Source organism: Peromyscus maniculatus, chromosome 2 (assembly GCF_049852395.1).
Source record: "Peromyscus maniculatus bairdii isolate BWxNUB_F1_BW_parent chromosome 2, HU_Pman_BW_mat_3.1, whole genome shotgun sequence".
NCBI classification, from domain to species: domain Eukaryota; kingdom Metazoa; phylum Chordata; class Mammalia; order Rodentia; family Cricetidae; genus Peromyscus; species Peromyscus maniculatus.
This window is the reverse complement of record NC_134853.1, coordinates 164,180,255-164,738,504: the sequence shown is the minus strand read 5'-3', so window position 1 is coordinate 164,738,504 and position 558,250 is coordinate 164,180,255. Positions and strand designations below refer to the sequence as shown.

Here is a 558,250-nt window from a genome sequence, read left to right as displayed (position 1 = left end):
ATCCGGATGCGCCCGCTCTCTTGGTTCCTGGACCCTGGACGCTGGAGGTAGACCGAGCAGAGTTCTCCAGAGAACACCGCCGGACTGCGACACACCTTTCCCAGACCCTGTAACCAATCCCTTCACTTGTAAGTTACCCCACAAAATAAACCTCCCTTTTAACTACGTGGAGTGGCCTTAATAATTTCACCAATACACATACTTTGTCTTAAACACCCACTTTTTCCAGGCATGGAACAAGATGGACAAAATCTGTGTCCTGGTAGTTTCTTTTCCTCTCAAGAAACCAGCAAACTCGGACCTTATATTTTTCCATGTCTAAGGAGGGGCAGAAATTCCCAGAAGGGAGAAGAAAGGTCATGTGAGAGGTGATCCTCCCTTGGAAGCTGAGGTCAGGCCATACACCCTCTGGTCCAGATGCACAGGGTCCCCATCTCCCCACAGGGCCACACCCATGGAGACACTTCCGTGCACCCCTCGAAATTAAGCTGCCACGACTGACCGTTGGTTCTGTTTCCTTGTTGTGCTCAGTATCTCAGAACCTGTGATTAAAACTGGACTAGGCTGGGTTTCCGGCAAGTCTAAATGACTCACTTCTATTCACAGTGGCTTCAGTGAGATGGGGATGCCTTGAGGGAGGGTTTAGCCTCCCATCTCTTCATTCTCCCAGGGCATCTCTTTCTACTGACTTAAGAATTTCAACACTTATTTACTATGTGCAGATGTGTATGTGTATGCATATGTGGCAGGGTTCTCTCTTTCTACTATGTGTGTTCTGGGGATCCAATTCAAGTTTTTAGGCTTGGTGGCAAGCATCTTTACCCAGAGCCATCTTGCCTGTCCTTCCCTGGCTTCTCACAGGGATTTTAGGATTGCTGATTCCCCAGCCTACATTTTAGAGATTAGGGTGCTAAGGCCCAAGGTGGAAAGTCATGTGACTGATGCTAACCTGGGCTCCGCTAAGTCTCCAAACCCTCAGGCTGAAGCCCAGGCTAAGCCCTAACTTGATGCTGGAGACCAAAGGAAGTATTCCCTTAGAAAACATAGGACCAGCTGGGCAGAGGTAGCGCACACCTTTAATCCCAGCACCCGGGAGGCAGAGCCAGGTGGATCTCTGTGAGTTCGAGGCCAGCCTGGTCTACAGAGTGAGATCCAGAACAGGCACCAAAACTACACAGAGAAACCCTGTCTCGAAAAACCAAAAAAAAAAAAAAAAAAAAAAAAAAAAAAAAAAAAAAAAAAAAAAAAAAAAAAGCAAGAAAAAAGAAAAGAAAAGAAAAGAAAACGTGACCAGCAGGCTGACCAGTCCAGAGGACTAGGAAGCGGTTACCCACCTGACATTGCCTGAAGGTCCAGGAAAGAACATGAGACCTGGTTCTTTCCCACAGACTCACCACAGTGCCCAAAACACCCTGATGGACAAGCGAGTGTCTTGGACCACACATCCTGCAATAAGTGGAAGCCTGAGTTTGAGCACAGGGCTCTGCTCCAGAGCTGGTGAAACCTGAGCCCGTGGCTTGTCCAGAGGCCTGAGGACCCAGAGTTGGGGGACAAAAGAAACCTCAAGTTTCCAGAAGTGTGGTGAGCCAGGTAAGTATGATGGCATGTATCTCTAATCTCAGCCCTCAGGAAGCAGACGTCGGAGGACGAGGAGCCTAAGGCGATCCTTGGCTACATAGTGTGTTTAAGGCCAGCCTGGCTATTTGAGATTCTTATTTTATTATTATTTTTGTATGTGCATTGGTGCTTTTGCCTGTGTGAGGGTGTCAGAGGGTGTCAGATTCCTTGGACCTGGAGTTACAGACAACTGTGACCTGTCATGTGCTAGGAATTGAGCCCAGGTCCTCTGGAAGAGCAGCCAGTGCTCTTAACTGCTGAACCGTCTCACCAGCCCCTCTTATTTTTTTAAAGCTAGGGTCTCACTGTGTAACCCCGATGGCTTAGAACTCAGAGAGATTCACCTTCACCTGCCTCTGATTCCCAAGTGCTGGGATTAAAGGCATATGCCACCACACCAGACTCAAGACACACACACACACACACACACACACACACCACCACCACCACCACCACCACCACCACCACCACCACCACCGCTGCAAGACAGGCTTTCTCTGTGTAGCCTTGACTGTCCTGGAACTTGCTCTGTAGATCTGCCTGCCTCTGCTTTCCAAGTGCTCAGACTGAAGGCATAGTGCACCGTACCTGGCTTCAAGACTGTCTTAAAAGGAACCACACACACACAGACACACTAAAGGCATGGTGATCCCATATCCCATAATAACTGTGAGTGGGCTGCCCACTGAATTACATGCTGGGCAGAGGAAGGAACTGGAATCTGAGCGCCGGATTCCCTGGTTCTTCTGCGGACTCGGGTATACAATCTCCTCTACACTGAGGGGAGTGGCCTGTGTAACAACAGAATATCCTGGAACCTGCACTTGGAGACTTCTGAAGCTAGGTCATCGAAGACATGGTGGTTTCTGTCTTGTTTAGTTGCACGTATTTCCTTGGGAGACAGTCAGGGCTCAACAGCTCAGAGGTATTGTGACCTGCCCACAGCCACGGGTGTGGCTCAGGGAATCCATCCTCCAGCCCCTGTCCACCTCTTAACTTCAATCCCATGAGGAATCCCAAGCCATAGCCCACTCCCCCACCTCTTCCCTTCTCCCCACCCCTTACCAAGCCCTCCCACATTGCTGCCCCACAGAAAGTGCTAAACAATGCTTCCCGGAGGTTTTGGCGTGTAAAATGGAGCCGATGGTAGCACACGCATCACCTTCACATTCAAAGTGAAGTGGTATGTCCACAGCCCTGGGGCCTGAGCAAGACTCCTTTCCAAGTGCTCTTTCTTTTGAGCAAAATCCAGGGCAAGAGGGGCTGAGGGAAGGAGGACAGCAGGAGGTCTGAGAGCCAGACAAGGCTTGAACCAAATCCTAGCTGTCCCACCTGCGCGGCCTCAGGGGAGTTACTCAGCAACTCTGAGACTCACTTTGGTCACCTATAGAGGGGAATGGTAGGTCATCCTTGGCTATACAGCAAGTTCAAGACCAGCCTGCACTACATGAGACCCTGTCTCAAAAAAGGAAAAAACAAAAGCAAAAAACAAAACAAACAAAAACACCAAAACACAGCAACAACCCAGAACAGGAATCCACAGACTAAGAATCCCAAATCCCTTCTGAGGGTAGGTTCCCAAATACCTAGGGACCACTGGCTTGACTGTATCTCTTCAAGAATCCGCCAGCAGCTTCCACACTGCCACACTGGAGACCAAGCTCCTAACACACTGACCTTGGGGGCACCAAATGATATGAGAACTTGTGTTAGATGTAACCTGACATACAGTACAACTGCCTGAGACCCAGCTATGAGACAGACTAGAGATGACTCCCTGAAGCCACCTAATGGAGAGGCCTGCTTCATCAAGGAAAACCCCTGGTGGGGCGCTGTAGACTGCTCGCCTAGCACACGGGAAGTGTAAGCTTGGTATAGGGGTCCATGACTGTAATCCCAGCACTTTGGAGGTGGAGTCAAGAGGAACAGAGGTTCAAGGTCATCCTCGGTCACGTAATGAGCTTAAGGGTATTTTATACGAGACCCTATCTCAAAAGGAAGGAAGGAAGAAAAAAAAGAAAAGAAAAGAAAAGTCCTGGGCCGATGCGAGGAGAAAAGTCCGCGCTTTTCTCTCCAACTCTCAGCCGCCTACCTGCCTGCTGCTGATTGAGGCAGAAGCAATCTCTGTCTGCTTGAGGGTATTTTGGGGCCATTTGGGGCTGGGGTTCCCAGCCGCTGGGGAAGTCCCTGAATTTCCTGAGCCTAGTCAGGACTGGCATCTTGCTCAGCATCCTTTAGGTAGCACGATTCCTGTTCCCCTTGACAGCTTTCCACTGTGCCCCTGGCCCTCTCCTTGCTCTGGGGACCTGGCTAAGACAAGGCTAAGGGCTAGTGGCTCACACCGCCAGATTCCAGCCTCGGGCGGGTGTGGGGACACGGCCTCCACAGCGGGCACAGGCCCCTGCAGTCACACGGGGGCTGCTGCTCTCAACCTAGGGACTTCCCCTCCTGGTCTTCAAAGCACTTTCACACCTGCTTAGGGGTTCATGAACTGCCTGGGACCTGCTGATGGCACCAGGGCCTCTGTTCTGAGTCCCAGGAGCAGCTGCTTCCCTGGGATGCTTGCCTTTCACTCTCCCTGGCTGCAGGATGTAGTTTTCTCTCCAGCTAAGTAGTCATGGCTTACACTTCAGATCATAGTCCATCACTGGAACTGAAGCAGGGCTGGATGCTGGAGGCAGGAGCTGATGCAGAAGCTATGGAGGGGTGCTGCTTATTGGCTTGCTTCCCCTGGCTTGCTCAGCCTGATTTCTTGCTTAACCCAGGCCCAGCAACCCAGGGGTGGCAGAACCCACAATGCACTGGGCCCTCCCACATTCATCACTAAGAAAATGCCTTACAGCGGCATCTCATGGAGGCATTTCTTCAACTGAGGCTCCTTCCTCTCTGATGACTCTAACTTGTGTCAAGTTGACACAAAACCTGCCCGTATAGGCATCATGTTATGACATGCTCACTTAGATCAGCTCTAGAATTGAGACCCAACACAGCAGAAACGGCTCTAGACTGAAAAGTGGAGGGAACCGTGCTAGATAACCTACAGATGGCAAGCTGCCCTTAGAATGACAGCCCTGGGTTCTGAGTGGAGAGTGTGGGGGGCAGGTCAAGTGCTGCAGGGGGATCGAGAAGGAATGAGAGGGAACCCAGGGGATTCGAACTGCAGCAGCTGCAACTCCCAGTGCTTTCCTCTTGGAGGGAAGTAATCACAGATCACCTGCTCTGGGCCGTAGTTTCTCACTCGCTAAATGGGCTCAACAGTCAGATCTTCATGCGAGTTCTGTAAAACCTTAGCACAGAGTAAGCAGGCAAAACAGGCCATAGTTTGTACTGTCCAATCGAGAGTACAGAACTGGTGAGGTGGCTTCCTGGGTAAAAGCCTGACCTGGGGTGGGGGGCAGTAAAGTAAAACCATGGAAATGGCCGCTCCATGGTACAGCTAAGGGAAAGATTTTTATTGCCAACAGGAGAGAGAAACTATCCAGGGGCATCTGGAAGAGTCTAGAGCAGAGAGAAAGAGAAGTAGCCTGGGCATGGCCAGGGCCACCTGTAAGAGAAGGGAGAGAGTGGGGTGGGGTGGGGGTGGGTGGACAAATCACATGGATTATAAGGAGGACAGCAGCTGCGGGATGGGAAGGGCCAGGAGGCTAGTGTGGACTTTGAGCTGTATCACAAGTACTTGTGAGCAGGGACTGAGGGAGCTTGGAGGCCTGCAACCACAGGTCTGTGTCCACAGAGCCCATGTCCCTTCTGCCAGAGGCAAGGAAATGACTCCCTTTGGAACCATTTCACAAGTTCCTGAGGAATGCCAGCTTTTGTCTAACTGCCAGAAATCCGTGTATAGTCCAGCTTGAGCTCATCCTGACACATATGGACTGTCTGAGACCGAACACTGACCACCTGATTTGAACCTCTGAGTCACGTAAAAAGCCAGATGAGGTGGGACACATTGGTGATCTCAGTGCTTCTGCAAGATGGGATGTCTTGGACCAGCTAGCCTGGAGTGCACAGTAGTCCAGCAGAAACAATAGTAGAGATCCTGCCTCAAAACAAGGTAGGAGAGAGGAGACAGTCAACTCCGGAAAGTCGTCCTCTGAGCTTCACCCATTCCCTGTGGCATCTGTGCATCCAGACTCACAGACTCACATATACGTGTGTCACGTGCACGTGTGCACACACTAAAACAATCAATCAATTGTCGTTGTTGTTTTAAAGAATAAAAGTCTCCAGGGGTGAGGCCCTTCCCCCAGTTACAGTGAACCTCTGTTAGGGTCCATGCTGAACAAAGGCCTGGGGACATGTGTGTAGCAGAAGTTGCCTGTGTGTGGAGGATAGTATACAAATTTCTTCAGCCATAGTATTATCATTTTGCTTGGATGTGTAATATCCCTTTAACTGGTGGACCTCAGTTTTCCTACTGTGACTCAGAGTGTTCCCAACATTTATAAATACCGTTTAAGGAGACATTGGTGAATTTGTAGTTTTCTTTTTTTCATTTCCAAGTTGGACTGTTACTTTTCATTGTTTTGCTGGTGAAATTATGGAGCACTAAGTTGTACACTTCTAAAAAAAAAAAATGTTCTTTTGCTTCTGCTAAGAACCGTTGTGATGCTGAGAGGTTGTACCAGGGCTCCGCACAGAGGATGAAGTTCTCCTGCTTGCCCCTAACTGTTACTGTGAATTAAAAATAAAAAACAAACTGACCTAACAGGCCCAGGGCACTAATAAAGTCTGCTTTTATTTGCATGCCTCTGGTTACTAGGAAGGTTGGACTTTCACAATGTGTGATTTTCACTTGGTTCTCATCTGCTGCAAGCTATTTGGATGCTACCGTTTTATTCTCTATGAGTATCTAACAAACAGCAGCTCACTGCAAACACTAGCTGCATTCTGGGAAACAGGGGCTCGAGCTTCCTCAGTCCCTCCCTGGCCCTGTGATTATTAGAGGTGGGCACTTTTATCATCAGGTCGGGGGAGGGTTCTCAGTGGCTCTACAGAAGACATACAGGAGGGATGGATGGATTTTCCAGGTAGGATGTGGACCTCGGAGAGCTCTAAGTGTGGAATAGAAAGTTTGAAGGGATTTTGTTTGGAAGGTCCTCGTAGGAAGTGGCAGCTGGTTACTTGGCCCTCTACCAAAGAGGGGGCCTAACACTGAACCCAGACTGAAGTGTGGAAACCAAAAGGTCCTTGCGTCCCATTGTTAGAACACACAGACAGCTTGCCCGTTTCTCAGTGTTGGTTTCTATGTTTGAAAAGAAAACAAAACAAATAAACAAAAACCAGACGAAAGCAGGCTGCACCTGCTAGTCAGTGCTCAATCAGTGACCACGTGCTGAAGGTATTAACTGAAGGAAAATGGGAGCCTGGGGCTTGGGGGAGCCCTGGGTGGGAACAGCAGCCCCCCCAAAAGGGAATAGAATAAGGTTTCAGGTGAGGCTTATTTGTAGGTAAGGGTGTCAGGTACTTCCTTCAGGTAAGAAAGTATGGGGGTGGGGGGCGGGCAGGGACAGCTGTGGATCGATACACAGATGCCCTGGTCTTCACATAGTTCTTTCAGTAGTCAGTCCACCCACCTGCCTACCCTTGCTCCATGAATACATGCATCCATCCACCTATCCATCTATCACTGTATTCACCCATTTCCCCATTATCCCAGGTATCTATCATCCACTCATCTCCTCAGTCCTCATATCACGTACCCACTCATATATCCATTTCCTAATCTCTTCATAAATCCCTCCACCCTCCCACCCACTTAGTCACCTTTCACCCATTCATTGATTGACCCCATCTCTCCATCCACCCACCCACCCATCTCCTCATTTCTTCATCCATCTCACCATCCATCAATTCATTCATCCTCCCATCCATCCATCTCTATTCACTATCCTCCACCTGTCTGTCTATCCATACATTCCTCCTCATCCTCCCATTCACCCATCCACCTTTCCATCCATTTGTTCTCTATACATCCATTCATTCCCCCATGCACTCATTTATTTTACAGCAAATCTTCACGATCAAGAAAAGCTCCCTTTCTCGGAAATATTCTGACTCTGCCCCTTCCAAAGAATCCCAACGACACAGGAGAAGGCCAGGTTTCTCATTGTGTAGTGTCAAGAGCAGGAAACCGTTCCTGTCTCACCCTTCCTTGGATTGGGGATGGGGGTAGGGGCCTCAGGACTCCAGGTACCTCTCAAACTCCACCTTCAGGGCTGAGCGGCAGTCCCCGGTTCCTCCTCAAATCCGGGGCGGACCATTCAAACTGCGGGGCGCGTGCCTCAGGGGAGCCTCCTGAGTATGTGCGCTGTGGCTAGTCCTGAGTCATCTCTGCACGCGGTGGCCCCTTCTCTCTTAGGCTTCACAGGGAAGCAGATCGCTGCATCACAGGTGGTAAGGGAGGGGGGAAGGAGGGAAGAATTAGGGCTGAACCCGAGGAAGGCGCAGCTACATTAGAAGTGATTTCACCGCGAGAGGCAGGGTGCCGGCAGGTGGCCAGGCGCTGGAGCTAAACTCCCGGAGCCAGGATGAGCGCCCTCCGTGCGGCAATGGGATTGCTGTTCCTGGGGATGCTTCGAGCCTTCCCAAAGGTAAGGAGATGGCAGCAGCCCAAGCCAGTGGCTGAAGCAGGGGAGGACAGGGCCACTTGTCACCTCATCCCACCCACCCAAACTGGAGTGAGGGGGCGCAGGAGGCAACTGTAATATACACGTATCCACAGGTGGGTGGATAAACTGAAGGGCAAAAGCAGAGTGCCTCCTTTTCACACCCGCAGATGCCTGGGAGTAGTTCATTCATTCACCACGAGTTGAATCCAGGGCAAGAGAAAGCTGTTCGTGTCCTCTTACTGCAGGTCCAGTGGGGTTCCTGGATAGACGAAAAGAAACCTGTGTGGGCCATTTTGGCTGGAGGATGGTATCGGGCTATTGATGCTTCCATATAAGCTGGAAGGTCTCAGGAAAGAGAGCAGAGAGTGGATGAGGAGCAGAGGTGAGGATCTGGCCAGCCAGTGGTGTGGGCTGGGTGCCTTGGAGCACAAGGTGGACACTTGTCCCTGAGGAAAGTCCGTGGTGTCTCTGGCTCTGTTGTTGGAAGCCCCAGAAATGAGTCTGGGCAATGAGTTAGGAAAACTGGACACTTCCTCGAGGCCAACACCACATTAGGCAATAGGATGTGGGAAGGACAGGGGACTCAGATGGAACTTCGTGGAACCTAGGGTCTGCATGGGGGAAAAGGCTCATGGTTGAATGGAAGCTGGGGGAGGGGAGCCAAGGGACAGCATCAGGCTGGTGTGGCATGTGGTATCTCTGCTATGGAGGTGTGAAGAAAAGGGTGGGCTGAGGCGAGAGGGAGATGGTAGGAAAGTGGCCCTTCCATCTCCAATGGGCAGTGGGACATGTGCCCCGGAGAGGGCAGAGGTGAGCAGAGGACCCCCCTTGCCCTCCCAAGCCCCAAGCCTTCATCTGGGGAAGGTAGGAGTTTAGAGCAATAGGACCCTGGGCGATAAAGGGAAGGGTGTGAGGTGAAAGTTGGGAAGCTTGTCCAGTACGTGAAGCACATCTGCATCCTTTAGTCTACAGACTGGAAGCTTTTTTGGTCAGAGGCAGGAATGCACACTCATGTACATGGGGAGGTCAGAATTGAACTCAGGTCATCAGGGTTGGCAGCAAGTGCCTTTACTGGCAGAACCATCTTCTATATCTGTGAAAGCACTTTTAAAATTAAAATAAACAATGTACTTAATACCATCTGGAATATGTGAAAATATCCCAAACAAAAGCTGTAAGTGCTCTGACAAAGCTGATTGTCTTACACTGATTCCTTCCGAGCGGTAACCATGTTCTTACTTTACTGTTTGATTTACAGGCTTCTACAAATGCATATCTGTATTTGGATCACTTTTTATCAAAATACACAGAGGGCTTTGTTTTGTTTTTGATAAGGTCTCTTTTAGCTCAGGCTGGCCTCCAACTTGCTGTGTAAACAAGGATGGTCTTGAACTAGTTCCCCTCCGTTCCCTCCACTTCCTGGTTGCTTAGATTCCATGTTTGACATATGCAGCGTGTGAGATTGCGCCCAGGGCTTTGGGTGTGCTAGGCAAGCATAGTTTGTCTTTGTTTTTGTTTTGAGATAAGGTCTGTGTAGCTCAGGTTGGTCTTGAACTCCCAGGTAGTCAAGGATGTCTGCAATACCTCTAGAGTGCTGGGTATATTTCAGGGATGCGCCACAGCCACACCCAATCATGAGTCTTCATTGGCTTTGACAGAGTCTACAATAGGTCTTGGAGAGCAGACCATCTGCCCATTCACACCCCTGGTGAGTGGACAATGAGGTTCCCAGTACTATTGTTTTGTTTTGTTTTTTTATGAGATAGGGTCTCACTCTGTCCTCCTGGTTGGCCTAGAACTTGATGTGTAGACCAGGCTGGCCTTGAACTGACAGATTGGCCAGCCTCTGCCTCTCAAATGCTGGGAGTAAAGGCATGCGCCAGCTGGTGGCCCCATCCCTGACTTTTGTGTGTTGCTGTCTGGGGAGTAAGGGTGGTTCTTTCCTAGAGAAGAAACAAGAAAATGCTGGTGGTTGACAGGGCAGACGTGCACTGGAGTGAAATGACATGCCGTCCAGAGTGCTGGGCAATGTCCTTTCCCACAACAGTGTAAAACAATAGCAGCTTCCCACATCCTAACCGACGACGCTTGATCTTATCAGTCTCTATTTTGTGGTCTTGAATGGGGCTGTATCCTTCTCATGTTAATTTGCATTTCCCAGTGACTGTAGGCTGAACATCAAATCTCGAGTCTGTAGGCCTTTCATGACAGGACTTGGGGTATCTGGGGGAGGAGCTGCCTGTCCAAGGAGGTTCTCCATTCTGGTCCCTCAAGACTCCTGTCACCCTTCCTGTCCAGTTGAGGTCTGAAATCCTATTTAAAAACAACAACAACAGCAACAACAACAACAACAAGCAAACAAAACTAAAACAAACAAACAACTATTTAAAGTTGGGCATGGTGGTATGTGACTTTAATTCTAGCTCTCAGGAGACAGAGGGAGATGGACTTCTGTAAGTTCAAGGCCAATTTATGTAGAGAGACCCTGTCTCAAAAACAAAACCAACCAACTAACCCCCCCCCCCCAAAAAAAAAAACCTGTTTAAAAAAGCACTACATACCTAGAATCCCAGCACTTGGGAGGCTGAGGCAAGAAGGAGCCGAAGTCTGAAGGCAGGGCCAGCAAGATGGCTCAGCAGGTAAAGGTAACTAACTCTTGGGCATTGTTCTCTGATCTCCACGTGTACATGGTGGCTCATGTGTGAGAATACTCACACATATGTACGTGCACACAAAATAAATAGAATAGAATTTTTTTTTAAGTTCTGTGGTAGTCTGGGCTACATAGAAAGTTCCTATCTTTAAAAAAATTTTTGGTCTGGAATTTCAAATCCTTTTCCCCAACTCCTTCTGCTTTTTCTCAGCCTTTGTCACTCTGCGGCAGCATGGTTTCTGAGAAAGAGACGGGCCTTGTTTTGTAACATTATCCGGGACTCATGTGGCACAAGTCCAGAGAGACAGTTCCCCCAGGCTCCATTCTTTTCTTCCAGGCTCTCTGGGATGGTATAGGGCCCTGACTTCTGGTGAATTCCATGGGTTTAGAATTCCCCTTACATCTTCCCAGCTCTGTCCTGCCCCCAGCTCCAGCCTGAGTTCCCTCCTCCAGCTTTGGCTTGGTCAAGGTTCCCATAGGGGAATTCTCATGAATGAGTCTTTGCAGCCTGCTACTGGACTTCCACTGGTGGAGCATGCCCAGTGGACATTAAGGTGACCCTGGTATACGACAGAGGGCAAGAGAGCTTTCTTGGATTCTGGTGGGGAAAGTGACTTCTAAAACCAGTCAAACCCTGCCTGGAGGCAGAATTCCACGCGATGCCCCAGAAACCAATATGGGAAGAGGTGGGCCGAAGGAGACCATGGCTTCTCTTAGTTAAAGGTTGCCTTGCTCGGTTGAGATGCATGCAGCAGCAGAGCTCGGAGGCCAAGGCAGGGCAGCCGCATTACTCAGCTTGAGAGCAGGTCTGCTGGGACTAGAACAACCAACCCTTCCTGGAAGTTTCTGCGGCTCCCACTCATATCTGACCCAAGGGCTTCGTGAGTAGATGTGATTCATTTCTAGGTCTGCGCACAGCGAGTGGCATCTGCTGCATCTCAGGACAGAGGGAAAGTCGGCGAGCCCTTGAGGCCGGGGGTCCTTGCATGGGCAGCATGTCTGGGCCTGTGCGATTCTGTTGAACTGTGCCCTGACCTAGGGGATGGCCTATCTAAGATCGCAGCCTGTAGTTTTCCAAGTGGAAGTCCTAGCTGGACATGCAGACGAGGCAGCCTTTCAGAGGACACACCAGCCACACACACACACACACACACACACACACACACACACACACACACCCAAAGGGAGGGATCAGTCCAAGAGGGATTAGCGGAAGAGCTTGGGCTAGGAAGTGGGAACGGGAAGAAGGTGGTGAGTGTGGCCAGCCCAAAGTGGCAGGGAAGGAGCACTGTGAGGAGGAGGCAGGGGAGGAGTCCAGTGGTGCAGACCTCAGCGGGCTGTGGCCCCACTATCACTGGTCAGCCCAATCAGATGCCACATCTTCCTTACCAACAGGCGCCAGCGACTGCAGCCATTAGGAGCGGAGCAAGCAGAGGTGGGGTTGTGGGGGATTCTAGCCGTGTCTGGGGGTGGACACCTGGCTGGAGGGGGGGGGCAAGCCTGAGGAGACACAGCAGGTGTTTGGGAGGAACACACATGGTCTATTTTTGCCCAGGTTCAGGTGTCAAGTGGGTGTTCAAGTGTGGACTCTTCAAGAGAGTTCAGTTTCTGCTCTAGATCTCTAGTGTCAGAGTGACTACAGAATTCCCCGTGCATTCTGGGTCAGCGCTGAGGGGTATCAGCCCTTCTCACTGGAACTGTCTTTCTTACTAAGGTAGCCTGAGACTCCATGTATTCTGGGCACCTTTCGTCCTATTGATTCTTGCCAGCCCAGGGTAGTCCCTCCCTCTTTTAAACTTGTTTTGTATGTGTTGGTGTTTTGCCTGCGTGTATGTTGGTGTGAAGGTGTCAGATCCCCTGGAACTGGAGCTACAGACAAGTGTGAGCTGCCATCTTGGTGCTGGGAATTGAACCCAGGTCCTCTGCAAGAGCAGCCCGTGCTCCTAACTGCTGAGCCATCTCTCCAGCCTGGGGTAGGCTCTTTCATCAGCCTGGTGGCATTGTATTAGTTTCCTTTTGCTGCTGTAATGAACTGTCACAAATTTGGTGGCCGGGAGTAACACAGGTATATAATTTAATGGCTCTGGAGGGTGGGAGGCTGAAAGAAGATCTCAGAATTGTGTTTGTGTTAGAAAGGCTCCAGGGGCCTCCTTGTCCTTCCCAGCCGCTTCCTTCACCCTCATCTCTCCAGGGCTCTGGCCCACCTGCCTGCATCTTCTAAAGACTTTGCAGTCTCATTGGGTCCCATGGAGGCGAACTAAACGTTCACTAAAACTTACACGGAGACCTGACCAGGTTCCTTGAGAATTACATCAATGTCTTCTAATACCTGACAACTTCCTGCCACGTTCCTCTGCCCCCCCCCCCCACTGACAGTCTAGGCTGCCTGATAACTCACTAGGCCTCCTGATAACTCACTAGGCCTTCTGATAACTTACTATGCAGTCTGATAACTCACTATGCAGTCTGATAACTCACTATGCAGTCTGATAACTCACTATGCGGCCAAAGCTGGCCTTGAAATCCAAATCCTCCCAAGTTCTGGGATCACAGGCATGTATCACCATCCCAATTCTTTCTTTCTTTTTTAATTAAATGTATTCATCTATTTTACATTCTGACCAGTTCCCCCTCCCTCCTCTCCTCCCATCACCCCCAATTCTTTCTTTATGATTGCAGTCACTTATTTGTGTATATGTCTGTGTGAACAGGCATGCTGTGGTGTGCACGTGGAGGTCAGAGGACAACCTACAGAAGCTGGTTCTCTTCTTTCACTGTGTGGGTCCTGGGGCTTGAAGTCATCAGGCTTGGCAGCCAGCACCTTTACCTACTGAGGACTTCAGTGATGCCGAGACTATGAATCCTCAAGTGGGAGATCCCTGGGGATTGGGAGGGTAGGCTCCGGCGAACGTCACTGGTCCTTACAGCAAAGAGTTTGGAGAGGATGTGGAAGAAGTAGATAGGTGTCTGAGGACTTGGCCTGCCATTGCTGGCTTTGCAGATGGAAGCTGTGGCCTAGCCTGGTAGTATGTGCTTTTTGTAACAACATACACGAGGCTGAGTGCTTCAGAGAGGTTTTTTTGTGGGACTGACAAGATGGTTCAGTGGGTGAAAGCATTTATTGCACAAGCCTGATGCCCTCGAACCAACACAGAAGCATGCACCTGCAATCCCAGATGAGATGGGAGGTGGGGACGGCCGATGCCGGAGAAACAATGAAAGAGCCTACTTGAAGAAGGAAGGAGAAAACCAACTCCTGAGAGCTGTCTTCTTACCTCCACAAGTGCATGTGGTATGTATGTGACTGTGTGCACATGCACTCACACACACACACACACACACACACACACACACACACACACACACGTACACATTCACATGCACTCATACACATGCACACACTCACACACTCACATACACTCTCATATACATGCACTGACACACAAACACACACTCATACTCTCATATATATATATACATACACTCACGCACAGACATCATCATCATCAATATTTTATATGTAGAACATTTTTAAAAAAGAGGTCTCTGGCATAGAGAGATGTCTCAGCCATTAAAGGCTAGGCTCACAACCAAAAAAGAGGTTTCTTTGGCTCCTCATTATGGGGTCTGGAAAGTCTAAACAGTTTGGTACCAGCACCCTGTGGCACAGGAACTCAGACATGCTGTTTCAAAGATCCCTTGGCAGAGGCTGGAGAGATACTGAGTGGTTAAGAGCACCTGTTGCTCTTGCAGAGGACCAGGTTTCGAGTCTCGACACCCACATGGTGGTTCGTAACCATCCATAATTCAAGTTCCAGGGGATCCAGTGCCCTCTTCTGACCTCCACAGGCATAAAGCACACATGTGGTGCACATACTACATGCAAACAAAACACGCACACATAAAATAAGATGAATACATCTATAGAAAAAAAAAAAGCTTCCGATGGTAGCCAGACCCAGTGGTCCAGGTCTGTAATCTCAGCTACTCAGGAGGCTGATGCAGGAGGATCCCAAGTTCAAGACTGGCCTGGGCAACTTCATGAGACCTTTGAAATAAACTAGAGGATGAACAAGGGGAGCTGGAGATGTAATTCTGTGACAGAGTGCTTGCCCAGCACGTCCCAGGACATAGGTTCTTCTCAAGTACCATAGAAACAAAGCCAATAAAACAAAGACCTTTCAGGGCTGGAGAGATGCCTCAGCTGTTAAAAGGCTAGGTTCACAACTTAAAATGAAGACCTTTCTGGTGCCTGTATTGTGAGTGGGATGTTGAGTATGAGAGGACCCTCAGATGGCAGGAAGGTGAGAAGGAGCTGGTGGGCTGGGCTGGGGTAAAACCACAATTCAGGTAGAGGCAGGGGCAGGTGGGAATGAGGGGAACGAAGCATCTCGGAATGCAGCCGAGCCTGGGGCAGTAGGGACAGGAATGGGGGTCTCAGACCACTGGGTGCAGCCACACCTGCAGCCAAAAGCAGCCAGGCCTGTGGGTGGGAGCATTGGTCAGGGTGGTTCAAGTCCTGCCTGCAACATTCAAAAACAGGGTCTCATATATCTCAGGTTGGCCTTGAACTCTCAATCTGTAGCCAAGGGTGCACTTCTGATTCCCCTGCCTTTACCTCCTTGGTGCTGGGATTGCAGACATCGACTGCCACACCTGGCTGATGTGGTACTGGGGCCAGAACAGAGAGCTTTGTATGCAGATACTCTACCAACCCAGCTACATCGCCAGCCCCAATTTCTTATCTTCCCTGCATCTCAGTTTCCCCATCTTTAAAATGGGATGAAGCTGGCTTTTCCTGGGGAGGGGGCAGCATTTGAAATTCTTCCTTTCCAGCCTGTCTCACACTTTCTTTCAAAAACAAAAACAACAAAAACAAAACCGTTATGTGTATGTGTATGTGTATGTGTATGTGTATGTGTATGTGTATGTGTATGTGTATGTGTATGTGTATGTGTATGTATGTAGGTGTCCTGGAGGCCAGAAGAGGGCATCAGATCCCCTGGTGTTGGAGTTACAGGCAGGTGAAAGTTGCCTAATGTGGGTACTGGGAACCAAACGGGTCCTCAGGAGCATTAGGGTGTTGTGCATAGAGGTGGCAGTGGGGGCCTCACCTCTTCGGTTCTGCCCAGCGCCGGCCTGTTTGGGGATTTTGCTTCGACATGACTTAGTTCCCACAGGTATGGCCCAGCTGTTCTCTTTCTCTCTCTCTATTGGCTGATGCCAGGTGGGACTTTCTAAACATGAAATTTACCAGGTCTGCCAGAGAAAACCAAACCAACTTGAAAACAGTCCCGCAGATGGTGAGGTTTTGGGGTACTCTTTCATTCTAGGTCTGCTCAGGCAGGGCCTCAGCCTCTGATCGCATAATTCAGCACCCTGTGGACATGGCACTTTGCCTTGAGCCTATGGGGAACCCCACCTAAAAGCATCCTTCCCTTGGTTCGTGGCCTTCCCCCACCCACTCTTCCCTTCTGACCCCTCTCTTCCCTCCCAGGCAAAGGCCAGAGCCCAGCTGCTCAGTCTCCTCCCTCCCACTCCCTAAAGGACATCAGAGTTGGCCGGTGGCCGTCTGGGCCCATCTCCAATGGCAGTGGTGGCCCCTCACAGTTCAGAGTGTAGGACTGCCATAAACAGACACTGAGGCGTGCCACCTCTCTGCCAGGGCCCCTAGTGGAGGTCAGAGGACAGATCAGGAGTTGGTTCCGCCATGTGTGTGCTGGGGGTTCAAAGTCAGGTGGTCAGATTTAGCAGCAAGCAGCACATTTTCCCCCAGCCATCTCATCAGCCGTCACAAGACTTTGTTAACTTAACCCTGTGTTCCCGCCTCTTCCAAAGTGATGAGAATGGTGGTAAGAATTCCCTGAGGAGCCAGGCAGCGTTGGCACACGCCTTTGATCCCAGCACTCGGGAGGCAGAGGCAGGAGGATCTTTGTGAGTTCGAGGCCAGCCTGGTCTACAGAGCAAGATCCAGGACAGGCACCAAAACTACACAGAGAAGCCCTGTCTCGAAAACAAAACAAAACAACAACAAAAAATTCTTGAAGCTGTGCAGAAGACTGGCTCCGTGGCCTGGGAGCATTCAGGTTGGGCTTTGGGGCTCCACGTGGCCTGTGGTTCAGTCCCTTTGTGGGACTAGGAGAACCAGCGTCTTTCTCTCAAAGTCGCATCTGGGGCTCCCTCCGTGGGGCCCTGAGTGGCAGGCCTCCCTGGATAGTGAGAGGACAGCACACCCTGCTGGCAGGCTGTGAACTTACTCAGAATTTTAGAAAAGAGACGCCCCCCCCAGCCCCTTATACCCCCCACCCCCACCCCCAGTCCCTACACCCCCCCAACATCCTGAGCTTTTGTTATTCGGGTGCCATGGTTAACTGCGGCCAGGCACGGTGACATCCATATAAATCCCTGCTACTCAGAAGGCTGAGGCCTGAGAAACTTTTGTTAGTAGACAGCTTTGGCTACACAGCATGACCCTGCATCAACACAGCAAAGCAAAACAAACAACCTGTGTTCTAATTTTATTGGCTATTCAAATATTGCCCATTAGGGTGATCTCTGCCCTCACATTCCTCGGCAGCCTATAATTCAAACACTGAGGTTTATTTGTTTAATGTTGCTGGGGTTTAAACCTAGGGCCTCACTCATTCTAGAAAGGCACTCTACCGCTGGACTATATCCTCTTCCCCTGATCCCATGTCCTTTTATTTTGAGATAAAATTTCACCTTATCTCCACCAGGTACCCAGGCTGGACTTGAATTTATGATCCTGTTGCCTCTGTCTCCTGAGTGCTGGAACTATATTCACAGACTTTTTTTTTTTTTTTTAACCTTTTGAGACAGGGTCTCAGTAGCCCACAATGGCCTTAAACTTGGTATATGGTTGAGGGAGACCTTGAGCCCTTAATCTTGCAGTGTCTGCCTTCAGAGAGCTGGATTACAGGTATGCGTTAGCATGTCTAGCTCTGAGTTGACATTTTTATTATTATTTATGTGAGCCAACTGATGTGGGTCCAGGATTTGAATTCTGGTCCTCATCATAGAGTAGAAAGCACTTTTTTTTTCTTTTTTGGTTTTTCTGAGACAGGGTTTCTCTGTGTAGCCCTGGCTGTCCTGGAACTCGCTCTGTAGACCAGGCTGGCCTCGAACGCAGAGATCTGCCTGCCTCTGCGTCCCTCTGAGTGCTGAGACTAAAGGTGTGAGCCACCACTGCCCGGCTGAATAGTAAGCAGTAAGCACTCTTGAGCTGAGCTGTCTCTTCAGTATCTGTACTGACATTTAATAATGTGTAAATAGCGACACAGAGAAACCCTGTCTCAGAAAAACCTAAATAAATAAATAGACAATGCGTAAATTGAGCCGGGTGGTGGTGGCACACTCAAAGGGAGGCAGAGGCAAGTGGATCTCTGTTAGTTCGAGGCCAGCCTGGTGTACAGAGTGAGTTCCAGGACAGCCAGGCTACATAGAGAGACCCTGTCTCAAAAAACATACAAACAAACAACAAACAAACAAACAAACAAACAAAAAAACCCAAAATTTGTAATTTGTAGAAAGTCCCTTAATTTTGAGTCATGATTTGATATGGATTATGGGGTGACATGTTGATCTTTCTGGTACACTGGACTTTTTAAAGATAGCCTGTGGCTGAGAAGGGAGAAAATGGAGACGTGGCAAGGCTCGAATCTCCTGTTGGCTCCTGGTTGCTGTGTGAGTTTGGGCCGACAGCTGTGCCTCTCTGGGTTGCAGTTTTCTTATCTGTACAGCAGGAGTTGGGCAAAAGCAGGCCGGATTTGAAGGAGTGATACCCAGTACCACACCCCCACTGACCAGGGGGGGACAGCAGGGAGATACAAAGACAGATGGCTCTCAGATGTCCCAGGCCCAGGGCCACACTCACTCAGACTCTGTAGCTATCAGTGAGATGATGGGGCAGGCCAGCAGGGAAAGCCCAGGCAAGGACACAGAACTTTCCTACACTCGAAGGCCCCCACAGGGCTGAGTCTGACCTGACAGCAAGCTCTACCTCAGGTTTCTGTGTACACTCACACAAACGACAGCTGGTGCTGCCTGGAGGTTCCTGGGGTCCCCAGTGACCCGAGAAGAAAGAAGGACTGCTCCCCCAAGGAACCCAGACGAAATGAGAGCAGAGACACTCTGCCCCTCCTGACTGTGTTAGCCAAAAGCTCAGTGTCCATATCTATCTGCTGCGGTCGGAACCCAGGCTCTATACATGCTAGGCAAGTGCTCCACCGCTGAGCTACAGCCCAGCCCTCAATGTTAGTTATATTTATCATTTCAAGTGAGTACGATGACGTGGTTTCAGATGTGTCAAAAAAAAAAAAAAAAAAAAAGAGATGTAATTAACACCCACATACCCACTTCCAGCCACAGTGACCTTGGTGTTGCTCTCTGAAGTTTCCAGAAATATCTTTCTTTCTCTCTCCCATCCTTCCCCCACCCCCCTCTCAGGCTAGCAATATTCAGGATGTGTCTTCCCAAATCAAAATTAACCAAATCTAGAAAATTCCTTTCGGGTGTGCCCAGAGGCTTATCTCCTGGGCAATTCTAGATCTATCAGGTTAAAAATCAATGTTAACTGTGACAAAGCCCGTCTCACAGCAGGGTTTATGGTTCAAAGAACTCTAGAAAGCAGGAGTTTATTTCCAAGAATAAGCGAGGCCAGTGTTACTCATGAGAGAAATGCAAAGAAACCATAGCACTGCACCCCACCGAAGCTACTACTGCAGCTTGAAAACCCGCTTCAGTAACCAGCATGCATCGTTAAGTACCAGCAAGCAGGCAGGACAGATGGCAGCCTCACACACTGCCGCTGACTGACAACAGGTGCAGGTGCTTAAAAAAAATCAGATGGAAAATCAGGCTAGGGGTGTGGCTCAGTCGGTAGGGTGCTTGCCCAGCATGCCTGGGACCCTGGGTTCCAGCTCCAGCTTACAACTGGGTGCAGTGGCACATGCCTGTAATTCCAGAACTTGGGAGGTAGGGGCAGGAGGACCAGGAGATCAAATTATCCTCGGTTAATGGTGAATTTCAGGTCAGCCTGACCTACATGAAAGTCTATCTAGAAAAGAAAGGGGGTCGGGGAAGAAAGGAAGGAAGAAAATTGGATTCCAGTCTGTCAGAGCCAGCACTCATTTCATTATAGTTGTATTTGGAAATAAGTACACAGGTTAGCACTTGCCTTTAATCCCAGAACTCTGGAGGCAGAGGCAGGTGGAGCTCTGTGAGTTTGAGGCCAGCCTGGTCTGCATAGAACTTCTAGGACAGATGTTCTGTTATACTCATAGATAGGTGCCTAGTCCAGTCATCATCAGAGAGGCTGCCTCCAGCAGCTGATGGGAGCAGATGCAGAGACCCACAGTCAAACTTTAGGCAGAAAAAGAGTCCAGGTTGGAGGTCTCTACTGGGTCTCTCCCCTTGGAGGTTGGGAAACCCCAAAGAAGAGGGAGAGGAGGAATTGTGGGAGCCAGAGGGGTTGAGGACACGGGGAGAGTATGGCCCGGAATCACTCCACTGAGCTCCACTGAGCAGGGCTCATGGAGACTGAAGAGGTAATCACAAAGCCTGTGTGGGTGTGCTAGGCCCTCTGCATATGTGTTATGGCTGTTGGCTTTGTGTTTTGGGACAGCAGGAGTTGGGGTGTCTCTGACTCTTTTGCCTGCCATTGGGACCCCTTTTCTCCTACTGGTTGCCTTGCTCACCTGTGACGTGAGAGTTTGTGCCTAGTCTTGTTACACCTTGTGCTCTTTCCTGGGAGCAGGGGCACTGGAGGGGAGGGACTGGAAGGAGTGGAGGTAGGGAAGCTTCGGCCTGAATGTACTGTATGAGAGAAGAATAGGTAAAACTAACAATAATTTAAAAAGACATTCTAAGACCGTCAGGGCTGCATGTAGAGACCTTGTCTTAAAAAAAAAAAAAAAGCTGGGGCGGTGGTGGTGGCGCACGCCTTTAATCCCAGCACTTGAGAGGCAGAGGCAGGTGGATCTCTGTGAGTTCGAGGCCAGCCTGGTCTATAAAGCAAGTTCCAGGACAACCAGTGCTACACAGAGAAACCCTGTCTCAGAAAACAACAAAACAAAACAAAAGCACTATTAGTATGGCAAGCAAAAGGTGAAAACAACCCAGTGTCCATCTAGAGTACAACAGGCATCCACTAGCCATTGCAAGGCCATGGGCATCGGTGGCTTCCAAAAAAAGTGAATGATTCTTACTATTTAATACTGACTTAAAGAGGCCAATCGCAGGGGCCTGGGGAGACGGCTCAATGGGGAAGTGTGTGCTACATAGCACGAGGTTCTGGGTTCAGATCCCTGAACCCACTTCAAAAGCTGGTGTGGTCACCAGTGCCTGCAGCCCCAATACTGTAGGAGGAAGATCGCTGAGACCTGCCAGATGTTGGCCTGGCTTTGAGCTCAGTGAGACCCCTTCTCAAGGGAATAAGGTGGACAGTGACAGAGCAGGACATCTGATGTCCTCCTCTGGCTTCCAGGCACATGCACATACACACACACACACACACACACACACACACACACACACACACACGAGAGAGAGAGAGAGAGAGAGAGAGAGAGAGAGAGAGAGAGAGAGAGAGAGAGAGAGAGAGAGAGAGAGATTTTAAAGAGAAGCTGGCTGTAGGAGTGAATTCAAACAAAACACAATGATATAAACATGTTTGATTTTTTTTTTTTTTTTTTTGGTGAGACAGGGTCTGACTGTCCTGGAACTCACTCTGTAGATCAGGCTGACCTTGGACTCACAAAGATCATCCTGCCTCTGCCTCCTGAGTGCTGGGAGTAAAGTGTGTGCCACCACGTCCAACAAAACTCATTATTTTGTACACGAACTTTTAAAAAAGCCAGTTGCAAAAGAAAAGACTGGACAGTTAGACTGATGTCAAATTCAAGTGCAGAGAGAATTTACTAGTGGATGCAGAGGTGGGTTAATGCTTTCTTTCCTGAGGGGGTATTCAGCATATGCTGGGTATAGGCTAGGTCCTGCCTGTGGAATCTGAGTACTTATCCACTTGAAGTTCTGGGTATGCAGAACTTCGACCCATATGTAACCCTACCAGATGTTTTTACTGCTGAACCTGTTTCAGAAACAGGGGTGGGAGGCTTGTCAGCCCCCTGAAGGGGTATGCCAGGTGAGACCAGCTGCAGCCATGGCTGAGAGCTTAAAGGGAGCTCAGAAAACTGGCTGGTGTGTGTGGCAGGGGGGTGGGGGTGGGGGGGCAGTGCCTGTGAGCAGAGCAGGGCATGGAGACTCCTGGGTGCTCCAGCCACAACTGAGCTGCCGTGAGCTCCGTGGGGAGATGCTGAGTCAGGGATTCTCTTCCTGACCTCTAAGACAATAGGACTCACCCTGGCCTTGACAGTGAGTGGACACCAGGCCTCCTGGGACCGCAGGGCACTGAGGATAGAAGTCTAGCCTTGTCTCATCAGTTTTTCCAACCTTCCAGGATCGACCACTCAAGACCACCTGTGCCGGAGACCCCAGCTACTACCCTGGGGAGGCTGCTGGGAGCTGCTGTTACCGCTGTCCCCCAGGTGAGTTGGGAACTGAGGGCAGGACACAGATTCCTTGTTTTGATGAATGACCCTCGTGGGTGATACACCCGGTGACAAGGTGGGGCTTGGGGAGGGCTGGATAGAAGCTAGCAAACATGGTCATGGTGGGGGACAGGTTTCCAAAGGCCATCCCTAATGTCACAGGGTCTAGGGAAGAGCAAGGCCACGGAACAGGCTAGCTCGCCCCTGCCACAAAGATGCAAGACCTCCTCTAAGCGTTTGGTGTTGCCCATGCAGGGTTCCAGCCACGAGCGTTCCAGCGGCCATGCTGATTTCCTTTGTCTCAGCTTACTACTCACTTACTGTTGTCTGAATGAAAAAAAGAAATAGAAAGGAAAGGACGTGACTGCTCCTAGGTGTGGTGGAGGAGAAAGTCTGTTGTAGATAAAAGGGAGAGCACAGTCGGAGACGGAGACATTTGGGAGAGTCCAGAGTGGACATGACTCTGAGCCCGGCCATGTGAAGATGGGGAGGAGAAGGGAGAGGGCAGACGGGGAACCAGGGGCAGCAGCCAAGAGGGTAAAAGGTTAAAAAAAAAAAAAAAAAAAAAAGGGAGAGATAACTAAAATGGTTGGATTACACAGGGAAGAGTCTCAGAGGAAGGGTAGCCTAGCCCCTGGGCTGGAGAGTTCAGGTTAGAGGATGGGGCAGGACAGCCATGCCGTGTAACAAGCTGGGATTGAGGGATGCTGGGAAAACCTGGTGGCCAGGTTTGCTTTGATATGTTCGTAGGCACCTCAGCCATTTGTCCCGGGTTTGAGACCCTAACATTGTCCCTGTTAGGCCCTGGTTCTGTTTTGCAGCTAAGGCCGTTGGGGTTCATCGAGTTAAGTGACTTGCCCAGGGTCACAGAGCTGAGGCACTGGCAGCACCGGCTGGGGTTGGAGCCCCGGAATTTGTGACACCAGAATCTCAATGGCCAACCCCACCCCCCTCCCCGTGACCAGCTGTCCTTTCTGGAGCTTGGAAACCCTTTGCAATTCATTTCCTTCTCTTCTCACTCCCTCCTTCCTCTCCCCCACTTGAATTTTTTTTTATGTTATGTGTATGAGTGTTTTGCCTGCATGTATGTGTGTGCACTGCATGCATGCAGCTCTTGCATAGATCGGAATGGGTGTCGGATGTCCTGGAACTGGAGTTACAGGTGTTTGTGAGTGCTGGGACTTGAATCTGGGTCCTCTTCAAGAGCAGCAATTGCTCCTAACCACTGAGCTATATCCATGGCAGTCTTTTTTTTTGTGTGTGTGTGTGATAGGGTCTCATAAAATTTCCCAGGCTGGCCTTTAAATCTGTAGCTCAAGTTGGTCTTGAACTTGCTGTCCTTCTGCCTCAGCAACCGGGACCGCAGTACACCACCTCTCCCTGACCTTTGCAATTCTTGTCTGCTCCAAGCCAGAACATGTGTTTGTCCCAGGGTGCTCCAGGCTGAAACTTTCTGGGGGAACAGGGCTTGACTAACCATTGCTGGCTTCCTGGAATGCTCGCCCACCCCTAGCACAGCATGAGTTCTGGTGGAACACCAGGAAATAATTCTGGAACGTTCTTCAGGCCTGAAAAGTAGAAAAGGGTTATGAAGCATTTTTGGTCCCCTGTAACTATGGTCAAAAGTCCCAAACACATGTGGGGGCTATTGGTGGCTGGGGTATGAGGTGACGCTGTGGTGTGGTCTCTGAGCTCCAGGAATAGATGTCTGTTTGGAAGAGACATTAGCTATGAAAGTTTCGGGTGGGTGGAAGTCTGTCACTGGCTCAGTGAACTGCCCCCTGCTTTTAGGACGGCAATGCATCCGAGGTAGGTCACTGTGTCTGGAGGGCTTCCTGTCGGTAGGGAGTAGCAGGCTTATGTACCCACTATTGAATCTTCCTAGGCACACTGTCTGGGGGTGGGGACAGGCAGTACTTACTATACAAGGTCATTGGGGATGTGGCTGGGGCTGGCTAAGATTCTTGGACAGCTGTTCTTAGGCCTGTGTTCTCTGAACGACTCACGAGATGGGACTCCAGCCTTTCACAGGCCACCAGAAGTATTGGAGAAAGAACTTAATTGTGTCTACTCCCAAAAGTGATTTCAAAATGTTTTTGTGGGTCTTGAAAGATGGCTCGGTGGTTAAGAGCACTGCCTGCTCTTCCAGAGGACCCAGATTCAGTTCCCACACCTTCATAGGCAGCTCACAACTGCCTGTGAAGTCCAGTGATAGGGGATCTGACGCCCTCTTCTGGCCTCTAAGGGCACCCACACACATGACATGCACTCATAAACACACATACACAGAAATAAATAAAATCAAAATTTAAATATTCCCGTGACCAGTCTTTTATGACAACTTGACAAGGTGCCATGTAGTCTAGGCTGGCTTTGAACTTTGTGTGTAGCAGAGGTTGGCCTTGAACTCCTGATCTTTTTACCTCTGCCTCCTGAATGCTGGGACCACAGGCCTGTACCACCATACCCAGCTTCTCTCGGGTCCCTCCCCTTCCCCTGCTGGTCTCCCCCATCCAGTCTATCTTCCTCCCTATTCCTGTTGGAGTCCTCCTGGCCATTACTTCCCTCTGGTTAGAAAATGGAGAGCCAAAGGTTCTAGGGTGATTAGGTTTCTGTCGAGGGCTCTTCGATCTTCCTGGCTTGCAGTCTGACCTGCCCACCTTCCAATGGTATGTGTTCCCCTTTTCATAGAGCCCCCCCCCCCATCCTACGGGACTAGGACTCCTGTATCTTTAGTGAGTCCCTAAAACTGTCTCTCCAAATAGTTACATTGAAGCTAAGGATTTTATGGGGGGGGGGGAGCACCATTCCAGTCCACAGCATCTCCCTCCCCCATCCTCTCTCCTCCACCCACCCACCCTTCAGGCCAACGGGAAGTTCATTGCCTGCTCTTGAAAGAGGTCACTCCTTGCAGCTCCTTCTCCAGCTTCAGGCCTCTAGTCCTCTGGTTATGCCCGTCTCCTTCACCCCTGGATGCCCCTTTCTGCCCTCTCAATCCTGTTGCAGCGGAGACCCCACCTCTGGGAGCCTTTCTTGGCTGCAGGGGACTGCCTCCCACACCTCTCTTCTAGACGGTTTTCACCCTCCTGTCCACAGCAGGTGTGGCCACAGTGCGTTGTGACATTCCACGGCCACAGTTCCATCACAGAAAGAAAGACACCCCCATCTTACGCTCTCTCCACAGCCGAGGCTTACAAAGAGGGGTCGCTCCTTCCTCCCACTTGCCCTCTCTAAGGCCCAGGGCTGAAGGTAGCCCAGCACCTCTCGTCTGGGTGGTGGGCGGGGCATTTTGCCGGAGTTTTATTAACCCTGTGCTTCCGGGCAAGCCACAAAGGAAAACCAAAAAACCCCCTCCTTCCGTGTTTTGGGGAAATTTCTGACATTTTGCCCGCCCTCTCAAATCAGCGCTCAGCTGTGTGGCAGGGTTTGCACGTGGGTGGGCTGGCGGAGGAAGGAAGCTGGGAGACCTTTGAATTTGAGAGGTCGTCCCATGTCTCTGCTTACGTAGGCCCACAAAGCCTTTCGACACTCCTGACAGGCACTCCCCAGTTCCCGGCTCACATACCCTTGGTGACAGGCTCACCCTGCCTCACACAAGGACCATCAGTACTTGCCGATGGAGCAGGGCACTGCAATGGACGCCTGGTCCTTTTACCCATGTTAGCCCTGAACCTCGTAGGAACCCAGAGGGGGAGCTTGGACATGCAAGGGTTCTGAGATTTGCCCACAATCACCTGCTAGTAAGCTCAGCCTAGGCTAAAAGAGTCCTGAGCCCTATCCCTTCCTTCCAGGCCTTGTACAGGGCGGGGGTGGGGAAGAGTCTGGCCTCTCTCCAGGTTCTAAGACTCAGGAAGTCGGCAGAACATGGGTTCACCCAATATGAACCAGGCCCTGCAACCGGGGACTCAGTGTTGGCTGGAAACAGAGACACCCATCCTGGAGAGTCTGGCAGCATTTCAGGGAATTCAGATACTGAGACTTAACTCTCAGTCGTGATTAAAGGGATCTGCCACCAAGTCGGGCTCTTCCAGAAATCCAGCGGTAAAACCACAGCCTCTAGTACGGAAAACGCTCAGAGATAGGGCTGATTGGCCGGTGGTCATGTGCCCAGGTTGAGCCTATCACAGTTGGTGAGGAAGATGGCAAGCTCTGATTGGATCGGTCTGTTGGAGTGCGGCCAACGATGAGAAAAATGAAGTGTTCTGATTGGCCCTTCGGGGTCATGTGCTCATTCTGTGACCAAAGTGTGGGAAACATACTTTAACAAACATGTCAGACTCTGGCAGAGCAGACAGAACCTTTTGGGGGATGGGATGGGGGGATGCCCACTCCCCATTTATACCCCCTCCCCTCAGCGTCCTGAAAGATTGGGAGGAAGATTGCTGGGTGGTTCTAGGACCTCTCAGTCAGCCTAGGTCAGGCTCTTCATGGTCTTGACTCCCTCTGTTGAGAACGACAGCCAGTACTCAGCCTGTGCATTGAATGCTGACCTTCACATCCCCTTTAATCCTTTCAGTGCTAGGAGAAACAGACCTTGTTAGTGTGAATGATGTCACTGCAATTGTCCAAGGCCACCCGTTGTCAGGTGGCAGCCCATCTCCACCTCCCTGGTGCTGGGGTTAAAGGTGTGAGCTTCCCATGTGCTGGGATCAAAGGCGTGATATCCCAAATGCTGGGGTCAAAGGTATACGCCACCATCACCGGGCTCTGTTTCTTTTAGACTGGTTCAATCTTGGGTAGCACAGAGTAGTCTTGAACTCCTGATCTTCCTACTTCCTCCTCCCAAGTGCTGGGATTAAAGGTGTGTGCCACCACTGCCTGGCCTCTATGGTTAACTAGTGGCTAGCTCCACCCTCTGATATCCAGGCAAGCTTTATTTGTCAGAGCACAAACAAAATATCACCACATGAGCCGCTCCTTTCGCTGGTTAGTGACCTCTAGCGAGGCCCAGTGCCTCCATCTGTAACACAAGAGTTATCGGATACAACCTTGGGTTGAAGTAGAGATGGGTGGGGTTAGGTAGAGAGATGGAGGATGGAAGGTGAGCTAGCCTGGAACTTCTCTGCTGTTTTTTCCAGGCTTGTCTCCAACACAGCCATGCCCACAGAGTCGTGCCCATTGTAGGAAGCAATGTGATCCCGACCACTATGTGAATGAGGATGGGTACTGCACAGCCTGCGTGACCTGTTTGGAAGGTAAGGACCTGTCTTTCTCCCTGACATGTGTCTTAAAGGGGAATCTGAGAGGCAGGAAGTATCAGGATTTCGTCCCCTGGCGCCTCCGTTTACCTCCCTGGATTTTGAGAATTGCTATCAGCAGTCATCTTTTTCATCTAGACTTTTCAGAGAGACCTAGCATGCTCCCTGGAGGGAGGACTCAGGTCTTCACAATGGCCCTAGGGAGGACCCTTTTCTTAGTGCATTTCTGTAGTGAGGAACATGAGGATTCCTGATGTGAAGGGCCTTCCTGGAGTTGCGACACTTGGTGAAGGGTTGAGGCAGAGTCTGAGCTGGTGGCCTGGCATCAAGAGCTGCCTTTCCCAAGACCTTCACCATCCCTTCCAGAAAAGTTCTTGAAACAGGTTCTTCTTATGTTGATCGCTTATGTTTAGTGATGGGGTCTGGTGTTTTCTTTTGATTTTGTGGGGACTTGGGGGTGTGGTTAGTTTGGAAGATGTGTTGAGCTTTTTGTGAAACCTAATAATCATATTTTTAAAAGTTTTCAGTGTATTTTAAAAAATGTCTTTTGTTTCTTGCATGCAAAGTTCTTTCTGTAAGGTTATATTTTCTTTCTAGTTGTGTGTGTGGATGTGTGTCTTTCTGCCTCCATGTTCTGAGTGCTGGGATCATAGGTGTGCACTGCATGCCTGATTCATGCAGGGCTGGGAATGGCATGCAGGGCTTTGAGCATGGTAGGCAAGCAGTGCTCTAGCCACTGAACCACCTCTCCATCCCCCTACTCCTGATCTTTTAAAACGTGGGTTCCAGAGATGAAACTCAAGTCCTCATTCTTACATAGCAAGCGGCTTACCCACTGAGCCATCTCCCTCAGAGGGGGCCTTTTCATATTTAGACCCCAGCACAGGGCATGAGCCAGTATGGATATGGTCATGCCAAGTCCGCCCCTCACCCTGATTCAGCTGGGGTGCTCGTGCCATGGGTTGGGCAATGGACAGTGTGTGTCTGCACTCAGAACATACCATGCACTTCCTAAAACTCCGTGTGCTTCTGGAATTTATCCTTCCATCCTCCTCACCATGGCAACCACTGATGGCCCTCCTGCCGCTAGAGTCAGAACCTCCTCTTCTGTAGGAGGCCCAGCGACATGCACTTCAGCTCCGTCCATGTCCTGGGACGTTTATTTTTGTACATATGCATGTTTGTGTATGCACACATGCATGTTGTGAGCGTATGTGGAGGCCAGAGGCTGACGTCAGCTGTCCTCCTCAATCACTCTCCAACTTATTTTTTGAGACAGAGACTCTCACTGGAGCTCACTGATTCACTTACATGGGCTAGCCAGCCCGCCCCAGGAGCCCTGTGTCTGCAACAGACATGTGGGGCCCTGCTCAGTTCAGTTTCTCACATGGGTTCTGGGGATCTGAACTTGGGACCTTATGCTCGAAGAGCAAGCCCTTTACCCACTAAAGCCATCTCTTCAGCCCCACTGTTTGTAACCTCTGTAGTAGAGTGAGGGGTATGGGCTAGAGGCGAAGGCCACCCTCCCACTGCCCTCTCACACAGATCAGGAGATCTGAGGAGAGGTGCAGAGGGTCATGTGGCATCTCACCATCCTCCTGGACTGTCCCTGTGTTCCTCCCTCCTCCCTTCCATGGCCCTCCCTGTGTCCCTCAGGTCTCGTGGAGAAGGCTCCATGCTCCAGCAACTCTTCCCGCCTCTGCGAGTGCCAGCCTGGCATGTACTGCAAAACACCAGCTATCAATTCCTGCGCCCGCTGTGTGGCACACTCCCGCTGCCCTGGGGGGAAGGTGGTCAAGTTCCCAGGTGAGTGTCCCCATCTCTCTCTAGCCCAGGTGCAACTGCTGCTGTACCTGCCACAGCCCCCCCCAGTGCTCCCCTCCCCCACCGTGGGCCAGACAGGTCAAAGCTCCTCCAAAGCACTGTGATGTGCCCAGCACCCAGGGGTTCTGCTGCTCACATCTGTATCCCATCAGAGGTACTCAGCTGGCTGAGGCCCAAGCCTGAAGCTTGGTGTCGGGGAGGATTCTCTGGTGGCCCACAAACAATAAATAGGAAGCCTCAAGTGTGTCTGCCTTGGGAGTTCCCTGACTAATAGAGCTGGCTTCCCTGCCTCAGAATCAGGCATTGGGTGGGAGACACTGGCTACCAGATTCAAGGCTGAGAAAACCTTTTTGCCTTGTGACCTCAGGCCTTACCACCTCCAAGTTTCTAATTTCTTGATGATTTGAAGGAGGGGCTCATGGTCAATGAAGGGATAAGGATCACGGATCCTCTCTGGTTGCCATTAAAAGTGCTGCTTAGGGGGCCAGCCTAGGCTACATAGTGAGACTCTGTTCTCAAGATTGGGGTGGTGGTGTGCTCTTTAGAAGGGAGACACGGGGTGGGGGTGGGGGGGCCGAGCAAAAAGGGCACCACAACAACACAGCGAACTGATGGTAAGGGCTGAAACTGCAGGCCCTGTGGGGCAGGCCTTTTTCGGTAACCGGTGTCCTTGGCATTTCTGGTTCCTGGCTTTGTGGGCTCTCTCTGACTGGCTGCATCACGGAATGCTCGGTACTGAGGGACACACAGATCCCACTGTCTGCAAGCAGAGCCGGGAGCCTGAGGGAAAATGCTCAGCTGGGCCTCGGACTGGGCTTTAGCAAAGCTTTGCACCTGTGGGTGGGGCTGGTTTCTTCCGCTCTTTCTCCCCACCCATGTGATGAGGAGCTGTGACTTAGAGGCTTCTGGAGCTTTTCCAGCTCAGAAACTATTTATTTTATTTTATTTTTGAAAAATAGGTTCTGCTTAGCCTGTCAGGCAGGTTCTGGTCTTCCCGCAGGCAGAGCCAGGCTCTCCGAGTAGTGTTCCTGAGACTGCCACATGGGGGCGACAGAGGCCTGTCTCTGAAGCGCTTGTCTTTGATCACACGTGACAAGGAATACTTAAAAGTGGCTGGTGGAGCCAGGTGATGGAGCACTCCTTTAGTCCCAGCATTCTGGAGGCATTGGCTGGTGGATTTCTGTGAGTTCAAGGCCAGCCTGGTCTACAGAGCTACAGCCAAGGCTACACAAAGACATCCCGTCTTGAAAAAAATTGTGGCTGGTGTAGGTTGAGATGTTCAGTGTATTTCAGTGGGTTTCAAAGACCTAATATGTAAGGAAGAATATAATGTATCTCATTATATTTATATCGATTACTGACTGGCATAGATCATTATGTTGTTAGGTGATGGCTTTTTGAGATCGGATCTTGTTCTGTATCCCAGGATGTCACTATGGTAGCGAGGCTGGCTTCAAAACTGCAGCAGACCATCTACTCAAAGCTATTATAGACTTTCTCCACAAGTATACAGTGTTTGCAAAGCAGACTCCATCAGTCCCTTTCTGTAACTGGGTGTCTGACACCCAGAGGTGGCAGTTGAGTAGCCCAAGAACACAGAGAACGTCCACTTCCGGTCATGACAGGGTGCGCTCTGCTGAGCTTTGTCAACGTCAACCCACTGCTGACCTTGCTCTGGTCACCTCCACTGAAGCCATCGGGCTTCTTCTAACCCATGTGGGTCCGTTTCTCAGCGATGAGATCGGAGTTGAGGTGTGGAAAAGGACATGCTGTTTGTTGAGCACTTACTGTTTACTGCATAGTATGACAGACTCATTTACAGGCTGTTGTTTTTGTAAACAGCAGCCTGGTGAGGCTTGTGTTATGATCACTTGACTAGTAAGGGTATGGCAGAGGTGGAGGACAAGCTCAGGGGCATGTGTATATGTGTGTGTGTGTGTGTGTGTGTGTGTGTGTGTGCGCGCGCTTGCGTGTGCGCATTACTTTACATTCTGTTCTTGGGACTCCTTGGTTCTCAAATAAAATTTCCAGCTTTGGGGTACCTATAATGAAAGTATGGAGAATGGTGCTGAGTGGCTTGAGGTACGGCTGAAGCCAGGGACTCTGTCTTTTCCCACTTCTCACTTACGTCTGTGTTGTTTTGTCTGTGAACCGGTAAGTAACCAGCAACCATAGGTCTGCCCCCTGACCAACCCAAGCGGAGGGATAGGGTCTCCTCACTCTAGAGCGAGCAGATGCTAGGAAAGCCGCCATCTCTGAATGGCCGCTGTGTTTGCCCAGTACCTCATCTATGACTTAGCTCTGCTCCTGGGGACTCTGGGTTCCTCGGTGTCTGTTCTGAAGCCACTGTGGTCCCCATTGCAGGCACAGCAGAGGAAGACACCGTCTGTGAGTTTCCATCCCCAGGATCTGGCCCTGATTGCTCCAATCCAGATGACTGCAAGACGCTTACTAGGTGACTCCTGGCCTCCCTTCTGTCCCCTTCCAGACGACCTTTGGATGGACAACTCTGTCTCGGGGACACATAGGGTGCATGGGTGGGGTCAGCCCAGGCTGACAGGGCTCCAGGGTGGTTCACTGCCAAGCTCACCAGTCACTGGAGACGCTGCTGTGTGTCCAGCCCTGCCTGTTGTACATGAGAGACCCAGGAGGCCTAGTGAACACAGCTCTTGCCCTCAGGCGCTCATAGCAGGGCCCGTGGGTGCTGAGGCAGGAGCCTTTCTCCACAGACACTAACCCCCAAGCCCATACCTCTGTGGCTTGTGGAGTCATCAGACCTATGTCTGGCTTCTTCTCCAGCCACGCCACTCCTCAGGCCACGCCCACTCTGAAGTCCCCACCCACAGACGGTAAGAGGAGCACCCGCCTTGCGCAGGAAGATGCTGCTGAACTGTCCCATGTTCCAGAGTCTCCCTCTTCCCAGGCAAGCGAGCCCAACCCAGACCCAGGTACTGTCTACTCGAAGCTGTGGCAATCTCCCAGGGTGGTGCTGTCTGATGAGGGGACCGAGGTGCCCACTGGGAACACAAGAACATCTCTAGGACACAGCTCCTGAGGTCAGAGGTCCTGCAAAACCTATTTCATTCCCCGGGTCTGGGACAGGTGCTGGGTGTCCCTGCCCTGTACTCAGGGTGCTTGTGATAGAACAGGTGACCTCTGCCTGTGGCCCCTAAATGTCCTGCTCATGGCTCCCATGATGGAGGAGCCTGCTGCTGCTCCCGCCTCTGAGAAACTGAACAGCGTGCGCTGTACGGATTCACCATGATGGCTCATTCGTGTGGCTTTTGGGGATGTTTCCAACCTGGGGCTCCAGGTGACTAGTGAGTAATAAATCTGTGTATGTGTGTACAGGTGCTCATGCCTGCCCACACGGAGGTCAGAGGTCAACCTTGAGAGTCTGTAGGAGCCATCGTCTTGTTTTTTGAGACAGGACCTCCCGTTGGCCTAGGCTGACTGGCCAGTGAGTCCTCAGGACCCACCTGTCTTTTCCTCCCCGGCACTGAGGTTACAAGTGCGCTCCACCATGCCTGGCTTTGTATCTGTCTGCTGGCAGTGAACTTGGGTCCTCAGACTTGTTTGCCTTTCAGCTGTAGGACGGCCCTTGAGTCCGGCTTCAGGCCTTCCTCTGTGGCTGTGCTCAGAGCACCCTCTTGGCCTTTGAGGGAAATGTTAGTTCTTATGGTGCCTTTGTCGTTGGTGGTTTTGATCTTATTTTGTCTTTGTTTTTTTGAGAGATGGCTTGCTATCTCGTGCTGGCTGGCTCAAAATTCATTATGTAACCCAGGTGTCTCAGTTTTGTTTTTGTTTTTTAAAGAAATCTTTTCTTAAAAAAAAAAAAAAAGATTATTAGCCGGGCGGTGGTGGTGCACGCCTTTAATCCCAGCACTTGGGAGGCAGAGGCAGGAGGATCTCTGTGAGTTCGAGGCCAGCCTGGGCTACCAAGTGAGTTCCAGGAAAGGCGCAAATCTACACAGAGAAACCCTGTCTCGAAAAACCAAAAAAAAAAAAAAAAAAAGATTTATTTATTATGTATACAGAAGGGGGTACCAGATCTCATTACATATGGTTGTGAGCCACTGTGTAGGTCCTGGGAATTGAACTCAGGACCTCTGGAAGAGCAGTCGATGCTCTTAACCTCTGAGCCATCTCTCCAGCCCCTCTGTTAGTTTTTTTTTTTTAAATCAACTTGTTATAAGCTAGATTCATCTGAAAAGAGGGCACTTCAATTGAGAAAATGCCCCCACCAGATTGGCCTGTGAACAAGCAAGCCTGTGGGACATTTTCTTAATTAAAGGTGTACCCTGCCTGGCTGGTTTGTTTGTTTGTTTTTTTAGGGTTAAAAATCTTTAAAAAACAAACCTGTAACTTTACCAGGTCTGATGGTGCACGCCTTTAATCCCAGCACTTAGGGAGCAGACACAAGTGGATCTCAGTGAGTTCGAGACCAGCCTGGTCTACATAGTGAGTTTGAGACCAGCCTGGTCTACATAGTGAGACTCATCCACTCACCCACCTCCCCAGGTAACCAACCAACCAAACAACAACCTGTAATTTCTTATGGCCAATGCAAAAGTCAGTTGATTTTTTTTTTTTTGATGCAGTAACTCATAACGTGCTTTCCATCTGTGTAACAAGAATACCGTATCTGACCAACTTTATAAGGGGAAGGGGTTCTTTCTAGCTCTCAGTTGGGGAGATTTTGGTCTATAGCTGCTTGGGCCTGAGGCAGCTCATCTCCACAAAAGCTGTTCACCTCATGGCAGCCAGGAAGCACAGAGAGAGGGAGAGGAGAGGCAGGGTCTCTTTCATGAACGTACCTCTAAGGACCTTTCTCCCTTCCACTGGGCTCCATCTTCTGAAGCTCCGCTGCCTCCCAGGAGCACGATCTTAGATCTGCTGTGCTTGGCAGGAAGCACCTTTACCTGCTGAGCCATCTCTCTGGCCCTTAGGCTTCTTTTAAATAAAAGCAGAAGCTGCTGGGCAACATTCCCATGCAATCGCAGCCTCTCCAATTTGATTTTTTAGAACACAATCCTGATGGCCTTTGCCAGCTGTAGCCAAGATTTGTGTGTTACAGAGGACTACCACTCACTGCCTCCCGCTGCCTCCCACTGCCTTTCACTGCCTCCTAATGCTTCCCACTGCCTCCCACTGCGTCCTAATGCTTCCCACTGCCCCCCACTGCCTCCTAACGCTTCCCACTGCCTCCCACTGCTTCCTAATGCTTCCCACTGCCCCCCACTGCCTCCTAACGCTTCCTACTGCCTCCCACTGCTTCCTAATGCTTCCCACTGCTTCCTACTACCTCTCACTGCCTCCTAATGCTTCCAGCTGACTCCCACTGCCTCTCACTGCCTCCTACTACCTCTCACTGCCTCCCACTGCATGCTGGTCAAGTCTTTCCTGGAGATTGAAAGTCTCTGGCACTGATTCTAATATGTCATCATCCCTATAGATAATGCAGAGACGAATATGACCTTGGAGCTGCCACCTCCAGGGACCCTCCCTGACTTCAGCACCTCAGGAAACAGCGAGGAGCCTGCCAGGTGACTCCTAACCCCTCCCGTAGGCAGGATGGAATGGCCCCTAGTGTGCTCAGGCGATGCCCGGGGTAACCTGAGGTGCAGGGGTGTCAGGTGGGGTTGGGAGTGGGGCATGACTGTGTGTCTGTCTCTATGATGACAGGATTGTAAAGCCAGAAAGTCTAGAAACTTAATCCCTGCCCCCGATGTTCTGGGTTCCCAGGCTCTCTTTACCTCTCTAGAGGAAGAATCACCCTTCATTAGACACACCCCCCTTTTGCATGGAATTGTGTTTGTCACCCTGTTCTGGGTTTCCTTTGGTACAGTACCGCCTCTACCCAGAGCCTCCTGGGAGATGCCCAGACCAGCAGTAGGATGCAGCCTACCTCTCCCTTGTCCACAGGAACACCGTTTCTGGATCCAGGTATTGATTGCTCACTGTCCAAAGCCAGTGGCAGAGCTGGGGTGGGGATTCCTTCCAGGGCTGTGGCCCGAAGTATGATATGGGAGTAGAGATTGACCCCAGCTTTCTGGCTTCTAGAGATGAGGCTCTGTCACTTCCTAATACTATTTCATTCTTGGGACAGGACCTTCTTTCCATGACTTCATACTCATGACCTGTAATTGCTACCCAAAGTATAGTTGCTAGGGGGTGTGTGTGACTCAGTTGGCTGAGTATTTATCTAGAATGCCCAAGACCCTGGGTTTGATCCCTACCAGGGTATACATGAGACTTAGTGCTGTGTGTCTGTAACCCAGTGCTGAGTGTGGTAGTGTGCGTCTGTAACCCAGTGCTAAGCACAGTAGTGCACGTCTGTAACCCCAGTGCCGAGAGATGGAGGTAGGAGAAGTTCAAGGTCGGGCCAGTGACATGGCTCCCTTGCCATCTGCCCTGCCCAAGGACTCAAGGACCTGAGTTTGGTTCCCAGAAATTATGTAGAGGTGGAAGGAGAGAACTAATTTCACACACCTAACCTAACACACACACACACACACACACACACACACACACACACACACACACGGAAAATTCTTTAAAACCAAACAAAAACCTCTAAGTATGGTGGTACATGCTTTTAATTCCAGCACTTCAGGTGGCAGAGGCAGGCAGATCTCTCTGAGTTCAGAGCCAGCCTGTACTACATGTTGAGTTCCAGGTCAGCCAGGGCTACATAGTAGCCTGATCTCTACCAGGGTATACATGGGGCTTAGTTCTGTATGTCCATAATCCCAGTGCTGAGCACAGTAGTGTAGTAGGTATACATAGTATAGCAGGTGTACATAGATCCTGTCTCAAGAAAAAAAATAGTTGTTAAAGGTCACCTTCCGCCATGTAGACAGTTCAAGGTCAGCCTGGGCCACATGAAACCCTATTTAAAAAGAAGTTATTGAACGAGTTACTGAATGATTAGGAGCTTAATTCTTTTCATCCTCCGTTTCCTCAGATGTAAAATGGAAAGCGAGTAGGCACCCAGGGTTGTCAGCATATAGCACATGTATGGTAAGCATATTACCGGAGCTGGATAGAGGCAGCTGCTGTCCATGCGAATGAGGTTAACACCAGGCAATTGGTTTTAGGACTAGCAGTACTAGTTGCGGACACAAGATGGCGATAGTTCTCAAGTTAACAGTTCTCAGTGTGTCATAGAAAAGTTTGAGGGTTGGGGCTGAGGCTTAGTTGGCAGAGTGCCTGCCTAGCTTGCCAGAGGGCCTGGGCACCGTCCTCAGAGCCACATAAACCGGGTGTGGTAGTACACACCTGTAATCCCAGCACCGAGGAGGTGGAGGTAGGTGATCCTGAGATCCCTATCATCCTTGGCTACACAGCAAGTTGTTTGAGGCTACCCAGATCTTGGCCCAATGTCACACAAAGGATACTTGAGCAGTAACTCCCGAGACCTGTACCCAACTAGCAATTGAATAATTAAGATCCCAGAGCAGGCTGTGTAAGGGCACTGGCATGGTCTAGGCTAGGTTCAGGGGTAGAGAGCGCTGGCCTCGTGTGTATTAGGTTGTGTTTGATCCTTGTTATTGTGTAAAAGGATGTGGGATACTGAAGTCACCTAGCCTGGCCTGGCCTGGGTGGTGACTCTCAAGTTGACTTTGGACAAGCTTCAGTTCCCTCCTTTGGCTTTGAAAAAGAACCCATTCATTTATGTGTGTGGTGTGTGAGTGTGTGCATGCCCATGCCGCGGTGTATGCGTACAAGTTAGAGGGCCACTTCTGTGGGGTTCCCTCCTCCACCTTCATGTTGTCTGGATACTGAACTCGGGCCCTCAGGCTTGCAGCAAGTGCTCTACCCTCTGAGCCGTCCCACCAGCCCTCCCCTGTTTTAACGGAGAGAACACGTGCTGTGTGTGCATGCTCTGTGCACAGCGGAGCCGAGCCTGCCTTCAGGAGCTGACGGTCTCAGAGGGTTTTCCTAACCAGCCTCCGCCCTCCCTATCCCAGCTAGCCATGGCTCTCAGCCTTCTGGAGTTCAATTCCTTCTTTACTCTGGCTCCTTTTTTGTTTGTTTGTTTTTATTTTGATATGGGGTCTCACTATGTAGCCTTGGCTGGCCTGGAACTAGCTGTGTAGACCAGGCTAACCTCAGACTCACAGAGATTCACATACCTTTGCCTCCCTACTGCTAGGATTACAGGTGTGCACCACTTTTACCCGGTTCAGTATGATTCTTTGGTGCCTTCATTTTTTACCCTCTAAATGGCTTGTTTTTCTTGCTTTCCGAGTTAGCTGATCAGCTTCCTGGAGCCAGATGAGGGAAGGTAGGCAGGTAAGGGCTGAATCAGATAGATGGTCCAGCTTGGAGAAGGTCCAGAACTGCTCACCTCAGTGGGACCCATGTCCCCGGAGAAGGAGGAAGTGGGCTGTGCCCAGAGCTGTCCTGTACGGCTGTAGGGAAGGTCCCTGGCTCCTAGCTGTCCACAGAGTACAGGACGGCACTGTGTTGCAGGGCCCATGCTCTTCTGGGTGGCCATGGTGATGCTGCTGGTTGGCTCCAGCTGTTTCTTCCTGTGTTACTGGAAGGCCTGCAGGAGGCGGATCCAGCAGAGTAAGTGTCTTGGGGTCCTGGGGAGGGTGGGCTGCTTTATGCCGGCCTGGTCTGAGTGTCTGCCCTGCCTGCCCCAGGGTACTGCTGCTCACCCCCTAAGTCCCACTCCTGGTATCTCTGCAGAGTTCCACCTGGACTACCTAGCCCAGACCTTCCAGCCGAAGATGGAGCAGGTGGGTGAGTATCTGGTGGGGCAAAGGGCTGCCTGGGCCAGGACGACAGGCACGTGACGTGGCCATGGTAGGCTCCGGGGCTGGGCCGACTCACACCAAAACACTGTCCACCGAGAGGGGGTTTTGAGTTGGAGAAGTTTCAGAAGTACATGCTCGTACCTCCTCAGCACTCCCCAGTCAGGGGGTTTTTGTATTTTGATGGTTTCAAGCTTGTTTCCATGAGCTGTGAGGCACGGCTCATTGAAACCGGTGTTTGCTTTCTTGACATTTTTCTAGTATTAGAGTTTCCATTGCCGTCAGTTCTTTTTTCTCTCTCTCTCTCTAAACATTCGTGAGAACAGTTTTGTTATAACGAGGAAGACAGAAAAAAAAAAGATAAAAAAACAAAAATAACACCTAAAGAGGCTAGGCTTGCAGGCAACTGAGTGAGGCTGGGGTCAGTGTTGTGTCTGAGCCTGGTTCTGGACCTCTGGCTTCCAGTGGGTCCCTTGATGTCTGGGCCTCAAGGGTTGAAATGAGAGGACGTTTAAGTCAGGGTGAGCACACAGGGTACAGGTGACCATAGATAGCCTAGGCAAGGGTGGGCATGGCCCGGGCAGTGTGGGCCTGAGCAGGCTGTGCATGGCCAGGGTAGGGTGGGCATGGCCTGGGCAGCGTGGGTCTGAGCAGGGTGTGCATGGCCAGGGTAGGGTGGGCATGGCCTGGGCAGCGTGGGTCTGAGCAGGGTGTGCATGGCCAGGGTAGGGTGGGTATTCACCCAGGCAGTGTGGGCCTGAGCAGGCTGTGCATGGCCAGGGTAGGGTGGGTATTCACCCAGGCAGTGTGGGCCTGAGCAGGCTGTGCATGGCCAGGGTAGGGTGGGTATTCACCCAGGCAGTGTGGGCCTGAGCAGGGTATGAATGGCCAGGGTAGGGTGTGCATGGCCAGGGTAGGGTGGGTATTCACCCAGGCAGTGTGGGCCTGAGCAGGCTGTGCATGGCCAGGGTAGGGTGGGCATGGCCTGGGCAGCATGGGTCTGTCCTGGAGCAGTGAGTCGTAAAGGAGAATTGATTCACTTCACTGCTGTTGTCCTGAGCACATCTTCAGCACAGGCTTTGTCTGGGCATAGGCTGTCCTAGCTCTTCCAACCCTCCAGACAAGTGTGGCAGCTGGTTAGAGTGGACAGCCAGGGGGACAGGCCCCACTCACTCCTCCTCTGCAGGGAGACTCTTATTCCCTTAGTGGAGGAAGAAGAGGAATAAGACCAGTGGTCTATACAGGTACAAGCAGGTGCCTGTCACCCGTCACCCAAATTGGCTCCGACATTAATTACGGCCAGTGTCCTTGGTACCTTTGCAAAGGCCAGACATCATCTCATTTTACTTCTGGAGTGGCCTTTTCAGCACCCCCCACCACTGCCTCCGTTTCCCAGATGAGCTGTGTGAGGCCCAGGAAGATGAGGTCAGCTGACAAAGGCCACACGGGAGGTGACAATAGGGTGGAGATCGGCCGTTGCTGTCACCGCGCTTTCCACGAACGGGGCGTCTCATCCTCAGCACTGCTGACGTTTGTCAGGAGATACTTGTTTACCAGAGAGAGCTTGAGCTGGGCACTGTAAGATGTCTAGCAGCCTGCCACATGCCAGGAGCAGCCCTCCTCAGCTGCGACAGAGCCCAGAGTGTACCCAGGCAGTCAGCCCATCATTTTATTCTATTTTTAATTAATTAATTTTGAGACAGGGCCTTTTGTAGCTTAGGCTGACCTCAAACTTGCTCTGCGGCTGAGATGACCTTGAACTTCTAACTCTTGCCTTTGAAGTACTCAGATTACAGGAATCCTGCTGACATGCCTAGTTGATGCGTAGCCGGAGATCGAACCCATGGCCTCATACATGCTAGGCGAGCACTCTTCAGCTGGGCGTATCCCCAGCCTTCAGTCCATCAGTCCTTCCCCTCAGTCCTCATTGACGGTTTTTTGAAATTATTCTTAAGGATGTGTGTATGGGGGCAGGTATGGGTGTGTGTGTGGTGTGTGAATGTGAGTGTGAGTACAGTTACTTTCAGGGAGTTACAGGTGGTTGTGAGCCACTTGACACAGGTGCTAGGGATTGAGCTAGAGTCCTTTTGAAGAACAGTTTGTGCTTTTTTTTTGTCATTTTTCTTTTTTCTTTCTTTTTCCTTTTTTTTTGTTTTTGTTTTTGTTTTTGTTTTTGTTTTTCGAGACAGAGTTTCTCTGTGTAACAGTCCTGGCTGTCCTGGAACTTGCTTTGTAGACCAGGCTGGCCTCGAATTCACAAAAATCCACCTGCCTCTGCCTCCCCAGTGTTGGGATTAAAGGCATGCGCCGCCGCCGCCGCCGCCGCCGCCGCCACCACCACCACCACCACCTGGCGTTCTTTTACTTTTTTAAAGGCAGCGTTTCTCTATGTATCCCAGGCTATCTCAGAAGTCACCTTGTAGACAAGGTTGGCCTTGAACTCACAGACATCCACCTGCCTATGCCTCCTGAGCCGGGACTAAAGGTGTGCGCCACCATGCCTGGCTGAGCGGTAGTGCTCTTAACCATGGCACCGTCTCTCCAGCTCTATCTTGCTGTTATCACAGGAAGATGGAGGCTAAAAAAATTGTTTTGCTCTGATGGAATTTCAGATTTCTAGATGTTGTAAACACAGTACGGAGAACTTACCTCTTCCAAAACAGTTCTGGGAGTATCTTACCAGGCTCGATTTCTTATCATCTTTGAATACCTCCCTGTGCATTTCATAATAACCAGAGCACTGCAATAAGACCATCAGAATCAGAGAATTCAGCCTGTTCTGTCACCACCAGTCAGTGCTCAGGCCAGACTGTGTTTGCTTGTTGGTTTGATATTTATTCTTTTTTTCCTGGTTTTTGAGACAGTGTCTCTCTGTGTAGCTCTGGCTGTCCTGGAACTTGCTCTGTAGACCAGGCAGGTCTTGAACTCACAGAGATCTGCCTGCATCTGCCTCCCAGTGCTGGGATTAAAGGTGTGTGCCACCACACATGACCAGACTGGGTTTCTTGATGTGTCCCAATAATGTCTTTGGCTTGGATCCCATGCTGCCATTGGTAAGCAGCTCTGTGGGGTTCCCTCTCATGTGGGTCAGTTCCCAGGCTCTTCCTTTGGTATCACAGCCTTGACAACAAGTAGAGTCATGAGCTGATCCGGCCTGTGGTCCTGACCTTGGCTCAGTCGAGTATTTCACTGAAAATGGACTTGAGTGTCAGTCTTTGACACTGGCTCTTTGGGGAGCTTTGTGCCAGGCTTCCATTGTTGCTTTTCTGGTGCTTGGAGCATTCTTGCGTGGGAGGCCAGCTCCCACCTTTTAAAGGGTTCCTAGGAGGAGGAGAAACTTAGATAGAATAAAATAAGAAACTTAGAGAAGCCGGGCAGTGGTGGCACACGCCTTTAATCCCAGCACTTGGGAGGCAGAGGCAGGCGGATCTCTGTGAGTTCGAGGCCAGCCTGGTCTGCAGAGTGAGTTCCACCAAAACTACACAGAGAAACCTTGTCTTGAAAAAACAAACCAAACCAAAACAAAAAACCCCTTTAGATAGAAAGATAGCAGAGAGGAGACAGACAGAAACACAGAATAGCTTCGGGAGGACTTGGATCAAAATCCACTGGCTCCTTCTGCCCCCTCAAAAGGGCTTTTTATAACAATGCCAAGGGGCAGGGCAAAAGACCTAGCTCAAAGCACACTGCACAGCCAAGTGCAAACCCTTCCAAACACCTGGTAACCACACCCCTGGTCCAGTCATTCCCTTATGCAGCTCTGCTGGGTAAAGCGAACTCAGATTCTCAGACCCCGAGTAGGTTCTCACTAGGAAACCTCTGTGGGTCTCTACACTCTTGAACGTCCATCTGCCAGGCTGCACCTGATAATGGCTTTACCGTTGAAGGAGGGTTTTGAGACTGTGTCAATAACCTGTTCTGCTTTCTATCATGCTTTTGTTTCCTGGTGAGTGTATTTATGTCTCTGTGGATTCATGGTTTCTTTCTCTATTTTTTTTTTTTTTTTTAGTTTTTCGAGACAGGGTTTCTCTGTGTAGCTTTGCGCCTTTCCTGGAACTTACTCTCTAGATCAGGCTGGCCTCGAACTCATAAAGATCCGCCTGCCTCTGCCTCCCGAGTGCTGGGATTAAGCCACCACCGCCTGGCTTCTTTCACTATCTTAATGTTGCCATCATTGTAGCAGACTCTTGGTCACTACCCCAGAGCTGAGAAGCAGGAATCACTCAGGACACGTCCTTGTCCTCTTGAGTTGGCAATACCTTTTTTGTTTGTTTTTGATTTTTTGAGATAGGGTCTCACATAGCTCAGGTGTCCTCAAACATGTCATGTAACTGAGACTAGCCTTGAACTTGTGTCTTTTTTATATATTTTTTGTTTGTTTGAGACCGGTTCTCACTCTGTAGCCATGGCTGGCACGAATACAGAGACCCACCTGCTTCTACCTCCCAAGTTGCTGGGGCTCCAGATGTGTACCATCATGCTCTTTTGAAGTGTTGGGGATCGTCCTCCTTTCTGGAGCCCTTCCAGGCTGGGGAGCCCATTGACTCTGCCTGCTGGGTTCCCAGTTGCAAACTCCTGCACTGGGGCTGTCCTGCCTCTGCCTCTGTAGTGGGCGTGGCGGGGAGGGTTCAGCGCCGCCTTTGGAACACTCAGGAGATGCCTCCCCGGGGCCCCCACTGTACAGAATGTCCTGGACTTGGATCCTAGGCTGCCGGATGGATTTACGAGAATATTGTGATTATTCCAAAAAGCAAGGAAACCGACAAATAAGGTCCGGCAGGCTAAAGCTGTGGCTTTAGGGGAAGAGCACTTGGGCAATCTGAACTCTGCCCTTGGCAGGATCCGCTTCGGGTCTTCTTCAGGGAACACAGGGTTGTAAAGGGCTGTTGATAGATGCTGGGGCCTTCTAGATCCTGCCTTTAAATTTAAAAAAAAAATTAATTAATTAATTTATTGTTTGGCTTTTCAAGACAGGGTTTGTCTATGTAGCCCTGGCAGTCCTGAAACTGCTTTTTAGACCTAGCTGGCCTTGAACTCAAAAATCTGCCTGCCTCTGCCTCCTGAGTGCTAGGATCAAAGGCGTGGGCCATCACCTCCCAGATTAGATTCTTTTTTTTTTTTTTTTTTTTTTTTCAGACCTTGATGTTAGTGTGTGCTTGTTTCTGAGAATTGAAATCTATCTTTTCTTTCTCCTGTCATAGAGTGTCTAAGCTGTGGTAGCATCTGGGGCTTCACATAGGTGTCCTGAGCACCTTCCCTTGGCAATAATTTAACTTGAAAAAGTTCTAAAGAGACTTCATTTTTTTTTGTTTGTTTTTTGTTTGTTTGTTTTTTCAAGACAGAGTTTTTCTGTGTAATAGCTCTGGCTGTCCTGGAACTCATTTTGTAGATCAGGCTGGTATAAAACTCATAGAGATCCATCTGCCTCTGCCTCCCAAGTGCTGGGATTAAAGGTGTACGCCCAGCTCAAGACTTTACTTTTTAGAAGAACTCTGTTCCTTTCCTCCTGAGCGCTCCCTGCCACTCCCCCTGCAGCTGTGGGGGACAGGACCGCCCGATGTAGACGTTTGCAACTGGGAACCAGGCAGGCTTAGTCAGTTGGCTCCCTCGGTGGAGAGATGACCTGGAAGGGTTCCAGAAAAGAGGACGGTTGTCAGCATCTCAAAACAGAGCATGGTGGTACCTACCTGGAGCCCCAGCACTCGAGGGACAGAGGCAGGTGGTGTATGCCTTTAATCCCAGCAGAGGCAGGTGGGTCTGTGTGTAATCATACAGCCCAGGCTACATAGTGGGAATCTATTTCAAAGCCAGATGTGATGCTGCACACTTGCAAGGTGAGACAGTACGATCAGGAGTTCAAGGTCATCCTCAGTTAGTTACCAGTCTTACTTCCCTCCCCAAACCGAGAAAATAAAGGTTCCAGTGTGCCCATACCCAGCTGATTTTATTATTGACCTCTTATATTAGAGTGGTACATTTATCACAGTTGAATAAATATACAGTAATGTATTGCTTGCTTATTTATTTATCTATCTATCTATCTATCTATTTATTTATTTATTTATTTATTTATGTTTTTCGAGACAGGGTTTCTCTGTGTAGCTTTGAAGCCTGTCCTAGAACTCGCTCTATAGACCAGACTGGCCTTGAACTCACAGAGTTCTGCCTGCCTCTGCCTCCGAGTGCTGGTATTAAAGGTGTGCACCACCACCACCCTGCTTTTTTTAATTTTTAAAATATGTATATGGGCATTTGCTTGTATGTCTGTAACTGCTCACATGCATGGTGCCCACTAAGGCCAGAAGAGGGCGCTGGATCCCTTGAAATTGTAGTTAAAAAGGTTGTGAACCACCATGTGGGTGCTGAGAACTGAATCCCAATCCTCTGGAAAAGCAGCCAGTGCTCTTAGCCTCTCGGCCATCTCTCTAGCCTCAATGTATCGTGATTAAGTAACAAAAGCCACACTTTATTCTTTCTTTACTTATTGTTTCTTAAGGTGTCAGGGACCCTTCTCCCATTCAGTCAGACATCTTAAGCTCCCCTGGCCTGTTTACAGCCTCTCAGACTTCCTTTTGACCTAAGTGGCCTTTGACATCACTGGTTAGATGTTTTGCAGGATTCCCTCTACTGGGACTTGTCTAAAATTTATTTTGTACAATGAGACCAGGGTTCTGGACTCGTAGGAGGAAAACCACAGAGCACAGAGCCGTGCTCATCACACACTTTTCTCCAGATGACTTCTCACAGAAATTCTACTGTGTGCGTGTGCACGTGCGTGCGTGTGTGCGTGCGTGTGTGCGTGTGTGTGTGTGTGTGTGTGTGTGTGTGTGTGTGTGTGGTGTGCACATACTTGCACTGGGAACAGAGCCCTTCACACTTAACAGACAATGGTTCCACACTAATCCTGCCCTGCTCCCCATCCCCCACCTCCAGCCTCACCCGCTGTTTTGAGATCTCTATTCTATCTTCCTAAACGTCTCAGAAGTTGGCCAGGTCTGTCCCATTTCCCAGATAAAAAGGCTGAGTCTTAGAACTGTGAAGCAGAGCTGGTTTCCCTCCAAGGAGGTGTTGAGCAGCTGGCTGAGCCACACTATTGTTTGGCACTTGGCATCTTTTCAATTTTGAAGTAATTATAAACACTCCTGCTTTTGTCTTCATTAGTGTGACTTCCTGAGGGTGTGGTCCCTATGGGGGGCAGTGTTCCCTGGTTCAAAGGCACCAAGGGTCCTAGCCAGAAAGCCCTATAAAGAGACAGCGCCTCCTTCCATGCAGCATCCCAGCCCCAGCTCACAAGCCTTTCTCAAGACGGAGTTCAGCATCTTTCTTGTTCTTTCTCAAGACGGAGTTTAGCATCTTGTTCTTTCTCAAGACGGAGGAGTTCAGCATCTTGATTCTTTTCTTGCTACTCGGGCGCACACTTTTTTCTTCTCCAGGTTCCCACAATGACTTGGCACCACATGTCAGTTGACAGATTGCAAAACTCAGGATTGCTTCCAAAGGACAAAGATTTAGTTTCACTGATGTTGCTTTTAAAACAGTCAGTTAAACCTTGCCCCACAAAATGAAAATCAGACAAATAAAACAAGCAAACCCTGGGCTGGAGAGATGGCTCAGTGGTGAAGAGCACTGACTGCTCTTCCAGAGGACCTGGGTTCAATTCCAAGCACCCACATGGGGGCTCACAACTGTCTGTAATTCTAGTTCCAGGAGATCTGACACCTCTTCTGGTCTCCTTGGGTACCAGACATGCGTGAGGTGCACAGACACACCTGCAGGCAAAACACTCACACATAGAGAATAATAAAAAAATTTAAAAAACACACCCATCAAACCGAACTCCTTATGTCTCATGGCAGAGTGTACCTGAAGTGTCAGTGGCTCGGATTGGTGGTTAGTGGCTACCTCAAGAGAACAAGCCACGACTTCCCAAAGTGACCATTCTTCTGGGGACAGTGGTTACCAGGTTACATCAGCAAGGCACATTTGCTAACCTGAGACTTGGTCGTGTCATTTTATGAGGGAGTTGTTCTGAGCATCACTTCAGTCTATTTCCCTGCAAGACGAGCTCATGCCAAGCTGCAGTGGCCTCATGACATTTCAGTTTGTTGTCGGTTAATCTGCTGTGCACATGTCAAATAGGATTTGGGGTCAAGCTACTGAGCCAGAAAGCATGTTCTGGAAGCAGCTCCTCTGGCATGCTGTCCTTCCCTGGCGTGGTTGCCTTGTCAGTGTGAACCTGATTGGCATTACAGGGTCCCTGGGTGGCCTCCTGGGACTCAGTAACAGTTCTGTCCCCCTATAATATGTTTCATGGTGGGCCTGGGCTAGCTTGCATTGGTAATGTGGCTGCCGCCTCCTTTCTCAGGTGGCTGGTGAGCTATGGTTAAATGTTACCATGTTCTTGGGTAGCTAGTCTTTAAGACAAAAGGATACAGGGGTGAATGGCAGGGGCTGAGGTGAGCAGAGAAAGGTTGGGTCCTGAGAGTTGTGGCCCAGGCATCTCCAGAGCCCTCAGATGCCACCTCAGGGTGGTTCAAAGAGAAGTGAGGCAGACAGAGCAGGAGTGCCCTTGAGGGCTGCAGCCTGGGCTCCTTTGGCTTGTGGAAGGGAGGCCCCAGCTCACTCCTCCTCCAGAAACTGGCTGCAGGCATGCCAGGGGCTCATCCTGAAATTAGCTACTGCCAGCCTGGGAGCTTGAGCCCCGGGGTGGGCAAGGCTCAGCCCCACTGAGATCCTAGGGTGTTGTCTGTTAACAGATGGCGAGTGCTGGAGGGGTGTCAAACTCTCGTTGGTGACGTGGTGACATCACTACCTTTTTTTTTTTTCCAGATTTCAGACCTACTGAAAAACCAGCTGTAAGTGCCATCTCCAACACCCCCCACCCCACCCCCACCCTCCAGCTTCTGTCATCTTGTTTTGACTTCTTTCTTCACAGATCTGTGCTTTCAGGGCTGCTGGGCTCATAGGAAGACAGGCGAACTAGCCCCTTCCCTGGCACCCAGGCTTCCAGGTCGAGAAGCTAGGAGCCCAGGGCTTTGACCTGGGGCCCCATGGTAGGGTTTGGCCAGGGACAGAGAGCCCCACCTCACAGCAACCTCCAGCTCCTGGCTCAGCCCCAGGGGATTTCCAGCAGGGATTGCAGACAGCAGTTTGGTTTGGGCCACTTTGAGGTACTAAGTCTGGTCTGGAGGGAGGCTGTGATTATTTCTCTCTCTTTACTCTGGGAGGCCTGCCCTCTGAGCTAAATGACATACACCACCAGCAGCAAGGGCTTGCCAAGCTGGCTGCATGTGTTGAGCAATTACTATCTGCTAGGCACTCCTGCTCCCTCCCCTGCCCTCTTTTCAGCCTTTCCCTGGGCAGCCCACGCTGACCTTGAAATCCAGGTGTGCACCACCACATCTGGCTTGCTAGACACCTTTCTTTGTGCTTTTTAGAAGTTACCTCAGAGAGTCCTGACTCTCAGGAGTTGGTAGTCTTCTCACATTTAGTTAAAGAGGAAATGGCAATCGGACAAGTTAGGGGTTACCCAGTTGGTGACTCTATTAGAACCCTTCAGAACTGGGGCTGGACCCCGGTCCCCTAGCAGTCTCCTTTGGGGACACTTGCATCACTTCTTACAGAGTGCTCCACATGTGCCGGTGCCAGGTGCAGGCCTTGGCAGGGCCTGTGCTTTTGCTGAACCCTCTTTTTTTTTTTTTTTTTTTTCCATTTTTCAAGACAGGGTTTCTCTGTGTAGTTTTGGTGCCAGTCCTGGATCTCGCTCTGTAGATCCGCCTGGCTCTGCCTCCCGAGTGCTGGGATTAAAGGCGTGTGCCACTGCCACCCAGCTGCTGAACCCTCTTTAAGCTTGTTCTGGAGGAGACCTGTCCGTTGTCAGGCTGCCCAGGGACGTGTGATGGTGGGGTGAAGCTGAGGGGGGATGGGGGAGGGGTTCAGGATGAGGCACCTGCTTGAGGCCATGTGGTAGGTGCTTATGGCTCACACAGTTTTTGCCTTTTTTCCATTGAGCAAATTGCTTATCTCTCTTTCTCTTTCTACCCCGCCCCTTTCTCTCTCTCTTTCATAACAGCTACGTTTTTTCTCAGTTTACTCTTTTTGTTTTTAATTTTATTTTTTTGTGTATGAATGTTTTGCCTGCATGTATGTCTCTGTACCACGTGCATTCAGAAAGGGGCATCAGATCCCCTGAAACTGGAGTTAGAGATGGTTGTGAGTCACTGTGTAGGTGCTGAGAACCAAACCATGGTCCTCTGGAAGAGCGGCCAATGCTTTCAACCACTGGGTTTTGTTTTTCCAGTTCCTTATTTGTTTATTTTTGAGACAAGGTCTTAATGTAGCCCAGACTGGCTGAAAATTCATTATGCAGCTGAGGATGACCTTGAACTTCTGATCCTCCTGCTTTCACTTCCCAAGTGTGAGGATTACAGGCTTGCACCATGCCTGGCTAAAATTAGTGAGGCTTGTTTGTTTGGTATGGTTTGGTTTGGTTTTTCCTGTCCTGGGAATCAAATCAGAGTGCTAGGCGAACACTACAATTGTGAGCTATATCATCAGCCCTGGCCTTTAAATTATCATAAAAGAATAACCAAGATTACATAGCTCTGTTCTTTGAATCCCTCAACCTGGGTCCTTTTGAAGACTGAAGGTGAATGTCACACACCAGGTGTCTCATTTCCCTTTGTACTGAACTCATAAACTTGAGAAACCAACACATTTCTAAAGATGTGCTTTTGTTTTTTAAAACTGTGTTAGGATGCAGTTAAAACTTCTCTCCCCAGAATTTGGGAGTGAAGAGGTACCAGAAGGTGGTGAGCCTAGACTTCAACATTTAGATCTTGGCTAGAAACTTACTGTCTGTGTGGCCCTGGGTGAGTTGGTTGCCCCACTCCTCCAGGCCTCAGTTTCTCCATCTGTAAGAGAGGCAGGTGCTAATATTACAGCTGTGCGGGTGGTTGTGAGGGTGGCACATCACTCTTAGTAGCTGAGTATGTGAGTCACTGACTGCTGCTGAGCACAGAGTGAGTTGAGGATGTGGCTCAGTGGGGTGGGTAGAGTGCTTGCCTGGTAAGCACAAAACCCTAAGCTGGCCCTACACAGACTGGGCATGGTAACACCTCTACCCCCCACTCAGTGTTGGGGAGATGAAGGCAGGAGGATCAAAAGTTCAAGGTCATCCCCAGCTGTATAGCAAGTTTGAGGCCAGCCAGGATGGACGACAGGGGACTGTCACACAAAGACAAAGCAATAGCTGACTGTATACCTTTAATCCCAGCCCTTGAGAAGCAGATGGGTCCCTGTGAGTGCATGGGCCAGCCTGGGTCCCTGTGAGTTCATGGGCCAGCCTGGATCCCTGTGAGTGCATGGGCCAGCCTGGGTCCCTGTGAGTTCATGGGCCAGCCTGAGTCCCTGTGAGTTCATGGGCCAGCCTGGTTTATATATTAAGTTCTAGGTCAGCCAGAGCTATATGGTGAGACATTATCTCAATTAAAAAACAAACATAACCATGAAAAAAAAAATTCTTGAGAATGCCACACACAAGTGCCTCATGCTGTCATGTGGCTTGAGGCAGCTTTAAAGCTCCCTGGCAGTTTGGTGGCGTTGAGGGAACCCTGCCTCAGCTCTTACTCCTGTTCACAGCAGCTGAAGAGAAGTGAGTCAGTGACAGATCCCATCACAGGACACAAGTCGAGCCCAGTGAACCCTCCAGCTGTGGAGACTTGTACCAATGTTGGGGCGGCCTGTCTGGAGAGCCTGCCACTGCTGGAAGAAAGCACAGCTGGGAATCCTTTGGCCCCCAGGGAACCTCCAGAGCCCCGAGTATCCACGGAACACACGAATAACAGGATTGGTGAGTCCTTCTGTTGGGAGGTCCTGGTCTGATCAAGTGTGGAAGGGAGATGGATGCTGAGCCATGGATGGGGCTGGGGGAGGGAGGGATACATTCCTCCCCCCTCCTGCTCACTCTGTCCCAGGTCAAGCTTCTGTCCAGGAAGAATGACAGGAGTGTCACTTCATGGGGACTACTGGGGACATTCACTGAGTGAGTGCAGTGTTTGTCATTATTAAAGAGAAAGAGACTCTTTCCCCACTAGCCTAATACAGAGCCTGAAGGGGGGAAGGAAGGGAAGCAGGCTGGTGACGTCAGACACTTCACTGGCAACATCTCTTCATGTCTGTCACATACTTCTGGGAATGATGACTTTACTCCTCTTTCATGGCTGGGGCAACTGAGGCTTGGGGTAGGAGTGTGGAGTGAGTTTTCTTGTTGAATTGCTGAGTCACATCTGCTGGTTTGGCCATAGCACCCATGGGTCTCAGCAGGAGCCCAGAGACCAGCCCTTATTCCCCAGCATTTCCGTCTCTACTGCCCTCCTGCCAGGACCAACATCTGCTGTGGCTCCTATGGGCCCTGCCTCCTTCGTCTCTACTGCCCTCCTGCCAGGACCAACATCTGCTGTGGCTCCTATGGGCCCTGCCTCCTTCCTCACTTCCTACCACCCCAGAAACACATCAGTGGTTCTCAACCTGTGGGTCGCAACCCTTTCAGCAAACCTCTGTCTCCAAAACTTATTTACATTATGATTTATAACAGTAGCAAAATTACAGTTATGAAGTAGCAATGAAAATAATTTTACAATCGGGGGTCGCCACACCATGAGGAACTGTATTAAAGGGTCACAGCATTAGGGAGGTTGAGAACCCCTGATATATATTGTCCTCACCATCTCAGGATAGAGTACTCAATTCTCACTCTGGCATTCAAGGCTGGTCTTAGCCCTCTGCTCCATCACACCCAACACATCCGCTCTCCCTCTTAGGAATGGTTTTCTGATTTTCAGCTCTCTCTCCCTCCCTCCCCCTCCCCCTAAGCACCTCTGCAGGGCTGTTTCTTCACCCAGAGCAGGCAGCTCCCCTTCTTTGAGCCCCCCTCCTGTCCTGGAGGCGGCCTTCTCTCTGTGTACCCTGAACAAGCCAATGGTCTCTGCGGAGCTTCTCTGCCCAGTGTCCCAGCCCCCGGCTCTCCAGGCCAGATGCTCCCCGGGCCCTGTCACCTTCTCTGGGTGTTGCTGGGAGGGCATTGGTGAGGGCTCTTCACATGTCCATGGCCGTCTGTGGAGGTGAGAGCTCTCTCGAGCTGTCATTGTCTCAAAGAAATGTTTGCAGCTTTCGGTAACTCTATTTGGAAAGAATGTGTTTGAGAAAACACTGCCAAAGATCCTCGGTTTCCCAAGAAGTCCTCTGGCATCTGAGTCCAAGATGACTGCAGGGCTTGGAACTTGGAGACAGGGCCAGAGCCTGTGCAGGGAGGGAGGTGGCGAGGGCTGGGGGTGGGGGTGGGGCTGCTGAGGGAAGGTCTCGGAGATCCTCTAGGACACCAGGACCCAAGCGACACTTTGTCCTCTTAGTGACACACCAGAAGTGCAGCCTCCCCATTCAGTTCCCAACAGGGACAAAGGGGTTTAAACCTTCCCCCCGCCCTCCCCCCACCCCGCACCCCCTTCTCCTTTCCTTCACCTGACTAGGACACTTCCCGTGGAGCTGGGATCTGAGCAGCTGGGGGTGGACAACCTGTGATGGGTGGAGCCAGAGGGTTAGGACCCATAGACAGGAGAGGGCAAAAGCCTGGGTCTGGTCTTGGCTTCCTCTGCTCTCCCAGCGCCTCTCTCCCTACATTACTTTCCAATACCTCCTCTCTCTCTTAAATATTTATTTATTTATTTATTTATTTATTTATTTATTTATTTATTTGTGTACATACATGTGTGCACATGTGTGTTTGCGCACATGCGTGCATGTGTCACAGTGTGCATGTAAAGGTCGGAGGACAACTTGCATGTGTCCGTTCACTCCTTCCACCTTGTGGGTCTCAGGGATCGAACTCAGGTCTTGGTTTGGCAGCAACTACTTTTATCTGCTGAGCCATCTTGAAATACCTCCGTCTCTCATCTATATATAATTTTATTTATTTATTTGTTTATTTATTTATTTATTTATTTATTTATTTATTTATTTATTTATTTATTTATTTAGTGTGTGTGTGTGTGTGTGTGTGTGTGCGCCACGGCATGAGTGTGGAGGTCAGAGAACGACTTTTGGGAGTCACTTCTCTGCTTCAACCTTGTGAGTCCTGGGGACTGAGCTCTGGTTGTTGGCTTGGTGTCGGGCAGGCACCCTGTGCTCCACCCCTCATCTCCCTGGCCCCTCATCTCTCTGTCCTGTGCTCCTCTGGCCTCTTCTCAGGCCAACCCAGCACCTGACCTATTTCCCGCCTGTCTTTTTTAGTACCAGAGATTGAACCTGGTGCCTTCTATATGCTAGGGGAGTGCCCTACTACTGAACTATATCCCATTCATCTTGGCTTATTTTCATTTTAAATTTAAAATGTGTGTGTGTGTGTGTGTGTGTGTGTGTGTGTGTGTGTGTGTGTGTGCAGAAGCCAGAGGTTGACATTGGTTGTCTTGATTGCACTCCACCTTACGTCTCCCAGCGTGGTCTCTCACTGGAACCGAGACTCTGGAACGGAGACTCACTGGTGCAATTAGCCCAGCTAGCCAGCTTGCTCAGGGATCCCCTGTCTCTGCCTCCCACATGTTGTTACAGGCACTGCCACACCCACCCAAGCATTACATGGTTGCTGCAGGTCTGAACGTTTGTCTTCATGATTGTATGACCAGTACTTTGCCTGCTAGGCTACCCCCCTGACCTATGTCTGTTTTCTGGATTTGTCTGTTTTTTTTTTTTTTAAAGACAGGGTCTCATGTAGCCCAGGCTAACCTTGAACTTGCTTTGCACCCAAGGAACTTCTGATCCTCAGGCCTTGGCCAATTGCTGCTGTTCCAAGCTTGCAATTCTGCACATGCCCCCAGCTCCCGTTTTACTTTTTTCCTTGAGACAGACTCTGACTGAGTTTCCCAGGCTGGCCTTGAACCCACTCTCTTTGTAGCCCAAGCTGGCCTTGAACTTGCTGTCTTCCTGCCTCAGCTTCTCCAGATTTACAGCCTGGCTCCCATCTTTGGCCAGCCAGCCCCTCCATCAAGCCTTGATGGAGGATGTGGGGTGCGGGCTGAGGCCCGCTCTTGCTGTGGGACCCATGGGACACACAGTTGGTGTCTTTCTCGTGCCCTTCCCTCCACTTCTTGTTGTTTCCTCTACTTCTCTCTTTCCTGGGTGTGTGAGAAACCAAAATAGAAGCGCTGCCATGGTGCAATGCTCTTAGGCATGCCTGGGCATCTGGGAGACTCTGGGCTTCCTGAATCTGAGGGTGTAACCCGGAGGCAGGGGTCCATGTCCCCCCTGCCTCCACCCACCCCCACTCTTAAGTTCCTTTTTGAGCTTCCCCATTCCATCTGCAGAGTCCATTGCAGGATGGGGCAGGGGGTGGGGTGTAGCTCCTGGCTGAAGCCATAGGTGCCATGCCCAGTGGGCAGAGTCAGCTGCTTCTGTGAATCCAGACTTTTTCTGCTTCCCAGTGCAAAAGGCTTTGTTTCCCCAAGGCTCCCTGACTCCCCCCATGGATCAGCCTGTGCTCAGAACTGTAGCATGCCCTAGTGTTGGGGACTGGGTTATCCATCCCTGACACTCATCATCCACCCTGCTGGCTGGCAGTGAGGCTCAGGAGCTGGTCCACAGAAACACGGAGCCCCTGGCCACTGTTGCATATTATCAGGGCCCAGGCTTCTGAAGGGCATGGCCAAACAGCCAAGTTTGCCTGGATTGATGAGGCTCCTGGGACATGGGACCATGAGTCCCAGGCGAACTGGGTCACATTGGTCACCCAGGGTGTTTTAGGCGTGTGGATGAAAGTGGAAAGGGTAGCCAGGTGGCTGGATGTTTCTTTGGAGATGTCTCCTAACCTTATTTGCTGACCTTGGGGAGGCCTCAGGTTCTTAAAGAAGCCATGCTGTGGATTAGATTGGTGGTGGTGGTAGTGGTGGTGGTGGTGGTGGTGGTGGTGGTGGTGGTGGTGGTGGTGGTGGTGGAGGAGGCGGCGTAGGGCAGTTCATGGGAATGATGGGCCTCAGAGCTGGCACTTGAGAAGAGCCAGGGACGTGTGTGGCTCTGCTCTGTTTCCCAGTATTCTTTTTATCCTGGCCTCTTTCACTGCTTATTTCCTGGACTGATTGTGTTCTTTCTCTGCTCATCTCTGATGGCATGCCTAGGAAATCATGGGTGGCCCCCCAAAATCTCTCCGTGCAGGAGAGGTGGCCTTATCTGTCTGAAGTCACCCAGCAGGTGAGGTGGAAGTGGGCTGAGGCTCTGGTCTGGCTTCCTTCATCCATCCTCTTGCTTTACAGAGAAAATCTACATCATGAAGGCTGACACAGTGATTGTGGGCTCTGTGAAGACCGAAGTCCCTGAAGGCCGGGCTCCAGCAGGATCGACCGAACCTGAGTCAGAAGCTGAATTGGAAGTGGACCATGCCCCTCACTACCCGGAGCAGGAGACAGAACCACCGCTGGGCAGCTGCACTGAGGTCATGTTCTCAGTAGAAGAAGGAGGAAAAGAGGACCACTGGCCCATGACTGTCTCTGAGAAGTGACACCTGTGTTAGCTGGGGCCAGAAAGCAGCTGAGTGTATCCTGGAGATCAGGTTAGCTCCAAGCTGGGAACCTACTGTGGCCTGAACTAAAGCCCCAGCATACAGTGGGATAGCCCAGAATGAAGCCTTCAGCTGCTACCATGAACACTGGCTCCTGTGCCCCAGGAGTGGGCACTCACTGTCAGGCTAGTGTCTGCTAAGGGAGAAGCCAGGGGCTGGTTCCAAGCCTCCTTGCCCACACCCTTGTGCCCTGCCTTCTCTCAGGGGATGGCTTTACTGGCATGCTACCAGCCTCCGGATGCCGTACACACGGCTCCCTGCGGGCACAGAACCAGCACCTGTTGCCCCTACTCCTGAGGCAAAGGGAAGTTAAAGGACAGACACTCATCCCCACTGGCACCGTGACAGCCTGCACCCATCACACAAGACCGCACCACAGGGAGTGCACAGAGAGACTCTCCTGGCCCAGCTTCCCTGTTCTGAAGCCTACAAAATGGGCTAGATGCAACTCATTGTCCTCGGATGACCCTACCATGCAGCCTTTGGGGACTCAGATGTCTTTGGACCCCCAAGCAGCTGCAGTGACCTCCCTCTCCCACCCAGCGCTGCTAGAGGCTCTGCTTTGCCCAGGGACTTCCTGTCACATGGAGATGGGAGCACTGCCATCCTGGGGGGGGGGGCTCCACTCTCTGTGCCACCCTCGATTCCACCCTAGAAATGAAGAAGCATTTGTCCTTAAGCCACCAGGATCAGGCCTGGCATAAAGCTCCCTGCTCCAGCAGGTCGGAGCCTGGATGTTGGAGGCAGGCTGGTCACATTGCTCTGTGCCCACTGTGAAGAGGCAACACTGGTGGACATGCCTGGAGCTCTGCTCTTAGTTGTTGTTGTTTTTTAAATTCCCTTTGAGGCGCTGGGAATTGAACCCACGGCCCTGTACATTCCAGGCAAATGTCGCAGGGCTGAGTTACATCCTCAATCCCAGCATTTCACACTAAGCACTGAAGCTGCTGTGACTCCCAGCCTGGCTCACTCCCAGGGACCTGCAGCCTCTTGTAACAAACAGGCAGCTGACTGGATGACACGTCTCCCGGTCTGTGGCAGCCTAGGGACTCTGGACTTACCCTTGGGCCAGGCAGGGAGAGTTCTGTTTACTCACCAGCTGCTCACTTCTGGAGGAAGCTGGGGCCCTGTGAGGAATCACGAGGGGAGTTTCTGAAACTGCCTGGATCTCTGCGGGAAAGTTGGAGCAGCTGGGTGCCACCAGGGTGCCATCGGAGGCCTAGACCAGGGTCTGGATACTGGCCAGAAGGGATATGTGTGGGGCCTGGATAGTTGCCCAGCTGCCTTGTGCAAGTACACAGTGGATGTGTGGGCATACCCAGTGACGCTAAAGCCCTGTCATGGTGACCACATGGATGCCACACTCCTGAGTGGAAGATATTGCTAAACTTTCTCTCTCTCTCTCTCTCTCTCTCTCTCTCTCTTTCTCTCTCTCTCTCTCTCTCTCTCTCTCTCTCTCTCTCTCTCTCTCTCTCTCTCTCTCTGAGATAGGATCTTTTTCTGTATTTCTGTATTCTAGGCTAGACTCAAACTCGATATGTAGCCCAGGCTGACCCTGATCTGTGACCCTCCAATGTCTACTTCCTGAGTGATTTCAGGCTTGACCCACCACGCCAGACTGCCACACACTTCAACCAAGTGATATATTCCTTTGCAAAGTGACCCTTCACACAATTTTTGACCCTCTAAATATCCGGAAGGGCCTGCAAAACCGTGGAAGTGTGAGGTTGTAGACTGATTACAGAAATGAGTGATGAGGGACCGCTGAGCACAGAGGCTGGCAGCTGACCCTCTAACCCCAGAGGGGACACTCTCCATGAGCATGGGCACTCACAGCTGAGGACAGGAGCCTGTGACCAGCTGTGTTCCCCTTAACTCTTTCCTTGTCCATCCAGGCAGTGTCTTCCTGATAAAGGCTTGTCCTCCAAGGATGCTGAGAATAAATGGTCTCTGCTCACAAGGCTCCCTTTGGTGTTTGTAGGAAGAATCCTGGGCCTCTCTAGGACTTTCTTCCTACAGGCAGGTTTGGGCCCCACAGCTTTGGAAGAGGGCAAACTCTTCCATGTTGCTGGCAGAGCTGGGGGTCTGTGGAACCCAGGGCTTCTGTGGCTGAGCAGGAGAGGCCCTGCCACCCTGCACACACAGCAGGGCAGAGCTCCAGCTCCAGGCAGTCAGCCCAGAGTCTCTCCTCGCTGGCTCCTGTCTATCCGTCCCTAGGACTGTCACCCACACCTGTGCCTCACCTCAGCCTGACACCGAACCAGCTGCTGGGTGGCCATGTAGTCAGACCAGGAGCCAGAGCTCTCCCGATGGGACCTTCCGAAGCTCTCTCTGTTCTGATGTCCAGGATAGTGAAGAGCCGGGCCCTTGTTCTCAGGGGGCAGCCCTGTGTGGTGAGGGATTCCGCCCTCACCTCTTTCTGAACAGTTGTCTGCAGTCGGTAAGTGCTCAGTCCTTGGATGCTGTTGCTTCCTGAGGCAGCCCTGTAGAATCTCCAAGACCTGGCACCGGTCCCTGCGACGGGACAAGGGGGCTATGTCCCCAGAACTTCTCCCTCTTGTCCTTCCTTCCCAACAGTGAGTATGCAAGGACTGGTTCTTGGTCATCTTCACCGGGCAGTATTGCACTGAACTGAGTAGACCTGAGAGTGTACATGTAGAGGGGCAGTCCCCAGCTGCAGTTCTCCATGGGTCTCCTCTTGCGCTTATGGAACTGGTGCTCAGACTCAGGTTCAAATCGCAGCTCTCCCACTGACCAACCAGGGAGCTTGCTTGATCACTTGAAGGCTATCATCATCTGTTACTATGACACAACACTTGAGACTGGGAAATTTATTAAGAAAGAAGGTTTATTCTGGCTCATGGTCCTGGCAGGTAGGAAACCCACCCTGGGCAGCCTCATCTAAAGAGGCTCTTGCATTGACTCAGCTGTGGAGCAGAAACCAGGACAAGTAGGTAAAACGTGGGTTAACCTGTTCTCATGGTAACTTCCAGTCCTCAGACAGTGTGGACTCACTCCTGAGGGACCCACAGTCTTATGGACTGTGAGTGCCCTTTGTGACCCAGAACTCCTGGGGTCCCTGCCTCCTACTCTTGCTACAGTGGTGGTTGAATCTCAGCATGGCCCTCCAAGGGGCCTCACCACACTCACCCCACAGCTCTATTTCCTCATCTGTGAAATGGGTATTGGTCTCAACCTGAGAGCACAGTGGGGCTTCCTAGGGGTATCACTTATGACTAGTGACTTGGGTTTTTATTCCACCCCAGTGGCCACTTGTCCAGAGTGAGCTCTTTCTGTGCTATTAGGCATTCTCCCTCTTATGAGAGGGTCTCTTCTCAGAGGGCATTAGACTGGACATATCTGTTTCAGAAAAAATAAGTGTTCATAGTGATGGTTGGTTCCAAGGCTGGTGCTCCAAAGCCTACTTTTGGACTAGCCTGATGCTAGTTGAGTTGCCCCCAAATGGGCAGGTTACTTCTTGCTGTCTGAGGTGATTCAGGAACCCTTCACTTTAGTCAGGACTTGCTATGTGCCAGACATCTAAAACTCTGGGTGTATTTTTGAGGTCCCTCGTGGTTCTAGTGTCTTCCAGATCACACTGTTCAAGGTATTTTCTTCATAGTGCCCCCCCCCCAAGGCACCCAATCTGAGCCAGGCCCAGGCTAGCAAAGAGTTCCTGGCACATGGCTTTCCTCCCAGGGATCCTGTGTCCAGTAGTGGCTCAAGACCTAGTCTGTGATGTGATGGTGAATGCCTTTTATTCCCAGGTGGATCTCTGTGAGTTCAAATCCAACCTGGTGTACATAGTCAATTTCTGGGCAATCAGGGCTATATATAGAGACCCTGTCTCAAAAAAAAAAAAAAATTTTCCAGTCTGTGAATTAGGCTGATCTGGGCTCTGGGACAGAATGTCTACATGGAAGAGGTTGGGGACAGCTTCCCTGGGGAAATGCCCCCTGGCTCCAACTGAGTGAAATAAGTCAGCAAGCCTCAGAAGGCAAGACTAGCCTGTGGAAAGGCCCTGAGGTGGAAAAGCTCCTGGACTTGAGATTCAGGAAGAATATAGTCATAGAGGAAGCCCAGGGTAGGGAGAGAAAGGTGGGTAGAGAGAAGTTTGCCCAAGGAGGCCTGGTGAGCCATCCCAAGGCACTGAGATTTTATCAAAAGAACACCATTCCAGGCTTAGTTTTATTGTCTTGTAAGTACAATTAACATTTCAGAGTGAGTAACAAAAGCCAAACCACAGGGCACCAAAAGTCCCAAGAGCAGATTTCAGGGGGAAGCTAGGGATGCTGGGAACAGGAAGCAGCTGAGCTGGCACCCAGACAACATTCCTAGGTACTGCTGGGGAGACCCAGGAGGAGAGAGCTGGGGAATCAGGTTCCTCTTTCTTCTGGTGTCTTCCAAACGTGGCTGCAGAAGTCTAGGGAAGGCCACAGGTCCCTGGGCACACAACTCCTGTCATCTGAGCACCATGGGAGTTATCAGTGGCCCTAGCGAGGTCTGGGGACACTTTGCCATGGATGGAGATAGCGGAGGTTGTGGCTAAGGGCAAGACAGGCCTCTGGGTTCGGGCTCAGGCTCAGCCGATTCCCAGCCACACAGTCTCACTCTTGCGCCTAGCTTCCTGATTGACAGAGTGGACTGAATTCTCACCTGGCAAAAGGCTGAGAGGTGAGGGGATGAAGCATCTAGCTCAACTGGCCGTCTTCACGGTCACTGCCTTTTAAGAGCCTTTGACTTCCCCAAGCCCTTCTGCAGTCTGTGTCCATGCTTCCCATGAACAGCCCTGAACGCTAAGCTGGGCTCTGGGTCATGGCTCACCAGCCCACAGCTGGGATGTTCCAGATGGGAGTCCATCCTCCCAACCTCTTACCTCCTGACTCCACTTCCTGCCCTGCATCCAGGTGGCCTGGCTGTCTCTGTGGTGAGGGGTAAATGTTGATGCTGTGGATGTTACAAGCCGGCTTGAGGCAAGTTTCAGCCGTGAGTCACTACCTCCATGTCATGTGAACAGCCTTCACCACACACTCCCCTGCCTTGATGGACTGAAACCCTGTGAGACCACAAGCCAAAAATCTGTCTTTCCTCCTTTACATTGTTTCAGTTAGACTGTGGTCACAGTGCTGTGGGAATTAAGAAGGAGGTGGATTTGGGGGGGGGGGGGTTTGTGTGTGTGTTTGTGTGTGTCTGTGTCTCTGTGTGTGTGTGTGTTGCACATGGAGGCCAGGGGAAGATGTCAGGGTCCTTCTCTGTCTCTTTTTATCCAACTCCCTGGAGACAGGGACTCACACTGAGTCCTGAGTCTGAGTCTGGAACTAGGCTGGCAACTAGCGAGCCCCTGTGAGCCTCCTGTCTCCACCCCCACAGCTCTGGGTTATGGGTGTTTATAGCCACATCCTGCTTTTTACATGGTTGCCGGGGATTCGAACCCAGCCAGGTCCTAAGGCTTGTTTACCAAGTATTCTGTCTTAGGGTTTCTACTGCTGCAGTGAAACACCATGATCAAAAACAAGTTTGGGAGGAAAATGTTTACTCGTCTTACACTTCCACGTTGTAGTCCATCATTGAAGGAAGTCAGGACAGGGACTCAGACAGGGCAGGGACCTGGAGGCAGGAGCTGATGTGGAGGCCATGGAAGGGTGCTGCTTCCTGGCCTGCTCCACATGGCTTGCTCAGCTGCTTTATTACAGAACCCAGGACCACCAGCCCAGGATGGCCTCGCTCACAATGGGCTGGATCCTCCCCCAGCCATCACTAATTTAGAAAAACGCTCTACTGGTTTGCCTACAGCCTGATCTTAATGGAGGCGTTTTCTCAGTTGGGGTTCCCTCCCCTCAGATGACTCTAGCCTGTGTCAAGTTGACATAAACTATCCAGCTCACACTCGTACACATTGAGTCATCGCCCAGCCAGTGGATTCCTTCTTCAATGGACAGACAGGGATAGCATCCAGAGGCTGGGTCAGCTGTGGTTTTTTGATTTGTTTTGTTTTTCTGATCTCTCTGGCTAGGCACTAAGGACACAGCCAAGCCAGCCAGAGTCACTTTCCTTGAAGGAGGGTGTTCTGAGATTCAGGGAGACCAAGGTCTAGAACATGTGTGTGGGACAGTTTGCCTGGCAGGGGAATCGACTGGGACAGAGACACCTTGTGTCCTGCTCCTGCTCTCCCCGACATTTCAGGCCCCCCCAAAAGAAACAAGGTCTAGAGCATGTCTCTCCGTTTCACAGTTGGGAAGCTGTGCCTCCCAGAGCCCCCAGGGCACTGTGTGGAGGGAGCTATGGCCAGGGTGGGGGTCGGCTAGCCTAAGTGAGCAACACCAACGCTTGCTGGTCCCATGCTGGCTTTACAAACACGTTGACATTATAAGTAGACAGTAAGGACAGGGTGTGGAGGTCTACGCCTGTGGTCCCAACACTCGGGAGGCTGAGACAGGAGGATGACTTGAGCCCAGGAGTTCAAGACAGCATAACACAATCTTTAAAAGAAAGAAAAAGCCGGGCGGTGGTGGCGCACGCCTTTAATCCCAGCACTCGGGAGGCAGAGCCAGGCGGATCTCTGTGAGTTCGAGGCCAGCCTGGGCTACCAAGTGAGCTCCAGGAAAGGCGCAAAGCTACGCAGAGAAACCCTGTCTCGAAAAACCAAAAAAAAAAAAAAAAAAAAAGAAAGAAAAAAGTAGCTGGTAAGAATTGTGAATATAAGTGTTTACATCTTTTTATTTTTAATGGGTGGTATGTGTGTGTGTGTGTGTGTGTGTGTTTGTGTGTGTGTGTGTGTGTGTGTGTGTGTGTGAAAGAGGAGTTGGTTCTCTCCTACCTTATGGGAGTCAGGTATTGAATTCAGGTCACCGAGCTTGGCAGCAAGTACCTTTAGGCTACGAGCCGTCTCTCTGGCCTCAGAGTCCCTATTCACAAGATCCAAGGCATCCTCCATAATCAGAGGGGACAGAATATCACAGAAAGGGCTGGGAGTGTAGCTCAGTTGGTAAAATGACTGCCTAGCATGCACAAAGCCGTGAGTTCAATCCCCAGCACAGGAAAAAAAAACCAGGCATGGTGGCTCATGTCTGTAATCCTAGCCCTTGGGAGATGGAAGAAGGGAATGAGAAGTCCAAGATCACCTTTGGCTACTAAGTGGGTTTGAGGTCAACCTGGACTACATGAGACCTTGTCTTAAAAACAATGCCCCCCCCTCAAAAAACAAAACAATAACACAAATGTCAAAACTGAGTGGCTTAAACCAACAAAGGTGGCGAGATTTGCCCATAGTCCTGCGCTTGGTCCCAGGCTGAGCCGTGAAGCGCATCTCTACCCACAGCTGTTCCAGATGGGCATAGACGGGAGTGGAGGCTGCATTTCCCAGAGGCCTGGCAGGGGTGGTTGATAGGCAGCCGTCCACTCCTTTCCTAGAGTGAGTGGCCCCGGCCTCACTGCTCAGTGACGGTGTCGGGATCGCAAGTCCCATGGCCCCAGGTGCAGCAGTGGAAATGGCCAGGGCCTTCAAACCTGGCGTGCATCATGTTTGCCCTGTCGCTAGGCAAGCAGACACAGAGCCTGGACCCTGGGTGTGCGGGAGGGCTTTCGAGACCATCCTGTGTCAGGCCGGCCCTTCCACATAACACTTTCTTTTTTTTTTTTTGGTTTTTCGAGACAGGGTTTCTCTGTGTAGCTTTGTGCCTTTCCTGGAACTCACTTGGTAGCCCAGGCTGGCCTCGAACTCACAGAGATCCGCCTGGCTCTGCCTCCCGAGTGCTGGGATTAAAGGCGTGCGCCACCACCGCCCGGCCACATAACACTTTCCCTGAACTATTTTCTTTTTAGGCTTTTCATGTGTATGGTATGCATGTGTGTACGTATGTGTGTATATGTGTGTGTCAGTCCACGTGTGTGCTCTTGAACACCTGAGGTTGAAGAAGCATTCTCTATTGTTCTTCCACTTTATTCTTTGAGGCAAGGTCTTTCAATCAAGCCCAGATCTCACTGATGTGGCTAATCTTGCTAGCCTGCTTGCTCTGGGGGTCCCTCTCTCTGTATTCCAAGGCTGGAATTACAGGTGGACTTTTACTTCCACTGGGCATTTATGGGGTTCCTGGGGGCCTGTACTCCAGTCCTCACACTTATGTGGCAAGTGCTTTAACCACAAGCCAGTCTCTAGTCCCGGATTTAAGTCTTTCTGTCTCCAGCATGTGCTCTGTAATCCTCAGGGATTGCTTGAGTACCTCAGGGCCACTGCATGCACAAGGGGGCAGGGGTAAGCTGCATATTCCCTTGACTGATTTAGGAGCATTGGTGGCTCCATTCTGTTTCTTTTTCGAAGGGGAAACTGAGGCTCTCAGTGTTCCTGCCTGGCCTTGTGAGCAGGGGACTGGATCTGCTACCTTCTAGGGTAGGATCCGTTTCTGGCAACCCCGGCTCACCAAGCTGCAAGGAGCCTGGTCAGGAAGTCAGAGTTGTGGGCAGATTACTCAAGAGCAGCATGTCACAGGTCGTGGTTTTTTATTTGCTGTCTTGTATCACTTGGGAAATGCCAGCACCCTCAACACACACCAGGGAAGGCCCCACCTTGAGCAGAGACCTTCTGCAAATACTGGGCACTCACAAGATGAATCAGGGTCCTCTGGTCCAGGGTCAGTTAGATGAAAGGACCTCATCCCTGCCCTCCAGGAATTCACATGTGTTAGGAGGAGAGAGAGAACCAACTCCCTCTGAGTCTTCTTGTACTCTCTCCCATAAACCTCACAGGGTGCTTGGAAATGGTAACATTAGATACCCCTATGCTACTGGTGAGGAAACCGAGGCACAGAATAATTAAGTCACTTGGCCAATGATACACAGCTACTAAATGGTGCAGACAGGATTCAAATTCAGGTCACCTGGCCAGGACTCTAGTTCCCAGTCACTTGACTGTGATCCCTTGTGGCTCAGGCAGGGGTCACCACTGGCCTCTGTCATTTTCTGCTTTGTTTTATCTAATACTTTTACCAGTGTCCTAGAGTTGGCTGCAGGGAGTTAAGTCACATGCCACAGTGCCAAGTTTACCTGGCCACAGTTAGAATGTCAGGCCCTGGATAACACATCCTGGCACCCAGGGGCTCAGAAGACACCCAGATAATGGATTGCCTCCTGGCTTCCTCTCTACCGTTCTTTTCCAAAGTCAAGCGCTGGTTAAGTTGCTCTCTCCCAGGACCTTCAGTGGCTCCCTAGGGCCACAGTCTACCAATCGGGCCTTGTTATCTTCCATAGCTCCCTATCCTGTCTCTGAGCCCCAACTGTGTCCCTTGAGGGGCCAGACATGGAGGACACGTCCCCAGCATGGCGTCTCTACTTAGTGGTGCCATCCCAAACTTCACTAACTCCTTTCCCTTTCAGGAGACCTTCCAGGTCACCCAGGGCAGGACTTCCATGCCTTTTGATCTCCCGTAGCACTGACCGCCAGAGGAATGGAGGGCAAATTTCAGAAATCCGGAAAAAATGATCTACATCTGAGAAGATGAATTCATTCTGTCTAAATCACTGTTCTGTTGCTGGAAAGAGATACCATGACCAAGGCTTATGAAAGGAAGCATTTAATTGAGACCTGCTTACAGTTTCAGAGGGTTAGTCCATCATCATCATGGCGGAGTGTGTGGTGGCAGGCAGGCAGGCAGGCATGGTGCTGGAGAAGTAGCTGAGAGCTTTACATATTGATCCACAGGCCACAGAAAGACAGAGACACTGGGGCTGGTGTGGGCGTTTGGAACTCCAAAGCCCATTCCCAGTGGCACACCTCCTCCAACAAGGCTACACCTTCTCGTCTTTCCCAACAGTTCATCAACTGGGGACTCAGCATGCAAGTATATGAGCCTATGGGGGGGGGGGCGGCATTCTCAAACCACTACACATTCATTCACTCATTCAGTGGAACTCCTATCAAGTATCCTGTCGGGTAGGGCAATGGGTGTTGAGGAGCATTGTGAGGATAGGAGATGAGGCCTGGGTATGCAGCCCACCTGGGAAGGGCAGCCTGGAGTTGGGCTTTGACCTTGGGGAGCTTGGAGCTTTAGAGTCAAGTAGATAGTGTCCAGGAGGAGGCTGGGCCTCCTCCACTCCCTCCTCTGTGGAGTGGTTCTAATAAGCCTGCCTGCACCAGAAGGATGCAGTAAGGATGAAGCTCTTTTTGTTTGTTTGTTTTGTTTTTTCAAGACAGGGATTCTCTGTGTAACAGTCCTGGCTGTCCTGGAACTCACTTTGTAGACCAGGCTGGCCTTGAACACACAGAGATCCACCTGCTTCTGCCTCCTGAGTGTTGGAGTGCCGCACCACTGCCCAGCCTGAAGTTCTTATCTTAATTTGGTAAGTAGATCTTTATCAAGCCCAAACTGCAGGCTCATGGTGCTGAGGGCATAGGCCGTGCCCTCATAGCCTGCTGAGAATCTGAGCTGACTCTGGTGCAGCTGACAGATAAGCCTGTGTGGCACAGTGGGACCTCAGGGTGGGTCAGAGTCACATAGGACTTGAGGATGTGGCCCAAGCTTTCGGGATGTGTTTTAGTTCTTTTTCTCAGTGTTGTGACACATAGCTAACAGAAGCAAGTTAAGGAAGAAAGGATTTACTTTGGCTCACACTTTGGATCCATCGTGGTGTGGAAGGCCTGGAGACAGGTGCTTGAGGCAGCTGGTCACATCACATCTGCAGTCAGCATCTGCAGTCAGGAACAGAGATGAGTGCTCATGCTTAGCTTGCCTGCCTCTTTTTATTCAGCCCAGGACTCCAGGCCTTGGAAGGGATCTGTCACATTGAGGGTGGGTCTTCCTCCCAGGCAAGCCCAGAGGTTTGGCTCCTAGATGACGATCCTGTCAACTTGATCGTCACTATTAACCACCACAGGGGGATCTGGAGAAGGGGGCGATGGATAGAGCATCAGGAGGAAGTGGATGGTTGGCAGAATGAAAGAATGAGTAGTTTGTGAGCTGGGCTGCATGTGGGGGCTGAGTTTTCCCTTACGTGCTCTGTGAAGAGAGGCTGGGAGTGTTGTGCAGCCAGTTAGCCGGAAGTTGTACTGGCCTCAGGGGCTGGGGAAACTGGGCATGGGGTTTTCCTTCTAGCCTGAAGGGGAAGAGCAGGGCTGGCATTTCAGGAAACTCTTCCCTGCATCATCAAGTTCTGAGTCTGAATGTATTTACTTATTTATAGCAGGGATTATAGGCATGTGCCTATACATCACACCTGGTATATGTGCTGTTTGTTAGGAATGGAACCCAAGACCATGTGCCTCCTAGGCAAGCACTCTGCCAACTGAGCCACATTACCAGCCTTTCTGAGTCTGCATTTGCTGAGCACCCAGTTATTGGAATTTTCCCAGGGGCCTGTCTTGAGAAAATCCTTCCCAGAGTCTTGGGGAAGACGCTATGTCCAGCATGGGGTTATCTGAGGGAAAAGAATCTATGTACACCAGTTTCTTATGTCTGCTTACTTTATTTCTCTATAACAAACTTCTGTCTACACAGCTGCAGTTCCGTTCTGACACTCAGTTCCTCTCTGTCCCTTTTTCTGTCCTCGCATAGCCCTAGTAATAACTAAGCTCTTATTCTTTCCATCTCATCTTCCTCCTCTGTTCCTTCTTCCTCCATCTTTTCTTCCTCTTCCCCTCTCCTGACCTGATTCAAATCCACCAATAGTCTACAGAACTTTTTCTGCTCCTTACTCCTTGGCCTGAGCCAGTCTGCCTTTTCATCTACAGAAACTCTGCCTTGTTCTCTTTTCTCTGTCCACACGACTCTGACCAGACCAGGAATTCTGCTCCAGTCTTTACTGCATCTGGTTATGAAAAAGAAAAAAGAAAAAAAAGAAAAAAACCTCTTTTGTCCTGAGTCAATAGCTCTGGAATGCCACTAGGCCTGAAGGAAAGGGATGATCTGAGCTTCATTTGCACGAGAAACAAAGCTATGCATCTACAGTCCACCTGTCTCCTAGGCTCTGTAGGGGTGTTACCTAGTAGGTCAGCAGTAAGTCTGAGAAGCTTATACTGTTTGCCATATGGCCTAGTAGTATATGGGTACACAAGAAATTCATTTCAGAAGACTATATATTAAAGGCTGAATAACACCAAATATTCCCTGATAAGTGGCTTCCCTCTAGAAAGATTCCTTGGACTTTCTAGGTATAGCTTTATTATATACAGCTGAATCTCTATAATATATTCTTGCAGCTTGCAGCACCCAGTAGATATCAGGTGCTGTCAGCTCTGATGTGGACAGAATCCCCGCCAAACAGAAGCCTACCACCTCTATCCAGTAGGTGAGGGAAGTTGGGCTCAGGAAGGTGAAGAAATTGGTCCATGGTCAAGGTCACATACCAGTAAATGGCCTGAGCTAGGGCTTGATCCCAAGTCTGGGTGATGGCTAAATTGTTAGCAGAGCTACCTAAAATATCTTTCTCTCTCTCTTTCTTAATTTCATTATTTATTTTAGTAAATGCACAAAATAATGGGTTTCATTATATTTTCATGTCGAGGATCTCCTAAAGTAGCCTCCTTGGGAAGCTCCTTGACAACTGAAATGCCATGTGGTTCTAGAGCTAAATGTTCCTGGGTCCTCCATTGGGGCACAGAGCTGTATTTCAGTTGAATGAGTGCAAAGGGGTACAGCTATTCTGCCTGGAATACAGTAGGTGCTCAATATATGTTGAGTTTTCAGGGCAGGCAGACAGGCCTGGGGAGGAAGAAGGGAAAGACTTCACCCTGAGGACCAATTAGAGATAGCTTAGTCACTGTCCCTTTGAGAAGTTCCAGGGCTCCTCAGCCAGGATCTCCCCTTTGGTCTGTCTGCAAGGAGCTGGTCCACACTGAGTCACTATGCTCCACTCTAGCCAAGGCTACTACGAGGTACAGACTCATCAACCTATGACTGAGTGAAGATGGAGAAACTGAACCCGGGAAGATTATTTCTTTCTTTTCCCTTTTGAATAGAGGAAGGGGAAAGTGGTTGAGGAAACTGTGGTCTGTGACATGGGGACTGTGTGCGTACCCAGCTCCTTGCTGATGAGCACAGGCTGTCGCTCATTCTCAGGAGCCAGCTCCATCAGAGCACAGAGGGGCAGGATGAGTGCTGGCTCATGAAGTGGGACTAGAGCTATCCTGTGTCCAGCCTGCCAGGGAACTGACCCCATGCCCATCACTCCCGCTTCATCTTCTGTCTACTCTGGCTCCAAACTGAAGGCTTAGCAATTTAGAAATGCAAACACTCCGTGCTGGCGCATAGTAGTCCTAGGGAGAGGTGGTGTGGTGGCCTAGCTTGCAGGAAGCAGAGTGTGCAGGGCTGAGCTGAGCTGCACAAGGGCTTCGGAACTTTGAGGCCCACACCCCCGTTACTTTTCCTTCTCAGAGTACAGATTGGGAAACTGAGGTACAGGGAGGAGTAAGACATGCTGAGGCCATACAAAATCAGTGGCCATAGAGCAAGATGGGTCTGTCACTCAACCTCTCCCAAGGCACTGTTCCTGGAAGAAGCCATATGGTTTCGAGAATTTCTTCCCAGAGGGAGACAAAAACAATGTGTACCCCCTTGATAAGGTCCCAAGGACCTTATGATTTTACCAAAGTTCACCCCAGGGAACTAATGAGTTTACTGGGCTTCCTTACAAGCATGAATGAAGGTCTACTTGCAGGAGCTTAGATGACCCCAAAGCTGCCACACTGGAAAAGTTTTCACACCACATGGATGGTGGCTTCCCTGTAACCCCATAGAAAAGCCCCTCTTAATTAGTATTCCCCAGTCTGAGTACTCAAGCATCTCCTGAGACCACAGGCCACATGCAGTTAGGGCAGAATTAAGTGGCTGGTAACTCAAATGAGGATCCAATGATCCTTCTCACTCCCTTCTTCTGTAAGGGGATGTCAACAGTCAACAAGCCAGATCATGAAGGACCCTTGCGAGAAGTGCCACTGATTTGATGAAGATGGTGGTCTTGCTCCAATGTGTTCTACATCCCTTATGTTCAGGGCACCTGAAGAACTTTAAGTTCTCTGTGAACTGGAGCCTTGTTGGAGTGCCTAGTACAACATAACAAGCAGCCATTGCCAGGCAAACTGCACTACACAGACTTGAGATTATAATGAGATTTGCTCTGTATCAGGTGCCCACGATATACTGGCCATGAGGACTCATGGGAGTTGATTAAAATAAAAGATGAGATCATGATGCCCTGCCATTTGGCTGTTCTGGAGTTGCTGCAGATATCAACTGGGAACCCAGATGTGAAGTGGGTGAGGGAGTCAGGGGGAGGTACAGTCTTTTGGCCCCAGGCACATCCAAATGGCCAGAGAGAAAAGAAGACCGTGGGAAGACATGAAGGGGACACACAGGGGAAGTGTGTTCATGGATGGAGTAAACTTGTTCTTCCCCCAAACTCACCCATCAGTTCAGTGGAATCTCAATGTAGCACAAATTGTTAGAGGGTCTTATTAATAAAAACAAACCCAGAGCCAGGTATTGGGGTAAACACTGAACGATCAGAGAAACAGAACCAGCCACAGCTAACCTCACCTCATCAATTCCTCAGCTGATCCTGTTTCCTCAAACTGGAAGCCTCTGAGTCCTCATCCAAATGGATCCCAGCTGAACTGCTGCTCAGAAGCCTAAAAGCGTAACAGTCCCTAGTTCCTGGTCCTCACACCTCATATACGTTTCTGCTTCCTGCCATCCCTTCCTGGGATTAAAGGTGTGTGTCACCATGCCTGGCTGTTTCCAGGGTGGCTTTGAACTCACAGAGATCCAGACGGATCTCTGCCTCTGGAATGCTAGGATTAAAGGCGTGTGTGCCACCATTTTCTGGCCTCTATATCTAGTGGCTGTTCTGTTCTCTGACCCCAGATAAGTTTATTAGGATGCACAATATATTGGGGGACACAGTATCACCATATCTCAATTCAAATATTTCTACATAGTTATCTGTGTGTATGTGCCCAAGCACACAGGGCGTGCATGGTGCTCATGTGTGGAGGTCGGAGGGCAGCTTCATGGAGTTGCTCCTTTCCTTCCTCCGTGTGCTTCTTGAAGACTGGACTCGGCTCGCATCAAGTGCCTTTACCCGCTGGGCCATCTCACTGGCCATGCATCTCAGCTGAAGCACGGTTGGTGTTTGGGGGATTTGGCAAATGGATTTAGTTAGGCGCGGCGGTAAAGGGTGATGGCGCATATGCCCAAAAGTGCATGTCCAGAGGACAGGTGAGGACATTCGGTGTCCTGCACCATCACGCTCTGCCTTCTTCCCTTGAGACAGGGTTTCTCGCCGAATCTGGAGCTGGGTTGGCAGCCGACAAGCCCCAGAAATCCTCTGGGCACTTAATTTTAACTCTCTGCCCTCTGTGGCACAAGGGTTACAGGCATGCATGACCCAACCTGTTCTGTTTTTTTTTTTTTTTTTTTTTTTTAATGTGGGTGCTGGGGATTGGAACTCAGGTCCTCATGCTTGTGTGGCAAGCACTTACCCACTCAGCCTGCTCCTCAGTCATTATTATTATTGTTGCTATGGGCGGGGCAGCCTTACCTTAGCCAATTGTAAAAAAGAATAGCAAACAAAGAGAATTCTCCCTGTCTACTAAACATTCTTCAAGGATCTACTGACACAATGTGGAACCTGTCCAGAAATCACGAGACTGGACGAGGAGACGAGCTCTCTTGGCAACAGACCCACGGATGAGCAATAAATGGCGGAAGGATGGAACGTTTGGCTGGCGGTGTAAGACAGATAGGCTGGCAGAAATAAAGTTGGGTCTTTAGACCTTACATACTACATGTAATTCAGATGCTTGACTGGCCCAGCTGTGACAGTTAAGATTATAAAGCTAAAAAGCCGGGCGGTGGTGGCGCACGCCTTTAATCCCAGCACTCGGGAGGCAGAGCCAGGCGGATCTCTGTGAGTTCGAGGCCAGCCTGGGCTACCAAGTGAGTTCCAGGAAAGGCGCAAAGCTACACAGAGAAACCCTGTCTCGAAAAACCAAAAAAAAAAAAAAAAAAAAGATTATAAAGCTAACAAAAGGAAAAAGTAGAGAAAAGTATTTCCATGACTTCCAGCTAAGAAGACCCTTTCAACCATGATCCAGTTAGTGAACAACATTGATGGATTTTTGTTACATTAAAATTAAGGAATTTTTGAGCCCAGCAGTGGTGGCACACCCCTTTAATCCCAGCACTCAGGAGTCAGAGGCAGGAGAATCTCCTAGTTGGAGGCCAGCCTGGTCTACAAATGGAGTTCCAGGACAGCCAGGGCTACACACACACACACACACACACAATAACAACAACAACAACAAAAAACCCTGTCTCAGAACACAAAACTCCACAAAACAAAACACACACACACACACACTCACACATGGACTTTTTAAATGGACTTTAAAAATATTTGGTATTATCTTAGTCTCTTTTTATTTTTTAATTAATTAATTTATTTATTTATTTTGGTTTTTCGAGACAGGTTTTCTCTGTGTAGCTTTGCGCCTTTCTTAGAACTTGCTTTGGAGACCATGTTGGCCTCGAACTCAACAGAGATCTGCCTGCTTCTGCCTCCCAAGTGCTGGGATTAAAGGCGTGCGCCACGACCGCCCAGCCAGTCTCTTTTTTTTTTTTTTTTTTTTTTTTTTTGGTTTTTCGAGACAGGGTTTCTCTGTGTGCCAGTCTCTTTTTAAAAGTTATATTTATTTATTGATGTGTGTTTGGGGGAGGACTATGTACGTGAACAACTTTCAGGATTTGGTTCCTTCCTTCCACTGTGTGGTTCCTGGGGATCGAACTCGGGCTGTCAGGCGGTGGCACACACTTTCTACCTGCTGAGCCATATCGGCCGTCCAGTCAAGCAATTTTTAAACGATAAGGGGAAGCATGAATAAGGACAGCAAACACACACACACCAGAACGGAGGAGGTATTTATGAAATCCGAAAAGGACATGGGATTAATATCTAGAAGATACAAGGAATTAGAGCAGATCTACAAGAAGACAGGAAATAATAACGAACGAACGAACGATCGGATGAAAGGATGTTGAAAAGCAGTTCACAGAAGGGGAAACCCGGATGACTCAGCAGCGACGAAGAGGTACTTGGACCTAAGAACTTCAGAGAAATGCAAATGAGGCCCCGTGGCTTCCACTTCACACTCACCACATTGGCCTAGGAAGAAAGCTGGCTAATGGCAAGTTCAGGGGAAAACGTGCAGAAATAGGAACCCTCTGGCCCCGCCGGTGGGCTGTGACAGCGTGGGCGGCACAGAGCAATTGGGCAGCGTTAGGGAAATAGGTGCCCAGTACCCTGGGGTCCCACAGCCCACTCCTGAGACACTCCAACACCCATAAGCCACACCAGATTGGTTTACAAGGATGGATGGATTGTAGCAGTAGGGATGCTTTGAAAGAGGCTCAAGGTCAGGCTCAACACACACACACACACACACACACACACACACACACACACACACACACACGAGCCTTGGCTCAACACACACACACACACACACACACACACACACACACACACACACACACACACACGAGCCTTGTATGGTAAGATCTGTATATCATTCACTCCACCCTCTAGATCCAAAATCCAATAAGCCAGTGATGGAGGAGTTATATTTTAAAAAATTATGCTCAGGCCGGGCGGTGGTGGCGCATGCCTTTAATCCCAGCACTCAGGAGGCAGAGCCAGGCGGATCTCTGTGAGTTCAAGGCCAGCCTGGGCTACCAAGTGAGTTCCAGGAAAAGGTGCAAAGCTACACAGAGAAACCCTGTCTCGAAAAAAAAAAAAAAAACCAAACAAACAAAAAACAACAACAACAACAAAAAATTATGCTCAGATCAGCCACAGGATTATGAAATGCCTAGGAATACAAGAAAACAGTAGAGGGCAGAGAGGCCATATATGAGGAAACAGGAAAACTGAGGCCAGAGTCGATAGTGTATGTAAGGGTGAGGGCAGCCATTGCTTGTCCACAGATAGGACCAGCATCTCCCTAAGTCCCTTAGAGACAGAGGGAGAGACCAGCGAGACGCGGAGGGGCAGAGGGGGCGGGTGGTTTGGAGAGAGAGTGGACATGGGGAAAGGAGAAGTGAGTGTGGGGTTAGAGGAGTGAGGGGTAGGGGCCTGGCCCTGGGAAGGGCCTCTCAGATATCAGGGGAGGGGGTCGGGCTGGCGCGGGGAGGGGCTGAGGGAGGCAGAGTTGAAAGCCATTTAAAGATGAAGGGGGCAGGTCTGGAGGTGTGACTCAGGTAGAGGCCCTTTCCAGGGTTTACAGAGCTCCGGGTTCTAGAGCTCCGGGTTCTAGTCAGAGAGAGAGAGAGAGAGAGAGAGAGAGAGAGAGAGAGAGAGAGAGAGAGAGAGAGAGAGAGAGAGAGAGAGAGAGCCTGGAGAGAAAACTCAGTTGGTAGCATGCTTCCAGCACTCATGAAGCCCCGCCTACCATTCCTAGCATGGCATGGCATGAATGGACACCCTGGTGAACATCCTGGTAATCTTAGCACTAGGGAGGTGGAGGCAGGAGGATTGGGAGTTCAAAGTCATCCTTAGCTACATGGTAAGTTTGAGGCCAGCCCGGGCTGCAGGAGACCCTGCCTCAAAAAGAAATCTTAAAAAAATGTGAAAGGGGAGAAGAAAAAAAGATAATTATGAAAAAACAAAACAAAACAAAAAAACGCTCATGGAGCTGAAACGACATTCAGATGTGGGCAATGGGAGTCTGGAGTTCGCAGTACAGGACCCAGTGAAAATGAAAATGTGCACTGGCTCCTTCCAGAAGCCCTACTTTCTATGTTTACCACCCGGGGAAACTCTCCCGTGCCTCTGTTTGGCAGTACTCGAGATGGTTATTGTTCATCCCCCGAAGTCCACAACTAGAGAGCAGTGGAACACTGGTGAACCTTAGGGCAAGCACACAGCCCAACTCCACACAGCAGAGGAGGGAGAAGGAAGTGAGAACTGAACTCAGCAATGTGGGCATGTTCTCATCTCAAAGACTGAGTGCTGTCAGACGGGTAGGCCCATGCTCCGGCTGTTCGGGTGTGCACAGGCGAATATGCATGCATATCATATGAAACACAGTTGTCCTTTAGCATCTCCTGGGATGGCTTCCAGGAGTCCCTTCTTGCAGATACCCAAATCCATGGATGCTCACATTCAGGATCCCTGCTTTTCAGGATACCCACACCATGCATGCTCTAGTTATAGTACCTTACATCAAAGAGCGTGATGCTTGCGGGTAACACACACATTTGCCTATAAACTTTGAGCCATTTTTATATAGTACCTTTATATCTCTATAAATTATCTTTATATAGCACACTTATATGAGCTTAGAGAATAAACAATATCAAGAAAAAAGGTCTGAATGTGTTCAGTACGCACACACAGTGTTTTTGCTTGTTTGATTTCTAGAACATTGCTGATCCCTGATTGGGTAGAACCTGGGATGTGGAGCCCACGGATCTGAATGTTCACTGAAGTCCAATGTGTTGTTTGTTATCATATGAAGCCCCAAAATAGACCAGAGAAACAGTAAACTCAAAGCAGTTGTCCCTGGGAAGAAGATTGTCTGAGTGGGAACTGGTGTGCAGCGTCAAGGACCTCTAGTTTAACGATAAAGAGTTTGAAGTAAGAGGCTGGAGAGAAGGCTCAGCAGTTATGAGTGCTTGCCGCTCTTTCAAAGGACCCGAGTTCAGTTCCCAGCATCCATGGCAGGCTGCTCAGAACCACCTGTAACATCAGCTCTAGGGCATCTGATGTCCTCTTATGGGCCTCTGAGGGCACCCACAGACCATACACCCACTCGTACACATTAATAAAAATAAATCTTAAATCGGGTCCTCTGTAAGAGCAGGGAGCACTCCTAACCTCTGAGGCATCTTTTCACCCCCATCTAGATATTTAATTCTTATTTTTTTGTGTCGTGTGTGTGTTGGGGTGTGTGTGTGTGTTACAGGTGGGAAGACAGCCAGGGGACAGTTGTGAACCTGTGGCTAACACCAGGCACAGCTTCCTGTTCGTGATTTTCGACTGTGACTCACAAGGGGCTGGCCCAGCACACTCAGGGTGTGGTGATAAGCACTGGCAAGAATCAGCCAAGAAATGTCCTGGCTGCGACCACTAAGGGGAAGAGAGGGAAGGACAAGGGATAGATACCCTTGCCCAGAAGCAGCCCTATATGACAGGAGTCCCTGGGCCTCTAGAGGCCATGTTGGAAGGAGCTTGCTCTGTAGCTGTTTCTAGGAGTTCACATAGACAAGTATATCAGAGATTCTCCCTCGGAAAGCTGCCTCTGCCAGCATCCTTGAGCCACTGCGTGCTGCACCTAAGCCTCTGATGGTGTCTCTCAGTCCCAGGTGTGTGTGTGGACTCATTAAAAAAAGTCAATCAGATCATCCAGGGGCCGGGGAGATGGTCCAGTGAGTATTTGCCAGGCAAGCATGCAAGCATGAGACCCACTGTTTGGATCCCCAGCTTCCAAAGGGGTAGGGGGGAAGCACAGTAGATATGGTGGCCCTCTTGTAATCTTAACACTCAGGAGGTAGAGACGGATCCAAAGAGCAAGCTAGCTAGACCAGCCAAATAGGTGTGCACCGGGTTCGAGTGAGAGACCCTACCTCCACACACAGGGAATTGAGGAAGACGTGATGTTAATTTCAGGTCTCGGTGCTTGTGCACACATGTACGTGCCCCCGAGTGTGCACACACACACCACCACCACCACCACACACATCACCACCACCACACACACCATCACCACCACACACACCACTACCACCGCACACACATGCTGTTGCAGAAGGCATTCTTCCTAGAAAACAGTGCCGTCTTCCTCAGATCTGCTGTGCAGAAAAGAGCCTATCACATCAGGGCCTTTGGATTGTTAAATTTCCCTCAGAGCAGAAGGTGGTGGGGAAGGCCATTGGATCCTCACCTGACATTCCAGCACCTCCTCCAAGACATTTGTACACAGTTCTGTCTGAATTGCTGCTGGGGGCCTGGGTGTGTCCCTGGCAGTGTGAGAGTATTTGGTTGTAGAAGCCTAGAAGAGGAACTCTCTATGCAGCTATGTGGAAGTCATTATCCATGCTGGGTGAAGACTTTCCAGTGTGGATGCACCGGGGTTACCCATGCTGTGCAATGAACTCATTAGTTCCCCAGGGTGAACCTGGGTAGAATCCTATTAGGAGGGAGCAGGCCAGCACAGACACACCACACACACATAAACCAAAAGTCATGGGATCCTGGCACTGGGGCCTTTGGGACACAATTTCTGGCTCAGTCTCTCTGGGAGCATGTTTGTGGGTATCTTGGAGGCTGATAGCTACTCTGGCTGAAGCTGGAGTGCTTCGTCCCAGAGGCTTGCCCGGATACCTGACATACAGTAGGTGCTCAGTTAACAGCCTGGGCAATCCTGCAAAGGTGAGTCTTCTGTTTACAGAAGCAGAGCTACCAGCTTTTGGGGTGTGAGATGACAGGGGATCTCTGAGGTCTGGGGCTGCCCTGGGAAGTGGGGAGGGGCTCGGGAACCCCATGGCCAGGTTCATAGGCTTTGTCTGCAGCCCCCGAGGAGGCTGTCATCCTATCTCTGCCCATCCACTGTAAGAACAATGGGGCCTTTTCGGCACCATAGGGCTTATGGGCTAAGAGATGCCTGGTGGGGTGACTAGAGCCAAGGACTGACTTGATTAGACTGGATTCCAACCCTGATATGTACTCTTCATTCATTCATTCATTCATTCATTCATGCGCCCTCCACGTGGTTTTTTGAGACAGGGTTTCTCTGTGTAGCCCTGGCTGTCCTTGCATTCGTTGTATAGATCAAGCTGGCCTTGAACTCACTGAAATATCCCTGCCTCTGCCTCCCTAGTGCTGTCATTAAAGGCGTGCGTCACCACGTCTGGCTGGTTTTCATCTCTTTATTGCCTCCTGCGTATACTTAGAATTTCTCATTCACTTCCACTTTATTGAGCCCTACCTTCCGTGAGTTTCCTAGGTACCGAGGGGATAGCCAGGAGAGGATGGCAGGCGTACCTGTGCCGCAGAGGACTGTACGATGCAGCAGTGTGAGCAGTGACTGTGCTGGCTGGGCAGGAGCTAAACTGGAAGGTCCTACAAAACTTCGAGACCGTGTGTACCAACAGACACGTGTTGGTGACCCAGAGTAGCCCTCCGCTAACTGCTAGTTTCACAATTACTCATCGTTATTAACATGAACTGCAAGTGATCCCTGGTGAGCATTTGCTAGGCACCTGCGTAGATGCTAGGTTAGCTGACGGAGGGCGGGGCTGGGGGGGGGCAGGCTGCAGCGTTTTCATAGAATAACAGCTGATGCTATAAAAAGCAGTGACTAGTATTAAAATCAGGGTAGGCCCCCATGTTTGGAGTTGGTGGCTTTAAGAGAAGAGAAACACACACACACACACACACACACACACACACACACACACACACACACTTCATGTTTACCCCTTGCCTCTTGCTATGTGGATCTTGCCAGCAAGGTCATCATTATTGACTGTGACTCCTTGGTCCTGGACCAGAACCATGAGTCGAAATCATCCCTTTCGCTTCATAATGTACCCGGTATGTGGTGCTGAGTTACTAACCACAGAATACAGACTAAGATAGGAACTAGCCTGTGGTCTCCTGTGTGCGGTCCCTGGGTGGGGGGGGGCATTGTTCCTTGGCTGGACAGGATGAGTCAGTTGGACCCACTGGGCAGGGTTCAGGGCAGACCACTGACTCTTGTTTCTGACAGGTGACACTCATTCCTGGCTTTCAGCTTTCTCAGGTAGATCAGAGCACCCCTGAGATGTGTTCCATAGGAGGCACAGGGACCAGAACTCTCCTTGCCTGCTCAGTGGCTGTCCCTCTTTAGGGTTAAGGCTGTGGGCTGTGTCCCATGTCTCAGAAACATGTGGGAACCAGGTGATTTCCCAGGCTCCTGACTATCAGGTGGGATTTTCCATCCTGCGAAGGGTCACTTCCCAGTTTCTCTCACAGCACCTAGAAGTACCAACCTTGCGATTGCTCTCCCAAGGGCGGGTGGCTACAAGGCTTTCTCCTATCAGCCTACAGTGAGAGAGTGTGTGTATATAAGGAGGCAGGCAGTCACCTGTCCCCCTGCCCACCCCACCTCTCCAAGTGCCTTGTGCAGGGCTGGAGGAATACACGCTGGCCGTGGGGCTGGCGCTCAGATGGCAGCTAGAGTGAGTGCTCTGATGCGGTCAGTTCTAGAAAACAAGACTTCCTGGATGGCTTTTCTCCCTCTGCCTCTGTCAGCCAAGGGACTCAGAACGAGAGGACCGGCTGTTCTCGCTGAAGGCTCCAAGCATGTTCAAAGGAACTCGAACAAATGAAACGTATCAACAAGAGCTGTACCTACGCCATGCTGAGTACTGTGGTTGTGCACGCTGAGTTAAGCAGGCACATGCCATATGTTAGCGGGACCAGATTATATAGCTTATATTAATAAGCTCTGTGAAAAGGTGCAAATAGTCACGTGTAGTTAGCCTGGCGCTAGGGCAGTGGTTCTTAACCTGTGGGTCACACCCCGTTTGGGGTCGTATATCAGATATGCTGCATATCAGATATTTACCTTATGATTCATAACAGTAGCAAAATTACAGTTATGAAGTAGCAATGAAAATAATTTTATGGTTGGGGGGGGTCACTACAACATGAAGAAATGTATTAAAGGGTTGCAGTGTTAGGAAGGCTGAGAACCACTGCTCTAGGGTCTAAGTGAATGAGTGATCTAGGCCCTTTGGTTCTCCAGAGCAGATGTCAACTTTGGGACTGTTTGCCCCTGAGTCAAGTGGAAAGTCGGTGAGATTTGAGAAAAGAAGCTGGAGGCAGGTCAGCTGAGGGAAGGCCCAACCTGGGCAGCCAGTCACAAACACAGTGGGCATCTATCTCCAGTGCCAGTCTTTTTCCCTTCACTGGAAAGGTGACCCGAAGGGGAAGGAGCAATGGAGACAGACTGAGTCACTCGGGGTTGGAAGAGATGCTGGAGAAAGAGACCCAGAGCTGCCTGGGGGAGTCCAGGTGGAGGTGCCCTGGGAGAGCAGAGGACTCGGTGTGAGGGGACGTGTCTTCAGTCAGTGGCCCCGCCCCTTCCCGCCTCCACCCCTCCCCTACCCCCAAGGTCTGCCCTAGCTCTGGCCTGGGGCTTTCGCTTTCAGTCACCAGCTAGAGCGCCGAGGAGCCACTAGATCTCCAGGCGCAAGGGCAGGAGCCACCGCCGCCCCTATGGCGCCCGCCACCCTCTGGGTCGCTCTGGTCGTCGGACTGCAGCTATGGGCCACCGGGCACACCGTGCCTACCCAGGTGGGTGACTCTCAGGGTATCGGGGGAACAGCCGCATCGCACAGTGCCCACCGTGGCTACAGCACAATTCCGGGACAGCGCGAGAGGCCATCCCATCCCCAGCCAACCTGCGCCACGCGCCTCTAGGGAGCAGCGGGGAACCCGAAGCCTGGCACCTTGGGAGCCTGGGGTGGAACTCGGGTCCAGGCAGCCTCACGTTCCAGAAATGCGCTGTGGCTCTCTCCACGAGCGCGGCCAGGGCTTGGGTAACAGCCAGCCAAGGCTCGGGAGTACCGTTCATCCCTGTGACGCTGAGAAGTCCCTTCTGTCCTGCACGCTTGAAGCGGGAAGGACCCTACCGGGGTCACTGCCCGAGCGCGTTGCCGATTCTTCCTTCTCTGCGCCAGCCATGGTTTCTCTCTTTCTTAGAAACACCGGGGCTGCTAGTTGTCGTTGGGGCCAGGAGTCTAAGTAGGCGCCTAATATAAGAGACGGTTGGGTAGTGAGTCACTTCTCTGCCACTTACCCAGATCTCTTCCAAGGATCCGCCTGTTGTGTTCAGGGGCCATTTCAGAACGTTCTCTGTGTGCTGGGGACAGTGGAGGCGAGGGGAGCTACCCAAGGAGCCCCGGGAAACCGGAGAGAGTAAATACCCCAGTATTCCGTATTCGCATTACTCACACAAGAAAAGGGCAAGTCTACAGTGTGGTCTTTTTATTTTATTTTTCCTTCCTGTCTCCATTGTTGGTAAGACAGGGTAAAGAGAACATAGATTCCGGGTGTGGAAAGCGAGGCCCAGAGAAGTCATCTTTTCTGAAGGGCATGGGGGAGCTTGCTGCACAGGATATGCCTTCGCTTGGCTCCACAGTTGGGCAGTTAGGTGTGCTTTCTGCCTCCTGAGCCCACGCTGATGGACAGACTGTATTTACCTGTCTGCAGGAGAGGAAAGCGAGAGGTGGCTTCTGTGGCGTCATAAGTGACTCAGTGGCTCAGGGTTGGAAAGGAATGGACTCATCCATGATGGATGCTGGTCCTCGGGGAGGTTGCCAGGGATGGACTCTGGATCAGGACCGTCCCAGTTCTGAGGGCTGAGTGTGAATGTGCATGGCTGCGGTGGCCAGCCTGGCTGGGGACTGTTCTCTGAACTCCAAGGAACAATAGGTCTTTGGGCTCTGAGCTTGGGCCTGTCCCTGGAGTCCGAGCATATGAACTTCCGTTCAGGAGGAGGGGCCGCACAAAGCCCTGTGGGACTCAGGTGGAGTGCAGGTGTGACCGGAGGGACTGGACTCCTACCTTCTGCGACTGTTGCCATGGACTCTTAGCTTGCCTGCCTGTTCCCACTCCCACAAATCCTTCTTTGACAGAGAGACCTTGCTCAAGCCCAGACGTCCGTCCCTCTCTGCCTGTCTGGGAAGCCTCTGCGGCTCCTCGTAGTGGAGGCCGACCCCTTACCTTCCACGTATCCCAGGCCAGAGGGAGGTATCTGCCCTACCTGCTCACAGGCACCTGTGCCCTGGGAAGCTGATGACTAGGCGCCTGCCATCCTGCATGTGTGAGCCCGGTACACATTTTGTCCACTCTACAGCCTTGACTCTTCCAAACCTTTTGTAAATACCAGTTCTCCAGAAAGGCCTGTACACACACACACACACACACACACACACACACACACACACACACACACACACACATACACACACCCCACTTAGGTGTGACTTGCTCTTTGGAGCATAGGTTCCATGCTACCTTTAATTCTCTGTGTGTCTTACCTGCCTTAAAGATGGGACGGACCTGGAGCTGAGAACTGTGCCATCCTCCTTCTCATGATTAATTCCACAGTGGCTCCTGGTTGGGACACTCAAATGCCAGACACCATGTTGGGTACATTGCCACAGATTGGCACTGAAACTTCCCTTCCAGCTGTTTCTACAAGGTGGCTTCCTCTGTTCCACTGAAAGATGTGAGAATGGGTGACGAGCTGGGGCATTTCCCAGGACCACAGAACTGGGAGGTGATGAGGTGGGATTGAAGGCAAGTTGGCCTCAACTCCTAATGTTACTTCCCCAGACCCTCGCTTACCTGTATCTCCGCTCCTAACCCCTATGATGGGACTCAGAGATGTTGTGTGTAGCTGGATTGGGCAGCAGACAGAGCCCTGAGGACACTGGAGCAGGTCCTAGGGGGCAGCAGATTCACTTCACCCTTGGGGTGGGGGGAACCCACCATTCACTTAATCATTTAGTCGGCAAATAAATGCATGTGAAGGCAGGATAGCTGGACACTTGTTCTGAGCTGGGATAGAGCGTCCCTAGCCCTGGGAGTCTTGGGGCTGAGGGCCGCTGTTCGCTGGTTGGGCCTGAGTCTGCAGGATCTCTGGCTGGCACTGGAGTGGAGTTTGTACCTGTGGTACTGCTGAGCCTGAGGGCTCTCTCCTCCTTTCCTCACATCTTTGTCTTTGGTTCACCGACTGACGTCCTTCTGGGGCATCTGTGTTGTGACTGAGAATGTGACCTGGTGATTGGGACCTTCAGATGGCTGTGGGCCGGTGACCAGGCGCCCTGATACAGTGCCGTCCATCCATCAACTCTCTCAGTGCTCACGGACACCTACTTCACACACTGCCCACTGTCTAGTTCTAGGAAGCCACCTCCAGAACCCCAAGAGCCACACTGCCAGAGGTTACATAACTTACAGACACAGGTTTTGCTCAGAACTGCCCTTGTGACCTGGGTCAAGTTAGCTTTTGTTTACCCCCTGTTTGTGGTGAGAGAGAATTTGCTTGGCTTTTTTTTTTTTTTGGACAGTGTCTCATGTAGCCCAGGCTGGCCTGCAGTTCATTACGTTGGTTAGGATGACCTTGAACTCCTGACCCTCCTTCCCATCGCCAGTGCTGGGATTCCAGCTGTGTGCCATCAACACCTGACTTATGTAGGTTGGGACATGTGTGCCTGCTTGCCAAGCAGACACTCTACCAGCTGAGCTATACCCTGAGTGCTTGCCTGGCACTCTTGGGGTGAAGAACGGCCTGGACTATTGTCCTGACGCCTGGCCCAGTGGCTCCCTGAAGCATTTGTCCGTCCCCAGGGCTGGGTGACACTTTGACACTTTATGGCCCTTGCTTCCCAGTACTACGGGAGTAGCCAGGGTGTCTTTGTTAGGAAAAGGGAGAGAGTTCAGCCAGGGTGGCTTTGTGGGGGAAGGGAGAGGTTTGTCACCATGTCTGATATTTGTGTTACATTTCTTGTTGCTCTTGCTGATGACTTATTCCCTGTGCTCAAGGCAGAATTATCAATTCAAGGCCATCCTTGGAATCTGAGACAACCCTGGGCTTCATGAAACTGTAAAAAAAAAAAACCAAAAAAAAAAAACCCTAAAAACAAAACAAAACAAAACCCCCCAAAACCCAAAACATTTGACTAAATGTCAAAGGCTGACCTTTGTAGTGACTCGTGACCCCATTTTATGGCCAAATGTGATAGGTTGGTGGGTAGATCCAGGTTCTGGTGGCCTTCCTCTTTCAAAGTGTCTCAGGGCTCCTCCCCACTGCTGTGGCAGATCTGATGAGGTGGGGACCTTCTCCCTAAACAGCACATACTCTCTACCCCTATCTACCCTAGGCTATGATCGGGCCATATCACTGGTGGCGGCTCAGGTCCTGGAACTGGCAGGGAGGGAAATGGGGGGTTGGTGCTGGGAGAGGGCCCAGTGAGCAGAAGTGAATGAACACGCGGCACTCTCTGTTTCAGACACCGCCAGACACCAGCTCCCTCAGTCAGGGTTCAAGGCCTGAGTCACACAGATGCCAGCTCACAGCCTTACTCTGCTGCCCAGTGGCTGTGGGGGGGGTGTGTCCCCCCAACCCACTACAGTGGAAACACTCCCCTGCTGGTGGCCAGGACTAAGGTCTTTCATAGGCTTTGAAGCCACTGGTGGCTGTTTGAGCCACAGGTAGCCTGTCCTGACTAGGTTATATGCAGCACTCATAGCTAGGTGGGGGACCACAGTATGCTCAGACCCCCATCTCTGGGAGCCATGGGACCCCAAAGCTCAGGTGTCAGATATCCAGTTGCCCCAAGTTCCGGCCTCGGTGACTTTGCTGCCTGGCACTCCAAGACCAACTTCCTTCCTGTCACCTTGTCCTGCTGTACTTCCTGCCCTGTGCCCCCTAGTTGGGCCCCTCAGATCATTTGCCTGCCTGCCTGGGGTCTAGGACCCCGTGCAGTAGCAAAGGCGATGTGGTCAGGAAGTCGCCGCCCCACCCTTTCAGCGGCAGGTGCTAAATGACATTTGTGGGCGATGAAGAGCGTGTTTGCTGAAAATGTTAGGAGTACAGAGGGCCCTAGCTCTGTGGTTCTCAACCTGTGGGTCACGATCCCTGTGCGGATTGAACGACCTTTTCACGGGAGTTGCTTATAGACCATCCTGCATATCAGATATTTACATTATGATTCATAACAGTAGCAAAATCACAGTTATGAAGTAGCAACGTACAGAGCGACTTCCAGGACAGGCTCCAAAGCTACACAGAGAAACCCTGTCTCAAAACATTAAAAAAAAAAAAAAGATGTTTAGTGAAGTAGCAATGAAATATTTTATGGTTGGAGAGACCACAGCATGAGGAACTGTATTAAAGGGTCGCAGTATGAGGGAGGTTGAGAACCACTGCATAATACATGTCAGTAGATCCTAGGTTTTCTCTAAACTCTCTTCCATCTGTGTGTGTGTGTGTGTGTGTGTGTGTGTGTGTGTGTGTGTGTGTGTGTGTGTGAGTGTGTGTGTTTCTGAGATTCTGTTTACTTATGACCCAAGATGGGGAAACCCTCTTCTGAACTGATGCTGCCCAGTTCCAAATACCCAAGCAACTTCTAAGACAGCACAGCCTTGAGGAAGGAGCCTGGCCTGAGTGTTAGCAGAGCAATTTACTGGCTTACTGTGTGTCCTTGCTCAAGTTATTTGACCTCTCTGAGCCCAAACCTTCCAACACCACCAGTCTCCAGTCTCGGAAGACTGGGGTGGGGGATGGTCGCTACACGAATCACCAGAGAAGAGAGCTGACATCCTTTTCTCACTTTTTTCTTTCTCACTTTTTTTGTATGTACGTATGTATGTGTGAGTGGTGTGCCTGCACATGTGTGTGTTTACATGTGTGTAGATGCATGTCTGTGTGTGCAGGTGCCCAATTTGTCTTCCTCGATTGATCAATCCCCACTTTATTTATTGAGGCTGGATCTCTCGCTGAACCTGGAGCTCATTGATGGAGTTAGTCTAGCTATCCAGCTTTCTCTGGGGTCTCTGTTGCTGCCTCCCTTATGCTGGGTTTATAGTTAGCTGCCACATTCATGTGTGCTCTGAGGAGCCCAACTCTGGTCCTCTGGCTTGTAGGCAAGTGTTTATCCGCTGAGCTGTCTCTCCAGCCCTTCATGCTCATCTTATTCCCTTTTGTTTGGGCTACAATTATTTCCCTGTCTCAGGCCCCATTGGCATCAAGATTTCACGGCTGCCTGTCAGTCAGCTTGCCTGAAGACAGGCCTGGAAGTCATGGGTTTCCTGCCCCTGTTCCCTAGAACTTAGCACCTTTCATGTGTCAGCAGCGAGGCGTGTCCCCAGACGCTGAGGAAGTCAGAGTTTCGTAACATCGAGCAACAGGACTATCTGGGAGCCGGCAGGTTCAAGGAAGCCCTAGTGAGGCGGGTGTTTCCTCGAAGAAGCTCTTTGTCACCCATAAAGCCCACACTTTGTTTGGTGCCGATTCTGGGCCGACAGTGTGTCTCCTTGTCCTGGCCCTACCCTCCTGTGGGACAGGGGCTCTGCAGCTCCAGGACCCACCCCTCTGGGGCTCACATCTTTTTTTCCACCGCGATCTCTTGTGATGTCATAGCTGACAGTGACACCGTTGTGGTTTGGACTGCTCAGTTGTGAGCCTGGGAAGAGGAAATCTACTTAGCTCACTAGAAGGAGGTTGGGGGAGAGAGTTCCTTGTACCCGGAATGTGAGCCATCCTAGGGCTCTGGTGAGGAGGTAACCAGTGTGTTCTTAACTGTAGCTCTGTCTGACTCTTGCCCGCTTGAGGAGGATGAGACAGCCACCCTGTCCTCTCTAAGGTCTTCCCCACCCACCCTGTTTCTTCTTGGTTTTTGAAACAGAGTCTCACTTTGTGACTTTGGCTGGCCTGGAACTCGCTTTGTAGACCAGGCTGGTCTCACACTCACAGAGATCCACAGGTCTCTGCTTCCCAAGTGCTGGGATTAAAGATTAGTGCTACCACGCCGGGCTCCCTTTCTTCTTTGTAGAGCTGGAGGGGTTAAGTTTGTGGGTGCTATGCTGTTCCTCATTTAAGAAGGGCCTCCTCCCAGCCGGCACGTTCAGCACGGGAGGCTGTAAGAGGGCGTGCAGCCCAAGTGAGTAAGTTCTACTGTTGAAACCGAGCATCCGATGACCTGCTCAGGAGTGCTGGGTCCTTGAGAGGCCTAGGGAACCACCACTGTGTTCTCTTTGGGACCTGGGACCCTGGGTTAACCCAACCCGTCTGTCAAGACATGGGGAGACTATCACTACCCGGGGATGCTGTTCCTCAGGGTGGTCAGTGTGGGTTTCATCTGACCTTAGCCTTAGGACCATAGTGACCTGAGGTTCAGGAAATTGAGTTGGTTTGAGGATGAGAGCTAGGTGGGAAGGGACATGTAGGCAGTTTTACAGGCCATGCACAAAGACATTTTCTGTCCTCTTGGGACAGGGCAGAGTTGTGGATCCTGGGTTCTGGGGTCTGGGGCCCAGGCCTGGTGTAGCTTCACTTTGGGCAGGAGTTGGCTCGTCAGTTCTCTTCTTTGTTGAGAATCTCCATTGCCCCAGTCCTGACCAGATCTCAAGGACCTCTCAGAGCCAGCATTGGGATCCAGGCCTGCAGCGTTAGGAGGTGGTGGAGGGGGGAGGGAATGCTCAGTAGCTTGAGCAGAGGGTGGAGTGTAGCTCTGGACCGGACAGTGAATCTTGGGGAAGGGCTCTGGCATGTTGACTGGGTTAGCAGAACCCTGCCAGTGCCCTAGCTATCCCAGTGCCTGGCCTCCCCAGCTGACCTCCAGCCCTGGCTTCTGTCTGCGGCTGACAGAGCCAAGGTTCCTAATTTGCCTGTCACCAGCTGCTCCCTCTCACACTGCCTGAGCCTCTGGCCCTGAGCCTGGGTCCTGCTCCTTCCTGCTCTCTCTGGCAGGAGGCCAGTCCTCCCCACTCTACCCCGAAGGCCTCCATGCTTGCCTCCCTATGGCGTGGGCCTGTGGTCACACCCTCCTCACCTTCTCTTGTCAGCCTCTTGATTCTCCCCACATTCTGCCCTCCTGCAAGAACTCTGGGAGCACTTTCCCAGCCTTGAGACCCAGAACATAGCAGACTGGAGATGAGTGGATACCAGCTGGAGGCTGGAGGGACTGGGGACAGGGCTGGACCATCTAGCTGGGGCAGGAAGTTAGCTAGAGTCAACGACACATGAGGCTGTGTGTCTGTGGTCAGTTTGTGAAAGAAGTAATACCAGTCACATTAAACAATTGTTGGGCCGGGTATGGTGGATTGCATATGAAATCCTTTGGGAGGTGGAAGCAGGAAGATGGAGAGTTCCGGACCAGTATGTCTTTAAAAAAAAAAATACATACATACATATATACATATACACATACACACACACACACACACACACACACACACACACCTACATACACACACACACACACACACACACCTACACACACATACACACACACACACAAACAAACAAAAAAAACCACCCTGTATTTCTGCAGGAATTTGCAAAACACCTTATTGTATCAGACCCAGGAAGTATATACTGTTGTCAGGTTCATTCTACAGAGAAAAAGACCTTTATTTATTTGAAAATACAATAAACAGGCTGGGGCTGGGGAGATGGCTGAGCAGTTAAGGGCACTTTCTGCTCTTCCAAGGACCTTGGTTTGATTCCCAGCACCCACATAGTGGCTCACAACCTTCTGGAACTCCAGCTCCAAGAGAACTGATTTCCTGGGGCATCAGGCACACACATACATTCAGGAAAAACTCTCATACACATAAAATTAAAAACAATATGTGAGATGGTAGTGTCAGATGCTGGGAAGCACTGGGAAGGCAGAGGCAGGTGAATCTCTGTGAGTTCGAGGCCAGCCTGGTTTACAAAGTCAGTTCCAGGACAGCCAGGGCTACACAGAGAAACCCTGTCTCAAAAAACCAAACAAAAACCAACCAACCAAACAAACAAAAAAAAAAACCCAAGAATAACAAAAAACAATAACAACAACAAATGGGCTGGGGAGGTGATTCAGTGGTCAGGAGTACCTGCTGCTCTTGCAGAGGCCCCGGGTTCTACTTCCAGTACCCACATGGCAGTTAACTGTCTGTAACTCCAGTTCCAGGGGATCCGATGCCCATTCTGATCTCTGCAGCATCAGGCACGCACACACGGTCCATAGACGAACATGTAGGCAAAGCATTCATACACATAAAAATAAATTCATCTTTTAAAAATGTAACAAATATACAAACAAAAACACAACAAATAGGGTCTGGGGATACAATTGTGCAAGAAAGAAGTCATGCTTAGTGTGTATAATAAATTAATAATTAAATTAATTAGTTAAAAAAATAAACCCACAGGAAAATAATTCTTCCAAGATGCCTGCTAATTAGGGATGTAGTCTGAGTTCAAAGCCAAGCTTCCTTCCTCCAGTGCCTGTTGCCAACTACCACACTCTCTCCCCATCAGGAGATGGGGCAATGGGAGCCACTGACAGTTTGGAGGTGGCCTGGGGCAGAGAGTAGATGAGCTGGTCATTCTGGCCTTCGTGTGAAGGGCAGATGGGGTGGAAAGGCTAGAGGCAAGGAGACACACTTACGAGGCTGAAGTGGTGACTCGGGTGAGGTGGGGACGGCAGAGCAAGGGAAGGAGCGGGAGGGTTGAGAGAAGAGGAGCCTGGGGGTCAGGGCATTTTTTCCCCCTGTATCTCCATCTTTTATAGGGGATGACTGTCCAGCCTGAGCTTGGGCATTGTAACTGGCTGGCCTTGAACTCACTGTGTATCAGAGGATGAACTTCTTTCTGATGCTCCTGGCTCCCCATCCCAGTTGCTGGGATTACAGATGTGCATTACCATACCTGGCTTTTTCATGCAGTGCTGAGCATGGAACCCAAGCTTTCACGTGTGCTAGGCATACACTTTACCAACTGAGCTGCACCCCAGCGTTTTCTGGGTCTTTCATGGTCAGCCACAGGAACAGCCTTGCCACAATCAACCCTGGCCGCCCACTCTGACTGGGGTCTGCGGTGTCTCCTGAGAGTCAGGCATGGGTCTGATGCATCGGATGCATGGAGCCCTTCCATACGCAGCCAGCAGGGTGGCAGGCCACTGCTCTTGCTAGCAGACGTGAGAGGGCCAGGCTTGCTCATGGGCCTACTGCTCTCCCCAGCCAAAGCCCAGCTTCCATCCTTAGGGATGCAGAATCATACTTTGGCTACCACCCAGATGTGATGGTGGTTGGTTGAGGCCACTACATGGACCATGATCTGAATACCACCCTTCAGTTTCTAGGGACACTACCTTGTCCATTCCTTGGCCAGTTCTCATGTGAGCCAAACTCAGCTCAGTGAATCAGAAGTTAAATCTTTTGCTTTTGTTGATAAGCGCTGCGTCTATTAGACACCTGCCCCAGCCACGCGCAGCACCCAGCTCTTCACTGGCTCAGTGAATCACAACACTTGGTATGGTCCGCATGGTTCTGTTCTTATTTCGTGGATGCCAAAATCAAGGTGGGAGAATAAGAGAAGGGGAGTCCAACCAGGTCCTGGCTCAAGGCGAAATCACAGTAGGGTGTCAGGGGTGACACAAGAGAAAACAAAGAATTAACCTAAATATGGTCTAACCTGGGGAATATAGAAATAGTCCCAGGTTGGCACAGGAACCTCTTGGAAGGATCTGACTCTCATCTGGGGTTCAGAGGTTTACATGAGAATAAGATGTTGGTGGGGGTGAGTCTGAAGAATCTGAGGGGTCTGCTCTGCAGAATATGTGGCCAGAGGTATCAATGGGTCAGGGTATGGAAGGGATGTGGGAGTCAGATGCTCTGTATCTGTATCAGGTGACGGGTGAACTGAGGGCCGCAGGTGACAGGTGAGCTGGAGAGAGTTTTGTTCCAGCCTGAGGGCAGCAGGAACTGCTGAATACTTTTACGGAGGGCCAGTCTTGGAAGTAGGAAGGTGGCTTAGGTCTGTCTGCAAAGGGGCATATGCTGGGGACCAACAGTGAGGAGACTAGCTGACGAGAGTTGCCCAGGTGTGGAGGAGAGCCAGCAGGAGATGGAGAAAGCTGTACCAAGGGCCTCAAGGAGGTGATAATGGAGAGAATGGGCCATTCTCTGTCACCAAACTGAGCTCTACTTGGAGGCAGAGACCTTGGCATGCAGCTTGAAGCCTGGCCCTAAGAACCGGATCCCAACATGGGTTTCCTGTCTGCTGCAGCTCACTTCTGAAGCTCATCACAGGCGGCAGCTTGGAGGAGGGATGTGTCACCCCTGGGCTACCCACCTGTGATGTGGTTGGTCCTACCTGACGACAGTGCTCTTTGTTTCCATGAGGGTTGACAGGCCTGGCCGCCTAGGCCTTGCGTCGCTGTGACAGCCTGGCTTGATGTGGCTGTACCCTCATAGTCCACGGGGCTCCTGTAAACCTCCAAGGTCAAGACTGAAATGCCCACCCCCACCCCGCCATGCAAATGATGTGGTCTCTCCAGCACTTGAAGATAGCTTCCGGCTGTGTGTGTGGGGTCCTTGGGCAGATAAATGTCCCCAACAGCTGTCTCGTTTACCCTGGGATGTGGTGGCTCTTGTGTCTGGAAACATCATTGAATTGTTTACCACCCTGTGAAGCAAGACAAGACCACAGGCTGTGAGGTGCTTGCTGCACGACTATGAGGACCTGAGTTTGATCTCTAGAACCCATGTGAAAATATCAGAGTAGCACATGTGTGGAATCCCAGTGCTGGGGCGGTGGAGCTAGGTGGATCTCTGGGTTCACTGAGTGGCCAACCTAGCCAAATTCGTGTGCCCCAGGCCGAAGAGAAACCTTGCATGACACTAAGATGGACAGTGCACTGAGGAGAGACCACACAGGTTGCCCTCTGGCATACACATACACACACACACATGCACACACACACACGCATACACACATGCACCCCCATATATGCACTCCCGTATGCACACAGAGTACAGCTACATGTGCACCCACACATACATGTGTACCTGCACATACATGGAGAGGTACCGATTCATGTTCACCCTCCCTGTATAGCCACATGCATGTGCTCCTGCACATACCCAAACAGACATGCGCGTGTACGCGTGTGTATACACACACACACACACACACACACACACACACACACACACACACACACCACAGGCTATAAAACGGTCTGAGCCGTGCAGGTGTAGGATGTAGCTATAATGAGCTCTCAGTTCTCACCCGTGTTGAACCTCCTGGATCCTCCGTTTCTGCACTGTGAAATGGGCTTTGTCTTAGTTGCTTTTTGATTGCTGTGAAGAGACACCATGACTAAGGTGATTTATAAAAGAAAGCATTTAACTGGGGGCTGGCTTACAATTTCAAGGGGTAAGTCCATGGAGGGGAGCATGACAGGCAGGCAGGCATGGCACCAGAGCAGTAGCTGAGAGCTTATTTTGATTCATAAGCATGAGGGAGAGAGAGAGAGAGAGAGAGAGAGAGAGAGAGAGAGAGAGAGAGAGAGAGAGAGAGAGAGAGAGAGAGAAGGAGAGAGAGAGAGAGAAAGAGAGAGAGAGAGAGAGAGAGAGAGAGAGAGAGAGAGAGAGAGAGAGAGAGAGAGAACCTCTTGACATGGGCTTTTGAAGCCCCCCTGCCCCCACCATGTTACGCTTCCTTCTACAAAGCCACACCTCCAAATCCTTCCCAGAACAGTTCCACTAACTAGGGACCAAGCATTCAAACATATGAATTTAGGGAGCCGTTCTCATTCAAGCCACCAAAGACTTTTACTGACCTCAATGTTTGGTTCAAAGAGAAAAATGTGGAAATTCATGTGAGTGTGCCCAGACTGGCACCTCACACAGTGGGTACTTATTCTGGATCTAAGCCTTACCAGTCCTTCTAGCTCATACAAAGGGTGGTGCAGGTGGGTGCATACTCTTTACCACAAGCTGGAAGCTCTTCCATGTCACCTTCTCCATCCTCTCCCATTCCTGCCTCGGTGGTAGATCCATGCCCAGGGGTCTTGCCATCTATCATCCGTTTATCTCTCAGTCTGTCCATCTATCCATCTACCCACACATCTATTCATCCATCTGTCCACCCATCCACCTATTTACTCTTGAATTCATCTCTTTTCGTCCTTCCTTCCTTCCTTCCTTCCTTCCTTCCTTCCTTCCTTCCTTCCTTCCTTCCTTCCATCTCCATCTCTTCTTCCCTCCATTTTTCATCCATCCATTTCTCCATCTATCCATTTCTTTATCCACCTCCATCCATTTATCCTTTTTGCAGTCTCTGTCTACCAGGCACAGTAGGTGGCTAATTCATATCTATTCAGTGGGTGCTTAATCCTTACCATCCATTTCCAGTTCTGACCTGAGCGGGGGGCACTTGCCTTTTTTTTGGGCAGAATCTCTCTATGTAGCCTGACTGTCCTGGATCTTACTCTGTAAACCAGGCTGGCCTTGAACTCACAGAGATCCTCCTGCCTCTGCCTCCTGAGTGCTGGGAGTAAAGACACGGGCCACCTCCCCACTCCCTGTTTGGGGTTTTGTCTTTTGAACGACCGGCTCAAGTCAACACGCTGACGCACCAAGAGTTCATTTCCTCATTTCTCGGTGTCAGATCCCCACGACTGCGGGTGGGGGCGAATCTGCGTCTCTCCAGTTCAAAGCAGAAGGTTGGAGTCCCCCCCCAGCCCTGTGAACCTCAGGACTTGTCCACCCCCCTCTCACCCCATCCCAGTGTGCATGGTCCCTGCCGTGGCCCTGAGGCCCAGCGCCTGGGGCTGTGTTTTGGAGCTCTGGGGACCTCCCCCTGCTGGAGTGACCTTTCGTTCTGCGCTGTGTAGGGGCTTTCTGTTCCTCATTGTTTAGCCCTGACGAGGTTGTGGTTTTGTTTTTTGTTTTTTTCTCTGTCCAGGAGAATAAACAGGCCTCAGACTTGTTGAAGGAGGGCTGGGCCCCTTTGCTAGCTGCTGGGACTGGGGTCTCATATAGCTGAGGAGAAGGGTACCAGGGAGCTTCTTCACAGTGAAGCTGGGGACAAGGGGGGCCCTGGAAGGCAGGAGCAGCAGGCCATGGCGTCCAGCTGGCTACCAGGAGCCCTTGTTCATGGGCGGATCAGTGAGACAGTCCAATTTGGCTGAGGCAAGGCCCTTTCCCATCAGGCCCTCTGGGTCTGGCAGGAAGTTGTCCCCTAGCCAAGCAGTGTTTCTCTGGGCCATTAGAAGCTGCCCAGGCCCCAGATGAGTTAGGGGCTCCCCTGGTTACCACCACCCAGGATACTTGAGGGGATAAACTCTGGGCTGGCAGGGATAGGGTTCCCATGAGATCCAGGCCACATACAGCCCGGGTTTGTGGGGAGGGAGGCTGCTGTTTGAGGAAGTGGAGAGGGTGGGGTGAAGGGAGAAGGTACTTAATTAATGGGACAGTTTCTCCAGGAAGGCTAGTCCGGGAGTTTTGTGGGGGACACTCAGGCCCTCTGTGTCAGTTAGCATTCTGTGGAATGATAGGTGTAAAAGCAGCCATGGCGCTGTGATTTCTGGGGTTCAGGGCTTCCCCAGGTCCGCTGTGTGCGTCCATCCTCACTCCCTTCCCCCAGCTTATCTTGCTTTGTCCGTGGGGTGAGAAATCAGACAGCATGAGGGCAGCAGAGGATTCTCTGATGCCTGGGGAGTTCTTTCTTGTTTTTCCTCTTCTCTTTTTGAGCAGTATGAGTCCCTAGCCCAGAGACACCCCCATGGGCGTGGAGGGGACAACCAGCACCACTGACACCCTTTGCCTGGACACAGGCAATGTGGAACGCCCTCATAGCGGGTGCTCAACCCCAGTGGATCCTTTTGTCGTGAAATGGAAGGGGGAGGTGCCAGGATAGTGGGCGTACATGTGCGTGCGTGTACTTGGATGCGTGTGCCCCTATCCAGAAGGAGCTGCAGTGGCTTTTTCAGACTTCGTACCCAGCACGGCTGGCTCTGAGACTTCCCTCACCCAGCTGCCTGCATGACCTCCCTGGAGCAGATGGCTCTGTTGGTGGACTCAGGGACAGGCCAAGACGGCAGGTGCATTTCTGCTCAGGCTTCTTGGCTTTAGTGCGGAGAGTGAAGCCCTCTCCTCCAGGAAATGACATTGGAATCACTCCCCTGTTCAGCGTAGTACTGCTGATCTCCCTTTTCTGTCTGGCTCTGGGGCTACTGGGTGAGCATGAAAACAAGAGGGGATGCACTTTGAAGGCATGTGTGGACTTTGGTCAGAGGGAGCATGAATAGGTAGGGCACAGGGGCAGGACCAGAAGAGCCAACGACTGTCCACATCAGGGAACTCTAGTCCCTTGAGTCATGGCCCCTGGTGGCTTCCAGCCGGTATCACTGAGTGGCTTGGTGGCTGAACAGGGAAGAACACTGAGGGAGTAGCTCACATGTTACTTGCTGCTGAGACCATGTCATTGGGCAGGATAGTGATGCTCCCCAGACAGTGCTGGAGGTGGGGAGGGAAGGCAGAGGGCAGAGCCACCACCCACAGATTCTGGGAATTTGTATGGTGGTATTTTACTGAGCTGAAATATGGTTTTAATTGTATGTTAATAAATAAAGTTGCCCGGGGGTCAGAGCTATTAGAGCCATAGCAAGAGCGTGGCGGTGGCGCACGCCTTTAATCCCAGCACTTGGTAGATAAGGCTGTAGGCAAGCCTGTGAGACATTTCCTTTTTTTGTTTGTTTGTTTGTTTGTTTTTTGTTTTTTCTAGACAGTGTTTCTTTGTGTAGCTTTGCGCCTTTCCTGGAACTTGCCTTGTAGACCAGGCTGGCCTTGAACTCACAGAGATTCGCCTGCCTCTGCCTCCCAAGTGATGGGATTAAAGGCGATACACCGGGCTCATCTGGTGTGTATCGACTGGATACACACCAGATGAGCCCAGTATTATAGGCAGCACCTTCTCTGATTGACTTGTTTACAGCTGCTGTTCAAGGGAGCTGGTCAGTGCCTTTGCTGTGATAGCTGTTAGATATTTTGTGTATCTCTCTTGCTCCCGTGGAGTTCAGTCAGGAACCGAAGTCCAGAGAGGTAGAGACACTTGCCTGTGATCATACAGCTGATAAGCAGTAGAATAAGAAAATGAAACCATGACTTTCTAACTCTCTACCTTTATCTGAGAAGTCAGGGGACTTGTCACGGTTACTGGTTCAATAAACGTTCATTGAGCTCCTATTGACCATGATGGAAGCTGTTGGTACAATAAAAAGTATAAGCCAGCCCTCAACTTTGACCTAGAACCAGCCCCTGGTCATTTTCAGGTGACGTCAGCAGGAACTTCAAGGACTTTGGGTGTGTGTGCACAGCCTCTTTGTGCTTGTGGGTCCACTCCCGGGTTTGCTCATGAGCTCACATCCTTGCTGGACTGGCTAACTCAGGCTTGTCCCCGCAGGCTCAGATTGCCATCCCATCTTTCGGAAGGAAAGCCGGAGCTCGGGCTGGTCTCCAGGGTACTGGGACAGGCACAGTGATGACAGTTGCTGCTGCTGCTGCTACTGCACATTTCCCAGGGCCACTTGGAGATCTGAGGGAGAGCCCTGTGTTTCTCACTGCTGGTTCTGTGCCATGTGGGTGCTGTTTTCCTTTTCTCTCCTCCCCGTCTGTCTGTCTTTCACAATTATTTATTAAAAAAATTAAAAAATGTGAGTGTGCCTGAGTGTATGTATGTGCACCACATGCATGCAGGAGCCAGCAGAACTTAGAGGTAGAGTCAGATCCCTTGGAACTGGAGTGGCAGGCAGTTGTGAGCAGCCATGTGGGTGCTGGAACCGAACCCAGGTCCTCTCCAAGAGTAGCAAGTGCTTTTAACTACTGGGCCGTCTCTTGTTCTCCTCCCCCCCACCATTCCTGACTTTGCTGCTCTCTGGTTGGAGGTACTTGGCACAGCCATTGAAAGCATAGGCAAGAGAGACAGACAGGACCCAGGCTCAAATCTGTCACTGGCTCTGAGTCCTTAGGTGGGTGACGAGCCCTCTTTAGACTCCTGCTTCCTTTCTATACAACCGTCACCGTCCATCTTGGCTGGTTGTTGGAGAACGGCAATAATACATCCATCTCAGGTGCAGTCTGGAAGCAGAGCCTGAGGCATGGCTTCTTGTGACAGGAGAAGGCTCTCGGGCAAGAGGGTGGGGAAGCAGGATGTGGCAACAGGGCCACATGGTTGCCAGCCAAGAGGTATGGGCGTTGATCTTGGTTTGAGGTCAAGGTATTGCCTCTCAGTTGGAAACTTGTCAGCCAATGCTGAGAGCATCCTCCTGGCAGTGGGAGTCTGAGTAGACCCGGGACCCCCCAGTGGTCCAAACCTTCCCAGCCCATAGGACTGCAACGCCTGTGTGAGGAAGCACACAGGCTTGTTCCCATCCTGTTTTAACTTCCTGAGGCAGCTTTGCCATGGCCTGTGTCAGAAGCTTGGGTCTAGAGGTGACAGGTCACTGCCTCTTTGCATCATAGGTGTCAGCATGTGAGCATGTATATGTACACCTGCACGCATATGCATGGGTGTACGTAAAAGGAGACACGTGCCCTGTCAGAACAATGACATGAATGTCAGAAGGGACCTATCTATGTAGAGAGAGCCCAGAGGAGGAAGAGCCTATGTTGGGTCTAGGGGAGTCAGGGGGTGCTTCTGGGAGGAGGCAAACTTCAGCCAGAAGGACACAGGGACAGGCAGGCAGGCATTCTAGAAAGAGAGCAGCTTTGTGTGGAGGACCTTTTTTCAGTGACCAAAGCCACTGTCTTCAAAAACTGCGTCTTCTCTGAACCCTCCTGGGACTCACCCAGCAAGAGGGAAGGCCTAAAGTAACCCACTCCTGGCCCAGCACCTCCATCTGCAGACACAAGTGTGCCCTGCTGAAGAGGGAGGCCAAGAAGGGAAAAGGCCAGGACGCTAGTTTCTCCAACCTTCCTCCTCCTCCAAAGCAAGAACCCATCCATGAGACCTGATGACGGGTGTCCTGGAGCCCAGAGTCACTGTGCTGATGACTGCCTCACTTGCTCTCTTCCAGGTTACCTTGACACCCTACATGCCAGAACCTGGAGTCTCGTGCCGGGACCCAAAGGAATACTACAACAACAATGTTCAGATGTGCTGTGCTGCATGTCCTCCCGGTGAGAGGCAGATGCTGGGTGTTTGGACGGTGATGTCATGGAGGGAATGCCTGTCCAGGAATGGGGAAGAGGGCCTTAAATTCTTACTGGGCTGCTCCTAGGGACATCCATTCTAGGGCCAGTTAATCATCTTGCCCTGGGCTTTTGCATATGCTGTCCCCTCTGCTCAGCACACTTCTCAATACTTCCTCTCGGTTAACATATACTTACATTTTTAGACCCTGTCTCCATGACCAAGAAGGCTGCTCCATTCTGCAATGATGGTCTGGTTCTTCTCTTAGCCTTGCTGTGTGCTCCTCTGGAGTAAAGACTGTAGCTTGGTCCCTGTGGAATTCCCAGCACATAACTGGCCCATATAGGTGTCTTGTACCTAATTATCAAGTGAATGAATGTGAACCCATTTCATAGATGGTAGATCTGAGCCCTCACCCCAATGGGGAGGACTGAGTAGCTAGCCTTCAGTGCTGAGTAGCCAGTCAAGTGTATACATTCACTTGAGTAGTATCCATAATGCACCTACTGTGTGTTCAGTCTGCTGGGATCATAGCAGAATGTCGGGAAGATATTCCTGATCCTCATTCTCATAAAGGCTACTTTTTTTTTTAAGTAAGATTTATTTGTATTTTATACATATGGGTGTTTTGCCTGCATGTACTTTTGTGCACCACATTCACACAGTGCCCCTTGGAGGTCAGAAGAGGGTGTTAGAACCTTCGAACTGGCAGTAGGGATGGTTGTTAGTTATGTGGGTGCTGGGAATTGAACCCAGGTCCTGGAAGAGCAGCCAGTGTTCTTAACTGCTGAGCCACCTCTCCAGCCCATGTCTGCTTTCTAATGGAGGACAGACAGATTACCTAAGAGATAATGTGGTGCTGCCTGCCAGGAGGTGCTCTGATGGAGAGAAGGCTGCACTGGCTGATGGAGACAGACAGACAGACAAGGTTATGTGCTCCGGATGACACTGAGTGGTCCAGGAAGGTCTCTCTGAGCCCTGCAAAAGGGACAAGAGCAAGCCACACAAGCATACAGGAGATGCAAGGAAGTGAGTGGAAAGCCCCAAAGTAGGAGCCTGTTTAGTGAGCTCAAGGGACCTGGAGGTTGCTGTGTGTGGTCCAGAGTGAAAAGAGAGTGTGATGGGAGACAGGGGTGACGAGGTGAGGGCTGGTGAGACGGCTCAGTGTGTAAAGGCACTGGTTGTGCAAGCCTGATGACCTGAGTTCGATGCCCTGAACCAATGGTGGAAGTAGAAAACACACACACACACACACACACACACACACACACACACACACACACACACACACACACTGAACTGATGGTAAAAGTAGAAAACAGGTTTTACACACACACACACACACACACACACACACACACACTAATAATACTACTAATACTACTAATACTACTAATAATAAACATTTGATTAAGATGAGCAGAGTCACCATGAAGAATTCAGATTTTTATTTACTGGAGGCTCTGTGCCATTTGCTTGAGACCCAGTGAGTAGGAACAAAGGAGCTTGTGTACATGTCGCCCTCCACAGTCACCTTGAGAGCCCCCAGGGGACAGTGGCTTTTCTGTTGACTAGTAGAGAGTCTTTAAGAAGTTATGAGCTTAGAATGGCAGTGAATTTGGCAGAAAAGGAATAAGGGAGAGGAACTGGCTTCAGAAGAAAAAAAAAAAAAAAACACCTTAAAGGTTTGCCCTGGTGTTCTCCCATCCTCCAGACTTTTAGGGATCCCGTGCCCTTGGCTCTGACAGGCTGCCAGGTCCGACATCCTTGTTGCCACCTTTTCCCTATGGTTCATACACCAGGATAGAGAATTTTAACCAACAATCAAGAAGACAGGAGTTGGCAAACTGATTCTTTCCGAAGTGTTACTGACTGACAGTAGGTTTTTCTAGTGTGGTGTTTCAGCTACCTGGAGAGAGCAGAGAGGAATCTATGTTCAGAGGTGGAGATGGCTAGAGCCCAACAGATGTATGATGACCCGTGGAGGCGCTTGATGCTTCATCAAAGGAGCTTCCTGGCTGGGTTCAGAACCCTGGAATCTAAGGTCTTGCTGGAGGCCTGTCTTCCACTGAGACCCTTGGTCCTTGTTTTCTCAGGCCAGCATGTGAAGCACTTCTGCACCAAAACCTCAGACACGGTGTGCTCCGACTGTGAGGACGGCACGTACACCAAGCTCTGGAACAGGCTCCCCACGTGTCTGAGCTGTGGTTCTCGCTGTGACGACGGTGAGTGGCCGGAGCGGGATGGTCCTAACATCTTCCCTGGTCACTAGCCCTCCAGCCTAGGAAGGTGGAGAGAGTTACCCTGGGCCAGTTGTTTTCATCTTCCGGGAGCTGAGTGTCTGGGGCCTGCTCTTTAACACATGTATACATTTATGTGGTTGGAACCTGGGGTGCCATGCAGGTAATACAAGTGCTTTTTAACTGAGTTACACCAATCCCCAGACCTTTTAAAATTTTTTTTAAAAGATTGTTTATTTTTATTGTGTGTATGGGTATTTTTGCTGCATGTAGTAGTACCCATGAAAGCCAAAACAGGGCATCAGATCTTCTGGAATGAGTTACAGATCTTCGTTAGACAGTGTTCTTAGTTGGCAAGCCATCTTTCCAGCCTCTAGCTTCAATTTTATTTGCAGGTTTTAGGAATTGAACATAGGGTTTTGTGGTGCTCTATCACTAGGCTACATCCTTTCAGAGCCCTTTACTTTTGAGACAAGAGCTTGCTCAATGGCCCAGGCTGGCTTTGAACTTACGAACTGCCTGCTTCAGCTTCCTGGGATTACAGGCCTGAGCCCCCAGAAGCAGCTTTCAATTCGTTTTTTTGTTTGTTTGTTTTTGTTTTATTGTTGTTGTTTGTTTTTGTTTTTTCAAGACAGCATTTCTCTGTGTAGCCTTGGCTGTCCTGGAACTGAGCTAGCTCTGTAAACCAGGCTGGCCTCGAACTCACAGAGATCCACCTGCCTCTGCCTCCCAAGTGCTGGGATTAGAGGCGTGTGCCACCACCACCCGGCTGTTTTTGTGTTTTTTGGAGATGGGTTTTTGCTAAGTTGTCTAAGTTGGCCTAGAATGTTCTACTAGGCCCAGGCTAACTTTAAATTTACAATCATCCTCTTGCCTTAGCTTCCCCGGTGTTGGGATTACATGTGTGTAACACCTTGCCTGGCCACTTACAGATGGCATTTTCCTTCTTGATCCCACCACACCTTCATTGGATCTCTGAGGTGGGTGGAGGGAAGGGGCCATCTCTATGTCAGAGTTGAGGATGTAGAACATAGGGAGGCAGACTGTGTATGTTCACAGTGTGGTGGCGCTGGGGTCCAGACAACAGCCCAGGGGACGATGTGGACAGGATCCTTTGGGCCTATGCTGAGTGAATGACCAGCTCTGTCAGGGAAGGCAGAGCAGGTGAGTGGAGGCAGAAATGACCCTGGCTGTCTGTCCTTCCCTCCTCCAGACCAGGTGAAGATCCGTGCCTGTACTAAACAGCAGAACCGAGTGTGCGCCTGCAAAGCTGACATGTACTGTGCCTTGCAAATAAATGCTGACAGCTGTCGACAGTGCATGAGCCTGAGCAAGTGCGGCCCTGGCTTTGGAGTGGCCAGTACAAGTAAGGACCCCTCTTCCTTTCCCACACAAGCATCCCCGAGACGTCACAGGTGTTGACCTCTCAGCCTCACCGAGGAACCTTCCCAGTGGCTGTCAGATGCATCTGTTAGGTGCTGCACATTAGGGTCTGACATAGATCCAGACATGAGTCATAATAAGCCCTAAGGTGGTAGGAAATCAGATGAGGTAGGAAGGTAACCCCGGAAAGCAGGCCCATGTACGTGTATGGGCATGGGTGTACATGCATGTGTATACGTGTTTATTGCATGTGTGTGTGTACAGACATGGCTACACGTGTATATATGTTAAGGGAGAGAGTTGCAAACAGGCCTCTCTTGCGGCCCCAGTGCTAGGACACTCCCCACCGGGTTACATGAAGTATTCATGTTGTTGACAAGCTCTGGATTTTCTCTTCAAGGATCTGCAAATGAAAACGTGGTGTGCAGGGCCTGTGACCCAGGGACGTTCTCTGACACCACATCATCCACAGATGTGTGCAGGCCCCACCGCACGTGAGTGTTGATTGCCTGGGTTCTGAAAGACCAGGGAGGGTGACCCCTGGGTGACTGGGGCCCAGGTTATAGGACAGCTTGTCACCCATTGTCTCTGGGGCTGGATTCTGACATGACAGGAACATGGAGGCAAGGCTGGCTGGGGTGACTGGCTCATGGCCACTGATTAGCTGTTGACATCCTTGTCCTCCGCCTGGCTCCCTGGAGTAAGCTCACTGTCCTCTGTGGCCTCCTGACTGAACCCTTCCTCCTTCAGATGTAGCATCCTCGCCATTCCCGGAAGTGCAAGCGTGGATGCAGTCTGTGCACCCGAGTCCCCAGCTCTGAGCACCGTCCCAGAAGCAGTCTATGTGTCTCAGCCAGAGCCCACAAGATCCCACCCGCTGGAGCCAGAGCCAGAGCCCAGCCAAACTCCAAGCACCGTCTCTGTCTTTGTCAAAAGTGAACCAAGCACCACGGGTGGTATCTCTCTTCCAATCGGTAAGTCTCTGTCTCCAGCATCCAGGCTTGCACGTGCACAGTCTGAGCTACTGGGGAGGCTGAGATAGGAGAATTGCAAGTTCAAGGCCAACCTGGGCTACAGACACTTTCTCTCCCTCCTTCTCTGCTCCATTTTTGCTTTTTGACAGTTCCCTGTGGGCGATCCTTGGAGCCTGGGCTCTGTCCTTCATAGCACATACAGATGTGAAGGAGCTGGGTCTCCAAAGGCCTGATGTTGTCACAGGGAATCCCTGGGTTGGATGAATGTGAACATAGGTTCTGGTTGCTGGTTCTGATGAACCCATTACTTCCTGGGGTTAGGATAGCACCAAGCTGGAGGCCCCAGACTGTGGCCCTCTGGCTGCACGTGGTTTACAGATGTTTATCTTTGGTTCAGCCCTGAATTTGAAGACCTCAGGCTGGACTTGATTTCCAGCCCCAGCTCCAGCCACCTGGCACCTTCATTTCTGAGTACCCTGCCTTCTTCCTAGGTCTGATCGTTGGGGTGACAGCTCTGGGTCTGCTGGTGTTAGGGCTGGTGAACTGCCTCATCCTGGTGCAGAAGAAAAGTAAGGTTTTGCTCCATCCTTGTTTCCAGCCTCCCCGCTCCCCCTCACTGCTTTTCTGGGTGCCTCGGGTAGGGGGTGTGTCTAGTACAGAGCACTACGCTATCATAGACTCAAATGGATCTGGAGACTGTAGTCCCTTGTTCCCTAGGAGCTTAGAGCCTGGGGCAGAAGGTACATCCTCTAACCTGGCCACTGGAAGGCAGTGTCGAGGCTATCCCAGGGGACTGAAGTTCAGGATTCCTGTAGAGGAAGCCTGGGGTCTCTAGGATTCTGTGAGCTGGGCTGCATTTCCTGAGTGGAGTGTGGCTGAGGCAAGGCTACCGCACAGGCTGGGCTGGGGTACTGCAGAGAGGGTCGCAGAGGGTAGTGGCTAAGAATAAGATGGGCTTCTCTGTGGGCCTTACCTGGCAGGCAGCTACTCCCTGGGCTGGGTCCACTCCACCGGTGCCACCCTAGCCATGCTGTGTCCGTTAGGACAGATGTGCTGAAGAAGCCCTGCTCCTGACTTGTTCCTCTCTCTTCTTTGTAGAGAAGCCCTCCTGCCTACAAAGAGAAGCCAAGGTGGTGAGTATCCCTCTGTGGTCATCCTCCTCCTCCTTTCCTCCTCCTTCCCCTCCTCCTCCAGTTCCTCTTCTAGGGTGCTGGGTCATCATACAAGCAGCATGGAATGGTGCTGCATACCTCTAATCCCCATAGCCGGCACAGGTAGAGGCTGGAAGACCAGGAGTTTAAATGCTCCCTCAGAGCCAGCTGATGTCTAGCCGCATTCCACTGGGAAGAAACAGGCCGGCTCTTCCCTGGCTGGGCATAGCCAGGCTCTTTCCCCGCACTGTACCCGACTCCTTACCGGTCCCCAAGAGTAGGGCACCTCATTATATAGATTAAGAAACGTAGGCTTAAAAGCTACTGCCACTCTTGAAGGGTTAAGAGTTAGGGCTGTGGTATGTTCTGGGGCTCAAACCTCTGAGCAAGTGGATTGGCAGACACATCAAACGCTGTCTCAAACAGACCTCTCCCAGCAGGGCTTGCTCTCCAGTATTAGTCACCAGGAGTTGGAGAACCTAGATGCTGCCCTTTGCCCAGCCCTGTACCCTGTGAGCCGCCTGCCTCGGGGCCCTCTTGGGAGCCCAGTGGGTGGTGTCCTCATGTGCTACGGTGAGGCCATCAGGCAGGACCAGCAATGAGCGACTCAGCCCCTACTCTGAGGGCTGGGAAAAGTAGGGTTATTTAGAAAACCAGCACGTGAATTCATCCACGCTGCCCCTGCTCATGCACATGGCCTCGTGTTTAGTCACCAGCATTTGTCGGGAACTGAACTCAGGCCAGCACTGTGCTGAAGTCTTACAGATTCTTCCAGCCTGTCTGTGACACAGTCTGCTGCGTCATTATTGCCCCCAGCTTGACAGTCTTGGGACACATGGCCCAGACACTCTTAAGTAACTGTCCCGAGGTGGCACAGCTGACGGATGTGGCCTGGAACACAAACACTCTTCCACTCTCACTCACACATGCCCAGATGGCCCGACACAGAGAGACACCCTTAGTGCCAAAGCCTGCAGGAGCCATGCTTCTGCCAGTCCCAGCTCCGTGTAACAGGCCCAGGCCCAGAAATAATGTAGGAGGTGTCAGGCAAGCTGAGGTCCTTGGTGCTCACTCAATGGGGTTCCAGCCTGAGTCACAGGATTGTGATGGTGTCTGGTGTCTGTACTTGAACATTGTAGCTTGTGGCTCTGAGCGGGGAGGTGGCTGTGACCTTTAGGTTTTTTTTTTTTTTTTTTTTCTGCTTGGCTCTAGCCACAGGCAGAGAGGGGAAGGCCCAGCCAGAAAAGCTCCTTCTCAGGAGCTGGTGAGTGTGACATTTATGAATGCCTCTGTAGGGCTATAGGCTAAGGCTGGGCCCAGGGTAAGACTGTGAATTCAGAATGCCTTCCACCCCTTCCAGACTTGGCTACCTGGCTGGCAGGACTCCAGGGGAGGCAGGAGGATGCAGCGTGCATTGCTTCCCCATGCTGGCCTGGGTTTTCTTGCTGTGGCCAAGCTAATGTAATTCTAAGCACAGGATTCACCTTCGGTGGGCTTTTTTGGCCTCTTGGGGACAGCTTGTGCCAGATCCTTTCAGTCCACAGTCAGAAGCTATGGACTGGGCAGGAATCAAGGCCACAGGACACACATGGGCATCTAAGAAGCCATAGCAATTGTGAGCAGGGCCCCCAGATGGCATTTCAGTGACTCTAGAGAGCACCAGTCACAGGAAGTATGGCCAAACTATTGCTTCTGCACAGACTTATTATGCCTGCCTCTGGAGGAAGGCCAGGGGGTGCCAGCCCTGGCCTGGTCACTTTTCCAGCTGGTGTAGACAGACAGTGGCCTTGAAATGGTATTTCCAGGTGTCCTCAGCAGGGGTGGCTGTGAAAATGGATTTTGTGTTAAGCCTCTGGAGTTGAACCCCAGATAACCCAAAAAAGGCATGATGAGTTTTAGCTTGCTGCACTGTATCCTAACCATGACCTCGGGCAAGAAACCCAGTTTCCACATCTGCAGAGCCAGGGTGGAACTAGGCTAGACTGAGCTTCTGAAAGAGCTGAGGTAGATGTGTCTCAGGTACTGTACTCGGCACTAGGTACTCAGGTCATGTACGGGTTTTGTCATTGTTATTCTGTAAGAAGCCGCAGGGAAGCCACAGAACATCCTTTGGGTGAACCGTGGGAAGGGGGAGCTGAGACAGGCCAGTGAGGAGCCCTGTGAGTGGCCGGGGGGAAAGGGCTCCACGAACTGGGCTGATTCATTGAACGGAAGGAACAGAGAGTAAAGGTGTTAAGCTTCGAGGACCAAGTCTGGCCCCCGGGACAGCTACCTAGACCCGCCTGTGAGTCAGGAAAGCCACCCTTTGCCAGTAAACACTGATGGTGACTCAGTTGCACCAAATTTGTTTGTTTATGGACACTAAAACTCATACTTTAGGTTTTGGGAATTTTTTTTTTTATTTTAGACAGGGACTCGTGTGGCCCATATTGGGCTTGAACACTAATTGAAGATGTCTTTGAATTTCTGATGCTCCTGCCTCAGTCTCTCCACTCAATCAGTGCTGAGATTATAGACATACCACACCCCGCTTACGTGTTGTTGGGGACTGAACCTAGGGGGAGCCGGTGTGTAGTCTTTAGTTCCTTCTGTTCTTGCAGAAAACATGAGTTCAGGTCCCAGCACCCCATCAGATGGCTCACAACCACCTGTAACTCCAGCTCCAGGGGATCCGATGCCTTTTCCTGTCCTCCAAAGACATCTGCATGCACGTGTACCTGCTCACACTAAGACACAAACGTATACACACAATTAAAAATTAAAAAAATAAGACTTTTTTTTAAAAACGAGAAATGTTACTATCTTTTTTTTTTTTTAATTGGAACCATTTAAAAGCATGAAGGTCATTCCTGGCTGGCAGGCTTTGCCACCCAGTGAATGGTACTTCTGCCAAGTTCTTACAAACAGTGTCCTGTGCAGGGCTTATAGCACTACTATCCTTGAAATTCCCAACTGTTTAGTTTTCACAACAACCCTAGGACATAAGCTATAATTGTTCCTTTATACATGAAACATGGAGGCCCAGAGAGGTTAGGTAACTTTTCAAGATCACACAGCCAATGACTGGCAGAGTTATGATCTTAGACTCAGGTGGTCTGAATTCAGAATTCAACTCTTAGCTACCAGGCTGGGGACATCTCCCTACGCTGACAGACGACCTTCAGAAAGTCGATTTTTCCGTCTCCTCATGTGGACTGAGGGTGTGGAAACAACGTGTGGTGTGGGCAGAAATGTGTAAGCTGTGGAGTGTGGGTGACGGGGGTGACGAGTCACCAGCAGGTGGTTTAATGTTCTCCCTCTTCCTCTCAGCCTCACCTGCCCGATGAGAAGTCCCTGGGTGCCACAGGCCTAGAGCAGCAGCACCTGTTGACCACAGCGCCCAGTTCCAGCAGCAGCTCCCTGGAGAGCTCCACCAGCGCTGGGGACAGGAGGCTGCCCCCTCGGAGCCAGCCCCAGGCAACGGCCACAGAGGAGGCCCGTGCAGGCTCCCAGAGTTCAGGTGAGAGGCAGGAGCTGGCTCCCTCCCACTCTGGGCAGATAGAGTTGAAAATAACCCAAGAAGGAAATGCCTTTAACACACCTGGCAACCATGATGGTTGGCAGCTGTGGCTCTCAGTCGCTGCCTGTCTTGGGAGGAGATCCTACGCCATTTCACCCTACGCCATTTCACTCGTTCTGAAAAGGGTCCAGGCTCACAGTGCTCAGCACAGCTTCTATGGAGTGTGTGGATCACGTTCTCACCGATGTCAAGTTGCAAAATCTTGAGTCAGACCTCTGTGAATTGGGTTCATGTGCATTCCTTGCCTAATCTCTGCCAGTGGCCTGGAGTTGCCCTGTGGGTCTAGCCTTGGCTGCCCCCAGCTTACTTCTGTTCCCTGCTCATGCGAAGAATAGCCACTTTGGATTCTAGGTTCAGCCCCACCTTGCCCTGTGTTGGTCCTCTCTCTGCTCACCCTTCTGCCAGACACTCTGGCTTTGTCCTTCAAGTCTCTCATATCCGTGGGGAGCATTCCCACACCCCACCCCATGCTGTCATCCCAGCTGGGGTGGCTGTTCCTCAGGAATCCCCAAGGCCATGCCTCTCTTCCACAGGACTGTCTGTCTCCTTCCTCCCTCTACTGGCTTGTGTGATTCCCAAAAGCCAAGATCCTGCTTACATCCCGGGGCCCAGCACTGGTCTGGCTAGATTTTGTTTCATTTTGTTTTGTTTTTTTTGAGACAGGGTTTCTCTTTGTAGCTCTGGCTGTCCTGGAACTCTGTTTGTAGACCAGGCTGGCCTTGAACTCAGAGATCCACCTGCCTCTGTCTCCTGAGTGCTGGGATTAGAGGTGTGTGCCACCACACCCAGTTTGGCCCTGGGAAGCTGTGATACAACAGGCATTGTCTTGGATGCTTTGCCTGCACCAAACACCCTGCCTGTCAATACAAAGAAATAGTTACCATTATTATCCCATTTTCCAGATGAGGAAATTGAGGCCTGGAAAAGTTAATCACCTTGTTAGGAGAACACAGTTAGTATACACAAGCACCAGGAGTCTGGGCTTGGGCTTTAGAGCTCTGGAACTGGAATATGAGTAAAACAATTCCTCCAAGTTTTTTTTTTTTCTTTCTTTCTTTTCAGTTTTTCAAGACAGGGTTTCACTGAGTAACAGCTTTGGCTGTCCTGAAACTCACTCTGTAGACCAGGATGGCCTCCAATTCACAGAGATCCACTTGCCTCTGCCTCCCAAGTGCTGGGATTAAAGGCATCTTCCAAGGTTCTTTAAAATATATATATATATATAGATTTTTTTAAATGTATATGGGTGTTTTACCTGCATGCATGTCTGTACACACGGGGAAGGCCAGAGAGGGTGTCAGATCCCCTGGAACTAGAGTTACAGATGATTGTGAACTGCCATGGTGGATGCAGGGAATTGAACCCAAACCCTCTGCAATACCAAGTGCTCTTAACTGCTGAGCCACCTCTCTAGCCCTGTTCTTTGGAAGTTCAGCTCTCGATAGCTCCCTGAGGGTCACCTGGGGCCAGAGGCACAATGTGGGGACCTGGTGCATTTACTTGGTGTGCACCTTACCTTATAATCTAGGATGGCGACACAGTTGGTACCTCCAGTGCCCACACTGGAGCGAGTCCCTGGTGGGGTTCCCCAGAACCCTGGGGTTTCCTTTGTTCTGTAGTGGGAAGGTCAGGTCCACTGGCTGGTGGTGCAACAGAAGTAAATATGAACGTGAATTTGGTTGTTAACTCAGAGCAGACCCACTGCCCTGGAGGCCATGAGAATCCGAGCAGGCTCCTTAATCCCACGAGTCTCCTCCTGGTGATCAGCCACGAACCTCCTTGGTGTGCTGATGAGAGACTGCAGCATTGTGGCTGCATTGGCACCTGACAGGATTGATGGCTGCTGCCTCAGCTGCCTCCCCCACCCAGCCTCCCCCCACACCCACACTCTGCTGCGGCTGCAGCGACTGTTGTGCCCGGTGCTTGCCGGTGCCCATGCAACCTTCTCTGCCTGCGGCACCCCTGCCCCCCGGCCTACCCACGGGAGCACTCGTGTCTGCTTCTGTTTTTGCCATCGGAGTCCCCAGCCTCACCAGCGCGTGATGACTTGTCAGGGCCCCTCAGTACAAGCTGAGGGTTCCTTGGGCCTGGCCTGGAACAGAGCAGATGGCTCTCCACATTGGTTGAGTCTATACACATGCTCAAATAGAAACATGAGTTCATCTTTCTTGGCTCCCCTTCTCCCATTGTGTCCCACTGTGGCGTCTTCCTTGCCTCCCTGAGGATGTCTATCCATCCCCTTTCTCCTCTGCTCTCTGCCCCCTCCTCTTTCTTCTCCTAGATGTTTCTTCTCCTAGATCTGTACCCCATCTCTCTGACCTCCCCATTGCTTTGCTCTCCCCTTCTCCCTCCCTCCCTCCCATTGATACCTCTCTCTACTGTGGGAGCCTGTCAACCCCAGAACGGTGCCCACCCGCCACCACAGTGTCTTGTTCGTAACATGCAAAGGCCATGGTGACTTTGTGTGACCTTTGGGCGCTGGGGAGGCCCAGGATAGAGATGTCTTTGTGGTCCCTTGATTTCAGCTCTTCTTCTCTCTGGTGCATTTGAGATGCCTCTGCGCACGGTGGTTGGCTGGCTGTATTCTTACCCAAGCTTCCTTGATCTCCAGCTTCCAGGCGCCAGGGTGAATAGCCAGCTGCCACTGCTGTCGGCCCTGGCAGGTTCTGGAGGGCCAGCAGCAGTAGCAGCAGCAACTGACACACAACTGACGTTTGGGAGAACTGTTGTGTGGCAAGCCCTCATGTCTGCCCCCTGCTAGTCTGGCATCCACTCCTCACCAACTTAGGAAACTTAGATGCCCAGAGGGGCCAGGCAGGAAAATGGGTGGACTGTCCCTGACGTCTGTTCTGTCAATGGCATCTGCTTCTGTATATCCCAGTGGCCCGGATCAAACTTCTTGTGTATGGTAGACAAGCCTTTCCTACTGAACTATGCCTCCAGCCTGGGGCTTTCAACTACCAACCAACCTCTGAAGTTTAAAATTTGGCAGTCAGTTAATTTAAAACTTTATCATCACCGGCCGGGTGGTGTTGGCACACACCTTCAGTCCCAGCACTTAGGAGGCAGAGGCAGGAGGATCTCTAATCTATAGAGCTAGTTCTAGTTCAGCTAGGGATACACAGAGAAACCCTGTCTTTAAAAACAAACAAACAAAACAACAATAAAAAATCAAAACAAACCAAAAACACCACCACCATCAAAAAAAAAAAAAAAAAACCAAAAAAAAAAACAAACCAAAAACCTACTATCATCACCAAAATGTACTTAGGCTAGTTTTGGTCCATTTAATACATGTCCCTGTTAAAAGTCACTAGGAACACAGCATGAACTGTCAGAAAGTCCACATGCCCCGTGATTTCAGGTCTGGGATGTGGGGAGGGAGACCAGGTGATGGACAGGAAAGGAAGCCAATGTGTTCAGAGCAGGGAGGACAGACAGAGGCTTATTGGAGAAAGTGACTTTGAGATAGGCCTGAGTGACAGGAGGGAGAGCCTGTGAACAAGAAGAGCTTTCCAGGCTGAGGGAACAGCATGTGCAAAAGTCCTGAGGCCTGAAGTGCTCAAGGAGTAGCAGGGAGCCTAGGGCAGCTGGAAGGCCTGTGAGATGCTGGAGCATCAGGGGCGTAAAGAGGATGGGCACCAGTTTATGTAAGGCCTCATGGGCTCTGTCAAGGACCAACAGAGGAAGTGACCTCCACTTCAAAGGGCCAGCTTGGAAACCTGCAGAGGATGGGGCCAGAGCCAGGATGGAGCAGAGGATGGTTATACAGTCCAGAAGAGTGGGTGGAGGCCTGCTTGGCTGGCACAAGGAAGGCAAGGAAGCTCTGCTTACTTTTTGAAGGTGGTTATTGGTAGATTGGTTATAGAACACGACACAGACATTGCCCCAAGGCTCCAAGTCTGAGCAGGGTGGATGGTGGCACTGTGGACTGAGCAGAAGGGTGATTGGAGATGGAGGTAAAATGCAAGGTGTTTTTAAGAACCCAAGTGCAGGTTTCTTAGGTGCATGGTTAGGTGGAGTCCCGATTACACTTACTCACTGTCTCCAAGAGCTATGGAGATAAAGCAGTGACCAAGACTATCATCTTTGCTAGGAGAGATGCAGCGTCATTGCAGCCTTTAAAAACATTTATAGGGTTGGGGAATTAGCTCAGTGGTAGAGCGCTTGCCTAGCAAGCGCAAGGCCCTGGGTTTGATCCTCAGCTAAAAACAAACAAACAAACAAACAAACAAACAAACACCATTTATATAAGATTTATTTTTTTTTAATCCTATGAGTGAGCGTTTTTTGCCTGAATATACATTTGTGTACCACATGTGTCATCTGGTGCCCATAGGAATCAGAAGAGGGCACCAGACCCCTTGGAACTAGAGTTACAGATCGTTGTGAACCACCATGTGGGTGCTGAGAATCAAACCCCAGTCTTCTGGAAGAGCAGCCAGTGCCCTTGATCACTGAGCCATCTCTCCAGTCACACTTTTTGTTTTCTTCTTTTTGAGACAGGGTCTTATGTAGCCCAGGCTGACCTTGAATTGGCTGTGTAACCAAGAATAACCTTAAACTTCGGATCCTCCTGCCTCTACCTCCCAAATGCTGGAATTTTAGGCATGTGCAATGATGCTGTCTATGCTAGGAACTGAACCCAAGGTTTTGTGCGTGCTAGGCAAGCACTCTACCAACTGAGCTATATCCCCAGCCCTACTGTACCCATTTAACAGCAGAGTAAACTGAAAGAGGTCAAGTGATTGGCCAAGATTGAGGAACTCAGAATAGTCAGTCTGCTAAGAGTGGGCATCCCAGCCTCAGTAGTAAGGACAGAGTACCAGCAATCCCATCTCAACTTCCAGATTCATGAAATCCTAGAAGCAGCTGTGGACAGTAAGGGATTCACTGAGAACAAAGATGTCTTCGGAGTCAGGGGCTCATCTCCAGGAAGGAACAGTTTCCAAGTGGCCACAGATACTGTGCCAATGACAAGAGAGTTCTCACCCTTTGGTTTGGTTGGTGGTGTGGCTGTAATGGTCGACACCTTTCACAGTTCAGCAGTCGTGGGAGAATGTTCTTGACAAGTCTTGGCCATGGCCAGTCTCCTGCAACTGTTTCCTGTTTACACGCTGGTTCTCTGCTAGGGCACAGTTTCTCTCTGTCTCTCTCCCTCGTGTGTATAGGTACAGGGATGCTAATGAACCCATGTGTCGGTGTCTAGAGGACAACTTAGATGTCATATTTGGGATGCCATCTATCTCCTTTAAGACAGTTTCTCATTGGCTTGGAGCTCACCAATTAGACTAGACTGGCTGGCCAGCAAACCCCAGCCGTCTCCTTTTCTCTGCCTCCCAAGTACTGGGATTACAAGTGCCTGCCACCATGTCCAGCCTCTTCATGTGAGTTCTCAGGGATTGAACTCGGGTCCCTGTGCTTGCAAGACAAACGCTTGACTAACGGAGCCATCTTCTCAGCTCAAGGCTTTGTTCTTCTTGGAGCACTTTTGTCTGATTTAGATGATTGTCTTCTGTCAGCCACATGGAGAGTTGGGCTGGGCAGCTGGGAGGTAAGCAAACAGAGGCACATGAGGGTAGGTGACGTGTCTGATGCCATAGTAGGGGGGAGCTAGCATCTTTGGTCTCTTGGTCCTTGGCCTACTGCTCTTCCCCCACCATCTTAACCTGCCTCTGGGACAAGAAGCAAACTGCAAAGACACCCCCACTCCAAGACCCCCGGACTCACAGCTCCCATCTTGTGCTTCACAGATTCTTCCCGCGGCAGCCACGGGACCCATGTCAATGTCACCTGCATCGTGAACGTCTGTAGTAGCTCTGACCACAGTGCACAGTGTTCCTCCCAAGCCAGCACCACAGTGGGAGAGCCAGATGCCAACGCCCCGGGATCCCCGAAGGATGAGCAGGTTCCCTTCTCCCAGGAGGAGTGTCCTTCTCAGTCCCAGTGGGAGACCCCAGAGACACTGCTGAGCCGTGAGAAGTCTTTGCCCCTCGGTGTGCCTGATGTGGGCATGAAGCTGGACCAACCAGGCTGGTGTGACCAGGCTGCAGCCCAAGTGGCCTGACCCCTGCAGGGGCAACGCCCTGTATATGGACCCCCAGTTCTCCTAGACCCTCAACCCACAGGACTTTACAACTCTTTCTGGGCCCATTTCCCTTAGTGACCTCCCCAGCCCCACTTGCAGGTCAAGTGAGGGTTGAAGCAGCCGGAGTGGCGGGAAACTCTTGCCATGGTGTTCTATGGGGCAGTCCCAGCAAAAACCTTACTCTTCTGTGACCTCTGGATCTTCTGGGCTCTGGCCTGATTGTGGCTTCTGAGAGGCCCCGGGATCTTTCCCTCCCAAGGAGCTAACATCCTCATCCATACGCTTGGAGAAAGGATAGTACAGCTCTTCAGCCTGAATGATGACATCACAGGACAGTCCCAGCAGGAAGGGGGAAGTGGTGGCCTTGTAGGGCACAGGGGCCCTTGAGGTTAGTGCTAGACTCTTGGGAAGTACCCTCTTCCAAACTACCACAGTTCTTTTGATGCAAGAATCAGATGTACAGAGGCCCCGATAGGCAAGGTTGCTCTGATATAGGGTGCTGGGCTGTAACTCAGTGGTAGTGTGTGTGCTCTTAGCATGCCCTGGGTTCGATCTCCAGCTCCACATGCAGAAAGTAAGTACATGCAGCAAACAGCTGGTTTGCATCCTCTGCCTTTGATCTTCACTCCAGTGGGCACAGAGAGGGTTCCAGTTCCTCCCTGCTGGCCTTCTAAGGAGCCCTTCCAAGGCCACACCTTCTTTTCAGGGAATCTCAGGGACTGTAGAGGTCCCAGGCCTCTGCAGCCACCTGCCTCCTCCTACCTCAGCCTGGACCACTCCCTCTAATTCCCCAACTGCTTGGTACTGTACCCACCGTGACCCTGAGTGCATGTCCATGCTATGCATTGTGGGTTGGAACAGTGCATGGCATCATTTGAACAGCCCATCTGGAAGCAGCTGAAGCCAGCTATTTTGCCAAAGGATTCATACCCATTTTCTAATCAACACGCTCCCCTAGCATGCCCAGATCTGGAAGGAAAGGGTTCAGGAGACTCCTTAAGAGGCAAGTTCAGTCTATGGTGCTTGGATTCCATGTTCACAAATTCCATTGGATATGAAGTTGGTAGTTAAACTATTGGAGGCCTGTTACCATGGAGTACTCAAAAAGCACTCTGGAATCGAGATGTTGTACTCTTAAGACCTACAGGACCTACTGGTTAGGTCTCTGCGCCGCAACAGACCGGCGAGGCTATGGAACACGCCTGTCCCCTGGTGGCCAGTGCTGGGATGACTTTGGGCTTCCGAGGCAACAAAAGCATGAATTAAAAGGACGATTTCTGGGTGTTGCCCCAGCTCCTGTGCTTGTGTGGACCCCAACACGATGTGTCAAGGAGCATTTTCACTGTATGCTGGACAAGTTCCTGCTTATAAATGCTTTTTGTTGTTTTTTTCACACTGATCCCTGACTCTGTCTGGGGGCTGGGCTGGGGTTTGTCTGGGGTCCTGCTGGCCCACCTCCAATGTGTGAGGAGAGATGGGGTCATGGTTAGTGAGGTCCAAGAGGTCCATGTAGTGAATGGCTCTGGAGCCCTCACCCACCCCACCTTTACAGCTGCTCTTGCTGAGAACCTGGCTGTCTCCCACTACAGTTGTAGCCTGGGGATGCTGAGGGAACTTCCGGCTGCTCGTCTCCAGGCATGTTCCTGTCTCCTGCCCTCTTACCTAAGCCTGGCTTCCTCATTGTGTTCTGGGAAGGAGGTGGGTTCTGCCATCTGGGAAGCCCACACCACAGGTCAGAGCAATGGCTGTACCACAAGCCCATCTGTGGGTGCTTAGAGCAGCTCAGGGCTCTGTGAGCAGAGGCGGGGGTCGGGGAGCAGTTTGGAGTAGTTACCTCTGACACATTCCTGAGGGATGAGCAGTTTTCCAGAACCTCTCTTTTTCTTTGTGTGTGTGTGTGTGTGGGGGGGTGGTTCGTGTGTGTGTGTGTGTGTGTGTGTGTGTGTCCCCGTGTGTGTGTCCGTGTGTCCGTGTGTGTGTGTGTCCGTGTGTGTGTGTGTCCATGTGTGTGTGTGTGTGTGTGTGTGTGTGTGTGTGTGTGTGTGTGTGTGTGTGATGTATGTGTATGCATTTTTGCATATATGTGTGGGGAGGCCAGAGGTTGGTTTGGGGTGTTCTTGGTCACTCTCTATCTAGTATGTTGAGGCAGGGGCTCTCCTCAAAACCTAGAGCTTGCATATCTGGCTAGTCTAGCTTGCTTCAGGCATCCCTTGTCTCTGCCTCTGGAGTGCTGGGATTATAGGCAGGCCGCTGGACCTGCCCATGGTTTACATGGATACTAGAGATCTGAATTCTGATTCTCATGCTTGTGTACCAAGCACTTTATCCACTAAGACATCTCTCCAGGTGCTCCCTCTTTTAATGAGTTAAGGTTGGACTGGCAAGATGGCTCAGTGGATAAAGGCAACTGCTGACAAGCCTGAGGACCCAAATTGGGTCCCCAGGACTCCTGCAGCTTGTCCTCTGACTCCTCCACATGCATGCTTCTGCACATATGTGCACTCACACACACACACACAATACATGCAATAAAATTTTAAAAATAAGTTGACTTTATTTTGTGTCATTATTTTTGCTTATTATCTGTTTGTTTATAGAAAGGGTCTTTCTATGTGCCCAAGCTGGCTGCATACTCTGGGCACCTTGAACTTGCAAATTCTCCTGCCTTAGCTTCCCGAGCACTGAGATTATAGTCATGTGCAGCCATGCTAGGACTTTTTGGGCATTAAATCTTCCTTATTTATTTAATCTTATTTTTTCAGATAGGTCTTGTGTATTCCAGGCTGGCATCAACCTTGTCTAAGGATGACCTTGAACTTGGTATCCTCTTGCCTCTACTTCCCAAGTGTTGGGGTTCAGGTGTGTTCATACTGTGCCTGGTTTATGTGTTGCTGGGGATTGAACCCAGGGGCCTTGAGCATTCTAGGCAAACACAGCCAAATGCCCCATGCCCCAGCCCCAAACTTTACTTTTTGTTTGTTTTTTGTTTTGAAACAGGATCTTACTATGTAGCTCTGGTTGTCCTGGAACTTACTCTGTAGACCAGGCTGGCCTCAAACTCAGAGATCCACCTGTCTCTGATTCCTGAGTGCTGGAATTAAAGGTGTGCACCACCACTTTACTTTTAACTTGCAAATTATCATTAACATTGTTACCAAACAGACAACTATATTGGAGTTAAGTCCTCATAGGCACTTGACCATCATTCTACGGCCTTTTGGAGCTCTGTGCTTGGCTTTGCCATAGCTCTATTTGCTAAAGAATGCTTAGGGAGTTCAAGATCCCCCAGAACAGTGGTTCTCAACCTGTGCATCATGATCTCTTTGGGGGGTCACCTATTACTGTGTTTAACATGTATGCCTGAAGGCCAGAAGAGGGCACCAGATCTCATTATAGATGGTTGTGAGCCACCATGTGGTTGCTGGGAATTGAATTCAGGACCTCTGGAAGAGCAGCCAGTGCTCATAACCTCTGAGCCATCTTCTCCAGCCCCCAATAGAAAATTTTTTTAATTTAAAAATTTAACCGGGCGGTGGTGGCGCATGTCTTTAATCCCAGCACTCAGGAGGCAGAGGCAGGAGGATCTCTGTAAGCCTGAGGCCAGCCTGGTCTCCAAAGCGAGTTCCAGGAAAGGCTCAAAGCTACACAGAGAAACCCTGTCTCAAACAAACAAACAAACAAAAATTTAGCAGTCTGCCAGGTGTGGTGCACGCCTTTAATCCCAGAACTTGGGAGGCAGAGGCAGGTGGATCTCTATGATTTAGAGGCCAACTTGGCCTACACAATGAGTTCCAGGCTAGCCAAGACTACATGGTGAGCCTCTGTCTCAAAAAAATTCTAGCATTCTTGAGGCCAGAGAGCTGGCTTGCTGGGTAAAGTGCCCAAGACCCACATGATGGAAGGAGAGAACTGACTGGCCTCTCTACTCATACACCCATGCACATATACAATAAATAAAATAACGTAATTTAAAAGTTTTAAAAATATGTAGTATCCTCTGCTGGGACTGGAGCTCTGTTGATAGAGTGTTAGCCGAGCATGCACAAGGTCCTGGGTCAATCCCCAGGACTGCATATACTGGGTGGCTTCTTGTAATTCTAGCACTAGGAGGCAGAGAAGAAGAATCAGAAGTTCAATCATCCTTTGCTACATACCTAGTTCAAAGACAGCCTAGGCCACATGAGAACTTGTCTTAGAAAGGAGAGGGAAGAAAGAAAGAGAAAAAAGAAGAAGAAGGAGGAGGAGGAGGAGGAGGAGAAGAAGGAGAAGGAGAAGAAGAAGAAGAAGAAGAAGAAGAAGAAGAAGAAGAAGAAGAAGAAGAAGAAGAAGAAGAAGAAGAAGCAGCAGCTGGGCCGTGGTGGCTCACGCCTTTAGTCCCAGCACTCGGGAGGTTAGAGGCAGGAGGATCTCTGTGAGTTTGAAGCCAGCCTGGTCTACAGAACAAGTTCCAGGACAGCCCCAGCTACACAAGGAAGCCCTGTCTTGGGAAACCAAACCAAATTAAAAGAAAACAAAAAGATAAATCCAGCATTGTTTTTTTGACTAGACCTGATACAGATCCTATGCCAGTTAGAGTGTAAGCCTTGGTTTAATATGTTATAACACTGTATGAAAGCCGGAAACACAAATATATTTGAGTATTGAATATGTTACTTTTCTCTTTACAATGAGGAAACACCTAACAAAAGCAACCTAAGGAAGAAAGAGGTTTTTTTTTTTTTTTTTTTTTTGGCTCCTGGTTAGAGAGTCCAGGCCATCATGGAGAAGTCAGGACAGCAAGAATAGGTAGCAGCTGGCCACGTTGCCTTTGCAGTCAGGAAGGAGGGAGGGAGGGAGGGAGGGAGAGAGAGAGAGAGAGAGAGAGAGAGAGAGAGAGAGAGAGAGAGAGAGAAAGTGCTGCTCAGTTCACTTTTTCATTTAGTTCCATCTATGACTCCTATCCTTAGAGCAGTGGTTCTCAACCTGCGGGTCTCAGTCCCCACAGGGGTCTCATATCAGCTATCCTGCATATCACACATTTACATTATGATTTATAACTAGCAAAATTCCAGTTATGAAGTAACAACAAAATAATTTTATAGATGGGGGGTCACCACCACATGAGGAACTGTATTAAAGGGTCGCAGCTTGTGAACTTTTTTGTGTGTGGGGAGTGGGAGGGTAGGGAAAGGGGTGTGGTCGAGACAGGGTCTCCCTATGTAATCCACTAGAACTCACTAAGTAGACTAGGCTGGCCATGAACTCATAGAGATCTACCTGCCTCAGCCTTCAAAGTACTGGGATAAAAGGCATGCATCACCATGCCCAGAACTTCATGAATTCTTTGTTGAAAAATCTGCCACTGAAAATTGAAATACCAAGGCTGTGGGCGTAGCTTAGTGACAGAGCACTTGTCTACATTCTGCCGGGCTCTGGCTTCAAGCCCAAGCATAGAAAAAGAAAGGAAAAAGAAACTGTGACTCAATCATTGATGTTATTTTTGAGACGCATGATCACAGAGAAGCTAGACAGGCTAGCTGTGGAGCCATATCCCAAGTGGGTCAAAGCACACGGTGCATACAGCCGGTGAGGAACGTGATCCCACAGCCTGCCCCAAGTGTGCCATCTGAATCCAGGCCGTGGCATTTGAAGTATGCTTCTAATGGGCGTTAACAGCTTAGATGCAAGATTGTAAAACATTGGTAGCAAACTTCTGCCCTCCGGGGTTCTCCCATTGTGCTGTAAGCCTGTATTTAAGACCTCCTCCCTCCTTCAATAAATGGCATTCGGCATTAAAAAAAAGAAAGAAAGAAAGAAAGAAAGAAAGAAAGAAAGAAAGAAAGAAAGAAAGAAAGAAAGAAAGAAAGCCTCATGCTTTCCCAGCAAGCTACCTACTCAAGCAGGGGAGGTGCCATTTAAAAGCTAGCACTTGGTGGTATGGGGGAGGCATGGGAGATACCTCATCCATTAGGAGCACTGACTGTTCTTCCAGAGGACTGGGGTTCAATTCTCAGCACCCACACGGTGGCTCAGAACTGTCTGCAACTCCAGCTCCTGAGGCTGTGATGCCAGTGTGCTGGACCCTTTCTTAAATTGATTTTGTCGGGACATTTTAATGATAACAACAGAAAAGAAACTAAGACAAATGGTGAAAGTGCTTGGAAGCATCCTGGGATGGGCTCCTCTTCAAAAATGTCCACGCTCCTGCCAGAGGCATGCCTACCACCAGGCATGCCCACCGCCAGAAGCTAAAGTCACCTCTAATTGGTAACATGTTCCACCATCGTGAACGTGTACTCAGAGCAGAAGCTAGGTGTGGGTGTGCTTGTGTGTCCTGTGTGTCTGTGTGTCCTGTGTGCCTGTGTGTCCCCTGCTGTCTAGCAAAGGTAAGAGTGCTTGTTGCTAAGCTTGTTGCTAAGGTGGACCTGAATTCCACCCCCAAGACTCATATGGTGGAGAGAACTGACTCCCACAGTCGCCCTCATGTTCAAAGACTCCTGTGTTAAGAGAGCCGTGGTGGTGCACACCTGTCATCCCAGCATTGGGTGGTGGAGGCAGGAGGATCAAGAGTTCAAGGTCATCCTTGGCTATCTAGTGAGCCTGAGACCAGATCTGGTTGCATTAGAACCTTTCAAAACAAACGGACCCAAACCAACAGAAAAGCAGAGTGGTGTGATATTTTTTTCAGTCACCTTCTCTCTATGTCTCAATGACAGAGACACCTCCGATGACACTGGACCAACCCTGACAGTCCCAGAGAGTGTCCTCATCTCAGGATCCTGAAGAGTAACATGGTCATAGGGTGCCCCAAATTCTTTGGAGGGGGCCACTCATTCTCCACCACCCACTCACTGTCCCTTCACTCCACCTCCTCTCAATCTGGGCCCTGGCTTTGCCCCTCCCTCATCTTTAGGTGGGTTACCTGGCTCCCTGTTTCACTGACAAAATAACGGAAAGAAAAGGGAATGTCTGGAGCTCCTAAGTCCACCTCCCCCATGCCTGCACCTGGGCCCATGTCCTTGGCTTCTCTGTGAGCATGGCTGAGATACACTTTCTGTATATCCTTCTTTCTCTCTCGAATATCTATTTATTTTTATTTTATGTGTATGAATGTTTGCCTGCATGTATGTAGATCATATTCATGCAGTGTCCTGGGATACCAGAAGAGGGTGGCTGTGATTCACCACAGGGGTGCTGAGAATTGAGCTTGGGTCCTCTGCAAGAGCAGCCACTGCTTTTAACTGCTGAGCCATCTCTCCAGCCCATGGCATCTCTCATGAACCAAATGTATTGCTTTGGTGACTCGGCGTTTTCTCTGTCTGCTTATAGACACAATGATCTTTTTGTCCCTTTTGCAAAACAACATCCCACCTCTCACCAGAAAACAGAAAATAACAGTAGTTGGTGACACGCGGAGAGTGTGAAACCCTGCGCCCTGTGGGTGGGCTGTAAAACAGGGCAGCTGCTGGCGCAGATGGTGTAGAAGTCCCTCAGAAAGCTAAACGTATGAAACAAGCCCCGGATTCCATCACAGGCACTGAAAATAAACCAAACATAGAGCTATCAGATGATCCAGAAATGTCACTTCCCGATACCTACCCAGAAGCACTGCAAACGCACGCCTGCCTGAATGGGTATTTGATTGAACATCATCACACACTGCAGCATTGTCCACAAGAAGTGAGAGATGGAGACAAGGGGAGTAGCACCCATGACAGACAAAGACAAAATGCAGATGACACATGCAATGGGGATGTTCTCCCTTAAGAAGGAAAAGGGCGGGCTGGAGAGATGGCCCAGCAGTTAAGAGTGCATACTGCTCTTGCAGAGAACCCAAGCAATTCAATTCCCAGCACCCCTATGATCACACCAGATGGATCACAAGCATCGATTACTGCATCCCAACTCCAGGGGATCCAACACCTCTAGTCTCCATGGGTACCTGCATTCATGTGCACATGCCATACACATAACTTTACATAATAAAAATCAGAGCCAGGCATGGTGGCACATGCTTTTGATCTTAGCACTTGAGAGGCAGAGGTAAGTAGAGTTTGAGGCCAGCTTGATCTATGTAGTGAGTTCAAGGCTAGCCAGAGTTACATGGTGGGATCTTGTCTCAAAAAAAAAAATTACTAACAAACAAATAAAAAATATAGTGATATCCTGTCTTTTAAAAATGCATGTTTGTGTATGTTAGAATAAAATCTGAGAGAGAGAGAGAGAGAGAGAGAGAGAGAGAGAGAGAGAGAGAGAAGAGAGAGAGAGAGAGAGAGAGAGAAGACACCTGATGTCAAACTCTGGCTTCCACATACACACATGCATGCACACATCTATATACATATGATGCACAGCCATCCACCAACACATTGTACATATGCACACACAACTTAAATAAAAATAAAAAAAAATTAAAAGCTAAAAAAGGAAGGAAGCGGAAACTGAAGAGATGGCTCAGTAAGCGAGGTGCTTATTGAGTAAGTATGAAGACCTGAATCTGCACCCAATAGGTAAACAAAACAAAGCAAGGCAAAACAAAATGCCCTGGAAGGATAGCCCCATGGTTAACAGCATGGACTGCTCTTGCAGAGGACCCAAGTTCAATTCCCAGCACCCACACGGGCAGCTCACAATCAACTGTAACTTCATTCTCAGGGGACCCAACACCCTCTTCTGGTCTTTACAGGCACTGCATGCATGTGATGCATAGACACACATGCAGGCAAAAAAACTTTCATGCACATAAAATAGTAAAAAAGAAGCACCCACATGAAGATGTTCAGATACACACCTATACACACACAGGTATGCGCATGTGTATGTATAAATGAACAAATGGAAGGAATTGTGCTGTGCACTATGGCATGAATGAATCGTGTAAGTGAATGAATGAACCGTGTAAGTGAATGAATGGGCCGTGTAAGTGAATGAAGACAGTCACATAACCTCATGTGACTCCTCCTCCACGAAAGATGTACAAGCGTCAAATCTGCAGATGGAAAGCAGAATGCTGGCTGCTGGGGGCTGAGAAGCAGGCGGCAGGCCACTACTGGGGATGTTGTGACTACTCAATGTAGAAAGAATTGTGGAGATGGTTGGCAGTGAGGGTTGCATGGCACTGTGAATGGCTAAATGGTTAATGGGAGCAGGAGTGTGGCTCAGTTGGTAAAGGGCTTGCCTAGAAAGCACCAAGCCTTGAGTTCCAACCCCACCTGGTGTGGTGGTGGTGGTGGTGCATGCTGGCAATCCCAGCCTTCAGGAAGCAGAGGCAGGAGGATCAGAAGTTCCAGGTCACCTTGGCAACATACCAAGTTGGAGGACAGCTTGGATTCATGGCACCCTGTCTCAAAATCAAAGTAAAATAAAATACTGCAAGCAGTCCTTGCCAAATCCGATGACCATGTGAGGGAGTACTGGCCATGTTCTCAGCTGATCTTGCCTTCTAGGCTCTGGGATATGACAGCTACTAAAACAAAGCCCGTCCAGGAAAGCAGGTAGAAACAGATTATCAGACAGATGAAGATGTGTTGGATAGGAGGGACAGGGGGATGGGGACACCCATTTTGGGTGAGTGGTCAGAAAGGGACTGGGCAGAGGCCAAAGGGAGGAGGGAGGAACCAGGCCTCCTCCTGCTGGGGCAGACAGGTTGGATGAAAAGAGGGAAGCTAAGGCAGAAGAGCGTCAAAGAGCGTCATCCCCCATCATCCTCATCATCCCCATCATCCCCGTCATCCCCGTCATCCCCGACTCTGCAGGTGGAAGCTAGATGCCAGTGACCCTTCCCATCTGGTTCTTTTTTCTGCTTCCTGGTGTCCTGAGTTCAGAAAGAGTGACTCTTAAGTGTTATAGGCACATGTGTGCATGCGTGCGTGCGTGCGTGCGTGCGTGCGTGCGTGCGTGTTTGATTTTACCATTTGAAATCACACTGTTCAAAAGATATAATTTACAACCAGATTTAAAGATTAAACAGGGTTTAAACATTAAGTTAAAAACTATGAGCTGGTTTACTTATTTTTCTACATATCATTTCTTTCTGCAAATGAAATTATAAGGTTTGTCGCTGCAGTTTAGGGGTGAGGAGGAGTCCTATAAGCTTAAACTCAAAGGTCATGTGCATTTCGGCACTCAGTATAGATTGTAGTCAAGTGTTTGCACACTCTTGTTGAGATAGCACTCACAAAGGGAGGATTGTCTCGGTGCAGATGGTCCTCATAGGTGTGTGTGTGTGTGTGTGTGTGTGTGTGTGTGTGTGTGTGTGTGCAGTACAGAGGTCAGACAAGGATACTGGGTACCCTGTTCTATCACTTTCCACCTTATTCTCTACTTTGAGACAGTCTGTCACCTGGAGCTAGGCTGGCAGCCAGTAAGCCCCGGCAATTTTCCTATCTCTGTTCCCCTCCCTGACAGCACCAGGGTTACAGGTGTGCATGTGGCCACACCTGGCTTTTTAGGTGGGTTCTGGGGATTTGAACTTGGGACTTTGTGCTTACACAGCAAGATCTTTTACCCTCCAAGCCATCTCTCCAGCCCTCATAGGGGTATTGACTGCTACGTTGAAATCCTGGACTCTCAGCCAGTGAGAAATGCAAATCAGACCCTCAGGGGAGGGCCTCCCTCCCATTCTCATGATTTCTTAGTTTCCCATCCTCCCAATTCCCTCATACCTACAGCTACCAGCCTGTTCTGCCTCTGCCCCTCCCTCGACTCTAACAACTTCCATCAAGCTTGTGCTTTTCTGTGGTCTCCCCTGCTGGACTGTCCTCAGCAAAGATCACCCATGACCCCTGGTTTCCCATGCCCTGTCTCTTGCAGAGAGACCCATGTAAACTTGCAGCTTGACAACCCACTTATTGCACGCTAATTCCTGGGGAGATGTGTCTACTCACCTCATATAGTGAAGGTAAGGATACTACCTGTCCAACTTGGGGAACCAATATGTTTATTGGGGTTACTTACAGGAGTGTGGGTGAGGGGCTACAGGAGCAGAGATGACTCAATGGCAGTTGCATTGCTGAAGCTCACCCCAGCAGTGACAGCTCATGAAAGCTGGAACCCTGGATTTCACTGCCCAGCCTGCAGGAAGCTCTGCAGTTCTAGGTGTCTCTTCCAGTCTCTAGGTGTCTCTTGCAGTTCTAGGTGTCTCTTCCAGGCAGCCAGACTGGTCTGAATGTGTCTCTTTGTAGTCTGTAGATAGACTGAGAAACATCTCCTATAGGCTGAAGTGTTTGAATACATGGCTTGTGCTTGGTGGAGGTGGAGCATTACTGGAGGAATTACATCATTGGAGGCGGAGTTTGAGAGTTCATAGCCTTGCCCCACTTCCAGTTTGCTTTCTCTGCTTCATGTTTGCAGTTGAAGATGTGCTTGCTCAGCCTTCCACTCTGACCGTCTGTGGCCATGCCTCCCCCACCACTATGGAGTTTCCCTCTGGAACCACAAGCCCAAAGAAACTCTTCTTTCTATAAGTTGCTTTGGTCATGGCATTTTATCACAGTACCAGGAAGTAACTGATACAAGAAGGGAGGAACCTAGTGTAGCTTGTCAGTTTCAGGGACTTCCTGAAGCTTTTGAGTTGTTTACCTCCTGGGTTTTAGTTAGCTCCAGAGGACATTGATAGGCAACATTGTTCTAATCTTTGAGCTTCTCCATTTTTAAAATAGGCTTACTACCAGCCCTAACCCCCTTGAGATACTGATGTATGAAGAGATGAGCTGAGAGTTAAGGATGTGTCACAGTTGGTAGAAAGCTTGAAGCCATGGGCTGATCCCTAGCCCCTTATAACCAGGAGTGGTAGTGCATCCCTGTAATCCTAGCACTTAGGAAAATAAGATGTTGAAGTCCATTCTTGGCTACATAATGAGTCTGAGGCTATGGCTTACCTAAGACAGAGACAGAGATTTAGAGAAAGCCCGGAGAGCTTGAGTGGGAGGGAGGACGAACCGAGCAAACCCATTAGATTGGGAGCCGATAAAGGGCTGCAAGGAAGGGTCGTTGCCTCTTCAGTATCTGCCTCCTTTCACTGCTGGGCATTGAACATGCACTAAGGATGGGCCTCAGGGACCTAGCTATGACTCACACCATTGAAGAGACAGTGGAAGCATCGGGTCATTAAGTACAAGAAGGCACACATTTGGGGCAACTGAGGCAGCCACCTGGCTGAAGTCACCAGTTAACAGGCCAGGTGCCTCCCCTGCTCATTGTTTTGTTCAGGCTAGAGTGAGCAGCCTGCTGCGGTGGGGATGGAGCGTCTGCTTGCTCTTTAGGTTTTGTGGCTCATCTCACTGCTACTCGGGACATGCTGATGAAGTAACAGTGGCCAGAACCCGTGTCCTCCTGTCCTCGAAGCTGACCTGCCATGGAGTGAATCTTGGCTCTCCCATTCACTCACTTGCTGTCTGTGTGATTGGTATCAGGCAATTGATGCCCGTTGTCCCTATCTGCAAAGTGGGGTTAAGAAAATATCTCCCTCAGTGGGAAGGCTGGCTTGAGTTCCTACCTGTAAAATGCTTGAGAAAATGCCTGGCTCACAGCAACAGCTTAGTTTGTGCCTGTCTTCTGTGAAGGTTCTGGAAAAGCATCTGAAGACAGAGCAGATAAGTCACTTCCAAGAGCTACGGTCAGAAACACATACAGAGGGGTGGGTGTAGGTGTGTGTGGATGTGCAAGAGGCCTTGAAGAAACACAAAAAAGAGGCAAAGGGCCGAGGGGACTGGGTGGGGGTGGGTGGGACGGCTGAAGTGTTGGTGCCTTAGTGGAGCTGGGAGGCGAGATAGCTCTGGGAGGATGAGGAGAGAGAGCAAGGGTTGGGTAGGATGGCCTCAGAAGCGCAGTACAGCCAGTTGAGTTTTACTTTCAGATGACAGAGGAGCGTGGGAACTGTTCTAGTGTGGCCTGATCTTAGAGTTGGGAAACCAGGCTTGCGTAACTTCATCTGGGAGACTGTTCTGGGAGAAAGGAAGCCGTCCACTGTCTGCTTTGCAGAGGAGGGCCAGGAAGCCTGGCTGGTGGGGCTGGTCAGGCGTGGTGCTTATCTAAGGAGTGGGCTGGGTGCTTGTAGCAAGCTGCTGACTGTGGGAGGCTCCTGATAGCCAGTTCCTTAGAAATGCATAAGAAAGCCAGAGTTTCTCAACCAGTGGGTCATGATAGTATTTACACTGTAATTCATAACAGTAGCAAAATAACAGTTATGAAATAGCAACGAAAATAATTTTATGTCAGGGTTCACTACAACATGAAGAACTGTGTTAATTGTTAACGCATTAGGAAGATTGAGAACCACTGGACTCTAAGCTAAAGATGGCTGTGACCCAATGCCACTACAGAATTGTCCTGAGAACGTGGACTGGCCTCTGCTTTCCAGAGCTCAGAACCTCTCCTCTGAGCCAAGGGCTACACTCTGTCATTTGTCTTTTTCCATGTCCCTGGGTGACAGTGACATCCCTCTCTGGGCTCTCTTTATTTTCACTACAAACTCAGCCCTGGGCTTCTAAGCACAGTAGCTGCCAGGCACAGGATGCACCCGAGCATCAGAAGGAGGTCCATCCTGAGACTGCAAAATAAGTGTCAGTACTAGATGCTGGAGATGGAGGATACGGTTCCTTCTTTAAGCACTTAGACACATTATGCGGTCACATATATACATCCTGGGTCATGTTTCTTTTTTTATGCTGATTACATGTTAAAATTATGTTTTGGATACTTGGAGGTCAATACAAATTTTGACCCGAATTTCATGCTTTTCTTTTCTCTCATTCTGATCTGGCTACTTGACATTTTAAAACCGTCTCTGCTGCTTGAGCTCCTGTCTATTCAACAGCACTGTTCCAGAAGGTTAAAAGCACTCAAGGAGCCAGGCAGAGGTGGTGCAGGCCTTTAATCCCAGCACTCAGGAGGCAGAGGCAGGCGGATCTCTGTGAGTTCAAGGCAAGCCTGGGCTACAGAGTGAGATCCAGGAAAGGTGCAAAGCTACACAGAGAAACCCTGTCTCGAAAAAAAAAGAAAGAAAGAAAGAAAGAAAGGGGTTCCCTGTGTAGCCCTGGCTATCCTGGAACTCTGTAGATCAGGCTGGCCTTGAATTCAGAGATCTGCCTGCCTCTTCCCCTGAAGTGCTGGGATTAAAGGTGTGAGCCATCACTGCCTGGCAAAACCTTTTTTCTTTTTAGTGTTTTATGTGTATGAGTGTTTTGCCTACGTGGATGTATGTGCATCATGTGCATTCCCGGTGTCCTTGGTGGTCAGAAGAGGGCAATCAGGTTCCCCTGGAACTAGAGTTACCAATGGTTGTGGGATGCTGGGAACCAAACCCAGGTTTCCCTGCAAGAGCAGCAGGTGTTCTTGACTCATGAGCCATTTCCCCAGCTCCTGGCTTTGTTTTGTTTGAGACGGGGTCTTGCTATGTTGTCCAACGAGCCTCAAACTCCTGGGCTGGAGTCTCCTCTTGCCTCAGCCTTTGAAGCAGGTGAGACTATGGGCACAGCTACAGTGATGGCTAAAGGTGCTTGTTTATTTATTAGAACATGCTAATCAAGGGCTGGCCCAGTGAGCCCCTCCCTCAGCCCCACAGCTGCATTAAAAAAATGTTCTTCAGATAGAGCCACATCTGTGCTGACCAACCTAGCCTGCATTCCATCTGGAGAGTCGCATCTGGAGAGTCCCAGGTTGTGTTCCCACATCTAAGCTGCTGAGGAGGACCCAGCTTTGAGAGGCTAAGAGGTCCCTGGGAATCCAGGCCTCACTTAGGAGTGAGTCAGCTCATCATCTCACAGTCACCCACATCAGTGCAGCATTATGAGGCTGGATAATTACTATGGTGAACCCGTCGCTACAGCCTTGACATTCAGCTTCCTGCATCTTCTGTGTGAGCCTTAGATGCTGCCCTTGCTCTTTTTGGGATAATGGAAGAGTGAAGTGTTCATTTACCCATTCATTCATTCATTCATTCATTCATTCATTCATTCACTCATTCATTCATTCATTCATTTTGTGTTGGTTACCTTTTCTCATCACTGTAGCCCAATACCCTACCAGCAGCATCATAAGGGGGAAGGGTTAATTTGGGCTCACATTTTGGGGTACAGTTTCATGGTGGAGAAAGCATGTGATAGGGCCAACTTGGTCTATGTCAATAACAAGAAGCAGAGAAAGAGAAATGTTGGTGCTCAGCTCTCTCTTTTTTTTCTTTTTTCTTTAAAAGTTTTAAAAATTATTTACATGCATGTATGTGTGTCGGTTTGTCTGTATATGTAACATGTGAAAAAGTATGCTTAGAGGCCAGAAAATGGTGTTGGATCCTCTGGAACTGGAGTTACAGGCAGTTGTGAGCCAACTGATGGGGTGCTGAGAACTAAACTCTGGTCCTCTGCAGGAGTAGCAGTGATCTTACCCACCGAGCTGTTCTCCGCCGGCTGCTTTTCTCCTTTTTATTCAGTCTGAGAAACTGACTCATCTTTCTCACATTCATCTACTCCTCAGTTAATGCTCTCCGGAAAAGCCCTCACAGACACACCCAGAGGCACGTCTCATTAATGCCCTAGCTGTTCACTAGGCCAATGAGGTAACCCTGGAGAATTCCTTTCTTCCCTTTCCTCTCTTTCCCGCTCCCCCCTCCTCTCCCTCTCTTCCTCCCTTCCTTCCTGGTAGGGTCTCATGTAGTACAGGCTGGTATCAAACTGGCTGTGTAGCTGTGGAGGGCCCTGAATTCCTACCTCCCCTGCTTCCACCTCCCAAGTGCTGGGGTTGCAAGTGTGTGCCGTCACCTGGAGCTCGGACAGTGTGTGCTGAGGTAACAACTGTGAAAAGATGAAGCATCTGTTTTAGAGTAGCTGTCAGGGTTAGGAAAGATAACCAAGGACTAGACAGATACAGATCGTCTCATGTAGCATTAAGTTCTGTGAAGAGCTGGGCACGGTGGTTCACATGGCAATTCCAGCTCTCCAGAGGTGGAGGCAGGAAGGCCAGGAGTTCAAGATGAGTTTTAGCTACATAGGGAGTTTCAGGGCGGCCTGGGCAAACAAATAAACAAATAAGGTCTGTGAAGAAATACAGCAGCTGGAGACATGGTTCTGTGCTCAGGAACAGTTTGGTTTGCAGCACCCACACAACCACCACGTAGCCCAAGCTGGCTTCAAACTATCAATCCTCCTGAGTGTTCGGAAGGAGGAAAATAGTTTTTAGTTAAAACGTTTGCACTTATTTATTTTGTGTGTATGTATGGTCAGGCACACAGAGGCAGAGGACGTCTTGTGGGAATCAATGCTCTCCTTTCACCATGTGGGTGCTAGAAATTGGACTCAGGTGATCTGTCCTGGCTGCAAGTTCCTGTACTGGGTGAGCCATCTTGCCGGTCCAGGAGGTGTATAGTGGGGTGGGTGGTTTAAGCAGAAAAGGCATGGTTTGAATAACAGACTTCGGTGACGGTCAAGGGGTTCCTGTGGGTGGGGTGAGATGGAAGGTGGATGGAAAGCAGGGCGTTTTCGAAGGCACAATACTGTTTGAACTAGGTTCATTTATATCCCTACACGCTCCTGTGACTCAGTTTACCTATCTGTGAAACAGGGCTGATTGAGTTGTTGCACATTAAGCCCCCAACATCCTGGGAGGCGGCCGCAGCCCTGCAGGAGCGGCTGCGGACGCTAGGGGGCGCCCCCATCGACGGCTCGGCGCTCGGCTGGCCAGGCGCAGACACATAGCCTTTCGATTGGTCGGGTCTAGCGCTCCAGCCAGCGCCATTGAGGAGTGGCTGAGAGGAAGCGCCTCGCAGAACCGGGCTAGGGCGGCAGCGACGGCGATAGCTACAGCTACAGCGACAGGTATGGGGGTGGCGGGCAGGGCTGAGGGGCTCACGAGCAGCGCCCACCGCGATCGCCCCGGCTGTGCTTAGACGGCCCGGCTCGGGGTCTGCGGCAGCCGGCCTCTCCCGGAGCCCGGGCGCCCTCGCGGGGACCCCGGAGCCCGAGTGTCGCCGGCACCCCAGGCCCGGGCTCGGGGCACCGGCCCCTGCAGCCCGGCGACACCCCTGGATTGTGGGTGTCACTTCTCCCGAGGCCTGATCCCAACGTGCGAAGTGTCCGTCCCTTCAGCACACCCCCAGCGGGGCGTCATTCCATCCCACAGTGCCTCCATCCCCTCTGGGGTCACCTCTGGGTGGGGACATCAGGCCTGGTCCCTGGGGTCCCTCCCCTTCCCCTCTCCACCTCCAGGTAGGGGACCCTTCGCCTTCCTTACTAACTTAGAGAGCCGTCTTCTCCGGGTTTGGTGGCTCTGTCCCTTGCTGCAGCCAGGCTTGGGGGTTGTGACAGCCGGTGGAGATAGGGGAAGGCAAGGGAAGCTTTGCATTCCTGTGGACCCCTAGCCTGACACCTGCTCGGAGTTGTCCCCTTGAGGCAGAGCTCCTGGGATCCCTCAGCTCTCAGTCCTAGCTGCCTCGCAAAAGGACTCCCCGGGTTCAATTGGCTGCTTCCCCTTCCCGGGTCTGGCTTCCTCTCGGGAGGGGCCTGGCTCAAGGTCATGTCCGGCTGTCTGCCCAGGCTGTGGGCGAGTTCAGATCCTCAGTGTCACCTGCCACACCGATCGGGGAAGCCAGGTGGGGGTTATTGCCGGACAGCTGCCTAGAAGTCCTGATGGACCCGAGCATATAAACACTCTGGGATTCCGGCCAGTCTGGCGGCCCTTCCTGAAACCGGATTCCTTAAGGGAATCCTTGAAGTGGCCTCAAGCCTGGTCTAGATGCGTAGAGCAGCTAATGGATGCTTTCTGGCTTGGGCCCCAATTTACTGAGCAGAGGGACATTTTAGGGCGCTAACCGTCCATGTCTTTGTACCGTGTGTTTTGTATTCTTCCACATAGAGAGTAAAGTACGGTAGGGCCTGAACTTGGGTACAAAATGACAGTAGTGTGCTGAAAAAGTAAAATTATTTTACATTTATTTGGTGTGTGTGTGTGTGGTCAGAGGGACAACCTGTAGGAATCTGTTCTCTCTTTCCACCATGTGGGTTCTGGGGATTACACTCAGGTCTTCAGTCTTGGTAGCAAGTCCCTTCACTCTTTGAGACATCATGCTGGCTTGACACTGGTTTCTCTTTACTGGGAAAACATCTGGAGTTGACACTTCAGGGAGAGTTGACATTTAGGGCTGAAATTAATGGCAATAACAAAAATGAAGCGTACTCCAGCCTTGGCTGGGTGCCCAGGACTGTCGGAGGCTCACATAGTAAAACAGGCTAGTCAGTTTCACTCTGTGTTTTAATAGATTTACGTTTTTAAAATGACAATGGAGAAATGTCTCTTTTACTTACACCGTGAAGCATTTTTGATTAAAAATATAAACTTGCTTTTGTGATCTCTTTAAACAAATACTGAAGAGTCTCCCCCAGTTTCTTAGTTTTATGTCTGGAGCATTAAAAAAAATCTTTTGGAAGAACTAAGGCAAGTATTCTGCAGAATGTTTTAATAATACTATTATCTAGACAGGGTCTCACTATGTGCCCTGGCTGGCCTGGAACTCCTTATGTAGATATAGACCAGATTGACTTTAAAACTCAAAACTCCTTCTGCCTCCCTGTGCTGGGAATAAAATTGTGTACCACCACCCTGAATAGTTAATTGATTTTTAACTGTCCCTGATAACAAATAAATCTTGCATGGAAGTGCTAGATATTACTGACAAGTAAGTCAGTCTTCCCTGGAGACTGGGTTAACTCTTAAGGGCTTTTGCTCTGGGTCTTCTTTGTGTTGATAGCCTTTTCCTTGGGGTGAGTGTATCTTCTGGCACTAAGATAAATCACTACTCATCAGGCAAAGTCCTTGGAAAGGATCCTGAAAATAGTCTGGTTCCAAGTGGGACACATGCCACAGGAAATCTGGAATGTCTGGTGTGGTGGCTGGTGATGAACGTGAATGGCCTAGAGCAAGATTTACAGCTCACAGTTCTAATTGGAATCCATTGACCCAGTCATCTGAGAACCCACTTAAACTTTTGTTTTTGTTTGTTTGTTTTGAGCTGTTCTGGAACTCTGTGTTGACCACGCTGGCCTCATATTCATAGAGATCCACCTGCCTCCGCCTCCCAGTCAGATTAAAGTCGTGTGCCAACATTCTTGACTCCCACTTAAACCTCTTTTGTTTGTTTGTTTCAGTCTCTCTCATGTTAACCTTTTTTTTAAAATCTGTTTATTTATTGTGTGTATATGCATTTGAGTCTGTGTGTGGGTGTGCCCCATACCACAGCTTGCATGTGGAGGTCAAAGGACAACTTTCTGGACCAGTTCTCTCCTTCCTGTGGGTCCTGGGGATGGAACTCAGGCCCTCTTCTGCAGCAGGTGCCTTTACCCTCTGAGCTATTTGGATGGCCCTCATGTTAACCTTTTTTTTTTTTTTTTAAACATAATAGTAAAAATCATCTCTATAACCTTAGGCAAAAACTTTTTAAAAATTTTTTTTTATATTATAAGTGTTTTGTCTGTATGAATGTCTGTGCACCACGTGGGTGCCTGGTGCCCATGGAGGACCAAAGAGGGCATTAGATACCCTGGAACTGGAGCTACAGATGGTTGTGAGCCACCATGTGGGTGCTGAGAATTGGTTGAACCTAGTTCTCTGGAAGAACAGCCAGTGCTCTTAACCAATGAACTCCAGCCCCCCAAGCAAAACCTTTTACAAATATTTGCTAAAGTATCATAGTTATGCCGGTGGTGGTGGCGGCGGCGGCGGCGGCGGCGGCGGCGGCGGCGGCGGCGGCGGCGGCGGCGGCGGCACACACCTTTAATCTCAGCACTGGGAGGCAGAGGCAGGTGGATCGCTGTGAGTTCAAGGGCAGCCTGGTCTCCAGAGTGAGTTCCATGAAAGTTGCAAAGCTATACAGAGAAACTCTGTCTCAAAAAACAAAAACAAAAACAAGGTATCATAGTTATATTTACACCAGATGAAATGAAAACTGACTTTAAGTGTCAATCAATATTTTGATAAGCTTTAGAGTGCTTATTAAGTATGTGTTTAAAAGAATAATTATTATTATTTTTTTATAATACTGGTAAGCACAATATTATACCACTTATTATGACAAGCAATTGTGAATCTAAATACAGAACCCATAACCAGAGAATTTCTGGTGTTTGGCTAAGATACTTCATTAGGTCAACATTATTGGATGTTTAATGGTAGGGCTGGAGATGTAGCTCAGTTGGTAGGGTGCTTGCCTAGCATGCTTGAAGCCCTAGGATCAATTCTCAGCACCACATAAACCAGATGTGGTAGTGCGCACTTGTAATCCCAGCACCTCCAGAGTCAGAAGTTCAAGGCTATATCCTCAGCTATATGGTGAGTTCAAGGCCAGCCTTTGATATATGAGACCCTGGTCTGGGGAAAAAAAAATAGCGATAAAGCACTGCCTTTTCCTCCCATTTAGATGATTTTATGAATGAGCCTAATGAATAAATTTGCAAATTTTAATTAGGACACCTTAACTAGTGTTGTAGAGTGTGAATTTCATCCACATAGCTTCTTGGACATTTTTGTTTTGATCTAGGTTCCTGCTTCTTAGCATTTGGGCTGGATGAGTCTTTGCTCTGTGCGGTTGTCGTGGGCATTGTAAGATGTCTGGCAGTTTCCATAGTCCCTCCTCACAAGATAGCCACAGCAGCATCTGAAGTAAAAATAATCAAAAATGTCTCCACAGAGCTGGAGAGATGCTTGTGGGGGAGTTAAGAACACTAGCTCTTGCAGAGGATTTGGGATTAGTTCTCAGCACCCATATGAAGGCTCATAGCCTTCTGTAACTCCAGTTCCAGGGGGACCTTACGCCCTCTTTTGGCCCCCACAGGCTCCTGCATGCATATGGTGCACATACATACACAAAGAATAAAAAAAAAAAAAAGGAATGTCTTCAGATGTTGCCAGATTGGTCCTGTGAAAAACCCTGACTAGGGCAATCTGATCCCAAGTCTAGTCCCCAAAGGAAGTATTTCAGAGAACAGTTAATTAAAAAGGCACAGTCAAACTGCAGTGATTTTCAGTAAGTTTCTGAGTGACCTTCCCTGTAGCTGAAGAAGACCAGTGTGGTGCTGGTCTTGCATTCTCCCTCATCTCTGTAAGCCTGCCCCTTGCATTCTTCCACCTGCAGGCTGGCAGAGCAGGAAGTCAACAGTAGAAATACATCCAGGTTCTGTTTTGTTGTTGTTGTTGTTGTTTTTGAGACAGGGACTCATTATTTATCCCTGGCTGGCTTGGAAGTCTAGACCAGGCTGGCCTTGAACTCACAGAGATCTGTCTGCCTCGCCTATGGAGTGCTGAGCTTAAAGGTATGTGCCACCACACCCAGCCATGCTATTGTTAATTTCCCTTTTTTTTTTCTTTTATAGATTCTGTGACCATGAGAGAGAGAAATAAAGACTGATCCATGATTTCTAAGCACCTTTTCCAGAGGAAATAGTCATGTTGGAAGGTCTTGTGGCCTGGGTTCTTAATACCTATTTGGGGAAATATGTCAATAACCTGAACACTGACCAGCTTTCAGTTGCACTTCTCAAAGGTAAGCACACTCATTTCTCTTCAGTAAGGTATGGTCTGTCTGTCTGTCTGCCTGTCTGCCTCCCCTCCCCCTCCCCTCCCCTCCCCTCCCCTCCCCCTCCCCTCCCCCTCCCCTCCCCTCCCCTTCCCTCCCTCCCTTCCTTTCCTAACTAATTAATTAAATTAAAATTTACATCATTTGTTTATGTGTGGGAAGGTAATGCAGGTGTCATGGTGCCCGTGTGGAGGTCAGAGGACAACTTGTGCAAGTTGGTTCTTCTACCATGTGGGTTCTGGGGGTGAGTGTCAAACTCACATTAACAGCCTTCCTGGCACCTGCCCCTACCCACTGAGTCACCTCACCTGCCATAGTTTACCTGTGGCTTTGTGTGTGTGTGTGTGTGTGTGTGTGTGTGTGTGTGTGTGTGTGGGGTAATACCCATGTTTGTGCACAAGTGAGAGCTCAGGGGTGTGTTCAGAGGCCAGAAGCCAACTTGGGGAGTCTTTCTCTGACACTTTCCATCTAATTTTTTGAGGCAGGGTCTCACTGTATAATCTTGGCTGTCTAGCTAGGAACTGAGCATAAAGATAAGCTGGTTTTGAACTCAGAGATCTGTCTGCCTCTGCCTCTTGAATGCTAAGATTAAAGGTGTGTGCAACTATGCCCAGCTAATTTTTTTTTTTAAAAGCAAAACAAGACATATTGCTGGTGACTGCTTTACCCCAGTTAGGTTTTAGCTTTATGGGGTTTTATGTAGGCAGGTGCTATGTCATGATAGTGGCATTGACTTTGGCTTCAAATGCAGTTACTTATTAGCTAGATAATACTGACATTTTTTTTAGTTTGTTTTTTTTGAGACAGGGTTTCTCTGTATAGTTTTGGAGCCTGTCCTGGATCTCGCTCTGTAGACCAGGCTGGCCTCAAACTCACAGAGATCCACCTGCCTCTGCCTCCCGAGTGCTGGGATTAAAGTGTGTGTGCCACTGCTGCCCGGCCAACAGTGTTGAAATTTTGAGTCACATCTTCTTTAGCAAAAGAGGGCGCTATTCCTCCCATGGTTGCTGTAAGGATTACATGGAAACACTCCTAACATAGACACAACATAGCCATCTACTACAATTTTTATTAAAGTATTTTACTTCGAGGTCTTTGAGGGAATTTTTGAGAACTTGTTTTACTTAGTAGTTTCTTCTTTTAAGTTGGCTTTGGTTCTAGGAATTGAACGCGGACCTGTGGATGCTAGGCTGGTGTCCTGCCACTGAGCTGTAGCCCCAGCCTGTTCTCTTGCTTAGAAGTAAAGTACTCCAGGTTTGGGGCATGGTAGCCTTTGCTGGCCTGCACTTGGTGTGCTCAGTTCTGTGATTTGATGTGGGAATTGGAAAACGGCAACTTTCCTCTTTTCCTTTTTTAAAAATTTAAATTCCCTTGCCCAGCTCAATGTGGAAATGTTTAATATGTGTAGAAAAGGAATATGAAATTTGAACTAGGCATGGTACACACCTTTAATCCCAGTACTTGAGAGACACAGGCAGGTAGATTTCTATGAGTTTGAGGACAGCCTGGTCTACATAGTGAGTTCCAGGCCAGCCTGTTCTACATATGGAGTTCTAAGCCAGCCAGGGATACAAAGTAAGACTCTGCCTCAAGAAGAAGATAGTTTGGCTTCCAGCATGCAAAGTCAAAGCTTGTGGAGAGGAAGGAGGCCCAGTGTTCTGGGAATAGGGTTTGCCCAGGCCCAGGCTGGAGGGGATAGCAGTGACTCCTGGGTTTGACACTCTTGAGAGCAGGACCAGAGCTGTGTTCCAGGAGGTTCCCACCCCTAGGCTCCTCAGGATTGGGTGAGGTGGCTGTGGGAGCTAGTGTGCTTTAGTTGTCCTGTACACCCTTCTTCCTTTAGTAATGGTCCAGATGTTGCTAGCAATCCACGGAGTCTGCTTAAAGGACCAAGGAATTTATTAGAGAGGGAAAACAGAAAATACAGAACATACAGAAAAGACAGAGCAGAGGAGTTATTGCAGGGTCCTGGAGGGCTGAGGCACAGGCTCACGCTGTTCTTTAGCCTGGTCTGTCTCCAGCATCCAAAACAATGAGGGAACAACCACGTGCATCCCAGGTCTTAAGGGTCCTGAGTGGCCACGCCCCTGCCTCACTAGGGGCAGTGCTTCAAGGTCATGGCTAAACAGCTACCCACTAAACTTTAGAGACAGAAATGTAATCTCCTCTGTCCTGCTTTCCCTTCTGTTCTTTTTTTTTTTTTTTGGTTTTTTGAGATGGGGTTTCTCTGTGTAGCTTTGCATCTTTCCTAGAACTCACTTGGTAGCCAGGCTGGCCTCAAACTCACAGAGATCCGTCTGGCTCTGCCTCCTGAGTGCTAGGATTAAAGGCGTGCACCACCACCGCCCGGCTCCCTTCTGTTCTTTTAAGGAAGCTAGTGGGAAGCAAAAGTGATGAGTATTACTGATGTGCCCGGGTACCTCAACGCTGCAGGTAACAGGCCTAGAGAGCATTGCAGACTCAACTTCACTGGTTAAGAGCTGTTGTCTCCAGAGTGAGGTGGTGACATATTGTTTGCTGACAAAGATGAACTGATGGAGCTTTAAGGCATGGGATGTATCTCTAGATTTACTAATGACAGATTTCTAATCTCAGCACTTCTAGGCAGAATATATATATATTTTAATTTAAGTGCCAGGTGTGGTTATGTGTCCTTTTAATCATAGTACTTTGGAGGCAGAGGCAGGTGAAACTCCGTGAGTTCAAGGCCAGCCTGGTCTATATGTGGGACCCTGACTTAAAAAAAGGAGGGAAGGAGACTGGAGAGATGGCTCAGTGGTTAAGAACATTGGCTGCTTTTCCAAAGGACCTGGATTCAATTCCCAGCATCCACATGGCAGCTCATAACTGTCTGTAACTCAAATTCCAGTGGATTTGACTCCCTCACACAGACAGACATGCAGGCCAAATACCAACACACATAGAAATTAAATAAATGAAAAAAGATTAAAGTTGCATTTATAACTTTTGTATGTTTGTGGGCACACATGCCATAGTATGTGTGGGGAGGTCAGAGGACAACCTTTGGGAGTTGGCTCTCTTTCCACCGTGTATGTTCAAAGGCTCATATTCAAGCTGGGCAGGAAGCACCTTCACCCTCTGAGTCATCACCCTGGCCCTTCCTGGTATTTTTTAGTCTGTAGCCCTGGCTGAGCCTGACACTTACTATGAAGTCTCTGCCAACTTCAAACTGGAGTTGATCCTCCTGCCTCTGCCTCCCAAGTGTTGGGATTATAGATATGTGCCACCACACACAGCTTAGACAGAATACATCTTTTATTAATTAATTAATTACTTTTTAAAATTTATTTTACATCCCGATCAGTTTCCTTTTCCTCCTGTCCTCCTGTTCCTTACCCCTGCCTCCCCGCTACCCACTCCCCCATTGCTCCTCCTCTGTCTCCGTTCAGCAGAACATGTCTTGTAATATCTGCATGCATCATTTTGTTGCTTTAGGGTAACCTTTCTTACACCCTCTTTAAGGACTGTTCTCTCTGGCTTTTAACTATATGGGATGAAGCTGGCTGGAGTGGGGCATCTTCCAGTCCTAGCAGTGGAGAGGCAGGGGGAGGCAGATAGCTGCTCTGCATAGTGAATTTCAGGACACTAGGGCTATCTATGTAGACAGACCTTGAATTAAACAAACAAACAAACAAACAAACAAACAAACAAACAAACAAACAAAAGATCATGGGATGAAACCGTGAGGAATGTTTTTCTTTCATAATTGGTGTTAGTTATGAAAGAACGTGCCCCCTTTACTAAGAATCCACAGCACACCGCAGCATGTGGAGAATCATTGTGAACTGAGGCACTGGTAACAAGAGGAGCTGACAGGGTGTGTTGGTCTTGACGTAGTTGAATAGGGATTGAAGGCACAGGGTGCTAGACGGTCATGAGACTGTTAATTCTGATCTAGTAGTGAATATTTGCTGTTGTAAATGTATGGGGAGACACAAAGGAGACAGTGCTCTGGTGTCTGGACTGATAGTGGGGTCTTGTGGCTGGACTGCCTGGAAGGTGCAAAAGGGGGAAAAAAAGGAAAAAAAAAGACTTTTTTGTTTTGTTTTTTGTTTTTTTTGAGACAGGGTTCCTCTGTGTAGCTTTTGGAGCCTATCCTGGAACTCACTCTGTAGCCCAGGCTGGCCTCGAACTCACAGAGATCCGCCTGCCTCTGCCTCCCTAGTGCTGGGATTAAAGGCGTGTGCTCTAGGCTTGGGACTGATACCAAAGGATGCGGCAGGAAAAGCACCCAAGAGTCAGGCTTTCATCACTTACAAGCTGCATGTGATGTGAGTGGCCACTAAAGGCCTTTTCCACCCTCTTTCCACCCCAGGGCAGACAGACCTACGACCTCTAGTGCTACCACGTAACCAGCTCTGAGGTTTCTGAGCAAACTGATTGTCTGCTAAGCCTCATTTTCTCATCTTAAAGTTGAGAAACTGATATTCACGTTGAGTAACCTTAGTCTGGAATGTTTTGAAACTTAGAGCACTTTAGTATTGACAGAGCTCAAAAAGCCTTTGATGTTGGAGCACAGTGGTTGCATTTTGAATTTTTTTTTTCTTTCGAGACAGGTTTCACTGTGTAGTCCTGGAACTCACTATGTAGATCAGTGTGGCCTTGAACTCACAGAGATCTGCTTGCCTCTGCCTCTCGAGTGCTGGATTAAAGGCATGCACCACCACTGCCCAGCTTTTAATTTTTTTTCATTGAATTTTGAATATTTTTAAAATTTAGTTTTCCTTCTTCACTCTCCTCCCTTCCTCCCCCTCCCCCCTTTCTTTCCATTATATTAATTAATTGGTTGATTGGGGTGGGGTGTGCCCCATATGAAGTAGGTGGATGTCAGAAGATAACTTGTGAGAGTCAGTTCTCTCCTTCCATAGTGTGATCCTAGGGATCAAACTCGGTTGTTAGTCCTGGTGGCAGTCGGCTTTACCCTCTCTAGCCATCTCTAACCTCTGGATTCTTTAAATAGCCCAGCCGGCCTCAAACTTGCTGTGTGGCTGAGGATGACTTTGACTTTCTGATCTCCTCCCCTCACATCCCAAGTACTGGGCTTACAGGTGTACACACTTCCAGTCTGCAGTCCTGGGATGGACCCACTGGCTCCAAGCATGAGAGAGAAAGTATTCTACCTATGGGACTACAACCTCGGCCTTGAACTTTTTATTTTTGTTTGGGAATGCTCAACCAGTAAAATCTATGTAAATAATTTAAAATCTGAAAATCCCCCAAACCTGAAATATGTGAAATCCCAAGCATCCCATAGAGGGGATAACTCAACTTGTAATATTTCTTTGCCTTGTTATGAAGATTGAGTGAGATAATACATGGGCTGGAGAGATGGCTCAGCAGTTAAGAGCACTGGTTGCTCTTCCAAAGGACCCAGGTTCAATTCCCTGTACCCACTTGGTAGCTCACAACTGTCTGTCTCAGTTTTAGGGGATATGGTGCCCTCTTCAGGCTCTACATGCACCAGGCACAGAAGTGGCACAGAGACAGACGTCCATACAAAACGTCCATACACATACAATAAAATTACAGATTAGAGTGTGTTGTCTTAGTTACTGTTCTGTCTCTCTGAGGAGACACGAAACCAAGGCAACTAATAGAAGAAGGCATTTAATTGAGGGCTTGGGAAGCATGGGAGCAGGCCAGTAGGCATCATGCAGTAACTGGAGCTGAGAGCTCACATCTGATCTGCAAGTTGCAGACAGAGAGACTGGGCCAGGCATGGGCTTTTGAAACCTCAAAGCCCACCCCTGTGACACACCTTCTCCAACAAGGCCATACCTCCTAATCTTTCCTAAACAGTCCACCACCTAGGGAACCAGATTTTCAAATATAAGAGCCTATGGAGGCCATTTTTATTTAAACCACCACATGTATTAAATATTTAAAAAATACTTCTTTTATCTGTTTGAGATTATAATTATACCCTTTCCGCCTGAAGAGGGCACCAGATCTCATTACAGATGGTTGTGAGCCACCATGTGGTTGCTGGGAATTGAACTCAGGACCTCTGGAAGAGCAGCCAGTGCTCTTAACCTCTGAGCCATCTCCCCAGCTCCCCCTTTCCTTCTTCTAAACCCTCCCATGTATCCCTTTTTGTTCTCTTCCAAATTCTTGGTAAATCTATATTTTTTAATGAGATAATAAAGGGGCTGTGGTTATAGCTTGGTGGTAGAACACTTACTTTGCCCGAGTGGGTGGGAGATTAGGAGGGCCTGAGTTTGAGGCTCACTGTTTGGGGAAAAGAGGGATAACGAAGAAGTATTTGGCACACAGTAAGATCTAAGTGGTGGGTGCTGTCACTGTCACTGTCCCCCTCAGCCGGTAAAGTCCCTGTCCTCAGAGCCACTAACCTGTTGGGGAGGCAAACTACACAGCAACACAAGGCAGCCATCGCCAAATGGTTGCACTTCAGCTAGAGGCAGTAGCCGGATGTGAGGGCTGGCTCCTGCCATCCCAGCACTCAAGAGGATGAGGCAGCAGGATTGCTGTGAGTTGGAGGCAAGTCTGGGGTACATAATAAGTTCCAGGCTAGTCTGGGTGACACTGTGAAAAATCTGTGTTTAATTACAAAAAAGTTACATTATGCACTTTTTTGGGTCCATAGGAGAGGAGCATTTTGTTTTGTCTGTCGGTCTGGGGAAAGCTCCTCTGGGTGGCTTTTGAGTGAACAGAAAAGGGTCTCAGTGGGTTGCACAGGAGGGGTCGCCACACTCCAGGTGGGTGAGTCCGAGGAGCAGAGGCCTGGAGCTTGTAGGCCCAGGGGAGTCAGAAAGTCAGACTGTTGTGCAAGGACTCTGCCCTTCAACGCCCCGCTGCTTTTGAGCCCCAGTCAGCCTGGCCTTTAAATAACCTGGAGCAGAAGGAGGAGAACCTGTAGTCAACAGAGATGGCTCGGAAATGCCTGATGCCTGAGTTCACTCCAGTGTTAGTGAATAGATCTTTGGCCAGTGTGAGGTGAGCAATTTTGGGGTGAGCCATCCATGAATAAGCCTGAAAATTGTTTGCCTGGAATCAATGAGTGGCATGCTGGCTTCGAAAATGCCTACCTCCTTCAGGTGCTTTGCTGCCTGAGTCTCAGGCAGTCCTTCCCAGCAGGGCAGGACCCTTCCCAGCAGGGCAGGACCCTTCCCAGCAGGGCAGGCCGGGCAGACCGTGGGCACACATGAGTGAGTGAGTGAGTGTGTGGGAGACTAATATGTCTTCCGTCTTGAACCATTACTGTGGTTTTTGCTGTTCCTTAGCTGTTGGCTTGCTGCAGGCTTCTGTTTCTTCTTTCCTTTCTTAACCTCCTGTGCTTTCTCGGCTTCAGCTTCTTTGATGTTTTATGTGTGAGTTCCTGACGATTCTGAGCAGTACAGCAGCCAGGCAAACCCGGGAGCCACCTGCCTTGGTGACAGGTTAGCATATGGAAAAATAAGGCTGATTTCAGTGCACATGAGAAAAGGGCCCGGGCATGGCTGCACATGGAGTCCTCTCCTCACATGTGCACCTTCAACCCTGGTGCTGAAAAACAAACAAGGGAATGGCAGTTTCCTGTCGGAGAGTCATTTTCACCGAAGGAGAAGATTGTCGGATTTGATTTTCTCCTTTATGACAATTTTCTCCCCACCTTTGGATATAGATTTATTTTGCTTTAGGTTAGTCTTAAAGCATGTGATATGGGATCCCCCCACCCCCCAAAGAGACTACATTTGCGTAGAATCTGCCAAATTGCTAGGTTTGACCTCTTTTTTAGCGTCTGCATAGTCATTTCTTTGGGGAAGTCACGTGTGCCTGTGCCATTACACCTTGGCAGTGGGCTTTGTCTGCCTGTTCCTGGGCCTTTCTACCAGTTCATGGTTGTCTACACACCCTGTTCTCAAGAGTACCTATCCCAGACAGATTCAAGTAGCTCAGAAGTTGTGTTGTGTTGTGTAAGCAGCTTTATGATACCAAGGCCCTCTCCTCAGCAGTTTGTGGCTAGAGTGTGATGTCTTTCTCATGTACCCTGTGGCCTGCACAGAGTAGAGCTTGATTGTATGTATGCAAATGGATGGCTTACACAGTCAGGCGAGTCTGTTTGTCAGTCCTCCCTTACTGTGATAAAATACCTGAGACAATCAGTTGAAAAGGAGGAAAGGTTATTTTGGTGCAGTTTTGTTTCACATGGGTTGCTTGGCCTTTAGGCCTACAGTGATGGTGGGAACCTCTGGCAGGCAGGCCTGCTTACCCTATGACAGATGGGGAGCAGAGTCAGAGAGGGGCCCCAGGCTCACTACTCTGTAGATTTAACCAACCGTCTTATTAAATAAGAAACACAGAAACAATGTAAAAGAGAAAGCCAAGAAGTCAGAGCTCAGAGCTAAAATCTCACCCTTCCTCCTGCTGTCCCAGCTTCGCGAAAAGAGACCTACTTCCTGTCGGTTCGTATTTTTAAAGTATGTTGTTCTGCCTTCTCATTGGTTGTAAACCCAAACACATGACTGCCTCGTCACTGTCTGAATGTACAGCCCCCTAGGTCTTAAAGGCATATGTCTCCAATGCTGGCTGTATCCCTGAACACACAGAGATCTTATGGGATTAAAGGCGTGTGCCACCACCGCCACACTCTTGCTATGGCTCTAATAGCTCTGACCCTGAACACACAGATATCTATGGGATTAAAGGCGTGTGCCACCACCGCCACACTCTTGCTATGGCTCTAATAGCTCTGACCCCCAGACAACTTTATTTATTAACATACAATCAAATTAATATTTCAGTACAAATCAAAATAATATTTCAATACAATTAGATTACCACCACATTTCCCCTTTTCTATTTTAATAAAAAGAAAAAAAGCAAAAGGTTATGACTAACAAAAGAAAAACTATATACAAAAGTACAATAACTATATACAATATATACAAGTAATAAATACCTAAACAGGTATTTGACGAATCAGAGAAAATAATTCCATTATCTATCCTATTTTGATAATTCCAAGATGTATCTAATGTACTTTCTATCCTAATTAATTTTCAACTATAACTAACTAATCTTCAACCATAACTAACTAATCTTCAACTCCCTCAGAGACCCAAGAAGGGGATAATATTAGCTAACAAAAATAAAAACAGGAAGTGCATGCAAGCAACTTCCAAAAAAATTTTGTGAGTTGACAGAAACAGCCAGCTGCCTGGGCAGTCACCTGAGGTTTCTCCGCAGTGTTGGGGCATCATCTTCAGCCTATAGGCTTAGTGTATCTGACAGACTCATTTGTGAAGTAGGATGTACACAAGGTCAACAGTTCAACCTCACATTGGGTGAGAGCAGTCCACGTACCAGAAACACCTGAATTCCACTAGTGTCCTGTCATGATTCAGGATTTTAAATTCTGGAAATTGTTGACAGTTTTTTAATTCAGCTGTCCATTCTTCTTGGCTGTGTATATATGGCTTCATCTCAGCATCCCCTTCTTCTCCACATCCCTCTATTAAATGCCAGTCTACTTTTGAGAGGCATGAGCTTTCAGCTGCTGTTCCATTGTACAACAGAATCCATCGGCCCTCTGCCTGTTAAGCTGCCTTCGAAGAAAAGGGCACCGTACCTTTTCCGGATGCGAAGGCCACTTCAGGGATGGGGCCATATTGTCCTGGCCTCAGAAGATGCCTTTTGATAAAGCCATAACCACACTTGTTTTGGCAAGAATCAGTAGTCCCTTGTTTCGTGATCTGTCTGTCCATTTTGTCCTGTTGATTCGAGGATACTTTGTTGTCCAGTGGCTAACTTTTGCCAGAATGAAAGTTGACTCCATATGCAGTTTCTTCAATGCCCATATTTTCTCTAAAGTAGATTGGTACTGCCAGGAGCCGACATGTCTCAAAAAAGAAAAATTTTCTAAGTTATTAAAACATTTTAAATGCCATATTCTGTAGATCTCTGAAGGGTTTGAAGATGACCTGTCTAAAACATCTCTGCTCAATTTTTAAAACATATCTAATATGACTACAAGTTCTATGATAATGTCTAACTACTAGCTTTCATTTCTTTATATCCTAATAGTTGATAATAATAACATTCAAGGATCAGAAATTTGCATTACATTGTTAAATGGATGGAATAAATACAATTAGAAATATACATATAGCATTTTCTAACAATATCAGTTTCAAATTTGTGTACAATATAAAACAATTCAATCCAATGTAAAGTATTTAAAACTAGTAATTGTCTTTTTCTTTTCTTTCTTTCTCTTTTTTTTTTTTTAAACAAGAACTTTAAATCTAATCTCCTTTGCTTAGCCTTTTTCCTAACCCTTGACAATAACTTGTAACCAACCCCCCTAAATACTGAAAATTATCCCAGACCCAAAACCCATTAAAAAGACCAAAAAACCACCCGCCCCACACCACCTCTTTGGGAATGTGGGCGTCGTATTCTTAAAATTGCTTCCTGCTGGGTATGGGCGAAGTTTTCTTTATCCTGAAAGAAAAATTTTAGGTTAATTGTCAAATTCTAGGAGAGGTAACTATATCCTTCACTACTCCTTTCAAGGGCATGTCCTTAATACCTTAACTTCTACCAAGTAGGCCTACCACGTAAAGGCCCCACCCCCTCCCAATAGTGTCATGGGATGGGATAATCCTTTAATTCATTTGGTGAACATTTGGATCCAAATGGTAGCAGAGCTGAATCTAGCTAGCTGCCCTGTCTTGGCACACCCAGCCTGGAGTCATCATACAGGTTGGCCCTGTTCTTTCTGTGCCTTCTGGCCAGTTATTATACCTCAAGGGAGGTTCAGAGAGACCATTTGGTCTTGCTAGAAAAAAAGATTTCTTTTGGGTGACCAGTTTTATCTATCTATCTATCTATCTATCTATCTATCTATCTATCTATCTATCTATCTATCTATCTATTCATTCATTCATTTATTTGCTTTTTGTTTGTTTATTTGAGACAGGGTCTCTACATAGCCCTGGCTGTCCTAGAATTAACTGTATATATTGACCAGGCTGGCCTCATAGAGCTCTGTCTGCCTCTGCATCCCAAGTGCTGGGATTAAAGGCATGTGCCACCATGCCTATGTTCAGTTTTATTAACTAAACATGGACTCTCAAGCATTTTGTGACCTATGATCAATTCTAGGAGGAGGGCATTGCTGAGTGCTGGGACTGTGTTAAAAACTACAGCAGAGTCTTGTGTTTTAACCTTAGCGATTCTGATTTGGGGGATGCTGGGGCGGACCCAGGAGCCTGCATTACATCTTAGTCAGATGATGGCAATATTGTGGGAACTGTTAGCCTAAGCTGGGTGTCTTCAAACTAGCCAGCAGGCCTGATCTGATCTGCTAGCTTAGGATGGCTTTTACTAACTTTACTAATATTAATTAATTGTGTGTGGGTGCTTCTGTGCATACATAAGGGTGCAAATAGTCAAAGGACAACTTTTGGGAGTCTGTTCCCTCCTTGCACTATGTGGGTCCTGGAGATTGAACTCAGGTCTTCAGGCTTGGCATCAAGCGCCTTTATCTGTTGAACCATCTTGCTGTCCTTTATTTATTTATTTATTTATTTATTTATTTATTTATTTATTTATTTATTTATTTATTTATTTATTTATTTATTTATTTTCTGAGACAAGGTTTCTCTGTGTAATAGTTCTGGCTGTCCTGGAACTCACTTTTGTAGACCAGACTGGCTTCCAACACAGAGATCCAGAGGTCAGCCTAGGCAACATAGTGAGACCCATGAGTCAAGAAAAAAAATTAAAAAAAAAAAAAAAAAAGGAAATGCCAGCAAGATGGCACAGTGGGTAAAGACGCTTGCTGCCAGGTGTGGTGACTTGTGTTCTATCGCTGGAACCTACGTGATGGAAGGAGAGAACTGACTTCTGCAAGTTGTCCACTGACTCACACGTGCACAGCGCACACATGACACCCACACAAATAAATAAATGTAATAAAAAACTTTAAAAAAGGAATGCAATTGTCATGATATAAAGCCTTCAAATATTTACTCTCTGGCCCATTACAGAAACAGTTAGGATCTTGCCTAAGCTCTTCAGGCCGCTGCTCTTCAGCTGTCATTATGGTTCAGAGTTGGTGGTCAGATTAATGCTGCAGACAGAACCCTTGGGCTAGTGGTTGCATTGCCATGGCCGTTACCCTTCAGTGCTCTGTGTACAGCCAACAGCACTGTCTTTGGATGAACATTTCATGATGTTTTGTTTGTAGGTGCTGTTGAATTAGAAAACCTCCCATTAAAGAAGGATGCCCTGAAAGAACTGGAATTGCCATTTGAAGTCAAAGCTGGTACGTGAAACCAAAGGAGGGAGGAAGGTTTGAGGATCAGGTTGTTTGGGACAGGAGAGTCAAAAGCCCTGGAGTTGGTATCTGCTTGACCAGGAAGTAGACAGGAAGTTTGAGAGTTTACATCAGTTTATATCAGTCTCACTGCATGGGTAGGTGGATCTCTGTGAATTCTAGGCCAACTTGTTAGAGGGTTCCAAGCCAGCACCAAGCAAACAAACAAACAACAAAACCTGGCCTCAGAGTAGTCAGGGAATAATAGGGCTAGGCATGTAGTTCAGTGCTTAGTATGCCTAGTATGCACAGGGCCTGGGGTTCTATCGCTAGCATTTTACACACACACACACGCACACGCACACGCACACGCACACGCACACACACACACACCCTTAAATACCCTTGCACATGCAGAAAACCACAAAATCACAATAGTATTTATTTATTTAGTATTTTTTAAAACTTTTTTACAATTATTTATTTGTGTGTGTGTGTGTGTGTGTGTGTGTGTGTGTGTGTGTGTGTGCATGCATACCACCAGCAAATATACTGACAGGAATCTGAAAGCTTAAAGAATGTTGACACTGGTTATTTCCAGAAGAAAATTCATTAAATATTGAAGGATTAAGAGTAACTCTTTGGGGAAAATTGATGTTTTTCTAATACTGTATTAGCAAACTTGACCTTGTTTCTTACAAAAAATAAATAAGATGCATAAAGTTTTGTCTGTCAGAATGCTTTGTATTCTCTTGCAAACTCATTCAGTACTACTGCTGTGGCCCTGCATGGCAGAGCATGCCTACAATCCAGCATTTGGGAGGGAGAAGGAAGGTCAGGCTTCAGGACCAACATAGACTGTATACAACCCTGTCTCAAGCCAAATAAATACCTGCCACTGTGTACTAATTCAGATTGGCATGTAAGTTCAGTTATAAGTCTTATTTTTCTAGAGAAAACTAATTTTTCATTATTTTTTTTTTCTAAAATACATCCCTGTAGTACTGAGTATTAAACCTAGAGCCTTGTACATGCAAAGCAAGTATTCTATCATGGAACTACATTCCCATCCCCAGTATTCTTTTTTTTTTTTTGGTTTTTCGAGACAGGGTTTCTCTGTGTAGCTTTGCGCCTTTCCTGGGACTCACTTGGTAGCCCAGGCTGGCCTCAAACTCACAGAGATCCACCTGGCTCTGCCTCCCGAGTGCTGGGATTAAAGGCGTGCGCCACCACCGCCCGGCAACATCCCCAGTATTCTTAATTTACTACTGGATTAGACAGTCAATTGTTTGTATGGACTGGGGTTATAGCTCAGGGTAGAGCCCTTGCTGAACACGTACGAACATATAAGGGCCTTGGTTCCTTCTTCAACCACATACAAAGGAAAATACCATTCTTAATGTTCCATCTTGCTTTTTGTGACTGAGTCTCACTATGTAGCCCTGGCTGGCTGTGTCTCCAAGGCTGACTTCAAATTCACATAGATCCTCCTACCTCTGCCTCCTAAGTGCTGGGATTAAAGGCATGCACCACCATGTCCAGTGACCTGCTTTTATTAAGTTGAATTTAAAGGCTTGGCTAAAATGGAAGAAGTTGGGAAATAAGTATACTTTTACAGGCCAGGTAGCTCTGAGCCTGGGTTCTTGTTTCTATATCCATATGCTGTGTTGTCTGTTTTAGTTTACAGTGGGTATATTCAGGGTTAAATATGTAAGCATGGTAACTCCCTACAAATACTTGTCAACCAACCAATTATTAATTAACAAGAGATAGATGAGTCCTGTGACCAGGGTCTGAGCAGATGTGTACCATGGGAAGGGTCTGTGCAGGTGGGTGCTAGGGGAAAGGTCTGTGCAGGTGGTTGCCATGGGAAGGGTCTGTGCAGATGGGTGCCATGGGAAGGGTCTGTGCAGGTGGGTGCCATGGGAAGGGTCTGTGCAGGTGGGTGCCATAGGAAGGGTCTGTTCAGGTGGGTGCCATGAGAAGGGTCTGTGCAGGTAGGTGTCCTGGGAACGTTCTGTGTAGGTGGTTGCCATGGGAAGGGTCTGTGCAGATGGGTGCCATGGGAAGGGTCTGTGCAGGTGGGTGCCATGGGAAGGTTCTGTGCAGGTGGGTGCCATGGGAAGGTTCTGTGCAGGTGGGTGCCATGAGAAGGGTCTGTGCAGGTAGGTGTCCTGGGAACGTTCTGTGTAGGTGGATGCTATGGGAAGGGTCTATGCAGGTAGGTACTGTGGGGAGGGTCTGTGTAGATGTGTGCCATGGGAAGAAAGACACCTCATAGGAATTCAGGGTGTGGTCCAGTTGGAAGAGTGTTTGCATAGTACATAGTCTATATTTGATATTAAAAAAGACTCATTGGGTATTTTCCAGTTTAATTCATTGTAGCTGGTTCTTTTTAATTAATTAGTTTATTTATTGTAATCTAGCTTTTACAGACTCTGGCTTAACACTAGTTTTATATATGTAGGAGCCTGATTGGCTACCCTTGAACTGACTTGTGCTCCAGGCTGGCTTTGAACTTGCCATCCCCCTGCAGTAGCCACCTGAGTGCTGGGATTATAGGCATGCCCTACCACTCCTGGCTTGCTGTCTGTTTTTGTGATTTTTGTCTTTTTTCCTTCTGGTTCTGGGGATGGAATCCAGGGCCTTGCACTTCCTAAGCACATGTTCTACCAGAGCTAAGTCCCCCTCCCCAAGGTATGGCCCCCACTGTCCTTGGTCCTCCTGCCTCTGATCTTCAGCATTTCTTAAATGCACCACCACAGTTGTCAGGTTCTGTTTTTTAAAATAAAATAAATAGTGGTAAAGGTAACCTGTGTGCTTTAAAGGGAGATAGAAAATGTGCGGGTGTCTGATGAGTGTTCCTTCTCCTCCCAGGCTTGATTGGGAAAGTGACCCTCCAGATCCCCTTTTACCGCCCGCATGTGGACCCTTGGGTGATCTCCATCTCAGGCCTCCACTTAATTGGTGCCCCTGAGAAGATCCAGGACTTCAACGATGAGAAGGAGAAGCTGCTGGAGAGGGAGCGGAAGAAAGCACTGCTTCAAGCCCTGGAGGACAGATGGAAGGCAAGGCTTAGAGCCTCTGGGCCCTGGGCACCTGTGACGTCCTAACAGTCAAGGGCAGGACTGTGCTGACACTGGCTCTTTCCCTTACAGAGTGAGCGACAGCAGAAGGGAGAACCCTACTGGTACTCCGTCACCGCCTCGGTTGTCACGAGGATCGTGGAGAACATCGAGGTGAGTCCTGTCATCCGTTATGAGGACACATGAAGGGTTTCTGAGCCTCAGATGTGTTTTCACTTCTGAGTTTCTCTTTTCTTGTGGGTTTATGTGGTACAGTGTGTGTGGGGGCTGACTGCTCAGGTGTGCACTTTTGGAGGCTGTGCCAAAGGGAAAACCTGAAAAGCAAGTCCTGTGTTGTGAGGCAGACACAGGTCTTTCTTGCTTTAGCTGATGTGAGTGGGCATTTCCAAGTCACACCCACCCCCCCAACCACACTTTCTTTTTTAATGTTGGGATCTGACTTGCTAAAGGATTTATCACTTCAGAAGCTAGGGTACTTAGGTCTCCATGACTGGTTTCGGGGCACGTCATTTAACCTCTCTGGTCTCAGTTTCTTCATCTGCAAAAGGAGAGAGGCGGGGTCCCCATTGTCTATTGTGTTGTGAACTATATGAGTGGCCACTAAGGCATCCGACCTCTCTGTGATGTATCTTACTGAGTTTGGATGCACTGTAGTGAAGGGGCTACTTGTTTGCTCATTAGGAATGGGATTAGGGGATGAAATCTTCATTAAATGTCACAAGACAACCCCTACTTAAAGTCTCTAGGGTTCTCTTGCAGTGTCAAGGCAACCCAGGCCAAATGTGTTCAGTGTGTGAGATGTTCCCCAAAAGTATGATCTGAGGTTGTTAGTTTCATAATGTGAATGAAAAAAGATTGGTGCACTTGAGGGTATTGATTTTTTAGAAAATGTTACTATTGCCGGGCAGTGGTGGCACAGGCCTTTAATCCCAGCACTTGGGAGGCAGAGGCAGGCAGATTTCTGTGCGTTTGAGACCAGCCTGGTCTACAGAGTGAGTTCCAGGACAGCCAGGGCTGTTATACAGAGAAACTGTCTCAAAAAACCAAAAAAAAAAATAAAAAAAAGAGAATGTTATTATTACAATACTTTTGTTCATCTGGCGTGTGAGTGTGTGTGTATGCTTTACGTGCAGGTGTGTGTGCGCATGTTTTTCTACAACAAATGAATATTTTTTTTTCCTCATAAAACCTTTTTTTTAGCATTTATTTACTGGGGGTGGGAAGCAAATGGGAGGTCTGAGGATACCTTGTGACAGTTGGTTCTGTCCTTCTACGGTGGGGGTCCTGGGGATCAGATTCAGGTCATCAGACTTGGTGGCAAGTACCCTTACCTGCCTAGCTTTCTGCTGGCTCCAGAAATGTCTTTCTCGAGGACCAGAAGAAGGCCATTTCTCTGCAGTGTAATCACAGGAGTGCGAGGCCTGTGCCTTGAAGCGTTGCTGGTTATGTGCAGGTCTTATGTAGAGAAACCCACTGTATCAAGTTCCTGATCGAGGTGGGCTTGTCTTTGCTGCACTCCTCATCCGCTGGGTCTTACACTTTTCTGTTTCTTCTTCCTTGATGTTCCCTGAGCCTTGGAGGGGGTGATGTATTTGTGCCATTTAGGGCTGGGTTACCCTCCCCCCCCATTTTACAAAGTGTTATCTACTTTGTGTGTGTGTGTGTGTGTGTGTGTGTGTGTGTGTGTGTGTGTGTGTGTGTGTGTCTAGGTGTACACATTTGGAAGTCAGGCCAGCTTGAAGAGTTTGGTTTTATCCTTCTACCACACAGGTCCTGGGGATGGAGCTCACATCAACAGTTTTGATGACAACAAATGCCTTTACCCACTGAGCCTCCTCACTGGCCCATATTATGATTTTGACATCAATATTAAGCATTGGTTTTTCTCCACATTGGTCTCAATACCACGATTGTCTTTTGATTACAATCATATTAATAGAGTGATGACTTACTGTTGTTTTATTTTCTCTTTTCTTTCCTCCTCTGTGGTGTGTGTGGTTTATGTTTGTTGGGCATGCACACACATTTACATGTGGCATCCTTGTGTTCATGGATGTGGAGGTCAGAGCAGGATGTCAGTGCCTTCCTCTGTTGCTGCCTGCCTTGTTGCCTTGTTGCCTTGTGACAGGGTCTCTCCCTGAGCTGGAAGCTTTCTATTTTGACTAGGCTGATCCAGGACCTGGACCACCAAGGTCCTGGATCTGTCTGTATCTGTCCCCTCATTGCTGGCATTACAGGCAAATGAAGCCATGCCTGACTTACTGTGTGGTGCTGGGGATTTGAACTCAGATCCTCATGCTTGCAAAACAATTGTTTCTACACGTTGAGACATTTCCCTGGCCTAGTTTGTATTTTCATAATGGCTAATGATGCTGAACAACTTTTCTTTTTCTGTTTTTGGTTTTTCGAGACTGGGTTTTTCTCTGTGTAGTTTTGAGCCTTTCCTGGAACTCACTTTGGAGACCAGGCTGGCCTCGAACTCACAGAGATCCGCCTGCCTCTGCCTCCCGAGTTCTGAGATTAAAGGCGTGTGCCACACCGCCTGGCTTGAACAACTTTCCTTGACCACATGTGTATATACTTTTTCTTTCTTGTAGTGCTGAGGACTGGACCCAGGCCCTTGCACTTGATAAACCACACTCTACTTTTGAGCTACTCCCAGGCCCCGTTGTTGGTTTTTAATTCACTGAAGCAGAGTACCTTCTGCTCACAGGAGCAAGAAGAAATAAACACACGTGGAGAGTCTCATAGACCTTACCTGCCTGCTGGCTTTCCTGGGCTCAGATTCCTACAGGTGCTAGAGCAGCAGGACCAATTGTTTGGATTCAGTGACGTTGTTCTTTCTCCCTCCTCTCTAAACACGTTATTTATTTATTTATTTATTTAAATTATTATTACGGGTGGGAGGTATGTGTGCAGAGGTCAGAGGACAACTTTCTGGTATCTGTTCTTCCTTCTGCCTTTACAAGGGTTCTGGGGATTGAGCTTATGTTGCTAGGCTCTGGCCCCTGGTATTCCTTCCTGTGTTTAAGTGTTTACATTGATTTCTGGAATGATTTGATGGGAGCATTGTAGCCTTTCTGTGATAGTGTTCATGACGGTGAACTATCATTTTTGAGTGGTTTGTGATTATGTCCCGTGGAACTTTCAGCACACTGGAAACCTGTGTGTAGATGCCCTGTGGTTGGACCCCCCCTGTAGGATTCTACCTGCAGTGGTTATCTAAATGTTTCCCCTCTTTCTCTTTGCAGTTAAAAATTCAAGATGTCCACTTGCGCTTTGAAGATGGTCTTACCAATCCCTCTCATCCTTTTGCGTTCGGCATCTGCATTAAGAATGTGTCCATGCAGAATGCTGCCAATGAGCCTGTGAGTATGATGAGCTCCGACCACAGACCAAGAGCAGAACTCCTTGCTAGGAGCTCTGGGGCTCTGCTCCACCCCTCAATGTTATGTAAACTAGCCCTGCTACTTCACCATTCTATGCAGGTGTCCTTTTTTGGTTTGTTTGATTTTTGTTTTTCTCGACAGGGTTTCTCTGGGTAGTCTTGTCCTGGAGCTCACTTTGTAGGTCAGGCTGGCCTTGAACTCAGAGCTCCACCTGCCTCTGCCTCCTGAGTGCTGGGATTAAAGGTGTGCCCCCCACCTTCCCGGGCTATGCTTGTGTCTTGTGTGTAGGCAACAGTTAACTTGCTGGGAAGGAGAAACAGTTGCTCTTCACTGACCTGTTGCATCACTTTGGTTTTATACACAAAGAAGCTGAGGTGCAGAGGATTCCTGTCAGCCAAGGATTTCGTCCTTCATTTTTCTACTCCTTTGTCAATCACCAAGGAAACTCATTCCAATTAGAGTTTCACCTGCTCCCTGGGAATGTCTGTGATGGTGTCCACACAGTCCCTTTTTTGTAATGGTGTTTTAGCCTACCTGATAAAACACTGATTCTTCATACTTTTCACATGCCCTTGGTTTTTTTTTTTTTTTTTTTGCTTTTTGAGACAGTGTTTCTCTGTGTAACAGCTTTGGCTGTCCTAGAACTCACTCTGTTAGCCAGGCTGACCTCGAACTCACAAAGAGCCACCTGGCTCTGCCTCCCGAGTGCTGGGATTAAAGGCATGTGCCACCAATGCCTGACCACACCTGTCTTAACTGATTGTATTTCCTATTCTGGAGGTAGATAACACCCTTACTAGAGTAAGTGTTGTGTTGGGTAGGGCTAAGGGGGTTGATATTGCTGATAACGAGAAGTTGACAGATCATTTCCAAGTTTGAGATGGCCTCATGGAGTTTAGGCCAAACTTGAATTGGATACGCAATTACTAAACATCTCTTTGTACTTCTGGCCTTCCTGTATTCTCTTCCCAAGTGCTGGGAATTACATGTGTGCACCATCATACCTGCCTCAGCAGCCCATAATTTTTACTTACTTTGACAGCCATTTATAGCTTTTGAGCCTTTGTGTGCTTGTGGACCCGGCACCCTTTTTTGGCCTCTGCAGGCACTGGTTACATGAGATGTACAGACATTCATGAAGGTAAAATATCTGTACACATAAAATAAAAAACAGCAGGATGTGGTGGTGCATGCCTTAAATTCCAGCATCTAGGAGACAGAGGCATGCAGATCCTGAGTTCAAGACTAGTCTGGTCTATGTAGTGAATTCTAGGCCAGCCAAGGACAACATAGTGAGACCCTGCCTCAGAACAAAACAAAACAAAAATGAAGGTAAAAACAAAAAAGCTACAGTAATTTATTCTCTAGTTCTGGAAACCAGAAATGTGAAACTAAGAAGTTAGTGTATCCACATCCCTCTCTAGCTGAGGGTCACTGGAAGCCCCTGCTTCCTTGGCATATACATGTGTGTTGGTGTTCACAAGGCCTTGTCTCCTCTGTCCTTTTCTTTTTCCTTCTTACAAGGACCCCATTCATTAGCTTTGTACCTACACTCATCCAGGATGGCTTCATTTTGACCTGATTCTGTCTGCACAGATGGTGTTTACGAGTAAGGACACACTCACACTTGTGGGTGAACGTGACTTCTTAGAAGAGGACACTGTCCAAACTGATACCCTAGTGATAGTCCAAGATGCTTTTTCAATACTCAGCTGACTTCCCACTTCAAATATGTGTTCATGCACGTGTGTCCATACTGTTTCTCTGCCATTCAGAGTTCTAGTTAAGAAATATAATCACTGTCCCCTTTTGCTGACTTAGTTATTTGTATGAAATTTCAAGTTTTTTTTTTTTTCCACTTTTTTTGAGACAGGGGTTCTCTGTCTAACACTGACTGTCCTGAAACTTGATCTGTAGACCAGGCTGGCCTCTAACTCATAGAGATCCACCTGCCTCTACCTCCTGAGTATTGGTACTATACGCATGTGCTACCACTGCCCAGCTGAGATTTGCAGATATTTTGACACTCCTCTGCCCAGTGATATTTTGTTTGTTTGCTCCTAGCATCTTAGATATCCTCCTCCTCTTCTTCCTCCTCCTCCTCCTCCTCCTCCTCCTTCTTCTTTCTTGAGACAGGGTTTCTCTGTGTAGTTTTGGTGCCTTTCCTGGAACTCACAGAGATCTGCCTGGCTCTGCCTTCCGAGTGCTGGGATTAAAGACGTGTGCCACCACCACCCAGCTGCTTCTTCTATATAATTAAAAATATTTGTGCACATTGGTGTTGCCAGCTGGTCCGATTTTGTTTGTCTATTTATTTATTTTTAAGGCAGGGTCTTACTTTGTTTCCTGGCTGTCCTGAAATTCACTGTATAGACAAGCCTTGAACTCACAGAGATCTACCTGCCTTTGCCTCCTGAGTGCTGGGATCAAAGATGTGAGCCATCAGGCTTTGAATGGATGAAGTTTAAGCTGTAGGAGAGTGGACAGTTTTCCTTTGGTTTTGTATCCCTTGCACCTTGCAAGTGTCTGATGTGTGATATTTCACACTCCATTAGTTGAATGAACAACAAATATATCCAGGATTAAAGGTGGCCATCCTTTTTTTTCCTCTTTCTCCCTCAGGTACAGAAACTAATGCGAAAAAAACGATTAGACGTGGCTGAGTTTAGTGTCTACTGGGATGTCGATTGCACTTTATTGGGGGATTTGCCCCAGGCAGAGTTACAGGTATGTTCTGGCCAGGACTTTAGTGTAAGATGGTACCAAAGCATGTGGTGCAGGGACTCTGATTTTCAGGCTGTGGTCCCTGGGTTCTCCTACAAGCATCTTTAGTCTAGAGTCTGCCTGAGATGCTTATTGTGTGTGCAGGTTTGAGCTTCAGATGCACTGTGGTGGCTTGTGTATTTTAACTTCGATCAGGCTGCTTGATAGATGTTTTTGTGTCTTTTTCATGTGAAGTTCTGCTTTTTTTTAAAATTAATATTTATTTATTTATTATTGAGACAGGGTCTCTCTGCATAGTCCTGGCTGTCCTAGAGCTCACTATGTAGACCAGACCAGGCTGGCCTCAAATTCACAGAGATCCTTCTACTTCTGTCTCCCAAGTGCTGGGATTGGAGGCCTGCACCACCACACCTGGCTAACATTCTGTTTGTAAGATGTATCTGTGTGTCTGATTTCTTGCTTCTTACTACTGTGTGCCCGTGGCACACTGTAGTTAGCATTTTGTTGGCCAGTAGGTCTCAAACATGAAAACTTTGAGTGAACAGAGCAGCTTCTTAAAGAGCGACCAGCCTGCTGGGGTTTCTCCTTGAACATCACCATGGGGATGCCTTTTAAGACACTTACATGGATAGATAACGTTACTGTTTGGGAAGGATTGAGGAAAAGCTTAGCTTAGTGTTTTTGTAAAGAAATTGTAGGTACTTTAGTGAAATGAAGAAAAATGATTCATTTCCCCAACAACAGGTGGCATAAGGTGGACTGGGTAACAGTGATGCTGTGCCACAGCCCATGGCTTAGTTTCACGTTCAGCTTCAATTCCCAATGTTGTAGAAAGTAATAGCCAGAAGGAAGGTTGGTGTGTGTTCTTGTGACGCAGGAGGCCATGGCCAGAAGCATGGAGAGTCGCAGTCACCACTATATCCTGGAGCCTGTGTGTGCATCCGCCCTCTTGAAAAGAAACTGCTCCAAGGAGCCTCTGAGGTCCCGGCACAGCCCGAGGATTGAGTGTGATATTCAGCTGGAGACCATTCCCTTGAAGCTGTCCCAGGTACATTTCCTCCCGAGGCTCAGACCCATTGCTGGAAGCTGGAGTCAAGGAAAACCACCCTGCAATGGTGTCCTCAGCATTGTTTCCCTGCGGGCCAGAGTCTAATAGGTGCAAACCCAGGTGGCATCACATGGTGCAATTGGGTTCATGCCCACTTGGTTTCAGTTTGGATTGGTGTTTCTAAGTACTGAACAGAGAACATGGGAGAACTAGTAGCCTCCTGGTGATGCTTTGGTCACTGCATTTCAGCTCGACAGATTGAGTTGTTCCTGTTAGATGGAGGTCTTGACTGAGCCAAAGAATGAATTCTAACCTAATCTAGTATCTCTTACTCTTTAACAAAGCTGCAATACCGGCAAATCATGGGATTCCTCAAGGAGCTGGAGCGGAAGGAGAGGCAGGTGAAATTCCGGAAGTGGAAACCAAAAGTGGCCGTGTCCAAGAAGTAAGGGCACCTTTGCATGTTACCCATAAGTTCATTTTATGGCAGCATGCTTTCCTGTACACAGATCAGAAACATGATTCCCATCCTTTACATGTGACTGTAGAAAAAAGGGCAGTTGGGTTAACTTTGGTAGAAGTAGTTCATGACTGTGTTACCTATGAGGAAATAGAAATAATGTCTGGGACAAAGGGGGCATAAAGTGTCTGTTGTTACATTGATTTTCCTATTGTACCTCTTTTGAGGTAAGAACCTCTTAGATTGAGAGTAGTGAAACTCTCAAGATCCTTGGTGTCACTTAGCAAGCAGATTCTCTGCAGCACTCTTCTAATCTCCTTTTGTCTGTCTGTATGTCCTCCAGTCTATTTGGTCCACATTATGTAGGTTGTACTCTCTGACTTCCAGAGCAAGCATCAATCTTCTTTCTTACAAGTATTTTTTTAAAGATTTATTTATTATGTATCCCTGAAGACCAGAAGAAGGCACCAGATCTCATTACTGGTGGTTTTGAGCCACAGTGTGGTTGCTGGGAACTGAACTCAGGACCTCTAGAAGAGCAGTCAGTGCTCTTAACCACTGAGCCATCTTTCCAGCCCACAAATATATTTTAATTTAAATTATGTTTATGTGTATGTATGTGATTGTGTATTTGCATGGTTCATGAGCCCACAGACGCCAGAGAAGGGCATCAGATTGGAACTAGACTTAAGGGTGGATGTGAGCTGCCTCGTGTAGTTTCTGGAAACTGAGCTCTGGTCCTATGGGGGACACTGTTCTGTTTATTTGTGACAGAGTCTTTTTATGTAGCCCTGGATGTTCTGGAACTCACTGTTTAGACTAGACTGTCTTCAAACTCTCAGATCTGCCTCCCTTTGCCTCCCAAATACTGGGGTCAAAGGTGTGTGCCACCATGCCCAGCCTCAGTATGTGCTCTTAATTGCTGCCATCTTTCCTGCCCCATAAATCCTCTCTTCATGTTATAGTGATACATGTGACAGTCTGATATATAAACCTTTTTAATGATCTCACTTGTTTCTATGTATGTCCTTAGAAACTCAGTTAAATCTGTAGTGGTCAAGTCTATGGTAACTGTCTCAAGGTGGCCTTCCTGCCAGCAGCATTTTCCTCCTGCAAGGGACTGCTTTGGGTGAGGCAACCTGGTCACATGCTGCGGTATTATTGACACACAGTGTAATTCAATGTCTTTTTGATGACAGAATCACTTTTCTGCACATTAGGTCAGTGTTAAAATGGGCTCAAGACAGAGACTAAGGCTGATATGAGAAATGTCTCAGGAGTCAGCAGAGTTCCAGGTTGTCCTGGACCAAGAGCACTGCAGTGGTTTTTATTGGGAGGAGTAACACATTGTCATGGATTGTTGCAGCTGTCGAGAATGGTGGTATTTTGCCTTGAATGCTAACTTGTATGAAATCAGAGAGCAGAGGAAGTGTTGGACCTGGGACTTCTTGTTGCATCGTGCCCGAGATGCTGTGTTTTACACTGACAGATATTTCAACAAATTAAAAGGAGGCGTGTTGTCTGCAGATGACAAGGTGAGTGGACTGCTTGCTTATTAATTTTTCTTGATTTCTTTGTTTGGTTTTGAGACAGTGTTGCACGTAGCCCAGGCTGTCTTCAGACTCTATGTAGCTGAGGCGGTTTTGAACTCCTAATCCTTCTATTTCTATTTCTGTAGTCCTAGGATTATAGGCATGAGCCACCACACTTAGCTAAGAATATTTTCTCACAGACTGAAAAAAAGGCCAAGTCTGAGAACATACAAAGTCCCTTGCTGGAGGCACAGTTTTATAGGCTAGTGTTGGGCTCAGTAGAGCAGGGACTCCTTGGGAGGTAGTGAGCCTCATCTCGGCCAAAAGTATTTTCCTGCTCCCCGAGAAGAGTCATCAGTCAGGTAAGAGGAAGCAGAAATGGCCTTGACCCTGTCAGACCCCTCCTGGTACAGAATGCAGTTCTGTGCATGCAGTTCAGGGAGACTCATGGAGACCAGTGTTTCTTCCAGTCCTGCACCTAGTCTAACTGTTGGTCTGTAGCTAATTTCTGTGGACATTGGCCTACATTTTCTGTACTCCTCATTGACTTGATTGACTTTTGGTGGTAGAGGTGAAGCCAAAGCCAGTGACGGAGATGAGAAGGTTAGCCTTATCTGAATTATTTGTGGGCTAGGGTACCCCTTCCTGGGTCTGTCTGCCTTCTTCTCCCAGGAAAAGGAAAGGCAGCGGGGCTGCTTTGCCCGTAATTGTTTTGCCTTTGTGAATGGCTCAGACGGTTCTCTATGTTTTGGCTTGGGTTATTTCTAGTTTGTTCCTCTAGGTGACCTTTATAAACAAAAGGGAACAGTTCTTTACTGGATGGAGTTCTTGCCCATCCTGTCAGCATGCCGAGGCCATAGCCCCCTCTGGCATATTGCTGTCTTCAGTGGTGTCTGACACAGCTACGTGACAATGAGCACCTTGTGAAAAGGACGGACTAAGTCTGATATTTGCTCTGGATGGCTTTTCCTGAAGGCAAAGGCAGGGCATTAGGAGGAGGAATCTGGATCAGTGCTGAGGTGGCCAGGTAGCTGTGGGCACCCGCTGTTAGCGTGTTCTATAGTTGGTTTTTTTTTTTTTTTTTCCAACTCTTTACTCTTTGCCTCTGGGGGGTCTGCCACTCAGCTTCCAAATAAATAGACTCATTCTTTCTTATGAATGCCTGGCCTTAGCTTGGCTTATTTCTAGTCATCTTTTCTTAATTTAAATTATCCTGTCTACCTTTTGCCTCTGGGCTTTTACCTTTCTGTAGTCATATACCTTTCTTTACTTTTTACTCCGTGACTGCTGTCTAGCTGGGTGGCTGGCCCCTGGTGTCCTTTCTCCTCCTTTTTTCTCTATTTATTTAGTCCTTCTATTTAGTCTCTGTGCCTGCGAGTCCCGCCTATCCTTTCTCCTGCCTAGTTATTGGCTGTTCAGCTCTTTATTAGACCAATCAAGTGTTTTAGGCAGGCAAAGTAACACAGCTTCACAGAGCTAAACAAATGTAACATAAAAGAATACAACACATCTTTGCAGCATTAAACAAATATTTCATAGCATAAGCGAATGTAACACATCTTCAACTAATATTCTGCAACAGTGTTCTTCTAATGTTAGGAAATTAGACATTATTTAGGATGGGTGATTTTACTTTCTTAAAAAAGTGACATAATAGTTGTCACTGCTACTTGTTAGTAACTAGTATGAAACATGTTGAAATGACCACACCCTTGCTAATTGTGAATATGAAAGAGGTAGGGCCTGATCATGCATACTGTGTGAGCTTGGCCTTCAGTTTCCTCTTGGAAGGTTGGGACAATGATAACTGCTTACTTTGATTGCCCAAGTTAACGGAGCTAATGTGTAATGTGGTTTGTGACTGTCAGTGCTGTGCAGATCAGGATGCCTCCGCAGTCACCCGCTGGAGCAAAGAGAGCTCTCATTTCTCTGCCTGCTCCCACTAGTTCTAGTGGGGTTTTTGAGAACAAGTAGCATCTGCTGGATTGTAGGGAACCCCTTGTAAGCCAGAGGCAGCTCTCTTGGCATTGGGCATTGGTCACTGCTTCTCAGCCTTCAGGCAGGTGCTGGGGCTAGTGTATTGATGAGGGTGTTCACTTTCTGTAGCTCTGCAGTGTCTTGGCTTCATTTTGTTCCAAACAGGAGGTGATGTGTCGGATTGAGGAGGAGCAGAGCTTTGAGGAATTGAAGATTCTGCGTGAATTGGTTCATGATCGATTTTATAAGCAAGAGGAGCTAGCAGAGGTGAGAAATCTGTTTAGAAAGGGTCATTCGGTCCCAGTGCACCCTGAGCCCTTCAGTGTCAATATGCTTGCGTTTCTGTCAGGACACATGGCAACCGATGGCATATCACAGCCTATATCTGTCTGTGGGTTTTCATGTCTGCCTCTTTGTGATTTCACAGAGTCTTCGAGAGCCTCAGTTTGATTCTCCAGGAGCCTCACCTGGTGACCCAGATGCCAGTGGAGGCAGCGGGATGCTGCAGTACCTGCAGTCCTGGTTTCCAGGGTGGGGCGGCTGGTATGGACAGCAGAGCCCTGGAGGGAACGTGGTGGAAGGCCTGTCAGCTGAGTCACACGAGCACTGGACCCCTGAAGAAATTTTGGGTATGCTGGGACCCTGTCTGCACCTGCTCCCTCAGCCAGAGCGAAGGGTTAGGTGCTAAATGCCATCCTGCTCTTTGTAGAACAGCTTGAGAGGTCATTTCTAGACTTAACCAAGGGAGACGGCATTTGGACAGCAGTTTGTTACATAGAGGTAGAGGGAAGACACTCCATGGCTATGGTCATTTGTATGTTATTGGACGGATCTGAGTGGCAAACATTGCCAGAGAACTAAATCTGAGCTTGTTCACAAACTCTGAGGCTTGATGGCAGTCCTGAGGCCCTCTCTAGGCCTGTGCTGTCAGTGTGAGCCTATAGAAATGAGGGACTATTTAAGTTAAATTGCACTAGCCGCATCAACCACATGTGCCCTGCTGCCTGCTAGCCACATGTGGGTTGTAGATGCTGTCCTTCAGTCACCTATGTCTCTGGGTTCTTGCCTGCAGAAAGGAAATCTGGCTCAGCAGCATCTGAGTGTCTTGGCTTCATTTTGTTCCAAACATCCCATCCAGGGCGCCTGTTCTTGCTCTCCGTGTTTTCTCTTAAGCCTGTTCTCCCTCACCATGTAGGCACCGAGGAGTTTTTTGACCCCACTGTGGACGCCTCGTGTATGAACACCTACACAAAGCGAGATCACGTCTTTGCCAAGCTGAACGTGCAGCTCCAGCGAGGCACGGTGACTCTCCTGCACAAGGAGCAAGGTGCTGCTCATGCCAGTGAGAGCGCGTTCATGCAGCTTGAGTTCTCAGGTATTGCTCAGAGTCAGCTCTGCCCATCTCTGGGGCCAACACACTGTCAGTTTTTCATCATGTGAGTCTGTGAGAAAGTAGAGGCTGGAGAGATGCCTCAGAGGTTAAGCGTACATACTGCTCTTGCAGAAGACCCAAGTTTGGTCCCCAAAACCCATGTCATGAGGGCACCAAGAGATTTGTCTTAGTTAGGTTTCTATTGCTGTGATGAAACACTGTGACCAAAAGCATCTGGGGAGGAAAGGGCTTATTTGATTTACATCTGTATCACAGTCTGTCACCAAAGGAACTCGAGGCAGGACCTGGGGTGGGAACTGACGCAGAGGCCGTGGAGGAGCCATTGCTTACTGGCTTGTTCCTTCTGGCATGCTCAGTCTGCTTTCTTAAATACCCAGGTCCCCCTGTATAGCATGAATTTTAAAGGGTCTTATTAATAAAAAACAAACCCGGAGCCAGGTATTGGGGTGAATGCTGAAAGATCAGAGAAACAGAGCAAGCCACATCCAAACTTTCCTCACCAACTCTGCAGCTTCCAAATGCAAGCTACTTCCTGTCTACCCACGCCTTTATATGCCTTGCTGTTCTGCCCTCTCATTGGCTCTTAGCCCAGCTACTTCACTTCCTTGTCACTGTCTGTCTGTACAGACCTCCAGGTCTCTATGGTTGGTACTGGGATTAAAGGCATGTGTCACCACGCTTGGCTCTGTTCTCTAGTGTGGCCTTGAACACACAGAGACCCTGTCTGCTAAATGATCAGATTAGGGGCATGTGCTGCCTGACTTTGTTTACTTAAAAAGCTGGCCTTTCCCCCTGATCTCCAGGCGAGCTTTATTTATCAAAGCACAAATAAAATATCACCACATTTCAGCACAAATAAAATATCACCACACACCAGCCCCAGGGTAGCACCATCCACAGTGGACTGGGCATATATGTGTGTGTGTATGTATGTATGTATGTATGTATGTATGTGTTCAAATTTCATGGAAAAATACTTCCTACTGTTAAATAGTTCTCTTTAAAATATATCCACTATTTCTAGATATAAAGCACATTAGGCCTTATATCATAATGCCATTTCTTATGTTTATCTTTTATAGATGTAAAGCTTCTAGCAGAGTCTCTTCCTCGAAGAAACTCCTCCTTGCTTTTAGTCCGTTTGGGTGGACTGTTCCTCCGAGATTTGGCTACGGAAGGAACCATGTTTCCTCTCCTGGTCTTCCCTAATCCGGTATGTCCTACAGTGGCGTGGCTAGCACATGTGGGTGTAGGTAGTATATTATGCCTGTTTTAGGAAATCAGAAGTCCTGTTACCTGAACTGATTTTGACATTTGATCACTGGAGACAGACTGGGACTAGGTCCTTTGTTGACTTTGTTAGAGAGAAAATGTTGGTGAGCTGTGTGGCTCTGCCTCTTCCCTCCCCATGCTGTAGCCATTATGGAAGTGTCTGTCTACCTGGGGATAATGCCAGGAACACCTGCTCTCTGCACTTCATGGTTAACAGTTGAGTCTTTCCCATGTCTGACAGCTATACTCATAACCTACTGTAATGTGAAATTTCATCTTTCCAGGAGCCCAGAAGAGAACTCCTTAAGTCCTTTGTATATGTGCAATTTTTTGGTTGTGAGCCTAGCCTTTAACGGCTGAGCCATCTCTCCAGCCCATGTGCAATTTTATATATAATATCCCTTACCAACTATGGGATCTTCAGTCTTATTAAGTTGTCAAAGACATAGTCTAACTAACTGAATATTTACCCATTTACTCTGTGTGTACTTTTTGAATGTTCTTAGAGAGTGTGGGAGGATGGACTTAGTTTGAAAAGTTATAAATACTTAATATTCCTCTGGCAATCCATTAGATGCACTGGGTACCACATAGCATATTGTCTGCTCAGGGAAATGGCACAGTAGTGTATAGATTGGTTAAAACTCAGTGTGAAGGGGGTCTGAGTCATACGTGCAAAGAGAGAGAAGGTGTGCAAGGTGAAGGGGGCAGTGTACTGTCCCGCTTGCCCACTGAAGCATTTTTGTATGTTGTGTTTAATAGCAGAAAGAAGTCGGCAGAGTTTCACAGTCTTTTGGTCTTCAGACTGCATCGGCAGACAGAAGTGATCAATACCCTGGTAATTTTTCATATGTTCTTAAAAGAAATCATTATTATTGATCGGCAGACTTTGATTTCTGTTCTGTGCATAGTGGTTTGCTAGGTGGATCCACGTTGTGCTGTGAGGCAGCCTGGTACTCTGCAGGTGGGGCTGTTTCTCTGGTGTCACTGGGCTAGCTTTGCAAGGCTAGCCCTGGCTTTGCATTATGGGAATAAATACAGTAGCCCAGCTGTCATAATTCCTGTTAAAAATTAGAGACAGGCCGCATTAGGCTTTATTTTAAAAATCTGCATAATTGTGAACTGATTAGAAAAGAATTTAGAAAATGTCTATTTCCCAGAATGCTTTGCAGGCCTGTGTGGGTATGGTGGTTGTTTTGGCTGTGTTCCACTCTTCCGTTCTTTCCTTTAGCTGCAGACCCAGACAATCCCGTCTTTGAGATGCTCTATGAGAGGAATCCAGTGCACAGCCAATTTGAGAGGCGGCTGCATGTCAGCACGAGGCCCCTGAACATTATCTACAACCCACAGGCTATTAAAAAAGTGGCAGACTTTTTCTACAAGGGAAAGGTTCATACCTCAGGTTAACTTTTTTTGTTTGTTTGATTCTCTGTTACCTTTGGGGAAAAACCTCCTCTTTTGAGTCGTTGCTGGTGCTCTGGACAAGGTTTTAATGCATTTGGATGCCCTGGTATTGTGGCAAGAGCTGCAGAATAAGTGGCAGGATTGTGCGTCGACACCAACCGAGTGTCCTTTGCCAATGTCCTTCCCATAGCCCTTTAGGATGCACGTTTTCATCCTTCATCCTGGGATGGCAGTTTCTTTGGCAAGCCAGGATGTTTTAGCTTGATGAACTAAGGTGGAATGTTCAAGAATTTCTTTCTAGATGGCAGCATCTCTGGTTTTTTTTTTTTTTTTTTTTTTTTTTTTTGGTTTTTCGAGACAGGGTTTCTCTGTGTAGCTTTGCGCCTTTCCTGGAACTCGCTTTAGAGACCAGGCTGGCCTCGAACTCAGAGATCCGCCTGCCTCTGCCTCCCGAGTGCTGGGATTAAAGGCGTGCGCCACCACCGCCCGGCGTCTGTTTTTTTTTTTTTTTTTTTTTTTTTTTTTTTTAAACTTGATTTAGACTGTAGGGTTCTTATGATTTCTTTATTCCCTTAGGAGGTTGAGACAGTTAGAGAAGTGCTTTCACTGACAGGCTTGTGAAACAGTAACATTTACTTTGTGCACATCCTTCCTCCTTGCTCACTGTGAAGCTGGAATGGTTACCCACTACACTCTTGTAGTCTTTTGACAGTTGTGAGGCTTTTTATATCAACAGTAGCCGTATATGACCTGGCTGACAGTTTTCCTTCAATACAATATTCTGCTTTATGATGATTTTGAAGTACAGCAGTTTGGGGTTTTCAGAAATGTTTATAGGGATTCTAATAAGTTAGGCACCTCTTCCTCATGTATATCCATGCCCACAAGGCTGTTCACCATTCCCCCTTGCCTTCTCCTGGCTGTCCTATGATGGACCATGTAAGAGTAAAGAGCTGTTTTTGGCCGGGCAGTGGTGGCCCACACCTTTAACCTCGGCACTTGGGAGGCAGAGGCAGGTGGATCTCTGAGTTTGAGGACAGCCTGTTCTACGAGCAAGTTCCAGGACAGCCAGGGCTACACAGAGAAACCCTGTCTCGAACAACAAAACAAAAGAGCTGTTTTTGTCACTGATTGTCTTTTCCCACTTTGGTGGATCTTCTGGGTGTGAGCAGAAGCGACAGTAGCCCAGCTACTTGCAAGTTCTGACCTCTTGTGCCTTTCCAATATTGCAGGTTTTGGTTATCAGTCTGAGCTTGAGTTGAGGGTAGCTGAAGCAGCTCGAAGACAGTATAACAAGCTGAAGATGCAGACCAAGGCTGAGATCCGACAGACTCTTGACCGATTGCTTGTGGGAGATTTTATTGTAAGTAGCCTTGCATGATTCTGTTTGGGGGCGGGAGAGGCAACCATGTTTCCTGACAAGTTCATGACCTGTAGTAGATAGGCTTGCTTGTATCAGTTATGCCAACTAGGTAAGTCAAAAAAAAAAAAAAGAAAAAAAAAGAAAAAAAAAAAAAAGAAAAAGGATATGCATAATTATATTTGTCATAAAACAATCAGCTCGTGTCTTTTCTGTTAGTGGTTCATTTAAGGAAATGAACATTGCTGACCAGATCATGTTTTCCTTGCTCTGAGGGTACTTGCAAGATTTGCCTGAGTGTCTCTCCAGACCTAATCTGCAGGTAGTTCACAGAAGAACCTTCCTCTTACTGTTTTAAAAGGTGTTCAGTAGAACAGTGCTCTACTTGTGGTAGTGACTTTGTGGTGCTGTGTGCCCAGCCGACTCGAGGACACCTTAAATAGAGAGACAAGAAGCAGCTTAACTGTCCAGAGGCAGTTTGTGACCCTGGGTGTGGTAGTGCACTGCCCAGGCATGGCAGTAGATGGAGCTGTTGGACAAGCCTGGCTCTTGTGAACCTTGGAAGGTTGGCAGAGATGCTCCAAAGCAATGAATGCCTAAAGACTTGTGGTGGGGGATGGGTTATTAGTCTTATTTCCTCGTGTGTGTGTGTGTGTGTGTGTGTGTGTGTGTGTGTGTGTGTGTGTGTGTGTGTGTGTGTATGTTTCAGCATAAATTACAGCTATCAGTGCCTTCCTGTTATCTTCAAAAAAGAGTGTTCTTTTTTTTCTCTTAATTTCTATTAAAATTTTTTCCTACAATACATTTTGATCATATTCTTCCTCCCTCTCCCAACTCCTCCAAGATCCTCCCCACATTCCTACCCATCTAACTTCATGTTATTTCTTTCTATTTCAAAACAACAACAACAAAAACCCCAAACAAATGAAAATTAAAATAAACATCCTAACAAGACAAGACAAAGCAAAACAAAAACACACAAAAAAAACATGGAGTCTGGTTTGTGTTAGTTCACTCTCTTGGGCATGGGGCCCACCGTGGATGTGGTTGATATACCCAGTGATCTCTATTGGTTTAAATATTAAGGCAACTCCATGTAGTTAAAAGGGAGGTTTATTTTGCGGGGTAACTTACAAGTAAAGGGATAGGTTACAGGGTCTGGGAAAGGTGAAGCACAGTCCAGTAGTGTTCTCTGGAGAACTCTGCTCGATCTACCTCCAGCGTCCAAAATCCAGGAACCAAAAGAGCCAGCCCATCTGGATCTTGGGTCTTCAGGGGTCCTCTCTCTGCTCTGCCTTGTAGGTGTGACAGTTACCAAAGCCTCACGGGGGTTGGCACTTCCTGGTCAAGGGTGGAACGACTACCCACTACAACACTCCACTAGAGAAAACTGTTTTCCTCATTCCCAGCAGATATCACTTGCAAATATCTTCTTGGTTGGGGGTGGGACTTTTAAGCGATGGGCTTTTGTCTGTGCAGTTCTGGTGGGTACTGTCAAGTCTCTGTGTTCCTATGTATACTGGTCCTGTTGTACCTGGTAGACTGTTTCCTTGGCAGTCATCCGACATCTCTATCTCTGACAATATTTCTTCTGTGTCCTCTTCCACATAGATCCTTGAGTCTTGAGGGGAGGGGTTTGATGAAGACATCTTCTCTAGGGTTGGATGCTCCAACGTCTCTCACTTTTTGCATTGTTCAGTTGTGGGTTTCTGTGTCAATTACCATCTATGCAAAAAGAAGCTTCTCTGGTGAGGATTGAGTGATGCACTGATACTATGAGCACAGCAGTATGACATTAGGTGTCATTTTATTACTGTGTTGCTTTAGTAGAATACTAGTAGTAGGTTTTCCCTTAGGGCTCATGACCTATCTCGTCTCAGCTTCTTGGCCATTTTTACAGTGTCAGGTGTGGGTTTCTGATTACATTTATATAAAATAGCCTTTACCACATACATGAAATTGAGGCCAATTTTAATCAGAAAGAATTTACCAATTCATAACTTGCTATATTATTTATATTACAAATATTAGAATGTATATTTTCCTCAAGATAACTTTAGCATGAAAGTTTATTTATTTATGCCCCTTTTTTTTGATTTTGAGACAGGGTTTCTCTATAAAGCTTTGCACCTTTCCTGGATCTTGCTCTGTAGCCCAGGCTGGCCTCGAACTCACAGAGATCCGCCTGCCTCTGCCTCCCAAGTGCTGGGATTAAAGGTGTGTGCCACCATGCCCGGTGAAAGTTTATGATTACTAGTGTCTGTGAATAAATAAAAGTATTCATATTTCAATGTTGATTTGTATTTCATGATTTCTCTGATATTTCACAAAGTATTAAGCCTTGTAAATTACAAACAAAAGCTCTCTTAAGCAATCAGTCAGTACAAACAACTCCTCAAATTAGTAATTTGCTGACTTTTCCTCTCTACTTAAAACATCTACCTGTGGTAATGTCTTCAGACACTTATAACAAGTACAAGTGTCTTGTGTTTCAGTCCTGAGGCCTGGCATCCTGGCTGGGGTTTCAGGAATGTTTAGACACCTCCAGAAAGCTGCTTGGCAGTCACAGTTATTAGTGCTAAAATGAAGTAGCCCAGGCTAGCCTTGAATTTTGGTCTTCCTGCCTCCTGAATTTTAGGGTTAGAGCAGGCTTACAGCTGAGTTTTATTTTGCCTTTACAGGAGGAAAGTAAGCGGTGGACTGTTCGATTGGACATTTCTGCCCCTCAGGTGATATTTCCAGATGATTTCACCTTCAAGAACCCCGTGCTGGTTGTTGTGGATCTTGGAAGAATGCTTCTGACCAACACCCAAGGTGGAGTGTCAGCGTGAGGTAGCAAACCTGTCTCAGTGCATTGGTCTGTCTGAGCTTCACTAAGGAAAGCTGGGCAGAGAGTTTCATAACATTTTTACACTCCAAAGTTTGGGGTCTGGAGAGGTGGCTCAGTGGTTTTACAGAGGACCTGGGTTCAGTTCCCAGTACCCACATGGTAGCTTATAGCCATCCTCAATTCCAGTTCCAGGGGATCCAACACTCTCAACTGACCTCTCTGGGTACCAGGCATGTATGTGATGCACAGATATGCATGCAGGCAAAAACACTGGGAAAAAGAACAAACAAAACCCCCTAAAAGTTCATTTGTTGCTTCTTTAATACTAACGAGCTACAATTCACATTTCAAATGTCCAGTTCTCAGCCAGGCTGAATCCAAACCCACTGGCAGTCTCTAACCCTCTTCCGTCCGCTTTGGCAGCCAAACTTGATCTGTATTTTCTGTTTTAAACATTTCATGCTTGTGGAGTATTTGAACACATTGCCTTTCATGTTAGGCTTTTTAATTTAATTTAATACTTTAGAGGTTCATCCTTGTTGTAGTGTGTGTGTGTGTGTGTGTGTATTATTATCACACTCCTTTTTATGGCCTTTACTAGTCTCTTTTTGAATACATCAAGTTTTATTTACCTGTTTTTTGGTTAGTAAGCATTTGCAACACCCTCACCCACAACCCCAGAACCCTGCTGTTTGAATATTAGCACTGCTAATAGTCCGGTCATGTGTTTGTGGAAACATATCTTCAGTTTTCTTCCATGCTCACCCACGAGTAGGGTTGCTGAGCTGTGTGGTAGCCTTAACGTGTAACATTTTTAGGGACTAGCGGATTACTTTCCTGAGTGGCTTATATGCTGACTGGTTTGTGAAGATTCTAGTTTCTTCACATCCTTCTTGTCGAATGGTCACCTGACCATTCGATTGCAGACATCTTGGGACTGTGGAGGAGTATCTCCCTATGGCTTTCTTTGTCTTTCTATGTGACATTCTACACCATAATAAACATTAATTAACTAATTAATACTTAGTGTTAGAGATAGGAAGTTAATTTTTTATTTTTAAAATATTATTTACTTATCATTGTAGGTGTGTGGGGGCATGCATGTCATCGGACATGTGGCAGTTAGAGACAACTTTGTGTTCTTGGTTTTCTCCTTCCACCTTTATTTTTATTTATTTATTTATTTATTTATTTTTTTTGGTTTTTCGAGACAGGGTTTCTCTGTGTAGCTTTGCGCCTTTCCTGGAGCTCACTTGGTAGCCCAGGCTGGCCTCGAACTCACAGAGATCCGCCTGGCTCTGCCTCCCAAGTGCTGGGATTAAAGGCGTGCGCCACCACCGCCCGGCTTATTTTTTATTTTTATTTATTTTTTTGGTTTTTTGAGACAGGGTTTCTCTGTGTAGCTTTGTGCCTTTCCTGGATCTCACTCTGTAGACCAGGCTGGCCTTGAACTCACAGAGATCCACCTGCCTCTGCCTCCCGAGTGCTGGGATTAAAGGTGTGTGCCACCACCGCCTGGCCTCTTTCCACCTTTATGTGTCAGATAATGATATTGTATAAAACAAGAATATTCTAGAAGGGAAACAAAATGAACACTGCAACAAAGGGAGATGTATATAAATTTGGAGAGTGCCATAAGAGAGTTGTGTGCAGCCCTGCCAGTGACGAGGTGCAAAGATGTTGGCAGTAGCTGGTGGCCTCAGCATCCCAGCATGAGCTTGGGGACTTCTCATAGCTCTACATTTTTACTCTTTGTGTTTTGGTTTTCAGTTTAATATGTAAGTTCACACTGAATGGATAGCAGATACACAGTGTTACGCCTGACATTTCATCCACTTAGAAAACCTCAGCTTGGTGAAAGTGTTCTTTTTCTTCATCATCATCATCATCACCATATATTACCACCACCACCAGCAGCAGCATTATTATTATTATTTGTTTTTTTTGAGACAGGGTTTCTCTGTGTAGCCTAGCTATCCTGGTACTTGCTCTATAGACAAAGCTGGCATCGAACTCAGAGATCTACCTGCCTCTGCTTTCCCAGAGCTGGGATCAAAGGTGTGTGCCACCACTACCCGGCTATCATCATCATCATCACCACCATCATCTCATCATCTCATCATCATCATAATTTGAGGCAGGGTCTCTCTATTTAGGCCTAGTAGGCCTGGAATTTACTATGTAGACCAGGCTGGCCTTTAACTTACAGTGATCTGCCTGCTTCTGCCTCTGAAGTACTGAAATATGTATTATGATAGAGTTTTCAGGGTTTTATATCTTTGTCTACAACTTGTTGAGATTCTTTTTGAATATTTATTTTTTAATGTATATTTGTATGAGTTTATATGTACCACATGTGTGCAGCAGCCTGAAGAGGCCAGAAGAGGGCGTCTGATTCCCTGGAATTGGAGCTCCAGGTGGTTGTGAGCTGCCATGTCCAGGAAAGTGCTCCTCAGCTCTGAGCTGTCTCTCCAGCCCTCCTTATTGTGATAAGGGAAGGAGGGAGGGAGGAAATAAGAGACATTTGACTGACCGTCTTTTCATTTTCCCTCATAGAAGACTCGAGGAGGAAAAGTGGGGATGGTTCGGCCTCTGAAGAGAATCAGTTCAGTGACGAAGAGTATAAGACCCCTCTTGCCACACCTCCCAGCACCCCACCTCCGGAGACCAGCAACAGCAATGGGGAGAAAACGCCACCCTTTTCTGGAGTGGAATTCAGTGAGGAACAGCTTCAGGCTCATCTGATGAGTACACAGATGTACGAGAGGTACTCTTTGACGTTCATGGACCTCCAGGTCATGGTGGGGCGCGTGAGAGACAACTGGAAGCGAGTGCAGGACATCGATGTGGGGCCGACACACGTGGTTGAGAAGTTCAATGTTCACCTGCAGTTAGAACGTCGACTGATTTACACGTCAGACCCCAAGTACCCTGGGGCTGTGCTCTCAGGCAACTTACCAGACTTAAAAATCCACATCAATGAAGACAAGATATCTGCTCTAAAGAACTGCTTTGCTCTCCTCACCACACCTGAAATGAAACCCTCTGATACCCAGATCAGAGAGAAGATTTTCCCCCAGGAAGGACCGCGCGGAAGCTTGCAGGATTCAGTTATGAACCTGACCCAGAGCATTGTGATGCTGGAGCAGCACACACGGGAGGTGCTGGTGGAGTCACAGCTCCTCCTAGCGGAATTCAAGGTGAACTGCATGCAGCTCGGTGTGGAGAGCAGTGGCCGCTACATCTCTGTGCTCAAGGTGTTTGGCACCAATGCTCACTTTGTGAAGAGACCGTATGATGCTGAAGTGTCCTTGACTGTTCATGGGTTGCTCCTGGTGGACACCATGCAGACTTATGGTGCTGATTTTGACCTTTTGATGGCTTCCCACAAGAACCTGAGTTTTGATATTCCCACAGGAAGCCTCCGGGATAGCAGGGCGCAGTCTCCTGTCCCTGGACCTAATGTGGCCTTCCTAACTGATGTGGCTACCCTCAACAACCAATCAGCCACTAGTGTTTCCCTGGAGAAAATTCTCACCAAAGAACAAGAGTCCCTCATTAAACTGGAGTATCAGTTTGTGAGTTCAGAGTGCCCGTCCATGAACTTGGACAGCACACTGCAGGTGATTTCCCTTCAGGTAAATAACTTGGACATCATCTTAAACCCAGAGACAATTGTGGAGCTCATTGGTTTCCTTCAAAAGTCCTTCCCTAAGGAAAAGGATGACATGAGCCCTCAGCCTCTGATGACCGACCTTGAAAGAAGCTTTAGAGAACAGGGTACAATCCAGTCGACGTATGAGCAGAACACTGAGGTCGCTGTGGAAATCCACAGACTCAATCTCCTATTGCTTCGGACAGTGGGGATGGTCGACGGGGAGAGACAGGGCAGGAAAATTGCAACGGCCAGTATTGGTGGCACCAAAGTGAATGTGTCGATGGGTAGCTCCTTTGACATGAGTGGATCCCTTGGCTGTTTGCAGCTCATGGATCTGACACAAGAGAATGTCAAGAACCAGTATGTCGTCAGCATTGGGAATTCCGTAGGCTATGAGAACATTGTCAGTGACATTGGCTATTTTGAAAGTGTGTTTGTCAGGATGGAAGATGTAGCTCTGACCGAAGCTTTGAGCTTCACGTTTATTGAGAAATCAAAACAGGAGTGCTTTCTCAACCTGAAGATGGCGTCCTTGCATTATAACCACTCTGCTAAATTCTTGAAGGAGTTGACATTATCCATGGATGAGCTGGAGGAGAATTTTCGCAGTATGTTGAAAAGTGCAGCCACAAAAGTCACCACAGTTTTAGCCACCAAGACTGCCGAGTACAGTGAGATGGTGTCACTCTTCGAAACCCCGAAGAAGACCCGGGAACCCTTTGTCTTGGAGGAGAATGAAATCTATGGGTTTGGCCTTCCTTCCCCTCGATCAGACACTGTGAAGCTTATCTTGAACATAAACATTGAGTCTCCAGTTGTTTCTATCCCTCGGAGGCCTGGCAGTCCTGAGCTGCTGGTGGGACACTTAGGACAGATATTCATCCAGAATTTTGTGGCAGGAGATGACGAATCCAGAAGTGACCGCCTGCAGGTGGAAATCAAAGACATTAAACTCTATTCTTTGAATTGCACTCAGCTGGCTGGCAGAGACAGTGCTGGGCCTGAAGTCAGTCGGACGTTTTGCCCACCCTCTGGGTCCGTCAGTGCCAACAGTCAGGAGGAGGCTCATTTCACACGACATGATTTCTTTGAATCTTTGCATAGAGGCCAAGGTGAGAAGCAGAACTGAGTTGAGTATGTGTAAAGGTTCTCAACCCAACTCCTGTATATGTGTCCCTGAAAACAACACAGCCCCTTTTAGGGTTATCTCTGGGTAATGTGTGAAAAATCATAGTGGTGTTTTAACAGCTTCATGAAGGTCTGGCATGGTTTTACTTTCTCTTTTTGGACAAAATACGAATGTACTTTGAAATGTTGTCCTTTGAAGTTGGCTGAGTGCTCCTTTACAGAGCTGCTACAGTGAACGGATGTAGTCTGACCTCATTTTGTATAATATTTCTATTCTTTTGTTCTAAGCTGTACATTTTTCTTAGTTAAAGACTGCAGCCTAAGGTAGCACAAGAGATTCACGTAAATAGAAAAGGAAACTTTACTGCTCTGCCATCTTCTAATTGGGTCAGTGCAGGGTTCAAGGAATGATGTTTTCATGTTTGAGGAATGATGTTTTCGTGTTTGTATTCTGGATGCAGACAGTTAGACCCAAGCAGTCCAGCTACAGCATCAGGGAAGTCCCAGAGACTGTTTATTGGTGAAGAAGTAATGCCTTTGAAAACATCTGTGGCTCTCAGAAAGCCCTTCCCTGATTCATTCGAAATTTAGAGAGCCAGCCTCTGGCCTTGAGTGTGCTAGGCATGCACTTGGCCACTGCTTCATTTCCATGCTTAGCAAACAGTTTTTTTTCTCTGTTTGGAATAAAGCGTTCAGTTAGGAAGATGTCTTAAGGCCTAATGAGAAGGCTGTGTCTATCTCTGAAAGCTAAGGATGGAGGCAGTCTGGTTTGGAAAACTAGCTTTTATGGCTAAGAGTAATGTAAGGTAGTCAGTCCTTGGACTGACTTAATGTTTACCACATCAAATACATTTTAAATTATATTTATTTGGTGTGTGTGTGTGTGTGTGTGCATGCGTGTGTGCACGTGTGCATGCACACTACAGTGCTGTGTGTGGAGGTCAGCCTTTAGCCATGTAAGTTCCAGAGATTGAAATCGGGTCGTTAGGCTTGGCAGCAAGTGCCCTTATTTAGCCCTTGAGTCATTTTGCCAGCCAGTAATATTTCATATTTTGAAGCTGCCAAGCAGAAAAAGTCATGAAAATACCCCCCCCCCCCATCTTGTGGTTCTGCTTGCTGTGAGTGTTGGTCTCAGCCATGGACTCAGTTGCCAGGCCACCTGCCATCAGATAACCCCTGGGCTTTATTTTATATACAGGACACTTGGTCCTCAATAACAAACCAGATATTAGTGTTCATGGTCTGTCATTTTTGTTCACTTCTGCCAGCCTTTCATATCCTGAACAACACCACCATCCAGTTTAAACTGGAGAAGATCCCTATCGAGAGAGAGTCTGAGCTGACTTTCTCCCTCAGTCCAGATGACCTGGGGACATCCAGCATCATGAAGATTGAAGGAAAATTTGTCAACCCAGTTCAGGTAAACAAACACAGGATTGATTTTCAGGTCAGGGCAGTTGACAGCCCATCAGGTTGTGTTCTTTGTCTGAGATGTGGGAGACCTGATGCTTTTTAGGTTTTGGAGCTCTATGTATTTGGGACATTTGCAAATCTTTATGGTCAAGCATCTCTGATCTCTAATTTGAAATCTGAAATGCTCTTAGGTTGGAAACCTTTTGAATGTTGTATCAGCTATTAGAAAGGTTTCAGGGGTATTTTGGATTTCAGATTAGGGACATTTAGTTTGTGTTTATTTATTTAAGTTTTATTTTATGTGTGTGAGTGCTTTGTGTGCCTGTATGGAGTGTACTGTGTATGTGTCTGGTGTCCAAGTAGGCCAGATGAGGGTGCCTGATTCTGTGGAACTAGAGTTAGGGATGATTGTGAGCTACTATGTGGTTTCAGGGAATTGAACCAGAGTCTTCTGCAAGAGCAGCAAGTGCTTTTAATTGCTAAGCCATCTCTTCAGCCCCATCCATATTTATTTTATATTTGTATTGTATATAGTACTGATATTATAATGGTATATATTTATGTATATGGTATATATGGTATATATTAAGCATTGGAAGAAAATATGTAAGTTCAAGGAAATAATCATCAATGCATGTTCATGTTGATAACTTATTCTAATAGACGTGGAACATCTGTGTAGCCCAGGCTGACTTTGAATTCATAATCCTCCTGACTCAGCCTCTTGAGTGCTTGGATCCCTCAGCAACATGGGATCCTTTTGTCATATCATCTTGTCCCTGGGCAGTGGCTTTTTTTATGTATCACAGAGGAAGAAAGTGGATCTCTAATCCCATGCCCAAAAGCCAGTTGCTCTTTCCCAGGAGGACGTAATTCTCACCCCACTTTGTACACACTTGGACTAGACCGTAGGACAATGTGATTTGAGCCATTAGGCTTTCCCTCCCCGAATTGAGTTGTGTGTGCATGAACTGTGTATGTATCTTTTCTCCTTTTTAACAGGACTAGAGGAAAGAGTAAGATTAGGAAACACATGGACTCAGGATCTTAGAACAGTGGACCCTCTGTCAGGCTGTAGTTGGTCTCGAGTTTGTCTTTTAGTTGTTCTGAAGTAACCCAGGAACACATATCTCTATCTCTGTTGTATCAGTAGCTCCTAGGTGTGGGTCTTTGGGTGAGAAACCTTCCCCCAGCATTCTCTCTCTCTAAATTAAATTTTTTTTTCTGTATGTATGGGTGTATTATCTGCACGTATGTCTGTGTAACACATGTGTGTCTAGTGCTCACAGAGGCCAGAAGAGATCATCAAATTCCTTGGAACTGGAGTTACAGATAGTTGAGAGTATGGTTGCTGGGAATTGAACTTAGGTCCTCTATAAGAGCATCCAGTGCTCTAAACTACTGAGCCATCTCTCCAGTCCCCCTTATTCCCTTTTATTGAGATAGGATCTCATGTAGCCCAGGTTGGCCTCTGACTTGATGTGTTCCTGAGGATGACCTTGAATGTTGGATTCTCCTGTTTCTACCTTCCAGTACTAGGCTCATTCTTTTTAATGAGATAGTTTGGGGCAGGGGCAGGTGAAATAATTTAGTAGGTAAAGTGCTTGCTGTGAAAGCAAGACAACCCAGGTTCCATCTCCGGAACCTACATAAAGTGGAAGGAGAAAAACTTCATAAAATTGTACTGTGACTTCTACACATGTTGTGCATGCTTGCATGGTACACACAAGGATAGTAAACATTTCTTTTTTAAAGAAACATTTAAGGCAAATCCCAGGCTTTATTCACTTCATCTTGTTTATTTGGAATGTGTTTCTCTGAACTGTGTGTCTCCATGTATTATAATGGCTTTTGATTCTCAAGAATGTCTTCACTTTGGTTTGTTTGCACCGGGAGCCAAGCAAGGTCTGCAGATTGCAGTTAGAGGCTGTGTCTTTAGGTCTCTAGGTCTCTCTGGATCTGCCCCATCTGCCATGCCATAACTCTGTGGACACTGGTCAGTTGCCTACAGAATGGCCTGCATGGTGCATTGGCTGTTGTTTGTGTCTTTCTGAACTACCCAGGCGTCTCTGGATTCTGGGTCTTTTCTTGGCTCTGCTTCTCATTTGCCCAGAACTTCACAGGGCTGTCAGGCACCTCCGGTTACATTATAGCTGTCGCACAATGTCTGCATTTGATGAGGGTGTGTAGGTGGCAAGAGCCTGATCTCTCACTTGTAAAATTCCCTGTCAGTCATTTCTCTTGCTTCACACCACTAATGAACTCTGTGGGGATGAAGATTAAATAGGGGTGATAGAACGGTCACTTTCCAAGTCTGTCACAATTTCTCTATCTATGAGTTGGGATCCCTCTGTTAATTGCCCTTAATTAGTAAAAAAGATGTACTTGAAAATATTTTTAAATAAGAAATTCTAACTAAAAGAGAGCAAGACGCCAGGGGTGCAGCTCAGTGACAGTGTTTGCCTGACGTGCACAGGGCTCTGGGTCCCACCCCAGTCCCAACAATGGAAACTGTAAGAGAGAAAAAACATAATTGCAGATCAGATCATTGTTTGAAAAGTACTAACCATTCTTTGTCCCACTGACTGCTGATCTGGGTAGTTTTTTTTTTTTTTTTTTTTTTTTTTTTTTTCCTTTCTGAGACAGGGTTTCTCTGTGTAGCTTTGGAGCCTGTCCTGGAACTCACTCAGACCAGGCTGGCCTCGAACTCACAGAGATCTGCCTGCCTCTACCTCCCCAGTGCTGGGATTAAAGGGGTGCGCCACCACCACCTGGCTGATGTGCAGCAGTTTACAGTCGTGTTTTTCAGACATGTGCTGTGCCCACGCTAGACTTTTGGAAGTCTCTTCCTTGCTTTCTGCAGTTATTTCGTGTGGTTAGAAAGAGTGGCTTTGCTGACTTGAGCATACAAGGAGCACTCACTGCACGTTGATGTGCGTAGATTATTCTGCAAGGTGCTAGGGAGAGCCTTGTGAGTAGAAGTGAATGGAAAGAAGAAAGGTCAGAAGAGAAATGATGGTCCTTGGTGCCAACTAACATAAAGTCTCTTGGTAAACATAGAAATACCAACTGGGAGTGTAGGGTCTGTGTGATAGTAATAGTGTGGGAGGGTACTGGAGAGACAGTTCAGTGGCTAGGGCCACTTACTGTTCTTCCAGAAGACCTGAGTTAGGTTCCTGGTATTCATGTTGGGCAGCTGCCGGCTGCCTGTAACTTGAGCTTGGGGAAGTGTACTGGGGGGGGGGGGGTCCTGACTCTTTTAACCTCCATGGGCACCTGCACTCCTGTATACACCCCCATACACAAAATTACAAGTACATTTTAAAAGATGGTTCTGGAGTAACTGGTTGTTCCCTTTGAATGCAGGTGGTGTTAGCCAAGCACGTGTACGAGCAGGTTTTACAGACGCTGGACAACCTTGTGTACAGTGAAGATCTGAATAAGTTTGCAGCCAGTGCCCCATCCTCCCCCTGCCCTAACTCCCCGCTGCCCCCACTCAGCTCCTGTGGAGAACCTTCTGTGGAGAGGAAGGAGAACGGCTTGTTCAGCCATTCCAGCTTCTCCAGCACCTCTCAGAAGTCCTTGTCTGTGAAGGAAGCCAAAGCCTTTACTCAGATTCAAGCCAACTTCTGTATATCGGAGTTGCAGGTTCAGCTGAGTGGTGACCTGACTTTGGGGGCCCAAGGGCTTGTGAGCTTAAAGTTTCAGGATTTTGAGGTGGAGTTCAGTAAAGACCATCCGCAGACCTTATCCATTCAGATTGCCCTGCGCTCACTCCTCATGGAAGACTTACTGGAGAAGAATCCAGACTCCAAATATAAGAGCCTGATGGTGTCTCGAGGGGCTCCCAAGCCATCTAGTTTATCACAGAAGGAGTATCTCTCCCAATCCTGCCCTTCGGTATCCACTGTGGAGTATCCCGACATGCCCCGGTCTCTCCCTTCCCACATGGAGGAAGCTCCTAACGTCTTTCAGTTGTATCAAAGACCCATCTCCACATCTCGGAAAAAGCAAAAGGAAGTTCAGGACAGCAGCTACCCCCTGACCCCACCTCCTTCTCCCACAGTGGACGAGCCCAAGGTGCTTGCTGGAAAGAATAAATTTGACGATTCCTTGGTCCACATCAATATATTCTTGGTGGATAAAAAACACCCAGAATTCTCTTCTAGTTACAATCGCATTAACCGGAGCATCGATGTTGACTTTAACTGCTTGGATGTGCTAATCACCCTGCAAACCTGGGTGGTGATTCTGGACTTCTTTGGGATTGGCTCCACTGCAGACAACCATGCCATGAAGGTGCCGCCTGAGGGCCCTCTACAGAATGTGAAGTCGGAGTCCAGCGCTGCCATGGAGTCTGAGCTCCAGGAGCCAGTGAACTCCAAGCTGGATCTCAAGGTATCGTTATCCTCTGAAGATGAGTTTGAATCCTATCTAAAAGTGAGCATTTTACATTTATCCTGGAAAAGAGTTCTCATTGGCTGAGGGCTGTGTAGTCTGTGTCTGGCTGTTGAGAAATATAGACATTTGTGACATCGATGTCTTGGAAAGGGCTTTGTTGTAAAGCCCATCTGAAGGAAGAGGGAATATGTCGTTTAAGCAGCCTGTCTTCCTCCGGGCCATGCGACTCCAGGGAATCCTTTTTGTGTCTTTAGCTTCCTTCCTCACCGTCCATCTTCTGTCACGATGTGAGCGGTGTCTGGTGCACGTAGCAGCTTCTGTGTGTGCCGTTCTTGTTAGCTCCCCACCCTCTCACAGCATTATTGGCATCACCGGGCCCACTGTAGGCTGCTGTGGAATGCAGTGTGCCAAGTTAGATTGTCTCTTGGAATCCTGGCTCGGCACTGGAACCTGCAGCGGTGGTCTTGGGTGAATGAGGGAGTTTTTTCACTAGGAAACTGGGTGGTGTGCTGCAGTGCCTATAGAGAGGGTGGTCTCAGGCATTAGACGAGATTAGTGTGAGACCCTCCACATGGTACGTGGCACATAGCAAGCATCCAGTGAATGGTTGCTATTACAGTTTTTATTATGACATGGGTTGCCATGCTTGTAACTTAATCTTGATATTCACATTGTAAATACTAAAAAATAACCCGTAAGGTAGCATTTTAAGGCATTCTGCAATGTATGATGGAACAGTAGTCAGGTACACTGAGTTGACTGTGTGGGACAATACAGGCCTGTTGTAAGTTATAAGGCCTGTCCAGAGTTCTGGCCCCTGTGCACCAGCAGCTGGTCACTCTGTGTGCCTGGGGAGGAAGGTCTTTATTTACATGTGTTGGTGCATGCGGCCTGCATGTACTGCTGGGAACAGCGAGGAAGGGAACTCTATTACCCCATGTTGGTGTTGTCTTGCTTCTCTGACCCACAGCAGGCTTCACTCCTCTAGAAGGGGGAAGCCTGGGAGGAGAGGTGGGGGCATGGGGAGGGTGGTAGGGGGCGGGCGCAGGCAGTTCTACCTCATACTCAGTTGGCTGGAAAAGCCAGTTCTGCCTCTTGCTTGGTGGGTGGGTGAACGCTCTGAGGCTCTGGGGCATTGGGCCTAGCACGGTGACTCGAGGTGGCAGCGTTCAGTCATTCTTTGGTTGCATTTGATGTGTTATAAAGGTGACTTTATTCTCCTGGTGCCTGTGGGGACCTGCCTCAGGACTCCTTCCCTGCTGTGGTAGGATGTGGTGTGCTCCTGGGACCTTTGCACAGTCTGCTACTGTAGGAGCCCAGGACTGCATTAGTGCTTCTCACAATGTATTTTTTGAGACAAGAATTTTGAACATTTTTATTGTGATGGATTTCTAATGTATCACAGAGGAAACGAGTCACGAACCTCAATATTCCCAACACTAGAATCCATCACATCACCTTTATTCCCTTTTCTTCACTGAAATCTTTTAAAGCAAATTCTAGGGCAGGTCAGATGGTTCAGTGGGTAGAGGTATCTGCCGTCAAGCTGTTGACTCACATGGAAGAAAAAGAGAACTGACTCTTGAAAGTTGTCCTGTGACCTCCACATGTGTACACATCCATGCCTGTACACACACACACACACACACACACACACACACACACACACACACACACACACACACACACGCACACGCACCCGTACACACACAAATGTTAAAAAATTAAAGCCAAGGCTATATAGTGAAATTCTATCTCAAAAACTAAAGTAAAATTTAAAAAAAATTCTAGATACCATTACACCCCCATTTTTGTTTCTAGAAAAAAATGGATATTTTTCTATAAATTCACAATCATTGTCTGTCTTGCTACATTGACAGACATGCCTTGGTGTTATACAGCACTATCAGGCCACACTCAGATTTCCAGAATGTTGCACAAATGTCTTTTCCTGGATGAATGATTTGAGAGACTTGAGGCCTTTCCTTTGGTCTCTGCAGTGCTAGGCTTTTCTGAGAGTTAAGTTTTCCCAGCTACAGAATGAAAAGTCATTAAAACAGCACATAAAAATCTGAGTCAGTGTCCAACGAGGGTCCATGTGTTACATTTGCTGTCCTGTTTCTTTAGTCTCTTGTGTCTCCCAGCACCCTGTGCATCAATTTGTTAGGAAACTCGGGCTTGTGCTGGGGCTGCACTCCACGTTAGTGGTTTTCCTACTTCCTACCCAACTCCATCCTGTTTGGGATTGGAAGTTCCTGTGTGCATCTGATTCAGATGCACTTCTTGGAGAGGACATAGCACCAAAGTGGCAAGTGCTTCCTGTCACTCTGAGGACAGCTGGTCCTTCTCAGTGATGTGAAGTGCCGTGCTGTCAAGCGGGTTCAGGTGGTCACAGTGGGGTTCCTTTCAACACAGCATCTTTAGACTCAGGGTGTGTAATCCCAGGAGATTCACTGCTTAAGGATCTTATTTTCCCTTTTTATGGGACCTTGATGTCTTGATCCTTGTGTGGTCCCTGTCAGAGGAATGAGAACATCTCCTACTGAGGTCGCTGCTCTGATGACAGTGCTCTTTCCACTTCCTGTGCCTTTTATAGGTGCTCTTCCTCCTTTCTGCTCTCCCTTTCCTTGTTTCTCTTTGTGTTTCCTACCCATCTGTCAACTCCTACTCTGTGAATCCTTTGAGGACAAAGGGGTGTGTGGCGCACATGTTCTTCTGTCTCCTGCTCCTTCCTTCTCTTCCATCAGAGCCTGGCCCCTAAGGCAGAGGAGCTGGGGACTGACCCAGCAAATTCTTAGACATATAAGTATTTTCAGTAGTTGGAATTAGTGTAGTGCAGCCTCTCTCTGTCAGAGAATTCTATTCTCGAGACAAGAGGATACTGTCCCTGCCCCCTGAAGTCCCATTGCTAACCATAGACCTCTGTTAAATATGGGTTCAAAGGCATTAGGCAGGATTCCAGGCCGTTTTCATCATTTGCCTACATAGATTTTCTAGAGGAGACCTGACTTTACAGATTTGTGAGTACAGAACTATGCACTGCTAACAATTAATTGCTAAGATGGGAAACCTTGTTTTATACCGTGTAACATTCCACCACCAACAGAGGAACATAGAATCTGAACTGAAACTTCTGCTTTGGGCACAAATGAAATTGGCATCATGAAAAGGTTTGAGCTGGCGAGATGACTCAGCATGTGAAAGTGCCTGCTACCAAGCCTGACAATCTTGGGTTCGAGTCCCAGAACCCACACAGTGGAAGAAGTGGAAGGAGAGAAGATTGATCCCCACACATTATCCTATGATCTCCAAACACATGTGCAAGCCCAGATACATACACACACACACACACACACACACACACACACACACACACACTGAATAAATAATAAAAGATTTATCTTCACTTTTCCAAGCCTGTCTCCATTCTCACCCGTTCTGTTTTTTTTGCTTTGTACCTTGTGTCCCAGGTTCATTCGCTTTCTCTTGTGCTGAGCAAGGCCACCAGTGAGCTGGCTAAGGCAAATGTGTCCAAATTAGTAGCACACGTGGAGATGATTGGTAAGTACAACGAAAGCATACACGCATGATCTGGTAAATGTTCCAACACCCAGCACAAAACTAGTTGTGGTCACATGCTAAGTAAGGTGTACATCTGTGGCTTGATCGTGGGTATCAGTATGGCCATTATTTATGGTGGTGGTCCCACATCCTGGCTTGGGATCAGCATTGTCTGGATGGCTTATTACAAAGGCAGGTAACGGTACAACTTCCTCCCTGCTCCTCTCCCATCTCATCCCAAAGGCCTCTAGCATCTATCTGTGTAGTGTAACCAGATAATTTTTTTTTTGTTTAAATTGGAATACTTTTGAGAGTGAAATGGAGAGATATTAATAGTTAGATCTGGAAGACAAGCAGGTCAAAGGGCTGTCTGTGGAAAATGGGACAAGCTCATTCTGTTTGTGGTCTTAAGTAGGGGTGCTGCCAGAGAGGGTATGGTGTTCTGCAGCAGGGTATGGCAGCAAAGCTGGTCTCTTTCTGGTGAGCTTTGGCAGGTTGGAATTCTTACTAAAATGCCATGTTCTAAGGGGTAGGTAGGATTTACAAAGCATGAGCTCAAACACTGACCTCCCTTAAGGAATGTGTAATGCCGTATTGAAGACAAAGATGCTAACACTGTCATGAAGTCAAGAATGTCATTTGGAGAAGACATATCGTGCCTGGTATGATTTTAGAAAAGCATCCCAGAAGAGAGGTCTTTAATTGGGAGGAGGCTGGCATTTTTGTTAGAGGACATTAGGAATCAAAAAATAAATATATGCCTTTGAGTCCCTGGGAGCTGACCTGGCATGCCAGAGGTGTGTACCTTGGTGATCATGGTGACAGAGCTGGGTAAAGTGACGATTGGTTTTGTCCTGTAGAAATAATAGTTCAGTCGCTGGCCTGGAACTTCCATGTAGACCAGGCTTCAGTTCCCAGGGATCCACCTGCCTCTGCCTCCTGAGTACTGGGATTACAGGCGTACACCAGCCACTGCACCCTGCAGGAAGGAACATTTCATGCTCACGTTCCAGTACATGTGCCCCAGCACCGGTCTCCATCCTCACCCCAGGGCTGTGCTCCTGCCAGCAGACTCATTTCCAATCTGTGTCAGCACCGTCGTCCCCACGCATCAGCTGAAGTCATTGCAAGCCCACTCAGTGTTGCTTGAGCAGCTGACACAGACACTTCCTCCCTTGTTCTTTTATTCCTAGTACAGTGAATAGACCACGTGATGGTTCTCTCACTTCTAACCAGCGGTCTGGTCTCCAAGGATTCTGCTTCTACCTGCAGCTGCCAGTGTTTTGTCCTTTAAGTTAGAAATGCGTTTAGTTAGTTAGTTTCCTTTCCGATGTAGATGTGCCCCTAGTATGCAGTGTTGCTGGCTTGTGTAGACTTTGATGTTTAGACTTGTTCAACTCCTTGAGACTTTGGCTTTGAAACCCTTAAAAATAGCACATCAAGTGTTTTTCTGCTGTCTTGGCATCTGGAAATTTACCTCTGACATTTAGTTTGATTAAAAAGTGGAAGTCTGAGGCATGTGCATGTCTGTTTTAATTCACATGTATTAAACAAGTCCAGAAAATGTCTATAATAATGTGTTCTAATTTTAACACTGTAGAAGGAGACCTGGCCTTGCAGGGAAGCATTGGGAGCCTGTCCCTGAGTGACCTCACGCCTCATGGAGACTTCTACAGAGAACGTTTCACCACAAGTGGAGAAGAGGCGCTCATCTTCCAAACTTTCAAGTAAAACATGCACGTCTTCCCTCTGGGCTGTGTGTCAAGTCGCTTGCTATAAAACATCTACTCTTTCTTGGGCTGTGTGTGGTGATCACTGCTGTTTGGAGTCCTTTTTTTTTTTTTTTTTTTTTTGGTTTTTTGAGACAGGGTTTCTCTGTGTAGCTTTGCGCCTTTCCTGGGACTCACTTGGTAACCCAGGCTGGCCTCGAACTCACAGAGATCCGCCTGGCTCTGCCTCCCGAGTGCTGGGATTAAAGGCATGTGCCACCACTGCCCGGCGTGGAGTCCTTTTTAGACATTATTTTACATGAGCGTATTTTCTGTGTGTCTCCCACAGTGTGTGTGGAGGTCAGAGGACAACTTGCAGAACCAGTTCTCTCCTTCCACCATGGGGGTTCTGGGGATTGAACCTAGGTCACCAAGCTTGGTGGCAAGTGCCTTCATCTGCTGAGCTGTCTTGCCAGATCACTGTTTAAAATCCTTATTGACTAAACAGTGAAAAATTTTACTTTCTTAAGTAAAATTGAAAAGATCTAGCTTGTGAGGAGTCCTGATTTATATTGAATTTTATTAAAGAAGATTTGCGTTGGAGATTACTTAGTGTCATAAGCATATGGGATAGGATTGAAATAATCCCAGTTATCAGAAGACCTGGGCTCTGTCCACTCCTACCAACTTGCTGTGTGACTTGAAGCAAGTCACTTAATTTCTGTGTACCACTCTTCCTCTGTCTGTGGAGGGGGCCTGAGTTGAGCATCTCTGAGCTCATGTAACACTGAGCATTCTTGCCTGATTTCAGCCTGAGAGTCCTGCTCCCGCTGAATGTGCTCTTTTTGCTAATAAGTATGACTTATGTTGAATTCCTGTTGGAATTCAGAAGGTGTCTTTAGACTTATCTGCTTACTTTAAAGAATGGTTTTCCTGGATGAAGTTTTCAGCTTTCTTGAGAGGTAGTAGAAAATGTAGTTGTATAGTTCTGCCCATTGGTATTATATAAGGTCAAGGCTCCTGTTCATCCCCCCCACCCCCCACTTTCAGTGTGCCGAGAAAAGTGGTTCCCAAAAACCATCTGTGGGCTGAGGATATGGCTTATTGGTAGAGTGTTTGCTAGCTTGCACAAAGCTCTGGGTTCAGTCTTTAGCGAACTGCCTTAGCTCACTCTCCTCCGAGTCTGAGAACTTCTCACTGTGAGGTTGCCACACTCTACTGAGAATTTGGACTTCAGAGTTTAGTTTGATTTGCTTATTTTATATACAGCAGTGGCATGGTTCTACAATAAATGAGATGATTAATGTGAACCCTTAATTCTTTGCTTGGCACAAAAGTGCATTCTTTGGTAAATACGAATTCCTTCCCTCACTGACTGTGGGGGAATCATTTCTTTCTGGGCATCCCAGTCCATTAGATTCCGAATGACTGTAAAAGTCTTCTGTTTATCTTTGAGTCTGCACTTGACATTACAGTCTACATTTCACTGACATAAAAAGACAACTTCTCTCTGTTTTTTAGAAGCCCCCTTCCCTGGAAGCGCTAGCTCTGCCTCTTCCATTTCTCCATGGCTTTTAAAATTACTTCCCAAGCCCATATTGTCACAGCCTCTGCCAGGAGCAGCCGCAGCCCTTACAGCAGGGACAGGAGGTGCTGTGCTGGGGCAGCACTCAGGTGCCTTAGGTGCTTTCTAGAGGGATAGGGAGTTTTGTGCTGAGCGGTGCCCGCTGTTTGTAGCCCTGGGTGTCACATCACACTTTTGTTTAATGTCCCTACTATTAAATTATTAACAGGCTTGTTTTGGGGGTTTTCTGTTTTAATAGCTAGAGCTTTTTGGAGAGGAAGCCCTTAAATCAACCTAATACTCAAATCTTGCTGGTGTCTGAGTCCTGTTTTTGTCCCCATTTCCAGATATGGGCAGCCAGACCCTCTGCTCCAGAGAGAGCATGACATTCGAGTGAGCCTGCAGATGGCCTCTGTGCAGTATGTGCACACGCAGCGCTTTCAGGCAGAGGTGGTGGCCTTCATTCAGCACTTTACTCAGCTGCAAGATGTCTTAGGGCGCCAGCGAGCTGCTATTGAGGGTCAGACGGTAGGTAGCATCTTGTCTCTAAGTTGCCTTTTCAATTTGACTGTTTTCTTTTATTGAAAATAGATTTTTTTTTTCATGCAGTATATTCTGATTATGGTTGTCCCTCTCCCAGCTCCTTTCAGTTCCTCTCTTGTCTCCTCCCATTTAGATCCACACCCTTTCTATCTATAGTTAAAAAAAAAGGCATCTAAAGAATAACAATAAAGCCGGGCGTGGTGGCGCACGCCTTTAATCCCAGCACTCTGGGAGGCAGAGCCAGGCGGATCTTTGTGAGTTCGAGGCCAGCCTGGGCTACCAAGTGAGCTCCAGGAAAGGCGCAAAGCTACACAGAGAAACCCTGTCTCGAAAAAACCAAAAAAAAAAAAAGAATAACAATAAAGTAAAATGATATGGGGTGTGTATGTATGTGCATGTGCGCATGCGTGTGCGCAGGCACGTGCTTGTTTGCTTGTATGGGCACATACAGGCATCAGAGGTTGACATCAGGTATTTTGCACAGTCACTTCACATTACATTTTTGAGACAGGGCTTCTCACTGAAGCTGAAGCTTGCTGTTTCAGTTAGCATGGCTGGCCAGCAGCAAGTCACTAGGATTCTTCTGTCTCTGCTCCCTAGCACTGGGGTTACAGTCGTGTGCTGCCGCCATTCCTGGCTTTTACATGGTGCTCTATTTTCGTTTCTGTTGCTCTGATGAAATACCCCAACATAAAGCAACTTAGGGGGAGAAAAGGGTTTATTTAGCCCATGTTCCAGGTTACAGTCCATCATATAAGGAAGTACAGTGGCCGGAGCTTTTGGCAACTGTGGTCAAGAGCAGAGAGAAATGGATGCCGCCATGCCCACTTGCTTGCCCGCATGCTCACTTGCTTGCTTGATTCCTCACTTGCTTGCAGGGCTCACTCACTTACTTGTTCAGCTTGCCTTCTCCATTCTTAAACAGCTCAGGACCCTCTCCTTAGGGAATATTGGGCTTGGTCCTCCTCATCAGTTTAGATATTCCCATAGTGAGAATCTGTTCCCATGATTCTAGGTTGTGTCAGGTGTACAGTTAAATCTGATCAGCACATGTAGGTTCTGGAGATCAAATTCATGTTCTCATGGCTGACGTAGCCAACACTGGTATCCATTAAGCTGTCTCCACAGTCTTATTTTATGATTTCTAATTACGCAAATGGGTGTGTATCTGTTTGTGGTTGTGTACACATGAATGTATGTGCCCACAGAAGTCAGAGACAGCCATTCCCTTGGAGCTGGAGTTACAGGTGGTTGTGAGCTGCCCAGCGGGTGCTGGGAAAGGAACTCAGGTTTCCTGGAAGAGCAGTACATGCTTTCATCTACTGAGCCATCTCTCCAGTTCATGGTCAGTAGAACTTTGAAGCCTCCAGAGATAAATCTAGAACATTTCACTGAGGAAAGGAGAGGTATTTTCTATTTACCAATGTGTGGTCTGTGTGGCAGGTTGATTCCCCATCTCTAAGTCATACTTTAAGTTCCTTTGAAGTTTAGCTTTAGGTGTCTGTAAAAATAATAGAAGAGATTTCTGATTGACACTTTGGACCTCTGGACCCTTTCAGGACTATATTGGGGTCACTTCTGGAAACTGTTGGATGATTTTCCAAATGGATGAGACCTTCCTGGACATTTCACTTCATGGCCCCCTTAGTGCCTGGATCATTTCCCCCACTCTGGTGCTGGTGATGGACTCTAGGGCCTTGCAGTGCTGGGCGCCTGTCCTACCATTGAGCTGTAGTCCCAGACCTTGGTTTGTGAGGCAGTGTCTTACTACATAATCCAGGCTGGTTTTGAACTCACTGTGTTGATTGCGCTGGCCTTAAACTTGTGATCCACCTGCGGTAGCTCTACTGTTGGAATTGTAGGCATGTGTTACCTTGCCTAGATATTCTATGTATTTTATAATGTTTAAAAAGTTATTTTTTAACATGTATTTTTTCCTTTGAGAATTTTATACATGTATACAATGTATTTTTATCATAACTACCCTACTTTTCCCCTCAAGCACCTCTCATACTCATAAAAAGCCCCCTCCCAACTTATGTCTTCTTGTTTTGAATAATCCATTGAGTCCAGTTAGCTGGTCATGCACACATGGATGTGGGGGTGTCACTGAAGCATGGGCAACCCACCAGTGGCTACACCCCCAAAGAAAAATGACTCTCCCAGTGTATTTTAGTGCAATGATAGGAACAAGAAAACAAAGCTAATACATTATGATTATACCCAATGAGATAGTGTGGGCAGGCATGTAAAGTGTTGGCCCGATCTTTAAAGGCCTTGCACAAAAGCCTGGTGTCCTGAGTTTGATTCATAGAATCCATGTAAAAGTGGGAGGAGAGAACCAGCTCCACAGTTTTCCTTTCACCTCCGCATGTGTGCTGTGGGATGCATTACCCGCTCCCCCCAATATTAAATAAATTAAAAAGTTTAAAGAGAGTCCTTTGTGGCTGCAGGTCAGTGACAGAGCACTGGGTTCAATTCCCAGAATGCTCTCCCTGCCAAAACCCCTCTGTACTATAAAGTTGTATTTTTTCTCTTAAAAGTAGCACAGAGGGGCTGGAGAGCTGGCTCAGTGGTTAAAAGCACTGGCTGCTCTTGCAGAGGACCTAGGTTCAGTTTCCAGCACCCACATGGTGGTGACCAGTCATCAGTAACCTTGGTTCCAGGAGATCTAATGCCTCTTCTGTCTTCCTAGACACCAGGCACTCATGTAGCATACATATGTACATTCAGGCACACAGCTATATGCATAAAATTTTTGTCAGGTGTGTTGGCACACACTTTAATCCCAGCACTTGGGAGGCAGAGGCAGATGGATCTCTGAGATTGCGGCCAGCGTGTCTATAGATCGAGTTCTGGGACAGCCAGGGCTACCGAGAAACTCTGTCTTGAAAAACCAATCAACCAAACAAACACCAAATCAACCAAATTTAAAAGCAGCACAGGCCTGGTGAGATGAGTAGTTGATAAGAGTCCTTGTTACATTACACGTGACCCGTAATCTAATATATTTTCTTCATTAACATTGTGAAAATATTTTCACATTTCTCTTATGATTTATTCTCTAATTTTTAGGCTATTTAGAAGTATGAAATTAATTTCCAAATATTTGGGTACTTTCCGTTATCATTTTGTTCCTGATTCTAATTTACTCTGGTGGCCACAAATAAACTATTGTGTTCTTTAATTGCTGTATAAGTTTATGAAAGTTTTTGTGCCCCATAGAGTTCTGATTATAAAATTGGAGAATTAACTGAGTCTCTGGTCTGGGTACTTTCCTTTCTTACCAGGTGAGGGACCAGGCGCAGCGATGCTCGAGGGTTCTTCTGGATATCGAAGCTGGTGCCCCTGTGCTTCTCATCCCAGAAAGTTCCAGATCAAATAACCTGATAGTAGCAAATTTGGGCAAATTGAAAGTGAAGAACAAGTTTCTCTTTGCGGGTTTTCCTGGGACCTTTTTACAGGATAAGGTGAGCCCTCAGCGTCTGTGGCTGTTTAACTCAAGTTTGAATGTGAACTGAAAAATTCCCAGTCTACAGCTCAGGGGCTGCTGTTAACTTCTGAGGCCCTGTAGCTGGGAGATTTCTGTAGCATGTTATTGACATTTCACCTAACCTTTCCAGCTGAAATAGTGTTAAATTGTAACCCTCATTAAGTGCTATTAACTTGTTTCAGCTAACAACCCTGTGGGACCAGTCTTCCATGGGTTACAGTGTTCTCTACAAGCATAAAAGCATTCCTGGGGGACGAGATCACTGGGTGGATAAGAGCACTTGCCACTCAGCCTGATCACCTGAGTTCAATCCCTGGAACCCATAGCAAAGGAGAGAACTGATTCCCAAAAGTTGTTTTCTGATGCCCACATGTACCCATACTCACACCCACACATCATGTACCTACATAGTAATAGTAAATTAAACTTTTTAAAAAAGGCATTCCTTTCTAGATAAGTTGTTTTCCTGATTTAGTCCAGTTTTTACCTGAAGACAATTAAAAATATCTTAGTGGTAAAATGTTAGCTTATGTCCTGCTTTGCAGATTTAAATGACTTGGACATTTGTTTCTTATCGTGTTTGGAGTCTTCGGCTGGAGGTTTGCCAGCATTTTTACTCTGTATTTGGGAAAGCCAGGGCTCTTTGAGTATGAACAGACAGTGAGTTTCGAAGCTGAGTGGGCCTTGGAGACATGCTAATGATCCATCTCCTCACTGGTTTCTGCCTTCCAGGAGCCCGAGTGACATTTCTTTTTTTTTCCCCAAGGGTTAAGAGCACAAACAGCTCTTTTTTTAATTAATTGATTTTTCTATTATCAGCTTGATACAGTATAAATTCTTATCTTAATAGTGAAATGTTTCAATGAGGCTTGCTCGGTAAAACCAAACTTATTATAAGCCACAGTCATCCTAGGGTCCCCCCTGCTATATAGCCTCCATGGTTCTGTGGGTTGCAGTCTGATTATTCTTTGCTATATATCTAGAATCCACTTATAAGTGAGTACATACTAGGTTTGTCCTTCTGGGTTTGGGTTACCTCACTCAGGATGATTTTTTTTCTAGTTCCATCCATTTGCCTGCAAATTTCATCCTGTCATTGTTTTTTTCCTGCTGAGTAGTACTTCATTGTGTATATATACCACATTTTCTTAATCCATTCTTCAGTTGATGGGCATCTAGGTTGTTTCCAGGTTCTGTCTATTACAAATAGTGCTGATATGAACATAGTTGAGCACATATCTTTGTGGTATGATTGAGCATTCCTTGGGCATATGCCCAAGAGTGATATGGCTGGGTCTTGGGGTAGTTCGATTCCCAATTTTCTGAGAAACTGCCATACCAATTTCCACAGTGGTTGTACAAGCTTGCATTCCCACCAACAGTAGAGGAGTGTTCCCTTTGCTCCGCATCCTCTCCAACATTGATTGTCATTAGTGTTTTTGATCATAGCCATTCTGACAGGTGTAAGGTGGTATCTCAGAGTCATTTTGATTTGCATTTCTCTGATGATTAAGGATGTTGAGCATTTCTTTAAATGTCTTTCAGCCATTTGTGATTCTTCTTTTGTGAATTCCCTGTTTAGCTTTTTAGCCCATTTTTTAATTGGATTGTTCAGTATTTTGATGTCTAGTTTCTTGAGTTCTTTATATACTGTGGAGATCAGTCCTCTGTCAAATGTGGGGTTGGTGAAGATCTTTTCCCATTCTATAGGCTGTCTTTTTGTCTTATTGACTGTGTCTTTTGCCCTGCAAAAGCTTCTCAGTTTCAAGAGGTCCCATTTATTAATTGTTGTGTTCAGTGTCTGTGCTGCTGGTGTTATATTTAGGAAGTGATCTCCAATGCCAGTGCCTTCAAGAGTACTTCCTACTTTCTCTTCTATTAAGTTTAGTGTAACTGGATTTATGTTGATGTCTTTGATCCACTTGGACTTGTGTTTTGTTTTTTTTTTTTTTTTTTTTGGTTTTTTGAGACAGGGTTTCTCTGTGTAGCTTTGCGCCTTTCCTGGAGCTCACTTGGTAGCCCAGGCTGGCCTCGAACTCACAGAGATCCGCCTGCCTCTGCCTCCCGAGTGCTGGGATTAAAGGCGTGCGCCACCAACGCCCGGCCCTGGACTTGTGTTTTGTGCATGGTGACAGATATGGATCTATTTGTAATCTTTTACATATTGACATCCAGTTATGCCAGCACCATTTGTTGAAGATACTTTCTTTGTTCCATTGTATAGTTTTGGCTTCTTTGTCAAGAATCATGTGTTCATATGTGCGTGGATTAATGTCAAGGTCTTCAATTTGATTCCATTGATCTGTATGTTGGTTTTTATACCAGTACCAAGCTGTTTTTATTACTAAGCTCTATAGTAGAGCTTGAGGTCAGGGATGGTGATGCCTCCAGAGGTTGCTTTGTTATACAGGATTCTTTTAGCTATCCTGGGTCTTTTGTTTTTTCCATATGAAGTTGAGTATTTTTCTTTCCAAGTCTGTGAAGAATTGTGTTGGGATTTTGATGGGGTTGCATTCAATCTATAGATTGCTTTTGATAAGATTGCCATTTTTACTATGTTAATCCTATCTATCCATGAGCATGGGAGATCCTTCCATTTTCTGATATCTTCTTCAATTTCTTTCTTTAGAGATTTAAAGTTCTTATCAAAAAGGTCCTTCACTTGTTTAGTTATTGTTATCCCAAGGTATTTTATATTATTTGTGGCTATTGTAAAGGGTGATGTTTCTCTGACTTCTTTCTCAGCCCTTTTATCATTTGTATATAGGAGGGCTACTGATTTTTTTGAGTTGATCTTGTATCCTGCCACTTTACTGAAGGAGTTTACCAGTTGTAGGATTTCCCTGGTAGAATTTTTGGGGTCACTTATGTATACTATCATGTCATCTGCAAATAGTGAAAGTTTGACTTCTTCCTTTCCAATTTGTATCCCTTTGATCTCCTTTTGTTGTCTTATTGCTCTAGCTAGAACTTCAAGTACTATATTGAATAGATATGGGGAGTGTGGACAGCCTTGTCTTGTTCCTGATTTTAGTGGTATCGCTTTGAGTTTCTCTCTGTTTAATTTGATGGTGGCTGTTGGCTTGCTGTAAATTGCCTTTATTATGTTTAGGAATGTTCCTTGTATTCCTGATCTCTGAGTGACATTTCTAAGCAGCAGAGATGCCATTCACAGGGTATGCTCCAATCACTCCTTGCTGATCTCCAGGCCCTCATTCCCTCTGCTTATTCAGTTTGAACTCATCTTTAGTGTGTGGGAAAGGCACTTACTGGAACACTCGCCAGCTCTGCCTGTTTGTCACCCAGCAGCTAGTCACATAGGAAAGGAGGGAAGCTTCAAGGAGATGAGTGTAAGATTTGATTGTAAGCTCCTAAGAACAGTAAAAATAGCAGTGAGTAGCTGATGCTTGTTGAACACTCATTGTATGTCATTCTAAATTCTCTACATATCAAAAGAAACCCTGTTTCTTCATAGCACTTCTGACACCATCTGTGTGCGGGCTTCTCTACACCTTCCATTTTCTAACTTTGTGAAACCTGCTGGGAGTTAAGTCAGTCATGGTGCAGCTACCCGAAGTTAGCTAGCTTGGGCCCACTGTGGACACAACCACAGTTCTAGTTGTCTCACGCTTCTGACTAACCAGTGATAGATAAGGGGTTCCCACAGTCCCTCCCCAGGTCCAGTAAGTTGCTGTAACAGCTCATAGAGAAGCTCATGGGGAAGCACATTGGCTGGCTCTTTTACAAGGGGTGGAAGAAAAGGCATGGCTGAAGAGTCAGACGCACTGGTGTGTAGGGCAAGGGTGTTGCAGGGTCAGGAGCACAGGGACCTCTCTCGCATGCATTGGAGCATGCCCCCTTCTCTTGTGTATGTACCTAGCAACTTGGTAATGATGAGTCCGGTATGTATGCTTTATTGATGAGCTCTTGGCTGTTCCTGACAACACTTTATCTCTAGCTCCTCTCTCTCTGGAGGTCTAAGGAGTGTGACAGAAAGTTCCAGGAGTCACATAGTGAGTTCTTTGGAATGTGTTTTTGATACATCTTTTTTTTTTTTCCTTTTCTTTTTTTTCCACGTGGAACGTTTTATTATTAAAGAGAGAGAGAGAGAGAAAGAGATCGATACATCTTTATTTTGAGGTCACACTAAATGTTTGAGGCAAATGTCTGTAGTCAACAATCTAGTTCAGTAGCACTGTTTTGTTTCTCTCCCCTTCCAGAAAAAGGAATGGATTCATTGTATCAGATGTGTCTGTGTATGAGCTGACAAGTTTGCTCCAAAGTTAGCTGTGGATGAAGAATTGCCAAACTATTTCAAGATGCTTTTACAAAAAGAGTCTTATATTTGTTAAGTCAAATAACAGCACACATTATAGCATTTTAATGACAAAAACTTGCCTGTCTTTGTTTTTGAGGATTGGTTTTAGGTGGCAGTAATTACAAAGAATGCCTTTTCTTCAAGGTATAATGTGGATTCTTCCTCCCTCCCTCCCTCCCTCCCTCCCTTTCATTTCTTGGTTATTTTTTGGGGGAAAAAAAAAAACAACCTTATGGGATTCAGCAGTCAGTTCACACTCATGTACTTAAAATAGAACAAAATAAAACCAGTCAAAGCCCCCAAATGCTGACCCTTTTAAATACTTCACTGTGGGAGAGGCCTGCTTTATTACTTTGTGTGGCTGCTTTGGGGAGTTACTGAGCAGAGGAGCCTTTCTTAAGGACTGTGTTAAGAGTCTTTTTAGCCCTGACCAGTACTTCCTGAATGACCTCATTTTATATCCAGAAATCCTGGGAAGGCTGCTGTGTTACACACTTGTGGTTGTTCGGTGGAGTTCCCTAAGGCTGTGTGGAGTGTGTCATTTGTTCAGATCTCTGGGATCTGGCTCGCTTAGCTGTGCAGCTCCCCTGTCCTCTTCCGAGCTCAGTGTTGACTGATGGTTTCTGTGTTGGTACTGTCCTCTTCCACTTTGTACTTACACTTGCCTGTTGATGTTCTTACTCGTGTGAGGTGTGTCTAATACGCAGCCCAGTGGCCCAGAACACGAAATACTGCTGACACAGAGCCTGTAGGTCACTTGAGCATTTGTGCCCTGTGCCCTCACGTTTTATGACTTCTGAATGTGGGGACAGTTTCTTACAGAAAAACCCCATCTTACAGAAGACATGTTTGGAGTTTTGGCGTATGTTTGCCTTTTCTTTTTCTCAACCATAGCTTGTGCTTAAACCATAATTTCTAAGTCAGAGTTGCTCAAAAGCTTTGAGTTGATCTCCTTGAGCCTTTGATTTATTTTAGCTAACTACAGAGAGGATGGAGAGGTAAGTCAAGTGAAAGAGCAAAAATACTTTCTGTGGTTGAAGTAAACAGAGCACTAGGGCACTTTTAATGTGGAAACATTTAAATGATAGCATTTACCTGGTAATCATCCTTGAAAAAAAATGCAGGAAGTTTGTGTTACTGTTAGCTGTAATTACTGCTCAAGAAGTGGAGAGATCTCCGGGTTTTCACCTTTTATTCCAAAGCTGAGGAGTGAGCCTTGCAGTAGCAGCAGAGAACCATTGCTCTCAAGCTGCCAGGGTGCACGTGATAGGGCCAAGAAGGAGCTGTCCCATGATGCAGAAGCCACACACAGACAGGGCTCTGAGGGTCCTGAGGACCCAAGGAAGAAGTTGAAACCAATGACTGGCTCACTCTGTAGAATCAACTAAAAGCACTCAGCGAGAAAAGAGTCCTGTCCTTTCTAGAGAATCCCAGGGTTGGCTTTACTGTGTATGAGCAGAAGCCTGACATGGGTGACTCACCTCCTTTGTTTGCCTTTTGTTTCATTTCTGTGGTTACTTAGATGGGAAATGCAGAAGAGTGTGGGGAGACTCGAATGCACAGACACCTCCCTGAAGTGATTCTTTTGCAGTCCTACTACCATTAGATACTTTTTGTTTATATCCCAGGCTGCCTTCAGACTTGATGTGTAGCTGAGGATAACCTTGAACCCCTTCTGCCTCTACCCTGGATTATAGGATTGTGCCACCACATCTAGTTTATTTGGTGCTGGGCATTGCACCCAGAGCTTTTTGCAGACTAGGGAAGCATTCTGATACCTTAGGTACATCTTCAGTCCCCTAGGTACATTTTTTTTTTTTTAAAATTACAGTTAGCTTCTGTCTCCCCCAAAGCAGTAAATAGTTGAGAGATTTGCTTTGGTTGATTTTGACAAATTGGTATTGTTCTTGAGCCAAAAGACTGTCTTCCTGCAATGCTGCTGTAATTCTCCACAGGTGTGGAATCTTTGGTAACAGTTTTGAAGATAATTGTGTGAGGTGGTGGGTGTCACGTCCCTCACTTTCTTGTGTCTAGGGTCTGAGGGCAGTGTATCTACTGCAGAGTCTTTGAGAACCTAGGGACTAGGATGTGACTTCTGAGCTAGGAAAGGCATTGTTACTCCCTTATCTCTGCATTCCAGTTTTCTTTTCTTCCTCCTAGGAATCTGTGCCTTCAGCCTCTCCAACAGGTACCCCCAAACACGGTGTGAAAAAGATGACAAGCACAGAGGATCCCAAGGGACCCCATGGACAGGGGCTATTCATGATGCCTCCTGCAGGAATGGGCCTTGGCAGCCTGAAGAGTGAGTTTGTGCCCAGTGCCTCCATCAAGCAGCGTGGGCAGCAGACCATGCCACCTGTTAGCCAAAGTCCCAGCAGCCCAGGTACGAAGGAGGAGCTGCACAGCAAAGGTGGGCCTGTCCTGAAGCCTTCTGGGGAGCTCTGGGGAGTGCGGTGACATGGCGGAGGGTGACAGGAGCTGGCATCTGTGTGATGACCAGGCTCATGCTGCATTGGAGCATGAGTGTCAGAGGTGCGTTTAGTCTCAGATAACTTCTAAAGTAGATTTATTTAGAAACTGCGATAGACCTGAAGAAGCTGTTGGTTGTCTGTGGGACTCTTACAGGTCCAGATGGCTCCCAGCAGATGGTGGCAGCCCAGCTAGTCCTGTGTCCTCATAAGCTATTACCCAGACCCTGTCCTTGCAGGCCACCCCTCCCCCCTCCCCCGCATGCCCCAAAGACGCTAAGGTTAGTGTCAGTGAGGCTTCAGGGTCATTCTGCTATGGGTACTCTTGTTTTTTATTTTTTAATTTATTTTCTTCTCTGGGCTTTTTGGGACACGGCTCTATAAATAGCCTAGGTTAGCTTGACCTCTACTTTCTGCCTCTGCCTCTCCAATGTTGTGACTGTGCTCCTCTTGTGAATGTAAGAACCCATCATTCTGAGCCTGGCCTGATCTGTGTCCTGGAGTTTTCAGCATGTCCTGGATAGATGCTGTGTTGGAAAGTGAAGAACTCAGTTGGGAGAGAGGCATAGTGTAAGAGGCGGCCGAGATGAGCTCAGTGCAGCTGCACTGTGGGCAGTGAAGGGTGGCCACTGAGGGAGGGTCTAACTGCTTTGCTAGATAGACCCAAGGACTGGTGGACTCCCTGCAGGACCTCATAGTCCCAGAGGACAGAGCAAGGAGACTAATGGCTGTGCTGTCGAGAGATAATTTTGTTTGTAATTGTGGCGTTTTCTTGAACACATCAATGAGTCAAATGCCATTGTGTTTATTTGCATGGACTTATCCTTGTAGTACCCTGCTCAGGGTTTATCTCCCCTTCACAGGAGGGAGGAGATGAAGTAACTTGGCTTGTCATGTGGCTAGTAAGTGGTAGAGCTGGACAGTGAGTGAGTTTTGTAAGATGACGTTGACCGGTGTGACTCAGGCTCTGAGCTCTGTTGGTGGTACTTGGAGGGTTGCTGTGAACCTCTCTGTAAGTGGTTAAGACAGTGACGGTTAGACATGAGCCAGCCTGACATACAGGTGGATGCCTGTGAGAAGAGATCTGGGGGTGGGTGGGGGTGGGTGGTGGGTGGGTAGGGATATGGCTCAGTCAGTAAAGGACTTGCACACAAGCATTAGGACTGGCGTTTGCTCCTCGGCACTCAAGTCAAACAATGACAACAACAAAACTGGACAAACTAGCCTATGTCTAATACCAGTGCTGGGGAGGTGGAGGCAGGGCATCCCTGGGGCTTGTTGGGCAGACAGTCCAGATTGAGTGAGAGACCTTGATCAAAAAATAAGGTGTAGAACAATTGAGGAAGACTACACAAGACACTTTGACAGCCACACACAAGTGAAGGTACATGGGCATTGATCTACACATGTGAACATGTACAAACATACACAATGAGATTTGGAATGTCTTACAGGAATATGTCTGTTCCAACATCATTTCTCCTACCCAGTTGATGTTTTTAACTAAAATTTGTTCATCCATGGTACCTGGCGTTGGATAAAGGCTGCGGTTTCACACTGTTTCCATGTGGTTCTAGGTTCTACAGCTGCTCCCTAGGGTCTCTGTGGTCATGACATCACTATTCTATACCTCTCTCACAGATACATTCTGCTCTCATGGGTGTCTGTAGTACAACTGTACCATTAAGAACTGTTTACTATGCTCCTGCTTAATGATGGTTGTTATAATACTCTGTTCCCTGATTATGTATATTAATGTATACATATTAACATCCTCTTAGTTACAGTCCATCCTGGGGTGGTACTTACAGAAGAAAGATATTAGATAAACATGAGCATTAATAGATTATAGTGCATGTTATGGGAAAGAAGAAAATTGAGGACTCAATGTAGATCGAGGTGGGAAGGTCATGGTACTGATGAGGCTGCCCAAGAAGCAAAGAGCATGGCCTTTTGGGAGATGTAAAGGCCTGGAGACCTGAAATTTGGAGAGCAAATGGGAGAATGGCTTGAAGTGAGGTCAGAAAAGTGGGCTGTGGGCTTAGGTAGGACCTTGTAGGCATTTGCAGGGAGTTTTGCATTAAACATAGCCACTGAAGCTTCCAAAGGAAGAGAACCTTTCAGTCTGTTTCTTTTTTACCCAGGCATTTTGTGGAGAGAATGTGGAATTATATAGGTACATTGGAGGACTGTTTGTGGAGGTGTTGTAGGCAAGGGCGAAGGTGGTTTGGGTTTGATCAGTGGTAATAGGAATGGTTAAACATGGTGAGTGTGTATTTGAAAAAAGAATTCTGCTGCTGGGACATGAGCAGCATGGCCAGGTGTGGAGGGCAGGGAGCAGCATGTGTTGGACACAGCTATGATGCTATGCATGGTGGGCTCTTGAGGCCCCGATGGCCAGGTTGCTGAGTAGTACAGAGCAAGGCAGCAACTGGTTCTGACTTTCAAGGACAGGATGAACTGACTTTGACCCTGCAGTTTGCTCAAGCCCAGTCCTTTCTGCATGCTACTTTTGTCCTTACCTCTTTTCCCTTGGGTCCTTGTAGAAGACCATGTCTGCCTGCTGGATTGCATTGTCGTGGATCTGCAGGACATGGACATCTTTGCTGCAGAGAGACGCCCCAGAGAGGGCTCTCAGGCCTCTGACAACAGCAGTGGGGACCTGGTCTTCCCTTCCTATTTTGTGCGCCAGACAGGAGGAAGTCTCTTAACTGAGCCTTGTAGGCTGAAATTGCAGGTGGAAAGGAATTTGGACAAGTGAGTGTCTTATCTGAATACCGTGTAAGTATAATTTTAGTAGCTGGAAATCAGTGCTGTAAGGTAAGTGAGGAACACTTCTTCACCTATGTAGTGAATGGTGAATCCTTGCTATGTGCTAGACAAGAGGGCTTCTGTGATGAAAGAGAAACTGCTGCTGTCACAGAGCTTAAGGTTTTTTTAGGGACATAGGAAGATAGTTAAATGGCTCTAACTTAGTGTTTGATTCGGGGACTCTTTTGTAACCTTACCTTGGGGACAAAGAGGGAAGAGTTGGAATTTAGCATGGCTTTAAGTGGTAATAGGGAGGTAGTGAGAACAGGCAGGCTATCTGGAAAAGGTGGGCATTTGGAGTACGTGGGCCAAGTGTAATAGAGCCCCTGGAGTCCATTCACTTTGCATAACTGCCCTGGTGCAATTTTCCCCCACCCATAGCAGGAAGCCCATTTGAGAGTGCTCCATGAAGACTAAGGGGCTGCCCCAATTTACTCTGTAGTTAGCCTCATGTGCAGGAAGCTTGTGTCTGTAGTTGAGAGCAATCACTGATTCAGTTCTCATTGACTTCATAACTGCCTGGGAAACTTGATCCTAGACCAGCAGAGTCATGCTCGGGGTCAAAGCTTGGGTGTGTATTTAGCACGGTTGTGGCCTAGGGAGTACTCCTGCTTGCCTGGCCCACACATGGGGACTGGACGCACTGATTACAGCATATGACATCTTTCATTATGCTGCTTTGGTTTGGGAGAAAGCAGCATTTTGCATTTTAACTCCAGGGAAAGATAGAAAGTGTCTAGATAGCAATCAAAGAGATTTGCTGAGATTGGAGATGGCTCAATGGTTAGGAGAACTTGCTGCTCTTCTGGAAGACCCAAGTTTGGTTCCTATCATCTATGTCAGGCAGCTCACAACCACCTATAACTCTATCTCTGGGGAATCTGATGCCTTCTACTGGCTTCCATGAACAGCTGCACACACATGCACACATGCACACATATGCACACACATGCATGTGAGCGCTCACAAAGTCAAAAAAACTCAAAGATATTTGCAATGGGTACACTTTAATAGCCTCATTAAACAGTTCCTTTCCAGTCCCCAGGTTTGGGCAACTCACTTCATGCCATTTTCCATTTAGGTTTATTGGGGTATTTCTCTCACTGGAACCTATTATTCTAGAGCTCCCTCCTGGTGTCCAGTTATGGTTGGCATGGGCTCTATATTTGGCTGTCTTGGCTTGGCTATCCTAAGGACTTCTTATTTGGGAACTGAACTCTTGGTTTTCTTTGCAAGCAATGGTTTTTAAGAAGTACTTTTCTTCTCTGCTTCCCTTCAGTGCTGTGTGGGGTGGCACAGCTCTGTCAGCCAGCGAGAACACAGCAGCAGATGTGCTGTCCACTCCCCACCCACCAGCGCACCACATGGCGGTGCTTCCCTGTTGTCCTTTGTTGATTGCATTCTTGCTCTTTCAAACTCTGTGTGGGACTGGAGAGATAGCTCAGTGGTTAAGAGCGTGTGCTGCTCTTGAAAGGCCCTGAGTCTGGTCCCCAGCACCTGTGTTGTCAGGTGGCTTTTTTGTAACTCCAGCTTCAGGGGATCCCACGCCTCTGGCCTCCCTGGATACCTGCACTCAGCATGTATACACCTTACCCCTGCCCCCTCATGTAAACCAAATAAAACAAAGCAGTTTTATTATATATAGGTTTTCCCTTGCAGACAAGTCAAATTTATTTACTTATTTACTTATTTTGGGCAGTTCTGAGAGTCAAACCTAGGGACATAGTACATGCTAGATAGGTACCCTGCCGTTGAACTATATATGTCCCCAGACTTAGAGCAGGTTTTCTTTTCTTTTTTTTGATATAGATTTACACATCTTCCTCTTTAAATCCCAGTCCTTGAGTTCATGTATTCAGACCTTGTGTATGGAGGACCCATGGTGCCTGCTGCACCCATGGAGGGCAGAGAGAGCTCTTTAGTCCTAGCATGAAGCATGTGTGTCCTGGCAACCGTGGGCATCTTCAGTCTCACTCCAGCTCCTCCAGGCACTGTCAGGTGTTATCCTAATGAGTGTCCCCCTGTGCTCAGGAGGAAAGATATGTTTCTTCTTCTGTCTCCTATGGGAGCTGGAGCTAAGAGCTGGGCATCTGGTCCTTATGACTTCCCCAACTGGAATGTTTAAGCTATTTTTGAGTCTTGTGAGATTTTCCTTATTACTAGGCTAGTTAGGCCTGGTGTGGTTATACCTGTAATCCCAATATTCAGGAGGCGAAGCAGGTGGATTGCTATGAGTTCAAGACTATGGGTCACAGTGTGAGACTGTTTCAAAAACAAAACAAGGCAAAACAAAACATAACAAAAACCCAAACTCAAAACCAAAACAAAACTTGGGGTTGGAGAGATGGCTCAGCAGTTTTGAGGACTGGTTGCTCTTGTAAAGGACCTGGGTTCAATTCCCGGCACCCACATGGCAGCTGAAAACCACCTATAACTCCATATCTAAGGGATAAGATCCCCTTTTCTGGACACTACAGGCACTGCACACATGTGGTGTACAGACATACATTCAGACAAAACAATCATGTATGTAAAATAAAAAACAGTTTGTTCATATGTGTATTTGTATGTATGTGTATGTTCATATTTGTGTGTGCACTTATTTGGCATGCTTGAGATGGAACCTGGGGCCCATGTGTGCTAGACTAATGCTCTACCACAGAGCCACATCCCCAGCTCATTAGATCTGAGGATTTTTTCCATGTATATGTGGGAGCTACAAGTCTCTCTGTAGATAAAGCATGGCAGTCACAGTAACATCATCATTGGAGATGCATGACTATTTTTGCCATTGGAAGTTAGAGAATAACTGGCTGATAATGTAGTAGCCATATTGTAGCCTTACATTTGGCTGTGCTGTACCAAGGCACTTAGTGACTTATTTCTGAGAGTGGTCTCTTTTCTTTCTCATAGAGAAATAAGCCACACTGTTGCAGACATATCTGTCCATGGCAGTCTGTCATCTGTGCACTGCTCCCTGGATCTGTGTAAATACAAGCTGATCCGAGGCTTACTAGAGAACAACCTGGGGGAGCCCATAGAAGAGTTCATGCGGCCTTACGACCTGCAGGATCCAAGGATTCACGTGAGTGAGATAGAATGGGTGCTCCTCTGTAACTTGTAGTCTCTGCTGGTGGTCACCCATGTGGATATCCCTCCAAGACGGTGGGGAACAGAAGAGGGGGTGGGTGGGACAGCAGGTGGATTAGATTTCTTTACCTTTGAGTTCATTTTCAGGTTGGCACCCTCACCCAAGGGTTGACTAGCATTTTCCTTTCACAGACTGTGCTGAGCGGAGAAGTGTACACTTGCATGTGCTTCCTCATCGATATGGTGAATGTGAGTCTGGAGCTCAAGGATCCGAAAGGAAAAGAAGGCACTGGCTCCCTAGCCAGGTCAGACTTTGATTACCTCTGATTTTACTGGTAGTAAGAACGATGTGAGAATGTATCCATTTCACATTAGCAGAGGGCAGAGTGCAGTGGTGGTCTGAGACTAATGAAGTGTGTAAGTGCTTTGTGTGAGTGCATGCATGTATGTGTGTGAGATCGTGTTTGTATGAGAATGAGGGGTGTGTGTGTGTGTGTGTGTGTGTGTGGTGCTGATGATCAGGTACCGTAGAGTTGTGCCCCTGACCCCCCAAATGCTTTATTAGAAGTTTCAGTTTGGTTGTCCTATCAGCCAAGTCAGGTTAGCTTATGTCCTTTTAACAGCCTGCCCCACATACTGGTGACTTAAAGCTGTGAAGGTATGTTTTCCTCTCAAGCTAGGATGCTGGGGGACAGGCTGCTCTGCTGTTTTGTCTTTTGAGTGACAGAACATTTGCTTTCGTTATTCTTTTGGTTTTGAGGTGGAGTCTTGCTGTGTTACCCAGGTTCACTTTGAACTCCAGGAACCCAGCCTCAATTTCCTTGAGTATCTGGGACATGGGTGTGTCACTGTACCCCATGTGCTGAGCATTTTGACAGGGCAGACTGAAAAATAAGAGCTCTGGAACAGTAGAAATAAGAGCTCTGGAACAGTAGAAATAAGAGCTCTGGAACAGCACTTCAGTGCTCTGGTACACTTGGCACTGGAGCATAGTCCGACCAGTGTGAGGGGAGTTGGGGGGCACCTTGCCCTGTGTCGATACAGTTTTGGCATAGTTCTGGGCAGAGCATCACTGGTGACTGCCTGGTGGGTCAGTGTTTTAAAATTGAGAGAATTCAGACAGATGCAGATACAGACAGACAGAGAATGTGAATGAGAACTGTTTTGAAAATTGACAGCACTGGGCTGAGCTCCCTACTTGGAAACCTTTGGACTTACTTCCTTGTGTGCAGAGTAGGATGTGTTCTGGTTGCTTCTAGTGAGCTACAGTGGTCTTACACAGATGTGCAGGCTGACTCTGGAAAGTGAAGCCTCAAGCATGTTGTAATTTCATAGAAGGAGGTCAGAAGAGACCCTCTATATCCATTGGGGATTATGATTTAACACATGGCTTTCTTAGCCTAGGATGGGACATGGGACGGTAAACCATCAAGGATATAGTAGACTGGGTATATTGTTATTCCTCTGGATATAATCACCTCTCTGCAAATGGAAAAGGTTTAAAGCACAGTACCGTTAACTGCATTTTGAGTGGCCTGTGACCAAAACCAATGCAGGATCTCAGATTGAAAGGTACTCTGATACATTGATGATGGTGCTCTTGTTTCATACTTGGACTTAATTTTGTAAGGTGGGATTGTGCTTAACTTTTCGTTTGCTTTCTTCCCTTTCAGATTTGACTTTAAGAAATGTAAGCTGCTCTATGAGAGTTTTTCCAACCAGACCAAGTCCATTAACTTGGTTTCCCATTCTATGATGGCATTTGACACCCGCTATGCTGGGCAGAAGCCCAGCCCTGGCATGACCAATGTGTTCAACTGTATCTTTCAGCCCTCCAAGAGCAGCAGCGCCACCCAGGGCTCCATTCAGATTGAACTGCATTTCAGGTATGGAGGCAGACCGCAGCCAGCCCTGCCTTCCTTTTTCTGTCTGTCCCCATCCCCACCCCCCTAGGTCTCTCTGTGTAGCCAAGACTTTCCTTGAAGTCACTATCCTCCTACCTCCATGTACCCCACACTTGGACCTCCAACTCTGTCTTTCTTTCTTCTCTTTTTTAATTTATTGACTTTTATTTTAAGTGTATTGGTGTTTTGCCTATGGGTATGTCTGTGTGACAGGGTCGGATCTTGGAGTTACAGACAGTTGTAAGCTGCAGGTGGGTGCTGGGAATTGAAGAGCAGTCAGTGCCCTTAACTGCTGAGCCCTCTCTCCAGCCCTCCAGCTCGGACTTTCTTTATGGTGATATTTCCTTTTGTGGTCGGTGGGCCAGGTCCATGTGGCTTTAGAACATCAACGGACCCCAAAATTGGAGGCTCACTTACTAGCACTGGTGTCACTCACCAGCACCATGATGTGTGGTAACAGCACCTGTTCCCTTGCAGTATCATGGACTCACCAAAAGATGTCTCTGTTGCCTTAAAAAAAAGTAGTTTGGCATTGAGCCAGATCCTCAAAAATCAACCTCCTTGTAAGCTTTAATTTGTAAAGTGACTTGGGGAAGGAAGAAATTATGTGAGTTTAAGGAAAAAAACCCAAGCAAAAACCTTTTGGTCTACATGAAAGGAAAGGCGGTTTTGACCTGAACAGTTATTTATTCAGGTCTCCCTGACTCTGGTGTTATGGGAGGCGGTAGGGACAGGGAGGGGAGGGAAACGTTCTAGAATGAGACAGACCTTAGCCCCAAGACTTAGTCTTCCTCTCCGTAGCTTTGTATCCTATTGAGCTTTGAGATTCACTTTCCTCTTTTATGGAACGAACCAAGAGTTGAGTCATTCTGGCGAATCACATGGCACCCGAAGCAGCCGCTGCTGTTACAGCTGCTGCTGTTACTTCCTAATGCTGCGGCGGCGGCGGCGGCGGCGGCGGCGGCGGCGGCGGCCGCGACCCTTTAATACAGCTCCTCATGTGCTGACCCCCACCATAAAACTATTTTCATTCCTACTTCATTACTGTAATCTTGCCACTGTTATGAATCTTAATGTAAATGTCTGATCTGCAGGATATCTGATATGTGACCCTCAAAGGGGTCTCGACCCACAGCTTGTGAACTACTGCCCTGGTGTGATTCTCATGGCTTATGGCTGTTCTTGACTTGTGGCTGGTGTTTAGTGTGCCACTCAAGACTTACTCCCAGTTTAGCTTTGGAAGGGAGGAGCTCTTGGTCTCTCCATATGCCTTTAGGAGGCCTAGCAAAGGAGACATTTTAGCCCTTGTAGGAACATTAGGAGTCCAACAGTGGCAGTGCTAGTGGCTTCTTGCTGGTCCCTGCCTTGACCAGTCATCTTACCTACTGCCAGTTGGATCCTCCCAGATCTGCAAACTTGGGCAATTTCGGCCCCCTTTCACATACAGAGAGACATCTGGAGAAGGTCCAAATGACTCTTGGAAGACTGCACAGCTAAAAGTGTAGTAGTCACAGTCACCTGGGCCTCTGATGTCAAAGTTGAGTCCCACCAACTCTTCATGCCCTCTGGTCTCTGTCATTGGCTGAGTGTAGCCTTGGGATGTGCTGGGTGTGTTTGGCAGCTTCTATGAAGATGTTTCTTAGAACGGGGGGGGGGGGGGGGGGGAATTCCATGTATTTGGTCCTCCTGTAGAGGGGTAGTTTGGTGTTTGCTTCATTGTTACTAATTGTGACTTCCAAAGCAGTCAGCTCTTTGTCCCCTCATCGTCATATCTTTAATATACAGGGGGCCTAAAGTATTATTTTGCTCATATACTAAAGGCATATAATTTCATGGAGTCAAACAATCATTTCTTACCTTGACTTTTGCTAACAGACGCGCCCTTGTTAGTGAGAGAAGTGAACTGTTTCAGGAAGAATCACTCTTCTGTTGGGATTTTGTATGTCAAATATAAATCACTTCACAGTGTTTGAAGGCTTGAAATATTTTCCAGAACAGGGTCTGACACACTGACTTTCCGGTTAGCACCAAGGCTTGACAGTCCCTGCTCAGAATGGGGTGGAAAAATTTTACTGAGGGCAACATTTCTTTTCCATTACAAAAGGGTAGAGTGTTTCTGTGACAAATGCTGTGTGTGAGAAGGAACTGTGCCTTGCCATGCCCTTTTACTAGAGGCAGTGAGCCAGGTTTAACAGAAGCGAGACTGGAGAAAGCAGCCTTAGGCACATCCCCAAGTCAGCGTTTCACAGGCAAGCGGGGAGTTAGTAAATGTAGCAGCCAGAGCCAGGGTCTCTTTCACAAAATCAGGTTCAACTCCCAAACCCTGTGACCTGCCCCTAGCCTGCCTCTGCTGGCCTCCTTCCTCTGCCTGCTAGTATGGTGATAGGGCTGCCATCACCCCTGAGGACACTGTGGCTTCAGGCCAGGCCTGAGAGTGTTTCTGGGGAACCGTGAAGACTATAAAAGCAGTCCCTGTCCCCTGCCCATCCCTCTGCCCATTTCTACTCTAGGGTGCTTTCTCTCCATTTATGGCCAATGTCCTCTTCAGGCTAGAAGATCTGGGGTCTGAGGTTAGTTGCAGTTAAAGAAGCCAGATAGTACTGGTGCATGAATTTGACATTTGTGAAGCAGTCCTGAGCTTCTAAGAAGAGACCTCATCAGTCTTAGACTTGCTGGTCAGGAAAGAAGCTGGCGTTTAGGGGACACCTGCCATGTGCCTGGTGCTTTCACTTACAATGTTAGTTCTCATTTTATATGAGGGAACAGGTTGACATACCCAGGGTCACACAGCTTGAGAGTGACAAGATTTTAGTCTGGTCTCTTGACTTCAAAGCCTTTGCTCTTCCTGTGGACCAGCCTTTCCCAGTGTTAGCACTGCAGGTAGCGATTCCTTAAAAGTAGGGCCTGTGGCCAGAAGCATCTCAGAGTTTGGGGTGAAAAACCCAAATATTTTGGAGAATTCACATAGGCTTTGCCAGTCCAATATCTCTAATAAACTTTCCAATATGCAGGGCTAGAGTAAGGGCTCCGCAAGTGAAGCGCTTTTGCAGAAGGTCCAGGTTTCATTCCCAGAACCCAGATGACGACTTACAACCATTTGGAACTTCTGTCCCAGGGTACCCATGCCTTTTCTGGCCTCCTTGGGCACTGTGCATATGTGGTACAAAGACATACATAAAGGCACAACACCCATACATAACAGCAAAAGTAAAATGAACATCCAAAGGCTCTCAATTCAGAGTTGAGCATTTGGGTATTTGGATTGGGATGCTTATTGATACTTCAGATCAGGCTGCTCCTATAAGGCTTTCCTATGCATTGTGGCATGGTTAGGAGCATTCCAACTCTACCTGCTAGGTGCCAATTGTGCCCTCTCAATAATAATAATATTAAATATTATTATTATTGTTGTTGTTGTTTTCTGTGACAGGGTTTCACTGTGTAGCCCTGGCTGTCCTGGAACTCACTCTGTAGACCAGGATGGCCTCGGACTCATGGAGCTCCATCTGCCTCTGTCTCCCAAGTGCTGGGATTAAAGGCTTGCACAACCACTGCCTGGTGCCCTCTCAGTTATTATTACTAATAACAGTTGTTGTTAAAGACAGCAAAAAAAAAGTTTCTAGATTGCCTAATAAATGCCTGTTGTGGACTCATGTTAGCTGAGGGCTCTGCTATCCCACTTTCCTAGATATAGTTCTTTTTTTTTTTTTTTTTTCAAATGAGGGGCTGGAGAGATGGTTCATTGATTGAGAGCACTTGTTGCTCTTGCTGAGGACCTGGGTTCAGTTCCCAGCACCCACGTGGTGGCTCACACTGTCTGTAACTCCAGTTCCAGAGGATCCAGTGCCCTCTTCTGACTTTTCCTGAGCACTGGGCATGCAAGTGGTGAACAGACATACATGTAGGCAAAACACTCACACACACAAGATAAAATAGTCTTTTAAAAGATGTGATTAATCTCCAGAAAGTTTATATTTCATGGGCTCATAAAGCAGTGCTCAGCATGTTTCCATGCTCAAAGTTGGCAGTTTCTGAAATACTGGAATGGGACCCGGCATGGTGCTGCACACCTGAATTCCCAGGTACATAGGAGCCTAAAGCAGGAGGATCCCTGAGTCCAGGCATTTGAGGCCATCTTGGATAAAAACAGAAGAAAAGGAAAAAACAATACTGTATTGTTACTTACTGGGCCTGAATAAGGCCTTGGCGGTGATGGAAATACCATCTTTGTGATTGTTTTTTTCCTGACTTCTTTCTTACAGATCTACAAAGGATTCTTCCTGTTTCACTGTCGTTCTCAATAATCTCCGAGTGTTTCTCATATTTGACTGGCTGCTGTTGGTCCACGACTTCTTGCACACTCCCAGTGATATTAAGAAACAAAATGTCACTCCTGCACGCCACCGCAATGCCAGCAGCGAATCTGCTGTTGTTCCCAAAACCGTTAAGAGTGGAGTAGTCACCAAGCGGTCTTCCCTGCCTGTGTCCAATGAGAGGCACCTGGAAGTCAAGGTCAATGTAACAGGTGATTGTTCTTAGTGTGTGCCGGTGTTTGTTAGTTTGGATGTTATGTTAGATCTGTTGTACAGGACAACTTCTCTGTGCCAGCCACACCTCCTTATTTTTTGAGACAGGATCTCACATAGACCAGGCTGATTGCAAACACTAAGGGCTGCCTTCTTCTGCTTCCTGAGTGTTAGTATTGAAGTGTTTTTGTTTTAGAGGAGGATCTCACTGTATCACAGGCTGACCTGGAATTTGCAGCGGTCCTCCTGCCTCAGCTTCTGCCTCCCAAGTGCTGGGATTGTTGGTATAAACCACTGCGTCTAACTTCATACTGTTTTTGGATGAAAACCCAATGTGAGTGAGTTTTGCAGACACAGCTGAGTAGAGACCTGTCAGCACTTAGCAGCAGTGGTGGCTGGACATCAGTGGTCTGCACTCCTTGTGGGCAGAGTGAACAGCTGTGCAAAGCTGTTGTGGTACCTCATGCTGCTTGACCAACCCATCTGACTCTTCTTCCATGCCTTCTAAGTCCTTTGGAGATAGGATGCTCTTCATAACTTCTGAGTATCTTTTTTTGGGCCTCTCACCATGGCTAGAATGTCATTTCTCTGTCTTGAACATGCATGTTGAACAGAGGAACTACATTCTAGTCCTTTCTGCCAGGCACTGCTCTGTTAGCTCAGCTGTGCTTGGCAGATTCTGAGTCTGGGAAGGTAGTGAAACAGGACATCGAGAGCCATCCTGGAGAAGGAACAGTGTCCTCACCTGGTACACCTGTGCCCCTTGTGTTGGGACAGCCAGGTGGTGCCAGCTTCCTTGCTTGCCTTGACTGATGATGCTGTCCTTTGCAGGCACAGAGTTCGTGGTTGTTGAAGATGTGTCTTGCTTCGATACCAATGCCATTATTCTGAAAGGCACCACGGTGCTCACCTATAAGCCCCGCTTTGCTGACCGCCCCTTTTCAGGAAGTCTGTTTGGCATTGAGGTAAGTTTGTGTGGTGACCACAGCCCCGCAGAGGGATCCAGAGAGAAACATCTAGAAAAGTATTTGCCTCCTGAATGCTTATTTTCTAGTGGTAGGAATGGAACTGAGGGTCTTGTAAATGCTTAGGCAAGCACTTTACCACCAAGCTACATTCCCACCCTGCCCCTTTTTATGACAAATTGTTTAGGCACAACCTCCAGAGATTTTTAGTCAGTAGGACTGGGAAAAGACCCGAGACTCTGTCTTTATAAATATGTGTGTGTGTATAAGTTACACACACACACACACACACACACACACACACACACACACATAATATAAATATATATGGTTACAATATACATAGTGTGTTTGTTATGTGGTAATTTATATATATGGATATATGTATAGTGTATATAATTTGTGAATATAGATACAGGTATATATAAAATATAGTATAAATTATAAACACATAATGCATCTATATGATTAAAATAGATATATAGTATATGTAATATATTGTGTATGTGTAATTAATACATATACACATATATAGTATATATAAATTTATATTGTCTATATATAGTGCATGTGATATACATACACACATATAGTATGTATATAATTTATATATGATATGGATATATTGTGTGAGTATAATACAGAGAGTGTGTGTGTGTTGCTTTGGATTGAACCCAAGGCCTTGTGCATTTTAGGCAAGTACTCCATCAACTGAGGTGAGCTATATTCCATGCTCAGCTCAGTCCTTTTTGTTTTGATTGTCCATTGCCTAGGCTAGCCTTGAACTTTTGATCCTTTTGCTTTAGCCTCTGGAGTAGCAGGGATTATAGACCTATGCCACCGTATCCATCACGGCCTCCTGAACTCTTGTTAGGGAAACATCATTCAGTGAAGGGCCTTTGCCTTCTCTGGCTTTTTCCTCCAGTCTGGTAGCTTACTCCTCCGTGTCTGTCTTCCAGTGTGAGGCTCTGAGCACACAAGGACTTTTCTCATATGCTCTCCATTCCTCAGGACATTAGTCAGGGAGCCCCTCTTAGCTCCTATTCCTATTAGCACCTTGTTGTGTAGTCTGGGTCTGCATGTCTCATCTTTCTGTCAGGATTGATGCAGTATTTCTTTCCAGTGCTGAAAAACATGCACCACAGAGCCCCTTAGCATATGCCAGGTTAGTAGTTTACACTATAAGATCTCCCTCGTGATCTCTCAAGGAGGAGTTAGAAGTGAGATCCAATTGGGGATTGATTAATGTGTAGTTCCTGAAGGAAAAAGGAAAATGAATATTTTTCCTCTAAAGCCTTAGAACAACTCCATGGTAGGTTTGTACAGTTTAGGTAGTGGTCCTGCTTGCCTTGAATCCTCTTCCCTCACACTGAACACTCTCCTGTTAAGAGACAGGGCCCTAGGGTAAGGGAGGCCTACTTAGAACAGGCGGTGAGGATTTTATATGGTATCCATCCCTCAGGAATATCTGATCTCTAGTGACGCTCGGGAGAGTCATGTGTGACCAAAAGGACCATGTCTCTGACTGGTTGATTATTATGAAGGAAGTAATTTGCACCTGAGTAATCTTTGTCACCTGGACATGTCATGTGCAATATTAAGCAGCATCTACCCCATGTCTTTTTTGTTTGTTTGTTTTTCCAAGACAGGGTTTCTTTGTATAGCATTCCTGGCTGTCTTGGAACTCCCTTTGTAGGCCAGGCTAGCCTCAAACTCACAAAGATCCACCTGCCTCTGCCTCCCAAATGCTGGGATTAAAGGCATGCACCACCACCGCCTGGCTCACCCTGTGTCTTTTAAGCCTTGGGTTGTGGAAACAACAGAGGAGACTATGCAGAAGCCATCTCTGTGGGATGCTCTTAGCTGAGGGATTTCAGGGACATTCCTGTCACTCATAGCTCAGGTATGTCAGTGGACATTCCTCTCACTCTTGGCTCAGGAATCTCAATGGAAGTTCCTCTCACTCTTGGCTCTGGGATCTCAGTGGAAGTTCTCCCACTCTTGGCTCAGGGATCTCAGTAGTAGAAGGTGCAAGTGGTGGAACATTTGCTCAGCCTCTTGCCCCTTCTGATGGGACTTGGTGTTACTTCCATTGCTGTTACTCATTTTACCATAAGCTGTTTTTATTCCTCCTTTGAGGTTCAGATGTAGCTGAATTAATCAGGGGGTTTCTCTCCTTGACCGTTTGCTTTTGTACGGTGAAGAAAGCTCAATTTGGGACAAGGAGCTGCGTGCTCAGATGTTGTAGTTGATCATGGAATTGAAGTTTGTTTGCTTTCCAGGCCATGAAAAGGCCAGCTTTGAGTGGGGCATCATGGTAACTGATTAAGGAACTATACAACTGGGCTCCGTGTAGCTGAGTCCTCCAAAGGAGAAAAGGAGGAAGAAACTTTCCTGCTCCAATGTTTCAGAAAAATAAAGTGGCAGAATATTTGAGATGTCTAGTTTTGAGTTGCCAGAGCCAGATCTCAGTTTTAGGACCTCTGTGGTAGATCCCTGGGAGGATTGAACATGGTGAAAGGCTTTGGTGTTCCATAGTTTCCATAGTGCTAAGAAATGTCCTGTGAAGATAGAGCTCTGCTCATAAGATGAGAGCAGCTTCACATGAATGCTTCCTTCTTTCCTCCATCCTCCTTCTGAACACATAAAATAATTTGATCCCAGAATGGGAGTCTGTCTACCCTGAAGCCTATTTATTTGTTAGCATTGCAGAATAGTTCATGCACACAGAGTATGAAATCTAATTGAATGGATTCCTATGTACCTGTCTGGCCGCTTTAATCACGAATGTGCTTTAAATTAGGAATTCTGAGAGGAGAATTACCTGTTCCATATATAGTTTCTATTCTTATTTTGGTGTGTTCTGTCCTGTCCTTAAAAGAAAGTCAATATTACTATTATTTTGTTCATTTGAAATAGGCTCCCACTATGTAGCACAGGGTGGGTGGCCTTGAATTTCGGTCCTCCTGGCTCAGCTTTCTTAGTGTTGGGATTATAGTCATGAGTCTCCAATGGTTTTTTGAGACAGGGTTTCTCTGTATAGTTCTGTAGGCTGGCCTCAAACTCACAGAGATCTTCCTGGCTCTGCCTACCTAGTGCTGGGATTAAAGGCGTGCGCCACCACCGCCCGGCCCTTTGTAATATTTTGATGGGGGCTGCATTTTCACATAACCTGTAATAAGCTGACCTTCCTAAGATTGAAGGCATGTGCCACCACTGCCCGGCCTCTGTACAGTCTTTTCAACTGTCTTTTCCCTCCTTCCCTCTCTTGTTTCTTCATGTTTCGGGAGACAGGGTCTTGCTGTGTAGCTCAGGCTGGCCTGAAACTGTGGTCCTCATGCCACTGTCTCTCAAGGGTGGGCTTAGTGTGTCACCACTCTGGCTGTTAGCTCCTATCTTTAGGTGACCCCAGATGCTTTACCAAGTAGATGTGGTGCAACCTCACTTGCTCTTTTTTTTTTTAAACTAATAAAATTTTTAGTGAAATTTTCTATATTTTGTATTATTTCCTTAGGCTAGTTTCTAGAGAGAAGTGAGATTATTGGATCAAAGGGCAGGAGATCTGTAAGCCATTGTGGATGAATTGGGAATGTTTTCCTGCAGGTGAACCACTACAGCTACTATTGACCTCAGGCTAGAGTGACAGCCCAAATCTTTGCAGCATTTACTTCAGCAGCTGATATGGGTCCTGTGAGAACAGAGGGCTGATAGCTCCTGGGACAGTCCATTGGTGCTGCTAACCAGTAGAACCCTCTCAAGGCAGATAGTAATCTTTGCCGTATTGCATTTCATTTTCAGGTATTTTCTTGCCGACTAGGGAACGAGCAGGACACAGCTCTTTCAATTGTGGATCCAGTTCAAATCCAAGTGGAGCTGGTGGGGAACTCTTCTTACCAGAATAGTTCTGGGCTGATGGATGCGTTCAACAGTGATGATTTTCCACCCATCTTAGAGGTAATGCTGAGCAGCATCTAACCCATGGATGCACCCCTGGTCCCCTGTGCAGACACTGTTGACCACTCTGAGTCTAGTACCATTGTAGTAACCCAGCAGATGTAATGAATACAATGCCACCTAGGAGCTTGCAGTGTAGACAAGGATAAAAGACCCTCTAATAGGCTGGTATCATTTTGAAGTTCTGAAAAAGTTGATAGAAAGCAGAACTCAGCATAGGCAGGAATAGTGGGTAGAGTGCTGCAAGGTCGGGACATCTGGGGGTGGGGTGGGGCAGGTAGGATATAAATCAGCAGAGGAAGGAGGACATTCCAGGTCAAGAAACTGAGTTAGGCAGAAGCAGAAAGTCTCATTGGGACTGAGAGGTGTTGAGGGAGACGAGGTCTGAAGCTGAAGCTAGGCAAGAGAGGCTTACAGCCCTGGGGTTCTTGATCTCACTTTCCTTATTTCAGTGTGTGTGTGTGTGTGTGTGTGTGTATGTCTGTGGATGCCCACAGAAGCCAGAAAAAAAGAGTCCGAGTTATAGGCAGTTGTGACTGCCATGTCGATGCTGGGAAGTGAACTCAGGTCCTCTGGAAGAGCAGTAAGTGCTCTGAACCACTGAGCCATCTCTAAGTCAGGTGTTGTTTCTTTGATAAGAGGGCAGTAATTAATCAGTCCATTTGAATCATGGGGACCTGAAAGAGAAATGCTACATGACTTTTCAGTTTCAGCAGTACTTCATTGGAAAAAAGGGAATGAGTGAATAAAGAAAGGCTTCTTCACAGACCTTTGCACCCTGTCCAGTGTGCTGCCTGCTTGCAGGTCTGTGCTGCCCTCACCAGCAGAGCTAAACTGCTCATCTCTGAGGAGGAGTGCATTTTAGAAAGGGTACTTCCAGACTTGACCAATTATATTATATTTGAATAAAGCAAAGATTTTCTCATCGTTGTTGTTATTACTAGTAATATTATTATTATTGTATTGTTGTTATTTTTGTTATTGTTATTATTATTATTGACAGGGTCTCATGTAGCGTAGGCTGGCCTAGAACTCCTGATTCTCCTACCTCTATCTCTGAGTGCTGACAATATAGGCAAAGAGATCCATTTTGTAGGTGTCCTAGTTTCATTTCTGTTGCTGTGATAAAATATCCTGATGAAAAGCAACTTGGGGAGAAAAAGGTTTATTTCATCTTATAATTTCAGGTTATGGTTCAACATAAAGAGGTCAAAGCAGAAACTTCAAACACCTAGTCCCATCATATCCACAGTCAAGAGTAGAGAGAAATGAGTGCACACATGATTGTTTTCTTGCTTATACTCAGCCTGATTTCTCTACTCTCACACACTTCAGCACCTCCTGCCTAGGGAATGGTGCTGCCCACAGTGGGCTGGGTCTTTACATCAATTAAGACATGCTCCCTAAGACATGTCTAAAGGCTAACTCAATACAGTCTCTCACTGAAACTCACCTTCCAGGTAATTACAGGTTGTGTCAAGTTGACAAAGCTACCCATCACAGTTGATCAGTTTATTTCAGAGATAAAAAAAATGTAATGGGTCTAGGAAAAATGGCTTAACAAAATATTACCATTATGTGGTCTTCACCCCCAGCCATATTCTTATCTTGTGAGGTATTAATTGCTCTAGTAATTATCCTATTTAGTTTTTTTTTTTAATTTCATTCAGTTTTGTAACCATTACCTGATGGCTGAGATAGTACCTCATCATTATTTGCTTAATTTCAAGATCTTTGCAATCTTTTAAATGAGAAGTTGTGGTGATATCTGGACCTCTGAGACATAAAGTAGGAATTATGTTTGAGTGATGTGTGGGCACAAAGCCGAAAGCAGCTTTAAAACTGTTGCTACCTTTTACATTCCATTAGATTCAGTTGCAAGCCCTGGATATCAGACTCTCCTATAATGATGTTCAGCTGTTTCTTGCCATTGCAAAATCCATCCCAGAGCAAGCTAATACTGCAGCCCCGGAGACAGCAGCCTTGGAGGCAGACTCTGTCAGCACTTGCCTCCCAGGGGCATCTCGAATTGGAGAGGATGTCAGAGAAGGGTCAAGACACACCTTGGATCCTGTCTTGGGTAGGTGTCTGTTTGGAAACCCAGGCAGTCTTCTTGATTAATACTTATTCTCTCTGTCTCCGTCTCTCATGTTTTACTCTGCATCCCGACTGATCCAACATTTGATATGTCATACATCATCCATGCTGTTCTCAAACTTATGGCAGTCCTCCTGCCTCTGCCTCCCTAGTACTTGACTTATCTCCCGTACTGGTAGCCCCACCCCACCCACCTTTAACTTTTTCAGTGTCTTATGCATAGTTCGGTTGATCATAATCTAATTGCTTGTCCTTGAGTATGATTGTGAAGTATGACTACAGCTACTGCTCCCGCTTACAGCAGGGGTTCCCCTTACAACTGCTTCTGGAGTTGTATGGCTCATTTACAAGTTTGGTTTTAAAAACTGAGACTTTGCCTCTGAAAACTTTGAGTCAATGTTGCTCACACTAAATGATAGTCTTTCACTTTTAAAGATACAACATAAGGAAATGATGGAAAAGTACAAGGTACACATGATAGGGTTCTACACTAGGAGCCCAGTTTACCTCAAGAAAGGAAATGTTGCTCGTCCCCCCTTATATCGGACTGTGGAGTAATCTGTATGAAATTGTCTCCTAGAGTTACAGCTGGCTAGACTGCAGGAGCTGGGCTTCAGCATGGATGACTGTCGCAAGGCTCTTCTGGTGTGCCAAGGTAATTTGCTGTTTGTCTTGACAACATGCTTCCTTTTATTTCCTCCTCAGTTCAGAGAGAGAGAGAGGAGAATATGAATATTCAGGGGGCCTTATGTATCCTCTGGGGGCTGAGTATCATTCTGGTTTGGCCATAGTTGTGATCTGAAGGATTTTCTGTGATTCGGAGGTTGACTGTAGCTGGCTGCATGGGTCAGATTCTTCCTTGGCACCTCATCAGGGCCCTAGGCAAATCACTGAGCCTCTCAGTGCTAGTGCTTCCTTACCTGTGAGGTCAGCGTAGGAGGCCCTGGCTTTGGGAAAGTGCCTGGCACTTGGAAAGTAGTTGTTAATTCTGGTTACTGGTGGTGGTGGTAATGGTGGTGATTCTGACAGCCATGACCATGTGCTGAGCACCTATAGCTCTGTCTCTGGTCTTTTGAGCAAACAAACCAACAGGGATTACATTTCTTTCTTTGTGTGGATATATGTGAGTGAGTATTCACTTGTCACTATGTGTGTATGGAGGTCAGAGGACAACTTGGAGGTAGTTGTCTCCTTCCATAATCCTGGGGATCGAACTCAAGTTGTCAGGCTTAGCAGTGAGTACCTTTACCCCCTGAGCCATCTGACTGGGCCTGTCTTTGTTTTCTTTAGCATCAGAGCTTGGTGTAGCTCAGGCCAGCCTTGAACCCTTGTGCTTAGGATCATCTTGAACACCTGATCCTCCTGCCTCTGTGTCTCTAGCACTAGGATCACAGCTGCAGACAACTTGCCTTTTATGCAGCTCTGATGATGGAACCCAGTGGGCATGCACTTTGAGCTCGATCCCTGTCCCCAGCCTGGCTCTAGGTTTTCTCGTGGAGTCTCCTTACTCTTGGAAATAGCCATTACTGCCCATATTTCAGATGAGGAAACTGGTTCAGATAGATTAAGTAAGTTTGTCTGAGTTCATCTATTAGTGTGGGCCCAAGGTACTTTAAAGAGAAGTCTGCTGATGTGGAACCTGTGTCCTTTGTACTATGGCACACTGCACACTATGTCCTTCCATCATGGCACATCATACTCACCTTTTGTTTCTCTTCAGAAAAAGCAATACAGTCAAATTTGGTTTTCCTTCCAGCCTTTACTCTTGTTTGGTTTCTCTTGTGAGGATGGGGACACACACACACACACACACACACACACACACACACACACACACACACAGTTCCCTTTTCTTTCTGAAGTGCTGGAAATTAAGCCTAAGGCCTTGTACATTCTATGTGCTCTACCTCTACCACTTAGCCCTGCCTGGACGCCCTTCTACAGCTCCAATCTGCTTTATGACCCAGAGAGAAATTCTAGCTTTGTAACTTTGTGATTACCAGAGAATTGCCTTTGTTTTCTGTATGTATATAATCTGAAAACTTTGCAGCAAAAAAAGAAGAATAAAGAGGCATACACAGAAAGATCACAGTGTGAACTGATTTGCTTTCACCCTCATATACTTAGTTTTCCCTTGCTTATTGTAGCCCTTCTTTGGGCCCCAGAAGAATGCCTTAAGGCTGGTCCTTAAAAGTCTTTGTTAATCAACTTGAATAGAAGGTGTACAAGCGGGTGGGAGCTTTCTCTGTTTGCTTAGGAGCAGAATTCCTGCTATATTCTGCCCCCACTCCCCTATCCTCACTCTCAGATCCTTGTAAAGCTTTGGGTAGTGGTGGGACTGCTCACCTCTGATTTTCTTGAAGGCCAGCTGAAGAAGGCAGCAAGTTGGCTGTTCAAGAATGCAGAGCCTCTGAAGTCCCTGTCCCTGGCCTCCAGCAGTAGAGACAGCCCAGGGGCCATGCAGGCGCCACACATCTCTGGAGTGGAGGTCAAGGCTGAGAGCATATGCATCTGCTTCATCGATGACTGCATGGACTGTGACGTGCCCCTGGCGGAGCTTACCTTCTCCTGTAAGTGTGCTTGGCTTGGGGCACCTCAAGCAATCCAGTGCTGCTCAGTTCTTAGGGCCTGCCTTTAAGTTTTCCATGTGTTCTTATTCCCCTTCTACTTCATAGTGCAGTAATAAGGAATTAAGATAAAACTTAATTGTCTAACATGTTTTTCAGATTTTTTTTTTTCTTTTGAGACAGTTTCTCTGTGTAGCAGCCATGTCTGTTCTGGAACTCGCTCTGTAGATCAGGCTAGTCCCGAACTCACAGAGATCCGCCTGCCTCTACCTTCCAAGTGCTGGGATTACAGGTGTGAGTCACTATGCCCCACCATATTTTTTTAAAGCAAAGCAGAATTGAGGCTTAGTAAAAATATTTTATATTTTATATTTTAGTATAGGCTTAAGCAGGAGGGTTAGGATAGAGAGAGGCACCCAGAAGAAAGTGAGCCACCCCCGAGGGCATAGGTGTGGGCTCTCAAGGGACAGTCGGGAGAGTAAGACTTACTCAAGTATGGGTACGAGGAAGACTCGCCCAGAATTTTTTATTTATTTCCCTTGTGTGGCCATCACATCAAGAGCTCTGGCAGAGACATTCTGTCTGTCCATTCTTGTCTTCTCCTGCACATGAATATAGTGGTGAATAGACTCACCTGGGACGTCTCAAACACAAGCTGGGAGAAGAATGCTGCTGCCTGTTTTTCTCTTGAAAACTAACCCAGGATCCTATTAGAAAGCTCCTGTGGCCTCTCCTGCAGAGGGCCACATGTGAGGTGACACTGCTCATCTGCTTTTGATAGGATGTGACCCGGGAAGGAGTGCTTTCTCCCCAGTGCTCTCTTGCACATGCTAGGACCAGGCTTCTGAGGGGAGCAGGTGAAAAATCACCTGTCACTAGCTAGGTGGTGGCAACGCATGCCTTTAACCTCAGAACTCAAGAGGCAAAGGCAGGCAAATCACTGGGTTCAAGGCCAGCCTGGTCTACAGATTGAGTTCCAGGACAACCAGGGCCATACAGAGAAACCCTATCATGGAAAAAAAAAAAAAAATCACCTGTAACTTCCGTGGTTTCTGGCTCACCAGCCTTTTCTCCCTTGTGAAGTTTGGTTCTGGGGATTTGAGATTGGTCTTTGTTCATCTTCAACTTGTCCCTTCTCTGCTTTTCAGGGCTTCTCCAGTAAAAGCCACTGGGGTTTTGAGTGCTGGCATGAATGTCTTTTCTGTAGAGAATAATTGTCTGACTTCTTATGTTTTCTATGGCAGTCTTAAAATTTTGAACTAATATGGGTTAAGAAAGGGTCATGAGCCCCCACACCTATCTAGGAGCTGTGGACAACTGGTGGTCTCTATGCAGCAGAGCCAGTTTTCTTTTAGGTTCCTATTAGGTCAACCGTACTGCAGTGGATGGCCCCATATCCCAGGAGTGTGTGGGCAGCTCAAATTGAAGTTGATGGGTAAAAAAAGGGGAGATTTACAGTTTTCCTAGGGTTTGGGGTGTGGTATAGAGGTTAGGGTGGATCTGCGGGTAGTTAGGAGGAGGAATTGGGGGTAAATATGATTAAAGTACACTGTATGACATTCTCAAAGAATTAATAAGTACACTAAGAGCAATTTAAGCTAGTGTTCATCAGGCATGCATTTTCTTATCACTGCCCTCTTTCCATGCATTGAGGGAGAAATACCTTTTGTTCCTAAGGCTTTGGCTATACTTGTGTGCTGGGGATGGGGGCAGGGAGAGTGAGATCATGTTTTAGGTACAGTGCTTAAGGGAGTGCCAAAAACTCATAAACTAAGATAATAATATATATGTTTTTATTTTTTATGTATGGGTGTTTTGCCTGCAAATATGTATGTATACCACTGCATTCCTGGTGCCCATGGAGACCACAAAAGGTTATATCATATCCCTTAGAACTCAAGTTACAGATGGTTGTAAGCTGCCATGTGGGTGCTGGGAATAGAACCTAGCTCCCCCAGCAGCCAGTGCTCCTAACCACTGAGCCATCTTTCCAGCACAATAATGATATTTGAATGTGGTGATTATAAAACAAGAAAACTGATGCACAAGCCTGTATGGTGGACACAATGCTGTAGTTATGTGTGCTCTCCCACGAGGTTGTCAGTACCAGCTGCAAGCTAGTGTCTGCAATGCAGTTCATCTGGGGAGGCCAGCTCCACTCCCGCCTCTGTAGTGAGATTTGCTTCTGTTGCAGGTCTGAATTTTCTTCAGCACATAAGAACTAGCCCTGAGGGCTACGCCCACTTCACCCTTTCTGGAGATTATTATAACCGTGCTCTCTCAGGTCAGTATAAAGCGTATGTTATTGTAGGATTTAAAGAATAAGTGTGAATGTTTACCAGGGCCCATTGCTGCATACATGTGACTTGAAGAAAACGTGTGGTGGGGTGAGACTGAGAAAGATCAGCAGGTATGATGGCTATGTTGTGACTGTACTTACAAGTCTTTCAAAGGTTAGCTAACTGGTCTTGAAGAGCTGAGTGTCTTTAATTTTGTTTGTGCATTTGTTTTGAGACAAGGACTCACTCTAGAGTTCAGGCTAGTCTGTGACTCATTGTTATAGTTAGGTTGGCCTGGAACTCATGGAAATCCTCTGCCTCGGTCTCCTGATTGCTGAAATTAGTCTTGTACCACAACATTTGGCCCAAGATATAATTTTTTAATGCCCAACAGCCAGGCAGAAGTGAAGTGTGACACTGCTACATACTGGGGTGCAAATGAACCATAGTTTCTGAAGTGGAATTATAATTTGTATGGTTTGGAGGTATTCATCATGACCTAGTGATGTTGAACACAAGCATATTAACAGCTCATCTGCACACCCTTTTCCAGGTCTGTGTACTAACACACATGGACAAAGCTGTTTAAAATAATATTCTTCCTAGTGGTAATGAAACTAGAGTTGAATGAACATCTTTCAGGAGTAAAATGAGCAAATTAGATATTCACTGGTGGATTGCTCCTCATTGGCAAAAACCATGATCTCAATCAGCTTCACCAATATTTTGCAACAATGTGCTCAAACATGTTTTAGGGGCAAAGAAATCTTGAAAAGAATATATATGGGATTCCATTTATGTATCCATCTATTCATAGACAAGGCAAACCAACCAGTTCTTAAGAAGTATGTAGTCTAAAAGCATAAGACAGATAAGAAAGCAGAGACCAGTTCAAGCAGATGGTTGCAGGGAGTAGCCAGGGGAGGTTGTTGGGAAGGAGGTAGGGTAGCACTCAGACTTCATAGATACTTGCCATTTTCTAGTTCTTCTTCTTCTTCCTTCCATTTCCTCTTTTTTTCTTTCTCCTCTTCCTCCTCTTTTTTTTTTTTTTTTTTTTTTTTTTGAGACAGGTTCTCTCTATAGCCCAGGCTGTCCTAGAACTTGCCATATTCACTAGGCTGGCCTCAAACTCAACAGAGCTCCATCTGCTTCTGCTTGACAAGTTCTGGAATTAAAGGTGCATGCAACCATACCTGGCCTGATTTTCTATTTTTTAAGTCAAACAATTACATGAGTGCTTGTGATAGTGTTTCTTTTAAATTGTGTATAATATATATGTGATGCATTGAAGATTAAAACAAAAACCTGAGGAAGTTAAGCCAACGAGCCTCCAAATGTGCCTTTGTTGAGCTGGTGGATTGATCTATGAGCACAAGGATTGATGTAGGAGCTCTTTGCTAAAGTCACTGTTTTTCTTTTCTAACCTAAGTCTGAGGCTCTTTTTCCTGTCTCCATTGAGGAAGAGGTCACATAGCTTTAATGAAACAGAGCATGTGTCCTCCTTGCCCTTCTTCCTGCCACCTGGAGAAGAGCATGGTGGGGAGTGTTAATGCTCTTCCAGGCATGTTCTGCAGACAGCAGGCATCTGTAGGGTGACCTGTAGTCAAAGGTGGTTCTTTCATTGTGAGATTGAATTGGAGCCATTAAGACTGTCCTTGCTAAGCTTTCATGAACAGTATTCTCCTATAAACCCTTGATATCTGCTGAACAGATGTTTTATTTCCTGCATTCTTTTAGGCTGGGAGCCATTTATTGAGCCATGGCCGTGCTCTGTATCCTGGCAACAACAGGCAGCTAGTCGTCTCCATCCTCCTCGACTGAAGCTGGAGGCCAAGGCCAAACCCCGCCTAGATATCAACATCACTTCTGTACTGATTGGTGAGTGGAAAGCTGCTTGCTGTAGGCTAGCATTTATCTGTAACATGAGTCCTTTGCCTGAAGACAAGGATGCCAGGTGGGCAAATGCTTGGCCCTGTGCCTGGCATCACTTACTCATCATGGCTGCTCTCGTAGTGAACCCTAACCTGGTCTCTAGTGTTGGGGGCTGCATGTTAATGCTCTCACTGGCCAAATAAAAGCTAAGGCTGCTTGGAGACCACAAAGGGTCCCTGTGAACTTTCTCCTCATAATGCTTGTCAGTGGGGTTCACAAAATATCCTAAAAGTGAGCTTAGATTCACTTCTGTTAGTCACAGAGGATTTTTTGTTTGTTTTTGGAATGAGGTTTTGTGATGTAGCCCAGGCTTATCTCAAATTCACATTTCTCCTGGCTTAGCCTCCAAAGTGGCTGGAATTGTAGGCATCCACTGCCATGCCTAGGTACAGAGCAGTTCTTTAAGGTATGACTTTAGCATAATGAGTTAATTTTCTGTGCTGTTCCCTATCAACTGTCACACTGACTTAACTCTGAAAATGGCTTGCTTAAAGAATTGCCAAGCCAATGGCATTCATTCTCAAAGTTTCTTTGGTGGCCCTGAAACATACATCTGTAGATCTAGATTTCTCTGCTGTGCCCCTCCTGCAGTATGTGCACTGAAGATACAGCATTGCACTCAATGTTCCCTCAGTGTCCCATGTCCTTTAATGTCTTAGAGTCTTGCTAGTCCCTTTTCCTAGAATGTGACGCCATCCTCAGTCTCATTGAGTCTCTATTCACTTTTTCAAGTACTGAAGCAGGGTCTGATTCTCTAAAGACTTCCCTGGACTTTGGCATACACCCACCACCCACTTTTGCCAAAGCAGAGTAAATCTGCCCGTCTCTGCCCCCTAGTGTTGTATTTCTGTCTTTGCTTTATCGCCGTTCACCTCATGAACAGGTGGCTTCATGGAAGCAGTTCTTCTGATTGCTTTAATCTCTTCCAGGTGGAATTGCTGTCTCCAGGGTCCAGCCTTTTCTAGCATAGGCCCAGCATATAGGGAGGTGCTTAGTAAAAGCTTGTTTTGCTGAGTTGAAATTATTTGATATGAACCTTTTACCTTTTCTATCTCCCCTCATAATGTCTTCATGACATTCTTTCTAGATCAGTATGTAAGTACCAAGGAATCATGGTTGGCGGATTACTGTAAAGAAGACAAGGAAACAGAGTCAGCCAAGTCAGAAGACTGGATGGGCTCCTCAGTGGATCCACCATGCTTTGGACAAAGTAAGGTTTTTTATATGCACATGTCTGTCTGTAGCAGTGTTAATCTACAGAGCAGTCCTTCACTGAGAGATTCAATTGGAATGGTCAGTCTCTGTGGAGAACTCCATAGGAAGTTCGACGGGCCTCTGCTGTTCCTTTTAGTCTCTGGAAAAGACAGTTTTCTGGCACAAACTACTGAACTGTTAATGCAGGCTCTAATTCTACCGATGTGGGGGAGAGAGGATCTGCAAACCTTTACTCTGGATTTCCAGTGACACCGAAGAAGAACCCGTGCACCGAGAGCATGTCAGGACACGCTGTTGGTTGCTTTATTTTCAGTTGGCCAAACACAATTGGTTTTTCGATCGACAGGATTTTTAATAACTGGGTTATAAAAACATTTAAAGCTAGTGCTAGAGGGATTGTATGCATTCTTGGAAAGAGGGACGGCAGGATCCCAAGTGGAAAAAACGTTTTTAAAAGAAGGGCCTGTATTGTTCATAGAGCATAAAGAGATTGAATACAGGCCTCTTGAGGAAAGAGTCAGTGTGTTCTTTGTTGATGATGTTTTTGGTCCTGATGAATGCCTCAGCATGGAGCTCTGTTTGCCTCAGAGCTGGGGAGATGGTGACAGACACCACAGTCCTGGTTGTTCCACAAGCCATTGTCATCCAAATTCAGCTCAGCCCCAACTCTTTCAGTGTGGTTTCTTTGGAGAGTCTTGGCGGGACTTCACATAGCTCATGAATACGTAAATATTCCATCTGGTCTGCAAACAGTCCCGGGAAGATGGGCTTTCTTAGCATAGGAAGCATTTGTGCTGCTTTGCCTCTCCTGGGGTGTGTGAGCCGACTGCCTCGTGCTTCTAGAAGGAAAGACAAAAGCCTCTCTTCTCAGGCTGTTGCTTCTGAGCCCAAGCTCTCCTAACCCTCCTAATCTATGTGGCCAAAAAGTGACCTTGCCTGTCCAGAAGATTCTAAGTAATCCTTGTGTGTCCAAGAGAGCGTGGTTCTGAAGAGAGCTCTGTACTGAGCAACCTCAGATCCAATCAGTGCCAACTCCAGGAAGGCCTGATGTGCTGCTGGAAGGCCCCATTCTGTCTTTCTTACATTTCTCCTCTCTCTGTTATTAATAAATCACCCTATCTATATTAAAGCTTGTTTTTTATTTATCAAGATTTTATGGTTAGTGATGCTGATGTGATACACTATTTTAACCACACAAAACTGCTATACCCAAATAGCAAATGTCTTTTTATTGGTTATTCCTGGTAGCCATCTAAGAGGCCTCCTGCAGCATGTATAGCATTGGCTTTCAAGTTAGTAGTTTCCAACCGTGTTGAACTGACTACCACTTTTCAGATCTTATTTGAGAAGTTTAGCCACATTTCTCCCCAAAGTTAGGTTGTTTACTGAGGCCAGCCATAAACCAGGCTCCCAGAGCAGCCCTTAATGTGAACTTCTACCTAAGGAACTGTGGGCTTACTGCTGTTTCACTATCTTTAGCAGGGAACAGAGCACATTCACTTTGTGTTGCCATAGTTGTGAGCCTTTCAGTAAGGGCTTATTCTTTAGGTAAAGCTCAGCAGCATGACTCCGTTGATCAGTTTATGAGAAGTACAAGTTGTTTTCATGATGTACGTTCAGTTGGAATTTAGCACTGTGAGATAAACCCTGAGGAAGGACTTTGAAATCTGGAGGCCAGACTGACTCTTGCCTTGATTATTTGAGGTACCCAGTGACCAACACTTTGTCACTCCTGCGTTTTTTCCAACTGGAATGGCATATCTCCCTTAAAATCCATACTGATTAGACTTTTCTGGGCCAATACATAACATGGTTTAAATTAAAACTCCCCTGAAGGCTTGTTGTTCTCTTCAAGTGGATGTTCAACGAATTCATTGTTGCTTAATCAGAACAAGGGCAGTGCTCTGCCTTGACGTAGCCGCACCATCAAAGCCTTGCAGAGAAGTGCTGGCTTTGCCAAGCACATTCTTGGCTCCCAGCAGTCAGGAAGGGCGCTCTCACAATTGCACGATGCATGCCGTTTGCAATGTTCTCTGCTCATGCATGTTGGAGGTGAGTCTTGTTCACCGCACCTGTTCTTACCCTCTAACTTTGTCTCTCCTGTCTACCAGGCCTCCCTCTTGTCTACCTTAGAACTAGGAGTACAGCCAGTCTGACTAACCTAGAGCACCAGATCTATGCTCGAGGTACAGTACAGCCAGAGGGCTTGCGTCCTTTTCCTGTTTCAAGAACTGCCGTATACGTCCATTTGTACATTGTTGTTGTTTTTTCCTCTCCCATATGTGTTGTTAATTGGAGCTGGATTGTATATTCAGTTGTAAGTACTTTGCTTCAGTAACCTGAAAGAATGTCTCCAGCGGATGAGCAGAGCAGCACCTCTTTATGGCTGTGGCCGCAGATGTGACACCTGCTTTCTTACCATCTCCCTCGTCCTCCTGTGAAAGTGGGATCAACTGCATTCTACACAGTCCAGAAAAGCCAAAGGCATGAAGGGCTCTTATAGGGGAAAGGAAGGAGGTGGAAAACTCCATCCCTCGGCAGTCAGTGCCTCATGGTTTGGCCTACAGAGTCCCCAGTCAGTGTGTATTCTCAAGGGGAGCGGGCGCTCTGTAAAATAGGAGCCGTAATCATTAGTCATAGAGCCAAGAAAGTATTTCCCAACAAAATTGCTTGGATACAAACCTTCGTTTCTTTACATAGGAATTTATGTACTTAGGAGATAGGAAAGAAAATGTTCCTGAAGAACTGACTGGTGAGTGAGAGCAGAAAGAAATACCACATTTTGGATCACCAAGCTGCATTTATTCCTTTGTGTTAATGAGCACTGTTAATCTGACTGATTCATGTTTGTGACTAATTTCAGATCATGGGTCTTGATATATCTTATTTTTAAAGGCATTTGAGCTGGGTTTGGTGGTCCACATCTGTAATCCCAGCACTTGGGAGCCTGAGGCAGGAGGATCATAAGTTCTAGGCTAGCCATGGCTACATAGCAAGACCCTGTCAAAAGAAAAGGAAAGATAAACCAAAAGACACTTGAGCCTCTTTTCCTGGGAACACTGAACAAGGTTATTAATACAGAAGGGTTACTGTATATCCTGTTTTTAGAAGGCTCCACTGAGAGAGGTCTTTGAGAGAGGGCCCCCATCTTCATTTCTTCTGAATTCACACAGCTGAGCTTTCCAGGATGATTTCCTCATTGAGGCAAAGCCGAGCATTATTTCCCTGCTGCCAACGTGACAGACTCTTGTGGGCAGTTCAGGAATTTGCCTTTATTTCACTTCACTGTCTAGCCTCAGACTTGGGGCTTTATTATTTTTATTATGATTCACAAGCCAGGCCCTTTCTGATAGTGCAAACTGCTAGGTAGCATAAAAATCCCACTTCTTAGAATGGTCAGTTATTCTGGGAAAAATGTGCAGAGGGGTAGGAATTTCCTCAGCTGGCCTCGTTTGATGCTGAACTTGGATGTGAGGAGCTTGAGGCTTTTTCAGCCCCTGAAGAAATTGGATTTGCTCACTGGAGGCAGATTTTTGAGGTCATCAGGAAATAATGTTCTCTTTGATGGATTTGGAAGTTTTCTCTTGGTATTGTGCCAAAGGCAAGGACACAGAGGAGTTGGATGCTGATGCATTGCTGGGATTTGTGTGTTCTCTGTGGTGTTTTAGCCTCTGTTATTAAGTCTGACCAGCACATGAAACTTGGGATCCTGTGCACTATGCCTTCCATGTTATCTAATCCCACAGCAGTAAACACATAGGTTGCTTTCTATGGATTTCTAGTACTTGATTGAGGCTGTATTTCAAAGTAAGTGGTTAAAGTCAATCTGCCACCTGTTCTTTCAATGCATGATTTGCAAGTGGAAACTTTCAATCTGGGTCACAGTGGGATGGGAAGGCATGTCTGGTCCTTTTCCTCTTGGCCCTTGTCTACTGTAAGGAAGGTGCTTGCATGCTCCTTGCTTGCATGGAGGGAGGCTCCTCCCCGAGTACATGAGCACTGTCTATCCTTTATAAAGCTCTTACTGTAGCCTCATGGCTTTATTTTTTACTTGGGGAGCACCTAGGGACCCAAATGAGGCCACTGGGAAGGGAGTGGGCATAGTAGTAGCCAACCATCATCTTTAGCAGTATCCCCACACAATATAGGACTGGAGCACCCTCTAGACCAGTGGTCCTCGACCTTTCTAATGCCTTTTAATACAGTTCCTCATGTTGAGGTGACCCCTAAATTATTTTATTGCTACTTCATAACTGTAGTTTTGCTACTGTTATGAATCAGAATGTAAATAATTTTGAGATAGAGGTTTGCCAAAGAGGGAGGGGTCTTAGTCCACAGGATGAGAACCACTGCTCTAGACTGTTCCTGTCCTCAGCAGATGGCTGGTGTAGGTCCTGCTGAGTTGCACCTGTCCAGAGAGAACTTGTGTTAACCTGAAGTTGTCCATTTGACAGTCATCATGCTCCTCCCCTTTGGAAAGCTGTCACAATGCAAGCCCCAGAAAAGTGATGGATCCTTAGTAGGCTGATGATGGTTGTGGCTAGACAGGCATGGTTTATCTTGGTCTTGTCTGTGGGAAGCACATGGCCCTGTGAAATGATTTCAGCCTCACTGGTGTTCTCCACTGCTGGCATTTGCTGTCCCCCCTGCCTCGCCCCCCATTGACGTTGTGGTTGTTCTCAGACTGTCTTTGTGCTTTCAGGATAAATGAAAGTGATGGCTGGACCCTGGGGCCTGCTGTGGTCATCAGTGTCCATGTTCTGTGAGCTCCTCAGCCAGCTGCCTTCCTACCCTGGATTGTCACTGCTGGGTGGTTCCTGCTGCCATCTCGCACTTACTTTATATGGTTATTGGAGGTGACAGGCACTTGGTCAGAGTGGACTGCAGAAGGGTCCTGAGGACACTGGAGTGCCTTCTGACAGTTCTCAGTATTGATAGTTAGTTCACCTTTCCCTAGAATTTGGTTACATCATTTTCTAGTAGTTGTCTAGTTGTCGTTTCTCTGCAGGTTCCCAGTCAGAGGTGGTTTTGTGAAACAGCTGAATGGAATGTTGTCTTTGTAGCCTCCTTGGTACCTTCCTTATGGTAGCTAGCTGGGTTGCCTGTGTTAAAAAGTGAACTATGTTGGAGATCTGGCTCTTCTGTGCAAGTATGAGGACCTGAGTTTGATCCCCAGAACCCGTGTGGAAAAGCTGTGCACAGTAGCACGTGTCCATAAGCCCAGTCAGTGTTGGTGTAGGAGGGGACAGAGGCAGTCAGTCCGTCAGTGAACTCCAGATTCACGTGACGCCCTGTCTCAAAATAAGAGTAAGTAAGTGAGTACATAAGAAAGTGAAGAAAGATAGAGAAGACATCAACTCTAGCTTCTGCATATATGCCTGCACATGCGTGCACACAAAAAGAAGAGAGAGCTAAAATTTCATTTTAAAAGCTTTCAGATAGCGTGACCTTGATTCCCTAGTGAGAGAGAGAAAAAGAAGATAGTACTAGAAGAGAGAACAGGCTTTGGCCAGGGTTAGTGTTGAGAATGCATTACTTGGGAGGGGTCACCAATGTCAGTCTTTTTCTTTTCTTATTTAAATTTTACCCAGGTCAGGTCCTGATGCCCTCTTCTCAGCAGTAAGACTTGTGGGAGTTGTGGGGACTGTGTGTGTATGTGAGAGAGCCATCACACAGAGGCCAGCAAATCCGTGCCGCATCTGTTTGTCATGTCAGGAAGCCTGCAGTTCCTTTTCTCCAGAGACAGCTGTGGATGCTGTCTCCAGGTATAGGAGGGTCTCTGTCATGAAGACAGAGTAGATCTTAATAGTCTTCTGTTTGTTTGTCACAGCAGAGGTGAAAACCCCGAAGCGCAGGCAGCCATTTGTCCCCTTTGCTCTTCGGAACCACACGGGATGCACACTGTGGTTTGCCACCCTGACTACCACGCCCACCAGGTAAGGTGCTTTGGTTCTGTCTCTGGAGCCGTAAATCCCCAGCAGCTTCCATGCAGCAGCCTGGCAGTGCAAGGTTGGTCCCTGCTCAAGGCCTCTGGGTTTGTAACTGAATCAGTAACTCATGCCCTGAGATTGATGGTGGAAGTTCTGATTCTGCAAAGGACCACAGAGAAGTGGGCCCTGAGTGTGCAGTAGCGGAGCTGTGCTCATCTTGACCTGGAATGTGTTATGTTCACAGTCAGAGGGTGAGAGAAAAGTCATTCCAGGTCTCCTTAGGCGCCACACTCTTTAAGGAAGCTATATATGGTCACAAAACTAAGTATTTTACATTTTTTCTCTGAGCCTGCTTTGGAAATGCCCTCCACCTCCTACTCCTGAATGCTTGTTTTTGTCTCTAAAACACACTTTGGCCCAGATAGCATTGGGTGGAGTTGGGAGGGCATGAGAACTTGCCTAAGCTAAATGCAAAGCTTGTCTGACAACTTTGCCTGCTTAGATGTTGGCTCACTATTCTAAATACACGGGGGGACATTTTCAGCTCATGAAGTGCAGAACTGAGTAACTGTCAGCTGATTTGAAACTACATTCTCCTGTTTCCGCTAGCCGTGAGGGCACCTTGGTACCAGCTCACGTCAGTTAAGTTCTTGCTGGTCACCAGCATGCTCCCTTAGAAAGTCCAGCCTTGGTTCACATGTTCCTGACTCACAGCTGGAGCAGGTGATTGGATACTGACAGCTTTCAGGGGTTTCTTTCTTTTGGATGCATATGTATGTGTGAGTGTGAATGAATGTGGCTGTGTGTGCGTGCATGCATGTATGTGAGTGTGTATGCAGAGTCCAGAGAGCAACCGTGGATTCCATCCTTAGGAATGCTGTCTACCTCCTTTGACAAAGGGTCTCTCATTGACTTGGGGCTTATTGATTAGGCCAGGCTGGCTGGCCACTCAGCTCCAAGGATCCTGTTTTTCCTTCCTCAGTGCTAGGATACATGCACCACCACACCCAGCATTCCAAGAAGTGAAGACAGGGGGATCCCTGGAGCTTGATGAATGGCCAGGTTAGCCAGTTGATGAGCTCCAGGTCCACAGAGAGACCCTGGTTCAGATAATGAGGTAGAGAGTCACTGAGGAGGACACCTGATGTTAACATCTGACCTTCACATACACAGATGTGCATGATATAACACACACATGCTCACCACACACACACACACACACACACACAAATGAACTTTCTCTAAATTAAAAAAACATTGAAACAAGGCCTCACTATATAGCCCAGGCTGGCCTAAAACTTGCCATATAGTAAAGACTGACTCATCCTCATTCCTCAGTTGAGGTGGTAAGTATGTGCTACTATACTCACCATTGCTTTAATCTGTTTCTACATATCCAAAGAGGTTGTGACCAAACCTGAAAGTAGCTAAAGTTACTGGCCTTTACGGTCCTTTATGGGTCACAAAGAACAACCGGATTATATTATGCCGGTGTAGTCAGTCAGTTCCAGGAGGACTGCTTCTCCTTGGTGGCTTGGAACTGCTGTGGAGACAGCAGGGAGAGCACAGCAGGAGGGACAACTTGTCATCTGATCTGGTTCCAGGGCTGCACTGTCTCACAGTGGGAGTCCCGGGGTGGTTCCAGAAGGGAATGGAGCATTTCTGGATGATGCCCACAACGTCAGTGAGTGGCGAGAAGTCCTCACAGGTGAAGAGATTCCCTTTGAATTTGAAGCCAGAGGAAAATTAAGGCACAGGTAATAATATATGGTTGTTTATTCCTCTGTGAAAGATATGACATGGATGTAAATGTTTGTCCCTAGTGTTTTGTCTTTCATTTATTCATGACTTGAATATTTTATTGTGAAAAGATACTTTGAAAGTCACTGTTTCCTCTTAAAATATAGACTGTCATGCAATCTGGAAAAGCATTTCTTTCTATTCCCATTTACTCAATGTGTAAGGAGATAACTAAGTTATTTGAGAGTCTGGCTAAAGGCGAGATACATGCTAACACTCAGATCCATTGCATCCTGGCCAGGTTTCCACATGCAGGGGTGATGTGCTCTTCTAGAAAGGGTCTCAAAGCCTGGTATTTCAATCTTAAAATACACTATGCCACAACCTTTCTGTAAGCAGATAGGCTCAGGCTGCAGAGCCAGTAATGGTAAGGCAGCAATTCAAAGCAGTGTAAGATTAACTCTTTAAGGGGCACTGCGCCGGCCTGGTCACTCCTGAAGCAGCCAGCTAGAGTACTTGGCACAGATGTGGAAGAAGGCTTTAAGTCAGTTTCCTGAAAGATAATAGAATGTCCAACAAGGCATCTCACTGTGTTTTCAAATGGGAAGGCTGTCGTGGGTGTAAATGGGTGAAGATTTAGTGTTTGTGCCTCGGACTGATTTCAGGGTAAGCTGAAGTGGAAGAGACTGGTTTCAGGGTAAGCTGAAGTGGAAGAGACTGGTTTCAGGCCGGAGCCCTGTGTTTTTGTGCAAACCTCTCTTACAACAAAGCACTCTTTTGCTGGTTTGCACTGGCTAGTCCTCCCTGGCGAGGGTTTTGAATACATGGGTCTGGGTCTCTGGGGGTCTTATGGAGGTGGGGGTGGAATCTCTATGCTGAACAGATTTCCAGGGTGTCCTGTTCTTCATGAGGCTCTTGTCGATGGTGACTTTGAATAAGCCCTGCCTCTTGCATTAGAGGAGGCTTGACCTTGGTGTCATTTCCGTCTTGGTTTCCATGTTCTGTAACCCACTGTTCTGCTTGAACTCATCAAAATAAATGCCTTTTTTGGCATTTTCCCCTTGGCACACTGTACCCTGTGCCGCCCTCCTCCTTTCCTGTCAGCCTCAAGTTCAGTTCCCCATTTCAGCCTTCTGGCTTGCATTAGGAAAAATCTAAAATAGAATTAAACGTGCAATTTCCTCCCATTCCTTCTGTTCTGCCCACTGCCTTCTGCTCCAATTTCAGCTGAGCACTTGCGCTCTGTAATTCCAAGGGCTCTGACTCCCAGGCCTGCCTGTGGTTGTGTAGGGCCCGAGCCAAACAACTGCATGTGTTCCTGAGAGGAGTACAATTTTCAACAAAAGAACCCAAAAGAGAAAGCTTATGTATCCCCAAGGGCATAGTTACGTGATTCAATGGCTAGTATACTTTGACCACCCCACTCAACTGATATCCACTGACTTCATTATCTCATGAAGGTTAGGTAAGGACTGCTGGGAGAGACCTGGTAAGCATACAGGATTTCATGGTTTGTATGAGAGGAGGGCAGATGCCCCTTGGTTCAAGCCCCTCACATCTCACCAGCAGCATAAAAGCCAGTCTTCTTGACTTCTCTCGCTACATAATTATACAATAAATTAGATGGGAGTCTCTGTTCCCGATTTCCTTCCTTTTGAGACTGGACCCTTTCTGTTCTGATTGACAGACATACCCATGACCTGCGCATCCATCAGCTGCAAGTTCGAGTGAATGGCTGGGAGCAAGTGAGCCCAGTGTCTGTGGACAAGGTTGGGACCTTCTTCCGGTATGCAGCACCAGACAAAAATTCCTCTTCCTCTACGGTGAGTGGCTGCTGCGAGGTGTCATGCCACACCCTGCCAGGCCACACTGTCACACAGTGAAGCTTGCAATAACCTTGCTCCAGGGAAGTGTTTTACTCCCATATTTCTAGGAAGAAGACATCTGGTTATTGGCTCAGGCATAGGGGGTTGGTAATCAACATGCAGATAAGCCATGCAATGGTTGACATCAGTAGAAAAAAAGGTGGGAATTGGGCAGCAACATGTTGTCTCATATAGGCAGAGATCTTTCTTGGCTGCTTATAGTTGCTTATAGTCAGGAAAACATGCATACAGTGATCCCTCAGTGTCTCTGGGGGATAGGTTTCAAAACCTCACCTGTCCTCCCATACCCAAATCTTAGGTGCTCAAGTCCCTTGTGTTAAATGTCATAGTGTTTGCACACAGGTTGTGAACTAGAAATTATCTCTAGACTTTCTAGGGTACCTAGCAGCAGGATTGGTGTGGAAATGGTTGCTAATGCTGTATTGTTTTGGGGATAGAGATAAGGAAAGAGTTTGTGCATGCTCAGTACAGGGTTACCATTGTAAGCCTGACCACACAGCACATGATCTGGGCTTGGATGAGTCTGAGGATGTGAGACCTGTGTAAATAGAGGGCCAATTATCTTGACTGTTTTTGATGTATTATAAAGCTTTATAATTTATATACATTTTCATATTATAATGCTTTTCTGTGGTCCTTTTAGCTCTGTGTCCCCAAATCCTGTGTAGCACAGAGGTACAGAGGGGACCATTGCTACTTTTTATCTGATCACACATGAGCTCACATACCTTCTCCCTAGTTTTGCCCTGGCTTGTGGTCCTGGGTCTGCAGGGCAGTGGGGAAGGATGCAGGCTATCGGGGAGGATACAGGCATTGGAGAAGGATGCAGGCAGCTTCCCTGGCTTCTAGTGTAGGCAAAGGCCAGTGTCCAGGTGATGCAGGTTTCTTAAGTATACTCTTGTGCAATATTCACATTCTCTTGGTCAGGTAATCTATTTATGAACACCAGTGATGAAACAGAAACTGCAGAGACACTGGAGCTTTCCTCATGAGAGATACTTTTGGAGAACACTGTCCCATAGGTGTTTACTTTCAGGGTTCTCTCTCTCTCTCTCTCTCTCTCTCTCTCTCTCTCTCTCTCTCTCTCTCTCTCTCTCTCTCACCCCACCCATCTTTAGTGGGAGAAAACAATTCCCCCCATTTCTCCCCAGATTATTTTTCTGCCTAAATTCATGCCAGGCAGTGAAAGGACCAACTCTCCCCATGCATACCTTTCTATTTTGCATTGATGGGTCCTGGAGAACCTCACTCCCGTTACATGATTATAGACTGAATTTTGTTTTTCCCCTACTGCTCATGACATAGTGTGTTGTCTTTAGACATATTGTACCTGAAAGTAGTTTCAAACACCTCTCAAGGCAGTTAGATGTCACTGAATTTAATTGTACCTGCTATTGTGGGTCTGTGCTGACGCTCTGACTCTGTGACTCTCTCTTAGATTGGCAGCCCAAGCAGCAGAACAAATATCATCCACCCCCAGGTTTATGTGAGTATGATCTTTCTGTTGCTATCATTGTGCTTACTGAGTGTGTGCACCACACTGACATTGTCCATAGCTGTGTGTTTCTTGATGGTCAGAGGACTCTGTGGCCTGGGTGTGACTGGCATTTATCCTACCCTTTCCTACTAGTGGTTCCCCTAAATTAGTGCACAGAGCTGAGAAATATGGTGCCTTCAAGGCTTCCTTTTCCCTCTCACCTGAATTAGCCTTTTTTCCTGGTTCAGTTGTGTATTTCCTATGCTTGGTCCAAAGGCCATGCAAGGAAAATACAAGAAGTTAGATTACCTCCTTACTGGTGCTGAAATGTCATTGCAAAGTGACATGAATGACATGGTCCAGGCTTTTCAATTTCTTGTGCCCCAGGATCCCAGGCACTGAGGTTTCAGGTGGGTCTGGAAGCTCTGGGGTGCGGTCCTTGGGGGCTGGGCCAGTGGAAGCTTGAGATTTGATGGTGACTAGAATATGCTCCTTAAAACCATTGCAGAGAAGGGGCTAGAGAGGTGGCTCAGAGAATCTAAGTTCAATTCCCAGCATATCAGGTAGCTCACAGCTGCCTGTAGCTCCAGCCTCAAGGGATCCAACTCCCTCTTCTGGCCTCCAGGGACACCTGCACATGCATGGCATCACTCATACTGATATACACACATCCACATAAATAAAAATAACAGTAAAAACAAAACAAAATCCAATAATACTCCAGAAAAGATGGTTTGATTTCTGACTTGGACTTTCTAGCACTCTAGTTTGGAAGCAAAGTGCTTTATTTTATTGCTTACTAGAGTGATTTTCACAGTTTGCTTTAATAGCAATAAAGTTGGCAGAATGAAGCACTTGGCTGTGTATCTCACGTGGAATTCTTTTTTGGGGGGGGGAGGTTCAAGACAGGGTTTCTCTGTGTAACAGCCCTAGCTGTCCTGGAGCTTGTTCTGTAGACCAGGCTGGTCTTGGACTCACAGAGATCCCCCTGACTCTGCCTACCGAGTGCTGGGATTAAAGGTGTGTGCCACCACCGCCTGGCCCCGTGGAATTCATTCTTAAATAAATATTTCTGTATGGTAGTTGCACAAAGACTGTCAGATGTAAGCGAACATACAGGAACTTAACACAGCATTTGTAATCCAACAGCAATGATGAACCATTTCCCTCTGTTATATAGAGTGTCTAAATCTGGTGTTCTGTTTATAAAGGTTGTACATGCCTGTAAAAATCTCAGCACTTGGGAGGTCAAGTCAGGGGGTCAGGAGCTCAAGACCATCCTCAAGTGCATATTAAAAGTTAACCTGGGCTACATGAAAAGCAAAACAATTGAAACCAAATTATGATTATGGAGCAGAATCTGGATGGTTATGATGAAGAAAGAAGTTTATTTTTGAAGTTCTTGAGTGCACGTATTAGTTTTTGGTCAGCATGAGGGTAAATTGAGTCACACTGAGAGAAAAAGAAGTCATGTACTCCTAAGGAATGGCCCCCAAACAGAAAAGGCTTTCCTGCATAATGTGCTTTCCACAGACAGGTTGAAGCCTCTGCAGGCATCTTTCTGTTTTCCTGTGTGTGTCTGGGCAGGACCCAGCCCCTTGTTAGTATTCAGGGAATGCTTTCTGTGTCTTAATTTGGAAGGAAGATGCCACATGAGGAAAACCAGTTAATGCCTTGCAAGGTCCTCCCTCAATATCTCTAATTTGAGCTGCTTCAGATGACTGTTCTTTATTTCCTCAGGGAAGTTGAAAACAAGTCTTGTTTACAGTTTCTTTATGAGGGCTTTTGGTGTATTTTTGTTTTTACCAATTCATAGGAAATTTGGAAAGTTGAATAGGTTATTACCACCATCTTAGTTGAAGTTCTTTATAATATATCTGGAGTCCTAAACATAACCTCCCCTTCCTTCCTCTGTAGAACTAAGGATTGAAGCCAGGGTCTCCTGCATGCTACTCAACACCCTACTGCTGAGCCACACCTCCAGCCCTGATCGTTTCTTTGGGACCTACTTTGTGGTGTCCTATCTGAGTTGATTATTTTATAGACATTTTTAGAGTTGGCTCTTTAAAGAAAAGATTTGTTGATTTTCTTTATAAGTATTTTATGTGTGTGTTTGCTTGCATGTATGTAAGTGTGCTGTGTAAATATCTTGTCCCTGAGGAGGCCAGAAGAGGGCAGACCCCTAGAGCTGGAGTTATAGATGGTTGTGAGCTGCCATGTGGGTGCTGAGAATTGAAATTACTGAGGTATCTCTCTGGTTTTTGTTTGTTTGTTTGTTTTTTTAAATGAATGGGAAGTGGTTATTTTGAGACAAGATCTCAAGACAGAGCTCTGGCTATTCTGGAACTCACTATGTAGATTCCAGGCTGGCAGTGAACTCACAGAGATCTGCCTGCCTCTGCCTCCTGAGTTGTGGGATTAAAGGCGTGTGCCACCATGCCCAGCAGTCCTGGCTCTTTTATGGCAATATTCATGGTTAGCAATATTTATGGCCTGCTTGTTTACTTTAGAGTTGAAAATTGCTTTGGGGTGGATAGTAACTCACTGAGAAGCTTTGGGGACAACAGCGCTCCAGACTTCTCATAGTCGGGAACTCACATACTGTGTGTTTTTCCAGATGCACAGTTATTTTCTTTTTCTCTTTTACAGTTCTCTTCGCTCCCACCTGTGCGGGTGGTGTTTGCCGTCACCATGGAAGGCAGTGCTCGGAAAGTAATCACTGTCCGGTCGGCCCTCATTGTAAAGAACAGACTGGAGATACCAATGGAACTACGACTGGACAGTCCCTCAGCTCCTGACAGTACGTTCAGATGGTGTAGAACTAAGTATTGTCTACTGTTACTGTGACTGTCTGTCCCTGTGCAGTCGGTAGACCTAGTGTGTCTTGCCTCTGTCCTGAGATAATGAGTCTTGAGGTGGGGACCGTCTCCTGCAAGTGCTAAAACCCTTATTTCTGTGACAGAGCCAGTGGTGCTTCCCGCCATCATGCCAGGGGACTCGTTCGCTGTGCCTCTACACCTCACTTCTTGGCGGCTGCAGGCCCGACCCAAAGGAATGGGTGTGTTTTTCTGTAAGGCTCCCATTCACTGGACCAATGTAGTAAAGACTGCCGAGGTCAGCAGCAGCAAACGGGAGTGCCATTCTATGGACACGGAGAAAAGCCGCTTCTTCAGGTGTGTGTGCTGCTGGGGTAGGTGCCTGGGTGGTAGCTTATTCCCCTCACGGGCTCTGCAGACCCTTACCAAATCCTTTCTCATTTCGTAAGTTCTGGGCTTAAAGTTTGTGGGAGGAACAAGCAACGAAGGCTATATCATCTCAGGGTACAGTATGTGTGCCTCGTACAGAGAGAGTACACATAGGGAAGAAAGAACAAAACAAAAATCACCAAGTTCCTGTCTCTAAATCAGGAAGCCAAATCCTGGCCTGGGGTTTTTCCTAAGGAATTTTAAAGTAAAGATTCACACCTGATGCTGACTTTCTTGAGCATGTTGACAAAATCACCTCACCACTTAAACCTGTGTTTCCCTCTGTGTAGCCTGTGAGGGCATCTTCCTGGGAAGAGACACTGGATTGCTGCCTTCAGGCGTTCGGAGACTTTACACCCCATCCAGACGAGAGCTCACCTGTTCTACTTTCCATATAGTGAAAATGGGCATTCATTTAGTTTAAACATACAAAATAAGTACAAGCATAGTATGGAGACTTGTCCTAAATGTGCCGGTTATAGGGAGACGAAAAAGAGAAATAGATGAATACACATGGAATCACAATTGACAAAATAACAAAGATATCAAAGATTTCAGCCACACTGTCAATGAGCTTGTTTTTGTTGGCATATGCACAGAGAATGCCTTGCCCAGTAATTCCTGATTATATGTTATTTTCAAGTATGTGTGGAACATTCTGTAAGAGAGGCAATCTCATGGGCCATAGAATTAAGATCAATAAGTATTTAAAAATTGAAATCATACAACATACATATCCTGCTTATAATAGAATTGAACAGGTCAACAGCAATAAGATGCCGAGGCAACCCTCAAGTATTTGAGAATCAAACAATATACTTCTAAATAACCTTTGGGTCAAAGGAGAAATTACAAGGGAAATTGGAAAATATTTTGAATTGAACAACAACAATAAAAACAGTAATAATAAAGACATGTCAAAAATGGGGCATCTTGCAAAAGCAGTTCCTGTGGGAAAGCTACAGTTTTTAATGTTCTGTGAGAAAATAAAAATAGGTAAAACTACCCATTCGGCCTTGAGAAGCTAATAAAAGAATGAAAGCTAGTAAAAACCAGGCACAGAAACACACATCTGTAATCCTAGAAGTCGGGACATGGAGGGAAGAGGATCAAGAGTTTGAGGTCATCCTCAGATTTATTGTGAGCTTGGGGCTGGCTTGGGCTACATGAGACCCTGTCTCAACCAAAACCAAAACCAAAACCAAAACCAAAGCCTGCACGCACGCACGCACGCATGCATGCATGCACGCTGCAATTTTAACAAAAGTATGATTCCCCATGATTTCTTTTTTAAACATCCTTAGTGTTTTTTTAAAATTTAATCTCTCTTCCTTAATTGTTAGCTTGATACAACTTGGAGTCATCTTAGTGGTAAGCTTCAATTAAGGAATCCCCTAGATTAGATAGGCTTGTGGGCAAGTCTGTGGGGGATTGTCTTCATTATTAACTGATGTGGGTGGCACCATCCCATGGCAGGTTGAGCAGTCCTGGGCTGTACATGAGCCGAAGAGAGAGCCAGCTCTTTTCTTCTTTAAAGTGCTTTTGGTCAGAGTGTGTTATCACAGCAATGGAGTGCAACTAAAATACCAAGTGTACAACAACATGCATAAATTCTGTTAACAAGAAAAAAGCCCAACACAGAGTAGTGTACACTATGTGACCCCATTTGTATGGAGTTCAAGACAGGGGTTTGTTGAATGGCTGGGAGAACAAACTGTTTGGAAAATTAGTGAAGGCCCTTTGAGGGTAAAATAGTCTTTAACTTTAACTTGTATGGAGTGATGTTTACACAGGAGCACATAAATGGCCAAAACCCATTAAACCCCAGTATTCAAAACCTATACATTTTACTGTGTGCCACATCTCAGTACACATATTTTTATCAAAGGTTACAGCTATCTGGCTGACCCGAACTGTTACTCAGCTAAGGGGAAACAAATTCCAGTTCTTAATTCAGTCTGATGTTTTTCATACTGTTTTGTCTTCACAGGTTTTGTGTGGCCATAAAGAAAGAGAATTATCCAGATTACATGCCCTCAAACATATTTTCTGATAGTGCAAAACAGATTTTCAGACAGCCTGGGCATACCATATATCTCCTACCAACAGTGGTCATCTGCAACTTGCTGCCTTGTGAACTTGACTTCTATGTGAAAGGAATGCCAATTAATGGGACCCTTAAACCTGGCAAAGAAGCAGCTCTCCCCACGGCTGATACATCTCAGAATATTGAACTGGGTAAGGCTGCCCTAGCATTATTTGTAGTAATGCTGTGAAAAATACCAGGGAATATTTTGTGAGCATTCTGAGCTCCTTGGAGAAATCAAGTTGCATGTGATATCTCATTGAACCAACTCAGAGCCAAGGACTCAGCCAGGCAGCAGTCAACAGAGCCCTTTTTCTTGTGTGTGGGTACAGGGAGTGATTCCATTGTTTCAAACTGCGTATTCCCAGCTGCAGAACGGGGAGAGGCAAATGTTTGTATGCACTCATCCCTTCAGGAAGAAGGCAGGCTCTAACTGTGCCCTCATGTAATCCTTACAGCAGCACTTATTTGGCCCACTTTATTGATGCAGAAATAGAAGTTGCAATGCTTATTGCACCAAGTAACTTTCCTTTGTAAGAGTCAGGGTAGAGAATAACTGCACTTCAAATACCAAGCGGTTGCCACTAAACATAGCTTTACTGGGGCCTTCAAGGAACTCTAGGCTTTGAGTAGTAAACTTTGGGCGGTGGTGGTGCACGCCTTTAGTCCCAGCACTTGGGAGGCAGAGGTAGGAGGATTTCTCTGAGTTTGAGGCCAGCCTAGTCTACAGAGTGAGTTCCAGGACAGCCAGGGACACACAGAGAAACTCTGTCATAAAAACAAAAAACAACAAAACAAAGAAAACCACACATGTTCATCACGCTGTTCAAATCTGTTCTAGGCTTTTCTTTTGGGCCACCAACCAGCTCCCAAATTATGACACAGAGACATTATCAGTTTGAATGCTCGGCCTAACTTAGCTCATTTCTGACTAGCTCTTTTAACTTAAATTAACCTTTTTCTCTTTATCTACCTTTTGCTTTCTGTATATCCTACTTTCATTGATTCTCTATGTCTGGCTGGTGTCTGCCTGGCTTTTTTCCTGGGCATGTCCCTCTTTCTCTCCTCTTCTCTTTTGAGCCTAGATTCTCCTCCTATTTATTCTCTCTGCCCACCAGCTCTGCCTATCCTTTCTCCTGCTTAGCTATTGGCTGTTCAGCTTTTCATTAGACCAATCAGGTGACTTAGGCAGTCAAGGTGAAACACATCTTTACCTAATTAAACAAACAGTGCATAAACAAAAATCACACACCTTTATACAGTTAGAGATATTCTGCAGCATAAACAAATGTAACACATCTTTGCCTAGTTAAAAGAATATTCTATAACACAGACTTCCTAATGGGACTCTTGGGCTCTGGTTGCTTCATATTTGTTCCATCCAACAAGATGAAAGGAGCCTTGAGCTTTCTACCCCAGACATCCTCAGTGATTTCTCTAAAAGGACTCCAGTTTAGTTTTGTTATAGGCTGTTTTTGACAAACTCAAGTTCAAGTCCAGAAAAATGAATGTTTTGTACCTTTAGGGGTGTCACTGGAGAACTTTCCACTCTGTAAAGAATTGCTCATCCCACCTGGGACCCAGAACTACATGGTCAGAATGCGACTCTATGATGTCAACCGGCGGCAGCTGAACCTCACCATCCGCATTGCATGTCGTGCAGAAGGATCCTTAAAGATCTTCATTTCCGCGCCATATTGGCTAATCAACAAAACAGGTATACCCGGAGAGCATCCAGGTAGACCTTTGACATGGGCATTTGAATGTCTTTGCTCAGCTGACCAACTGGAGCCAGTGCAGACGGACATTGCTTCAGAAGTCTGCTCTGCCCACTCGTCCCTATCGTGTCACCATAGTCAAGCTGCCCATTTAGGTTCCTGTAGACAATGGGCTGAGCCCCGACAAACTCCCTCCCTCTGCTTCCCCCGAGGTGCTTTCTCCCTTTTCTGTTTGCATATTTCATGGGGAGACTGGGTGGGAACGTTATAAACTTTTCCCTCCTTCCTAAAGGGTTACCACTGGTCTTCAGACAGGACAATGCAAAGACAGATGCTGCAGGCCAGTTCGAGGAGCATGAGTTGGCCCGGAGCCTGAGCCCTCTCCTGTTCTGCTATGCGGACAAAGAGCAGCCAAACCTGTGAGTGTGGCTATGGGTGGGCGGGCCAGTGAGCTAGCTGGGGAGAATCAGCAAGGCTAGAATCTACCTGTGTAAGTGTAAGTAAAACTGTCCTGTAGGCTGCAGGCCTGACTGGGCAACAGTGGAGCCCTGAATTAATGGCATTCTTTTTTTTAACCCGAGTTATGTTATTTGATACTGAGAATAAACCATTTGTGAGTTTGCAATGAAAGGTCATTTTACTTTATTGAAGTAGGACTCTTATTTGTAACTGTGCCAAGGAAGAGAAAGTGGGCACCCCCTTTCTTTACTGCCATCTCCCTTCTGCTAGCAGCTTTGAGGCCTGGAGAGGAGTGAGTGGCATTAGGGAGGAGATAGGTTGTCCTTGGTGAAGTCTTCAGCCCGTGAATCCTGCTGAGATTGTTTGTGGGAGGTTTTGAAATCCCAAATGTGCTGTTACACCATCTTCAAATTCATGGAAGTGGGGGTGGAGGAGCAGTTGTGAGGTTAAGTGAGGAGTCTTTTAAGGCATGTAGGGACATTAATCCACTTTTGTTGGTTTTTGCATTCACTTTTCCTCAGGAGTTTATCGCCCCAATCTAATGATAAATTGGTATGTCTTGTATTTCTTACCACCTTCTGTAGGGCGCTGCTGAAACTTCACAGGAAGGCTGTCTCAGTGCATTCCAGTGAACACTGTGAGGTGGCCCCAGTTCAGTGCTGTGGACACTGTGAGGCAGTCTCAGTACACTCCAGTGGACACTGTGAGGCAGTCCCAGTACACTCCAGTGGACACTGTGAGGCGGTCCCAGTACACTCCAGTGGACACTGTGAGGTGACCCCAGTGCACTCCAGTGGACACTATGAGGTGACCCCAGTGCACTCCAGTGGACACTATGAGGTTACCCCAGTACACTTCAGTGGACACTGTGAGTTGACCCCAGTGCACTCCAGTGGACACTGTGAGTTGACCCCAGTGCACTCCAGTGGACACTGTGAGGCAGTTCCAGTGCACTTCAGTGGACACTGGGAGTTGACCCCAGTTCATTGCAGTGGACACTGTGAGGCAGTCCCAGTACACTTCAGTGAACACTATGAGGTGATCCCAGTGCACTTTATTGGACACTGTGAGGCAGTCCCAGTGCACTCCAGTGGACACTGACGTGATCGGAGTACACTCTAGTGGACACTGTGAGGCGGCCCCAGTTCAGTGCAGTGGACACTGTGAGGCAACCCTGGTACACTCCAGTGGACACTGTGAGGCATTTCAGTGCACTTCAGTGGACACTGTGAGGTGATCGGAGTACACTCTAGTGGACACTGAGGTGGTCCCAGTGCAGTGAAGTAGACACTGTGAGGTGGTCCTAATGCACTTCAGTGGACACTGAGGTGACCCCGGTGCACTTCAGTGGACATGATGTGCTTATCATGGCCAGCCTGAGTCTAATGTAAGGTTGCAGTTAGTCAGAGCTCAGGCTGTCAGAGGAGACACAGCCAGACAAAAATGCAACTATGAAACTCTTATTTGTTTGATAAAATAAGCCCTAGATGCTTCTTTGAATGCAGCACTCAAATTTCAGACATGTAATATGTCCGGCAGTCTCAGTCTCCCTCCCTCCCTCCCTCCCTCCCTCCCTCCCTCCCTCCCTCCCTCCCTCCCTCCCTCCCTCCCTCCTTCTTCTTCTTCTTCTTCTTCTTCTTCTTCTTCTTCTTCTTCTTCTCTCTCTCTCTCTCTCTCTCTCTCTCTCTCTCTCTCTCTCTCTCTCTCTCTCTCTCTCGGCAGTCTGAGCTCTAAGACTTGGCATTTGTCACAGTTTGGTTTACCTGTGGAAGTCATACTTTTCAAAGGGTTTTATGTAGACCATCTCATTGCATTCTCCTTGACCTCCCCAGTGGTTTAGGGAGGGCAGGAAAAACTATTAAATCTTTTTTTTTTTTTTTTTTAAACTATTAAATCTTAAGATGAGGAACTGAGGCACAGAGGCAGAGGTACCTGCCCAAGACCATATTGAATGTTAGTGGCAAAGCTGGAATACACATTCTGGAGTCTTTTTCCAGGTTCTATGACGAGGCTCCAGCCACCTCATCAGTGCTCTTACTATTGTGTTCATACTGGTTCTTAGAAAGACACCCCACCGGCTACCTCGCTTTACAGTATTTCTCAGGGGGTTTTCTTAAATCTTTGGATTTTAAGGAAATGGTAGAGATTGTAGCATGTGATAAGCTTATGGAGAATTCTAGGGTTTTCTCCCAAAGTGATTAGCTGCCGATCTCAGTCATTCACCCACTGCTGTGCTGTGGCTACCTCTGGGGTTAGCTATCTTGCTGTGTTTGGGGTCTACAGGAGGTAAGGTTGAGAGCCAGTGTGAGAGACCTGAGCAGGTGGCAGCCAGTGTTTCCTTATTTGGAATCTGTTGTGAATGGATGTGTACATGTGTGCCCTTCTCCCACCACAGCTGCACCATGAGGATCGGAAGAGGGATTCATCCAGAAGGCATGCCTGGCTGGTGTCAGGGCTTCTCCCTGGATGGTGGTAGTGGTGTTCGAGCTTTGAAAGTCATCCAGCAAGGAAACCGCCCAGGGCTCATCTACAACATTGGTGGGTCATGTTTGGGGCTGAGGGTGGGCGGATTGGGACCCTTGGCCAAAGACCTTAGGCCTGCATGAGTAAACCAGCCATGCATGTTGGCCTGGCAACAAAAGCAGGTTTTCTGATTTGGTGGTGGTCATATATTTTTCTCTGAATGCTTGATTGGTATCTACGTAGATATGTTCTCTGACAAACCCCCCTTTTCAGGGGAATAATAGACACACTTAGAGCACTTTCATCCTCCAAGTGTTCCCACACATTCATTCAAACTTAGAAACCATGAGCAGGTAAGAAGAGTTCACCTGAAGTGGAGAGCTTGAGTGACAGTCCAGATGCAGGTGGGAGGCTGGGTCAGAGACAGGAGGACAGTGGTGTGTGAATTTGAGGCAGAAAATACAGTAACATGTACCTGGGGGTGTCAAGTCCCCAGCTTGTCTTCCTGGGTATGTCAGGGAGGATTCTATACCCATGTCTCTCAGGGCCACCTGAGGACATGTGGAGCATTTCCTGAAGGCACAGGGTCAGCTGGACTAAGTATTCCTCATGTTTTATATGTTAGCATTGTGTCCTTGTAGTAAATCATTTCCAGGGACTTTACAGCCATGTTAGCCTAAAACTGCTTGGTCCTGGGCCCTGTAGAACTTTCTGTAGTGCTGGAAGTTTTCTCATGCACACCGCCCAGCACAGTAGGCCAAGCCACAAGCAGCCACTGAGCACCTGAGTGCACGCTTCTGAGGATGGTTGTGTAACCAAGGGAGCCAGCAACTTTTCATTTTATTCAAAATTTTTTTAAGATTTATTTTATTTTCTTTGTATGGGTGTTTTACATGCCTGTCAGGATGTGTACCATGTGCAGATTGTATGAGAAGATCATAGGATTTTCTAGAGTGTTGTACAGTGTTGATGTTGGTCTAGACATTCATGTTGTAGGAGGGAGAACCATGATAGTATGGTTTATCCTGAATCCTACAGAGTAATGGGGTAGTTTAATCTTGAGTTCTTTTTGTAAAAATCATTTAATTATTGTGTGTGTATGTTTTGTGCATGTGCATGTAGAATACGGCTTGCAAGAATTGGTTCTTTCCTTCCATCATGTGGATCCTGGGAATAGGACTGAGGTTATCTTGGAGTCAAGCACTACTTGAGATTTCTGAAGAGCAGAATTGTCCAAGTGTAGTTTCCTTTTCAGATTATTTAACCTGGATTTGTGTTCATGCTCCCATTCAAGCTCTTTCTTATAGTGGACATAAAGATTTGAAAAAGAAACCAGCTTTATTTGAGCTGAAAAGAGTATTCTACTTACATTTGTCTGCTCCACCCCTTGAGTTGGCTTGGCTTTCTGCTGGCCTGTCTTGCCCTTAATTTGTTTTCCAAAACAAGCTACCCAGGTTGGTTGGAAGCTTGATTTGGGAAGGGAAAGGAATGAAAGTTACTCCTTTTAACACAGCTCTTGCTGAGAGCTACAGAGTTGAGGCAGACAAGCAAGGGGAGCAGTGAGCACATGTGTAAATGTGCATGCATTTGTAGCTGTGTATGCAGGTGTAAATTGTAAATGCATGTGTAACCTTGCAGTATCTGTACATGTGTGTGCTAGGAGAATGTTCCCAATGGCCTGTCTTCTGAGTGCTGTCCTTCTTCCAAGTGAAGGGGCAAAAGGGATGGGCCAAGACAGGATCCTAAAAGTTTGTAACATGTGTGTATGTATTATCAATATGTGAACTGTCCTGGTGCATACAACCAGCTTCCTCTTGGTAATGTTTACAGCACAGTCCCCAGCAGAAAAGCCAGGGACATGCACCTTGAAAACGATGGATTCTGTGTATTTTTATCTCAGCTCTAATATTGAGGGTCTGCCAGGATAAACTAGGATAGAAGGGAAACATAAAGCTCATCTTTTCTAAAAATAGGATGTCTGTGCTGGTCTGGGTGACTCTTTGTGCTTCCAAATTAAGCACAGCTTTTGAAGTGGACTTCATATTAGCTAAGATCTGCTGACTCTGACCCTGTTGATTTCTGGCAAGTAAAGCTTTTCTTCTTGTCTCAGAAGAAAAGTGTGTGGGGTTTTCCGTCACCCTAGAGCCATGTGTACTTCTTAGGTAAGAGTTCCCAGAGACAGTCTCTAGAGACTGTCAGTCTTTTGAAATCAGCTGACTTCTCAAGCCAGTTGAAGCAAGTTAAAGAGTCAGTAGGCTGTGGTACCTGTAACTCTGCAGGGTGCCGGCTCTTGCGAGGTGCCTGGGCTGAACCCCTAGCCTTGTCTACAGTTGCATGACCTAGAGCAGGTGACTCCCCTTCCCATGCCTTAGTTCCCTCAGCTATGCAGTGGAGGTAATCAGTACCCTCATTCCAGAGGGGTGACAATGAGAATGAAGTGTAAAGGGCCTAACATGCGTGCAGTCGATAAGTATCAGGATTGTTATTTTTATTACTTTGGGTATAAGTATTTTTAATTATTGTATAGCCAGAACTCAGCATAGAGCTTTGACTTACTTTCTGTACTTATTGTCATAGCAAATGAGTGAATCATCCCACTGAATATTATATTTTTTTAAATTGTCATCAGATTTTAAAACCAGGTAACTCAGTATTGACTTCATTTGTCTTTTTTTTTTTTTTTTTTTTTTTTTTTTTTTTTTTTTTTTTTTTTTTTTTTTTGGTTTTTTTCGAGACAGGGTTTCTCTGTGTAGCTTTGCGCCTTTCCTGGAGCTCACTTGGTAGCCCAGGCTGGCCTCGAACTCACAGAGATCCGCCTGGCTCTGCCTCCCGAGTGCTGGGATTAAAGGCGTGCGCCACCACCGCCCGGCGACTTCATTTGTCTTTATGTGAAACTTGTTATTTTGAAATTTCTTTCTCACAGGGTGATATTTATGTGTGTGTGTGTGTGTGTGTGTGTGTGTGTGTTTCTGGTTTGTAATGAGTAGGGAAGGCCTATTTTCTAATGAATAAATAAATCCTAGCATCGTGTATGAGTTGGATTATTGGACAGTAGACTAAAATTACTGGAGAAGGTTCTAGCAGGAGAGTGCTCAATTGGGTTCAGGTTGGCATAGAATCTAACTAAGTAGTCTAAGGTTTCCACTTATCCTTTAGCAATGGCAGCTTCTCAGGGGGAAATTTGTGTCCCAAGTATAAGTCTCATTTTAGTTAGTTTCATGAATAGACAGCTAAGCTATGTGTGACCAAAACACCAGTGTGTCTTAGCTGTTATTTTAAAGGTGTATACATGGTAAAGAGACTAAGAATTAAAGGGACATTGGCACTGCCCCTGAGACTTTTTGAACCTTTCCTTATTTATTTTGTGCATGCTTGCATGTATGCCATGGTGCATGTGTAGAGGTCAGAGGACAACTTGTAGGACTGAGCAATGTGGGTTCTAGGAATCAAAATCAGGTTGTCAGACTTGGTGCTAAGTGCCTTTACCTACTAAGACATCTCGCCACCCCATCCCAACCCCCAACCCCCACCCCCAGGACTTCCTAAAGCCTAAATGGGTATAAGGAAAAATACACTGTGAACAACTGATATTTCCATTCCATTCTTAAAAGGCTTCGTACGCTTTCCAGATGACATGTGTGTTTGCTCACAAGAACTAAGGAATTATGAGGGCTACTTATTTCTGTTAGACCTAGAATTTTCTGTCATGATTAATCAATGAAATGGTTCTTGTCATTTGTAGGTATTGATGTCAAGAAAGGCCGAGGTCGCTATATTGACACTTGTATGGTCATCTTTGCCCCCCGTTACCTGTTAGATAATAAATCATCTCACAAGCTTGCATTTGCACAAAGGGAATTTGCTCGGGGACAGGTAAGCAGTTTGCTTTGAAGAATGGCCAGAGCTTGTTTTTTAATGGGAAGTTTAGTGTCGAGACTCACTTCTCAAGACTGTGTGTTTTATGATGTGAGTGACCTAACAGTTCCTGTGTAGGATAAGGCTCAGAGTAGGGACCCAGCAAGAATTGTATGTGACTTGGTCAGGTATTGAGTGACATGACTCAAGCCCATGATCTGTGTGTTTTAGGGAACAGCCAACCCTAATGGCTACATTTCCACCTTGCCTGGTTCCAGTGTGGTGTTCCACTGGCCACGCAATGACTACGATCAGCTGTTGTGTGTCAGGCTGATGGACGTTCCCAATTGCATTTGGTCTGGAGGCTTTGAAGTCAACAAGAATAATTCCTTCCATATCAACATGAGGTGAGTTTGGAATGAGACAAACCAGCTTTATTTGAGGCATGTTAATAATATAGTATATAACATACATACATATATATGGCAGCCCATTTCACTCTTTGTGAGGTTGGCTTGTGAATTTCTGGTTCAGATCCAGTTTTTAGAACTTGTAAAATCCCAGGGAAGTGAGCATTTTGATTAGATGAGTTACAGAAGATGTCAGCAGCCCTAAGTGAAGAATACAGTTCTGTGGTCTTACGGCATGTGAAGTCCAGAGTGACTGCCTGTAACTTGAAGTTGCTGTCTGTGTTCAGATGGTACTACTGTTGTTAACTGTCTTTGTTTAGTCTTGTGCATTTGAACGTCCTTCTCTCATCTGATGTTGTTCTGGTAAGTTATCTGGCCTTCTGTTCTAGTTTCATTTCTGTTACCATGATAAAATACTCTGACCCAAAACAAAACAAAACAACAACTGGAGGGAGAAAGGAGTTTATTTCAGTTTATACTTTCAGGTGATATATAGTCCAACATAGTGGAGAGGTCAAGGCTGGAACCCCAGTTAGCTAGTCACATCACATCCACAGTCATGGCCAGAGAGGAAGAAATGAATGCATGCATGTACACTTGCTTATCAAATGTGCTTAGCTCCATTTCCCCAGTGTCAGACAGTTCAGAACCCTTTGCCTAGGGAATGGAGCTACCACCATGGGTTAGCTCTTCTCATATTGATTAACTAAATTAAAATAGTCCCTGACAGAGCCACTGGCCAACCCAATGTGAGATAATCCGTCAATTAGACTTTCTTCCCAGGTGATTTTTGATTGTGTCAAGTTGACAGATCTAAACATCACATCTTCTTTGCTCATCCCAATGTCCCTCAGTTCCTTGTTAGAAAAATCAACCAAATTCAGCCTCAGCTAGCTCAGGATGACTTAATTTCCTTCCTGCTTCATCAAATGCTTTATTGTTATTATTATTGTTATATTTGTTTGCAATTGAATCTAGAATGTATTGTCACTGAACACATTCCTAGCCCCATCAAACAACAACAGTTTTTGGGGGGTTTTGTTTTGTTTTCTTGAGACTACATTTTTTTTTGCTGGGTTGTCCAACTTGACTTTAAACTTTTTGGCTCCAGTGCTCACCCTTACTGATCATGCCCTTGAACAGCTAGTGCATATTCATATTGCTGTACACCTGCAGGAGTCTCTGTGACCACCAAAGCCAGCAGAGTAGGTAAGGCAAGAAGGTAGTACTGTTCAACATGACTTAATAGCTGGTGTTAGTTGAAACTACTCCCAGCTAGTTTATTTTAGCATATTTAAGCACAGCACAGTTTGGTGAAAAATTTTCCTGTTGATAATTAATTCAATCCATTTGCACAATAAAGCTTAATATGTGAATACATTGAAACTTCATAAAGAAAATGTGACATTTTCCATAAAGATAAGTTCTATAGATTGACAACCTCATGATAAGGATCTGGGACGGGGGGTGGGGGTGGGGGGCAATCCATTGTGGTCTCAGCCACACAGTGCAAAGGTCACCAGGCTATTAACCATGTCTGCTCCCAGCTTTCTGGTAGATAACAGATTATGCATCCTTCCCTTTGAAGAAACAGTCCTGTGTGTTTAACATTCCTGGTTTCCCAAGTGCTTATCTGTGAACACAGGAACCTTTGTGCCTCCCTCACACATCCTTGACCAGCCAGTGCACACTCACATTGCTGCACATCCTTGACCAGCCAGTGCACACTCACATTGCTGCACATCCATGAGCAGCCAATGCACACTCACATTGCTGCACATCCATGAGCAGCCAATGTACACTCACATTGTTGCACACCATGAGCAGCCAGTGCACACTCACATTGCTGCACATCCATGAGCAGCCAATGCACACTCACATTGCTGCACATCCATGAGCAGCCAATGCACACTCACATTGCTCCACATCCATGAGCAGCCAATGCACACTCACATTGCTCCACATCCATGAGCAGCCAGTGCACACTCACATTGCTGCACATCCATGAGCAGCCAGTGCACACTCACATTGCTGCACATCCATGAGCAGCCAGTGCACACTCACATTGCTGCACATCCATGAGCAGCCAGTGCACACTCACATTGCTGCACATCCATTAGCAGCCAGTGCACATTCACATTGCTGCACATCCATGAACAGCCAGTGCACACTCACATTGCTGCACATCTTTGATTAGCCAATGTACACTCCCATTGCTTCACACCCTTGAGCAGCCAGTGCTCACTCACATTGCTGCACACCCTTGAGCAGCCAGTGCACACTCACATAGATGCCCAGAGAGCTTAGAGCTTCATGTCCTGTAAAACTCAGACTCTACACCAGTTAAATAACTCCCTATTTCCCTTGCCCCAGCCAGCCCTTGGCAGCCCCCATTCTACATGGCATATCTAGAAATTTGATTACTCAAGAACATATATTTATCTTTTTGTTACTATCTTATTTTACTTAGGATAATATCCTTTAAGGTTCATCCATGTGGCATGGGTCAACATTTCCTTCTTTAAGGCTGAGTAGCCTCCCATGTCTGTTCCACATTTTGTTTATTCATCTACTGATGCTTCTGCCTTTTGGGTTCAACTGTGAACACAGGTGTGCACATGTGCTCTCCAGACGCTGGGTCCAGTTCTTTTGTATATAGATCCAAGAATGTCATTGTTGGATTTTTTTTTTTTTAAAGATGGCGTCTTACTCTGCAGCCTTGGCTGGCCCTGAATTTGCTATATAGACCAGGCTGGCCTTGAACTCATAGAGATCTGCTTGCCCCTCTGCTTTCTGAGTTCTGGGAGTAAAAGTGTGTGCCACCAAGCCCAGCTGTTTTATCTTTATTTTTTTCTTTGATTTGAGGTCTTACTGTGTTGTCCAGGATAGTCTTAAACTGGGAACTCTAATAGTCTCCCCAGTTCAGCTTTCTGAGTGGCCAGGATTATAGGCATAGGTCATAGGTGTAGGTCATTGGCTTTATCATTTTTAATCTTGCAAGTTTGTGCTATGCTGTGTTTTGTTAGGATTATGGCATTTTATTTTCCTGTGCGCTGTGGCTGGGGGCTCCAGTTTCTCCACAGCTTTACCAATACTTACCATTTGCTGTTGGGATATCTGTAGTAGCTATCCCAATAGCAGTGAGTGGGTCATCTCACTGTGGGTTGTCTCTGGGTTACTGGGTATTGAGCCCCCAAATACTCATAAATGCCAACAGGTCCTCTGCTACTGAGCTAAGCCCAGCCCTCACTGTATCTCTGGTTCACTTTTCTCCAATGATTATTTCACGTGCTTGTTTGTCTTCACTGGATCCTTTGCCCACGTTTGAACTGGGTTATTGGAACTGGCTGATGTTCTTTTGCATGTTAGTCCTGACCAGGTATGTGATTTGCAGATCTCCTCGTCTGCCTTTTCATGCTGCTGATTGCCTTGTGGGATAGCTTTGTTGTTGTTTAATCCAGTTTATTGATACTTTGGTTGCTTTTGATAATGCATCCCAGAAACAGTTGTCAAATCCACTGCCATGAGGCTGTTCTCTTTTGTTTGCTTAAGGGTTTTATAGTCTCAGCTCTTTTGGGTCTGGTCTGCTTTGAGTTAACCTTTGTGTGTGGTGTAGCTGTGAGGGCCACTTCTTGCTTGGCATGTGGATGTTCTGCTTCTCCAGCAGCATTGGTTGTTAAGGCATTTGGCTCTACACATAAGGGTTTGTTTCTGGGCTTCCTACTGACCTGTCTGTGTGCCCAGTACTAGTGTTGATTGCTGTACCTTTTGATGAGTCAGTGGGAGACCTTTAATTTGGTTTGGGTGGCTCTTTTGTTCAGAATTCTTGAGATCCATAGGAATTTTATGATTTTTCTTTTCTATTTATGCTAAAAACATGCTGTTGGGAGTCATTCCTTAGGCTGGGATTACATGATTACTTTAAAAAGGTGAGGGCCGGGTGCAAGGGAAGGTGATGACTGTGTGCCTAGTGTTAATCCTTTAAAAATGGCTTGAGTGTGTAATCTAAGCTACTGAGAGACTGGTGCCACCCATTTCTTTTCCTTTCCCCAATTTTTCATCTGGAAACAATTTGAATGAGAAGTCACAGGAGCAGTACAGGGACTCTCTTCCATCTCACACCTCCACTGATGTTAGCATTTTGCTAAGTCCTACTTCTGCCTCTTCCTATCCCTTCCCACACCTGCTCTATGGGTTGAGCTTATGTGAGCACATTTTGCTGAATCATTGGGAAATAAGTCAAGGTCATCGTGATACTTGAGCTGTAGTAATCCAGCCCCTACCACAAATAATGATAGGTATCTAGGGAATTATCTTTGTTTTTAAAACAAATAATAATACTGTAACTATGATACCATTAATACACATGCAAGGAGTCTAGTGCCAGCCCAGTGCTTTCTAGTAAGCAGTCCCTGTCACAGACAGGATGAATGGGCGTGTTTCCTCCACTGCAGCCCACCCTCTCAGATCTGGGGCCGCTCAGCGGTCGCTTGTCTAATGCAGCTGAAGCTGCTCTTCCTCCTGTCGTGGGGAGCCGGTGCAGCTCTCCCTTTTTGGCCGTGAGCCAGTGGTGTTTGTTTGCCAGTTGCTCCTGTGGTTTTGTAGAATGTGTGTTTTTCTGTATTTGGGTGCTAGTGTCCTGTGTCTAGATTAGGTCAGCCCTTTGTGTGAATAGTTCTAGCTTATGTGATGTGTGTTTCCCCTTGAGTCACATCAGAAGGCCTGTGACACATTGATCTTGTTACTGGTGTGGTTTGATCATCATTTGGCTGTCGTGGTACCTACCATGGTGCCCACCTGCTCCCTCTGCTGCAAAGTCACCTTTCCATCCTTGGAAAGAGGACTAATCCATTGTGGGGTCATTTGCAGTCCATTATTCTGTTTCCCCAAACCTTTTACGTAACTGGAATTATTTATTATGTCAGGGATTGGAAATGGTGATTTTTTTAAATTTATTCATTTGTTAATTGATATTCTTCTGTAAAAACAAGGTTTTTCTTTCCTCTAGTAATATATCTTAATACAGTGCACGTAAACACACAATACAACACATGTGCTTCTTTCCCCAGGGTCTCATGTAGCCCAGGCTGGCCTGGAACTCAGTATGTACCTGAGAATGTCCTTAAATGTCTGAACTACATCCCACCCTGTTGGGGTCCAGTGTTGGGGTCCAGCCCCTATCGAAGGTTCCCTTGGGGGGGTGGGAATGAGGAATTTAGAAATGCTAGATATGAAATATAAAAGTAGATGAAGAAAAAAGATAAGACACGGGGTAGCTTCGGGAGGGCCCTGGGTCAATACCCATCAACCTTGAGTTTATTCATGATGAGCTTTTTTATACACTAGCAAGGGGAGAGGCAAAAGACTTCCCCCTTTCAAGATTAAAGCACATTGTACAGCCAAGTGTAGACACTTAAAAACACCTGGTAACCATGCCCCATGGCAAAGCACCTTATGATTAGGCCTTGAATATAAGACAACTGGTAACCATGCCTTTGCACACTATTATGCAGCCTTGGAGAGTAATATAAATTCTGACTCTGACCTTGAGTTAAAGTTGGAATCTTTGTGGGCTCCCATACCACTCCTTTCACAGGTCTTCATAGAAGAATATCAGCTGGAGAGACAAGTAGGAAATCACCATTTTGTGCTATGTTTCTACTTTCTAAGTTTTAAAATCTTTAATTTTAATTATATGTATGCACATGTGTCTCTGTGTGGGTATGTGTGGTGTGAGTGCACGTTCCTGATAAGACCTGAATGATCCTTTGATTCTCTGGACCTGGAATTTTAGGTAGCTGTGAGCCTATGTGGGTATTGGGACTGAGCTCTGGTCCTTCACAAGAGCTGTATGTATCCTACCTGCCGAGCCGTCTCTCCAGCCCTTCTGCTTTCTAAACATGCTCAGAGACCACGCAGTAGGCTGCAGCTGCCAGCATCCTTGGCGGCCCCCGTGTTGTGACTGAGGAGCAAAGGGATTGCAGTCAGTGGCCTCCTTTGTTTTTTAAGATTTACTTTTACTGGGGGCTGGAGAGATGACTCAGAGGTTGAGAGCACTGCTTGCTCTTCCAAAGGTCCTGAGTTCAATTCCCAGCAACCACATGGTGGCTCACAACTGTCTGTAATGAGATCTGGTGCCCTCTTCTGGCCTGCAGGGATATGTGCACTGTATACATAATAAATAAATTAAAAAAAAAAAAAGATTTACTTTTACTTTATGTGCATGAGTGTTTGAGTGCTTGAGTGCATGCATGTTTATGCATTGACATCAGATCCTCCTGGAACTAGAGTTCCTGCTCTGTCCACTGAGCCATCTCTCTAGCCTGTCTCCTTTTAATGTGGCCTTTGCTCCTTGTTCTACAGGGACACCCTGGGAAAATGCTTCTTCCTCCGAGTGGAAATTACTCTCCGAGGAGCTACATACAGGATCTCCTTTAGTGACACAGACCAGTTACCACCTCCTTTCAGAATTGACAACTTTTCCAAGGTACCGTGTGTTTTTGAGGGCTGACTGCTCACATGGGCAGGGTGGAAGATTATGGTGCAGTGCACACATGACACTCCCTGAAGCTCTGTGGCTCTGAAGAGGTGGTTTCAGCTGGTATTGTTATTATTTTTAGATTTCCTAATTTATTTCATGTGTCTGATCATTTTGTCTGCATGTTTATGTGTGTCTGCATCTATGCCTGGTGTCTTTAGAGTTCAGAAGTGGGCATTAGATCCCTTGGAACTGGAGTTATGGATGGTTGCGAGTCACCATTTGAGTGCTGGGAACAAGTGCTTTGAACCACTGAGCCATCTTTCCAGCCACTTCTGCCGATTACTATGGTCACTAAGCTGCCTCATCCAGATCGAAGTAAACTTTCTGCCCCCAAAGCTTATTTTTGACTAAGAATTTGGTGCTATCTGTAGATGTGCTACTGTACAGGCAGAGAGAGGAATCAGACTGATCAGTAGGAGTTGAGTGGGTACACTGCTGTTGCCCAATTTCAGTGGGCATCTGTATAATCCTAAATGTTAAAAGGAAACCATGAGGTTCTGGCTTTTATTTTTTTTGTGTGTTTGGCTGTGTGAGTGCGTGCCATAGTGGACATGGTAAGGCCAAAGGACAAGGTTCAGGAGCTGGTTTTCTTCCAGCAGGGGGTCCCTGGGGGATCAAACTTAGGTCATTAGGCTTGGCAACACGTACCATTATCTGCTGAGCCATCTCCCTGGCCCATAGATTCCATTTTAAGTTACTCCTTCCAAATATGGGTCATAGAATATAAGACTTTCTGTAGCTAATGTCCAGACCCCTATTCCTTCCATTTTCAGACATTCACAGGGAGAGTGTAGCAAAGACACCATCCAAACAGTAGAATTGCTGCCTTGGATGTTTTGGCAAAACCTCTTCAAATTTTTATTTTTAAGATTGATTGTTTTTACATTTTTATTTATGTGGGTGTATTATGTATCGGTGCCTATAAAGATTCACATGTTGTATTTCCTGGAGCTGCAATAATAATAATAAACAGTTTGAGCTGCCGGGCACTCTGTTTCCAGTTGGCTGTGGTCCTTGCCTTTCAGCAGTGGGCCTTTTAGAAGCCCTGTGATGGTTACAAAAGCATTGTCTCCTCACTGGTCATCATTCCCTGTAGAGTGTTCATCTGGGAAGATGGGAGCTTCCACCTCGGCTGGCTGGCTCACTTTCCCGGAACACTGCCCCTGAACAAAGTCCTCTGCCCTCTAGGTTCCTGTTGTCTTCACTCAGCATGGTGTAGCTGAACCCAGGCTGCGGACTGAAGTGAAGCCCATGACGTCACTGGATTATGCCTGGGATGAGCCCACCCTCCCACCCTTCATCACTCTGACCGTTAAGGGGGCAGGCTCCTCGGAGATCAGCTGCAACATGAACGACTTCCAGAATAACCGACAGTTGTACTACGAAAATTTCATTTACATTGCTGCCACATACACGTTCTCTGGGTAATTCTGGACTTAATTACTGTTCATGTAAAGCAGAGTATTTGAACTATTCACTGGTTTTAAATTTTAAGCAGTTTCTAAGGAGACAAGTCACAGCCAATCTCTTCTTTACCAAACCTAGGATCAGGGTCTGCCTTGAAAGTCTAGTCTACATCCTCGTCTGTAATAGCTTGATTTCCCCAAAGCCTAGACTATTTTTTGTTTTTGTTTTTTTTCCCTTAGACAGGGTTTTTCTGTGTAACAGTCCTGACATGGAACTCACTTTGTAGACCAGGCTGGCCTCAAACTCACAGAGATATGTTTTCCTCTGCCTCCCGAGAGCTGGGATTAAAGGTGTATGACAGCTTCTCCCCACCCCCCATAGTGGCAATTCTTCCTTCTTTAAAAACCTCCCCAGGGACTGGGCCTAGCATTAAAAAACCCTGACAAGTCTCTTCCTGAATCTTGAATTCCTCCAGTGTTTGTCTTGACATTGGGCTGGTAAGGTTTGTTTGTGGGTGGGTTGTTCCTATGGCGCTGACCAATGTGACCTTCTTAAGGGCCAGTGCCTGAGAAACCAGTTCTATCTGGTTGTTAGTCCCACTCGCTCCTAGTTTTCTCTAAGTTCCAGCAGCCACTGAGCTCTTTAAAGGGAGAGTCCTACTGGGGACCATGAGCTCAGAGGGTGAGTGCATGGAGCAGGGTGGGAGAGAAGCTCTTGGAAACCCTGGTAGAGAACAAACCCAGGCCCTTTTGGGGTGCTAAGAGTTGGAACCAGTTTTTGGGGTATACCTGATGCTATTGGTGTGCATTCTTAGATGAATTAATAAAGGAGAAGAAATAAGGTTTTTTCTTAATTTTTTTTTTTTTTGAGGTCAGGTTCATGTAACAGAAAACTAACCATTTCAAACTGAATAGTTAGTAGCATTTAGTACATTTTTGATGCTGTTGACCATCACTTTGCTGATTTCACCAAAACATTTTTGTTGTCTCTAAAAGAGCCTCCACTGGCACAGTCTTTCATCCCTCCTCCCAGACCTCACCAGACCTCTAATCTGTTTCCTACTCCTTTGGGCTTGGTTAACTGGGTAGTCCCTGCAGTCCAGATTACCCCAGTGACCTTCTCTGTCTGGCATCCTTTACTTAGTGTAACGTTTTGGGTTCAGCCACATTGCCACTTGTGACTCTGCTTTTATGAAATGCATTTAGTCTATGTGAGTCTGGGAAATGCTCCGTGTTGTATCCTTGCTTGACTGTCTGTCAGTCTGTCTGTGTCTGTTAGTTGGCAGGCATCTCAGCCTTGCAGATTGTTTTCCCATGCTGTGGATTGGCTTTGGCTTTTTTTTTTTTTTCTTCTGTCTTCTGAGACAGGGTTTCTCTGTGTAGCTTTGGAGCCTGTCCTAGAACTTGCTTTGTAGACTTGTCTGGCCTCAAATTCAGATATCCGCCTGCCTCTGCCTCCCAAGTGCTGGGATTAAAGGCGTGCACTGCCTGGATTTTTGTTTTGAAGATATCATTTAAAGAACAAAGTTTCTTTCATTTCTGTGAAATCTAAGTTGTTAAGTTTTGTTTCACTTCTCTCTCATATGCTTTTGATGTCCAGATGACTAATTTTTAACAGAACTCACCAGTACTTTTTGTAATAATAAGGATTTGAGGAAGCAGGCAAGTGATCTCAGTTAAACATCATTCAAGCATTATACATGTACTCCAAGGTGAGATGCTGGAGAATGGCCCAGTGGGTACAGTACTTGATTCACAAGTGTCATTTCCTCAGTTTGGATTCCAGTACTCATATGGAAAGCTAAGTGTGGTGGCCAGTGCTAGTAACCCCAGCACTGTGGGCAGAGATGGGCAGGTCCTAGACCTTGCTGGCCAAGCAACTTAACTGAAACAGTGAGTCGCAGGTCCAGTAAGGGACCCTGTCTCAAATAATAAGGTGCAGAGTGGTAGAGGTGGATACCCCGTGTCGACCTCTGACCTCCAATGCATGCATATAGATAGGTTTACCAGACCATGTACATACAACCCGCAATATCCCACACAAATAATAATAATGTAAAAAACATCCCAGCTGAGCCAACATTCCATAAAGCTTGGGATTTTTGAGCCACAGGGAAGCACCACAGTCTTGAACTGGGAGAAGGTGACTCTTGGCCTATTCTTTTCATCCTAAAAGGACTTCCATTTCTTGCCAAGATTTGGGAGTGCAATGATGCTGATACTCTGCATGGCAGTGCCCTTGGCATCTGCTCTGGGTTTACACACACACACACACACACACACACACACACACACACACACACACACACACACACACTGCTTTGAAGATTCATGGCTATTATTTCATGTCTTAATTTTGTGCCACTGAAATTATGGGGAGAGGAAAAAATACCAGAGTTTTGTGTTTTTACAAATGAATACTAAAATTGTGCAGGGGTAAGGATAGCTCTAAGCCTGTGTCTTGTCAGGCTTTTTCTTCTATATTTCATGGTTTCTGTTTGTCTGTCTGTTTTGAGATGGTCTCTTCTGTATAACTGAGGTTCTCTTCCTACTTCAGTTTCCTAAGTGCCGAGATGAAAGGCATGGGCCAACTTGTTTGTTTGTTAATGGAGATTTATGCTTTGCTCGTGTGTGTGTGTGTGTGTGTGTGTGTGTGTGTGTGTGTGTGTGTGTGTGTGTGTGTGTGTACACGTGTACACATGTGCACGCACACTCATTTATTTCATCTTAGTTTGCAGGAGGGGAAAGGCAGGCCTGTGGCTTCCCACAAGGCAGTTACCTGTGCAGAACTTGTCTTGGATGTGTCCCCAAAGACGCAGAGAGTCATCCTAAAAAAGAAGGTAAGAATTCGTCAGCTGGTGACAAGACTTGGAGGCTCAGTCTCATCTGGTCCAGTGACTCTAGCACTGAAGGAAATGGGCCATGAGCCTGGAGGCTTTGGGGTTGTGCTCCCACTGTATTCACTGTATTCATGCTGGCTGCTGGGTCCCAAGCCTTCTTGCCTCCAGGTCCTTCTGGAGAGAAGATAGTCCTGAATCTGTGATTTGTGGTTTTTCTTTTCTTTTTCTTTTCTACCACTTCTTTTATCATCTCAAACTGAACTAAAGAAAACTGTCACACTGACAAGTACCCCTCTTTATTTTCTCTGACAAATTAGTGTAAGAAGAGCAAGACACGCCTGTGTGTATAGGAAAATATTTTTGTTAGCTAGCCTAGATTTGGAGGGAAAAACAGTAAAATTTGATCAAAGATCTTAATAAATGGCAGGAAAAGTGATACTAAGTAGTTGAAACTGAAAGATGACAGAAGTTAGGGACCATGGAGATGCAGCAGTGACTCTCAGGGGAAGAAGACCACACACGGAGTTGTCATTTAGAACATATAGACCTGAAGAGTCTATGATTCAAATGCTGCACCTAACCAAGAGCCGTGATGTGTTTGCATTAGTGCATGTCACTGCCCGTGGCATAATGTAGCTTGTTTGTAATGGGTTTCCCTTTGAGGGGATGCAGATCTGGACAGATTTCTAATAGTCAAGGGTACTCTGAACATGTTCCACCCTTGAATTTCTTCCTTCCTTCCTTCCTTCTTCATTCACGTCTAAAGGTTTAGGACTAAATTATTAGGGAAGAGGAAAAACGTACCCCAGGAAAGATGATGTGTCTCCATTTTTTTAAAGCGGGAGTTCTGATTGTTTCCAGCTTAGGATAGGTAAGTCCCTGCAGGCCAGCTTCCTTCATTGGGCAAGTGGGCCCTGACTCAGCCTCAGGCATCTGAGGGGCTTCCTGTGCTGGCTGGTTTTGTGGGCAGATGTGAACATAGGCGAGGCTGTGGGAGCTGCATATGGAGATTGAGTTTGAGGCTAGTTTTCTCACTCCTCCTGAGCTGCATTTTTTTTTTTTTTTACAGATTTCCGGGGGGCTTTAAAGGAACCATCTAAGACAGTGGTTCTCAACCTTCCTAATGCTGCTACCCTTTAATACAGTTCCTCATGTTGTGGTGACCCCCAACCATAAAATTATTTTGTTGTTGCTTCATACCTGTGATTTTGTGATTGTTACGAATCGTAATGTAAATATCTGATATGCAGGATATTTGCTATGCAACTGGTGTGAAAGTGCCCTTTGACACCCTCCCACCAAGGGGTCGCAACCCATAGGTTGAGAACCGCTTATCTAAGATAATGTACATGAAGTGCTGTGCCAGAGATGTGGGGGTAATAGCATAGCACATAGTTGTAAAGCCACAGCTTTTCCAGGCTTATACTGAGCACCTGTGTTTATCACATTTACCGCAAGAACAGAAGAGGTGGTTTAGTTTGCCTATTTGACAGGTCAGCAAGTAGGCTCTGAGAGCTTAGGTGCCGCCTCACCCCTGTTACCAGGTTGTAAACTAGCTCACCTTCTGACTGGGCAGCTAGGTCTCAGGTCCTGGCATCTTGACTTTGACGTTTATATTGTACCCTTTGGTTTCTACTGTGTAGGGTGTAGAATGCAGGGCTGTGGATGTCGCTCAGCAGAAGAGCACTGCCCAGCCCTGGTTTCCGTTCTTAGCACTTGAACAAAAATTGTAGAATGCAAACAACTATCTTTCTGGCCTGTGTGTAGCATGTGAATGAGTAGTGGGGGGAGCCAGAAGTGTCCACGGCTGTGGTAAAGCGCCTACATCCTAAAAGTGTGTGACCCTGAGAGTTGCAGCATGGGAAAGATGTCCCTGCAATGGGACTACGTGGCTGTGTTGTGGAGGCCACAATATTACATAATGGTTAAGTGGGCTCCAGAGAGGACAGATCCAGTTGGTCCCTCTGCTCACTAGTTGTGACAGCATGGGGAAGTTACTTCTTCTCACTAAGCCATAACGTCTTCATCTGTAAAGACAGTGACAGCATGTACCTTGTTGGATTGTTTTCATGGTTAAATGAGTTACTGTACCTAAATCCCTCAGACCAAGGCCTGACCTGCAGCAGGTTCTCAATTAGTGTTATTACTTGTAGCAGATAATGGCTTCAATAAACTTCCTTGACTGACCTGGAAGCCTAATTGCAGTATTTAAGTATTCTAGCAAAGAAAATGCATTGAAAATTAGAAACAATCAACTGAAAATAACCTTTGAGTACAGCCCGATTAATGATTAGTTGTAATCACTTTGTAAATATTGAGGTGGTGAGCATTGGAAGTAGGGAGGGCTGTTGCTGTCCCTGCTCTGACAGTTGACAGAAATGCCAGAGACAGGGTGCTGACTCGCGTAAATTCTTGGTATAATTAGACTCTCCTCTGGGCTAAAGACACCTGAAGTCATCATATGGAACAGTGGTAACCATGGCAATATAGCTAGGGAAGAGATGACCCAGTCAGTGGCTTCTGTTTTTTTTTTTTTTTTTAAAGGAAAAATACTAGGTGCCTAAGTTACAAAAAAAAATTTCAATTATTCGTACATGTGTATGTCTGTGTGTGGGTATGTGCACTTATCAGTGCTTTGCCTGTGGAATCCAGAAAAGGTCATTAGATTTCCACCTAGAGCTGAAGTTACAACCAGCTGTGAGCCGCTGCCTGACGTGGGTGCTGGGAAGTAACAGGATCCTCTGCAAGAGCACAGAGCTCTTAACCATGAAGCTATCTCTTTTGAAAAATACTTATTCAAAAATCTGCACCACTTAGAAATTTTGATTGCTTGGTTTAGGATTTTAGCAAATGGGCTCAGGGTTTGTCAAATAAACCTAATGACCTGAGTTTGAGCCCCAGATCTCATGGTGGAAGGAGGAACCAACTCCTGAGAATTGTTCACAGATTTCCACACACATGCACCATTGTATACATATGCTTGCACTCAACATACACATACACACACACACAAATAAAAATAAAAGATGAAAAAGAGTTTAGCATACTTCATCTAAGTCTAACTAGAAATTAAAAATAATGAAATCTTTAGTTGCATATTTCTATGATGTGGAAAACATACAAGTCTAGTTCCAACTGGAGAACCTCCTTGGCCTTTAGAGGGGGCGTGTGAGGGACAGAGCTAGCTCTGGCCACATCTATGTGTATTTGCCTGTCAGGAACCAGGAAAGCGCTCTCAGCTCTGGAGGATGACGGGCTCGGGAATGCTGGCTCACGAGGGCTCTGCAGTTCCTCACAACCCCAACAAGCCGTCAGCCACACGCTCCATCGAGGGATCTGCCATCCTAGATATTGCTGGCCTGGCCGCTGTGACAGACAACAGGTAATCTGATGGGTAACTTAGTCAAGCTCATTACCTTCAAATTCAGACCCAGGAAATTCACCCCTCAAAAGAAGAGTTCTGTTAACCTTCATGAGAATTATTTATTTTGTATTTTTTTCCTTAATGGCTGATGCCTGTCAAATTCTCAGATATCATTTAATTTTAAAAATTATTGTGACAGTACCCATATAAGTATTAAAGATCAAATAATAAGATCTTTTATAGAAAATGAATATTTACTTTACTGAGAATTCCAGTCTAAGCTTGCTTCCTAAAAGTGAACAGTTTTTTTTTTTTTTTTTTTTTTCCGAGACAGGGTTTCTCTGTGTAGCTTAACACCTGTCCTGGAACTCATTCTGTAGCCTAGCATGGCCTCGAACTCACAGAGATCTGCCTGCCTCTGCCTCCCAAGTGCTGGGATTAAAGGCGTGCGCCACCACCGCCCGGTGTGAACAGTTTTTGTTCTTAAGTTTTTCTAATAATTTGTTGTCTTTCAAGAAGAATTAATTTTCGGGCAGTGGTGGTACATACCTTTAATCCCAGCACTTGAGAGGCTGAGGCAGACCAGTCTCTGTGAGTTCAATCTCTGTGAGTTCAAGGCCAACTTGGTCTACAGAGTTAGTTCCAGGACAGATATGTCTCAAAACACTAGAAAAAAAAAAAGAATTTAATAGCACTATTGAGATACATTTTTATGAGTAACTCTCTGGACAGTTTACATGAGTTATATTAGCTTAAATATGTTACTTTGTTTACTATATATTAGTTTCTCCATAAATTCAGTCTGTTTGTCTTCAATTGGTACCTTATGTGTTTCCAAAAATGTGTAAGTTCAGACACGGAGTAAAAGTATTTAGAAACAGACCAGTAGAAACAGTTGAGAAGATTTTAACTGTTCAGCAGCTATCTGGTCCAAAACTCTAAGATGGCTTGTCCCGTGAGACTGCATCACCTGTGCTGTGCATCTCCATTCTGTCCTTTTGACTTTCCTCATGTCGAGGCCCAACTAGGATCCCCTTAGATTACAGGGTAGGGGGCTGGAAGGCAGAGGGGCAGAGCCTCAGATTCTCCTCAGACTTCAACCCAGAGGATTCATTGTGTGTTTCTGTCCAGATATGAGCCACTGATGCTGAGAAAGCCAGACCGCAGGCGCAGCACAACCCAGACCTGGAGCTTCCGAGAAGGAAAATTGACCTGTGGCTTACATGGGCTGGTTGTTCAGGTCAGTTGCTTTTGACACCCTCAGTTGCAGCTCCCAAGGGTTGAACTTTCTTCAAAACAAAGCCTCACCTAGGTTATACATGATGAATTATTCAACGGGGAAAATTAACCAGAGAGCAGTACTCTCTAGTTACTCCGTTTTTGTTAAAGGCAGTCAGGAAACTTTTGCTGTGCAACTGTATGTTGCTACGTGGGAAATGCTTTCTTTTTTAAAGGCGTGTTTTATTTTTAAATATGTTCCTAATTGAAATAGAACCCCATCCCTCTCCCCATCACTTTCCCCCTCCCTTTCCCTGCTCCAGCTCCCTCCCTCAAACCCCTTTCACGCTCCTCCGACTTTCAAGCTGATAGATAGCCTCTTTTTCTTTGATTATTGTTACATGTGTACATATATATGTATGCCCACAGTGTATATAAATGCAACCTGCTGAGTCCATGTTTGTTCTTTGTGTACATCCTTTTTAGGATAATAACTAAATCACTGATGTGGGTGACTCATCACTGGGAGGAACCACTTCTCTTTCTTTCTGCAGTCATTTGTTGCCTGTAGTTCTTTGTCTAGGGGTGGGACCCCCACAAAACTTTCCTCCTTCCATGTTGACATGTTCTTGGATACTCCCATTGTTCCTATCCTGTTTATGCAGCCATTCCTAAGGGAGATTTTCACGGCAGGGTTTATGGCCCTTATAATACTTACAGTCCTTCTACTGCCACAGACCTGCATCTGTGGCTCCAGGTGTAATTATGTGTGTCTGTGTGCATCTGCTTGTGGGTTTGCGTACATCAAAGTGCAGGCACCTGCAGTGTTCAGAAGAGAGTCAGATTCCTGGGAGCTGGTGGGTTGTATGGTACTCAACGTGGGTGCTGGGAATTGAGTCCTCAGCTGCAAGAGCAGCAAGCATGCTTAACCACTGACCCCTCTCTCCAGCTCTGTAGGATGTGTTCTTGAAGGTGATAGACTCAGCATGGTAGAAGTAGCTGTCCTGGGTGATGACTTTTTTCCCTTCTGTTCTTGGTTTCTCTGAACTTTTTCTCCCTTGTGGCATAAATTACCTATGTACTTTTTAAATGAAGGAAAAGAAGTGTTCATTAAAAGTCTAATGTTAAGATGGGTACTGAGATGGAAGCTACAGTGCTCTTTTGTAAAGTGTAGGAGTAGTCATGAGCTGTACATTGTCATCATCGCTGTCTCCTTCCTTTTCTTTCTCCTCCTTCCCTCTTCTTCTTCTCCAATGTTTAGCCAGTATTTTTTCCTTCCTATTTTTTTGAGATTATATTGTAATTACACCACTTACCCATTTTTATCCCTTAAAACCCTCCCATATCTTTCCCCCTTGCTCTCTTTCAAATTTATGCCTTCTTTTTCTTTAATTGTTGAATATGTGTGTGCATTACTTGTATGTATATGTTGTCAATGCTGACCATTTGGTATTATATAACCAATTAGTGTGTATACATATTTTTGATTTTGCTCATTGTTACATTCTTAGTGGTATCAAAGTTAGCATTTTGTTGTAGCAAATGTGACAGTCAAGACTGCTAGACATTTTTCTTTGTCCTCAACTCAGCCAGTCTGTGGCATAATACATTTTCAAGTATTTTATCAGGGATTTAGATTTCTGCCCTTTCTTTGGGCTAGGTATGGATGCATGCATCTGAGGTGAGCAGATGGGAGGATGGCGTGATGGTTGAGCACATAGCAGAGCCACAGTGACTGTGTGTGCAGTTCTGCCCACTGTGGGACTCACACAAAACTCAACAGTCCAGCAGCAGGCCCTGGACAGAGTTAGTGTTTCTCCCCTGGTGGAGTCAGGCTGTCCTCTCATATGGTGGTGCATATAGCTGTAAGAAGCCTCTTCTGTTTGGTGAGATTTATTTTCTTTACCTCTGTGGCCCTGAGCTTTTCTCATCAAAGGCCAGCTGCTTGCTTATGTGAAACTCACATCTGGAGTGGATTTGGGATTTTCAATTAGCAATACAATTCAGACTTCTAGAGGCAAAAGAAGGCTTGTTATAATTGGTGGGTTCCGGGTCTGACCCTGACTTTACTTCTAGTTTTTTTTTAAAAGCCCATGTAATTCCAATTTTCGTGGAGCATTTTCCTCCCGCCCAAATCCCTTTTTAATGTTTGTTGTTTCCTGGATCTGCCCACCATGTCTTTGCTGTGAATGTGTTTTGGTTAGGGAACCGGGTTTGTTTCATTCCTATGCTAAATACAGCAATAGAAGGCTTGTAAACGTTTTCTGACCTGCCCTTTCCAAGTTTTGTATATACTTCCTAAATGCACCCTTATGAAAGGCTTTCCTTGTATTGAAGCCTGTCCCATATGCCTTTTCATCACTCAGCACTTAAAATGAATGAAGATGGGTGGGCATGGTGCTACCTACAATCCCATCAGGAGGTAACGAGTTTGAGGTTGCCCAGGCCACAGAACAAGGCCCTGTCCTGAAAACCAAAACAAAGAAAGAGAAAGGATTGAAATATCTGTTCAATGGTGTGTCCCCACAGGCCTCACCGGTCAACCTGCATTTTGTGTTGGAAAACAGCAGGACTGTGACTTTTCCCCAAAAGCTGTAGTAACAGTGTCGATGTGGCACCGACCGGGTGTTCAGCCATCAGCCTGGGGGAAGTGTCAGCTCTGAGACTGGCTTTTGAATTGGAAAGCTGAGTGATTAGTGGTCAGTTTTATAATATTTAAGGCTTTTAGGCAAACCTCAATGATAATACTCAAAGAAACAAAGTTGGCTTTGGCTACTTAATAAACTTATTTTTGGTGATTGAGATTTATTTTAAGGTAGATAAAACCAATCCACTGTTTGTGGAGTTACCTCCAACTGTGTGTGTAACCTTCCACATTAATCAGTAAATGTACCTTGCCATTTTACACAGGCCTACCATTTTTTAAAGTCTGTTAGACAAGTTTTTAAGCAATTTAAAAATCTTGTTAGACAAGATAACAAACTGTGACTCCCCAATTCAATTCATTTGTCTCTCAGGTACTGTGTTGAATTGTCCAAGTCTCTGCTTTGGCCTTTTCTTGTATCTCTTTACTTTGACGTCTTTTAGGCCAAAGGAGGGCTCTCCGGATTATTTGATGGAGCTGAAGTTGTTCTTGGTCCTGACTCATCTGTTGAGCTGTTGGGACCAGTTCCACCAGAACAACAGTTTGTTAACCAAAAAATGAGGCCTGGTTCTGGAATGTTGTCCATCAGAGTCATCCCAGATGGACCAACTCGAGCACTCCAGGTAAGAATAGCACTGACAAAGCCATGCCTTTTTCTTCCCGTCCCGATGGTCAGTCAGTATTTATTGAGTGTACTCATGCTGGATGTGGGCTATGCTGTCCTTTGTAAGAAAGAGCTGGGTCTCCATTACAGAGTTGTATGGAAGTGAATGTAACTATAAAGATTAGCAAAGTCTAAAAAGGCTTAGGAATTAACCAGGCACGGAGGTGATTTTTCATACTCAATACTCAAGAGGCTGAGGTAGGAGGATCACTGAAGTTCAAGGCCAGCCTGAGCTACATCAGAAGACCTTTATCTCCAAAGTATAAGAATTTAAATAGACGAGAAAAATAATAGTGGTGTTCTCAGTGTAGTTAACCACTATATTTTGAATAATTGGTGTGTGACCCCCTCATGAGGAGAGAGGAGCTTTCCTAGCCAGACAAGTATAGTGCTGTGTCATGAAGGGAGGAGTGAAGGGGTTTGGAAGAGCCTGGCTTCTGAGGCTGAGGGAACTTCCTACAAGATGCTAATATTCAAGCTGAGCACTAAGGCAATACAAAGAGTGAACCTGGGGGGAGAAGGTAAGGCAGAGGGGCTTTGCCATGATGGGCATGTTCACACAGAAGTAATTTACTGAGCAGCTATTGAAACCAGGCCGCATTTCAGTTACTAAGCCTGTGACAGTGAGCAGACAGTCAGAATTCTGTCTTCATAGTTGATGAGAGATAAACATAGTAAGTTATTATATTAGGGTTTTCTAGAGGAAAAGAATTACTTGTGTGTGTGTGTGTGTGTGTGTATGTGTGTGTGTGTGTGTGTGTGTGTGTGTGTAGTTTATTTGTTTGTGGGTTTTTTTTTTTGTTTTTTTTTTTTGAGACAGGGTTTCTCTGTGTAGCTCTGGCTGTCCTGAAACTCACTCTGTAGAACAGGCTGGCCTTGAACTTAGAGATCCTCCTACTTCTGCCTTCTGAGAGCTGAGATTAAAGGCATGCTCCACCACTGCCTGGCTATATGTATAGATAAAAGGGGTCTTATTAGTGTGGCTTATAGGCTGCGGCCCAGCTGGTCCAGCAGTAGTCCTGCTGGAAAGGTCAATATAGGCTGATAGTTGTTAAGCCACTAGGCTGTATGCCTCAGCTGGTCTTCAGTCTGTTATAATCCTGAAGAAGTAGGTTCTAACACCAGCGAAGGAATGCCTCAGAGGCAGGATAGATGAACTTGCCAGCAAGAGTGATGGTAAGTAGGCAAAAAGAAAAGCCTTCCTTATTCCATGCCCTTCCATATAGGCTGCCACCAGGTGTGGCCCAGATTTAGGGTGGGTCTTCCTACCTTAAATGATTGATTAAGAAAACTCCATCGGTGTGCCTAGATGCTTGGGTTTTAGTTAATTCCCGATGTAGTCAAGTTGACAACCAGTATTAACTATCACAGTTATTTATTATTTGGGAAGCTGATTAGTGAAGAGACTGGTCCATGGCATATGGTAAGAAATAAGACTAGAGACAAGATTGAACCTGAGATTCATACTGAAGTTAGAATGTTTTATTCAAGGCAGGCAAGAGTCAGGGGTTGGCATGATAAGGATTTATTTGCAATAACTATATTGGCTACAGTGTTGAAAAGACTGGAGGCAGAGGAAGCCGAGCTAAGAAGCTCTGGCATGATGATCGGAGAGGGTGGCTTAGAGCAAAGTGCAGGGTGAGCGTGTGAGGTGAAGAGAGAAGCTGATACAAAGGAAGCTGAGTAGTCAGTGACTGGGTATCGATGAAGCTTGAGGCAAAGTGGCCTCCAGGAATCTGCTCTAGGCAGCAGGGAGGACAAGAGTCCACATCACTAAGCAAAATACAGAGCAGATTTGAGGAAAACAGAAGTTATGTTGGCACTTGCTGAACTTAGGTAGCCTCATGATCCTACATGATGATGTCCAAAAGCCATTGTGACTTCTGGTCTGAGTCTTAAGGCGAGATATGTGCTGGAAATGCAGACTCATCAGTCATAGAGTAATAGGGAATGTGTGAGAATTCTGGTACAACACATCATACTCCACACCATAATCTGTAGTACCACTTTACAGAGCTATCTACTCATGGCAAAAGTGAGTGCCTGCCCGTATTCTGTGCGGCCTGCCCGTGCTCTGTGCGGCCTGCCCGTGCTCTGTGCGGCCTGCCCATGCTCTGTGCGGCCTGCCCGTGCTCTGTGCGGCACCAAGAGTGTTTAGCTGGATAGAGTGCTGTCTAGACTCAGAATGGCACCTGTTTCGTTACTGCCCAGATCTTGCCCTAGCAGCCTGGGAAGCCATTAGCTTTTGTAGGTTTCCTGGGCATAGAATGACTTGTGACCTATAGTTGACATGAAAGCGTAAGCTCTCATCTTGTTCTGTTTTGACTTCAGATAGCAGACTTCTCCCAGCGGAAAAGTGAGCGCTCATCGTATGAAGTGGAGGAACTTCCTGTTACAGAGCAAGAGCTGCGGAAACTGAGGAATCCAGACACACAGCAGGAGTTGGAAGTAAGTTTACCGGTTTATTTAGACATGTGCATGTGTGTGGGCATGGTACCACTGCATGTGTGAGGTCAGTTCTCTCATTCCACCTTTACTCATTGAGCCATCTTGGCACCCCAAGCAGTAAGTTTTTTAAATGCTGCAGATTCATTTTCTTGGTCATCAGTTGGTTGAGAAATTGCTTTGTGATTGTGTGAACTCTGACTGTGGGGTGCTGTTTCACTGTGTTTACTGTTAACCGCACGTGTGTTTATGTCATGCAAGTGACGTCTGGAGCTTATGTGGAATCACAGACTAACAGATGTTGCTCAAGTGAGATGACAAAAAGGAAGCTAAATGATCCAAATTTTAATAGTATTTAGAGAAAACGAAAATTTGATTTTCCCCTCCATCTGACTCAAATGCTTATTCCTTTCCCTTTGTTTGGGTTTTGGGAAGAGAATGACGAGTTTGAAATTGAGATGAGCATGAGGCAGTATGCTTATTTGATCATGTTGAATGGTGTTTAATCAAATGCCTATGGGGAGCCATGTCAGGAGCTGTGGGAGTGCACAGAATAACCTGTGAGGAGCTCAGGTCCCAAACAGGGAGAGAGATTCTAGCACATTGACTCTACTGTACTGGGTGAGGGGGTCCTCACATCCCTCTGCCATTCTGACCTAAAGTGGAAGGCTTCCAGAGAGATGAGGAAATTTGGGCCAGAAGGTGACTAGTGAGGCTCTTGAGTGCTTTTCTGCTCTTCTGAGAAGCATTCATGCCTGTGTTCTCTGGCCACTATGAGCTCTGTTGTAAACAGGTCATGGCAGTGCTTTGATTTCCTTTCAGGTGCTTGTGCGCTTGGAAGGTGGAATTGGCGTCTCTTTAATTAATAAAGTCCCAGAAGAGTTGGTCTTTGCAAGCCTTACAGGAATCAACGTCCACTACACCCAGCTGGCAGCTAGTCACATGCTCGAGCTCAGCATACAGGATGTGCAGGTACCAGGATGAGAGTGTTGTCTTCATGCTCTGCCTCTGCCCAGATCAAGTGTTTGGTGTCTGAAAACATTGGAGGAATGCCTCTTCTTTTCTTTTCTTTTCTTTTCTTTTCTTTTCTTTTCTTTTCTTTTCTTTTCTTTTCTTTTCTTTTCTTTTCTTTTTTAATTACTTTCAATTATGTGTATCTGTATGTGAATAGGCATACATGAGTGCTAATGCCAAAGGAAGACAGAGCTGTCCCCCTATATCTGAAGTTAGAGGCAGTTGTGAACCATTCAACGTGGGTGCTAGAAACCATCCCAGGTCCTTTGCAAGAGCAGCAAGGGCTCTTAACTACTGTGCCGTATCTCTAGCCCCTGGAGGAAATAACTTATGATCTTCAAAAGAATCATCCTGTGAAGTAGCTTCCACCCCAGTGTGTCTCTTTGTGTTTGAGATGGGGTCTTACTATGTAGTCCTGGTTGGCCTGTAACTTACTATATAGGACCAAGCTCCTGAATGCTGTCCTCAAAGGCATGCTTATTATGCCTGGTGATACAAATACAGATGAATTCCAGATGCTCTAGCTGATGTATGAGTAATCTAGATAACCAAATGGTGTGTGTGTGTGTGTGTGTGTGTGTGTGTGTGTGTGTGGCTGGTACGTGCACAGTATACATGTGGAGGTCAGGGACAAAGTCGGTTCTCTCCTTCCTCCTTTACCTGGGTTCTAGGACTTGAACTTAGGTTGTCAGGCTTGTATTGTCAGGCCATGTCACCAGCCTCAGGTTTCCAGAGTCATGTAGCTGTCTCCTGGAGGAGTTGGGGTCATCGTAGGGATAAACAACAGGGCTTGACTTCTGCTTCCAGGCAAAATGGAGTAACTGGGACTGGTTCCATTCTCCTCTTGAGATAAGCCCCAAGTCCACATACAGTAACAACAGCTTCAGGACGCTGGACATCAAACCACAAAGGACAGTGACCTGTGAGAGATAGGAAATCCAAGAGGTGAACCTTCTAATTGACTTAGCTTGAGGTCTTCCCAGGCTATGGTCCTGAGAGAGGAGCCTAGAACAGAGGCCTGCAGAGTGGACTCAGAGAAGACACAGCTGAGCATCCCCAGGGACTGACAGCTAAGTAGATAGCAGTGCACCTGTGTGGAGAGGGCTTAGGTCTGGCAGAGTGCCAGACAGTCTGTGTGAGGAAGCTTCTCATCCAGGGAGACCTAAGGGAGCAAGCTGGGAGCTGCCCTGGGAACCCCAGAATTTGTGGGACATTGAGAAAAGTCTCAAGCAAGTCTTACCTCCATGGTTTATTTGCCCCAGATTGAATGCTACTCTAACCCTGTCTTGAACATCATGAAAGGAAGATCTGAAAGGATCTGGGAAATTGACTATGTCCCCACCAAGCCTCATAATGTATTGGAGTGTAAACAGGACCAGCACCCAACAGGGCAAACCTGACAGGCTACCATGTGTGTAGATGAGCAGAACAGTACACTGTGAGGACGAGAATGCTTTCAGGATGGATCTAGTGCTAACACAGTTGTCAGAACATATTAAAACTGTTAATGGAACTGGAGTTTTGTATGTCTAATAAATTCTGCAGAGACCCAGAAAACAAAAACTTGACTTCAAGAAGTGAAAATTCAATAGATGTATATAACACATAACCTGGATGGGGACCCTGTTTGGCCTTCCATGACCATGGGCTCCATGTCTGCGCTGAACGTATACAGACCTTTCTCCAGGTCATTGTTTCCTAATGAAACATAACAGCCTCTTCCATAGCACTTATATTGTATGAGGCACTGTAAGCCTTTCAGACTGTAAAGTATGGAGGAGGGTATGTGTAGCTGTGTGCAAATACCACACTGCTTTATAGGCTAGAGCATTCATGAATTTTAGCATGCAGGGTATCTTGGAACCAATTCCCTGCCACTGGGGGACATTATAGTCAGGTTATGCAAAACTAATAATAAAGTAAATCATAGCTAAAATATTGCGTACAAAGGAACAATAAGATGACAAAGATAATAACAACAGACTTCTTGTTGGGAAAAATGCAAGTGAAAAGATGGTCAGCAATGTCTTGAAGTGTTGAAAAGGGTGCAAAAAGCTGTCATTCTAGAAATCTGCTCCTAGAAAAATTATCTTTCAAGAATAAGGATGTCTCAGTCAGTGTTCTATTGTGGTGAAGAGACCATGACCACAGTAACACTTATGAAAGAAAGCATTTAATTGGGACTGGCATACAGTTTCATAAGGTTAGTCCATTATCATCATGGTGGGGAGTATGTGGCACACAGTCAGGCATGGTACTGGAGAAATAGCTGAGAGTTTTACATCCTGATCCTCAGGCATAGGCAGATAGTGAAACTGGGCTTGGTGTGGGCTTTTGAAACCACAAAGCCCACCTCCAGTGACACACCTCCTCCAACAAGGTCACACCTCCTCATCCTTCCATGAACTAGGGACTTATGGTCATCATTCTCGTTTAAACCACCTCAAAGGGTAAAGTGAAGATGTTCTTAGACATAGAAATGATGAAGGGATTTGTTATCACTGATCACCAGTTCCAAAAGCATTAGAGAGCAGACAGAAAGCGGTGCTGATGGAATTTGAATCAACACAAGGCAGAGAAGAAAACCTGAAGTGATGACATGAAAACCATGCAAGACCAGGCTTCTCATGTCAGTCTCCTAAGGAGGTGTGGTTGCTTAGACAAGCACGACAACACTGTTGTGCTGTCTGCACCACATATGAAAGTAAAATGGTAACCACAGTGGTGTCAAGTCTGCGGGTGAGAAATGCAAACAGCACTATCATTTTGTACATGAAGTGGTATGATGCCATTTAGTGATAGAGCAACACATTGAGTTCAATACTGTAAACCTCCCCAAATAATCATAGTTGTATGTAATTAATAAAGTGGAATGAGTGCTTGGTGGATCCAAGAGAAGGCAGAAAATGGGGAAGATAACACGTGGGATGGATAGCAAGCCATAGAGAGATGGCAGACAAAAACTTAATGGTGCCAGTTAATTGTCAGTATGATCAACATAGGTCAGATTGCATAAAAATGCAAGATCCAACTGCCATCCACAAGAAACACACATTAGTAGGGCCTATAATCCGCAGGAAGCCAAGGCAGGAGGATCATGTGTTCAGGGTCAGCATGTGCTATGTAGTGAGACCCTGTCTTCAGCCCTCAGCCCCCACTCGTTAGCTATAAAGACACAAATAGGTTAAAAGGACCTAAGGGAGGGGGGGAGCACAATACACTTTTAACTAGTCTTGAGGAAGGAAGTAGGAGTCACACTGATTAATGTCAGAACAAAGAATATTAGCAGAGATAAAGAAGGTAATTTCCTAATGATAGGAGAATTAATTAATCAAGAGGACCTGACACATGCTAACACTGATACGCCTAATCACAGACTCTAGCCTTCTGACATTGTGACACTGTGTCATCCTCAGAAGCCTCACTTGAGAACTGTGCAATTGAATTACAAAGAAAGAAACCGCAAAAAGAAAAAAAGAAATCTCAGGATGTTTTAATAAGTTTATGATTTCATGTTTCACTGCATTTGTAGCTGTTCTGGGCTGCACATGGCTCAGAGCCTGAGGATTGGACACACCTGATTAGAACTTTAAAATAAATAGAAGAAAGCTCGTGGGATGGCTTGGTCGACAAAGGTGCTTACTGTCAGGTCTGTAGAGAACTGACTTCCACAAGGTGCCCTCTGACCTCCACACGCACACACATGTAAACAACAACCACTTGTGTTCTCAGCCTAGTGTATGCAGTGGTGAGCAAGAGACCTTTCTCAAACAAGGCAAGGACTGACACCCAAGGTTGTTCTCTGACCTTCACACATGTGACCACGTGAACACACATCGTACACACCTGTATGCACACACAGGCACACAGGTTTAAAAAGAGAAAAACTGGAAGAGAGCAGTAAATACAAACAGCAGGGGGAAAAAACACCGAATGTCTGAAATCCATGAAATTGAATCTATGATTGCAGTAGAAAAAATCAGTAAAATCAAAAGTTGTCTTTGGGGGCTGGAGACAGCTCAGCTTTCAGAGCTCTCAGAGGAGCAAAGTCTCTGCTCTCTCTTGTCTTCAAGGAGCTTGGAGTGAGGTAGAAGCATCAACAGCATATCAGTAAGAACCCTAGCCTTGGGCAGGACAGGCCTGGATGCAACCGGTGGAGGTCAGGGCACAACTTGAGAGGATCAGTTCTCTCCTTCCACCACAGGAATACTAGAGATTAAACTCAAGTTTTCAAGCTTGGCATCAAACACCTTTATCTGCTGAGCCATCTTGCTGGCCCTGTTGTTATTTTTGAGACAGAGATTTACTGTCTGGCCTTAAGTTCTCAGTTCTCCTGCCTCCACTTTCCTAGAGCTGGAATTATGGGTGTGTACCACGTTGCCCATCCTCATCACCACTGGTCTTGGATGAGAACGTGTAGATGCTGTTGCTGTGACGTGGCAGGATGGCCAGGGGACTCTGAATAACCTACATAGTATGAGGCAAAAGGAAAGGTTAAAAAAAAATGACAACTAAGCAGCTTGTCTTGTTTGTTTTTGCTTTGTGGGCTTTTTCTGCCCCCAGGTGGACAACCAACTCATTGGTACGACTCAGCCCTTCATGCTCTATGTGACCCCTCTGAGCAATGAGAATGAGGTCATTGAGACTGGCCCTGCTGTGCAAGTCAATGCGGTGAAGTTCCCCAGTAAGAGTGCACTGACCAACATCTACAAGGTGGGCTGCCAGGGAGGCTGGGGTGATGGCATGTAGGAGGCACACTTGCTTTCTCATAGCCAGGTTACAGAGCAATCGGCAGCACGGTGTGTGCACAAAGGTGGCTCACAGGGCTGAGCCATGTGTGGCTTTTGTTTGACCACTAAGTGTAAGGAGCACCTTTCCTTGGCATCCTGTATCCTTAGTTGTGTTTTCAGTAACCTTGTAGCTGAACCTTTGGTAGTACTGAACCCATGGAGGTCAGTCTTCATTCCTGAGTGAAGCAGTATCTTGTAGGCTGCTGCGATCTCTTGTTAAGGGTTGAGTAGTCTGGAGGTTCTCCCGAAGCGCTATGAGGGGACTGACCTTGGAGCAGACAGCATGCTCTGTGCACTGCTCTCCTTGTTCTATCAGGAGAGAGATAAAGATGAGCGCCCTCTCTTTCCTAAAGGGGTCCCCAGGTAGAAGCCAGCTGTGATAGCAGTAAGCTGCAAAAGTGGGAGCCCTCATTCTGGTCTTTTGTTACCGATGCTGATGGGACCAAGCTTACCCTCAGCCCTCCACCACAGACACAGTCATGTGGCTGTTGCTCACTGGTGAGGCCCTGGAGACCAAACAGAAGGGTGACAAAGTGTCTACTGAACACTCAGAGTTCTGTTCACTGTAACGAGACAAAGCCTGGTGAGCCACATGTGGTTTTTCATAAGTCACATGGGTAAAGAAGCCATGAGACAGGCCCTTGCTTTGCTGCCCAGGCTGATCTGGAGCTCCTGGGCTCAAGCAAACCTCTTGCCTCAGCTTCCCTAAGTAGCTAGAACTAGAGTGTCACCATGCCTACCACACTGAGGCCTTTTAATGGCACAAACGAAAGCTGCTTTGGCGCTTGTCTATTAACCAGAGTTTCTTTTATTTCTAGCATCTCATGGTCACAGCCCAGAGGTTCACAGTACAAATCGAGGAGAAACTGCTGCTCAAGCTACTGAGTTTCTTTGGCTACGACCAGGCGGAATCAGGTAAAGCTGCATGTTTTACACTTCTGCCTGAGATTTGGTCCACAATGGTATGTTAGCCTGTTTGTAAAGCACAGGTAGTCCCTAGATGCCAACCAAGCTGGCTCTGCCTCCTCCTAGCCTGACCTAGCAGGCTCAGGTTTGCAGTTCAGCCACTCTCTTTCCAAAACTGCTTGTCTGAGTTATGTCCTCAAACCAGGCAGCCCCTAGAGGGTCATAGTATCCTGGAGTGTCTAGCTGCTGGCTAGGAAGCAGCGCACCTTCCTCTGCGCTTTGCAGGTTCTGTTCCTCTTCTCTCATATAAGAGAATGATGGCTGTCATTTAGCAGGCCACTTTGTTTATGAAACCAGCTCTGGGCCAAGGGTCAGAAATGCCTTTTTGGTGGTTGCTTTGGTTTAGTTTGAAAAACAAAAACTGGCTAACCTCAATTATTGGCTTTTGACATCCATGCCTCTGTGCCTTAATGCCATTACAAAGGTTTCTTGTTGCTGTCTTCTGGTCTTTGGAGAGGGAGTCAGATCACTATCAGAAAGTGTACATTTCCTGCAGAGCTGGAGGGAGAGTTCACCTGTTGTTGCTTTAACTTCCTCCTCACAGCCCTTTCTCCTGCTCTTAGCTGGCTGCTTAGGCCTGCAGCTAAGAAAAGAGCCAGTGGTGCACAACCTTTTAAAAGACTGATTGTGTGTTTGTGTGTGTGTGTGTGTCTGCCTGTGTGTGTCTGCTTGTGTGTGTCTGCCTATGTGTGCAGGTGCCTGTGGAGGCCAGAAGAGGGAGTCAGATCCCCTGAAGCTGGAGTCATAGGTGGCTCTGAGCTGCCCATTATGGCTGCTGGGAAGTGAACTCAGGTCCTCTAGAAAAGCAGCAAGTGCTCTCAACTGCTAAGTCATCTTTCTGGCCAGTTGGCTAATTTTTTGTTTGTTTTGAGACAGCCTGTCTCTGTAGTTCACACTCAAGCTCATAATCTTCCATGCCTTCGCCTTTTCAAACCTCAACTAAAGAAACGATGGTAAAGAGGCTTTTGTTCTGGTCTGCATTTGTCTACCATGAAGGATAGTGTGTGTGTGTGTGTGTGTGTGTGTGTGTGTGTGTGTGTGTGTGTGTGTGTGTGTAAAATGCTTGAGGGAAAATGTATATACACTCCCACAATGCGACTAAAAGTTTTGTATTTATACTCTGGATGTAGAATTCAGCTTTTAAATCTTTAACACCACAAATAAAATAGAATGAAGCTTTAAGAGTATTTAGGATTGTCTAGGGATTTTGCTCAGTGGTACAACATGTAGGCAGCTCTTATGAGGCGCTGTGCTGAGCTCTTAGCGTCTCAAAAAGAAAGCAAGTAAGAAAGAGAAGGAGACAAGCATTTTGGAGGAAAAGCAAGGTGCTGTCTGTCTAGTGGTATGCTCTCCACTTTGGTCTGAGCTCCAGTTTATTTGGAGTCACACAGCCCCCTGAGTACCCAACATCCAGGCAAGCAGGTAGGCATTCTCTGTGGCTCCTTCCCAATAAGATTCACTTCAGGGTTTCTGGGTCATGCTTTTCTTGTGTTCTTGTGAGTCCCTTTTGGAAATCTCTTACAGCATTGCCTGGAGGACTCAAGCTTTTGTAGCGACTGTGTCTGCCTTTCATCACTCTTCTTCCCCTTTCAGTAGCCGGTCTGTTTCCTGAATATGGAAGGCACGTCTCCCTTGGAGCATCCTTCAGCTCTGAGTAGAACTGATAGCAGCTTTGACTGGGAATATGCTAAGGAGCTGTGAGCATTCTCTCTGGTTTTCCTTTGGAGATACAGGAAGTCAAGGGGAAACGTGCTGCCTGAATGGATGCTGTGCATCTTTCCATGCAAAGAGTGCATTGCTCTTCCAGCCCATGCCACTCCTTTGTACTCAGGGGCTGGCCAATAAAAACTCTGCCTTGACTCTGCTTCCGAGACTCGCACTGCTGGGGAGGTGTCCCAGCACTTTCTCAGGAACTGTGTTGTTCATACTATTGCTTATGCTGAGAGTGTCCTCTTTGGTTCAGCTGTACTGCACTCTAGATTCCTATGACCTGGATCATCGGCACAAGTAATGACAGCAATAGTTCTGGAAAGTCTGTGGCCAGCAAGTGAACCTGTGACCTTTGGCTTTCCAGGATGAGGTCTGCTGGGTGGCACAGAGTCACAGGTTAACAGATGAAGATAATCTAATCCTATTTACATTGGATAACCAATGTAAAAGCCTGCTTTCATATAGAAATGACATCTGGATACTGTATGCATTGCTGAGCCTACAAAAAAACTAAGAAAGTGAGATGGCTACATTTTGTTTGTATAGGTTTTTCTGTGAGGTCACGCATGTTTGAATCATGATGCCAACAGCTTTTGATTTTATTTTTTGCTTCTGCCTTTGGACCAGAGGTGGAAAAATATGATGAAAACATCCATGAAAAGACAGTGGAGCAGGGAGGAACCCCAACTCGATACTACTTTGAGAATCTCAAGATCAGCATCCCCCAGATCAAGCTAAGTGTTTTCACTTCCAACAAGCTGCCGCTGGACCTTAAGGTGAGCTGACAGCTGGTGCGCTCTCAGGGAGTGTGTGTTGACTGTTCACTGTCTCTGTCTGAAATTAGCATCCATGACATTCATTTTGTACCTTTCCTTTTACAGGTGTTCATTAACTCATGTAATGCTCTTTTTGCTTAGTGTTTGAGAATAACTTTGCTAAAGATCAAGGCATTACTAAATAGGATAAAACAGGATGGTGTAACATTCATCTGCTCTTTGGAAAGCTCTAGGCTTACCTCAGAGCAGTAGAAACCTCTTCCCTGGGCTTTGTCCGAGATTTAACTGAGACCAAGACAGTCTTTCTTTTGACTGACAGCCCAGGTCTCTCGCTCTTTTCTAAGCATCTACTGTGATGGCTGTCAGATGGAAGGTCTGCCATCTTCCAGGGAGACTCAGCTATAGGCTTGCTGGGATGTGGCCTTGTATAGCTTCAGGACATAACCCTTCTTCCTACCAACCGTCTTGATCCATGGTTGACAGTTACAGCCTAGGTGCCACCTTCATTTTTAGCAACAAAGAATATTTTAAGGAAGGTCGAGGGCTGACATTCAAATCCAAGTCTGTATCATGTCTGGGTTCCCCACTGTGCTGTGCTGCCCACCCTGGGACATAGAAGAGGATGTTGTTAGACGGCGCCTCCTCGGTGGTGTCCTTGCTAGGTAGGCAGGGAAGCTGAAGTCCGTGTTTTCTCAGCCTGTATAGCAGCTAGGTGATGCTGGAGCAGGATGGGGGCAGGCGGTTGTTCAAATGTCTTTCATTCCTTTGACTACCTGCTCAGGCTGGCAGCTCTTGCTTCTGGTTCTTCCTTGCGATGTGCCTGAAGACAGTTGTCCAGCACTCCCTCTTCCCACCACACTCAGTTTCTGTGCAGGCCTGTGCTGCCTTCTTTCGAGATCTAGGATGGCCGCTGTGTGTCTACAGAGGACCACCTAGATGGCTGATGGGTTCAGTGCTGGTTCAGATGCCCATGCAGGTTAGGCTGCAGGGTCTGCCTGGTGGTGCAGGGGGCCTTCAACCCAGAGCACAGCTGCATGAGGAGGGGGCAGCACAGCCCCACTGCAGCCCATTGCTGTGGGTAGGGAGTGTGAGTCCAGTGCTGCTGAGTGTTCAGGTTTTTATTTATTTTATTTTTATTTTTATTTATTTTTCTTCATTACTTTTTTTTTATAATTTGGTTTAATTTTACATATCAGCCATGGATTCCCCTGTCCTCCATCCTCCCACCGCCCTCCCCCTCCCCCCCCCACTCCTCCCAGCCCACCCCCCATTCCCATCTCCTCCAGGGCAAGGACTCTCCTGGGAATTCAGCTCAGCCTGGTAGATTCAGTCCAGGCAGGTCCAGTCCTCTCCTCCCAAGCTGAGCAGAGTGTCCCTGCATAGGCCCCAGGTTCCAAACAACCAGCTCATGCACTAAGGACAGGTCCCAGTCCCACTGCCTGGGGGCCTCCCAAATAGTTCAAGCTAATCAACTATCTCACTTATCCAGAGGGCCTGATCCAGTTGGGGGCTCCTCAGCTATTGGTTCATAGTTCATGTGTTTCCACTAGGTTGGCTATTTGTCCCTGTGCTTTTTCCAATCTTGGTCTCAACAATTCTCGCTCATACAAACCCTCCTCTTTCTTGCCGATTGGATTCCTGGAGCTCCGCCTGGGGCCTGGCCGTGGATCTCTGCATCCACTTCCATCAGTCATTGGATGAGATTTCTAGCACGACAGAGTGTTTGGCCATCCTATCACCAGAGTAGGTCAGTTCAGGCTTTCTCTTGGCCATTGCCAGTAGTCTATTGTGGAGGTATCTTTGTGGATTTCTGGGGCAGCTTGAAATCTGCATTTTCATATGGAATCTCCTGATTTTTAAATGTTGGCAACCAGTTTACATTTTTAAAACAACAACAAAAAGCCAGCCTTTTGGGCCTGACAGAACACATGTGTGGGCCTCATGTGCCCACAGCCTGCCAGCCCCCACCTTCTAAAACAGACCTGCAGGTGATGAGACAGCTGTCTGCTCAGGTTCCGATTCTAGAAGAGGCTGGGACAGAGGTGATGGCTTCAGTGAATGCAGACAGGGGAAGGCCAGCCAGGTCCAGGGACAGCATCCTGGGAAGAGTAATGCAGTACCCTTCTTTTCTCACTGTCCTGCTGCTTAATCTGCCCTAATGTGTTTCCCAGGAGTCTGGAGATGCTTATAATTAGCCAGGGAGTGAGGGGAAAACCATGGGAAAACTACTGTCTTGCTAATATCCACAAGTATCCACTTGACTTTTGTGACCCTTGGAATGGATTTGTTTGATAAAGTCTGTTCCCCCAGAACACTTGGCTCTCACCCAGCAAACCAATGCTAAGCATTTCCTGCAAGTGGAAGACTTCTTGATTTAAAATCATCTTGTTAAAGAGCACAGACCCCCAGCATTCCTCTCAGAGTGCTTCCAGCAGAAGTGCCTGGTCCCCAGTCCTGTGGTACGGATGTCATGTGTGCTCTGCAGTCCTGGGGTGCTGATGCCATCCATGTGTGCTCTGCAGTCCTGGGGTGCTGATGCCATGTGTGCTCTGCAGTCCTGGGGTGCTGATGCCATCCATGGGTGCTCTACAGTCCGGGGGTGCTGATGCCATCCACGTGTGCTCTGCAGTCCTGGGGTGCCAATGCCATCCACATGTGCTCTGCAGTCCTGGGGTACTGATGCCATCCATGGGTGCTCTGCAGTCCTGGGGTACTGATGCCATGTGTGCTCTGCAGTCCTGGGGTGCCGATGCCATCCACATGTGCTCTGCAGTCCTGGGGTGCTGATGCCATCCACGTGTGCTATGCAGTCCTGGGGTGCTGATGCCATCCATGGGTGCTCTGCAGTCCTGGGGTGCTGATGCCATCCATGTGTGCTCTGCAGTCCGGGGGTGCTGATGCCATCCACGTGTGCTCTGCAGTCCTGGGGTGCTGATGCCATCCACGTGTGCTATGCAGTCCTGGGGTGCTGATGCCACGGGTGCTTTGCAGTCCTGGGGTGCTGATGCCATCCATGTGTGCTCTGCAGTCCTGGGGTGCCGATGCCATCCACGTGTGCTCTGCAGTCCTGGGGTGCTGATGCCATCCACATGTGCTCTGCAGTCCTGGGGTGCCGATGCCATCCACGTGTGCTATGCAGTCCTGGGGTGCTGATGCCATCCATGGGTGCTCTGCAGTCCTGGGGTGCCAATGCCATCCACGTGTGCTCTGCAGTCCTGGGGTGCTGATGCCATCCACATGTGCTCTGCAGTCCTGGGGTGCTGATGCCATCCATGGGTGCTCTGCAGTCCTGGGGTGCTGATGCCATCCATGGGTGCTCTGCAGTCCTGGGGTGCTGGATACCACGGGTGCTCTGCAGCTCTACTTGTGGTGTGTGCTCTGCTGAAATGAGCTGTCCTTCATGTTGACTGTCTTCTTGGCACTCTACTGGAGGACCGTTTCCAGAGCACTATTCAGCAGATGCCATGGCATACCTATGTTTCAGGCAGGGTGTTGGGAATTGGGACTTCAGAGTTGAGCTCTGGGCTTGAGGAAGTCACCATGTTAGCATACCTTGAGTGTTCCTCCTGGAGTCTGGGACTCCTAAGATAATATCATTTATGCAGAGTTTCCTAACAGAGTAACAGCCCTTTATTAGGAGCTCTTAGGAAGGGCAATATGCTCTTTCTGATGAATATGGAATCACTAAAAACATGTGCTTAGGAAATGAAGCCTTCTCCCTGAACAGCAGCCACAGGAGTCTGACTAAAAGGTAAGCCTGTCTTGGTATTGAAGGAACAATTGCCTCCATTCTCTGGATTCCCAGGCAGGAGTGAGGCTGTCAGAAATCTCAGAGGGGGGCCTTTTCAGGTTTACACTGAGGTACATTGTTGCTAGATACAGTGTCTGTCTGGAGACTCAAAGGCATCCACACTGTCCGGGTGACTCAGACGGGTCTACATCTGCTATCTTCGTTGAATTCATGACTGACAGAAGAAGGGGAGCCAATATTCCATTTCACAGAACAAGAACACAGCTGCCCCTCCCTCTACTCATGCTCTGCATGGAGTTTGCATGTTAGAGATGCCATGTCATATTGAAAAACCAGGTAGCTTTTATATAGGGGTTTCCCCAGCCCCTTTAAAGATCAAAAGATACCAGGGGGTCTTTAAAAGGTTTCAAAAGGTGGCCTACAGCAGGCTTTTTCCATTTAGAGCATTGGGGTATAACAAAAGAAGGACCTTAATTGAGCAATCTAGTTTGGAAGAAAACCCACACTTTAATGGTCAGAGAGCGAGCGGGTGGGGGTATGGGGGATTTCAAACAAAGACACTATTTAAAAAGCCTAAAACTGTCTTCTCAAAGGCTTGAAATAATTTGTTGGGAAACTTCAGACCCTTTACTTTTTCCCTCCCCTCCCTAAATAAAAACCAGATTTGTTAAAAGGAAAAAAGATCCAGTATTGTTAATTGTGTTTCAGAAAGTGCCAGAGAGGGAAGTAGCCCCGTAGCTTTAAACACTGTCCCCAAAGGGAAATCGGCAAATACCCTGCTTCACATAAACAGTCTCTATGTGCCATAAATAAACCTTTAGAGAATGAATTCCAGACAGTTTTGTTTAGTGTGGGATAAACTGAAAAAAGGAAAGGACAAGGCCCGGGGACTAGCTGTGATCTGAGGTCTCGTGGACAGGTATTTCTTTCAACTGGGCGCCCCGTCTCTGGAAGGCTTCAGCCACTTGGTCTGGGAGGTGGGAGTGAACTGTTTCCTATTTTATTAAGAACTTATGAGCACAGAGTTGTTTTCTCCAGAATCCATTTTACAACAGGAAACTGCTACTTGAGTAAATAAGCGTCAGTGCCGCGTCCTACTGTATGTGACCAGTCACTCAGTTCATCTGGAGGGAGCAACCCTGCTTGGCTCTCTTCTCCTCTGGTGTCTCCTCCTTCCACTGACCACATCAGCCTGAAGGTGGCAGAGGAGTTCATGCCTACAGGCTGGCCCTGCGCCTTTGCAAGAGGGACCCACCCGGGCAGTAAATGACTAGGTGAAGACAGTTTTGCTCCAGGTTGGGTGCTTCTTGGTTCCAGGGCGGATGGGCCTGTTGTGAGGCCTTGGTAGCCTGGTAGAGGTCAAAGGTCCTCACAGCAGTATACCAGTCTTCTCTAATGTTAGGTCTCAGTGAGGAAGTTGCTATTTTTATTTTGTTTTGTTTTTAAGCTTTCTGCCTTGAGCTTTTTTTTTTTTTTTTTTTTTTTTAACACTTCCTCTTCTCTGAGAAGAAAGTAACACTAAGAGCTGCATGGTGAGGCCATGTGCCCACACTTGAGTCCCTTTCACAGCATGCTTGGCCTGAGGCTGGGAATAAAGGAGTTAAGCTGGCTGACTCCAGTTTCTCTGTCAGTGAAATGGGACATTTAGACACACTCTCTTTCGCGCCTACTTACTCTTTGGTGTGGGGGTGGCTGATTGAATGGCAGAGAGTTTTGAGAAGAAATAGTGGACCTCTCTGGCCTGTGTGCTTTCTACCAAATAGGTAGCTGCTGTTAAAAACCACACATTCAAGTGTGGGACCTGCTCATGGCTAGTCTTTGTGACTTTAGGTCATGCACTTAGCATATCTTCAGTTTGGGTAGGAGGGCGGGGTTAGGCTGGCCTTGAATTTAGTCTGTATCCCAGACTAGTTTTAAACCTGGCAATCTTCCTGCCTCAGCTTCCCAAGTGCTAGAATTAGAGGTGTGTGCCACCATACTGGCAACTTAAGGATGTTCTCAGTCCCTGAAGTTCTTTCTTCTGATGTTACCAGTGACATTCCATGGTACCAGACCAGTGTTCTTTCCCTGTCTCTGTCTCTGTCTGGTCCTCTGCTGTGTGGTATTTGACTCTGTGTTCATGCCGCGTCTCTACTGGCCCTCTTTCCTCTATCGTTTCTTCTTGGCCTTTTTGGGTGGTTGTTCCTTTGTTTTTGTGTTTGTCCTTCTCCATGTTAGCGCCAGGCTTCATTCTCTGAACTGTCCGGTCCTAGCACTTGGCCAGGTTTCTGTCAGGTTATTGGTCTTTATTTGTTCTCATTTTACAAATTATAAAAGTCTTGTCTTTGGAAGTAACAAATGTTTTTCAGGGCTTAATTTTTTTTTGACTCTGTGTGTTCACACCTATGTGTGTGTACAGTCTAGAAGACAACCTTAAGTGTTGTTTCTCAAGAGCTGTTCACCTTGTGTTTTGAGGTAAGATCTCACTGACCTGGGCCTTGCCGACGAGGGTAGGCTGGCTGGCCAGCAAGTCCCAGGGATCTGCCTGTCTCTGCGCCCCCTCCGCTCCCCGCTGTGATTACAAGTATAAGCCACCATGCCTAGTGTGTGTGTGTGTGTAAGAGAGAGAGGGGGGGAGAGAATCAAACATGATGGAAGCCTTAATGGGATGGAAAAGCTTTTGAGGTCAAAATATATTCACATCATTTCCCCCTTGCTCCACTCCAACCCTTCCCATGCACCCCAACTACCACCTCCCCAATTCATGGCCTCTTTTTTGTTGTGTGTATATTCCTAAATATACAAATATAATCTGCTCAATCCTTATAAAGTTACTGTATTACTTGATTTTGGGACTGACTGGTATTGGATCACCAATTGAAGACTGCGGTGTGTGTGTGTGTGTGTGTGTGTGTGTGTGTGTGTGTGTGTGTGTGTGTGTGTGTTTGTCTTCCCTGGGGAAGACCATTTCTTGTGCTCTCAGCATTCCTTAGTTCTTTGTCTATGCTTGAGGTTCCGTGAGATTTCTCTCTTCCGTGTTACCGTGCCTCTTGGTATTGTTCTTGTTTAGATCTTGTTTAGGCAGCCATGCTGATGAAACATCCTGGATACAGCTTATCTGATTTTTCTAGGAGATGAAATTTCCCAGCAAACTCTCTGTTCTCTCTCACAGGTCAGATGAGGGGGCCTGGCCGTCAGCAGAAACTTTCTAGTGAGCCCATCTCCTCTTTTTTGTTGTGTTTTTTGAGACAGGGTTTCTTTGTGTAACAGTCCTGGCTGTCCTAGAATTTGCTCTGTAGACCAGGCTGGCCTTGAACTCACAGAGATCTACCTGCCTCTGCCTCCCGAGTGCTTAGCATATGCCACCACCACCTGGCATGAGCCCTTATCTTTAAGGAAGGTAATCTTAGCTTCCCCACACTGTGGGGTCATCAGAAACAGTGGTGTAGGCCTGAAGATCTCTTGAGGCTGAGGCTCACTGATGACGCGGCCTTACCTCTGAAGTAAATGACAACAGTTATTAAAGACTCTGGTAAAAGGAAGACAGAATTTTCATAAATACACCAAAATATATCCATAGAAGATGCAAAGAACTGCAGCCATTTTAATCTACCACGGGTATCTAGGGACACACTGAACAGAAGGTTTACAAGGTAGTCACATAGAAAGAAGGAAACCTTGGTGATGTTAAAAAGCCTCTCTAGATTAGGGAGGAGCCTTGTTACCATAGTGGACACTGGACAGTGTGAAGCTTCCCTTTCCTCAGTTGACCAATGGGTCATAATCCTGAGGACATTGCAGGATTTTGTGGGAGAGTTTTTAGTTTTGTTTTGTTTTTTCTTCAAAATTTATAGTGGACAGTACCCAAGATAGTCCTCAAGGAAAAAAGGGAATTCAGAGCACTCACAGATCATTACAGGACCACAGCAGTTAAAATGGCAGCACTGTGGTGGGCAGTAACAGCCACATGACCATCACTGCCTGCAATAGGAAGAGGCCATGTGTTAGGTACTGTTTAGACAGATACTGTCTAGAAAAGTGCATGTGGATCGCTGGTCACATAAGAAGCAAACTTTCAGAGTCACTGTGTGAGTGTGAACAATAAAGCAGATATGTATACTGAGGTTCAACATGCTCCTTCTTGACAAGCCAGCAGTTCTACTCCTAGACACGTACCTAAAAAAATAGATAAATAAAATGCATACGCATTCACCTAAAATGAATGTCTATGAATGTCACAGCTGCTTCACTCATAACAGCAAAAGATTTTCAATGCCTGGGTGTGGCAGTGCACACATTTGATCCTAGCACTCTGTAGGCAAAGGAGGATCTCTATGAGTCTGAGACAAGTTGGGTCTACATAAAAGTTGCAGGCCAGACATAGACATTGAGAACCCTCTTGTCTCAAGACAAAACAAAACCCAGCTTTCCACCAATACTAATGATTAATGGGATGTTACTTGTGTGATATAATATATAAAAATGAAAATTAATAAGATATAGCTATATGCCATAGCGTAGTGAAAATATAACAAAGTACTTATTAACAAATCTATTTATGTAAAATGCAAATCAGAAAAACCCAATCTGTGAAGGGAGGAAAGATTGTCTGTGCTAGGGGCAGGTCTGTTTTCAAGGTAGAAACAATAATGCACTTTCCTACTTGGGCACTGGAGAGATGGCTTAGTGGTTATAAGCCTTGTAAGCAAGAAGACTGGAGTTGTGATCATTAGAACCCCACATAAAATGCTGAGTAGGCTTGCCATCCTACCTGCAGTTCTGGTTTTGGAAAGCAGAGAGGAGATCCCTGGAGCAGCTGGCTACTAAGACTGGCTATACGGGAGCTCTGGGTTTGATGGAGAGACCCTGCCTCAAAAGAACAAGGTGGAAGAGAGTCAAAGTTTCAAACATTAGCTTTGCATTTCAACACATACATGCTCGTACATGTGCACACTCTTGTGCACTTAACCATGCACATACACACACATGCGTGCACACCACCCAGGAACATGCAAGTGAAGATAAGAGGCAGAAACAATAAGAAAAAAGAAAACAAATAAAGTGTTGTGTGTGACGCTCCACTGTCCCTGTACAGTGTTGTGTTAGTCAAAAGGGAGAGCTTGGCAAACACAGGTTCCAAACAGACCAGAAAGAATTCTTCTGTGAGGCTGACAGTGTTTGCTGCTGTAATGCTGAGATGTGTGTGACTTTTGGAAGTAGATTTGTATGTCTCTTTTTCTGTGATATTTTACTTTTATAATTATAGGAGAAATTCGTATGTCTAAATGTTAATCCATAAGTCATAGTTCATCATGGATTCTAGAATTATAGCACCCCAGAAAATCATCCTGTGTCTGAAATCTGTAATTTCCTTTCTTACCCAACTAGGCCCTGAAAAGCACCCTGGGATTCCCACTCATTCGGTTTGAAGATGCTGTGATCAATCTGGACCCGTTCACTCGGGTGCACCCCTATGAGACCAAGGAGTTCATCATCAATGACATCCTCAAGCACTTCCAGGAGGTGTGCATGCAGATAAGGAGGAGTGGAGTGTGGCAGGGACAGCCAGGGACAAGCAGTTTTGTTTTGGGTGTTGGGAATCTTACTACTAAGATGTCACAACCAAGACATGTCACAGCGCTGCTGTGTTGTGGGTCAGGTCATGCCCCGTGCCCCCTATAGATATCCTGAGAATCCCAAGTTGACTTACAAGCTGTTTGTCTTGTTCCTCAGGGCCAGTCCCAGGGGCTTCCCTAGGTTAGTCACAGCTCTTAGTGGTTTAGTTGATGCTTCAATAACAACACAGAGTACTATGAACTCTTTATGTACCAGGCATGGCCTCCTTTCAACAACCACACCACTGTTCTTACTGCCTCTGAGATCTTGACCTTGAGTTGAACTTGACTTTTTTTTTTTTTTTAAACCAAACTGGACATTTTCCATTTTGTATTTTTTAATCTAGACTGCACAGCCCCAAATGTAGAGCCTTTAATGGATTATCATATCATGCAGAATTTCTTAGTTTCCACAGTCAAAGCTTACTCATTTCCTTCCCTATCTGGAGATATTTCCCCCTCTACCTCTAGGGAAGTACACAAGCAGTTACTCCTGGAATCAGGCATCAGGCAGGCAAAGGGCCCGATGAGGGTTTGCTTGCCAAGACGGGCACCCCCTCTCCTCGAATGTTCCAGCTGTGTGTGTATTCCAGAACTACCCCTCCTTGCTCTTGCCTGATTTCAGGAGAGTGTGATGCTTGTTCATTAAAAATCCCCAAAGAACCTTTCCAGTCTCACAGCTGCTTTTATTCTCCTAACTGGCCTTGAAGCATATTTTTTTAAGTGTATTGAAAACAGTCTTCAGTGTGTGTGTGTGTTGGGTGAAGTTTAGGGTCATTCATGAGAGCACAGGAGGTCATTGGTGGGTGACGAAGATTGAAAGAATCATTGTTGACAGTACTGGAGGATGAGAGAGATCCTTAACCTCTTTTTGGGGACACTGGTACTGACATGGCTTTCCATCCCACAGGAACTCCTCAGCCAGGCAGCTCGGATCCTCGGATCAGTGGACTTCCTTGGCAATCCCATGGGCCTTTTGAATGATGTTTCTGAAGGGGTCACTGGACTGATAAAGTATGGAAATGTCGGGGGCCTCATAAGAAATGTTACCCATGGAGTGTCAAACTCTGCTGCCAAGGTAAGGGAATGGCAATAAGACAGTGTGATGAGCCTCACGAGGCCTCTGTGTCACTGGAGTTCCATTGGTGGTTAGCTGGCCTGGATAAGCTGTAATCACACCCTCTCCTTCCTTGCTGAAATCCTTTGCCTTCCCTCTGCTGTGGAGGTCTGCCAGCAGGGCCAGTGAGCATGCTCCAAATCATCTTTCTTTCCCCTGTCCTGACTCTGCAGCTTGCCTGGTCAGTACAGTAGTCTCCTGACCTCTGGGCTTTGTGTATCCTTCACAACACCAACAGAATGAACTAGCTTTTTGTAAACATGAAATTGAGGGGTTGAGGATGTGGCTCAGTGGTAGGACCCTTAACTGAGCATGCCCAAGGCCTTGGGCACCATCCTTGGTACAAAGTAAAACCCCCAAACCAAACAGTATGAATTGAGCTGTGCCTTCTACCTGGGATTTACCAACTAATCCCCACAACTCCATGGCAAGTTTGATCTAATGGGCTCCAATAGCACAGAGGGAGGCTCTGAAAGCCATGTGAACCTAGTTGTGGGAGGACAGTGGGCTGTTCTCCTGTGGTTCCCTGGCATCTTGCTTGGTGGCCACTACGATGGTCTACTGGTGGTGTTCAGCAGTGGTTCTGTGTGTGAAGGTGGCTGAGTGCAGCAGCTGGTCCATGGCGTGTGCAAGTTGTCTGGGAGCTCGTCTTGTTCCCAGAGAGCCTGTTTCCCGGGTTCCTCTCTGCTCCACCATCTGTTCATGTGGACACTGTCCTGTCAGTCAGGAAGGGAACCTGACTCCTCTGAGGCCCAGGGCTGCGGGGAAGAAAAGTGGCTCTGGCAGGGCACCCCACCCCCACCCCCACCTCACTCCATGCTGTAGAGCAGGTGAAAGGTGCAGCTGAATCATTTTTCTGTTTTGTATGTGGTCCTGTCTAAGGTATACAGGGCAGGGAATGAGTGTCTTTTCAAGAGTGTCACCAGGGAGGACAGTCTTCCTCAGATCAGTGTCTCTGAGGCTGTGGTGTTACTCTGTCATAGCAAAAGTGTTTGCCTTGTGGTTCACCACAAAGAAATCTTGCTTTCGGAAGAAAAGAAAGAAGAAGAAGGAAGAGAATTTTTTAGAGTACAACTTGGAAGTAGGTAAAGTCAGAGCCAGGGTCTGAAAGGCTGTACACATCTCTCCAGAGTCTTTCTCAGGCTGCTCTCTTGACCATGTGCATTCCAATCTATTACAGTTCAGCTTCCAAGCCTGGACTCCATGCCAGCAGATATCCTGCAACTTCCCATTGTAAACACTCTGCTTAAAGCTTTTTATTAAGTTTTATTGATTATCATACTTTATAGTGTCATCGCTTTTGTGTGAGGGGCTTTCCAGGGCCAGGGTCGCTTGACTGCAAACCTTGTTAACTGTGTCAGCGTATTTCATGAGTTCTTCTTGTCTTCAGTAAGTGGAACAGTGTTGGAGTCACAGGCTACTGAGGGAACTTGCTTTCTAATTTATTTTGATGAACTCTGGATTTGTTACTGAAAAGTTAAGTCCATCTAGCTGCAAGACAAGAAGGCTCCCACTTGACATGGGCCAGTCTGTCTGCTGACACCAGGCCAGACCGTCTTTGATGCTGCTGTATGTGTGGCTGCGCTAAAGCTCTCTGTCCTCTTGTGGGTCTGGGGGTTGAAACCAGACCTTCAGGGTTGCCGTGCTGAGCTGTTCTGTCTGCTTCTCGGCATACCTGGGGGAGTTGAAGGAGGTGCAGAGGGTACACTGTGGGGGTGTATTTATAGTGCTGAGTTCCAGGGAGGAAGAGGGCAGAAGCTGACCTGCCCCTCACTGAGTCACTGTCAGCCATCCGGCTTTGCTCTGGTGTTGAAGTCAGTTTGTTTGTTGTGATTTTGACAAAGGGCTGGTGGTTCCGTGGCATTCTTGATGCCAACAGCACTGACAGGGAAAGGTGCTGGTGCCGGGACGGAGCATAGCACGGCTGCGTGACGCACACTTTCCCTTGCAAACATTTACTGAAAGCCTTCTGTCTGTCTGTCATTTCTATGACAGACAGAAAGCCCTTGTCACACACTGCCATGGTGGAGTTAATCTCCACCCTGCAAATCAGGAAGTGAGGCTTAAAGGACTTGGAGACATTTTCAAGGTCAAGGGACTAAAAATGACAGGGTTGGACTTGATCGAAGTCCAGCTGATTCTAATCCCCCTCCCCTACAATATCTCCCCTTGTGTGTCTAAGGTCCTTTTGCAGGCGCTTAGAGAAGACAATTAACAACTGCTAGCTTCCTTCTGGAAGCTTGTTACTGGACATGGACATTGCTTTGTTAGCTGGTAAGTCTGCTGCTGGCCTGTCTCCCTTTGTGCTCTCACCAGCAGGCCTGGGGGACTGTGGTCACCCTCTCTACAGGAGTCAGAGCTTGGTGCTTGCAAAGGTGGCTCTGGTCTGGTGACATTTGGCTGTCTAGGTAACCCGGTCAGGTTAGGCACTGTTAGTGTGTCGGTGAAGGGACCAGAGCTCAGAGGTAAGGGCTGACTCCAGTTAGCAGACACTTGTAGACGTTTTACCTTTCCTGGATCACTCTTTCTTTCTTTTGAAAATTGCATATGTTGCTACAATGTATTTTGATCATATCCATCTACCACTCCCTCTTCCCAACTCCTCCTCATGGCCCCACTTTGTCCCCCTTCCAACTTCCGCCCCACCCCATTTGTTGTTATTAATACCCCACCCCCCAGTCCAATCAAAGTCTAGCACTCAGGAGTCTGAGGCAGGAGAATCATGAGTTTGAGGCCAGCAGAGGCTGCTGAGTGAGATACTGTCTCAGAAAACAAAACAAACCAAGGTCCTGCCTGCCCTCAGCTTGATGGTTTTAGCAACACTGAAGATCAATGTGGGCAGGTAGAGAAGAGGGCAGTGGCCTTGAGTGACATCTGCAGAGGCCAACTAGGACCTCAGATGATGTTTTCTCCCACTTCTTTGCCCCTGTTTGGGGTAGCAGGGTGCAGTTGAGCCATTTCCCCCCCACTGACCCTGTGTCCCAGGAAACCAGATCGGGGCATCCCGGTGATCAGTGGACTTTCCTATTCCAGAGCTTCTCTGGCAGGCCCTGCCCCAGCACCCGCCTTATCCGCTGTGGTCCTGCAGCAGGCAGGGCAGTCCAGCTGCCTTTTGTTTAGGAGCTAGCATTTGTTTGTGTTTGTTTTGCCGGCAGTGTATTTATAGGGCTCAGACGAGACTAACGCACTGTTTATTCAAGGAGAAAGTTAGATCTTCGCACAAAAGAATGTTCTGTGTGGATTCTGAAGGGGAACGGCAATTTATGACTTGTGTCTGTTTTTGTCATTACGTGTGACTGTTCCATTTTATTGTTGAGCTGATTATCCCCATAATAGCTTTTCCATGTACCTATAAGCGAGAAATAGGTGGATAGCTTCTCGTAAGCATTGGGTTTTACTGTGTTTAAGTTGGCATGGTTTTAAGTTCAGTGAAATTTGCTTCAGACAGTGATCTACCCCTTAGAGAATGTAGGATTTTCAGTTTTCAAAAACTCTTTGATCCCAAGTCACCTGAAGGATTCCTTTTCTGCCTCAGATGGGGTATGTTCAGGTTGTCACATGTGGAGAAATTACTCATATGTTTGGCATCAAAATTTTTGTTTAATTTTCTTTTAATAACCTTGAAGGCTAAAAGGATTCCCTTAGTTAAGTTCCATGTAGTTAGAGGTACTTTTCTGATGCTCACTGACCCATCCTAGCTCAGGCAAATCTTAAAACATCTGGGTGGTCAGAAGCCCGTTTGGCACAGGGAAGTGGAGTAGTGGCATGGGAATCCCAAGTGACCGAGGTTCCCAAGAACGGCTTTGGCATTCCTCTCCTTCAGCTGAGGAGGCAGCTTCCCAGCCTGGCAGAAGGTAGATGACAAACCTACATTTCCTAGTACTGTCATTCAGTCAAGAGTGGGGTCCCGAAGTTGTCTTAGCAGTGAGCAGCACATATTTCAAAGGTCTTCACCCCATCAACTAGAGGTGCAGCTGTGTGGTGGAAGGGTGGGAAGCTGAAAAGATGAAGAAGAAAAAAGCCTGTCTTCCCCAAGGTTTTTCTATCTAAGTACAAAGATGGCTACCAAAAGAAATGTAGTATAATCAGGCTTAGTAATACACTTTCCTGTCCTTCATATCTGTATCTGATATTCCCCTAAATATTGTACCAAATGAGTTGAAATGAACCGTACTCAATTTTCACAAATTTCTTTTATTATTATTATTTTTTTTAATTAATTAACTTAATTAATTAATTTTTGTTTTTCAAGACAGGGTTTCTCTGTATAACAACCCTAGATGTCCTGGAACTTGCTTTGTATACCAGGCTGGCCTCAAACTCACAGAGATCCTCCTGCCTCTGCCTCCAGAGTGCTGGGATTAAAGATATATGCCACCATGCCTGGCTAATTTTTGTGAACTTCTGAAGGACACATCAATTAATTTTTGACAGTTGAAGATCAAGATCACTGGGCCTGGAAGATTCTATTTTCCTTGAGTTCTTTCTCCGTTTTTATAATCATCCTTGCTAAAAGTTTCTGTCTGTTTAGAAGTAGTACTTTTTTGGTCAATATAGTTTAAGGTCACTATGTATAACCTGGCTTTTGTCTTCAGACCCTTGTCCTGGTGCTCTCTTCCTTGGAGTGGATGAGCTGAATTTTAACTTCTCTGTGCTATTTAACAACTTTCAGCACTCTACAATGCCATTTAAAAATACTAATATTTAAGGGCTGGAGAAATGACTTGGCAGTTAAGAGTGCTTACTACTTTTGCAGAGGACTTGAGTTCAGTTCTGTAATTCCAGCTCAGGGGATTTGACATCCTCTTGTGGCCTCCATGGACATCTAAGCACACGCATATATTTATGTACACAAGCATACACACACACACACACACACACACACACACAATTAAAAATAATCTAAGAAAATAATATTTAACATCAGCCCAGAATGCCTAAAACTGGGAAACATTGTACTTCCCTACTATCAACTAATGACAGAACATTAATTTGTTTTTCTCAGTGGCTCTCTTCCCTCCCTTCTTTCCTCCCCTTGGTCTCTCCCATAGCCTTTTAAACTCTGTAGAGACAAGTTTGTCTCTGAGTTCTGTAAGCACATGGCTTTCAGGTGCTTAGCAATTGATTTTGAGAGGTTTATGTAGGTCCTGTTGGCCTGTTCTGTATTTGCTTCTTGGAGGAAAGTGAAGACCTTGCTCATTGGTGCTTCACCATTTCCCACTAGTCTCTGCCTGTCTAGTTACTTATTGATGACGTCTGAAGGCAGGGAGGTGTCACCCCACTACCTTTCAGAGGAAGCCTCAGATCTAGAAGTAGCTCCATCAAGATGACTGACAGAGGCTGGTGAGCTTCGGCTTTCACCTGGAACTTTGCTCGCCATTGTTTCTTGAGTCACTCCTGGAACTTTGCTCGCCATTGTTTCTTGAGTCTTCCCTTGTACTACAGAAACAAGCGTGAGCCCATGTTGGAGTCTCTCCCATCAATGCCCTCTGTGAGCCTTGCTAGCAAGGTCCTCCCTTGCAGAGAGTTTCAGAAACAAGAGGGAAGCAAAATGACCATGGTGATATTTGTGTGAGATATTTGAGAAATTATAAAAAGCCAAGTGGAGATAAAAACAGATGGGAGCAAAATCTTTGTGGATGGAGGGGCTGGAAGAATTGAAGCTTATATCACAGCATTACTTTAAATAATCTCTACAGTGTTGGGGGAAAAAGACCATGGAAGGAAAAGGTACTTCTAGAAGGCTAACTGATAGACCTTTTCTTTGCCTTGCCTCATAGCTGGATGATAACATGCCCAGGTCTAGCTGGTAGGGAACCAAGGGCACCCCATCATGGCCATAGGTGAGCAGAAGGACACCACACTCACTCAACATGCATGTGGGAAATATGATGTGTCCTTTCCTTTTCTGTTCAGTTCCAGGGGGGAAGCCCTCCTATGCATTTCAAGGAAGGAAATGTGTAATAAGCATGAGGAGAGTGACCATAAGCCAAACATTAGGAGGCTTCTGGAGTGTCAGGTAAAGATAAGAGGATGACAAAGCCAGCTGTCCCAGTCTCTCCCTGCATGTTGTTCTTCCCCGCCCCCCCCCCTTTTTTTTTTTGGTTTTTTTGAGACAGGGTTTCACTGTGTAGGTTTGATGCCTGTCCTGGATCTCGCTCTGTAGACCAGGCTGGCCTCAAACTCACAGAGATCCACCTGGCTCTTCCTCCCGAGTGCTGGGATTAAAGGCGTGCGCCACCACTGCCCGGCTCTCCCTCCTCTTATTTTCAGCACTTTGCCTTTGGTTGTGATGCTCATCTTGTACCTCAAGCCAGAGACTCTGTATTTATAAGGTCCAGCTCAAATGCCACCCAGAAAGTGCCACTTCCCCACAAAAGTACAAAGTACAAGTTTCCATGGCACTTTGTACTTCTGTTATAGCAGCAACCATGTTTCCTTGGATTATAAGCAGTGGTACATATCCTTCCAGTACCCATCAGCAGATACTTGGCATCGAGTTAGTTGCCAGATACTGTGGACAATACTGAAGAAAGGAAGATGGTGACGATGTAGTGTGTGTGTGTGTGTGTGTGTGTGTGTGTGTGTGTGTGTGTGTGTGTGATGTATGAGAGGGGTGGGGAGAGCATATGTGTGGAATAGAAAAGAGTGGGTTTGCAGTGGGATCTGTGCAGACTGAGAGCAGTTACATGGGAAAGTGCTGAGGGAGGCCGTAGGGCAGGAGCACCCTGTTCTTCCTCTAGGATGAGGTCGAGGCCTGAGGAATTAAGGAATGTAGATGTCTGCTTATTGTTGCATCCTTGAGTAGACTTCAAGTTGTCTGAGGTTAAAGATCTTATCTGACAACATTTTTGGCCAATATTCCTTGTGACCAGCCGTAAATATTTGCTGTAGGAAAAATGGAAGTGAGCCAGGTTGCACTGTATGGGGTGTCTCTTATTTGGCTTGGCATTTTTTGCATTGTGTATGTTCAGCAAAGTTATAAAATAGAGCACCGGCCTGCTTTTTATTATCTGTTGTTTAGTTTTTAATGTAACATAAACAGAAACTGTGGAACGGTTGATTTACAAGTGTGCCCCCAAACATATCTGAAGCTTGCAGCTAACCAAAATAGAAACAGGGTACCCGTGTGCTGCAGGACCACAAGTTCAAGGCCAGTCTTGGAGACATAGAGAGGACCCTATATCGGGGACATTGACTTGGAGGATGTGCTGTCTCACCAGCCCTTTTGGCCCTCAGTCTTATATAGCATAGTCCACAGCAAAGACTTATCACTCTGGGTGCCAGCAGACCCTGGCTCCGCCCAACATGGCAGGAAGCCTTGGTGAACTGTAGGAAGAAGGGGAAATAAACCCAGTTCCTCTTGATCTGGTGAATAAAAGTGTGGGTGGGAAAGAGCTGTTTGCTTTCTTAGCAGGGAAATACTTAGGCAAATTAAATTTATGGAATAAAACCTTAGTTTGGAGGCATTAAACTTCTAGTGTTTTTGTGAAAGTGAATGTTAAGCAGAATGTGGTGTCAAAACCAAACCATTGTTTCAATTCTGTTTCCTTTGTGATGGTCAAAGCTGGGTATTGTAGCTAGTGGGGTGATTTCCTCTTTTTTGTTAACTGGGAAATGGACAAGGGTTATTTATGGTAGTCACAAAAGTAGGTGCAGCAGCTCTGTGGAGTTTTATAGACATTTATCCTTTGTAGCATGCTCCTGTCACCATCTGATCTTTACACACTTAGACATTAAAGGTCAAGGATTATCCCCATTTGACAGAAGAAAACATTGAGTCACAGTACAGGTAATTAGCTTCTGGAGGGTCAAATGGAGCTTGCAGAAAAGCACAGGACAATGGACTCCTCCACAGCCTCGGGCTGTTCCCATAGCAGGCAGCGCTGCTTCCGCCTCAGGAGCAGGAACACTTTCATGTCTGTTGGCTCACTAGGCTTTCGACATCCCTATGGGGCCAGCAGGCCAGGCTGTCATCACTTTCCTCTGAGTGGTGGGAAAGTAAGTCACCAGCGTGAAATGGGGCAGTTAGGGTTGAGCCAGGCTGCCAACCCCTCTCTGCCCTCTGGACTGAGCTTCCCCAGGGAACTCAGAAAATATCCCCCAGGAGCCCTCACCGCTTCCCAGATGGGCCCTCTCTTCACAGCTGTGCTGGGAAGGGTGGACTCTGCAATCCCAGGTGGGCACACTGGGCCGCAGCCATGCAGCCAGAGGGAAACAAAGGCAGGTGGATCCCAGCAGCGCATTTCCAGTGACATTAGTGTTCCATGGCCTGAGCAGGTGAAAATTTAGACTACTACAGAGTCATTGTCAGCAGAGACCGATCAAGTCAAATGAATTAGCAGTCATGATGAATTGCTAGGTCTCTGAAGAAATGACCAAAGTTCTCGGGAAAAAGCGCAGGACAAATTTGCCACCTGAGTCCCATCAAGCTAGTATCACAGACACAAACTCGAGGTCCGTAATAAACCCCGTGTGAAAACACCATACTTGGTAGCAGACTGGACGTGGAGAGCCAGCCTTTCTTAGATGTACATGGAGACACAACCTCTGACTCTTTCTGAGACACACTGAGGATAGCAGACGTGGGAAAGAACATCAAGATTGGCACCGAGCCCTCCAAGACCATTGTAGAGAGACCAAGATCCTGTGAGGGGTCAGCTCGTCAGTTCCAGGGCCAGCTTTCAGAGATTGACCTTGCCCTTGGGTGGGCAGCTTGTGGCTGCCTGCTTCTTATCCTGTAGAAGGGAAGGGGTGAAAAGTAGTGGAGATCAGAGCCCTGGGGTTATAGCTATCTGTTTGGCACCTCCTTTTAAAAAATATTTAAACTTTGTATACGTGTGTGTGGTATACGCCTATATGTATACATGTGTGATGTCTGTGCATGCATGTGCAGAGGCCAGAGGTTGACATCAGGTGTCTTTATTGCTCTTCACCTTGGATCCCTCCCCCCCCTTGAGACAGACTCTCTCACTGAACCTAGAACTCATCTGCTTGGGCTGGACTGGTAGGCCAGTGAACCCCAGCATCCATCCCACTTCCCACTGAATCCTTGACACTGGGATTACAGGTGGCTGCAATGATTATGCCTGACTCTGAACTCAGGTCCTTAGGTTTGTACAGCAGACCTTACCCACCACTCCATGTCCCCAGCACCTTGTTTAGCATTCTCTCTATGGATTTGATGTGTTTCCATGACTGTCTCCACAACAGACTAAGGAGGACAAGGATCTAAATAGTTTCCTCCTGTGTTTTTAGGGTTGTGCTGTGTACAGTATGGATAATGTCCTCGGGTTGTTGCCCTGACCTGCGTGGGGAGGGAGGCGGGGCTGCTTTGAAGCACCTTGCTCAGCTAGTCTTTCAACAAGATCTCATCCAGCCAGTAAACCCAGGAAAAATTGCACCTCCCCTATAAACAAAGCCGAGTAGGAAGCCCTTCCATAACCAGGTTTAGAGGACAGCTGGTGAGTTGAGGCAGAGATGAACTTCAATAGGCACATAGTCTTCTATGCCCAAACTAAAGTAAGTGTTGGTTACATGCATCCGAAGAGTTCTCCAAATGTTCATGGTTTGTCTGTGTCTTGCTATCAGCAACTGTTGTCGCTAGTTTGTTTTAAAGTCTACATAAAAAGAGAATCTAGGAGTGGCCTGCCGTGGGAAGAAGCATGGGCCTGTCTTCTTTAGGTCATGGACCTGGCCCAGAGAGCATAAAGGCCATGTGCTTGGTGAGAATATGGCTCTCTGAACCACGAGCCTTTGCTGAAGCTCCTTTCCCTTCTGGAAGGAGTTCCATATGCTGCTGGAAGCAGAGTGCTAGTGCTGGGTGTTGACTTGGTTTACTGTGGTCTCCTTTTTGGCACAGGAGGCTCTGGATGGCTCTCCTGTGTTTCTGTGAGTGCCAGGAGTGGGCAAAGCAAACCAGGGTGGGCTCGACATGTCTGTGTCCCGGATTTCCTGGTTTCTGCCAAGGACTGTCACTGTCAGGCCACTCCCAGCCACAGCATTTTGTCTTTTTTTACCTTAATCCAGAACACTTTGCCAAACCAGCAGACCAAATGGTGACTGAATCATGCCCCCCTCTGGGACAGATGAGCCCTGTCCTGCTTGGGCTGCATCTGTCCCAATGTCCTCGTGTTGGTTCAGACCTGCTTGCCCCTCCATCCGAGTCTCTTCACAGCTGAGGTGTTTTGTCAGAGCAAGATTGCAAAGAGTTAACACTTTTGCTTTTTCTCAAAGTTATCTGTGAAGAGTATTAGTTGTTTAATAAAGCGTGCCTGCCCTCCGGATGAACCCGCCAGTGACTCTGCAGCTGGGGTCATTCCAAGTTCACGCGGTGGACTTTTGACTGCCTCTGTGTCTGTGAAAACAGTCGGCAGCTCCTGCGGGGATCATTCATTCAGGCCTGTAACACAAAACTATTGCCAATGGGCACCTGCTGGGCCAGCTTCCCAGGAGGGCGTGGAGAGAAGATACCAAACTCCTCAGGCATCTGTGGAGATAAGAGCCACAGGGGCTCAAGGGATCTCTAATCAGGCCTGCCTCTGGGACCCACTGTGGGCCAATAGGCCAGTGTCAGGGAGTGTTAGCCTAGCCAGGCCACTTGGGTAGCATGAGAGCTAATAAAGACAGTGTGGAGTGGGAGGTGGGAGGGGGAGGCAGGAGAGAGAGAAGAAGGGAGGGTAGGAAGGAGAAGGGGGTGGTGCATAAGGAGGAAGAAAGATTCAGAGTACATTCCCCAAATTTCCAGCACATTCTTAATTCCTCAAAACAAGAAAACAGAGTCTATGGGTTTGGACATGCCTAATCGAAAATTGCTGTTTCTTCTGCCTGAACTGTATTTATTGGTTTGAACTGCTCTTTTCATGGAATTCATGTACCACCACATCTCACTGCATTGACCCTGTCCTTGAAAACCTGCAGGCCAGCAGCTTGAGTCTCAAACGTTTACTACTTTTACATGTCCAGTAACAAATGTGTACACGGGGTATGATCCATAGTTCTCCCTTTTGCTTGGGAAAAAAAATATCACCTGCTCTCCAGAGAAGACGTCACTGGGGGCTCTGAGTAACTAGCTCCACACATACGCTCACATTTTAGTGGCAGAGATACAGCAATGAGGTAATGGGGTTGAATGCCAGAGAACATTCTGGAGAGTACCTCACAGTTCTAATGTAACCCCATGTCATATGTTCCACTCACCCCCTTCAGAAAACACAAGTCACCTGCAAACATTTGCTTTTCCTGCTCATCTGTGCGTTACTTTAACCTGATTCTTCCCATCATTTCCAGTAGACAGTTAACTGTATTTATAGGCCTGGGTTATCCTAATCTGCCCGTGATGATATACTTTTTAAAAGCAGTTTTGTTCTCACAGAAGCCTTCCTTACTGCGTCTGATCCATTTCTCATAACTTTGTGCAAAGAAACATTTAACTTAGTTCTGCACTACTGATAACAGTCCCAGGAAATTCCAGGCAAAAGCCAGAAGCCCATTTTCTTCATCCAGGACTGTGGCCATGTCTGGCTCTGTATGCTCTGATAAGGAGGACAACAATGTTAATTTTGTATTTCCTTGGCTTTTGTCTCTCGTAATCTGTTGCCAGAATGAGCAGGCAGCTTGTCCACCTGCATGCTCTTTGTGCACTGTGTGGTCACAGTGCAGAAAGGGGCCAGACCACATGGAATGCTGTCATCTGTGAACTGCTTTTCTCTTTGTTTCTCAGTGTTGCTGTACAGGAGATGGTGTGTGTGTGTGTGTGTGTGTGTGTGTGTGTGTGTGTGTGTGTGTGTGTGTGTGTGTGCTTTTGTAGTTGCTGCTTCCCTATCTAGGATGAAGCATGCAGCCCAGATGTCAAGGCACCTGAACCTTGTTCTAGCTCTGCACACAGACCTAACTAAATACAGAGTTGTGCAAATGTTAACATGTTAACAGGTTTGCTGTTTTTCATGCCTTTCCTTTAGCTCACAACTGTATATAGACAGCTACAAACACCAGACTCTGTGCTAGATATTGGTGGAAAAGGCCAAGTCTCTGCCCCTCAGGGGCACCACAATAGCAAAGAAGAGGGTGGGAACCATGTATTCAGCAAGCGTCCAAGTGCTGGGGCAGGCCAGGCTGGCATGGAGAAAGCCTTGAAGATGGGTGCCACACAGACAATAGATTGTAGACAGGAAGGGGCTCACAGGAGGGACTATGTGTGTGAAGCACAAGGCTTGGGGTGGGGGAGATACGCTGTGCCAGCTAGCTGGGCTAGTTAGGAGACTGGTCCACTGTTTGCCCCATGGGCAATAAAAATATAAGAGACCTAAGTGTTCGACATTTGGAGCCTAGTACTGTATCATGATAACCTGTGGTCTACATAGAAGGATTATTTTGCAATTGCATTGTGTATGTTGAGGAGAAAGGGTCACACATTGCACAGTCAGGACAAACCAAACCAACAGCCTCTCAAGCCTGTGGGTGGGAGACCTGACTCACGTAAAAAATATATATATACATATATTTACTTATTCATTTAGTGTATGTGTTCTCATACGGAGGTCAGGACAACTTGAAGGAGTCAATCCACTCCATGTGGGCTCTAGCGATTGAACTCCGGTCATCAGGCCTGGCAGCAAGCACCAGGTGAACCACCTTGGTGCCCCGCCCCACCCGAGCTCACAGCACAGGGAGCTGTGTCTGCTTGCTTGCTGTAATGGCTTGCAGGTGCACCAGACTGCTCTTCATGGCCGGGGCGGCTCTGCCGGGGCACCACAGCACTTCTCATTAGCCAAGTGCCCCACTAGCCACAGCAGAAAATCGGCTTTCCGAAGCTAGAGCAGCGGACTGAGGGCCCAGAAGTGAAGCAGCTGGACCACAGGAGGAAGAGAGGTGGTGGGTCTGTCTTCAGCTGAGCTGTTCTGCATAATGTGGGGCTCAGCAGGTACCCTGTGTTCCATTGACCGTCAAACTACATCTGGGAAGTTCTCAGACCCTGTTTGACTAGCCATAAGCTGCTTGGTGATCTTTTTAGCATATAGGTAAACTAGATGTGGCCTGAAATGGAGAAAGTTGAGCTTGTTACGTATGGGAGTGTGTTTCATGGCCTTCACCCCCAAGCCCTTATCTCATCTGTTTTGATCTGTAGATTCTTCTCTGAAAATCCTTCCTTTCATTTCTCTACTTAGCACAGCTAACAGTGCCCAGAGAGAGCTTGGCTGGGACTTTTCTTTTTTACGTAAGCATTAAAAGAGGCCATTTATCTTGAGGCACACGTGACCTCTGCTTTCCTGCAGCTCTTTAGACTTCAGGCCAGGTAGCTTCCTGGTGGCTTCTTGGAGCCTGTGATTTCCAGTGCTCAGAGTCCTAATACTGAAGTCATTTGCCCAGCACCTGGGCTGGGAGGCAGGCTGGGGCCTTTGACTCAGGCTTGAAGTTGGGCTCCTTGGCATATATGGTCAAGGAAGAGTCCCTGGTGCACACCTGTCAAGACTGTCTGTCAGGATGGACTCCCTGGCCCTGACTTTCTCAGCATGATTGTGTGCCCACCCTCATCACCCAAAACTTCAAACTTTGTAGCTGACCAATTATGTCCTGAACTTGAGTAGAATGAGTCACCATTAGAGAAGACTTGGAGAAATTTGCTTATGCTCATGCCCTACCTGCACCCCCACCTCCATCATATATATCACCCACAAGGTGATTTTATTAACAGTGGGAGCCTTTGAGAATGACCAGGCCGTGAAGCTGGAGCTCTCATGCCTTGGATTAGAACTGTATTCTGAGATGAGGTCGTGGACTGTTGGTCAGGCTGATGTGTAACTCATACTCATAAAGTGATCATTCTCTCTCAGCCTCCCAAGTAGCTGGGATTACAAACATGTCCCACCACATCTGGCTGGATCAGTACCCTTTTATTTGTGAAATCATTATTATTGTTGTTTTTAGGTAGAGTCTTGTTATTTAATCCAGATTGGCCTCAAACTCACGATCCTCCTTTTTAATGCAGGGATTACAAACTCGCATCACCATGCCTGGCACGTTAGTGCCCTTTAAAAGTGAGCCAGTTCCCCCCCCCCCCATTGTGAGGTTACAGTGAAAAGATGGGTGTCTAGGAAGCAAGCCCTTTGGCAGCTCCGAGTCCTGAGCGAAGCCAGTCCTTCCTCGGTGATCTTAGGGAATACCTAAGCCGAGAGTTTGGTTTTGTCTTAACTCACCTGCAGGGTGGGGACATTTGGTTCCATCTTATCAAGAACCTTCTTTTGTCTTTTTGCCTGAGTCTGGCCTCAAGCTTCTCAGGGAAGTAGATCAGATTTAATTCAATACCTTAGATCTTCACTCTCCTTCCCTTTCTAAAGGAAAGACTAAACTTGCTCTTCCAGAGGCCAAAGACAGTTTCCAATGGGTATTCATGCCTGCTCACTGGTCACTTCCCCACCCTGAAGTGAGCAGTGGCTCCATGCAGGGCATTCCCCAAATGCAGCTTTTGTCCCCAAATGTCACCCCCAAACAGGTTACTATGTTCCCAGAAACTGCTTGCTTTCCCTGGAAATAATCTGCTGTTGTTAATGAGCCGAGGGTTCTGGGGAGACAAGAGGACCTACTAGGGTGGAGAGAAGGAGGGAGGGTGGAGCCTGGATGGACTTGGATCACTTTTAGACCAGGAGTTCTGTTGGAGTTCGCAGCTTCACTTCTCCAAGAGGAAAGATGGATACGTTGAGTCTGTGAGCTTCATGGCCTTCTGGAAGGCATTTTCCCACAGAGGGAATAATCAACCTCCAGCCCTGTTCCCTCTCCAGACAACCTGTTTTCAGGGAGGAGCACATAGTGCATCTTTGTTGGCGATTCTTACTCTTCCTAAGTGGGGATTGTGGCTGTTCTGTTGTGAGGACCAGACTAGGTGATTTCACAGCTGCTGTCACAGGGTTGCTTCACAGGATGGCTTCTCTAGCTAAGGTCCCACTAAGTAATTTTTGACAAAATTTTAAGACAAAATTTTCTTCTTTGTCTCATGAATGAAGACACTGTTCTTAAGGAGAAAGTTCCTAAAGAGAGTTTTTTTTCAATTCTAGTTAATGCTAGCTAGTGTCACAGGTGGCCTGGGACTCCTTTTCACAGTCTGTGTGGCAGGGCTCGAGAGATGGCTCAGTCGGTAAGAGCACTGCTGCTCTTGCAGAGGACCCAGGTCCAGTAAGCCAGCACCCACAAGGCTCCTCACAACCACCTATAGCTCCAGTCCCAGGGGAGTCCAATGCCTTCTTCTGATCTCTTTGGGAACTGCATGCATGTGGTATGCAGGTGTACTTAGAGGCAAAACACCCACACACATAAAATAATAATAATAAAATGAAGTCCATGTACCTCCCTAGAGTGGAGCTAATTCACCCACCTAGGTAGGCATTATGCTGTGACTACTACAGAGGGCATTTTTTTCTCATAATCTAGCTCAGTACTTGGGTAAGAGCCTTTGGTATTTGTTGCAAATCTTGTTAAGAGGGCACAGCTGTTTGGAACCACCTTCAGCTTTCCTCTGTGTCATAGGATTCTCAGCAGTGGGTGAGAATCAACACAGACGCCCGTCATCTGCCAGGAAAGCCTACTTACAGCATGTCCAGCCACTGTAGATCCAAGTTCCATACACGACTGTCTTTACAGAGGCACTTGGGGCTGGTGAGATGACTCAGAGGGTAAAGGTGATTGCCACCAAGTCTGGTGACCTGAAGTCAGTCCCTGGTACCCACATAGTGGAAGGAGAGAACTGACTCCAACAAATTGTTCTCTGAACTCTACACACACACTAGCACATATATAACCCCCAGTAAATCAATCAATCAATGTAATTTTTGTTTTTATTTTGAGACAAGGTCTCTCCACATAGCCCTGGCAGTCCTGGAGCTCGTTATGTAGACCAGGCTGGCTTCAGATTCAAAGAGATCCACCTACTTCTGCCTCTCAAGTCGTAGGATTAAAGGTGTGTACCACCCTGTCTGGCAATCAATGTAGTTTTTAAATTAAACATGAGAAACAGAGGCACCGTACCTACATGCGTCTCCTAATCCATGTGGGAAACCCCTAGGACTTGACTGAGCCCCGTCCTCTGGTCTGTTGAGGTCACTCTCCCAAGCCTGCCTCCATTCTGCTGTGTGTTCTTTCAGTCTTAGAGCAAACCCTACCAGTCCTTTTGAGAGAAAAAGCTAAATCCTATTATGGAAGTGCTTCAAACCACTCTGAGCTTCCGGATTAATCTGAAACAACATCTGAGTTCATAACTGGGTCACAGTTGCAGAACAGCAGAGACTTGCCAGTTCAGCTGGCGTGTGCCTCAGGCCAGTTACGACCCCGGCAGTCTCGAGGCTGTACCTTACTGGATGCCTTTAGACCTTGTGTGCTGAGATAATCGGGTGCCTGTGGATAACTTTGTTTCTTAATGAGAAGGAGTGGCCTGTCCTGATAAGTGTTTGTCCATGAAATGGCTACACAGGACACATCCTAGGGCTGGAGGGCCTCAAGAGTCCAGAGTATGGAGGAGGAGAAAAGCAAGGTCACGGACTTGGAGGTGCCGCTGACACAGAGTGAGTGTCAGGCCCAGTTTCAAATGCCTCACTACTCTCAGGGTTCCCGTCAGGCCTGTATTCTCAGGACCATGTAGAATTGTGACCATATAGAATCGTAACTGGGAACAACCTGCTCTGTGTCCTGTGGACAGAAATCTGGGGTTCCTAAATACCCCCTTTTCACCAGGCCCCAACTTATTCCTTGCCCCCTGTTTAAATGTGTATCCCTACTTGCCCCACCCCTTACCCTGGGCCAAGTGACAGACAGCGGTTTGGTCTGCCTCTTCTCAGTGGCAGTTACTGGTTCGGGGTCATTGTTTCCTTTAACTTTCCTGTTTATAAATATCGCAGAAAGGTTCAATGTCAAGACAAAACTCACAGAAGAACATTTTGAAAGCCTTCTCTCCCTTCCTCCCTCCTTCCCTCCCTTTGCTTCTTTCTGATTGGATGTTGTGCTGGGGATTGAGCCTAGGTCAGTGCTGTACCACTGAGTGGCATTCCCAGCCCCAGAACAGTTTTCACTGTTAATGATACCAAACAGAAGAGAATGATTTAGGATCTTGGTTTTGAAGTGATTCGGGTCACAACTGACTTGAAGCTACCAGCAAAGTTGAAAATGACTCTGGAGTTTAAAAACCCAAAGTGCTTCTGAGAAACTTGTTCAAATTGATGGGCAGACACTGGGCCCAGCACTCTGCTTTAATTACTTCTGGAACCCCTCAAAGAAACCCTCTAGAGTAGGGGGTTGATGAATAACTGCAAGATAAACTGAGGTCCAGACAAGCTAGGTGACTCTCACTATAAGAGGATGTTAGTGACAGGCAGATGCCACTGCTCTGTTCCTACACAGTGGCCTCCTTGGCAGCACCACACAGGACCCCTGCCCGCCTGTGGCACAGCATGGAGATAGCCATTCTGATGGTGTGTCCTGGGCACGGCTGAGGGACCTGGAACTGTGCTGGTCATGCTGCAGCTGTCCAGCCTTGTCCTTGGGTGAAGGGAAATCCTCTCCCCCATGCCAGAGTCCTGTTACTTGTTTCTCTTTTCCTGTGAAATACAGTCACCACCTACCCTGGTGACAAGGACGATACTGTCACCAGCAGTTTGCAAGGATCTTAAGGAGGAACTTTCCATTAGGTAAATAACTATGAAAGAAGAGCCCCAGAGAACAGGGAGAAACTGAAGCCTAGGCTCCTGTTACACCAGCCAAATACCTTTGGCACCCATGCCTGCTGAGTATCATGGAAGGGTCAGGGAAATGAGCAGGACAGAACTGAAGGACACAGTGGGAATTTTCTCCCTCATGCCATTCCACTGTCTGCTTAAATTTCTGAAGTCAGATGTTCAGAGCCAGGCCCCCAAGCCCAGGCTTCCCCACAGTGTCTTTGTGCATATGGACAACAGGATTACTTTGGAGTGTTGATGCACAGTGTGTGTTAGCTGTTCAGAAGAATAGGCATCTTGAAGTACTCCTGAGCTTTTTACCCTCGTGGAAACACTGCTTTATAGAACTTAATGACGTTGGCCAAATGCACAAGTGTGGCTAGTGCTGACGCTTCCTTCGGCTCCAGAGGGGAACCCACTGTAAGTGTGTGAGCAGGTTTCTGAAGGACATTCTGTTCCTTGACACCTTTCATCTTAGCTGGGCTGACGTTCACTTGAAGCTTGAAGTGTTTTTGTAGGCTTGAACTTTTTTTTTTTTTTTTGAATGAGCTAAATTGACTTAACTCTGCAAATCCCCTGTGCTGTGGAGGTTTTGATTATAACCACCAGAGTGGTGCCTTACCTGCAAATGACCTCCTGGATTCCAGTAGCTTTCCCATTAGTAGCCCAGTGCACACTCTGCTCCGGAGCTGTTAGATCCCTCTGTAGAGAGCATGTACCACACTAGAGGATCTTCTGTCATACCACAGCAACCTTATAGAATATGTTTATTCCCATTTTACAGAGGTTTGAGACTGCTCAGCATGTCTTATTAAATGTCCCTTATATATCTTTCTGTGGTGAATGCTGTGACACATTGTCCAACCTCTCTGCATTCTCCAAAGTGATATTTTTAATGCCCATTTTGGAGCTAAGATTTAAGCCACTGTCCACGGTCTCTCTGCTATTAAGTGTCTTTTCTAGTTGGAATTTGAACTCAAGTGTGATTGGCTTTCTGTTACACCACACATACATATACCCCTGAGCTGAGTGAAGGCAGGAGACAGAACCCACTTCTGACTGCCCCTAGTCCCAGCCTCTAGGTGGCCCCAGTGGCTCTCACTGTGTTGAGACTGGCCACATAGCCAAGCTGAAGTTGCTCGTGTCCTGAAGACTTATTCTTTCCCCGAGAACCTCTGAGAGTCACATCTCCTTTGAATGCTCTGGATGTCAGACTCCAATATTCATTTCTATCAAGACAGTGAGACAAGGGGAGGGAGGGAGGTGACTGTGCCCTGAGTCGGTCAGATCACTTCAGCACTGACATTGTTGCTGTTGTGAGTGTTTCCACCCTGTTGATGGTTGCCTTCAAAGCTGAGGGCATGGTCAGGGAGTGTGTCCCAGCTACAGCGAATAAAGGCTGTGGGCACAGAGAGCAATGATTCTAGAATCCCTTCCCTCAACAGCCTGCATGTCAGTATGCTGTCTGTGAGGGATGGACAGTGGGATGTTTTACCGACCCACTTGGATGGGAATAAGAAGTAGATTTAAAGATGATCACGTGAGTGTCCCCAAGGGGATGGAAGACCACTGTCTTGATCAATGTGCCCCATCATCTGTCTGGCCTTGCTTTCTTTTCTGTAAAACGTCTCTGTTGGTAAGAGCTGATCAGCCTCCCATCAGCACATGTCTGGGTAGGTCACAGACTTTATTCAATATCTACCCTTTTTCTATTCTCAGATCCACTTTCTGCTGGACAAAATGCCACATGCCTGTAATCTAGCATCTGAGAGTGGAGGTAGGAGAATTAGGAGTTCTAGAGCAGTACACTGGCCACAACAGAACCCTCTCAAAACCAAACTAAAAGGCTGCTTTGGGGGGGGGGAAGACCTTTATAATAGTAGCCCATGAATATCTCTCCATGCTTTCAACTCACAAGTGACAAACAGCATGTCTAGATGGCTTGCACAATAGGGTTTTTGGTGTTGTTTTGTTTTTCTGAGACAGGGTTTCTCTGTGTAGCCCTGGCTGTCCTGGAACTCACTCTGTAAACCAGGCTGGCCTTGAACTCAGAGATCTGCCTGCATCTGTCTCCCAAGTGCTGGGATTAAAGGCAAATACCACTACCACTGCCCGCACAAATAGTTTTTATCACAGAAAAGTGAGAATAGTAAATTGACTTAGGTGTAGACATCTTTCATAGCAAAAGTCAAGCTTCTAGCCAGGTGGGGTGTTACATGCCTATAGTCTGAGGCAGGCGAACCACGAGCTTGGGCACACATAGAGAGACCCTCTCTCAAAAACAAAACAAACAAAAAGTGAAGCATCAGAGAAACATCTGGAAGGATTTGGCTTTTGGGACGGAGAGTGATCTCTCCTTGAGATGCTGACCTTCTCTTGGGGGTTAGCATGGACCTCTGTACAGAGAATCACTGGGAGCCTGCTGGTGCAGGGTGCAAGGCAGCTGTAGAACCAGATACCAGTCATAGCTCCCATGGGCTCCCTCCCGAGCCTCAAGTATCTAACTGGCTTCATGGAAGGGATTTAGAAGGAGACAGGGTCATATTAGGTATCATTCCTAGATGACTTCCCTTATTCTCTCAGAGGAAGGATGATGGGGAAATGTCTCTTTGTACACTGCAAATATGTGTTGCTCTGATTGGTTGATAAATAAAGCCATTTGGCCTATGGAAAGGCAGCTTAGAGGCAGGCAGGAAAGTCAAAGAGACATAAGAAGGGGGGGGGTACGGATGCCAGCGAGCCACCCAAGGAGCAACATGTAATGGGAAGCAGGTAAAGCCACAGGACATGTGGTGATACATAGATTAATAGTTGTGGGCTAATTTAAGATATAAGAGCTAGCTAGGAAAAGGCTTGAGCCATGGCCATGCAGTTGTAATATAAGCCTCTGTGTGTTTACTTGGTGGATGAGAATGGGAGAGATTTGTCCCTACTGCCAGCAGGCCGGAACACAGGAAATCTTCCGACTACAGAAGGAAAGTTGGTTTTTATCTTCGTTTTAGTCGACTGTTACAAAAGGCAAAGTGGCCTTCACTTACACTTTCTTCTCAGTGCTTACTCTTCTCCAGCTGAGCAAGATGCTGAAGACAGCCCGGGTGCTCTAGTGTGTCCTGCAGGCACCGTCACTGCCATGCCCACATGACCATTATCTTACCACCTCTAGGGCTTTGGTACAGACTGCGGATTAATGCTCCATATGTGCAGTGCTGGCCAATGCATCTAGGTCACCAGTGCCATTGCAATGAAACCTGTGGCTGCAGGACAGGCTCCAAGGCCAGTGTTTATCTCCCCAGTGGAGTCCATGTTGGGCCAGGCTCAGTGCTTTGGAAAGACATGCGCTGTGGAGATTGCTTGAAGTTAGAGCTGGAAAGGTTTTGGACACCATCCAACACCATCCCCTGAGTGCTCTACCTTTAGGTGGTTCTTCTCTGAAAACTTGGTTTGGAGGCTTGCGTATATCTGCTGTGAAGTAGAGGATGTTAAAGTTAAACCCTAGTGTGGCTGGCCACAGCTCTAACCCTTTGAAAGGGTGATGATTGCCCTCGGGCTAGGGCTAGCAACTGCCTCACAGTGGTGAGGATGCTAGCTGGACACAGGCTCCTAGTTACTATTGCTGATCTTGCCAGCCACGTGGTACAATCGCCTTGCCCCAGTGCAAGTGGAGGCTCAGAGCACAAAGCTCCCACAGTGCTCAAGAAGGGTCTGCCATCTGGCTCAGGCCAATGTGCATGTTCCTGGCCTTCTGTCCTGTGGTGGCTTTCCAAGGACAAAGTCTGTTCTCCATGATCCCCAGTGATGGCTTTGCAATCTGCCATGATTCCTCTCATTATCCTAAAGGAAATTGTCAGATTAACTTTCATTAACTTTCTTTCTGTAACTAGTCATAGAGTGGTGGAGAAGGTGGGGCTGAAAAACAAACTGATGGGGCTCAGATTTCCAGAAGGGTGTGCCAGGGATGCCCTAAACCACATCAGCATTGGGGGTGTGGGTGGGACTGTGGGAGTGGGAGGAGCTTTCCCATAAGTGGCGCCAGGAAGCACTTGCTATTTCTTCCCGTGTCCAGAACTTATCTGTCACTCACCTCGGGAAGCCTCCAGACTGATGGCTTGCAGGGTGGATCTGATCTGTGTTAACCACACCCAGAAACCCTCATTCCTCACCCCACCCCCACCAAATCAGAATGAGGTTGGCCCCCAAATGGCTGCCTAGTGTCTTGGGTCCTCCAGGTAGGCCGTTGGCCTATAGTCTTCCCATTGAGCTGTATATCTAAATAACATTCCTGTGAGTTTTCTAAGAGGTTAGTCCTGGGTCATTGGCACTTAAACCAGTTGTTTTGGTAAATCCTTCCTGAGAAGGTTAATTATATATTTGATACCCTTCTCTTTTTATGCCTGAATGATGAGGATAAGTACTCTGTGGTTTATTAACTGTCACGTTAAACCTTTTCAAATTGTCTGGTGACAAAACAGAGTTTTATGTCCTTTTTATCCAGCTTTGATGGATGAGACAGCTTCTCTGGGTAAAGTATGCTAGGGTAAATACAATCCTCTGATTTGTGGGGGATGATGGGTTTGCACTCGAAGTCCTGGGTTCAAGTCTGCTGTTAATCTTTTCACCCATTTCCTTTTCTCCCTTTGATAAATGGGGCTGGGTACCTGATGGGCACTCGGTAATTGCTGAGTGAGTGAAGGAAGACATAGCTTTACAGAGGAGGCTCATCTCACCTTTTCTCTTTCCCCATCAAACCCCATGCTCAGTGCATGCTGGTGAGCATTTCACCAAGCTGCACCTCTTCAGAGATTTTGATATGAAACCATAGAGCATGTTTCCTGCCTTGAAGCCAACTGATTCTTAGCACAAAGGGCAGTGTCCTTAATATCAAAGGATACCAACTTTCACTTTCTCTCCCCTGACCCCTGGCCATTTTGTCTAAACCTTTAACTTAAATTTAAAAAAAAAATCATGTATATGTGTGTGAGCATGTGTTTGTGGTATATGCACACATGTGTGTGTATGCGCATGCACACAGAGGCCAGAGGAGATGTCCTGCTCTGTCAACCTCTACCTCATTTTCTTGAGACAGGGTCCCTCATTAAGCCTAGGGGTAGACTGGAGGCCAGCAAGTCTCAGCAGCCCTGCTGTCTTTGGCCAAAATATGCCTGGGTAGATGAGATCCTGTGATTTGTGGGAGAGGATGGATTTGTCACCTGAAGTCGTGGGTTGAAGTCTGCTGTTAACCTTAACAACTGCCGCAGCTCTGGAGGTCCAGGCACCTGTACAGCAGTAATGGCTTTTTACATGGGCGGTAGGGATTTGAACTCTGGTTCTTGTGCCTCTTCAGTAAGCACTTCAACCTGATAAGCCGTCTCTCCAACTCACATCTTTAACTTTTCAATACATTTTCAGGGATACTAGGAAAGTAGCTCTTACCTGAAGTACTTGGGTCCATAAGTCTTTACAAATTTCTAGATTTTCCAGCTTCACAACTATTTACATGTGAGATTTGAAATTCACCTGGGTTGCATACACACCTCACAGGTGACTGTTTAGTACTTCTGATGCACCAACATTCTGACTGCGATCCTTCACATGGGGCAAGGTGTGGATTTTCCATTTGTAGTGCTTTATCAGTGCTCAAAAAGTTTCCGATTGTAGACTGTCTTAGGTGCAGACTTTTGGTTTTGGATGTGGGTTGTATTGTGGAACTGCTGTGTAAATGCTTTGAGGGAATTCTTGTAGCAGCTCTGCCTCGTGTTTCCCTGTGTCCGCCACCCAGGGTTTAAGACCTACTCTGCTGGGCCAGACAGTGTCTGTAACTCAGCAGTTAGTCTTTCTGGATAATCGTACCTTACTGACTTCATGGTAAGAGTGAGGGAAAGTATTTAATAGAAAAACTAATGCTGAGGCTTTGAAACTCCTCTGTTTCTTAATTTGTTCTAGTTTGCAGGGACATTGTCAGATGGCCTGGGGAAGACCATGGACAATCGGCACCAGTCGGAGCGAGAGTACATCAGATACCACGCAGCCACCAGTGGGGAGCACCTCGTGGCTGGCATCCACGGCCTGGCCCATGGTGAGTCCCATGTAGTCAGGCTGAGGAAGGACGTCTCTCCTTCCACAGTGTCTTTATATACACATCTTGTTGCAAGGGGGGAAATAAAGCTGGCAGCAGTATAGTCCTGGCGAGCTGTCTTGGTGAGCCTGCTAGACACCCACCCTTTCCTGAAGTCCTCATCCCTCTTCAGGGTGCTGTGCACATTGCACTTCCTCCCCGTTCTCTAGTTTCCATTTCCAAGCACATTAAGTATGCTCCAGCAATCTCCTTTTAAAATCTGGACCTGCTGCTTTGAGATTCCCTTCAGAGGGCCGAGGAGATGGCCCAGTAGGTAAAGTGCTGGCATGGCAAACACAGGGCCTGAGTTTAATCCCCAGCATCCACATCAAAAGCCAGATTTGGGAGATCCCTGGGGCTTGCCAGCCAGCCAAGTAAAAGACACACTCTCCAACAACAAACCATAAGTGGATGACACCTGAGGAATGACACCTGAGGTTGACCTCTGACCTCTGCATGCATGCGCACACACCCATACACATGACTGCCTGATGCTTGCCACTTGTCCTTCTAAAGAAACTGAGATGTAGAGGTGGCTACTGGGCCAATGGCCTTGGTGTTCCTGCATCTGTAAGATGCAGGATTATAAAGCCATGTAATTACAAAGCAGGTGACTGCAGACATATGTCATCTCTGAGTTTGTTTCAACTCAACCACCAGTTATTGGCCAGAAGTCAACTTTTCCACCAGTGTCCCTCAACCACTTGGTCCTTTATCCACACAGAGCCAAGTGCTACCCCCAGATCTGCTCTAGATACTTCCTGCTCATCATCCTTCCAGTACCTGTAGTGGTCTTCATTGGCCATATGGCCAGTGGTGTGTAGCTTGCTGTCAGATGGACTGACTGTCAAGAAAGCAGAGGGGCCATCCAGAGTCCTCTGGCCCATAGTGCTTGCTCGGCCATGGCTGGCAGGTTTGACCAGATCCTGGGAATCATTGACACAGTGACAGTCCCCCAGAGTGATCAATCCCAGTTGTCTGCATTGAAACAAGAGGAGATAATATTTTATAATGATGTAAGCATGACTAATCCTATTCTTAGGATACAGTGTTTATTGCAGTGGGAAGTTTGGAAGAAGATGTCTTTGCTTTTCTGAGACTCATCAGCTGTAAACATGGCAAGTGACTCCCAAGCATCAGGCTCATTCAGGAGTAAAGATTTAATCATCTTTATTAACTGTAATGATAATGCAGTGACGATTAGAAGTGTCTAATTGCCATCCTTTCTCCAGAGAGGTGGCTGGTCTCTATTTTTGGATGAACACAACCATGTGCTAAGAAGCTAGGTAATTTGTTCATAGTTGCAAAGTCACCTCCAATCAAAGATTGTCCTGATGCTATATATAGCCCTTCTAGGAGCCAGTTAGGCCAGTCCGAGACCAGAACCAGTGCCAGCTCATCTAAGAGGACACTTGGAGCTCTGGACAGTGTGAAAAGAGTATCTCCTTTAGGAGGAGAAGACTCACATGATAAGAAGACCAGAATCCATCCAGTCTCTTTAGTTTAAAGCTGGAGTCCTAGGGCAGATCAGATGACTCGGCCCCTGATGATGTACATTCAATAGCCAGGCCCCACATAGTGGAAGGAGAGAACTGAGTTCTCCAAAATGTCTTCTGACTTTCTTGTATGCACTTTATGTACGCGCACGTGTACGCATGCACACATACACACACAAATGAAGTAAATGAATAAAAACCTGGAATCCAGGACCAGGTCCATTGAAGTCTGTCTTTTAAGTACTAGCTGTTTGACCAGGAATGCTCTTCAAAGATTAGGATAGGGATGTTGCCTCACTGGAGCAAAAGGACCCTGAATCGGAAAGACATGCTATGAATTCTTAGTACTTTCTCACCCAACAGTTTCCTTTCCCAATCTGTCTCACTAGAACTGAAGAGTGCAGAGAGCTTCCTCACACCCAACTGTCAGAGGGTAAACATCCTGTGAGTGTCCCTGGCCCAAGTCCTGGAAATGCTCACTGGACAGGGCCTCCCCTTCCCTGCAATGCCTGCAACCTCGCTAGCCTTTGCCAACCTGTGGCCACTTGTGGGCCTGCTTCAGCCATTGCTGTCAGCTTTTAAAATGTTTGAATGCCTTTTTCACTTAGATCAGTCTTTTAAGCTCGACACAACCCCCAGGGTCCTGGTTAGCCTTGGCAGCCTTGCTGAATTATTTGGGGTGCCTTAATGCATTCTTTGCCATTTTCTCTAATGGTCTCAGCAAAACATGCAATATTATATAAACCCTGTCAAACATTTGGTGGTATTGGCTGCTCTCATGGTATTCATGGGAAACTGAAACATGTAGTTAGCTAGTCTTCTGCCTTACATTTCAGAGGATCTCAAACCTTTCCAAAGGACCCTATTTTCTAGTCTCCTATTGCTACATCCCATTGTCTGCATCTTCCCTTTATTGTCTATATGCTGCCTAAGACTTAGAATAGAAAAAAAAGGCCACCATTAACTTCCCAGCCTTTTCTTTCCTTAATTGATTGACTAATTATCTTTTTTTTTCTTTTCTTTCTTTTTTTTTTTTTTTTTTTTTGAGGTAGGATCTCATTTCTTCCAGGCTGGCCTTGAACTTATTGTGTAGCTGAATTCAAGATGACCTTGCATTTCTGGTCCTCTTGTCTCCACCTCCCTAGTGCTAGGAATTATAAGTATATGCTCCTGTTCCTGGTTTTATGTAGCAATGGGGATTGAACCTAGGCTTTGTACACGAGGCAGGCACTCTACCCACCAAACTCCTAATACATTCCCATCCTAAGGTTTTGTTAATTATCCAGGACACATGTTCCTTCTAATTCACAGTCTGGCACAACATCCTCTGAATCTGGACTTCCTAGACAAGTCCCCTAGGTCCCTCGACTGGTCTGCCTAGAGATCAACATTGCCTTTATCATTCCAGATTCATGAACTGGGAGTTTGGTTAGGAATGCTTTTGGTTTTGTCTTTGGCCAGGTCACGGAAACCCTTGTTTTTTTCCCCCTGCTAGGTATCATTGGTGGATTGACCAGTGTTATAACCTCAACAGTGGAAGGTGTGAAAACAGAAGGAGGGGTCAGCGGCTTCATATCTGGCCTTGGCAAGGGACTTGTGGGCACTGTGACCAAGCCAGTGGCAGGTGCCCTGGATTTTGCATCTGAAACAGCCCAGGCAGTGAGAGACACAGCCACACTCAGTGGTCCCAGGTCAGTGGTCATGGGGAGAGTGGATCTCTACTTTTGAGCTCTTATCTGAGGTTTTTCTAGTCCACAGTGATGTGTTTAATGATATACTGTCTGTATTAGTTATATGTTGTTTAACTTAAATACACGTAGCAGAAATGTCTGACTTGTGCAATAAAATTCTATGAGAAGAAGGCACATCGTGGCATGAAGAAGGGATAGCATGTGTCTGTCATCCCAGCACTGGGGAGGTGAAGGCAGAAGAACTGGGAGTTCAAGGTCATAGCAAGGTCAAGGCCAGTCTGGACTGCATGAATCCTGCTCTCACCCCATCCACCGACACAAAAGGTGGCATATATTTTTCCATAAATATATACTACTAGGTTGGATATAGATAAGAGAATACAATGTCTGGTTCTTTCATTAGAGAGATCAAAACTAGGATTATATCATTATCAGTTTTCCCAAGCTGATTGTGCCCTCGTGCCCATCAGCTGAAGGTTGGTGGTCTTTGCTCCTAGACCCAATGTAGTTCTAGAACACATCAGTTGTAGTTCATCACATGGGTTGTTCTCTTAGGTTTCCTTCTAGTCAAAATGCCAGCCAGTCCCCCAACCTTGGAAAAGGAGCATCCACACTCCCACAAGCAGGTTGGTGGTTCTGCTGTGGGGTATTGCCTTGTCTTGACACCAGCTAGGACTGGAAATCAGAGATGGCCCATGCAGTGCCAAACCCCACAGAACCCAGCTGCTTTCATTTAGCCCTTTGGTTAATGTTTTAGCCTCCCTTCTCCAGAGAGACAAGGATGGTTGCTGTTCTCAGTGGGCTCCACTCTGCCCATAGGGAATTCATTGCAGCCCAGATAGCTGATGTTCCCCAGATAAAGCACTGTCCTTTTCAGAAGCTGGTCTGGGCTGTGCCCATATCTGTTGCTCCTTCAGTAAAATTCAAAGTGAAGTCAACCCCAATGAAAATGAATGCCATTGTCTGTCACCAGGGAACCTCATCAGTGACATATTGCTGCAGTAGGGGAAGTGCTTGTGATTATAGACGAGGCCTTGCAATATGTTCTGCCAGAATGTCTTCCATCTGGAAGCAGCTGTTGGGGGGTGGGGGTAGAGGTGGGGGTGGGATAAGGGGGTGAGGTCTGTGGAGTTTACTTTAAAAGTTAAGCTGCAGTCTATTCTCAGATACAAAGTTAAAACAGCCCTGGCGTCTATTTTGAGGCATGTATGCAGTAGTAAGAACAGGCAGGCAGTAGAGAGTGTTTCCAGCTAGTTCTTTATTTCTGCTCAAAGCCCAAGAAGTCTCCTTCAGTCTACAACTGAAGACCCCCAAACATTCTCAAAGAACTTTATTTGTTAAAACCCAAGAATATCAAGGGATTGGTTTGTTTGCTCAAAAAAAAAAAAGGTGCTGGAAAGGTGGTTCAGTTTTTAGGAGCCGTGTATTGCTCTTTCAGAGGACCTGAGTTCAGTTCCCAGCACCAGTGTGGGGTGGCTCACAGCCACCTGTGACTCCTGCTCCAGGGTCTGTCCTTTTCTGACCTCCCTGAGCACTCGAACTCACACATGCACAGACATTTTCTCCCCACATATACACATGATTAAACATTGAAACCTTTAAAAGATGGTTTCTGTTGGATGGTAGCAGCCACACCTTTAATCCAAGCTCTCAGAAGGCAGAAGCAGGCAGATCTCTGAGTTTGAGGCCAGTCTTGTCTACAGAGAGAGTTCCAGGACAGCCAGGGCTACACAGAGAAAACCTGCCCCGAAAAACCAGATAAATAAATAAAGATGAATTCTACACTGCAAAGGTTAAGGGCGGTTGACTAAAGAGAATTGTTACTTTTGCACAACATTGGTTTGCAGGCCTCTAGGAGGCTTTGTATTCTTTCTAGGAGCAAAAATCATGGTGCCATGGTTGCTGTAGGAATAGAAATATTCTTGTCATTTTTACCAGTCATCCAGCATTTTCACAGAAAGTTTGACTTAGTGCCAATTGGTTTATATCATTACTCATTCATTTCCAGTCAGTAAATGTTGATTGAAAATTTCCTATGAACTCTAGGCTGAGAATACAGCAGGAAATAAGACTACCCCTAGCCTTGGTCCACTTAGGATTCATCAAGGCAGCAGACACAAACAACCATATAAATAATGATTTGCAGAATGATGCTAGATGACCCAGAAGTGATATAGAGATGGTGTGGTGATGGGTCTAATCAGAAGAAGTGCAGGACCAGGAAATAGTCCAGAGGTCTTATGAGTCCAGAGGGAGCCTGGTAGAACAGACCAAGTAGAAGGAGCTTCTTACAGAGTTCCAAGCATTGTTGAGAGGCCTCCACCTGGCCAGTCCCACTCATCTTTGAGCTTTACTTACAGACACTTCAGAAAGCCTCGTGGTCATCCACAGCCACACAGCCGTCTGGAGATGGTAAAGCCAGAGTCAGGCAGCCCATCCCCTGACCCAGCCCAGCCCCTGCTCTGGAGTGCACTGCTTGGACACTCACTCTGCCTAGAAACAAGCCACAGAACTAAGTGGCTTGGCATGGACACTCAAAGGAGGAGTTCTTCCCTTCAGTCTGTCCTCTCAGCTCCTGCAGGGCTGGTGACTGGGAAAGCCACAGCAGTCCTGCCCACAGGCCAGCAGATCAATCTCAGTACCCTTTGCCGAACTGCAAAGGAGGGAGGGACAGGGTCTTCCGAATGATGAGCAGTTGCCTTTTCACCCAGTTCCCTCTGCGTGTTTGTCTAGGTCCAGGTTATTAATGAGAAGGCCTGTGTTGGTGAGGGCAGAGCACTTGACCCAGAAAACAGCAGGGCAGAGTCCCAACCCCACTGACCCTGACTCATTGGTTCAATCTCTAGCCTGTCCACACCTCAGCATTTTCCATCTATAAATGAGAGATTAGATATACCTGTCTATTAAGTCTACCTCCCAAGGGTTTGAAGCCCAACCAGGATTATTTTAATATAGAAGCCATGAAGAGCTACAATAAAGCTGGGCAATATTATCTTCGGGTCATGCTCAGAGCTCCTTGCAGGTGGAGAAACATGTCCTTGTCTCTGGGCTTTGCTCCGATAACACTGGGGTCTCTTGAACATCCTGACACTCCCCAAGGGATAAATCACCCTGGCTTCTTGGAAGTGAGGTAGAGCCATCCAGCCATCCCGGGTGGTTGAACAGGATCCAGCGGTGTTACTCAGGGTTTTTCCCCACTGTTTAGACATCAGGGACTAACAAATGATTTGAAGGGATTAAAAGTGAGATTCTGACCGAAGACTGACCTGAGCCCAGGGAGCTCGCCAGGAACAGAACCCAAAAGTCCAAGAGTTCTGCACTTGGAAGAGACTCTCTGCTTCCTTTGCCATATTTCATCCCATTGAAGGCTTAGATCTCAGCCATCTATGTTTTAAATGACCCAACTTTTGAGCAGATGATAGCAAAAAAGTCATAAAACTGTGAAAGAGTACTCCTTCCAGTAATCCATCTGCATGGTAGCTTTACAGGAAACACTGGCTCCTCCTCGTGTTTATTTGAGCGTGGTTTTATTTATAGGGAACCCCCCTCCTATGTCCTTTCAGATTAAAATATTTCCAAGTTCTTCTCCTTGTTGGACATTCCAAAAAGACAGCCACCTAACTTTCTTCCAATGTTCCCATGGAGTCAACAGTCCTTAGGAAGGCAGATGGGGGAGGGGGCGAAGAGGGCGGAGGACAGCAGCACCTCTGGCCCTTGCATCCATGCTGCAGACCAGTATCCACCCCCTCCCCTTGCATTTGTTAACTCTACAAGTATGTGTGGTTTGGAACTGAAATGGGAAACTTTTTCCAAGGCAGTGTTCTGCTGGCTCAGGGTGCGTCTTTTAGTCTACATGGAGTGGGCCACATTCATCTGTTCCCAAGTAAAGTTTATAAAAATGGCACAGATGCTTGTGGTGCCATTGATGCCACAGGAGAGCCACTGCCACTCTCTGAGCAGACCAGGCCAAGCGGGCAGCCGGCCATGTGCGTGTCTGGTTCTCTGTCTGAATGCATGGTACTGGGGGCGGGTGTTCACAGGTGAAGGTGGCACTGCCTGCCTGGGCCCACACTCCTCTGTGTGTTTTGGACTCTGGGCAGCACAGCATGCTGGGAAAGCAGCAGACAGAGATTTATGAAGCCAGGCCCTGAGGTTTCCTCCGAAGGATCTCTTCACCTTTTTAGTCAAGACCCCAAAAGGCAGGAGAAATGGGAGCTGGCAGAAGTTGAAATATTTAAACCCATTTAGCCAAGCCCAGGAGTTTTGGGCTTATCTGGTTATTTAAGTTAGATAAGGAGGAGGAGAGTTTGAAGGATGATGATAGATCAGTGTTTAAGAATATAGCCATCAGGACTGACTTTCAGGAATCTCAGGACCCTGTACTGAGCCCAGAGATAGATTCCAGTTGCTGGGTAGCTTTTGAATAAGCCTAGGTTGATTTCAGAGAGGATTTATGTGGAGCATCTTTGACTTTTTCAGTAAAAATACTCCCAAGACACCACCCCAAATTTATTAATGACACTGTTAATGTCTGGTTGGTGGAAAAGTGAATGGCTTTTCCTTAGCTAGAATCTTTTCTGGTACAGCGTTTGTACTTTCCTCTGGCTCTCAGGAGTGGGAAAGAACTGCTCCTAGAGCTTCCCTGATTGCGATGGTCCTGCTTTGGGTCCCTCTGCCCTGCGCTGGTGTCATATTGAGATATCCAGCAGGCTTGGTTTGACCTGAGCCTTTAGGGACTTCCTAAAGAGCAAAGCCTAATAGGATGAAGGTGACACACACATGTTCTCAGTTTCCCCAGTGTATCTCCAAGATGGGAAAGCATACCCCCTTGTCTGAACAGGGTCAGCATTTCTCTGGAAGTTCCTGTTTGGTCTTCAGACTGCAAATGAATTTTATGTATCTTTCCATGTTTGTTTTAAGAAGGAAATATTTTCACTTGCTGCTCAATAAAATTAACACTTCTGAACATGCCCTGGGTCAGCCTGTGGCTCCACTTCTCATTTGTTTAAGTTCAAGCATGCATCTTCCAGATAAGTCCTGTGAACAGGGAGCAAGGATGCGGATATGGCTATTGAGAGGGTGAAGGCTGGAGTTCTCTGTGTATTTTGGCAGTGAGGCTTTATGTCCTTTCTTAGGTGGTTCTGTGGGTCAGCCTGGTACCCTTCTGCTGTGGTGTGGCATAATTATTAGTATGACCCCATTTCCATGAAGCCAGAACATCATTATCATATCCAACAAAGGAAAGGGATTGCCTGGCCTCTCCTGATGTCCACAGAGCACAGTGGACAGTCACCGTGGCCTCTGCTTCATTTGTCTTCTGCCCATGGCTACAAAGTGAGAGCCATGGCTTCTCACTTCCTCATCTTGCTGGATCAGGTCTCTCAGGAGCAGGTGTGGAAGTCCTTAGGTCATTTCACACCCTCAGTCTTCCCATGCTCCCCCAGAAGCCATGCCAGGCGCTGTCTCACTCCGATCTGAACTCAGGCTGAGGGAGTTACAGGAGAAGATATTTTTAAGAAACATCTTAACAGGCCTTCATGCCTTATAAGTTAAAATTCTCTCACAGGAACACAAGTAGAGAAATCTTATTTTCTGAGACAGACTTCTTCCCTCTTGCTGAACTCGAAATCCTCCACTCCCCTTCACTCAAAAGGCCCCAGACAATGCCGTCCTCATTATAGCATGACTTATGGAAAGCTCAGCGCTTCTGCCGAGAGAAAGGCAAGGTGTGTGTGTTCGTGCTCACACGGAGTTGAGAAAAGCCTTCCATTTCTGAAATCCCATGACTCATTTTTATGCAAGATTATCTGTTAGGGGGAAAAAAACACTTTTTTGGTCATGGTACATTATAATCATTTCTAGAAAGGAGAGCGTCTAATTTTTGCCATTTTTGGCATGCCAGGATGACTGACTTCATGGAAACAGCACGATTCTGCTCCCAAAGTAAAAATCAACTGAGCCAGGGAAGAGAAAGAGTGTTGCTCAAGCTCAGGCCTCCTGTCTCAACCAACATGTCCTGCAGAGAGTACGGCACGACGGCTCTCGGGCTGGGCTTCTGCCGTTTGGGAATCAATAGTCTGGCCATCGTCGGTCTGTCTCGCCTGTGTTCAGTGAGTTCACAGGACTCACATTCGAGGTCTTCAGTCTGAACTCTGAGCAAAGTAGCGCCCATAGTTCTCCCAGAGAGAAGTCTGTATTCTGTGCCTAAAGAAGAGTGGGGAGCCATTCACTGCCTGCTGGAGTCCTCTGCCAGGGCCTCGGTGGCGGCGTTGTTTTTAGGTTTTGATGCTGTCATGAGCCTGGAACCCTGATTGCAGTAGCGTCTTTGTCTGGGATCAGACTGGAGTCTTCCTAAAGACTGCTTCTAGGTAGAGCTGGAAGGCCCTCTCCCAGCAGCTTTAGATGGGAAGAATTCTGAACTACACACAAGTGCTCCCCTGCTGGAGAGCAGCAGAGAATGGAACACTGGTAATGTGGCAGCAGAGGTGAAGGACCCGAGGCTTGCAGGAGTGATGGGGGGGGCCTTGCAGTGCTCCTTCTCCTTCCCCCACACTTCAAAGACAGAATCCTGTTCAGTGTCTCACTAGTGAGAAGAATAAAATCAGATCGGGTCCACAGTTTCAGTGGCAGTATACTCTGAATGAAACTGTCTTGCCATAGTGCACTTACATAATCAAGTCAGTTGGTAGTGTTATCAGTCAGCATCCTGAGTGTACTAAATACAGAATGGGAAGTGCTTTCTAATTAGTGCAGGTTTGAGCATGTATGGAGCCTTAGAGTAGGGACCACTGAGGAACCTCAGCTCTGTAATAACCCTGTTCTTATATTCAGGTACTTATCTATGAGCTATAGGTACACAATAGTTTTATACTGGTAATCTCTAATGAGTGTACAATGGTGTTTTCCAGAACTCCCAACAAGAGTGCATGTAGGAGCAGACATAGGATACAGCTGTTTTTGATTAAGCAAGACTCACAGAGATTTGCAAAAATGTAAAACAGTCCCCTCCTCTCACCTTTGGTGACTCTGCAAACACGTTACTAGTGACAGGTCTACCTGTACCTGGTTAATTTCCTTGACAAGCTGTTCTGTTGGAAAATATAGTGATGATCCCTTCTATTGCTGATAAGCAGCACATATCAGTGATGGTGGATTAATCTGGAATACTCGAGGGCAGCAACAGTAATGTGATGCTCCACTTTGGACTCCTGCCAGCTGTTGTCAGCCTCCTGACTTGCTCCCGATTTTATGAGGTTTCACAAAGTAATGATTGGGAAGATTTTATCACATACCAGAAAGACCTCTTACAATAATTTACCTAATTTAGTCCTTCACCTTAACCTGCCCAATAAATTTTAATTTTGGCAACCTAAGAGAGTCCAGGTCCATCCTGTCAGAAGGCCACTTGGTTGGGTTAGCACAGCCCCAACTGATCTCAGATGATGGGATCTGTGTCTCAGTTTCCGAGTTTACTTATTTGCCCACTCCGGAGCTTTCGACCCTAGCGAAGCTGGTGCAGCGAGGCCAGCCCACGGCGTTTGGATAAACCCTTTGAACTCCTGAGGAAAGCTGTTTTTATGAGGCTGTAGCTCTGTGTTCACACTGGAGTCAGCTCCTGGTACATTTTCCCCAAACAGACTTCAAACATTGATAATGGCAGGGGTGACCCGGGTCGTATCATAAAATTCCCAGCAGCCACAGAAAACTTCAAAGAGGAAGAACAGAGCCCCACCTCTTCTTGCGAAGAGCCTGGGTCCTGGGGATCCTGGCTGGAATCCAGTCAGCCTTGCTGAGTAAGGCAGAATGACCGGAACAGGGCTGGTGGGTTCTCCAGATTTCACCAGCTGATCCCAGTGGCAAAATGAAGGTGGGAATAGCTGACACCTGTCTACCTCCTACTGTAGAGCAGTGCTTCATGACCACATAGGGGTGCATATCAGATATTTCCGTTACAAATCATAACAGTAGCAAAATTACAGTTATGAAGTAGCAATGAAGTAATTTTATGGTTAGGGGTCACCACAACGTGAGGAACTGTATTAAAGGGTTGCAACATCAGGAAAGCTGAGACATACTGCCTTATAGAGAAGATGGGAACCTTAGGTAGTCTTTTTGTGTGTTTGAACTTTGGGAGGCCCCATTAATTCAGGTTCACCAATTCTTGACTTGTAATTTTCCAGATACAGTTGCTTAGTAGTACTGCAAATTGACAATAGACACTGGTTATTGAACACGTGATTCTATACATGCAGTAGGTATTAAGTGAGAATAGCTGAATAATTGCGGTCAAACTGATTTGAAGAGTCTTCAGGTAGAGCATCACCAAACTGGTTTGTGTGCTAATGCTAATCATTTATTTTACATGTATATGTGTTTTGCATATATATATATATATGTGCGCCACATTCATGCCTGGTGTCCACAGATGACCGAAGAGGGCATTGGATCACCTGGAACTAGAATTGCAGACAGTTGTGAGGTGCCATGGGGGTGCAAGGAATTAGAACCCAAGTCCTCTGGAAGAATAACCAGTGCTCATAACCACTAGCCATCTCCAGCAACCTCTTAATACTCTTAAATCCCTCTTATGTGTTCACTAAAGTAAATGTGAGGTACTTAAAATATGCTTGTTAGTGATTTAACAGCTTAAGAAGAGTAAAACTACAGCCAGGGGACATTCTGCCCCCACCCCTGCCCCAATTTCCCAGTTTACAGCAGCACTTTCAAGACAAATAGTTTAGTCGCTTTTTTTTTTTTTTTTTTTTTTTGGTTTTTTTGGAGACAGGGTTTCTCTGTGTAGTTTTGGTGCCTGTCCTGGATCTTGCACTATAGACCAGGCTGGCCTTGAACTCACAGAGATCCGCCTGCCTCTGCCTCCCAAGTGTTAAGATTAAAGGCATCTGCCGCTGCTGCCGCCGCCGCCTGGCTTTAATCACTATTTTTAAAGTTAACAAATGATTCTTTGATTTTTCAGCTATTTGTATCCTGTTGTACTTAGTAGCCATTACGTTGCAGTTGTTAAGGACAGTTTTAAATCCTATGATTTTGTCCTGAACTGTTTTCTTATAACACACTTTTTCTTTAAAATAAATCTTAATTTAAGGGGAGATAGCTTCTCTTTGGGGTGAGGGGGGCTTGAGACAGGGTCTTACTCATTCCAAAGGCTACCCTAGAACTTCTGATCCTTCTGCCTCTGTCTCCCAAATGCTGGGATTAACAAACAGTGCCACCACAGACTTCAGCATTTTAACCTTATATTTTTAAGTCAAAAGTCTTTCTAATGTTTCTCTAGTGTCTCTGTAGCCAATTCTGCAGTCTTCTGCCCACCTTTCCCTGTACCCAATTCCTGATATTCAAGGGGGCAGCCTCACTCTTGTGGGAACTCTCTCCCCAGAGAGATGTAAAAAGTGTCTACTCTCTCCTTATAGGGCACAGACAACAAACTGAAGTATGAGTCTACCAGAGTCCAGCTTGGGGCACCAGTATGTCTGTTGGGCTTACAGAGCATGGGTGGTGGGTCACAGGAGGGGTATGGGTGACTGCAGAGCATCCACACCATCAGAAGGTCGCACCGAAGCATGGGTGACAATCGCCCAAAGCTGCACAGGTCAAGTGCCCCTTCAGACGCTCTTCCACAGTCTATGTGCCCTAGCACCTGAGAGGCTGAGGCCGTGTGCTGTTGGGGCAGAAGCACATGCATTAGCTGGAAGGTGCAGAAGGGCATGACTGACGTCAGGTGAAGGTCCACTGACCCTCCCCACATCGTTCCTATGAGGGAAGAGCAATGATCAACAGGCTTAATCTTGAAAGTAGTCGTGGCTTCTCTGATGGAGAAGAAGATGTTGTGCTCTGAGATGGTGCTCCACAACACCCCTCTCCTCAGCATCTTTGCGGTTTCTTCCATTTGGAGGTGTCTGTCTCTGTAATTCTAAAATGAATGAAGTGAACAAACAGACTGCTAGTCCCTCAGCCCATTAGACTGTCTGCTGAAATACGCACACGTTCCTTCTTATTTTCAGTATAATTCTCTCATCTTGTCTTGAGAAATCAATATTCAGATTTTACATTATGATTATGTGAATGGTGGTTCCAGTGAAGCCACATAGGTTCTATTATAGTTTTCTTTTAAGTTGTTTGGTTTATCGTGGTACCCAGCCCCACCATCCCACCCCCAAGTTTGTAACTGCCTTTAGTATTGTTGTTTGTTTAGTTTTCTATTTTTTAATTTCCATCTGCCTATTACTAATTTACCCACAAACTCTTCTCTGTGCATTTGAAAACAACTTAGATGGTTATCAATTTCATTCTTTTTCATGGGAATTCCCCCTAGACCTAGCACTCATCCACCTTATGGACCAGCCCTCCTCATGGATTGGCCCTCTCTATGAACTGTCCCACCCTATAGGCAGGTCCTCCCTATGGGCTGGTCCTCCCTATGGGCAGGTCCTCCCTATGAGCTGGCCCTGTCTAAGGACTGGCCCACCCTATGAACTGGCCTACCCTAGGACTGGCCCTGTCTATGAACTGGCCCTCTCTATGGACTGGCCACCCTATGGGCTGGCCCTGTCTATGGGCTGGCCCTCTCTATGAATTGGCCCACCCTATGGGCTGGCCAACCCTATGAACTGGCCTACCCTATGCTGGCCCTGTCTATGGACTTGCCCTGTCTATGGACTGGCCCTGTCTATGGACTGGCCCTTCTTATGGGTACTTGAATGTTGGTGATTATCCTCCTTCTGTCTAAGGCTGAAGAGGGCTCTGAGTGTTGAGTAATGATGGCCTGGTGGAACCCATCACCTGAACTCTGCCTGTGAGGAGGAGCAGGCCGGATGGGTGTCTGAGGAGATATGTCCATCCAGCTCCTCCTCACACAGCACTTGGCCCAATCCTCTTTCTTTCACCACCTCACACACATACCTCCCTCTTCCTCCTTTATACCCAGGCCTTCAGGGCTCCTTGGGGCCTTGTCTTTCAAAGATCTAGCAAGTTCTGCCATATTAATTAGCTCACTGCTCTGTGGCTTCCCCTCCCTCGGGCTTACATTTCATCGCCATGTGTCCATCTGTGTTTTGGCTTCTAAAACTTGTTGACACCTTTCTTTTATTCGTTTGGGTGTGTGCCATGTGTGGCCTCTTGCTTTCACTTCTAGGGGTGGGTGTCCCCAGACTAGATCTGCCATATACAATCAGAAGCCCTATAATGCAGACTTGATGATAATTCATCCGTCCTTAGCACTGTCCTTTTCCTAGTAGCTGTGGTGTAAGGTGTTAATATGGAATCACACTGCTAGCATTTATAAGCCTTTCTTGTGACTCAGGCCCAGGTCTATGTGGTTTACATGGATTATCTCAGTTTACCATCATAGCAACTTTGGGACATCTATGAAGGCAGTCCAGGTGGCCCTTCTCTCAGAAAGATTGTTGCCAGTCTGACCCCAGCTTTGAGTCTGGTATTGCTCTTTAATCTCTTCCTGTGTATTGTAGAGAAACAGGTTGGAGAAGGCTCTTGTCACATCCAAGGAACATGAAAGAAATAGCACGGCCAACGGTAGTGACACGGACCTGTCACCACCCCTCCTTGAACCATAAAAGCTATTCAGAGGGGCTGGCAGCTGGTGAGCGACTTTCTTAGATCCTGGGTGCTGATGGGTGTTTGTAGTTTGCAAGGGAAGTTGCTGAAAGTTTTCTTATCTTGACACTCGGAGGGCAAGAGGTCTTTCTTCAAAGAGAAGGGCTTGTCTCAGAAGGAGATGTGGGAAGAACATAAAACCGCAGGTTCTTTCTTCCTGGTGCTGGTCAGAAATGTGACAGCCAGTGAGAAAAGAGACGGCCCCGCTGGCAGTCCATGATTTGAGCGAGTGTTCTGCTCCTTGGTCTGAAGCAAGTGTTCCCCCTCTTAATCTCACTTAACCAAAGGTGAGATCCCTTTGACTCCTACGGACTAGGGATACTGATACCTACCTCTGTGGGTGGCGATGTGGATTGAATTATATAATGTATATAAACCACTCAGCCCGGCAGGTTACAGCTCAAGCAATTGTATTTGTTTCAGTGGTCTCTCCTGAGTGTGGAATATGAAACAGAAGTGAAGCAACAGTTGTATCAGACTGAAATCTGGCTGACGTCTCTCTGTTCTATGAATCTTGGGAGTTGTGTGTTATGCTTGGTTTTTGTCCTCCTTGTTTTCGTCACATAAAATCAACAGTTAAATCAGGCCTAGGAACCAGGCTGGAACTGCTGGCTGGCGGGTCTCACCTGGGCTCTTAGCCCACGTTCAAGAACTCTACAAGAGAAGGTGTGCAGAGGCCGTGAACCTGCCCTGAACCTAGTTGTGATGAACAGGTGACCCCAAACTGTTATTAGTGTGTTCTGTAAATGAGATGCTTCTGGGGTCCAGCAGGGTTCAGCCAAAGGCCCCACATGACAGGAAAATCTGCCCCAGAGCCAGGCTTGTCGGGTAAAAGTTATGTAGCAAATGTCTCCAAACACTGGCATCTGTTGTCTGCTGCGGGTAGGGCAACCGAGTCTGATGGAGTGCTTACAGAAATGTGGACAGGGCATGCGACCTGTGACAGCTGACAGACTGTTTTTGGCCACTGCTGCACATCCAGCTCTTTGGATAAACAGCTTTAAAAGCATTACATGGTTTGGAAAGCATTCTTCAAAAAAAAAAAAAAAAAAAAAAAAAAAAAAAAAAAGGTTATATTTTCCAGACGCATGACAATCTAAGGCTCAGTATTGTGTAAGGGTTTAAGTTGTCCAGCCAGAGTCCCCTCCAGCAGGGCTGTTGTCACTGTTGAGGGCTGTGCATCTGAATCTGCCTGGACAGTCTCCCAACTCTACTGTCATTTAGGTTGGGGTCCCTAATATCTGTTTAGAAACAAAACAGCTGACTGGAGTTCAGGGCTAAGTGTTGAGGATGAAAAACTGCTTCATTTTACCTCAGTGTGTTGGGCTCTTTAAAAACATTCCTATCGTGTCCTCGATTCACAATTTGGCAGAATAGAGATGGTGGGCAGCTTATTCTGAGGCTCTGAGCCCTTCGAGATGAACTTTCTCTAGACTATAAATGCTCATTCTCAATTCATTACAAACCTCGTCCTCCCACTTGGCTTGTTCCCAGAAATTTAACCCACCGCCTCGCCTCCTAGGAAATTCTGAATGACGTTAGGCAAGGGAGGTGGCTCTTGGGACACGGCATTCAGGCCTAGCACTTTTTCTGGGTCTCTTCTGGACCATGCGATAAATACAAAGTGTTCTATCTAGTGATAATTTGAAGAATTTTTTTTTTAAATCCAAGTCAAATATACCACAGACTTTTTAAGTTTCAGGGAAGGATTCATGGAGTTGTTATTCCCAAAGTGCAGTGGGAGAGCTGTCAGGACAGCTTGGAACATCATCCTGATTGGTTGTGTCGAAGTGACAGCAGTTCATCTGCCTGTGCAGGATCAGTTCCTCCTTGACTCAGATCTCGGGGATCAAAATACCCCGTGCAGAGTTCCCTTGGGTGTCAGCGCAGGTAGGTCTCTGGGCAGGAGAACAGGGCTGCAGTCTGTGGGATCCAAATTCCAGTTCCAGTCTTGTTTGTTACAGCTTTGTTTGCAGACTTGTGCAGATAGCTTTGATCACACACACACACACACACACACACACACACACACACACACACCCCCCACACACACACACACACACCTGCCCCAGTCATTCTTTCCAGTGGCAAGAGGAGAGGATCATCTGTGTCTTGGACACATGTGTGGCATAGTGCACACCTATTGATTTTCCTGCAGGAACATCAGAGAGAGGACTTCTTCCAAGGGTTGGCTCTCCAGATATTGGGAAGAAAGGCCATGCAAGCCATAAAAGTTACAAGTTCAATACCTTTCTGTTAAAATTAAAGGCATTAAGTCAGTCTGGGCTGTGTGGTACTTAAAACATTCCTCAGCAGCTGCGGCTCTAGCCCTGTCCCCAGCTGGACTGACCACCACTTAAATTGGTTATATCTCATCACCCAGAAGAGTTGAGTCATTGGCCCAGCCTACCCATCACTGCTTCAGTCCTCTGTCTGAGTTCTTACAGACACCTCTGGGAAACTTAGAGATATACCAGGCTAGTTCAAACAGGAGGAATGGGTCACTGCACCCTATATAAAATGTAGTGTCCAGGAACCCACTGTAAATGGTCTGCTTTTCACATGCTCCTCCCTTGAAGAAGTACTTTGCATGTTCACAGTGTTTTGTTTTGTTTTTTTAGCTGCCGGTCAAGAGGTCAATATCAAAACAAAATAAAGAAGGCCTTGAGAGGCATTTCAGAAAGAGTGGGTGTGTATGTTGTTAGAAAGCAAATCCCAAGTCTATTTTTTCCTGGGCCCCCAAACCCGTATATGATAGCAGTGCTTCTTACCCTAACCGCGTCAGTGATATAAGTAGCAACATCATGGAGCTGGTAGAAGAGGTAGCCCATAGCCAGCTAGGAGAGACTGGTGCACGGTGGTGAGTCTGCAGGCAGAGGCTCTTGCATATGATTGGCTGCTGCTACTGCTGCTATGTAAGCAGCTTGTGCTCCTACAGTTTCAGAGTCTGGTCTCCTTGTTTGCTTTTGATTAAATGTCCCTGGAATATCGTCATAAAAGTGATCTTAAGATAGAAAGGGTCCAACAGGAAGTGGAGATATTGAGTGTTGGCTGATGATAGACTCTCATTCTCAGGGATAGGCCAGAGACTCTTGATGCATGGAGTCTCACTGTGGGCCAGATTAGGCCTCCAGGGATCTTTGTGTTATGTAAGGGCATCTAAAGGAGGTTGAATTCACTTAGTTATATTGACCTGGCCCATGTGACAATGTGAAACAAGTGCTCCGTTGACTGCCCTTGGAGATGTGAGGTGTCCTTGTGGCTAAAGCTGACTGAACTCTAACCATCTATATAAGCAAGCAGAGGCAAGTTCTGTGGATTACACATTCTCTTGAGAATTTCCTTGATGAGCCTTTCTTTTTGTTGCTTCTTGTTTTCTGGCTCATGTGGTTCTTTGTAACATTTTTAACAAATCAGAATAAAGAATATGCAGAAGAATTGCCACAGACAAGAGGGATTCTAAAGAGCAAGAGACAGCTTTTTGTGGTCCATTCATTCCAGGCACTGCCCGTGGACCCCTGAAAAGGTGCTTTAGGCTTCAGAATGACAGAGTCACTGGCTTGTCAATCTCTCAGCATTGGTACATGGACAAAGAAGCCTTTGAGGAAACTGCTGGGAGAGAACCTGCGTGAACTTCTGGGGTCAGCTTCCCTTTCCAGCTTGTGCACAGTCTTCATCTGTGAAGCACAGATGAGCTGCTGGAGTCAGGAGAGCCTTCTTCATGCTTAGACTCTCCAACCAGATGAAGCCCTGCCGGAGCAGGCTGGCTACCCAGCTGTGTGGGTGCTAGTCAGAAATCCTGAGTTCAGGGCAAAGGAATGGATTCATTCAGAAGATCTGATGCTTGGGACCTTCTGCTTGATTCCATAAGACCAATTTCCCAAAAGACATGCATGTATGCACGCACACACACACACACACACACACACACACACACACACACACACACACACACACGGTAACTCATGTATCCCACATTGGTAGTCAAGTCCTGAGAAACTAAGTTTGCTCTTTTCTGTATTAAAAGTATGATCAACTAGTAGTCAACATTTGTACTCCTGCCTCCTGTGGAACCAGGAAGACTAGAAGATGGCTGTAGATAGAAGATGCCTGCTCCTGATGTCCTGGCTGAGTTCAAGTACAGGTTCAAATGCATGAGGACTTGGTGGCTGTTTTACAGGAAGTTTGCCAGGGATCGGGCTGAAGATTTGCTTTTGTGAGAACAAAGTGAAGTTGTGCGTTGAAGAGCAGTTCGGGGCCTATATCTAGGGCCCAGGGCCTGCTGGGATGGTTTACACTCGGGCTGTCCTTTTGCCCTTCCACTGAACTCTCTTCATTTCAGCCATGAGCAAACAGTCAGGGCCTGAACTAACAACCCTGCAGTCCTCCGAAGCACGGCTCGCTTACAGTACCGAACAAAGGGAGGGAGGGCCGCGTGGGCCGGCCCGGGCCGTGGAATGCAGCTTCAGGGTTCTGCTCCATAAATTTAACCAGCACGACGAAAAGAAGATAATATGAGCCTTCGTGATGATCTGAAAGGGGGAGGCTCTGTGTCCCATTGATTGCGGTCTGGCCCGTTGCCAGGCCCAAGCCTGACCGACAGTTGAACCATATCGTTAAGGCGTGTAATACAGCTCGAGTCTTGTACTGCCGCCAATGAGTACATATCCACAGGGCAAAAGTTTATAAAGAGTTGAGGCTGTCCTGCTTAACCCTCTCACACGGCATGTAATAGACCCAGCTGCCATTCAGAACCTGCCCATCCGAGGTCACACAGGGAAACCCGCATGCTTCCTTTCTGCAAACAGCATTTCAGGTCTGGGGAGAAGGAAGGAGAGTCACTTTGAGGGGGTCACAATGCGGGAATGTTCCTCTCTGGAGCAGCTAAGCAGTCTGCCTCCATCCCTCCCCCCGGCCCCCAGCCCAGAAATGGGACACCACGGTGCTTTCTTCTGAGTGGCTCTGTTTGCAGTATAATGTTACTGAAGGAAACAGGGCTGACACAGCAGGAAACCTAGCCGTCTCCGAGGAGGCTGTGCTGGTGGCAGAGTGCTTGATGCCTGGATGCTGGATCTTTTTGTAGCATTGCTGAGGCTCGAGATGGCTCTAGCTCCCCTCTGTACTGTCCCACTGCTCAGGACTGTGAACTGTGAACGACTTTTCTCTCTGGCTCTTTGAGGCCCAGTCTCCATGCTGATCAGAGCAGGTAGAAGGTTGCCTTGTGGAATGAAATGGCCCAGTGTTGCAGATGGCCTCAAAGGAACTCTATCCCCTCACCAGCAAGGGCACAGGGAAGTAGATTTCCCAGTGAGGCCCAGGCAGCCCGAGTTCTCAGAAGGAATAGTGAATTGAGCAGATATGCAGACAGAAGGGCTTTAATTAATGTAGGCAGAAGGGGAGGCTACCTGCATTCAGAGGACCTGGAAGGGAAAGTGGATGGGATAGTCTCATCCTGTTTGTCAGCAGCCATCACATCCCTTAGCCGAAGTGAAGACCTTGCCCATGCTTTGTATCTCTGTCATTTCCAGAGCATAGAGGGATCCTGGCCTTTTGTGGCTCATGTCCAGAAACCAGGTCACCAAGCTCTGTGCCCAGGAGCTGTGGCACTCCCTTCCACACCCAGAATCTGCCCATTCCAGAAAGCAGCAGTGACACTCCCTGGCTGCAGCCTTGTTTCTTTCTGCTCTGCCTTCCAGAAGTTCATCTTTATCTGCTCATCACCTGGGAGTCCAGCTGCTACACAGCTGGCACAGGAAGCCTGGGCGTAGGATGAGGATGCCGAGTCAGATGTGCTCAGCATGCTGTGACCTCCTGGGGAGGCCGGGGGATTTCTGTTTCTTTTGGTGCTGTGGGCTGAGTAAAAAGGCTTTAAAGGTAGAAGAGACACCGCGGCCAGCCAGCCTGAGACTTGTGGGGCCTTTGTTAGTCATGCTGCCACTGTCAAGGTGCTCTGAAGGCCTCAGGAGGCTCTGGTGGTGACTCCAGCATGGAGGGTGTTGTCATCTGGACTCCATTACACTATTGCTAACCCTAAACTGCATGTGTCTCTTCATCGTGCATGTGAGGCCAGATTGTATGAAGAAATTCTTCTGCTCTTTGGATTTCTTTGGTTCTGTTTAATAATCACTGAAGATGCCGTGACTTAACCAGATGCTAGCTAGGGTTTATAGAGATTCTTATCTGCAAAATCTGCAGTTGGAACACCAGAAAGTCCTCAATGGTTTATGTGCCACATAGAGGGAAGCTTGGTCCCAGCTCCCTGGTCTGAGCAATCCTTTGGAAAGGGAGCTGTGAAGAGCTAAGACTGAAGAGTCACTTCTGACCTCCGGTGTGACTCACTCTTTGTCAGCAGCGGAGCTGCTCTAGGCTTGCTTGTGCCCCTCCTTGCCCCAAGGAACTTGGTCACTGGACAGACACATGCCTGCCCTCACTCTCTGCTGTCGGTGCCTGGGTCCAGAAGGAAAAAGGAACCCTCAGTCTCGGGGAGAGGTGGGAGCAGAGCCTTTGTGCCCTTGTTAGCTATCAGAGGCGGCACGACTGCACCTGCCTCTGTCTCTTGCTGAGGGAGGCCTGGGCAGGAGGGCAGGGCCCACCTCTGTCTTGTTCACAAGCCTGTGTGCCCATGCACAGGGAACCAATTAGAAAGGCACATGCTGGGTGTGAGCAGTGGTTGGCACCAGATCTGGGAGACTTTGCTTACTGCCCCATCTGTCTGGCAGGGTTTAGAATCTTACCCCCGTCTCTCTGGCTCATAACACATTTTTAACACAATTTGCATGTGTGCTTTTTTTTCCAGGCCTGTAGAGGCATCCCCCACCCCTTCCACAGGCCGACAATCCAAATGAATTCAGTCTCAGTGGCTCTTAATCTCCTAAGAGGACAGGTGCTGGGGAGGTTTGGTGTCAACTCTGACCCAGGGGTGCATCTGATTTTTATGGAACCTCAAAATATACCTGGGGTGACCCAATCCCTTATCTTTCCTTTTGATCTCTTTCCACGTGGACCATTAATTCTGCTTTCAAAGGAGGTTGGGAGTGAAGAGCATTTCAAAGTGAGGTTGATTTGGTCTCTGAACCAGCTTGTCTTCTGGCTCGTGCTCTGCCTTGCCCTGATGAGAATCAGAAGGGACAGCCATAAGCCCCTTCAGTCTCATGGATCTGCAGCTGGAGAGCCTCAAAACCAGTTCCAGATGTCACTTCTCCCTTTGCTGGTGGGTGAGACTGGGGTATGCTGGGAGGCAAGCTGCATGTGCTCTTACCCATTCTTACAGCATGCATTTGCAATGCATGTCTTACCTGGGGGACCCCTTAACGACTGTACCATGCATACCCAGGTTCCTTTTGGGCCTGCCAACACCTCTAGCTCCTCTGTCAGAGTGAATTACTCTGAGCTTGCTGGCTCCATAAGCAGGAACAGACTCTCCCACCATTCAGGGTCAGAAAGTGAGACAGTCCTGCAAAAGTTTGTTCTTGGGCCACAAAAGAGTCCTGCAGGCAACTGCAGCTTGGTAAAGTCACATACCTGGCCAGACTGTAGGAGGGGACATGAGTAGTGATGGTTACTCCCCTTTGAGTGCCCCTTCTCCAGAAGAAAGCCATTCGGCAGCTCCTTCCCCCACCTCACATAGTCTACATGCTGTACAGTTATTACAGTGGAAACCTGGACTCATCTGTGGTTTCATTGTGAGTGTACTTTAGATATTTTACTGTTTGAGCTCAACTGCTTTCTGAATCATTGTTTTTTTGTTTTGTTTTAAAAACATAGTTTTAGTGTTTAAGTAAATTAGCATGCAATATATGTACATTGCCGTTTGGGGAACTACCGTTTGAGTTAGCTCTTTGATCTCTGCAGCACTAAGACAGGTGCTGTTATCCTCTCCCCTCCTTGTCTTGAGAGAATGAGAACTCAATGTAACCAATCCGCTGTTAATAATCACCAAAAAGATACTAATATAACCCCACCAGACACCTACCTGCATGTCTGTATGTACACATGCAGACATACAAATATGTGCATATATATATGAATGTTACATAAATAGGGGTGTGTGTGTGTGTGTGTGTGTGTGTGTGTGTGTGTGTGTGTACACACGCATATATACATGTTGGCGGAGGCTCAAGAGTCCTAACTAAACCTAGCTCTGCTACCAAGCTGCACCTGCAACCCCAAGTACAAACATTTGATGTTCACCTAAAAATACCTTTCCATTCCAAAAGCAAGTTATTTTGAATATTTATGTAATATATTGTAAATATTCCATAATATACTTTCCTTGCCCATTATAGACACTTGCAGCTTTTCACATTCCAAGTGTCATCTTTAACTTTCCTCTCAACGCTGTCCTCAGGATGAATTCCTAAAGGCTTGATTGCTGTACTGAAGTGTGTGTTTTCTGTAGTGACACGTTACAGATTGCTTCTGAGGAAGGTGAAGCAGTTTGTGCTTGACTCCCTGCTGCTCATTCATTCAGAGCATGAGTCTCAGCTTTTATGGGGTAGCTGCTGTGCTGGATGCCCTAGGAAGAAGCAGGCTTGATCTTCTAAGCCTGCCAATCACAGCAAGTGTCTCAATGCTGCTGTTGCTTATACTCTTTGTGAGCTAGGCGTGTCCAGGCATCTCCTTTGTTTCTGTTGGCTATTTCCATTTCTCCATTTTTGGGTTGTTTTCCATAATCTCTGTCCCGATCCTTTTAAAAGCCCTTGGAGTGTTCCATTGGTAGAGGGCTTACCTAGTCTACATAGAGGCCCAGGTTTGAGTCCCAACACTGCAAAAGTCAGGCACGGTGCTCATCTGTAATCCCAGGTAGAGGCAGGAGGATCAGAAATTGAAGGTCATCTTCTACAACATAGAAAGTCTGAGGCCAACCTGGGCTACATGAGAGAGACCTTGTCTTGAAGAAAGGGGGAGAGGACAGATATCTGAGAGATGATTAAAGAAGCTGTTAGAACGAAATAGTATTTTTTTTTTAAAGAACAATGAAGAAAATTTATTTATTTATTATGTATACAGTGTTCTGCCTGCATGTATGCCTTCAGGTCAGAAGAGGGCACCAGATCTCATTACAGATGGTTGTGAGCCACCATGTGGGTGCTGGGAATTGAACTCAGGACCTCTGGAAGAGCAGCCGGTGCTCTTAACCTCTGAGCCATCTCTCCAGGCCTGAAACAGTATTTTTTTTAAGAAAATAAAAAAGAAACCTCTTGAAGTCAAGTATTCCTTCGTCCTTAGTGTGCTTGCTGTGTTTCTTTCCACTCTCCCAACAATAGGCATGCGCCAGCCCCTCGTCAACGGAAGTGCCTGTCCTCCTTCTAGATGTTAATAAAATGTAGCTTAGCTACTGGCAGGTCCTGTCCATGTGCCTTGGAGTCTGTGTCATGGCTCTAAAAGCATGTTGTCACTCTGCCTGCAGTAACACCGGTTGCTACAACTCTAAAAATGTGAGTGCTGGCAGATGTTTTGGTTGTGTGGGGTGTGACTTGTTGACTGGTTGTTGTTTGTTTGTTTGTTTTGTTTTTTAATCTTGTTATTTGTTGCCTTCTATTCTTAAGTATCTGTTTACAGTCTGTTCCTTCTGGCCTTACAGCAGGCTCCTGCTTGATGCCAGGCTTCCCCAAAATGCTGTATCATGCCATTCCAAGCCTCCATAGTGCATAGCACTCCCACTAGCTCCCGCACTCACTCATCTGCTGATACAAGGTCTGGGTTTCTTCGGTAGTCATCAAGAATGTAGACTGTGGGGTGCTGCGTGACAGACTTTTCCTGGGGAAACACAACACACATATCTACTCACCCCAGACAGAGAGCTCACAACAGACCAGTGAGTTTTGGGGAGGTTACTTACAGGAGCAGAAATGGCTCAAAGACAGCTATGTTACTAAAATCCAGCCCAGCGGAAAAGCTGGAACCTAGAGTACACTGCACACCTTGCAAGCAGCTCAACAGGTTGGAGGTGTCCTTTCCAGGCAGCTCGGTTGGTTTCTGCTTCTTTTAGACTGTTTGGCTGGCCTCAGAGGCTTCTTTGCAACTTGGCTTATCTAAGATTGACTCTCTGGCAGCCCTTACTACACAATGTGGGGCTAGAGAGATGGCTGAGAAGTTAAGAGCACTTGATGCTCTTGCCTAGGACCTGGGTTTAGCTCCTAACACCTATTTGGTAGCTCACAACCATCACAACTCCAGTTCTAGAACATCTGACACCCTCTTCTGACCTCTGTGGGTCCCAGGCATCATGCAGTATATACATGCAGGCAAAATACTCTCACACATATAAGAAAGCAAATAAATATTTAAAAAGAATGTAGACCTTGGCACTGAGGAGATGGCTTTGTTGGTAATGTGCTTGAGGACCTGAGTTCAGATCCCTGGGTCCAATGTAAAAGCTACATGCAGCATCTATACCTGTAATCTCAGCACTGGGAGTAGGTGACTTTCTAAAGCCTGTAGGACAGCCAGCTAGCCAAGACCATGAACTCCAGGTTCAGTGAGTGACCCTGCCTTAAAAATCAAGGTGGAGAACAACAAAGGAAGACAATGTGTGTGCACACATATCCATATAACAGTCACACACACACACACACACACACACACACACACACGGAAGGGCAAACATGTAAATTGTACCTTCCTGGTTGTAAGCTTCTCAGTATTACCTTCTCCTGGTATCCCTTCATGCTGTCCAGATGCCTAACAGTGATGGAGTTTACATGTTGAGAGTCTCGTCAGCAAATGTGATATCGAATAAGTTTACTGAGTCTGAGGAAATTAGAAAGACCCTTGGTCAAGTGTGCCACTTCCAGGAAGACATGTTTGTCTTTACCATAAAGTGAAATAGTAGTGAATACCTCCTGAGAGGAACAGTGTGAGGCTAGAGTGTTTGGGATTCAGTCAAAACATTCATACCACCAGCCACAGCCCTACCCCGCATGCCAGTTGCCCAGTCCCAACTTGGTGTCTTCTCACCTAAGGCTGATGGGAAATGCACGTGCAAGAGTTAGTGCCACAAACATACATGATGCATGGGCATTTTCCCAGTGCCTTGGGGGCATGCACACACCCCTCCGTTGTGTTTGAGTCACCCACAGAACAGTACGGTGCCACAGCTTAAAACATGCCAATTGAGCTGGGCGGTGGTGGTGCACACCTTTAATCCCAGCACTCAGGAGACAGAGGCAGGTGGATCTCTGTGAGTTCAAGGCCAATCTGGTCTACAGGGGGAATTACAAGACAGGCTCCAAAAGCTACACAGAGAAACCCTGTCTCGAAAAACCGAAAAAACAAAAACAAAACAACAAAAAAACCCAAACATGCCGGTTCTTCTCTCATGCTCCACCTTTCCTCACAAGAGAGTGAGTGTATGTCGTGGGTCTCGCTGTGTGCCTGTGTGTAAAGTGCAAGGGATCAACCCAAGTGAGTTTCATTTTGTCAACAGCAACTGTCATCTACAGTAGCCTGATTTCCTTCTGCTCTGTTTGTTTGCTTGTTTGTTTTGTAATCATTGTAATGTATGGAGAGCCAACCTTTCAAATGAGTCACCTTGTCAACGAAAACCTGTTATTTACTTGAACCACCAAGGACTAAAGGAAGGGCAGAGCCGCCATTCCCTCATGACCCGCCAGTTTGCAACATGCACAAACCAGACAGAGGCAGGCTGGAGAGCCGAATCTGCAGTGAGCTCCGGTCTCCTCCCCCGTGCCACCTTCCACCCCTCCTTGATTGTGTCCAGTGGCCTTCAGCCCTGCTGTGGCTTACAGCATAAGAGCCCTTCTGGCCCGTGTCACCCCTGGGGTCCTGATTCGACAGGATTCAGCAGATCTGTTGAGTGCGTGTTTAATGTGACACAGATGGGGGACATCCCACAGACCTTTCTGCTTTACAGATTTTCGGCCTTTTGCATTTCATCAGCGTTGCTTATTGTTTACAGGCTGTAACCTGAGACAGCAGAACAGATTGTAATTTTTAAAAAGGTTTGGGGGGGTGACAAGGCTGCAGGGGATCTGGGAGAGAAAAAAATCCAGTAGTGTGGAATGTTGTTTGCTGTCCAGACCAAACAAACCAGTTTGCCAAGGGTTGATGGACTATGACAGTCAGCCCGGCTCATGTTAACACCGGGCAGCACATAATTAACAGACAGCTTGATTGTTTTATCACCAAATAAAGAATGCTCTCTGTCACAGGTGGGACATCCTGGTCCCAGGCAGAAATGAGCCCCTCTCAGAGGGATCAGAGGGTGTGGCCAAGATGCCAGCTCTGTTCTGTTTCCTTCGTGTCTAGAAAGAACACTGCCGAACCCAGTCTGCATTCTAACACGGGGCTGCTCTCCTCCACGTCCTTCTGCGGGAGCTTATGCCTGGCCCTACAGCAAGAGTCAGAACAAAGAGAGGGGTTTTCTTCGGTATGAAAAGCTAGGGTAGTCTTGAGGACATTGGACTGATAGACCAGAGCCAGGCAGAGGACCATCTCTGGGTTTAGAGGCTATGGCTGACTGGAGGTGGCCTTGGCTTCTGTGAGAGCTCAGCCATAGGCTAAGCCTAAGGATCAACAGCAAGAAATCCAGCTGATGAGGAAGGACATGGGGACCGGAGGTGACTGGTTGTCCCTAAGATCAAAGAAACCTAACTTGGGCTGATATCGCATGTGCCATATATTGACCCTGAGGAGGCCTTTCCTTGGTGTTTGAGTGAATTCAGAGACTTGATCACCGAGTCAGACATTTCTGAGCCATTGAACATCTGAGTGTCAAGATACCATTGACTTCCCATGAGGAGCTGGACCCAGAGTAGCTGCCAGGCGGCTGTCTGTCTTTCTTTCTTTCTTTCTTTCTTTCTTTCTTTCTTTCTTTCTTTCTTTCTTTCTTTCTTTCTTTCTTTCTTTCTTTCTTTCTTTCTCTCTCTCTCTCTCTCTCTCTCTCTCTCTCTCTCTCTCTCTCTCTCTCTCTCTTTCTTTCTTTCTTTCTTTTTTCTTGGGAAAATGCAGACATTGCATGGTTCCCCAAAGCTGCCAATTACCCTCTGGGAGCATGTGACCTGGGTCAGGAGCTTCCTTGTGTCCCCCACAATGGAAAGTCCAGCATTCCTGTGCTCCAGGGGTTCCTGGGTCATTCTTAACTCCCAGCTTTCTCCTTGCTCAGGCTCCAGAGGCCCTGCTGCCAACCAGCCTTCTCTGCTCACCTGGCCCTTCTATACCAGCTCCTACAGTTTCAGAGCTGTACATTCATCTCAGATGTGTCTGGGCTGGAAGGAGGTATACCTGGAACCTTCCTTTCTCCCTCTGTCCCCTACAGCTCAGCTGCAAGGCCTGAAGCTGGGGAGCCTGGATGCCTGGACAGCTTTCATTCCCTCAGAGTTCTTTCTTTTCCCGCTGTCCTTCTCCTTTCCTGCCGTCCCTGCCTTCCACCCTCTCCCCTGTTTGACAGGAAAAGGTCGTGAGAAACCCCTAGATTGAGCCAGCAGGTAGTCCTGAAGTGGTCAGCAAGCTACCAGCAAGCCCGCCCAGAGCTGTAGCATCTCCACGTCTGCTTGGCTTTGGCCCTCAAGGAGACCCTGGGGCAGGGGCCTCAAGAGCAGCAGTGGATGTACAGGGAGAGATTATATTGCAAACTGCATTTAGAGAAAGTGAGTTGCCATTGATATATATGTATTTTGTAAACCCTTGGCTATGGTGAATTTTCCTAAAGGTGGTATCCTGAGATTATTTCAACTCTTAAGAATTGTATGTCCATTGTAATTTATTGAATGTTGGGTGGTTAGCACTGCTTCTTTACAGACATTATTTCAGGAAATTAGTATTTGAATAGAGCAGGGGAAATGTTCTTGTGTCCAACAACAATGGAAATGCTCCTTAGGGAGTCACTCTTACAGGGAGTCACATCACAGCCTTCCCCCAATACACACACACACACACATTAGTGCTTGTCACAATGAAACTATAAATACTACACTTTTGCATTGGAGTGAGTTTTGTTTTGGGTTTGGTTTTGTTGTTTTTTAAGATAGGGTTTCTCTGTGTAGACCAGGCTAGCCTCTAACTCAAAGATCCTCCTGCCTCTGCCTCCCAAGTGCTGGGATTAAAGGCATGTGCCACCAGCAAGGATTTGACTTTTTGGTTTTTGTTTTGTTTTTGGTTTTGTTTTGTTTTTTTCCAAGACAGGGTTTCTCTGTGTATAGCCCTGGCTTTTCTGGAACTTGCTCTGCAGACCAGGCTGGCCTTGAACTCACAGAGATCTGCCTGCCTCTGGCTCCCAAGTGCTGGGAATAAAGGGGTTGGCCACCACTGCCTGGCAAGGTTTTGGGTTTTTGAGGCAAAGACTTATACTGTAGCTCAGGCTGGCCTGGAACTCATTATGTAGCCCAAACTGGCCTCAAACTTGATAATCTGGCTGCCTTAGCCTCCCAAGTGCTGGGATTAAAGGTGAAAGCCACTGTGCCAGCCACATTTAGGAATTCTAAGTTGACTTATTTGTTCTTGAAGAAGTGTAGGCAGGTGCTGAACAGTTAATTTTATGAGTCCTACTATGTGCTGTGTGTGATATTTCATGTCGGTGTTATCAACTGAGTGCTTGGCTAGGGTATCCTTCTGCCTCTCTTTTCCCTACCAACCCTTGTTCATGTCTGTGCTGCCCTGGTCTCAAAAGAGATCAGCTCTTGAGAGAGAATTTCTTCCATTGGATTTTTACCTTATGTAGTCATTTGTCAGAAATTGTCTGAAAATCAGCTTTTTGTCCCTAGCATTACAGACTCAGCTTTGGCTCATGAAAACAGTCCTGGAGTTAGCATTAGAGTGACAGGTTTGCAAGGACTGTGATTCTGGTAAGCGCTGGATTCTGGTTTGCTATCGTTGGTAGAATACAAAGCCTTTAGTTGTGAAGTGCCCCTTTCCTATAATGATCCTCAAGGTTGTGTGTCGTTTTATAAAGTAAAGCAACCTCAGAATGCAGACAGATTTATGACATTTGGGGAACCTTTTCCAGAGCTCCCAGCTGTGCTGAATTCATTATAAAGTGAGCCTTCTGGGCCCTCCTCAGCCAGCTGAATTAAACAGATAGTCTCACCCTGGAGGCAGTTGACCAAGAGAAAAGTCTGGAGTATCTTTGTCCTCCTGTTGAAGTCCCAGCAGCATGTCTACTGGCATTAGTCCTACCAGCTGTCATGGTCACAGTGTCATGGGGTCTCCAAATGCACGAGATTACAGAGAGCCTTGACCCCTATAAACAAGTCAGGTGTGAACCCCACTGATGGGTGCAAACCAGTCCAGGAAATAGCCCCTGCTGGACTGCTAAAACCTAACAATATAAATAGGATTTCTATGCTTCCTTGAGTCAACATCTCCCCCGTTTTCAATGGCAATGGTATGGTATGGGAGTTTGTGTGTTGCTTTACGCATGACTTCAGAGCTCCAGGGAGCATGGTGGAATGTCAGCAGGAAAGGGAATGGGAAGCACTTCCATGGCAAGCTGTGAGCCTCCCCTGGCCCTTCTGTGTGGGCTAGGACCCCTCCTCTGTGCCTTGGGTGCTGTTCTGTGCAGTGTGTTGTAGAGACCAGCCTCCCCTAGCCTGTCTGTCTGGGCTAGGACCCCTCCTCTGTGCCTTGGGTGCTGTTCTGTGCAGTGTGTTGTAGAGACCAGCCTCCATTCTTAAGCACTATGCGTTCAGTGACTTATTTACTACTAGCAACAGCCCTATTATCAGCTCCATTTTAATTTTTTGTTACATTTATTAATTTGCATCTCTGTGTGTATGTGCATGTGGTATGAGGGTGTACATACCACGGTGGAGTATGGAAATTGGTTCTCTCCTTCCACATGTAGGTTCTGGGGATTGAACTCAGGTTGTCAGGCCTGGCAGTGAATGCTTCTCCCCAGTGAGCCATCCTGCCAGTCATCAGCTTTGTTTTATAAATGAGGAAACAGTTTGTAAATAGTGGAATTGCCCTTCAAGCTTGAGACCAGAGGGAGGCATGGCCATTCCCAGGCCTCTGAGCAGGTTTGTTTTTCTGACTACCTTAATTTGAATGCTTACTCAGTAATTCCAGGAAGACTTAATCTCTTTTGACACATGTATCCAAAATCCAAATTATCCCAGGAAATACTTGGTATCGTTTTCCCATTTCAAGATTCAACAAGCCAAAGCTTGGTTGCTATCTGTGAGTAGCCTCTAAAAGGTGGTGGTATATCTGCCTTTTACTATTGGTGGGGCATTTTCTCATGGGAAATGGTCAGACTTGAGAGATTTTCACACTCATATAGTGTCATCTCTCACCAGGCATACACTGAGTGGAGTGAGGAATCTTTGTCCAGGAGAAGCATTTTCCTCAGTCTTTGGAAATGGATTCATGGGGCAGAGGAGAGAGCTGCAGGCCAGAGGTCTTCTGGACCCCAGACACTGTACAGCAGTGAGCATCAGAGTGGGTTTTAACCAAATTTGGCTCTCCAGTGCAAGGTGGTGCCATGCAGGTGGACTGTTTGGGTCCATTCAGAACGATGATAAATGTTTGATGGCGCCATTCAGCTAAGACCCGATACCTTGTAGCTGTTACCAGTGAACAGTCAGTGTTAGAGAATCTGGGCCAACCTTCTGTTCTCAGTCTAATTATTTGTGCTTAGTTGAGCAGACTGCATAACAGTAAGATAGTTAGTGAAAACAAAAATTGTGGGCTCAAATATATAATAATGTAAGCATCATCCATCACTCCACAGAGGTCAGCATGTACAACCCCAAGTTAGATGGCAGCCCTCCATTGCATAAACATCTACTGTGCTTGGGTGTCACAGTCTACTCATTTGCTGATGGTTTGTGGATGCCATTTGGTTGATAGACATTGACCATGACAAACTTCTCAACCAGCTATCAGCTTGCACCATGCCGGGGTGGATGTACACAACCATCTGTCTCCCACTAACAGAACTGTGACACAGCTACTCATCATATAAGCAAAGAACAAGTCATGGCCTGGCCAACTGCTGACCTCAGGCTGAAAGGCAAGATCAGCCAAGGGGAACTGGTTAGATGTGCCTGCCACCTTGTTTGGATTTACTATTGCTTCAAGACTGTGACACAGGTTATTTTCACTGCTCTGATCTTTGGTTTGGGGGCCCCAGTATCTGTCAAGTAGCCCCTGCCAGATGAAGTGAGTCTTCATGGACAGCTCTCCCTGGGTGGGTATCTGCAGTATATCAGCCACTGTGTGAGTAGCCCCTTCCCTGGGGGAAGAGGCATCCATGGTGTATCACCGCCTCCTGACATTTTCATGGAGTTCAAAGCTCAAGTTCATTTGGTGCTGACATTTTGGATTAGCTGGTTGACTGGAAGGGCTGCTTCTTCCTATATGCTGTGAAATTTATAAACCACAGCAGCTGAGGGCTTAAAATGGCCGACAGTCCCCAGCTGGCAGCAATTAAGTGCACCGCAGACCTTTGGCTAAACAAAGGCTTGGGGAGGCAGAGACGCTGCACACACCAAACTGACTCTTGTTCTCAACGTTGGTCAAGAAGCACTTAACCAAAGAGAGGTGAGTGAGGAGGTTTTTCCACTTCCTGTTTAATGTGGTGCCAGACACTGCTCAAGTGGCATCATGACAGTTAGCAGTGGGGGGTCAGAACAGTTTCAATGTTGACCTTCATGCCTAGTACCAATGCCATACTACTGCCCTGTGGGTACCATTTAGTCAGGCTTCTCTAAGGAAGCAAACCTGGTAGAATGAATATGCAGATATAAGCGGACTAGCTTATAATCTGTGATCCGGCAGTTGTTCAGTCCACAATGCTGAATGTCTCTGCTGTCCAAATCTAGAGGATTCCTGGAGAGCTGCTGGTCTTCAGAGTACATTGGAATCAGCCTCAACAGGATAGATAGAGAGTGGGGACAAGCAGGCAAAACACAAAGCTTCCTTCATCCATAGCCTTTTTTTTTTTTTTTAATTTTTTTTTTAAGATTTATTTATTTATTATGTATACAGTATCTGACTGCAGGTCAGAAGAGGGCACCAGATCTCATTACAGATGGTTGTGAGTCACCATGTGGTTGCTGGGAATTGAACTCAGGACCTCTGGGAGAGCAGCCAGTGCTCTTAACCTCTGAGCCATCTCTCCAGCCCCATCCATAGCCTTTCATGTGAGCTGCCACCATTAGGTGTGGCCCAGACTGAGGGTGGGTCTTCCTTGTTCAAATAATCAGGTGAAGAAAGTCCCTCCCAGGAGTGCCCAGCAGCTTGGGTTTTAGTTGATTCCCAGATGTAGTCAAGTTGACAGCTGAGACTAAGCCGTCACAGGACACCATTCTTCTTTCATTTGAGAGGAGTGAGAACGTGCTGAGGCCATTTTATACCCACTCCAGCAGCAGGCTGAAAAATCTAGACCAGACTGGCAGGATGGCTCAGCAGATAAAATGTTTGCTGCCCAAGCCTGAGGACCTGAGCTTGATTTCTAGAACCCACAGTGAGACTCCAATAGCTGCCCTCTGACCTCCTCACATATGCTATGGCATGCATGCACCCCCTCCACAATAAATAAATAATCAAATAAATAAACATAAAATTTAAATAGACTCTGGATCAGTATTTTCCAAGATACAACAGATGTATCAATCAATTGAATTTTGTTTTGTTTTGATCCTTTGAGACAGGGTCTCATGTAGTCCAGTCTGGCCTTTAATTTGCTTTTAACTGAGGCTTGCCTTGAACTACTGATCCTCCTGCCTTTTCCTGAGTGCTGGGATTATGCTACACTCCTGATTTTCCTTTCCTTTGTTTGAGACAGGTTCTTATGTGGATAGTATGTGGAGTGAGTAGAAAATTTCTTAATAAAGAAAAATGGGGGAGCTGGGCGGTGGTGGCAGTACTCGGGAGGCAGAGCCCGGCGGATCTCTGTGAGTTCGAGGCCAGCCTGGGCTACCAAGTGAGTTCCAGGAAAAGGCGCAAAGCTACACAGAGAAACCCTGTCTTGAAAAAACCAAAAAAAGAAAAATGGGGGAAAAAAGTAAATTTCAAATTTAGTTCTTTTGTGGCTCTGGCCACGGGCTCAGGACCCATGTGGCCAGTGAGAGCCAGTCTGCTGTCTGCTGTCCTAGACGGTACTAAGCATTGGAAGGGCTGTAGGTAGCTAGCGTCTCATAACTGCGTCACAGCAGAAGTGTAAAATGGTTTTGCCGCTTTTAAAGGTCGCTCAAATTCTCCTCTTAGGCAAACTTTTGTATCCTGAAATCTGGCAGAAAGTGTGCATGCATGCATGTGTTTGTGTATATCCAAATCCAAAGGTCACCAGGAGACATGCACAAGCATGTTCATAACCACATCACTTACAATACCAAAACCTTAGCCAGTCTCAGATGTGCTATAGACATTCATGCCACAGGGTATTAGTAAACAGACAGAAGTGAATTCCAGCTGCCCACGGAAATGGCTGACTTCTTTCAATAGGCCCAACATGATCAGAAGCCATAGACAGCACTGGTGTGTCAGAACATGCTTTGAAGTGTGGGAAGACTGCCTAAGAACGAAAAGCACGGGCATTAGACATGAGATTCAGAATTGGGGCTGTGCCAGAGAGAAGGAATGGGTGTCTGCATGCAGAAGACACCCAGGCTGTGGTCAGGAGCGGGGCTGTGTATTGTATTTGTTCAAATAAAGAAAAAGGCCAGTGATGGTGGCAGGCCCTGAATAGAGCAAGAGGAAGCCATCCTATTCCTCTTCCCAATGCTCGGCTCACTGGGACACAGGTGTCAGTCTTGTAAACTAGACACCTGTCCCTGAGTTGCAGCGCAAGAACAAATGCAGGATTGCTGTTATCTGTGGATGCACTTCTTTGTAAGGGTGATTTGAGTTCATGGTGTGTGTGTGTGTGTGTGTGTGTGTGTGTGTGTACACGGATATACATATACATATGATTATATGTATTTTTAGGACCTTGTGCAATAAGTCTGACTCTACTGATACATATTTTATATATTACTATATTTTTTTGTTGTTCATGTTTAGGTGATTGGGATTTTAGTTGTTTTGTTTTTAGACAAAGTCTCAGTAGCTTGGCTGGCTTTAATCTCGTAGCCATTTCCATCTCTGCCTCCCAAACACTGTGATTTCATACTGACTATGAGAACAGTTCTACCACAGTGCTTCCTTTTCCCTGGTGAAGGTCACTTTGTAACCTTCCTGCCAGCTCTTCCCTGGGTTTGAAAACATTTCCTTATCTTTTTTTTTTTTTTAAACTCTTAAGTCAGTTTGGGTCCATATTTGTTCTCACGATGACTTTAAACACTGTCCCCTAACACCTGCTCACCACTAACCAACTTGGACATGAGAACTTGAAAGTTTAGTTGTATTTTAGAGAAGAAAAACTGGCTTTAGTCACTGACAGAACATTGTAGAAGAACGAGGAAGTGTGTCTTTAATCTGCCTTTCCGCCTCTATAAAGAATACTCCCAAATCGCCCCTCTGTGAGGGAATCCCTCTTTACCAAGCTGTGTCCTCTCTTTGAGGTAAGGTTGTAATGGGAGACTGTGGTTTTTTTCCCTGTATATCCTAGTGACATGAAAATGATCCTTCACCATCACAGTGTGCTTCTCCAGGCTCTAGCACTAAGCATTGAGTCCAGCATGGCCCTTGGTGTTTGGTAGACCACCAAGAGAGGACCATAAAAATTGGGGGGTAGTTTACTATCTGCTGGGAAGACATAGAGGAGATGAGCATGACACATAGTAAGGATGGATCCACAAGGGAGCTGTTCTACCTGCTCATTCTAGATGTTTTGTGGGTTTATAGTTTGCAGGCTAGAAGATTAAAATTGGGAGTAGAGAGAACGTTTGAGGAAGGGCGCTCGTGGAGGCCACTGAGTCAAGGAATTACTGTGTGCACTTAAACTTTTTGGTAACACGGGGCACATTTTCTTCCATTCTGAGTTGGGCCACAGTTCCTGTGAGGTGTGACTTTCAGGAGCTCACGAGCAGGAGCCTGCTGCTACCTTTCTTTGACTTGCCAGACTTCCTTAGGTCCCTTCAGAGAGATGCAGTTCACAGTTGGTTTCCCCTTCACCCCAGTTAAGCACTAAGAAAACGAGCGTCTCTTTCTTGTAAGGAATAGGACACATGTCCACAAAGGTTCCAGTTCCACATCTGTCGTTTACTGTCCCTAGTGAGCTAGACAGAGGTACCCTGGACATTTCTCTTATGAAGGTGAGATTCTACTAGTTAACCTTGTACCTGATAATCATTAGCTTTCAAATCTCAGGACCTCATCTTTGCTTTGTAGCTCAGGGAAAGCCACCAAACATTTGAGATTCTGTTGTGTTGCTGCAGGCAGCCAGGTGCTGCTGAGACAAAACACTTTTTCTTGTGGTATGTGCTGTTCACATGGAGGCAACAAACACACACATATCCCAGTGCAATGATGTCCGTTGAACAGGTGACTTGCTCTAAGTTATGTTTCCAGAAGGGCCATTCTTACTGAGGTAGTGGGGAATTGGCATTCAGGAGGCTGAGGCAGAGCAGCCAGTTAAAGGCTAGCTAGAGTTATATAGTAAGTTCCAGTCCAGCATGGACTGCAACATAGTGAGACCCTATCTCAAAGCAAATACATTCACAGGCCATTTTTAGGAGCTGTAGAGAGGTGGGAATAGTTAATGTGAAATACATATCAGTAAGCACCCAGGTATCTCTACAAGTTGAGAGGCAGCGTGACAGGAAAATCAAACCTTAACCGAAAGGAAGGAGGTAGAAAAGTGACCTCACCATCTGCCTCTTGGAGAGATATTTGGTCTTCTGCTTGGCAGCCAATGGCCCTTTCAGGAGCCTCTCAGGCAAAAGAACCATGGGAATGCTTTGGGAAAGACATGTTATTGGTCTGTCTAGACAGTGAAATGACAGCAATTGTTTCGCCAGGCCAGGAGACTAGAACAGGCTACCTCGAAAAGTCCACCCAGCTCCTTACTGGGGACCCCTTGTATATGGTGGTCTGTTAGCATCCACAGGTGAGCAGTTATGAAGTTCCTCTCTCAGTGGACTCACAGTGTATGCCTACACCACCACCCCTGCTTTCAGGGAGCACTCTGGGGTGAGAGCTATCCATATGTCTAAACCTTGAAGAAGGGTTTGAGACTAAGCACAGTGGTAATACATAAGTATGTGCTGTAAATGAAGCTAACCCATTACCCAGGCCTCAGTGCAAGCCACTGCCGCCTCCTCCAAGTCTCCATGTCACTCCTGAAAAACACAACTCATAACTAAATATTTGAGACTTGTTTGGGGTGAAAGACCTGACTTCCTAACAGCTATCAAACATCCTCCATGGCACCTTCTAGAACCATAGCCTGGTGAACTCAGCCTGACGGGTTCAGAAACACTTGCAATGACCTTAGCTCTTCAGATAGCCTGTGGCAAATTCCAGACTGCTGCTTCCAAGGTCTTACCCCGACTTGCCCTGCAGGACACTTCTTCCCCATCAGTCCATCTCCACTACCACCAGTACGTGGTTCTGAAGTGCTGATTCAGTGTGGCCTCCTGTTCCTCTCTTTGAGGTATGTCTAGAGAGGGATGTTTTGCTTCAGTGGGTTCCAGGAACAAATAATAAAAAGTACAGCAAGTACAGGGTTGAGGACAGACCCGGTACACTCTTATCAGTCATCTGAAGTATGCACCGCCTTTCCAAGACAAATATGGACTCCTGTTTCTAGGAAAACACCAAAAAGTATTTATCAATTACCCTGTCTATGGTTTGTGGAAAAAGACAACAGCAGCCGACCCTGAAAGCCATAGCAAAGCAGATTCCTTTGGGCAACCGACAGCCAAGTGGCATGAGTTAGGGCTGCTGCTGTGGCCTGGGACTGGTCCTCTCATGGCCACTGCATTCCTTACCCTTTACCCAGGAGACTGAGCTCACCCCTCAGGAGCCTGGCAGCATAGAAGGTTCACAATAAAGCCCAGGCCCCTTGGTGTTCCTCCTGAACCCACTACACGTCCCCAGCGGGCCAATGCAAAGAAATCCCTGGCAAAACATAATACCAGTGTGGTCCACTGGGAGGCTAGTGACAATGAAAGAGCCACAGCAATGGGTAACCTATACTCTCCAGCACAAGCCTGATGGGTGCTTTTTCATATTATCTCCCAGGCAAGAGGTAGGTTGGGCCAGCCCATTACACAGAAAGTGAGATGGAGGCCAAGGAAATCAGCTGATTGAGCCAATAATCCTGTAGCCAAAGGATTGTCTGAATTCACAGTGGGCATGCTCGAGATGACATAACTGCTGCAGCTTGCTCCTGTCTGTAAGCAGCGTCTTTCCAAATGAGGATGGACGATCCCTTTAACCTTGACACTTAACCTCTTCCTGCCCATTTGCCCCTCCAGGACGCAAGCCCAGAGGGTTCGGAAACCACGGTGCTGCACTGGCCCCCAGGGGCTGCTTCCTCGATATTCTGAGAGCCAGGCAGAAGGACAGGAGCAGCTCTTCAAGCTGACGGACAACATCCAAGACGAGTTGTGAGTGGGGGCTGGACAAACAGGTCCACTGTATTGCCTTGTCTGTCTTTGAGTCTGAGAAACTTCCCTGTGACCCAGGAGCTTCAGCCTGATGAAGCCCTTGAGAGAGGCTGAAGGATTGCGTGTCCTAAATGTCTGATGGGTGTCAATATGACTACTTATAAATGGCCTTTACTAAAGGGAATGGCTCTCAGTCTGTTCCAGAGTGGAACTTGCTGTGTCGTCTCTGAAGTGTGAGTCTCTCTGTAGACAGCTCAAAGAGAGGCCAGTGTGTGGAGTGTTAAGAGAGGTCTTTCCTATAAAAATTTTCTATAAACTTTGGTATCCAGTGTTTGCTACAGAATGCTAGTGAAATGAATCACAAAAAAAAAAGTAGCAAACAATTACCCATCGAATGTTCTGGAAGTGCGGTTTTCTTGATTGTTTTGTCACTCTTTTAGTAATCCAGGACTTTGTCACATTTGCGGCTGCTGAGATTATTCTAAGCTGATGTGGCAGCCATGGCAGTCTTTGGCTATATTCTGTGGAAACCCTCAGAATGTAAAGTGCTCTGTGATTTGACCCGATGTGAGAGGACTGCATTTGGGGCATAGCAGCGTGCTGGTGTAATTTGTATCTTCTAGGGTGAGGCAAGCTAGGGAGGAACACTGGTGTTGCTGGCTGGTGAAAAAGTTCAGGGAGAGATTGGCCCCTGGGATGGCCTTCAGTGTCACTGGGAGACAGTACCAGAGAGGCCTCAACTCACATCTCATATTTTGTTTGAACGGGGACATATGGGGACATAGAAAATGAAGTCCAGGAACGGGAGGTGGGCTATGGCATCTTCTTAGATGTGTCCTGCATGGTATCATTGGAGCATCTCTAGATAGTGCTGTGCATTTCCCCTCTTGAGCCTGCCCTGCTCCCTAACAACAACACAGAAACTTAGAGCTCCATTTCTGAAGTCTGAGAGGGCTGAGACTGTCCTGTACACCACATTGTTGATGGGACTTTGGGCTCCAACTCAAAGGCCTAGAGAGTCATTTCTCAGCCAAGTAGGACATGGTATAGACGCTACTAGAATGGCAGCCAATGATGGCTAGGGTGTTCCACTCAATGGAGAACCCTCCGAACCCAGAGCAGCTTGGAGAGCTGCAGTTCAACATTTGTGTTAACTCATGACCCACTTTCCAGCCACTGGGGATTTAGGAGTGCTAGCACAGGTTAAATAAGGGGTGAGGAGTGCTTGCCTAGCATACACTGAGCCCTGGGTTCCATCCCCAGCACTGCATAAACCAAAAGTAGTGGCATTTGCACTTGGGAGGTGGAGGCAGGGAGGATCACAAGTTTAAAGCCATCCTCAGCCATCTTGCATAGTCAGTTGAGCTATAGGCATCCCTGTCTCAAAAAGGGGAATAGGTTAAGTAAAATTATAGATCTTTGTGTGCTATATTTTAAATTATTTGCTAGCCTTCCTCTATTCTATCCATCCCTGGTCCTTTGCTACAAGACTCATTTGTAATAGAATTTCATAAGAGGGGAAAACTGTATAGTCTGGTCACCATGGGATTGCTGCCCATGTGGTGCACACACTGGAAACAGGCCAGGGAGCTGAGATCTGGAGTCAGGGTGAAATCAATTTCATGAAATGCTTGAAGTTCACATGATCTAGGCACAGTTACTGGCTGAATGAATTTTGACTTTGAAGATGAAAACCCTATGTCTCCACCCAAGCTGAGGGTGGAACCTGGCCAGTGGGTGGTGAGGGAGACATGTGACCTCAGTCTTTCTGGGCATACAGGAGAGGTCAGCAGGGTCTCTGGCAGACGTGGCTCATCGTGTCCTCTCTTAGCAGCCTGTCCTCAGGGCAATGCGAGTGGTCCAGACATCTGTCTGCAGGAAGGGGTTTCTTTCTTAGGAAAAGCTCGGGTGCCGATTTCTGCCTCTGACTTTTATCCTAGATTTGTAATTAAAAACATGTTTAAGGACCTCATTATTTGCATATTCCCCTCAGAGTTAACCCGTTAAAAGGGTCTTTAATACCTTGCTCTACTGTTCTAACTAAATGTTTCCACATTTTTTTCCAGTTAGACTCACTGTTTTACTTCTGGAAAATATTGTGTAATTACTTCCTGATGGAGTGAAAACCCTACAAAGTCCCCAGTACCACAGCAGCCTCAACTTTGATCTCCCACATCAAGTTGCATTTAGTTTTGTGGGGTTTTTTCCATTTAATTAAACAGTATTGAACAGATTGTCACTGACATCTGATTTAGGTCTGCTCAGGCCTCACAGCAGGTTCATTGGAGGTTCGTCCGTTACTTCTCAGTCCTAGCCTAGAACCCGGAGGAAGATGGTGTTAAAATAACACTCTGTATGATTAGCTTCTCCAAGCAATGTCTAGTTTGAGGCCAGCAGTTATGTTTTAGTTGTCTTTTCGTTGTTTGTTTTTTGTGAAATACCTACTTCTAGTATTTCATCAAGGTTGCCCATTCAGATTGCAAGTCCAAGGGTGATTCGATTCTCACCTTTTCACGAAGTCCAAGAGCTGCCACATTGGCAGGACAGCCCTTGGGGCCTTTCATCGTTTAGACAGAAAGTAATGTTTAGGAGACTTTTTTTTTGTTTTAATACAGAAAAGTATATAAAAAAGAAAGCAAGATGGGCTTGTAAACCTCAGGTTTTTCTCCTTGGGTGCTTGTCCCCTAGAGGCAAGAGAGGGGGACTTTTGAGGAAGAGGATCCTGCCCAAAGTAGCATGCTAAAATGCCACCTTTCTCCTACAATGAAAGCAGCTCATTTACATGGCTAGCAGAATCAAACAGAGTTCAGAAAACAGATACTAGTGAAGCCCCCTTTGTGAGCTCTCTCTTCTTCTCTCCCTCCCTCCCTCCCCTCCCTCCTTTCTTTGCTGGGAATGGATCCCAGGCCCTACATGGCTAGATGGGTACTGTATCTCTCAGCCGCAGCCTAGCTCCAGCTTCCACTTGCCAAGCCAGGAACTAATCTGTCAAGAATGTTTGACACCCAGAGACTTGTGTCTGACAGGTTCCCCAGCTGCCCAGACAAAAGTTCTGTGGGAGCACAGCCGCCTGGCACCCCACCCCCAGTGTTGCACATGTGTGCAGTTGGGTCCCTCCAGATCCCAGTGCCCTCTCACTGCCATTGTCTGAACCCTTGACCAGGCATTAAGTCTCACTGTGAGCCAGGCCAAATATGAACTCCGTGGTGTTCCTCGGCAAGTCGGGTAGACCTGTGCGGGAGGAGGGATGAGACAAAGGGATAAGATGAGATTTTCTCTACTGTTTCACTTGCCACCCACTGCCTGTCACATAGGGTCTCTGTCCTAAAAGGAGTCTGAGCCGTGTGTCATGGGGCCTCTAGTGGTTAGTTTTCCTGAGAGGGCCTCTCTGCCCTCTGAGTCAGCAGATCAGGGGACAGATGGGGTGTCCCTCCTCTGTCACCTGTGGACCAGTGGCAGTGAGAGTGGCTGTAGGTAGAGTGTGCAAAGTCAAGTACAGGTGTCAGAGTTTGGTGTCCAGCTGCGGCCTCCTGCTCTGTTGGCGGAGCCTGTAGAGAGCTGGCCTGCAGGTGTGCAGACACAGAGAAAAGGTGGGGAGCTCTACTTTGTCCCCCCTCTCCTCCCCAGTCGACTCCTCACAGTGAGTGACAAGTTCGGGATCAGATCAGCAGGTGAAGGAGCTGCTCGGGAGCCATTTGAATGAACCTTTGATGTGGCTTCCAGATTTTGGGGGGCGGGAATCAAGCAGAATGACAACAGTGCTATTGATGGGACCCCAAACCTTGACCTTGAGTAATGGGTTGCAGGGAAAGCGTCAGCGAAGATGGGGAGACAGCCATTGCCCAGCTCTCTTTCTCCTCTCAACCCTGCCCTTGGTTCTTACCTGCTTTTGATTTGAAGGCCTTAGAACAGTGAATGCGACTAGCAGCAGCAGCAGCAGCATTCCCAGGCCTGAGCAGGGCTCCTGGGCCCAGAGTGCAGATGTGGCAATTGGGGCTGCTGTGCTGCCCATCATGGATCCCTTCGGGCTTGTGTTAACTGAAGGAGCTGCTGGCAGCACCATCTCTCTCGGAGATGAAGGAACTGAGCTGCCAAATGCAGGCCACCTAGCCAGAGGGCTCGTGGGCCCTCCCTGCCTGCCTCGCCCAGCTTCCCTTCACCACGCAGCTGGTCTGCCTTATAGGAGTCACCATTCCTCCTTAGGTTTCCTAGCCTGTAAGAGGACTCGAGCCATGGCCTCCGCCTAGAAGGGAGGTTGGGAAGTGTGCTCAGGGCCAGCCTCTGCTCCCTTGGGTATAAATGTATCTTTCTGGTGTCAGAAGGGCCTCTGAAGGGCTTTAGTGAAGGATGGGGCACTAATGGGAGGCTAGAGAGACGGTCTCAGCTAGATGTTGTGATGTGTGTGCCTGCTAGCGCCTTGCCTCCTGGCCACCTTTTGAGTCTCCTCAGAGCATCAGGGACAGCCTTCATGGCTGAACTGCTGGTCCACCTGTGCCCCAGAACAAAATTACTTTGTGTGTTTGCCTCATTTTCCATCCAGTTCCAGCTGGCCCCGTGATGTCCTCTCTTCTTTCTGTCTTTCTGGCTCTCCATGTGCTCCCCTGCTCCCTTCTCCTCACTCAGTAATGCGGCCCCTGACTCTCCAGAGTGTGGGACGTGAGGAGGCTGTGCTAAGCCGGCTGAGCACCAAGGGCCGCTGGGCGCTTCTAATTTTGGCAGTGAGACTTTACAAGTCTACATTCTCAGCATTGCCAACCAGTTAAATGAGAACAGCAAACCCCAATTTTTGTCATGGGAGCCATAATTAAAATGAGGACTAGAACAAGGTGGATACTTAGCAAGTCCTCATGGGTGACTGACTCGGTGGTGGGTACTCAGGAAGTCATGTGGGCATACAGTGGACCACACCCAGGCTTAGAGCACCACTGAGAGCCAGGATGCCCAGCCAGGAAGCAGAACGAATCCTCTGGCAGTACTTTGGCAGGCCAAGGTGTTGAAATGTCAGCAATCAAGGGCCAGGACATTTGGGGAAGCTTCTAGAGTAAGGATGGTGACTCAGGCTGGGGGAGCGGGAAGGGGAGTGAAGTGTGGTCTAGAGATCTCCTGCACAGAGCCACGCTTGGGTCTGACAGGAAAGCCCCTGGTTACCAGCAAGCAGGTCTTCTACTGCCTTCTCTGAGGATTTTGTGTCTTGTGATGCTGGACCAAGGCTATCCTGGACCTGGGTCCATGGCAGTACCAGGTGGAGCCTTGGCTCTGAGCAAACATAATGTAAAACCCTGAGGTTCACAGCTAGCCTGTTGTCCGCCAGCTCTCAGTGTACTTGCTGTCACCCAGTGTGTCTTTGCTGTCCCTGATGCCCAGGTACACTGTGGAAGGCCAGCATAAGATACAGGCGGCCCCCAAGCTGGGAAGGCTGTCACTGTGGCTTCCAGGGTGACAGCTGAGCAGAGAGATGTGACCTGCATGCAGTTCCACATCAGCCTATGAGCTCTGCTGAAAGTGCTTAGGGCTCAGTCTTTCCTTTCTCTTTTTCAAAGCTAAGCTCTTTCCTAGTGGCCTGGGATCTCTTAGAAGCCATGACTACAGTTCTGAGAAGGAATTGGTATCTCAAGCCCCATGTCCCTGGCCATACTGGATGGGGGTCAGGTGACCTCTCATCAGTGCTGTCAGAGGGAAGAAGTAGATGCAGATGTGCAAATCTGGCAAACCTGTCCCTCCCCATCTTCTAGCCCCTCGTGCTGCCTCTCGTGGCCTAGCTGGTCTGTGTTACGTGTCCTGTCAGCAAAGCACCGCTTCCATTTTCTCTAACTCATAAGCTGTCCAAAAGCTCACTGACCACCCCGCGAAGCCCATTTCAGAACAGGAATTTGTTTCTGTTTTTGAAACTCTTGACTGACATCTCTTGTTCATGAGCACCCTAAAGCTGGGAGTGTGCCGTGAATGCAGGCCTCACAGCAGCTCCTGGGGCCAAGTCCTTCCTAATACAAATTTGCAAATGAGGCCCGGAGGAATGAAGCCACACACATGCACAATTGTGGTAACTGGGAAGCCTGGGTAAGCCTTGGCTCCAGACCCCAGAGACCTCAGCAGGCCTTTGCCCCTTCCAGCATCAAGGGATGGCCTGGCCCCACCATGGAGCAGCTCAGCATCCTATGTTCTTCTCTCTCCCCTCGCAGCTTCATAGCCGTGGAGAACATCGATAGCTACTGTGTGCTCATCTCCTCCAAAGCCGTGTACTTCCTGAAGAGTGGGGACTACATAGACCGAGAGGCCATTTTCCTCGAGGTCAAATATGATGACCTCTACCACTGCCTTGTCTCCAAAGACCATGGGAAGGTGTATGTGCAGGTGACCAAGAAGGCTGCAAACTCCAGCAGTGGCGTGTCCATCCCAGGCCCGTCCCACCAGAAGCCAATGGTGAGTACAGCTGCTCCTTGCCACTCACGTGGACAAGTCCTGCTCTCTCCCACTTTACCCTGAGGACCCCAGTGGGAGGTTTGCGCTGCCCTCAGTGTTCTGCTCCCACTCTACTGGAAGCCCGGGTGTGCTCTCTTGCATTTGTGCCTCCGTTACCCATCAACACAGCTGGTACCATGTTTCATAGAGTTTTGTGTCCCTGGAACATGGTACTAAGTGCTGATTGATGCCTCGAGTCCAGGAGGATGACAGAGCACACACTGGATTATTTTTCTGGTATCAGGAAACCACAATCTTTTGATCTATGCAGAGAAGTAATGTGAAGCACATTCAAAGGAATTTGTAAATGAAAATGATATTTATCTCTGCAGGGTGGGAGGGTTGTGTCAGAACTTCTAGGTGGAGATGCTCCTCTGTCTTCCAGTCTACTCTTCCCACTCTTCCCTCAGCTGCTAGAGAAGAAGTCGAGGCAGGTGATTCCTTCAGGCCACATAGCTGACTCTGGCACACACTGGGGCTCAGACCCAGGTGACCCACCTGATCCCCGAGCTAGTGTCTAGACTGAAGAGTTCCTTACTCTGTTAAGCTGGACCAGTGAGCCCACAACAGAGCAGGTGTGAGGAAGCAGCCACAGTACCAGGTGTTGGTCCTGCTACATCTCCAAAGCTGCACCCTTCAGAGTGGCCGTGTGCATCTCTGGTCTTTCTATAGACCGGAAAAGCCATCTTGCTGGGTCTCTCCTCTGAGTTTTCAACCTTCCCCATTCTCTCAGCAGTGAACTGGACTAGGTTTGAACTTGTCAGGCCCCTTGGATCACTGGCTTACATTAGAGCTGGCTGATTGAAAGTTATGCCCCAGAGTGTGCGTTTCCCACCAATTGTGCCTACCCAGCACTGTCTCCCTCTTTCAAGGCAGGCTAGCAGTGAAGCATGCTGCACAAGAAAGGTTGCAGGCACTTGCTCGCTGCTGATTTGTTTTCCTGTGCTGGCCACCACCAGGCTTTGGACTTGAATAAGGGGCTCCCTCCGTTGTCCCTGCCTTACCTCTGACTGGAATCTCACCAGTTAGGGCCACAATGCTGGTGGTGATAGTCTGCCTTAGTAACCAGAGACATAAAGGAAAGCCTGGCTCAGAGTGAAACAGGCACAGGCTCCTGCGACTCAGTCTCGGATGCTCAAATGGGAGCTGCTGTGTAGCTGGTGTGGCTATATCCTGCCCATGCCTTCTAATTGTGCTTGGCCACCCCACTCAGGCCAGTGTGCTCATCCTTGTCTCCTCCCTAGGTGCATGTGAAATCGGAGGTCCTTGCTGTCAAGTTATCCCAAGAAATAAACTATGCAAAAAGCCTCTACTATGAACAGCAACTTATGTTAAGACTCAGTGAGAATCAAGAGCAGTTGGAGCTGGATTCCTGAGGACATCCAACTGCTGGAGAGGGATGCTCCAGACAGAACCCAACCAGGAGGACCGACACCCAGACTCATGTTAACGGAAGCCAGAAGAGGGTTTAGGGGGAGATATCAAGGAACAAGGGAAAAGAAATTCTCACAGGGAAAAATGTAAACAAAAACCATATTAGTTTGTGGGGCAGGGAGTTACTTTAGATTATGGGGAAATAATTTTTAAAAGTATTGATTGAATAACGTTAAAAATGTATTAAGATGGATCTAATTTTTAGAATGCTCTGTATTTTGTTAACATGTATATATGTACAACTGTGTGTTTGTAAATATATAGACGCTTCTGAGCAGGGCTGTGCTGTGTGTGAAGGGTTGTTACCTGTACAGTAATGTAAAGTTGTACTGGATCTTTTGTCACACTAATTCTACGTGACTCCTGCAGGGGAGTCCCCATGAAAAGATGTTTTTGGAAGTTGAGGGTACATTGTGTGAGTTACAAATGCAGTCAGTGTTCAGGGGTGAGCCTTCAGTCACCTAGACGGGAGCAGAAGCAGAGTCACCGTGGAAAGGACTAGAGACTGGCATCATGCCCATCTTTGTTCTCACCCATGTTACAGGCAGTGTTTCAGTTTCTCAGGCAATTCTCTAATTTCTGTCTCCTGGCTTTCTCCAAGCACTCCACCCAACTGGGAGGTCAAATGGTAGTTGCTGAGTGTGTGCCCACACATAGCAACCATGCAGGTTTTCCTTGTGCAATTTGTGAATAGAGAAGTTTGAAGCATTGGTGGGTTCTCTTGACATAAGTTTAAAAGAAGAATCCCACTGCCCACTGTGTTCTTTTAATAAAACCACATGCTGATTTCACAGCACCATGGCCTCTTGGGAACAGGATGAGGAGGGAGAGAGTTCCAAAAAAGGGTGTGAACTGTGAGAAAGGGTATGCATGGGAGCTTGGTACTAGGTCTTGGCCAAAGCCTGGTTGTCCTTGGTTCTAACCTGAAGCCTGGTAGGGAGTATTTCCCTTTTCTAGAAGAAGTAAGCAAACAGGAGATGGAGCAGGGTGGGCCTCACCCCACACTATAATCAAACCTAATGGTTTTGGTAGGGGTTTTGTTTTATTTTATTTTATTTTATTTTATTTTTTTAATAAAGCTAGCCAATTTCTACAATCTTGTCACACTTACAGCTGAGATCCAGGTGACCCAGTGGGTATGTGGAAGGTTTTGGTGTTTATCATTCTAATCCTTTCAAGACACAACGATAGCTGATCTGTTCCTTCACCTCAGTCAATGCCCCTGCGTGGGTGTGTGCATGTGTGTGTGTCCACCATGGCACATAAGCATCGATAGGTAAGGGCAGTCCTGAAGGAGTGCTTTAGCTACGTAGTGTTTTCAAGGCTCTGTCTTCTTGAACTCCAGATTTGCCATCTTCCCTGAACTGGACTTGACTTTGGTGGTTGGCAGTTCGTTGCTCCCTGGGGAGGACAGGATGGTGCCAGTGCTCTTGTTGGAGCCTCACAGCTGAGGGGGTGTAGTTCCTCACAGCCTTGCTCACCAGCCTGGACCCCCATACCCACACAAGTCCAGCCGGTGGTCTTGTTATCAGTAAGTAACTCACTGCCTAAGATCTTGGTCCCTTACAGAGGAGGCTTCAGAAGCTTTGCAAATGTGTGTCCCCTGCCACTTGCTGGGACAGTTACTTCAAACATCCTAACCATTTGAAGGAACTAGTGTTGCTAGGGGAAATCCACCCTGCCTTGGGCCCCTTAAACTGGGTTTCTCAGTCTGCAGCTGGTGCTTCAGGAGGACCCAGGGAGAATCAGACACCTCCCTCTGGCTCCTTTCTAATTTAATCAGCTCTTTAAATAACTGTCCATCTATGATGGCACACCTCCTCCCTCTGATATTTAGCCTTAGAAGGAGCAGGTATTAAAATGCCGTTTGGAGACCAGATAGGGTGGGTCTTCAGGGTGAAGCAGTTCCCAGTTCTCCTGGCCCTACAGCCCTCATGCCAGGCCTGGGGAAAACCCCAGGGGCTTCCACCATTGCCTCCTGGCTTCCCAGGACAGAGTGCAAAGCTCCAGAAGAAACAGGTCTTTCCACAGTTCCTGTTTCCTCTAAGTTGGTACTTAGGCCGTGGCCTCAGAGACTTTGCAGGGACAGTTTCATACTGCCTCAAACACAGATCTTCTGGGAGAAGTTAGCAGACAAAGGGAAGGTGGAGAAGGAGTCGTCAGAGGCCACCTCAGTTCCTGGATCCCATCAGAAACCCAGCGGGAGAGCGTCCCTGCCCCAGGCCTACATGGAGGAGGCTGAGAGGTAGACTCTTGTGCCAGCCCCCCAACTGTTTGGTGGATACTCATCCCACCTCAGTGTTCAAAAGGGTCCAGGGCCACTTTGTGTTCAAGTGTCATTTGTGCCTCAAAATAAATGAATAAAAAGCACCATAGCTGCTGAGTGAATGGAAAATACACTACCTGGTTCTTCACTATGTAAACACAGACTGCGACCAACCTTCATACCCCAGAGTTGGCACTGTTCTCCTGTGAAATAAAATGCGTTGTTGACTTCCCATGCTTGTTTGTTTCCTTCGCCCTCCTCCTCCTCCTCCTCCTCCTCCTCCTCCTCCTCCTCCTCCTCCTCCTCCTCCTCCTCCTCCTCCCTGTGTTGCCAGAATTCTCGAGTCCTCACCACTGACAGCCCTCAAACATACAGCAGTGAGGTGCAGCCTCTGGGAGACGCACACCTGGAGTGAGCAGCTGGAAGTGGCTCTGCCCTCCAGTGGCTGTGTGCTGGATGTTGCTCACTACCGCCCCAGGGCTGTTGGGCTGAGCTTGCAGGGTAGAGGTCATCATTTAGAGTTCAGGCAGGTGAAGAGGCAGCCGAGCAGGCCCAATCAGAGACAGGTGTTGACTCATGAGGGTGTGGATCCACATAGGGTTCAGGATTGTGCTAGCAAATGGATCTGATCAACCAGGAGGACCACATTCATGGTCCGGAATCAGGGGCAGTAGAGACGTTGCTCAGAGCACTTTTGGTGGGGTGCTGGGGCCAAAAGCTGGCTAAGAGGGGGGAATGGAAGGAGAGAGACTGGAGACACCTCATACTGACACCTAGAGTATTTGACCATGAATAGAAGGTGGCCAATACCTGATGCCTCAAGAGGAAAAGGGTGGCTAGGTACAAAGGCCACCCTATATTCCCAGTTACTCAGGCTAAGGACTGTGTATCTCTGGAGCCCAGGCATTTCTAGACTCACAATGTAGCAAGGAAAAAAAAATAGGGGAAGGGTGGTCTGATCCCCTGGGTAGACATCTGACTGCTTCTGTGTCCTAAGTACATGAGCTGATTGTGACAGGGCAGGAGGTGATGAAGATGTGGAAAGATGTGCAGTCACCCCCATAGGGCAGGAGACAGTGTGCAGGACAGGCTTGTGGCTTATCATCAGGAACACGGCTGGTCACATAGGGGTCACTTTATGCCTATAGATGCCAGAGGACAGCTTTCTAGCATTGGTTCTTCCCTCCCACTATGTGGGTATTGAGGAATGAACTCGGGTCATCAGGCTTGGCTGCAAAGTGCCTTTATCTGCTGAGCCATCTTGCCAGCTCCCCTTTTATTCTTTAAACTTAAAACAGCGTGTGACTAGATGTCCTGATACAGACCACCCTTAATTCCGGGAGTGAAGCTCACTTCTGCAGTGTGTGTTACCTGCTATTCTGATATGTCCCGTTCCTTTCGCTACTGTTTTAAGTCTTTGTATCTTGAAAGTAGAAAATATCTATGCTTTTCTTAAGTGGATCAGAGAGCTCTCCACATTCTTCTGCCTTGTGCTTCTTAAATTACAGTAGGGTTTCCTGCTCTGGTGTTTGAAGGCTTTGGGAGGGTGTGTCCTTTGCACGAGTTCCTTTAATCACTGTCTGCCCATGGGGGTTGTTCAGATTTTCCACTTCTTAGGTCAGCTTTGGTGACATTTAATTTTTAAAAACATGATTTAGTTCTCTTAAGCCTTTTGGTTATCAGACAGTTGTGTGGAATCTCTTTAAATTATTTTAATGCCTTCTGTGTTTTATCATTCCAAATCCTGCAGATTTCCACCACTTGGTTTTAAGTCCATTGTTCTTTTTTAATAACTCCTTTGAGATGTCTTTGCTGCTTTGTTTTTATTATCCTATCATTTATTTATTTTTTATTTATTTTATGTGCATTTGGTGTTTTGCCTGCGTGCATGTCTGTGTGAGGGGGTCAAATAGCCTGGAACTAGAGTTATAGACAGTTGTGAGCTGCCATGTGGGTGCTGGGAATTGAACCAGGGTCCTCTGAAAGGGCAACAAGAGCTCTTAACCACTGATCCCTCTCTCCAGCACCCTGTTTTTATTACTCTTGATTCATCCATCCTTAGTGTTTTATTTTCTCTATCTGCCTTGTTTTGATTTATGTTACTCTTTCTTGCTTTCTAAGAGAAGTTCATCTGTTGGTATCCATGGAAACTGCATCCTAAGAGAAGCATCCCTGTCCCATGGATTCCATTCTGACTCCTCAGATGCTCCAGTCCCTGATGGTACATGTATTTGCACATTGAGGTGGTTAGAGCTCGATGTCAGCTTTGAATGGATTTGGAATCACCTAGAAGACAGACACACTTCTCTGCGTGTCTGTGAGGGCGTTTGCAGTTTAGCCGAGGAGGGAAGATGTACCATGAGTGCAGCTAGCACCAGCCCATGGGCTGGAACCCCAGAGTGAAAAAGGGGAAAGAGAGGAAGCCCGCTGAGCACCAGCTTTCATCTTCCTCTGTTTTCTGGTTGTGGATACAGTGGGACCAGCTGTCTCCTGATCCTGCCGCCATGCCTCCCCCACCATGATGGACCGAACCTTAGACTGTGATATGAACAAAGTCTTCTTAAGTTGCCTCTGTGTCTGATATTTTGTTCCATCAATGAGAAAAGTCACTGCCACAGAAAATTCATCCCAGCAGCAGGCAGGTCCTGTGATGACCCTCTCCACAGGGTTCTTAGGGATTTAGAACTGGTTTGTGGAAGGGATGTGCAAGAGTTTGAAGCTTGGGGCCAGAGAAGTCCTAAGATTCTGTAAGCAGAACTTAATGGAACATTCTGGTAGAAGTCCAGAAGACCAGAGTGCCAAGAGAAATGCGGTCAGTGGAGGCCCAGTTCATGAGGTTTCAGAGTGGGACAAGGGCTCCACTGGGAACTGGACTGGAGGCCATTCATGTCACATTCTGGTTAAGGGTCTGACTAGTACATTCTGCCCGTGTCCTGAGAATTTGAGTGAGGCTGAAGACAGGCAGAGTGGACTAATTTGTTTCTCAGAGGAAATCGCAAGGCAGCTAGCATCCAAGCTGTGACACAGTTGCTGCTACTGCTCTTGTCTGGGTTTCTGGTGGCAGAGAACAGCCAGTGGTGCAGAAAGATATAAAAAAAAAATCAGTTTTGTGATAAGGAAGTATCTTAGTTACTATTCTATTGCTATGAAGGGACACCATGACCAAGGCAACTTATAAAGAAAAGCATTTAATTAGAGACTTACAGTTCAGAGGGTGAGTCCGTGACCATCACGGCAGGAAGCATGGCAGCTGGCAGGCATGGTGCTGGAGAAGTCGCTGAGAGCTCACATCTAGTCTGCATGCCCAAGGCAGAGAGAAAAGGAAACTGGGCCTGATGTGGGCTTTTTAAATCTCAAAGCCTACCCAAGTGGCACACCTCCTCTAACAAGGCCACACCTCCTAATCCTTCCCAAAACTAGGGACCAAGCATTCAAATATATAAGCCTACAGGGGCTCTTTGCATTCAAACCACCACGGGATGCGTGAGTAAATCAAAGTTGCTGACAAGTGTAGCCAGAAGGTTTCTCCAGTACTGCCCGGCCGCATCATCCCTCAGATGCTTATAAAGTAATCATTCAGAGGCTCAATATAAATTACCAATTGCATGGCCTATGGCAGGCTTCTTGCTAGCTAGCTCTTATAACTTAAATTAACCGATAACTATTAATGTACGTATAGCCACGTGTTCCGTGGTTTTACCTGTGTGCCATTATGTGCTGCTCCCTGGATGGCAGGATGGCGTCTTTCCCCTGCCCCTCCTTTCTTCTTCCTGTCTCTCTCCTGGATTTCCCGCCTACCTCTAAGCTATCTTGCCATAGGCCAAACAGCTTTATTTATTAGCCAATCAGAGCAACACATATTCACAGCATACAGAAAGACATCCCACAGCAGACAAGGAAAGTGCAGAGAAAATGGCTGTAATTGTTATAGGAGTGAGTTCACTTGAGGGGGGACCTTGCACTTTATAGTGCAACACCAGGAAAAATGCCTCACTGAAGACTCCAACTTGTCAGAATCACAAATTCATTTGAAAGGAGAAAGACTGAATGGAGAATGTCACTGCAGAACTTTCCTGACGCAAAATGGGTCAAGTTTTCCCCAAGCTCAGCCACCAAGGTGTACAAAGGCCCTACAGTCATGGGGGCAGAGGGCCATATAATAGCTTGAGCACATAGCAGAACTTGATAGCATCACCCACAGTGCTGGTTTTATAGGCATGCAAAAGTGTATGCATTACAGGGTTGTGACGGCTTACACCAATGTTCCAGAAAGCCACTGAGGCCAGGAAGTATGTCATAGGGTTGGGGTCCCTGCAAGAAGCCTGTGAAACACCACTGTGTGGCTCTGGGAAGGTAACGCCTAAACTGTGATGGAGACGCCAGGATGGTGGAGATGCCAGGCCAAGGAAAGGAATAAGGTTACCCAAGGCTGTCCAAGTCCAGCTGATATCAACACGGCCCAACTGCAGGCCGTGAGCCTGGAGGGCTTGGTGTTTGCCTGGCTGACTTCTGGTCTTGCTCTGGTCCGGTCTCTCTCACTGTGCCCCCCTTCCCCCTTTTTGGAACAGAAATGTAAACTGTTCACCATTGTACGTTGGGGTAACTAAAACCTTGTAACTGTTACTTCCTAGGGCTGACAGCTCAGAGTTCCTGAGCTCTAGGAGAAATCCTGCGCTAACACTGTTGATGACTGAGAAACTGTTAAGGTCTTATGGTCTTTGAGAGACGGACTAAGTGCCTTTTGTATTATGAGACTGACATGAGACTTTCAGACCCAGAAGTGGAGTGCTGTGGTTAACAGTGACGTGTTTGGGGCATCAAACTGACAAGAAGGGAACTTGTGATGGTGGAGCTGCAGTGTTAACTTGGCTGGCTCTGGAATCACTTGGGAGACACACCTCTGCCCGTGTCTGCGAGGAGTTTCCAAGGAGGCTTACCTGAAGGGGAGACTCACCCTGAATGGTGGTGGCACCATCCCTTGGACACCATCTCATGGAATCAAAAGAGAGAAGAGGAGGCCAGCCAAGCATGAACATTCACCTCTCTGCAGATACCGTGTGACCAGCCATCACACTCTGCCTTCTTGCCATGATGGAGAAAGGTAGTGACTACAGAAAGTTGATGTCAAGGATGGGGTAACCCTTCCTCCCTTAAGATGCTCTTGTCAGAAAGTAACTAACACACACACACAAACTACACACATCCTCCTGTGTGCCTAAGTCACCCCCCACTTACTTTTTTTTCTTCGAGACAGGGTTTCTCTGTGTAGCTTTGGCACCTCTGGAACTTACTCTGTAGACCAGGCTGGCCTCAAACTCACAGAGACCCACCTGCCTCTGCCTCCCAAGTTCTGGGATTAAAAGAGTGCACCACCACCGCCCAGCCAGCTTACTTATAAAATCTAATCGTTGTGTTGCTGTTTCCTCCAATTGCCATGCCTGTTGCTCTCCTAAATTATGTTTGAGTGGGTGAGCGTGTATTCATTCATGCAGGGCACACGTGGAGGTCAAAGACAACTCATGGGAGTCAGTGCTCTCTCTTCACCATGGGGGGCCTGGGCCTTGAACTCTAGTCTTCAGGCTGAGCAGCAAGAGCCTTTACCTACCGAGGCTTCTCACCAGCCTACCCATTGCTTTCTCAGATCAGAGTAACCGATCACCCTTATACGGTTGGGAGCTGTTAGCATTCCCCTGTGGCAGGAAGGGGAAGCTTGTAAGTCCCTCACCCTGAAATGATGTGAGGTAAGTGAACTAGCGAGGGGGCCTCCTCAGTGGCGTGGCTACCAGTAAGTTACTGGTAGTGATGTGGATCTCCTGAGTCCTCAACTATACTGGGGGGTGGGGGTGGTTTCATGGCATGGTTGCCTGAATCACCTGTGCTCTATAGGTTGTCCTTCTCTTATGCTCCTGTGAGTAACCCCAGAAAACTGCCTGGCTCCCCAAGCTGAACTCGGATGGAGTTGTTTCTTTGGTGCTGATGTCCTTTCTGGGGTGAAGAGACATTTCTGTGTATCGCCTCAGGAAATCACATGACCCTAATACAATGATGCATTTAAATCATGATCAACGCCGTGCTCTTTATAGGCCAGTGTCAGAGAAAAGAAGTCACTTCACATTCAGGCGGTTTTTCTCCCGAACAGTCCCCATCCCCTTCCCTCTGCTGACACGGAACTTGCGGTACGAAGCACAGACATGTGGGGCTGGGTCTCCATTTTGTTTCATTGTCTTTCTTGCCTCTCTTCTCAAGCCACATTGGTATTTTAAGGTGACAAATTCTTCTCAGAACATATTTGTTTGCCTCGTCAATTTTGATACTATTATTTCATTGCCACGAGTTTAGGCACTAAGATTACCTAGAAATATGTTCAATTTCTAAATTTTTTTGTGTTAGCTCCCTTAAATCAGTTTTGAATTTTCATTGTGATGTCACAACAGGGCACTGTGACATCACAATTGAGCATTGTGATGTCACAGCTCATGTTTTGAAGGCACAATACTGTATTGTGATGTAACAGTGGAACATCAAGATGTGACAGTGGAACATTCTGATGTCACGATTCAGTATTACTGTGTTGTCATAAGGTAACATTGTAATGCCACCTTGGAGCACTGTGATGTCACTAGAGGACTGTGATGGTCCATTGGAACATTATGATGTCACAGGTGAGAGTGTGATGTCACGATGAAGTTTTAGAAGGAGTGGAAAAAGTAGAGAAGGTCCTGAGAAGGAAGAAGACACAGTCAAGAAGACTGAATGGTGACAGACTATCAAGGACATGTGTCGGCTCCATGGCGTGGAAGACACACCTCTAAGGAAACGCTGGTATTTGGGGAGTAGAAGCCACATTAGAGAGGGTGAAGCTGGCCTATGAGATTGCTCAGTCCGTCAAAGCACGGGCTTGTTGTGAAGGCATAGTAACCCAAAGTGGATACTGGAATCCACATAAGTAAAAGTGGAGGGAGAGAATCAAAGTGTCTTCTGACCTCCACATACTCACTGTGGCACATGTGTACACACACATACACACACACACACACACACACACACGAGAGGCAGGGGAGGGAGGGAGAGAGATCACACATGCACATTGTACAAATACCATAATGATAAATACAAATTTTAAATTAAGAAAAAACAGTGGATTGATTAAAGAAAGAGAAAGAAGGTAAAGTTGATTGGCAGGTCAAGCGGAGAGAATGATGTGATAGGGTGGCCAGAGAATAATTTGTTCTGTGATGGTGATATCCTAAGGGCAGTCTACAGAGTCATAGCCTGGGTGTGGGCAGATGGGCAAACGTGTGACCTGGAGAGGACCAAAAACAAGAGTCAGACCAGGACAAGCTTTCTGTAATCACCACACACTTGTTAGTTCTAAACAAAGCCTGCAGATTGCATGGATATAGAACTCCCCTTTAGTGGCTTTAAATTCCACCGAGTTTTAATAACACATACGTAATCAATTTAGCACATTTGTATTATATATCCTTTACTAAACCTTGTATTCCACATGGAAACGATCTCTGAGGACTCACAGTTTGGGGAAGGTACCCACCTCTGCAGTCTCACACAGCTGGGGTGTTCACAAGAGATCTCAGCGCCAAGGGTTGCTCACAAACTCTCAGGGTGCAACTCAAGCCTCCAGCCCTCAGAAAAGGCTCCTGATCCCAGGAGCTTGTGCTGTTAATGTTGCTGAGGGAGGGGGAGACGTTTCTCCAGTGGTGTGTTCACTGCTAAGATGTCCGTGCTCCTGTATGCAACCCTAATGAAACTCAGTGGCTCAAAAAAGAGAAGAAAAAGACAAGAAAGTAGAAGGGAGACTAGATGGGAAGAGGAAGGGATCAGCAGGAGTGGGGGGGACAGCAGAGGTTAATGGGGTACATATGATCAAAATACATCATATACATGAATGACATGTCACAACGAAACCCATTATTATGTATAATTCATATATGATAATTAAAAGGAGTGGGGAAGACTCTGGCCCTCATTTCCAGTATATTCCTGCATTTAACCAGACTCATAAACCATGGCAGATGATAGTTCAAAAGAAGAATAGAAATGCTTTTCTGATTCCACCCTCCTGTGTGGCCACTTGCAGTCTGTTCGGGTTCAAGGTGTTTGACACTGAAGCAATGCAGGCCAGGATGCAGCATTGCTTCGTTTTGTAAATGCAAATTGTAGGTCATGCCTGAACTACAGAAAAGATAAAGCACAGGGTGACGTACTTGTAGTCCTGTCACTTTGGAGATTGAGGCAAAATGACTGAAAATTCAAGGCCAGCTTAGGCTCCATAGCAAACCATGTCATAACAGAGGGAGGGAGGGAGGGAGGGAGGGAAGGAGAAAAAGAAAGAAGTAAGCTAATTTAGTAGTATGTTCCAGTTTCATTCTATTTCTATGATAAACCACTGACCAAAAGCACCGTAGGTTAGGAAAGGGTTGTTTGTCTGGCACTTCTAGGTCACAGTCCACTCTTGAGGGAAATCAGGGCAAGAACCTGAAGGCAATCCTGCTTGCTATTCCATGCAGCATTGCCTCTGACCGAGGAATTCACTCAGAGCCAGGGAAGTACAGCAGGAACTGTGGAGGCTGCTGCTTGCTAGCTCACTCACAGGCTCGTGCTTATTTACCTTCCTTACCCAGTTCAGATCCACCTGCCCAGGGAATGGTTCTGCCCACAGTGGGCTCTGCCCTCCTACACCGATTAACAGTCAAGACAGTCCCCCACCAATGTATCCACAGGCCAATATGATGTGGGCAATCCCTCAACTGAGATACTCTGGTGACCCTAGGCTGTATCAAGTTAATAGTCAAAGCTAACTAGAACATGGTATAATTTAGTAATAGCTAAAATTCCTGTGTGTGTATGCATGTGAGTCTATATGTGCATCGTGTGTATGACTGTCTGTGTCTGTATGTGTACGTATCTGTGTGTGTCTGTGTGTGCATGTGTGTCTATGTATGTCTGTGCATGTGACTGTGTGTCTGTGTGTGCTTGTGTGTCTGTGTGTGTCTGTGTATGTGTGTGTCTGTGTATGTGTCTAATGTGTGTGTGTGTGTGTGTGTGTAAGTGTATGTAGACTGTAGACGATTACTAAGCTGTATGTTCTGTGTGAGTGTGTGAAGTCAACCGTTAGTCTGAGGCTGTTTCATAGCTGGCTCTTTTGCCAGCACCAAGCCCGCCTCATCTGAACCCTTCCGTTCATGAGGGGGTCGCTTCCCACTGCTTCCGTTCATGAGGGGGTCGCTTCCCACCGCTCCCGTTCATGAGGGGGTCGCTTCCCACCGCTCCCGTTCATGAGGGGGTCGCTTCCCACCGCTCCCGTTCATGAGGGGGTCGCTTCGTGAGGGGGTCGCTTCCCACTGCTTCCATTCGTGAGGGGGTCGCTTCCCACTGCTTCCGTTCATTCATGAGGGGGTCGCTTCCCACTGCTTCCGTTCATGAGGGGGTCGCTTCCCACCGCTTCCGTTCATGAGGGGGTCACTTCCCACTGCTTCCGTTCATGAGGGGGTCGCTTCCCACTGCTGTCTGTGCCACACGCTCCTCCTTTAGCATCAGGACCTGTGGCAAAGGCTCCCGGCCTGTCAGCGGAACCCTTTTCTTCTCAGATTTGCTGTCTTCCGGCTCTCTGTGACAAACATCTTTACCAGCCCCTTGAGAACTAATTCTGGACCATTGGAATGTCTTTCAGGCTCCCAGCGCCAGCATCTGAAACCCCTCCCACCTTGAGGACTCTGCCTTCTCAAGGTCACTAACCTTCTGCCCAGCACTTTTTCTGCCACAATTCTTGAGAATTATCTCTAGATGTTTTACTCCATTCAGTTTCTTTCCCATCTTTGTAATGCAGTTTTAGTAGAGCCCCTTTTTAAAGTCACAGGATTTTAAAATTCAAGGCTCATATGCTCCAGGCTACAGGTTCCTTTACAGACAGTGTACTTCAGCTCCTAGTTGCTGGGATTCTTATAGTACCTTTTCCAGATGTGTGACTGTATTACATCTGCTTACAAGTTAATGCAGAATCCAAGCAAACCTGTGAATTAACTAATTAAATCATCAAGTAGTGCCGGGCAGTGATGGCACACACTTTTAATCCCAGCACTTGGGAGGCAGAGGCAGGTGGATTTCTGTGAGTTCAAGGCCAGCCTGGTCTACAGAGTGAGTTCTAGGACAGCCAAGGCTACACAGAGAAACCCTGTCTCAAAAACCAAATGAAAGCATTAAGTTCTTTAAAATACATTTAAAGTTCACAAAAGAATTAGTTATGTCTATTTTATAATACTTAGGGTTTTTTTTTTTTTTACTGACATGATTATATATTTAAAAGTTCAGGGGCCAGCAAGGTGACTCAACAGCTAAAGGTATCTGTCACCAAGCCTGATGACCTAAACTCAGTTCTTGGAACCCATATGGTGGAAGTGGAGAACTGATGCCCGTAAGTTTTCCTCTGACCTCCACATTTGTACCACTGTACATGTGTGTTCTTATATACACATGTACACCGTACATGTGTGTTCTTATATACACATGTACACCGTACATGTGTGTTCTTATATACACATACATGCATACAAAATAAACAAATGAAAAATCTAACAGCTTAAATAAATAGAAACCTTTTTCAAAGACACAAATTACAAAAACCAATAGAAAGAGAAATAGAAAACCTGAATAGCTCTATATCAAAGAAATTAAATTTACAATTAATTTATTTTATAATTAATTTAAAACCTCCCGGTGAAGTCCAGGGCAAGCTGGCTCCACTTGTAAGTTCTGCCAAACATTGGGGACAAATTAGTATCAGTTCTTTATGGATTCAGAGAACAGAGAGAAGGAAGACACTTCAACTCATTTCAATCTGACGCCAAAACAAGACAAAGGCTTTATAAGAAAAGAAAACTAAAAACTCAGGGAGTGTAAAATATTTTAACAAAATTTAGCTTTCATTTCAGACATACAAGCTTATTTATCTATTTATTTTGGTTTTTCAAGACAGGGTTTCTCCGTGTAGTTTTGGTGCCTGTCCTGGATTTCGCTCTGTAGACCAGGTGGCCTTGAACTCACAGAGATCTGCCTGGCTCTGCCTCTCGAGTGCTGGGATCAAAGGCGTGCACCACCACCGCCTGGCTGATTTATTTACTTTTAAATTTTTATTTGTGTGTGTGTTTGAGTGTATGCCACTTGTTTGGGTGCCCACGGAGGCTGGAAGAGGGGATCAGATTCCCTGCAGCTGGAGTTACAGAAGTTGTGAATTGCCTGTCATGGATGCTGAAAATTGAACTCAGATCCTCTGTAAGGACAACACGTGCTCTTAACCACTGAGCCATCCATCCCTCCAGCCCAAATGCAACTTACAATGAGATAACTCAGCAGGTAAAGGCACTTGCTGCCAAGCCCAATGACCTGAGTTTCATCCCTGGACCTACATAGTGGAAGGCGAGAACTAACTCTCTCAAGTATCCTCTCTGATCTACACATAGTGACACATGAATGTCCCCCAAATAAATAGATACAAGTAAACTTTCAAAGGAATTAAACAAACAGCCAGTGGTTTCTGAAAGACAGCCAATGTCACTCAAGGAAATGCAAATTTAAATCACAAACACTGCAGTACCTGTAGAATGATTAACATGAAAACACTAGACAATAACAAGTGTTGGCAAGGGTGTGGAGTACCTGGAATTCCCATCCATTGCTGGTGGGGATGTAAAATTGCCCTGGAAAACAACTTGGCAGTTTTTCAAAGCTGTACTCACCTTGTGACCCATTTAGTCCTGCTCTTGGCATCTACTCAAGAGGAAGGAAAACATGTCCTCACAGAGATACATATATAAATATTCACCCACAATAGCCTCAAACTGGAAACAAATCACATGTCCATCACGGGGAAGGGGTAAACAAGCCACAAGATGACACACCATTGCAGGACTCCTCAGCCATCAGAAGGAATTACTGACACCCACACCGTCCGTCTCGCCGTGGTGGCAGGTGAAAGGCGGGCGCTAGCCCATCTGAGCCTCCCAAAGACAACCAAGTCGGTCATGTGAAAGACGTGGGGAGAGGGCTAGCTACAGGGGAATCTGTGGAAATAGTGGGGACAGGGGACGGGGGCGGGGGGGGGGTGAGCTTACACTCGTAAAACAGAAAAGACATTTGGGGTAGGAGTCAGCCCAGTGCTTTAAGAGTGTGTGACTGGGAGAGGAAGGGCAAAGAGCATGAGGAAGCTTTGGAGACAAAGGTGGGTATCTGCTGTGCTTGCCGGGCCACACTCAATTCTCTCTTCTGGAACTATCCTTTTCTTTTTTCTTCATGGGATCCCATCTCTCATCATTTTGTGTCCTCTGTCTGACAGCCTGAGCATGCCCCCCGTCCTGGCATTCCCAGCAGTTACTCCTGTGTGGCAAAGACCAGACAGCTTCTACAGTAGTTACGAGACCTGGGTCTGGCCCATCCACGTGCTCCCCTTCTTGGAGACACAGATCATTCCAGAGTGGAACTGTGGTCCTTTCTTCTACAACTGTCAGGTTGACGTCAGCCTGGGGCTGCCGCAGCCAGTGGGAGGGAGGCCTTGCCCCAGAGGGACAGACAGACACAGGACAAGCTGGGGGGTAAAGAGGGCCATGTCACAGGGACATCATAGAAACCTCTGGACTGTTCAAAGGTTTGCTTAGGTCACTTCTGACAGGAAGAGCGGTGGGAGGGAGAGTCATGAGGTATGTTCTGGACACCTTGACCGTGAGGCCCTGCAGAATGCCTAAGGACCAGAGGTCTGGAGTCTCTCTGAGAACTGAGTAAACAGTGAGACATGGAGGACAGGGCACCAAGAGAGCAGAGGGCCGAGGGCCGAGGCCAGAGCCCTGGAAATGAGAAAGATCCCCAGGAAGAGAACATAGGCACCTTTGGAAAGGGCAGGGGTGCCTGCCCCACCCACCCTGAGGTCAGCTTGTGCAAGACCGGACAGCATTAGGAAACTAGGCCATAGGTGACCTGCTGCCTGAAGGTTCTGGGAGCCCTGGCCAGAAGCCAGCCTGGTTTTGAAATGGGTTCCAAAGGTTAAGTTGGGGAAGCAGGCGGGTCCCTGCCTCTAAAATTTAACTCTATGAGTGAAGGGTGGTTTGGTTTCCTATCAGGTGTCTTTAAAACAGCAGGGGGTTGTGAAGGCTTGCAGTAGAGGAGGGAGAAGGGGAAGCTGAGGAGAAGGAGAGAGGGAGAGAGAAGCGAACTCTGAGGTGCTGTGCTGGAGCGCTGCTGCTCTGGGGTGCGCCTGTGTCCGGTGCTCTGGTGTTCCATGGTCTCCATCTGTTAGGTAGAACCTCCAGCATTTAATTGGGAGGAGTGGGAACCAGGAAGGTTCAAGACGAAGCAGAGCCATGAGCTCCATTATGGGACAGACTGTGTTCTAAACCTTGGGCCTCCTTGGCTGAGGCAGGTGTGGGAAGTGGAGGCCAGTGGAGAGGCTGGGATGGATGTCTTTGGAAGGTCACTGACTGCACACTCTTCAAAAGTCAGAGGGCCTGGGGCCAATGAGGCCGGTGGTAGGGGGAAGGCTGGACTGTAGGTCAGGGAAGAGCCGAAACCATGCTGTATTTGCGGGGGTGCCCCCTCTTTGGCAGCTTTATCTGAACCCCCTTTGTCAAGGTCACCTGTGGGACTTCAAGCCTTTCAAGAGCCTCATTTTAAAAACAGGAAAAGATGGGCTGGAGAGATGGCTTGGGGGTTAAGAGCACTGCTTGTTCTTCCAAAGGTCCTGAGTTCAATTCCCAGCAACCACATGGTGGCTCACAACCATCTGTAGTGAGATCTGGTGCCCTCTTCTGGCCTGCAGGGGTGTGTGCAGACAGAACACTATATACATAATAAATAAATCTTTAAAAAAAAAAACAGAAAAAGACATTGAGATTTTAAATTTTAATTAAATGAATTACATAAGACTGTCTCTAATCATGTATACAATGGGCTTGAGAACAATCCCATCCCCAACCCCGTCAGTCTCCTCTGTCCCCTAGACATTTTTACTTTACTTCAATGTCATCTGCACATATGATTTTATGTCTCTCTATAAAACGTAGACACGGGGCCATGAGATGGCTCAGCAGGTAAAGGCATTCGCTGCCCAAGCCAGATGACCTGAGTTCAGTCCACATAAAGGCGGAAGCAGAGAATAAACTCCACAAACTTGTCCTCTGACTTCCACATGAATAACATGGTGTACACACACACACACACACACACACACACACACACACACACACACACAAACACATGCACACATGGACCGATGGACACAGACAGACAGGCACACACACACACACACACACACACACACACACACACACACACACACGTTTACTTTCTGGGACTGACTTGATTCACTCCATCTGAACTCTCCAGTTGCACTGTTTTCCTGCAAAGAACCTAGCTTTGTATTTCTTTATGGCTTAAAAAAGCAGCCGTGTATCTGGCGCTCACTTTATCAGTTCCTCAGTTAATAGGCTGGATCCAGATCTTAGCCATTGTTTTCAGACAAGTCTTGCTAAGTCGTTCAGGTTGGCTTCAGAGTCATGATCCTCCTGCCTCACCCTCCTCAGATAACAAGTGTGCACCACCAGTCCTGGCAGGAAATCAATTTTAACGATACATTGACTGTAACATATACAAAACAGGATCACTTCATGTGAAATCAATATATAGATTATCAATAGGCTTGTTTACATTCTCATTTTGTATCAAATCTTCAAAGGTTGTCACACCAGGCACATTCTGGTGCTCTTGAGAATTAGCGGCAACCACAATGACACCGTGGTCTGTTCAGTGTCACTTACTGTTTTTCCTCCTTTGGTGTATGTGTGTGTGGAAGGTTGGCAGAGTCTCACGTTGCCCAGTCAGACCTTGAACACATTATGTAGTCTAGGCTGGCTTTGAACTCTCTGTTCTTCTGCCTCAGCCTCCTGCATGCTGGATTACAGGTGTATACTACCTCTCCTAGCCTATTAAAGCTGTTTTGTTTGTTTTTGAGACAGGGTAGCCCTGACTAGGGCTGAACTCCCAATCCTTCTGTTTCAGCTGCCTGAGAGCTGGGATTGTAGGTATGCGATGCACCACACCTGGTTGTATAAGATGTTTTTTGAGGCATCTGGATTCAGGACTTTGAGGGATTGTATGGCCTGGGACTTGACCTGGAGAACCTGGCCTAGGAGACTCCCTTGTTCTTGTTGGCCAGTTCTTCTTCACCTGTTCCTTGCCCAGTGGAGAGAAGCAGTTGTGGTCCAAGACTGTGGTCCTGTGTGACTTCTCCATGGAGACATTACCCTGTGAAGATCCAAAATACATTCTGTCTTCTCAAGGCTGGACCTCCAAGGCTCCCAGAAGAGGTACCAAAGAGCAGGACAAAGTCTTTCCTAGGACTGAACAGAGCCAAACACCATGGCAGTAGTGGGGCTGAGAACATGCCCTCTCCAGACCTGCCAGGATCCCTCACTTGTCCTGAAGACCATGGAGATTCACACCTTTGTACAGCCTTGGCCCCGGGGAAGCTTCTTGATGGGCCAAGGACAGATGTTCTGAGATATTCAACCTCAGGCTGGGGAAATGACAGGTCTGTTTAGTTCTGGATCTCTACAGATGAACAAAGGTTAAGGGTAAGGGACTGTGGAGACAGAGGACAGACTCACCGGGAGGATGACCCTTAGGTCATGGATTCCACACTGCTGGGAAGTACTGGCATCAGAAGAGAAGGGGCAGGATGGCACACAGACATCTCCTCCCATTCCACTGAGCCAGCCAGGTCTACTAGCAGTGATCTGTATTCTCAAAGTTGTATTCCTGGTCCTGTCCTGTCTCCTTTGAAGGTTCCTGTTCACCTTCAAGAAAGCTAAATTTGAGAGCATTTTCTTGGTGCTTGGAGACAGACCTTGGCGGGGTCAGAAGAGGCCAGAGGGTCCTATGCTGTTTGTGCTCTAAGAGCCTGGCTTTGTTTGCTAAACACTAGCAAGATTAGGCAACTCTGCAAACAGAACCAAGGCCCTGGCTGGCTGCCCAGGGTGGTTACAGTCCTGGTCACAGAGTCAGGAAAAGTGCACGTGGACACACATACACAGAGAGCAGGCAGGCAGGCAGGAGAGGTTGGCAGGAGGCCTCAGTGGTCACCTTTGCCTGGCTGTCAAGGTGCTTCAAAATAAGCATTAGGAGGTCAAAAGTTTAGTCAGTTTATGTTAGAAGATAACATCCATTCTGGTCATAAATGCTGAGGTTGTAGGAGAAAGAAGGCATCCAATTCCATCAGTGCTTAGCAGCTCCTATTTTGAACATAAGCTCATCCAGGGATCATCACAATAGAGCTCACACAAATAAGGAGAGAATGCCTGTGACTATTAGTATCAATAAGTTTATAGTTTATAAGGTTTTTTTTTAATTTCTAAAAATGTTGTGTGTGTGGCTGCTTTACCTGCATATGTGTATATAACCATATCTGTACAGTGTCCACAGAGGCCAGAAGACAGTGTTGGATCCCCTGGAGTTAGAATTACAGCCAGCTGTGAGCTGCCATGTGGGTGCTGAGAACAGAACCCGAGTCCTCTGGAAAAGCAGCCAGTACTATAACCACTGAGCCATCTCTCCAACCTCTAGTTAATGCTTTTTTTTTTTTTTGAATACACACACAAAAAAAAACCCACTGAAAACAAAGTGATTCATTCTTTATAAACTGCCTTCCATGAGTGATTCCACTTCCTAAGCCAAAGTGATTGGTAGACTTAGCCCTAATTCATATCTTGCCTCTTTAGCTTGGTGAACAGTCTACTTTGGGGGTTTAACTTCCCTCTGGATTTTCTCTTTGTACTTCCTAAACATCTCTCCCTCTCTAGAAGATGAGGTGTGACATCCAGAAAGAGCACAGGAACTTGGCTGCATGGAGATCTTTTGTTACAAACTGTCTCTTGCCGTCTGTGTTTGGTTTTGTTTATGGTTGCTTTATCTTCTTCCTGCCTCCCACTCCTGTCATTCAGTCCTCAAAGTTCCCCTCCCTGATTGTCTGTGTATTTTTCCAGACACATGCACATGTACACATTTATGAGTAATATATGTTTCAGCAAATACATGCATATCTATATATTCTCTGCCCTTCTTATTTTTATGACAAAAATGTATTTTACTTCTCCCTTGCATTTTCATTACTGATGTGTCTTAGAAATCACTCTATATCCACACATAAACTGTGTTCTATTTTTCTTGGATCATGGTAGGATTTCCATTGCACGTGGAATATTTACTTTACCAGTGCCCTTCTGGTGATCACTCAGATTCTTTCCAGCCTTCTTGTTATTGCAAACAAAGCTGCAGTGAATCACCTTGTACAGGTCTGAGTTTGCAACATGCCCAGAGTCCTAAAGGGGATTTGCCCTCTCTCTACCTGTTTGCAGTTGTCATAAATGCTGACAAATCGCTTTCCACAGAGTTTAACAATTATATGGCCACCAGAAAGAAGGGCAGTGTGTTTCCTCACACCTTTACCAAGGTCATATGTTAATCTTTCTTTAATCTGTGCTAACTGGGGAGAAATGAGAATCTAAGTGGTTTGCTCTGGCTCCACTGTGGTTTGTTTTCCAAGTGTTTGTGTGTTGGAGGCTTGGTCTTCAAGGTGATGGTGGTGAGCCATGGGACCTTTAAGAGCAGGGCCTACTGAGAGGTTGTGAGGTTGAGGTATGCCCCTAGAAGGGGTTAACATATTCTGGTTGCCACCACTGACTTGGGCATTGCAAGTGCAAGTTGTAGTTGTGGCCAGGTGTGGTGCTACATACCTGCAATCCCAGCACTAGGAGAGCTGAGGCAGGAGGATCACAGATTTGAAGGCAGCCTGGGTGTTACATGACTTTTTGCAGGAGACAGGAACAAATGTCTGTTTACCCCAGATAGAGCACACCAAAGAAACAATTCCACCCAAGTCTGGCTTAGTGCAGTAGTGAGTTTGCTGGGATGATTTACAAGTGCATGCATGAGAGTTACTTACAGAAGATGACTCAAGCAGCTGCATCACCAAAAGCCCACCCCAGTGTGAATGACAACCCTTAAAGGCATCACTGGACAACTTGAGGGTAGTTCACCTGGTTGAAAATTCTCCTCGCCAGAGCAATTGTTATTGCTTACATAACCTTGGGTAGAGAGTGTTGTGAGTCTTGTAAGTTTCAGGAGATTCCTAGAGCTTGTGAGTTGTATTTACTTTCTGAACCTTAATGAGCCTCCCCTCCAGGAGAGACTGTTTCAATTAGGTGGAAATAACCACACAACATTCCACTTCTTCCTCTATCTCTCACATTTTTTATGCTCCTTTTTGCCATGTTCTTTGAGCCTCATAGAGCTTGATTCTTTCCCAATGGGCCACTATGCCACAGCAGTAGTCACTCAGTCTCTTGACCACTGTGGTTTGAATGAGAGATGTCCTCCATAGGCTCATGTATCTGAATACGTGGTCCCACTTGGTAGCACTATTTGGGGAGGTAAAGGAACCTTGAGGTGGTGGAGCCATGTTGGAGGGAAATATGTCATTGGGGTTGGTCTTTGAGAGTTTCTAGCTTCACCCTCATTCCTCTGCTTCCTGTGTGTAGATGAGATGTGATCTAGATGAGTAGTAGATGAGTCAGCTTCCTGCTCCAGCACCCAGCCTCCATGCTGTCCTAGCCATCACGGACTCTCCCACAGCTAGAATAAACTATTTCCTTTGTCGGTTGCTTTTGGTCATGATGTTTTATCACAGCAAACAGAAAAGTGATGAATACAGCCAGGTTTAAGTCTCTGCAGCACACCTCTCGCTGTAAAAAGACATTCAACCCTGGTCTACTCGGTGAGGTACTATCTCAGATAAAATGACATAAGGCAAAACAAAATACAAACTCAAGTTGCTCCATGAGGCACAGCCTGAGCCCTGAAGCACCCTGTGGCTTCCTGTCTGATGTGGCTCTTCCCTTTTACCTGTTCCTGCCATGGTCTTATCCTCTACTAGCATCTCATCGAAGGCCAAAACAATCGGCCACTGATTTTGGACTATTGGCTTCCAAAACATGAGCTCAATAAGCCATCTTTCTGTATAACTTTTTCTGTATAACAAAAAAGCGCTGGGCCTGGTACGTAGCTTAGGTCTAGGTGTCTTTCTCAGTGACAAGTCACCTTAGGTTCGGAAGCAGAGTCTCTTGCAGAACCTGGAGCTTGATAATTTGTCTAGAGCGTCTGGCCGCAAGCCCCAGGGGTCTCCTGTCTCCACTTGCAGCCCTGGAATTGTAGTGGCTCTGCCATGCGCGGCTGTTTGACAGAGTGCTGAGAATTAGAACTCAGGTCTCCATGCTCGTGCGCCAGGCACTAACTGAGGCAGCTCCCCAAGCCTGTCTGGCTGAATTTTAAGAATGTCTACTTTATCTCTGATTTTTAGCAGTTTGCCTGTAATGGCTAAGGTGTGGTTTCTTGTACTTAGCCTACTTGGGATGTGCTGAGCTCTTGAGTCTGTGGGTTGATACCTTCCATGCATTTGGGGAAAGGACCAGTATCTCTTTCAATGTTTCTTTTGTCCCATTTTCTTTTCTCTGTAACTCCAAATAAAGTATCCTCGAAGCAGTAAGATGTCCCGCAGAGGCACTTGCCACTGAGAGGACTGGGTGGCCAAACCAGGGCCATTACAGGCTCTCCTAGCAGCCCTGACATGGACCAGGCTTTAGTTTCAGTTCACTAGAATGGTCTGGAGCTGAGCAAGCAGTTCTCAGGAAAACCACAGCTTAGGCACAACCAATCATCAGGTGCCCCCACCCCAGCTTCCTGTCAGCTCAGCAGGCACCCGAAGCTCCTTCTGCTGGCTCAGCGGATGTCCCCAACCCCCCAAGACTTCTGCTTGCTAAAGATAGCTTTCCCTACCCTCTCTTCAACAAGCCCCTAGACACTAACCCCCACCCCACACCAATGGGCCCCTAAGCACTACAGCCTCCCACCAATCAGGCCTCAGACTACTCTTTCCTCCACCAATCAGGACCAGATTAATCCCTCCTCCCTGGAATTCCCCTAACTCTGCTTAAAAGGAGCTTGGGACCTCTCTTCAGGGTCCCTATTTGCCACTCCAACATGCTGGAAATAAATGCTCTTGTTAAATATCATACATGACTGTTGGTCTTTTGGGGGGGCTTCTCTCAGATCCTAACAGCCACCAAGCCTGATGACGCACATGGTGAAAGCAGAGAGTTGACTCCCACAAATTGTCCTCTGACCTCCACACATGTGTGGGGCATATCCGTGAAATTTTGGAAATTAGAAAAATATTCTTGTTTAACATTCTATTTATTATTTTGTGGGTTTTTAAAAACATTGTTATTTATTTTGTTCTTGTTCAGACACTGTTTTGCTGTGTAGCTTTGGCTGGTCTTGAACTTAGAGGCATCTACTTGCCTCTGGCTCCCCAAGTACTGGGACTAAAGGCATGTGTCAGCACACTTGGGTATTTTTTAATAGGATATTTTTATTCTATTACATTTTTTGATAACTATATATATGTAAACGATGCATTTGATGCTATATATCCCAACTCCTCCGTTTCACTCTGCTTGTACCCTAACATGCCTCCCTCTCCTTTTTATATCCTTTGGTTTCCCTCTTCATAACCAACTGAGTCCATTGACACTGCCTGTTAGAATGTTGCCTGACGGTGTGGACTTGGTCTTGTGTAGGTGACCCCAGCTCCAGGGAGGTCATGAGTGCAATGGCCATGACCTGTCCTGAAGACAGCCTTCTACATCCTCTGCTTCCGACATTCTTTCATCCCCTTTGTCATGCTGCTCCCTGAGCCTTGGGAGTCGGAATTAATGCAGATATCAGGGCTGAACACTCACTAGACACTTGTTCTCAGCACTTTGACCGGTTCTGAGTCTCTGCATTAACTGCTGCCCACTGCAGAGAGAAGCTTCTCTGGCCAAGGCTGAAGGCAGCACTAACCTAAGAGCACGGGCATAACTAAGTAATAGGCAGTTTGACGACATGTCCATTTAGCAAAACAACAGTAGTGGCTTCTTCCGCCCCTCCCAGAGCCTGTGACCTCCTAAGCCATGGGCTTTTGACCAAATCGACAGTACAGAGACACGAATTCCGTCCTCAGTTGAACAGGCCTCAGTTGAATCTAAAAACCCATTGAAAAGAAAAGTATTGGTTCAGGACCCCCAAAGCCAAGTTCTCGGCACAAAGGAGATTTATTTGCCCCAGAGAGAGAGAGGGCAGAGAGTCAGAGACAAACACAGGAGGTGGAGGACTAGGGAGAAGGGGAAGGGAGCAGGGAAGGGGTACAGAGGGACGAAGGACCGCCTCTGGGTAGAGGGGAGAGAGACATGGCACATAGGAAACTGGCCGTTTATAAAGGCAAAACGGGAAACCTCATGTTGGGGTGAGGTGTTTAATTTTAATTGGGCATGTTAATTAGGTGAGCCAAGGGGAGCTTTTGATGGCTGGATTTGGGTAATACAGCCAGGAGGAAGTGGCCAAATAGGGGAATAGACCTTGGGGGCTAGCTTCAGGAACGTCATCTAATGGTTTTTAGCGAGGTAGAGGGAATTGGGAAGAAGGGCCAGGCCCGCCAGAGTCACGTGCTCCAGGGGGCTAATGTTCCCCCACCTGTACCCTCATGCCATTATCGCACCAGCGGGCACATCATTCCTTGCAGGTCGGTACTGTAGCGCGAAGGCCTGGCTGCTGGGGACACCACTGATGTCTTTTCTCTCCCAGCTAGCCTCAAGAGCTAGCCAGAATGGAAAAACTTTTAAAGTCAATTCCAATTTGATTTCTCTATGACCTGCAAAGAATGTGATGTCTTCAACAATAGGGTCCTACCATCTAGCTGTGGTGGGCAGCCAAGAGCAGTGATAATAGCTAGGCTGTTATGAGTGTTCTGGGGTCTCTCTGAGCAATAACTGCTAGGGAGATCTCTATCCCATACCTCATACTGATATTTTCATTTAAGAACCTATGCCTTTTTGGGAATCATTGTTCCTCTGTGCAGGAACTCTACAGTGAAACTCCAACTATTTTTAAATTACATTTAATTCATTTACAATGTGTGGATTTCTATAGAGGTTTTCATATGTCCTTGGTTTTGATTAACCTATCCTCACCCTCTCCTCTCCCTTGCACCCCTGCTTAAACTATTAACTCCTAGTATTCCATCCCATACCCCTGCTGTCTTTATAGCATATGTGTTCTGCTATCCTCTCTCCCCTTTCCTTCTCCCTCTCATGGGCCCATTCTTGCCTTCTGGACTCACAGTTACTCCAAATTAACACAAAAATCTAAAAATTCAAGCTAGGATCTACATATAAGGAAGAACATGCCACACTTGTCTTTCTGGGCCTGGGTTGCTTCACCTAGTATAATATTTTCCATTTCAATCTATTTCCCTACAGATTTTGTTTTTCTTTATAGATAACTAAAAGTCCATGATTTTATTTCCTTTATGCACTCATTGGCTGGCAGACATCTAGGCTAACTCGGTTTCCTAGCTATTGTGAGTAGAACAGTAATGAACATAGATGAGTAAATCTCTCCCTAGGAAGACTGGAATCTTTTGGATACCTGCCCCGGAGTATCATGGCTGGGTCCTATGGCGGTTCTAGTTTAGCTCTTTGAGAAACCTCCAGGCTTGTTTCCATAGTGGTTGCATCAATTCCATGGCCTATTTTTAACTGTTTTTTTTTTTCCCCTTAACATTTATTTTCTTGTGTACTTTGTTCTTTGTATGTTTTAGAGACTAATGCTTGGTCAGATTCATAGTTGGCAAATATTTTCTCCATTCTATAGAGTGTTTCCTCATTTGACTGATGGATTGTGTGTGTGTGTGTGTGTGTCCACGCATGTGCGAGTGCTTAGTATTCAGCTTTCTTCACATTTACACAGTGCAGGGCCCAAACCCAGGCAATTAATTGTGCCACCCATGGTAGGCTGGGTCTTCTGATATCAATTAATGTAATCAAGACAATCCCCCACAGAATATTCACAGTCCAGCCTATTCTAGACAGTCCTTCACTGAGACTTCTCCCAGGTGACTCTAGGTTGACACTTAGAGCTGGCCATCTTGAGAGGCAAACATTCTTGTCTCTCCTGATGCCCTCTGACTGTAGTGGGCAGCCATTCCAGCTTTGACCTGGAAGTTCCAACCCCCATTGAGGCTTCGGTAACTGTCACGCCTACAAGGCTAGGATGAGAGAGGACGCTGAAGACCTGGGTTCCAGATACACCAGCTCTCTTGGTTTCTGGACCCTGGACCCTGGACGGTAGACCGAGCAGAGTTATCCAGAGAACACCGACGGACTGGGCCACACCTTTTCCAGACCCTGTAAACTTTCCCTTCACTTGTGAGTTACCCCACAAAATAAACCTCCCTTTTAACTACGTGGAGTGGCCTTAATAATTTCACCAATACTCTGACCTTCGCCACTGTCTCCCATTGGCAGAGACTAACAAGAATTGAGGCCTGGGGGCCCATTGATACAGTGTGTGGAGGCCAGTCACATCCATAGCTGGGGTGAATCATGGAGCTCAGCTATGGCCATGGCAGAGAGCAGGCTGGAAGAGAAGGCAAAGGGGCCATGTTCCAAACCTATTGTTCCCCACCACAGTCCATTCTCCACAGAGCAGCCTGGGGGTCCTGTGCGCTGTCATGGCTTTCAGACAATTTGCTTCAGATAATGCTTGAAAACATCACACATTCCCAAGCAATGGCAGTAATTATCATCAGTGCTTAGTATTTAAAAGGAATTAAAAATCATGCCATTTTTTTCTCATGTGTATGTGTGACCTGCATGCATGGGGGGTGGGGGCTGGGTGTGGGTGTTTGTGTTGGGGGTGCATGTGTGTGCACCTACATGGGGAGATCTGAGGTTGACACTGGGAATCTTCCTAGGTTGCTTTATACTATATTCTTTGAGGCAGGGTCTCTCTATCAAACCCAGAGCTTGCAGATATGGCTACTCTCCCTAATCAGCTTGCTCCCCAGAATCCCCTGTGTCTTTCTTCCGAGGCTGGACTTACAGACAGACCCTCCATGCCCACCTGGCATTTAAGTGGGTTCTGAGGATCTGAACTCTGGTCATCCTGTTTGTATAGCAGGCGCTTTAGCTGCTGAGCCAGTACCCCAGCCCACCATCTCCTCCTTTCCTTCCTTCCTTCCTTCCTTCCTTCCTTCCTTCCTTCCTTCCTTCCTCTTCCTTCCTTCCTTTTTCCCCCTTCAATACATAGCTTATTGTGGGCTTTAGCTGGAGAACAGGTGGACTGTGAGGAATAGATACGAAGTAATACAGCACGCCCACCTCCAGCCTCCATCCCAGAAGCTTCTGCCTGTGTGACCTCTAGGCATCAAGCTCGTGCCAACCCCTCCTGCCACCCCACACCCTACACAAGGTTTTGCAGTGTGTCATTCAGGGATATTGCATCTGGGCTGCCACTGAACTCTCTGTGGGACAGAACAGAGGTAACACTGTCTTCATTAGGCTCAGCATCTTCCACTTTTATGTTTTGGAAGCTGAAGGTACTGGCTCTTGTCAGGTTACCCTGGGGACAGGACTCAAGACAGAGAGAGGCTGCCAGACAATCTGGAGAGGAGAGATAGGCTCAGCCTCCCCAGGATATCAGAGGACCCCGCCTTCCCAGTGTGGCCACAAAAGCACCAAGTATGTGCTTGAGCCCCGTGGCCACTCCACACCCTCGTGGCTCCCTACCCACAAGGCCATGGCCTCTCCAGCAGCTAGCAAAGGGGGCAGGAGGTGCCTTGAGATTCAGAAGAGGTAATCAGATGGTCTATGTTGCCAGCAAGGCTATCAAGTAGCAGCAGATACCCAGTCGTAAGCCTCAGACCGAGCCAGGGCAGGGTGTTGCCTGCTTTGAAGGACTGGCCCCCAGCCCCACCCTCATGCAGAGCAGACCAGCCTCAGCTCTGCAATGTTGCAACCAGATGCATGCTGCTGGCCTGCCCGGCCTGGTGGAACGCGCTGCTGGCTCTCTCTCAGGGAGCCCGGATCCTGCCCCTTGGGGAGAGGCTGAGCTCACCAGCTTTCTCCATTCCTCTTTTTGATTGGCACTTTAATGAGGGCAGAAGGGGCTGACCCCCTGCCAAGGGGCCAGTTCATGCCCCGTTTATCTCACAGCCCGAGTCAGACTAAAACAACACTGCAGGCCTAGCCGCCAGGAGCCTGGGGGCCTGCCGCCCCCAGCCTGGGTGATGGATTGAGTGACCGCAGTGAGCTGGCAGCTGAAGTGTGTGGTGGCTGCACCTCCCGTCAGTGTGCAACAAAGGAGCCGGGCCCCACCGGCCCGCTGGCCAAGCCGCTCCCCTCCTTGGGGCAGCTCCAGGGTCTTGGCCTTCCTCCCTTGCCTCCTGAGCACCAGCGCCAGGCCTCTAGAGACAGGTCTGGGGACCGGAGCCCGATACACTCCGGACCCTTCGGGGCTCCTGGGGGCAATGCCTGGACGGGGGCCTTCTGAGGCTGCAAGCTTGGCTGACCACTACATACTTCTTCGTTCTGGATTCCAAGCTTCAGGGTCTAAGACAGAGCACTTTTCTCAGCCAGTGCCCCCTCTCATCTGACCAGCTCTGAGCACTCATGGGGCGAGTCCAGGCAGGCCTTCCGTTTGCTGTGCAGCTGTGAGTGAGTTTGTCAACCTTGCTGAACCTTTGAGTCTTTTCCCCGAAAAGGCTTATATTTGATATCTCTTTCATTGGGTTCTTGTGAGAATGATGACCGCCAGCAAATCCTGCACTGTCAGAACACAGGCTCCTAAAGCCATGCCTCAGTTTACCTGATTGTCAATAGCCATCTCCCCAGCATCCACAGCTCTGTTGTCGTCATTTTTTATTAGATTTATTTATTTCGCTCGTGCATGTACACACACACACACACACACACACACACACACACACACACTCATGCTATGGCATGCACATGGTGCTCAGAGGACAGCTTGCAGAAGGCAGTTCTTTCCTTCTACTCTATGGGTTCCAGGGGATCAGACTTGGGTCATCGGGCTTGGCAGCCGACACTGTCACCCACTCAGCCACCTTGCTGGCCCCTTTGACTGACTTTCTCAGGAGGTACCAGGGGCAAACCCGACATCTCAGTCAAGAGTTGTGATGTGCCCTCCATGGGTGCCACATCCTGCAGCTTAGGGGTGACACACTTACACATGGAGAGACCGAGGCTCAGAGATGTCCATCTGCCCAGTGTAGTGCAGGATAGAGGCAGAGCGAGTTTCAACCACATGTGACTCTGAAGTCCACGAAGCTATTCCCAAGGCCCGGAGTGAAAGGCTGGACTTTCCCTCTGGGGCAAAGGGGCAGCTCCAGGTGCCCTCAGAGGCAAAGAGCCAGAGCACGGTTTGTGACATTTTCTGGGCCACCTGGGGTAGTCAAGATGACAATCTTTCTCGTGGCTCTGCTGGTGTCATCAAGTGAGCTTGAACTCTTAGCTATTCCCCAGACCTCACAGGAAGCAGGGGCCACCAAGGAAAACAAACCCCTTTTCAGCGTGGAGGCATACAGTCTGGCACGTCCTCTGCCTCAGGGTTCCCTAGGGCCCTGCGCCGAGAACAGGATGGTCACAGGAGTCTCAGCTCTTTGGTGCCTTGGAGCCTCAGCTATATACCAGGCCTCCCTGGAGTGGGAAGGAACCAATCTCCACTTGGAGGAGACATCACCTCCCTGTGAACTCCCAAAGGGCAGGAGGCCAAGTCCCAGCCGAGGTCAGACGAAGTAGCACGACCATGATGGGACTCCACGTGGTCCTTCTGGTCCTTGGCACAGACAGGCCTTCCAACTCAGGCATCTGCCCTGCAACAATGATGCCCTCCCCACTGGACAAAAGAAGACTTACCTGACGAAAGCAGAGCAAATGGGCCTCGTGGGGGGGGTATGCGGGGGCGGCGAGGGGTGGCTTAAGTCTTAAACTCTGAGCCAACAGACAAGGAAAGCAGTCTTTGGGCCTTTCGTTAAGCTCCAGAGGCTTGGTGCCCAGCCCTAAGTCTGGCCTGGAACGACCGTTAAAACTTCTTTCCCAGAGGCTTTTCCTCCTGCCTGTCAGCTCCAAGTCAGCCTCCAGCACCCTTTTGACATGTCACCTCCCGGAAAGCCTTCCTTCACTGACCCTGCCCCCTCTGAGAGACCCCACTCCCAGACAGAAGAAGCCATGCCCCATTCTGGGTCAGGCTCTGATGGGCTCCACGGGGCCCACCCAAGAGGATGCCAGTGTTAAACAGCAGGCTGTAACAAGCTGGGCAGAGCGAGCTGTCTCTGCCTGCCTGAGGTCCCAGCAGACAGCCAGGCAGCTATCTGATGTCTGCCGATGCGCACCTGACAAACTCCACCAGGGAGTGTCCGGGGACCAATGTGTCTTACTCACCATTGTAGTCCCCAAACCTCATAGGCTTTTGTTGGACAGTTGATCAATGGATAGGTGTGTGTGTGTGTGTGTGTGTGTGTGTGTGTGTGTGTGTGTGTGTGTGTATAGGTGTGTGTGTGTGTGTGTGTATGTGTGTGTGTGTATAGGTGTGTGTGTGTGTGTGTGTGTGTGTGACAGGACCTCTCTGGGTGTGGGAGTATGGAACAAACTTTAAAAGACAAACTTTCCAGTATTGTATACCAATGTTACAGAACAGGATCCAAGAGAAGAATGGCTACAGTTTATGAAGAGCTATGGGGAAGAGGAGGTGGAGAGATGCTAAGAGCCAGAGGGATCATGACCACCTAGGAAATAGTGTTTTCCAGATGCAGGAGGACTAATGCGCATATGAACTCACAGAGATTGTGACTGCATGTGCAAGGCCTGCGCAGGTCCAAGCTAGACAGGGTCCAGCACCCAGAGAGGGATGTGCACAGGAGTGCCATCATAACTAAGAAGTTATCTCCAACTTACAACCTCTGCAAAGGAAAAAAATGAGCTTTCTCCAATGGAGTCTCACTGGGTATACAAACCACACTTATGGGTAGGTCCTATGCCCAGCAATAGAAAAGCCAACAGAAAAGAAAGTCAATAATATATTTGCAGATTTTTTTAAATCACATATTGTTTTGTTTGGGCTTTTTTTTTTTTTTTTTTTTTTTGTCTTATTGGTCTTTTGCTTGGATAGTACGGTTTTCGATTTTGTGTTTTTATAGGTTTCATTTTTGTATATGTGTATGTGTGTGTGTTTCTTGTGGGTTTTTTCTTGTTTCTTCTTTGTGTTTGTTTGCCTGTTTACTTTCTAAAGAAGGAGAGAAAGAAAGGGCATAAAGTTGGGTGGGTGGGGAGGTGGAGTATCTGGGAGGAGCTGGGAGAGGGAAACCTATGATCAGAATATATTGTGTGAAAAAATCAATATATATGTGTGTATGTGTGGATTTTCTGTCCAGTATGGCATTATTATATTGCCAGCTGCAAAACAAAATCCATTCATGATGGACTGGGCATGTGCCTCAGTTGGTAGATCACTTGCCTTGCAAGAGGACCTGAGTTTAAGCCCTAGGGTCCATATAAAAAGCCAGGCCAAGGCTGGGCAGTGGTGGTACATGCACTCGGGAGGCAGAAGCAGGCAGATCTCTGCATTCTGAGTTCGAGGCCAGCCTGGTCTACACAGCAAGTTCCAGGACAGCCTGGGCTACACAGAGAAACCTTGTCTTGAACCCTCCCCCCCCCCCAAAAAAAAAAGCCAGGTAAGGGGATACACAGTTCTAATCCCAGCACTGGGTAGTCTTTGACTCACTAAACAGCTAGTAAAGCTGAACTGGTGAGCTCCAGGCCAATGAGAGATTCTGTCCCAAAGTCAGTGAACAGCATTCCTAAGGATAACACCAGAATACTGTCTCTGGCCTACACACACACACACACACTCACTCACACATGTGTGTATTAAATAAATAAATAAATAAATAAATAAATAAATAAATAAATAAATAAATAGACACATAGGGCCAGTGAGACGGCTCAACAGGTAAAGGCACTTGCTGTACAAGCCTGAGGATCTGAGTTCAATCCCCAGAACCCTCCAGATGCACACTGGTGCCCATACATCACCCCCCACACAGCAGCAGCATGATAATAATCAACAGAAAATACAAGAAGAAGATTGCAGCCATGTCCATCCAGATTTGCCTGCTCTCAGCAGGGTGAGGGTCGTCTACAGACAGGAAAATGGCACCGGTTCTCTGAGAATTAATAAGTACCTCATATCTGCTTTCATTTTCCCCTTTTTTCCTGTCACAAAATCATCTTTTAAATAATACTGGACAAATATTTTCAAACAATGAGCCCATGGATAGATCATCCACTCTGGGAAGCCCCTGGCCCAGCAATTATGGGAAACACAGGAAGCAGAAAGGTCACAGTCTGTGGGGGAAATCCCACTGTTTGATGATGGGTCCAGCTTCAGAGAACAGGACCCATTAAAAAAAATCTTTGTGTATGCATATGTGCGTTCTAGTACGTGAGCACCTTGTGTGTGGAGGTCAGGGGAGAAGCTCGGGCATTGGTTCTTGACTTCCACCATGTTTGAGACAGCGGTCCCTTGTCTGGTGTGTGTGACAGGCTAGCTGGCCCCTGAGCTTCCAAAGGTCACCTGTCACTGCTACCATCTCACCCAAGAGCACTGGGATTACAGATGCTGGCTGCAGCATCCAGTGTTGGGGGTGGGTTCTGGGGATTTGAACTTAGGTTACCGGGAAGTGCTTTACTCAATGAGCCATCTCCCCAGCCCACATGGCCCATTTTTTTAAAGTAGCACTCCAAAGGGTCACACAAGTTTAATGTAGACTACTTCTTCCTCCTTCCCTCCCTTCTCTTGTTCCCCTGACATCTGAACAGAGAAGGTTCTAAACAGACATATCTTTAATGGTGTGGGCCAGGGAGAGCCTCTTGGATGCTACGAGAGGTTAATCAGAATTCAAATCATTCCATTTTGTTGTTGTTCTCAAGACAAGGTCTCATGCAGCTGAGGATGACCTTGAACTTCTGATCCTCCTGCCTCCACTTCCCAGAGTGCTGGGATGACAAGCACACACCACCACACCCAATTTATGCAGTGCTGGGGATTGAACCCAGGGCTTCAGGCATGCTGGTAAGCACTCTTCCTACTGAGCTACATACATGCTTAACCTTCGACACTCATTTTTAAAGCTAGTGAGTTTTCTGTTGGGGTGGAGTTCAGGGGTAGGCCACACCTACCTACCTACCTAGTGTATGAAAAGCCTTGGGCTGATCAACAGCACCACGAGTATCATCAGAAATGCAGAGCTCAACTCCCGTGAGGAATTTAATGGTACTTTATTAAATCCCAAGAAGAAATCCAGAAACCAGTGCTCTCTGTCCAAAGGCCACCTGCAACCCGAGCTCCCTGGCAATGACCTATGAAGGTCAGGTGACAGGCAGAGCCCCTCTCAGCAGGCCCTGTCCCCAGGCCTACAAGATTCTGAACCCCAAGGAACAGAGAGATAAGAGGTACAGCCTGTGCTACACTGCCTGACTCAGGAACACAACGGGAGTGGCCAGGCTCTTTAACATTATTTCACCCCTGACAGATGGCTCTGGGTCCCTCCCACAGAGGCGCAGGTGGCCTCTTAGAGTCTTCCGTCAAAGAAACAGGGACATCAGATGGGAGGAGGAGAGAGGGTTGAAGGATGTGGGATGAGAGGACCTCCCTCCCTATGAAGATCTCAGGCCTGCCAGCACCAAGGAGCATCCCTCGGGATGGAGGGAAAAGTTCCAGGCCATGGCTGAGACCATAGATTCCAGGCTTTCGTGAACTCCAGGTGTGCTGGCTGCATCTGAACGTCTGTCACCGTGAAGATGGAGCCAGACACGTCTACTTTCTCCCCAGCCTCAAGCTGGGTCTTCAGCCCTCCTCTTCCTCCTCTTCCGGGGGCCGGGACTTCCCAGGCAGTTGTATGCTGCCTTTCTTCCCTGGGCTGAGTGCCCATTCCACAGAAGACTGAGCTGAGCTCAGGGTTGGGAGGGTCTGTCACAAGAGTCCAGAGACACTGCTGGGTGATTCATCCTGACACTTACCCACTCAAGGTCTTCCCTTGAAGATGGTTGGAAGATGAGATAGAGCCCTATCAGAGAGATGTGAGGTGGATAGCAGGACATTATGCTGAGAAGCCCAAGGGTAGAGCCAAGTCCATGACTCTGGCCTCAGCCCCTTAGCCCTGGATAAGCAGACCTGGCCAGCTCTTCACACAGCCCTGCCGTTTTAACCGTCATCACCCAGCCATGGTCCCCTTAACCTGACTCTGACGAACCAATCCATCATGGCCTTGTGAACTATATGGCACATCTCCTGCTGTTGACCACATCCACTGCCATTCACTCTCCTCTGCCCCATGCTTCTTCTTCTCTCAGTGAGTGTGCAGATCACATCTGACTGGTTCTTGCTCTCTGGGCAAGATACTCACTATGCCACAGGGCAGAATGAATGAATAGTAGGCTATTTCTGGTGCCTGGGTGTGCATACCCTTCGACACAGCCCAGCTCACTTTGAGCCTTGGAGTCATGCTTATCCTCCAAGTACCATCGTGAATCTAGGCTGGGCAGCCACTAGTGATAAGACTGTGTGTGTGTGTGTGTGTGTGTGTGTGTGTGTGTGTGTGTGTGTGTGTGTGTGTAGAGACCGGTGGCTGGGCCTAGGGCTTCCTTTGGCTCTTCTGCAGACCTTGTTACTGTGATAAAAACTCCTGAAGCAAGTTCAGAAAGGAAGAGTTTATTTCAGCTCACAGTTCCAGGACACAGTCTGTCAAGGTAGGAAAGGCACGGCACCAGGAATGTGAGGCGGCTGGTCACATCGCATCGGAAGTCAGGAAGCAGAGAGCAATGTATGCTGGTGTTCAGCTTGCTTTCTCTTTTTTTTTTTCTGTCCTGGGATTATTACATTCAGGGTGGGTCTTCCTCACTCAGTGAAACCTTTCTAGATGCATCCTCAGAGACACACCCAAAGGTGTGTTTCCATGGTGATTCTAAATCCAGTCAAATTGACGAGGAAGGTTAATTAGCATGTCTCCCTCCTTCCTTCCCAGGAAGACCCTATAATGCCAGGGTTGCCCTGACACATATGCCCTCCTTGGGCACAGGCTCTGTGGCTTGGTGGCCTGAGAGGCCATTTCTGCCCATAGGACCTGGTGCAGGGAGACTTACTGTCTGAGGACAAGACCATCTGTGTCAGGATCCCAGATCTAGGAGGATTGTACTTTGCCTTAGGGCGGGCCCTGCCCTTGCTCAGGAAGAAAGTGGGAGGCCTCAGAGGGTGTGCAGCTGGAAGCAGAGAAGGGCTGGGGTTTGAGCTTGGAAGATGCCGCACGTCAAACCAGACAGCCCACCTGTCTCATTTGGCCCTACCCAGGCGAGAGCAGAAGCCAAGGCCATCCTGCCCACCATGAACTTGGGGTAGGGAGGGAAGCCTTCTGATTAGTGAAATGAGGCAGCTGCTCCCTCCTGGGGCCTTCATTCTCAGGCTCTCACCTGGGCCTGTGGGGGTGGGGACTCGGGAAAGAGGCAGGTGACAATCCCCCCAGGAGAGGTGACAGCCCCGAGGCGGGAGCCGCCACCGCCACCTGAGAGTGGGTGAGGAGCAGGTTAGCTGGGTGAAAAGTTCGCTGCGAGGGGAGCTGTCTGTTTCCTTTTCTTAATTTATCCACTATTTGGCTAACCTCACTCTGAACCCAGGCCCGAGACCCCTCGACTCTCTCCCCCGCCTCCCCACTGGGCTCCTGGGCCGCCACTAACCCTCAGCCTGCCTGTGGCCAGGCAGGGACATGCTGGCCTTGAAGCAGCCTGGGGCCAACAGGCTGTCTGGGGGAGAGGCCTGCTGCCTGGCCGGCAGTTATTTATGACTGAGGTCTTCTCCCTATCCTTAGTAACCAAAGTCCGGTTGCCATGAGGTCTGGGGCCCCAAAGGCCAGACATCCACCAAGCCATACAAGATGTCCCACCCGTGGCCTTCACCAAATACACAACAGCACCCGAGACAGTGACCTTTCATTCAGGGCCATCTGTCATCCTGGCCTAGGGCTGCAGCTGGACACATGGGCCTGGTGTCAGACCGAAGACCAGCCTCCTTCCTGAGCCCTGGGATAGCTTCTGTGACGTCCATCTCTCCTCGTTGCTCAGAGTAGACCCTGTAAACTCATCTTTATCCCAGTACCTCTTGCTCTCTCTCTCTCTCCACCCCCCCTTGTTATTATTATATTCTATTTATTTACAGTGTGTTGTTAGTATGTGCATGCCACAGCACACATGTGGAGGTCAGAGGACAACTTGTGGGAGTTGGTTTTCTTTCCATCACGGGGATCTGGGGATTGAACTCAGGTAGTCAGGTTTGATAGCAAGAGATTCACCCTAAATCATCCTGCCGGCCCAGCCCTTATTCTCTACACACGAGAGGAGGACCGGGCAATCCTGGCAGCAGTGACCCTTCTTCATCCAGACTGTGACAAGGAGACAGGCTGGGGAGCTGAGACAGAACCTTCGGCCTCCTCATTATTGGCAGAACAACCCAGATCACTCTGGCCCTGCAGCCTGTGCGGCCAGCCCTGGTACTCACTTTCTATGACAGCTAATCTTGGTTGCCAGCTTGACACAACCAGGAAGAGAAAACTTCCGTTGAAGACCTGCCTCCATCAGATCGGCCTCTGGCCATATCTGGGCAGCATTTTCGTGACTGCTAATTGGTGTGAGAGGGTCCAGACCACTGTGGGCAGTGCCCTCCCCTGGGCAGCTGGGCCTGGGCTGTATAAGAAAGGTAAACATGAGCCAGGGAGTGGTGTTCCTCTGTGGTCACTGCTTCGATTCCTGCTTGAGTCCCTGCCCTGATTCCCTCAGGGAGGACTGTGGCCTGGAAGTGTAAGCTTTCGGTCATGGTGTTTCTCACAGCAACGAGCAAACTAGGACACCTTCCCGCCTCATTTCATACTCCCATTGTGATCTGCCTGGCAGCTCCGACAGTCACATTCCCAGCAAGCAGGAGAATAAAGACACATAAAGAACAAACTGTCCCCTCCTCATCACCTTTGGGCCTCAGAGGCCTTTCCTGGATGCTCTGCTTGGATTTGTGGGTGTACAGGTGCACGTGGTCAGAGCATAGCTTGTTATGGTAGTAATTAGGACCTCCCAGGCATAGGGTACACACCCCTTGGTAGCCAAAAAGTGATATAAAGAATGCTTTGTCTGTGTATGTGTATGGTAGATGTGTTTGCATGAATATATGTGTATGCATGTGTGTGGAGGCCAGAAGTCAACGTTGGGTGTTGTCTTAGGGTTTCTATTGCTGTGAAGAGATACCATAACCATGGCAACTCTTATAAGGAAGACATTTCATTGGGGCTAGCTTACAGTTCAGAGGTTCAGTCCATTCTCATCATGGCAGGAAGCATGGTGGTACACAGGCAGACATGGTGCTGGAGAGGTAGCTGAGAGTTCTACATCTGGATTGGCAGGCAGTGGGAAAAGCTAGAGACACTGGGCCTGGCTTGGGTTTCTGAAAACCTCAAAGTCCACCCCCAGTGACACACTTCCTTCAACAAGGCCACACCCACTCCAACGAGGCCACACCCACTCCAACGAGGCCACACCCACTCCAACGAGGCCACACCCACTCCAACGAGGCCACACCTCCTAATAATGCGCTCCCTGTGGGTCTAATGGCGGCCGTTTTCATTCAGACCACCACAGCGTCATCCGCAGTCATTCTCCACCTTGGTTTTTGAGACAGTCGCTCACCTAACCTGGAGTGTATTGAGTTGGCCAGGCCGGCTGGCCAGGGAGCCCCTGAGATCCTCCAGTCTCAGCCTCCCCTCACTGCTGCCGGCTGAGGTCCTCACGCTTCTACAGCAAGCCCTTTACCACCTGGGTCATCTCCTCCGTCTCCCAAAATGGTTTTGGAGATGACGCTGGCTTTGAACTCACAACGCTTCTGTGGCAATTAAAGGCATGTACCCCCACACCTAGCCGGTCATTTTGTTTTGTTTTGTTTTAAATTGTTGCATGCTATTCCAAATCTGGGTGAACTGGGATTTCTTCTTCTTTACTTCACAGTGAGGTAGGAGATACAGCAAGTCCTAAGCACAGGGCTCAGTCCACGTAACAAGGGTAACTGCCATTCAGATCATCATGGTAAAGATCCCCAGTCCTTAAAGACTCCCCCTTCCCTTCCCGTCTCTATCCATCCCAATCCCAAAGATGATTAATCACTAGACTATGTTTCGAACTTCCTATGAATTGAATCATGCCAAGAGGAGTCTTTCCTCTCTGGTTTCTCATTTGTTTTCAGCACTGTGTAATATTCCACCACAGGAATGTTAACTAGAGCCTGTCTATGCTACAACAGATGGAAATGTGCATAGCGTTCAGTGCCTCCCCCAAACACAACGCAGCAATAACTCTCTCTCTGCAAACCTCGGTGTGTGCCAGAACTTTTGTGTCTAGAGACTCCATATGTCCATTTGGTGACAAGAATAAAGGTTTCTTTTGTACGCTTGTCCTAGAGGGTTTTTTTTTTTTTTTTTTTTTTTTTTCCATTCAGGAAGATCATTCAGCAGAATTTAAGGAGCTTTCATTGTCTGGGCTGACTCAGAAAGGGCCTAGTCTACGGGCAATGGTGAGCCATGGAAGGCTCTAGGCAGAGAGTCATGTGTTCAAATCTGTATTCTGCAAAGAGTTTCTGAGATGCATGGTGGAGGTACTCAGGTGAGTCAGAGGACTCAGCTGTGGGGAGGGCTGGACAATGTGGAGAAGAGCTGAGGGGACTCAGTGAGAGACACAGCTCAGGGGACAAGTCCTCGCCTCACCAGGGTCTTTAGTCATAGCAGGGGGGTCCCATCTCAGTAGCCATGGTATCAAAGGGAAGGCAGCTTCAGAGGCTCCGCTCTACATGGACAAACACTACTTCCTTTTCCTGTGTGTGTGTGTGTGTGTGTGTGTGTGTGTGTGTGTGTGTGTGTGTGTGTGTATGTGTCTGCCTTATGGCCACTCCCTGAATCCTGAGCTCCCTGTTAGACAGGGTTTCCAGGCCACCACAAGGACAGGTAGGAAAGGGACCTTGTGGGAAGGGGTGCATGCAGCACACAGAGACACCTGGGAATTGCTCCATTCTTCCCTTCCTAGAAGCGGGGTCTAAAGCTGCTCTGAGGGGCTCTATTCTCCACAAGAGTCATGAACCAGACAACCCTGATCATCTTACCCACCCCTGGCTTCTGCCTCCCTCTAGCTACCCAGCTGTGGGATCCTTTTCCTCCCTCAGCCTTGTTCTCAGTCTGGCTCTTAGGGCAGACGAGCCGGGCCGCATCCATGATGCTGGTGTACAGTAGCCTCATGTAATCCCCTCTGGTTTTAGCCCAGTCCTGCCCCAGGTCACCTCCCTCTACTAAAGTTTCCTCGCAGTCAGTTTTGGAATCTAGAAGGCCTTCTCTAGGGAGCAGTTTTGGTCATCTTCCTGTCCCCATCTCTTTCTCTAAGACATGGCAGATGGTTCCACATCCCTCCCAGGGTCCACTGTGTCCTCTCAGTTGGTCTCCACCTGTGGACCTGGTCCTCTCTCCAGCCGTTCCGACCTTTGCCTTCTTCCAGGGAGCTTCTCTGCCTCAGCACCTGTCTCTCTGCCTGCCTGTTCCCCCTACCCTCATATTTTGGAGGTCTTCTCCATCCCACATCCTAACAGAGGGTCATTTTCAAGACTGGCCTCTGCCCCGGGAACAAAAGTCTCAGAAAAGATGAACAAGCCCAAGTCACCTACACCACATGAGGAAGATAAATCAGAGCTCTTCCCAGCATTTCCTGATTCCTCCTACTCAGGGCCTGCGGTGGCCCATGGCTCCCAGAAGACACTGCAGACCCCACAGAGACTCCTGTCCTGCTAGGCAGGGGCACTCGCTACCAAATAAGGGCAAAACACTTTAGAGTCTGCACAGCCTCTACTCTAGGTAGTTAGGGAAAGCTGTTCCCAGTGCCACCAGGGGACTGGAAGCCACATGGCAGTCTGGGGGTGGGTAGTGAGGGAGTCCCTCTCCCTCTCTTCCTCGGGGCAGTCGTGATGGGCTGACAGACAGGCTGGATCTGCTGCCAAGCACCACACTGCCAACTGCCCACCAGGATGCTAACTGACTGCCCGTCCTCAGGAGCCTGCCAACTGCCTGTCACCCGGCTAGCCAACTGCCAGTCAGACCAAGACCTGGGAACTCCAGACTGCAGGTCAGGACCTCAGCCAACTGTCACTCCCAAGGCCCAGGGGCAAGTCAGGGGTCCCACCGCTGGTCATCCTGATGACAGCTACTGATGAGGCTACCTAGCATCCTGTCACCCTTTCCCTGGCAAGGAACTCACCATCTCCAGCTCTCAGTCTGTGGGCTCCAGGACTGATTGGCTTCTTGGCTGCAAGGGACAGAACACAGGACTCGGGCTTGGTCTACTGGAGCATCCTCTGACTGCTATCATTGGTTTATATGTGGACAAGGGACTCAACCCAAGCCCGCTGTAACCCCTGAGAATTAAGCCCGGGTAACTAACATCTTGCTTTTCCTAAGGCCCTTGAACCTGGGAGAGAGCTGAAGCAGCCTTCTTGCCATCAGGAGAGTAAGAGCGCTGAGAGGAGCCAGTCCAAACACATGGAAATGAAGAAGACAGAGAGGCCGGTGTGTGTCAGGTCCTGGAGTCAGCCATTCCCGAAACAAGTTACCATTGGGCTTTCTCCTGTGAACCAATAAACCTTGCCTTTTGCCAAGCAGGGCTGGCTGTGAATGGTGCCAGCAATCAGGGAGTTTTCCCGCTGTCGATAGAGGGGGCACTATCTGCAGGCCAGGGCCCAGCTCTTGAATTTCTGCCTGAAAGGGTTAGGCAAGCCTCACTGGCTGGGGCAGCTGGTGTGTGGGCACAAACCAGATGCTGCCTTGCTTTGGCTCAGAGGCTGAGAATTGGAATCGGGTCCCTCGCTGTGCCTTGGTGGCACCTGGCAGTATTGGGACTCAAGGTGACAGCAGCTGCAGTGTCTGCCAAGTTCCCCAGTCTGGTTTTGAACTCCTCACATTCCTTGCTAAGTGTGTGATTCTGTGTCTGTCCCACCAGACACACCATGACTCATTGCTGTTATTACAAGGTAAATAAGAGACACATTTATTAATGGAGGTTTACTAGTGCAGAGAATGATAGTTCATTATTTGTATTTCTCTTTTGATTTTCCCCTCAGTAACTGTGGTGGACAGGGCCACTGGCTCCATCCTTCAGATCCTCCCGCTCACTCCGAGTCAGCGGCTCACGAGCCCAGAGCCAGGTCCTCCCACCTCTCCCTCTCTGGGTTTTGCCCAGACCCGAGTCACCTTCCCGGGCAGGATCCAATTACATCCCAGCAGAAGCCTGGGATTGAGCACAGCGTGTGTCTTCTTCAACTCCTTCTCTCTTTTGTCTTGTGAGCCTTGAAAAATGAAAGGAATGATAAGGATTTGGGGGGGTTGCTAGAAAATCCTGCGGATACTGGGTAACTCACCAGGAAAGAAGCATGGAGGCCCGCAGTAGAGGCCTTTTGGAGGATTAGAGATCCCAGCCTGGAATAGAGAGAGAGAGTCTCATGTTCCTGGATCTGCTAGCCTCCTGGGGGACAGGCCACTAAAGCTTCCTGGATCTCCCTTTCCATAGCTGTATGCAGCAACTGAGGCCGACTCCCTGTCCTTTTTTAATTTTGAGACAGGGCGTCTTGGTATAGCTCTGGCTGTCCTGGAACTCACTATATAGGTCAGGCTGCCCCCAGATTTACAGAGATCTGCTTGCTTCTGCCTCTTGAGTGCTGGCATTAAGGGTGTGTGCCACTACACCCAGCAGTGTGGGGTTTTGAAACCTCAAAGGCTTCTCTCAGTGTCACCCGCCCTGCCCCCCACTCCAGCGAGGACACACCTCTTAATCCTTCTCTAGCAGTTCCTCTAACTGGGGACCAGGCATCCAAACCTGTGAGCCTATGGGGGCTGTTCTCATTCAAGCCTCCACACTCCCACAGCCCTGAGTTGTTGCAAAGAAGAAACAAGTGACCTGAGGACCAAATGCTCCCAACAGGTGACACAGCTCCTTAGAGGACATCCTATAAAGTCCAGGGGCTGTTTTTTATTGTCACAACTGCAAGGGTCGGCTACTGGGTGAAGACAGGGTGCTGTCATGTGCCCCGCAGAGCCCAGGACCGCCCTGCCAGTGACCCTGTCCACAATGTCAGCAATACCGGGATGAAGTCTTGAACGTTTAGCAATGCACTGTGGCTTTTCTTGCTCGGGGGGCTCCACCTGGACGCAGACGGGACAGTGATTAGGGGAATAGGGTATACTAGGAAGAAGGTTAGGCTTCCATATTGGCAACCATCGATGAAAAGCCTGTTTGTGCCAGATGCTCTGCCCTCACAGTGTCGGGTCTTGAGGAAGCAAGTACAGCAAGAAGATATTGTCCTCAACTGTCCATCAACTGTGATGGACAGATAAACTGTGGTCTAGTCATGTAATGGAAGACTTGGGCTATCAAAAGGAGGTGGGATTGTTTGACATCTTCTTATCCTATTTGTATCTGCGTGTACATATGTGTATTCATTTCTTTTTCTTGCCTTAACTGACTAAGAACTCAAGTCCTATACTGAACAGAAGCGGAAAGAGGATGTCTTCTCCTGCTCCTAATTTTGGATGAATGCTCTCAGTTCTTCTCCACTTAATATAACTCACTTTTAATCTGGATCTTTTGAGAAGGGAAGATCCACCTTTAATCTGTTGGCAGCCTATATAAGGGACATGGAAGAAGGAAGCCCCCTTCCTCCCTCCCTTCTCCTCTCTTTCTGCCTGCTTGCCCTCATCCTTGCTGGAAAGTCCATTCCTTGACTGGCATTACTTCTTCAGGATTCTGGTGTATACTGAAGACCAGCTGAGACATCCAGCCTCATGGACTGAACATCTACTGGATTTTTGGATCTTCCATTGGTAGGCAGCCATTGTTGGACTAGCTGGGCCACAGACTGTAAGTCATTTTAATAAATCACACACACACACACACACACACACACACACACACACACACACACACACACACACACACACAGTCTTCTGAGTATCAGCTTATCACACCATAGTCAGAGCCAGACATGCCTCAAAGGATGTCACCACCACAGGCCAGGCCAAGACAAGTGACACCTTTCATTCTGCTGGGGACTCCATAACTGCTCTCCCATGAGGCCTCTCTTCACCCCTGTACCATTACCCATGATGAGGTCTTCTGAGCCTCAGCTTATCATACCACAGTCAGAGCCAGCCATGACTTGAAGGATGTCACCACCAGAAGCCAGGCCAAGGCAGTGAGTGATCCAGGTATCCTGAGGGGCCATCAGGTCATAAATATCATGTCACTGCTTTAACTTTACTGTGCTTTCCTAAGCTCTGTCCACACTGGATAGTTACTCAGCCCCAAGAGACAGAAGGAAGGGCAGGAGAGATGGTATGACAGAGGAGATGGCTGAGCCCAGACTGGACCCCAAGGGTATGGATTTCTTCCTGTAATACTGAATCGTAATGCTATCAAGAGAGAACCTAGAATCACCAGGGAGGAAGGCCCCTGAGCATGCCTGTGGGAAACTGTCTGATGTGGAAAGAGCCATCTTAATTATGGGCAGGACCACTCCCTAGGCAGGAGATCCTGGCCTGTTTGAGACCGTGGGTGAGCTGAGCCCTAGCATGCTTGCATTCATGGCTCTGACTGCAGACATAACGAGACCGGCTGCTCCAAGCCCTGGCTTCCTCAACCTCCCCAGCACGATGGCTGTCCCTTGAGCTGTGAACCCAGGCAAATCCTGCCTTCCAGAAGTTGCTTCTGTCCGAGTATTTTTTTAGAGCAACAGGACAGGAGACTGAGGCAGCCTCCCCTTCCCTCAGATCCCAGGGCTTCCCACTTCCCGAAGAGCGTTATGGCTTCATGGTTGGCCTGGGAAGGCTGGGAGAGTTGGGGTGGGCTTCTGAGCCCTGGCTCTGCTTGGAGGGGTGGGGCTGCAGGCCTCAGGGACTGAGAGGGCTGGAGAGCTGGGGCTTTGAACAGACGAGGCATGGTGGCCCTTGAGAATGTGAAGAACTAACTTAGTCCCACTCTGTACAGCCATCCCATGCAGGCACAGGTGGAGTCAGGTGTGTCTGCTGTAAAAATGTTTTACACTGTTCCATTTATTGTGTGTGCACATGTGTGTGTGCATGGGGTACATGTAGAGGTCAGAGAATAATCTGAGGGAATTGGTTTTCTCCTTCTACTATGTGGATCTCAGGGATCTAACTCAGGTCATCAGGCTTGTAAGTAAGTGTCCTTCTCTCTGGCCCCTAATCAATGTTTTTTGATTGTGGTTTTGATACAGGGTTTCCTGTATCCCAGGCTGGCTTCAAGCTCTTTATGTAGCTGAGGATAGCCTTGAACTTTTGATTCTCTTGCTTCCGTCTCTCAAGTGCTAGAAATAAAAGCATGTACCAAGCCGGGTTTTTTGCGGTATTGGGGCTCAAGCCCAGGGCTAGACAAGACTCCACCAACTGAACCGCACTCCAAGACCCGAGGAATGTTTGGGAGCTTAGTAAGATGTGTCTGGGAGCAGTTCCAGCCCTTCCTTCTGCATCAGCAGATATTTGTCGCCTTTTGGCTTTGCCTGAAGCAAGGGGTGTGTGTAGAGAAGACCTCTGGGCTCTTAATTCTGACCCAAACCCTGAGAATCAGAAAGATGCTCTTCAGGGGAGGGGTCCCACATGGGCCATGGTCTCCCCTCTCCTTTCCCAGCCACCCCGCTGTTCCTTGAGGACCTCTGCTCCTGTGCCTTGTGGCCTGGGTTCTTTTTGTCTTCCATAGGACAGGAACATCTCAAAGGTGAAAGCTGCCTCTCTTGGGATGGGGCTCTAAGGTAGGACGGGTAGGGGCCCAGTAGCGGCTCCCGGAGTCAGTTCTGGAGCTTTCTGTTACCTGGTCCCTTTAGACATCGGCTTGTTTCTGGGAGAGTCAGTTTCTCAAGTATTCGGTCCCTGGGAACTACTGGTGCCCACAGGACTGAATTCCTAACCACTGGTCCAGCCAGCCAGCCTGCTCCCCTGGACCAGGGCCAGTCAGGGCTGAGGTCTGAGGCCTCCCTGGACTTGGCACCCACCCCCGATCTGCTTCTCTCTGGGGTTGGGGAGGAACCTTCAGCCTGGCAACTGGGTCATTTCCCAGGACCCAAGGCTTCTTTGCAGGGTTGGCACAGCCTGTTACGCCCCTCAGGGGGCTGGCGTTGTCACCCTCCTTCACTTGGACAAGCAAAGGGACAGAATTAGCTCTCCACTCTCACTCTTGAAGTTCTCCAGGCAGTCAAATCATTCCAGTGAGGGACCAGAGAGGTTTCCTGGGAATATGCCCAAGGCCTTTTCCCTGGTTCCTCTGGGAAGCAATCCAAAAAAAAAAAAAAAAAAAAAAAAAAAAAAAAAAAAAAAAAAAAAAAAGCGGGGTGCTGGTTGTGTGTGTATTGTTGTGGGAGGACCAGGCTTTATGCTACCACCAGGAGAAACCGTTTGCATTCTGGGAAACCCAGAGATCACCCTGTAACCAAGGCAGTGATCATGCTTGGTGGGTCTTGGGAAAGGTTGACTGGGCATTGCTGATCCCAGCATCCCATCATATTCCCCTGAGATCCTCACTGCATTTCTAGTTTAAAGGCCAATGGAGACCCCAATGATCAAAGCATCTTTAAAAGATTGGCCTGCAGGCAGGCCATGAGCACAGAAATACATCAGCTGCTCAGAGATGGTCCGGGAAACTGAGTCTCAGCAGGCAAGACCCCGCCTTGCCCCACTCACTTCTCTCTGTTCCCCAAGATGGACCCACCCCCAGTCTCTCCCTGGAAGAGCCAGCCACAGGCACCTGCCTTGGGAGATTGTCCAGACACCACAGGGGGCTGAAGCGGGTAGTAACATCCCACACATTGGAGACACCTGTCCATAAGGGCCAAAAGGAAGATGATAGATGAGCTGACCTTGACTCCTTGTTGCTTGAAACTGTCTGGTGTCATGAAAAACCAGGAGTCAGAGTTGTGCTCAAATTCTGATCCAGGCCAAGCCCACATCCTGCTCTGAATGCATCTTCTCATCTGTGGACCAAGCTTCCAAATGCTCCCTTTGGAAGGGTGCTTGGGAAGAGAGCCAGGCATTTGCCTCCACAGGGACTGCTCAGCACCAACATGGGCTCCTGGGCTACCCCATCCTTGAGTTGGCTTCTCTCCATCCCTGGCTTCAGTTCTAACTTTTCCTGGTGAAGTCTTCTTCCATGGCTTGGCAGCCCATGTGATCATTGTATTCAGAATCCCAGGATCTTTGGCAGGCATGATCACATGACCAGACCTGGCCAGTAAAATGGGAATGCAAGCGACACACACTATTTCCAGGGAGAATTGAAGAGGGTCTGATGCTGGTGGACCAACTCACATTTACTCCCTGGGACACTTCCATCTTGGGTAGTGGCTGCTCAGAGGGAAGATGTTTTCATGAATAAGTTGAGGTTGCAGGGCAGACACTTTCCCTGTTGGAAGCCATGGTGATCTGGGGGTCATATCTAGCTGACACTCACCGCCAAGTGGTTAGACTGTTTAAAGTGGTCACTCTGAGCTGTGTTTTGGTTTGGTTTTTGTCTTCAGGAGCTGCAGGGAGAGCTGGTGACTGACACAATGCAAACACCATGTCTTAGGTCGACAACGCCCTAAGCATTCTAAGTCAGTTCTCCACAAGCACCAGACACCTAGTGTTTCCCTTGCAGACCAGTCTGTTTTCACTTGAGTCATCTCATTCTCCTTGTTGTGAGCATGAGTTCAGGTCCAGCCTGAGGTGCTCAGGTCTATATGGCCTTGGTGAGGCTTTCAAGGAAGCTCCCCACTATGTCAGAGGCCTGGGCCCTTCTCCTTCTCTCTGGGGAACCCTTGCCTGCTCCCTGCCGCTCACCTGCAAAAGCTGTACAGATGGATGCTATTCCTAGCAGGTCACGTTGCTCCTTGTTCTACACTGACCAGTGTCATTGACTGAATTTTCTCAGCATGAGAGTCACATTAGAGAACCATGGGCACCTCTACCCTTGCTTGAGACCACACCAGCTCCTTCCATTCTCTGGGCTTTCCCATGCCCCACAGTTAGATGTGCTGTGGGGTCTGTAGCACCCCACAGTGCTGGCCTAAGCGACGAACGGTATGGTCTGCTGGTATCACCTTGGCTTCTTCATGTGGGGTGGACAGCAGGTACTCAGTAAAGGCTGACTTTAAGTTGGTGGCCCAGTGGGGTCAAGGAAGGACAGACAGTGTTCTAGCTGCGGTGAGTTCTTCCATGGACTAGCTCTCAGGGATCCTACCAGGGAAGCCATGTGTCTGGAGGGGCCTCCCCGACCCCTCTCTCCTTGGGCTGGGCTGTAGTCCCTTTCCTGCTCTCTGTAGACCCTGAGATGACCCTTTTTTTCTCTTTGTGGTTGGGACAGGCTCCTTCCCAGCTGCACCCCCTCCCAAGGACGTGAACAAAAGAAGCTGCCAAAGCCACCTCTTTATTTGCGTTACTGCCGGGTAACCAGTTTGCAGGAGCTGAGGGTGAGCGGGTTTTGGAGGGAAAGGCAGAGTGTCTGGGGGCAGACTCTCCTGGAAATCCTAGGTGCACACTGCTCAGGCGGGTCAGACTGGAGAAGCAATTGAACAATAAACCCTACAGAATGAGAAATGTACAAAATTGTCAGGTGGCTGCTGAATGGCGTCTTGGCTCCCCATGGGGGTCAGAGTTACACACATCAGTCCTGCACAAAGGTCCTGGAGTTGACCTGGGAGCCGCAGATTCTTCCCTGGGGACAGGTACAGTCCTGCTCACCCAGCAGACATGCCAATGCACAGGCACATCGGTGTGTGCCCGGATATTGTGGCTCCCCTCAGGCTCCGTGGCTCCTCAGGTGTGTCTTCCTCCTGCCTCTATGTCCTCCCCTTAAAGGTGTTCATACAGGTGTAAGTCCCTGAGAACCTGTGGATCTCCTCCAGTGCAGCCTGTGGGAGTATGCTGGGGGGGGGGGGAAGGGCAGATGGTTAGTCAGGTAGGCGGCAGTGGTGGGGTCCGTGGGGGCAATGCCAAACAGGGTAGTAGACAACGGTTTCAGAAGCTCTCCTGGCTCTCCTGCAACCCATACACTGGCTCCCCTTCCAAAATCAGCCCCTGAACTCCAAGAATTAGCGCTTTCATTAGGTAAAGGGCCAAGCATAGGAAAACAGACGGACTGTGCTCTCGGTATCTGGTGTGCCTTCGATGTGCTCCGGCCCTTCCAAGATGCAAGCTGAAACTTGACTGTCTTTGTGGTGAGACAGAGATGGCTGGGGCATGAGGGGATCCACCCAGTCATGGATTAGTGGACAGTCTGAGTGACTCGACTACTAAAGCAAGCTCCCTGGGCACACTTGCTCTGTCCTGTATGGGGTGGGGGGAGAGACAGACCGCCCCATCCTGTCATGAGGCAGCAAGAAGGCCCTTGCCAGATGCTATGCCATGCTCTTAGCCTCCAGAACCCCAAACACATGCGCTTCTGTGGGTTTTTTTTTAAGTCTTGTTTTATTTTTAATTATGTGGATGTATGGATGCCAGTTTGTACATTTGAGTGCAGTTGCTTACTGAGACCAGAAGAGGGCATTAGATCCCTGAAACCCGAGTTAACAGGAGGTTGTAAGCTGCCTGATGTGGGTGCTGGGAACTGAACTCTGGTCTTCTGCAAGAACAGCAAGTGTTTTTTAACTGCTGGCCATCTCTCCGGCCCTCTTTTAAAGCAATCAGTCTCTTTGTCTGTCTGTCTCTGTGTGCATGCTCACCTGCTGCAGTGCACACATGAAGGTCAAACATGGGTGTTGGGGGTCAAATCCAGATTCTCACACTCACATAGAAAGTACTTTACCATCTGAGCCATCGCCCCCCAGCAGGGGGCCTGTTCTTTTAGGGGATCCCTCAGGCAGTCAGAGAGCATCATGGATTGGAGGGCAGGGTATGCTGGGGTACGTGAATGCTCCAAATGCCCCCTCTTCTGCTCTCCACTCTCCACCCTCTGTGTGCACAGAGGATATCAGAATGGAAGACAAAGGGCCGGTTGCCATTGTTCCCTGAGTCACACAAGGGTGTGGCTTTCCTGGGAGTCAATGGTTGCTGATAACAACAGGGTGAGCCTGGAACAAGGGGCTGTACTTCCTGACAAGCAGGAGCCACAGTCATGGCTGCAGGGACACAGCTCTGCCTGTATGGAGAGCACACTGAGCCACATGTACTAACTAGCCCCTTCAGCATGGGACCCAGATGTAATGAGTCTAGACAGTTCTAGGTGGATTCAGTACTGGGAAAATTCTAGAGGAGAAAATATCTCCAGTATGAAAAGCCCACCTCCCAAGGTGGTCTTTAAACGCCACCTCATTAGAGCTATGACACTTCTCCAGACTCTGGGCCTTCGGCATGGAAACTCCTGTTGTCACTAGACTGAGCTATCTGGGAGCTGGGCTATGCCTGCCTGACTGCAGAGCAGTGGGTCTTAAGAATGTGGTCCAGGCACTCTTGGGGGTGCCAGAGATCTCTCTCTCTAGGATATTTATATTAACACTGCAGTAGCTTGTTTTTCTCTTTCTTCCTTTCTGCCTTCCCTTCCTGTTTCCTTTTTTTTTCTCTCTCTCTTTCTTGGCAGGGTCTTTAAAAAAAAAAATCACCCAGGCTAGCCTCAAACTGACTATATAGCTGGGGCTAACCTCACACTTCTGATCCTCCTGCCTCTACCTCCCACACGCAGGGATTACCGGCAGGAACCACCACACCTGGTTTATGCAGCACTGAGGACGGATCCCAGGGCTTCATACGTGCCAGGCAGGCTCTCTACCCACTGAGCCACATCCCAGGCCCATCATTTGTCTTTTATCCTTTATTTCTCTGCATGTGCAGTGCAGTTTCCCTGAGGTTTGTTGCAGGGGACTATCCCAATTGACTGAACTAAGACGCAGATGTAGGAATCTAGTTGTTTCAGATTAAACCAGACAATGGAGAGATTTGCAAGAACGTAAGCCAGTGCCTCCCCTGGCTACGTGTCTGTGTTGTTTTAGAAAAAGAATTGCTTGTTGCAAAAATAGATTTAGGAGTTGAGGCTAGATTGGGATACCTAGTGAGAGGCTGTCTAAAAAAACTAAAAAGGCAAGCAAACAAACAAGGCAGTTATGATAATTTAATAGTTGTTATTGCTCTTTATAAATGAAAAAAAAACTAACTAGAAACTAGTGTGTAAATCTAATTTCCCCTCCCAGTTTTAATTTCTAATGAAGTAAGTAGTGACAGATAAAACTCACATGAGCAAGAGCTGTTTGGATCCCTTATAATTTTTAAACCAGGCACAGTAGTGCATGCTTATAATCCCAATATTAGAGAGACAGGAGAATTACAAGTTCAAGGCCAGTTTAGGATTCATAGTATGTTCCAGATAAGCCTGAGCTACAGTGGGCTCTGCCTCAGAAATATTAAGAAATAAAAGATCCTTAGACTAACAATTCTGCCTCACGGGTCAGTACAGTCTACCTCCTGCCCTCAGCAGACATGACTAATCGATTTCACATTCACTTTCTCCTGCCTGTTGCCTTTTCCCCATTAGGACCCACTGGAGTAAAGGAAAAAGCTGGACCTGAACCTGGTGAAGAACTCTCTCTCCCCATCCCATACCTTTTCAAGATAATGAGGATGTTCATGGTCCACGGGAGCAAGAGAAGGGCCTGGTTTTGTTGAACGGCTTCCACCGTCCTCCGGGCTACTGTCTCTGGCTTCAACGGCGGGAAGAGGTTGGGAAACCTGAAGGCAGGAAAATATTGGTTTCTCAAGGAGAAATTGGCCTTTCTGCCGGGCACCTTTGTGAGTGGCTAACGTTTCTGAGGGCATCACTTTGGCTCTTCTGAATGAGGGACTCGAGGCTGTGGGGATTCTCTCCTAGTCCATGCCTGTTAAGAGTCCCTCGATCCTGCTCCATCCTGCCCCACCATGTGAGTGGAGTCTGCCCACTAGCAGGGGGTATCTCTGAAAGAATCAAGGAATTAAGAGTCCACCCTGCCGGGCTCATTCTCCAAAATCTGCCAGGGCTCCTGGTACTCACATTGGACTTCCTCCACACTCTACAGCATGGGCCAGCCCTCAGTCTTTCTTACTATACCATCTTGCCTCATCAGCCATTCCCACAGCCTGCTCACTCCTCCTGGGTCCCTGAGAGACTGTCCAGCCTCCCACAGTGCAGGGTGGCCTTAGATCTTACCTCCTGTCTAGCTGCCTAACCACAACCACATCTAGAATGACCTGGCTTGTCAGGTTGTTCTTTGCCAATGGCCTGTCTCCTCCATCAGGTTATGAGTTCTCTGAGGGAGGAGGCCCAATGAATCTCACCCCCTGTTGCATCCTCAGCATCTAGTAGGCCCTGGTACACAGTAGGTGCTCAATAAATACTTGTTCTTTTGCCCTACTCCTCTACTGGGCCTTTCTGCCTGGGGAGGTCCTCAGCCTGCTGGTTCACTAGCCTGTCAGTCAAACAGAGTGGTTTTCCATGGGACTTCCAGATGAACAAGCCGGCAAATACTCACACAACAGGGGCTTCCCATGCCTATTCCGAGGCATCTGACCCCAGACCTGTGTACCCATTGTGTATCGGGCCCATGCACAAATATTCTCTCCAGTTTACGGATAAGGAAGGTGTGTGTGTGTGTGTGTGTGTAGCTCCTAGCACTACTCTAACGACTCTGTTTCTGGCTCTTCCTGCCTTCCTCAGTCTGAAGGCACAGGGCATGTGCTGCTGGCCCTCAAAGGGCTATGATTCACTGTGGTACCAGTAGGATTAAGGGTAGTCAGTCATCAGTCATCATGCCATTCCTGAGCAAGGGGCAGCCTTGGGGCTCACAGACTGCTGTACTCGCCCCCTCCCCCTCCCCCGCCCCCGTACTTCCTCAGTTATGTGACAAGGGCAGCTTTGGTTTGTCTATGCATGAGTGTCTATGTGTGGGCAGGCACATGCTATGCACATGTGTAGAGGGCAGAGGTCAATGTTTGGTATCATTCCTCAGGAGTCATCCACTTTTTTTTTTTTTTTAAAGACGGGGTCTCTCATTGGCCTGGAGCTCACCAACTTGGCTAGCCTGATGGGTCAACAAGCCCAAGGATTTGCCTATCTGCCTCTGCAGTGCTAGGATGATGGGTGCACGCCACCTTTGCCTGGATTTTTATAAACGTGGGTTCCGGAGACCAAACTTTGTTGACTAGGTTTTCTTCCCAGGCCAAGATAGTGAGCGATTCTCAGATAGTGAACCTGTGGCCTAGAAGGGCTGGCCTTGGGGTTTTCACAGAGATCAACTCCAGTGACAGGGTGGTATCTCTATAATGTCCAGCACTGTCTCTAGGAGGAGAGGAGATAGGACTCGCACCTTCAGCATACAGCTCAATTAACTTTTGCTTTTTTTCACCACCACCACCACCGCTGCCACCACCACCGAGTTTCCTCGGGCCCCCTTCCAGGCTCTATACCGTTGACCCTGTCTCTAGCACCATAGTTTTGCCTGGTTCAGAATGCCATGTACATGGGACTGTGCAGAATGTGCTAGTGTGGCTTCTTTCACTTAGCGTTTTGGATATGAGCTTCGTTATTCAGGTCACATATCACTCATTTCCTGTTTTGTTGTTGGGTAGTACTCCACTGTGCACATTCAGTACTGGTGTTTTGTGTAAGCCCCTGTAGAAAGAAGCAGGATTCTAAATGTGGGTAGCTGGTCTTGGACTGAATAAAATGGAGAGAGCGAGCTGAGCAACAGCCTTCGTGTGTCTCTCCCTCTTTCTGCTTCTGGACTGTGGATGTGATGTGACCAGCTGCCTCACGCTCCTGCCACTGTGACTTCCTACCAGGACAGACTGTACCCTCTTATTGTGACCCTCAAAAAAGCCTCTCCTCCTTCCTTAGAGCTGGAAGAGTAACGGATACGGGTGCAGTAGTATCCTGCTGCCTTGTGAGTGGAAAAGGAGCTCTGAGAGCGAGACGAGGCCACGGAATTCTGGGGCTCTTCCTGTGAGGACCGCCGGCTGGGTTGGCTCGGGCGAGGTGGCTGGTCTCACCCACTGACCTGACGCGCATGCCCTGGAACATCTCGGTGCTGGTATGAAAAGGCAGCACGGTGGTGGCCTTGACACCGGGACAGTCCAGCAGCCCCAAGGTCAGGCTCTCCATGAAGGCAAAGGCCGACGCTTTCGACGTGCAGTAGTCGATGGCGCCAGGGATGGCCGACAGCGCAAGCACGGAGTTGAGGCACACGATGTGGCCGTTCTGCAGCTCCAGCATACGTGGCAAGAAGGCCTTGGTGGTCTGAGGGTGGGGTAACAGAAGTCAGTGTGGAACGGCAGAGCCTCTGCCGAGCCCAGCACCCCTGCACTGGGGAGAACAGCCCGCTCAAGGCGCACAGCTAACCTAGTGACTTAGTCCTCAATCTGCAGGGGCTGAGGCCTCCCTGCTGCAGATCACCATGCTGGCCAGTCAGCAGTTCCTGCGTCTCCCTGTCAGTCACTCCTTTTAACTAGCTGCTTTGCCACTGAACATCACGGCTAGCGTAAGCCCTGGTCCCCTTGAGCCTCTCTTTCCCCCACCCCACCCAGGCTTCCTGTCATGCTTATGGCTGGCTCTGGACCAGGAAAGCCCTTACCCAGAATTGGCCCAGGGTGTTGACGTGCTGGGACTTGAGGAGGGCATCATCATCACTGTCCATCAAGCTCTTCCCATGGACCACAGCGGCATTGTTCACCAGGATGGTGATGTCACCCACCTGTGGGCAAGAGGGGGCTGTGGAGCCGTGAGGGCAGCCAGTCCCTGTGGGCTGTCCCTGTGGGGGCACAGACCAGGCTCCGCAACCACCAGCCACATGGCCTTTCTGAGCATCAGTCTTGTTTATAAACGGCGCTGGTGCCATACCAGCTGTGTCTGAGGATTAGAAATAATTTATGGTACATACTATACCCGGAATGCAGCGTATTTATAATAAATGAAGTTATGGTCACATAAAAATGGTTAATGTTACCATGAGTGGGCTATGTAATAGGGTGAATTCTTTTTTCTCTCTTGGAGCTCATTGATCTACCCAGCCCAAATGTTTTGGATTAAGGAAAGGATTTTCCCAGAAGGCAATGGGACATTTGTCTTTTAGAGAAACTTGTAGGGTCTAAATGTCCAAGGGACCACAGAGGTCTGCTCTTTTTGTGTTATCAACTCCAGTCCCTGCCCAAGTAACTTGGACAAGCTTCGTGGAGAGTCCCCAAAGGTGCCCTGCACAGCGTCAGTCTGCCATAGCAACACTCCCTCCTCCCAGGATGCATGAATTCCGTAGGCTGGGGCCAGACACGCCCAGGCTACTCACCTTTTCTCGGACAGCTTTGGCCATTTGGTACACCTCTTCCCGGTTGCCTACATCACAGATGAAGTAGTGGCACTCTGTGCCCATCTGCCGAATCTCTTCTGTTGTCTCTTTCAGGCATTTCTCAGTCCTGCCCCAGAGAACAATCTGGAAGGGAAAAAAACAGCATTGAATAGGTGGCTTTGAAACAGGCTGTACTGATATAATGATTGATACCAGGATTTCAGGTTTTTTTTTGGGGGGGGGGGTTTATTCGAGACAGAGTTTCTCTGTGTAGCTTTGTGCCTTTCCTGGAACTCACTCTGTAGCCCAGGCTAGCCTTGAACTCACAGAGATCCCCCTGGCTCTGACTCCCGAGTGCTGGGGAAATTCAGGATTTTAATAGTCTTTAAAATGCTGGCTTCCTTGATTCTATCCCCAAATAAAGTACTCAAAGCAAATTAACTGTGGGTTTTAAATAAAAATATTAGTAATTATTAGTGTTTGTGTGTGTGTGTGTGTGTGTGTGTGTGTGTGTATACCACAGGGCACACCTGTGCATGGGTGGAGGTTAGAGGACAACTTTTAAGAGGTGACTGCGCCTTCTGCTGTGGGTAGGGATCAAACTTAGGTTGTTAGGACTGTATTTACCTGGTAAACCATCTCGCTAGCTGTCTTAGTTAGGGTTCCTACTGCTGTAATGAAACACTGTGACCAAAAGCAATTTAAAGGGTTTATTCAGCTCACACTTTCAGGTAACTCACAGTCCATCACTGAGGGAAGTCAGGATGGGAACTTACTCAGGGCTGGAGCCTGGAGGCAGGAGCTGATGCAGAGGCCATGGAGGGGTGCTGCTTACTGGCTTGCTCTCAAGCTTGTTCGTCCTGCTTTCTTATAGAGCTCAGAACCACCAGCCCAGGGGTGGCATAACCCACAATGGGCTGGGCCCTCCCCTAGCAATCACTAGTTAAGAAAGTGCCCTACAGGTCTGCCTACAGATCAATCTTATGAAGGCATTTTCTCAACTGGGGTTCCTGCCTCTCTGATGACTCTAAACTGAACATCCCGGCTAGTGTAAGCCCTGGTCCCATCGAAACTCTCTTTCCCCCACCCCACCCAGGCTTCCTGTCACGCTTATGGCTGGCTCTGGACCAGGAATTAGCCAGTACAGTGACCAACAATGAGGTTTTTTTTTTTTTTAATTTTTACTTTAATCTGTGTGTGTGTGTGTGTGTGTGTGTGTGTGTGTGTGAGAGAGAGAGAGAGAGAGAGAGAGAGAGAGAGAGAGAGAGAGAGAGAGAGAGTGTGTGTGTGAGAGAGAGAGACAGAGAGCACACAGTTCATGGGTACAGGATCCAGCAGAGGCCAGAAGAGGGCATCAGATCCCCTGGAGCTAGAGTTACAGATTGCCCAATATGAGTGCTGGGAACAGAACACAGGTCCTCTGGAAGATCAGTAAGTGCTCTTAACCATTGAGCCGTCTCTGGGCCCCAACAAAATTTTAAAAGGGACATCACCTACTCCTAAGCAAGGCAGCTGTGTCTGAGCACATTTATGACCAGTCAGCTGGTATGTTAAGTTCAAGCCTTTCTGATATACTCTTCCCAGCAGGACACTTCCTGCCAGCCCAGTTCTAGCCTTTTCCTTGATTCTTAGAAGCAACAGAAAAGCTTTCTGTTCTGTACACTATTCTAGAATGTTTTCTGTTAGGAACCAGCTGGCCTTCTCACCAATTATGTTTAGAGCTGGGATTATTCCCACCAGCCACTAGGAAGGATGGGGTCACACTCTCCTTCTACAAGGCCTTGGAGGGTATCCAGCTCACGGTGGTCACACTGGGAAGGAAGGATGCAGGAGGGACAGGGTGGAGACAGTGAGACTCCTGCTGAGAAGCAAGGGCTTCCTTACCCAGCAGGTAGTAAGTGTAGGAGTGACCCAGTGACCTTGACAGGACCTGTAAGTGGGTGCTTAGGCAGATGTATGACTGGACCACAGGATGCTGGGAACTGAAGCCTGGCCAGTCCTTAGCCTTGACCTGAAGGGGGACAATACATCTCCCCACCCCAAAGAGCCCCAGTTTGGGTGCTTGGAGAGCTAGCTGCCCTGAGGTGCAGCTTTACGGTACAGCGGTAGAATCACCGCATTCAGGTAAATCAGCACAAGAGAGGCGAGGCTCCAGCAAGGGTCTGGGGTTCTTTCCTTTTTAAAGATTTTCTTTTCTTTCTTTCTTTTTTTTAAATCTTGTGTGTGTGTGTGTGTGTGTGTGTGTGTGTGTGTGTGTGCCTGATGTAGGTAGGTGCACCCCATGTAAGCCAGTGACTATGAAGGCCAGATGAACATGTGATCCCCTGGAACTGGTTACAGGTGATTGTGAGGCTCCATGTGGGTGCTAGGAACTGAACCCGGGTCCTCTGCAAGAGCAGCAAGTGCTCTTAACCCCTGAGCCATCTCTCCAGCCACAGATCTATGTTTCTTTTCTCTTTAAAATCATCAGCGAGGGGCTTGATGCCACTCTGAACCCCTGTGGTTTTCTTAGCACAAATAAGTGTGCACAGGGGCATCCAAAGGGGCCCCGGTGCCCCATGCTCTTGCCGGTTCTTGGAAGTCTAGAGACAGTCAGAGTCTAAAGCTTGCTTGCCATGGTCTGCCCAGGCTATTTGCAATCAAGAACCAGGGAGACCATGCCTGTCAACTGGGCTGGAAGATGGCCCTGGAGAGGGGGACAGCACTGGTCAGGAAGTGGGGGACGAAGGCTCATGGGCACTGTCTCCTGTGAGTAGGCAAAGACCACAATCAGAACCCTGGTCCTCTTGAGCTCACCCCTTGTGTACTGGCAGAGTGGCTCTACTTCTCTCCCCGGTACCAAGGCTAAGTGTTTCTATAAACCTGGAGTCCCCAGGACTCAATTCTGTTCTACTTATTTTACTATCTCAGTGCCTACCAAAGCACATGTTGTCTGTTGGATGAATGAATACATTAAGGGCCACCATTGGGACAGCGTGGGCATTAAACTACCTCTCAAGATTGAAAGATTACCCATCCTCTGCGGCCGAGCTAATTGCAGCCCCAGAACCTTTCATATATGAGTCTCTGTGGACTAGGAGTCAGCGGGACTTGGGGTTTCCTAGAGCACTCAACCCAGGAAGGCCGAGCTGAGGGGAGGCCTGCGGGGGGGGGGGGGGGGCGGTGTGCAGACAAGGAGCTAGCCGTGGTTCTGGGCAAAGGTGCGCTGCAGGGGTAGGCGCATCTCTCTGGGCAGATCTCTGTGTCTGCTGTCTGTGTGTCTGTGTCCGTCAGTGCTAGGACCTCCAAACCCGTCTGAGAATGTACCTGTGTGTCTATAAGTCTGCATCTGTGTGTCTTGAATGCATGTGCATCTATGAATTCACACTTGCGGATGTCTGTGTGCCTGTGAGCATGCTCTGTGTGTATGTATCTGTGAACATGTATCTATGAGCCAGCATCTGTGAATAGGCTCCATGAGTCTTGCATCTGAACATAGGTGTGCTTCCGTGAATGTGCGCAATCCTATGCATTTGTATCTCCAGATCCTCTGGTGGATGGATGCACACAGGTCTTTGGATAGGACACCCTATGTCCATCTGTCCTTATGAGTCAGCCTGCATCTCTGTGGTGATGGTGGCTCCAATGTGGTATGGGGAGGGCTTGAAGGCACAGGGTGAAGCTGCTCTAGTGAGAGGCTCCTCCTGGAGACCTGCCTGGCTCTCGGGGAGTGTCCCTGAAGGGTGCGATACCTGCAGAAAAGTCGCCCAAGTGGCTCTGCCACAGTCCCCCGAGTAACCACCAGTGTTGAGGGGTCCTGCCCAGGACCAGGTGGAGATGACGGTGGCAGGGAGAGGCGAGGTTTGAGGGAGAGCAGATAGGACCCCAGGGAAGAGACAGCCCTGGAAACTGGTTCAGCTTCCTCTTAATTCCCTGGTTGACCAGCTGGCACAGTCCGGCTAACCTAAGCTTATGAAGGCAGGATTGGTGTCTCCACACCTCTTGGCTTCCCATCTTCTGTGAGGTGAGACAGTGGGCTTCTGTCCCCTGCCCCTCTCAGGTGAGCAGGAGGAGGAGGGAGAGGCCTTGGACCTAGGTAAGAACTGTCAGCCAGGCCTGCCCTGATTTGCCTTAATGGCATCTATGGGTCTCAGTAGCTGAAGCCCTCCTCATCCTCTGCTTTAGAGACTTACGCCCCCCCACTTTCTGTACTTGGGAACTGAGGCTCAGGTAATTAAGTCAGATGTCCAGTGCTACACCTGGTGGGAGATGGAGGCGGGATCTGAACCCAGGATCTACTCTCTGCAGGTGCGGCCCTGAGGCATGGCAGCATAGGGTAAGCTTTGAAGACCCAACTCCAAATCCACCCAGTGCTGGTGTCCATTCCTGCCCCAAATCTCTCCTTGGGTCTCATCTAGCTTGGTGTCTCTACCAGAACTTCATCCACCTGCCTGCCCGGGCTAGAGAATCTGCTCTGGGAAGGGGCTGAGCCCAGTGCTGGGACCTAAGAGAACAAAAGAGACACAGTTCCCACCTCAGGAGCTCATCCCAGGAAGGAGGGTTGAGGGCTTGAAGAAGCATCAGTCTCAACCAAGGGGAAGAGGACAAGGAAGAAACCTGGGGCCTGGGGGAATGCAGGAGGTAGCCATACTGTGACTATTCACAGAGAAGAAAACTGGCTCAGAGAGGCTAAGCACCTTGTCCGAGGCCACACACACTGAGCGACAGAGCTGGTGTTTGAACATCAGTATTGTCTGGCTCCAAGCACAGGCAGCCAGGGACAACTGCTGCTCTCTCTCCTCAGTTCAACCCCCAGTACTACTGAAAACAAGATAAAACTGTGTCTGTCCCCTTCCGAGGTCCTGAGGGGACTCAGCCCAGAGCTGGTGCCCACTGAGTGTCCTGCAGGCTCACTCTGCTGGGATTTCCCTGGGAAGGAAGGGCAGACAAATCACACATCACCCTCGACGTACGATAGTCACTCAAAGAATTGGTGTGTTATGGCCAGGAAAGAAGTTCGGGATTCAGGGTGCAAACAAAAGAGGCAGCAGCAAGGGATAACCCAGAAAAACCCCTCTGACACCTCAACAGGTCAAGGAAGCAGGTAGCTTCAGAGGGACCCCAGAGGGAAGGCCCGGGCCTGCCTGCTGCGCGCTTCTGGATGTCTGGTTATAGGGAGAGTCTCTAACGAACAAGGTAATTTATGATCTTAGAAACCGGGGCTGGTGAGATGGTTCAGCTGGTAAAGAGATGGCCCTTGCTGGTCACCAAGTCTGATGATCTGAGTTCGCTCTCTGGGACTCGCATGGTGGAAGGAGACAACTGACCACTGGACGTTGTCCTCTGACTTCCTAACACGTGCTGTGTCCCCTTCCCCCTCCCCCATGTAAAAACTGACAACCGTAATAACCACTGCCCTGAAGCTAGGTGTAATGGTACACATCTATAGTCCCAGTATCAGGGACTGAGGCAGGAGGATGCCCAGTTCAAGGCCAACCTGGGCTACAGAGTAGGACCTTGTCTCAAAGCAAGACAAGTAACAATAAGAACAGAAGCAAAACAAAAGGCCTACCACAAACCTCCCCACGTAACTCAGCATTGGTAACCTCTGCCTAGCCTCAGCCCCATCAAGACCTCTCCCAGGCCTCCGCTCACAATAAAACGTCTATTTGTTGTCTCTCTCTCTCCATTATTTTTCTTTAAAACAGTAAGGCTCTTTGCAAACTGCTAGTCATCCTACAAAGCAGAGCCTGAATGTCCCCTCAGTTCCAAAGCCTCTCTGGCTGTTCCTTCCACCCTTTCTACAACACTGGCCAATGGCTAATATTAACAGAGCCCTTATCACGGCCCAGGCCCTGTGCCAAGGACTCGGATATGCCCTCTTTCATCCTCACACCTTGTGGGTGGGTATGTTACTCCCCACAATAGATGAGTCTCAGACAGATAAAGTGACTTGCCCAGGGTCACGCCTCTCCTATCCTCACAGTTGTATGACTCAGAACCCCTGCTCCTCCCTGCTAAGGCTAGCCCTTGTTTTGTGTTTCCACTGGCAGACAGAGAAGCGTGTCGACCATTTGGAAGTCCTTTGCCTTGGCTCAGAGTCCCTTAGGGACTCTTATTCATCTTGTGAATCCAGTACCGGCCAGGCTCAGCTGACCCAGTCACATGGCACTGGTCCAGCTAGAAAAGTCTGCTGATCTTAGGACACTGGTATCCCTTCCCACTCAGCCTTGCTTCCCTATCTGGGGAGATATGCTAGGGACTGACTGAGTGTGGGGGTGGGGCATCCCACCGGCGATGTGAGCAGGTAGTCTCAGGTCCAACTGCTTGGGCAGGTCTTTGGTGAGGGAGTTAGAGCGTTCAGGGCCCGTGGGCCCTGCGGCTTAGAGTCAGACTGGTAACGTTGGCCTTGCAGACAGAAGGAAAATGTCCATCAGAGACTCCAGGCATGGTGGGCAGAGCAGCAGACTGGGTGAGGGAGGTTTGGAAGGGGTGTGGCTTGCCGTCACTCCCAGCACAGCAGATGGAATAGGAGGGTGCTTATTAAGACCCAAGCTAATGGCTGGGTGAGGGTGAGCATGGGAGTTTCAGTCTATCATACCGTCAGAGCTAGGGCGGTCCTGAAGAGAAGGAGACGGGTGCAAACCTGCGGGAGTGCCTGTGGTATCTGAAACATCGACACGGTCCTTTCTATTTATTTTTGTGGTATCAGGGATTGAACTCTAGACATGCTAGGTAAGCATTCTACCAGTGAGCTACAATCCTCCAAGTTCCACCTCTTCTTAAAAACACTTTATTTTGAGACAGGGTCAAATGTTGGCCAGGCTGGCCTTGAGTTGGCTCTGTAGCCCAGGCAGGCGTTGAACATGTGACTCTTCTACATCAGCCTTCCAGGTAGCCTGGGAACAGAGCACACTCTCAGAACTAAAGGTGTCAGGTATGGTGGCCCATATCTGTAATATGAGCCATGGGAGGCTGAGGCGGAAGGATCATGAGTTCATGGGCTGCCTGTCTCAAATACACCTTTTATATTCCTGTGCATTTTCTTTTTAGATGGGGTCTCATATAGCTAAGGTTGTCCTTGAACTGTCTAGGTGGCTGATAACCTTGAACTTCTGATCTTCCTGTCTTTACCTCCCAAATTCTGAGATTATAGGTGTGTATCACCACATCTGGCTGCCTATTTTTTTTTTTTTCCCAGACAGGGCTTCATGTAGCCTATCCAGGTCTCATAGCCAATATGGAGCTGAGGGTGACCTTGAACTTGTGATCCTCCTGTTTCTACTACCCTTGTGCTAGGATTACAGGCATGCATGAGCATGCTGGTTTTATGCAGTGCTGGGGAATCAAACTCAGGGCTTCATGCATGCTAGGCAAGCACTCAACCAACTGAGCAACATCCCCTAGCTCAACCCTAAGGTATTTCCTAAGAGGGAAACCCCATCTCTTGAATACAGTGGAACCTGGCCCTGGAGCCAGTCTAGGTTAAGTTCCTCTGATCTGTCATTGTCAACTTGGGGACCCTAGGGACCTCCATGAGTTGAAGTTTGAGTGCCTGCTTGGAAGGGGAGTAGGAGCAGTAGGGAAGCTGATTTTGGACCAGCTGGGATTATTACCAACAACACAGGCGCCACAGAGCCCTGTTTCCAGAGATTTGCCAGGCCTACAACACTGGAGGTGTTGAGGATGATGGTGTCCCAAAGGCCCCACCTGGGGCACTCTGTTTTGCTTCCCCTAGACACAGCCTTGCCTGGGTCAGAACTTCAGTGGCTTCTGTCTCATCTTTCCCCTGACTTGAAAGATGTCCTTCAGCTACAGCCATAGGCCAGGCAGGGTCCAGCCTGCCCATCTTTAGGGTCAGCTGCAGGAGCTTGGTGGGCAGATTTCCCTAGGAGGCTTGATTTTTAAGCTGGACTCTGGGGATTCTAGGGAGGAGCCTCTGGGCATGTTAAGAGGGAGAAGGCAGCCTGGGGTGTGGTGGCACACACCTTTAATCCCATCACTTGGGAGGTAGAGGCAGGCGGATCTCTGTGAGTTCGAGGCCAACCTGGTCTACAGAGTGAGTTCCAGGACAACTGGTGCTACACAGAGACGCTGTCTCAGAAAAACAAAAGCAAAAACAAACAAGAAAAGAGGGAGAAGGCTGGGCGGTGGTGGCACATGCCTTTAGTCCCAGCACTCGGAAGGAAGAGCTAGGCGGATCTTTGAGTTCAAGGCCAGCCTGGTCTACAGAGCGAGATCCAGGCACCAAAACAACAGAGAAACCCTGTCTCGAAAAAACAAAACGAAACGAAACGAAACGAAACGAAACAAAACAAAACAAAACAAAACAAAACAAAACAAGAGTGAGAAGACTTGGGAGACACGTCTAGGACTGTGTCTCTGCCTGCCCCAGGCATCCACAGTGGTGTCACTTTAATTCAGCTTCTAGAGCTGTTGTCTCTACAAAGACTGGTTCCAACAGGAACAGGCTTGAAGCTCCAGCCCCCAACTGGCTCTGTTAGGAGGCCCTTTTCCTAGCGACAAGCCCCGGGTGCTTGCCCCATTTCTCATCTATTGCCAGCGCTGTCTTGTCACCTTGTTTACAGACAAGAGGCCCCCCTTCTTTCCAAATGACAATCAAAGTGATGCCCATGTACCAGCTGAGCTGCCCCCCCCCCAGTCACTCCCCAAGGCTACATGCCCCAGTCCACACTCACAGGGGACAGAGAGGGAAGAGCAGCTACTGCATTCAGCACACTGTGACCAGGGAAGGCAAGATACAGAGCCTCAGATGGTCTTCTCAGCATCACCATGGACAGCTCTGGTTTTTCAGCCTGTGTGTGTGAGTGTGCATGCATGTACGAAGGCCAGAGAGTGATGGTATCTTCTTGACAGCCTCCACCCTGAGACAAAGGGCTCTCACAGAACCTGCGGCTCATCCATTCAGCAAGACGACCTGGTCAGCAAACCCCTGAAATCATATTGTCTCTTATCTCCCTAGGACGAGCATTACAGACTTGTGGTGCTGGGCCCAGCTTTTCACATGGGTGCCAGGGATCTGAACTCAGATCCTTACGGGAATACAGTCAGAACTTTGCTGACAGAGCCATCTCCTGGTTGGTAGGACCTTTTATGAGAAGGGGCATCTGTTTCTGTTGCTGTGTTAGTGACGGTAATATTAGTATTTATTTGGCAATACTAATGGCCTCAGGTTCATTATAGGAATCGCAAGGCCAACCTACAAATCCCCGACTGCAGCTTGGAGCTGGGCAGTGACTTCCTCCAGGCCGGGTGCCACTAACCTGGAGACCGGAAGCCCTAACCCGTGTCCTGCGGCGCTGACAACTCTAGGGAAGGGTCCACAGACACTGCTACACGAGGGAACTGAGGCACAGAGGAAAAGGAACACAATTTACCCATGTGCCACCTGATTCTCAAACCTGTGCCCTTGACCACTGACTGCCTCGAGGAACAAAGGGATCCTGTGTGCCTGTTCACGGCACAGCTATCACTAAGCAACGTGTCCGGGTATTACAGCACCCACGTGCCTGTCTGGATGGCCTCCCGGGGAAGGAGAGGCAGCACAGACCTGTATTTGTGTGACTCCTGCTGGCCAGATGGTCACTGTGTGGGCAAGAGTGACAAACCTCACCTGCTGTGAAAATGCCCAGGCCCTGCAGGCTGGACCAAAGGGGCCAGCAGGTCATGTGCTCCTATTGGTGGGAGCATAGGAAAAGCAGGTAGGAGGAGGGATGGCACCTGCCAGGGCCATCTGTGTCCTCACGTGAGTGGGAGGGAGGCCACAGCCACTGCTGCTTGGGCTCTTGTTTTGTGCATGTCCCTATCTTAGGGGCCTTAGATTAAATCCTCACAACAGCCCAGAAGCTGGATGAGTGGGAGGATATGTGACCTCATGGAGTCACGTCCAAGTCCTGACAGCCAATGCTGGCAACTGCAGCCTTATTTGCAGATACGACCCAGCCAAAGCCCCCAAGGAGAGACTATCATGGATTAGGGTGGGTCCTAAGTCCTTATTAGAGATGAAAGGGATGAACAGAGGAATCTGTTGGGGAAGGGGGGCCCAGAACTGTGACAGAATAGATCTGTATTTTTTGCCTGTTTTACTTATTTTCCCTTGAGACAAGGTCTCACTCTTTAGCTTAGGCTGGCCTTAAACTTGACAATCCACCTGCCTCAGCTTGTGCCACCACACCAGGCTAAGATCTGTAGTTATAAAGTACTTAGCTTGTGGTCACTTCCTATGGCTGTCATAGGTGGGTCCTGTTATCCCCATTCAACACATATGCCCCAGAGACGCTGCGTGGCATTGAGGCCAGAAAGTCATGGAGCCTGTGGGCTCAGTCACCAGACCACTTCACCACACTGCTGTTTGTAGGTGCCTCCTCTATCCTCCCCAGAGATGCTTCATGGTTCCATATAGGTTCTTTTCTCTAACTCTGCACCCAATCCATCAATGTTCTTGTCATCCATGCTCTGAATCCAGCTACTCTGGGCCAAGCTTCCCCTCAAGCAGACTGTGGCCATGGCCCCAACTGATCCTCTCCCGGCTTTGCCCCTGCTTCAGGTAAGATGTAACACAACAGCCAGAGATCCTTCTAGAACCTAAGCAGGGCTTTGTCACTGGATTCCACAGCTCATTCAGTAAAATTCATCAATGGCCATACTTGCTATTTGCCAACTTTCTCAGGACATATTAGCTTCTGCTTGAGCAATCATGCAGAACCCTTCTGCCTACCTCAGTGTGGCTTTTCTGTGCTCTGTCCTTCAAGGGCATCCTATCTCCTCATGACTGCTCCAGTGTATAGCCAAGAGGCCTTCAGGGAGTCAGTACCAATTGACTGACACTTGCTCCACCCCTCCATCCCTGCCGTATTTCCTGTCTCTTGTCTTTTCTTCGAGACAGATGCTCCTATCTCTACACAATGGATCTCTCTTGAGACCCTGAAACTGCTACCTGCCAAGAGGTAGTGTTCAGCTTTGCTCAAAACCAAGTGAGACCTGACTGGGGTCTCCCCTACCCCCGTCCTCAATCCCTGGTGTGATTCTTATATTGGTTCTGAGTCAGCTGTTCTCTCTAGCTAGAAGAACAAGGGCTCTTGCTTCTTTCCATAAATATCAGTTACCACCACAGGGAAGACCCAGGCTACAGTTCCTGGCTGAAGTCCTAGGACCTCTGTCCCACTTTCCCTGGCTGGACTTTAAGGGACAGAAGGCCAGTGTGTCTTAAAGTGCTTGCCAGGTAAGAAGGAAGACCAGATTTTGGATTCCCAGAGCCACATGGTGGCCCCTGTGTTATCCCAGCACAGGAGGCCGAATCTCGGGAGTAAGTTGGCTAGCAAGACTAGTCCAAACAGCAAACCCAGGGTTCAGTGGGAGGCCCTGCTTCAATATGTAAGGTAGAGAGCGATCGAGGAAGACATTCAACTTCAACCCAGGGAGATATGTACATACAGGCACATGCCCACACATTTGAACACACCGACACACATGCAAGCATACCACACACACCTACAACAATGAAACAAAAGCTCCAGATGACCATGCAAAACAGGGGTGGTTGAAAGTGTCCCAAGAGGAACACAAAACTCCCCAGGATGGAGATAGACCGAAGTGGTACTGAAAGGGGCAGGCTGCTGGAATAAGGTAACATTTCAGTAGAGATCTGAGGGATGTGAAGGAGGGAGCCCAGAGGAAAGAGACAAACAGAGCACCTAATGTATGCACAGGCCCCAGGTGGGAAGGGGCTCGATGTGGTGATGGCGTGGTGATGCGCAGTGTGTCGGAGACGAACGGCAGATGCCAGCCACAGTGGGCACTGAATTCTATTTTGAGTGTGATAGCGTGGGGTCTGGCAGTAGTCATACTATGAGCAGGGGTATGTCAGCCTCTGTTCTGGATGTTGGGATGAGTTTTGAGTCCTGGAAGGGGAATTTAGGAGTCAGGTAGGGTGGGACTAGTCAGGAGGTGTGGTACACTTGGGTGATGGGGTGCTTGGGAAGGGAGATGGAGAAGAGGAATCTAGGAGGCTTGCGGGATTGGCTGCAGGCTGTCCAAGGAGAAGGTACAAAAAGAAAGCTGCCATCCAGAGCCCCAGGCCTCCTGCACCAGGGAAAGTGGGCTTTGCTAAGTCTGGGGATCCGGGATGACAAAGAGCTGGACCAAGTGAGTCCCCAGGCTCCTTCAGTTTCTGAAAGCACAGCACTGGTGAAGCAGAGGGAGGGGGAGTGCCAGGCCAGCTAGCCATCTAGGTTGTAAACACAGTTTCAAATAACAGTGGCCCCTGTCCCTGGTGCCTGGCTCTGTGTGCTCCATGTAGATGGAGCAAGGCTGGCCAGCAGGCTCACATGACTGAGGCAGTGGCCAGGCACAGCATGCAGGCCACTGCTCTGGCAGGAGGCTCCAGGAAGCCTTTCTGCCAGTAGAGGTAGGGTGAGGTGGTGGGGGTATTGGTGAAGGAGGGGCAGATGCAGGGGGGCTGGACTGCAGTGGGTAGACTGGTTGGTGGGGGAGGGATTAGGGCCCCAGGCTGGATGGGGAGAGGAGGGGACAGGGATGCAATGGGTTAGTAGAGGCCTGGGGTTGGAGTCCAAAGTGCAGACAGAGGTGAGGTGGGGGAGTGCTAGGCTCAGAGGGCAAGAGGTTAGAGATAGAAAAGGGGTACAGCCCTGTGACCGCTCAGACCCCAGGCTCTTCCTCCATGACCAGATTGGCAGTAAACAAATGCACTGATGTCATGGGTGCTGCTGACTGGCAGCAAAATCCACAGCTGCATATGGGCTGCAAGGTACCAAGCAGCCTCAGGCCACAGGGCCTGTTAGAGACACGCGGGCTTCCTCCAGCCACATGTTTGTCCTCGCTCTTCAGCGAGGGCAGCCCAGCTGCACACACTGACAGGATGCTGCAAAAGCCACCAGACATTGCAACACGTAGCCAGTCTGCTGGCCGCTGGGTGAACCATGCGCCACCCACCCACCTCAGCCACAGGCACCCGCCCAGCTGGAGGGCTTGCCTCCTGTGGAGCATCCCCAGGACTGGCAGCTTCCACCATCTGCAGTCTGCCTCCCATGGGTAGGGACTGCAGTGGAATCCTGGACCTGCACCTTCCTCAAGGGACCTCCAGACTCAGGGGGCAGGTCCTTAGGTCTGCTCTGGTCTTCGTCCAGTGGGTTGGGAGTGTCTACTATGGCTCTCAGTGTCTGCAGGGGCTCTGGACTTTACAAAAGTTCACTCAGACGTGTGTAATATTCTCCAGGTATAATGATATGCCAAACGGTATGGTGCCTGCTGTCCTCAGCCAGTCTGCTTAGTGCAGAGGTCTCCCTGGCTGCAGCTCCTTGGCCTTACTGCCCTTTGTTTGGTCAGGGCCCCCAGGAATCTACTCAGGAGTGGATTTGCTATGTGGATGAGTCACTTGGGGTCCCTAGGCTCCACCATTTCCAGCTGGCTTTCTTATACTGGGGAAGGTCAAAAGTGCAAGAAAATGCTTTCTGGAACAGGAAGGCTGCCGAGCAGCCAGAGATGCTGGGTCCGCCTGGGGACAGCCTGGAGCCACAGAGAGCCCAGGGGATTTGCTGTCCCTGATGGTCCTCAAACTTGGCTTCTAGTTTACAAGGAGAAGCTGGGGCTTTGGTCCCTTAGAGGTAAGCAGTTCTCTGGGTCTCAGAACTCACACCTATCCTGCAGAGAGCCTTGAAGTGACCCCAGATCCCTGGGGGTGGGGAGTGGGAGGCAGGCCAGAGGTTGACACTGGTGTGTTCTGTGGCTCTCCACCTTATCTTTGGAGACCAAGTCTTGTCACTGAACATGGATGTCACAGTTCTGGCTAGGCTGGCTGGCCATCAGGATCCTGGGATCCACCTGTCTCCTCTCTCCAGTACTGGGGTTCCAGGTGCCCACAGCATGGAGGGCTTTTCCATGGGTGTCTGAACTCAAGGTCCTTATGCTTGCATAGGAAGCACTTTGGCCACCAAACCGTCCCTTAGTCCCGTGACCCCAGATACCAATGACCCCTGGGATGTGGCGAGAGGCAGTCTTCTCTTTTGACTGACTTGGTCTTTACCCTCCTCCCCTTCCACTGTCTAGCTTCATTATCTTTATAACATCTGGTCACTTTGTGGAATGACAATAGTTAGGATGTGCCGCCCCCTCCCCTGCCCCCTGCAAATCATTCAGGCATTCTGGGTAATGGGGTGCCTGGTGAGCATGTGAGTGATGACTGGCATTGTGTTGCCATTCTTGTCAGCAACGATAAAGCTGCTGATTGCCCCTAGGACCAGCCACAAAATGAGAAGGACTTTGGGCAGACAGCTACGAAGAATTTAATCATGGCGACCCTAGAGAGGGAAACCAGGTGGAGGACTGAGTGCGATTGGCTGGTCACACCCAGGAAGCCAGCCTAGCTCTCACAGTAGACACACATCAACAACACTCAACGCTGTTGCTGAGCCACGAGCCTTCTGCCCATCCTGGGTAGCAGGAAACACAGATCTGCCATTCAAGATCTAAGATGCAGGCTGGAGAGATGGCTCAGAGAACAAGAGCACACATACACATAAAATCATTTTTTTAGATTATTTTTTATTTTATGTATATGAATATTTGCCTGCACGGGCGTGCGTGCGTGCGTGCGTGCGTGCGTGCGTGCGTGTAGGTAGCATGTGCATGTCTGGTGCCAGAAGAATCTGGAAGAGGGCATCAGATCCCCTGGAACTGGCATTACAGACAGTTGTGAGCCACTGTGTGGGTGCTAGGGACTGAACATGGGTCCTCTGCAAGAGCAGCAAGCAATCTTAACCACTGAGCCTTCCATCTTAATTTCTCAAAGAAATTATTATTATTGTGTGCATGTGTGTATAGTGTGTGTGGGGGGGTGGGGGACATGAGTGCCACAGGATGTGTGTAAGTCAGAGGACAGCTTTGTGGAACCAGTTCTCTCCTAGCTTTATGTGGGTTCTAGGGATTGAATTCAGGTCACCAAGTTTATGCAACAATTGTCTTTATATCTGTTGAGTATCTTGCTGGCTCTGACCCATTTTAGAGATGGGCACCAAGACCCTAGAAGCATGCCTATTGAGAGTGCAGCCAGAAAGTGGCTGGGGTGCCCTGGCCCTGGGGGGTGCCCTGGCCCTGGGGGGTGCCCTGGCCCTGGCAGCTGGCACAGCAGAGGTGAGAATTCAGCTGCAGTTTAGAAAGACGAACTCCCCTATGGCCACTCCTCCTCCTCTCCTCACTGTGGTGTAATTCAGAGGTCACAAAACATGCCCGGTAACACATCAGGGCTGGTGGTTCCCAGGGAGACTTAGCTCGTTAAACACTTTATTGACGAACTTCCAAAGGCAAGCCTTAAAGAGGCTGTGCGAAGGTTGTTTGCTAGGAGCCCATTTAATCTCTGAGAGGACACAGGACACATGCCATGGAGTTGACCTTCCAGTTGTCTGCTGGGGGGCTGTCAGTGTGGGGACCTAGGTATGCAAGGCTAGGGGAATGTAACAGGAAGTGGTGCATCACAGCAGGAAGTGGCCGGGTCAGCACATCCTGCAGGGAGCAGGATGGTGGGAGCGGAGCTGTGGTGCGTCAGGAAGGGCAGGGCCTTTCTTGGGGACCAGACTTACACAAGTAACCTTCCGCAGAAGGCACCCCAACCCTCCACTTCCAGAGAATGCCGGTCGGAAGATCAGACTCCTTTCAGACTCCTTTAACCTGTTGTCATGCATTTATTTCTGCAGGGAACCTGCTGTGGCTCGCTGATGCTCCTCTCCCAATCAAGTCCAAACTCCAGCTCAGTGGTTCAGCCCTTGCCTTCTCCTCACCTTCCCCTGACACTTCTGTTCTGGCCAGGCCGTCCTCTCCTATCTGTTCTTTTTCAGATACGCTTCCTGAAGCTGCTACATCTACCTCGTGCTTATATCTCACTTGGACCCTGCTCAGGACATGCTCAGGACTCATGAAGTGAAGTATTTTCTTAACAGCAGGGTCAAAGATGGTGGCCACCTCCCTGCACCACCTGCCCATAAGAGCTCCCATCCCACTAGGTTGCTGCTGTCACACTAAGGTGTCATGCAGGCAGCAGATGAAGACGCTTGGCCCTTTCCATGCTTGGGCAAGCACCCACCAGTGTCCTCAGAGAGTCCCAGGTGTTTTTTCCTCCTGTTTACCCGGATGGAGAATCTTCAGGGAGACTAACATGTCCTTTCCCATGGCTCAGCGGGACATAATTAACACCCGCTTCTCCAGTGAGTCTACAGCCACTGTCCTGCTGCCTGCTGGGACTGTGAAACCTTCTGGCCCCAGAGACTCTGTGTGTGGCTTCTGGAACAGGTGTAGGGTGAGAGACAAGGAAGCCTGTTAGGGAGCCCAAGCATTAGGCAGCTCTCCCAAAGTCTTTGTGAGGCTGGGGCAAGCATGGCCATTTCATAGATGAGAATACCAAGGCCTTGCAGGGAGAGGGGAGTGACTCAGGAAATCAGGCCCCAAGGGGTCACCTCAGAACAGGCTACTTTCCATGGGAAAGGGGGAACTGAATATGCTGACACTTTGGCTTTCAGATGGACTGTCCTGGATTATTCAAGCTAGCACATATAATCATAGGGTGCCTTAGAACCAGGCAAGGAGGGCTGGAGAGATGGTATCATGGTTAAGACCTCAAACTTCTCTAGCAAAAGACATGGTGGCTCCCAATCCCCTGTAACTCCAGCTCCAGGGGATCTGATGCCCTCTTCTGGCCTCCATGTGCACTGCACTCACATGCGCATACCATTCTCTTCATATACACATAATTAAAGTGAAAAATAAGATTTAAAAGCAGGCAAAGGCAGGGCTGGGGCTGAGAGGTGACGGAGGGCCTGGCCTGCATGAATGATGTGTGGGATTCTGGGTTCTGGTCCCTGCTGAATGAATCGGGGAGATCAAAGATCCTGATGTGGCTACAAGTAGGGGTGAAGGACAGAGATACATTCAAGGATTCTGGAATGGAGGAAGAGCCTGAACAAGGGATCAGAACCGAGGCCTGCAGCAGCCTAGGGGAGCTAGGAAGGAGAAGGAAGCAGCTTCCAGAAAGAACACAGACAGCTCTGACACTTGCCTTCAGTCCAGCTGAGACCTAGGCTGGGCTTTTGGCTTCTGGAGCCCTTTCTGAGACAGTGGGCACTCACGTGCAGGCAATGAGTTTGTGAGCACCAGCAGTGTGACCTTGGAAGCCCAAGCAGAGCGCACTGATCCTGGGCCCCCAACAAAACCAACAGCACAGCAACCCATGGCAACCTATCAGCATCCGTCAAAGGAAATAAACTGTATCTGCCTTAGAGACTACTCAACATCATGGCCAACTCATTCTGATCCCTCACCTTGTGCTCTGAACTTTACACAGGTTATCTTACTTAATTCCATTTGGCAGAGAAGGCAAGCTAGCGTCAGAGAGGTTTAGCAACTTGCCCAGGGCAACAGAGTAAGCAAATAGAAGAGCCAACCTGCGAACTTTGCTGTTCCTGACTCCTGAGCTCAAAATCTGAATTGCCCCATTACACTTGTTCCTTGAGAAGCACACACACGCTTCCATGATGCAAGACAATAGTGCCAGCCAAGGAGGTGTAAACCCCAGGAGAGCACAGTCTCCAGCCCACGCAGAACCTGTGCCTTGCCATCCCTAAGGTCCCTGCCTACTTGGTGTGTGTTCATAGGGAAGTAGATGTGACAGACCAGGGCAGACTGCTAGGTCTTTGCTAGCTGAGGCCGTGGAAGGTGGGGCCCAGGGTGGACCGGGCCCCACGTGGGTGTGTCTGGCAGCACCACCTGCCCACGTGAAGGTGAAGCTGCCCTCTGTGGTCACACTGGCCCCACCCCCACAGTGCCCTGCAGTGTGGCTGTGACAAGCAACTGGCTATCGGCCCTGGGTGATAGGCAGCAGGAGCCGCAAGGGAACAGGGATTGGGGGAGCCTGCCCGTGCCAACTCAGAACCACCTGCTCAAGCGCCCGAGGCTGCAGGAGGAAGAACAGACCTCTCACACAAACCAAAAAGCCCTCAGACATCGACCTAGCAAAGGCCTTCCTCTACTTTCCTATCACAGTGGCTTTCAATCATCTACAAAGTTTGCACACGAGAGCTGCTGATGGTCACTGGACCACTTGGGTGGCTGTTTACGTTGTCCCCTTGAACTACTAACTCTGGAGAATGCAGAGGTTTCCTCTCAACAGTGAGAAGTCCCTTCCACCCTTGGTGCACATGGATATCAGCAAATGACCTGATAAAGTCCTACTGGCCTAGACCTGGAGGACAGGCTGACATGGATCCTCTGGCAGTTTCTATTGAGGATGACTAAACGGCAGTGTGTGTAGCCTCCTGGCAAAGAAGTCTGCCTAAAGGTAGGGTGGCTTATGAGGTGACCGAGCTAGACATTGCCGGGTGAGCATACGTCTCATGTTCCCAGACCCCTAGTGCAGTCTGGACACCTTCAGACTCCACCAGGGTTGCTGGCACTGCGGTTGTCTGACCAGGGTAGACTATGGTGGCTGTTAAGAGACACACACACTATGCACCTTCCCAGGAGGCTGTCAGCAGGGTCTCTTCCACACAACGATTAGCTGAGCCACAGAGGCACTATTAGGGGCAGCAGGCACACTGGGGTCTTTTAGGAGCTGTGATTTTGTGTCTATGTGTGTGTGTGGGTACGAGCATCTGAGCAGCTGCACGTGGAGGTTAGAGGTTAATGTTGGTTATCTTCCTCAGTCAATCTCCACTTCATTTGTTTTGAGACAGGGTCTCTCACCAGGTAGTCTGGGTTGGCTGGCAGCAGGCCCCAGAGATTTCGGGTCTCCATCATTCACCGTCTTTGTCTCTCCGTGCTGGGAGAACGGGTGTGTGCTGCGGCATGCAGCGTTCTACACTGGGGCTATGAACTCCGGTCCTCACGCTTGTGTGACGAGCACTTTACCAACGCAGCCATCCCCCTGGCCCACAGCTGGATGACTTGAGGTTGCCTGTTCTTAGAGTCTTGGTTGCCGGGCGAGGATGACAATGGTACCCCGCTGGAAGGGGTTATGGGAACCACCAGTTTGAGAACCACCCAGTAGACAACTATCTGGGCATGCTACAAGGGATTACCTAGGTTAGGCTAACTGGGGTAGGAAGCTCCACCCTGAATGTAGGCTGAGTCTAAGATAACAGACAGGTCTGAAGAAACAGGAGACACTGAGCTGAGCATCAGAATTCACCTCTCTGCTTCCCGGCCGCAGAAATGTGGTCAGCCATGCACACCCCGCCACCATGCCCACCTTCCACAGTGGACTGTATAAGCGTCAACCTCGAGCCAGGACAGACTCTGCCTCCCTTAAGCTGCTTTTGTGAGGCACTCTGTCACAGCAATGACAAAAGTGACTGACACCGGTGACTATGGGGAGAAAGTGGCCTTGCCGTGTGTGAAGTGACTACTGAAGTCCTTGGCACGCAGCAGGTGCTGAGTAAACACTGGTTTTCAACAGCAGGGATGTGTCCCTTCAGACAACAGTCACTTAGGAAGTGCCACCGAATACCAGTCACTGTATCAGAACCCAGGAACACCCAGTCAGCAAGGAAAGCCAGGGCCTGCCGGGCCTCTTTCTTCCTAGAGGATTTTGATGTACAGACCTGTCAAGCAGCAGCCACAGTATAGTGAGTTGTCATGGTAACCCATGACTCTGGGCTCACCACAGTCCAGCCTTGAGCAGTGAGTGACGAATGAAGGGGAAGTTGGGTCAGGCCTCTCTAGCCTTCAACTAACCACAGAGTCTGCCCTGAACCAGTCCCTGCCCAGGAAGAAACTGGCTATTGTCACCATTCATGGCCACAGCATGGTTTGTGGTCTAAGTGGGCCAGGATCAAGGTCAAAGGCTAACATTGGCCCACAGCTTCTGTGGCCTGAGCAGAATCCTGTCCTGGAGGAGTCGCAGGCCAAAGTTCAGGCCCAGGCCCAGGCAGGTTGTGTCCCTCGTGATGGGTACCACCTGTATTCCAGTATGAACCGAGGGCTGGGCTGGGGCTGTGAGGTGTCCCCTTCTTGGCTTCCACAGTTCCCATGGATGAGCACTCACTTTTTGGAAAAGCTGTCACAAGCAGCTAGATAGAGGTTTAGATGAGTTTTTGACTGAATCTTTATACTTCCATTTTTCAGATGAGGGACCCAATGCCCAGAGAGATAAAGTCACTTGCCCAGGGTCACACAGCAAGTTCCTTGGAAGTCCCCCACTAAGAGTGCTATTATCAGGAACTGGCTCTCAGCAGCCCTGGTTACACTGAGTACTGCTGGGTGCTGTGACAAGTGAGCTACTAGCAACACTCAGGTGGCCCTGCCTGCCTGTGGTTCCGGCCTTGGCTTTGGGGCTGGCATGGCCAACCATACTCTCCTGGGCTGGGTGCCTCTCATATGGTGTGATTCCATCTTGGAGTGGGAAATACCTTGGCCCAGCAGCCATGGCAACTAAAGTAGACCAATACAGTGGCAGCCAGGTCTATGGTAATAGTAAGGGAGCCATTGACAGTTCCCAGTAGGTGGAGTAGGGGAGGGTAACAGAATCCTCACCTGGGATTCCTTCCTGCCCCACCCACCTCTTCCCACAGGGGCAAGTGATCCTGGGAGATGCTAGTATATAGAACACCCAACAATACAAGACCTCCAGGTGTGCCAGGACAGACTGCTGACCAAAGTCATGCCAAGGCTGTCAAGCTCCTTCAGAAATAACAGAAAACAGAAAACAGAAAACCACCACTGTTTTCCCGCAGTGATTTCCCCAAGGTCCAAGTACTTCTAGAAAACAACTATTCATTCTGATGTTTACCCTAGATACAATGAAAAACAACTATTCATTCTAATGTTGACCCTAAATACAATGATTCTACTAGATTCCCACAAGACACCACCTAGGATGAGGTGGGACTTTACTGCCTTCTCTGCAATCGCCTCCTTTCCAGAAGTCTCTCAAGATTTCCCTTCACTACAGAGTGACCTCTCCACCCTGCAGGTTCAAAGGTCACAGGTCATTTCTTAGCATGAGACTCTAGCTCAGTGGCCTCAAATTTGGTAGGAGGGAGTGAGGACTAATTCTGTGACCTAAAGAGAGACATTTACGCTTTGTGTGTGTGTGTGTGTGTGTGTGTGTGTGTGTGTGTGTGTGTGTGTATGTGACCAGGACTTACTTGTGTGTATCCCTGGTCCTTTACTTACAAGGTCAACCCCAGCCGGGTGGTATTGGTGCACGCCTTTAATCCCAGCACTCGGGAGGCAGAGCCAGGCAGATCTCTGTGAGTTCCAGGCCAGCCTGGGCTACAGAGCGAGATCCAGGACAGGCACCAAAACAACACAGAGAAATTCTGTCTTGAAAACAACAACAAAAAAAACCCCCAACAAACAAACAAACAAAAAAAGGTCAATCCCATTTCAGTACCCCAAAGACCGGCTTGCTAGCACTTGTCTGTTTTATTGGCATATTGGGAAAAAAAGGACAACCCTGGCTTTCTAGGGCCTAAAATCCCAGCAGCGATCCTTTGCCAGTGGGCCCTGTATCTCTGAGGCACTATAGCAGGTGGCCATTCCCTCTTGGGGTGGGGGTGGGGTAGTTGATAGTTTCAGGTAGCCAAAGATGGTCTTAAACCAGCTATGCAGTCTGGAGAGATGACTGAGCAGTTAAGAGCACTTGGTGCTCTTGCAGAGGACTTGGGTTCCGTTCCCAGCACCCACACTGGGAAGTTTACGAACTTTCAGCTTTGGGAGATCTGATGCTCTTCTGGTCCCCATGGGTACCTGCACACAGATGGCGGTGCACTTATATACACGCAGGCATATATACATACACATAAAATAAGTAAGTCTTAAAACAAACAAACCAAACCAAACCAAAGAGAACTCTGCTATGTAGCTCCTGATCTGACTGCCTTAGCTCTGAAGCCCTGGAATAATAAGCCTGGGTGGACAAGCCGGGCTTAAAATTAACCCTGATGGCTGCCGGCCTGACCCTTTGGCAAGCATCCCACCCATTGTATTTAAATACACCCCAACATGGTTCTTTGAATAAATGGGTTTATCCACATCCTGCCTGCATCCTGTTGACTCCTGCTCACCAGACTCCCCCTCCAGAGCCCTCTGTATACCAGGCCCCAGGATTTAACAGCTTTTGCCTGACCTCTCTGTGACCCTGAGGGAGACAGTAGGGTGGGGCTGCGATTATCTGGCCCAGAAAGAGAAACTCTGGTTGTGAAACTGGGAATCAGGGGTTCAAAGCTGGCTTCTAGTAAAGCTGAGACTCTGGTCCCAACGGTGTCTTCATTTTGTACACAAGCTACATGTAACATCTGCCTCTGAGCACCGTCAAGGCCACTTGAATACAAAAAGGGCTTGTGGTCCTGTATGTTACCGTGTCATAGATGTTGCCACAGCCACATGTAATGCTTCCCTCTCCTACAGTGTTACAGCCCTGTGTGGGATGACTGTTGTGTATAACGACAGTCATGCTTATGACCATGACCGTGTGTGTGTGTGTGTGTGTGTGTGTGTGTGTGTGTGTGTGTGTGTGTGAGACTTCAATCATTCATGTCACCAGTCACACAGATGATCACAGCCAGGCTGACAGTTCCAAGTACCACCAGGAGCCAGGAGCCAAAGCAGATGTCAGCATGCACTTCCAGAGACTCACAGTGCATTAAGATTAAAGTTGAGAATGAAGACTGTGAATGCGTCTGGTTGTACTTCCCTACAGTATCCTGAGAAACCTGGACTATGGCAAGCCGTAACTAACTACCAAGATCCTGGTGAGGGCATGCTGGGAGGGCTGTCTTTTCCTGCGTTAAGTGTTGGTAGAAACCCTTCTCCCCTTTTGAGATTTATTTATGTGTATGGGTGTCTTATCTGTATGTATGTGTACCACATGCAGCAGTACCCTCAGATGCCGGAGGAGGGCATGGATCCCCTGAAACTGGAGTTACAGACTGTTGCGAGTTGCCATGTGGATGTTGGGAATCAAACCCAAGTCCTCTGGAAGAGCATCAGTGCTCTTAAGTGCTGAGCCATCTCTCGAGCCTGAAAATCCCTTGTTGTAAGGGAGAACCCATCAACTGTGCAGGACTCTGATGGTGGCAACATGGCTTCAGGATGGCTTGTAGGGACTGTGACAACCAGACCCCTTCCCTAGGTAGGACACCTTCTCCTAAATACAGCAGAGCCTGCTTTCTCCAGGTCAGCAGCAAGCTGGGGGCTGGTGGAGGAGTTTGGAAGTGGGTGTGCAGTGTCCTGTAAATGGGGGCCCAGGGTACCTCCCCAACTTTCTTCACTCAGTGAGATCTGATGATTAGCAACAAAGGCTGAGAGAGTCAGTGGAGAAGGCCCAACGCCTTCACTTCCCCACCAGTCACCTGTCATTAAGCTACCCGGTGTGTGGTTAAGTCACAACAAAGGCCGCTGGAAGCGACCACACACTAATTCATGCCTTTGCTCTAGTATCTAGCTGCGCCACTGAGTCTTTAGGAATCTTTGGTATATCTCCACCTAGCCCCCACCCCTGCTACCAGCCAGGAACTGTGCCACCACCTGCCAGATGCCACAGGCAAGCTTTGAACTGGGTCTCTAGCTTAGCCACAAGGAGTGGAAAGGATGGTACAGAGAGGAAGGGGGCACGGGAGCAGAATGGGACTTCGAGATGGACCCGAGGACCAGGTCCTGGCTAGCTGCTTCATGCCCACATGTCCTGTAAATGCACCAATACTAAGGCAGATGCAACTCCAAGCTGATTCTTAGACTGTCTTCCTGAAATGGGACCTTGGGTCCTCAGGAGGGATACTGGACTCAGTGGTCCTGCTTTTGTAAGTCTTCAGTCATGGTCTGGACGTTCGCCTCTAACTGGACCAAAGTATTGGGGGTGCCCAAATACTTCCAAACCACCCCCTCATAAATCTTTCTCCTGCTTCCACGAATAGTGCATGTTAAAACCCTGACAAACTTGCAGACTTGAGGATGAGCCTGAGTTTTGACTGTGGGGAGCAATTACAGGGGCCCAGAAAATTAAAACAGGTTTGCTCAGGGGATGAACCCACAAGGGACTTCCCCCTGAATCCCCGAGGGTTACTGCTTCTGTCTCTGCTCATCTTGGTGTCTTGGAGGGAGGGAGAGCTGTTTCCTGATAAAGAACTTCTGAATTCTTGATATCTGTGTCCCTTTAAGACAAACTGTTAGGGGCTGGGGAGATGTTCAGTGCTCAAGGGCATTTGGTGCTCTTGCAGAGGACCAGAGTTTAGTTCTGGGCACCCATATCAAGTTGCACTCCATCTCTATGGGATCAGAATCCTCTGACTTCTACAGGCACTTGCAAGCGCGCGCGCGCGCGCGCGCGCGCGCGCGTGCGCGCGCGCGCACACACACACACACACACACACACACACGAACAAAATAATTCTTTTTTAAAAGAGGAAACCCTTTATTTGGGTCAGCTTTGTAGGCTGAGGCTCTCCATGGTCTACAAATTTTGCAAATCCTACTTAACTCAAGGTCATTATGGGAAACTGGGTTGTCCCGCCCCCTCCTGGACATGCTCTCTGTTTGCAGAAGGCTCTGAGCCTCATTTCTCTCCTAGATCAGTCTCTCCAGAGATGCAGGCAGGGAGCGCTCTCAGTGTCAGCCTTTACTTCCACCAGTGCTGCTGGTGGTGACTACCTCAGTGCACACCGCCCTGGCTCTGGGGACTGTCCCAAGGTCCATGCACTGGTCCCAGATGTACTCAGGCAAGAGGGCAGGAGCCCACATTCCCTTGGAGAAAGGCTTGCTCAGTGTAGTGGCTCCACTAACTTTGGATAGTTCCAATCCCAGGGAGCCCTGGGGCGGGGGAGGGGGTTATTCTGCCAGCCAAGTGAATGGCACCGGGAGTTTCCCAGGCCCCCCTGGATTTTGTTTTGGGTGACCCTGCCACCAATTAAAGGCCTATTTCTCATCAGCCTGGGTTTGTTTCCTGGAAAAGCTTGTCCTTTCCAAGATAGGTGGGGGTTGTGCCTTCCAGGGTATGAACCTGTCGGATTCACTCTGCACTGTTAGCTCCCTCCTCCAACCAGCGCCTTCTCCTGCCTTCACTTCAGGATTGTTTACAGTCGGTCAAGTTTTTCCAGATTGTCAAAGCCTTCCTCCTAAGCCTACTGCAGTCAAGAACAAGAAGAGAGGGCGCAGGACCAGGGCCAGCTGGAAGAGTCAGATGAGGCTGGGGCATACACAGCCAACTAGGGTCAAGCATAAGCAACTGTCACCAAGGGTCCCCTTCTCGGCCCTCTTGGTTCCTCTCCACAATGGGCTTTGGAAGCCTTCCACAGGGACCCCCTCCCCGGGATCCCCCACCAAGAGAAACTGCTGAGAACAACTTTTACTTCCCCTTAATTCAGCGAGTCCAGGGGTTAAAGACGCCCCCTTCTAAAGGCAAGGTTAAACAGCTGTCCAAACCACCCAAGGAGATTCAGGAGCCCTGGACAGCTGGCCAGGGAAGAGTTAATGGGCAATCAGCTTTGGCTGACAGTTCAGACTCCAAAGTTCAGTCCCAGCCACCGAAGGAATTGTAAATCTCAGGGCAGTATTTAACAAAACAAAAGCAACCTGGAATTACATGAAGGTTTGGCTTTCCACAGAGCATATTTACTCTAATCCCGGAGGTATGCAGCTCCATGTCAGATCAGCTGGCTTGCCTGGTCCTCCTACCCCCCTCCTTAGCAACAGTTTAAATTTCAAACTAATTCCCCAGTTTGTTCTTCGTCTTCACGGGCTGGCTGGAGACAGCCCGGCCTGCCGGTCTCAAATCCCTCTCTATTGCTCTTGCCACCACTGGGTGGGTCAGCCCGGTCTGCAGTTGCAAGTTGGGTGACAGCTGGCTCTCCCTCCAATACTCTTCTGCACGTCTCCAAAACCTGGAGCAAGGGGAGCTGCAGCCACCCACAAAGCGAGAGGCAATGGACAGTGGGGTATAGTGCCACCTCCTAATCCAGTGGGGAAGGATCCCCTCTGTTAAGGAGGGCGAGAGGATCAAGGTTGAAGGTGAGGACAAGGGCTCTTTATCTGCGCCTGGTTACCCCCGCACTCTTCTTTCCGGATTTTAAACACTTGGGCCTCCTAGTCTTTCTGCCAGGCTAGACCATCCAAGTTAACTCCCTGTTTTTCAAACGCGAACGGAGTAACCCCTCTCACGTCCCTGCAGAGATGCAGCCGCCCAGGTTTGGACTAGGCAGCGAGCTGCCAAGCAAAATACCAAGTGCAACCTAGCAGTCAGGGCTTCCAGCTCTACCCAGGGGCGCGCACACCCCGCACTTAGCGGGGTGGCGGCAAAGTGGGGGAGGGTGGGGGGCACAACACCTTAGAGATGAAGTCATGAGGCGGAATGGGTGGCTGTTCAAAGTCTAGGGGTGGGTGGGGGTAAATAGCCAGCCAGATACCAATCTCTGGGGAGCCGATCAACTCAGGACTTGCCAAAAAAGACTCTGGTGCCTGGGAAATTTACAAAGGTTGAAACTGGCTAGCTTAGCAGTTCCAGGTGATGCAAGGGATGGGTGGCCCGAGACTCTCAGCTTGTGGGCGCTGGTTTCCGCAGCCGCAGCAGGTGGGAACCCCCCCCCCCCCGCACGCGCGCCAGCCAGAGTCCCCTCACCCTCGGCGCCCACTTCCAGGTGTCGCAGTACCACCCCACCCCCACGCCGCGTACCTTTCTGGCGCCACGCTCTGCGAACTCCCGAGCGAGGTGGCGCCCGATGCCTCTCCCACCGCCGGTGATGAGGACTGACTCCCGGGACAGGTCCCGAAGCTTGGGGGGCAACACCAGTCCCACGGCTGCTTTGGTCATCAGATAGATCATTTGCAGAGGGAACACTACCAGCGCGCCCAGCCATTTCCACACCATCCTCTGCGCGGCGGAGCCGGGCACGGGGTGGGGGGAGGAGGTAGGAGGCGGTGGACGAAACTCTCCGGACTAAGCAAAACAGAAATTAAAAAAAAAAAAAAAAAAAAAGACCCCAAATAATAATAAATAAGCTAAATAAAGAAAAAGAGAGGCGTCCCACCTGGCCACTCTTGAACTGATCTCTTTCCAGATGCAAAGCACTGGGCGAGGAAAAGGCGGCGGCGGCGGGGGGGTGGGGGGGGGGAGGCGGGGAGGATATAAACTCTGCTCCGGAGGGGGCAAAAGCGTCTCAGAAGATTGGGACGGTGAGAGAGGTGGTGGGGAGGCCAGGGGTGGGAAGTTCTAGAACTTCCTTGCCCCAACAGCCGTTTCGGCTGGGCAATTCACAGGTAATGTTTACAGACCTACAGAGGAGTTTAGTCAAGGCAAGGGAAGGGGGGAAAAAAAAAAAAAGAAAAAAAAAGCACCAACCACAAGAGCGCACACTGCCACAGTCCGCGGTTTCAAAGTGCAAGATTAAAAAAACAAACAAAAAGCTGTTTCCCAATTGTAGCGCCCCCCAACTTTCCTCCAAGAAAAGGAAAAATCAAAACAAAACAAAAACAAACAAACAAAAAACACCACACACACACGAAACCTGGGGAGTGATTGCAGCTCCCAATTTCAGTCCGCCAAAGTCTCCCGACTCATTGCTATTCTTGGGCTCAGGAAATTGCTTAAACGCGATCTGATTGCCAGCACCGTGCAGGAGAAGTGGGGGGTCCGGGTGTCAGTTTCTTCCCGTGCACGGCTCGCCCTCGCGCGCGCCCGCTCTCCCGCTCCCGCCTCCTTCTCTTGCAGCCCGGGCTGGGAGTTGCCGCTCGATCTGGCTTCCTCTCTCTCTCTCTCTCCCTCTCTCCTTCGCTCCCCTTTAGCATTTATTGCCTTCTTTTTGTCCTTTCCAACTTGGACGGGGCCGGCTTGTGGAGCACGCGTGGATAGGACGCCCTAGTCTGCACCGCTGTATTCCTTCGTTCGCGGGGCAGCTGCGGCGTGGACCCACTGAAAGGGCGCCCCCTCCTTTTTTTTTTTTTTTTTTTAATACCCCATTAAGTCTGATTGACAGTTAAAGTTGTTGGGAGGCTTCACTACCATGCCTCTGAGTGGCTGCGGCGACTTCCCCTCCCCCTGCGCCGTGGCGGGGCACGCGCCTAGGCGCGCACCCGGTCTCGCTGCGACTCGCACTCTCCTGGGACTGGCTTCTCATTTCTGCAAGCCGGGACTTGCCGCCCTAGTCCCCGAGGGCTCCCAGCTGGAATCCAAACACGCTGGAACCGTCTCAGGCAAGCTGGCTTGCTCCATTAGACATTCCTCCCAGCCCGGGCCAGGTGACCACCCTGAGCGCGTGCGGGGCAAGCCTAGGGAGAACTCGCGCATGCCTTGATGCAACTGGGTCGCCAAGGGTTCATTTCAGGTCACTTGGTCATCCCCCGTGCCTCCAGGTAGGACTAGGAAGTCAAGCTTCGTCATTGATTGCCTGGTCCTCTTTTTCCTTCACGGAGTGTACATCCGAAGTTGTACCAACGTGGAGTCTCCCACGTTGCGGAGGTGGAGGGACCTCTGGGGAGTAGGATTTTGCTTTGAGAGGAAGGGGGGCAGGGTAAAGGAACCTCTGACCCCAGGTGCCAATAAAATTCCCGTAAGATTAGCTGGGAGCATATTTATTGCTTATCTGGGCTAGAATTACCTTGACTGACAGCAATTTCCTTAATAAGAAAAGCCTGTAAACAACACGTCTTCAGCCTGTGCCACTGTTCAGTTTATGCAGTTTCCCCCTCTCTAGGTGCGCCCCCACCCCCCGCTGCCCTGTTGGGCACTCACCTTGTAACCTCCTACCCACCCCTTACAAGAACGTCTCCCGGTTGGGAGGGTGGGTCCCAGCTATTTAGAGTTGCCTGTTGCGGGAAGTCTAGGAGGTGAGTCATGAAAAGCAGGCCCAGTTAAAAGCGCTGATGAGACTTGCCGCCCGCCCCCTCTGCACATCCTTGGGCGGGAGAAGGAGAGACAGCCAGGGAGCCTGCCCTGTAATCTGGGGCAGCCTCTTCCAGCCCTGGACGTGTTCAGGCTGGGAGTTCTGGGCCTCAGCCCCAAAGACTGATCCAGCAGGCCCTGGGTGCCCAGGGAACTAACTGCTTTTAATACTCCCCGCCTGGGTGTGAGCAAGTCCCTTTGAGAAGAGCTGATTTGGGGAGGGGGTGGGGATTACCTCCTCATTTGCCAACCCCCGTGGTTCTGGGGAGAAATTGGGCCTGAGAACTTGCAGTTTTTGGTGGAGCAAAAGGGATGAAGGTTAGGGAACCCCTCTCTGGCGGAACCCCTGTGTTCTCTTCTGACATTCCACCCTCCGGCTGACCTCGCCTTGGGGACTTGGTCATCCCATTTCCCAGGTTACCCAGCCAGGAAGTGCAGGAGGGAGGGATTCAGTCCAGACCGAATTTTCTTCCCACCCCACCCCACTCTGGCAAGAAGGCAGGAGAGAGGTGGAGGGAAGGCTGGGCCAAGGACTGCAGCGAAGGGACGCCCGACAGGCTCCATTCTTCTTTTTAAAGGCCTGTCGGAAGGGCTGGCCATCGGCTTAATTAGATCCCATCCCACCATAGTGACCATTTCCTCCCCATCTTCCAACAGGAAAGATATCACAGTGGCGGAGAGTCAGACTCTTGGTGCCCAGCAGTTGCTAAGGCCTATGTAGAAGACTCCAGCCGAGGAGACCCCAACACACTGCATAGCTTCTGCCCTCATCTATTATCCTTGGAGCCACCTAGTGGCTAATGTTGGACACTACACCTCCGAGCTACCCCAGTTTCCAGCACTGTGGTGGGCCTAATGAGCTCTTCTTTTTGCTTAGGCCTTCAAGAGCTCAACCTCTTCTCTCCCTGTTTCATAGCAGAGGTCACTAACACCCAGAGATCCAGTCACTCATCCTATTCAGTTCAGATGCCCGAGCAGCTGAGTGGCCAGGCAGACTTATGTCCATGTTCCACAGGTGTGTGTTTGGGATAGAGGACAGGTAATAGGTGGAAGACACTGAGAACCCCAATAGACCTTCACACGTGTCCTAGACACACCCTAACTTCGTGACTGGTCCAGGGAGGTGGGTGTCACATGGCCTTTCAAAGCAGGGGGAAATTAGACCCAACATATATAAGTAACTCATGCAAGGCCACACAGGATGCTCCCTGCTGAGTCTGAGATGTAGTCAGAGGGGCACACAAACAAACAAACAAACAAACAAACAAACACCCTGCCAGGCAATTCCAAAAGGGACTGTCGATTCAGAAGCCAGCCTGAGGCAGGTAATGGCCCTGTTTCTACGTGGTCCACTTTCAGGATGTGGATTTTGTGGTCCCTGGGTTCCTGTGAGCCTCAGGCTTCCTCCAGCATCAGCTTTCCAGAGAGGAGCTGTAACTATCTGTACCCCTTTGCCCCCAGTTCCCAGGAAGATGGGGGACACTAGGCTAAGGGTGCACAACTCAGCAGGCTGGCCTGGCTTCAGTAGGAAGTTTGTGATATGGGATATGTACCCCCTTTCTTTCTCTCTCGGTACCCCTCCTCTCTGTGTTCTTGAGGCGGGAGGCGCAGACTCTAACTCCAGAGGGAAGGTTGAAATTTCACATCCCAGCCTTGGGCGGAGGGCCCCACACTTTTTTTCATTTCCCTCCTGACAACGTGAAAGGAGCCTTTGTGGGGCTTGATGGGAGAGGTGAGCGGCTGCCTGCAGAACTAACTTTTCCATGACTCAGCCCTGCTGGGGCTGGGCACAGCTAGGGAGGTGCAAAGAACAACCCCCCCCCACCCCCCCCCACCCCCGGTAGGGCCAGCCGGAGCCCTGTGGCTGAGCTGCCTTCCAACTTTCCTGGTCTGTGATTAGAGACAGTGAAGAGAGTTTGCTAGCCTTAGGGCTAGAAATAGGCTGTCTAGGGACTGGGGGATGTTTCAGTTTAGAGCACTTGCCGTGTGGGCTAGCTACTTTTTATGTCAATTTGACACCAACTGGAGCCATCTGAGAGGAGGGAACCTTAATTGACAAATTGTCTTTAGAAGATCAGGCTGTAGGCAGGCCTGTAGCACACTTCCTTAATTAATGACTGATGTGGGACGGTCCAGCTCATTGTGGGTGGTGCCATCCCTGGGCTGGTGGTCTTGGATGCTGTAAGAAAGCAGACTGAGCAAGCCATGGAGAGCAAGCCAATAAGTAGCACCCCTCCAGGTTCTCGCTCTGACTTCCTTTGATGATGGTCTGTGATGTAAAAGTGTAAGTGAAATAAACCCTCTTCTCCCCAAGTTGCTTTTGGTTATGATATTCCATCACAGCAAAATAAACCCTAAGATGCCATGCAAGCATGAGAGCGCATAGGTCCCCAGTATCCATGTAAAAAGATGAATGTGCTACTATAAACCCAGGGCTGGGCGTGGAAGTGGGCAGGACAGACTGGTGGGTGGATCCTTGGGACTTGCCAGCTAGCCAGGCAGCCTAGATGAAAAACAGCAAGCTCTAGGGTCAGTGAGAGACCCCAACTCAAGGGAGTGAGGCAGAGACCCACAGGAGAAATTTGAAGTCCTTTTCAGGCCAGTGTGTGTGTGTGTGTGCGCGCGCGCGCGCGCGCGCGCGCTGGCATGCATACGCCCATTCACACGCACATGCAAGCATGCATGCTCACACATAGTAGACTGCCTGAACTAGTTTTATATGGTCCTTAGGCGGTTACTGGCTTCTTGACCACTGAACTTGTTCTGTTTTCCACCTGGTCCAAGCAATGAAGGCCAGGAGTTTTTCTTTTATCAAGCTCTCTCTTTGCCACCATTGCAAATGGGCCTCCAGAGCTAAGATATAGAAAGGCATGCCTCAAGCCTTGCTCAGTGCAGGGATGGCACCATGCTACTGGGCGCAGCTGAAGCTCCAGCTCAGGGACATTGAAATGTTCCCTACCCTCCGAAGGACTGACAGCAGCTGAATCCTAGAAGCCAACACTAGTACCCACCGCTGAGCGTTCTGCCCGTGACCTACCTCCAGCTCTTTTATTTTTTGCAGGGCTAGGAATGGAAGTCAGGGCAAAGGCTCTACCACTGATCCCCCACCCTCCAGCCCAGCCCAGCCCAGCCCTCCAGATCTAGACCAGGACTTCAGATGTTCAACACACACACACACACACACACACAGAGAGAGAGAGAGAGAGAGAGAGAGAGAGAGAGAGAGAGAGAGAGAGAGAGAGAGAGAGAGAGAGAGACTGGATACACACAGACACACATACCCAGATACACAGAGCTACCCTCAAACCCTGAACAGAACAAGCTAGAGGGGTTGAATGAGTGGTCTGGAAAAATATCTGTTCTAGTGGAGAAAGGGTCATGAAAGTTTATGTTAAACTTGGTGTGGTGGCACACACCTCTAACTTAGGGGACAGAGGCAGGAGGATCATGAACTTGAGGCCAGCCTGGGCTCCATAGTGAGTTCCAGGCTGAAAAGTTTGTGCTCTGGAGGGTCTTCCCAATGGGTGGATGCCTGGGGGCACATGAGCTGTGCAAGGCAAGCAGCCTGGGCAGCTTGCCAGGCCAAAGGAAACAGAGGGGGACAGACTTTGGATGGGTGTGGGTCCTTTGGTCTAACAGGAAAGAAGTCTGCAAAGGCCCAGACTATTTCAGCCCCCTATAAAACACCTCCCCTTCTAATACAGAACAGCTGTCAACAGGGCTCCTTTCTCTTTGGCCAGGCCTGGTTGCTAGGACTAGAATCACAAAAAGCATCAGGTAGACTGGCTCCTTTGGCCCCCACAGTACCCCCTCACCCCCAGGCCCTGAGCACACAGGTGGGCATTTTTCATGAGTCACAGCTCCCACCCCATCCCGTGCACAGGCTGAGATTCATTTTGTCGCTCAGATCCCAGGCTGGCAACGGGGAAGGCTTTTGCCACTTCTGGGGGAGTGGACACAGGGGTAGACAGGGGTTCTGGCTGCCAGGGTCACATGAACACACAGGCCAGAGTCAAGGCTGAGGCTGGAGAATTGGCAGGGACAGGGAGGTGGCGGGAGAGGTGGTGGCCAGGTGGCTCATGGGTATCCATAACTCCACCTCTCTCTCACTCTCTCTCTCACACACACACACCACACACATACCACACCCACACACCCCATACACACACACCACACATACACACACACCACACACACATCACACATATACACACACATACCACACCCACACCACATACCCACACCCACACCACACCCACACCCCCCATACACACACATACCACACACATCACACATACACACAACATACCACACACACACACACACACACACACCACACACCACACACCACATACCCACACATACTACATACCACACCACACACACACACACACACACACACACACACACACACACACACACACGTAATAAGGGAAAGAATAAAATAAGATTGGCAAGATGGCTCCATGGGTAAAGGTGCCCGCTCCAACCAAGCCTGATGACCTGAACTAAATACCTTTGAGGCCCACAGGGTAGAAGGAGAGAATGAACTCCTGCAGGCTGTCCTCTGCTCCCATGTGTGTGCAGGCAGCATACACGAAAAATAAATATCAAATACAACAAACTTTGAAAAATGATAAGAAATCTTAAAACTTCTCAAACTAGCCAAAACATTTTAAAAGCATCTGTTGTACCCCAGGTGCCATTCTAATTTCTCAAAGGTGGAGGCGTCTCATTTATTCCTAATGGGTGAGGACACTAAGGCCCGCAATAGTTTCACCACGGCCTCAGGTTTGTAAGTGGCAATGTAGGGTCAAACCCTCAGGGTCTGCTAGGGCTCCTGGGCCTAAGCTTGCTGCTCCCTGACAAAAGGCCTTCCTGGGGACTTCCTATGTCACCAGCACTCACTCAGAGGGTTCTTAGGCCACAGACAAAGCTTTGTTCCTGACTACTGTGGAACACACAGAAGGCTCCTGGCTTTGTGCACCCACCCTGGCACTCAGCTGCTTGTTTCGTTGGCTGTGTCTGGCCTGCTGGCTGCCAGTGGGCACAGAGCTTAGAGGTGCTGCCACCGGCTGTGACTCCGTTCATTGCAACTCCATCGTTGTAAAGACTATTTGGCCGCTTGGGTGCCTGTGTTACTGTATATCAGCCTAATTAGTTTCTCTCTCTTCTCTCTCTCTCTCTCTCTCTCTCTCTCTCTCTCTCTCTCTCTCTCTCTCTCTCTCTCACACACACACACACACACACAAACAAAAAACCAAAACACAAAAGAAAACAAAACAACAACAAAAAACAGAGTGCAGACAAATATAAGAATGTGTGTGTATGTATATTATTTTAAATTTTATTATTTCTTTTTGTGTGCATGATGCACATGTGCATGCCTTCTTGTGAGTGTGTGTGCAGTGGCATGTGTAGAGGCCAGAGGACAACTTGTCTGAGTAGGTTCTCTCCTTTACCATGTGGGTTCTGGAGACTGAACTTAGATCTTGCAGCTAGCCAGCAAGATCCTCTAGCCTCTGAGCCATCTTGCTGGCTAGAGTGCATGTATTTAAAATGGGAAGCTTTAGGTCTCAGGCTAGGGATAGGTGTGTCTCAATGGTAAAGTGCTTGTCTAACATGTGAGGCTCTAGGTCCCATCCCTGCTTGTACTCCTGTACTCCAGAGGTTGGAAGATGGAGGACTGTAAGTTCAAGACCACCCTGAGCTACAAAGTGAAACCTTGTCTAAAAGTGAATAAGTAAAATTCCATGAAAATAAGTTAAAAAAAAATTCTGTCCCCGACTTGGTAACTAACTTTACCCTTTCCTGAGAACTTTCCAAATACAGGGTCCGTTGCTTTGTTTAGTGGCCATAGCAGTTGCCAGCTGAGGTGTGTGTGTGTGTGTGTGTGTGTGTGTGTGTGTATAACTGGTTTGTCCCTTTTTAACAGACAAGGCAGCTGAGATCAGGGAAGAGAAGTCACATCTCCGCATCATATGGGTTTGAATGTCGTGGATGAGACATGGGTATAAAGAGCAGGTTTATGGAGGCTGAGAACCTGCAGCCTCTATCTTGTGAGGCCATGTTGTCATGAAGGAATTGCTCAAAAGCATGCACATAGCATTGACAGCTAACATTGTCATTAAAATGTAATCAAGGGCTGGGGATATGGTTCAGTGTGCCCAGCATGCACCAGTCAATGCCCAGCATTACATAAACCAGGCACGGTGGCACTGGGGAGGTGGAGGCAGGAGGATGAGAAGTTCAAGGTCATCCTTGGCTATATAACACATTTGAGGGCAGCCCAGGATGTGTGAGACCCCCTTTCTTTCTAGAAGTCAGGATATTTGCCAAGTTTTACATTTGACATTTAGTTCCTTGGGAATAGAAGTTATTTTAGTCAGCTTTGTATGGCTATCCTGAAATAAGCAATTAGCTTATAATGAGAAAAGGTTTATTTTGACTCACAGCTTTGGAGTGGTCTGGAGAGGGTGGAACATCGAGGCAGGAGGGCTTATTTGCTACCTGCATGAGCCAAGAAGCATTGAAGACAGATGGGAGAGATCACGGTGTCTCGGTTTGAGGGCATGCCCCCAAGTGAGCTAGGAGCCTTCCTCTAGGCTCCACCTTTTGAAAGTCCATCACCTCTCAAAGTACCTCGGTGGGGTTCAACCCTCTGGCATATCTGCCTGTAGGGACACCTGCCGACCCATCACAGAAACCCTTTTCCTGACATCTATAGTGATGAAGCACTTAATTCAAGACACAAAATTCAATCACTGTGGGACCTCACGTTTGTAAAGGAAAAATTCTCAAGTACATACACCTATTTGCTGCTCAGTTGGGATTTATTGTGTGTGAGGCAGTACATTAAACACTTTGTGTTTAATTTCACATAGTGAAGTAATCCCCAGAGGTAGGGTCTATAATCTGCCTTACATCAGTGGGAGGGAGGTTGAGGAACTGATTTCGTAAGGTTTTGGAGCCTAAGAGGAACAGATACGGAAGTAGAATTTTAGCTGAGGTTTGAGTCAAAGCACTCCACCCCCAATTTGGTCTCTGCTCCCTGCCCTGAAGCTTTGTCTGTCTCTGTCTCTTTCTGTGTGAGAACACACATGCATACATGCATTTGCATGCACATGACATGACCACACATGCATGCACATACCTGCACACAGAGAAAGATGGAAGGACTTCCCAGCATGTTAACTCTGACTGTCTCTTTCTTTTCATTTTTTATATTTAATTTATTTTATGTGTGTGGATGTTTGTATATATGTGCCCTAGGTGCATGCCTGGTGCCCTTGGAGGTCAGAAGAGGGCATCAGATCCCTTGCAACTGGAGTTACAGATGGTTGGGAGCCACCGTGTGGGTGCTAGGAATTGAACTTGGATCCTCTGCAAGAAAAACAAGTGTTCTTAACCACTGAGCCATCTCTCAGGCACTCTGGCTGTCTCTTGATAGCAACACTGTAGATGATTTCCTCCCTTCTGCTCTCTCTGTCTGTCTCTCTCTGTCTGTCTCTCTGTCTCTGTCTCTGTCTCTGTCTCTGTCTCTCTCTCTCCCTCTCTCTCTCTGTGTGTGCATGCCTAGCCTCTAACTCACTATGTAGCTGAAGATGATCTTGAATTTCAAACCTTCCTGCTTCCACCTCCTGAATGTTGGAACTATGAGTGTATGCCACTACATCCAGTTTATGATGTAGTATTGGGATTTGAACCTAGGATTTGATGCATGCTAGGCAAGCTCTCTATCATCTGAACTATGCCCAGATGGCTGTATACAGTTTTTCTCATTAAATACCTTCTTACACATCACCAGTGTTGTGCCTTGAGCTTTTAGAAAGCGCCCATCTAGTGATTGATTGATTGATTGATTGATTTTTGCAAAAGCAGCCTTTTGAAAAAGGATCAGAAGTCCTGGTATGAGGTCCCAGAGGTTCTCTATGGACTTGTAAAAACTCCAAAAACAAACAAACAAACAAACAAACAAACAAACAAACAAACCAAGTCAGAGAGGGAGCCAGCCCTTTGCTCCTTAGAACCACATCATCCATCTTATAACACTGTTCTTTGCAAGAAAGTTCTGTGCATAAGTTCCATAAACCCCATCATGTGGAGCCAGCCCTCAAGCCAGAACAGATCTGCTAATGATCACTGCTTGCCAGGATCCCACAGGAAACCACCAGACATGTCACAGGCCCCAGGCCTGCCTCCCGCCTAAGCCCTTTCCCATAAAACCTCTTTTCATGAGTTTATAAAAACACTGCTCAGATTGGGTTGGGTCTCTGCTTCTTCTGAGGTGAATGCTGATGTCTGTGGGGCTGGAAGGAGCTGAGGCCTGTCTTTGAGACTGAGAAAAACAATAGGTTTTGACAAGAGGGACAGTTTCCTGCCTACCCTCACCCCCTTTCTCTCCAAGGATGTTCCTGAGGCCCATTTGGGTGAAAGGTGGCTAAGCGGGACAGACTAAGCATGAAACACTAACAGCTGCCCTGCCTGGCAGGTCTTCCTAGAAGTGGGTGCTGCCTCAATAAACCCCAGATGACTTCAGACAAGAAAGCTAAGCATCATGTGTCTTGGTTTGCCCAGTTTAAGATGAGCTTTGGTTGTCTCGTAGAGGGTTGTTATTAGGAACATGGGTATTGCCTGGCACTTGATAGGTGCTCACCATTCAGTTCCCATCCCTGCCTCTGCCATATTGCCACCTAGACAGTCACCTGCTGCTTAATTTTCTTTGCACAGTGTTTAAAGTTTCAGAAACATTGTAACAACAGAAACAGGAAGTTCAAATATCTTTCACCTTTATAAATGTTCTATTTTTTTTTTTTAACCTATGTTGTCTGTGCGTATGAGTAAGGTACATGCAGGTACCTGTGGAGGCCAGAAGAGGGAGTTCGATCTTTTGAGCTGGAATTACAGGAGTTGAGAGCCCCGTGATGTGGGTGCTGGGAATTGAACTCTGGTTCTCTGGAAGAGCAGCAAGGGCTTTAACCATTGGTCTAGCCATCAACTTTTCTTTCTTTCATTTTTTTTTCTTTTTGGTAGCCTAGGCTGGCCTCCAGTTCACTGTGTAGCTAAGGATGGCTTTGAACTCCTGATCCTCCTGCCTATGCCCCTCCAAGTGCTGGGACTACAGGTCTGCTCCACTATTCTCAGTTTATACAGTGTGGGGATAAAACTCTGGTGTCATGAATGATAGACAGAATAGAAAAGGAGAGGGACAGGAGACAGAGAGAAAAGTCCCTCACCCAGGTGTCTGGTGGCATGGCTGGGACTCCTTACTGTAGTGGAACAGGAATCATCTCAGATATCCCAGTTCAAGGCCCTTCTCCCTTCCCAGCTTCAAATCAGCACTCACCTAAGAGCCTCCCTAGAAACCTCGTCTATGGGATAGACACGTATTGAAACCTTGTGCGACAATAGTGGCCTCTGTTTCTACCTTCACTCACTATAACTCCACCCAAGGCATCCCAGGGCCACTGGTAGCTCTCCTACCAGGAAAGAGAGAAGAGGGAAAAAATGGTTCTTAGCTGTCTTTTGGGATGTAACTTCAGAATTACCAAAATGTGTACGTGACAGATGGATGTCAGGATGGTCCATTGTTGGTTCTTCCCCGAGGAGCCTGTGTCCACACTTGGGTGTGTCTTACTTTCCCGTACTCTCTCTTGAGAAGCACCCCCAGCCCCACTTGGGTGTGCTGAACTTTGTTCTGAGCACCTCTCTTTCTTTTCACCCCCGTCCTTAAGCTTTTATTAAATTATCTTCAATAAAATCTCCAACTCTACTTCATACTGGCTAGTCCTAAATTTCTTTTCAAAAGCGTTGAAACTAGGAATCCCAGTTTGGCCTGAGGTGAAGTCCCTAAAAACCACAGGGAACCCCGAGGCTGCTGAGGGTGGCAGTGAGTGGCGCTGTGGCCTTGTCACCAAAAGGTGCAGGAACAGATTCATTTTTCTCTACTGATTAAAAAAATTAAAAGGCAGGAAAAAAAAGTCATTGATTTCACTGCAGAAAATAATTTCAGGGTGAGCCAGAGTGAAGTGGAATTGGAGTTTATTAACAGGAGGCCTCCAGGGGCTGGAGAGAGATGGTTCACTGAGCAAAGCGCTTGTGCGAACATGAGGACCGAGTTTGGATCCCCAGCACCACGTCAACACCGGGCGAAGTGGCACCTGTCTGTAATCCCAGAGATGGGGTGATGGAGACAGGCAGATCCCTGGAATCCGTGGCCCAGCTAGCTTAGCTAAACTGTTGAGCTCCAGGTTTCGTGAGAGATGCTGCCTCAAAAACTAAGGTGGAGGGTGCTTGATAAAGACACCCACAACTAACTGTCTTTGGCCTCCACACACACACGTGCACCTGCATGCACACGTGTGTCCACACATCTACATGGACACATGCAGCACGCACACACAGGGATTTTTTTACACGTGGGGTTTAAGTATATTGAGGGTGTGGGCATGGCTTCCAATGGGGAACTTTGCTGACATGTTTCAGCAGGAGCCATATATAACATTTTGGTGGCCCTCAGATGACATCTCAAGGGTTTCTAAGAAATGTTACTCGCTCTTTGATAACTGAGATTGTAGGATGGCTCCAGAGGTGTCCTGGATGGGCCTACAATCTGATAAGATAAAAGTCTGGCCATCAGGGTTGTGCAGCCCCGCTAAGACATGTCTTGTGCTCTAAATGGCTTTCCTGTGAAGTTGGCTGGCATAGAATTAATATTTCTTTTTTCCCATGAGAGAGAGATTGTGTGTGTGTGTGTGTGTGTGTGTGTGTGTGTGTGTGTGTGTGTGTGTATCATGTGCAGTGCACATGTGTGTTCAAGTGTGCTTGTCTTTGAAGGCACATGTGGAGGCGAGAGGTTTGCTTCAAGATGTCTTCCTTAATCACTTCTCCCCCTTAAATTTGAATTTTGAGATAGGGTCTCTTCACTGAATTTGGAGCATGCCACTTCAGCGAGGCTGGCTAGCCTAGGGTCCTCCTCTGCCTCCTCACTGCTAGTATTGCAGATGTGCACCACTGCGCCCAGGTGGCTCACAGCTGTCTGTAACTCCAGCTCCAGCGTACTTCATGCACCTGGCCTCGATGAGCACCTGTACTCATGTGCACAAACCCACATGCAGACGGACACATAATGAAAAAGAGTAAAAGTAAATCTTTAAAAAATAATCAGGCGTTAGGTTGGAGAGATGGCTCAGCCTGTAAATGCTTGCTGCTCTTCCGGAGGACCCATTCCTGGGAAGTTCCAGTCCCTATCACCCACAGTAAGGTGCTCACAGGGGTCTCTGACTCGAGTTCCAGGCCATCTCAAGCCCTCTTCTGGCCTCTGTTGGCACCTGCAGTCACGCATATTCATACACACAAATAAAAATAAATAAATCTTTAAAAAAAATAACCAAATGTTACAGTGTCAGTGGTAGAGATTGGAATGGAATAGGCTGGGAATGGGGGCATCTGCATGTTATCCAGAGGAAGGGTACAAAGACAGAAAATGATGGGGACATGGGAATAGAAAGAAGATGGTCACTCTGAAGTCTGGAGCTGGAGAGATGGCTCGGTGGTTAAGAGCACAGGTTGTTCTTGCAGAGGATCTGGGTTCAGGTCCCAGCACCCACATGATGGTTCACAATCATCTGTAACTCTGGTTCCAGAAGCTCCGATGCCCTCTTCTGGCCTCCACAGACTCTTGCGAGCGCATGGTACACATATACACACTCAGGTGCACACATGAACTTGTAAAATAAATAAACATTTATTGAGAAACTTTTCCTCCCTAGAATGCTTTTGGTCAGAGAGTTTTATCACAGTAAAAGCAAAGAAAGTTGGACACTTGGCAAACGTTCTGTTACTGAACTACACCTCCAGGTCCTTTACTGAGACCGAGTCTCATGTAGTCCAGGCTGGCTTCAAACTCCCCAGATAGCCAAGGGTGACCTTGAACTCCTGATCCTGCTTTCTCCACTTTCAAGTGCTGAGATTAGAGGCACACAACACCATGTCCAAATTTATGAAGTGCTATAGAACAAACCTCGGCTTTTGTGAATGCTAGGCAAGCACTCTGCCATGAGCCACATCCCCAGATGTTGTGGGAATTCATTCCATTCAACCAATGGCTTTTGGGGTATCTGACTATGGGCGTGGTCTTGTCTGCATATGATGTAACCTCTTAAGACAGAGAGAGAGAGAGAGAGAGAGAGAGAGAGAGATCACTCTCTCTTGGGGTGAGGAGTGAGGAGACTGGGTCAGGCAGCCGAAAGTGACTTGCAGTTGGTTTCCATTGGCCTTGAGGAGAATGGAAGCTGGGTCAGCAGCAGATCCTCAGCACGTCTACCTTGCTTTGTATTAGTGAGTCTGTTTCCCCATCGTACCCCTTAATAAATAAATAAATAAATAAATAAATAAATAAATGATAAAAAATATATAAATTTTATATATATATACTTCTGTGGGCTCTCCCCTCACCCAGCCCTATCATTCATATTTGACACTTCTCTGTACCCTGTTTTCCTGGCCTATAAAACAGGCACAATGCTCATTATGCATTTATCAAGGCTTAACTCAATGCTAGAAAATGTTGTGTGGTTGTGAAATAAAGGCCATATTCATTTTGGAGGACATTCCTATGAGTTTGAAAGCCCATCAAGTTTCCATGTGAGGAAAAACTGCCTCCTCACTGCTTACCCCTGTTCTGCTTCTAAGAGAGGCTCACACCCAGGAAAGCTTTGGGCTACTCACTCAGGGTTGCTTTTCCAAGGCTGTGATAGAGTGGATGAGTACCTTGGCCTTTGCTCCTGCCTGCCTGGGCTTCTCCCCCAGGAGGATGAGTCTAGTCCCAGGCTGGGAATAGAAATGCTGTGTTGGTCCAAGGATCAACTCACTGACTTGTTTACTTGAGGGCTGCCCACCCCCTTCTGAATTCTCAGAATTCTTGGCTCTTGGTAGTGACCCCAAGGGATCTGCTCCCAGGGCTGGGGCAGTTGGGAGGATTAACACTGTAGCATACAGGGCCTGGCCTGGGTCCACAGAGTGGGATGGATCAGGGAAGGGGGTGCAGGCAGATGCATCACCACAGCCTGGTGAGATCAGGGTGTCCTGGTGGGGCACAAGCCTCACCCCATTTTCCCCAATACTTTGGGCCAAGCACAACAAGTTATTGGGAAACACTGGCTTCCTCCCCTCCTCTCCTGCCTCTCCTAAGGCCAAGGACATTGCAAGATGGAGATTGTTGTATGACTGGGGTGTAGTTACATGGTGATGGAGGCTGGAGCTGGCTGTGGACTGAGGATGGGCTCTCGGGTACAACTGTTCCTGGAGGTCTGTGTGGGTGTCTCCAGGTTCTTTGCCTCTTACCCAAAGAACCGAAAAGAAAAAAAAGGCTACACAGATTTGCAAGGAGTCAGTTTGTTAGGAGTGAAGGGGTATTATAGATTAGAGAGGGTGCAACTGTCCAGACTGACAGTGGACCACAAGAGCTGAGAACACTCAGGGGCTGGCTGTGCCTAGGATCTCTTTCTTATAGGGTCTGAAGGAAGGAGGGGTCGGTTACCCCAGGGAGTGGTCTGAGTGGTTCTATAATTTGATTGATAGATTAAGTCATATGTTCATTCTTCCTACTGCACGTATCCCTTCCCATAATGCATCCGATTTTTAATCATGTGCTTACCCAGTTACGCACAGGCATAAGATGGTAAATAGGGATTCTCTCTGAAAGCTCACTTGTAGGACACATTTTGTCTTTCTGCACATGTACCCAACATTAGTTCATGATGGCTGCCCTTTTTTTTCCTTCTTCATATTGGATATATTGGGAATAGTCTTGACTAGAAACTGTCTAAATTAGACTGTTCCTAGGAGTGGAGAAATCTATGCTATTGTTCAGAGATCCAAGTATGTGTGGCCTGATAAAGCAGAAATTTCGGGGGGTTCTGAGGTTGCTAGGCACATTATTTGGGTGTGAGCATAGTGCATGTAGGTGGAAAAGCTAGGTGCTACGTGCAGTATTAGAGGAGGAGGAGGTGCATGACCTTACCCACCAGAGTCCCAGGCTGCTAAACTAATTCCTGTGCTTGTCTGCTTCACAGCATTGCTTTAAAATCCCACTGTGGGACTGCAGGTACAACTCAGTCATAGAGCATTTACCCAGCATGTGCAAAGCCCTGGGTTATAGTGATGCATTTTGAGTTTCTAGTTTTTTTTTTTTTTTTTGAGACAGGGGGTTTCTCTTGTGTAGCTTTGTGCTTTTCCTGGAACTCACTTGGTAGCCCAGGCTGGCCTCGAACTCACAGAGATCCGCCTGGCTCTGCCTCCCGAGTGCTGGGATTAAAGGCGTGCGCCACCACTGCCTGGCGAGTTTCTAGTTTTTGATTAAAGAAAAGCACCCATACCTAAGTCTAGGTGTGCTCAAACACCATGAGTATCAGGGTTCTCTAGAGGAACAGAACTGATAAAATAAATATATATTATAAAGGGGATTCATCAGATTGCCTCACATGATGTAGGCTGGGTAGTTCAACAATGTCTGTCTACATGTGGGAGAGGCTGAGAACCCTGTAGCAGTTCCGTGTGCAGCCTGGATACTTTAGTAGTCCCAGTTTGACACTGAAGGCCTGGGATTCCTGGAGAGCTGCTGGTCTTCAGACCACACTGGGATGTTGTAGAAGCTGGGCAATGATGTCAGTAAGGGATGGTAGCAGGTTGGCAGCGATAAAGCCTATGCTCTCACCAGCCACGAGTGAAGGTGAGGAGGCAAAAGCAACCCCGCTTTTTGGAAGGAGCTACTCATTCCGTGCGAGGCTCTCTGTCTTTCATTTAATCCTTTCTGGAAACTCAGGAACCCCTCACACCCCAGATCCACCCAGAGGCATGGCTCTTAGTTGATTCCAGATGCAGTAAGAGAATAAACATATGTGTAGCTCTGGCTGCGGGAGGCAGAGAATATGCCGAAGATGAGCTTCTGTCTGTTTTTCTGCCCATCTGTCCAGTTGGAGAGTAGACACAGCAGTTGTGTGTCTTCTGGGCTAAGCCCCTCTGTTTCTAGGTTCTGGAAATCCTGGCCAGTGGATTTAATAATCTGGGTTTTGGGTTTTGGTGTTGGTATCAAAAAAGTGGGGTGTTACCAGTATCTACCTCTAGAGGGCACTGTAGACCCTTAAGCAAATTCATCCTGGATCAGTGCGTCTCAAAATTGGAGCTTTAAATGCTAAGGAAATTGTGCAAAAGTAGCACAGCACCATAGAGTGGGGGTGGCATTGTTGGCAGTGATTTTAGGAAAGTGTTGTAGTTATGATTTCATTTCCTTGTGCTCACTTCTGCTGTTGACTAACGCGCTTGGTGCACACAAGAGTCTTTAGCAAAACCACTGTTTAAGCTGTAAGAAAGCTGTGAGCACCCCAAGTTCTCAAGAATCTCAAATGTTGCCAGAGGTAGCGGTGCACACCTTTAAACCCAGCACTCTGGAGGCAGTAAATTTGAGGCCCCCCAGCTCCACAGAGAGAGTTCCAGGTCAGCTAGACCCTGCCAACAAAACAACAAAACAAAACAAACAAAACAAAACAAAACAAAACAAAACAAAACAACAAAACACTCCTCCTCCCCCAAACCCACATGTGCCCAACAGCCTGTGCATACTTTCTCAGATGTCTACTGGGAATCTTAGTATGATGCTGCCTGGCTCCCATGGCTGCTCTCACAGCCTCTCTGTGCCTGAAGTACCCACTGTGAAGCCACAGAGAACCCAGTGAAGAAGCCACAGGGGTGGAGGTCTTGGGAGAGGAGGACCTAGGTGTTCAAACTCTAAAGCGCTGAGCTCTTCTCCACCTTTTGTCCCCCTAGGGCCCAGTTTTGGAAGGAAGAAGGAGGGCTGGTAAAGATTTGTGAGTTCAGGAGGCAAATGGCTCTGCTGTTCCTGTCCCTTGGGGAAAGGGGACACCTGTGCCCCTCCCCTTGGCTACAGACCAAGGATAAATAAATAAATAAATAAATAAATAAAGGCTGACCTCAAGAAATTAGAATTTCCCCAGGAATCTCATGCTGGGAAAAAGAAAAGGTTGAAACCGGGTGCCAGCCAGAGAGGGAGCTTGTCTCTCAGGAAGAGACTTCACACCGGTCCAGTAACTTGTCAGACCACCCTGCTGGAGAGAGAAACTGATGCTCAGCACTGGGGAGGGCCACATCTTGACCAAGACTGCTTAGTCATGAATAGTTATCCTCTATTTAACCTAAACTTTGTGTCAGGACCCCAAAGATGGCCGGGAGCCAAGTCACTAGACCTCTCTGTTTTTCTTAGAAGTGTGAGATGTGTACAGTAATGAGTACTCAGTAGAATTATCTTTGGGGTAGTAGTGATGATAATAGTTGCTATTATTATTATTATTGATTTCTCAATCCATCTGCTTAAGACGATGTAGAAACTTGAGCACCAGACTCTGTATTTCGTTTGAGCCTAGAAATATTTCAGGTATTTTTTTTTTCTCTCTTACTTGGCTTCTGCCTCCACCCAGGTGGTGGGGTACATACTCTGGTAAATTAAAAAAAAAACTTTTCATTGATTCTTTGTGGATTTCACATCATGCATTCTGATCCCATCACCTCCCTGTCCCCTCCCTCACTTCTGACATCTACCCTTGAAACCTGACCCCAAAAACAAAATTTAAAAGTAAAACAAACAACCCCCTCAAAACAAAACCCAATCCAAACCAACCAATAAACCAAACCAACCACCAAAAACGTCTCAGCATGGAAGCTGCAGTGCGGTCCAGAGAGTCACACAGTGTACCCTTTCGTCCATACACCTTTATTTGCAAGTGTTCATTGCAGTGTCATTGGTCTAGTTCAAGGCCTCTGGCTTCCTCTACACCCTCAGTCATGGGCCTTCACTGGGACTCCTCTGGGATATCCTGTTGTTGCTCTGTGTCATGGAGATCCTGTAGCTTTGAGTCTGCAGGTCCGGCCCCTTCACATGCTCCAGCAGTTCATAGATGGGATGAATGTTGGGGTGGGCTATCTCAGAGTCCTGGTTCTGGGCCTGAGTGGTATCTGGTGTGGATAGATAGCGTTCCCTCATCATCACCACCCAGGCAAGCTCTCCAGCACTGCCTTGGCTAGCTTACCCGGTGTAGTACACAGCCTCGGCTAGCTTACCCGGTGTAGTACACAGCCTCGGCTAGCTTACCCGGTGTAGTACACAGCCTCGGCTAGCTTACCCGGTGTAGTACACAGCCTCGGCTAGCTTACCCGGTGTAGTACACAGCCTCGGCTAGCTTACCCGGTGTAGTACACAGCAAGGTGTGGGGCCAGCTCTCCTGCTGTTGCACCTTGGGGTCCAGCTCACCTGTACTTACACTGCCAGGGCCAGCTCTACTGTTTTGCCAGGGTGAAGTGCAGGGTCCACTCTCTGGATTGCTGCATTCAGTGAGGGGTAGAGCCAGCTCTTCCATTCTCATGCCCCCGAGGTTGGCTCTCCCACCTGTTCCAGGGGGGGAGGGGTGGGGGAGCATATTTCCCTTACTTTTGCCATCACATGGCATACCAGGGAGAGGGCGGGATAGCTCTCCTGCTCTCACACCAACAGGGTCAGCTCTAGTGTGCTGTCTAGGTGGAGTCATGCTCATTCTCCCATGTGCGGCCACTGGTGAGGGGCAGAGCCAATTCTCCCAGTCTTGTGGCCCCAGGGCCAGCTTTCTCACCTTCCACAGACACCGAGGGGTGAGGGGAGAGAGGGCATTTCCCCCTTCACCTATGCCTCCACATGGCAGGTGAAGGGCGGTGGGGTCAGTTCCTGACTGTTTGGGAGTTAGGCTGTGCTTGGAGCTGCTAGGACAGCTCTGGAGGCTGGAGCTGCATTGGGACAGCTCAGCTCTGGAGGGAAAGGTATCCTGACTGTTTGGGGCTTAAGGCTATACCTGGGGCTGGGGTGTGGCGGGGGATGGTCTCCCTGCAGGATATAGCAATCCTGCTCCTCTCCTGGAGAGCGGCTACAGTAGGTGGAAAGGGGCAAGGGAGAGGAGCAAGGGGGTTATCTCTCCCTTATCCAGACCACTGTGTGACAGACTAGGGCTAGATCTTCCACTCTCGAATACCCAGTACCAGCTCACTGGCACCCTGCAGGGTGCTCTGTGTACCAAGCAGGGACAGTTCTACTATGCTGCTCTGGGGAAGTGCAGGGCCAGCTCTCCAGATGGTGCAGTTGGTGAGGTGCAACTCTGTGCAGCTCCGTCCTCACTGCTTTTGGTGGTAACAGAAGCTATAGACATCAACACAGACCATGGCTGCGGCAGGGCCACAGACTCAGACATGGCCCCTGGTAGCAGCCCAGGCCCAGGTGACACCATGGTCCCTGGCAGCTGTGTAAGTTACTTAGATCTGCATGGACCCAATGGCAGTGAGGTCTTTGAACCCCCACATGGCCCCAGATGTGGGCCTAGATCCCGGGCATCTGTACTGTCTTCGATGGTGACAGGATCCTTGGACATCAGCACAGGTGCTGTCTGTGGCAGGGCCATGAACCCAGACATGGCCCTGGGTGCAGCTCAGGCCCTTCCGATGCCCTGGCCCTGTGTAGTGGATAGCTGCTCTGTCTATGACCTTGAAACACTGCCCCTAGAGATGTAGCAGGAAACTGTCCCACCTACCTATAACATTGAGGAACCTGCTCCTGGGGCGTGGCTCAGGGCTACCCTTAAGACCTGAGAAGCACGTAAACACCTCTCTTCACTCCCTTGTGGGACTTGGATGTGGGACTGTCTGAGGCAGAAGAACATCGTGGGACCATGCTTTACTTTTCCAGGACCCTGAGACAATTCCTCTGTTCTGTCTTGTGAGTTTTCCTTTCTTAATAAATCCCTTTGCCCTTCAAGCAGACTCTGGATTTCTTGCTTTAGCTTCAGGTGGCTTTTACTCAAGTCTCTATGGACCAGGTAGCAGCACAACCATTTGGGCACCAAGAAGGCCACAGGTGGAGGCCAAGCTCCTGGGAATCAGTGTGGCCTTTGGTGGCAATACTGATCAGTGAAAACTTATTAAAGAAAGATTTTCATTTCAATTATATGCATATGTGTGTGTATTATGTGAATGTAGTACTCATGGAGGCCAACAGAGGGTGCAGTATCTCCTGGAGCTAGAGTTACAGGCAGTTGTGAGCTGTCCATTGTGAGTGATGGGAATCAAACTCAGATCCTTTGCATGAGCAGTGAGTGCTCTTAACTGTGTACCTAGAGGACAAATCAGAAGTCTACAAAGCATAACCTAGAACTCTATCACAGTGTAATGGCATTTTGTTGTCTTGAGTTAGCTTGCCTGGACTCAAATACCTGATCTGTTTAGCTGTGCAAGTATTGATGGAGTTAACCTAAAACCTCTTCTTGCCTCTGTTTTTTTAAATTTTTTTTATATATATCTACAGAATGAGAATAGTCACAGTGACCTTTTCATAGCTTTGCACGAGGCTGTGTGAGACAGTGAATGAACGATGAGGAACCATGTGTGGCATAGAGTAAACCTTGGCACAGCCTGCACCTCTAAGTGTGTGTTCCATGTAACTGGAATCGTGGCTTTGGAGTAAACAACTTGTTGCATTTGACTATGATTTGTCTCAACCAAAGCTCATGTGGGGTCCTGGTCCCCCAATGTGGGAGTGTTGGGAGGTGGTGACATGGCGGTAGAGGTGTCATGGATAGACAAATGGCTTTCTCATGTGAGTCTGTCCTGCTCTTGAGGGACTGCAATGGTTACCCTGGCAGTAGGCAATTATAAACTATGGCTCCTCTTCTCCTGTTTCTTCTTCTGATTTCTAACATGGTTTCAGGTGACACAAGGCCCTTGCCAGATGTGGCCACAGATTTTGGGTTTCTAAATTCCAAAACCTTGTTACAAGATAAGCTTTTTTCCTTTGTAAGCTACCCAGTCTTAGGTGTTCTTCCACAGCAAGGGACAACAGATTAAGACTCAGTGTGTCTAGAATATATTGCTTACTCACATATCCTCATGGCCTAGAACAGTTCTTGACATAGAGTAGACACTCAAATATTTGTTGGAAGAATCAACAAGGGCTAGAGAGATGCCTCAGTGGTTAAGAATGAGTTCTGGGGCTGGAGAGATGGCTCAGTGGTTAAGAGTACCAACTGCTCTTCCAGAGGTCCTGAGTTCAATTCCCAGCAACCACATGGTGGCTCACAACCATCTGTAATGAGATCTGGTGCCCTCTTCTGTATACATAATAAATAAATAAATCTTAAAAAAAAAAAAAAAAAAAAAAAAAAAAAAAAAAAAAAAGAATGAGTTCTGGCCTTGCAGCAGACCTGAATTCAATTCCTAGCTCCCAGGTTGGGCAGCTCACAACTGCCTGTAACTCCAGCTCCAGGGTATCTTATATTCTCTTCTGGCCTCCATGAAACCTGCACTCATAAGTACATTTTCACACACGCACAAAATATGAAATAACAGTTTTTAACAAACAAAACAAGGGTCTGAAGTGATGACTTGATGATTAAGAGAGCTTGTACTCTTTCAGAGAACCCAAGTTCAGTTCCCAACAGCATGTTAGGCAGCTCAGAGTTGCATGTAATTACAGTTCCAGAGGATCTGGCTCTCTCTTTTGGGTTCCTCGGGCATTCCACTCAAGTGCACATAACCACACATAGGCACACATGCACACACACATATTAACACAAATAAAAAATAAAAATATATAAAAAGAGGAAAGTCAGATCAGGGGATGTTGCTCAATTTCTTGCCTGTAGAGAATGGAGGAAGCCCTGAGTGAGTTCAGGTCCTCAGCACCCACAAAAATAAACCAGCTGAGCACCAAGGTCCTATAATCCTGTAATCCCAGTGAGGATGAGATGTGTGGAAACTGTAAACATTATTGTTTTTGTCATCGTTGTCGTCATCATCATCATCATCATCACTGCCCAAAACTCCATTAAAACTTTAAAGAAGCCACCTGTCAGAAATTCAGATTCCTGCAGGGTCAGCACTTTTTGAAATCACAATATGTGCTCAAGTTTCATGTCTCTTTAGAAACTGATAGTGTATGAATATGAGGCTGAGTCAGATCACTCAGAGTGAGGCACAGAACCCTTTTGCATTAGAGATAACACCCGTACACCACACTGTATGTGCATAATTGTTTGATTTGACACCCTTCTGCAGAAGTAAAACTTTTTGCCTTGCAGAAATCCTTTGGATTGTGTGGTCACTCTCTTGAGATCCCAGGTCCATCTGTTACAGGTAGAGACAGGTGGATTCCTAAAGCTCTCACTGCAAAGTTCCAAATCAACAAGAGGCTCCATCTTAAAAAAAAAGGTGGAAGGTACCTTAGAACCAACACCTGAGGCTGTCCTCTGACCTCCACACATGTGTTACACACAGGTATTCCTGTATCCCACCCTCATGTGAATATGCATGTGCACATGACTTTGCACACGCACAACAGGAGTGAGAAAGTTCATTGCAAAGTGGACAAGTATCTTGTGTGTTGAATATTCAAAGCTTTCTTGCCTTTGCCCATCCTATCCCCCTCACTGGCATGATGCCCTTCCCTACCTGCAGATTTGAGAAAGAAGTACTTTATCCATGTGGATTCCCATCTGCCTTACTGTTCTCAATTTTACACCAGCAGTTGGGCCAGCTGGCCAATCTTCCATCTGACATAAGGATGTGAGAGGTGATGCAATAACAGGTGGCCTTGAACTCACAGAGAGCTGTCTGCCTCTGCCTCGTGAATTCTGAGATTAAAGGAGTGTGCCACCATGCAGCCCAGGCTATCTACCAGTTTGAGAATTTTCAGTCTTAGCCTCTAGAGCTGGATGATAGAATTCCATTCCCTACATCCAATTTGAATGAATGACTTGTACAGCATGTAGTCTGCATATAATGATGCCTGACATTATGTATGTGCCAATCGGGGTCTTGTATGTATTCCTCATCCAAAATAGCTTACATGGATTGATTTCTCACTTGTGTCAGTTGCTCCAAGTGTTTACCGATTCAACAATCATTGAGAAGTAGACATGGGTCATAGTTGGACAGCTTAATGGAGTGCCAGGAGGAGCTGCTGGAGGGACCAGCCTTCAGCAGCTCAGGAATTGAAGGGGAGTCATGGAGTCGGTGAACTAGTCACACAATTAACTTTTCAATCTGAGGGAGTAAAACTTAATTCTCTGGGGCTGGCAAAAAGGGAAACACACACGCGAGCGCACGCGCGCGCACACACACACACACACACACACACACACACACTTCCAACATGTCAGGATCTCACCTAGGGTGCTGATGAATAGCAAGCCTTCAACAGGTCAGAGAAACTGAAGGGGACACAAAAAAAATTTGTGCAGAGTACACAAATTATTGAACACATAGACACTGAGGACTTTTCTGAGGGCCAAAGCTTAGTTCTTCATTTTATTATTTTTTCTGTTGCTTGTCTTACTCGATTCTTTTCCTGTTCTGTTCTTCTACCCTGATGTTTCTCGATAACTTCCTTCTCACTATTTTCTGATATCTTTTTTCTCACTTTTTTATTTTTTGCCTTACAGCTTATATACTCCAGCCAAATCTTTCAAGCATTATAAAAATTACAATGTAGTTATATTCTAGTTTTTAAGTGGATGATTACAATGAATACAAGTAAAAAAACAACATGTTTCTCATTTCCCTTACATGATTAAACATTTTATGTATTACAGGTGAAAAACAAATTGTCCCCAAGAACCCACATACAGTAAACACTTATCATTTAGACTTCCCATAGATCAGGAGTCTTTCAGCCACAACCATTTACACAAGCAATAGTTTTTTATAATTGCCAGTAAATCAGGTTACTAGTTTCACTTTTCATATTTTAGAGCCCTGTCCAATTCTTTGTTTTCTAATTACATAAAATCAATTGTTTAAAGCTTTGTTTTAACTTTGATGGACACTGAAACCTGTGAACGCATTTTCCAATATCAAAAAGAACTTGAGATAACTCCCGGGACTCAGCTGTTTTCCTTAATCATTAACCTAAGCCACAGTCTATATGACTCCTCAAGAGAAACTCGTAAGTCCTAGCTGCATGACACTTCCTTGATCCTATTTTCCATGCTCTGAAGCAGAGACAACACTATATCCTAACTTTACCAATATTAGTTTTCCCACTAAACTAAACTTTATCATAATCCCTTACTGCATTTGTTTAAAACTCTTAGTCATCAAAATTCTATTTAAACTAACACTATTATCATATAAAATCATTGCTTCAAATAAACCCTATAGCTTAAGAGGAAATAATCTTCACAATGATCCACAGGTAGCCGGGCAGTGGTGGCACACGCCTTTAATCCCAGCACTCGGGAGGCAGAGCCAGGCGGATCTCTGTGAGTTCGAGGCCAGCCTGGGCTACCAAGTGAGTCCCAGGAAAGGCACAAAGCTACACAGAGAAACCCTGTCTTGAAAAACCAAAAAAAAAAAAAAAAAAAAAAAAAAAGATCCACAGGTAAAAATGTCCAGTAGAATGGGATATTTCCATGAGATAATCACACTACACTAAAGGCAGTGGGGATCCCTCCCACATCCATTCACTCCATGCCAGATACCAGAGAAAAACAGCAGTGGCAAACATGTAAAGGCACAGCAGTAGCAAGAGACATTCTGGAGCCAAAGCCCTTGGGTCTTGCCTATCTGAGATTCATTCATCAGTGCCTTGCATTCTGGTCGGCCAAACTCCTGAAGCTCAGATGCCACCGACAACACACCTTTGAAGAAGTAGAATGTCATCAGTATCCCAAAACTGGTCCTGTTGCATCTGTCTCCCTTTCCAGAAAGGATAGAAACTTGTGACTCACTAATTCCTTTTCTGGGTGTGGTGGCTTGAAAGAAAATGGCCCCTGAAGAAAGTGGCACTAATTAGGAGGTTTGGCCTTGTTGGAGTAGATGTGGTCTTGTTGGAGGAAGTGTGCCACTGTAGAGGTGGGTGTAGCTGGAGTTTTTCTGGTCCTGCCTGGCTCACAGTCAGGACAAATCTCTCTCACCCGCTAGTCCCACAGCCTCTCAGACCCAACCAAGTAAACACACAGAGACTTATATTGCTTACAAACTGTATGGCCATGGCTTTGTGTTATCTACTTCTTCTATCTTAAATTAACCCATTTCTTTCTTTTTTTTTCCATCACAGGCAATTTATTTTGTTCTATTCATTCACAGTTAATACAGAAAATACTTGGAAACATTTCCATATAATGTTTGACACAGAAATCATCAAATAGAAGTATACAATGTTGACAGGAGGCAGTACATTTATAATTTATAACCACAAATGTATTTATAAATTAGAAATGGAAAGATCTACAAGTGAAATTATGAAGGTTCACCAAAGTCATTTAATCTGTCAGTTTCTCATTCATTTTTATGTCTTAATAATATTCTATTGTATGAATAAGCCACATTTTATTTCTCTCCAGTATTTGATAGCTATTTGAGTAGTTTTAACTTTTTTTACTATTAGCAACACACTGCTGTAAACCTTCATGTACATGTTTCATAGGTGCACATTTTCAGTAGTTTGAGGATATATTCCTAAGGGTAGAATTGTTGAGTAACAGAGTAACAATGTTTTGCATTTTGACCAATCACCAAACTGTTTTGCCAAAGTGGCACACCATTTTACAATCTCACCAAATCCTTGTTTTTAAGGCTCTGATTTTTGTACAAAAGCATTCAATCATTCTGTCAGACCAAACCAGGAAAAGTAAGCTATAGTTCAGAGCTGTTCTAGTCCATTTACTATGCAAAGCCATTCTTGGCGTTTGCAACTCTCAGCCCTTTTGAGTATTCTTGCAGTGTTCACCTTTTCCTCCACCACTTTTTTTTCTTCTTTTTTTCTGATTTATTTCTATTACAAATGTATAAAAAATCCTCCATCAACGCTGCTGATAGTAGCAGAACCTTGAGAAATATACCTTTGGTTTGCCTCAGAAAAGGAACACATATTGCACTGTAAAGTTTATAAAATTGGCGCAAAACATTGTGATAATGTTACAATACCAGTTTTAAGAGTTCAGTGACTAATGGGGAGCCGATGGGATACATGCAGCACTGTGAAAGCGATCTCACTTAGCCAGCTGTACACGTAGACTGTAAATCTACATTCAGATCATTTCTGAACTAAGACTATCATCTCAGTTTATCTGTTGAGGTCAACCAGGAAACCCTAGAATATACCTTGATTTTTGCAAAAAACAAAATAGGGGGAGGGGTTTCTTCAGCATTTCAGTCCACGAGTAACAGTATCCTAACAGGCAAAGTATTCTCTCACTGTCAACATAAAATGAACTGCTGCTGGAGGTCAACTTGGGCTTTAATTTGCATTAGCACTTACATGCATAGTAGTCCAAGTTGTTGACCTCATGACTTTAAAAAGTAACTCTAAAAAAGTAAAATGGCCCTTCTTGGAAGACGAAAGAAAGACATCCAGCCACAGTTGTAAAAAGTCTCATCAAAACAATATACCCTTTTATGAATTACGCCTCAATTTAAAAAAAAAAAGTAGCCCCAAATAAGAAGCAGCTCTGAAAAAGAAAATATAACTTAAGATATTTGAAAAAAACAAGGTGAATACAGGTTCAAAAATAATTAAGATACATTTTCTTAAGGCTACCTAGAATTAGGCTTTAAAGAATTCTACCATTTCAAGTTTACCACTAGTTACTAGATACCTATTTACAAACAAGATGTTCACCTTTTTTGTTCCTTTATCAAGAGAAAAATCTACCTTTAGACTATGAGGGTGGTGATGGGGAGGGACTAGAAAACAAGATTCAAACAATCCCATGCAAATATCACATTTTTCAAATGGAAGAACTCCAAACTGCACTAGAAGATCCAATCACTAAGACACTTTCCATGGAAATGATTTAAGTACAACTACATGGCACCAAGGTTTAGGCCTAATATAGGCCTGACAACCAAGTCCTTGTTTTCTGGAAGAAAGGCCTCAAAAGTCCCACTCAATTCCACATAACAATACTTCAAAGATCAATTAGGTTTTCCTTTCCTTAATATTTTTGTTTTTGACTTCTAATCTTAAAGACTAGATTAAAACTTAGCTCATTTCCCAGAAGGCATTGCTTCCCTTTGCTCTATGAAAGAGTCCACCAAGACCTCTTCCTCAAAACCATCTAGCCCCCAGCCTCCAGCCTGTGCTTGTGATGCATCTTTCTCAACATCCTGAAAAGGTAATGTAGGTAAAATATGCTCATAAACATTAAAACTAGTTGTTAGAAAGACGTAACTAGCTTTATAATTTAAGTTTTAAAACATAAATACTTGCAGCTTAATCTGCACTGACAATGATTGTCGAAGCCTAGAATTCAACATTTACAAATTCTCATTCACACACACAAAACACACTATTATCACACAACTTGTGTCTTGAGAGAATCTTCTGCTTTTTAAATCTTTGGCCTCCGAGTCAATCCCAACTTCAACCAACTTTTCCGAGTTCTGGTAGTTACCTGGACCACTGAGGCATTGCCAGAAGACTTCTTCTCTTTTGAAACATCCTTTTTCTCTAGATATTAGGATAGCTACACCAGCTTGTTTCTTCTGTGGTGTATGTTGGTGTGGGATTATCTATTGCTTGATTTTTCATGGATGTGTTTAGCTTCTTTGGGTTGAATTTTCCCTTCTAGTACTTTCTGTAGGGCTGGGTTTGTAGACAGGTATTGATTAAATCTGGTTTTATCCTGGAATAGTTTGTTTACTCTGCCTATGGTGATTAAGAGTTTTGCTGGGTATAATAGTCTGGGTTGGCATCCATGGTCTCTTAGTGTCTGCATGAGATTTGTCTATGATCTTCTCGCTTTCATAGTCTCTATTTAGAAGTCTGGTGTTATTCTGATGGGTTTGCCTTTATATGTTATTTGGTCTTTTTCCTTTGCGGCTCTTAATATTTTTTCTTTGTTCTGTGTGTTTAGTGTTTTGATTATTATGTGGCAAGGGGACTTTTTTTTTTGGATCCAGCCTATTCGGTGTTCTGTAAGCTTCTTGTATCTTCATAGGTATTTCTTTCTTTAGGTTAGGAAAGTTTTCTTCTATGATTTTGTTGAATATATTTTCTATGCTTTTGAGTTGGTATTCTTCTCCTTCTTCTATCCCTATTATTCTTAGGTTTGGTCTTTTCATGGTGTCCCAAATTTCCTGGACGTTTTGTGTTACGACTTTTTTGTCTTTAGTGTTTTCTTTGACTGACAAATCTAATTTCTCTATCGTGTCTTCAGTGTCAGAGATTCTCTGTTCCATCTCTTGCAATCGGTTGGTTATGCTTGTTTCTGTAGTTCCTGTTCGTTTTGTCAGGATTTCTATTTCCAGCATTCCCTCAGCATGTGTTTTCTTTATTGTCTCAAATTCATTTTTCAGATCTTGAAATGTTTCTTTCATCTGTTTAATTGCTTTTTCTTGGCTTGATTTGATTTCTTTCCATTTTTTGTTCGTTTTTTCTTCCATTTCTTTAAGGGAGTTTTTTATTTCCTCTTTAATGGAGTTTTTCATTTCCTCTTTAAGGGAAGTTTTTATTTCCTCTTTAAGAGAGTTTTTCATTTCCTCTTTAAGGAAAGTTTTTATTTCCTCTTTAAGGTAGTTTTTCATTTCCTCTTTAAGGAAAGTTTTTATTTCCTCATTGAGGGAATGTTTCATTTCTTCTTTAAGGGCCTCTATCATCTTCTTAAAGTCATTTTTAGGGCTGATCTCTTCTGTTTCTTCTGTCATGGTATGTTTAGGTCTTGCAGGTGTAGAATCACTAGGTTCTGATGTTGCCATATAGGTCTTTATGTTGTTGCCTGTATTTTTGCACTGGCATCTACTCATCTTTTCCTCTGTGCGGTGCAGGTGGTGTCTGTGTCTGAGAGTGCCTCTCTTGTTCTAATTTTTAGTCTTGGTTTAGTAGGGGTTCTTGGTTAAATTGGTGCTATTGGGCTGTTTCTTCAGGGACAGCTGATTTCAGTCGGTGAATTATATACTTATGATTCTGGTGATCTGGTTTAGTGGCTGGGTAGCGCCTTCTTCTGTGTTCCCAGGTCACGTTTTGTTCATTTGTCAACTCCTCAGCTGATCTTGTTTCTTCAGACTTCAAACTGTAGGCATTTGAATCCTCTCCCAGATGGGTTTCAGCTGAGCAGGGTAGTCTCACCAACACCTCCAAGTTGTTGGGTTTCATAGGATCAGCAGTTGGGCCCTGGGTTGTCCCCAGACGGAGTGCCCAGACTCGCCCTGGTTCCGACCCACGGAGATAGCCTCTCCCCCAGGTGTTGGGGCTAGGGGCATCCCTGTTCCAAGCTGTGTCCGCTTGTCTCCGTCCCCGGGCCTGTCCACCCCTGTGGCCTGCCGCCACAGGCCCACCTGCGTCCACTTGTCTCCGCTGCCGGGCCTGTATGTCCCTGTCAACTGCCGCTGGGTCTGTCTGCCTCTGCGGGCGGCCAACGGGCCTGTATGTCTCTGCCGGCTGCCACCGCGGGCCTACCTACCTCTGCTTGTCACTGCTGCCGGGCCCATCCACCTCTGCGAACTGCCACCAGGCCTGTATGTCTCTGCCGGCTGCCGCTGGGCCTGTATGTCCCTGTCGGCCGCTGCCACCGGGCCCTTCCGCCTCCGCGAGTCGCCGACCTGCGTCCGCCTGTCTCTGACCCGTGGCTTGTCTACTTCTGTGGACCGCCGCCGCCGCCGCTGGGCCTGAATGTCTTTGTCGGCTGCAGCTGCCGGGCCCGTCCACCTCCGTCTGCTTACCTCCGCCACAGGGCCTGTCCACCTCTGTGGGCCGCCGCTGGGCCTGAATGTCTCCGCCAGCTGCTGCCGGGCCTAAATGTCCCTGTCGGCTGCTGCTGCCGGGCCTGTCTACCTCTGCGGGCCGCTGCCACAGGCCTACCTGCGTCTGCTTGTCTCCGCCCAAATTAACCCATTTCTATTAATCTATACTTTGCCACGTGGCTTGTGGTTTAACTGGTCTGGTACCTTACATCTTCCTTGTCATGGTGGAGGCTGGCAGTGTCTCTCTGCCTCAGTCTTCCACTTCCCAGAATTCTCTTCCGCTTGTCCCACCTATACTTCCTGCCTGGTTACTGGCCAATCAGCATTTTATTTATACAGTGCGATATCCATAGCAGGTGGACTTTAGGTCTCATATATGCTCAAGCTGTTGCCTGCGAGTCAAGATGTAAGAATTCTAAGCACCTTCTCCAGCACCATGTCTGCCTGCACGCTGCCATACTCCCAGTTGTCATGCTTGCTGCCATGATGATAATGGGCTGAACCTCTGAAACTGTAAGCTGCCACCTCAGTTAAATGTTTTCCTTTATAAGAGTTGCCATGGTCATGGTGTCTTTTCACAGCAACAGAAACCCTAACTGGGTGTCTAGTTTCATTTCTGTTGTAGTGGTAAAAGGCCTTAACAAAAAGCAGCTTAGGGGAGAAAGGGATTACTTTAGCTGACAATTCCAGGACGTTAAGGCAGGAACTGAACAACTTTTCATATTATATCCATCACCAAGAGCAGAGAGAAATGAATGCATACATGCTTGCTTGCTTGCTTGTGTTCAGCCCAATTTTTCCACTCTTATACATTTCAGGATATCCTGCATAGGGAATGGTGCTGCCCACAGTGGGCTATGTCTTCCCACATTAATTAGTGTAATCAAGACAATTCCCCATAGATATGCCCATAGGCCAACACAAAACAGCCATTAACACTCTTTTCCCAAGTGATTCTAGGTTGCATCAAGTTGACAATTAAAGATAGCTAGCACACTATGTGTTTCTGCAAGATATATAAAAATGTGCCTATAAAATTGTTTGTGAAAAAAATAATAATATAACAAAGTTGGAAATATCTGAAATATCCACTAATAGGATAATGGATAACAACCTTGTAATATTATGCTTTGGAATTTTATTTATCAAAAGAAAGGACTGATTTATTGATAAGGAATAAATAGTCATTATATTTTTTATGTATGTTATATATAACATATATGTTATGCAATATATATGTTATATATAAAAATTCTGAAATAAAGATTAAATCTTGAAGACATTATTTTATGTGAAAGATATCACAAAAAATATATTGTATGCTTCTAGTCAGACAAAGTTCTGAAATGGGCAAAATTAACCCAGAATGGGAAGAAAATTCAGGGCAGTGGTTGCCTCTGGGTAGACTGGAAGAGAGGCTTGATTTGGAAGGAATGTAAGAAAACTTTCTATGGCTGATGAACAAATTAGAGTAAAATGTGAATTATAAAATTTGTGTAGTGGGAATACAAATGTTAATGATAAAGTTTTCTTAATTTTTATGTATGCTTGCTCAATTAAAAAATTTTTTTGACAAGATCTCACTATGTAGTCTTGGATGTCCTGGAACTCAAACCATGCAGACCAGTCATAGAGATCTATTTTTAGTATTGGGATTAAAGGTGTGTGACCCAGCTGTTCAAATTTTTTAATTTATTTTTTCACTTTATGTATGCTCATCTGTATACCCTGTGCATGCCTGATACCTCAGGAGTTCAGAAGAGGTTATAGGATTCCCTGGAACTTGAATTACAGATGGTTGTGAACTACCATGTGGGTGCTGAAAATTGAACCTAGGTCTTCTGCAAGAGCAGCAAATGCTTTTAACCTCAGAGTCATATCTCCAGTCCTTGAATATTTTTTCAGAAAAGTTATCATGTATCCCAAGCTGGCCTTGAACTCTCTATGTAGCTGGGGATGACCTTGAACTTCTGATCCTCCTACTTTCACTTCCCAAGAACTGGGATTACAAGTGTGTCCTCCATGCCTAGTTTATGTGATGTTGGGAATTAAATCCAGGACTCTGTGCATGCTGGGAAAGCACATTACCTACTGAGCTACATCTCTAGTATAATAACATAAGAGAAACAAAGATGATTTGTGACTTCAGTTTCCAACCATAACAAGATAGCTGAAAATAAAATATTCTTCCAATGCTGTAAAACCATTCATCTATTTTCTGCCCATGGATTTTCTTATTCTGAATTATTTCAGATGAATGGGGTCATTCATCACATGGTCATTTGTGATTGACCCTTTTCATTTAGCATCATGTTTTTAAAGGTTCATCTATGATGTAGAGTGTTCTTTTCATGAGTAGATAATACTTCATTGTATGGGTATACACACTCTGTGTTTGTCCATTCAGCAGGTCATTTGGTAGAGTGATGGTTAATCTTGAATTCTTAACTTGACAGGATTTAGAACCACCATGGAAACACTGCTCTGGGTATTTCTGTGAGGGTAGTTCCTAAAAGATTTAACTGAGGGGGCAAGACTCACCTCAGTGTGGACAGCACTGTCCCATAAGCTGTAGTTTTGAATTAAATAAAAAGGGGAGGGGGCGGTGGTGGCTCACGCCTTTAATCCCAGCACTCGGGAGGCAGAGGCAGGCGGATCTCTGTGAGTTAGAGGCCAGCCTGGTCTCCAAAGCGAGTTCCAGGAAAGGCACAAAGCTACACAGAGAAACCCTGTCTTGAAAAAAAAAAGGGGGGGGGAAGTGAGTTTAGCACTCCCACCCATCTTTCTCTGCTTCCTGGCTGTGCATGCCATGTGACCAGCTGCCTCGTGCTCTTGTTGCCAAGCTTTCCTAGCCATGTTGCCATAATACATCCCTTAAATACTATGAGCCAAAGTACCGCTTTTCTCTTTTAAGCTGCTTTTGTTAGTTTTTTTTTTGTCATAGCAGTGAGAAAAGTAGCTAATGCAGAGTTGGTACCAAGAAGTGGAGCTGATGCTGTGATAAACCTGATCATGTGGTTCATAGGCCTTTGGAACTGCTCTGTAGGAGGCATGTGCAAGAGTTTGGAGTGGCAGATGAGAAGAGCTCCAGATTCCTGTAGGCAGAGCTTAAAAGATCACTCTAGTAGGAGCCTGGGGATGAGAATGCTGAGGAAAATGTGGATAGTGAAAGCCTGGCTCATGCAGTTCCAGAGGTGAACAGGGCTCTATTGAGAACTGGTCTAGAGGTCATTTGTGTTACATCCTGGCAAAGTTCTGGGTTTGGTCTACCAGTCCTGAGAAAGCTATATCAAAAACATAAACAAACATACTTGTGTCTTTCCACAACACAGTTTATTGAGTAATGATATATTTACAAGGCACAATGGTTTCATCTGTGAAGCAGTTCTGATTTCCTTGGAAGCCAGCTCAAACCCAGGTTCTTTCAGTCCACTTTTAATTGTTACTATTAGCTCTCAGCTCACACATTGCACAGTGAATATATCTACATAAAGAGGCTGTGGCAGAATTCAGGAAATTTCAAAACTGTTTGAAGCAGAGTCAAGAACTGATAGGGACGTAGAAAGAGTCTCTGTTGGAATAAGATAACAAACACGCTGGAATGCTGCCTAAGAGTCACGCTTGTGGGTCACGAGTTTGAGCTGAGTCTCAGGGTAAAGTTGAGTTGCAGAAGCGAAGTGGGGGACTGTGGAGGCTGTAGGGGTGAAGTGCCAGGGGGCAGATGAAAGGACAGTAGGTCCAGTTGGATGGTGATTCAAGTAGGCCATGCCAACAGTGGAGAATGAGATGAGGCAAAGCCCCTGTACAATCAGAAGTCTCTGCCTGATTGTCTGTTGATGACCACTAGGTGGTCAGGTGACAGGTCAGTGGGACTGTTACCATCACTCTCCCAGTGTTAGGTGTCCCCCTCTTTAGGAAGCCCAGGCCAGAGTGTTGCAGGTACCCTTTTTTTCTGGTATGATCCTTGTATTCTTGGCCCTGGTTTTCTTCATACATTAGTAGGTCCATTCTGTCCTATAGCCCTAGTTTACTTTGACAGAGTGGCACCATTGCCACCTTTAGAATAAGTTACTTCTCAGCCTGTACCTCATAGGTAGTGCCAGACAGGCATTGTTGTTCATGTGCCCACCAAGGTGCAGACTCATCCCATTTCTATGTTCGCACTCAAAACTGAGTCAAAAGCTGCTTGTCAAAATGTAGTTTCTCTGGGCAAGGTGCGTCCTGAACAATTGCTGTCTTACATGATGTGGAGTAAAGGAGGCAGGGCACAGCCTGAGCTCAGCATTCCACCCTCTGAATCTGAGAGCAAGCGTCCACTGGCTTTGCAAGAAAAGGAATCATACATTCTTTTCTTGCTTACATGCAACACACAGGCTCATGATGCATTAGAACCCAAACCCAATTGCTAACAATAAGAACAACGGATGTGACCAAATCGTGTCCATCAAGTTACCCTAGTCAGTTTTAATCCAGGTCAGAGGGGTCCAGTAAGACTATGAATCGGCACATGATGTGTGTACTTTGAGGACTTTCTCCATTAGCTGTGAGACTGTTCATTTTGTGTGTATTCCTTCAATGCCACGCCCCAATGTAGGGGAGTATACACTCTGTGTAGCATCTGCATGCTTGGTGACTGCAAATGAATTCTTTACATTTACCAGTTGCATGTTGACTATTGATATTCCCTCATAGAAGAGGAGGGTGGGAAGGGCCAGGGGACCATCACCTCAGGTTCCAGCTAATTCTCCCAGTGATCTATATGAAAATTTGCTGTAATTGCATGAGCCGTCAGATCTATGAGAGAGACAAAAATACATAGGTGGAAAAACCAGGAAGAGTGGCTTCAATCAATGAAGCTACGGGAAACCTGCCATTCATTCTAGGTGAAGACTATCCAGTGTGGCTTCTTTGGGGTTACCCAGGTTCCTGTCAGTAACCCCTCACTCATGCTCAATAAGGAAGCCCATAAAACATCCCAGGGTAGGATGTGGTGGGATCACACTTTGCTTTGTCATTAGGACCTTATGAGGAGGTGGCGGCAGCAGTAAGTTTGCTGCCTTAATTTTAAATGCCCTTTTTTGTCCTGTCCCAGTTAAGTTGTTTGTGTGAAAAATGTGCAGTTGGTTCCGGAGGGTGCTGGGAATCAGTTTCCCTGTAGTTTTTCCTGTTTGGAAAACTGTCTGGTTTGCCTCCGGATACAGAGTAACCATTCCTTGACTCCTGCTGTTGGAGGGGAATATAAGCCCATGTTGGTATGAATAAAGAGAGCTGCTTCCCTGACAAACTGAAACTGGGTATCTAGAGTGCTGTTTAACCTCGGCATCCCTCGCCAGATTTCGTGCTCCAGCTGTGTGGGCCGCGGCAAGTGGAGGTCACCACCAGGACCTGGAAAGAGGGGTAAGTGAACGAGGCTCACCTTCACAAAGGAAGGGAGAGGATTGGATGTAACAGAGTAAAATAGGGTACGTATCATGCATAATACTGCAAAAGCTCAGTTGGCCACTGAGGAACAGGAATTAAGTTAAGTAAGCAAGGAACAGGAATTAAGTCTAGCACCGCACTCACATTTGTGGACACGCTCAGGAGGCGGAGATGAATGAATCTTTGAAAGGGGAAAAGGAAGAGGTTGAGGTCCCCTGTAAAGAGCATATAAAGATATTTGTGAAAGATTTAATGGATGAGGAAGAAGACGATGATCTTGCCTCTGTCTCAGATTTAGTAAAGGAGGAAGAGCAGCTAGAAAAAGAGATAGAGGAATTGCACCTTCTGTGCCTCTATTGTCTCAACCCCTGCCAAGAAATCCCCATTGGACAGGGGAGGAAAAAGAATCAAGAGGACAGATATAGGCAAAAAAAAAAGGGGTGGTGGTGGTGGTGGTGGTGTGGTGTGGCATGAAACATATCCAGTCATTGAAACTCAGAATTAAGCTGGACAGGTGGTCCAGGAGCATGTTTCTTTAACTTTCAAAGATGATGCCTCAGGGAGAAGCTGAACTGTTACAGAGTTTAGTAAGAAATCCACCTGTGTTACTGCCTGTGAGTATTGATAGCCCTGTTTTTCCTGCTGTATTTTCTTCTAATTGGACAATTGGTACTGCTGCCAGCAATGTAAAACTCCAAGAAGATTTTGTAAATATTACTTTGCAGTTAAAAAAAATGCTCTTTGTTTTGAGAAAAATAGTACATCTGGCAAGAATAATACCAATGATATCTCCTTGAATCTGAAAGGCAGCTTTCATGATTGCCTAGTCCTGAGTAATACTTCTTTGGCAGGCTTTGTAGGTAGTTCCAGCATGTCGCATGCTGTGGGTCTCCAAGTGCTCCCTTCCCTTTTGTTGTTTGGAATGGTGATGTGGGAGGGGAGGGACTACTAAACTGTTCAGTTCTAAATTGTAGCTTCAATAATTGCTGGAGTGCAAACTGGTCCCATGCAGTGATTGTGAGAATACCCGCATTTGCAGTGATGCATCTGGAGAGTCTTTCTGATCAGTTTCCGCTGCAACTGAAGAGGACAGGAAGAGACTTTGGCATTACTGCCACAATTATTGCAGCTGTGGCTGCATCTGCTGTTGCTGCTATAGCTGCTGGGCTTGCATTATCTCAGACTGTTCAACAGGCTGCCATTATCAACACATTATCTGAGAGGGTGGCTGGTGCCTTGGACATTCAGCAAACATTGAATGGACAATTACACTTTGAAATTCTGATGCTTAATCAGCAAGCAGCACTGTTACAAGAACAAATGGATATGTTGTGGATACGCCAACATATGTTATGTCATTATGGAATGTCAGAAGTTTGTATAACCCCTCATGCAGCTTTTAATGCATCGGCCAAGATTGCAAAATTGAATGCTTATTTGCGAGGGCCTTGGAATGGGACATTTTTGAACTAAGGATTAACGAAACTAGAGTTGTTCCTGTAAATGAGCAGACCTGGTGGTCATTAATGTCTAAAGCTGCTGGGTGGATCACTGGATGGACAGGGTCTGTTTCCCTCCTATTAATCTGTGCAGGCGGTATGGGAATTGGGTTATTTCTGCTATGCCGATGGCAACGCCAGTTCACTTGACACCGACAGGTAACCAAGCAAGCCCTTCTGGCCATGTCACCCTCTGAATCTGCACAAGAATGGTTACAAATGTTGGACAGATAGTACCCAGAGACGGGCAACTCCTGTGGTCCTCATGCGAGGTAAGGCAGGGACATAAGGGCAGCCCCCCGTGATGGATCAGTTTGGGGATTGCAACAGGTGACCTAAGACAGGGGCTATCTGATCTTCCATAGGCTATTCTAGATGATGTGTTCCTTTTAAAAAATAAAAAGGGAGGACATGTTGGCAGCAGTAAGTTTGCTGCCTTAATTTTAAATGCCCCTTTTTGTCCTGTCCCAGTTAAGTTGTTTGTGTGAAAAATGTGCAGTTGGGTTCCAGAGGGTGCTGGGGATCAGTTCCCCTGTGGTTTTTCCTGTTTGGAAAACAGTGTCCAGCTTGCCTCCGGATACAGAGTAATCATTCCTTGACTCCTGCTGTTGGAGGGTATATAAGCCCATGTTGGTATGAATAAAGAGAGCTGCTTCCCTGACGAACTGAAACTGGGTGTCTAGAGTGCTGTTTAACCTCGGAGTCCCTCGCCAGATTTTGTGCTCCAGCTGCGCGGGCCTCGGCAAGGAGGGAGTAGATGTCCTACTCCAGCAGAGAATTTTAGCAACTGTGAGTACAGTGGTTACATTCCTGGGGTGACAGTCTATGGTCGGAGTAATGTCTTTAAGAATATGGTAAACTGATGGTGATGTAATGTCCAGGTATGTATAAAGGCTCTCCTCTAACTCACATTTGGGCATTATAATCATTGTGTGCTTATGTGATTGATATGTCAGAATAAACTATCACCAGTTCCTCTTGAAGGCTGAATTTTTAGCAATGAGCAGTCTCTTGGTGCTGAATACCTAGAAGACCTGGATGGCCCTATTTATGCTGTTATTGCCAGTGGATCAAGTTGTGAGGAAGGGTCTATCTTGTGTGCCATATGTGATATCTCACCATGCCCCTTCCCAGTAGCTGTTGTCTTCCATCATGCTGGGCTAGACATCTGTTCTGGGTTATGTAATGCCTGAGAGTTTGCAAGTTCATTTCCATGACATTCACCATGTGGCTTAAATTATATTTATGTTGTTCTTGGTGTTTTTGTCAATCACCCTGTTTCCATAACAGCACAGAGATTTGTTGGGTCAGTGTGGGTAATGAGGCTACTGCCTGTGCTGCTGCTGGCTGGAGCATTTGGGTTATATCTGAAATTGAACAAGTTTTCTGTAATTTCCTGGGTTTCCTCTTCCTGTATGTCTAAAATTGCTAAATTTTCTATTATACACATGTTGCAAAAATTGTAGGTTTTTTTTTCAGTGATATTTGTTATTTGGTGGAGGCCCAGGAAAATTACATGGAAATACATAACGTGCTTTAAACATTGTACCAACAGGCATTAACTTCACCGTGTCAAAATTATCCTTTCTAAATTTATGTGGATCGGGTTGGTGTTGGCTTATAGATTACACCCCATAGGAAACGCTCACAGTGCTTCAAATGATCATATGAAGTCATCAGCATTATGTGAAGTTATGAGCTTATAAAGTTTTCAAGAAGGTAATGTGAGCCCTTTGGTCCACAGGGATTTCAGATCTGCTGTTCTCATGTGTGTGTCATTTCAGCGTCTCCAGTGTGTGTGACAGGGTTCTGGAGATGCAAGGCTCAATTAAAAGCCCGGAACGCTGCAGCTGAAGCTGAACATGGTGCTGCCTCTGCGTTCTGTGAGGTGAGGTTAGGTTGAACAGGGTTCTGCACCGAGCACTGTACAGCAGCCCATGGCCCATCTAATTCAGGAAGAATGCACGGAACTGAAAAACATTGTATTAAGTGAGATCACCTAGGCACAGAAAGACAAACACTGCACGTTCTGCTGCATGTAAATATAGAGGATCTAGCCTCTAATATTTATATGTGTGTTTATGAGGGAGGGAGTGTGGATAGATGCCAGGAAGCTAGAAAGGGGCCTGTGAGGGTAAAAAGAGGCTTCAAGGGAGAGGGATTTGAAAGGCAAGTATGATATGAAAATGAAAGGGGGACCCTTATAGGTGTGAGGGTTTAACTGGGGGTGGGAGATGGAGAGAGGAGAGGAAGAGATTTATCTAAAAAAGAATATATGAAATGCCAGGAGGAATTCTACTACTTTACATGGTGAAATAAAAAATAAATAAAAATAATAAAAATTTTGGGGTCTACTTAGGCTGTTTTATGAAAGTTATTTTTTGCATCATGTATCTGCTGCCACAGTAGACCTTTGTTTTTATCTTAAAGCATACTAATATTTCTCTTAATTTTATGTATTTGGTATCAGCTTACATATTACTTCAAATTCTCTCCTCTATTTCTGTGGTGATTTGGTTAATGACACATTCTTCACACCCTAGACTGTCTAGGGCACCACCTATGTGATACTTGACCTGATGTTTTAGGCTACAGTGTTTCTACCTTAGAGTGTATGTATATATCAGGCTGTGTGAGGATGACTGGGGGATTCTATATTTCCAGTCTAGTTCTGCTGATGACAATTTCTGTGTAGTTGATGTGCTGGCCAGTTTTATGTCAACTTGACACCAGCTGGAGTCATCAGAGAGTGGAAGTTTCAAACGGACAATGTGCTTCCATAGCATCAGGCTCTAGGCAAGCCTGTAGACAGGCATTTTCTTAATTAGTTAATGGTAGGAGAGGGCCCAGCCCATTGTGGGTGGTGCCATCCATGGGCTGGTGGTCCTGGGTTCTATAAGAAAGCAGGCTGAGCAAGCCATGGGGAGCAAGCCAGTAAGCAGCACCCCTCCATGGCCTCTGCATCAACTTCTTCATGGCAGAACCTCCAGGTTCCCACCCTGCTTGAGATCCTGCTCTCACTGCTTTTGATGAACTGTTATATGGAACTGTGAGTGAAATAAACCCTTTCCTCTCCAAGTTGCTTTTGGTCATACTATTACTATGTTTCATCATAGTAATAGTAACTCTAAGACATTTGGTTTTCCACAAATCTTTTTGTGAGTCATATAATTCCTGTCTGCCTTTGTGAAGCAATTTTGGTATGAATGTTTTTTAAAATAGGGTCAAATCCTATATAGAAGTTACAACCCCCCCCCCAAAAAAAAAAAACAGAGAAAAGGAAGAAAGAAAGAAAAGTAAGTTTGAGAAACAAGTTAGGTAATTGGTATTCATGGTTTCATATATTGTGATAGACGCTGTATTCCTTTTCTGTGAATGTCAAGGGCAGGGCTACTTGACCTTGGTTCCTCTGATAGTCTACATCGAAAAGTTGCTTGTGTTAGTAATGTATTCTCAGTCTCATTCCCAGCAATAGGATGATCATACTTCTCAAAACCATTTATGTATGTATTACTGGAGTCCAGGATGGAGCCAGATCATAGAGAAAGTTTGTTAGTCCTCAATAGGAATGTATGCATTTCATGTACAGAGCTGGTGAGATGGCCAAGGGGGTCAAAGTGTTTGTGCCAAGTCTGGGGCCCACGCGGTAGAGAGAGCCAACTGCTACATGTTGTCCTCAGATCTCCATACTCACACTGTAGTTATGAGAAGTTCATATGCATAATAAAAAATAGATATATAAATATAATTTTAAAAGATCCATGAATGTGTGTTCTTTAGATTTCCATATAGTTATATATTTAGTGTGTGTGTGTGTGTACAGTTTGTATGTGTTATTTCATAGTGGCATTAAATATAAGTCCATGTGGTACTTGTATATTGCTAATTTTTCTCAAAGTTGTCCAGTGAGAGGACTATGTGTTGGGAAAAGCCGACCTGTCAAACAGCACCTGAATAGGGGAGTGAGGATTAAGAAAAGACAAGACAGAAGATAGAATTGGAGGGCTCTCAGTGAATCCTGCAGCAGCCCTGAATTTATTTCTCAAAGCTTTTTTATGCACTAAAGCAAGGGAAGGGACAAAATATTTCCTTACAATGGTTCAAAGATCAAACAAGTGTAAACACCTCCTTAATTCTCAAAATGTCTAATAACCACGCCTTTGGCCAAACATCCCATTATTTGGCCTTGAGGAGCAAAGACAAGCTTGAACTCTCTTACCTTAAGTCAAGATGGAATCAAGCCACAAGCTGGAATCACTGTGGGTTCCCACAATCATGGTTACTCCATGGACAGAACTCTGGCTCATCGCATGACCCCTCTACTTTCTGTGCTATAAGATCAAAAGGGTGTTATGGTGTTAAAGGTTCTGCTGTGATACAGTCCTTTTAGTGAGCTTTCTGTGTGAGTTACATATTAATAAGTGTTTCAATCACTGTTCTATTGCTGGGAAGAGACATCATGACCAAGTTAACTCTTTTCTTCTTCTTTTTTTATTATTAAGAAATTTCTGTTTATTTTACATACCAACCACAGATGCTTCTCTTCTCCCTCTTCCCACCCCCTAGCCTTTCCCCCGCAACCCCCCCCCCATTCCCACCTCCTCCAAGGCAAGGTCTTCCATGGGGAGTCAGTCAGCAGAGCCTCGTACATTCAGCTGAGGCAGGACCAAGCACCTCGCCCTGAAACAAGGCTGTGTAAGGTATCCCACCATAGGCACTGGGCTCATGCACCAGGGATGGATCCTGACCCCACTGCCAGGGGGTCCCTTAAGCAGGTCAAGCTACACAACTGTCTCGCCTATGCAGAGGGCCTAGTCCAGTTCCATGGATACTCTACAGCTATTGGTCCACAGTACATGAGTTCCCACTAGTTTGGTTTGGTTGTCTCTGTACATTTCCCCATGATGATCTTGATGCCCCTTGCTCATAGAATCCCTCTTCTCTCTCTTTGACTGGACTCCTGGAGCTAGGCCTGGTGCCTGGCCATGGATCTCTGCATATTCTTCCATCAGTTACTAGATGGAGGCTCTATGATGACAGGGTATTCACCAATCTGATTACCAGAGTAGATGAGTTCAGTAGTCTAAGGTGAGGTCATCCTTGTGGAATCCTGGGAACTTTCCTAGCACTGTGTTTTTCCCTGTTCCCATGATGTCTCACTCTATCATGGTATCTTTTTCCTTGCTTTCCCACTCTGTTCCTGTTCCAGCTTGACCATCCTGTTCCCTTATGTTTTCATCCCCCGTCCCTTACCCTCTTTTGCCCCCCTTACCCCTAGTTTACTCATGGAGATCTCATCTACTTCCCCTTCCCAGGCAATCTAGAAATCCTTTACATAAATACTATAAGGGTCTGAGATTTCTGAAGGAAGACCCCAGACTCAAATAGTGTGCAAGAACAAAGAGCATTTATTCTGCAGAAACAACCAGGATGCAGGGTCCACCATTTGCACGGAATGGAAGCCACAAGAGGAGCATGCAGGCTCCTTTTAATCATAACTAGGGTAATTCCAGAAAGAGTTAGGCCATCTGAAACATGATTGATTAAACAAGCAGCATTTACATTAGTACAATTTTGATTGGCTGAAGTTTTAGTTTTTCAATCTTTGGACATGCTTGGGCAAGTCTGGGTATGTTTCAGGGAGACTACAGGAACTGTCCTATTTTGGTCATCGTCTTGAGATACTATTGGGGACTGACTCAGACCTTACACATGCTCTCTACCTCATCTCTGCTGTCAGGGTTGCTGATAACTAATGGCCCTTTGTTTGAAACAAACGACATTTTTTTTTTTTCCTTAGGAAACTGAAACTTAGATCCCATTGTAAAATAGAGGAAGTTCAGACCCCTCAATACAACCTGCTCAGTCTATATAATGTGGTATATGACCAAAGGGCTGACCATTTGGTATTGGGTATAATTTATTAGCTGTTTATGGGAATTTTGTAGTTTAGAATCCTAACAGAACAAAAGTATATTGTTTGTTTTTATTGGTCTATAATGACTATAATGACTATAATCTGTGTCTTCATGATTGCTAATCTTTGACTGGCAGTGTAGGGGCTCAGGCCTAGAGCCTGGTATGGACTAAAAAAGTGCTCTACGACTGAGCTACCTTCAAGCCACTCAACTGATAATTGTATCTACTGATGATTTTGTTTAAATCACCTATTTCATTATAAATTGATAAATGATGATTTTCTGACTGGCACACTTGTTTGGATGCTGAGAATTGAATTCAGGTGTAGATGAACAGTCTTATTAAACAAGAAACACAGAGCCAAATGCAGAGTTAAAAACCCAAGAGGTCAGAGCAGTAGCTGAGAGCTGAGACTTAAAAACTGCCTTTCTTACTCTTCGCTGCCGCTGTAGTCCTTCCCCTCAGAAAGAGAACTACTTCCTGTGTATCTGTCTTTTTATTGACTTTCTGTTCTGCCTTCTCAATTGGTTGTAAACCCAACCACATGACCTCCTCACTGCCTGTCTATACAGACCTTCAGGTCTTCTATGGTTGGCATTGAGATTAAAGGTGTGTGTCTCCATGCTGGCTATATCCTTGAATACACATAGATCTGTCTGTCATATGATCTGGATTAAAGGTGTGTGCCACCGCCGCCGCCGCCGCCGCCGCCGCCGCCACCACCACCACCACCCGGCTTCTGCTATGGCTTGCTATTAGCTCTGACCTCCAGGCAACTTTATTTATTAAAATACAAATAAAATCACATTTCAGTACAAATAAAATATCACCATACCCAGGGGCTTATAAAGTCTAAACACACTCTTGTTGTGGTTTGGATATGATGTGTCTCCTCAGAAGGGTCACTCACCAAAGTACTGCCCCACTGTGGCACTATTGAGAGATGGAATGATAAGGGTGCTAACATCATCGGTGGATCAATTTAGTGACCATGGTTTCTAATATTAATTGAGTATTAGGTATAACATCAATATTTTATAATCCTTTAATTTTTTCATAATTTATAATTTTATAGTCCTTTAATATTTTTGTACTTGTTTTTCTCCTTTCTTTGTATGAAGTTCCATGGCTTCCCTGTATTCTTGTAAATGTGCCTTAGAATGGTATTTAAGTAGGCATTGTCGCCAATGCTCAAATAGATTTTTGCTTCCTGTTTAGATGTAGGTAGGTGCAAAATTATTATCATAATTTCTTTTGTTTAGTACTAAAAGCTCTAGTTTTATTTTATGGCATTTCTCTCTCTCTCTCTCTCTCTCTCTCTCTCTCTCTCTCTCTGTGTTTGTGTGTGTGTGTGTAAAAGAGAGAGAGAGACAGAAAGAGACAGAGAGACAGAGTGATAAAGCCCTTACCTAGGATTTCTTCTTGCTTCCCTACAAACCATCTGCAGGTGATCTTGAGAACTACCTGGGAAGTGGAAGGTTAAGTGAGTGGTGAACTCTATGACGTAGCTTCCATGAGGTTATTATCCATGATGGAGTGGGACTTTGTGGTAATGCAGCTTTTTGGAGTCACCCTTGCTCCTATGAACAGCCCCTTACTTAGCTCTATTAGTTAGGCCAATAAATTCTCTAGTTGAAAAAGTTGGACTTTGGTGGAATTGTACTTTTACTCTGCTATCAGTGCCTATCTGAGGAGAATATACATTTGTTTGGTCTCCCAAGGGAGTTAGTGCAAATCTGTCTGTCTATCTCTCTCTCTATCATCTATCTATCTATCTGTCTATCTATCTATATCTGTTATAATTTAAAATGGCGGGCAAGTGCAGACAGACATATCATGCAACCAGGATCACATGGAGGGTTTTATTGGAAGAGGGTGGGAGAAGGAAGAGATGCAGAGTGCATCTCTGGAGACAAGAACTGAGGAGAGAAGAAGGGGAAGGTGGGCAGGGTGCACGTTTTATGAGGGGATGCAGCATATGTACACAGAGATCACATAGCAACATAGTGCATGCACACAGACTATGTACTGATGTAGTAGGACCCTGGGATGGCCAAGTACCTGCTTGAATGTTACATGCATGCAGGGAGTGGCTGTGGTTGGTGATGTATCCTGCTTGGTCCCCAAGGGCAGGCTAGTGTAATGCCTGAATGCTAACATTCCTAGACAAAGAATGTTAATCTTTCAACCAGATTCATTTCTGGGTCCCCTATTGCCGCGACTCACGCAGCTGGAGCACAAAATCTGGCGAGGGACGCCGAGGTTAAACAGCACTCTAGACACCCAATTTCAGTTCCTCAGGGAAGCAGCTCTCTTTATTCGTACCAACATGGGTTTATGTTGCTAGAGTTTTCCGCCTTGCCCACAGTCAGGACAAATCTTTGTCACCCGCCAGTCCCACAGCCGCTCAGACCCAACCAAGTAAACACAGAGACTTAATTTGCTTACAAACTGCATGGCCGTGGCAGGCTTCCTGCTAACTGTCCTTATCTTGCTAACTGTGCTTTTATCTTAAATTGGTCCATTTCCATACATCTATACCTTGCCATGTGGCTGGTGGCTTACTGGTGTCTTCACATGCTGCTGGTCATGGCGGCGGCTGCAGTGTCTCTGGTCATGGCGGTGGCTGCAGTGTCTCTGGTCATGGCGGCGGCTGCAGCGTCTCCTTCTGCCTTTCTGTCCTTTTATTTCTCCTCTCTGTTAGTCCCGCCTATCTTTCCTGCCTAGCCACGGCCGATCAGGTTTTATTTATTAACCAATCAGAGCAACTTGACATACAGACCATCCCCCAGCACAGCCAAGTGCAGACCATCTCAAACACCTGCACTCAGGCCCATGGTCCTAATCATCCTCTATACGGACCTGCTGGGTAACGCCACAAAGAACCCAAGAAGGGCTCCCACAGGACATACAGAACATCCCACAGCAGGTTTATATACCCTCCAACAGCAGGAGTCAAGGAATGGTTACTCTGTATTCGTAGGCAAGCCAGACACTGTTTTCCAAACAGGAAAAACCACAGGGGAACTGATTCCCAGCACTCTCCGGAACCCCAACTGCACATTTTTCACACAAACAACTTAACTGGGACAGGACAAAAAAGGGCATTTAAAATTAAGGCAGAAAACTTACTGCTGCCAACATCCTATGACTCAAAGGCATAAGTTTCTACAATGTAAATTTCAGTACAGATTATAAATAGTGGGAATGCTAATATGTCTAAAACTTATCTTTTCACAAACTCAAAGAATTCTTGTAAGCTTCAGGGAGTTGACTTGGATCTACCTCAAACAAGTCAGATGCACCCTTCAAGATTATCAATCAACAGCCTAAGCCCTTTCCACCTTTCTCTGATCTTGGAATTCCCCTCCCTCAATTGCTAGGACATAAGGGAAAATATTTTCCCTTAAACTTAACTTTATCTTCTGTCCTGCCAGCATCTTGCCAGGTCTAAGCAGTGCCAGTTCCACAGAGCCTACTAGCTACTCCAGGATGTGGCCAAGCACCCCAGCTTTTTCAGCAGCCCCCAAGTCAGCAGGAAGCAGTCTTAAGAATTCCTGGTGCCCTCATTCCGCCTCACCTGCTATCCTATTCTAACTTCTCACCTTTTTATAATAAACAAAAGGGAGGAATGTTAGCATTCAGGCATTTTACTAGCCTGCCCTTGGGGACCTAACTGGATGCATCACCAATCACGTCCATTCCCTGCATGCATGTGCTTGCTAACATTCAGGTAGGTACCTGGCCAGCCCAGGGTCCTACTATGTCACTACATAGTCTGTGCACATGCACTATGTTGCTACGTGGTCCTTGTGTACATGTGCTATGTCCTCTCACAAAAGGTGGGCTCCACTTGCAATCCCCCTCTTCTTATCTTCCCACCACTTCTCCTCTCCAGAGGCCACTCTGTGCCTCCTCTCTCTCCTCCCTCTCTCCCTCCTCCCAATAAATTTCCATGTGAGCCCTGTCCCATGGTATGTCTGTCTGCTCTCACCCACCATTTAAAATTATAATTCATCTGTCTATCTATCTATCTATCTATCTATCTATCTATCTATCTATCTATCTATCTATCAATCATCTATCTTCAATTTATTTAACTCTTACCTAATTGTGTATGTATTTAGTTTTTGCTTAACAGTCCTGATCATAACCTCTAGAATAATTGAAATAGATATAACAGCAGCTTCCAGGCCTGAAATCCAAGCATTCAAGATAGGGAGGCAGGAGATTATGAAGTCTGAGGACACTCTGGGCTACAGTGTGAAACACTGCCTCAAACAAACCACCAAAATATTGTGGTTGTCAACAACCTTGTGATCCTCATCCTAAAGAGAAAATAACCAGCTTTTTACCACACAGTCAACAGAGTTATTTATGTCCTAATTCCAAGGACCACTGACTATGTTATGTATATGATGAAAGGAATTAGGATTTCAGGTGGAACTGAGGTTGTTAGCCAACCCTGGAATCAAACTATAAAGGTGAGCCAGATGCAAGTACAAGGTTGGCTAAAATGTCTATGAAGATCATGAAGGCTGTGTTAGAGTCCCCTTGAGGAACAGAATGATTGGGCAGGGCTAGAGGTTGCCTAATGTGCATGAGGCATAGATTCTAGCCTTAGTGCTGCAAACACCAGATCAGTGATCTAAAACAACAACAAGAAACAAGGCACCACCAACACAGAAACAAGTCCCCCAAAGGCCAACAAAACACAAAATAGCTATATCCGCATTATCAAAATACCTTGAAGTTTCCTGATTGTTTCTTCCAGCATGCATCTCTGTCACCTATTGGTCTATAGATGTATACGTACATATATAGGATAGGAAATTGGCTCATGGGAATGATTGAGGCTGACAAATCCTGGTGCCCTCAGAGAAGGGAGATGGGAGGATCTCAAGACTCAAGAAACTTCAATGTGCAGGAAAGCTGGAACTTACAAGATTCATGAGGTTTCCCTCACCTGAGGTTTATTTATTTGTTTTTTTAGATTTATTTTTTTTTTGTGTATGGGTGTTGTGCTTACATGTATGTCTAATGTATGTGTCAGTGTGTCTGGTGATCCCAGAGGTCAGAAGATGGCACTGGATCTCTTGGAATTGGAGTTTCGGATGTGAGTTACTATGTGGGTGCTGGGAATTGAACCTGGGTCCTCTGTAAGAGCAAGTGCTCTTAACTGCTGAGCCATTTTTCCTTAGGTGACTTGATAGTGTGACTTCTTGCCTTGTCAGTGGTTTCATGGGCCTTGCAACCGAATCAGAGTCCTCTGTCCAGAGTGAATATCTGGGTGAGGATTCCACAGGGGAAAATCCAGGACGGATGTCTTCTTGTAAGCAGTATGAAATGACATACCCGTTTTATGAGTGGGTCTGCTCAGTGGGTAGAGATGCCTTGAGAATGGTTGACGGTTTAGAGCAAATTTTATGGTTCTTGGGAATAACACACGATCCATAATCTGCCCTGAAGGTTGTTGGCTTCTGCTATGTGCAGTAGGAAAAGCATTTGAGGCTGAGATGACTAGTCAGTGGGAACTTGCTCATGTAAGGGAGGACAAATATGCGCCCATATTAGCCTCTAATTTGGTGGGTAAATTGGATAAAAGAGGGAGAGATGGAGGTGTGGGCCTGCCGTTTCTCACAGTGGTCTGGATTCAAGGGAGAATGCATGTTAGATCTGGACTGAGACCCCTTTATGAGGTCCCAAATCTTGGAACTTGTGGGAAGTGTCATGGTGAGGATGAAAGACATGAGGTAAAAGCTATAGTAAAGGACCCAGAGAAAAGAGAAACAGTGTTTGATGCCCAGTTCACCAAACCAGACCGAACCAGGTTTGTGGTAGAGTTAAAAAGGAAGTTGATTTAACATGGACCAGGAGGCAGGCATGGTGCCCTCCCAAAGCCACTGTCTCTTTTGTGCAGATCAACTTGAATGTTTCTTTGCATGTTCTATAACCTTTTTATTTTAATTGAAATTAAAGATTTTAAATACATTGTTCTAACCTTAGATAGAAATTCCTCTCCATTCACCTTGGGCTTATTGGTTATGTTGTTTGCCTGTTTACTAGTTTTGTGACATGATGGACTATTTCAGTGAAATTTTTTCCATCATAGTATGTCTTAGATGGTGTGGGTTTGGGTGTGTGCACAGTCTCTCTCTCTCTCTCTCTCTCTCTCTCTCTCTCTCTCTCTCTCTCTCTCTCTCTCATCTATCTATCAATCAATCCATCTGTCTATCGATCTCTATCCTAGAAACAGGGTCTGGGTCTATGTGGCCATGGCTGGACTGGAACTCACTGTGTAGACCAGGTTGGCCTTGAACTCACAGAAATCCCTCTGCCTCTGCCTCCTGAGTGCTAGGATAAAGGTGTGCCCCACTGCACTGGGCTTCACTGGGCCTCTTTTGGGCTTTCCCTCTCCTTGATCTTTATCATGTCCTCTGACTCTGCTGTTGTCACACCCAGATGTTAGGCACTGCTAGCTGCAGGCTAATTATCTTACTTCTGTAGTGCTCTGCTGGTATTTCTTGCTCTGTGTGCTTCTCCAAGCCCACCTTTGCACTGTGTGTGGTATTTCAGTCTCTTGTGGTATATGGATTCCAGTCCTTCCAACTCCTTTGAGTGGATTAATTTTAGAGTTTTTCTACAAAAATAACTATGAGCTAATGGCTATCTCCAGCACCCAAGAGATGGAAATCTTGGGTGTGTGTGGGTTATCCAGCAGCAAATACTACTGATACAGTAACAAATTTGCTTCTTTGCTAGTTTTGGAAGTTACAGATGCCCTTTCCAGCAAGATCTGGAGTTCAGCCCTATGGCATGGAGAGCAGCATCTTCCTATGAGGCTCTGCCTGGGCCCTAGGAGTAGGGGTTGTTCTTTATGCCTGCAATTCCTGTTTTCCTTTGGGTCCTACTTATACCATGGACCCTTTCTCATAGTAATTCATAGTAGCATATATTAAGCTTCGTGTTGCAATCTGCAGATACTGTGTTCTGGCAAAACTCCAGGTATTGCAGGAGCTGTGTGAGGCTCTAGGGCAGGAATTAGCACTTTTATCTCTTGGAATAGCTTTATCTGCCTTTTCTCTGACAAAGCCTTGCCTTCAGCTGACAAAGGCAGAGAAAAAACATTTCAAGGTTCCAGATTCATGTTTGCAGGGCAGACAGAAGTTATGTGTTTAGAAACAAGAATGATTGATAACTGGCAAAGCCTCAAATGTCACCCAACAGCAGAAACTCTGGGAACATGGTGAAATGGTTTATGAGAATGAGAATGAATCCACCAGTACACATAGCATGAGAGGCTGTCACGCCCATGGTTCTGCATGGAAGACTGAGTAGAAAGTACTCTGCATGAGTCTATTAATATTCAGTTCAGAATCCAACAGTAGGTGTTTCCGTTGCAAGAAGAGCAGCTGTCTTTGTTATGTGTGAACTGGGGTATGTGTGTGCTAGAGATGCTTGACACCCTGATTTGGGGGCTGGGCTACTTGTGTTGACTTTGAGATGTTCATCAGGTAAAAACACTAACTGCTCAGGTTTGGTGATCTTAGTGAAATTCCTGGGACTCACGTAAAAAGCTGAAGGCAGTACTGTGCATCTGTAATCCCAGCACTCCTGCGGTAAGATGGGAAGTAGAGACAAGAGGATGGCTTGTAGCCTGGGGTACTTAGCACAAACAACAGGAGAGACCCTGCCTCAACAAGGTGGGAGGTGAAAAGCAACTCTCAAAAATTTGTCCTCTGAACTCTGTATGCTCACTGTGGGTAGCACATACATACACAGAAAGTAAATTTAAAAAATTATATACCTATCATTGAGTGTACATTTGCATTCCATACATTTATAGTGGTACAATTCATTGTGCCCAAAAGGTAGAGACAACATGAATGTCTGTCCATGGATGAATGGTTGAAGAAAACAGGTAGACTGTAGCTCAGTGGTAGAGCATTTGCCTAGCAGGCACATAACTTCTGTGTCCATCCTTAGGATATTCATGGGGAATAGAAAGGAAATGTGGTATGCATATAGTGAACTATTTAGCCCTTAAAAAGAAGGCAGCCTTGCCATATGCTACAGGATGGAAAGACTATGGAGACAATATGCTAAGTGTAACAAGGCAGTTGGGCAATGGCAAACATTATGTAATTGCATTTATGAGGTGTCTATGGCAGCAGACTCTTAGAAAGTGGAATCATGGTTGTGTGGGAGGGAGGGGAGCTCAAGGTGTGTAGTGTCAAACCCTCCCTGGACCCTGAGGATATAGCCCGTACAAGGCTCCAGCCATTAGATCCTGTCCCATTGTTCTGGCCTCTGCATTAGGCAGACCTTTAGCCACACCTGGGGTTGGTCATACAGCTTGAGAGTCCTTGGACAGACTGTCCATCTTTTGGGTCCCGTAATTCGAGAAGGAACTGGACTTCATCCAGCCTGATTCCTTCTCTGAGAATGGTGTGTGGATAATGTTTTGCATACACTTTTCTTTTTCCAGGAGGGAGGGTAATGATAAGAACCATTTGAAAATAGGCTTGACATACACTTGCAGTGAATTCGTTGTGTGTCAGAGCCTTCTCTGCATTCTAAATATTTTCTCCTCAGTGGGAACTTTCATCCTTGCCACTTTATACTTTCTGAAAATTAATAGCACGTGTAAGACTGTTGTAGCATGACATGGCCACTGTCCTCTAGAACTATCAGGAGCTGGAATTCTGAAGGAGACCTATTCAAGATTGAGTGTTTCAACTTTCTGTCATGGAGTGGGGAGAGGCTCATGAAGAATCTCCCCTGCCCAAAAGCAGTTAATGGTTGCTCAGAGAGATTTTGTTTTCTTCGGTACTGTAGCCACCCATAAGTTACCCATGTTCCTGTAAGTAACACCAATTAAACTCCTAGGTTCACCAAACTACTCTTGGGTGTGATTGCTTTTGTTTCCATCACTGGCACCTATTGGTGATGAGAAGGCATTTATTTCTAGCTGCTCAGAGAAAAGTTTATACAATGGGAAGGCCGCAGACCCGGAAAGCAGAAAAGGAAGTGTTTAAAACCATGCAAACTGACATCTAGAACCAGAGAAGTCTCTGCAGCCCCTGCATTCTAGATTGAAGAACTAAATAGGGAGAGAGCATGGAACCAAGGAGCTGGGGATGGGAAGGACTTTGCCTACCTTAGGCAGACTTTGGTGCTACAATGGGCTCATCCCAGGCCTTGGGTGAGGGAGTCTATGTGACCCATATCAAACCTCCTTCTGGGACCTTATGGAGTTGGAGTGCAGGAAGAGACCTATCCTGATACTCTTTTAAGCCCCCTCTCAAGTCCTTCTTGGTATGATTTCATGGTCCATTAGTTACTAGATGAACAAGTTCTTCTGGCTCCAATTGGTTGGCTATCTAAGTAGACAGGTCAGGCCATTGTGTCAGATGAACTCTGGAAGGAGAGGGTGGAGGCCACAGCCCATAAAACTGGGTCAGGTGCTCCTCATACATATTTTCAAGGGAATTTCTCAGAACAGCAGGTCCTGTGGGCCTCAGGATCATGACTTCTCTGTGGCTGGTGCTGTTGGAAAGCCTGTCTACTTTTGTCCTGGGAGTCTTCGTATGGGCTGTCGTTCAGCACTTTCTCAATGTGGAAATCCCCTCTGCCTTGCAGCATTCAGTCAAGTTCAGGGTTATTCATTGTCTGGCACTGTTTGTGCTCACACTGGTGAGTCTGCTGTTATGGGGGACTGTGGGTTAAAGGTGTTATCTATAGCTCACTGCTTCCTTCTCCTTCTCTATGTCTTCCTCCATTTCCCATCCTACTCTTTCTGTATCCCTCCAAGACTGACTTGGGGGAGATCTCCTGTTTCTTCCTTTTCTCTCTCTTTTCCTTTCTCACTTCCTTTCTTCCTTTCATTTTTATTCCTCCATCTCTTTCCTCCCCTTTTCTCTTTGTCCCCCACCTCCCACCCCACTTTTTGGAACAGAGTCTCATGATGTAGCCTAGCCTTGCTTTGAACACACAACCCCTCAGCTTCCTTCTGAGGGTTGAAATGACAGACCTGCATCACCACTACAGTCTACCATACTTTTTTTCTGAGGACTGAGAAAGCAATTTCAGACCAGCTGAAAGCTTATACCCTGAGAGGTCTAAGAACACCTTCGACAACAGCCTGTTTCTCCTTTCCTCGTAATTTCTCATCTCCAAGTGTTTTATATTGATGTGAGATCTGAGGCTAGGGACTACTTTCTCAGGCTTGTCCTGAGCACAGAGCAGGCATTGTTTGCTTATCAAATCACTCATGTGATGTATTTAGGCATCTTTTCCGAATGGGTGCATTGGACAGCTAGGTTGGCTGTCCAAGACTGGTTTGGCTTCATATGGGAGGCAGGGAATTTGAATTAATGTTAGATGTACTAACTTTTAGTGGAGACACAGCCGTGACCACTATAGTGAATTCCTCAGACATTTGGGAAGGAGGAGAGAGCTGAGAAATTCCTGTCCATGCCATCTGGTGTGTATCTATTCTGCTTTCATTGGCCATGATAGATGGGAAGTCAAGGCAGCAGGGGCTTGAAGCAGCGGGTCAAGCATCCACAAGTGGGAAGAGAGAACACTGAACATACACTGCAAGGTTTTCTTCCTCCACATACACGGTTCAGGAACCCAGCAAGGGAATAGTGCCACCCACAGTGGATGGGTCTTCCCTCCAGAATTAATGCAACAAGGACAATCCACCAAAGCCATGCATAGAGGCCCATATTCTAGATTTTAACAAATTGACAATTAACACTATCACAATATAGCACCAATCACTCAGAAAGCATGCTTGTGATCTGCATACACAGTTAATATTCTTCCCTTTTCCAATACCAGTCCTTACCTCTTGTAAGGCATATATACTGCAACACCCTGTAATGTTTTCTGCAATATAGTTTATATTGGCAAATATATTGACTTGTTTATAATTAGTGTATATATATTATCAGAAAAACACCTGTGGTAAATATTCAGCCCTGTGTTTTGATTACCACTTATGGACCCACACGTAAGTCACATTTCCTTCTTTTTTTATTTTATTTTATTTTACAATACCATTCAGTTCTACATATCAGCCACGGGTTCCCCTATTCTCCCCCCTCCCACACCTCCCCTTACCCCCAGCCTACCCCCTATTCCCACCTCCTCCAGGGCAAATCCTCCCCCAAGGACTGCAATCAACCTGGTAGACTCAGTCCAGGCAGGTCCAGTCCCTTCCCCTCAGACTGAGCCAAGTGTCCCTGCAAAAGCTCCAGGTTTCAAACAGCCAACTCATGCAATGAGCACAGGACTTGGTCCCACTGCCTAGTTGCCTCCCAAACCGATCAAGCCAATCAACTGTCTCACCTATTCAGAGGGCCTGATCCAGCTGGGGGCCCCTCAGCCTTTGGTTCGTAGTTCATGTGTTTCCATTCATTTGGCTATTTTTTTTAAATAATTGAGTAAAACCGAAATTTATTATAAGCCACAGTCGTCCTAGGGACCTCCATGCTATATATATAGCCTCCATGGTTCTATGGGTTGTGGTCTGATTGTTCTTTATTTTATATCTAGAATCCACTTATGAGTGAGTACATACCATGACTGTTTTTCTGGGTTTGGGTTACCTCACTCAGGATGATTTTTTTCTAGTTCCATCCATTTGCCTGCAAATTTCATGCTTTCATTGATTTTCTCTGCTGAGTAGTATTCCATTGTGTACATGTAGCACATTTTTTTCATCCATTCTTCCGTTGATGGGCATCTAGGTTGTTTCCAGGTTCTGGCTATTACAAATAGTGCTGCTATGAACATAGCTGAGCATGTATCTTTATGGTATGAATCAGCATTCCTTGGGTATATGCCCAAGAGTGGGATGGCTGGGTCTTGAGGTAGTTCGATTCCTAATTTTCTGAGAAACCGCCATACTGATTTCCACAGTGCTTGTACAAGTTTACATTCCCACCAACAGTGGAGGAGTGTTCCCTTTGCTTCACATCCTCTCCAACATTGACTGTCATTGGTGTTTTTGATTGTAGCCATTCTGACAGGTGTCAGGTGGTATCTCAGAGTCGTTTTGATTTGCATTTCTCTGATGATTAAGGATGTTAAGCATTTCTTTAAATGTCTTTCAGCCATTTGTGATTCTTGTTTTGTGAATTCTCTGTTTAGCTCTTTAGCCCATTTTTTAATTGGACTGTTCAGTATTTTGATGTCTAGTTTCTTGAGTTCTTTATATACTGTGGAGATCAATCCTCTGTCAGATGTGGGCTTGGTGAAGATCTTTTCCCATTCTGTTGGCTGTCTTTTTGTTTTATTGACTGTGTCTTTTGCCCTGCAAAAGCTTCTCAATTTTGAGAGGTCCCATTTATTAATTGTTGTGCTCAGGGTCTGTGCTGTTGGTGTTTTAATTAGGAAATGGTCTCCGGTGCCAATGTGTTCAAGAGTGCTTCCTAATTTCTTTTCTATCAAGTTTAGTGTAACTGGATTTATGTTGAGGTCTTTGATCCACTTGGACTTGAGTTTTGTGCTTGGTGACAGATATGGATCTATTTGTAATCTTTTACATATTGACATCCAGTTATGCCAGCACCATTTGTTGAAGATACTTTCTTTTTTCCATTGTATAGTTTTGGCTCCTTTGTCAAAAACCAGGTGTTCATATGTGCATGGATTAGTAAGTGACATTTCTACTTCACATTGAACACAAACAGTGCTTAGGGAATCCTTCATAACCCAGAGCTCTAGACTTACAATGATGAGTGCTGATGTAATGACAAATTGTCTTTGCCATTACAGGTCAAGTACAGCTAGTCCCATATAGAGGGAAAGAATGAATGAAGTTATGTCCCTTGCCTTTCGCAGTTGGCTTTGTTCCATTCAGGGACTTCTTTGCACACATCCACACACTGGGTTTTATCTCTGGTAAAGTTTTAGTATTTTCTCTTCTGCTCTAACAATATCACAGACCAGAGAAGTTAGTGTGTCTTATGGTTTTTGCAATTTGAGAAGTCAAGTGCATGGTGTTAGAAATGGGGTCATGTATCATGCATTGGTGGAAATATAAGTGTGCCTGTATCCATAAGACAGAATACCCAGGACTCTCACTTCTCAAGAGTCTGTTTTGGAGATATTCATCCAAGTTCCTCAATAATAGACTTAGTACACACACAAGAGTACCACCCCAGAACCACTCAAACTGCCCAACTCTTAACAATGACAAATTGCATTTCAACCCGAGTTCAGAGGGTACAGACACTCGTATCACAGAAACATAATCATTCAATAGGAATTCTGAGATCAAAGTTCTGAAAACCAGTCCCATTTCTGGGCAAAGCCTGCAGCCGGTTATGTCCCCTTGAGTCTACTGCATATACAGGAGGCAGATGAGAAATGGAAGTACACCTGAGCAATACTAGGTGGCTTCAGTGTCTACACACCCACGCTGCACTCTCTTACATCTCACTTTCCTTCTTTTGCCCCCAACAGGGGGATATACTAGAGAAGCTGAGAATTTGCTCCATGCCCAGATTTGTCCAGTTTCTTCATGATAGTTTGGTCATAAAGAAGGACTCTGCCTTGGTGGTGACCAACATGCATTTTGGGACAATCCCTGTGAGGCTGTTCCAGCCCAAGGCAGTGTCCTCCAAGCTCCAGCGAGGTATCATCTTCTACCACGGAGGAGGCACCCTGTTTGGTAGCCTGAGTGAGTAGATTCCATGTGGGATGGGAGAGGAAGGTCCTCACAACAGGTGGAGTCTTTCACATATTCCCATGAGGGGAGGGGGGCAAGTGGAAATTGGAACTTCTGTTGGGGAGGATGGGTTGAAGGCTTGGGTTCATATCAGTCAATGGTATAGTCTCCATGACAATGTTTTCTATTACACTTTAAGTCCAGATGGGGCAGCAGCATCCCCCGTGGTTGTCCTGCCGCTGGGTATGCTTCCACCCATTCCTTTCGATTCAGAGGCATCAGCTGTTTCTGTCAGTCTCATGATGATCCAAATTCACGTGCTTCCCTCAGCTTGGTTGGGCCACTATGATGAAAACCCGTCTGTTCTTGCTCACTACTACATTCATTTCTGTACCCCTAAAGTGGTAGCTTTGCTCCAGTTCTCACTGCATAGCCTGGTCCTCTCTATCCACTAGAAGGATCCTTAAAAAATATACCTTCGGCCATTGTCATCACTTCAGCCTTCCCTAAGCCCTAGACCACATTGTCCACCAGTCACCTGTGCCTCCTGCCATTACTATGCTTCAGCCTCTGAACTGCTCTGCATAGCAGACATGCTGAGCTGCTGACCATTGGTCTTCTTATTGCTTCTCAGGCTTAAAAAACATTCTGGAAGACTGAGGCAGAAGGTTTACCAGTTTGGGCTCAGCTGGAGCCCCTGGACAAAAAGCCAAGCCAACAAGCAAGTAAAAAACAAAACAGAACAAATAAAACCCATTAAATAAAATGTTCTGTAGTGGTAGGTATGAAAAAAAAGACAAAAGTGTGGTGCTTGAGTTCTTTTCCCAGTGATGCTGAATCAGTGAGACTAGATAGCCTGAGTAGATGATGGGCAAGGCTGTCCAGCCCTTCTGTATGCCAGAAGCTGTGAATAGACAGGGCTGATCTGGGGATACATTTGGCATATTCTGTGTTAAACCAAGGTGGCATGTGGTAACTACTAACTTTAACAGAATTTTCTCCTAGGATTTCAGATATACTATTTTATTGACTTACCTGTACCATCTAGTGATCACTTATCTCCTAGTAAATACAAATATATAAAATTATTAGTATTCTAGGCCTGTCTTGCCATACACATCTTTACTTTGTCCATTTTAGATCTACAAATCTTCCAGGTCCTCATTTGACCCTACTAGAAAATCCAATGACATATAAAGTGAGCCTTAAGGTCCACTGTGGCCATATTCAGGAGATGGGGGATGATGTATGGCTTTGCCTTATAGAGCTGGCCATGGTCATGTCAGAGGAATGGAGACAGATACTCATGGCCATCAGAGCAGCTCTTGTCCCTGGGGCTGCAGTTGATGTGTCACGCTTTTCATGGCTGCTTTGGCCTGTGTTTTCTCTTGCAGACAGTTACCATGGCATAGGCAGCTTCCTGGCCCACAAGACAAACTCAGTGGTACTGATGGTGGGGTGAGTGGCCTGAGATATTTGGTGACATATATATGCTTGGGAATGGGCTGGGTGACTTTAGATCATGGAAAGAATCCCTGACCTTGGGATGTTTTGTATATACACTTCCTGTTGTAGGTCTAGGAGCTCAGAATTCCCCAGGCCTTGACAATAGCTCATTCACAGTTCCTGACATGGAGGGTCTAACACCCTCTGCCCTTTAAAGCTACAGTTGCTGTTTCTCCTGCTTTCGTTTCCCTTGTGGCCACTGCTGCCTCTGTCTCCCTTTCTGTCTGTCTGCTGTTGGATCGAGTTCTTTTGTCAACACTGCTTCTCTGCTCCCCATCACTGCCATTGCTGAGGCCTCACCTCTGCTCCTGTCCTGGCCACCGGGTAGTTCCTGTGATGCTGCTACCACTGTTCTCAAGGCTTCTGGCTTCCTCCAAGGGCCAGTCATCATGGCTGTCAAACCATCAGTGGCCCTTGTGGCTCTGCCGCTGTCATGGCTCAGCTCTTCTGTGGTTCTGCACTCTCTGCTGTCACTGCCACCACTACTTCTTTCTGGTGGCCGGCTCGGTCTGCTCTACAAAAGCAGCCAGGAAATACCCTCTAGTGAGAGCCATTTGTTAGGTGTAATGTTGGAAACCTAGGAGGCAGCCAACATAAGGAGATGCCTCCCAGCTGGCTCCCAAAATGAGCACAAGAGCTTGCTAATCCAATCAGAAAAGAGAGTGTGCTCCAGTGTCAGCAGACCCTCACATACAACCATGTTTATGAGAGGCATCATTCTATTGTCCCTTCTGTACTAGGCCAGAGTCCCTCTGCTAGGTAGATGACCTGGGAAATTCCCATTCTCTGGGTTCATATCAGAAGGAAAGTGTTTAAAACACTTTTGGCTGGTGCTGCAACTTCAAGAGCTAGAGTTGTGTTTTACTGGCGCGTGGTCACAGTTATTGTGTAGTTTATTCAGAGTTTGTATGGTGTTCAAAGTAACCAGTGTTGTTGTAAGTCTAGCTGGCTGCTTGACTAATGGTCATTTTCTGAATGCAGCCTTGTGCAGGAGTCTAAGAGCTCCCCACTAAGGAGTCCAATTGCCTAATCTCCTGAAACTTTTCTTTGACCACAGGAAAATAAGAACAAATGCCTCATTACAAACACTGGTGTAGATTTAAAGTGTGTTAAGGGTTGGTTTTTAACAGTGCTCCTCATGTGCCCAGCACATCAGGAAAAGATGAATCCAGGAAGAGGTGGGACCAGAAGGCCACAGTAGCCTTTCCTGGATCTTTGCTGGTTTTCTAAGACAATGATGTTTGAACTTTCCGTATTCTGTGTGGGGTGTGCTCATCTATGGGAAGCACAGTGTTGGTGGGAATGGAGCATCCTGGGATCCCTGATCCTCATGGTTCCTCAAGTGCATGAAGGAAAAGTGGGGGTTGCCATGCTTACTTGTTAAGATCACTCTGAGGATAGAGTCAGGTTTGGTCCTTTGGAGAGTAGATGATGGTGATTGAAATGGCCTCTGTGACCCATTTGTAAAGAAGCTTGCTGTGTTTGTTCTTTCCTCCTTAGGTACTGCAAGCTTCCTGACTACCATCACCCTGCCCTTGCCAAAGATTGCCTGAATGCTTCCATCTACTTCCTGAAGAACCTGGAATCCTTTGGGGTGGACCCATCCCAGGTGGTTCTCTGTGGAGAGAGTATTGGAGGTTGGGCAGTAGCCAATGTCATGCAGATCTTACCCAGCATTCCCAGTCTACCCCAGATCCAAGCTCAAGTCCTGATTCAACCAATTCTGAATTTCATCAATTTTCAGTTACCATCACATCAGCAGAGCAAAAATGTGCCATTCCTCACCAGAGACGTGCTGTTTATGTGTATGTGTAAATACCTGGCCATTGACCTCTCTTGGAAAGATGCCATGTTGACAGGTGCTTATGGTGGTATTTTATTTGTACTGAAATGTGATTTTAATTGTATGTTAATAAATAAAGTTGCCCAGGAGTCAGAGCTATTAGCAAGCCATAGGAAAGCAGGGTGGTGGTGGCGTACGCTTTTAATTCCAGCACTTGGTAGGCAGAGCTAGGTAAGTCTCTGTGTGTTTAGGATTACAGCCAGCATTGGAGACATATGCCTTTAAGACCTGGAGGGCTGTACTTATAGGCAGTGATGAGGCAGTCACGTGTTTGAGTTTACAACCAATGAGAAGGCAGAACAGAAAGACTATATGAAGAAAAACACACAGGAAGTAGGTCTCTTTCAGAGAGGTAGGATCACTGCAGGAGGAAGGGTAAGGTTTTAGCTCTGAGCTCTGACCTCTTGGCTTTCTCTTTTACATTGGTTCTGTGTTTCTTATTTAATAAGACAGTTGGTTACATCTACATTTGGCGCCCAATGTGACAAGAATCCATTTTTTAATCCACTTGGCTTGGCGGCAGGTCCGGTTTCCCGCAAGGGTGGCCGGCTCCCTAGCCCGGGCCCAGGTCGACTTGGCCTCAGGCTGGACTAACCGTGAGCTACTTGCTTAAAGCCGGTGCTACAAACAACTCAGGCCTGCCCTGCCAAACAGGGCCCTACCTGTAAAACCAACGCACGTGGTCAGAGCTTAAGGAAACCAGAGCCAAGCCTTGACTCAGCTCAAGAGGGAACATGTGGCTGGATTTAAGCTTTAGCCAGCTACGCTTTCTTGCATTCTCTCTCTCTCTCTCTCTCTCTCTCTCTCTCTCTCTCTCTCTCTCTCTGTCTCCCTGGATTTACACCTCGGACACTAGGTGGCTGTTTTGAAATTCCCTCGGATTTCTACTGTTCTACACAGATTTGGTAAGTCACAACATATCAGATATTTTAAATAAAACTATTTAAAAGAGAAATTTTTTCCACATTAAAAAGTGGGTTTTATGTGTACATTGGAAGAAAATTGGACTTTGTTTGAAATTTTAGGCAGGCTGACAATGGAACAACTATATGAGAAGATTAATATTGATCGAATTATGCAGTTTATTACTATGCTTATCCTCATTTTAAAAAGATAGTCAATTTAAGTGCCAGGATGACAGCTTTAGAAAAACTTGTTAAACCTGTAAAAATTCAGACAGAAGGAATCAACAGTGAAGTTGTTTCAAGATTGGATCATAAGGTTACAGAAAAAAAGCCTGTTTTCACACAGTCATGTAGCTAGAGTTTTCCTGCCTTGCCCACAGTCAGGACAAATCTTTGTCACCTGCCAGTCCCACAGCTGCTCAGACCCAACCAGGTAAACACAGAGACTTATATTGCTTTATAAACTGTATGGCCATGGCAGGCTTCTTGCTAACTGTTCTTATAGCTTAAATTAACCCATTTCTATAAATCTATGCTTTGCCATGTGGCTCGTGGCCTACTGGGCATCTTCACATGCGGCTTGTCCTGGCGGCAGCTGGCTATCTCTCCTTCTGCTTTTCTGTTCTTTTATTTCTCCTCTCTGTTAGTCCCGCCTATACTTCCTGCCTAGCCACGGGCCAATCAGGTTCTATTTATTGACCAATCAGAGCAATTTGACATACAGACCATCCCCCAGCACAGCCAAGTGCAGACCATTTCATACACCTGCACTCAGGCTGGTGGTCCTAATCATCCTCTATGCAGACCTGCTGGGTAAAGCCATGAGGAACCCAAGAACAGGCTCCCACAGGACATACAGAACATCCCACAGCACAGTCACCCTTAATTTATCCTGTAACTGTACAGCAGTTGCCTAATCAAATGACTACACAAAATATTTGGGCTCCAATTGAAATATTGGATTTACGAAGGTTTAAGGAGGCAATAAAATCTTATGGCATGCATTCCCCATATGTAAAGCAAATGTTAATCTCTTGGTCAACATATAATTGGATTGTACCACAGGACTGGTGGGAACTGGCACAAGCTGTTCTGGAACCCACCTAAAGGCTTCAGTGGTTAACTTTGTTCTCGGATGAGGCTAAAAACATAGAAAAACAATGGAGGGATAAAGGAATACGAGTCTGCCGGGATCAGCTTATTGGAGAAGGCTAATATGCTTCAGTATAAACACAATGCTTATATGATGCCCAAACCCTAATTTTATGTCGAACGGCAGCCTTGAATACATGGGACAGAGCTGAGGAACCAGGAAAAAAAAAACCGAGTCATTTACAAAGGTTATTATACAAGGGCCAAAATAATCTTTCACAGATTTTTTACAAAGACTGGCTTCAGCAGTAAAGAGAATGGTCCAGAATTCAGAAGCTAGTAAGATGATAATTGAATCTTTGGCCTTTGAGAATGTGAATGCAGCATGCAAAAGAATAATCAGGCTGTTAAAGCAAGATCTGCACCTTTGGAAGATTGGATTAGAGACACAGTTAATGTTGAGGCTCATGAGCACGATGCTATGTGGGTAGGAGAAGCAATTTCAAAAGGTTTGAGGAATGTTAGATGTTTTGGATGTGGAAAGCAAGGACATTGAAAAGGAATGTTTCTTCAAGGAACAATGGCAACAGAATGCCCCTTCTTCTGGAGTATGCAGAAGGTGTGGTAAGGGAAAACACTGGACCAACGAATGTAGATCAACAAGGGACAGACAGGGTAATCCTTTGCCTCAATTTTTGGGAAACTCCTGGAGGGGCCTCATGCAGGCCCCCATAACAAATCCAGTTCAAACCTTTCCTGTAGCCATAGAGGAAACCCCTGCTCAGAGCGATTAAATAACCAAATGCCTATTGGAATAAATCATGTTGGTCAGGATGATGAAACAGAGAGAATAGAAAATTCAGGAGAAAACATTAAGAAAATTTTTGGCAAACTTCTATTAATGAACAAAGACCAAAATTAACAATAAAGATAAATAAATGGTGTTTTGTTGTGTGGTCTGGTAGACACAGGTGCGGATGTTACCATAATTGCACCAGAATTTTGGCATCCAACTTGGCCTCTTCAGGAGGTAAAAGTTCAACTGTTAGGAATTGGGACATTATCTCAGGTGAAATAGAGTGCAAGATGGCTGAAATGTATAGGTCCAGAAGGACAGAGAGGAAAATTAAAACCATATGTGGCTAACATAGCTATGAACCTGTGGGGTCGAGACTTGTTGCAACAATGGAATAATTAGATTAACATCCCTCCAATCTCAGAAACAAATCATAAACTAGCACATGTTTCTGAGAGAAATATTATTCTAATGAGCGGTCACCAGCCATTCATATTTATACAAGAACAGGGCACAACAACTGATGATCTTCCAAAGATACTAACAGGTCTACCTTTAAAATGGTTAACAGACAAGCCTGTGTGGGTTCAGCAATGGCCCTTAACAACAGAAAAACTCCGGGCTTTAGAAGAGCTGGTAGAAGAACAGTTAAATGCTCAGCATATTGAAGAATCAACCAGCCCTTGGAATTCTCCTGTATTTGTTATTAAAAAGAAATCTGGTAAATGGAGAATGGTAACAGACCTTGGAGCAATTAACAAAGTAATTCAGCCAATGAGCTCTCTACAATCTGGAATTCCTTTGCCTACTCTGTTATCAAAAGGATGGCCTCTCATAGTTATTGATTTAAAAGACTGTTTCTTCTCAATACCCTTACAAGAAAAAGACAGAGAAAGATTTGCTTTCACAGTGCCTACTCATAATAATTCTCAACCGGTTAAAAGATTTCAATGGAGGGTCCTCCCACAGGGAATGTTGAATAGACCAACTCTGTGCCAATATTTTGTACAATAGCCATTGGAAGTGATACTTAAAAAATTTCCTAAATCTATAATTTATTGCTATATGGATGATATTTTCCTAGCTGACTCAAATGCAGATACTTTAGAAAGAATGTTTGAAGAAGTAAAGAAAATTTTGCCTTGCTGGGGATTACAAATTGCTCCTGAAAAGATACAAAGAGGAGTTTCTATTAATTATTTAGGATATAAAATAGAGCTACAAAAAATTAGACCCCAAAAGGTGCAAATTCGGAGAGATAGACTACAGACTCTTAATGACTTTCAAAGATTATTTGGAGATATTTCTCATCTACGAACTATTGTTGGGGTAAAAAATGATGAACTGACTAATTTGTTCAAAACCTTAGAAGGTGACAAGGACTTACATAGTCCAAGAGAATTATTACCTGAAACTGAGAGAGAATTGGCCTTGGTAGAAAAGAAAGTACATGAAGGTCACTTGGAATGTATTGATCCAAAGCTGGATTATATTTTGGTTATTTTACATTCTAGGCATTCTCCTACTGGAATATTAATGCAGAGGGAAGATATTATATTGGAATGGATATTTTTTACCAAATAAACCAAATAAAAAATTAAAAACTTATGGGGAAAAAAATCTCTGACTTGATTTGGGAAGGAAAATTGAGACTTCGTCAATTAGCAGGAATAGACCCAGCAGAAATTGTCGTACCTTTAACTAAGGAGGACATTGAAAAATTATCAACAGAAAGTGAACCTTGGCAAAGAGCTTGCAGTAATTTTTTGGGAGAAATTAACTGCAAATATCCCAAAAGCGATAGAATTGATCTTATAAAGAGAGCTGATTGGATCTTGCCTTGAATTGTACGGGAAAAACCCATATCTGGAGTTTGTACATTTTATACAGATGCCAACAAACAAGGAAAGGCAGGTTACAAATCAGAAAATTTAAGTAAATGGTTCAAAGTCCTTATCATTCAGTTCAAAAATCAGAATTGTATGCTATTCTGTTGGTATTAATGGATTTTTCAGCACCTCTCAACATAGTAACTGACTCTCAGTATGCTAAAAAGAGTAGTATTACATATGGAGACTGCAGAACTTATCCTTGATGCTTCAGAATTAACTTCACTATTTATTCAATTACAAGATACAATCAGGAAAAGCAGTCATCCTTTATATGGGATTGAATGTGAAAATATATATATATCTGGTCTGCCAGGCCCTCTAGCACAAGGCAATGATGAGATTGATAAATTATTGATAGGAAATGTGCTGGAGGCCTCAGAATTACATATAAAACATTATGTCAGTAGTAAAGGTTTAAAAAAGGATTTTTCCATAGCCTGGCAACAAGCCAAAGAAATAGTAAAGAAATGTCCTACTTGTTCCTTCTACAATCAAATGCCATTACCAGCAGGATGTAACCCAAAGGGTACTCAGAGGAATGAAATCTGGCAGATGGACATTTTTCACTTTGCAGAATTTGGAAAATTGAAATATGTACACCACACCATCGATACTTATTCAGGATTTCAATGGGCAACTGCTTTGAGTTCTGAAAAAGCTGATTCTGTAATCACTCATTTGCTAGAAGTTATGGCCATCATGGGTATACCTGCACAAATTAAAACTGACAATGCTCCATCATATGTCTCTGTTAAAATGATACAGTTTTTTGCTTATTACAATATAAAGCATATTACAGGTATACCACGTAATCCCACAGGTCAAGCAGTTATAGAAAGATCAAACAGAACTCTAAAGGATATGCTAAATAAACAGAAAGGAGTAACAAAAACCCCCAGAAATAGACTGCATAATGCTCTATTAACTTTGAATTTTCTGAATGCCAATGAGAAAGGAACAACAGCTGCAGAGAGACATTGGATAATAGAAAAAACTACAGAATTAAATCAGCCTATATACTTTAAGGATGTGCTGACCTCAGAATGGAAACCAGGGTATGTATTACGTTGGAGACAAGGTTTTGCTTTTGTTTCTACAGAAGAAGATAAACTGTGGGTACCATCAAAATTGATAACGGTTTGATTTGAACAAGAGAAACCTCTTAATTAGAGGAGGTGATAGTTCATCAACCAGCATGAACATCCAATTTAAACTAACTTGTACCAGTAACACATGCCTTTTCATTTAATCAGATAATAGCTTGCCACAAAGGAACATCCCCAATATTAGTCTTGGGGAAAGGTTTTTGTTTTTGTCTTTTAGGAGAATGACGGTTAAGGAATCTGAAGAGCACAAGACAAATGAGACAACTGAAGAAAAGGGACAAATCATCTATCCCAGGAAACAGAGTGAAATGGTGTATGGGTATATCATCTAAAAATTTTTTTATAAGTCTTCCTAATTGTTTGTTTCTGCTTTTCTCTAAAGATTTAACACTATTGGTCTTCTAATAGTCTCAGTTCAATTAAAATATAAAGCTGACTTTGGAGTTGGAGAATGGCTCTCTCCTTCTTTAAACCCAAGCATGTTGTTAAAAGGAAAATGCAAATTCCCTGTATCATGCCAGAATAAAAGAGCCATCTTCTGCTATGAGACAGGAGAAAAGCCAAATTAATTAAGGGACTATTCTATTACTAATCTCAACTCTTTGATTCTATTCTGATTCTTTAAACTTTTCTTAAAGTATGAATTTTATATCAAAATTTACAAGATTTATATATAAATATACATTTTAAACTTTGTTAAAATATGAATGGTCATATAGAGTACTAACTAATTCTAGAAAAAAGGCTTCAATTAGCTGCATATATATGTCTTTGTGTTCGAGTCTTTTATCAGTTTTCTGCAGTAATTCACGGCCAGGCCTAACATACTGAAGTCTCCAGGAAGAAGATGGGGCCCCACCACAACAACAATTCCACATGGACAATAATAATATCACTAAGCTGACAAACATCATGTACAGATCAGCTTTGAACTACAACGTGTTCAGAGCAATTTTGAGATGACTAGCTGAGATGATCCAGTCTCAAAGACTACTTGAATAAGGACTTGAGATAAATCCTGAACTTTTTCTATGTTTTTAGCTTCATCCTTAAACCAAGGATGGTTAAAAATTGCAGCCTCTGGCTGGGTTCAAGAACAGCTTGTGCCAGCTCTCACCAGTCCTGTGGTACAATCCTATTATATGTTGACCAAGAGTTTAACATTTGCTTTACATATGGGGAATGCATGCCATAAGATACTATTGCTTCTTTAAACCTTTTTAAATCCAACATTTCAATTGGAGCCCAAATATTTTGTGTAATCATTTGATCAGGCAACTGCTGTAAGGTTACAGGATAAATAAAGGTGACTGTGTGAAAGCAGGCTTTCTTTCTGTAACTTTATGGTCCAAACTTGAAACAACTTCATTGTTAATTTCTTTTGTCTGAATTTTTACAGGTTTAACAAGTTTTTCTAAAGCTGTCATCCTGGCATTTAAATTGACTATCTTTTTAAATTATAAAATGAGGATAAGCATAGTGATAAGCTGCATAATTCCAATAATACTAATCTTCTCATATAGTTGTTTCATTGTCAGACTGCCTAAAATTTCAAACAAAACCCATTCTTCCAATGTACACATAAAACCCATTTTTTTAAATGTGGAAAAAATTTTCTCTTTTAAATATTTTCCTTTAAAATATCTAATATGTTGTGACTTACCAAATATGCGTAGAACAGTAGAAATCCGAGGAAATTTCATAACAGTCACCTAGTGTCCTAGGTGTGAATCCAGAGAGAGAGAGAGAGAGAGAGAGAGAGAGAGAGAGAGAGAGAGAGAGAGAGAGAGAGAGAACAAGAAAGCGTAGCCGGCTAAAACTTAAATCCAGCCATGTGTTCCCTCTTGAGCCATGTCAAGGCTTGGCTCTGGCTTCCTAAACTCCCTCCATGTGCGTGCGTTGGCTTTACAGGCAGGGGCCCTGTTTGGCAGGGCAGGCCTGAGTTGTTTGTAGCACCGGCTTTAAGCAAGCAGCTCACAGTTAGTCTGGCCTGATGCCAAGCAGAACTGGGCCAGGGCTAGGGAGCTGGCTGCTCGGACTAGGGAGCCAACCCCAAGCCGTTTTTAATGGATTCTTGTCACATTGGATGCTAGATGTAGATGTAACCAACCATCTTATTAAAATAAGAAACACAGAACCAATGTAAAAGAGAAAGCCAAGAGGTCAGAGCTCAGAGCTAAAATCTTACCTCCTGCAGTGCTCCTAGCTTCCTGAAAGAGAGAGCTACTTTCTGTGTGTCTGTCTTTAAATAGTCTTTCTGTTCTGCCTTCTCATTGGTTGTAAACCCAAACACATGACTGCCTCATCACTGCCTGTAAGTACAGCCCTCCAGGTCTTAAAGGTGTATGTCTCCAATGTTGGTTGTATCCCTGAACACACAGAGATCTACCTAGCTCTTCTACCAAGTGCTGGGATTAAAGGCGTGCTCTGCCGCCGCCGCCGCCGCCGCCGCCACCACCACCACCACCACCACGCTCTTGCTATGGCTCTAATAGCTCTGACCCCTGGGCAACTTTATTTATTAACATACAATGAAAATCACATTTCAGTACAAATAAAATACCACTGTTGACCTTGTGTACATCCTACTTCACAAATGAGTCTGTCAGATACGCTAAGCCTATAGGCTGAAGATGATGCCCCAACACTGTGGAGAACCCTCAGGTGACTGTCCAGGCAGCTGGCTGTTACTGTCAACTCACAAATTTTTTGGAAGTTGCTTACGTGCACTTCTTGTTTTTATTTTTGTTAGCTAATATTATTTCCTTCTTGGGTCTCTGAGGGAGTTGAAGATTAGTTAGTTATAGTTGAAGATTAGTTAGTTATAGTTGAAGATTAATTAAGATAGAAAGTGAATTAGATACATTTTGAACTTACCAAAATAGGGTAAATAATGGAATTATTTTCTCTGATTTGTCAAATATAAATGGACTAGACATTGTTTAGGTATTTATTACTTGTATATATTGTATATAGTTATTATACTTTTGTATATAGTTTTTCTTTTGTTAGTTATAACCTTTTTCTTTTTATTAAAATAGAAAATGGTAAATATGGTGGTATTTTATTTGTACTGAAATGTGATTTTCATTGTATGTTAATAAATAAAGTTGCCAGGGGGGGGCGGTCAGAGCTATTAGCTAGCCATAGGAAAGCAGGGTGGTGTTGGCGTACGCTTTTAATCCCAGCACTTGGTAGTCAGAGCTAGGTAAGTCTCTGTGTATTCAGGGATCCAGCCAGCATTGGAGACATATGCCTTTAATACCTGGAGGGCTGTACTTACAGGCAGTGATGAGGCAGTCACGTGTTTGAGTTTACAACCAATGAGAAGGCAGAACAGAAAGACTATATGAAGACAAACACACAGGAAGTAGGTCTCTTTCAGAAAGGTAGGACCACCTCAGGAGGAAGGGTAAGGTTTTAGCTCTGAGCTCTGACCTCTTGGCTTTCTCTTTTACATTGGTTCTGTGTTTCTTATTTAATAAGACAGTTGGTTACATCTACAGGTGCTGTTATACCACTGGACAAGTGGAAGAAATATAGGAAATGGCTCAGCTATGATAACATCCCCAGAAGGTTTTGGAGCCAAGATCCACAACCAGAGTTTCTTGCACCTTTTAATGAGACTGCCTATCTAGAAACCAAACATGTTTGGAGTGCAGAAATTTCACCTGTCCTAGCAGATGACAAGATCATTGCTCAGCTCCCCAAGACATTTCTGGTGAGCTGTGAGAATGACATCCTCCGGGATGATGTCTTGCTCTACAAGAAGCGCTTGGAAGACCAGGGGGTCCCTGTGAGCTGGTACCATGTGGAAGATGGCTTTCATGGATGCTTAATGTTGTTTGATAAGAAGTGTTTATCTTTCCCCTGCTCTGTGAAAGTTGTAAATGCTGTTGTCAGTTACATAAAGGACATTTGATAGTAAACTTGAGCTTTCTGCATAGTGGGGCAAGGAAGACCTATGCTTTGCCTGGGTCCTTTGCCTAGTTATATGTTTTTGGGGACAGAAGATGCTGATGCCATCCATGGTCCAGGAAGAAATGAGGATGTGGAAGCAAAGAACTCTTGGCTTCCTGCTCAACAAAGTCTAGTTTGTGTTCTATTCCTACACCACCAGTATCATGTGTTGGATCCAGGCACACTCTCTATTCTTTCATCAGGTAAAAGACCTATTGTATTAATAAAAAATGCCCTTAAAAATTTAAAGTTTACCCAGGTCTATGCAACTTATAGTTTTATATCCCAGCAGCACTCCCAAATAACCACACAAGGATTTATTATTAATTATAAATGTTTGGCTGATATCTTGGGCTTGTTACTAGCTAACTCTTACATTTAAGTTAATCCACATTCTTATCTACCCTCTGCCATGTGGCTCATGGCTTGTTATCTCATTTTCTACACATCCTACTTCCTCTGCCTGTGCTGGCATCTCCTCTGACCCTGCCTTTCTTCTTCCTAGTATTCTCTCTGTGTCTGACTGTCCTTCCTAATCTCTTCCTGCCCAGCTATAGGGCAGTCAGTTCTTTATCAACCAATGAGAGTAATACATATTTACAGCACACAGAAGGATTATCCCATAGCATTTTCCCCTTTTTTGTCTAATTAAAGGGAAGGTTTTAACTTTAACATAGTAAAATTACATACAACAAAAACAGCTACTAAGTAAGAATAGCAGTAACAATGTCTAGCCAATATGTATTTGGCAAATTTAGAGAAAATACTATTTATCTTATCTTTATGAGTATAAGGTTTTATACCCAATTAACCTTTTTATCATAACTAATGAAAACTTTAAGTCCAATTATTTAGTTTTTGACTCCATCAAAGACCCCAGAAGGGTGAAATGTTACCTAATGACAGGGACATCAGGCCGCCCGGACAGTCACCAAAAGTTCTTCTGTAACATTGGGGCATTCATTTTGGCCCACAGGCCTAGATCATTTGACAGACTTTTCTCTGAAGCAGAAAATTTTGAAGGACTGTTCTACCTTTTCTTGGCAAAGTTTGGCTTCTCTTTTCTTTGTGTCCTGCTTGTCTGATTTGGACAGCATACTGTCAGCAATTGAGGAGAGGGCAGTTTCTTTGCCCATATGGCTAGCTTTTGCCATAAACAAAGCAAACTCCGTATGGAGTTTCTTTGATGCCCATCATCTTCTTTTCAAGCAAATTGGTACTATCAGGAACAGATGTGTCTCACTGTCATGAAAAGCTTTACTTTATTAAAAATATTTTTAATGTCATATTCTGTAGGTCTTTGAAATGTTTGACGACCATTCATCTATCTAAATATATCTGTTTACAACCTTGAAAACACACCTAATATGACTATAAGTTTGACTCTTATAGAAGACTAATCTGCATTTCTCAGTTATACATTACATTTTTAAATGAGCTGTATAAACACAATACCCAAACAAGAGTAAAAACATACGTAGTATAACAAAATTAATTTAAATTTGTATCAATAAACAAATCCATACCAATGTAAAATATTTAAGACCAGTAGCTTTTTTTTAGTTTAAAAGTAGATTCAATAATCTACCCTTTTTATCCTATCACTTCTTTTTTTTTTAGTTTAAAAGTAGAATCAATGTCTGTGCTACTGGTGTTACATTTAGGAAGTGGTCTCCTGTGCTAATGCATTCTAGGATACTTCCTACTTTATCTTCTATCAGATTCAGTGTAGCTGGATTTATGTTGAGGTTTTTGATCCACTTGGACTGGAGTTTTATGCATGGTGATAGATATGGATCTATTTGCAGTCTTCTACATGTTGACATCCACTTATGCCAGCACCATTTGTTGAAGATGCTTTCTTTTTTCCATTGTACAGTTTTGGCTTCTTTGTCAAAAATCAGGTATTCATAGGTGTGTGGATTAATGTCAGAATCTTCAGTTTGATTCCATTGGTCTACATGTAGGTTTTTATGCCAATACCAAGCAGTTTTTATTACTATAGATTTATGGTAGAGCTTGAAGTTAGGGATGGTGATGCCTCCAGAAGTTGCTTTATTGTAAAGGATTGTCTTAGCTATCCTAGGTTTTTTGTTTTTCCATATGAAGTTGAATATTGTTCTTTCCATGTCTGTGAAGAATTGTGTTGGGATTTTGATGAGGATTGCATTGAATCTCTAAATTGCTTTTGGTAAGATTGCCATTTTTATTGTGTTGGTTCTACTTATCCATGAGCATGGGAGATTTTTCCATTTTCTGATATCTTCTTTGATTTCTTGTTCAAGGACTTAAAGTTCTTTTCATACAAGTCTTTCACTTGTTTGATTAGAGTTACCCCAAGGTATTTTATATTATTTGCAGATATTTTAAAGTGTGATATTTCTCTCTCAGCCTGTTTATGATTTGTATATAGAAGGGTTACTGATTTTTTTGAGTTATTCTTGCATCTGCCACATGAATCAGTTATCTATCATTTTATCCTATCATTCTATATCCTTTTTTCCTTTAGAAAGAGATTTTTGAATTTAATTTTATTGTTTAGCTTTCTTTTTTACTATGACCAATAACAACCTCTAACAACCCCCACTTAAATGAAAATAAACATCTATAACCCATCTTTTGGGAATGTGGGCATTATTCTCTAGACTACTTTTTTTTCTGGAGGTACTGGCATCTTTGAGGGACCCTAAGAAAACTTAGGATAATGGTCAAAGCTTTGCTGGAGTAGTTTGTTAGACTGGATCATTTCAACCAGAAGCCATGGAGCTGTTCTGGATGTAGAACTTACAAACTGCAACAGAAGCATTCTGAGATGTTGGATCATCTGGGCCATTTGTTTTCATCAGTATCTCCTCCCTTGCTCTGAAAATATATAAACTTTTAAAGGTAACATACAAATATAGACTGTGTGTTGTTCAGACGTTAGCCAAAATGATTTTTTGTTTTATATTTGGGCAGGTAAATTATATGTTATGTGTTTTGTAGTTTTTTTTTTTTTTTGGATTTCTGCAGTCAGGATTTTCAGGGGGGTCTTCCTAGATCAAACCTGATCATATTTAAGTAGGAATGATTCCACAGCCTCTCTTTTCCAGTGGAAATAGTAGTGTAACCTCTCTCCCAAAGCAATATACCTTTGGACTTAAATTTTGAAGTCAAGATATTTTTTGTGCCAATCACTTCACAAGTTCATTAGTTTATCAACAATTGCAACACCCCATTAATAAGTGGGAAGGTAAAATGACCTCATACTTTAGAACTTCAGGCTCTACACTGTGGCTCTTCCCAAGAAATGTTGAACCAACAGGAGGCAGGTTCAGCCCAGCAAGACTCCGCCATCTCAGTGGAAATTACTGCTCACAAATGGCTGGCTCACTTTGCTTTACCTAATATGATATAATACAACTAAGATCATACTTCCAGAAACAGTTCAAACCTTCACACAACCATGAAAAAGTTAACAATTTAATGAAGAGGCTTCCTGTCAAAATTTTGGCAATAAAAAGATTTCAGACCTGAAAACACTATGGTTTAGAAGACCTAAAATTCCTAAACCAGTATTGACCATCAGTTAAACTTCTAAACGAACAGGATTTTGCAAATCTTCATACCCCATAGGCTTAATATAGGAAAGTTACTGTAAATTCACAGCTGCAGTAAACTGATGCTGACTTCCCTGCTTGCTTAAAAGAGATGGCTGAAGATATAGAACACAATTGTCAAGATATTTTTAAAATATATAGATTGGTTTAATCTAGCAGCCTTCATAACCCAGTGTGTCTTATCAGCCAAAAAATTCAAAGACAACACAATAACATACAGGATATAAACTCTGTGTATTTTCCATCTTCATATGGCTTTTTTCTTTTATACTACTTTATTCCTTTAAGGACTATATTATTTTAAATATCTATCTATCTATCTATCTATCTATCTATCTATCTATCTATCTATCTATCTATCTATCATCTATCTGTCTATCAATGTCTATACCCTCTTTCTTTTCTCTCCCATGCCTTTGTACATTTTTAAACACACTGTAACCCATTTAGAATTTTTTTCCATCTGGATCTGTCTTTCCTGCATATCTGTACATATTTTGTTTTGACTTCATGAGCCTTTAAACTTCTAAACAGCATGGCTAAGACCTCCACCTCTGTTTTGGCTGCTGGCTTTGATATGCTTGGTTCTCTGAGAGCCTAGCTTCATGGCAGAGGTACCAGCAAGGGCTACATTTGCCACCCCAACTCTGGGGAGCTTTTGGGTCCACATTGTCACCATATAGTGCTCTTGCCCCCTGCTCATGAACCCCAATTAAGTGTTTAGTAGCAGGTCCTCTTAAAGGAAACATGCCTATTTTTGCCTCTAGCACCGAGCCAGGATGCTGTTTCTTAAAGTAGCCATGCCTCTGCTTGCTGCTAGGAAACAGAGCTTACCTGAGAAAAGATGGTTACCAAGAAGCCATGTTTGACTCTGTTTTTGTGTGGTTAGAATCCCTTTTTAAGCTTCACCAGGTCTTATGTGGAAATTCTGGCCCCACATTGGAATGCCTTTTGTAGGTGGACTTTTCCTTCCCACCTGTCAGTTACCAACTAACCAACATGGAGACTCAATATGAATTATGAATCCTCAGTTGATAGCTCAGGCTTGTTACTAACTAGCTCTTACAACTACAATTAACCCATGTATATCAATCTGTATTCTGCCATGTGACATTACATCTCTTTCATCTTGTACCTCCTGTTTTTGGCTGGTGACTCCTTTGACTACACCCTTCTTCCCAGCATTCTCTCTGTCCCCCAAAATCTTGCTTAGCTATTGGCCAATCAGCTTTTTATTAACAATGAGAGCAAGATATTTTCACAATGTACAAAAGTATTATTTCACAGCAGTGCAAAATAAATGACATACAGTCATACTATCACTGGTGAAATCTTACTCACAATGACAAAATATTGCTTGGGCCTCATCCCTGCTAATGAAACAGTCATATTTTTGCTCTTGAGGGCAAGGTTACTGGTCACTACTCCCTCACATTGTTTCTGTCCACTCTGAGAAATGATATTTAATGAAACTCTCCTAATGCAGTCACTCCTAGGCTGAATTATGTCATGATTTCTGTGAGAGTATTCAAGAAACAGAGTTGGGAAAGAGGCTCTGTGAAGGTATTCAGAGGGGTGGGTGAGCTCTGAGTGCCATGACTTTCCTGTGGAATCATATTTCTTAGAATTCCTATCTTCTACAATGAAATGAATTCTCATAGCTGCAGCTATGTTGGTAACATTGGAAAACCCTTGATATATAGCAAATGTATCCCTAGGTGAAGAAAGTGTTACAGTCATGTGTCATTCCTAGTGTTACAATGGTCCTCACCCCATTGTTATTTAGACCATAAAGGTGATGAGTTGCCAACATTCTTCTGTGCAACCATATCTTCTCTGGAATCAGCTCTCTCACCTCTGAGGGAGATGTAGTGTGTTCCTGCTAGTGTTCTGGATCCTTGGGATGAGGGCCAGATTTGCCATAAATAATTGTATTGGGATCATGGGAGGACAAGAAGACATCTTTATTTGTGGGTGATATGTCAGTAGTTTGATTTGGAAAGCGTTAACATGTTTTTCTTCTGTGTAAGACAAGCAAGTAAATGTGGTAGCTTAACACAGAACACATTCATTATGTCATTAACTTTATAGCTCAGGGGATTTGACATATCTGAGTTCATAGTATACCACAGGGATGCTATGAAGTCATTAGATATCATATCTTCTTCACTATGACTGAGAAGGATGTTTCTCAATGGACATCAATTTTTTGTTTGCTGTTGACCATATGCCACATACTCTCAATTTCCATGTTAACACTCATTGACTGTTCCTGTGAGAGTCTCCAAATGTTTGTGTCTTTTATAGTGACCCACTTCTACCCACCAGCCTGTGTCTCCTAAAGACTCATCTACATCCCTCAGCATAGGGCTGAAAGCTGGCAATAAGCACTCAAATCATGGATGTTCTGCATGTAAACCATAACATTCTACTTCTGAATCCCAATGTCTCATGAGCATAACACAATGAAAAATATGTATTCATGTAACTTTATGAGTCCTCAGAGTCTTAATAGTCTCCAAAGTATTCAAAAGTCACCAAATTAAAAAATTTCTACTGAGATTCAAGGCACACTCTTAGACACGAGCCCCTATAAAATAAGAAAGAGAGTTACACATGTAGCACGAATCTTAGGAGGTCTTAGTAAAAACAAACCCAGTGTCATGTATTGGGGTGAGTGCTGAAAGATCAGAGAAACAGAACAAGCCACAGCCAACCTCACCTCGCCAATTCCTCAGCTGATCTTATTTCCTCAGACTGAAAAGCCTCTGAGTCCTCATTCGAATGGATCTCAGCTGAACTGCTGCTAAAAGCCCCAAAGCTTAAAAGAACCCTAGTTCTTAGTGATCACACCTTATATACCTTTCTGCTTCCTGCCATCACTTCCTGGGATTAAAGACATGTGTCTTTCTCAAGCAAAGACAAAAGCTCTTAAGTCCTAGGATTAAAGGTGTGAGCCACCATACCTGGCTCTGTTCCCAGTGTGGCCTTGAACTCACAGAGATCCTGATGGATTTCTGTCTTCAGAATGCTAGTATTAAAGGCATGTGCTACCACTACTTAACCTCTATGTTTAATATAGTGGCTGTTCTGTATTCTAACACCCAGATAAATTTATTGGGGTGTATAATATATCAACCACATGCATCTTTTTGATATACAATGGTGCAGAGTGATCACTCACATTCAAAAACTTTAGAACACAGACAATTAGGGTATATTGGATCAAAGTAAAGAAGAACCCTGAAGGGTCAATACCAAATACCCTATACTTCCTGTTCTGTTTCAGGGATGCAGAATTTCCTTATGTAGCCTCAGTTAGCTTTGATAGCTCTGCTTCTACAGTAGTAACATTTGTAGCACATTTGGCCTGTCTCTTGAGAAGGCTGTCATTGCCAATATCCTGGGCTGTCCATTACACCTTATACTCTAACCTGAAGTCCATTCAAAGGCTCCGTGTAGAGAGCCATCTACTGTTTGGCCTCAGAGACTTTTCTGCATACATTTGTGCAAGTCGACATTGTTGTATAACTACTGCATTCTGTGTGACCTTACAAAAGGCACCCTGTGGATGACCCTGAGTTCTGCTCCCAGCTCAGGAAATAGGTGGGCCTCCTGGAACCATATCTGCAGCAGCCTGGAAGTGGGTGGGCAGTTGAGCCAAGAATAGTCCTTCTCTGTAAAGAATATAATTTCCAATGTGCTTTCAGACTCTATATCTTTCAGTGGGAGGATCTTTACTGACAGCACATCTTTTCTATTGTTCTTAGGGTGGAATGTATGAATCTCTTTAATGTTATGAACTCCTTTAACAATTAACAATTCTTTGTCAATATTTGCTTTGTCTGTAATAAACACCATTTTTATAGTCAAACTGTATGCTTTTCAATCTTTCTAATATTTTGATTTCAATCTTCATTGAAAACCTGGTTTAAAGCAGTTAGCGATGATTATGTTGATTAACATCCTGACTATTATGCTGCCCTGCTATTGCCTCTGCTTCTGTGCTCTGTACAGTTCCATGGGTTTGACCTGACTGGGGTGGTGAGGGAATCAAGATAGAACAGACACAGAGACATAGGAGACTTGGGGTGGCTGGTCTAGACTCTCTGTTGTGAGGCCAAGTACCCCAGAAGCCCAGTGTTTTTATTATATATAGTTGAACATGGAGGTGAGGTTATTGCATGCAGCTGGACAAGGAGTCAGGTTTAGCTAATGTAGATAGGATCAATCTCTCTAGGGGAGCAGTCTTCAGGCTGTAAATATCTGAGGGGAGAAAGCTATGGTGGACATTTTCTGCACATACTATCAGTATCTGTATTTGGACCAGAGGAAGGTTTTGCCATCCCAGTGAGTCTTGCTACAGGGTAGGCGAAGCTTTGCCACTCCCTGTGGTCGGAGGCATTGGTCTTTAACATGGTGGGCTGATTCATTCAGGGCTTCATTCATCCCCTATAGTCTACCGAAATAAGCAAGTCATTGTTTTTAAATTCTGTGTTGCTCAGATTTTGTGAGGATGTAGCCAGGTTCTTTGCAAGATTCTAATGTAAGTGGCTTCTGATCCAGTTCCCAACATAACCCTGTTCTCACCTGAATCCACATGGTCACATTATATACCATCTACATTTCAGGTGGTATTTGTGGTGGTTTGAATGAGAAATGTCACACACAGGCTTGAGTATTTAATACTTGGTCCCCAGTTAGTGGTACTGTTTAGGGAGTTTATAGGGAGCTAGTGCAGACTTGCTGAAGGAGTGACATTATTTGGGGTGGGCTTTGAGTATTCATAGCCCCACTCTGTTAGTTAATTCTTTCTGCTCCCTGTTTGGAGTTGAAGATATGATTTCTCAGCTTCCTTCTCTGACTGTGCTATGCACCCCTCCCCCATTTTGGAGTGTCTCTGTGGAAGCATTTGCTGGAATAACCCCCCTTTTTTGTGGTCCTTGCATTTTACCGCTGTGGCAGGGAGTAATTCTACAGCATTCATGTCTCACCTTCCAGCAGAATTACCCATGTTATGTTTGCAGTATTCTGTAGTTTTCCTGGCATGTACCACCAAACTCTTCCAAAATATCCTATAAACCAGTTTCAAAGTTCTAAGAGCACCTTGTCAGGTTCAGTCACAGCAATGATCCTTCTTCTCTTACACCATTTTTCTATATTATTTCCTCTTATGTTACTGTGACAGAACAGAGTGAGGGAGGAAGGACTCATTTTGGCTCATGGCTTCAGTGGGGTTTCAGGTTATCATGGATAGTAATGCATGATAGTAGGAGTATCTGGAGCTGCCTGGGTCTGGTCCCAATGATATGACTTGTCCCACCCCCATCATCCACCCCATCTATGATCTGCTGGAACATGTGAAGGGACCTGACCTGCAGACCCAAAGCTGCAGGATATCCACAACACAGGGCAACAACAGGATAGTCAGGAGGAGCCTTAGCAAGGGCCCAGCATTGATAGGGTAGTAGAAACCAGAGGCTTCAAAACAGACCAATGACTCTGTAATGAGAATTTACAAGTAAAATTAAATAGACAAAGGGGTTCCCAGCATGACTCACTGTGTCACACTGCAGCTTCCATGATGAGATTTTTTAAAAAAGCTTTTCTCAATTTTTATTTTATTTCATTTTCCTCTTAAATTTTGTTTTATTTCAGGGGTGTGCAGGGGTGGAGGGTGTATGTGAAGGGAGGAGAAATGAATGAGATCAAGATATATGATGTTAAAGACACAAAGTGAATAAATTATAAAATATGAATTTTTGTAGGACATTTCACATCCAAATCATAGCAAGTAGGGCCAGGTACTAGAAGAGTCAAAAAGGAGTCTAAGGATATAGGACCTGGAGCACTTGCTACTCTTGCAGAGTACTCAATTTTCATTCCCAGAACCCATAGTAGGCAGCTCACAACTAACAAACCCCTTTCACCCCAGATCCAGGAGGTCAGAATCCCTTTTGGCCTTCATGGGCATCCAAACACACATGAAACCATCTGCCAATACCCACCTTCACCCATACATAAACTCATACTGAATTCTTAAAGTTATAGGACTTATACAGATATAAAAAGTTATAATATGCATGGATGAGGGAGAACTATCCGAGAATATGACCTTGGGACCTCTAGGAAACTGGCAGGTTGTTAGTGAGGGTACTGCTGTGGCTCTCTGGGAAGTGAAGGAGTTTGTGTGGTTTACTTGTCAAAGCTGGTCCATACCTATGTCTCTACAATGGGGCACAGACTCTAGAGCCAGCATTGTAGAGTGGCTGTGCTCCTTTTTTTAAACAATTCACTCCCTCCACTCAAGGAGATGGGGGCATCTAAGAGCCTCTGTTGCTGGCATACACTGTGGATAGTAAGAGCAAGAACTTCCTCTGTTGAAGGTATAATGTGACAGCTGTTACTACAATTGATTCTTTGGTGTACTGATGCATAAATCTAATTAATCTTATCAATAAAAACCAGGAGTTAGATATTGGGGTAAAAACCTGAAAGATCAGAGAAGCAGTGGAGCAGCCACAGTCCCTTCCTACTTCTATTCCACCAGCCAAAAGGGTTAAGATTCTGTCTCCACCCTGCCTTATCACTTCTCATTTCCTCTCTATTCAGACTCCCAGACCGCTATAGTTAACTAGTAGCTAGCTCCATCCTCTGACCCCAAAAAAGATTTATTTGTCAGAACACAAACAAAATAACACTTTCCCTTTTTTTGGTCTAAACAAAGTGAAGGTTTTAACTAACTATATACAATAAGTACAATAACTATATACAAATATATACAGGCAATAATTATATCAACAGTGTCTAATCCATTAGTATTTAATCAATTCAGAGAAAATACTCCATTATCTCTCCTATTTTGGTGAGTCCAAAGTGTTGTACCTAATTCACTTTCTATCCTAACTTGTATTACCAACCCATAACTATTGTTTTATGTCTCTCAACTTTATATACTTTAGACCTCTTTGTGAGTTTCTTTTCTGAATTTGTTAAAAGGAAAATTATAACTATAACTACCTATTCTTCAACTCCATCAGAGACCTGAGAAGGATATAATATTACCTGAGTAAACAGGAAGTGCAAAGCAAACAACTTGCAAAAATAAGAAATGACAGAAACAACTGGTTGCCTTAACAGTCACCCCAGGTTCCTCTGTAACATTAGGGCATCCATCTTCAGCCTGCAGGCCTAGAATGTTTGACAGACTTTTATGTGAAACAGGGTTTTTGAAGGACTGTCTGGCCTTGTCTTGGCAAAGTTTGGCAGTCACTTTTTTTGTGTCCTGCTTGTCAACAGTTGAGACAAGAGCAGTTTCTTGCCCAGTGGTTAACTTTTGCCACAAAGAAAGTAAACTCCAGATAGAGTTTCTCCAATGTCCATCTTCTTCTCTGAAGTAGATTGGTGCTGTCAGGAACAGACATGTCTCATTGTAATAAAAAAAGATCCTTATGTTATTGAAACATCTTAAATGCCATATTCTGTAGTTCTCTGAAGTGTTTGAAGATGACCTGTCTATCTAAAATATATCCCTGTTTGACCTTAAAAGCATATATAACATGACTACAAGTTTGATTGTAAATGTGTCTAACTACTGCTGTAGGATGGTCTGTATGTCAAATGCGTTGCTCTGATTGGTCAATAAATAAAACACTGATTGGCCAGTGGCCAGGCAGGAAGTATAGGCGGGACTAACAGAGAGGAGAATTGAGAGAACAGAAAGGTGGTGGGGGGGAGACACTGCCAGCCGCCGCCATGACAAACAGCATGTGAAGATGCCAGTAAGCCACGAGCCATGTGGCAAGGTATAGATTTATAAAAATGGATTAGTTTAAGATGTAAGAACTAGATAGATAGAAGCCTGAGCCATTAGGCCAAACAGTTTAAATAATATAAGCGTCTTTGTGTTTATTTTATAAGTGGGCTCCAGGACTGGCAAGACTTGGCGGGAGCTGGAAAGAAATTCTCCAGCTACAAACTACTAACCTGCATTTTAAAAATCCTAAATAGTGCCGGGCGTTGGTGGCGCACGCCTTTAATCCCAGCACTCGGGAGGCAGAGCCAGGCGGATCTCTGTGAGTTCGAGGCCAGCCTGGGCTACCAAGTGAGCTCCAGGAAAGGCGCAAAGCTACACAGAGAAACCCTGTCTCGAAAAACCAAAAAAAAAAAAAAAAAAATCCTAAATAGTATGGTGATTAATATCTTATCAATAACATCCTTGGTTGTTTTTCATGCTAGATATGATAAGTGGATGAATAGGATGCAGGCCTTGGAAAGATATACTAATGAAAAAAAGAAAAATGCTCAGACACAGACAGGAATTTAGAGCAGAATTCACCACACCATTGCATTGTGAAACTGGAGAGGAACAGCCTAAGGTTATTAGAACACCAACTTTAATATATCCAATTACTGTTCAACAACAACCACCAGATGATATGTATCCCCAAGGCTATGCACAATTTAATTGGTATCCTGTAGATTTGTTAGACTTAAAGAGATTTAAGGAAGCAGTAGTTTCATGTGGTATGCATTCACCCTTTGTAAGACAGATGTTAAATTCATGGGCAAAGAAATGAAATTTGGCAAATGGATGTGTTTCATTTTGTAGAATTTGAAAAATTAAAATATATACACCATACCATAGATACATATTCAAGAGTTCAATGGGCAACTGCTTTGAGTTCTGAAAAGCTGATTCTATAATTACATGCCTATTAGAAGTAATGGTCATTATGGGGATATTTGTACAAATTAAGACTGACAATGCTCCAGCATATGAGTGCAGTAAAATGAAACAGTTTTTTAAATATTATAGCATTAAGTATATTACAGGTATGCCACACAACCCCACAGGACAAGCAGTTATAAAAAGGTCTAATCAAACTTTAAAAGAAATGATTAGAAAACAAAAGGGAGTAACAAAACATCCATAGATAAATTACACAATACTTTATTAACTTTAAATTTCTTAAAAGGAACAAGAGCGGCAGAGAAACATTGGATAATAGAAAAACTGATTAATTAAATCAACCTATATATTTTAAAAATGTATTATACTCAGAATGGAAACCAGGATGTATGTTACATTGGGGGAGAGGTTTTGTTTTTGTTTCCACAGGAGAATAAAAACTATGGATACCATCAAGATTGATAAAGAATAGATTTGAACAGGAGAGTCTTTCTGATGAGAAGAGGAGATAGCTGAGAGTCAAATTGGCCTAATGGTATAGCATATTTCCAACAGGATAAAATTTCATAAGTCTTCCAAAATATTTGTTTTTGTTGTCCTTTACAACTATAAAAGGCAAACAGACTTTTGTAGTAACAATTTAATTAAAATTTAAAGCTGGCTTTAGGGTTGGAGAATGGCTCTCTCTTTCTCTAAACACAAGCATGTTTGTTAAAGGAAAATCCAAAATCTCTGTCTCATGTCAGAAGAGCCAACTGATATAGGACAGAAGAAAACCAAAATTTAGGGACTTTTCTGTTGTCAATAACCTCATAATCCTTTGGTTTTAACTATTTAAAACTTTTTCATAGACATAAACATTAGCTCTAACTTTAAAAGACTATTCTGTATATGAAATTTAAAATATTTAAGTTTTCAGCAGTAAACTGTGACCAGTTGTAACAGTGACCTTTGATGTCTCTAATAGAAGATGGGACCCCACAAAGGCAATTCTACAGGAATTATGGTGATGCCATTAAAGGGACAAGCATCACCCAAAGATCAGTATCAGACTACAAACTGCTCAGGACAACTCTAAATTTGCTTGCTGTGAGGGTCCAGCTCATAGGATACTTTAGACAAGATTTCAGATAAGCTTTGCACTTTCCCATTACACAGAGACGGGACAACAAATGTTGCAGCTGGTTTTCTCAGGACCTGGCCAATATTTCAGTTTTTTCAAGGTATCATTGTCCCCAGACAATAGAAAGTAATTTTGGGGACATGATGCCCACAATACTAAGAGATGGGAAGAATGATATTTGGTCATTTGATGGGTTATGAATGATTGTCATCATTTATGGGGGTTGTTTATTAACTATTACTGGTATTGTCAAGGGAGGAAATTATACTAATGATATTATATTCAGGGATATCTTTGAGAAAAAAAGAAGAAAGTGAGGGGGATATAGGAATGATAATATAGGAAGGTAGATTATTGAATCTACTATAAGCTAAATGACAACTATTGATCTCAAATATTTTGTATTTGTAAGGACAATAGGTTAATTGTTAGTCATTTATAGCCATCAAAATTGTAGATATCTTAGGTATGCTTTCCAGATGTTATAGAGATATATTTTAGATAGATAGATGGTCTTCAAACCTTTCAAAGACCTACAGAATATGGCATTTGAAATGTTTTGTTTGCTTAGGGCTTTTCATGATAATGAGACACATCTGTTTCTGGCAGCACCAATTTAATTCAGAGATGATGGACATTGAAGAAACTCCTTATGGAGTTTGCTTTCAATGTGGCAAGACTAGCCATTTGGGCAAGAAGATGCTCTTGCCTGGACTGATTGACAGTATGTTGTATAAATTGGACATGCAGGACTCACAGAAAAGTGACTGCAGAACTTTTCCAAAACAAGGTGAGATGGTCCTTCAGGGTTCCTGCTTCACAGAAGAAACTGCCAGATATTCTGCAGGACACAGAGGAAAATGACTGACAAACTTTCCCAATATAGACAGGACAATCTTCCAAATGTCCTGCTTCACTGAAAAGTCTTCCAGATACTATGGACCTGTAGGATGAAAATAGATGCCCCAACATTGCAGGGAAAATTTGGGTGACTGTTCAGGCAGTCAGATGTCTCTATCATTTTTAGAATTTTTGGAAGTTGTTTGCAATGCACTTTTTGTCTACTTAAATAATATTATAACCTTCTTGGGCCTTTGATGTAGGTGAAGACTAGATAGCTATGGTTGTAGTTTTCCTTAGATATGATAGAAAGTAAATTAGGTATACAATTTTGGATTTACTAAGATAGGATAGATTATGAGGTATTTTCTTTACATTTACCAGACACAAATGAATTGAAATTCAGTACATTGTGAATGTAATCTTTACTTGATAATTGTTCTTATTGTATACAGTCTTACTATGTTAAAGTTAAAACTTTTCATTTTTGTTCAGAAAAAAGGGGGGAAATGTTGGGGAACATTATTTTAAAGAGTGTTGCATTTTTTCTACTTCTTTTGTTAACAATTCAAAGATGTGTTTGATTAAATAAAATTAACCTAAAAGCAGGAGGCTGAGTCAGCAAGTAGCTGACAGGAAGTGTTAAGGAGGAACCATGTGTAGCAAGGGTTTTTTAGGTGGAGGATGAGAGAAGGATGCTGGGTCTTTTGGAAGACACCAGCAAAGGGAGGTCAGCTACTTGCTATTCAACTTCTCTGAGTGACTTCTTTAGATTTAGTTAAAGTTTCCTTTAGTAGCTTTGAAAGAGTCAGTGCCTGAAACAGAATGCCCTCAGGCTGTGGCCCTTGTGGCCAAACCACTACTGGTAGTAGCAGAGTTGAAATCTTTGACTAGGATAGATATTACTTAAGGGGCAGCCACTGTAGATAACAAAAAAGATAGCAAGTTTGTAACAATAACTTTTAAGGACTAGAAATTTACATTACATTATTAAATGAGCTGTATAGGTAAAATACCTTGAACAAGAGTAGAAACATATGTACAGTATGTTTTAATAAAAATAATCTTAAATTTGTATCAATATACAAAAAATCTTAAACATGAGTAGAAACTTATATATGTATATATATAGTATAACAAAAATAATCTCAGATTTGTATAATATACAAAAATCCATATCAATGTAAAGTATTTAAGACTACTGGTTGCTTTTTTGATTTAAAAGAAGATTCAATAAGCTACCCTTTTATCCTATTTCTATATCTCCTCTTTTTCTTTTTAGAATGAGATCTCTAAATTTCATATCCTTTGTTCAACTTTTTTCTTGATCACTACCAATAACAATTTGTAACCAACTCCACTAAATGATGACAAATATCCATAACCCACTGAATGACCAAAAACCACCCACCCCACCTTTTGCAATGTGGGCATCATGTTCTTAAAATTGATTCATACTGTCTGGGGCAACAGTGTACCCTTCCATTCTTTCAACTGGCCCAACCACTTCATGATAATGGGCAAGTAGTAAGACTAGTTGCCATGGGAAAAGTCCATTGGTAGCCTTGCTGTCTGAGATGTGAAAACACTCTTCTAAATTTTGTTAAAATATAATTACTTCATTTGTTCCCCCTTCCCTCCCTTCAACCTTTCCCATATCCTCTCTGTCCAACTCCTTCCATGCCTCCCTCCTAATTCACTTCAAATTTATGGCCTCTTTGTCCATGACTACGGTTGTTTCATTTATACGTCTAAACCTGCTGAGTCAGTTAAGTGTTGCTTTTATTTACACGATTCCACAGCTTACTACTGATTTGTACAAGTAAGTAGGGCTTCATCGTGGGGTGAAATAAATTCTCCTCTCTCAGCATTGTTAACTGTCTGTAGTTCTTTGTCTAGGGGTGGGGCCTCTTGAAATTTCCTTCTCCATGTTAGCATGCCTATTGGTGCTGTCATTGTGCAGGAGTTGATGAGGAAAAGATATGTTTTATTTTTGATCACGTGTGCATGATTATCTATGTAGTGATCTGTGCCTGTGGGTGCAGGTGTCTGTGGGGGTCAGAAGAGGGTGTAGGATCCCTTAGAGTTGGGGTTACAGGGAGTTGTGAGCTATCTAACATGGTTAGTGAGGACTGAACTTGGATCTTCTTCAAGTTCAGTATGTGCTTTTAACCACCATGTCATCTTTACAGACCTGGTAAATGAAAATCTTCAATTAATAGCAGTCCGTTCATAAAGTGCTATGATGGTGGACAGATTTGAACATATGTGTTGCTGGTGTTAATTGGGGAATCCTGGGAAGGGAAAGAAAATTCATAGCTAAAATATACATTGATTGCACCAAGAACAGCCCTCACTATCCCCCATCATATGTCCATCTTATCTAGCTTCTGTCTGTGGCCCTCTGGTTCTGTGGAGAAGGATGCCCCCTTGTAGCTTGTGTCTCCTGTGCTAAAAAAGCATCACTGAAAGGTGGTATAAGCCAGTCTTCCTTCAGTAGAGCAGCTGAGTGGTCTTGCTTGCAGTGACTTCAGCTGATGTGTGGGGACGACGGTGCTGACACAGATTGGAAATGAGCCTGCTGGCAGGAGCACAGCCCTGGGGTGAGGATGGAGATGGGTGGTGGGGCACATGTACTGGAACATGAGCATGAAATGTTCCTTCCTGCAGGGTGCAGTGGCTGGTGTACGCCTGTAATCCCAGTACTCAGGAGGCAGAGGCAGGTAGATCCTAGGGAACTGAAGCCTGGTCTACATGGAAGTTCCAGGCCAGCGACTGAACTATTATTTCTACAGGACAAAACCAATCGTCACTTTACCCAGCTGTCACCATGATCACCAAGGTACACACCTCTGGCAGGCCAGGTCAGCTCCCAGGGACTCAAAGGCATATATTTATTTTTTGATTCCTAATGTCCTCAAACAAAACGCCAGCCTCCTCCCAATTAAAGACCTCTCTTCTGGGATGCTTTTCTAAAATCATACCAGGCATGATATGTCTTCTCCAAATGACATTCTTGACTTCATGACAGTGTTAGCATCTTTGTCTTCACTACGGCATTACACATTCCTTAAGGGAGGTCAGTGTTTGAACTCATGCTTTGTAAACCCTACCTACCCTTTAGAACATGGTGTTCTATTAAGAATTCCAACCTGCCAAAGCTTACCAGAAAGAGATCAGCTTTGCTGCTATACCCTGATGCAGAACACCATACCCTCTCTGGCAGCACCCCTACTTAAGACCACAAAGAGAATGAAAAAACAAAAAGAACAGTGTCAAAGCAACAGTGTATTAGGCATTTTGCTATCCTAGTTGACTAAAACACAAATGAAAGCTATGCACTAAAATAAGCTTAAGGATGAGGAACAGATAGGAGATAGCAGAGGCTAATCCAAAACTTCATACTGGAAAATGAACACTACATAGTATTTGAAGGAATGTACCAACAAGCCTTCCTAGTCTAAGAGTGAAATAAAAGAAAATCGTACAGCACCTGAACCCCCTTAGATTTCTACCACTAGTCCAGATTTGTCCTAACAGGTCCCTCTGCCCAGTGGACCAATAAAACATGATGATGAGTTGAAGTAGTCAGACAGTGGCAGAGCTTCCAGGCTATCTGTCCTTTCCTGCTGTGTTTTCTTGAGTGTGTTGTAACTATGGATATTGCAGAAGCCAACTGCTTGCAAAAGAGGACAGGTCAACTAATTTAATTTCATCTCAGCAATCTTGCCAGCTTACCCAGTGAACGAAACAATAATCCTTTAATTATCAGATCAGTAAGAAATTAAAGGGCAATTAAAAAGAAATAAAAAAAACCCAAACTTCAAAATTTACATTGACTGGGAACTGAGGGTTTTTTTTAAACCCTTCCCAGAAAATGTGAAAAGCAATCAAACTAACTATGTCCTTCTTATCTTCCTCCTGTTCTGAAAAATTTCAAAGCAAAGTTAGAAAAGAAAAAATAAGCAAACATCTAAAAAAATTCAGGCTTTAAAACTCAAACAGTAGCCAGGCATGGTGGCACACATCTTGAATTCGAGTACTTGGGAGGCAGAGGCAGGCAGATTTCTGAGTTCAAGAGCAGCCTGGTCTACAGAGCAAGTTCTAGGACAGTCAGGGCTCCACAGAGAAACATTGTCTAGAAAACAAAACAACAAAATAAAACTCCAACAGCTAACAGTACCACATTTATATAGAAGTATGCCACACCTTCTCTTCTCAGTGATGCAAGCAAAGGAGATGGGTAGGAGCACAGGTTATGGAAATAGTTGTTCCTGTGTAGAGCTCCTATAGAATAGAAATCAGCTTTCCAACTAATCACTGTATTCGCAGCACTGAGAAAAAAATAATCAAATAAAACTCACTTCAACTCAAAAAAAAAAAAAGAATAGTGCAGCTGAACTAGTCATGTTGTCACACAACAGTACATTGTCACTAATAAACTGGGTTATACTCAACTAGCAAGGAGAAATCATGACCACTAATTAACGTGATTTCTTCAGGGTGAGGCTCATCCAATCCACTGTGGGTATGCAAAACCCTGAGATTTCCTCAAATGGGGGAAACTCTGGTGCATAGTTCTGGGCAATAGAGAAATGTATTTCTGCTTTCCCTAAAAACAAAAACAAAAACAAAAAACTAAAACAAATGTACTGGCTTAAAACAACACATGATATCCCTTGCAACTCAGAGGTACAGGATGGTTGTAGATTCCTTCTGGAGGCTTATGGGGGGAATGTGTTGTAGTGAATAGCTGTTCTGTCTATGACCTCGAAGCAGTGCCCTTAGAGATGCAGCTAGTAACTTCTACCTGCCTATGACCTTGAAGTACATGCCTCTGGGGTGTGGCCTCTCAGCCACCCTTAAGACCTAAGATGCATGTACATGTTCTCTTTTCTGCCTCATGGTTTTGAATATGGGACTGACTCAGGTGCCATAACAGCATTCCAGAACCTGTGACTATTCTGTTCTGTACAGTGAGTTTTTCCTCCTAATAAATTCCTTTGCTCATTAAACAGACTCCATAGATTCCTTGCTATATTTGGTGCCCAATCTGGGGCTCAAATCCACAACCCTGAGATTAGTTGTCTCATTCTTTTTTGTCTTTACAGGATATTAGAAATACCATCTTCAAGAAATTATAAGGCCTTGGACACCTAGACGTCTATAGCAAAAAGGAAGGACCTGTTGGTACCAATATACTCTACAGGGTAATATCTCACTGCCTAACATCAATAGCTCTTTAACTCTAGAATAGTTGTGGTCCTGGTTCAATTATAAATCAAATTGGCTTTGGAGTTGGAATGTGGCTCTCTCTTTCTCTAAACCCAAGCATGTTTCTTAAAGAAAATTAGGAGATTCTGTCTCATATTGGAAGAGCCAACCGGTGTGAGATAGAAGAAAACCAATAATCTCGGGACTATTGTTGTCAAGATTCTATTTCTCTCCATGCTTATCCTTGATTTCTCGATTCTCAATTAATCATATATTCAAACTTTCCATTTTGATATTAATAATGTTCAAGTTTTCTGCAGTGAAAAATAAGTCTTTCCAATAGTGATCTCTGAAGTCTCCAGAAGTGAGATGGGGCCCCACAACGATGACTCTGCCTGGTCCAGAATGATGCCATTGTACCTAAGAACATTACTCTATGATCAACTTTGGATTGAAAACTCTCCAGGACAGTTGTAAGATGAGATGGTCCATCATACTATACTTCTAGCCAGAACCTCAGACAACCTTACCCATTACTCTGTGACTGGCTGCAGTATCTACAGCTAGTCCAACTGAGACTTCACTATCTAAGCTTTCTTACAGGACCCCACAGAAGCCCCCTAAACATCAGGAAGCAATTCTAAGAAAATGAAGCCCCCTCTCCCGAAGGTTTCAATTTTCTCAGAGTTATGGATAAATGGTTATAGGTTTGGGGGTGGAACAATAAAATTTAGACTCAGTATTCTCTTTAAGAAAAGGAAAAAAAGGGTTTAAAGCGCTTTAGTCCCATGGAAAGAGACCTGCTGGCCACGGGATGGAACTACAGGCTGGTAGATGAATTAGGGGTGCGTATGGATACTACAGTGTACCAACCAGTCCTGTCTGCAACCCACATCAACGCAACAGCTTCTGAAACTTTCACAGTACTTGAGCAGAAGATGAGAATTGTTGAGGAGCAGACCAGTTCCCTGAGAGATGACCTACTGATGCTGGGCTGTGTTGACAAACGAGGTCAATTACAAACTTCAAACTATTTCGGAGACCCTGCCAGCCAGAAAATCATTAGTCCTATCCTAAGTGAAGTAATTTGTCCAGAAAAACCAGGTATTTTATGGAAGAACTGTGAGTTTCTGGTAAATCGAATGTGTCATTTGGAAAACCTCATCCAGTCCCTAAAGATGAGCATCTTCCGTCTGCAAACTGAGGAGTTGAATCCACAGAAAACAGCTTTTCTGAAGGATCAGCTGAATACAATACAGGAGGAGCACTGCATGGACCTGAAGCTGCTGCGCCTAGAAGTGATGAATTTGTGCCAGCAACTGAAAGATGTCAAGGAGGAGGAAGACAAGGCACAGGATGAAGTGCAGAGACTGATGGCCACTTTGTTTTTTGTTTTGTTTTTCCTTTTATTTTATTTTACAATACCATTCAGTTCTACATATCAGCCACGGATCCCCTTGTTCTCCCCCCTCCTGCCCCCCTCCCCTTCCCCCCAGCCCACCCCCCATTCTCACCTCCTCCAGGGCCAAACCTCCCCCAAGGACTGAGATGGACCTGGTAGACTCAGTCCAGGCAGGTCCAGTCCCCTCCTCCCAGATTGAGCCAAGCGTCCCTGCATAAGTCCCAGGTTTCAAACAGCCAACTCATGCAATGAGCACAGGACCTGGTACTACTGCCTAGATGCCTCCCAAACAGATCAAGCCAATCAACTGTCTCACCTATTCAGATGGCCACTTTGGAAATAGCCACCGAGACAACGAATGCAGCTGTTGAGGAGGAGCTGAAGACCACAAAGCACAAAATAAATCTTAAAATTCAAGAGCTAAGGAAACAGCTGGCCCAGGAGAAGCACTTCAGGGAATCTCTGGAGAAATCTGCATCATCCATGCTACTCAAGCTACAAGAAATGGGGTCAGCTGTGGAGGCAGAACGGAAGCAGGTGCACACTTTGCAGCAGAGCTGCACTGCCCTACACAGCTCCATACAAACCACCCAGGAACTGCTGGCACAGGAGCAACAGAAGAATGGACAGTTGGAGACGGCCACCTCGCAGCTCAACTCTGATCTAAGTATGCAAAAACTCCTGAGAGCACAGTTCTTTAGTTGGCCAGGGTTGGTGGTACTTCCTACAATACAGAGTGAAAAATTGCTGGGCTCCTTTATATATGGTACTGGACCCCAGGTAAATATTGGTAATAAAATTTGATCTTAAAAAAAAAGAAAAGGAAAAAAGGGGAATGGATAGGAATAGGATATTAAAGTATATTATTGTATCTACTAGTAAACTAATTTAGCTAATTTTCAGCCTTGGATAATTTGCACTGATATGGATTCTTGTATATTGATACAAATGTAAACCATTTTTGTATTCATATTTAAGGTAATTTGTATATTGATACAAATTCAAAACTATAATTTTCATATTTTATAAATATTTCTACTTTTATTTGAATTTTTTTGTATATTGATACAAATGTAAAATTGTATTTGTATGTGTGTTCTACCTCTGTTTAGGATATTTAATATATTGATACATATTAAGGACATTGTTATCATATTGCACTGTAGCATGAATCTTAAAAGTTCTTATTAATAAAATCAAACCCGAGGCCAGTTATTGGGGTGAACACTGGAAGATCAGAGAGACAGAACAAGCCACAGCTATCTCACCTCGCCAGATCCTCAGCTGGTCTTGTCTCCTCAGACTGGAGGCCTCTGAGTCCTCATCCGGAATGGGTCTCAGCTGAATTACTGCTCAAAAGCCTGAAAGCTTAACCAGCCACATGCTTAACCAGCCAAATGCTGCTAGTTTCTGGTCCTCACGCCTTATATACCTTTTTGCTTTCTACCATCACTCCCTAGGATTAAAGGCTTGCTTCCTGGGATTAAAGGCGTGAGTCACCATGCCTGGCTGTTTCCAATGTGGCCTTGAACTCACAGAGATCCCAGATGGATTTTTGCCTCTGGAATGCTAGGATTAAAGGCGTGTGCTATCACTGCCTAACTAGTGGCTTTTCTGTTCTCTGACCCCAGATAAGTTTATTAAGGTACACAATATTTTGGGGAACATAATACCACCACATTTCCTCTATTTTTGTCTAAAATTAAAGAAAGCTTATAACTAATACAAGAAAAACTATCAAATAAGTATATACAATATATACAGCCAAAAATTACATTAATGATGTCTAGTCCATTAACATTTGACAGATTCAGATAAAAACTCCATTATATATTTTGACAATGTTCAGTCCAGTAACATCTGATAAACTCAGACCAAAAAATTTTCATTACTTATCTTGTTTAAAACAAATAGTTTCTTTTTAAAAGTAGATTCCATAATCTCCCCTTTTATCTTATTATATCCATATTGCACTATACATTTCTACCACCATTTAAGATACTTTGTGTATTGTCACAATTTTGAGGTCATTGTCCTTATACTGTACATCTATTTACAGACTGTTTACCTTGTTAATGTGAAGCCTTAGTCCTTAAGCTATTTAGGTAGATAAGATGTACAGATTTATAGTAACCTATGCTTGTCATTTCTATCATTATGTTAGTTATGTTTTTCAGATTTATAGAGACATATGTTGGATGGATAGGTAATCTTCAAATACTTCATAGACCTAAAGAATATGGCATTTAAATGTTTTGATAACTTAGAATTCTGTTGATGTGAGACAGGATTGCTCCTGGCAGCACTGATCTGATCCTAAGAGACTGTTTGACTTCTAAGACACTCTGTTTGGAAGTTTGTCTTCTTCTTGGCACAAAATGGCCTGCTGGGCAAAGAACTGCCCTTGTCTTGACTGCTGACAGTATGTACACTGTCCTTTCCAGACAAGCAGGACAGAAGGAAAAGAGACTACTGAACCCTGCCAAGACAGGATAGGATGATCTTTCAAAATTCTTGCTTCTGAAAGTGGTCTGTCAGATTTTCTAGGCCTGTAGCCAAATTGGATGCCCCAATGGTACTGAGAAACTTTAGGTGACTGTCCAGGCTTCCAGCCATCTCTGTCTATCCTTCCAAGAATTTCAGAAATTGCTTGCTTGCATTTTCTATTTTTCTCAAGTATTATTATGTTCCTTCTCAGGTCTTTGACAGGGTGGAAGACTATATAGTTATAGTTATGATCTTCTCATATCTTAGCTAAGAACATTTCAGATACTAAGTTAGATTATTTTAGGATAGGACATGCAATTTACCTATGTTCTGGACATCTCTGGATTTTAGTATGTGTCTCTTGTTCGATGTTGGCCTTGCTAGTTGTAATTCTATTTTTGTTTAGGTTATTACCTGTCCTCTCTCCTGGACAATATTTGATAATCATTCGTATTGTATATAGTTTTGTATTAGGTTAGAACTTTCTTATTTAGACAAAAGGGGAGATGTAGTAGGTAGCTGTTCTGTATATGACCTTGAAGCACTGCCTTTAGAGATGTAGCAGGTAATTGCTCTACCTGCCTATGATGTTGAAGTACATGCCCCTGGGATGTGTTCTCTCAGTGACCCTTAAGTCTTGAGATTCATGTATGCACTCTCTACTCTGCCTTGTGGTTTTGGATACTGGACTAACTCAGGCGGCTGGAACAGTGTTCCAGAACCTGTGCCTATTCTGTTCTGTACAGTGAGTGAATTTTTCTCCTTAATAAATTCCTTTGTCCATTAAGTAGACTCTCCTCTCTATAATGTGTTCTCTTGCGTAGTTGTTTTGCACAGATAATTCCAAAGGAGGAAAGAGGCTGCACAGCTGTCACGCAGTCCCTCTTCCCCCTGGTGTCCTACAGCAGTCTTCTGCCATGCAGTCCCTCTTCCCCTTGGTGTCCTACAGCAGTCTTCTGTCATGCAGGAGGAGATGGGTACAGTGAAGGGACAGTCTCTGCAGAGTTTGTATGCTCAGGGTTGACTGAGGAAGTATTGCCTTGTAGAAGAATCTGTAGGTTAAGATGATGGTCAGCCAATCGATTCATGAACATAGGATGTCTTTGCTGCTTCTAATACCCCCTTAAACACCCCTTTGTCTTTTCCTTCTCCTAGCACATTGAGGGCCAGTCAGCCATCAGGGAGGAGCTTATCAGCAGCGGAAATTGCCTATATTGTTTCATAGGGCTTATGGCCATACCCTAATGAACAGCTTGTAGACAGGCAAACCATCTTAGCACTTGTATCTTCATCTCACCTGGGAGCAGCTGTATTCTCCCATGCAGCATGCCCCATTCAAACTGTTTTTCTCATACAAAATAATTTACTTTACCTTCTCAAGAATGACCCATCATAACGACTTTTCCATACATGACTAGTTTTGGTTGACTTTCCCCACCCCTTTCTCTTCCATCTCTCCACCTCTTTCCCCACTTAAACCTTTCTTTCCATTTACAGTATTCCTTTCACTGCTTTTCATGTCACATGTATTGTCTTACTTTTCCCTTAGAGACTCTCTGATTTTGCTCTTTCAAGATCCCCTTTTTATTTATTTATTTATTTATTTATTTATTTTTATTTTCCTCCTTTGGCTCTGAGAGTCTTTTTTTATTATTAAGAAATTTTCTATTCATTTTACATACCAACCACAGATTCCCCCTCTCCTCCCTCTTCCCACCCCTCAGCCTTTCTCCCCAACCTACCCTCTTTCCCACCTCCTCCAAGGCAAGGTTTCCCATAGGGAGTAAGCAGAGCCTAGTACATTCAGTTAAGGCAGGTCCAAGCTCCTTTCTGCTGCACCAAGGCTGTGCAAAGTGTCCCACAATAGGCACTGGGCTCCAAAAATCCCGCTCATCCACCAGGGACAGATTTAGTAAGCTTCTTCTCTGAATTTGTTAACAAGGAAAACCACAACTATCTAGTCTTCAACTCCCTCATAGAACCAAGAAGGAAATACTATTTACTGAGAAAGCAGGAAGTGCAAACAAGCGACTTCCAAAAAATGTGAGAAATGACAGAAACAGCTGGCTGCCTAGACAATCACCCAAGGTTCCTCTGCAACATAGCATCCATCTTCAACCTATAGGCTTAGCATATCTGACAGACTCATCTGTGAAGCAGGATTTTCTAAAGGAACTTCCTACTTTTTTTGGGCAAGGTTTGGCAGTCCTTACATTGTCCATTTGTACAGCGTACTGTCTGCAGTCAAGGTAAGGGCACTTTCTTGCCCAGGGGCTAACTTTTGCCACAAAGAAAGTAAACTCTATATGGAGTTTCTTCAATGCCCATCATCTTCTCTGAAGTAGATTGGTGCTGCGAGGAGCAGACATATCTTATAGTCATAACAAAAAAAAAATCTATGTTGTTAAAACATCTTGAATGCCATATTCTGTAGATCTCTGAAGTGTTTGAAGATGACTTGTCTATTTAAAATATATCTCTGTTTGACCTTGAAAACATACCTAACCTGACTACAAGTTTGATTGTAATAGGTGATTAACTACTAACCTGCATTTGTTATATCCTAATTAGTTGGTAATAATAACTTTCAAGGACTAGAAATTTTAATTACAATGTTAAATGAACTGTATAGGTAGGTACAATACCTTGAACAAGATTAGAAATTTATGTACAGTATTTCCTAACAAAATCAATCTCAAATTTGTATCAATATACAAAGTTTGTATACAAGATACAAAATTCCAATCCAATGTAAAAAATCTAAAACTAGTGGTTGCTTTTTAAATGTAGATTCAATAATCTACCTTTCTGTCTTATCATATGCATATTCTCCCTCTTTCCTTTTCAGAGTAGATTCAATAATCTATCCTTTTATCCTATCATTTCTATATCTCTTTTCACAGTAGATTCAATAATCTACCCTCTTATCCTATCATTTCTATATAATGCATTTCTATATTATATCCTCCTTTATTCTTTTAGAAAGAGTTTGACTATGTCCAATAACAATTTTTAACCAACCCCTAAACAAAGACAAACATCTGCAACCCATTTTTTTGGGGAATATGGGAATAGTTTTCTAGGGTACTTCCTGCTTATTGGGGGCACTGGTAGTCTTATGGGGACACAAAGAAAATTTAGGATTATGGTCAAGTCCTGTTTGAAGTAGTCTGTGAGGCTGTATCATCTCAGCTAGTCATCTCAATATTGTCCTGAGCAGTTTGTAGTCCAAAGCCGGTCTTTGGGTGGTGTTTGTCAGCTTGGTGGTGTTATAGTCATGTGGCATCATTTTTGTTGGATCCCATCATCCTTTTGGAGACTTCAAAGGTCGCTGTTAGCCCAGCCATATTACTTCCTTCCTAGTGCTGGGATTAAAGATGTGTGCCACCACTGTCTGGCTCTGTTTCTCTCCTAGACTGAATCAATATCATCTAGTCCATGGTGGCTTTGAACTCACAGAGATCCCGACAGATCTCTGCTTCCTGAGTGCTATGATTAAAGGTGTGTGCCACCATTGCCTGGCCTCTATGTTTAGTCTAGTGGCTTGCTCTGTTCTCTGATCTTCAGGCAAATTTTATTAGGGTACACAGTATATCACCACACACTTCATTCTCATTATCCATTCATCATTTGATGTATATCTAGGCTGATTCTATTTCCTATCTATTGAGAATGGAACAGCAATGGATGTGGGTATTCATGCATCTCTGTGGTAAAATATAATGTCCTTTGGGTATATGCACATAGCAGGGAACATAGTTCTATCTTCAGTTTTTGAGGGAATTTAGCATTTTCCCCTCTCACCAACAGTAGCATCCCACCCTTCTCTACATCCTCACCAGAATTTGTTGTTTCCTTGATGACTTCCATTCTAAGTGGGGTGACATAGCATTGCATTTCATGCAGATGGAGAATTGGCTCAGTTGTTAAGAGCACTGGCTGCACTTTCAGAGGACCCAGATTTGATTCCCTACACCCACATGTAGACTCACCATATTTGTAACTCCAATCCCATGGGATCCAGTGCCCCCTTCACTATCAGGCATGCACCATATACTGCACAAACATACATTCTGATAAAACAACCAGAAATACAAAATCACTAAATAAAAATTTACAAATGAAACTGCATTTTGTGGTGGGTAAGAATGTTGAACTAAACAAATATGCTGTCTAATTGTGTTTTTCAATTGAGAATTTTCCATTCTGTTCCTTAGCCCATTCCTTTAAAAAAATTAATTAAATATGTATCCCCCTTTTAAAATTGGATTATTTGGTATTTTGATGTCTAGTTTCTTGAGTTCTTTATATATTTTGGAGTTTAGCCCTCTCTCAGATGTAGGGTTGGTAAAGATCTTTTCCCATTCTATAGGCTACCATTTTCTCTTATTTACTGTGTCCTTTGTCTTACAGAAGCATCTCAGTTTCAGGAGGTCCCATTTATTAATTGTTTCTCTCAGTGTTATATTTAGGAAGTAGTCTTCTATGTCAATGTGTTCAAGGCTACTTCCCACTATCTCTTCTATCAGGTTCAATGTGACTGGATTCATGTTGAAGCCTTTGATCCGCTTGAACTTGAGTTTTGTGCAGGGTGATAAACATGGATCTATTTTCATTCTTTTAAATGCCATCATCCAGTTATGCCAGCACCATTTGTTGAAGATGCTTTCTTTTTTCCATTGTACATTTTTGGTTTCTTTGTCAAAAATCAGGATTTTATAGGTTTATGGATTAATGTCAGGGTCTTCAATTCGATTCTAAACATAGAATTCTCAAGAGAAGAATCTCAAATGGCCAAAAGACACTTAAGAATTGCTCAACATCCTTAGTCATCAAGGAAATGTAAATCAAACAACTCTGAAATATCATCTTATACCTGTCAGAATGGCTAAGATCAAAAACACTGATGACAGCCTATGCTGGAGAGGATGTGGACTAAGAGGAACACTCCTCCATTTCTGGTGGGAGTGCAAACTTGTACAGCCACTTTAGAAATCAGTATGGTGGTTTCTCAGAAAATTGGGAATCAATTTACCTCATGATCCAGCAATACTACTCTTGGGCATATACCTAAAGGATGCACATTCATAACACAAGGATATTTATTGGTGAAATTATTAAGGCCTCTCCACGTAGTTAAAAGGGAGATTTATTTAATGGCATAACTTACAAATGAAGGGATAGGTAGGTCGTGGGTTCTGTGAAAGATGCAGCGCAGTCTGGAGGTGTTCTCTGGAGAACTCTTCTCGGTCTACCTCTAGCATCCAAGCAGGAAGAGATGCAGCGTGGCGCAACCGGATCTCGGGTCTTCAGGGTCCTCTCTTCGCCCTGCCTTATAGGTGTGACAGTTACTGAAGCCTCAATGGGGGTTGGAACTTCCAGATCAAAGCTGGAATGGCTACCCACTACAGATATTTGCTCAACTATGCTCATAGCAGCATTATTTGTAATTCTAGAAACTGGAAACAACCTAGTTGCCCTCAACTAAAGACTGAATTGCTGAGGATGTCTTTCTGTATGCTGTGAAATGTGTTGCTCTGATTGATTGATATATAAAATGCTGATTGGTTAGTAGCTAGGCAGGAAGTATAGTGTAGGCGGGATAAGCAGAGAAGAGAATTCTGTGAACAGGAAGGCTGAATCAGGAGACACCAGCCAGACCCAGAGGAAACAAAATGTAAAGTACGTAAGCCACAAGTCACGTGGTAACTTATAAATTAATATAAATGGGTTAATTTAAGATATAAGAACCAGATAGCAAGAAGCCTGCCACGGCCATACAGTTCATAAGTAATATAAGCCTCTGTGTGTTCACTTGGGCCTAAGCAGCTGGCCCCAGGGCTATGGGAGCTGAGCAGGACCAGAAAAACTCCAGTTATACTGAATAAAGAAAATATGGTACATTAACGCAATGGAGTATTACTCAGCAGTAAAAAATAATGACAACATGCAATTTGTAGGCAAATGAATGTAACTAAAAAAAATCCTAAAAAATATCCTGAGTGAGGTAACCCAGACCCAGAAAGACAAACAGTATGTACTCACTCATAAGTAGATATTAGACATAAAGCAAAGGATAACCAGGCTATAATACACAACCCCAGAGAATCTAGGTAACAAGAGAACCCTAAGAGAGACTTGCACAGATCCCCCTAGGAAGGGGAAATAGGTAAGATCTCTTGAGTAAGTTAGGAGTGTGGAGAGGAGGAGGTAAGTGGAGGTGGGAAGAAAACATGAGGGAATGGGATGGTTGAGTTGGGGGAGGGACAGAGAGGGAGAGCAAGGAAAGAGATATCTTGATAGAGGGAACCATTATGGAATTAGGGAGAAACCTGTTGCTTGGGAATTTCTCAGGAATCCACAAGGATGACCCCAGTTAAGACTCCAAGCAATAGTGGAGAGGCTACCTGAACTGGTCTTCCCCTGGAATCAGATTGATGATTATCCTAATTGTCATCATAGAACCTTCATCCAGTAATTGATGGAAGCAGATGTAGAGATATACAGCTAAGCACTGGACAGAGATCCTGGAGTTCAGTCAATGAGAGGGAGGAGGGATTATATGAGCCAAGAAGTCAAGATCATGATGGAGAAACCCACAGAAACAACTGACCCAAGCTAGTTAGAGCTCACTGACTCAGATCGGACAGCTGGGGAACCTGCATGGGGCTGAACTAGGCCATCTGAATGTGGGTGACAGTTGTGTAGCTTGGACAGTTTGTAAGGCCACTGGCAGTGGGACTAGGATTTATCCCTAATGCATGAACTGGCTTTTTGTGGCCCATTCCCTATGGTAAGATACCTTGCTTAGCTTTGATACAAGAGGGAGGGGCTTGGTCCTGCCTCAACTTGATATGCCAGACTTTTGACTCCCCATGGGAAGCCTTACCCTCTCTTGGGAGTAGATAGGGGGTAGGGTACGGGGGAGGTAAGGGGTAAGTGGGAGGGAGGGGAGAGGGGGAACTGTGGTTGGTACATAAAATAAAAAAATATTTTAAATAAAAAAAGAAAAAATGAATAAAAGAAAAAAGACTAGAGCAATGACAACATGAATGGAAATGTAAATGTGGAAGAGGGAATATTCATTTGAGTACATATTATTTTGCTAAAACGTATAATTTAATTAAAACATTTGGTTTACTTATGTCTAGTTTCTTGATATATATATATATATATATATATATTAGATATTAGCCCTCTATCAGATGTAGATTTGGTGAAAATCTTTTCTTTTTCTGTAGTGTGCCTTTTTGTCCTATTAACAGTATTCTTTGCCTTACAGAAACTTTTCAGTTTCATGAAGTTCCATTTATTAATTGTCGATCTTAGTGCCTGTGCTATTGGTATTTTGTTCAGGACATTGTCTCCAGTACCAAATGCATTCAAAGCCATACCTTATTTTCTTTCTCTTTTATCAGGTTCAGTGTGTCTGGTTTTATGTAGAGGTCTTTTGAACCATCTGGACTTGAATTTTGTGCAAAGTGATAGATATGGATCTAGTTGCATTTTTCTGCATAACAGCTGTGGTAGTTTGAATGTAATTGTCCTCCATAAGCTCACAGGGAGTGGCACTATTAGGAGGTATGGGTTTGTTGGAGTAGGTATGGCCTTATTAGAAAAAGCATGTCATGGTGGAGGCAGGCTTTGAGGTCTCATATAAGATCAAGCTTCACTCAGTGTGACACTTAGTCTTGTTGCCTGCAGATCAACATGTAGCATCTCCTTCTCCAGCACCATTTCTGCCTGCACACCAGCATGCTCTCTACCATGATGATAATGAACTGAACCTCTGAAGCTGTAAGCCTTCTCTTCAATTAAATGTTTTCCTTTATAAGAGTTCCCATGGTCATGGTGTCTCTTGAAGTGAATAGAAACCCTAACTAAGACATCAATATCCAGTTAAACCAGCACCATTTATTGAAGATGCTTTTTTTTCCATTGCATATTTCTGGGTTCTTTATCAAAAATCAGGTGTCCATAGGTCTTGTGGGCCACAAGAATATATTATAGAGATTCAGCTGTGTATTAAAGCTATACTTTGACTGGCCAAGGGTCAATCGAATTGGAAGCCATTTATCATGGAATATTTGGTGTTATACAGCCTTAATATTTCAGCTGTCTTCTGCTATGAAATTCTTGTGTGCACAAATACTTCCAGATGCTGGGCGGTGGTGGCGCACACCTTTAATCCTAGCACTCGGGAGGCAGAGGCAGGTGGATCTCTGTGAGTTCGAGGCCAGCCTGAACTACCAAGTGATTTCCAGGAAAGGTGCAAAGCTATACAGAGAAACCCTGTCTCGAAAAACCAAAACAAACAAACAAACAAACAAACAAACAAACAAACAAAAAACCCAAATACTTCCAGACTATTTTGGCAAACAGCTAAGCTTCTCAGACACTGTTCCATTAGGTACCAACGGCCCCACAGAGCCTAGGAGAAAAGCAGCTTTGTTTTTTGTACAATTGAAGCTAAGACCATCTCCTTCCTTCAGGCCTAGGGGCATGGCAGAGATTGACTGAGAACATTAGGGCTTTTTGCATAACCAGGTACAGTAAGGGCTGCAGCAAAATTACAGAGGTAGATACAGAACCGCGTGGCCAGGAGAGGAGGACAGAGATTCTGTAGAGGGTAAGGCATATCTCTTGTGGAGTTTATCGGGATAAGGGGTAAGGAGCCATGAAGGATAGATGGAGGATGAAGGAATAGAGGATGTAGATGAGACCAAAAGCATAAGGGCTTAGTTATTACCAGGGCTATGGGGGGACAGAAAACGTAGGTACAAAGAGGAATTGAGACTCAGGATGGAACTGAAGCTGTATAGATAACATTTTGTCATAAAGGAATAAAGTAAATGGACAAAAGAGCATAGTGTATGAAGATTCCTTTCCCTCAGATACCCCTCGCCATAAGTAGCATCTTTCTCAGGACTCTTGGAGGAATTTTCTCAGGGCAGGAACTTGGGAAAAATTCTGTTATCCTTATATAAGTGTGTGGATTTATGTCTATGTCTTTTATTTGACTTTGTATATCAACCTGCATGTTTTTATGCCAAAACCATGCAGTTTTTATTATTATAGCTTGCTGGGAAATAATTCTTCTGTAGACTTTGTGAATATATAGGTTGCTATGATTGGTTTAATAAACAAGCTGACTATCCAATGGCTGAACAGGATAAAGTTAGGTAGGAAAGCCAAACTGAGAAAGGGTGGGATAAGGAAGGGTGGAGTCAGGAGTCTCCAGCCAGATGCCAAGTGAGCATGAGATGAACATGCCATGCTAATAAAGGTACTGCCACATGGCAGAGCATAAATAAAATATATGGGTTAACATAAAATGTAAGAGCTATTGGCTGACAATTAATATTAAGCTTCTGTGTGGTAATTTGGAAGCAGCTTCTGGGGTGGGAAAACTCCACCTACAATAATATCTTTGTAGTATAGCTTAAAATGAGGGATGGTGATACCTCCAGATGTTCTTTTATTTGACAGGATTGTTTTAGCTATCCTAGTTTTTTTTCCATATGAAGTTGAATATTGTCCTTTCAAAGTCTATAAAAAATTGTGTTGAAATTCTGATGAGGATTGTCCTTGAATTTCTAGATTGCTTTTGGTAAGATGGCCATTTTTACTGTGTTAATACTAACAATCCATGAAAATGGAAGATCTTTCCAGCTTCTGATACATTCTTCAATTTCTTTCTTCAAAGACCTGAAGTTATTGCCATACGAATCTTACACTTGCTGGGTTAGAGTTACTCCAGGGTATTTTATATTATTTGCTGGTGTGAAATTATTTATTTCCTGTGTGTAGTTATTCTCCTTGGGTTATAGTTTTCCATCTAGTACCTACTGTGTGGCTGGATTTGTGGATAGATGCTGTTTAAATTTGACTTTGTCATGGAATGTCTTGTTTTCTCCATCTATGTTGATTGCAAGTTTTTCTGGATATAGTAGTCTGGGTTGGCATGTGTGGTCTCTTAGAATCTGTAAGACATCTGTTCAGGCCCTTTTGGCTTTTAGTGTCTCTGTTGAAAAATCAGGTGTAATTCTAATTGGTCTGCACTTATATGTTACTTGCCCTTTTCCCCTTGCAGCTTTTTAATTTTCTTTCTTTGTTCTGTATATTTAGTGTTTTGATTATTATGTGGCAAGAGGACTTTCTTTTCTGACCCAATCCATTTGGTGTTCTGTCAGGTTCTTGTACTTTGACAGGCATGTCCTTCTTTAGGTTAGGAAATTTTTCTTTTATAATTTTGGTAAAATACTATTTTCTGGGCCTTTGACCTGGAATTCTCCTTCTTCTATTCCCATTGTTCTTAGATTTGGTCTTTTCATAGTGCTCCAGATTCCCTGGGTGTTTTGTGCCAGGAAGTTTTTAGATTTAACATTTTCTTTGAGAGACATATCTATTTCTCCTATAGTATTTTCAATGACTGAGATTCTCTCTTCCATCTCTTATATTGTGTTGGTGATGCTTGTGTCTACAGTTCTTGTTCATTTACCTAGGCTTTTCATTTTCAGAATTCTCTCAGTTTGTGTTTTCTCTGTTGCTTCTATTTCTGTTTTCAGATCCTAAGCAGTTTTATTCATTTCCTTCAACTGTTTTTTTTTCTTGGCTTGGTTTAAGGGATTTATTCATTTACTCCAATTGTTTTGTTTGTCCTTTCCTGGCTCTCTTTGAAAGATTTATTTATTTACTCTTTAAGGACTTCTATTGTCCTCATAAAGTTGGTTTTAAGGTTTTTTCTTGTGTTTTAGCTGTGTTGGAATATTCAGGGGTTGCTGTAGTAGGATAGCTGGGCTCTGGTGGTACCACATTGCCCTGGCTGCTGTTGATTGTGTTCTTATGCTGGCATCTAGGTATCTGCGTGTTGGATAAATATAGGTGCAGGTGCAATTTCCGAGTTTGTCTTTGTTAATGGGTGTTTTGTTCTTTGATTTCTGTTTCCTCTTTGGTCTTCTGGTCTTTTTGGCCCAGATTTCTGACAGTGGGTCCAGCATGGAGTCTCTGTCTCAGTTGGGGCCTCGACTTCTGGTGGCTAGCATGGTCATTGTTTCAGCAGGGGATCTCCACCAGAGTTCAGGAGTAGAACACAGTGATGAGGAGGAGAGGGGTATTGGGGACAGTGTATGTGGGGTGGCACTGAGTGGTCCATGGAAGCCACTTATTTGGAATTCTTGAGGATGGTGTTGGTGTGGTTTCTGGTTCAGTAGGGAGCCTTTACCTGAGTTAGGGGCTGGGGCTCTGGCAGCTGGCATGGCCTCTGGTCCAGCAGTGAGTCTCTGCCTGAGTCTGTTAATCTGTTCTGGCTGCTGTGGTCTGTTTTTCTGGCTGGTATGACCTGTACCTGTTCTCCTGAGTGGCTTGTTCTGTACCTGTTCTTCTGAGTGGTGTGACCTGTACCTGTTTTTTTTCACTGGCATGGCTTGTACCTGAGCAGAGGGTGTCTGCTCAAGGTATGAGTGGGCACCTGGCAGTAGAAGCAGGCAAGCCATGGGAAGGGGTGGCAGTGGGTTGGGACTTTGAGTTCTGAACCAAGGGTTTGGAGAGTCCTGAGGGCAGATACTACATTTCTTTTTATTGGTTTCTTGTGTAGTTTTTTGAGTTCATATTCTGGATATGAATTATCAGTCAAATGTTTTCCAAGATTCTCTCCTATTCTTTAGGTTATCACTTCAATAGAATAACCATTTCTTTTGTTGTATAGATTTTTTAAAAAAATTTTATGAAGTTCTGTAGCAGGAATCTTAAAAGTTCTTATTAATAAAATCAAACCTAAGTAATGTAATTTGAAAGAATTACTGTCAATGTTATTATTTTTTATATACAGAAAAACGTATATATGTTGTTTTATATTTGCCTACATTTATAACATAAAATTTTACTTTCTGGGGTTAACATATTTATTAATTTAGATGTTAAATAAACAAAAATATGAACATAACAAATGGAGAATTAAACCATAAATATGGATGGAACAATTCCTAGATGAACATATATCGATATATTTGTTTCTATTTTTTTTTTTTTTTGAGGTCGATCTTTTTTTTTTTTTTTGTAAATTTATTTTACAACATCATTTAGTTCAACATAATAGCCACAGAGTCCCCTATTCTCCCACTCTCGCCCCCTTCCCCCTCCCCCCACCCCACCCCCCATTCCCACCTCCTCCAGATCAAGGTCTCCCCCGAGGACCGGGATCGACCTGGTAGACTCAGTCCAGCCAGGTCCAGTCCCCCCCTCCCAGACCGAGCCAAGCGTCCCTGCATAAGTCCCAGGATTCAAACAGCCAACTCATGCAACAAGCCCAGGACCCGGCACCAACACACAGCTGCCTCCCAAACAGATCAAGCCAAATGACTGTCTCACCCGTTCAGGGGGCCTGATCCAGTTCGGGGCCCCTCAGCCCTTGGTTCATAGATCCTGTGCTTCCATTCATTTGGTTATTTGTCCCTGTGCTTTATCCAACCTTGGCTTCAACAATTCTCGCTCATATAAACCCTCTTCTTTCTCACTAATTAGAATCCCAGTGCTCCACCAGGGGCCCAGCCGTGGATGTCTGCATCCAGATTCCTCAGACCTTCCTTGGATGGGGTTTATAGCACGACTAACAGGGTGTCTGGCCATCCCATCACCAGAGTAGGTCAGTTCCTGCCGTCTCTCGACCATTGCCAGCAGTCTTTTGAGGGGGTATCTTTGTGGATCTCCGTGGGCCTCCTTAGCTCTCTGCTTCCTCCCCTTCTCATGTGGTCTTCATTTACCATTGTCTCCTATTTCTTGTTCTCCCTCTCTTTTCTTGATCCAGCTAGAGTCAATTCTTGAAATAACAAAATACTGTACTGTAGAAATATCTCAGGAATCTATCCTGTTATCTAGTAGAAAGAACTTGCCATGTTTGATAAGTGTTGTAACTCTGAGTCTGCTAATACTTCATAAATTCAAAGTGAAGTCTTAGGTGATAAATTGAGGTTAGTCCTTGTTAATTTGAGGTCTTAGTGCAGAAGCAGTTACACAGCCCCTGCCCTTATCCCACAGGGAGGCAACTACACATATGTTCTTTAAAATTCCTACATAGAATGTGAGAAAGCCAGGAATAGCAGAAATGATCCTTCTGTCCTCCAAATATGAAGGACATTTGTGCTCATATTATCAATTTTGTTTTTTATCACACAATGTCAAAAATAAAGGTGACATTGAGTTGTAGAAAAAAAAAAGTGGAACTCAGATAATTATGGAGTAGAATGTCAAGTATTTGGGGATTGGGAACTAGAGAAATAGGAACACACTAACTAAAGGGCACACAGTCTTAGCAAGGCAACACAATCCAGTCCTGGAGACTCCAGCATGGTGACCACAGCTAATAATATTTTTCATGATACAATCAATATTTGTTGGAGTAGATTTTAAATGTTATTAATAAAAACATAATCATATAAGATGATGAAGCTACTAATTAGCTTGCTTCTGTAGTTCCTTTACTATACATATATGTATACAATATTTTATATAACACAAATATCTTATATGCAATAAAACTGTCAAAAGAAAGATGTGGGGGAGTCCAAATCTAAATCATCTTCTTTTTAAAAGCAGTGTGATGTTTTAATAAAGAAAGTAAAAGTAATGTATGTTTTTATCACAATGCAAACAATGTATTTTTCAATTGTTCAGATGCAACTGTATATATGAGAGCTAAATATTTCCCTTATTCCAATTCTAACAGAAATTTAATGAATGTGAGACAAAATTATCACATATAAATGCATAGATAGTGGTTTTTTTTGTATACTTCATTTTTCCCTGCCGGTTTGTCATTTCTAGAATTATGCTTCCTTACAAATTCTTTCTCCTGTGGGAAGAAATAAACTATTCACACCACCAAAAAAAAATAAAATCAAACCTGAGGCCAGTTATTGGGGTCAATGCTGGTAGATCAGAGAGACAGAACAAGCCACAGCTATCTCACCTTGCCAATTCCTCAGCTGGTCCTGTTTCCTCAGACTGGAAGCTTCTGTGTCTTCATCCCAATGGCTCTCAGCTGAACTGCTGCTTCAAAGCTTGAATGCTTAACCAGCCACATGCTTAACCAGCCAAATGCTGAACCAGCCAAATGCTTCTAGTTTCTGGTCCTCACGCCTTATTTATCTTTCTGCTATCTACCACCATTCCCTGGGATTAAAGGCTGGCTTTCTTGGATTAAAGGCGTGAGTCACCATGCTTGGCTATTTCCAATGTGGCCTTGAACTCACAGAGATCCAGGGGGATTTCTATCTCTGGAATGCTAGGATTAAAGGTGTGAGTGCCACCATTTTCTAGCCTTTGTGTCTAGTGGCTGTCTGTTCTCTGACCCCAGATAAATTTATTAGAGTACACAATATTTTGGGGAACACAATACCACCACAAAGTTCCATTCCCAATTTCTAGCCTTAATTCCTAAGTGATTTGAATTCTTTTGGTATGTTGTTCTTTCATTTAAATTTAATTCTGGGAAGGTTTGATTTTCTGTTGGAGAAATTAGTAATTAGAATTCAATTAGAAATTGCTGATTTCTTCAATAACATCTTCACTATTCTATGTTGAGTTGTTTAGTCTCCATGAATTTCTGTGCTTTCTGGGCTTGTTCTTAGTGCTGATGTCTAGTTCTTATTTAGTTCTGGTCAGATAGAATATAAGAAGTTACTTCATTTTCCCGTCTTTGTTGAGATTTGCCTAGTGTCCTAATATATGTAAGTTCTACTTCAGAGAAAGTGAAGATGGTCTATTCTGCAGTGCTTGAGTGGTGTGTTCTGTAGATATCAGTTGTGTCCATTTGATCTATAATGTCATCTAGCCCTGATGTTCCTGTATTCATTTTTGGTCTAGATGACTTATCTATTGTCCTTTGTGAAACATTGAAATCACCCACTATTACTATATTGGAGTTAATCTGAGGCTTTATATATACTGATATTGTTTCTATGAAATTAGGGCCCCCTGGATTGGGGGCATATAAAATTAGAGTTGCAATGCTCTATTGATGGATTGTTGCCTTAATCAAGAAGTGACATCTTTCTTTTTTTAATCTTGTATGAATAGTTTTTCTTTAAAGTCTATTTTGTTAGAATAGGCACTGCAACTTTGTTTCCTAGTTCTATTTGCTCTGAATTAGTTTTATCTTCCTCATTGAAGATATTTGTTTCCAATCATGAGGTTTGTCTCTCAAAGGCAGCAAGGAAACCTGTTTATCTTTTAAAAATTAGTCATTTATATGTGTTTGTGATGCATGTATGTAAGTCTGAACAAGTAGGTGTCCCAATGTGCATGTGTGGATTAAAAGGCATCTTTCCAGAGCCGGTTCTCACCTTCTGTCTTGAGGCAGGCTCTTTCTGCTTGTTTTTCCCAATGCTGTAGACTTCCAGCTAGTAGCCCACGATCTTCTGGGTGATTCTCCTGTCTCTGCCTCCCATTTCACTATAGGATTGTTGGGACTGCAGATGCATACTGTTGCATCTGACTTATTAATGTGGATCCTGAGGACTGATCTGAGTTCCTCAGGCTTGTGTGGCAAGGGCTTTTGCCTGCTGAGCCAGCCTGCCAACCCAGGTGCTAGGTGTCATTGTTTTGCTTAAAAAGTAAATTTATTTATATGTGTTTGAGTGTCTCTGTTTGTGTAGGGGTGTGTATTTGCTTGCCACAGCACCTGTGTGTGTGTGTGTGTGTGTGTGTGTGTATAGGTCAGAGTATAACATGGAAGATTCAATTGTCTCCTTCTATTATGTGGATCTTTTAATCAAACTCAGGTTGTCAGTCTTGTTGGCAAATGCTTTAATTTCCCTCTGAACATCTTGCTGACAATCCTATACTGGACAAAAATTTGGAAGCCAGTAAAGCACAGAGCTGGAATGGGAAGTACATTGTTGAGTGTAATCAGACTCCTGCTGAGAGAAGTACATGCCACATCATACAGTTGAAGTGTCAGGTCTTTAGGCCTGTGTAACCCTGGTCAACCTCTTCTTGGAACCCACAGTAACTGGGAAGCTAGTGAGATTCTAAACCTGTGTTCAGTGGAAGTCCCATTCTCAATTTCTCCTTGGAGGGTAGGGAAGATTTCTCAGGCTCCCCCGCCCCCCCCCCCCCCCGGCAGATTTCTCTGCTTCTCATTGGCTGGCTTGTGTGGAGTTCTGAAAGACAGGTCAGGTTACTGTGCCAGACATACACTGGAAGGAGAGGGTGGAGGCAACAGTCTGTAGAACAGGATCTGTGCTCTTCACAGAAGTTCTGAAGTAAGTCCCCCAGGACAACAGCTCCTGGGGGCTCTGGAGCATCTGAGTCATGGCTGTCCTGTGGCTGCTGCTGCTGGCAGGGCTGCCCACATTCTTACTGGGAGTCTTTGTATGGGTTGTTATTCAGCACCTTCCCAGTGCAGAAATGCCTTCCACCCTGAAGCAGCCGGCCAAGTTACTGTTTATGTACTACATGTTGCAGTACCTGATAGCTTTGGTGAGTGTTCTCTTGGGCCCTGCCATGGATTGGGGGTGCTCTTTGGACCCCACCCTTCTCCTTTCATTCCCCTCTCTTCTTTCTCTAGGTTCTCATAGGACTGAGTTGGGGAAGTCTCTTGTCTCCCACCTCTCACCTCCCCCATCTCTTTTCCTTCCTTTTTTCTCTTCTTGGATTTTCCCTCTCTCCTTGCTTCCTCCTTCCCTTCCTTATTTTCTCTCCTCTTTCATTTTCTGCTTTTATTTTCTTTCTTGGTGAGAAAGGATGTCACACTGTAGTCTAACCTGACCTTATCTATATTCTGGCCACCTTAAAGTGGCCATCCCCTACTCCCATCTTTTGAGGGACCTTATTACAGGGTGCAGCACTATGTATGTATGAAGTTATTTTCTGAAGGCTGTGAAAATAATTTCAGACCCAGGTGCTACTCATTAGAGCCTGAAAGATCCAAAACCACATTTAGCCATAGTCCCCATCACCCCTTGTTCCGTGTCCTTGTCTCCGGGTGATTCCTTATATCAACCTGAGACCTGAGGGCAGAGATCAATTTACCAGGCTTTGTCCTGAGAACAACTCAGGCCCTCTTTGATGACATCCATGTGACGGATCCACCCAGCCCTTTAGCATAGTTGCATGGACAGTGGTGCCCTGTACTGGTCTTCTGGGCTGGAAATTGGGGACAGAGATCAGCAAGCACATGCTGATAGGTACAGCAGATGTGTGAAGGATAGTCTGGCCCCACATGAGAAGTAGGTAAATTAAATGAGTCCTGATTTTGAAATTCTGATTGGAATCCTGGCAGTTGACAGATATTTCACAGTGATTATGTCAAAAGTCACCTGAGGAGGAGGTGCGGAGGAGAAAGGTAACAAGCACACAGCCAGGTTGTCCAGAAGCACTGCTGATGTGTTCTCACTGGCTCAAGAGACCTTGGCTAACTTCTCTGTGCCTCAGCATCCTCATCTGAAGTGAAGTAATGGCTTCTGGAGGACCATGCTGCTGAAAGCATTAAATGGCACTTTGATGAGGCATCATAGGGTCTGAAAAGTTGTGAAAACATATACTCCTGCCCTGTGGAGATTTTCCACCAGGAACAATGGACCACTTTAGAGAAATAAGGAACTTTAAGAGTCACTTGCTAGTTTGGGCTCCTGGCACTCCAAATGAGAGCCTTGGGTCACCAAAGGCAGAGAAATCCTTGCATGTGGATCCTTGCAACCTTACTATTTTACTTTAAAAACAGTCCCTAATCTAAGCACCTGCTGATGCTGGCAGGCTACATGTGCTCACAGATGATGTGGAGGTGAGTATAGTGTTTCCTCTGCATGGTGTGTTCTATGTGGGAGACCCTGCCTGTTCTCTGTAGCCCAGAGACCCCTGGCATGCCTGCTCTCTTTTGGAGGGAATGTTTCCATACAGAAGAAACTGCTGTACATCATATACATTAAAAACAGTATCAGGGACTTGCCTTCTGGAAGCTGTGACCTCCCTAGCCACTGGGTTTTGTCTTGGTTTACAGTGAACTCTCTCATGTGTAGTGAGTCTTATGTGCAATGGAAAAGCTGTTGATTGTCCCACAATAGCCATGTCCCTATTTCACATGCAGGCACATCTTTTCTGGCATTTGGTACTATAGCATGCAGGGACCATAGATGAGCAGGTCTTTCTGTGACTGTTTACTTCCAGCAGCCCACATAGCACATTCTGGCACTATGAAGATAGTCAGTAAGAAGAAAACTTCTATCTCTGTCCCAGCTTTATTTCTTCCTGTACTCAAGCCAGATGTAGTCCCGGCAGGTATCCAACCACAGTGGCCAGAGCCTTTATGTTTTATGGGGCCTCAGGTGCCTCCCTGGCCAACAACTTGTAGGGAGGTAACCCATGTCTGGCACCTGGGGTTTTCATTTAACAAAGTTATCACCTCTGGGGGGTGCCCTTTTCACCCCTGCAGGCTGTCTCTGTACTTAAGCTCTTTAACTATTGTTTTAATAATCTATTAAAAAAGAAACCCAGGCCCAGTCAGTCTGTATGGTGGTGGATGTGTCATTGATCCTGCTTGTATTCAGTCACCTTTGGCACATCAGTGTGTGAAATGGCTACTCTTGTCACCACCAAGTCTCTGTGAGTGCCCACATTTACCACTGAGTTGTGTGATGCTCTAGAGGGGCTTGATAGTCAGTTGTTTACATGGAAATGCTTGCAAGAAGCCTGTTTTGGTGTCCATGCACGCATATTTGCATCCCTCCCTGAAATATGCAGGTTCGATGTAGTGTACTTCCTAGTCTCTCTCGGGTCACTTGACTTATTTACATGCCCCACACATATCTGTTGTCCCCACTGGGGTGGAAGTGCCAACAGCTGTTTATGTGGTCCTACAATGATCTAAGTCTTCAGATTAATAGTTTATCACAGCCTCATTAAAAGTCCCTTGTGCCTTTTTGTCTCAGTTCCATATGGTCACTCTCTTTATCAAGTTTTACAGTGGTAAGGCAACTTGGGCAAGGTTGGATGTGAAAATCTTCCAGCTTCCCAGGAGTCCAAGTATACCTTTATTTCTTTTACATTTACAGCACTGGGTGTTACAAGATTTCCTCAATTACTTTGTCAGGTATCATAATGTTGTCTTACTGGACCATAGCACTCCCAAGAATTTTATAGCTATGCTTGGTCCTTGTACCCTGTTGGATCAATCCCTCATCCTCCATCCTCTGTTATTGAGGTGCACCTGTATTCCATTTAGGTGAATTCTGAATTTTTAGAACACTAAGATATTAGGAATCTGTCATCTATGCAATGGAATGTTTGTATAGAGGATGAATAGTATAATAAGCATGCTCCAGGGTCACCAGCCCATGACAAATAGTGGGACTATGAAGGTACCTGTGGGGTATGATTCACCATCTACACTGTTGATGGTTTTATGTGAACACTAATTGGCCTTAAGATCCAGGGGCCAAAGAAAGACCAAAACATCTGCCTCAGCAACGTCTAATAGTATAACAATATTCTATCAGTTGTCTCAGTTATCTTGATAACTGATCCTGAGGCACATGCATGGGATATCTGTCCATTTTTTCACCTCTGTAGGATTGCTGTACAACTCCAAGCAGTTTGGTGTAGCCCAGAGCAAGAAAGAATGGCTGTAATCATTCTTGGAGTTGGAAAGCCCTAGAGCAATGGTTTCAGCAATGGGTCATCTCATGTCACCTCTCAGTAGAAAAGGCAAGTATGCCTATGGTCATAAGACAGGAAAACCAGATAATCTTACTTCTTAGGAGCCTATTATGAAGATACTTATTCCTGTCACCTATAAAGTACTTAAGCAACACAAGAGGATGCCACATCATTGCCATTTAAAATTGCCCACATCTTTTTTTTTTTTTTTTCGAGACAGGGTTTCTCTGTGTAGCTTTGTGCCTTTCCTGGAACTCACTTGGTAGCCCAAGCTGGCCTCGAACTCACAGAGATCCACCTGGCTCTGCCTCCCGAGTAGAATTGCCCACATCTTAATACTGACAATGGAATTTGAATGTGAGTTTTGATGGAGGGAGGCCAACACTTCAATCACAGCAACATCATCATTCATTCAGGAAATTTTAGAAAATAATGTTCAAACAGGCTCCCCTATATGAAAAGAATGCACAGTGAGTTGTGTCCCAATGACCTCTTTGCACATATAGTAAGCAGGTGAGAACTGGTGAATAAACCTGAAAATATTAACTGACTTCAGCAGCTACTCACCCACCACATTCTCTTATGCCTCACTTTCTAACCTTTGTCTACTACAGGGGAACATACTAGAGAAACTGAGAATTTGTGCCATGCCCAGGTTTTTACAGTTTCTCCAAGGCCTAATGACGATAAAGAAGGATCCTAATGTGTTGGTGACTGACACACATTTTGGAACAGTCCCTGTGAGGCTGTTCAAGCCCAAGGAAGTGTCTTCCAAACCCCACCGAGCCATCATCTTCTATCATGGAGGAGGTGCTATGACTGGAAGCCTGGGTAAGGAGCTTCCATTCGAGGTGGGAAGTAAGGTCTTCATCAAAGGTAGAATCTGGCACATGTTCTCATGAGGACTTGTCAGGAGGGAGTAATGAAGGTAGAAGTTGGAGCCTCTTAAAGAGAGGTTGGGTGCAGAGCTCAGGGCTCACCCCAGTCTGTGGGTTGTAGCTTACACAGCAATGGTTTCTATGTTGATCTAAGTCTACATTGGGGCAGCATGTCAGAGAAGGGCTGTCCTGGAACTAGATGTGACTCCTGCCTTTCCTCTGCACTCATAGTACTGGCCATATCTGCCTTTTCACAACACCCTCAGATTCCTGCACTTTGCTCAGCTTGGCTGACACATGGTGAGAAAATCCGTTCACTTCCTTCCCTTAACTGCTAAACCCAGAACACAGTGTCTGGGCTCCAGTTATCATCTTTAGCTTCAGTCTTCTCTTCCCACCTGAAGAACCCCAAAATACACTTCAGAGCTTCTCACTGCTGCACTGCAGCCTCTCCCACCCCCTGGATTCCCTCTGCAATCTCGTCTCTTCTGTCTCTTCCTGCCCTTCATGTCCTGTAGCCACTGAACTTCTCTGAACTTCAGAGAGGAGATGTCACTTCTGGGTGCAGGACAGTAGCTGCTGTCGGAGGGGCTGTGGTAGAAAGTGCTTGGTTCTTGTCACAACTGCTTTGACACTGGGTCTTCTCTTGCAGACTTTTACCATGGCCTGGGCAACCTCCTGGCCAGTGAGACAGACTCAGTGGTGCTGATGGTGGGGTGAGTGGCAGGAGACATTTGGTGACTCATGTATGCTGGGGTATTTATTGGAATCATCTGGGTGACATTAGACCATAGATAGGTCCTGATTTTGGGGTGTTTTTTCTTTATGTACACTTCCTTATGAACACACTTCCTAGGAGCTCAGAATTCCCCAGGCCTTGACAATAGCTCATTCACAGTTCCTGACATGGAGGGTCTAACACCCTCTGCCCTTTAAAGCTACAGTTGCTGTTTCTCCTGCTTTCGTTTCCCTTGTGGCCACTGCTGCCTCTGTCTCCCTTTCTGTCTGTCTGCGTTGGATCGAGTTCTTTTGTCAACACTGCTTCTCTGCTCCCCATCACTGCCATTGCTGAGGCCTCACCTCTGCTCCTGTACTGGCCACCGGGTAGTTCCTGTGATGCTGCTACCACTGTTCTCAAGGCTTCTGGCTTCCTCCAAGGGCCAGTCATCATGGCTGTCAAACCATCAGTGGCCCTTGTGGCTCTGCCGCTGTCATGGCTCAGCTCTTCTGTGGTTCTGCACTCTCTGCTGTCACTGCCACCACTACTTCTTTCTGGTGGCCTGCTCGGTCTGCTCTACAAAAGCAGCCAGGAAATACCCTCTAGTGAGAGCCATTTGTTAGGTGTAATGTTGGAAACCTAGGAGGCAGCCAACATAAGGAGATGCCTCCCAGCTGGCTCCCAAAATGAGCACAAGAGCTTGCTAATCCAATCAGAAAAGAGAGTGTGCTCCAGTGTCAGCAGACCCTCACATACAACCATGTTTATGAGAGGCATCATTCTATTGTCCCTTCTGTACTAGGCCAGAGTCCCTCTGCTAGGTAGATGACCTGGGAAATTCCCATTCTCTGGGTTCATATTGGAAGGAAAGTGTAATTCAAATTGTTTGAAACACTTTTGGCTGGTGCTGCAACTTCATGAGCTAGAGTTGTGTTTTACTGGCAGGTGGCCACAGTTATTGTGTAGTTTCCTCAGAGTTTGTATGGTGTTCAAAGTAACCAGTGTTGTTGTAAGTCTAGCTGGCTGCTTGACTAACGGTCATTTTCTGAATGCAGCCTTGTGCAGGAGTCTAAGAGCTCCCCACTAAGGAGTCCAGTTGCCTAATCTGAAACTTTTGTTTGACCACAGGAAAATAAGAACAAATGCCTCAATACAAACACTGGTGTAGATTTAAAGTGTGTTAAGGGTTAGTTTTTAACAGTGCTCTCCATGTGCCCAGCACATCAGGAAAAGATGAATCCAGGAAGAGGTGGGACCAGAAGGCCGCAGTAGCCTTTCCTGGATCTTTGCTGGTTTTCTAAGACAATGATGTTTGAACTTTCTGTATTCTGTGTGGGGTGTGCTCAACTATGGGAAGCACAGTGTTGGTGGAAATGGAGCATCCTGGGATCCCTGATCCTCATGGTTCCTCAAGTCCATGAAGGAAAAGTGGGGGATGCCATGCTTACTTGTTAGGATCACTCTGAGGATGGAGTCAGGTTTGGTCCTTTGGAGAGTAGATGACGATGATTGAAATGGCCTTTGTGACCCCTTTGTAAAGAAGCTTGCTGTGTTTGTTGTTTCCTCCTTAAGGTACCGCAAGCTTCCTTACTACCATCACCCTGTCCTTGCCAAAGATTGCCTGAATGCTTCCATCTGCTTCCTGAAGAACCTGGAATCCTTTGGGGTGGACCCATCCCAGGTGGTTCTCTGTGGAGAGAGTATTGGAGGTTGGGCTGCGGCCACTGTCATGCAGGCCTTAACTAGTATTCCCAGTCTACCCCAGATCCAAGCTCAAGTCCTGATTCAACCAATTCTGAATTTCATCAATTTTCAGTTACCATCACATCAGCAAAGCAAAAATGTGCCATTCCTCACTAGAGACCTGATGTTTATGTGTATGTGTAAATACCTGGCCATTGACCTCTCTTGGAAAGATGCTATGCTGACAGGTGCTGTTATACCGCTGGACAAATGGAAGAATTTCAACAAATGGCTCAGCTATGACAACATCCCCAGAAGGTTCTGGAGCCAAGATCCACAACCAGAGTTTTTTGCACCTTTTAATGAGGCTGCCTATCTAGAAACCAAACATGTTTGGAGTGCAGAAATTTCACCTGTCCTAGCCGATGACAAGATTATTGCTCAGCTCCCTAAGACATTTCTGGTGAGCTGTGAGAATGACATCCTCCGGGATGATGTCTTGCTCTACAAGAAGCGCTTGGAAGACCAAGGGGTCCCTGTGAACTGGTACCATGTGGAAGATGGCTTTCATGGATGCTTAATGTTGTGTGATAAGAAATGTTTTTCTTTTCCCTGCTCTATGAAAGTTTTAAATGCTGTCATCAGTTACATAAAGGGCATTTGATAGTAAACTTGAGCTTTCTGTGGAGTGGGACAAGAAAGATCTCACTTTCAAACATATAACTAAGCAAAAGCCTCAGCTGGGGCTTTTGCTTAGTTATATGTTTTGGTGGAATGGAGATGCTGAAGCCATCCACGATCCAGGAAGAAATGAGGGTGTTGAAAGCAAAGAACTCTTGGCTTCCTGCTCAACAAAGTCTAATTTGTGCTCCTTTCCTAAACAATTAATATCATGTGTTTGATTCAGCCACAGTCTCTACTCTTTCATAAAGTAAAATATGTATTGTATTCATAATAATGGTCTTTGAAATTTTTGATGATATATCCAGGTCTGTGAAATAAATTCCATGCAGTCATGTTGTCACTGGTAAATGCTTACTCACTATGAAAAAAGATTTATTGGACCTCATCCCTGCTAATAAAAGTCATATTTTTCTTTGCT

At 46.7% G+C, this 558,250-nt stretch overlaps 6 protein-coding genes, 2 long non-coding RNA genes and 1 other non-coding gene across 18 annotated transcripts; 6 read left to right on the top strand and 3 right to left on the bottom strand.

The window, feature by feature from the left end:
- Positions 1–8,015: 8,015 nt before the first annotated feature.
- On the top strand, positions 8,016–56,795 carry Tnfrsf8 (TNF receptor superfamily member 8). 2 transcript variants are annotated; one of them, XM_006989046.4, is made up of 13 exons: positions 8,016–8,207; positions 22,355–22,442; positions 27,524–27,640; positions 29,300–29,449; positions 31,832–31,922; positions 32,267–32,415; positions 34,923–35,013; positions 35,316–35,413; positions 37,946–38,044; positions 38,168–38,221; positions 47,062–47,087; positions 49,873–50,083; positions 54,531–56,795. In XM_006989046.4, the coding sequence occupies exons 1-13, from the start codon at positions 8,145–8,147 to the stop codon at positions 54,773–54,775; spliced, it is 1,482 nt and encodes a 493-aa protein (XP_006989108.3). In that variant the 5' UTR covers positions 8,016–8,144; the 3' UTR covers positions 54,776–56,795. The 2 variants fall into 2 exon arrangements, with proteins under 2 accessions (XP_006989108.3, XP_042128468.1); XM_042272534.2 differs by having other exon boundaries at positions 49,876–50,083; positions 54,531–54,895.
- A 22,205-nt stretch (positions 56,796–79,000) lies between these two features.
- Tnfrsf1b (TNF receptor superfamily member 1B) lies at positions 79,001–113,351 on the top strand. Its single transcript, XM_006989045.4, has 10 exons — positions 79,001–79,159; positions 96,448–96,550; positions 98,660–98,788; positions 100,017–100,169; positions 100,587–100,680; positions 100,937–101,160; positions 101,652–101,729; positions 102,259–102,293; positions 105,621–105,810; positions 111,624–113,351. Exons 1-10 carry the CDS (start codon positions 79,082–79,084, stop codon positions 111,935–111,937), a joined length of 1,398 nt encoding a protein of 465 aa, XP_006989107.2. The 5' UTR covers positions 79,001–79,081; the 3' UTR covers positions 111,938–113,351.
- Positions 79,838–84,838, bottom strand: LOC143272060 (uncharacterized). Its single transcript, XR_013049451.1, has 4 exons — positions 84,713–84,838; positions 82,574–82,799; positions 80,908–81,089; positions 79,838–80,071 (listed from the first exon to the last, which is right to left on the bottom strand). It is a non-coding gene; the product is annotated as an uncharacterized LOC143272060 (long non-coding RNA).
- A 15,265-nt stretch (positions 113,352–128,616) lies between the features above and the next one.
- On the top strand, positions 128,617–362,426 carry Vps13d (vacuolar protein sorting 13 homolog D). 5 transcript variants are annotated; one of them, XM_076565634.1, is made up of 70 exons: positions 128,617–128,745; positions 133,291–133,460; positions 145,708–145,785; positions 148,654–148,844; positions 148,935–149,015; positions 152,114–152,230; positions 154,874–154,978; positions 155,853–156,023; positions 156,368–156,468; positions 157,850–158,018; positions 160,158–160,259; positions 160,420–160,621; positions 161,188–161,367; positions 162,468–162,598; positions 163,420–163,495; positions 163,889–164,059; positions 165,294–165,424; positions 168,103–168,235; positions 170,811–173,021; positions 174,306–174,457; positions 177,817–178,848; positions 182,322–182,412; positions 184,013–184,139; positions 186,033–186,213; positions 189,519–189,698; positions 196,200–196,422; positions 199,054–199,264; positions 202,232–202,403; positions 202,601–202,713; positions 204,082–204,294; positions 208,575–208,837; positions 209,670–209,803; positions 213,602–213,757; positions 215,627–215,837; positions 216,435–216,509; positions 218,218–218,424; positions 220,616–220,705; positions 222,438–222,578; positions 223,720–223,842; positions 225,959–226,033; positions 229,681–229,783; positions 231,382–231,534; positions 233,205–233,340; positions 234,842–234,889; positions 237,530–237,680; positions 237,843–238,053; positions 240,116–240,363; positions 241,737–241,928; positions 242,222–242,348; positions 244,784–244,926; positions 248,594–248,724; positions 248,938–249,113; positions 255,480–255,603; positions 256,846–257,081; positions 259,795–259,903; positions 263,122–263,285; positions 264,399–264,507; positions 267,573–267,752; positions 270,125–270,241; positions 271,061–271,210; positions 275,816–275,965; positions 276,861–276,957; positions 279,346–279,494; positions 288,613–288,747; positions 289,750–289,917; positions 313,593–313,725; positions 316,756–316,951; positions 351,904–352,035; positions 358,215–358,455; positions 359,739–362,426. In XM_076565634.1, exons 2-70 carry the CDS (start codon positions 133,364–133,366, stop codon positions 359,868–359,870), a joined length of 13,158 nt encoding a protein of 4,385 aa, XP_076421749.1. In that variant the 5' UTR covers positions 128,617–128,745; positions 133,291–133,363; the 3' UTR covers positions 359,871–362,426. The 5 variants fall into 5 exon arrangements, with proteins under 5 accessions (XP_076421749.1, XP_042128470.2, XP_042128473.2 ...); XM_042272536.2 differs by having other exon boundaries at positions 170,808–173,021; XM_042272539.2 differs by lacking the exon at positions 225,959–226,033 and having other exon boundaries at positions 170,808–173,021.
- Positions 362,427–376,084: 13,658 nt separating this feature from the next.
- On the bottom strand, positions 376,085–378,094 carry LOC143272059 (uncharacterized). The gene is made up of 2 exons (XR_013049450.1): positions 377,863–378,094; positions 376,085–377,500 (listed from the first exon to the last, which is right to left on the bottom strand). It is a non-coding gene; the product is annotated as an uncharacterized LOC143272059 (long non-coding RNA).
- Positions 378,095–398,742: 20,648 nt separating this feature from the next.
- On the top strand, positions 398,743–512,431 carry LOC121820872 (arylacetamide deacetylase-like 4). Of its 4 annotated transcripts, none has more exons than XM_076565633.1 (5): positions 428,831–431,939; positions 497,555–497,771; positions 499,154–499,217; positions 500,766–501,124; positions 510,406–512,431. In XM_076565633.1, exons 2-5 carry the CDS (start codon positions 497,588–497,590, stop codon positions 510,819–510,821), a joined length of 1,023 nt encoding a protein of 340 aa, XP_076421748.1. In that variant the 5' UTR covers positions 428,831–431,939; positions 497,555–497,587; the 3' UTR covers positions 510,822–512,431. The 4 variants fall into 4 exon arrangements, 2 of the variants coding, with proteins under 2 accessions (XP_076421748.1, XP_042128621.2); XM_042272687.2 differs by lacking the exon at positions 428,831–431,939 and adding an exon at positions 492,959–493,771; XR_013049448.1 differs by lacking the exons at positions 428,831–431,939; positions 497,555–497,771; positions 499,154–499,217; positions 500,766–501,124; positions 510,406–512,431 and adding exons at positions 398,743–400,294; positions 402,060–402,177; positions 409,825–410,078; positions 412,159–412,323.
- Dhrs3 (dehydrogenase/reductase 3) lies at positions 406,713–441,763 on the bottom strand. 2 transcript variants are annotated; one of them, XM_042272542.2, is made up of 7 exons: positions 440,620–441,763; positions 440,265–440,528; positions 413,600–413,743; positions 412,892–413,011; positions 412,319–412,557; positions 409,893–410,018; positions 406,713–407,225 (listed from the first exon to the last, which is right to left on the bottom strand). In XM_042272542.2, the coding sequence occupies exons 2-7, from the start codon at positions 440,457–440,459 to the stop codon at positions 407,141–407,143; spliced, it is 909 nt and encodes a 302-aa protein (XP_042128476.1). In that variant the 5' UTR covers positions 440,460–440,528; positions 440,620–441,763; the 3' UTR covers positions 406,713–407,140. The 2 variants fall into 2 exon arrangements, with proteins under 2 accessions (XP_042128476.1, XP_042128477.1); XM_042272543.2 differs by having other exon boundaries at positions 441,097–441,763.
- A 17,131-nt stretch (positions 512,432–529,562) lies between the features above and the next one.
- LOC121827789 (U1 spliceosomal RNA) lies at positions 529,563–529,729 on the top strand. The gene has a single exon (XR_006070084.2). It is a non-coding gene; the product is annotated as a U1 spliceosomal RNA (small nuclear RNA).
- Positions 529,730–550,461: 20,732 nt separating this feature from the next.
- LOC143271721 (arylacetamide deacetylase-like 4) lies at positions 550,462–558,103 on the top strand. Its single transcript, XM_076563587.1, has 4 exons — positions 550,462–550,695; positions 554,484–554,700; positions 555,400–555,463; positions 557,038–558,103. Exons 1-4 carry the CDS (start codon positions 550,528–550,530, stop codon positions 557,810–557,812), a joined length of 1,224 nt encoding a protein of 407 aa, XP_076419702.1. The 5' UTR covers positions 550,462–550,527; the 3' UTR covers positions 557,813–558,103.
- The last annotated feature ends 147 nt before the right edge of the window (positions 558,104–558,250 follow it).

What these genes read in the sequence shown, in the direction of transcription:
- Tnfrsf1b (XM_006989045.4), top strand. Translation starts at nt 79,082, where the DNA reads ATGGCGCCCGCCACCCTCTGGGTCGCTCTGGTCGTCGGACTGCAGCTA. An exon ending in CTGTGCTGCATGTCCTCCCG is followed by an intron (nt 96,551 to 98,659) that starts GTGAGAGGCAGA and finishes TTGTTTTCTCAG; the next exon opens with GCCAGCATGTGAAGCACTTC. An exon ending in TGGTTCTCGCTGTGACGACG is followed by an intron (nt 98,789 to 100,016) that starts GTGAGTGGCCGG and finishes TCCCTCCTCCAG; the next exon opens with ACCAGGTGAAGATCCGTGCC.
- Dhrs3 (XM_042272542.2), bottom strand. Translation starts at nt 440,459, where the DNA reads ATGGTGTGGAAATGGCTGGGCGCGCTGGTAGTGTTCCCTCTGCAAATG. An exon ending in CCAAAGCTGTCCGAGAAAAG is followed by an intron (nt 413,012 to 413,599) that starts GTGAGTAGCCTG and finishes TCTTGCCCACAG; the next exon opens with GTGGGTGACATCACCATCCT. An exon ending in ACACCCTGGGCCAATTCTGG is followed by an intron (nt 412,558 to 412,891) that starts GTAAGGGCTTTC and finishes CCCCACCCTCAG; the next exon opens with ACCACCAAGGCCTTCTTGCC.
- LOC121820872 (XM_042272687.2), top strand. Translation starts at nt 493,604, where the DNA reads ATGACTTCTCTGTGGCTGGTGCTGTTGGAAAGCCTGTCTACTTTTGTC. An exon ending in CACCCTGTTTGGTAGCCTGA is followed by an intron (nt 497,772 to 499,153) that starts GTGAGTAGATTC and finishes TTTCTCTTGCAG; the next exon opens with ACAGTTACCATGGCATAGGC. An exon ending in TCAGTGGTACTGATGGTGGG is followed by an intron (nt 499,218 to 500,765) that starts GTGAGTGGCCTG and finishes TTTCCTCCTTAG; the next exon opens with GTACTGCAAGCTTCCTGACT.
- Vps13d (XM_042272536.2), top strand. Translation starts at nt 133,364, where the DNA reads ATGTTGGAAGGTCTTGTGGCCTGGGTTCTTAATACCTATTTGGGGAAA. An exon ending in GCACCAGATCTATGCTCGAG is followed by an intron (nt 226,034 to 229,680) that starts GTACAGTACAGC and finishes TTGTCACAGCAG; the next exon opens with AGGTGAAAACCCCGAAGCGC. An exon ending in GCCACATACACGTTCTCTGG is followed by an intron (nt 257,082 to 259,794) that starts GTAATTCTGGAC and finishes ATTTCATCTTAG; the next exon opens with TTTGCAGGAGGGGAAAGGCA.
- Tnfrsf8 (XM_006989046.4), top strand. Translation starts at nt 8,145, where the DNA reads ATGAGCGCCCTCCGTGCGGCAATGGGATTGCTGTTCCTGGGGATGCTT. An exon ending in CTGCGTGACCTGTTTGGAAG is followed by an intron (nt 27,641 to 29,299) that starts GTAAGGACCTGT and finishes TGTGTCCCTCAG; the next exon opens with GTCTCGTGGAGAAGGCTCCA. An exon ending in AACAGCGAGGAGCCTGCCAG is followed by an intron (nt 35,014 to 35,315) that starts GTGACTCCTAAC and finishes CCTTTGGTACAG; the next exon opens with TACCGCCTCTACCCAGAGCC.
- LOC143271721 (XM_076563587.1), top strand. Translation starts at nt 550,528, where the DNA reads ATGGCTGTCCTGTGGCTGCTGCTGCTGGCAGGGCTGCCCACATTCTTA. An exon ending in TGCAGTACCTGATAGCTTTG is followed by an intron (nt 550,696 to 554,483) that starts GTGAGTGTTCTC and finishes TGTCTACTACAG; the next exon opens with GGGAACATACTAGAGAAACT. An exon ending in TCAGTGGTGCTGATGGTGGG is followed by an intron (nt 555,464 to 557,037) that starts GTGAGTGGCAGG and finishes TTCCTCCTTAAG; the next exon opens with GTACCGCAAGCTTCCTTACT.